Here is a 487587-nt window from a genome sequence, read left to right on the forward strand (position 1 = left end):
CCATTACGAAGATAGCTTCCCCAATTATCACCTCTAATATCATTAGCTCTCAGACATTTACCTCCCCCCCCCCCCCGCATCCTCCTCCTGTTCTGAAATTTGATTTGTCCTTTTCATATGTGTTCATTTTTGTATCCTTTGGTATATATGGTTGTGACAATTTTCTTCCACTACTTGATCTGAGGAAGTGGGTCTTGCCCATAAAAGCTCATCACCTAATAAACCATCTTGTTAGTCTTTAAAGTGCTACATAGTCCTGTTTTTTGTTTCAGCTTCACCAGACTAACACGGCTACATTTCTATCACCAATTTTCAGATACTTACCGATGCTCTCTGTCTCCCATCTCCTCCATTTTTTTCGTCCCTCCTCCCCTTCTCCTCTCCTATTTATTTTGGCTGTACACATCCTAAACTCATAACTCTGGTCACCTGAAGAAGCCCACGAAAGCTCATGATACCATCTACATGTTTTGTTAGTCTATAAAGTGCTACCAGATACAGTCACCTAAAAAGACACACACATGTGTGTGGTCTCCATATAGAGGCACCCGATGTGTATTCTATACTAAGTAATAGAGAGGCTCCCATTGGCCTGAATGGGCTTTGGATGGACTCCTTCAAAAGTAGATAAGAGCTGGACTGAGAGCCAGGTCTCGCAGGCTGCTGACTCCATGGCATGGAATTCCGGAAGCCCTGGTATGGAAGATTCCCCAGAGCTACAGGTCCTGGAAGTTCTAGGGTACCTAGCATAGGACTGTCTGCACAAGGGGTCTGCCCTGGAGCCAGAGATCCTGGAAACAATCAAGCTGCCAGGCCACACACTTACGTGCTTTAGGAATACTGGACTATTGGGATGGCAGTGAATAGATCTTGCATCGTTGCCATGCTTTATCTGAACTTATTCTCCAGAGAATTTGATTGGGATGGTTTTCGGTTTGTTTTTACCTTTAAAAAGGGAGAAGTCTAATATCCTGAAGAAATCAGCTCTTTCAATGAGAATCCATAGCTCTGTACTTTACATCACCACTGTGTTGTTACTGAGTTTCCTCTCGTAGCTGGGTTCCCATGCAGTTTAGGATTTAATTGAGAGGCACTTAAGGTTTTAAAGGAACATATTGTCCTACTTTACCATTGCATTTGGCCCAAATCCTATGATGTCATGTGCCAAAACCCTAGGATGTTGGGGAGTCGTGAATAATTTGTTCTGTTTTAAAGTAAATGAAAGAATCAATGCTTCCCATAAGAGTAATGGAAACCTTAATAATAAGCTAAATGTGTTCCCAGAAGGAGAAATAATGGAGGCAAGAAAGGAGGAAAAATACCAATGAGTAATACATTCATTATACTAGCCCAGCACTAAACATGCTGAAAATGATCATATTAAAAAAAACCCACCATCATGGAAAAATTTCTTCCTTTTCTTGATGTGTACAATTTCTTCACTGCAACCACTATATTAATAGATCCAATGACACCCATTTTAAGTGAAATAGCTTTTACCATAACACGACAGATTCTTCTTGTGAATTTTTTCAGTCAATATGTCCTCTGTTAGGCAGTGGCTTGGTCTCCTAGCAACAGTTTAGGGAAATCCATCAGAGGCATGGAATTTAACTGCAGAGTTGGATTGATACATGTTCTTTTTGCTTAGAGTCCTCACTGAAATATGTGAATGTGTATTCATATATGCATGTGTGTGTTTGTGTGTGTAATGTATGCTTATTTAATTGCAAAATGCTAGAATTAATCCTACATTTTACATAAGTTTACGGTTTAAATCCACAGAATCCAGGAAATTCAGAAATGACCTGCTTCTCACTAGAGAGCTGATATATTACAATGAAAAATATGCAGTATGCAACTATTGAGTAAAAAAGAAAGACTTAATGGTTTGTAGGAGGAACTCATTTTTTTCAAAGCCTTTTTAAAATCCTCAGTTTTTCACTCTAACACCACACCATTGTCCAATTTAGGGAAGTTACAAGTGAACAGAAATACTGTTCTGAAAAACAAGAAGGATCCCAATCAGGTCTAGTACTCCTTTGATGCATTATACCTGCTTATTATCAAGATTGAATGTGTCTCCCATGTTTGGCAATTGCCATGAAGAAGACATAAAGAAGAAGCAGGCACCATTCCAGCCTAGAGCCTGAAAGAGCCGACAGGGGGCTGCGCTGTAATCCCCTGGCCTGCCTGTATGAATTTCCTTCCCCTAACTCCTGTTTAGCTCCTTGCCTGGATGGTTCCACCTAATCTAGAGTCATTCACGTTTGAGATGCCATGTTTTGAGTGTAACCTTCCTTCTAGCATCTGATCCAAATTCTAATGCCTTGACATCTGGATCAAAAAACAGGACTATGTAGCACTTTAAAGACTAACAAGATGGTTTATTAGGTGATGAGCTTTCGTGGGCCAGACCCACTTTCTCAGATCAAATAGTGGAAGAAAATTGTCACAACCATATATACCAAAAGGATACAATTAAAAAAATGAACACATATGAAAAGGACAAATCAAATTTCAGAACAGAAGGGGAATGGGGGGGGAGCGGGAAGAAAGGTAAATGTCTGTGAGCTAATGATATTAGAGGTGATAATTGGGGAAGCTATCTTTGTAATGGGTAAGATAATTAAAGTCTTTGTTCAAACTTGGTGTAAAGTGTTGAATTTAAGCATGAATGACAGTTCAGTGGATTCTCTTTCAAGTGTAGTCTTAAAAGGTCTTTGAAGCAGGATGCAGATAATCAAGTCGTTGAGACAATGTCCTTTCTGGTTGAAATGGCAAGAAACTGTTTTTTCTTTGTGATCCTGTCTAATATCTGATTTCTGGGCATTGATCCTTTGGCGAAGTGTCTGACGGACACTTTCAGCACATGATAGCATAAATTATATTTCTGGATGAGCAGGAATATGTTTCTTCCCATTTCAACCAGAAAGGACATTGTCTCAACGACCTGATTACCTGCATCCTGCTTCAAAGACTGTGACAGGGCACTCCTGCCCTGCACTCAGAGCGCGCTGGGGGACGCCGGGAGGACACACCGGGGGGTGGAGAGCACGGTCAGGCCCGCCACGTCGGGCTGCATGAACGCGCCGGCAGTCGGCGCAGGGAGTGTCGGGAGGCAGAGGGCGCCAACCGGCAGGGCCCAGGAGGGAGGGGCCGGCGAGGCGCGGGCTGATGAGGTCACGGGGGAAGGGTGGCTGGAGAGCGTCGCTGGGGAAGTGACGGAGAGGGGGAGCGGAGCCAGCGGGGAATTTAAACCCGGGGTCGGCACGGTGCAGGGGGAGGAGGCGAACGGAGTAGAAGGAAGGAAGAAGGAGGGAGAGGTGAGACGGGAGATCACAGGAGGGACAGGCCAGGAGGCCTGGTGGAGTAGGAAGCGGCCCAGGGCGGGGTCGTGGAGCCCGTGAGCGGGTGCGTTTTGGGGCATTCCCCCATCCGCTAGGGAGGGACCGTGGGTCCCTGCCTTTAGAGCCCTGGGCTGGGGTTCGGAGAGGGGGCGGGCCCGAACCCCCCTACTCCGCTGACCGCCGGATCCGGCTCGGGTGGAAGCACGAGCGTGCGCAATAAGAGGGCCATCGGCCGTGGTGGTGGCTACTTATGGTTGACTTTCTGTGGTAGACTAGTTTGGAGTTGACTCTCGGTAACGGACCTGTTCACAAAGACCTTTTAAGACTTCACTTGAAAGAGAATCCTCTGAACTGTCATTCATGCTTAAATTCAACACTTTACACCTAAGCTTAAACAAAGACATCAATTATCTTACCCATTACAAAGATAGCTTCCCCAATTATCACCTCTAATATCATTAGCTCACAGACATTTACCTCCCCCCCCCCATCTCCCTTCTGTTCTGAAATGTGATTTGTCCTTTTCATATGTGTTCATTTTTTTAATTGTATCCTTTGGTATATATGGTTGTGACAATTTTCTTCCACTATTTGATCTGAGGAAGTAGGTCTGGCCCACGAAAGCTCATCACCTAATAAACAATCTTGTTAGTCTTTAAAGTGCTACATAGTCCTGTTTTTTGTTTCAGCTACACCAGACTAACACGGCTACATTTCTATCACTATTTGACACCTGGAGAAGTTCAGAGACAAAAGAGACAGGGGGAGTGAGAAATATGTCTCAGTGAGGTGTATGCGCTTGTTTAGGGAGCTTGAGGAAAAGTGGACAGTTAAACAAAAGGGTGTTTACCATGGCCGATAAGACCATGATGCTGTAACAGACATCTCAAATCGCCAAGGTATTCAAATGATCATCACAGAGCACTCAGAGCATGTCTACACTGGGGAGTTATTTCAAAATAAGAAGGCAAACTTCCATACTACCGAGCCTGCTATTTTGAAATAATAGGCTTGTTATTTTAATAAAAACTCCTGCTTGTGAAGAGGAATAAGCTTATTTCGAAATAGTTATTTTGGGAGTTATTATTTCAAAATTACTTACTTCTAAGTAACCTGATAGTGTAGACAGCTTCAGCAACAGTTACTGTATATACTCGAGTATAAGCCGGCCCGAATATAAGCCGAGGCACCTAATTTTACCCCAAAGAACTGGGAAAAAATATTGACTCGAGTATAAGCCTAGGGTAGGAAATGAGGCAGCTACTGGTAAATGTAAAAAATGAAGATAGGGGGTCAACAAAAACAATATGGTTCTGCAGGCACGGCCACAGCTCAGCCCCCGCCCCGCAGACCCCACGTTCCGGGCCCCCTCGCCTGCCAACGAGCCCCCTCTAAACAAGCCAGCGGGGGGGGGGGGGCTGTGCGAGACCCGGGCCGGGCGTCGATGGGCCAGTGAGCCAGCGGGGGGAGCGGGTGTCGGTGCTGGCTGGATTTTACCACGGGAGGGGAGGGGAGGGGGAGCAGGGAGCAGCGGCTGGTCCTTGTGCACCTGCCCCAGAATCGGGCCCAAGCTCGTGATCAGGGCTCCCGGGCGCTTCCAGAACAGACGCCCACGGTGCCGAGTCGGCTCCTGGCCCAGCTGTTCCCGAGCTCAGCGCTGCACCCGAGCGTCATGGCGAACGGCCCCAAACGCCCTTCCTCCCACGCGGCAAGGGCCCATGGTGCCGGGCAAGCAGGGGCTGGGGGGCCAGGAGAGCCAGGAGGGCAGGGGCTGGGGGGCCGAGGGGGCAGGGACTGGGTGGGCCAGGAGGGCAGGGGCTCGGGGGGACAAGGGGACAGGGGGGCCGGGAGGGCCAGGAGGGCAGGGGCTGGGGGGGACGAGGAGACAGGGGCTGGGGGGGGCAAGGGGACAGGGGGGCTGAGAGGGTCAGGAGGGCAGGGGCTGGAAGGGCCAGGAGGGCAGGGGCTGGGGGGCCGGAGCTCCGGGCTCACGCGTCTAGACCCGGCCGGCGGCAGAGACGCGCTGAGCCCGCCCGCGAGCCCCTAAGCCGAGGGGGGCATTTTTCAGCACAAAAACTGTGCTGAAAAACTCGGCTTATACTCGAGTATATACGGTATATACTGAGTCACAGTATACATTACATGGCACAGGAGTACAACCTAGACTTGGTGAGGACTCTTGTTGGGCTAAGTTTGACAGCATTGTCTGACATGGCCTGGCACTTCACCCAAAGGGGGAATTTATATTTCTGATCTAGAGCCCAGTGAAGTCCAGGTAAGACATTAGATCACGACATATATTTAGTTGAAAATGCATTGCCGGGGGGCATATTTTTGTGTGTTAAGAGTATAGATTTTTCTCCTGGTTTAGCTGAAAAGGAATCAGTTATTTTGAAAAAAAATAGTGATACAATATTTCCTGGCTAGACCATCTCTTTTTCCTATGTTCACTGAGGGTATCCAACAATAGTTAGAGTTGCTTTTATATGTTCCCTAAAAATGTCACTAAGGATTTGAACTCTATCAGCAAAATACTGATTTTTTTCCTAATGAGAGGAGAGGAGGACCAAGAGAACAGTGAAGAACATCAGAGGGACAGAAATAACATAATTGTTCTCACGGATCCTTATTTTGGGAAAAGGCAAATTTTCTAAGTGGTTAGACTGTCATTATTGAACTAACCTCAGGCTGGTACTATCCCCATGAGAAGCTTTTAGAGTATAATCAAAACTAGATATGTTGTTCAATTATGCTTACATAATCACAATTTAGGTTTTTTTTTAAGGTGACAACATAAATTAATACCTCTGTGAAGAAGCATCTGCTCCACGCTAGTGGAGAAATGTTTAAAAGCAGCCCTGGTGAGGCTGCACATTAGGCAGCCAATCAGAGAGGGGTTGCAAGGAATAGCCAATGAAGATAGAGCAGGCCCACATATAATGAGGGCTGCAGGGGAGAGGAGTCATTTCCCTCTTAGGAGCCCAGAGAGAAAAGACTGGATCTCTGAAGGGCTGAGTGAATTGCCAAGATCCTGGTCTGAGCAGTGCTGGATAGGATAAGTTGGAGGAAGAGGAAGGTGGCTGATTACTGTGAGAAACAGGCAATGACTCAAAGGCACAGGAAGTGCTGGGAACTGCTGTGAGAAAGTGGTCCAGGAACATAGACTGAAGATTTGGAAGAGGGACAGAATGTGACTGCTGGCTATAAAGTCCCCTGGCTTGGGACCTCCCTCCCCTGCAATTGCCACTGTGGGTGTGACAAGCGAAGGTCTCTGTTCACTACTGAGGCAAGTATCTAGAACTTACACTGTCATTGGCCACTGAGGAAAGTGGTTGGACAGATGATTGCCATTTCCCTGGAGGTAGGGAGAACGGAGTGGGGCACAGCTGGAAGGCTGTGTCCTGAGGAGACACCACAGCCCGGGTAGCTCTATGGGTCTGGTGCTGAAATGACGGTGGCAAGACAACACCAGAGTAGTGCACCCTGTGGAAGGACTGACCTAATTCCCAGATCAGGCAGCAGGAGGAGCTGTGGTGGTGAGTGTCTTGTTACGCTCTCCTATTACAAAATGCAGTAATTCAGATTTGGGTTGGGGTGGGGAGAAACAGGCTACCTTTGGCAGACTCTCAATCCTTTCTAAATAAAAACATAGTCCATTATAACCAGGATAGCCATATTTCTTAAAGTAAAATCAGGACAGACTGGGGCTTGCCTGAACCCCCAGCCCTCCACACCCAAGGCTTACCAGGGCCAAGCTCTTCACCACTGGAGAGTGGGGTGAGGGAAAATGGGAGTTCAACTCTGAAGGCAGGACGAATTTCTCTACTGCTTCAGAGGGGTAGCTGAGTTAGTCTGTAACAGGAAAAACTTAAAAAACAACAAATAGTCTAGTAGCACCTTAAAGACTAAATAGTTACAAGAGGATGATAAGAACCATTAGTTTGCACTTGGAAAGGAAGATGATCAACACCAGATTCTATACAGACATCAAGAATCATTAGCCCCTTTGGTTGGTTGGTTGGTTGGTTGGTTAAGTCATTAAGATAGAGATGAAGCCGTGTTAGTCTGGTCTAGCTGAAACAAAAGACAGGACTATGCAGCACTTTAAAGACTAACAAGATGATTTATTAGAAAGCTTCACCTAATAAACCATCTTGTTAGTCTTTAAAGTGCTACATAGTCCTGTATTTTGTTTCAAGTCATTAAGATGTGGAAGATACTGTGTGAGCCATCCAATATCCTGGTTCATACCATTTGCATAAGAATTAAACTTGTGAATGAAGTTAAGTTCCAACCCTTCTCTGTGTATTTGGCTTGTGGGATTGGACTGAAACAAAATGGCAACATGGAGATCCATTAATGAGTGTCCAGGAAGATTAAATTGTTCTCCAACAGGTTTTTGTGGTCGCCTTTTTGGATATCTGATTTGTGTCCATTAATTCTTTTCCGTAGAGATTGTCCAGTTTGGCCAATATACATGGCAGTGGAACGTTGCTGGCATTTGATGGCATAGATCACATTAGTGAATGTGCATTTAAATGAGCCTCTGATTTGGTGGCTGATGTGGTTGGGTCCAGTGATGAAATTGCTTATGTAGATGTGTGTGTAGAGTTGGCACCGGGCTGATTGCAGGGGTGGGTTCCTGGATGAGTATGATGGCGGTATGTTGCATGGTTACTGGAAATAATTTGTTTGAGGTTAGGGGGTTGTCTATAAGTGAGAATAGGCCTTTCCCCCAAAGCCTCTGAGAGTGAGGGGTCATTTTCCAGGATAGGTTGTAGATTGCTGATAATGCATTGGAGGGGTTTAAGTTGTGAACTATAGGTGGTGACAAGTGGAATTCTGTTTTCTCTTTTGGGTCTGTCTTGAAGTAGTTCATATCTGGATACTTTTTAGCTCTGTCAATCTGTTTTTTCACTTCTCTGAGTGGGTATTTCAGTTTTAAGAATAACTAAAAATGCCACCCCTAATCCCCGACCAGGAGCTTTCTATCTGCTACCCAAGATACACAAACCTGGAAATCCCGGACAACCCACCATCTCAAGCATTAGCAAACTTATAACAGGATTATCTGGCTATATTGACTTTCTCCTCAGACCCTATGCTACCAGCACTCCTAGCTACCTTCATGACACCACCGACTTCCTGAGGAAACTACAAAACATGGAGGTGCTAATAGTTCTTGATGTCTGTGTAGAATCTGATGTTGGTCATCTTCCTTTTGGCTATCCCTCTGAAGCTTATCTACTCACTGTCTCTTTTTCCTTCCTCCTCTCCATTTTTTCCCCTTCTTCCCTCACTCCCTCCTTCCCTTATTTATTCTTGGTTCTGGACTTCCAACACTCCTGTCATCTGAAGAAGTGGGCTGTGCCCACGAAAGCTCACAATACCATCTACATGTCTTGTTAGTCTTTAAAGTGCTACTCCCGTTGGCAGAGCTGCATGCTACCCAGCACGTCTCCAGGTGGTGGATAGGAGGGGGCCTCTTTTCAGGGGTTTGCTGCAAAATAAGCGAGCTTTGTCGAGCAAATATGCAGCCGCGGACCAGCAGCACCAACATTACCAGGGTGTCTCTTGAGCATCTGCTCTTGGCTCTGCCTTGCAGTTGAGACAAATGCCCAGTTTTGACAAAAAAAAAAAAAGGAGGGTTAGCTGGGACAGAGCTGCAAAAGGAGACTTTCCCAGTGAAAACAGGAGAATCCTCATTATTATCATTATATTTGCTTGTATTGTGATAACACTTTTAAGGCCCAGTCATGACCAACACCCCATTGCGCTAGGTGCTATACAAATCCAGAATGAGACAGTTCCTGCCCCCAGTGTCACCCTCACCATACTCTGTCTGAACTTTGCCCCTTCAGAAAGTCAGCACACAGCCTCTGCACCATTCTAAATGGCTACACTGCATTTAAAAAATGTAGTAAGTCTAAAACTCTACAGACTTGGGGCCACAAACAGCAGTGTCAACTCTGAGACTCAGCCCAGCCTCTGTCCTCACTTCATAACCATGCCCAAACAGCCATGCAACTGTTTTTAGTGTCACAGCATGAATACCATAAACTCAAGTCTAAGATTTCCTCCAGCAGTTTTCAAAATGCAGATTAGATGTGCCCTTGGATTCCACATAAGCCTTCTGTTATGTGAAATTATTTGTCCCTTAAGAAGGATGAACTGCACGCTCTGACAAAAAATTGTCCAAATTCCTATGAATTTAGATGTGAAGTAGACAGCATAAATATTTCTTCCCATGCTGTATTCACTTTTGAATTTTATTTATTGACTTGCACATACGTACAGTATGTAGAGCAAACAACTATAGTGTGAAACAACATCATATACAATGAGTCATCAGCGTGCTAGCTTACAGCTATCCCACAGAGAGCTTGTGCTGTCATTCACTCTGGCATTTGCAAACATAACTGCAAACACATAAAACCAATGGGTTCTCTTGTATAACGCTTTAAGCTAATCCTCCTTAAAACAACAGAAACCATGTTGACAAAGACATGGTTGAGTCAAAATAATGGGGTGCTTTGTAAGGAAATGTTTGGGGCAACTTGAATCTGAAACGACAAATTTTGTTTTATAACCTTTGATTTACAGAGGAACCTGTCCTAGTTTCTATGGCAATGCAGAACAATCACCAGGCATTAGTTTCTAGTGTACAGAAAAGAGAAACTGGAACTGGGGAATTGCACTAAATGAGTCACTAGAACTAGCTCCAGTCATCTTGATACCACTGTATTATTGACTGATAAACCTTAAATTCCTTCATTAGCTGCATGCTTCCTGCATTATTTGGCCAGCTTTAGGTCTGACATGAAAGTCATATTGGAAAATAATTTATTTGCTGAATCTAGCCATTAGACATTAAATAAGTTATTTGAGCAATAGTCACCCAGCCACAGAATTAGCTGAACACTGCAAAAATGTAATGACCTCCTCTGCAGAGGTGGGCTTATGTCCCACCTAAGTCCCGCTTAAGTCCTGTTTCGAAGATTTGATTAATATATGAATCTAGTTGTCTAATTGCTGAAAAACTGGATATACATTATTCAGTGACTAATATCCAAACAGCTCTAATCTGTCTGTTACTGACACATTGCTGTATGCACACAGTATTTATTATATTAGCAAATGAATGCCATTGCAGGGTGCCCTCTTATGACTTGAGGTGACCCTGAAGTTGCCCTGCCCTCAGTTATCTCCTTGGTAACAACTCTGTCAGGCCAGAGTATCCTTCTCCCACCTTACTGGGGAAGAATTTTTTCCCCCCTCAAAAACAGATTTTAAGGCTCTACGGCCATCCTTCTCCTTTGTTCAGGAGTCCCATAGATCTCCTTCTTGGGGCTGGGAAAGGGTAGCACACCTTTTTCTCCTGGTGTCTACCCTGTTCTGAGGGAGAAATATATCTCAGCTCATTGGGAGAGAGGGGAGTTTTGTGCCACCCACATCACAAGGTTTCTGGTCCCAAGTCCTGAAAACAACAACAGTTCAGGTTTCCCCCAGACATTCTTTCTTCTGAGATCAGCTTCGTCTTTCCCACACCTGCCTTTGCCCCTCTATACATCATCTACACTAAAAGCCATAGGAATCTTAAATGGACACCTTAGAACAGCTGTTGACTGATTCCTAGTCCCTACTTCCTTAAGGGGACAGCCACCCATTACTTGATTTTTTTTTTATTAAAATGAAGAGCTTGACTTGAAAACCTACTTAAGGTTGCTAAGATACAAAAACACCACAGCAATGTAGTGCAACACTTATGTACAAAATCCAAGCACTTACAAGCAAGGAAATGAATAATTAAGGCCATTCTAAATTTTACATTGCTCACGTGATAAATAGATCAGCGTTCCAAAGTAGTCTAGGGGAAGGTGGTACCCATCTCCCTTAGACTACTTTGAAAATCCCAACTATGTTCTTAATAAAGAGAAATGGAGATTTGTTTACAAAAATCACCACCTTAACTCTTGCCCAGCAATTAGAAGCTTGTTTATCAAAATATCTTCCGGTAAGGAATGCCATGTAATGGCAAAAATCAGTTAACCTTTATGAAATGACAGAGCAATAAGACAAGGTGGGTGAGGTAATACGTTATTTAAGTATTTATTCATACAGTTTGAAAAATAACTATTGATGTATAGCACAAATCTGTAGGTACTAGATTGGCATTGAGTATCATTTATTTGGGCTCAGTATTAAAAAGCATAAAATAGACAAGAGGTTGTTTTTTTTCTGCACCTAGAACAGCAAAATCCTGCTCCAGGACTTGGGCTCCTTAGTGTTATGGTAATACAAATACTAACCAGAGAATGACAACTGCAGCACAAGCTGTACCATGACACTCTCTGACAAGTAGCTTCAGAACAACGGGTATCACTGCAAATGCTTGTAAAGTAAGCTGTCACTCCACTTCAGATAGGGCTCAGATTTTTCTAGATGTGATAGCTGATAAATTCCTGCATCAAGTAGTTGCTGAACCAACAAGGGGGGATGCTATTTTAGATTTGGTTTTGGTGAGTAGCGAGGACCTCATAGATGAAATGGTTGTAGGAGATAACCTTGGCTCGAGTGATCATGAGCTAATTCAGTTTAAATTAAATGGAAGGATAAATAAAAATAAATCTGAGACTAGGGTTTTTGATTTCAAAAGGGCTAACTTTAGTAAATTAAGGAAATTCGTTAGGGAAGTTGATTGGACTAAAGAAATTATAGATCTTAAAGTGGAGGAGGCCTGGAATTATTTTAAGTTAAAGTTGCAGAAGCTGTCAGAAGCCTGTATCCGTAGAAGAGGGAAAAAATTTATAGGCAGGTGTGTTAGACCAAGCTGATGAGCAAGCATCTCAGAGAGGTGATTAAGAAAAAGCAGAAAGCATATAAGGAGTGGAAAATGGGAGGGATCAGTAAAGAAAGCTACCTTATTGAGGTTAGAGCATGTAGGGATAAAGTGAGAAAGGCTAAAAGTCAGGTAGAGTTGGACCTTGCAAAGGGAATTAAAACCAATTGTAAAAGGTTTTATAGCCATATAAATAGGAAAAAACAAAAGAAGAAGTAGGACCACTAATTACTAAGGATGGAGTGGAGGTTAAGGATAATCTAGGAATGGCCCAATATTTGAACAAATACTTTGCTTCAGTCTTTAATGAGGCTAATGAAGATTTTAGGGATAATGGTAAGTTAACAAATGGGACTGAGGATAAGGAGGTAGATATTACCATATCGGAGGTGAAAGCCAAATTTGAACAGCTTAATGGGAGTAAATCAGGGGGCCCAGACGGTCTTCATCCAAGAATATTAAAGGAACTGGCACATGAACTTGCAAGTCCATTAGCAAAAATTTTTAATAAATCTCTAAACTCAGGGGTTGTACCATTTGACTGGAGAATTGATAATATAGTTCCGATTTTTAAGAAAGGGAAAAAAAGCAACCTGGGTAACTATAGGCCTGTTAGTTTGACATCTGTAGTATGTAAGATCCTGGAAAAAATTTTGAAGGAGAAAGTAGTTAGAGACATTGAGGCTAATGGCAATTGGGACAAATTACAACATGGTTTTGCAAAAGGTAGATCATGCCAAACCAACCTGATCTCCTTTTTTGAGAAAGTAACAGATTTTTTAGATAAAGGAAATGCTGTGGATCTAATCTACCTCGACTTTAGTAAGGCATTTGATACAGAACCACATGGGGAATTATTGGTTAAATTGGAAAAGATAGGGATTAATATGAAAGTTGAGATGTGGATAAGCAACTGGTTAAAGGGGAGACTACAGCGGGTCATACTGAAAGGTGAACTGTCAGGTTGGAGGAAGGTTAATAGCGGAGTTCCTCAGGGATCAGTTTTGGGGCCAATTTTATTTAATCTTTTTATTGCTGATCTTGGCACCAAAAGTGGAAGTGTCCTAATAAAATTTGCGGATGACACAAAGTTGGGAGCTATTGCCAATTCAGAAAAGGATCGGGATATCATACAGGAAGATCTGGATGATCTTGTAAATTGGAGTGATAGCAATAGGATGAAATTTAATAGTGAGAAGTGTAAGGTTATGCATTTAGGGATTAATAACAAGAATTTTAGTTATAAGCTGGGGACACATCAGTTGGAAGTAACAGAGGAGGAGAAGGACCTCGGAGTCCTGGTTGATTATAGAATGACTATGAGCCGTCATTGTGACATGGCCGTGAAAAAGGCTAATACGATCTTGGGATGTATTAGGCGAGGTATTTCCAATAGGGATAAGGAGGTGTTAGTCCCATTATACAAGGCATTGGTGAGACCCCATTTGGAATACTGTGTGCAGTTCTGGTCTCCCGTGTTTAAGAAGGATGAATTCAAACTGGAACAGGTACAAAGAAGGGCCACTAGGATGATCCGAGGAATGGAAAACCTGTCTTATGAAAGGAGACTCAAGGAGCTTGGCTTGTTTACTTTAACCAAAAGAAGGCTGAGGGGAGACATGATTGCACTTTTTAAATATATTAGAGGGATAAATACCAGGGAGGGAGAGGAATTATTTAAGTTTAATACCAATGTGGACACAAGAACAAATGGATATAAGCTGGCTAGTAGGAATTTTAGACTTGAGATTAGACAAAGGTTTCTAACCATTAGAGGAGTGAAGTTCTGGAACAGCCTTCCAAGGGAAGTAGTGGGGGCAAAAGATCTATCTGGTTTCAAGATTAAACTAGATGGGTTTATGAAGGGGATGGTTTGATGAGATAACATGATCTTGGTAACTAATTGACCATTCATTATCAGTGGGAAATAGGTCAATGGAGGGATGATAGGAGTTACTATAGAGAACTTTCTGGCTGATGAGTCTTGCCCACATGCTCAGGGTTTAGCTGATCGCCATATTTGGGGTCGGGAAAGAATTTTCCTCCAGGGTAGATTGGCAGAGGCCCTGGAGGTTTTTCTCCTTCCTCTGTAGCATGGGGTACAGATCACAGCTAGAGGATTCTCTGCATCTTGGGGTCTTCAAAGTATTTGAAGGCTTCAATATCTGAGATAGAGGTGAGAGGATTATTCTAGGAGGGGTGGGTGAGATTTTGTGGCCTGCACTGTGCAGGGGGTCAGACTAGATGATCATAATGGTCCCTTCTGACCTTAAAGTCTATGAGTCTATGAGGTCAGCAAAACCTGACCCTCCCACATCACTCTCTCTATTTTGTGGAGATTATAACATTTGTGATGTCTTAGAATGATTTTTAGTAAGTGAGATTGGTTCCTTGCCTGAATCTACTTCTCTGGCAACACCAAACCCCTTCCCCCCAATTCAGCTGATAACAGTTTTTTCCCCCCAAGATCTAAGCCCTATACATTGCAATTAATCACCTGTACAAGAGCTTGCTATTATTACAGTAAATTAAGGTAGTGTAAATTAAGTAAGTGTAAATTAAGGCTCTAAAAGCTATGTAAGATTTTGTGAGGCACACCCAAAGAAGGGCTGAATTTGTTAAGGAAAGCCCCAGGGCATTGTATAATATATAGATTATATAACATGCCATTGACTATGCTTGGGGATGACCACAGCTGCATTGTGACATTCCTTCAGGTCTAGATTGTCTCCTTGCAACTTATTCTGACTAAGGGGCAGTATATAGTTATGCGGTCCCAAAAGCAGAGCAGAGATCACACTGTGACTCAGTGACTGTCTGGTGCCTAACCCTTCTCAAGAAGGGAATCAATACATACAGGCACCTTTCATAATACAACTTGCTACCTCTTTCCTTAAATTCAGTTTGCCAGCACAAAGAGAGAGGGTAGGGTGGAGCCAATACTTCCAAGCCCTGCCCATATACTCTTTACCTACCTATATGGAAGACAGCTGCTCTTCCCTCATCCCCATATTGCTACTCATGATTATATAGATAGCTAGGAGCAACTTCTAGCCCTAAAGCTGTAGCTAAAAATACTGAGCCAAACTATGCCAGTTTGTACCAGCTGGAAGTCTGGCCTGTCAATGTTAAATACTTGCTGCTTTTTTATTAGCATGTGCTTTGACTCATGGGATAAAATCTGAAATACTGCAAGGTGCAGATGGTCCAGCTTCTTCTCAGAAACACTGTGTTTAGAGTTCCTGTTCAAACAAGAACAAAAGCTCAGTGTCACGTTAGAGAACATGCATCATTTAATTCATTTTAATTGTAACCCCCTTTTTCCTCCCCAGGTTACTGGGAAGCAGGTCACACTCACAGGTGTGCCTGGACGCCTGGTGTTTTAACTCAAAAGAGATCCTGAGTACCCCAGTGGTGATGGTGTTTAGCTGGGGAAAACCCTATCCACCCCCTTGCTGCAGTCCCTTGCTGGCAATGAATGTAAAGTGGCGGTGCCTCCACCTGGCTGGCCTTGTACACACACTAGTGCCTTGAGAGCCTCCAGGAATATACTCATTCTAACATAAAGCTGGATCTAATTCCAGAACAACTACAAATCATATACATCTAATAGAACACTTTAAAATAAACCATCTTTACTTAACTAAACAGGGATTAACAGATTAGCAAGAAATAGCATTAACAAAACACATAACAATAACTGAAGCTTATATAGCTAGACAACAGTGACCCCACCCCAGAGTGTGCACACCCTTAGACTCAGTCCCAGACGCTTGCGTTGGCGCGCTGATGTTGCAGCTGTAGTGAGGATTTGGTCCAGGCTAAACAGCAGCTCTGTCCCAGGCAGCACTCTTCCAGCAAGGCACAAACTTACTGCCTCATGTTATGCCTATAGGAAGCAGCCTGCTAACTCCCAGTTCCAACAGGCATGTAGTAGCTGCACTCCAACAGCCCCTGCACTGGGTCAATGTCCTTGGCAGCAGCCTGGCTCCCCCTTTGGTTCCAAACTGCAAGGCAGAGTCCCAGACTGCTAGGCCTCTTCTTCAAGCACATGGAGAGAGCCTCTTCTCTCTCACAAGAGTCCCTCCTACCTCTTTTGTTCCAAGGGCTCATGGGAATTGTAGTCTGGATTGCAGCACAGGGTCTTTTTAGAATAAAACAGAGGTGCCTTTAGTAAGGGGACTACATAATTTTTTAGCATTTAATTTTCTAGGACATCCCTGGGAGAAATTTATTTCAGAAAGCCAGAAGGGAAACTTTAACAAGCTATGCTCAAACTTGAGTCCACATTGACCATCCTCAGTTCCTGGTGGTGATAGCAAGAAGTGGTGTCTCCCTTGAAAATATGTCACTTAGGGTATGTCTTCACTGCTGGTTAAAGTCCAGTTAAAATATGCAACTTCAGCTACATTAATTGTATAGCTGAAGTCGAAGTACCTTAACTCGGTTTTTGGTGCTGTCTACCCAGCAGGAAGTCGAAGGAAAAACATTCTTCCTTTGACTTCCCTTACTCCTCGTGAAATGAGGGCCACAGAAGTCAGAGTAAGAAGCCTGTTATTTGGAAATTATTTTGAAATAACGGGCTTGCTGTGTAAATGCGCACTCTGTTATTTCGAAATAAGCGTTCAGTGTAGACATAGTCCTACATTGAGAAGTTTGGACTATAACAAAAATAGCCAATTAGAAATCCAGAATCAGTGCAAATCAGCTTTAATCTCTTATTCCCATGAAAGGGGAGGCAATAATTGCTTTGTTATCACTAGACTTTTACCTTGGCTCAGACTAAGACTCATAATTTCAAACTGTCTAAATAACTCATGCCTATCCAACGCTGAATAAACTGACTAGATGCAATTACTTGATTCGGAATCTTAATGAAATCTGTGTGCCATATTAATAAGACCTTCTGTTTGATTACCTCATTTTTCTAGGGCTTAATTGAAGAAAATTCAACGTTGAAAGACTATAAATCCTCTTTGCTCATTGAGGCATTAATGCTATGTTAGGGAAATTCATTCTGTATTTGACTGGAGTTGATTAAGAATCCCCCATCTCCACAGTCAAACTCAGGTCCCTGGATTTATACGTATATGTATATATACACTTACATGAAATTTCAGTTTATGTAGAGAATGTGGGTGTTTCTCTCCTCCATTCCTCACCCCACTTCTCGTTAATTTGGGAACAGAGAATTCAAATTCGAGTCAGTTATCTCTGTCACAGCAAACTATTTCCAAACCATCTGCTACCTAATAAAACAACCCATCTAGACAAACTCCAAGTCAAACAACAAATCTGATATTGTATTTGAAGTCATTGTAAGTATTAACAACCTGCCATTGCTCACCCATCACATTTTCTGACTGGGAAATTGGACTCAAGGCTACAGTTTAAAAGGAAAGAGGTCTTCATGATAACATGAGCAATTAGCTTGACTCCATCATTAAAAATGAAGGTTCCTGAAAAGATTATTAATAGTTCTCACACTCTTTTGTATGAATGATAACTTGGAATATGTGGAGTCAATATGGTCCTTTATCTCATCCCTTGTACATGTACAGTAGATCAATTTTTTTATTTGTCTGTTTGTAGATTTGGCTCCCACATTGATTTATTTGCTAGAAATTGATTTTTTTTAAATCCTAGCTGTCTACAAAATATAAGATGAGGACTGCTTCCATTGAAATTAATGGCAGAGTGGCTGTTAATTTCACCAGAGGCAAGAGAAGGTCAACCTCTTCCTCACTTTTTCCTCTTTTTTAATTGAGTTGAGTATAGAAAATGTCATCTCTCTGAGATTGAATGGCTATCAAACACACAGAACGCAACAGCTCCAATAACAGGGATCCAGTGCACAAGTCTTTAATTGTTCAATTCACAGTCAAAGTCAGAGGATCGCAATCATGGCAGAGAGGATCACAGTCTGTTGCAATAAAGAGGATAGTTCAATTGTTACAGAACAGAGAAGAAACAGAGTTTTTCTAGCCTTTTATTTGAGGGTGCATAGAATCTCTGCGGGCCACTTGGCTGTCTGCGTGAAGGCCCTTTCCTCTGAAACAATTCTAGCCCCTCTCCTTGACATTACAGTTCCATTGATGCAAACCTATCAGAGTTGCATCAAAAACCAAATGGTCCAAATGTGTCCCAATGGTCTCCTTTAAAAGGGGAACCCTTTGTGTTTATGTGCGTGTGTGTATGGGGAGAGAGGGGGTTGGATGATGATGCAGAAATGAAGTGAAGTGCCTAATTCACTTAGAGACTTTTGTAAACCCCACTATGTTCCTATCTGCATCTTTAGGAGCCTAAATGCCTTTCCTATGCTAAACCTAGGCACTTTTGAAAGTTGTATACACTGTCAAGCAAGTTTTGTTCAAAACCTATGGGGTCAAATTCCTCCAGTTAAGTCGGGGGAGCTTTGTGAGAACAAGGCAAATCAGATTTGATCTAGTATCTACAGCGGCCCAATTAGTTATTTTACAGACCACTGTTTTAATGCTTAAAACACTAGTGATTTGTAGTGCTATATTATATTCCAGTCTCAATAGGGCTGATTAGTCTATTTCATCAACTGAAAAACATCAAAAATGGTGCAAGGCTTTGAAGAACATGTCATGAATAAAACAAGATGTTTTTTGGCAGGAGTACTTTAGACATGCTCAGGTATTGTTAACGATATTTTTAAAGTGGAAAATGCTGGACAAAGAACGTAAAAGCGTTATGGTGCCCTTTTGAAACATACAGGTGATATTATACTATACTAATTATCACTCAATTAAGATTACATCACAATGCTATGCAAACATGGGAGAAAATGATTGACAAGTGTCTGCATGGAAGTGTTTGAAATTTGGAGATGTTGAAAGAAATGAGACTGCAACAGGGTGTGGTCTTTGTGGGCTTGAAGGTGTACACAATTATGTGCCAAGAGAATAAGTTTGGTGGGTGTGATGGAGAGGTCTGTCTTATTTAAGATACATATGATGGAGTGCTTACTATAGTGAAAATAAAGCAGAGATGCAACAGAAAATTTACAATAAAGATTGGGCAGTATTCGGGGGCCAGCATTGAGCCTGTATTTTTTTCCATTTTGTTTTGTGGTTGTCTTGCATGTGATAAGCGAATCTCTATGAAGGGAGCTCTTCATTTGGCATATGCTGTTCACTGATGACTTAGTGATGCATACACCAACTCTGAACAGTGGCAACACAGTTTTGAAAAGGTGGAATTTGAAATAAATGTTGGTTAAGCTAAGGCTGCGATAACAGAGACGAGAGCCTACTGTAAAGAATATTCCATACAGAGGATATATAAGAATGCAAGAATTTAAATGTTGGCTGAGAATGGTGCCCTCATGAGTGATGCCAAAACCACTTGGTGCAAATGACTGGAGCTGACCCCAGTTCTCAGTGATAAGAAGATGCCACTGAAAAATAGTAGCATGCCATTTGACCCATCCTACTCTAGGGAGCAGAGACTTGGCCAGGCACACAGAAAGCAAGCAACTAGCTCGTGACCACAGAAATGAAGATATTCAGATGGTCAAATTGTTCATCACTCCATGAGAGCAAAGAAGATGAGGTTGTGAGGGGCCTAATGGAGGATGACCCAACTGAGGTTAATTTTTTTTTTAATTAATGGAGAATGCCTATCTCCTAGAACTGGAAGGGACCTTGAAAAGTCATTGAGTCCAGTCCCCTGCCTTCACAGCAGGACCAAGTACCATCCCTGACAAATTTTTGCCACAAATGGCCTCCTCAAGGATTGAGCTCACAACTCTAGGGTAAGCAGGCCAATGCTCAAACCACTGAGCTATGAATATATTCAACAGAGATTCAAAATTTTTACTGGTAAGACATCTCTGGTAATGACTGATCATGGATGGAAAGGAAAGGGAAGCCAAAAAATCAGTACATGGAAAGGATAGCAGTGGATCTTCAAGAGACCAGTCTGCACAACAGTCAGGCACACAAACATGAACATTGAAAGATGACAATAAAAGTCACCAGCTCTGAACAAAGAAGAAGAAGGTTTTGACAGACTATAAAGGCTCAGCTGGAAGGCCCAAAGAGGAGGAGGAAGTTGCAGCGGCGGTGTCAGGACACTATATTAGATAGAGAAAGCTGCCATGGAGAAAAAAAAGACAGGATGTGGGGGAAGAAGGAAAAAGGAGAGTCAAATGACTCTCAGGTCACAGTTCTAGATTGCAGAGAGGTTTAGTGTTATCAAGAGCAATGAGTGCTAATGGAAGAGAAAATAATGAGCTTAACTGGGCTATGTTGAGTTTGAGGTGAAAGGAAGTGATCAATAAAGAGACAAAAAATGAGGCTGAACTGTAAGACAGATTTGGAGTGGAAAAGTGTACTTGAAAATTGGAGTAGAAGGGATAGTTATACAATGCAAGTGCGTGAAGTTGCCCAAAGGTAAGATACAGAGAGGACAGATTCCTGGAGGGACTCCAGAAGAAATCAGAGGGGAAGGAGGGGCTATTAAAAAGATGCACAAGGAATGGTCAGAGGTAAAAAGGTGATTTGACTCCCCTTTCATTCTACATCATTGTATACGTAATAAAGGGCATAAGCAGTAGCTTTTTAGAATTTTTTCACTGCCAAGGGATGTAATTCATCATACATTATACCAGTCCAGGGGAGCAAAGGGCAGCAGAAGATGTGAGTGACTGCTTTAGATAATTACACATATAAAGCAATTGTTCCTTTGGACTGTATGGAAATGGATTCTGTAGTAGGTGGATAAGACAATTTACAGTACAGCCATGTAACCTTTAGCAATGTGTCCAAGACCATCTTAAAACCAAATTGGATATTAAGAATTACAGTCCTATTGATTAAGAATTATGGTCAGTTTGGTGGCTTCCTCGCTGCAACGTAGAATTAAGCAGTTAATCTAAACTATGTTAACTATTATAAACACATCCAGTTTGATTAAGACATTACCACAGTAAATATGTTGTCATAATGACATTAAAATACCAGCAGTAATAGTGGTGTGACAGGTCTAGATAAATTTCACTGACATTAAGATAATAACTAAAATTGAAGAAAATATTGATCTTCAGTGATTAATAGTGTGACAAAGTACGCAGGGACATGACCAGGCTGGGCTTAGTGGATGAATAAGCAAAGGACAAGAACAAATGGCAGTGCTGTACTGCTCCCCATGTCTGTAATGATGCTTTGGGACAAGAAGAAGATTAATAGGCTGTTTTAACAAAAGGAGAGAGGAGCTGCAAATACAAGAATAGGACTGAAGAACAGAAATATTAATAGTGAACCTAAGTGCTGGTCCAGTGCAGTTAATACTTCACAAGATATTACAGAGGCACATTCCAGAAGGCTGGACAGGGGAAAGTACAGCACCAATCTATATAAAAAAGAAATAAGGGCAACCCAGGGAACTAGGTTATGTCTATCCTGCACACCTTACAACAGCGCAGCTCTGTGGCTACTCTCCATCACAGAGAGAGAAAGAGAGAGTGTGCTCTTTCGGTGACAATATAAATCCACCCCAAATGATGGATGCTAGCTTCACTGATGGGAGCGTGGCTTCCACCAAGGAAGTGCTGTCCATACCAGCACTTTTTGTTGCTAAAACTTCTGATGTTCGAGGGGGGGTATTATTTTCACACCCCCGAGTGACCAACATTTTAGAGTTGAAATTCCCAGTGTAGATATAGTCTTGCAGTACAGTCAGCTTAACTTCAGTTCCCAGAGAGGTTCTGGAGCAAATAATCAAGCAAGCAAAATGAAAACATCTAGAAGATAATGAGGTAAGTCAGCATGGATGTGTCAAGAACAAATCCTGTCAAACCAATCTTATAACTTTTTTTGCAGGGAAACAAGCTTTAGAAATTTGGGGGCAAGTGATAGCCGTGGTATATCTTGACTTTGTATCAAAAGCTTTGCTAATCTCACATGACCGTTTCATAAATAAACTAAGGAAAAACATCCTAGATGTAGGTGCAGTTACTACAAAGTGGGGCATAACTGGTTGGGAAACCATTCCCAGAGACTAGTTATCATTGATTCATAGCTGAGAGAGAAGGGCATATCAAGTGTGGTCCCACAGTGATCAGATCTGGGTTTGGTTCTATTGATTACTTTCATCAATGATTTAGATAATAGCATAGAAAATATATTTATAAAGTTTGCGGATATCAAGCTGGGAAGGGGTTGCTGGTGCTTTGGAGGATAGGATGAAAATTCAAAATGATCTGGAGAAATGGTCAAAGGTACATGAGATGAAATTCACTAAAGACAAGGGCAAAGTACTCCACTTGGGAAGAAACAATCCATTAAACACATAACAAATGGGAAATGACTGCCTACAAAGTACTACAGAGAGGGATCTAGGGGCCATAGTGGACCACAAGTGAAATATGGGTCAACAGTGTGAAACTGTTGGGAAAAACAAACAAACATCATTCTGAGATTTAGGTGTCATAGTTGATTCCAAGCTAAATAAGAGTCAATAGTGTAACACTGTTGAAAATAAACACACACACACACACACACACACACACACACACACACACACACACACACACACACCAGAAAAACCCCAAACATCATTCTGGAACGCATTAGAAAGAGTGTTGTAAGCAACAAGACAGAAAAAGTAATTCTTCCACTTTAAGGAGAAAGTACCACCATGTTGTGATACAACTCAACTGGCATATTGTGTTCAGTTCTGGGTGTCACATTTCAGATTGGATGTATACAATTGGGGAAAAAAATCTAGAGATCAGCAACAAAAAGGATTAAAGGTCTAAAAAATATGACCTGTGAGAGAAGATTGAAAACAGTGGATTTGTTTAGTCTGGAGAAGAGAAGACTGAGGGGACATAACAGTTTTCAAGTACATAAAAGATTTGTTACAAAGAGGAGAGAGAACAATTTTCTCCTTAGCCTCTGAGGATAAGACAAGACTGCAGCAGGGGTAGTTTAGGTCGGACATTAGGAAAAACTCCCCAGTTGTCAGGATATTGAAGCCCTGGAATAAATTGCCTGGGGAGGGTGTGGACTTCCATCATCTGGAGTTTAAGAGCAAAGTTTACACAAATATCTGTCAGGGATGGTCTAGATCAGGGGTAGGCAATAATGTTTGACCAAGGGCCACTTCAGAAATTTTTGAAGTGGCCCCAGGCTGCCAGGAAGAGGCAGGACCTCAGGCAGAAGGGGCGGAGCCAAGACACATCCGTGCCTCCCCACCCACAGACCCTGATTGGTGGGGAGGGGAAGTGCGCAAAGTCTTTGACTCTCTCAGAGAGAACCACCAGATGTTTTGAACAGCTGGCAGTTGCTTCTAGGTGCCTGTGCCTCTGGCGGTGGGAGGAATCTGATCAATCAGAGCCTGGGGTGAGGAAGCATGTGTAGTCTTTCACCCTGCAAGGGAGTGCTGCGCATAGAGTCAGCCGCCAGCTGAGCAGCAGCTGGAGATTGACTTTAAGTGCTGAGCCCCTTGTAGGGTGGGAGGAAACTTCTCGTGCTTCCTCCCGCCCCCAGGCCCTGATTGGCCTGGGGAGGGGAGGGGGGAGAGTAGCAGGGCCTCCACGGGCCAGATCAATTCGCTTGGCGGGCCAGATCTGGCCCATGGAGGCCCTTTTGCCCACCCCTGGTCTAGATAATACTTAGTCCTCCCATGAGGGCAAGGCACTGGACTGGATGACCTCTTGAGGTCTCTTCCAGTCCTACAATTTTATGATTCTTAACTATGCAATAGGATCAACTAAAGAAGTGCCCTTTTTTCTGGCTTCTAGAGTCATCACTGACCCTTTCTTTGCTATTATGAGCACAATCTAATATATAAAGGAGAATGTTTGTGCTCTAATAACTTGGACACTATAAGACCTACCACAACCAAACTTTCCATGGGATAACCTTTCATTCCGGAGAAGGATTTAAGGGGGAGGGGTCAGGAAGCAGAGCTGGGGGAGGGGGGCAGGGGCAGCAGGGCTGTCCGAGGAAGATGGGGGGGGCACCGGCTGGAAGCAGAGCTGGTCGGGGGAGATCGGGGTTGGGGGGCGGCCGACGGGAGCGGGACTGGTCAGGAGAGATCAGGAGGAGGAGAACTGGCCAGCAGGAAGTAGGGCTGGCGTGGGGCGTGAGAGGGAGAGAAGCAAATCGGCCGGCGGGGAGCAGGACCGAGCAACGCCAGGTAACTCCAGCTAGTTTAAATTAAGTGCATAACTTTAATACATTTATATTAAGTGCAAAAGAAAAACTGTGTGTTTGTATAGACAGGGGAACAAAATGTTTTCTGTTCTTCTTCCATTCTAGAACCCACATTTGGTAATGTAGGCTTTGTGCTTATGAACACATAAATGTGTACTTAACTTTACATATGTGACTATCCCCAAAGGACTTTTACTTGTGTGTCAAGCTAAGCATTTGTGTGCATCTGAAAGATGAGAGTTTTGAATATGCTCTCCTTTGAACACTAAAAGAATTGTTCTTAATCCACTAACACAAGCATCTTCAAAAACAGAACTCGTGCAAGGAAACCATGATTGCTGCTTATCATTTTTCTCCTATCACTTCTATCTGCCTGTTGTCTGAATGCGGGGGCCACCATGCTGTGCTATGGGATGGCTCAGCAACCACATTCAGAAGTCTCCATGTATCCTGTATCCTTGGCATTGCATTACTTTTTGCAGCCTGACTGAAATAGAACCACTTCCAGTTCTCTGAACAACATCTATTACAATTACATTGTTTAAAAGAAAGAAGATACTAGAAGCCAAGCCCATTTGTTCCTTTCCCACATGAAGTAATCACGCAACAACTGACAAGACTAAACAACTGGGATTCCACCCAATAGATACCTGAAGGCCATATTTGCATGTCCCACACCTACCCCTTACTCGCCTAGGTGAACTTCTGACCAAGTTGAGTTTTTTAGCTTCTTTTGCTCCCTCCCTGTTTATAACTTCCCATATTTTCCCTATTGTGACCATAGATACATCCCAAGATGCAATGCATGTATGGAACATCGGGAGAAGGAGGATGAGAAGTGGGACACAGGCCAATTCCCAGTGGACAGGTGTTTCCATCACAGAAGCTGCCGCTTCATTATTCAGGGCTGTTAAGCCACTACTTTATATCAGCATTAAAATCACTAAGCAACATTCAAAACAAAAGTGGTGGAAGAACTGTAGAATCCAGATATTTGCCCCTGCAAGAAGCTTCCTGTGTGACCTTGGACAAGTCTGTCCCTCCATTGTCCCATATATACAATGGGATAATACTACTATCCTACTGTTCAGACACTGGAGTGAAGAGAACCAAGGAAGACTCAATAAATAAAACAACAAACTCCAGCATATTTAAAATATTTAATCCTTCGCATTAGCTCAAATGATATGCAAACCTCCTCACACATTTTTCAGGAGTGAAAACCTAAACTACACACAAAAACTATACATTTACATTCTAGCTGTAAGGAAAAGCTAGTTCAGAAATGCTTCCAAAATTCCTTTGCAGAAATCAGGCTTCCTCTGAACAAGGAACTGTGTCTACTGGTAAGTAGTGATTAATGCTCTGGAAAATACTGTTCCAAGTTCCAAGAAAATTAATATGACCAGCTGTAAATCAGTAAGTCACAGGAAGACAATAACTGCACTAAAAAGAAACTATCTAAGACTTCAAGCCAAATCTCTGAGATAAAAGAGAAAATTATTATTTTGCTCTTGGTGATAGGAAGTAGGAAGTTTGATTAAAGGAAAGTTTTTTCTACTTGGCAAAGTTTCATGGTTTGGAAGAAGGGGAAGAGGTGGTGATTAAGGAATAAAATAAGGTATGAGAAAAATCAACAGATTGCTCATATCTAACAAAAATAGCCCCCACTCTTCCCTCATTGTCCTGCAGCTTTTGGCTTCATTATATCCATTGTGCATTTCCTTTTGAGGGAACAACACGGTTGTCCAGTTTCCTTGCTTGATTTCCTACAGAAACTAATGGCAGGAAAAGACTGAAACACTTTCAAACAATTCCTCACAGGTATTTTAATGTAACCATCCAGAACTGTGCATCTGTCTCTCTCATGGCAAAAGAAGCCCCACATCAACAAAAACCTTCAAGCATGAGCTTAAGTGTTTCCCATCTCAGGGCTCAACCTCTTAGTTTCTTCACCCCTGGAACTTATTACACATGTAGACAGGCTTATTGAGTGACTTAGGCAGCTTTCTGCCTCACGGGCCACAAGATCATAATCTTGGGGAAGGGTTTTGTGTACAAAGATTGTGAAGGCTGTATTTACGAGCTCTGACTCATCTGCAAACCTGCAGCAAATGTTTCTCTCCTCTGAGGAATGTCCTCGCTGGCTGGATGCTATGTGATACTCCTTGGACAAAAGGTGGTGGGAGGGGTGTCTGTCATTTCTCATTGATCCTGGAGACTGTTCGTGAAATAGATGAAATATCACAATATGGTGGTGCTTTCTCCACCTGTGTAGAAGCTTATTGCACTCTGAATGTGGTCCGCAGAATATTAAAACGCTTTTATCTTACTATTTATTTTGGAAATGTGCATCTGTCAGTCTGTCTGTCCATGAGTCCATTTGTCCAATTTGGTAGGCAGTTATCTTTTAGCATAACTTAAAACATGGTAAGGTTTGGTTGTGCCAGGAATTTGATTGTTTCTCATCAAATGGAAAGGGAGGGATCTGGTAGGAGGGACAGTTATGCTGCAGAATGACCAAAAGGGCAGCAAGGGGCCAGAGATGGGACAGCTATAACAAATTGGACTGGCAGGGGTGGGAAAAGGGATAGCTATGTACTATCTATTTCAGAGAGTTTGTTGGACTCTGTCTGTGTGTCTGCCTGTTCCCCAGTCGGGGGCCAGACATCCCTTCTGCAGTTGTGCTCCCTGCAGCTACAATGGACAGGCACCTCTCATCTGTCCCCAAGCTGCTGTGGTGAGAGAGTGCTGGGGTTATCCCTCTCCCCAGGGCAGCCTGCATACTGAACCCCTCACCCCAGCCCTACCCTAGAACAAAGTAAATTAATAAAAACAAAAATTGAGTTCAGGAGCCAAGCAATGCTAGGTAAATCTTCTAGGAAAGCTACATTTCTTCTGCATCCAGATCAAACAAACCTTCCTCTTTAAGTTAATTTTATTGAGGACATCAAAAATAATTGTGGAGAGAGGAAAAGAGACACACATTTTGGTATGGGATTGTGTGGTGGAAGGTATCTCATTGTTATCCCTAATTACACTATTTATTTTGGGCACCCCCACCACTGCTCAGCATTCAAAAAGGTCCTAGCTCTTTCTAAGCAGACAAGCTCAAAAAAGGAAAATATTCTTGCATCCTCTGTCAAAATGAAACAACAAACACTTATCAGAGCTTCCTGGATAAAAATTCAAGATAAAAATATTTTCCTAGCTCAACTCTTCTCTCGGTAATTATGGTCATATCTGGACAAGTGGTGTGTTAGTCCTCATGTTCCAACCAATTAAATAAACTTCACTTAAATTAATGTTTGTTTCTTTTCTTTTTTTACCCTGGCCACCAATAAATATTATAGGATGAGTGAAAATCCAAAAGACATTTCAGAATTTTTCATTGATTGCTCTCAGCCCTGATCATGATCAGTTCTTAGCAGAAACTGTTTATTTTTGGTTTTGGTCAGCTTTAAAACAGTGACAAAAAGTTATTTAAGGCTGTTTCAGTCTTTCAGAAAAATGACACCTTGGGAAACAAATACTCTTCATGTGAGAAATAAGATGAGGAAAGAGGCTATAAAACAACCACCATAGGTCCCTGTGCTGTAATGAATTTCACAGAGTTTCTGGGTACCACCCACATGGAGCTCACTCTAGGATCAGGACCTTAGTCAGGGATCCCCAAGTTAATCAGGTTTACAAATTACTGACAAATTCTCTTCTCTGACTCAAGCTCAAACTAAATTCCCCAGCATCTAGTGCAATATTCACCTGGCAGAGGAGAATGTCACATAAGCTCAACTCAAATCCAAACACAAGCTTTGTTTATTTTTTGCTGTTAGGTTTCCTAGTGTTTGAGTTAAACATGGTGGTAATTTAATTATTTTCCTATAGCACTAATACCAGTCCCTTAAGTTAGCATTTGCAAAATGAAAAAAAAAATCCCACACTAATTAGAGGGCAATTGAGGATGCTTTATAATTACCCATTGACCAGATGATTGTTCTGTGTGCGCAATAGCTCATTTAGATACATTAGGAACAATAAAATGCAAATTCATATTGATTAGAGATTTGGAAGAATATGACATTAAATAAATGCCAGGTCAATTTCTACTGCATCAAAAGCAAGTTGCACGGGCAGGTTTGGAAGAAGCAATTTCTTGACAGGTTAACAAAACCTACTGTGTCGGGAGAGGGCGGGGAGAGGAAGGCAAATGTGTTCAAAAGACAATCACTTTTGATTCTTGGCAGGGATGGATTTAAGAATGAATTGGGGGTAATAGTAGGTTCCAGTGTGGGTGGGGATAAGTAATGCAATATTGCCTATTCCTCTTCAGTCCCCCTTCTGTTTACATCTTGTTCCAAACTGTGTATCCATTGTCTTTAAAATCTCTAAAACCTAGTTATTTTCATTACCATGGTAACCATGGTGAGAAAAGCTGCTGCTACAATCAAAGATAGGCTTCACCAATCAAAGTGACATTTTTATTTTGTTTTTATTTTATTTTATTACCCTAGAGATTTGCTCAGACTGTAGTTTTTGTTTATCTTAAGGGAGCTCACCTCCAGAGTTTGGTTAGGCCCCCTGTAAAGAAGGGGGGCATTTGCAAAATTAGGACCTGGATTTCAAATGCCACCAAGTTGGTCATATCCAAGTCTGGTTATGATTTGGCACCATACCCCCCTTGTCACAGGAAAAGAAATTAAGTATGACATCTTATTCCCTAAGCACATACATTATATGAATTCTGCGCACACACAGACTATAAATTAGAGTTCAGGTTAATCTGTTTACTAGCTATGCTGATTTTCTGCCACTCTTATTTAAGCCCAGTGATTTTGGACCAAGGAACTTTCTTGTGAATTACAGGTATTAACACCATTTCTGAAAGGGGGCATTGGGCCAAATTTTTAGAATTCCTGAGCAAACATGTACCTGTGGTGTACCACCATTGCTCTTGCAACACACCTACTTGCATGCCCATATCATTCTGGCACATAAAGCTTCTTGGGTCCACATGCATGCTGAAATGTAGATTTGGCACATGGAATAATAGTCCATGTTCTGTAAGCATTTTCAATAGGGTTCATCTAAAATGTAGCCAGAGATGATGACACAGGAGATGCTAATAAAACAAAGCTAACAATAGGTATACAAAATAGCTATTTTTTTTTAATTCAGAATTTTTTTCCTTAAGAATTTGTTTGGATAAAAGAAAGATGGGGAGAAAAAAATCACTGACCAGGCAACAGTTTGACGGTGTTCTTGAAAATAACACATTTGGGGCAGGGAGAGGGAGGGGAGAAAGGGAAGGGCTGGTATCATGTTAATGAGTTTCTCATTAGCACTGCATTATTCTAATCAGACCACATCAGCTATAACTTTCCTGCCAGACTGCCTTAGTTGGCACAGCACTGAGAATTTAGTTGTAGTGATACCTTCTTTCAATCTTCTGGGGCACAGATTTTGCCAGGTTTAAAGTGAAAAGGAAAAGAGATGCAGATCATTGCACAGATTTACATAGCTGGAGTCATGGTTAATATCAAGAAGGAGTCCTTGTCAAGCAATATTCTAATCCATTTTGCTGCTGTATGCAGTGTTTATGAACGCCATCTACTGGTACAAAAATACTCAAATCTGGACATGCCAAAAATTTGTTAACCCCATGTTCAGAATAAACATCTAAATTTATAGGAAGGCCTGAAAGTACTTTTTTTCCCCCCTAGAATCTTTTTTGAATAGCATCTATTTGAAAAGAAAGGGTAAATAAGGAATGGACCAGGGGTGAGGAGAGAGGTGAGCAATAAAAATCACAAATTTTTTTGGCACTCTCTTCTTTTTCAGGTTGCTTATTATTAAAGTAAGAAAACAGAATTTCAGAATAGATGGGCACTTGCATCAGAGTTTGAAGATCAAACTACTTTGTATAAATTAGCCAAAGCTGTATATCCCAGCATTTGAGGACCTTACGTTTTACTCTGAAATGTCAACACTCACTTCCAAACTTTTGAATCTAGGATTTTGGTTCACGCTAGTACAAAATTATGAATTTTGGATCCAGATCTTTAAGTCTTGAACTTCTCTTTGGAGTGTGTTTTTCATGCCCACAACTAGTGCATACTACTTACAATATATTTTGTACATAAAGCACTTTCCTACAAAAGCATCCTACATGCTTAGAAACTAAACAAATACAGACTAAAAGATTGAGTTCATAGGCGATTAAAAATAATTACACTTAGTATAAACTACCAGTGTGACTCATCACTCAATTTCCCACCACCATGCTCCCTGCCATTTAAAACATACCTCCCTGCAGTTTTTCACAATTCTTTCCTGCAGTGGAAAGGGGAAAAAAACATCTTCTGGCTAGTCCCTTCTTATTAGGCAGAATTCTGCAGCTACTACTATAAATTACTGAAGTACCAGGGGGTACATCTTAAAGAAAATGATACAAAATATCCCAGTTTTTGCATTAGACTAAGCACAATATTAGAATAAGTCAATATTTAACATCGGTCTAGAAAAACTCAAAGCCATTTTAGCAGGCAATTCCCCTTTCTGACAAAATCTCCTTCTGGACAACAAGTGTCTGTGCTCCATTTGCTCACTGCAGTGTATCAGTGCTGCAAAAAAGTTCAGTCAAGCAGTGGAATAGGGTGACAGGACAGGTCTCTAGATATTTAGCTCTGGCGACTTATTGAAAAATAGTAACTTCAGCATCAACAGCTGCAGAGTACAGCAGAGTCTCAGGATTTTGATGAGTAAATTAAGTTATGAGCTGAAAATCAACTGCTGTTTTACTTATTAGCAAACAATTATGCTATCTCTCTCCCCCCCCCCCATACATTAATAAAGTAATGTCATTAGGAGGTAGCATTTCTTTACACTAAAGTTAATAGGTCTCATTTGTTTTGTAGGCAGACAGGAAAGCTGCGCCACGTAGTAATTCTATGTTATAATTAAGATAACATATTATGTCAGGACTCAGTCATATCTTTGGATGCTGCAACTTCCACAAAGCATCCTGGAAAGACCTTTGCTGTGATTAAACATTTTTGATAACCCTATAAATATAAACTTTTCTGTCTCAGTTAAGTTTCTGATAACCTCATTCCTTTCAGATCATTCTATTAGCACAGACAGAGAGGTTCTTTCAATGAGACATAATGTCATTGTCTCTGGGAAGAAATGCACTTCCCAATGACTGTTTATCACTCTGTAATTACAGTGCAGTAGCAGCTATTCTCTCTATTAGGAGTCCTTTTTTGTGCCCAAGGATGCAGCCAATCTTTGTTTTAATTTATTTTCCTCTTAAATACCTCCTGCTATTTAAGCAATAATTCCCTGTAAATCAATTGTTAGCAGCAGTTAATGACTGGGTGGTTAATTAATAGCTCAAAGCAAAGCTGAGGGTGTTCACTGTTCTAACAAACAGCCAGACATGAACTGTGGTATTATTGCTAATGTACCCTATAATTAATGGTTTCTCAGAGCTACAATGCAGCTTATTTATAATTTTTAAAAGGGACCAGCTGCATTGCAATAGGTGGCAGCATTGGAAAATTCAGTCACTGATTGATGATTTGACTCATATTATTGTTACCAATGAGCAAGGGTATCAGCTCTGATGGGAAATTGTTTTGATAATCAAGATGATGAGTGAAAGCCCAGAGAGTCAATAGGAGTCTCTCCACTGATGTCAGTGGGTTTGGATAAGGGTATTTTTGCAGCCCTCTCTTAAGTGCTTATTCACACTATCAGTTTAATTGACTTCAGAAAAACTGTGCGCACCAGTGCTCAGCAAACCTCTCCCTTAATAACAGCAGGAAAGGTGACTTTAAGAGGTAGATTGGGTAATTTGCATAAACCTTGGAGTAGGGGTGGCTGGAGTGATTTGCTCTCCAGCAGGAATGGGGACTGCTGCTCCCCTTGGCCCTTCCCCCCAGTCTGCCCCTTAATAGTTACAAATTATCTAAGCCAGTGTCTTTCAACCTTTTTGATATCAGTGACCCCACCTTACTGCCTTCCTAAACTATACCAAGGACCAACATTGGTTCACGGATCAGTCATCAAGAAACACTGAAGTAGGCAATTTAAAGTTAGAGATGGTCCCTTCATCACAACAAGCCTAATCTTACATTGGGTTAAATCAGGAATTTAGTTCATTAACATAAAAGGGAGCTACACTGGTGTAATGATGATCACACTTGGGCTCACTATGTGATAGGGGATCAGAATTGCAACATTTCCAATCTTCTGGGAAGGGCAGACCTATCTCTTTATTTTATCTTACTCCTACAACAGTCTGCAATCCTCATCTCCTGGTAATCAGGTGAGTTCTTTTCACGAGCTCTGTTTAATATTTAGATGAGGCCTTATTTTTGCTGGGTTTATTTTTATAAATTGCTCTATGAAGTAATGGTGCCCTGAGGGGAGGGGGGAAAGACTTCTAGCCAACCTGCACAGACTTCCCACTGGTTTGGCCAGAAGGAGGATGACTTTGGCATGATGATGTGCAAAATACAGAGCAATGTATGAAGAATTTACTGGTAAGCATACTCCAGCATCTAATGCCTGGCCCCAAAGCCCAGTCAAATCAATGGAAACATTGTTGGACCTGTGTTGGCTTGAGACTAGACTTCTATTTACTAGGTGGTAAACAAAGGACATTACTTCTGGGGGCAGATGTACAGCTGAGAATGGTGGGGAAAGCAGAAATCTAAAGAAAGGGGTAGTGCTGCATCAGTGGGGACTTCTCATAACCAACTTCCTAAAGTTTGGTTTCAAGAGAAGTTTCCATTTCAAGTAATCAGAGTTTTTTGCTGAAATGAAGTATTGCCCTGTTCTCAAAATATAGCCTGCAGCTGCAAGTCAAACAACAGAAATGGTGGCCATAAACCATCTCTAACATCAGGTAAGGACAGTGGTAATTTGGATGTGGAAAGTTGTCAGGGCTGCTCTAAAAAAAGTGATGTACTAAATTCCATATTTGTTTTACTATAAAATGCTGTGGGTTGCCTCATTTGGTAACCACAAACGCTATTGGATTTGGAGCTTATGCTTTCCACGTAAATACAGAGTTCATTTGTGGCATCAACCAATCACTGATCCTGTAGCATCCAGTAGGAAAATGACTCTGCAGACTCTATCAACTGCAGTAAAAGAGTTACCTTTACAGAAGCTTTTATAAAGTCTTTTGCATATATCCCTTTCCTTAGAACTTAATAGCCACTTAATAGCAACTCTTCTCTAAAAGTAGTATGCTTGGTCATTTATAGATCATACTGGGTTCCCCCACACACTTTGAGGGGCCCTCCCCTGAAATTATCCTATAGAACACAAAGTAAGTGGTATTTCATACTCAGCTATCCATTTAGAGAGCTAAAATGTCAGAATCCCTTCAAGAGATCATCTAGTCCAAGCAAGACCAAAGTGGTTCTGGTCAGACCTGGGAAATGCTTTGAAGAGCTAGGTGAGATGCTGAAAAGTCCCCATCTTCCACTGGAGGCACACAGCCTCCATATGCCAAAGTGGTACAAAGCCTCAGGGCCTGGTTTGACTCCTCACTAAATGGGAATGATCAGGGAGTGTCAGCCTTCAGTTCTAGATGAAAGTTCACCTTCTAGGAACCACCATCCCTTTTCCTCAGATGAGGGTGTGGCCACAATGATTTATGCGTTTGTCACCTCCAGGCTGGATTACTGTAACCCACTGTCCCTGAAGCTGAAGGTGATACTGCTCAGGGTACAGAAGCAGCTGCCCAACTCCTCCCTAATCCAGCAAGGGGAGCGTCCACACAGCAAGCCCGTAATTTCAAACTGATTTCAAAATAACGGGTTTGCTAAAGCAAAATAATAGCTCCTCATTCTATGAGGAATAAAGCCGGTTTTGCAACTGCTATTTCAAAATGAGATGAGTGGGGATGCCCAGCTGTGCTTATTTCAAAATAATTGGCCTTCAGGGCTTCTCACAGTTGCCCTGCTGGCCACACCCCATAAAACTCTACAGTGTCTCTTCTCCTGCAGGCTTTAAAGCTGCAGTCTGAAGGGAAAGGGCTTGTGGTACTACACTGATCTGCCAATCCCGTGCCACACAGCACCCTTTGTAGCTGCCATGGCAGACCCCAGTGCTCCCTCCAAGCTCTTCCTGGCTGCAAGCGAGCCTGCAGCCACCTCTGAAGCCTTGGGGGTGAAAGAGGGCATCTTTGTGGTCTAGTGAGGAGATGCTAGATCTCACTGAGATCTGGGGGGAGGAGAACAACATGAGGGGGAAGGTGGGAAGTGAGGGGTGGGAGAGGCAAGGCACAGAGGAGCAATGCAGAGGCCCCTTGTGGGGAGGCCTGTGGAAGAGACCAAAGGTGGCTTGGCTGAAACTCTTCCTTAAAGCCTCCCAGATGCACATCACCCATGATGCAGATGGGTATGTCCACATCCCCAACCCTGATGGTTCAGTCAAGGAAAAAAGTGCCGGCGTGCAGCCTCTGGAACAGACTGGAGTTCTGGAATACACGGGCATCGTACACATTCCCCGACCACCTGACATCCATGAACCGGCCCCAGTGGTCTACAAGAACCTGAAGCACCACTGAAAAGTACCCCTTCCTATTGATATAGTCTCAGGCGCAGAGGTTGGGGACCCACATAGGGATGTGGCTGCCATCAGTGCCCCCCTCCTACAGTTGGAGAAGTAGCAAAGCCGGCGACTTAGGGGTTAACATTGCCCAGGGTGATGACCCTTCACATCAGGATGGTATTGATGGCCCTCACCACCTGTAAAAACATAGGAACCCAAATTCACAGGGTTGCAGAAGCCCTTGGGAGGCCCCCAAGTCCCTTCACACACCAGGAGCAACCCCAACTGCCACATCCCTGACTGGGATTTGGGAAGCCAGGATTGCAAAACCTCTAGGGATGTAGATTTTCACCCCCCTCATGGAAGCCATTGCAATAGTTCACTGCCCTCCTAGGACAACAATAAGAGAGTCAAAACCTGCATGAGCATGGCCCTGATGCTCCATCTCCCCACGCCACACTGGTTCCTAATGGAGCGGTAGCTGTCCAGAGTGGCGAGCTTCCACAGGGTGATGGTGACTCACTTCTGCAGGTGTTGTGTTGCCAGATGGCAGGGGAAATCCAGTCACAGAGCTCCGGGACGGTGTCCTTCTACATGTGGAAGTTCTGGAGCCACTTCTGGTTCTCCCACCACTCTAAGATGATCTGGTCCCACCAGTTGGAACTGTTGTCCTGGCACCAGAAGTGGCAATATAAGGTGTGCAGGGGAGGATAGAGAGGGGACTGTAGGTAGAAGGAACACCTGGGCCAGGGTGAGGAGGTGCCCTAGTCTGAGATGACCATCTTGGTGCTGCAGATCCATGAGGGTGGCCTGCATTAACTGTACCAGGAGGTTCAGCAGGAGGTCTAAGAGCCCCACCATGCTGTGCAGCAGGTCTAGCTCCATGGTAGAAGTTCTGTAGCATCCTCATGGACAACCAGAGCATGTGTTGTGAGGCTGCTGTCCCTCAAGGAGGTAGGTAATGGAGAAGGGTCTGAGACATGGCTGTAAAGAGTAGCCCCCTTAAGCACAAGCCTCAGATAGTCTAGGGCAGCAGCTATAGGAAATGACTGCTGTCCTGATGCCCTGCCTAGAGTGCTTTGAGGGGGGAGGGCCTTAAATGTGATTCAGTCTCCCATCAGTGTGGACACGCTATTTTTATATAGATCTGCACTATTTCGATGGGGATTTGTAGTGTGGACGTGTTATTTCGAAATAACCTTGTAGTGTAGACCTAACCTATGAGCACACCAGGCCCATGTTTAAATCCATTCACTCCCTGTCTGTTTTTAGATGCCATTTTAAGGCTTTCATCCTAATCCTCAAAACAATTAACGGATCATGTCCCAGAGACATCAAAGACTGAATTTTAATTCACAAACAACTGTGACAACTGCTCTCCTCCAGGACAATGAGGACCACAAAACTGCAAATAGCAGCATGTGAGAACAAGGAATAAAGCACTCTCATAGAATAAGCTTCCAGAGGAGATTATGTGAATCCAGAATCTGTCTTTAGGAAATGCTGCGAAACCTTTTTCTTAACTCTCACTCCTCCCCTCCTCTCCCAGCCAAAAAAAAAAAAAAAAAAACCAACCAACCAAACAAAAACAACCAACAAGGGAGGGGAAAAAGACTTTTACACCATAGCTAGAATGAAATTCATAACACCATACCTATTCTCCCTCTTTCCCAAAAACTCCTGAAGGAAACAAATCAGTCAGCAAAAGCAAAAACCACCACAGTCATACCTCAAGCTGAGTTTTACCCCAAAAGGGAAAAGTCAGGGACTCCATAAAGTTCACTAGGGACTTTTACATGGAATGCACTCAGATACCATAGAGGTGGGCAGCAGTATAAAATAGATAGCACAGGCCTCCCCGGGATGAATTTGCACATATTATTATTCATTATATTCTTCTAGGGGCAGATTTTCCAAGGTATTTAGGCCCCCAAAGACACAGACTGGTACAGAGTAGCATTCCTCCAAACAGTGGGAGTTAAGATGCCCCATGAGAACAAAGATGGAAAGACTGGCCTGGTTTTCCAGGGGAGTTCCAGACCCTTTGGGCGCTCTGCCTGGAGCAGTAGGGCCCAGATAACTGCTAAAGTAAGAACTGACCATGGAAATCCCATTTGGGGCTAGGAAGAGCAATGCCCTGGAATAATTTGTTTTGAATGTGAGGAAAATGAACATGTGGAGAGGTGTTGCCCTATGTATTGTGACCATTAATTCTGGCTTGGGATCCCCCATGCCATGGTTCAGAAGGTCATGTGAATAAGGAACTAATTGTCCTGTTATCAACAGACCAACCACTGTCCTCTGTGTAGTTGTATTCTGTACGCAACTCCAGGTAACTTATCCAGAACTGTACATTGTCCTTCCCATCTACTTGGAAACTTGAGGTAAAATCCCTTTCTTCTGTGAGAAATATAGTCTGACATAAAAAAGCAAATGTTTTCAACCCAGCACATGGCCTCTCTACACGCACATCATGCGCTATAAATACAACCCCACATCTTTTGCATCATATATTTGTTTTTTGTGACATGTTTCTTTTCCAGAAGTTGTGCTCTAACAATTTCTGTTCACTCTGAAAACTTTGTGTTTTAACAGGCTTATGTCCAACCTACACTTAGTTTAGTGTCTCTTGTTTTAGCCTTAAGTAATCTATTTAAAGATGCCAGTATCTTCATTTCTAATTTAAAATTCCTACTCCTACTTGTAATTCTATCTTCAGTTGTAAAGACGCCTTCATAGCTCTTTGGATAGGAGCAAGATAACTGCTTCTGGTGTCCCAATTCCAGCTCTCGTTCAAAATTCAGTAATGTGATGGGCCAACTTCTGTTGCAATGTCTCTGAACTATCTGATTCTTCAGGTAACAAAGAAAGGCCATCTTAGTCTTGTTTCAAATATTAATTATTCTGTTGGACTGACAGCTCAAACAGTCGTCATACCAGATTGGGTGTCTTTAGAACTTTCCCCCTTATCTAAGTTTTCAATAGCTACTTTGAGTGAAGACTTTCAATTTTGCTTTTACTGCATGAGGTATCACTAGGGAAGATGCCACTAGGAAAATTAAACAAAGGCCTTTGGAACCAGAGGAATCTCCATTCAATTCTCTCAGTACAATCTTTATTTCTGGGAAATCACAGATATCCCTAAAGTGCTACTCCTTAGCTCTGTCAATGACTCCCTCCAGAGCCTTGGATAAGTCACTTTATGTCTTCTCCTCCTGAGTTTCCTCACCTGTAAGACCTGAATATTATTTACTTATCTTACAAGTGTTGGTGAGAAAAGTGTTTACACAGCATTTTTCAATGATGTTCCCTCAAAACTTAGTACAATCCCCAGAAAAGCAATCCCACTTTAGCATAATATATTCTGAACCTCACACTGAAGCTATTTACGACAAAAATCAAACAAATGAGAGGCTTAATTGTCTTCTTAAAATTAAAAGCAAGAAGATAGGTGCAGAACTTGGATCAGGCACTTTACAATGGCATTCGATTACTTGTTTTCACTGCACAATAACAAAGGGTAAAATAATCACTACAGATTTGCATTGATTGATGTAACTGACATTGGTTTTGTTTTCGATTGCCTCTGGGTCTGCAGTATCAGTGGCAAGCAACATGGTTGTACATCTGTGAACAGAATGCTACTTGTTACTTCAACTGACAACATATAATTGCTTTCTACATCACCTGAGCAAAGATGATAGTCATACAGAACTGCAGTGCAAACAATAGCTTAGACCATGTTGCATTGCAGTAGTGGTGCACTCAATGGTCAGCGCACTCCCTATACACACAGGCCAAGTCATGCACTTACTTATACTGGATCCACTTCTACATTTTTACTGAGGCAAAATGTCCTTGAAAATTAGAATTTGAGAAAAATTACTCCGAAATACTATAGCGTCTATAAAGAAAGGGAACTTTTCTGTAGGCTCTTTTGAACAATTTAGTGAAAATTCTCTCTCTACTTGATAATGCTATAGGACGGTCCTTCCCTTCCCCACCCTACCCTATAAAAACACATACAAAATCCCATACCCAATTTACTGAAAAGTTAACATTTTCTGTAGGACTTTCTCCCACATTCACTGTAGGTAGAGCAATTTCACAGTTTTCAGAGGAACATGTCATATCATCTTCTTGGGATAGTACTATTAAAAAACAGCAGTTTAAACTGTTGTGAAATTAGCTTATTTTTATGCAATTAAAAATCCATACCCAAGAGTCTGAAAAAAATGTATCTGTATGAATGATGGACTGAATAAAAGCCATGTGTGCAATAAGATGGCAGTAATCATATTGCTGAATGTTTATATAGGGTTCATATGCTAGATACCTTTCTATTCCTGTAATTGCAGCAAGTAGGACTTAAAAGATATTCCTTTCTTCACATGCTGAGGTGAAGCTGTAAAAGTTCAACAAAATTATTAAAAGTTAGGGATCTAAATATGTATTTTTATTCTACTGAGCACATCAGTTTTAAAGTCACTGGAACAAAATAATTACACATTATCAGTACCAGCTTTTATTCAGCAAATATAGCAGCTCTTGAAATTGTACAAGTATGATGCACACTAGCATTACATTTTAAATATACTTATATATTGCTCTAGAATAATTAATAAAGGAAAGAAAATTAACTTTAACCAATCATGTACTAAGAAATGTTTCTAGAGCTAGCGTCACACAGAGCCAGACTACATCTCCCATGATGCATTTCAAAGCTCAATGAAAGGAAGAATATGATGCATCGTATGAGATGTAGTTCAGAGAGCTCAGTCCATGGGTATTTCTAGGAGCTTGATGTATCCGAACTATGTTACCCATAAGGCAATGCAGCAGCCCAGAAACCTATAGGTGACCTGACTCAAAACAAATTGTTTTTAATTGGGTCACGCCAATGCAAAATGACATTATATTTTTATTTTTCCTGTGTGGGGGAACATGGGGAACCTTTGGAAAATTCCTGTGGAAAATTTCAATTTCTGAAACTACCTTTTCAGTCATTTTTTGACAAAAAAAATGCGTCATCAGCTCTTATTATAGGTACATCAGTGTATTACAATTGGATTAACCATTTATTAAAACACCTAGTAATCGCTTTTCATCTCTTCGCAAATGGAACCTTTATCTTAAGTGTGACTGGATTAACACACAGCGTATTTCTGACCAAGGCTGGTAGTGAGTTAGAGCCAAGGACCCTTCAATATTCTTTCACATGAGCCCTCACCACCCTGAAACCAGTCACCTCCTTTTGGAAAAATAGGGATTCTACACCCTCTCCTCCCTCCTGCTAGCTAGTCTGACCACCCCTCCTCAACATACACTCAAGGTTCTTAGTGCCCAGCAACCTGCCTCCTCTGCATACCCTCTCTGACTCCCCCACTGCTCTCATTCTCTCCCCTCATTACCACATCTATTACTGCATAGACCATCCCTGCAGAAGATCGCATGGCCAAAGCATGGATGCTAAGTAACACCATCTTAAATTTCTCATTCCCTGATGAATAGTAGGCCACATGCTAGATTCTGAAGCTGTGTTTTTCCATTTGCCAAAGTGCATACGGGCGATATCTTAGAAAACTATAACCCCAGAGATTAAAGGCTAACACTGTAACTTCTTATTCCACCTCCATAACCTGCTCAGTTAATCAAAACAAAGAAATCACAATGAAAAAAGTTGTATGTTAGATGTGGTGCCAATGTGTCTAGTCAGTGGGATCCCTCCAGCATAAACTCAAATACATTCTAGTAGCATAACATGCTTAATCTTGTGCATTGGTAGTGAAAGTGTTATTCAGTTCTAGTCATTTACCAACTAATCAAAATGAATTAGTCAAGAGAAGAAAAGACTGCTCTCAAATCCAATAAAATGATAGACACTTTAATGCTTTAGGGAATCATTGCATAACTCGCTCCGTTATACATCATCACTGTGGGCTACCCACTGCTGTCATTAGACTGCAATTGTGGGCAATTCCAGTTAATCAGAAAACCAACTTTCCCTACTGAGTGTGTCACTGGTTTTCAGAAATAGCTGTCAGTCTAGTTTGTCTCAGTGGGATGTTTACACATATTTGTTTTTGTGTGCTTTGATTATTCTAATAAGAGAGATAATGGGATTCTCTCAGAGCTTTAATTGAGCATGACACTTGCATTTGGTCAGTGCTCTGTAATACCCACAAAGTCAAAAAGGTGTGAAAAACCTGGTGTAAGACTATGGTGATTTAATATTTCCTTGGGAAAGAAAAGCATACATGAGTTTCCAGCTACTTCAAAGTGTTGTGGTCCAAATTTTCAAAATGACCTTAACCCTGCCTCTCGTTTACAGGTTTTGCAGGTGATAGTATTTGCATATCCAATATTTGTGCTCTACAACAATGTGCACACAGATAATAGCATTTATACACTCAACTCTACTTTCATATGACCGTGTCTGTATAGGATTGTGGGGATTGTGCATGTGAAATCTATTATGAGGATTGTACACATGCATCAGGGGCTACTGAAAAAACTAGAATTAAATACATATATAAGCAAAATCATTACTCCCACTTTCAAAAAACTTTGAGGACTGAACTGCCAATCTCTATAACTATATTATGAACCAAAATCTGCTGCCACTGAAGTCAATAACAATTATCCTATTTATTTCCTTATGAGCAGGATCAGAATCATACTTTAGACAAACATGTGGAGGAACTAAAAATAAAAAAAGACAAGTTGGTACTATGCAGAGATGATAGCTTTTCTGTAGCTAGGATTACAACCAACTTCCATTAAAAAGGAAACTTATTTCTCTCCTTTAACTTTGGCTTGAAAAATTAGTTTAGCTTGAAAATTGCCAGATTTCCTCTGAAAGCTGACAAAAGTGTTTCTAAAAAGCCCAAAGAAAATTCAAACAGTTTTGATTTTGAATCATTAGAAAAATTATCCTGATGTAAGATAGCGGCCTTTATCTAGCATAATTGTGTCTCCCTTCATCTTACCTATAGGGTAGATTTGATAGTCTCTAGAACTTAACTCTTCAGTAGTATATACTATTCCCACAAGCTTTCCATATACTAATGTCTCTAAACATTCAAGAGCCTCCTCCTTGAAGAAAATGCTTTTTAATAAAATAAAGTTAATTTTTTTCTTTATTTATAATAATTCTGGAGCCAGTGTTCCTAGGGGACACCAAATACAATTAATCGGCAGCAGGTTTAAAGCTAATGAATGGAAGTATTTCTTCACACTAGGCACAGACAATCTGTGGAATTCTTTGCCAGAGGATGTTGTGAACACCAAGACTATAACAGGGTTAAAAAAGGAGATGTATTCATGGAGGATATTAGCCAGGATGGACTGGGTTGATGTCTCTTGCCTCTGATTGCCAGAAGCAGGGAATGGGCAACGGGGCATGCATCACGAGATGATTCCCTGTTCTGTTCATTCCCTCTGAGGCACCAGACATTGGCCACTGTTGGAAGACAGGATACTGAATTAGATGGACCTTTGGTCTGACCCAGTATAGCTGTTCTTGTGTTCCTTTCACTGATGCCAATGGGAAAAGATTTTTTTTTTTAATTTTCCACTGATGTCAATGGGAGCTGAATCAGTTACTATTTGAGTCTAGTGCCCTACACTGTTGGGGTGCAACTTTCCAGAATAAAATAGTTACCAAAGTTTACTTTAGCTCAATGGTAGACACCTGTGTTTTTTAAACTATCGAATTTGGTTCTAGTTCGGACAGGCTTGTATGTCATTTATCATGGAAAAAGTATAGACTCTCTATAGGTGAGCATAACCGTGAAATACTCCCCCTACCCAATTAAAGTAAAGCTGCTGTTTGTCTGGTCCTTGGTTGTTCATGGACTCATTCCAAATATGGAAATCAGAGAGGAGGTGGCTTAAAAATCCTTCTTCTGACATTTCAGAGTGTGTTTTTGTTTTCTGGAGTCACATTTAAGTACTCTGAACATCAGTTTGTTACTCTTTAAAATATCTCTAAGAATGTAAGTTGTAACAGAGACCACTTTGGAGATTATACTAATACATATATACTTCTCATATATTCCTCTGGTGATTTTGTGACTGAGATGAAAAAAGATTTTTCCCTCCCTTACTCTTCACTTTATTGAACAGTTCCTCCAAAGAGACAAGAAAAGAAGATACTGTACGTACAGACAAATGAGTATATACACACCCTGCAACACCCAAAAGTAATGGAAAAAGATGAAGGGGTGATGAATTTCTCTTTTATCAGGTAGCAATCCCCTTTCGCTATAATAGCTTTAGATGTTGTTGAAACTGCCAAAGAATTATCCTTTATCTGTCCAATTGCCTCCTTCATTTTCGTATATATCACTGATACAATTCTGTCCGCCATTCAAGTACTACAATCAATTTGAATCTAGGGTAGATTTGCTAGTCTCTAGAACTAACTCTTCAGAAAAGAACATTTGAAAACATGCAGGAGAAAAATAGTGAACAAAAAGTCTTTTCTGCCAGTACTAAGACCCTCATAGGTGTTTTATTAAAGACAATATAGTTCATAAAAAGTGAGCTTTGTGACAATAATATTAAATTGCTGTAATAGGATATATTTAAGTAAAAATCATTTTTGGATGTAACTACAGCTACACAGAAGCTTAGAAAGAAATCACTGATGCTTGCATCCAAGTAGATATCACTTGAACTGTATCATTACATTTTCCTGCAAAGCTCAATTTGATGGTAGACTGAAAAAAAGCTTCATCAAAATACAAAAAGAGAAACAATGTTTTTTAAGTTCATATCTGAAATATGTCAATGAAGGACAGAAAGAGAAAGGTCTGGAAGAATCAGAAGAGAAGTTTATAACAAAATCTATACTTTCCGGTTTTCATTTAACTGTTTTGTTATGCTTTGGTACCTCACTATGCTAACACAAATGTATAGACTTTCCACTGCAGTGAACAACAGCACTTTTCATCTCAGTGGCCAAACCAAAAAGTCTGAAATGGATTTGTTTTTTCAAAAATATTCATTTTGGAAATTGCTTTGAAATGAAATGTAAAATGTTCATTCTCCTGGGAAAATCATAGTCAAATTGTTAGCCTTGAACACAAGATCTCATTAAATGAACCTGCAAATTAACTCTCCTTTTGTCTGGTTTCTCTACAAGAAGGAGAACTCTCAGAAAAGCCCAACTGCCCATCAAACAAAAGATGAGTGTTTTAATGAGGTTAGTTCCTTAGCAGTCATCTAGGTGCTATGACTGCCCAGAGTCTTGTTACCTCTTTCTTTCTATAATCTATGGTTCATACTGTGCACAACATTAGCACTATTTGCCATAATAGGGCAAACAACAACTGAAAATTAGAAGTATTTTTAAATAAATAATCCTTGTAATTTCAATTATTCAGTTAAGTCTCAGAGTCAAAATACACACACGCTAGTGCCCTGAGTGTCCAAAGAGGGTCTGGTATTGATAGGAACAAAATTTCTATTGCCTGAACAATACAGTTCCTCAGACTCGTGAGAAGCTGAGGCTACGTCTAGACCAGTATTTCTTAAACTGTGTTCCGCGGCACACAGAATTCAAAATGGCCACCCTTAAAGGATGTTTTTAAGTCTGAAGAACACCAAACAATTTTTTTTTAATGAGGAACACCAAGGCCCTCAGGAAATTTTCTCCTGACCCTTCTGCCACCTCCCCCCCCCCCTTTTTTTTGTGTGTGTGCTTAATAAAAAAATCTTTGGTGTTCCTCATAAAAAAATAATTATTGTTTGGTGTTTCTCAGTCTTAAAAAGTTTAAAAAACACTGGTCTAGACTGCAGACTTCTTTTGGAAGAAGCTTTTCCAGAAGAGATATTCTGAAAAAACTTCTTCTGAAAGAGAGCGTTCACACTGCCAAAGCACACTGAAAAAGCGATCTGCTTTTTTGAAAGATAGCGTCCATTCAGTGTGGATGCTATCTCACATTTAAGCTCTAATTACTATGGATGGAGTGGCCACCAGGACACCTGTGCTTTTTCCTCTTTCCTCTTCTTTCAAAAGAACTCCCTCTTCCCCATCCACACACACCTTTTTTCCGAAAGAGCTCTTTCAAAAAAAGGCTTCTTCCTCATAGAAAGAGGTTTGCCAATGTCAGAAAAATCCCTCTGTTCTTTCAAACTGAGAATGTAAGTAAACTCTCTAGTGTGGATATAGCATGAGTTGGTTTCATCAGGCTTAAAAAATAGGCTAGTAATAGGTCTTGTGTCATGCTGGGGAAGGTGTTCTCTAGCCTCTGAAAAGAAGCGAAGAGCATTACTCCTGCTGATACCATGTTCTCATGCATATTGTAAGAGCGGAATAATGGAGGAGAGATTACAATTGGGCAAACCTGTTTAGAGGGGAAAAACTTGATTTTTCTAAAGTGTTGATTTGATGGAATTTAATTCTAACTACACATTTTGAAAGGTATTGAGAATCTGATTTCTCTTCCAAATGGTGCTTCCCTTTGCACGTATGAAGTTAGAAATATTGAAAGGCTGTTTTGAGTTACGAGTATTTTCAGGGAGAAATGGGAGTTGATAGTGCTGCTTCTCTTTCCCTCATCTTATGCCACTACCCCCCAACCTGTTTGTCAGAACCAGAAATGCTAATATCTCATGTAAAAATTGTCAAGGGGGTTGCCGGATTTTCAGCATAATTGTATTGGCTTGGGAGATCCAGATATTCATTCAAGCTTCTGAATTCTTATCCAAAACAGACTCCAAGAGACTGACTCCCTCCCTTCCTCAGTAACATAGATGTTACTTCTGCAGAGGGAGAGCATGACTCTCTAAAGTTTTGGGAATTATTCTCTACTAGCTGGGATCTGGCATGCATACCTGAGAGGAGAACATTGTCCTGAATGCAAAAGATGACAAAACTGTTTCTCCGGTAAGGTTGTAATAGAATAATTTGGGAATCCTGGGTATTTCCTTTCAAATGTGGGAAGCCTTGGGCTAGGATTTTCAAAGATGCCCATGAAATCTGGATTCGCCAATTCTCATTAAATGGCATCCAGATCCTTTGAAAATCTCAGCTTTACTACCCATGTTATCTCTAAAAATGAAAGCAACGTGTGTGTAGTTCTTGTAAAGACTGTGAACGGGGCAATTCAAAATGGAAGGCAGCTGGAAGAGGGGAAAAAAGACAGTTATGTACATTTTGAGTGGCCTACTACAATATTTTTAGTCATGGACCGTTATGCCTTGTTGTCTGAAAATGCAGGAACAAAGGATATGATGAACCAGTTTAGGAGCAGAGGACATTCTGCATCTCTGCTAGGTAGTTGTCATCTGTAAAGAAGAGCGTGCACCAGCCCTGCTCAGGCATTTTTTTTAAAAAAAAGTACCTGAAAAATAGGCCATATCTTGAATTGGTGATACAATCTAAAACATATCAAACCAACCAAGCACTTTTTAATTAAAGTGAATTCAAAAATTGCATTTCAATTAGATTTCCCCCGGCCCACCTTCCTCCAACCTTATTAGGGTTTTCTCAAAGGATTCTGCATGTTCCTCATTTTCTATCTTTCTAATTTTATTTATGTCTCAATTCTACTAGGGTGAAATTCACCACTGTGAAGCACTTAGCTCCTATTTATTAAGTTCTTTTGGACTGCCTAGACCAGGGTTTCCCAACCGATGGGTCGGGACCCAAATATGGGTTGCCATTACATTTCAAAAGGGTCACCAAGTGTCTCCCCAGATGACTCTGCCCTCCCTTCCTCCCCCCCCCCAAGTCCCCCTGTTTTTGAATTGTCTTGCATTACCAAGTCTTCCTGAATTGTCAAAATGTGTCCCCATTCGGAAAAGGTTGGGAACCGCTGGCCTAGACCCAGTGCTGGCTCACTGTGCAGAGGAGAATCTCACTCATGAAGAAAGTGTTTTTAGTTACACATTATCCACTCCCCCATTGTATCACTCTCCTTCTCTATTACCTTGTTAGGAAAAAATGTTCTATAGAATTTAAACACAGCCCAGTAACTTTCCTGTAGGCTTCTGGAGGCTGAAAGAACAGGCTCCCTCCTCTTGAGCATCGCCTGCCAACTCTCACTCCATGTCTATGACTGTCTTCTCCCTCATTTTGTGCTATTCTTTTGCCCATCTTCAAGATGGTGTCTTCCCCCTGCCTTGGATTCAATTGCTCTATGAGATTTGCATACACCTTCCCCATGGCTGCTAGGAAAGCAGCTAGATTTGCTCCTTCAGATGTGCTACTGTTTTCCCAAGCCACTCTCTACCTCTGAGCTCCTTGCTGCTTTTTTCTTCCCTGCAGCCTGTGCTTAGCATAGCCTCTCCTCTTGGTTCCCAGACCTCTGCATTCTCCCTAGGTCCTCCTTGCTCCTCTGCTGGAACCCTCCCTCAGAACTGGTACTTTATATCCTGGCCCTTTTCCAGGGCCCCCATTTTTCCAGGGTCTGAGTGGCCTTCCTCAGTTTACCTTCACAAAGAGAGACAACAGCCTTCCTCTTTCCTGCATTTCTCTGTCTTGGGTCCTCCACTTCTTCTTGGCCCTCCATTCCTTCTTCTATTACAAAGATCCTGCTTGTCAGGTCTGACAAGTCAGATACACCCTCCAGCTGCAGCCAGGTGGGTCAACTGAGCTCTCAAACTCCTGTTAACTTTTTGTTTACCTGAATGGAGTGGACCACATGTCCCAGACCCATCCCACAGAATTTTTTTTTTTTTTTTTACCAAACTATATCATTGGTATAGGCTTCTATAGTAGGATTCAGAAAAGCTAAAGAAAGATGATCATTCTATTGCATTGGTTTTAGAAAAACATAAAGAGAATCCTAATACTGTTCTATAGAACTCTATTGGTTATGTCCCTATTGAGGGGCATATTGTGGTTTACGTTGTGAGTCCAGGCCGGGTGGCAAGGGGAAAATAAAACTATATTACTCCTTTGCACTGGTTATCCATAATGTATACAGCAGTGCTGACAGAAGATGTGTCTCCATGGGGCTGCTATGCCTCAGCTGTTCATGCAGGCTGAACTTTGAATCATCTCTCCCTCAAACACCCAAATCAGCATACAGGGCTAAATGCAATGTACATTCCCTGCCTTTTCCCCCTTCTCAGAATCAGAGAGAAACCAGGAGGCAGCTCAGTTGTGTAATTCCACAGGACTTTTGCACAGGAGGTAGAGTGTCCCTCTCTTTGTCTCTCCTCAATTTGGGTTTACTGAAGATCTGATCACATGATGCTGCTCTATATGTAGCAGTACAAAGATCAGTTCCACAATGCTACAAGAGGGTTTCCTAAAGAGACCCAATTCCGATCTGACAAAAATAAAACAGCCCCTCACCCCCCCCCCCCAATTTCTTCCACTAGAAAGCTCACAAAAGTGTGGAAATAGCTAGATAAGAGGTTGTCATCACTCAGCTCTGATGTCATTTGGATTTTTTTTTTTTTTGCCCAAGTTCAGGGGGTCAGTAGATCATGCAATCTTTTTTGTCTCAGGTGACCTTTTCGAAGTTGACCAGGCAAATATAAATGGTTGATACAGTTCTGAAATACATTTTTACTTAAAGAAAAAATGAAGTGCAACAGTCCAAAAGATGCTGACTAAAGTTTCTCCATAGCAATTGTTGGAATCTCATGACAACGATACCCTGCCACTGGCTATTTCCACTGAATTTCATTCCAGTTAATGCTGAATTCTGAGGAAATGACAGGGGAGAGATATTAATATATCCTGAGATGGTGAGGGAGCTGTTTTTCAAGGGAGATATCAACAACGAGCATTTTGAACACCTTATACATCAACAAAATCCAGTTTTCTACTGCAGGTTTTGCTCTGAAACAGGAATGTGCTTGGAAGCCAGAGCTCAGAATTCTGAGAGTCATCTAATAATCTGCATAGAAATGATTGTCAGCAACGAACACTTCTTGTTCCTTTGCTCCTTGCAAATCCACCTTATAGTCTGCAGCCCTGTGAACGTTAGCCATTGGAATTAAGCTGTATGCTTGGAGGGTATTGCAGAGAATCCAGATTGCAGTCAGCAGTTCCTTCTGAGGCTGATGAGAGTGATTGGACACTTTCCTGTTCAACCTACTCATGAACTCGTTGCTGGGAGATAGACTGGGTAAGAGGCTGAGTGGGGAAGTATATAAAAATGGGTTAGAAATGGGCACCTGGAAAAGAAAAAACAACTAACACAATGTGTAACTAGCACATATTTGACCAGACAGAAATCATAGTACAGTAGTAGTCTCCTGAAGGTATTGAAGACAATGGGAATGCTGAAATCAGTTGAAGTGGAGGGCTCCCAAGACCTGGCACCAGAATAGATAGCAGGTATATTCAATTATGAGCCATCAGGGTGGTTTCTAAAGAATGGCTTGAGCTGTATGCAGTAACAAATCAATAGCTTCCTATTATTTCATGGCTGCACTATGCTGCATGTTAGTTTCACTCAGAACATATTTGCAGCTGTTGGGATACAATACTGATCCTTCTTCTTTAAGGTCTATTGCAAAGACCACAAAAGTTAATGGAAACCATCCCATTGCCTTCAAAGGGCTCTGAAACAGGCCTGAAAAGCAGATGCCTTTACCAGATAAGCTAAAGTAGCTCATTGGCTGTAGCAGCATGAGGCTATGGCAAAGAGGGTACATCTTCACTGCCAAGTTAGCCCAGGCAATCAGCTGCCATCTGGGCACCAATTAGCACAGTCCAGGTTCGAGTGTCCCCACAACAAAGCCCTGGTCACATTACCATGTCGTCTTTGTCTAGGGGCACATGCATTGGTTCTTTGGGATTCATGACCCGGTCAATTGTGTCAATTGCAGCGGGCATTGTGGGAAGAGTATTGAAGGACTATGTGCTCAAGTGATTTTTTTTGCCTGCATCCACACTGCTAAATAGGCAGGTTCCTGCCTAAACACAAATGGAGCCCAGGTTCTTAACCAGTCCCCAGCTGGTAGGCTAGACTATGCTTCAAGTACTTCCCACCCGGGCTCCTGTGTGAATGGTAGGAAAGTTTAAAATAAAACCTAGATAAAATCCCACGTTAGCTGTGCAGTGAAAACTTACCCAGCAGTAGCCCTTCCTCTTCCACTCAGAAGAGGATAGTTGTACACATGTACAATAGCCTGTGCTGTTCCAACCTGATTGTTTCCTACTGACAGATCAGCATTATTTACCAAGATAAACACATTTACTACACACTTTAAGCTTGTCATATACCACTTCTGGCCTAAATATATTCAGTTCTAATAGCACTGCATCAAGAATAGCTCCCAAGTGAGATAAACATGTTAAGAAAAAATAAGGCCTTTTGCTCTCCTGGAAATAAATGGTATTCTTTTGTCCTTCTAAAAAATAATGAGAGCATTAGTGCAAAACATCAGGAAACATTTAATAGGACATAAGTGGACCTGATAGCAAATTGTATAATGGCAACATTTTTCTCTCTGGGGGGAAAAAACAACTTGTGGATCTTCATATAATTGAACAGACAAGATTGTATCTCTTGTTCCACCATTTGAATGGGAGCCTTGTATCTATACCAAAAAAATGTTATTTAAGATTGGGTCAATGACCTGACCGCAGGAATTTATGGAGCTTGTAGTTTTGTTATTAATCAGTTTTCTTGCACTTCACTGAGGATTAGCACTGACTGCCAGTTTTATCTACATTGAATTAGAGTACTGGAAGTATCAAGAATGCAGCTGTATGCTGCTGCTGCTGCTGCTGCTGTAATTTCAGTGATTTCTCCCATAGAAATGCACTATTGCCTGCTCAAGATTATTCGGCCGTTAGATAAAGTGAACACCTCCAAGACATGCCATTCTTTTCTTGTTTGGAGAGATATTGGAAAGGAAGGTGGGGTGTGGCACTGGTGATGTGAACTGAGACCTCTAGCAGAACTGGTGCTCGTGTGCTGGAGTCAGCACTTCCCTAGAAATTAACAGCTGCAAAGATATCACCATCACAGCCAACAATAGCTTGGGCCCCACACAACTCACGCATGTTGATGTAATCCGCTCAGAGGCTGGGTGTGGTTCACTCTCCTATGTAGTAGCACTTAGAGCACTCATAAAATGAGTTTGTTCTACAGCCTTAGCTCATGCACTAAGCTCTAGAGGTCCCATGTTCAGTTCCACCTGTCAGCATTATGCTGACACTGTGATTCTTGGGAACCTTTACAATAGCAGGGCTAAACTCAGCTTTCATTTTAAAAAAATAATTAGTGGCTCGCCCTGTTGAGTCTTAAGTTGAGGAGTCTGAATACTGAAGGCTGTCACAGCTAACCAGAGCTGGGACTTGAGACCCATGAGCAGTTATTAGGGGGCTCTGGATCACTTCATTCATGGAGTAATGGAGCATGTAAGACGTTCACTGCCATTGTGCTAGATCTGTGCACTCCTCCCTAGCAGCCAGCCTGCAGCTAGACTGTTTGATCTATTGAGCTGACAACACAATCTCCCATGACAACGGTGGGCGTCCCAGTGGAGAGGTTGGCTCAGCTGCAGGAGGGAAAAGAGGAGGCAGGATTGGGAGTAAAAAGACGCCTGGTGTCTTCTCCACCCACACCCTGCAAAAATACCAGCAGCAGCCTTTGAGCTGTTTGCTAGCTATTGGGGGCAGGAGAGGGTCAAAGGAGAGGTAGCTTCCCCTCCCCTCCAGCTACTGAGAACAGTGCCACAAATGCAAACAGCTGGTAAAGAGGAACCTTTCTAACCCTGACAGAAGAAGCCGATCAAGTGAGCATAGGTGAGAGAGAGGGCAGGCACAAAAAGAGACAAAAAGCCTCATTGGAAAGGAGAAAGGCAAAGCAGGGGAATAGAGGGAAGAGCACATAATGCAGAGGACCACCCAGTAAGTGGAAGGGGTGAAGAGAACGGGAAGCAATAGGAGAATGATAGAACATGAGAGCAGGCTTGCATCTCAAAAAAAAAAAAAAAAAAATGTGAACATCCGAGGAATAATAATTTTTTAAAAAGGGGTGGGGAATTGAACAGAAGGGCAAAATTGAGAATAGAGTACTTGGGATAGGTTTTGGTTTGGCCCAATAGCTTTTTCTAAGTCTTACTAGAATTTTCTTACTCTATTGTTTAAAGGCCTTTTCCTGCAAAGCCCACCCACTTTCTAAAAGCCCCTCCCCCAGCCTTGTGGGAGGGACAACTGGACCCATGGTTCAATTAATTACTTGGGACAAATAATGACAAAAAGAGCAAGGAGTGCAGGCTAAAGGTTTATAACTAGAGAACTGGATGGGGACACCGAGCAGAGAACCCTGGACAGCGCCCACTGCTCCTCAAAGCTATCGATGGAGCCAGTGGACGCCACCCAGAAGAACTCTGCCCGGATTCGTGACATAAGGGAGGAACGGAAATAGGCCCCACAGTCGCAGAGAACCCCCTTGTCCAACATCTTACTCCTGGTATTATAGATGGCGACCTTTCCTAGAGCCAGGAGGAGGTTGACGAGGAGGTCTCGCGACTTTGTGGGGCCACGGATAGGGTGTGCGTAAATAAAAAGGTGAGGGGAGAAGTGCAGCCAGAACCTCAATAAGAGGTTCTAGAGGAGCCAGAATAGGGGCTGCAACCTGGCGCATTCAAGGTAGGTGTGCGCCAGGTTCTCCCTCACGCTGCAGAAGGGGCAGGTGTCCGGGATTGGGGTAAACCGCGCCAAGTACACGCCCATGCTCACGGCTCCGTGAAGGAGCTGCCAACTGATGTCCCCAATGGGCCACGGAATTAGGTCGGAATAGACGCTGGTCCATTGGGGTTCCCCACCCTCTATAGGTCTAAGGTAGTCCCGCCACTTGGTTCTCCTCTGTCCAGGCGTCCGGGTGGAGCTCACGGGCCAAGGAGACAGGCAAACAGGGATCCGATCCCCAATGCAGCGCCGACACAGATGGTGCTGCAGTGCCCGTCCACGACCCCGGCAAGGGAGGGGGGCGGCGGAGGGAACAAGGCAGCCCCTAACGGGTTAGGAACCGGGGATACAAATACCACCCCACGAGAGCCGCTCGCAGCTAACGGAAATGAGATGGCCCTCGCGGGGGTGGCACTGGCAGACCTTTGGGGGGGGCAGCGGGGATGGGGGGATGGCAGCGGGGGGGGGGAGGGTTCTCCACAGTCGGGGCAGGAGAAAGGGTGGGCTCTAGGCCGGATGGTGGGTCGGGGTTAGGGAGTAGGGGGGAAGCAGGGATAGGAAAGGAATCGGGAGCAGGGGAGGGCTCGGGAATGGAGATGGGTTTGTAAAGGGCAGAAGTGGGGATGGGGGAGGGGTCAGGATGTAGGAGCGGATCAGAATCCCGGGCAGGGCCTGGGGGGGGGGGTCCCCCATGGCCATCCCACCAGGCTGCGGCGTCTCTCGAATGGGGACCTGGGAATCAGGAGCAGGAAGTGGGGGGCCCGCACTAACGCTGGGCTCAGATGGAGAACCAGATATTGGTGCCTCGCCGTCGGCCAGTGTGGTGTCTTTTTCCAGGCCACCAGCAGGAAAGGGGGATGACCGCCCCGCCTCAGTTGTGGGAGAGGGGGCATCCCCAAACCCAGGACCCGGAAGTTTGGTGCCAGCCGTCGCCCCTAAGGGCTCAGCGGCATCCGTTCCGGCGCTCGAGTCGGCCGGGCCAGTGGGTAACATCAGAGGCGCCCCGAGCATGAGGACGGGGTCGGCCACCTGGGACACGGGGTTGGGGAGAGGAGGGGGTGGCGCCACAGAGTTGCCGCCCAGAACGAGGCCCGCTGGCAGAGGGTTGTCCTCCCCCTGGGTGAGCGGGGTCAGACCCAGGGCCTCGATCTCCTCAAAGATGGAGCTCAACTCCATCCCCTCGGCCCCGGAGCCTTCCCTTCCGACCGCTGAGGCAACAATTACCTCAGCGGGGATGGAGGGGGGCTCAGTTGGAGCCGGGGCTCCACGAGAGGTCTTCTCAGGGATAGGCTCCGCAGGGGGGAGGTGGTCGTCCCCCCTCGCTGCCACGGCTTCCTCGGCCGGCGCCTCCCGTTGACGCTCGCTGGGGGCGATCTTGACAGCGCTGGCCCCCCTCGGGATCTTTCGGGGGGCCTTCCCACCCTCCCCATCGGAGAGGGCTCTGCGCTTCCCCTGAGCGAGCATCCAGCCCTCCGAGGTGGAGGTGGAGGGCTGGTCAGCAGGGGCAAGGCCGGGGGGGACTTGATATTCGGGGAGGGCGTTGTGGTAAGGGTTGGGAAAGAGGGGGTACCTCCACCTGGGGGGGGCCCTCTCCCTCGCCCGGCAGCAACCGCACCACCCTCTCCTCCTTGGGCCCCATAGAGACTGATCGAGTGGAGGCGGGACCCACCTGCCTGCTCAGGTACGCCGGAGGGGATGCCTCCAGCTCCCGAGCAGGGCTGTCGGTTGGAGGAGGGGCAGCCACAGAGCCTGGACTACCAGGGGGGCCGGCAGTGGTGGGGCCGGTGCCCTTACGGGCCCCAGGGGGCCCGGACACCTCCTCCAACCGGGCCAAGGGACAGTCCCTCCGGACGTGCCCCATCGCCTGGCAGAGGAAGCACCGGGTCTCCCCCGAGGAATAGTGAATTCGGTAAAGGGCCCCCTGGTAGGGCACCATGAAGGACCCCTCGAGCGCCTCCCCACCAAGCGCCGCCAGCAGCAGCTGCAGCTGTACCTGCCGGCGGAAGGACAAGACGTGGCGGAGGGCGGGGTCCTTACAGCCCAGCGGGAGAGGGCTGATGGTTGAAATTGGTTTCCCCAGGGTGGAGATGGAAGGTAGCAGGGCGGCATTAGGGAGGAAGGGCGGGACGGAGGTGAGGACCACCCGTACGCCCAGGTCCTCCAGTGGTTCGGGGGGCATGTGCACGCCCCCCACCTCCAGGCCCCTCTCCACTGCCTCCTGGGCGGCGGCCTCCAAGGCAAGGAAGAACACCGCCTTGCCGTACATTTTGGAGGCCGCCACCACGGCTGAGGCCCCCACCACCCTCGCCAACGCCCGCACGTACGTTTCCACGTGGGGCGAGGCAGCTACCAGGAGGCAACGGACGCCGTGCCTCCTGGTCATGGTGGGAAAGGGGCCCCGGCCACCAGGGATGGAGCTGGAGGCGGCAGTTGGGGCAGATGACCCGGCACGTGGGGGGGCGGCAGCGGCCACCTGGGCGTACACTCTGGGGGGCTTGGTTGAATCACCCCCAGAGCCGGTGGGGGGAACGGCAGGGGAAGGAGGAGCTGTGGCAGGTGATTGGGCCACAGGGGACGGGGCGGCCTCGGCCGTGGTGGGTTTAGTCTTTGGGGCCTTTTTCCTCCCGCCGCCCTTTTTCCTGGCCGAGGTGGTGGCTGTTCCCAAATCTGAGGGAGCGTCAGCCGTGGCAGCGGCGGAGCTCGGGCCTGAGGTCGGGAGGTCGGCCGCGGCATTCTTTGGGCCTGGTGGCAATGGGGGGTACCATGGGTTCGACAGGGGCAGGGGCTTCCTCCATCACGGAAGGGAGGAGAAAGGAGGCGCAGGTAACAAGAGGGGGGAGCAAGGGTTAACCACTCCTCCCCACCGGACAACAGGCAGGGGAGGAGGGTGTCCGTGAGGGAGAGGGTGGGGGAGAGGGAAGACGCTGGTTTCGGGAAGGGCGACTGAGGATGTGGGGTGGGTGGGTTGGCAGCCTCTCCTCCTTGCCGAGGCTGTGGCATAGGAGGAGGGCGCTATTGCGGGGGCAGGGACACACGAGGGAAGGGGGTGTACAATTTGGGGGGAAGGGGAGAAAAGGGGAGGGTCAGCTACTCCCTCCCGCCGACTGGTTCCTGGGAGGGAGGGAACCAGAAAAGGGCAGGATAGGGACCGGGAAACCGAGCGGCCAGCAACCACTCCTCCCCGCAAGGCTGGAGGTGGAGGAGGAGGGCGCTGGCAGGGCAGACAGGGGGCAGGGTAGCGGGTGCTGGGCGGGGGCCGGCTCCTCCGGCTGCACTGGGATACAAGAGGGGGGCTATGGGTCCGTTGGGAAGGTGCAGTGAACAGGGGGACTAACTAAAAGGGAGGGGGAAGGATGGGGCACAAGCGCTCGAGGCGGGGGCGGGACAAGGCAGACTGGGTAGTGCTCGAGGGCTGGCGGGTGGCTGGGGGGGAGGATAAAGTGGAGGCAAAACAACAGCTGGGTGGGGCGGGGCACACACACTTGGGATAGCTAGGGCAGGGGCGTGGCAGATAACTTTGGGAACAGGTGGGGTGGGTAAGTATCTTTGGGAAGGGAGGGAAAGAAACAAACTAGGCTAACAGGGAGGGGCAGGCAGTGGGGAAGAAACCAAGCTGCTGGGGTAAGGTGGGTGACCACGGGTAAGGGTGGCCCCCCAGCCAGATGTAGCTGAGGGAGGGGGGCCAAGTCCAAGGGGGGAGGGGAGGGAGCACACCCACGAGCACTGTGTGGGGCTGGACCTCGCCCACCACTGCGGCAGAGTCCCAGGTGGAGGGCGGGGCAGCAAACCCCGCCAGGGGGATAAGAGACAGTCTAGGTAGTAAGGGGCAGTGGAGGGGGCGTTGGGGGTGGTGTCAGTGGGAGAGGGGCATCTGGACTCCGAGCCTCTCCCCCCAACCCCCCTTTTAACAACTCAGTTCACCACCACCCCAGAGCAGATGAACAAAAGCTCAGTCTTTAAACAAACCCCCTCCACAGTTCTCGATGGTGATGATCTCCTCTTCTCCCCCTCAGCGGGGTGCAGCAGCAGCAGGCAGGCAGCAGGGGAAGGTCTCCGGGTGGTGGGTGCTGGTGGGGTGGTCCTCCTTCTCTGGAGGGGAGGCAGGGCAGCCGGCAGGCCCCCCCTCCTGTCTCAGGCAACAGGAACTGCTGGTGGCGGTGGTAGGCAGTAGCAGCAGCAGCAGCGTCGTCCGGGGGGAGCAGCCCAGTAGAGTTGGGGTCTCAGCAGGCGGTGGGTGGTGGCTCGGTGGGGTGGGGAAGGCTCTGGCTGGTGCAGGAGCAGGAACCAGGGGGGAGAAGGAAGAGGGCAGCCCCTGCACCCTGCTGCCTCTCCTCCTTCTCAGGAGTGGAGAGGGGGCACCTACAGAGCCAGAGGTGGAGAAACCCCTCAGGGAGCCATTTTGGGCCCGGCCTAGCCCCGCCCCCTCACCTGACCGGAAGTCAAAGGGCGGGGCTAGGAGTATAAGAAGGCCGCCGGGGAGCTCAATCAGGGTCCAGCCTCTGAAGGAGATGGAGGCCTGTCCAGAGTGCCTGTCAGGGGAGGCTAAGACCGGGCCTAGACTGCCTCCAGTGGTCTCCCTGGAGGCCAGCCAAGGCTTCTCTGCCAGGGCTACGGAGGCCTTGCCACACCAGCCAGCAGAACCTTCCGTGGACCCAGAGGACTGGCCCGAGCCGCTGGACCAGCTGGAACCCTGATGGGTACTGGAACGCTGGGGCCAGGCAAGCCCATGGGACGCTGCAGAGTTCTGACCCCTTGGCCCCCTGGATTGGGCCAACCGGACACTGCTGGGATGACAGCACTTCGACTCCCCGACAGACCTGCTGGAGGTACAGGTACCAGCGAAGGGGGAGACAAGAAGTAGCCCAGGAGGTAGCATGGGCTGAGAACAGCCCTAGGCCAGCAAGTTGCGGGCTGGAGCCCCTGCTGAGCCCGTAGCAGCTGAACTGCTGTAGCCAGGGCCCCTGGGCTGGGGCGCAGTGGAGTAGGTGGGCCTGCACCCCCCTGCCACCCACTAACCGAGTGGCAGTCTCCCCCTTGCCACTGCTGCAGGTGCACTACCTGCCCAGCTCTTGAACTAGGAGCTTCTACAAACCGGTGTGTTTGTTTGCGGCCACACCTTGCGTCAGGGCCTGGCCGCCATTTGCTGCCCCGCCCTGAGTTAGGGCCTGCTCAGCTTACTGTGTTTTGCCGCCCTGCCCTGCTTGAGGGCCCGGGCTTCCGTATGGTGGTTTTGGTACCTGGCCAGGATCCGAACCGGACCATTTAAAGGGCCAGGACTAGGACTGTTGCCCTGCCCCTAACTGAGTTAAGAGACTTGAATATATGGAGAATTTCTTCCCCCGTGGCCCGGGCCTGAAGCAAGGCCGGGCCCCTGAACTATTGTCTCTCACCCCGACCTGAAATAAGGCCGGAGATAGACTCGGACTATTTTAAGGCACGGTAGGGCCATAGGGTGGACTAGCCACCCATTGTACCGGGGCGGAGGAACCGCCTCCTAAAGGCCTGCCGACCTACAACTAACCGTCCCCCGGAATAAGAAAGCCAAAGCTTCACCCCTTTTCATCCTTCTCAACTTCTTTCTGCAGAGGTACATCTTCTTGAGACCCCCAGGCCCAATTAGCCCACCTATGAATGTGTGAGGGTGATTCTTACATCACCTTCCCTCTCTCCAATGCAAGAGTATGTAGTCTAATTCATAATAGAAGCACAGTGTGCCCAACACTTGGATGTTATAGTACTACTGACCGCTCTGGGGAATACAATAGATCATAGTATCAAGGGACCTAGGTAGAAGTCATAATCATTTTGATTGTTTTTAATTGTTCATGTGAGGTGTTCATGATGTCTTTTTTTATTATTATTATTATTATTATTATGAAGGTTACAAAGCCCCTGAAAGAATTTTTGTTCAGAAGCTTGTATTTACTTTTTAATAAGCTAAATGATTCGCTGTGTATCCTCACAGATGCAACTATGTGTAACCAGACAGCCCCCCCCCCCCCCCCATCTCAAACAATCTTGCTTGCCCTCTGAGATGTCTGTGTACAGGGCAGAGAAGGAACAATAAGAATCAGCATAGCCATTAAGCTTTGATCTGCTTTGATGCGAGACCAGGATATGCAAGTTTCTCTGTCTCTGAGTAACGATTAAGGAAATAAACTGAGCTCGAGGCTGCAAGAAGTGCCCGGCTGGCACCCATGTTGATTCGAACACACACAGTCCCTGGGAGAGGAATTTCCCACTGAGAAAAAGAATGTCCAGTACTTCCAATTTAATCCTCTCAAGTCTCTCTTACAAGTGTAAATTAAGTTCACAACTTCCTTGTAAGAACTGGTCTCACAAGACAGACCAGCACCATTTGGCATGACAGACAAGAAAGAGAAATACGTGACCCAATGGGTATAAAAGATGGGTCCAGCACACACTCACTTTGAGTGTCAATCTACCATTTACCTGCTGGTCGGGTTAGGTGTTTGACCTCCCGAGGTTCCACGGGGACGCCCACCTCGTATTTTTGTCTTTCCGAGGAATTGAGGGACCGATCCTGGCCTGACATGCTGGGACAGAGTAACGCAGAAAGGGGTAAAAAATTGTACCTGTATGTGTCCTTTTGTTTTAGTGAATGCATAGAATAGAGCTCTTTAAAGATTAAGCTGTCATTTGGTACCATTATTTTCTATCTTTATTTTCTTTGTAACCATTTTTTTAAAGATCGATCTATCTATCTATGCCAGCAGTTAAGAAATAGAACAATAGCCATTGCAACCATATGGTTTATAAGCTTCCTCAATAAACCTGTAACTGTTTAAGCTTTAACCTGACTCCTTCAGTTGCTGTAATAGAACCAAGCACAATTTAAAAGAACTTCAGCCGGTCATAAAGGGACAGTTATAGGAAGAGCTTGGGCGTTTGGATCTGTGTTACTCCCAGGTGACAGGGTCCACTGGGGCACTTCTCAGCCTTTCCTGGGCTGTACGCTGCGAAGGAACTCTCCCCCCCCTTCTTCCCCCTGTGTTCTAGCAGCTAAAATCTGAAGTGTAATAAGCTCTTCCTACACACTGGGGCATCTGTTAGCCTGTTTGGCTACCCTCTGCGACTGGACCTCGGTCCTAGCAGTAAAATCACGGACGTTAAACTCTCGGGGCTCCTTTCAGCCTTCTGGGCTGCCCGCTGCGACGAGACTTCGTGTCTTAGGAGCTAAAGACTTAGGAGACACACCCACACACACTGCCCTGACCGTCTGCTGACAGAATTGGTGTAGTCGGCAGGATTGTGCTACTGGTTCACATACAGCAACATGAAGCCTGTCATGATAGACATGGATTTTAGTGGTATAAAGGGTTTGCCCGAGAGGGATGGGGTAACCCTAAATGGGACAAAGAGATGTTAGAGAGATTGGGGGAAATCCCAGGAGATCTGGGAACAGTTTCATAGCTGGTGAGCCGCTTGTAAGATCAAAAAGGGAAAGGCTCTTGCATCTGGCTGTTAAAGGGTGCCTGGCAGGCAGCCTGTGCTAGCTACTGGGACTTAGAAACTGAGCTGATAAAGGTTAGAAATGAGAAGGAGGAACTGCGGAAACAATGTCAGAACTTAGATACCCAGGTGCGGACACTAAGTAAGGACATAGAGCACCTACAGGGGCGGCTCCTCCCAATGTTAGAAAAGGAAGGGATTGCACGTAGAGAGAAATTGGAAGCCAAGCCACGAAGCATTAACAGAGCCAAAGTAGAAACTGCTCTGTGGTTAGATCCAGATGATTGGGACGGAGACATCTGGGATTCATCTGACGGAGAATCAGTTTCCTATTCACCTAACGAAAGGAAAGCAGCCCCAGTTCAGATGAGACCAGTTGTCACCTTGAAAATATCAGGTGAGGATGGAGGAAGCTCAGGCAGTGAGGGGGAGGAAACCTCCGCCTCTGGCACTCCTGATGGGTGTAAATCAGACAGTCAGAGGAAGAAAGGGAGCCAAACAGAAAGGACTACACGAACCTATAAGCCCGCAGAATTACGGGCAATACAGGCAGAATTCACTAAGAGACCTGAGGAAGGAATCATAGATTGGCTAGTCCGTATATGGGACAGCGGAGCCGGACACACGCATTTATCCTCCTCAGAGTGCAGTAGGCTTAATCTGGGTGCTGGAGTATTTCTCAGCCACTCAGATAACCGAGGCCAAGAAACTCTCTGGGTCTTAGCCTGTAGGTGGGCTACAGGAATCTTTTGGGCAGACCGAGGCAAGCCTACCACTACACCATGGGCGAACGTAGATGAAGTTAAGCGAGCCTTGCAAATAGCAGCCACTATCAGCCTGTTGAATCGGATCAAATCCAACCCCGAGCGGGAGGTAGGGAACCCCTGGGAACAAAAGGGCCAACTAGATGAACTCAGACCGCTTCTGAAGGGAGCACCCAGTGCCCATAAGGCTATGTCCCTAAGTCTCCGAGACACCGTCCGAGCGGAGCCGGACACCACCTATCAAGGGTTACTGACGATGATACAGTACTTCCGGGAGTTTGGGGAAGGCGGCACGCCACCAGCTAAAGCCAAGGTGCGGGAGCTAAAAGGAAACCCCAAAGGTAAACTAGAGGGTTTCAAGCCCAGGCGTGAGGTGACTCCGGAAGAAAAGGAGCTCCAAACTAGACTCTGGAAGCAGTGCTTAGCCTTAGGCTACCCCAGAGATGTAATTCACGGACTACCAACTGGAAGATTAAAGCTCCTGGCCCCTTTTAAGAAAGCTGATTCAGAGGGGGCAGACACAACTCCTAGTGCCCCTCCTGCTACAGACACCCCTTATACGACACTGCGACAGCAACTGCATGAGCTGCCACTTTCCCCAGTTAGCTGCGACCAGGGAAATTAAATAGTGGGGGTCAGCCTCCCCTCCACATAAACGAGCTCAAAGGGGAGGAAAATCCCAGCAATGACCCCTGGATCCAAATAATTGTAAATGATAAACACACAGTATCTTTTCTGGTGGATACTGGAGCTCAAATATCCATGATTAGGCAGGAAGATTTTCATGGCCTGCCACCTTCTGGCCGAAAGCAAATACTAGTTACCGGAGTAAATGGCACAGTTACAACTTATCCCCTGGTCAAAGTAAAATTGGATATTCCCTTAAAACCCCACAGACAGCCCTGAAAGCATGAAATAGTCCTTGGAAATGCCAACATACTTGGCATGGATATCTTAAGAGGAAGGGAGGGAGTGATTAATGGAGAAAGATGGACTTTTGGAGCTGGCCTTAAGTCACACGTGACTGTCCTGGGTGATACAGACACCCCGTGCTACAAGATTAGTTTGCTGACTCAAGCCTCTGCTCTCCCACCTTCCACGGTAACCACAATGAAACAGTACAGTATCCCAGCCGAAGCTATAGCTCCGGTCTCTGAGCTAATCAGAGACTTGGAAAAATGGGGAATCTTAGTTCGCACTTACTCCCCATATAACTCACCAGTATGGCCAATAAAGAAACCAAATGGGAAATGGAGACTCACTATAGACTATCGAAAACTAAATAGCAGCACGGGACCTTTAACGGCTGCAGTTCCTAGCATGGTCGACATTGTAAACAGTATACAGACTTGGAACAAGCAGTGGTTGGCTGTACTAGATGTAAAGGATATGTTTTTCATGGTTCCCCTGCAACCTGCAGATTGGGAAAAATTTGCTTTCACCTGGAAAGGGGTTCAATATACTTTTACTCGTATGCCTCAAGGCTATAAACATTCCCCAACAATCTGCCATGGGGCACTGGCAAGAGTCCTAGATGGCCTGACCCTGCCACCGAGTGTCCAAATATTGCAGTACATAGATGACATCTTAATAGGAGGAGATTCCTCCGATGAGGTCCAAGAGGCCATGAATCAAGTAAGAACAACATTAGAAGGTCTTGGTTTGGATTTAACACCGGACAAATGCCAAGGCCCCTCTCATGAGGTAAAATTCCTGGGCACTGTCTGGATGGGAGGCAGGAGGATGGTCCCAAATGAGACAGTACAGGAACTTAGCCAAGCACCATCCCCCGAGGATAAAACACAGTTGAGACAATTGCTAGGAATTTTGGGATTTTGGAGGAAACATGTACCTGGTTTTGTGGTCATAGCTCGACCATTGTACAATTTGCTTAGAAAACATGCTAAATGAGAGTGGGGCCCTAACCATGAGGAAGCTATGAAACAGCTCATAAACGAAATACACACTTATCAGTCAATGGGCCCCATACACCCTAATGCCCCGTTCCATTTGTACCTTACCGTGGGAAATACAGGAATGTCCCATGCCTTATGGCAGGAAGGTGAAACTGTACCCCGTCGTCCTATACAGTTTGGCTCAAAGTCATGGCAGGGGTCACAGTCAAATTACTTGCCTTATGAAAAGGTGGTTCTGGCAGCCTACACAGCCCTAAGGGAAACAGAGGAGCTAACCCAAGCTCAAACCATAACACTACACACTCCTCTTCCAATCATTAAGCCCATACTGGAGGGAAAGGAGTTGCCACCAGGCGTAGCCCAGAAAATGACTGTACAGAGATGGGCACTTTATTTGCACCACAGGGTAGGCGGGGCAGATACTGCACAAAACCCCACCATGATTAAGGAGTCCCTGTGGAGGGTGGGAATGCCTGAGGAATACCATCAGCCCCCACAGCAATCTCCTATTAAGGATGCAGCCCCATTTAACCCATCACAACCCGGGGGAGTATGGTTCACAGATGGCAGTGCCAAACTAGTGAAAGGAAAGTGGACAGGGAAGGCCGCTGCTGTATCAGCAGACACATCTGCTACACCCCTGACTGCAAACATAGAGGGATCAGCCCAGCTTGCAGAGCTGGCGGCAATTAAACTAGCTTGTGAGGCAGGCGCCAACACCATCTATACTGACTCCTACGCTGTATGGGCTGGAGCCACCCAGTGGATAACTAACTGGAAAAGTAATAACTGGGAAATAGGAGAAAAGCCTGTTTGGGGAGTGGAATATTGGAAATGGATATACCAGCATGCAACCCAACATGCACTGAGCATAGGCCGGCCATGTGGCAGCTCACCAAAAGAATAACACCCCGACTGCACGGCTGAATAACCTGGCAGATGCAGTAGCACAGATCTCTGCTGTTCAGGTGGATTGGAACCGCCTGTACATTTGGCTACATGAAACCTTGGGACACACAGGAAGCAATGAACTAGTACGGCAGGCGCATGCCAGGGGGTGGCCTATCACCCACAAACAAGCCAGAGAATTGGTCCAAGCTTGCCCCCTGTGTGCTGAGCTCAGGAAACATATAACAGAAGGACAACGGTTTGCCAGATTGAGAGATGGAAAGGTACTATGGGCAACCTGGCAAGTAGATTATATTGGTCCATTACCCATCAGTAAGCAAGGGTGGAAGTATGTTTTAACTGGAGTAGAAGTTATTTCAGGAATTGGTTTGCTTACCTGACTCGAGTGGCAACAGGATTATCTACAGTCATGGGACTAAACCGCTTAATAGCCCTTGTCTCAACACCCCAAGAAATCCAGTCCGACAATGGCTCACATTTTAAAAACAAGCTGGTAAATGAGTGGGCCCTCCGCAATGGAGTCCAGTGGACTTTCCACCTCCCGTATCGACCCCAGTCTAATGGCATAGTCGAACGCTGGAATGGACTGTTAAAATCCCACCTGAGGCCTACGGATGGCAAATGGGGAAACAGACTGGATACTGTGGTGCAGAGATTAAACAACCGGCAGACCCCTACGGGCAGTCCACTCCACAAGGGATTTTCCCTACAGGGAGAACCCCCTCCTAGCCCCACTGTACCACTCAAGGATCCTAAATATGCACCTGGAGACACTGTGGTAATCAAGCACCCCAGCTTGGGGACACAAACACGTGTACTACACTCCTACAAGGGAAAAGGAGTCTGGACCACTGCCGATGCTGAACTAACACCAATAACCATTACTGAGGCTTGGATCGTATCCAAGACCGGCTGACCTTATGTTTTATTCCAGGAAACTGAGGCAATGATCCCGGACAGTGCTCCAGCGGAATGGACCCTTCCCAATGCTGACTTGAATCCGGGAAGCTGCTATGAACTTGTTGTATATACACCACTCCTTACTGTGACGCTTGCAATTGCTGTTGCTAGCCATAGACTGAACTTTGTGAGAAACCCTAAGCTGAAGCAAGACATGATACTCCGACTCACCATAGTTTCCATCCTCATCTCAACTGTTGCTGCCACACCAGAACATCCGCTCAAAGGTGCTATTCAAGCCATCGCCTCCTCTGCTGGGGCCACGAACTGTTGGATGTGTACCTTGCTCAATTCATCCACTGGACTAGGAATTGAGTTTGTCCCTCTTAGCCCGAATGACTGGTGGAACAAGAGTGATGTTTTCCGATGGGGGCCGGTATGGTTTGACGACAGCGACCACCACACTCCTAAAAATGACTCTTGGGGGGAACTCGAGGGGTGGCAAGGAAAGTGGCAACAGACGGTATGGGGTAAGCCAATAGAATATGTAACTGGAATCTCCACAGACATGTACCCCATTTGCTTCAAGAATAAGGAAGGCAGTGGACTTCAACTAGGTTGTTTTGAGGACCACCAATGCACCCACATTGCAACTTTTAATAAAGGATCAGGGGCCTGGGATATGTATTCACATCAGGATAGCCACACCCACCGAGACACCCTAAACTGCTGGGGGAACATTCTCAATGTCTCCCTTTGGCCACAGACTCCTGTTTGGCATTAGCAATGCCACCATTATCCCCCTAAACTTTAGTCAATACCCAGAAAGTAAGACCTGGCATAATAATTCCCTCTTCATAGTCCCTAGCACTGGACACATTTATAACCCTACGCTGGTAAAAGGCAATAGCCTGCTGCCTGGCTAGTGTGCTAAGGAAAATCTTTTTCGACCAGACCAGATCCTACAGGACCTATTAATTGCCCTCCAGTGCTCCATCACTAACAACAGCTACTGTGCTGCATATCATGCCCCCAAAGAAAAGCCCCTGGGGAAGGGTTGGTATAAGGGACCATATTCCTCTATCCTTAACAAGGAACCTGGACTATTTTTCATTTGTGGGGAAAAGGCCTATAAATACCTGCCAGTAGGCTGGACAGGACGGTGCTCCCTGGGACACGCTGTGCCTGGAGGACTAACAGTACACCCACACATCACGGCTCCAGGTATTACCAACCTCAGAAGCTTCCTACACAGATTCTGGAGGAAATTCACCCTAAACCCTCTCATAGAACACCCCTCAGGTTTTCACGCATTTGCCTGTGCATTTTGGCCTTGGCTTGGAGTAACTGAGCTTGAACAAGCCGTAGTAAATGTTTCAGGACAGCTGGAAAGAGCCCTCAACCACACTGCAGATGCTCTAGGCATACTCAACAAGCAGATTCAATCCGTAGCACACTTTGCCCTGCAAAATAGGATTGCATTAGACGCAATTTTGGCTCAACAAGGAGGAGTTTGTGCTGTAATCAATCAGGCTTACTTTTTTTATGTAAACCATTCAGGGCAGATGGAACAAGATGTGTCTGCCATAAAAGATGCAGTTAAAGTACTACATGCTGTAACTAAAGACGGAGAACTCTCGTGGCTGAGTTGGTTAGCCCACCAGCTGGGGCTCTCTTTAACTCCCCTTCTGCATTTTATTATAACCACTATTCTGATTATTTTGATTGTAATAATTGCCTTTTGTATAATATTGTGTGTTGTAAAATGTTTAGTTAATACAGCCGTTTCCTCTGCGCACATTCGATATACAGCGCTGGAAAAGGATCCCAGTCAATTCCTCGACCCCGAGCCCTCTAATCAGGCCATCGGGTACTTTTAAATTCCTCCAAGGTGGGGAAGAGGTACTGGCAAGCCACCATCTTGCATTCCTGGGACGTGCTGTGTCGTATCAGGGAGTGGAATGTAGCCAGACAGCCCCCCCCCCCCATCTCAAACAATCTTGCTTGCCCTCTGAGATGTCTGTACACAGGGCAGAGAAGGAACAATAAGAAAATCAGCATAGCCATTAAGCTTTGATCTGCTTTGATGCAAGACCAGGATATGCGAGTTTCTCTGACTCTGAGTAACGATTAAGGAAATAAACTGAGCTCAAGGCTGCAAGAAGTGCCCGGCTGGCACCCATGTTGATTCGAACACACACAGTCCCTGGGAGAGGAATTTCCCACTGAGAAAAAGAATGTCCAGTACTTCCAATTTAATCCTCTCAAGTCTCTCTTACAAGTGTAAATTAAGTTCACAACTTCCTTGTAAGAACTGGTCTCACAAAAGACAGACCAGCACCATTTGGCATGACAGACAAGAAAGAGAAATACGTGACCCAATGGGTATAAAAGATGGGTCCAGCACACACTCACTTTGAGTGTCAATCTACCATTTACCTGCTGGTTGGGTTAGGTGTTTGACCTCCCGAGGTTCCACGGGGACGCCCACCTCGTATTTTCGTCTTTCCGAGGAATTGAGGGACCGATCCTGGCCTGACACGCTGGGACCGAGTGACGCAGAAAGGGGTAAAAAATTGTACCTGTATGTGTCCTTTTGTTTTAGTGCATGCATAGAATAGAGCTCTTTAAAGATTAAGCTGTCATTTGGTACCATTATTTTCTATTTTCTATCTTTATTTTCTTTGTAACCATTTTTTTTAAGATCTATCTATCTATCTATCTATCTATCTATCTATCTATCTATCTATCTATCTATCTATCTATCTATCTATCTATCTATTTGCCAGCAGTTAAGAAATAGAACAATAGCCATTGCAACCATATGGTTTATAAGCTTCCTCAATAAACCTGTAACTGTTTAAACTTTAACCTGACTCCTTCAGTTGCTGTAATAGAACCAAGCACAATTTAAAAGAACTTCAGCCGGTCATAAAGGGACAGTTATAGGAAGAGCTTGGGCGTTTGGATCTGTGTTACTCCCAGGTGACAGGGTCCACTGGGGCACTTCTCAGCCTTTCCTGGGCTGTACGCTGCGAAGGAACTCTCCCTCCTTCTTCCCCCTGTGTTCTAGCAGCTAAAATCTGAAGTGTAATAAGCTCTTCCTACACACTGGGGCGTCTGTTAGCCTGTTTGGCTACCCTCTGCGACTGGACCTCGGTCCTAGCAGTAAAATCACGGACGTTAAACTCTCGGGGCTCCTTTCAGCCTTCTGGGCTGCCCGCTGCGACGAGACTTCGTGTCTTAGGAGCTAAAGACTTAGGAGACACACCCACACACACTGCCCTGACCGTCGGCTGACACTATGAGATTAGAACTATCCTGAACGCCAATGTAAGAGTATCACCTGCATCTTGAAACTGGTGTTCTACAAAAAAGCAAAAGATAAAATCCTATTCGCAGTCAGAATTATGAGACTGTAAATAAACATTAGGCTAATTGCCTCAGCTCAGTGATGCATTTCAGCCTTAATTGTTCCAAGCACCTTTTTCACATCTTACAAGCAAAATGGAGAGGAAAGACCCAGTTACAACCAATCTCTTCAACTAAAAAAAGCCAACTCCATGGATGGCAGCTGAGCTTTGTGGCCATTCCAGAGCTAAGGACCAAGAGGCAGAGCAGTAGACAAAAATGCCCCTATGCAATGGAATCCCATCTCTTCCAATTTTCTCCCAACATAATAATTTGGATAGCCATCGGTGGTAATAGAACTCTGCTGAGATAGTGCATGAAATCTACTTGTATTGATACTAGAGAGAGAGAGTTCTCAAGACTGGCTGGCAGCTGTCCAGTTGCTCAACAGCCACAGAGAGCCTTAAAGCAGGCAACAGTATCTACTTTAATTGATAGTATTACTATGTCTTTTACTCTTTATGCAACACACATAATATGAAGGAAGGACACAGGTATGAGGACCACGTATATATGACTAGTAAACATGCTTGACATGGAAGGTCTAGACCACATGCTGCTCTTACAGTGTTGCGGTGACTTCTGAAGCCTAGAAGACAGTAAGGGTGTACATGTTTACTTATACAATATTCATTAGCCAGGGTGGATAGAAATGCTGTCCCTAGCCTCTGTCTGTCAGAGACTGGAAATGAGTGACAGGGGAAGGATCACTTGATGATTACCTGTTCTGTTCACTTCCCTGGGGCATCTGGCATTGGCCACTGCTGGAAACCAAGATTCTGGGCTAGATGGACCTTTGGTCTGATCCAGTATGGCTGCTCTTACGTATGTATCCTACAGTGGAAGCTTGTGGTAAGTAGAACTTGTGTTAGCAGATCCTGGGTTTGCTTACTTATCTCCTGAACTCATACTTATTAATAAACTCAGGATAAGAAGAGTTGACTCCTGGGGCCTAACTTGGTATTCATGCATCTACACTGCATTGTGTAAGCTCAAATCCAACCACCCATCTCTCACACATCCTAGTATGCTCCCAAAATGTAGCCACTCTAGCTTTTTGCTCATGGAATACAGTGGAAAAATTTGACTGCCCAGAGGACAATAAAATACAGGACTATGTAGCACTTTAAAGACTAACAAGATGGTTTATTAGATGATGAGCTTTCGTGGGCCAGACCCACTTCCTCAGATCAAATAGTGGAAGAAAATAGTCACAACCATATATACCAAAGGATACAATTTAAAAAAAATGAACACATATGAAAAGGACAAATCACATTTCAGAACAGAAGGAGGATGCGGGGGGGTGGGGGAGGAAGGTAAATGTCTGTGAGCTAATGGTATTAGAGGTGATAATTGGGGAAGCTATCTTTGTAATGGGTAAGATAGCTAGAGTCTTTGTTGAGCCCCCCACGTAGAGTGTTGAATTTTAGCATGAATGACAGTTCAGAGGATTCCCTTTCAAGTGCAGATTTAAAAGGTTTCTGAAGCAGGATGCAGGTAATTAAGTCGTTGAGACAGTGTCCTTTCTGGTTGAAATGGCAAGAAACTGTTTTTTCTTTGTGATCCTGTCTAATAGCTGTTTTGTGGGCATTGATCCTTTGGCGAAGTGTCTGAGACGTTTGTCCAATATACAAAGCAGACGGACACTTTCGGCACATGATAGCATAAATTATATTTCTGGATGCGCAGGAATATGTGTTCTTGATCTTATAACTCACTTGGTTAGGTCCAATAATGGTATCAGCAGAGTGAATATGTGGACAAAGCTGACAACGGGGTTTGTTGCAAGGGAAGGTACCAGGGTTGGTATTAGTGTGGTATGTCCTGTGGTTGTTGGTAAGAATCATCTTGATGTTAGGTGGTTGTCTATAGAAGACTATGGGTCTGTCTCCAGAGGACAATAAGTCTTCTTGTGAGCTTATGAAATACTTTTGGTATTTGGGGGGGGGGGGGGGGGGGGAGCACGAGGCCAGAGAGGCTGCATCATGTTACAAGTTTGTGCTTTGATGGGAGCTTTCATAATGCAATTTTCTACTCCCTGACATTTGTGTACCACTTGCGCCGCCGGGCTCCTTAATTTTGTATGCATGCAAGGATGTAGGACATTGATATTATTTATACTAAAACTATAAAAGATGCAAATAAAGAAAGCAAACTCAAGGAGACGTGTGTTTAAGCTTCTCTTACTTCAGAAGGCTAGTGTCACAATACATTTAAGCCCTGGTCCTAAGTGCAGTAGCATGATGTCAGTTGATCCATGTATGTCTAGTTCTTCTAGCATTAATTGTGGTGTTTGTGTTTGTGTCTGTAGCAGGGAGCAGCAGGCCTGGGTACTACATATGGGTTGTAGTGATAGCTACAAGGATGCAGTGATGGCTGGCACTGGCAATGAGAGAAATATTCTGTCCTCCCAATGACATGTACAGAATTCCTCTGTGCATGTCACTTTGTCCAGACTTTGCAGAGCAGTCCAGAATTTATCCCTTTGCTTGTTTTTTTTTCTTTACTGGTATTTTGTGTCGAGTTTCACTCAATCCAGCAGTCCAAAAATGAGAAAAGAAGAGGCCACCCTGTGTTGTTTTGTAGGATTTATTCTTGTACAATGCTGCTCTTGGAAGAAGGCAGCTGCACTGACACAAGTCAAACCATCCCTCCCACCAAGATTCAAACTTCTTCTGTGTAGGTGGACAGATGAGATATTTTAAAAAATCCTCTATGATAAATGAACAGGGATGCAGGCCATACTCAGTGCTTACACAGGCCATATTCAGTGGTTTTGCATGCCTGGACATAGAAATTGCATGCCTGGACATAGAAAAGTTTGGGTGTGGGTGGGAGGAGGTTCAACTTGTTATAAAGTTATTTTCAACTAGTTTCCTATCCCACCAGCTCTAGGAAGCAACATTTTGATGGGAGGAAAGTACTGAGCACCCAGCATCTGCTATTGACTTTGCTGGGAACTGCTGGGCATGTTCAGCTATAAAATTCAGACCATTTATTAGGTGACTAAATATGGATTTAGGAATCCAACTGTATGCACTAATCTTTTATAATATTGGCCCAAAATTAGAATGTATACACATGTTCACTGAGCAAAAATGGATCCGTCTACAGGGCTTACAAATCTGACATGTGCACAGTGGACCAGATTTTAAAAGTATTTAGACACCTAAAGGTGAAGTTAGGAACTTAGTGGGATTTTTCAAACACCTAATTGCATCTTTAGGTGCCTAAATACCTTTACAAATCTGGGTCATGGTACTTTTCAATAGCTACATATGCTAAAATTTTAAAAAATCATTGTGCTGAAGAATCTAAAGTGTCTGGATTTGGCCCTACTCTCGTTCAAGTCAGTGGAAAAAGAGCCAGCGACTGCAATGAAAACAGAATGAAGCCCATAAAGGAGGAGAATGGTCTCGTGGGTTACAGCCATGAGATAGGGCTCTGACCTGGATTTTGCCAAGAGATTTTCTGTCTGCATGACCTTGGACAAGCCATTTCATCTTTGTGTTTATTTCCTTGTCTGCAGCATTTTATTTTACACGGGTGATGAGAGGTTCCATTAATTATTGGTTGTAAAATGCATTATTTAACACATTTCTTTATTGAAATTTCTATGGGGCTCATAACTAGAGAATCTGGAGACCTGACCTTCAAACCTCGCATTGCTATAGTTCATATTACTGATGGAAACCTGGGACACACAAAAGTTAACTGACTTGTCTTGTCACACAAGCTGTTCCAAAGCAGAACCAAGACCGCATAACTTCTTGTGCTGGGTGCCGGAAACTGTATGTGATGACCGGTTTATGTGAATTGCCTTCCTATTCTTGCTCCCTGAGCTCAATGTTACGGTTTCTTTTCCTGGGAGTATGAACAGGGCTAGTTGAATGCTGCTATTCAAGGCCTGATGCTAAATATCTGCCTTTCAGACTGTTGTTTTATTCAGGCTGTTGCTGACTTGACTGTTTGTGGTTATTACATGTTTTGATTGACAACCTGCAAATCTTCTTTAGTTTGGTTAGAAATTAGTTATTTAGTTATATTATTTAGTTTCATTTGGATTGTCATCTCAGGGGGCGCATCTGAGTGTAACACCGCAGAGCCCTTAAGTGCAAGAGTGGCCCAGCCAAACATTTTACAGCCTATGGAATTTGAAACTTGACAGGTCAGTTTTTGGTCACTCCTTCTGGGCATCAGACAGCTGCAGGATCAGACTTATCACCCTGCACCTAAGGGAGTCCCCAGACACTGCCTGAAAGAAATCATTAGCTGTTTGCTGATGCAGGAGTCTTAACATGGCAATGGGAACAGATTTCAGGGACTTTTGAGTGTCTGACATCAGGGCTGTGTCTACACTGGCAAGTTATTCCGGAAAATCAGCCGCTTTTCCGGAAAAACTTGCCAGCTGTCTACACTGGCTGCTTGAATTTCCGGAAAAGCACTGACGATCTAATGTAAAATCATCAGTGCTTTTCCGGAAAAACTATGCTGCTCCCGTTCGGGCAAAAGTCTTTTTCCGGAAAACTGTTCCGGAAAAGGGCCAGTGTAGACAGCACAGTAGTGTTTTCTGCAAAAAAGCCCCAATCGCAAAAATGACAATCGGGGCTTTTTTTGCGGAAGAGCGCGTCTAGATTGGCCACGGATGCTTTTCCAGAAAAGCGTCCTGCCAATCTAGATGCGCTTTTCCAAAAAAGCTTTTAACCGAAAACTTTTCCATTAAAAGCATTTTCGGAAATTCATGCCAGTGTAGACGTTGCCCAGCAGTAATGGGAAAGGGAGTGCTGAGGATGGTGGCTGATTGCCCTGGGCAGATGTGGATTCATCACAGAATGACTATCAGGATTGCCATGTGGAAGGAGGAGAGAGGTGTGTTGGGTAATGAAGGTGGGGGCCAGAGACTGACTGATCATTTTGCCCTGAAAGGGATATTAGCAGGCAGAAGTCTTTACACACAGATGGATACTTCATGTAACGCAACATGAACCTAACAACTTGATAAAATGTGATCTTATTTCTGTAACCTTTATCCAAACATTCTCCTAGTTCCCCTATGTATCTGCATAGCTCTCACTTTCTAGATCTTTCCACCGGTAGACGATCAGTTCCTCAGGGCAAGTATGATGTTGTCTTATATATTTAGAAAGGACCTAGTACATTTTTGACGCTACCACAATAAGTTAGAGTAATTGCTATTATCCATAAGGCCATCTTTCCTTAGGGGACAGCGAGAACCTGAGTAGGAAGAACATTATTACCACTACAAAGCACTATTGCTACAGAGGTTTTTTCTTAATATTTTGCATGACTACTGTGCATGCCTCAGTTTTCCCTCTGTTACACAAATTACATAGGTGGTGGGATAAAGGTGTGTGACTTTTGCTGAGATTCTAGTGGGTTGGTGTGGCTACCTCTAGCTGCCTGCACGTGGATAATGGTCAAAATACTCCATAACCTGGCAACTAATGGCTGGGGGCAGGTGAGCCAACAGATTTTCCAGGCCCCTGGACAAGGTTGGGAGGGCTGGCTCCGCACTCCTGGAAGGGGTGTGGTCTTGGGTGGAAGGGGCGTAGCCGGAGCAGCCTGTGTCCCTCCCTCCCCCAGCGCTGTCTGGAGTTCATAGCACAATGCTCTGTAGCGTGCCACATGGGGTCCCCTAAGGTGATTTAAAAGGTGTGAGGCTTTGCACACTGCCACTGCTAGAATGGCAGCAGCACCTGGGAGCTCCTGGCCCCTCTGAACTGCTGGGCCCTGGGGCAGTTGCTCCCTTTGCCTTTGGCCTGAACATGTCAGAGGAGGGTCAACGGGCGTGTCTGAGGCACAGCTGCAGGAAGCTAGTTAGGCTCCTGGTTCGGGACGCAGGAAGGAGAGCCAGGCCATGGGTCCTGGATTCCCTCCCTGCTAGATGGCCTTTACTGAATGTTCCTGATTCCTGTGCTAACGAGATCTGTTCTATGCAGCACTCCCTCCTTCTTTTACTAGACTGGCTGAGAGTCACTTCTGATGGCGGATTTGCGGTGCTTGGTCCCTCTGGGATGTGTGAGGCTTCCCCAGGTGTCCCATTCATGTAGACTCACTGCCAGGAGCTTCTAGAGGCTACGCCTACACTACAGCAGTTTGTCGGAAGAGGAAACGCAAATAGAGTACTCATTTGCAAATGGAACACTCCTTTGCAAATCCCGCGCTCTCATTTTCATATTCTCTTCCGATCTTTTTTGCAGAAGAGGTTTTTGCAATACAAAGCCCTGTGTAGACGGGGCCATTTGTCGGAAAACCACCGTTCTGCGCAAGATCCATTAGTCCTCAAAAAATGATTTACAGACTCTTGCGCAACATGGAGTTTTTCCGGTAAATGGCCCCATCTACACAGAGCTTTTTAATCAAAAACCGCTTCCGCAAAAAGGATTGGAAGAGAATATGCAAATGAGAGCGCACAATTTGCAAATGAGCCCTGCATGTGCATTTCCTCTTCCGACAAACTGCAGCAGTATAGATGTAGCCAGAGTGAACAGGGGCAGGGCCAGCCCTAGACCAAATGGCGCCCCCAGCGTGGAGTGTGTTTGGCACCCCCACCCGCCTTCTGCAGCAGAGGCAACTAATGTGGTGGAACACAAGAGGGCACCAGCCAAAAGGGACTACATGAGAACTCCCCATGTGTGTTCTCCCCATGTCCCCATCTGGCAGGGGCCTTTCCTCCCTGCCTCCCATCTACCAGGGGCCTTTCCCCCCATTTCCTTCCTAGCTGGTGGGACTCTTTTCTCTCCTCCCTCATCCAGAGGGGATCTTTTCTCCCCTTCCCCCTCCCACTATCCAGCAGGGCTCCTTTCTCTCCCCCATCTCCTCTAGCAAGGCTTTTTCCCCAGCCTCTCTTCTGCTCTGGTGCTACAGCCACTGTTTTTGGTGGTGCAGCTGCCACTAGTGGTCACTCCACAGTTCTTGAACAGAACACTCAGACAGAAAGATGCATGTTTCTAAAATAGACAGACAGACAGATAAGTAGGCATGGAATGTTCAGACATTCAAGCTGCTGTTCCTACAGTTGCAATGCACAGTGGCAAAGGGGAGAGACATATTCAAGTTCCTCCTGCAATCTTCTGCTCCATTCCCTTAACATTTTTGCAAAGGCTCAAGCCTATGATTAACTTTTCATTAATAAAATAATACCCATCAAAAACATCAGGTACATTCTATGACTGCTGTTTAAATAACAGCATGGTTTCTGCCTTTGGGCTTCATGCTGCTACCCATAAGAAGGCAGGGCGTATGATATCCTCCTCCTCACCCAGCAACACTCCTGTGCAAGCCCCATAGGGGCCAAACAGAATTCTAGTCCCTATGTTCAGGGGAGCACAGAGACTTATCTTTCTGGACTCCCTAAGCAACATATAGCATCCTCAAGTGGGATGAGGGTGGGCCTTGGCTCCTGTCCTCTGCTTCTCTTCCTTGTATCTGTAGATTGCCTCCCCACCCTACCCCCGCACAGGTGCATAGAGCTTGCTGGCAGCACAGTGGCTCAAGCATCCTCTCCCTGCTCAGTCAGTCTGCTTCCTGGTGTTCCTCCAGAGTGATAAGGCTCAGCACCGCTCCTTGCAAAGAGCTGTTTGCACCATTGAACACTTTTGTTACTAGCTAAAATAAAAATGCCCCTCCACGTATTGAGAGCCTAAGATAAACTCAGCCCTTTCCAGTGGCATCCAGCTACGCTATTGCTCAGCTTCTGCGTTAGGGCCCACTTCTGCAACCTTTGCTTACACTGCATAGTGCTTCGCTGGGGCTACTTGCACAAGAAACTACCACTGAGGGAGAATAAGGGTTGCAGAATCAAGCCCTTACCAACTGAACATGGAAAGCATCCAAAGAGAAGCTTAATTCTAATGCCTCAGTATGCAGTCACTTTTATTACACCCACCATCACCTCTAAATTGTTATTCTTTAGACTACCCTGCTGTATCTTTTTGGGCCTCACCACCATGCGCTTAGCTACTGGATCCGTGCATGCACTTGCAGAAATAAGTAATGGAGGGTTTGATCAGGCAATAGGATTTTTCTCAAATGACACATTTTTGTATGAAAAAAAAGTGTATTCTGTTATTCTGCAAGCATGGAATAATAAAAACTGTAGCTTTTCCCTCCCAGCCTCTCTCCTTTAAATCTTGCAATGCAGAAATGATCCTTGGCTTGTAGGCTGTAGCAGCCCACGGAAGCTTTGAGAATAGTGTCAACCTACATACCTACACTGCTAATTGGAGCCTGGATTATTAGTGACACTTTGGAGAGTCAAGCTGTCATTTAAAAGAAACAAGGAGGAACTCTGCAAATGCTGAAGCCTGACATTTTGTAGTGGAGGGAGGATGGTCCTATGCCACTGGAAAAAAAGGAGTGCTGTAATTTTCTCATGTAGAACATGGTCTGTGAAATCAAATCTCTTTTCTGTGGGTCTGTTTCAGCACTCTTCATCCCTCCACGCTGCTTGAAAGACCCACAGGATACATGAAAATATGGAGGAAATGTGCTCTGTTTTCATTTTGAGAGGTGCATATTGTTATTCAAATTCACTGCCTGGAACTGCTGTTTTTATTGTTCAATCAGTTAAATTCTCAAAGACAAAATAAAGAACAAAAACCAAAATGACTGATGTTTAAGATGCCCCAATGAATCTTCTTTTTGTTTCTCTGGTCTCCTGGGTCATTTTTAATTGCAGTCTGAATCTAAGGCAATGGAAGGGATTGAGGCAAAAACATATTTCTTCCATTTCACAGTTGGGTGAGGTAGTAAAACACAATCTTTCTAACATATACTGCAGCCATAAATAATCCAAAGGGTTGGGAGAGCTGCACCTACATAAAGCTGATTTTTTTAACGAACTTTCAAAAGTGCTTCAATATTTATTTCTCTCCTTTGGTTCCCCTAAAAGCTATGAACCCCACAGTTCCCATAGTAAGCATAACCCCTCTTAGCACCTCACTTGCCAATACATGGCAATTTTTCATTTGTTAATATTAGAGCACTTTACAAAAAGGCACATTCTCTGTTTCCACATGGGGAAACTGAGGCACAGCGTTTAAGGCCAGGATTTTCCAAAGCTTGTGGGGAGAAGTTTGCAGTTTGAGTGGCTAAAAGCGTTGTTTGGTTCCTCTCACCTCGCGACTGGTAACTAGGCCAAGGAGGGCTCAGGCAGCCATGGGAGAAGCATGGGGGAATGGAGGCAGGAAGAGGAGCTGAATAAAGAGGCAGTTCTGAGACAGGTTGTATTATGGGATTTTCAAAAGTGTTCATCCCCTTCACACACACACTCCTTCTCACTTCCCTCAAGCAAGAAGGTGCCTCTGTGACCATCTCAGCCTCAAGGGACAGCTAACTCAGCAGAAGCAAGCCCTACCCTTTACCTAGCTCCATGTCAGATTAACCCAAGAACACATTTTTCTGAACAGACACATGACTCCAGGATAATGCAAAGCTAAAACAATACTTACATGTGTTATTGGAGGAGGGGAAAAAAGGTGTTGTGGGGCTCGATCTGCAGTATAATATAGAAAAATTACAAACTGGAAGAATTAGGAGGTACATACCCACATACATGCTCACACACAGAGAACACTCCTGAAAACACCTACCTTCCTGGGTGTGTACATGTGTTCTGTCTTCAGCCAGGGGGCTTTGGCATTCATCCAGAAGCCTGAAACAGAAAAAACAGAACGGTAGCCCCTTTTTCCCTAACTGCATTCTTCACCGGTACAATTCCCATCACGAGTATGTACATAAATGACCCTCCCAGACGTTGTGCTGCTTCTATTAGCCCTTTCTGTACTTGACATTACTTCTAAAGCAATGTTCAAACCCACTCCATGGCCAGATTCAGTCCCACCTGCTCCTGGTACAGTTTTATCTTTCAACCATGCACCGTGTATGTCATACAGCATAGGCTGCCATCACTTCCCTGCTGGTCAATAAGCCCCAGGAATCACCTTGCAATCCATCAATACTGCAAAAATAGCTGGTTCTTCTCTGCTGTAATTTCATATCCCACAGCTCAGCTAATCTATACAGCTGGCTGGGGAAGTGAATTTCATTTCTGTAAAAAATGTCATGGTTTGGGGAAAATAAATTGCCCTGGGTTGGGCCAAACCCCCCAAATCTCAAAAAAAAGGTGGAAATGAAATTCCACAATATTTTGCAAACAATGAAACTGTGAAGGTCCTGTGAAGGTTCCCAGCCCACTAGGGGGTTTTCTTCTAAGCATTCATCAACATGGACACGTCCCCATGTTTGACAGATTAGTATTTTCTGTCTAGCTACTTCAGAAAAGGCACCTTATTATCTGGGCACTTAGAGGGTACGTCTAGAGAACATGGCTCCATTAACGGAGCCATGTAAAGTAGTTTATTCGGCATAGTCAATGAAGTGGGAATTTAAATAATCCCCGCTTCATTAAAATAAAAATAGCCGCAGCGCTGTGCCGACAATCAGCTGATCTGGCACAGAGCGTCAGTCTAGATGTGGCGCGGTCGACAAGGGAAGCTTTTGTCAACTGCTCCGGTATACCTCATATAGGTTTACCAGAGCGGTCGACAAAGGCTTCCTTTGTCAACTACGTCGTGTCTACACTGCCGCGCTGTGCCGGATCAGTTGATCGTCAGCACAACACGGTGGCTATTTTTATTTTAATGAAGCGGGGATTATTTAAATCCCCACTTCATTGATTATGCTGAGTAAACTACTTTACATGGCTCCATCGACGGAGCCATGTAGTCTAGATGTACCCAAAGTGTGCCCATCGCTTGAGTGCTGTGAAGAGGGATCCGTTGTGTATCTCTTTTGTTGTTATCACTCTAGAAGAGTTTGTAGTGGAATGCCAACATTTATCAACATTTCCAGCAAATGGATCTGGCCTTTGGAATGTATAATTTGAACAAACCTGGGCAGAGTCCCACCCCCCTAAAGAGAACAGGGCTTGAGTTAGAGTTGACTTTCACACCCTTCTTTGCCCTGTTAGTAATTCACATGAAGAGTACAACACAAGCCTGAGTGAAAGATTTCTCCCTGAGCTTGGCTTTCTCTTCCCCACCCCCCAGGACCTTCTTTGTCCTCGCTCCCTAGTCGCTTCCCTTTAAAGAAACTTTCTTATTTCCTTGCGTCTGATGAAATGGGGTTTTCCCAAGAAAAAATATGCCCAATACATAAATCTGTTAGTCTTTAAGGTGCCACAGGACTCCTCGCTGTTTCTCCCACCTCTATTATATTCAGGGTGGAGGTAATGGCTCAAAGCTGTTGCAGTTAGACAGCAGAACTTCAGCAGCCCTGTGGCAGCAGCAGTGGCTGGAGCCCCATGCCTTTAAAATCACTATCAGCTCTAAGGGCTGGAGGTGTCAGGGGAGAGCTACCACAAACCTGGTGGCACTGAGGGCTGGCTTCCCCTAGCCATACCCCTTCCACCCGAGGCCCCATCCCTTTGGGGAGTGCGGAGCTGGGTCTCCCCATACTTTGCCCAGGGATCTGAGGATGCTGGCAGCTTTTTGCATGTTTCTAACACCTGTGAACAGGGTGGGTCAATAGAAGGATCTGGTTGCCCTGTTACAGGTATGTTTTTCCAATATACATTACTCCAACATGTATAATTAGTTTTTTGTTGTGCAAATCATTACATAAGCTATTGCAGAGGGCAGGAACAAGTAGCTAGCACCTCTACAATGTGAGACACATATAAAAGGTACTGTGTTCTCCTAGCAACGAAAGTTGCAAAATAATGCAATGATATCCAAAATGATGCGATGAAAACGATATAATAGTGGTTTAATGTTGTTATGGCAACATACAGAGTTAGATTTAAATGCATGTTTCTAGAATTTTAAACAAATAATCTAAGCAACATATTTTTGCTAATTAATCAAGCCTATTCAATTTACAGACATCATTATTCATTAGTGTTTTCTACAGATCTCTCTTGAATTCTGATTTTAATTATCTTTGTATTACTTCAACCTGTACTATTTTAATTTTAATTTCTACTGTCTACTCTTTGACCTAGGTAAAGTAAAATTATTATTTCATCCCTGCTAGTGTATATGACACAAAATGATGGTTTTGTATTTTAATGCTTCATTTACACTATGGTTTTTTAATATATGTGTATTCTGGTTGCATGTAGGAACACGGGAGTCATGATGATTTCCTGGACACAACTGGGGCAATTAGTCAAAACAGTACCATCAGAGAAGAGTGGAACACCAGTGAAACATGACAACCTGCCTGCATAGCACCACTCTCAGAGATTTATAAGTTATGAAAATTATGATTGTTGGTTAGATTTTAAATCTTTTATATATTCACATTATATTTTTGTGCATATATATCTGTTGTTCTAACTCAATTGCTTTTCTGTACAAAATGTCCATGTTGAAAACTGTGTAGTGTTAGGAAGGATGAAGGAACAGCAGGCAAGAAGAGAGGAAGATCTGACCTCCATGAATCTCCTGAGAAATGCTGTGAAGATGGTGTTCCAGACTGGTCTTCTTATGTTCCTGAAGAAATAAGAAAGAACATTTAGACCAGCGTCACATATGCTACTCGACTCCATGTGTTATGCTGTGCCTTTGTAGCCTCTGTTACACAGTCTCTTCATTTCTAATGGAAGGTACAGGGAGAGAGGAGATGTCAGATGGTACAGCTGATTGATAGAAGTGGTTGACAGGGGAAGGTAACATTTTTATTAAGAGTAGAATTTTTTTTTTGTAATAAATGAATTCTGGAATTTGTCAACATGTGACTCCAAAAGCTGGGATCCGAAGGATTGGCCTTTAATATTTATACCTTACTCCAACCGTGTCTTCATGGACATCAAAGGAGCAATGCAGATTTGCATCAACTGAGGATCTGTTCTAAGTACTTCTATATGTACATTCCTATTATATGATTCATTTACAACATTGGAAAATAGGGGTTGGAAATTCCATTGGATATGCTCTCAGCTGAGGTTTAAGTATCCAGACACCCTGCACTCTCCAAAATGTGAGCAGATTTTCAGACCACATGGAACACTTCACCTGTTTTTGAGGACCTTAAACCAGTCAAGGAAAATTTCTGCTTACTGCTCAGGTAAGGGATTTTGATAGCTCAGTTTCACCATCTCTAAAATGGGATTAAAATACAGTCACCTTTGTTAATTTCCTGTGAGATATTCACATTCAAAGTAATGAATTCACAAGTAATAACAATATTGGTGGCACTAACCGGGCTAGTCCTTGATAGCTCGCATGTTCCCACAAACATCCTGAGCATTCCTCCAGCTGATTTCATTTGTCTGGCTACATGAGAAAAACACAATCAGACAGTGGTTTAACATTATACATGAAAGAAAAATAAGGAAAATTTAACTTTCAGAAGTTCTGCAAACCTCCTCCACTTCCACTGGTCTGCCGGCTGACACGCCACCTCTTGTTAGCACAGAGAGGAAGCACTGGTTCCCAGAGGGCCAATTTAGCACCATGCCAGCCTGGCAGGCAGGAGTGCTTTAAAAACTTTTGCTGTGCAGTATTCTCTTGAGGTTGTCCATTTTGAAGGCAAAAGTGAAGAAAAACAAGAATGTAATTTGCAAGTGGAAAGCCAGGCACCAGCTTCATTCCACAGAGCCCAGCTTAAAGGCACAAAATTAAATAATCTTTTCCCTTCTGCTTTGTTGTGCCTGTTTTCCATTATCTGCCTCCCTGCCTGCAGTAAAACTGCTTTCTCCCAGAGCTCCTGAACTTATTTATTTTTCACCTGCTGCCATGTCACCCAAAGCAGTGCTAATGTACCACAGAAGGTTTTGCCTCATTCAGTACTGAGGGGAAAAAGCTGTTCAGTGGCTTGTTTCACACTAGACTCGGGGTGGAAAGGCATCTAAAACATCAACAAGCAGCCTACCACTCCTGTTCCAGCCCCAAAACACAGCCCCAATGGGACACTGGCCAGGAGCTGCCAGCAAAACCCCTATGTCTATGGCATCCCAATTTGATTCAAAGTCTTCCTTTCCCAGCACAAGCATAAAAGGAGGATGTGTCATAACCGACACCACATTTCTCTCTGTCTTTACCATTTACATTTCCCCTCTTTCTCCCAAAGGCAATTCCTTTGGTCCTGCCACTGCCCAGATTGTCCATTGTCTATGGACAGTCTATGTGCACGGCCAGGAAAAGGAAACCCAAAGAACTGGGCTCCTTGAGTAACTGATGCAAACCCCGTTTAAGAACACCCATATCCTTTGCTTCCCAACCAGTGACCTTACAGAAAGCCATTTTTATCCTGCATTGGAAACGACACAGTTCATAACTACAGCCCCATTTTTTAAAAAAGGAATCAACCCGTTCTTCTTGGTAGGTGCCTAAACATTCTGCTCCTGTCCTATGATATATAACTTCTTATTACACTGTGCACTTGCACTTATGGCTTCCCTGGCAGGGAGAACAGCCTTGGCATATACCAAGGGAGGTAGTGAAAATTCCACTGGCTGCTCACTCAGTTGGGGGATGAGTATCCAGACGTGCTGTACATGCCAAAATGTGAGTACATTTTCCAACACGTAGAGCGTTTAAAACTTCTTGAAAAACCTCCTCCTGTTGTCTGAGCACTTTACATCAACCAGACAAAAATCTCTGCTGGCTGCTCAAATGGGGAACTTTGGGTGGGCTTATTGCAAGGCTTTATTCCTGACTGTAGACATTCTGCAGAGTGTGTGTGTGAAGCAGAATGGCTCCAAATCCTATGAACACTCCATTTTTTCTGTTCTTTACAGACATTAATAGATCTTTAGCTTGTGGGTTTGTTTGGTAAGATTCTTTGTAGTAATATACAGGTATCCTGACATTACTGCATTGTGTACAATATTCCTAACATTGATTCCAGTTAAATTTATATTTGTTATATTAACTCTCTGAGAAACTGCCAACTGCATGATGTGTGTGTGTGTGTGTGTAAGCGCATATCACTGATTCTAGAGGATAGAATGTGCACGTCCCTCTCACAGATATATCAGTTCCCTTGACTGAATAAATCTCAGGTTGTGATATTATTTAATTGAATAGCACTTTAGGCTTGGATCCAAAGGGATTTAGGTTTTGTGATACTGAATGTTGCAATGCCTAACTGTTAGTTGCTTAGACAGCCACTGGAATAACAATGTGATCCACAAAGCCTGAGCTAGGTACTTAAGTTGAATGGGCAGCCTCTGAGCACACCCTACAGATCTGGCTCTACAGGTGAGATAAGGGAACTTCTGTCTATCTTCTCCCCAATCCATGGATAACACTAGGGCTTAGGAAGCATATAGGCAATCCAATGCCTACAATGAGTCAGCAGTGTGTACGCCCCAAGGAGGAAACTTAGGCAGCTAGGGAACTTTTACAGCAAAATAAGTAGGCGGTGAGTGAGTTTACATATCTACAGTATTAGGCAGCGATCAAGTTGGAGTTGTATAAATTGCAGTGGTACCTAAAACTGTGACCTAGGGGCCTAACTATTTGAGTTAGCCCTTTTGAGCTTAAACTGATGTTTAACCAGCCAGGAAGAATTATTAGAGGGCGAGGTTTAAATGAAGGACTGGACAGGAGAGGCAAGTGAAAAGTTAACAGGCATCATAAATTTGTAAGGTACCAGCACAGAGATGATAGGTGGAAGTGGGAGAGTGGATGAGGTCTTTTAGAAATAAGTTTGGAGGTGAAGAAGGAATAGGAGATGCTTAAGATCCAAATTCTCCTGCACAGTGAAGATAAGAGAAGGACGCATCAAATATGTAGATACCATTTTATGTTTAGCTAGAAGCCATCTTGTATAACAGAAACCATTTCAGCTTTTTGCCTTTGCACGTAGATTAGAGTGAACTTTTTATCACCCCATGTGCCAGGCCAAGACAGATGTGCTATTGAAATGTGTTAAATGGGCTGGTTTAGATAGGAGAGGTACTCCCTCGTACCTGTCCGCGATCTTATTGACAAGGCTTTATTTTTCCTAGTTTAATTGATGACTTCTGTAATTGGATGCCCTGACGTCAGGCTGTCTGGTCAAGGGTATAAAGATACTAGGATTGATTGTATTAGGTAGCTTCACTGGGCCTGGCTTTGCTGGGACCACGTTTAGCTCACTTTGCTTTATTGGCCAATAAAACTATCAATTTAGCAGCGTAAACTGAGTGAAGTCTTGGCTTTGACAATTATGACGGAGCAGTCAGGGACATAAGAGGAGACCCATGTAAGACCAAGGAGACTGCAAAGCTCATGATACCAAGTCATGGACAGATGGCAGTGGAAGCAGATAGATTACAGCTTTCAGAACTGTCCAGGAAAAACTAAATATTAACTATAGTGAAAACAATGGAGAGTAAAAACCCAATTGGAAAAGATACAGAAAGCCACTAGAGACAAGAAAGGGAAGGCATCAGCTGCAAAGAGTATATTTACCAAACTGAGAGGTGAAAGGACTAATGGAGTTGGGGAAATAGCAGGAAAGACAATAAGGAGAAGAGTGATGTTTTTGACTATGGGGAATCTAGGGCATGTTTATACTTTGAAAGGAAGGCACTAAGGAAGAAGAGGAGGTTATGAGCTGCAGAGAAAAAAAATCTGTCTTTGTTATATTACCTTTTTAAAGGAGTGGTTGTTATGCTTAAATTGAGTGTGAAAGGCAAATTACAGTGTGTATATGCATGCATGGGAACACTCAGTAAAAATAACTAAGGCACACAAATTTTATATATGCACTTTGCTTTTTAATGATCTTTGAAGCTCTCTTCTGCTTTCAAGTCTTTGAACATACATTTCCATTGATCTTTCACTCCCTCACCTCTTCTGCAAAGCACCTTTACAATGGGAAAGAATAAAAGAAATTTACTAAACACACACAACATGCCCAAATGCATAAATATATTCCTGTGAGAGTCAACAACTTTCAGATTTGCCACTAAAGACTCATTAATTTATACAAAGAGGCCTTCTTAGTGGAAAGAAAAAATCAATTGCACATGTCAAGAGCAAGAACTCAGCACAATTTTTTATTTTTGTCATTCAGCTAAAATGCCATCTTCATATTTTTATTACAAATTTAACCCAAAGCAGTGAAACCTCCTGTCTCAATTTGATCTTTTTTGGATCAATTTGTTTTGAAGTCAACAAAATGCCAAATTCAGCCTATGATTTGGTTTACTAATGGAAAGCTAAATAGGAAAAAATACTTAGTTCCTTTCATGTAACTCTGAGCATCATTTGAAATCCCAGAAGTCTCGGAGCACTCAGTAATAATCCCAGAATTAATATGTAAATTGTTGGGGAAATATCACACAAAAATATCTTGTATTAATTGCTAACTCCTCTGAGGCTCTTTACATGGCTTTATCATGGTGAATTATGCCACAATACAAGGGTGGTTCATTTATAAATGATGGACAGAGGAAAAGAGTTTTTGTTCTGGTTGATAAAAGTGAATCAAATGCAAAACAGCAAAACGCATCATAAATTTTCCATGGAAAGTAACAAAGTCCATTCAGGTAGGAAAAATATGTATCTGGAGATTTCAGACCATTCCTACAAATGTTTAAGAAATTGACTAATATACTATGTGTGTAGTTGTTTTAGTAAGTAAATAGAAGTGTAGATCTAGCAGTCAGTAGACAGAGTGGGAACTAGAAAAGATGGTTCTAATCCAAGTTCTATCTTGTTTTCCTACTGTGGCTGATACCAGATGTATGAGGGAATTAACAGAATAGTGAAATTAGCCAGTGATCCATCCCCTGCTGACTAGTCCCATCTTCTAGTGGTCAGAGGCTTAGGGGTATCCTGAGCAAAGGATTGCATTCCTGACCCTGTTTGCTAATAGCCACTGAAGGACTTATGCTCCATGAATTTATCTAATTATTTTTAACCTAGTCATGCTTTTGCCTCTTAAATCTCCTGACAATGAGTTCCATAGGTTGTTTATGTATTATGTGAAAAAGTATTTGTATTTGTTTTAAACCTACTGCCTAGGTTTATGTTTTGCTAACATAAAGCAAAGCTAAGCTGGGAGCAAGAGACAGGTCCTGCTCACAGAAACTTGCCACGGACAGGGCTGCTGATATTGCAGAAACACACATACCTAGGAGGGACTAGGCACAGGCCATGCACGTAAAGACTCCAGGAGGATGGTAACAGAACATCTTGCTGCAGAACCAGCTCCGTACCAGTGCACTCCCCATAGATAACAGGGATGTACTGACTCAGGGTCAGGATGACAGCATGATGGATAGTGATGTTTTGATAGAACCACCATAAACAAGATAATGGGAGGTATTTAGGTATGTCAGGGGTGTCAATCAAATATGTTTAAGGGTGGCACCTTGAGACGTAAAAAGTAATGTATAACTTGTTTGTATCTGTGTATAAAAGTGTATCTCAGAGGGGCTGTCTTGTCTAGCCTAAGGGATCGCAGAAACTCCTGGCCACTAACTGAGCTGAGATCATTGTCATGTGTAGTGGGGTCTATTTGGAAAACCATGGGAGGGTTTCTAAAAGCCCCTCCCCAGCCTTACGGGAGGGACATTGGACCCATGTCCAATTAATTTCGGGGGACAAATAATGAAAAAAGGATCAGAGAGTGCAGGCTAAAGGTTTATAACTAGGGAACCGAGCAGAGAACCCCAGACAGCGCCCACTGCTCCTCAAAGCTATCGAGGGAGCCGGTAGACGCCGCCCAGAGGAACTCTGCCCGGATTCGTGAAACAAGGGAGGAGCGGAAATAGGCCCCACAGTCGCAGAGAACCCCCTCGTCTAACATCCTCCTCCTGGTATTATAGATGGTCACTTTAGCTAGGGCCAGGAGGAGGTTGACGAGGAGGTCTCGCGACTTTGTGGGGCCATGGATAGGGTGTGTATAAATGAAGAGGTGAGGGGAAAAGTGCAGCCAGAACCTCAATAAGAGGTTCTGGAGGAGCCGGAATAAGGTCTGCAACCTGGCGCATTCAAGATAGGCGTGCGCCAGGTTCTCCCTCATGCCGCAGAAGGGGCAGGTGTCTGGGATGGGGGTAAACCGTGCCAAGTACACGCCCGTGCTCACGGCTCCATGAAGGAGCCGCCAACTGATGTCCCCGATGGGCCGCAGAATTAGATCGGAATAGACGCTGGCCCATCGGGGTCTCCCACCCTCTATAGGTCTTAAGTGGTCCCGCCATTTAGAGTCGGGGCGGGACACGAGGGTGGGGAAATGCAGGGTGTGGAGCACGAGCATGTACAGATATTGTCTTGGCGCGGTTTGGAAGCAGACCAGCTGCAGATTTTGCAGCCGGCTGGGGGTCCAGGGATGAGGAGGCCAGGGGGACCAAAAGCTGCCCTCTGGAGCTTGGCCAGGACCTCCGGGGCCGGGCGCAGGGTGTTGAGCCTGTGCCAGAGCATGGACAGGACCAGCTGATTGAGCACCAGCGCTCTCCCGTGAAGGGAGAGACACCGGAGCAGTCCCGTCCATCTCCGCAGCCGCTCACCCACCCTGGCCTCCAAACCTTGCCAGTTTTCCGGCGGAGAAGGATGCGTGGCGGATAAATAGACGCCCAGATAGAGCAGCGGACCCGCGCTCCACCTGATGGCCTGAAGCGCGGGTGGGAGGGAGCCGGCCCGCCACCCGTCCCCGACCACCAGGCCAGAGCTCTTGACCCAGTTGACCCGGGCGGAGGAGGCTGCCGAGTAGACGGCTTGGCAAGCCTCCACCCGCGCCAGGTCGCCCGGGTCCTGGACCACGAAGAGCACGTCATCGGCGTACGCCGACAGGACCAGCCGCAGCTCCGGCTCCCGAAGCACCAACCCCGTCAACCTCCTACGGAGGAGACAGAGGAAGGGCTCGATCGCCAGAGCGTACAGCTGGCCTGACAGCGGACACCCCTGACCTACCCCCCGCCCGAAGCTGACCGGCTCGGTCAGGGTCCAGTTGAGCCTGACCAAACACTCCGCGAGGGCGTACAGCACCCGGAGAAAACCCACAAACCGGGGCCCGAAGCCGAAGGCCTGCAGGGTGCCCAGGAGATACCCGTGGTCCATCCTGTCGAACGCCTTCTCCTGGTCCAGGGACAGGAGGGCGAACGACAAGCCGTCCCTACACCCGAGCTCTAAGAGATCCCGGACCAAATACAAGTTATCAAATATACTACGGCCCGGGACGGTGTAGGTCTGGTCGGGATGGATCACGTCCGCCAGCATGGACCGCAGTCGCAGCGAGATGGTTTTCGCTACGATCTTGTAGTCCGTGCTGAGGAGCGAGACGGGACGCCAATTCCGTAGGTCGCGGAGGTCCCCCTTCTTCGGCAGTAAGGTGAGCACCGCTCGCCTGCACGACAGAGGGAGGACCCCGCTCTCCAGGGACTCGGCCCAGACGGTGACGAGGTCCGGGCCGAGGACGTCCCAGAACACGCGGTAGAACTCCACGGTCAGCCCGTCCATGCCCGGGGTTTTGTTGTTGGGCATGAGATGGAGGGCTTCCGAGAACTCGGCCAGAGTGAGAGGCAGCTCCAGCCGGTCTCGGTCTCCGCAGCAGGCCCCCCCTCTCCCCACAGGCAGCAGTGGCAGCTACAGCAGCAGGTGGTTGTGGTGGTGGTGGTAGGCCGGAGCAGCAGCAGCAGCGTTCTCCAGGAGGAGCAGGCAGGCAGGCAGGCGGGCGGGCGGCTGGGTGGAGAGGGCTCCGGCCAGTGCAGAGACAGGAGAAGGACCAGGAATGGGGAGAGAAGGAAGAGGGCAGCCCCTGCACCCTGCTGCCCCTACTCCTTCTCAGAAGTGGCGTGGGGGCGGGTCTATTTGAAAACATGGGATGGTGGGCGGGCAAAGCCCGCCCACCTTCTAAAAGCCCCTCCCCAGCCTTATGGGAGGGACACTGGACCCATGTCCAACTAATTGCTTGGGACAAATAATGAATAAAGGATCAAGGAGTGCGGGTTAGAGGTTCAAAATAAGGGAGCCGGATGGGGACACCGAGCAGAGAACCCCGGACAGCGCCCACTGCTCCTCAAAGCTGTCGATGGAGCCAGTGGACGCCGCCCAGAGGAACTCTGCTCGGATTTGTGACACAAGGGAGGAGCGGAAATAGGCCCCACAGTCGCAGAGAACCCCCTCGTCTAGCATCCTCCTCCTGGTATTGTAGATGGTGCTCTTAGCTAGAGCCAGGAGGAGGTTGACGAGGAGGTCTCGCGACTTTGTGGGGCCACGGATAGGGTGTGCGTAAATGAATAGGTGGGGGGAAAAGTGCAGCCAGAACCTCAATAAGAGGTTCTGGAGGAGCCGGAATAGGGGCTGCAACCTGGCGCATTCGAGGTAGGCGTGCGCCAGGTTCTCCCTCACGCCGCAGAAGGGGCAGGTGTCTGGGATGGGGTGAACCGCGCCAAGTACACGCCCGTGCTCACGGCTCCGTGAAGGAGCCGCCAACTGCTGTCCCCGATGGGCCGCGGAATTAGATCGGAATAGACGCTGGCCCACCGGGGTTCCCCACCCTTTACGGGTCTTAGATAGTCCCGCCATTTGGTATCAGGGCGGGACACGAGGGTGGGGAAATGCAGGGTGTGGAGCACGAGCGTGTACAGATGTTGCCTTGGCGCGGCTTGGAAACAGACCGGCTGCAGATTTTGCAGCCGGCTGGGGGTCCAGGGGTGGGGAGGCCGGGGGGGCCCGTGGAACAGGGGCCCAATAATAAGGGACGGAGGCTTTGCAGGAGGCGGGGTGTACCCTCTCGCAAGGACCGCTGCAGGAAGTCGAGAGCGGGCCGCGGCAAAGCCGCCTTCACCTCCTGGAGTAGGCGCAGATGGGTTCGGGGGGTGGAGAGCCCCATGCGCCGAGCGAGCGCTCGGGGATCCACCCAGTCCCCCCTGTCGTAGTCCAGGAGGTCTCCGACCATGGTGGTTTCTGCCAGGATCAGCCTCCGGCGCACCGAGGGAGATTCCGCCACCTGCACGCACAAGGCTGGATTGTGGAGCAGGGGCTCCGCGAGGAGGTCTGCCCCCTCAGAGGCCACAACGGACCTGGTCGCCGAGAACAGCTTCCAGGTCTGGAGGAGGTCCTGGTAGAATTCCGGCAGCTCTGAGAGGTCTCGCGGAAGACCCCTCGGGTGGATAAAAAAGAGCTGCCGGTCGTATCGGAGCCCTCGGAGGCGACGGAGGAAGGCGCGCGCCAAGGTGCCCCATGCCGGACTACCTGCACTGAAGAGGAGTCTCTGCAGGGCCTGGAGGCGGAAGGTCCGGACCTGGCTGCGTATGCAGACCAGGCCCTGACCCCCCTCCTCCAGGGGAAGGGACAGGACCCCTGCAGAGACCCAGTGCAGTCCTGGCCAAAAGAACCCCAAAGCTGCCCTCTGGAGCTTGGCCAGGACCTCTGGGGCCGGGCGCAGGGTGTTGAGCTGGTGCCAGAGCATGGACAGGACCAGCTGATTGAGTACCAGCGCTCTCCCGTGAAGGGAGAGACACCGGAGCAGTCCCGTCCATCTCCGCAGCCGCTCACCCACCCTGGCCTCCAAACCTTGCCAGTTTTCCGGCGGAGAAGGATGCGTGGCGGATAAATAGACGCCCAGATAGAGCAGCGGACCCGCGCTCCACCTGATGGCCTGAAGCGCGGGTGGGAGAGAGCCGGCCCGCCACCCGTCCCCGACCACCAGGCCAGAGCTCTTGACCCAGTTGACCCGGGCGGAGGAGGCTGCCGAGTAGACGGCTTGGCAAGCCTCCACCCGCGCCAGGTCGCCCGGGTCCTGGACCACGAGGAGCACGTCATCGGCGTACGCCGACAGGACCAGCCGCAGCTCTGGCTCCTGAAGCACCAACCCCGTCAACCTCCTACGGAGGAGACAGAGGAAGGGCTCGATCGCCAGAGCGTACAGCTGGCCCGACAGCGGACACCCCTGACGTACCCCCCGCCCGAAGCTGACCGGCTCGGTCAGGGTCCAGTTGAGCCTGACCAAACACTCCGCGAGGGCGTACAGCACCCGGAGAAAACCCACAAACCGGGGCCCGAAGCCGAAGGCCTGCAGGGTGCCCAGGAGATACCCGTGGTCCATCCTGTCGAACGCCTTCTCCTGGTCCAGGGACAGGAGGGCGAACGACAAGCCGTCCCTACACCCGAGCTCTAAGAGATCCCGGACCAAATACAAGTTATCAAATATACTACGGCCCGGGACGGTGTAGGTCTGGTCGGGATGGATCACGTCCGCCAGCATGGACCGCAGTCGCAGCGAGATGGTTTTCGCTACGATCTTGTAGTCCGTGCTGAGGAGCGAGACGGGACGCCAATTCCGTAGGTCGCGGAGGTCCCCCTTCTTCGGCAGTAAGGTGAGCACCGCTCGCCTGCACGACAGAGGGAGGACCCCGCTCTCCAGGGACTCGGCCCAGACGGTGACGAGGTCCGGGCCGAGGACGTCCCAGAACACGCGGTAGAACTCCACGGTCAGCCCGTCCATGCCCGGGGTTTTGTTGTTGGGCATGAGATGGAGGGCTTCCGAGAACTCGGCCAGAGTGAGAGGCAGCTCCAGCCGGTCTCGGTCTCCGCAGCAGGCCCCCCCTCTCCCCACAGGCAGCAGTGGCAGCTACAGCAGCAGGTGGTTGTGGTGGTGGTGGTAGGCCGGAGCAGCAGCAGCAGCGTTCTCCAGGAGGAGCAGGCAGGCAGGCAGGCGGGCGGGCGGCTGGGTGGAGAGGGCTCCGGCCAGTGCAGGAGAAGGACCAGGAATGGGGAGAGAAGGAAGAGGGCAGCCCCTGCACCCTGCTGCCCCTACTCCTTCTCAGAAGTGGCGTGGGGGCGGGGGAATGGGCATCCACAGAGCCAGAGGCAGAGGAACCCCTCTGGGAGCCATTTTGGGCCCAGCCTAGCCCCACCCCCTCACTTGACCGGAAGTCAAAGGGCGGGACTAGGACTATAAGAAGGCTGCCTGGGAGCTCAGTCAGGGCCCAGCCTCCGAGGGATCCGGAGGCTGGTCCAGAGATCCTGCCTGGGGAGGCTAAGACCTGGGCTAGGCCGTCCGCAGCCACCTCCCTGGAGGCCTGCCAAGGCTTCCCTGCCGGGACTACTGAGGCCTTGCCACACCAGCCAGCAGAACAACCCGAGGACCGGTCCGAACCACTAGACCAGCTGGACCCCCACTGGGTACTGGAACGCCAGGGCCGGACAAGCCTGCGGGATGCTACAGAGCTCCGACCCCTGGATTGGGCCGCCTGGACCCTGCTGGGACAACACCGACCTCGACTCCACGACGGACCTGCCGGAACTACAGGTACCGGGGAAGGCGGGGACGAGAAGTAGCCCAGGAGGTAACCGGGCGGGGAGCAAGTTTTGGGCCGGAGCCCTGCTGAGCCAGTCGCAGCTGCCCGGCTGCATTCATGGCTCCTGGGCTTGGGCGCAGTGAGGTGGGTGGGCCTGCGTGCCCCCCTCCCTCACCGCGGTTGCTGATGCCCTACCGGGCCCGCTCCTGAATGAGGAGCTCCTACGAATGTGGGGTTGGTTGGGCCGCCCAGCTTGAAGGCCTGGCCTAATGGACTGTGTTTGGGGCCCGCCCTGCTTGAGGGCGCGGGTTTACCTACGGTACGTCTGAGACCGACCGTGTGTCGGGCGGGACTAGACTGGGTTCCAGGTCCTGATCTGTGCAATAATAGACTGACTATGGCCCGGACCTGAAGGAAGGCCAGGAGAGACACGCCTATTAAATTAAGGCGCAGTAACGCAGGGAGGCAGGCGCATCTCCTGCTGCGCTGGGGGGCTGAGGAGCCGCCTCCAGAGGGCCTACCGGCCTATCACAAACCTGTCAGTCCCCCAGAAGGGAAAAGCTTAGAGGCTACGGTTGTCACTGCCGGAGGGCAGTGACCTAAAAGGCAATGTGGCGACGAGAGCCACCCGCTACACAGGGCTTGCATATGTACTAGTGTAAACTGTTGACGTCTGGTCTAGACGGCTAGGGTGCTAGAGACCGTAAGTTGTTTGACAATAAACCTGGATCCAGTGCCTTTGTACCTGGTCTGATTTGTGGTCAATGGGGGCTCTTAGAAGTCTGCGGTGTTGGCTACCTGCGCAGAGCATTCAGAAAGAGCACAAGTATTCGAAGAGAGCTCACGCACCTCACGCAGCCGAACGGTTATCTAAACTGAAGGGAGCAGAACAAATGCCAGAGCACCATAATGGTAGCGGCGTCTGACTAGAGTTATGGGAAGGGGTAAATGTCATTTTTTTATTCACCTTGTACACACCATTCATCATTTGATAAACCTCCATCATATCTTTCCTTAGTTGTCTCTTTTCCAAGCTGAACAGTCCTTGTCTTTTTAATCTCTCCTTATGTGGAAGCTCTTTCATATCCCCAATAATTTTTGTTGCCATTCTTTGGGCTTTTTTTCTAATTCTAATACAGCTTTTTTTGAGATGAGGTGACCAGAATTGCATGTAGTGTGCAAGATGTCAGTGTGTCATGTATTTATATCCATTATTATGTTATTTTCTGTCTTATCTATCCCTTTCCTAATGATTTGCTAATATTCTGTTAGCTTTTTGGTCTCCCTCTGCACATTGAACATATATTTTCAGACAACGATCCACAATGACTCCAAGTTCTCTTTCTTGAGCAGGAACAGCTAATTTTGACTGATTTTGTATGTATAGTTGGGATTATGTTTTCTAATGTGCTTTCCTTTATATTTATCAACAGCAAATTTCATCTGTCATTTTATTGCCCAGTCACCCAAGTTTAATGAGATTTCTTTTCCAGACTTCAGCTTTGGATGTAACGGTCTTGAGTAATTTTATATTTTCTGCAAATGTCACTTCCCTTTTCTAGGATATGTATGAATATGTTGAACAGATTGCAATATAGATCCTTGCTGGCCCCACTATTTACTGCTCTCCTCTGTGAAAAGTGACTGTTCATGTCTACCATTTGTTTTGTATCTTTGTTCCATGAGAGAACCTTCCCTCTTATCCCATAACAGCTTACTATGTTTAAGAGCCTTTGGTGAGGGACCTTGTCAAAGACTTTCTGAAACTCGAAGTACGCTATATCTACTGGATCACCTTTGTTCGCATTTTTTGACATCTCTCTACGGTTAAAAGAAAATCACGTTTTCAGCCTTGGTTTTTCCCCTAACACAAAGATGATGATAATACATGATTTTTAGTGGTTTTGTAAGGAATAGTTTGTATGAAAATCTCTGGGAAGCAAAGACGTGCCAAGTTTTAGTAATAAACGTATGGTAACTAGCATTTAGTCTAGGTCTATAGGCTGTAAAAGCACATTTAAATCCTACTTGGAAACTAATAGTGAGTCAGTGGAACGCAAGCTTGTTTCTGTGTCAGTAAATAAACAAATTCCTTCCTGAACTTCTTGATCTAAACATGAGAGAGCACCATTCTGCTACAGGCATTAGGCAGATGGTGAGCCAGAGTTGGGAGGGAGAGGCGTTGGTTGTTTTTGTTTTTTGCTTTGATTCTTTTATTGTGTAACATTTCAAAGCAATCAAGATTTTATTTCCATTGCAATTGCATGAAGGGATTTGTTTAGATGAACATGTGCTTGCAAGTAAGACAGAAGAAAAGTGTAAAGCAGCAAAGTGTAGAGAAAAAGCAGTTTGAGCACACATACTTATCTAAACACCCTTTTCAGATAGATCCAGGTTTAACTGGAATACGAACTGGCAACTGTGCACGAAAAAATGGGCAATGTCATTTCAGTTTCAGAAAGCAGTTTGCAAGAATTCACTAACAGGCAATATTTCTAGAGCTCTGCGCAGATATAAAGTTGGTATCCACATATGCATCAGAATTCGCAAAAGTGACTGCGGATAGCCGGGTCCACATCCGTGGATGCAGATACCCATGGATAGGCATAGCAATTAGAGATGGAAAAACATCTTTGACCTATTCCCCCACCAAGTAAAGCATTCTGATTCTGGGAAACACTTAAGCACGTGCTTAAAATGAAGTGTTTTCTTGGATTGATATCTAAGGAAATATTTTTATCAGTATATAAATGCATTGTGGTGTATAATTTTTTATCTTTAATTAATGACCCTCCCCCCAAACCTCAACATATTACCTGACTCTACTCAGGGTTGTTCTAAAAACATGAAAAAATATGTCTAAACTAAAGATGTCAATTTACAAACTTCAAGACTGGCTTTTTCCATGATTCATCAATGTTAGAGTTGGTGTTTCAGTTTATGAGTAATCTGTATTTTATGCCTGGATATTTTTCTCAGCTGTCCCTTGTTATAATGCACAGCCTTCATTATATTTGATTTTTTTGCAATTTAATTTTTGAGCATTTGTATGGACAAACCCACAGAGAGGAAAAAATAACTATGACTATAATGCATACGTATATTTAGAGCCAAAGTCTATGTAACCTATTCATACTGTAGACTGAACTATAATAGACTAAAGGACAGAAGATACTAGTAGCTAAAAGGCCATGCTGTTGTGTGGGTGTAGTTCACAAAATCATATGAGTTTAAAAAAAAAAGATGGTGAAGAATTTACAAATTAGACAATAACAGGGAGCAAAGCCCAGTGATGACTGAACCTGGTGATGACTGAACCTAACTAATACGAGCAGCAATCATGTTTGTAGCAGTTTCCATCACTTCACACTAACTTTCCAGACATTCTAGTCTTCAGAGTGCTGGTTGTGTTGATTTGTGAGTTGCTCTATTGACTTGTCTGAAGGGTTTTGTGGTGGGAGCGTTATGTGGATTGTTAAAGGGTATGTGATGCGATGAGGGGTTGTGTGTCTGGTGACATTGTGCATGTGGCAACATTGTGCGTGGCAACATGTTGTGTGGATGATTGTGTTGATTTGCATCTAATGTGGTTGTGCTGGGAGATTTGTGTTAATTCTCATGGGTGATGAGTGATGGCCTGTGTGTTTGTGGTTATTGTGTGTGCTGACCATGATGTTGTGTGAAGAACTGTAGCAGTTGGATCAAGAAATCAGCCACCTGTGAAGTCTCCCTCTTGTAATCAATGAAATTGTTTCATGCAAATTAGCCGTGAAGTTAAGCGTGGCAGTTGGTTGAATTACCTCTGATATCCCAATAGTCTAAGTAGAACAGTCATATCTATTGGACAGTTTGAGACAGCTGCCCTGGGCCTTGCACTTTAGGGGTCCCTGTGGGAAATTACCAGGGGACCTAGCACTGACAGCAGAGGTTGGCCTGCACTCACTACAGCACACTACAACACTCACTACAGCAGCAGCAGGAAGTGGAGCAACCTGGCCCCAGCCTGCTCCATTCTTCCAAGCAATCTGGCTGGGAGCCGGGCTTGGGGGAGTGGAGCGGAGTGGAGCGGGCTGGGGCTGGGTTATTCCACTTCCTGCCACCGCAGTGAGTGTGAGAAGAGCCCAACCCCTGCTGCCAGTGTCAGGCCCACCAGTCATTCTACAGTTCACATCACTCAGGTGAGGGAGCTTGGAGGAAGGGGTACAATGGGGCAAGAAGGGGCAGAGCAGGGAAGAGGTGGGCTGGGGTGGAGTATGGACCCTGGCAGGAGAGGGAGATGGGCAGAGGGAGGGTAGAGCAGGGGCAGGAAGAGGCAAGGTGGGGCCTGAGGTGGAAGGGGAGCTGTCCTGGCCCCGCACATGCCTATGGATAGCACTGGGTTTAGGACACTTGATATGTATGACAAAGATACATACAAGGGTGTAATTTGTAAAGTCAAAATGGCTGAAAATTTATCAATTGAGCGGTATCAGATCAAAATGGTCCAATCTCATGATATTGCTTCACATAGACTCACCAGACACTCTAGGTGTCAGAATGACACACAGACAGGTTACAATTCTGAAATCTTATTGTATGGGTTACAAAAATGGGGGCAGAGACAGCATCTTTATTCTAGTTCAGCACCTAACACATTGGGGCTTTTTTAGGATCAATCTAAACAATAAATAATAATACGTGTCACATGCTCTCTGGTATTTTAAATTAGTATTTGTATGACAGTAGCACACAGAGACCATTCTGTGTTCAGGGATGGTATACAAAGTATAGAAAAGACTTGTTTTTGAAGAGCTGAGCTGTGCACACAACTTGAAAGCACGGAGGGTTTTTTAAATTGCAAATCTATCAATCAAAATGACTGTATCTGTCATATTTTACTTTAATTATACATCTCTAAGAAAGAAGGCAAGATTTCTTGGAATTTTTGACTCGCTTTTTAGTTCCAAATTGCCTCAGACATGTAAACCCACAGGGTAAAATCCTGAACTCATTGAAGTCAATGGTAAACCGCCGACGAACTTCAATGGGAGCAGGATTTCATCCACTGTGGATACCATTCTGCCACTGTAAATTCTGCTACACATTTTCATTGCTGGGGGATTAACTGTTTTGCAGTTACATTAACTCTCAGCAGAAATTTCTTTTGTTCTTTTATTAATATTTAATGCAAAATTTAAATCTTCAAGGACAAAGATCTTTTGATTCATGGGCATATCTAGAGTCATTATCATATTAATCCTCTTCACTACTTCTTTCCAAAACTATGCATTTACATATGCACCATTTCATAACAAGTGAGGTATAGCCGTTTCCCACAGTTACAGCCTAGGACAGCTTTTATAATACAAGATGGATCCGCTCATGTCAGACCTGAACTTACTTTCTTCCATATGTGGTGTTACTCTTTTTCCTCCGCCTGTCCCACATTACCTACATCAGAAGTACATTACAGATACATTTCAGAAGCAGGAAAAAGAGGTTTAGACAATATTACACGTGCTTAATTTAATCTCACACATTTCAAATTGCTTAATTGTTTTTGTTTTGCTGCTGTTGGACCATTGCTCCTTATTGAGTTCAGAAGTGTGGATAGGGAAAATTCTCCCCAAAATTTCACAGTAAGGGCATTCTCCTGCATGAGCTAATCAGAATAAGATATAGCTAGGGCCTTACAAAATTCACAGTCCATTTTGGTCATTTCCATGACCATAGGATTTAAAAATGGTAAATTTCATTACTTCAGCTATTTAAATCTGAAATTTCATGGTAGGAGTACCATCCTTTTTAGAGATGTAATTGTAGGGATCCTGACCCAAAAATGAGTTGCGTGGGGGTTGCAAAGTTATTTTATGAGAGTTATGGTGTTGCTACCCTTACTTCTGTGTGGCTTCTGGCAGCAGCACTGCCTTCAGAGCTGGGCAGTTGGAGAGTGGTGGCTGCTGGCCAGGAATTGAGCTCTGAAGGCGGAGCTACTGCCAGCAGCAGTAAAGAAGTAAGGATGGAACGTTATGGCATTGCCACCCTTACTTCTGTGCTGCTGCCTGCAGAGATGGGCCCTGAGTCAGCAGCCACCATTCTCTGGCCACCCCGCTCTAATAGCAGCAGTACGGAAGTAAGAATGACACAGGCATGGTGTTACCACTCTTACTTCTGCACTGCTGCTGGTGGGGTACTGCCGCCAGAGCTGGACACCTGGACAACATTACAACCACTCTCCTTTTTCCCAGCTCTCAGGACAGCACGGAAGTCAGGGTGGTAATACCATAATACGCCTAAAATAATCGTGTGATCTCCTGCAGCATGCTTGTGGGTCAGGACTCCAATTTGAGAAACACTGGTCTCCCCCGGGAAATCCGTGTAGCATAGGGCAGATTTCATGGGAGGTCACCAGATTTCATGGTCTGTGATGCACGTTGCATAGCTGTGGATTTGGTAAGGCCCTAGATATAGCACTTAGACCTATTGTCTCCACTCACTTAGCAATTGAGCATCTTACAGTCTTGAATATCTTGAGCCATCCAACAGCCTCCTGAGGCAAGGACCTTTCCATTTTACAGACAGGGAACAGAAGCATAGAGAGGCTAAGCAATTTGCTCAAGGTCATTGAGCGTGTTTTTGGGAGAGCAGTGAGTTCAACTCAGGTTTCTCAAGTCCCAAGTGCCCTAATCATTGGACATCTTCCATCTATTCATGTGTAGATCTCAAAGCACTTTAGAAACAAAGGTTAGTATCATTGTTCTTATCTTACCAATGGAGAAACTGAGGTACCAAGAGGAGCAGTGACTTGCCCTCTGTCACAGGAGCCTGAAAGAGCATCCAAGGTCACTCCCAAGTTCATGTCAGCAAAGAATGTGTTATAGTCGTACCTCTGCCATTTAACTGGATTCAACCTCTGACACTGCTAGATGCGTAGGTTTAATTTTCAAGGGGCCCATCAGGATTGAAAGTACACAGGTGGTTGACTCAGAAAAGCTTCTAGATTAGTGAATCTTGACTTCCCTGGTCATATTTCTTTTTGGGGGGGCGCTGCATCAATAACTATTGATACCACCTGTCTGGAAAACTGCAGCCCTCTTTGCTCGGCTGCCACCTCCCCCGTGTGTTTTTTTGCCTCTGTTAATGCCAGAGTATCACTAGTAGCAAATAAGCCCATAGTGTTTATATGCCAGCCTACCAGTGTTCATTGATGATGAGTGTTCCCCATGGATAAATCGTCCATCAGATATTAATTCCATTATATGCCTATTCGAGAGGTTGTCAGCATAAAAATAATCCCATCCATGATGAGAGAAAACATGCACTTTGAGCTATGGTACTTCTAACGGAAACAACAACTGTCTTGTTGAATCAGGATTTAGGATGCTTGGGGAAACCACTGAGTTAATCCATTGTGTTGCCTTACAGGCTTATCCCACACGCACTTTTGCTACAGAAGAAAAAAATCCGAAAGAAGAGAGGTGCTAATGAGAGAAAGCTAAGTGTATCTGAGAGCGAGTGAAGAATGAGCAGAAAGGAAACATTATGGTAGGCCCTCAGCTAGTATTAACTGGTTTATCCTATTGATTGCAGCCGAACTACACCAATTTACACCAGTCAGAGATCTAACTTTGTGTTTTTTCCACTTGTTTATTTTATTTTCTCATTGGGAAGAAGGTGTGTAGTGGTTAAGATATGAGCTAGAGTATCAGATGTTTTGCATTCTATTCCCAGTATGCCTCAGGCCTTGAGAGACCTCAGAAATCATGAACCCACTCTGACAACAGTTTCACTAACTATAAAATAGGGATAATACTACGTCATATGGCTCTTGTAAGATGTAATTCGCTAATGATATATTCAGGGCCTAACTAAAAGCCCATCTTGCCTACATCTTTTGAACCATGCTGGGAGGCTCACTTAGGGAGCCTTACACCAGGGCCCCTTACATTTGAGGCTCCCTTTCCCTTGGGACTGCATTCCTGACTGCCCTCCAAGCTGCTGGATACCCATCTCGATGGCCAGTTCCAGCCACTAGGCTCCTGGATCTCCTCGTTGTCTCTAGCCTCCCAAAGGTCTCTGGTCCAGGAGCATTCATGGTCCTCTTGAACCATGGATGCTGTCGAACTAGAGATTCCCAGACCAGAGAAGTTCAGCCTATATATGGTAGATTTACCTTTTGTCACTGTCCAGCAAAAAATGGTAACTATAGTCCAGATAATACGATAAACTAACCAAGCCATTGCATTCATAGATTTCCCAGAATGTTGCTGACACATCTTGAAAAGGTTTATTTTTATTAGAAATGTTATTTTCTGAGGCCTGCTAATTCTCTTACATTGTTGTGTCAGCTAAACAAGGGACTTCTAGGACTTTTGTAGAATTTTTCTTGAGGCAGCTAATATTGCTTTAGCAGGATTTTTTCTTTTGTTACCTAAATCCTTGAGTTTCTTAATATGCCCTAGAATATAAATCAGTGGGTCTCAAGGCAAATCAGTTTGCTTTATAATTAGATTAAGTCTTTCTGTAGCTTAACTACTTGGAATTTACAGAGTGCACTGAGCAGTGTGTCATTTTGCAATATCACATTTCAAACATTTATGGACAAGATGCTCCTTTGGACCAAATTTACACTTGGCCAAGCGCAGAAAAGCAGAGGGGAAGTCAGCTCTATACCCATAATATGTTCCCAGTGGTAACTGGAGGGTGGGAAAATGTGGAGCAAGAGGCTCAGCTTCCCCTTTAGGACATTTTTCTGTCTGCTTTAGTGTTTCCTGCGATAGCATTAGGCAGGTGCAATAGAGGTTGTGAATATGGCCCAATATCTCATCTCTATCTTCTGCATCTTTTTTCAGTGTCCAATGTATAGATAAAAGGATTGCCCTCTGTCTTCCAAATGAGGCTCGCTGGGCAAAGAAACTGGAATTCAGATGAGGAGCCTGGAAAATAAGTAGGTTGGGGACAAGGAACAGAGGGTGGGGAAAGAGACAGGAATGAAACAGGGATGGACTGGAAGCAACAGGGCAGGAAGGATCAAGCCTGGAGGGAACAGAGATAGAAGCATGTGTGAACGCAAGAACACGGTTCTCTGTAGAATCTGGACACCAAGATTTTTGGGTCTCACCATTCATCTGCCATCGGCAAATATCTTGGAAACCCAACGGTAAAGGGTTGAATTCAATTGTCAGATCTGGTACAAAAATTCTTCTAGGGATAATGGATTTCTCAATGCAATTTTGCCATGAAAGATTTTATGGCTACTTTCATGGTTGTAAAGAAATCCCAGTGCCCTCTGTTAGTGTCCCTCTGCCTCTGTCGCTCAGTTTGTTTCCCCACCCAGGAGAGAGTGGTGATTCCAGGGCTTCTTCTCCTAAAGACAGTTCCTTGCCCCAAGCTCAATTCATCATAGTCTCACAATAGCTCTCCCCATGGAGCTCTAGGTGATGTACCTGCTCCCTCAGCTAGCCAATTAACTCTGGTCTTCTCTCCCTCCGATCTGGACTGCAACTAATTGCTGCTGTGCTTTGCAGCTCCTTTTATACACTTTGCTGGGACCTTATTGACTGGTTCCTCTCGCCTCCTTGGAGGACTTCTCTATGCTCTTTTCTGGCCGTAGGGACTAGTCGGCCCCATCACCATGGATTTTTTGCTTCTTATATTCCCCAAAACCTTATGATTATTTCAAATAGTTCTAAGTACTGAATCACAATCAAGAAACCCAATTCTATTCTCAGTTACACGTAGATCATCTGGAGTAATTCCAGCAGTCTACTACCTTCAGCCACACATTCTCCAAGAATTCTGGACCAAAGCTCAAAATATGGCTCAGTGATGTTGCAGTTTACTGACTATTCTGACCTTTGGATGTTTCATCAAAATCAGTAAAGAGAGCAGGGATATGAAAAAGGAAAAGTGAACTATTTTTAACTGTATATGCTCCTCCACTGCATTGGGGCAAACCCCAAAGACACTATTGAACATCTAATAGAAAACGAATAGCTGTTAACATTTAATCTACTGAGATTTTCATAGGCAGAAAGGGTAATTACGCTCTCAACTTCCATTGTACGTCCCTGGGATTTAAGTTCCTGAAACTCTTAGTTCCTTTTGAAAAATCGCAGTATTGAGGCTCATTTCCCATTTTAAAGAATGTATTTTTGAATTAAAAAAAACTGATTTCAAAAGGAAGCGCTCCATTCTTTTTATTAAGAAAATTTCAAAAATAAGAAAAGCTGATTTTCAATCAAAAATGACCTTTCTTGTCTTAATACTTACACCCACATACTACAAAACTTTCTGCATCTTCCATCTAGCCTCATCAAGGATTTCTAAGGCAGAGATCAGTTAGGCACTGCATATGACTGAACCAAGTCCTGTGAACTTGTAGCAACGTCTTCCTGCAAATTACAGTTATAACCTCATTGAGTACAGAAATCCGACAAGGGAGAAAGATTGGAAGGAGAACACTCATCAAACCTGCAAATGTTGCTGTTAAAAACTGTAATCACCTATGTTGAGTACACTTCAACCCTTTGCACGCTGAGTACACAAAGCCACTATTTAAAATCTACCAGAAATTCACAGATGTTATTTTAAAATTCCAATGATTTTTCAAAGTCAGAGAGTGCACTGGGGCACCCAGGAACCCACTGGAGCACGGAAGAAGCAAGAAGGGGGCGGGGGGGATCTTGCCAGAGGATGTTGTGACAACCAGGACTAACAAGGCTCAAAAAAACTAGATACATTAAATGGTGTCCCTAGCCTCTGTTTGTCAGAGACTGGAAATGGGTGACATGAAAGGGATGACATGTTTCCCTGGTATGTGCACTTCCTCTGGGGCATCTGGCATTGGTCACTGTTGGCAGATAGGCTACTGGGCTAGATGGACCTTTGGTCTGACCCAGTATGGCTGTTCTTATGGGAAATGGGCCTCACTGGTGTGTCTAAGGTATACCACCTCCAAAGCAATCTCTGGTATAGCTTGTGGAAGGCACAGTGTATCTCACTGAGAACTATTAGGCTCATAAAATATTCCACCACACCAATCAAATCATGCTGAGTTTTGATCTGTGCCCTTTAGACTGCCAGAGTGTAGAACACCACTCTACAGATTACTAGTCAGAAGTGTTTTATGTGGCACTCATGCACTTGCAGCTTTTTGCAGACTCTGCCACTAGCTTATATTTCTCAGGGGCTGAATTGAATGAATTCATCTGTAGGTGCTTCTCTGGCTAGTATTTCAGGACAGTTGGAAGGCAGGAGCAAGAAGGAATGAGTTCAGTCCAATCAGAGCCGGAGAGCTGGAAAAGCCATCATAAATTGTTAAAGAAATTGAGCACAACTGGGAATGCTGTAATGCTGGCACTGCAAGCATCCTAATCAAGCTCTGCTGTCTATTAATAATTCATTAATTTCACCAATGTGTGGGCTGGTTGCTCAATAGCAAAATGAAATCGGTTCTGTTCCAGGAATTTAGAAGCTGCTAAAGTGCTGAGACAGGGAAGCCTGGTTTGCAGAGGGAATGGCTAGGAACACAATCCCTCATTCCTCCCATCACGCCTCACACACGATGAGTTGCACAGAAAAAAAACGTAGAGTAGGAAACTTTACTTCCCTGTAATGGATGAAAGTAGGTCTTGTTTTACACACTGGAGATTCCTGAGGAAAAGTTTGCATTTGAGAAAGCATGTTTTATTTTGTATGCATCATTACTGTAAACTCCCTGTGAGCATACCTTATATACATACCCCACTGCTGTGCTATAGCTGCAATGTTTGTCATGGAATCTATCCCTTACTACAGAATCATTTTCCAGAATCTGTTTTCATTAGAAAATAATATTTTAGCCTTTGTGGCCATGTGGAATGCCCTGAAAGTGTGAAAAGAGAATAACTGATGGTGTGGTTAAATCTGCTTGAATATGTAGACACCCTGCAAAAATGGCTCTGAGGATGCACAGTTCATTGCATTATTAGCCCAGGTTTTTACCTCTGTTTTAGCCCAAAATCACCTATCATCCATAGCCAAAAATATTACAACCATGTTCATACATGCTTTGAAGCCAGGCTTGCTTACGCAGCTGGAAATATAAGTTACAGCTAGGATTTTGCATAAGCACTGGCTCTAATTTACCCCACATTGCCCCTTATCTGCTGCTTTACCCCATAAGAACATAATAATGGCCATACTGAGGCAGAACAAAAGTCCATCTAGCCCTGCATCCTGTCTGCCAACAGTGGCCAATGCCAGGTGCCCCAAAGGAGTGAACAAAACAGATTATCATCAAGTGAAGGAAAAAGAGAAATAAAAACAACCCAGGAAACTACAGACCAGTTAGTTTAACTTCTGTGCCAGGGAAGATAATGGAGCAAGTAATTAAGGAAATCATCTGTAAACACTTGGAAGGTGGCAAACCAATCTGATAGCTTTCTTTGATAGGATAACGAGTCTTGTGGATAAGGGAGAAGTGGTGGATGTGGTATACCCAGATTTTAGTAAGGCATTTGATACGGTCTCGCATGATATCAATAAACTAGGTAAATACAACTTAGATGGGGCTACTATAAGGTGGGTGCATAACTGGCTGGATAACCGTACTCAGAGTAGCTATTAATGGATCACAATCCTTCTGGAAAGGTATAACAAGTGAGGTTCTGCAGGGGTCTGTTCTGGGACCGGCTCTGTTCAACATCTTCATCAACGATTTAGATATTGGCATAGAAAGTACGCTTATTAAGTTTGCAGATGATACCAAGCTGGGAGGGGTTGCAACTGCTCTGAAGGATAAGGGCATAATTCAAAATGATCTGTACAAATTGGAGAAATGGTCTGAGGTAAAGAGGATGAAGTTTAATAAGGACAAATGCAAAGTGCTACACTTAGGAAGGAACAATCAGTTTCACACATACAGACTGGGAAGCGACTGTCTAGGATGGAGTTATAGTGGACCACGAGCTGAATATGAGTCAGCAGCGTGATGCTGTTGCAAAAAAAGCAAACACAATTCTGGGATGCAGTAACAGGTGTTGTGAGCAAGACACGATAAGTCATTCTTCCGCTCTACTCTGCGCTGGTTAGGTTTCAGTTGGAGTATTGTGTCCAGTTCTGGGCATCGCATTTCAAGAAAGATGTGGAGAAATTGAAGAGGGTCCAGAGAAGAGCAACAAGAATAATTAAAGGTCTAGCGAACATGAAGGAAGACTGAAAGAATTGGGTTTCTTTAGTTTAGAAAAGAGAAAATTGAGGGGGGACATGAGAGCAGTTTTCAGATATCTAAAAGAGTGTCATAAAGAGGAGGGAGAAAACTTGTTCATCTTGGCTTCTGAGGATAGAACAAGAAGTAATGGGCTTAAACTGCAGTAAGAGAGGTTTAGGTTGGACATTATGAAATAGTTCCTAACTGTCAGGGTATTCAAACACTGGAATAAATTGTCCAGGGAGGTTGTGGAATCTCCATCTCTGGAGATATTTAAGAGTAGGTTAGATAAATGTCTATCAAAGATGGTCTAGACAGTATTTGGTCCTGCCCTGTGGGCAAGGGACTGGACTCGATGACCTCTCGAGGTCCCTTCCAGTCCTAGTATTCTATGATTCTATGAAGTGTCACCCATTCCCAGTTTCCAGCAGCAAACAGAGGCTAGGGACACCATCCATTAATTTATCCACTTCTTTTTTGAACCCTTTCACAACATCCTCTGGCAGGGAGTTCCACAGGTTGACTGTGTTATGTGAAATGTTCCTTTCATTTTTTTTAAACCTGCTGCCTATCAATTTCACTTTCTTCTCACCAGTCATTATTTTATTTTATAGACCTCTATCACATCCACTCCCCATTTAGGAATGAAGCCTAGGTTACCAAACTTCACCTTTGATAGTCCTCTAAAGTCTTCCCGCAATACATTTCCTGCACTTCAGCATCACTCATTTTCTTTGCACCAGAAGTTACCTGCTAGTTTATACACAATCTTGAACCCTGTCCAGGTGTGTAGTAGACTGGGACTCAAGAATCCTGGGTTCAATTTATCACTCTGCCACTAGGTGATTTTGGGATGTCACATCTTGTTCTGTGCCTCAGTTTCTTCATCTGTAAAACAAGTATAAGGATACTGGTTTCCCCTGGAAAGTGCTGAGAGGTATAAATATGAAAAGATCTATATAAAGCGCGAAGTAATATATTATTCTGCACAGCTCACTCACACTGTGCTAGACAAATGATACCTTATGACGACATACTATTAGTTGTCCAGAGATGTACCCCAAGGTTCTCTATGCACCCCAGTGCTTAGAGAAGGACAAAACTCAGAATTTTTGGTTCATGGAAAATGTAGACTTTTTGAAATCTGCCATGTAGTGAAAAATAAAATAATTTCGGAAACACTACTATGTGGTTTTTCCACATGAAATAAACTCCAGACGCACTGAATGAAATTGATATGGCATGGCTGTCAGTTTCACAACTGCTATTCAGTTGTGGACAGCCATGAAACTGACAAGAATCACATCTATTTCAGATACTGCGTTCCAGGGTTCGTGGCTCCAGGGAAATCCATGAGGCAGGCAGCTCTGCGGCCAGGGCTTCCCGGTCTCCCTATCCAGCTGGCTTTCTAGACTGTCTAGCTCTTAGATTTACCCTGGAGTCTGGAAGCCCTAGGATTCCCAACTCTGAGGAAGTCCTTATGGCATGATAACCCTGAGGCCACAGATTCTAGAAGCCTACCCCAAGAGCCTGGAAGATCCTAACCCTCCCCCCCCCCCGCAAGTTCAACCTATCTTGTACACTGGGTACCCACCCGTACATTAAAGTACAAAATACAATAAAAAGCTTTCTTTTCATATTATCAGTAAATAGTCATATAGTCCCTGTATCCCTTCAGTCCACTTCCTTCCCAAAAGTCTGAGGGGAAAAGAGGCATACAGCATTTCTGGGTGGTTAATAAACCTAGACTGTGGTTGAAGGATGGGATGAAGGAGTTCCAAAGATGAGGATCCCTTGCATAGGACATACTGCTGACTCTCCTTTACAGTGAGGATTAGAATTGCAACTTCTGGAGCCATCTGGCACTGGAAGAGACAACCCCTTAGATAAGCAGATACCAAACTATATATGGCTTAATAGGTTAACCTCAGTAACTTGAATTTCACCTGGCAATATACGGGTGCCCCTTGCAGATCCCTCAAGTTCCAGGGGTAATTTCTCCCAGCAGAACATCCCACTTAAGAAAGGAATCACATTTTACACTAATGTCACCTGCCAGTGGTCCTGTGTGTTGTCTTTGCAAAGGTATGCAAAAGCACAATGCAAACTGGAAATGGGGGGGAGGGGAGGGAAAGCTATAAAAAACAAATTGAATTAATCAGCCAAATAAATAACCCAGGGCTAAAAGGCAGACAGTAATCTTCATCTGCAGATTTAATGTATTAAACCCCAACATTTTAGAATGTAAATGAACACTGTAGTCACATTAGCATTAGAGTGCTGTAGAAGCCAGGAAACTTGGTACTGGAATTTAGGTGGTTATGGAGAACATGGAGACTTTGCTCATGTGTCCCTTTCAGATGTCACCAGTTTTTATAAATAAGCACATATCAAATTGAACACTCAGCCAGCATAAGCTCTGCAATCCTCGTCCTTCGGCTGAATGTGTCATCAGCTCCGAGTTCCGACAATGAATCCAGTGTTGAATCTGGCAGTACTACAGAGATACTCGCCAAAGATCCACTTAGGGATAATTTCCCTGATGTTCTTACTTCCTCAGCAAATCCCTATTGCTGGCTTTTTTCTTATTTCTCTTGTTCTCTCCTTCCCTCCCCACCCTCCACCCACAAGAATACCTGGCATCAATTCTTACACTGCTGTATGATCTCAAGACCTTTTCCCCTTGCTTTGCTTCTTTGGTCATTATTTATTATTTGTGGAAGATCTGTGGAATAATATTTCTCCATCTTTCCTTTTTTCCATGCCTCATTCATCAAACAAGATCTATTTGTCCTTTTCAGGAAAGTTAAAATCAAGAAGGACTAAGCCACTCCAGGAAACCTGGATGTTCTCTGGCATGTATAAACTAGGAACTGTAACTTTTGGCTGTTTTCAACAAATACAGTTATTCCTCCATGTAGGAGACACATAACCCCATATATTATCTCATTATATTTTCAAGTACATTCAATTCCCATGACCAGCAGCTCTCCAACTCATAAAACCTTACAAAATACAATGGAAAACACTTGCATGAATTGTATCATTGCCACTTAAATTCCATTTTTTTTTCATTTAGATCCAAATTCTGTGCTCGTTTCGCTGCAAGAGGATCTTATATCACAATTAGTGCTACGAAGATAACTCAGGGTATGTCTACACTACCCTCCTAATTCGAACTAGGAGGGTAATGTAGGCATACCGCACTTGCAAATGAAGCCCAGGATTTGAATTTCCCGGGCTTCATTTGCATAAGTCGGGCACCGCCATTTTTAAATCCCGGCTAGTTCAAACCCCGTGCCGCGCGGCTACACGCGGCATGGAGTAGCTAGTTCGGATTAGGCTTCTAATCCAAACTAGCTGTACTCCTCGTGGAATCAACTCACTGGCATTCACCTTCCTCTCCCCCCCGCATCCCCCTTCTCTTCTGAAATGTGATTTGTCCTTTTCATATTTGTTCATTTTTTTAAAATTGTATCCTTTGGTATATATGGCTGTGACTATTTTCTTCCACTATTTGATCTGAGGAAGTGGGTCTGGCCCACGAAAACTCATCACCTAATAAACCATCTTGTTAGTCTTTAAAGTGCTACATAGTCCTGTATTTTTGTTTCAGCTAAACCAGACTAACACGGCTACATTTCTATCACTATTCAAAAATGTAGATGGTATCATGAGGTTTCATAGACACAACCTACTTCTTCAGATGAATGAAGTAAGGGGTCCAGGTGTCAGCCGACGGCCAGGGCAGTGAGTCCCTTATGACCGGCTGAAGTTCCTTTAAATTGTGCTTGGTTCTGTTACAGCAACTGAAGGAGTCAGGTTAAAGCTTAAAGAGTTACTATTTTATTGTTACAGGGTAAACTTAGTTGTTAAATGCTACTACTGTGTTACAGATAACACAGACACTACAAAGGACAGGACAGAAATTACACTAATAAGTCACTTACAGGTACCATGAAACCCTTTGGTTCTCTGAGCTCTTATTAAATGCATGCAAAATAGACACATAGCAGGTATATATTCTGACCCCTGCGTTCCAGACTTGGCGTGGCCAGCGTCTTTCTCTCAATCCCTCGGGAAGAAGTAGGGCGAGGTTGGGCGTCCCACAGACCTCGGGAGACAATCAATACCTGCCAGCAGGTATAGATGATTGGAGCTCAAATGAGGTGGGCTGCTGAACCTCTTTTTATACCCCTTGGGTCATGTAGGCTTCTTCCTGGTTTCAAGTGGCCAATTAGGAAAAATGGCTTTGAATGCCAAGTTTCCCACGAAGGGTGCAAAGCATAATTTACACCTGGGAAAATGCAGACAATGGGCACCTCTGGTATGTGATGGGCGAAGATTCCTCTCCTGGGACAGTGCAGGCGTGTCAATTACTGGTACTAGCCATCAGGGCGACGGGAGGCCCCGGGTCATCAGCTAGCCCATTTACTGTCTGGTTTCTGTTTATGGTAGAGTCAGGGACAGGCAGCAAACCTGTGTTCCCAGGGCATCAAAGGCTGACTGCCTTTCTCTTGCTCTCTGGGGGGGGGGGGGGGGGAACCAAGATGGGGCTCGTGGAAAAACAAGATGGGGATTTTGTGTCTGGCTACATTCCACCCCCTTGACACGCCTCACTATGTCCCAGAACGCAAGATGGCGGTGATGCCAGCACCCTTTGCCCTCCTTGGAGGAAGCTAAAATCGCCCTATCAGCAGGGTCTGATCAGATAATTTGGATCAAGGGATTGATTGGGATCGCTTCCCAACGCCATATACCAGATTTGTGCAGAGGAGGCAGCAGTGTACACAAAACGCCTAACAATACATAGAAGCATGCAGTAAGCAATTACAACAAGTAAAATGGTTAATATAGTATTTACAATAGAGTGAAGGAATGGAGTTAACGAAAGTCCTAGGTGTTGGGCTAGCCAATCTAGCCATGAGGCTTTACATTTTTAGTTACAGCATGTCTTATCCCATACCGTTTGTTGCCACTTCCCTTGCCTCCCCTCTTGACCTCCCCCCAGAGTTATTTAGAGGATTGCGGTAGTCGCTGTCATCGAACCATACCGGTCCCCATCGGAAGATGTCACTTTGTTTCACCAGTCATTTGGGCTGAGAGGGACAAACTCGATTCCCAGTCCAGTAGAGGAGTCAAGTAAGGTGATCTGGTACAGCAGTAGCAGTTGGGATGAGGAAGAAGACCATGGCGAGTTGGAGTACCATGCCTTATTTCAATAGTCTGTAACTAACAACAGTGGTTGCAAGCGCTACAACAGCAAGCGGTGTATATATATACAAAAAGTTCATGGTGGTGTCCCGGATCCACACCAGCATTGGGAGGGATCCATCCCACTGGAGCGCTGTTCAGGGCTATTGCCTCAGTTTCCTGTAAGAAAACATAAGGTTTGCCGGTCTTGGATACAAGCCAAGCCTCAGTAATGGTTATTGGTGTTAGCCCAGCATCTGCAGTGGTCCAGACTCCTTTTCCCTTGTAGGAGTGCAGTACATGGGTTTGTGTTCCCAAACTGGGGTGTTGGGACCAGGGCTATTAAGTGGTTTAGTCCCATGACTGTAAACAACCTTGTTGCCACTGGGGTTGAGTAAGCAAAAACCAATTCCTGAAACAATTTCCATTCCAGTTAAAACATACTTCCACCCTTGCTTACTGGTGGGTAGTGTACCAATATAATTTACTTGCCAGGTTGCCCATAGTATTTTTCCATTTCTTAGCCTGGCAAATCATTGCCTTTCTGTTATGTTTCCTGAGTTCAGCACATAGGGTGCAAGCTTGTACCAGATCTCTGGCTTGTTTGTGGGTGATAGGCCACCCCCTGGCATGTGCCTGCCGCACCAGCTCTCTGTGTGTCCCAAGGTTTCATGTAGCCAAATGTACAGGTGTTCCCAATCCACCTGGGCAGCAAAAATTTGTACTGCTGCATCTGCTAGGTTATTTAGCTGTGCAGTCAGGGTGTTATTCTTTTGGTGAGCTGCCACATGACCTATGCTTAAGGCATTTTGGGTTGAATACTGGTATACCCATTTCCAATATTCCAATCTCCAAACAGGCTTTCCTATTTCCCAGTTATTTATCCACTGGGTGGCTCCAGCCCATATAGCACAGGAGTTAGTGTAGATGGTACTGGCCCCTGCCTCACAAGCTAATTGCTGCCAGCTCTGCAAGCTGAGCTGTTCCTTCTATGTTTGTGGACAGGGGTGCAGTGGATGTGTCTGCTGAAACAGCAACAGCCTTCCCTGTCCACTTTCCTTTGAAATAACCAGGCAGCCTGTATTTACATATAATGTTGAATTTAAAAGCAAGCCAAAAGTGTTATCAACTCAGCCTTGAAAAAAAACAGTTAAGTTTCAAAGCTTGAATTTCTAAACTAATAATTTGGTTTCTAGAAAGTTAAATGTCCTTAAAAGTTGAATACCCAACACAAGCACTAACTAATTTGTGCCTTGTCTGTTTGCAATTTTAAGCAAGAGGACATTATCCAAAGCAAAATAAAACTAGTCAATTTGAAATCCACAAAATAGTTACAATATATAGAGCTCATTCTTTTATGCAGTTAACCAATTAAGTTTCAGTAGAATCCTTAATTTTCCTTTGCAGATTTAACAAAGGGGTCCATAGACAAAATGTTTACATTTGATTGTTTCTTTGCCTACATGATTTGCACAGTGCTTAAGGAAGAGGCTGCAAAGAAACAAGGTGTCATTTTTAAAACAAGATTTCCCTTCACATATTACTACCATTGCTTAATTCCTTCCACACTCCCATGGAGTCCACCTTTTATCTTCACATTCCCTCAAATCACTTGCTTTGTCCTTTCAAAGAAAATGTCTCATTCCTAGTAACTTTCCAATGTCTGCTTTACTTTCCTTATTCCTTCAACTATGCCCATAGGGCTCCAAACTTTCTGCCTTCCCCTTCTTTTGGTCCATCCTAATTCCTGCTAAATGACTTTTTACAATGACACATGTTTGTCTACTATTAATTTGGTAAGGAGGGTGAGCTTGTTCACTAAGCCTCATACCTCCTGGTCCTTTTCTTAAACATATTCCTGAGGGAAGAAAAAAAAAAAATAAATCTGAGAGGTGCTTTAACTCTCAGCACCCATCCTTAAGGGAATCTAGCTCTGTCTGGGTATTGAGGGACATGCATTTCTACCTCTCCACTTTTGCAGCAGAGGCTTTTACATTTTTCCAGTTTCATATTTGTATTCTTATATTCAGACAATTTTGAAGAACACCTCATTACAGGGTTTCCATAGAAGACAAAAGCTGCAGCTGTTTCCCTCTCCATTGGAGCCAAGGATTTACATATTTACAGGTAGTTAGCCACTTTGTCTTTTAGGTCTGAAATTGTATGGACAAGCAGTTAACACTTGATCAGATCAAGGGCTATGCCCGAACCTTTGCAAGATTTTGTTCAAAAGGGGTAACATCTTTTACAAATGCCAATTTTTCAGTCTTCTCTCTGCCTTCTTAAAAGACTGCTTACATTTAAACTTTTCTAGTATACCCAACCTGCTATTGGGACTAAAATAGCAATACCAATACCTCATTTTTCTTTCTTTCTGGAGGGCTACAATTTGAACTTTCTGGTCTCAGGTAGTTTGCTAATCAAACTTAGCTATTACCTGCAAAGCTTCTTTGTGCTGCCAGCTAGGGCATTTGCACCACAAAGGAAATCACAACCTGTTGTGGCTCCTGGAGCTTTCACAGCATTTTAGTTTGTTTGCAGTTTTTACTCATTCTATAGTTTACAGGAAAATGTGCAATCTTTGTTTACAACACTACTTAGCCACATTAAACTTTGCATAGAGTGTAACTCTTTCTTTATGCTTACAGTTTTCCTGTACTTTCATTAAACAACTTGGACTAAAAGTAAACCAAACCAATTTGTTTTAAACCTACAAACAAACAAGATTACTGGACCTTGAAAACTTCATATTATTTACACTATATATATATATATATATATATATATATATATCTACACACAGATACACATACATTCTCTCTGAACCTTTCTTACACTATTTCTACATAGCTGTACAACAGTTACATTCCCTTTTTATTCAATGGGGTAGTTCAGTTCCAATAGAACCCCTCCCTTTAGAGTTCTTTTAGCAGTCTCTCTAATCAAATGTTCAGATTTGAATCAAATTTGCCTGGATTATTTACAGATATTCCTTTGGAAAAAGGGCCCATTTTTCCTTCAGAATGACTGTAAAGAAACCACAGTTTTCTATCTACACCATTTTAGCATTTGCACAACTGCATTTGCTCTCCATTCTCTGCAGAGTTTAAATTCTCTGATTCTCTTTTCTTAAAACACTTTCTTATCTCTAAAATAAAACTGGCCTTGTTTCAGATATTACTCTTGTAAGTATGCTTTAAGGATTTAGATTTCCAGTACTTACTGCCTTTTTCTCAGTTCTACCACAAGGCTTTCAATCTTATCTGTTACCTGCCTGCTTGTCTGGGCCTGATCCTGTTTTCCTTGCTAAATGGAAAGTGGCTCCTTTCCACAGACTCAGGCTTTGTCCCATTCTTTAGCTTGCAGGCAGTTCTATACTTACAGAACTGCACCCACAAATCCTCAGGATTTCCCCAATCCTTTCCTAACATTTCTCTATCCCATTTTGGGTTGCCCCAACCTTCCTGGGCAAACCCTTTCTCTATACCACTAAAATCCATGTCTATCATGACAGGCTTCATGTTGCTGTATGTGAACCAGTAGCACAATCCTGCCGACTACGCCAATTCTGTCAGCCGACGGCCAGGGCAGTGAGTCCCTTATGACCGGCTGAAGTTCCTTTAAATTGTGCTTGGTTCTGTTACAGCAACTGAAGGAGTCAGGTTAAAGCTTAAAGAGTTACTATTTTATTGTTACAGGGTAAACTTAGTTGTTAAATGCTACTACTGTGTTACAGATAACACAGACACTACAAAGGACAGGACAGAAATTACACTAATAAGTCACTTACAGGTACCATGAAACCCTTTGGTTCTCTGAGCTCTTATTAAATGCATGCAAAATAGACACATAGCAGGTATATATTCTCACCCCTGCGTTCCAGACTTGGCGTGGCCAGCGTCTTTCTCTCAATCCCTCGGGAAGAAGTAGGGCGAGGTTGGGCGTCCCACAGACCTCGGGAGACAATCAATACCTGCCAGCAGGTATAGATGATTGGAGCTCAAATGAGGTGGGCTGCTGAACCTCTTTTTATACCCCTTGGGTCATGTAGGCTTCTTCCTGGTTTCAAGTGGCCAATTAGGAAAAATGGCTTTGAATGCCAAGTTTCCCACGAAGGGTGCAAAGCATAATTTACACCTGGGAAAATGCAGACAATGGGCACCTCTGGTATGTGATGGGCGAAGATTCCTCTCCTGGGACAGTGCAGGCGTGTCAATTACTGGTACTAGCCATCAGGGCGACGGGAGGCCCCGGGTCATCAGCTAGCCCATTTACTGTCTGGTTTCTGTTTATGGTAGAGTCAGGGACAGGCAGCAAACCTGTGTTCCCAGGGCATCAAAGGCTGACTGCCTTTCTCTTGCTCTCTGGGGGGGGGGGGGGGGAACCAAGATGGGGCTCGTGGAAAAACAAGATGGGGATTTTGTGTCTGGCTACACCAGGGCACAAATAAATAGCAGAGAAGGGCGGTGGAGTGAGAAAGAGAAGAGGGAAAAAAAAAGAAAAAAAAATTGGAGTGGCCATGCTAAATGAGGCTAATAGAGTGGTCTGTAAATATCCGGTACTTAGCTTTTTATGTCAGTAGGGCAAGGGTGGCCAACCCGTTACAGAGAAAGAGCCAAAATAGTGGTGGATAAAGTACAAAGAGCTGAGGGAAAGAAGTTGTTGAGAAGGAGAGAGAAAAAAAGCAGGCTGCTGCATCGACAGATCTTACTGTGCCAAGTAGGAAGTTGGTGAGAGAAAAAAGGCTGCCCCTTTTAAGAGTCACGTGTACCCAAACAGGCTTCTGGCAGCCACACCATCAAATCTCGCGCCTTGCCCAGACAAAGAAAAAAAGGTCAGAGCAGGGGACCGCGAGAAGAGCTGCGGGTGCGGGAGTTGCAATTTTTCCTTTGAAGAGTTGCATGCAGCTCACGAGCCAAAGGTTGGCCAGCTATGCATTAAGGTGTGGAATGTAGCAGCCCATCTAGTTCAAGTCTTGGTTTAAGACCTTGATTACAGGTGTCAAACTTGTAAATGAAACCAAGTTCCACAGCTGCTCTCTCCAGCTGGATTTTGAAAATGCTTTGTATTAGTCTAGTCACTTTTAGTTCAATTAATGAATGCCTGGGCAAGGTAAAATGTTCCCCAACAGGTTTCTGTGTGTTCTTATTTTGAATATATGATTTGTGTCCACTAATCCTTTGTCATAGAGACTGTCCAGTTTGGCCAATATACACGGCAGAGGGGCATTGCTGGCACAGATCACATTAGTGGAAGTGCAGTTGTGTGAGCCGCTCATGTGCTCCTACTTGGTGTAAAGGCAGCAGAATCTGGCTCCTCAATCATTTTAGCAGTGTTCACGCTGTAGTGAGCTAAGAATAAAATGTTTATTGAAATGTTAAAGAAAAGTAAACATTATGGCCTTTATTCTCCTGTAAACTAACCTTCTTGCAGTATTTGGGCAGTATCAAGTAGGTGTAAATGGATACTAACGCAACTGGGAATCAGGTCCTCAGCTTCTTATTGCATCTCACAGGTTAACCAAGATTGGGTCTGTAAGTATGGGATGGGAGATCCCCTAAAAGAAATCCAGGGTGCTGCAGAAAGCCTGACAATTCAGTAGTGCTCCCTGTTCTCTCTTATCAACATCAAACCAGTGCTTCAGTGCTGTGCTGCCAGAAGTGCTGTCTTTCAGGTGTGACAACATATAAGGTCTTTGGGACAAAAATGAACTTTTCATTCTGTGTTCAGACAGCACCTAGAACAAAGGGGCCCCGATTCACAACTGCAGCTCCTACAAGCACTACTTCAATATAACTAACAATAACATACCCTGCATGATGAAGAGTTATACAGAGAGAGAACCGTGTCAAGCTGATCTTGGTAAAACAAAAAAGCTGTCATGTTGCACTTTAAAGACTAACAAAACAGTTTATTAGATGATGAGCTTTTGTGGGGGCAGAAGTGGGTCTGCCCCACAGAAGCTCATCACCTAGTTAACAAAATAGTTTAAGTGCTACATGACGGCTTTTTTTTTTAATAACATACCCTGTCCTGCAAAGAAGATGGCACGTTCTATGGCAGCACATTTTAAACAAATGCAAATGCTTAAATGTTTGCATTATGGCAGTGATAGCTTGTTCAAGGACTTGGGATCCTTTAGGTTCAAAAGTGTTGTATAACTGTCAGATGCTGAAACTACTATTTAAATTTCCTGACACTGGTCAAGCTGTGGAGTGCATGTAGGCAGCATGATAACTTGGGAAGGTAATTTATTGCACCTTATCAACCCTTAAAGCAGATTCTGAAGCAAAATCAAAGTCAGACTAACTGAAAAATTAACAAAAATGAAAGTGTTTACTATTCATGTATTTTAAACATATGATTGCATTTTATTCATTTTCAGGGTACAGCTCACCATGACAGGCAAGTGAAATGGGCTGATATTTATAGAAATGTTTTATGTAAACATATTTTCATATATCTTACTAAGTGTATGCATAGTGCCTGACACAAAGAGTTCCTGATCTTAGATGACATCTGTAGGTCCCATTTTACTAAAATAATAAGCAATATTCATAAAGATAATGTTTCCAGCCTTCCCCTACTTCTGTTCAACCCAAACCAGGAAAGTACTTAAACACATGTGTAACTTTCAGCACTGATGTAGTCCCAATGATCCCACGTGCTTAAACATATCCACATGCCCTCATGATTGCTGAAAACTAATGTTGATATGCAGAAGTCAAAGAAAAAAGTCACTAAGCGTGTTTACATTTGCCCCTCTCTGTCAACAGAGAGCATCCACATCTTTAGCGTTCCTGTAGACCATGGGAACAATGCATTGTGGGTATGTATTCCACTGTGCCTGGTGATGTCATCAATTGCTAGGTGTTGTGTGACCATAGAACAGAGCGCAGGACGTGTTGGAACCGTACAAAATGTCCTTTCAGGCACCGCTTTGATTAGGGGCTTGCAACGTCCTTTCACGCCTGTTTTCCAAATGACATTGTCTGCTGTGCACTCTGGCATCTGCAGCGAGAAAGAATGGATCCAGCGCTTCTCTTACATCAGTGTTTCTTAAAGTGTGTTCCTTGGCACATGGGTGTGCTGTGAGGCAGTCAGAGGTGTGCCACAGAAAACAGAGTTCAAAATGGCCACCCTTAAAGAGGCAGGCAACCTTTTTTTCCCCTCAATAACGTCCCCCAACCCTATTTTTTCTTTTTTCGCTCAATCACTTTTTCACAGCCTCTTTTTTTGCTCAACAAAAAATCCCTGATGTTCCTCATAAAAAAAACTGTTTGGTGTTCCTCCATCTTAAAAAGTTTAAGAAACACTGTGTTACATGCTCAGTTAACTGTCATGAGGACATCACACGTAGCAGCGGAGATCATCTTGAAAATACCGACAGAGGAAGACGACTCAGAAGAGCTTGACAGTGTGCATGAAATGGTCAGCAGCAACCTGTCATTGTACTTGGCAGTCACAGAGCAGCTGGACAGGCTAGATCAGCGCTTTTGGACTAGAGAAACCAGCACTGGTTGCTGGGATCACATCATCATGCAGGTGTGGGATGAAGACCAATGGCAGCAGAATTTTAGGATGCATAATGCAGCTTCCCTGGAACTGGGAGCTGAGCAGCCCCCAAACTGCAGCACAAGGACACTAGAATGAAAGCTGCCCTCTCAGCTGAGAAGCAATTGATGTGTGGAAGCTGGTGGTGCCCAAATGCTAATGGTCAGTTGCAAAACTGTACAGAGTGAGGAAAACTACCATTGGAGCTGCCGGCTGCAAGTGTGCAGGGGACACACTTCTGCTATGGAGGACAATGTGCATGACATGGAATTTCCCAGCTGTGGGGGAATGGATGGCACACATAATCCCATTATAGTGCCAGCCCATCTTGACACTGAGTACCGCAATAGGAAGGGATACTTTTCGATCATACGGCAGGTGTTTGCACATCACTGTTGCTATTCCGCAGACAGCAATGTAAGTGGGTCTGGAAAGGGGCGTGACACGTGTCTTTAGGAACACTTTGGAAAGCTGTAGGCAAGGCATTTATTTCCAGACCACTAGATTATAGAGGTGGATATGGAAATGCCCATTGTGATCCTGGGAGACTTGGTCTACCTCTTGCAGCCCTGAAACTGCACATGGGGCACTGAGACAGCAGTAAGAAGCATTTTCACAATAGGCTGATCATGTGGTGATTGAATGCACCTTTGGGTGACTGAAGGCAAGGTGGAGGTGTTTCTATGGCAGGCTAGACCTCACTGAAGAAAATATTCCCATGTTTATTGCAACTTGTTGCATTTTGCATCATGTGTGAATCGACGGGCTAATTGTTGGCTGGAGCACTGAGCGCAGTTCCTGGCTAGAGTTTGAGCAGACAGGCACTAGAGCTGTCAGAGGAGCTCAGAGAGCTGCTTTTAAAAACAGAGAGGCATCGAGGGGGCATTTTCAGCATGATGGACCCTGAAATAATCCTCTGTTACAGTTGCTTCCAGGCTGCACCTCCCCCCATGCCACAGATAGCCAAGAACAGGCCTTTAAAGCCTGCACCTGGTATCACAGTGACTGGTCAGTGAGAGTGTTAAACAGTAAATAAGAATGGTTAGAAAAGTCAGTGCCTTTATTCATCAGAAAACAGGGCACTGGCATGCAGTAAAGCTCCTCCCCAAGAGCTGGTAAGGGAGATACTGGCAAAGGGTTACAACTCACAAATGTGGGCAGGTCCAGGTATGATAATCAAAGTTGTGAGAGGTGGTGGAGTACATGGGAAAATTAGGACTCCGAGGGGGGAGGGTAAGCTGGACACAGGATTTTGAATCTGCTGAGGGGGTGTGAACCCAAGTGGGCTCACTGTGCTGCTTCACTATGCGCTTGAGGATCTCAATCTGTACCTTCATCACCCTGAGCATGTGCCCTGTGGCCTGCCTGGGAAAGGGCTGGTTGTCCTTGTGGTTTCTCAGTTCCCTTTCCAAGTGTTGTTCCCAGCATCTGCGCCCACTTGCTGATTAATTTAGTAGTGCTGTCAAGCGATTAAAAATTTTAATCGTGATTCATTGCGCGATTAAAAAAAACAGTTTCTGGCTACCAGACACACTTGGCAACCTTGAGGGGAGCACCTGGCCCTTGTTTACCTCAACCTCATCTTTTACAACTCATCCTCTGGGTTAGGTCCTCTGTGTACTGCCTATAGGCCTTTGGATATATCCATGGAGTTCTTGGCGGTGGAGGTGGGGGGGTCACCGTGGAAGATAGTGTCCAGCTCCTTATAGACACAGCCAGTCTTTGGTGAAGAACTGGAACATCAGTTCAGGTCACAGGCCTTATGACAGGCTTGTCTGCATTCTTCAATCTTCGCGCGGCACTGCAGCATGTCCCGCTGATACCCCTTTTCACACAAAGTGTGAGAAACGTGCTTGTACGTGTCTGAATAGGGATCTGAATGGACTCCTCTCCCCATACACTGACCAGAGCCAACAGCTCTGCAGTTGTCCAGGCAGGGGGGAAGTTGGTGTGACAGCCAGGCATGGGCACCTGAGAAGACTCCATGAGACCATGACATGCTGAGCCAGCCTGTGGGAATGGAGGGGTCCAGTTGGTCAGGCAGTGGGAAATGGGATTTAAATGCAGGGCTCGTAAGGGGGCAGGATGGGTCGCTAGTCACCTGGCTGCACATTAGCAGAATTTAAACTGCTGGCCAAAGTGGCTCGTTGGGATTGATGGGCTACTTGAATCAGCAACTATATGGCTCCAGTGGCCCACGCTGCTGTTTGTCCACAACACAGGGAGAGAAAAAGGAAAGTCCCTCGTGGAAATTTTTTGTCGATGCAAATGGCCATTTTTTCACGATAAAAGTCAAATTGCAATGTGAATACCCATGCAGTGTTGTCAACAAAAGGCACTTTTGCCAGTGTTCTCTTCAGAAGGTCCGAGGCACTGGGATCATGCACTTTTTCCTAGTGCATTGTGGGTAAAAGTATAAACAAACAGCAATAACAACAATGAAGAGATCTCAGACTCACACCTTTGTATAGGTGGAGGAATTAACAAAACAAAAACATTGCAGAAATAGCTGCTTTTAGGGTATAAGACACTGTAAGATGGTTTCTTCTCTTTTTCACTTTAACAGTTCAGACAAGTGCAATTTTGGCCATCATAAGCCATATTTAGCATGCTGTAGTGTCACCGTGGTAACGGGCTTTGCTTAAACATAGCAGTGTATGTAAGTGTGGTCTAAATTAGTTGAAGAAAAGGAAGGCAATACTGAGAGCTCACAAAGATTGCAACTACTGTTTAGCAGAGAGTGAGATTTCACGTATGCAGATTTAAATATTTAGTTCTTTTGGAAACTAATAGTCTGAACTTTTGGACTTGTCCTGTCATCATAAACCACTGATTAAAATAATTGAAAAATAACTGGCATAGTTAATAAAATGTGTGTGCACGTGCACACACACACCATAGTTTAATGCCTTTTCTATATACGTACTCTATGCCGCTTGACACTGGAATGTCAAGAATAAATTATTTTAGAGTATCTTGGATCACACTTTCAACTAACCTACAATCTGAGAGTCACTTAGGAGGTACAATCTAACTAAGAATGCATTATATTAATTTGGAAGAATTTATTCAAAAACTGGTGACACACATTCTTACATAGCTAATACCCAAACTATAGCAGTAACATCACATGCGCTGTACCTTAGTCCTTGCCTATACTACAAACTTATGTTCGTATAACTACTTTGCTCAAGGTGTGGAAAATCCACCACCCTGAGCATCACAGATATACCAACCTAACTCCTGGGCTATGTCTACACTGGCAGCTTCTTGCCGGCTGTCTACATTGCACAAGTGTTCTTCCAGAAGTAAATTTACAGTATAATGTTGTAAAACAGGGCTTCTTCTGGAAGAGTTATTCTTCTCCCCACGGGGAATATGTATTCTTGTGGAAGAGCTCTTCCAGAAGAGGGCAGGGTAGACAGTCAACATGAATTCCTTGCGCAAGAAGCCCCTATGGTTAAAATGGCCATCAGTTTTCTTGTGGAAGAGAGCATCTACACTGCCATGATGCTCTTGCGCAGAAGTGCATCTCTTACGCTAAAGCACATGGCAGTGTAGATGCTCTCTTATGGAAGAGTTTTTGCACAAGAACACTTCTGCAAGAAACTGCCAGTGTAGACGTAGCCCCCAGTGTATACAGTATGATGATGATGGGAGGGCTTCTCCCTTTCACATAGCTACCGCCTCACTAAGAGGTGGAGTGTTTACACCCATGGGAGAAGCTCTCCTGTTGGCATAGCTAAGTGCTTCACTAGGAGCTATAGTGACATTGGTGCCCCACTGCATTGATTTCAGTATAGACAAGCCCTTAGAATTATAACCAAATAAAAACAGCCCTTTTACCAGGCCCACTGTGCCTGAACCCTGACAGCATGCTGAAGAAGTGCTGTAAATCATGCCCTACCGACCAAAAAAGAATTCTAGGCTAATCTGTGATCATGATTGGCTCTGCTACGAAGAACATTCAGCCTTCACTTTGAATTAAAATGAATTATACCTGGAAAAGAAAACTATTTTCGTTTTTGTCCTAAAGGCCCATACTTAGCAAAAGATGGTTGAACAATGCAGCACAGCAGGACTCACTGTGGATTCATAATGGTGATTTCTGCAGATATGGAAATCTGCCCTACAGTTCCAGCGTGGAAATTGTAGTTTTAAGGGCTGTGGCACTGAAAAAAGTCAACATTTTGGGGAAGGGAATAACTGACTAAAACAAACCAACCAAAATAAAGCCAGCACAAGAGAAAAATGCCACTACCAAGACTTCACATGCTTTTGTAACTCAACCATTTACTTTCACTGTATTTTCCGGGACCTGGAGTACTTTCCTTGGAAATATTGTGGTGTGTGTTTCGGGCGTGGAGTAGGAGATGGATTAGATGACCTCTCAAAGTTTCTTTCAGCACTAAATGCCTATGATGCAATCTCCCATCCCACTCAAATCATGTTTATATTTCACTCAGTTTTCTTTTTATAATGTCTCCGAGTTGGAGCTGGTATGCTTTCCCCAGTAGATTCACTGCTCATGTATTCATACAGCACAGTAAAGTAGGATTATGGTTTCCATAAACAATATGGTGCTTAGGTACCAGCTAGGATGACAGGCGGACAGGCAGATGAGATCTACCTTGATCTTGTTTCCATTTAGAACAATTCTTCCTCAGCTTTTCGGGGCAATCTCAGGTTTTCCATGTGTTGCGTTTATTATGGGATCTGCATTCTTCATTAAAAAAGCAACAAAATGCTGCCATATGCCCTTCAACTGTTTTTAAATGCTAAAATGAGAGGGAGGCAATGACTTCTAAATTACTGGGTACACTTCCAGGGACAGTATCCCTGGGCTTGGCACACACTGGTCCAGAAGAATAAATATAACAAGAAAATTCCTGTGTGGGAGAGGAGAAGCACTTGATTGCTTTTTCTTATGCGCTTTCTTTATTCTGGCTCTTCAAAAAAAAAAAAAATTTTTTTTGCAGCCTAAAAGGTTTTCAGTGAGTGGATTGTCTGTTACTCGGCAAATTGTGTAGGTCAGGGGTTCCCAAACTTTTTGACACGGGGACCAGTAAATCCATTCACAAACTTTTGGAGGACTGGTAACATTCATTTGCATATTCATTAATCAAATTATGACTATTCAAATAAGTTGTTTCTGGTCCTCCCAAAGCCCCCAGTGCCAGCTTTATAAAGCTTTTGATAAGGTCACCCACAATATTCTTGCCATCAAGTTAAAGAATCTGGATTGGATAAATGGAGTGGAAGACAGACAGAAAGCTGGTTAGACCAGGGTTTCCCAAACTTTTTACTTCAGTTGGAACCCTTTCTTTTTCAGTACTGTTTATTGCAGCCCAAAAATATAAACACATAAAAAACAAACTGAGAAAATACCAGACATAACATGTCTGGTATTTTCTCATTGGATATGTTTTTTATTACTAGATGTATCAGTTTGTAGTTTCGAACTGCCTGGCTGCTAAATGTGCTCAGGCTGCATGAGTGTGTCTACCAGCCAGACAGTTCGCAACTACTCGAGAGGGTGGTGTGGGGGGGGGGGGGGGGGGAGGGCACAATAGAATCCACAGGCTGACTCACTCTTGCTTTGCGGGGAGGGTAGGGGGGCAGCGCCCAGAGACCTACATATGGCCGGGTCAGTCCCACTCCCCCCCTCCCCCCGCACACACCCCCACTGCACCTCTGGCCAGCCCCACTTCTCCCAACCCTCTCCTGGACAGCCAGTTCTCCCCTGCTTCTCCTCCCAATCTCTGTTAGCCAGCCCCGCTGCCCGTGCCCAGCTTCTGCTTCTTCCCCCCCCCCCCCAACATCTTCCCTGGCCAGCTCTCTATCCCCGACCTCGCGTCCCGCGGCAGCCCTGCTTCCGCCCCCCCCCCCCAGTCTCTCCCGGCCAGCTCAGATGCCCCAGCCAGCTCTGCTTCCACCGGCTGCCCCCTGCCCCAATTGCCAAAGCTCGCCCCGATTCCCCTGTCCAGGTTATTAACACCAAAGTAAAGTGTGTGCAGAGCAAAGGAAGAGAAAGAACCAGTGATCACAGGTGTAGGGCCAGGGAAGAGACGGCAACATTGATCATGAATCTTCAAGGCTTCAAAATCACCAAACTAAGGAACATGTGGCTGTTATGCTCAAGGACTGGTAAACCTTTTGGGGGGTCTGGGGCTGAAGGAGAAGGACACTCCCCACCTTCCCCTCATACACCAGAGTCTCGGGGGCGAGGAGGGCAGGCTAACAGATTTTGTGTGCTCCAGTCCTGTGGAAGGATGGCGGGGTGAGTGAGAGTGAGCGGAGCACCAGCACAGACTCCCCAATGCTGGGGCAGGGGGGAGCCCCAAGCCTTGAGGGCTGGATCCAGACAAGCTGGGGGCCAAATCCAGCCTCTGGACTTTAGGTGCCCCAATCCTGTTGTAGACAAAGACTCGATGCTTTATATCATCAGAAACCTTGTAATCCCAGTACACCGATGTCTTTGGTGGGGACAAACACATGAGCATCCCATGCTTGGACTAAAGGACCAGAAACTTACAGGCAGCAAACCTCTTACATCATCCTGCTTACATCATCCTGCTACTAGAAGAGGCCATTGACTGGTTAATGTGGCTTGAAAATAATAAAAAGCATTCACCTCAGCGTCGAAGAGTTTGGTTCTATGGTATCAGAATTATAATGAGCTAAAGGAAGCAGGGTAGAGGAATCGCTGCTAAGTTTAAAGCTTCATTTAGTTATTAAATGAATATTTCCAGAATTTTCAAAGTCAGTGTATTTTATCTCTGTATATGGTATTTTATACAGTTGTTTCACAGAACGTAAAGATATCGGTATTTTCCTCTTGGACTATGTGGTTCCTGGTTTCAGCGCAAGCCACAAAGTGCCACTTTAAAAGCATTTCCTGTTTTCACATGAAAGAGGAGCTAAAACTGCCCAATGAAATTAGGAGGAGACAACAACAGGCAAAATGTGAATGAAGTGTAGGATTTCTCCTTTGAAATCACCTGTGAAGTCAGCAGCATGGGACTAAAACAGGCTGTTAAACTTGACTAGGAGGTACGTGTCACATAGTCATAGGATCTTAAGTTTGAATGAGTTACTGGGGAGAGTTACAACTTAGGCGGCACCCACACATCACAATCCTGGTGCTCAGACTGATCACGGTATTTTGGCATAGACTTTTCAGCACTGAGCAGAGCTAAGTGGCTTGGCAGTCTGGCTCATTTTCAGATGGGACTTTCACATTGGCTTTCACTGAGACCCAGGCCTGATCTGTTTCTAATAGTTTTGCTGGCAGAACATGGTTGGTCTCAGGAAGGGGGGTTGGGTTGGATTATTAGCCAGTTTTTTTGCAAGTATAAACTGGTATAACTCCCCTACCCACCTCCTAGTTTAGCCACTCTAGTCTTCCAGTGTGTCGACACACCAGTAAACCCTTCTAAAATGGATAAAGCTGCACTTTGTGAAAAAGGAGACAGGATCCAAAGTCACCTATGCCTTGGAACGCTGAGCTAAGTTTAAAAATTAGTGCCATGATGGTTTGAAAGAGAAGAGAACCTCTTTGGCAGAGTAGTACAGATGCTTTCAGGACCAATACATTTTTTGAGCATAGGAATTGAGACAGTTCTCAGAAGGAACATTTGTTGATACCTGAGTCCCAGCAGTGCCATTTGTCTGCACCCACTCACTACTCCCTCCTCCAGCATCTTAGTCATCTGTACATCTGACCAGTCTGTAGGGACATTGTCTCCTTGCATTGAGGTATAAAGAGGGGGCAGACCAGGTTATCATGGAAGTGGAGGTGAAGGAATTTATGTTTCTGCAGTAGGAAAGATTCATGTCCATTAATAATACTTGGCTGGCTCTTTATAGTGCTTTTCATCTGTAGAGCTCAAAGAAAAAAAAGGGCATCATTAACCTAATTTTATAGATGGGGAAACTGAGGAGACAGGTGCTGTGATTACCAGAAATAAAATCCCATCCTCAGTTCCCAGTTGTGTGCCATATTTTTGGACCATTTCTTTTTCCATTTGTAGCCTACATTTTTGGAATAGCATTCTGGTACATGTCCAAGCCAGTCAACCCCTGGGTCTTTTCCTAAAAGGTTACATATACAACTAACGTTTTAGCCTTTGGATTTTACTATAACAACATAAAATGTCCACATGAGCATAGCCTAATTTAATTTTTAGCCTTCTGTAGAATATACTTTTCTCTGCTCTTTAGCTGCAGCATGGAGATAAATTATGTATTGAGGCTTTTGACAATTTTATTAAAGTTTCATTCCCATTTGATTTCTTTCAAATCCATATTTCAGGGATTTCCATCTTAGTTAATCTTGGTGACAGTAAGAAAAATAGGAATGTGGTTTTGGAAAAAAATGATTTCTAACATCTACTGAAATCACATTTGCCCTCCATCCTCTAGCTTTGGTTTTTTCACTGAACTTTGAAACCAGAAGGACTGCACAGATGCTCTAACACATGTTACACTAATTACTGAAGCCTAGAATCCATTCCGCTCTTGATAATAATTACAATTATCCCATTAGACGTAAGTTTACGTCTAGGAGCTGCCTAGACATGGACTGGAGCTGTGTCCCACTCATTGCAGCCCAAGAGACAGCTCAGGTTTAGGATCAGGTCTGCAAGAGGGTAAAAGAGAATTTATGGGTATATGAAAAAACCTCCCCCAAAAAAGGAGAGTCCAAGATTTTCAGATGAGGTGGTTAAAGTCCAGTAATTATTGTAAATTGATATTTAGGCATCTAAATAAATGACACAGTTTTATAAATGACTTAATGCCCAGCATATATAATGGAATATATATGGGTACCCAGCAGTTTGCAAAATCATTTCTATGCCTAAATATCATTATGCATAATTATAAGCCTAACTTAAGCCACCCATTTTTGAAAAAATTTACCTCACTTTTTTCCTATTAGCAAAGTAAACAAACTTTATTTATTTTAAACGGACATTATGAACCGTGTCTTTCTGAAGGCACTGCTACTAAATCTCTGATATTCCTATTTTAAACCTTAAGTTGTCAGTTGTAAACTTTAACATAATGACCCATCCCACTCAATTTTTACTTATCTAGCTTACACCTGATATCAAGGCCAGCTGTATTGTTCGGGATAGGGTAAGGGCAAAAATATTTCTGCAATAAACACAATAGATTCAAATGGTTCAAACAGTTTTATCAACTCCCCAAGTGTCATCTAAGGATCGTTGGGTCTCACTTCAGAAGATACATGAAAAAAAAGAACAGACAAAGTTTAAATAAAGCAAGACTAATGGAAAAAATCTTTTGGACTATATGTAAAAGATATCTTCTGTGCTCTCTTGGTTATTATACATTTCTTTGGCATTCTATTTCCCAGGAATAACTTGAATTTTACCAGAACACAATCTCTAGCACCTCAATTCAATACAGTAATTACATTCGCTAATGCCCTCCACATAGTGACACTTGGCCAAGATATTCAGCTCTTCTCACATCACGGTGTGTTATGCTGCTGTGCACTGTTTAAATTCTCCACCAGCGGTGACTCAGTTTCAGCGGAGGGCTTGTGAAATACAGGTGACAGGAATGCTGCTACAGACATCAGGATGACCGCTTCAACTGAACGTAGAATGCAGCCAGATTTCGGCGTGACCCAAAGGGGGGGGGGTGTTCTGAAACACAGACGCTAACCCAATCTTGCGTGTTGTAACAGACAGGGGCAGCTATTAACTTTGGTACCTCTCCTATGGAATGCACCCAACACAGCTGCTAAATATACAGGACAAATGATAGCTTAACCCTTCCACTGAGCTCAGTGGAATGTTAACAGATGATAGCAACATAGAAAGTGCCAGGGAGGAACCACAAGCAAAACATCCAACAAGGCCCAGCCTTGCTGCTGGTGAACCAATCCGTTATTCTTGTTGCTTGAAAATTCGCTCACAGAGAGTTTCTGGTTTTCAAGAGGCTCTGGCTCTTTGGGACAGTAACACCTACAAGGCCCAATACAGCAATTATGACAGGAAGCAGCACAGGGGAAGAAGAAAACAGTGAAAGATCTTGAGTTATGCATATTGCTGCACAGACACCTTGACTGAACACTGAGCATCTGAGAGGAGCTGCACTGAACTCGCTGCCCTGCTGGAATGGAGAAGGCTTTAAGCTATCTTTGAACCTCCCCCATCCCCGAGGGAAGGGCCCTGGAGTAGTTTAGAAAATCTTGGGTCCTATCTAAGTTATTAGAGTCTATTAAAATTATGGGAGCTTCCCTGAGCTGACTTATGGGCTGCAGAGCCACATAGAAGCTCCACCATGCTGCAGCCCCATACTTGACACAGCCTGTGTTGCCAATTCTTCCTATTTCAGCAAACAATGAAATATTGAACCCTATTGGAGATGGTTTCTAGATGAGAGGAGTACTGCAGCTCCAGCCCAAAAAGAGTTTCCATTCCTGCTGGTGGGAAAAGCCCTTCTGATTGGCTGCCTCCCCTTGCGCCTGCTGCCAGGGGAAGAACAGCCAATCTGAACTGGCCTCCCCCCTAAGGAACCAAGATGAGTTTTTGGGTGGGGAGCAGCCAATGCATTCTCACAAGGAGCAGGGGCACAAAAAATTGATCATGACCAATCAGTGCAGGTTGGTTCCCTCGTGGGAAAAGGGCGCTGCCCCTCCCTGTTCTCCTTCCAACATCATTTCATCCCTTCAGCACCAGTCCTATGAAAGGGAAGGACCACCCAATAGAACCCCCTAGAACAGCAAGAGGGGCCATTGAGGAGCAATGGGCACATTTAGGGATGGGGAAAGGGCAGAATGAATGTGGGAGATTCAGACTCTTTCTGTGCTGGGCAGAAGGACAAGGAAGATGTGGGGCGTGGTGGACAGTCTGCCCGGCCCTAGCTCAGGGTGGGACAATAAAGTATTTAAGGAAGCTCGGGCTAGTTCCCTGGCAGACCAATAGTTCACAGGCCCTGTCCCTTATTCAGGGTGAGGCAACAGGCACTTTAAGACTCAAGTCTGTCCTCAGGCTGAATGAGAGTCTCTATGCCCAGGCCCTTGTCAGGGAAGGGCAGCGAGCAGCTTAGTGAGCTCAGGCATGTTCTCAGGATGAGTGGCAGTCAGGTATCCTTGCTCTGGCACATAGCCAACAAGTGCAGGGGTTTTACCGGAAATAGGGGGAATCTGCCATCCTGGGAGTTGGGTGGCGGGGGGGGGGGGATGCAGGCCCTCCCACTCCACTGAGTCCCAACCCAGAGCCTACATCCTCCCTATCACCCCAGTATTGACTGCCACTGGGTCAGTGGGGATCCTGGCCAAAACACGCTGCCCATTTCACCTCCATTTCCTCAGCCAGACATGGGTCAGCTATCTCCGTGCAGCTTCCCAGTTCCCCTGTGGGCCTACCTGGATCCACAGGGAATGAAGACTCTGGTTGGGTTTCCATCGGCTCAGGGTCCGTGTGGTCTTGGATAGCCTTCAGGGTCTGGTAGTCCTGGCCAGTCTTCGGGGCCTGCCAGTGGTCATGGCAGCCCAAGCCAGTTCTCCACTTCTTGGCAGTGTGGCCAAGCCACCCCCCTCAGGAGTTTGGCCAAGCCATCCTGCTTCCTCGATGGCTGGGGCCCAACTGAACACCTAGCTTCAGCTATTATACTTTCAGCTTCATCCCTTTGTTTCTGGGGGGTGGGGCTGGGGCTGGGTTGCTCTGTCAATTTTCTATACACGGATGACAGTTCAGTTTTTGATTCCTCTATTGGAAACTGAGTAAGCAGGAGAGAAAAAAAATTTCCTTTCTCCTTGACTCACTCTGCTAAGAAACTGTTGCCTCCTACTTTGTACAGCTCTAAGGAAAATCATCCCCCAATGGGATATAAACTTCAGCAGAATGTATGGAAGCCAAGCCCGGGCTGTTTGGCTAACTGCAAAATGCATCATCAAAAAAACTATACATGAGAAAAATCCTTCAGTCTGGTGCACAGCCTGTCACAAGACCGTACAGCCGTGAAATGATCAGCAGAGGAAGAAAACGGAGCAACTGCAGTGCTGCTTTACACAGTTAATGGTCTGGCACCTACGGCATCCCAGTAACATGCAAGCGCAAGCAGTGCAAGAGTTCATTTCATGTGTGTGAATACTTCTGACAGCAGGAAAGTACAAAACCATCTGACGAGAAATAGGCATGTGGCAGAGCTGACTGTATGTGTTGATCATCAGACCGGTCTAATCTAGAAATTATATTATTTCCACTCTGTTTTCAAGGCCATTACAAGCAACCTTGAACTGCAGGTTTTAATTTGCCACATGCTTCTATAACACTCATCATCTATCATCATAGCCAGGTAGGACAAGGAAATGTTATTATCCAGGGTCTACCTGTAGCCTCTGCTGAAGTCTAAATCTGCTGGCAGTCAAGTCCTGCTTTGTATTGCCAAATCCAAATGGGATTAACTGCAAGTCTCACATTGCAGTTTTTGTAGCTATTGGATCAGGTGGGGGCATAAGACTGTACAGTTAAAATGGAGAAACTCTGTCGAGGACTGAGCTTTTAGTGGTCAAGAGAAAAGGTGACTGCAGTCATCAGATGACTGTTCTAAAGGGTTTCACCATATCAAGCAATCTCATTAGTGACCCTTATTAACAAGTTTCATTGCTCTCTGCTCTGAATAGTACATTGTGTTCATTAAAAGTGCAAGCTGGCCTAACACTTAGTTTTTAATACCACTTACCTTGGTTTTGGCTGGTACGATGGGAAAAAATTCAATAGGCCACTAACCATGCACCCAAGACCCTCATGCATCTCTGCTCTTTCTCTACTGCACACACAGTTTCAGACGGGCAAGTTTCCCCTCCCACCCCAGTCTGAGGCAGGAGAATGAAGGTCCCTGTACTCACTTCTCCTCTGTTTCCCTCTCTTTAGTAAAGCAAGAGCTTGCTTCACATAGGCAAGAAGAATCACCACCCGATGGATGACTACTATAAGCCAGCACTGGATTCAGACCATGGAGACAACAAGCCACTATTAAACCTCTGAACCAATCCAGTACTTTAAGAGAGGTATGTGTTGACCATGCGAATCCCTGTGCTCACAAGTTATGTTCCAGTGACTCAGGAAACTGGTGAACACAGGGAGCCATTTTGATGAATAGCAGTTTGTCCTTAATTAAAATTTCCACCTTCAGAATGCTGATTAATACAATGCTATGGCAGCCTTATGGCCTTTTCCCAAAGAAAATGCTCTAAAACACATGGCTTCCCATTGGCTTTAAAATGATGAGATTTTAAAATAATGTATTTGGTGGTCTTTGTTATTGGCTTTTTTTAAACTTTTAAGGTTCATGCTTTAAAGTTAATCTCTCAATGCTGGATAACTAGAAATTTAACTTTTTTGAAATGGAAGTTGAGAATCTGGTGTATTCACGGCTCCCACATCTAGAGCTTGAAGAAAAATATCAAATATTCAGAAAGTTGTGGAAGCAACATGAGAGTTGGCAACCCTACTCTTTTACTATGTTTTGCCTATGCCTGCAAGCCTGGACATCCTCTCCCCTCAGGTTAAACCTTCTGACCCAGCTGATTTGCAGCAGGGTCTGGCCTACACTAAAGTTAACAAATACAGTACTCATGGATGTAAATCATTCATGTTCCGGAACACCATAGTTAAGTTGATTTAACCACAGCATTCTTCAAACAATGCAAGAAAAATTCTTCCATTCACTACCACTGTTCAGGGAGGTGGATTACCTATCAATGGAAAAAACATCTTCCATTGCAGTAGTGACAGCTGGCGCACCTACACAGCCCTATAGCTGTGCACCTGCAAAGTCAATAGTGTAGACACATTCCAAAAACATCTACATCAGGAAGTGCTAGACATGTCTTAAAAGGACTGAAATGTGAATAGTCTACATTGGCCTGACATATCTTTCCCTTGTCCAGTACGGAAAGTAGGCAAAATTCCAGAGTGGATTCCAAGTTTCTTTTAACATCCAGCGTTTGCTTCACTGGAACAAGATGTGTCCTTACTCAAAGACTTGCAGAAAGCACACTCTTTAGTGCAGCCACATTGTTCAATCAGTTTGCTGTTACATCCTAAAAATATAGCCTGTATACAAGAATTGTCCTCCATTACAGCTCATGTTCTCTCTTACTCCCTGATTTCACTGCAGCTTAGAAACTAGAGGTAATTGTAGAGTTAGTTTTCTGGAAGATAGCATTATGTCAGGATCTGTAACTGTGGACAAGCTTTCCAGCTCAAATCCACAGATTTGTGGTTGTGGGGTTCAAGCTAACGTAGTAATAAAACCTGTGTAGATGTTCTGGCTCTGGAACGCAAACTCTGAGTCTTCGTCTGGCCCACCCCTCCAGCCGTGGGGCTAAAGGTACAAACTCAAAGCACCATGTTTAGCACAACTCTGAACTCAGGCTGAGAGACTCACTCCCAGGCATACTCTGTAACCTGCCTTTTTTGGCAAATGCTGCAAATCCATCTATTTCCATGTGAAAGAGCAGGCATGACTCACTCTTTGTAAACAAAAGCTGCACAGGCAAAAAGGTTGCAAAGCCTGGAAGCTGGAAGAGAAGGGAAATGAACCAAATGTATGTATGTGTCCCCCCCACCACCCACTCAGTAACTTAAATCATTTTGTGGATGCTAGTGTTTGATCCTTTCCACTAAATCAATGCTATCATTTATTAATGCTAGCTTTCAGCTAGGCTGACCTTAACACTTCTTGCAGGTAAGGCAAAAATATGTGGTAATCAATGCACCTTTCTTCCCTGCCAAACACAAACACACAATCATGACTGCTCTTAACTGACCTTTCTCCATATACCTTGTCCTCTAGGGAAATACACATTTGATGTTACTGCCAACGAATGGTACAGTTTGAGTAAGTGTCCCTGAAAACTGGTAATGTCCCTGTTTTCTGGGCCTATCCCAGTGAAGTTAATAGAAAACTGTTCTGTTCCAGTTGTAAAACTCCAACAATTTGGATTCCGGAAGGAACCATTTGTCACCATACTCTCAGGCTATCTAGACTGCGAGCTTCTTTCGGAATAAACTTTTCTGGAAGAGATCTTCTGGAAACACTTTTTTTTCCGAAAGGGAGTGTCCACACAGCAAAAGCACAACGAAAAAAGGATCTGCTTTTTCGAAAGATAGCATCCACAGTTATTGCACGCTATCTTGCATTTCAACTGCAAAAACTTGGAAGATAGTAAGGTGACAGGGAACAGCTAGCATGCGTTTGTAAAGAACAAATCATGTCAAACCAATCTGATAGCGTTCTTTGATAGGATAACAAGTCCTGTGAATAAGGGAGAAGCGATTGATGTAGTATACTTAAACTTTAGTAAGGCATTTGGTACAGTCTCGCACGATATTCTTACCAATAAACTAGGCAAATACAACTTAGATGGGGCTACTATAAAGTGGGTGCATAACTGGCTGGATAACTATTCCCAGAGAGTAGTTACTAATGGTTCACAATCCTGCTGGAAAGGTATAACAAGTGGGGTTCCACAGGGGTCTGTTTTCGGACCAGTTCTATTCAATAGCTTCATCAATTATTTAGATATTGGCATAGAGAGTGTACTTATTAAGTTTGCAGATGATACCAAGCTGGGAGGGGTTTCAACAGCTTTGGAGGATAAGGTCATAATTCAAAAATCTGAACAAATTGGAGAAATGGTCTGAGGTAAAGAGGATGAAGTTTAATAAGAACAAATGCAAAGTGCTACACTTAGGAAGGAACAATCAGTTTCACACATACAGAATGGGAAATGACTGTCTAGGAAGGAGTACGGCAGAAAGGAATCTAGGGGTTATAGCGGACCACAAACTAAATATGAGTCAACAGTGTGATGCTATTGCAAAAAAAGCAAACATGATTCTAGGATGCATTAACAGGTGCATTGTGAGCAAGACATGAGAAGTCATTCTTCCGCTCTACTCTGCTCTGATTAGGCCTCAGATGGAGTATTGTGTCCAGTTCTGGGCACCACATTTCAAGAAAGATGTGGAGAAATTGGAGAGGGTCCAGAGAAGAGCAACAAGAATGATTAAAGGTCTAGAGAACATGACCTATGCAGGAAGACTGAAAGAATTGGGCTTGTTTAGTTTGGAAAAGAGAAGATTGAGGGGAGACATGATAGCAGTTTTCAGGTATCTAAAAGGGTGTCATGAGGAGGACGGAAAAAAATTGTTCTTCCTGGCCTCTGAGGATAGAACAAGAAGCAATGGGCTTAAACTGCAGCAAGGGAGGTTTAGGTTGGATGTTAGGAAAAAGTTCCTAACTGTCAGGGTGGTTAAACACTGGAATAAATGGCCTAGGAAGGTTGTGGAATCTCCATCTCTGGAGATATTTAAGTGTAGGTGAGATAAATGTCTATCAGGGATAGTCTAGACAGTATTTGGTCCTGCCATGAGGGCAGTGGACTGGACTCGATGACCTCTAAAGGCCTAGTATTCTATGATTTAAGTTGTGATTAGTATGAATGGAGTGGTCACCAGGGCACCTCTGTTATTTCCTGGAGGCCTCTTCTCTTGTAACAGCTCTTTTGGCCTTCTCCGTTTCCCATATGATGCCTTGCTCCATTTATCAGCACCCATAGCTTGCTATAACTATGGTTAAGTTCCTGTTGCTGCTCCATCAGCTTGTACATTATCATTGCTTTCATCTCCTTGTAATCCCTCTGAGGCAAACATTAGTCTGAGTTGTGTATTGCACTATTCAGATGGTTGTATATTAAAACCAGTTCCAGACCCTCCTTTCTTCCAACATTAGGGTTGACTTTTAGCTTTGGGATAAGTGAGAAAAGCTTTGCTATCTTCAATAATATTGTAAACGGTTTTACCAGCGCTGAATTTGGCACTAATTGTCTGAACCCCATTAAAGCCAATGACGAAACTCACACTGATTTCCATGGTGCAGATCTGGCCTTCAGTCACTAAAGCATAATACACCAAAAATTAAGAATATTCAGAGTATAAGTTGAAATTCCATTGCTGTGCTTTTCAATGAATGATGTAATCAGTGCCCTAAACTGAAATGTATTTGCTTTTAAGCGTTAAAAAGGAACCCTCAGAATATATTCTCAGTGCTGATGCAAGAGGATATACATGCAAACCTTCACTCATCAAGATGACAAAAGTCCATTTTATGGTATGACAGTATTGTTCTACTTTAAAAAAAACAAAATTTATGCTTGCAGTGTACAGGGGTGGGGTGTTTCCCATCAAATAATTTGTGGGAATTGGTGGCAGTGGCTTCTATGGTTTAGAAACCAGCCAAAGCAGTAATGCAGCTAGACCTCGCATGTTGTTTACACATGGTCATGTGGATCCCACTGCGGCCCCTTTCATTTAATCATATTATAGGTTTTGTAGAAAAGCAAACAACGAGGATGCGATCTTATGCCAGGAACATTGTGAAACAGAATGACTGCAAAGGCTGTGTGAAAATGAAATTACAAAGGAAATGACATCTCTGCCCCAATGAGTCTGGGACTCAGCTGTCTCATTTCTGTACGTGGGGAAAAGAAGGTTAAAAGCATCTCATTATTTGGGGAAAAATGGATTCATTTGATCTCTCGGTACAGGACAGCCCACTAATATTGTGAGACAAGAACAGTACATAAAGAACTAAAGTTAAGAACAAGGAGGCAAAGATGGTGATTTTGCTGGGAGTAATAGGAGCTAAAATTTCTAACCTGCCTCATGAGACCCGGCATTGTGCCAAAGCTGCTTGATGCAAAAGGCAGGAGCTGACTTAAGTTCTGTCTGATAAATACAGACTACTCAAATTAAAATGTATAGTATAGAAAATGATACTCTGACTCATCCTAATGCACACGACTTGACAGATTACAAGAAATCACTATGTTCTAAATGAATGTGTTAAGCAGACACCTGGAAGTTATACTGGTAGAATGGTCGTTGCAGTGATGATGGACAAAAATTGTCCAAGAAGGAGGCCAAAGATTCTGGGTTCAAGGTTTGGCTGTCAGCAGATCTCTAAGAGATCAATTGACACAACAGCCGGGCATACACAATGATGAGTTTTAGAGGACAACTACCAAGTTACTGACCCCCAAATAGGGAAATGACAAGAAAGTAAGGGTACGTCTACACTACAGCGATAGTTCGAACTAAGTTAGTTCGAACTAACGCATCTAAAACTAAAAACTAGTTCGAATTAGCGTTTTGCTAATTCGAACTAGCATGTCCACATTAAGTGGACCCTGAACCGGGCTTAAGGATGGCCGGAAGCAGTGCCGGCAGGGCATCAGAGGAGGACTTAGAGCGTGGAGATGCTGTCTCAAGCTAGCCAAGGGCTGCGCTTAAAGGGACCTGACCCCCACCCCGGACAGACAGTTCTCAGGGGTGCCCTGCTTGCAAACCAGTCCTGGCTTGGAGTGCCCGGAGTGCCCACACTGGGCTCATCACAGCACTCGGCCATCAGACCAGCTGCACTTGCCGCAGGCTGCCATCTGGGGAGAGGGGACAATTGGGGGGCTGCAGGAGAGCTTCCACCCCCAGAAGTCCGCAGACCCAGCCCAGTCCTCCCCATCGGGGGCTCGTACCCCATTCCTCCCTCACCTCCTTCCACTTACCCTTCCCTAGCCCCTTTTCTTGATGTACAAAATAAAGGACAATTGTGTTCAAAAATGGAATCTGTCTTTATTGAACAAAACTGGGGGAGACTGGGAAAAGGAGGTGGGAGAGGGGAAGAGAGAGGGTGGGAGAGGGGAGGGCAACTACAATGATCAGGGGTTGGGAACAGGTCCCATATGAAGATAGGCTAAAGAGACTGGGACTTTTCAGCTTAGAAAAGAGGAGACGGAGGGGGGACAGGATAGAGGTCTCTAAAAGCAGGAGTTGGGTGGAGAGGGTGCATACAGAAAAGTTCTTCATTAGTTCCCATAAAGAAGGACTAGAGGACACCAAAGGAAAGGAATGGGTAGCAGGCTTCAAACTAGTAACAGAAAGTTGTTGTTCACAAAGCAAAGAGTCAACCTGTGGAACTCCTTGCTGCAGGAGGCTGTGAAGGCTACAACTAGAACAGAGTTTAAAGGGACGTGAGATCAAGTGATGGAGGTTGGGTCCATGGAGTGCTATTAGCCAGGGGGTAGGAGTGGTGTCCCTGTCCAAGGTTTGTGGAAGGCTGGAGAGGGATGGCACGAGACAAATGGCTTGGTCACTGTCTTCGGTCCATCCCCTCCAGGGTCCCTAGGGTTGGCCGCTGTCGGCAGACAGGCTACTGGGCTAGATGTACCTTTGGTCTGACCCAGGACGGCCATTGTAAGCTCAGGGTCGGGGGTCTCAATGGACCCCCTTGATTTTCATGCACACCTGCTCCTGGGTGTGGCCAGCTCCTGGCCAGGCTGGCAGCTCTCCTGCCCTAGACGGCCACTTTCCTGTGCCTAGTGCGGAGATCATGGACGAGGTCCACGATGTCCGCACTAGCCCAGGCAGGTGCCCGCCTCTTGCGGTCTCGGGCAAGCTCCCGGGAGCCGCCAGCCTGGTCCCGGGAAGAGGGGGAGGGCTGGGGGGCATTGGGTGGGTGGCTCGAGCTTTGCCAGGTGCAAGGTCTGCTGGCTGGGTGCTGGCAGGCTTGCACCTGGCACGGGCACTGTAGCCAGCCCGTGCCCCTTTAAGGGGTCCGGAGCCGGAAGGGGGGCAATAGAGTTTTCCTGGTGTTGGCCAGAGTGGCCACCAGGGAAACCTGGGGAGGGCTAGCCTCCCACTAGTTCGAATTAAGGGGCTACACACCCCTTAATTCGAACTAGCTAGTTTGAACTAGGCTTAATCCTCGTAAAATGAGGTTTTGCTAGTTCGAACTAAGCGCTCCGCTAGTTCGAATTAAGTTTGAACTAGCGGAGCGCTAGTGTAGCGCCTATGAAAGCTAGTTCGAACTAACGTCCCTTAGTTCGAACTAACTCTGTAGTGTAGACATACCCTAATAGTGTAAAACCAGCTGTTAAACCAGCAGACAACACAATAGCTGAACTATGGAAATTCTATGTCACCTGCTCCAAAAGTCACTGGTTATTACAGAGCATTTCTAGTTTTATAATCAAAAGTAAAAAAGAAAATGGGAACAGGGCTGCAGATGTGGCTGCATTTTGGTAATTAAACAAACATTTTCTGTTTGGAGAGAGCTTAAATAAGACATTAATGCAGTGGTTCCCAACCTTTTCGAGCATACAGACCCCTTTTCAATCTATTACAATTTTATGGACCCCCAAACACTATAGCTCTTTTCAAACATTCCATTACTTGATAATCATTTGAAATGTATAATAGTTCATATTATCTGAACAAATATAGTAGCATTGAGAAATATTACACGGTGGCCACATTGAAATGTAACAACTTTGAGGTGCCATATATTTTTGTTGAAAAAGAAAACCTAGCCACCCAACTAAACCCTTCCCACCACTCTGATAGCTTTTGAATGGTTAGAGCAGGGTGATGTATTCAAAAGAGAGAGAGAGAGAGAGAGAGAGAGAGAGGAAAAAAGGTAAAACGTGACCGACTCATCTATAAGCCAACACCAGAGTATAGTAACAGCTTGTCAGCTTCAGCATGGACTGAGGGACATGCAGACTGAACGGCACGGAGCTTCTCAGGTCCCATTGGCTACTGTTCACGCACGCTGCTTGCTCAGCTCCTGTCCCCTCTATCCCCTGCCCATGCACACAGTGAGTGGGCTTTTGTGGCCAAAGGGCGCTCTGGAGCTGCCAGCTCCTCAAGGGTGGAATTTTGGGAAGGTAGGGGGCAAGGGTGGAACTTAGGGAGCACGGAGTGCAGGGGACAGCAGTCATGTGCTCCGGGTCTCGGCTTGCTTCTGATCCTGTTCCTTAGACACCAGGGCTGTGTGTAGACTAGCCAGTTTTTTCAGAAAATCAGCCGCTTTTCCAGAAAAACTTGCCAGCTGTCTACACTGGCCGCTTGAATTTCCACAAAAGCACCTACTTCCTACTGTAAGAAATCAGTGCTTTTTGCAGAAATACTATGCTGCTCCCGTTTGGGCAAAAGTCCCTTTGGCGCAAAACTTTTGCGCAAAAGGGCCAGTGAAGACAGCTGAGATTTGTTTTGCACAAAAAAGCCCCGATCGCGAAAATGGCGATCGGGGCTGTTTTGCGCAAAAGCGCGTCTAGATTGGCCATGGATGCTTTTCCGCAAAAAGTGCTTTTGCAGAAAAGCGTCCCTGCCAATCTAGACACTCTTTTCCGAAAATGCTTTTAATGGAAAAATTTTCTGTTAAAAGCATTTCCGGAAAATCATGCCAATCTAGACGTAGTTTGAATTAAGGGCTATGTAGCCACTTAATTCGAACAAGTTGGAGGCTAGCCCTACCCAGGTTGCCCTAGTGGCCACTCTGGGCCAAACCAGGGAAACTTTTCTGCCCCCCTCCCAGTCCCAGAGCCCTTAAAGGGGCACGGTCTGGCTACAAAGCTTGTGCCAGTTGCAAGCATGCCAGCACCCAGCCAGCAGACCCTGCACTTGGCATGGCATGAGCCAGCCACCCAGCCCTCTGCCTCTTCCCAGAACCGGGCTGGCAGCTCCCAGGAGTCTGCCCAGGGCCACAAGAGGCAGATGCCTGCCTCGTCTAGTGCGGAGATCATGGACCTCATCAAGGTTTGGGGGGAGGCCTCCAATGTCCACCACCTCCGCACTAGGCACAGGAATGCAGCCGTTTAGGGAAGGATAGCTGCCAGCCTGGCCACCAAAGGCCACATGTGAACTCAGGAGCAGGTTTGCATGAAAAACAAGTTGGTCCAGTGAGACCCCCGATCCTGAGCCCTGAGCTTAGAACATAAGAACGGCCGTACTGGGTCAGAACAAAGATCCATCTTGCCCAGTAGCCTGTCTTCCGACAGTGGCCAACACCAGGTACCCCGGAGGGGATGGACTGAAGACAATGACCAAGTGATTTGTCTCTTGACATCCATCTCCAGCCTTCCACAAACAGAGGCCAGGGACACCGTTCCTACACGCTAGCTAAAAGCACTCAATGGACCCAACCTCCATGCATTTATCTAACTTCTCTTTAAACTCTGTTATAGTTCTAGCCTTCACAGCCTCCTGCGGCAAGGAGTTCCACAGGTAGACTATACATTGTGTGAAGAACAACTCTCGCTTATTAGTTTTAGACCTGATGTTCATTCATTTCATTTAGTGTCCTCTAGTCCTTCTATTGTGGGAAATAATGGAGAACTTTTCTTTCTTCACCCTCTCCACACCACTCATGCTTTTATAGACCTCTATCATATCTGCCTTCAGTCTCCTCTTTTCTAAGCTGAAAAGTCCCAGTCTCTTTAGCCTCTCTTCGTATGAGACCTGTTCCAAACCCTGAATCATTTTAGAAATCCTTTTCTGAACCCTTTCCAAGGCCAAAATATCTTTTTTGAGGTGAGGAGACCACATCTGTATACAGTACTGAAGCTATGGCATACCATAGTTTTATACTTCCCCTCCTCCTCCTTCCCCTGGCTTCCCCCTTCCAGCTCCCTCCTCCCAGGTTTCCCCCTCCCCTCTCCCACCCTCTCTCTTCCCCTCTCCCACCTCCTTTTCCCATTCTCCCCAAAGGTTAATCCCCCCCCCCCAGTTTTGTTAAATAAAGAGAGTTTCTATTTTTGAACACACATGTCCTTTATTTTTTACATCAGGAAGGGGGGCTAGGGAGGGGTAAGTGGAAGGAGGTGAGGAAGGAATGGGGCACGATCCCCCGATGGGGAGGACTGGGGTGGCTCTGCGGGCTCCTCGGGGTGGAAGCTCTCCTGCAGGGCCTCCTGGATCCTGACAGCCCCCCGATTGATCCCCCCAGATGGCAGCCTGCAGCAAGTGCAGCCGGGCTGATGGCCAAGTGCTGTGATGTGCTGAGTGTGGGCACTCAGAGCACTCCAAGACAAGACATAAGAACATAAGAACGGCCGTATTAGGTCAGTCCAAAGGTCCTTCTAGCCCAGTATCCTGTCTACTGACAGTGGCCAGCACCAGGTGCCCCAGAGAGGGTGGACCGAAGACAATGATCAAGCGATTTGTCTCCTGCCATCTCTCTCCAGCCTCTGACAGACAGAGGCCAAGGACACCATTTTATCCCCTGGCTAATAGCCTTTTATGGACCTAACCTCCATGAAATTATCTAGCTTCTCTTTAAACTCTATTATAGTCCTAGCCTTCACAGCCTCCTCTGGCAAGGAGTTCCACAGGTTGACTACACGCTGTGTGAAGAAGAACTTTCTTTTATTCGTTTTAAACCTGCTACCCATTAATTTCATTTGGTGACCTCTAGTTCTTCTATTTAGGGAACTAATAAATAACTTTTCTTTATCGGCCCTCTCCACACCACTCATGATTTTATAGATCTCTGCTTTGCTGTCCCTCATCGAGGTAGACAATCAAGAGGGGAACCCTGAGAACTGTCTGCCCGGGGTGGGGGTCGGGTCCCTTTAAGCACAGCCCTCGGCTAGCTTGAGGCAGCAGCTCCACACTCTAAGTCCTAACCTGATGCCCTGCTGGCACTGGTTCTGGCCAGCCTTAACTTCGGTTCAGGGTCCACTCCATGTGGACATGCTATTGTGAATTAGCAAATTGCTAATTCTAATTAGTTTTTAGGTCTAGATGCACTAATTCGAATTCACTTAGTTCGAATTAAGTTAGTTTGAATTAGTGCTGTACCCTAAGGGAGCGAGGGGAAAGTGCTTGCACCCCGTGCATGCCTCTCACACACCAGCCAGGAGTGAGAGGCATGCGTGGCATGCAAGCAATTTCCCCATGCTCCCTTCCGGAGAATGGGCTCAAAAGCAGGCTGCACTCTGGGGATGGGTAAGAAGAAAAGGAAAAGAAAAGTATCAGGCCCACCATGGACCCCCTGCAGTGCCCTCAGGTCTGCGGACCACAGGTTGGGAACCACTGCATTTATGGATTGATTAGTCTGTGGATCTGGAAAGTAAAACAACCCAAAAACCTTGAGTAATGCTGCTATATTCCTAAAGCATGTGCTAGAAATTCCTGTACCAATTAACACTGCTATTAAAGATGCCAGGACGGGCTGCAACAATAAACCAGTGGTCAAGCAGAAAACACTATAATCAAAACTCAAAGCCTGTATGCTTTCCCTATGAGAAGCAATCTTACAATACAAATGTTTGCTTGTTCAAGGGCAAACGCTGTAGAAACTGCAACAAATTGGGACACACACATACAATATTAAAATGAATAAAAATGCACAACCTTGGGGGCACAATACCAGAGGATTTCAAATTCATCAGCTTGTAGATGAAAAAGGGACAGTGAGAATGTTGTAGAATCTCGGCAATGGTTTAATTCAGAAGGCAACACAAGTGCTACTTAGTGTTCTTTTCTAGTGGAAGGAATAAGACAAAGTGCAACTTTACATTTCAGTACTTTCACAGAGACTGCTTTATATGTGTGACATAAAACCTCAGAGCTTTTAAAAGCATATACAGGGGAAGTAATCATTCCCTTGGGTGTTGCTAGGGGTAGCATAGCTATACACAGCATATATTAAACCTCTATTTTTTGAAGCAAGGGTATTGTGCATTATTTGGTACTCAATTCCTGAGAGAAATTCAGCCAGACTGAGGAAGCACAGAATGCTTGAAGGGTTTTTTTTTAAATGAACACCAGCCCTAAATAACATTTAATTTTATTTTTGGATAAGGTAGCTGCTGGTTTTCACGATGGCACAGGACCCTTGAAGGATATGAAAGCAAAAATGATGTTTGCAGGGACATCCCATCTGAAATTTTGTGAAGCGTGTCCAGTACCAGGTTTAAGTAAGGACCTGATGAACTGACCACTGTGGGTGCTTTTGTCAGTCCTGGTACTCCACTGGGTCATGAGGAGTAAGGGAAGTTGATGGGAGAATTTTTTCCTGTTAACCTCTCACTGTGGGGATACCACAAAAATTCAGCTTATGGGACATTAACTCTAGATACGCTACTCACATAAGCTGGAGTTGCGCATCTTAAATCTACTTTGTCCCTAAGTGTAGACCTGGCCTGAGCTAGTGAGGAAGAGCACACTGAGCACCTCTTTACTTGGAAAACATGGAAAAATGTGAACGTTTCAAAGATTCGGGTACATATTGTGATCATGCCATTGAGAGAGCTGACAAATGACAAGGCAAAGCTGAAGCCATCATGTTATCCTACCCACAAAAATGTGTCACAGTTACGTTCCTTTCTGGGGATAGTTGTATGTTCTTGGATAAGGACAGCTATGAACACAATGGACAGAAGTAGTGCTGGTTCACAAAGCATACCAGTGCTTTTGATGAGGTCAAAAGATTCAAGCGTCTCTTACACAATGCAAGGCACATTGGCTTTCGAAGTTCAGTTTGTGTCCCCCATCTGGAATAGGAGCACATGAATGCAAGATCACACAATGGCATATTGCCTTTCCGCCTAGATCTCTTACCCCTGCAGAACACAACTTTGCTCCCGGTGATTCAGAGATGATGAGACTGGGAAATTACAAAGTTTCACTAACATCTGAATAGAGAATGATTTACTACATTCCAGGTCATCAACCCAAGAAAGGCGCTCTGACAATAGCTGCAGCCTGGTTACAAAGATGGGTGATATTCTTGGGTCCTCGAATTAAGATTCCACAAGTTTCAAAAAGCATGTGACTGCAGATTACATGCCATTGGAAGCAGGAGATAACATTACTGAAGAGAACCAAAGACTCTTACTGTATTCTGCATTAGAGATGTAAAAAAATTATTTATTAACTGTATAACCAATAAAAATTCTATCCATTACACGATTAAACACTCCCAGGGCTGCTAGCTCCCAGCCCCACAGGCTGGCCCCATGCGGAGTTTAACTGTTAACAGTAACGGATTAGTATCAGCTTTAACTGGTTAAACTCGTACATCCCTATTCTATATAGTACAAATTAACCCTTGTTATAGTGACAAATGCTATGGTACAGCACGAAAGTAAAATGATCCCTGATTCTGGCTGAAGTGTGACATTATGATTAGTGCCTGGTCTTAAACAATCAAACACTTTTCCCCAGATTTCTTTGTTCTAAAACAGGAGTGGCCAACCAAGTAGACACGAAGAGCCAAAAGTCCTGTGGATATTAGTGCAAAGAACCACATCTCTCTCCCCCAGAGCCAGGCACCGCCAGTCCCTTCCCCTCAACCCAATGCCCTCCCGCTCCCCCAGATCCCACAAACTCCCCCCACTCTAACCCAATGCCTTCCCCCTCCCCCAAAGCCAGGCACCACCAGGCCCCTCCTATTCTAACCCAATGCCTGGGTCTCACCAGAGCTGCCACCGCTAAAGCAATGCACTTCTCCCTCCAGGAACAGGGGCACGTGCACAAAGCGGGCATGCGGCTCTGAATGAGCCGTAAACCTGAGAGCCACATTTCTGTGAGCAAAGAGCCGAATGTGGCTCAAGAGCTCCAGGTTGGCCACACCTGTTCTAAAACAATGGTGAAAGGCATATTAATGTTGCCTAAGGGGCTGTACAACACTGGTGGCTTCTATGAAGCTCAGGTCTCCCATATGCGAAGAATTACATGAAAATCACTTGGAAGCTAAACATTAAGCCTTGGCTGAGTGGTACATGGCTGCCAAGGATAGCTAAAAAAATAGAGGAAATGGGACAACAATCTCCAGCTTGTCAGCTCACACAAGGCTAAACATACTTGATTAGGAGTAGCCAGCTACTTTTTCAGAGAATCCACTTGAGCTCTGCTGGCCCATTTCTGTGACAATAGGGTTTTGACTGGTGTAGCTACCCATTGTGTGGCCTGAAGTATTCTATGTGAATTCAGGACCAACAGTGGGAGTCTTCAGACTACTGTTTTCAAGAACTAGAGGTCCTGCGGTGACAAGATTTTCAAAACTATTCGCTTACAAAAAGTGTTAAAAAAAAAGATGCCATACACATCACATCAGCTCTTTAACCATCCTGCCACAAATAGATTAATGGCAAAAATTACCCAGACCCTCAATCGATTCATGCAATAGCTCCAGATAAAGGTAGCTTGCAAACCAAGACTGTGTATTTCTTCTTGCCCCATAGAGCTACAGTACATGGTATGACAAATCAGATGCCAGAGAGATTGTTTATGGGCTGCAACTTAACCACCTCTACAAAGGGGCTTTAAGAAATAGTATGACCACTTGGCTACCAGAAGTCAAAATGAACTAGGAGAAAAATTTAAGAGGTTACTGAGATAATTTGTGGAAACTAGAAGTGATTATGTCAGAGATACAAGCTCAAAAAAGTGGCAACGAAACAGTCACAGAGAAGGCACAGAGCCCAGCTTTTAAGTACAAATTCCTCAGGATGTTCTACTCTAGGGACATCTACTCTAACTATGGAGCTGACACTGCTATTGTTATACCTGCAAGGCATCAACCAGCAACAAATTATACTCCCCCCCCCCCCCCAGCCTAATCTGTAGCATGTTGATATATTAATACACATGTATACCATTTTAACAATGTACTTTTACATTAAAGGGAAATGTTGCAGCACACAGGAATTGATTAAAACTTCATTATAACATTTGAGAGCCCCCTCTAGTGGCACTCAATTGTTTGTGTCTAGATAGTGCTTTACTCAGCAAAGGAGGTGTTGAGACAGGACTACATTATTGATCACGAGGGCACTGTTAGTGCATGCCAGCCAGGATCTCACAGTTCAGTTAGTGCACTAGATGTTACTGCTGGCTAAAATTTACAGCTTTCTGGTGTAAACCAAAGAACTGCATAGGCAAGTCCTCAAAGCCAGCTAGAGAAGCAGTACATATATGTAATCTGCATCTTGTGCATATGTATTCAGTAATTATGACTATTTGGATACCATTGTGACTGGGTGGTTTCTTCATGCTATAATTAGTGTGTGAAAAAAGACACTACAATTTCGTTCTGCTATATTGGGCCATTTGAGTCAATAAAAAAATGAATAAACAAAAGAAAAGAAAAAATAGTGGAAAAAAATGAAGATGACCCTCAGTAGGGAGAAGGAGGGGTAGCGGAGAGAGAGAGAGGAAGAACACAATATACAACCATGTATGTTTCATTTTACATTGACCACATAGTTGTTTCAGTCTGGTACTGGAGAGTTAGTTCTAACCCTGATACACAGATGCTGCATTATCTTTTCTGAGATAAAAAAACCTGTGGAAAACCCCCAAAGGTTTAAAATTATAGGAAAAATGGTTTGTGAACTTGTACTAGATTTGTGATTCCAAAATTAGTTGGTGCCAAAAATAGAGGCACATGTAACTGCAAAAAATGTCCCTGTCTCTAGTTTTTAGTATTACAGTAACCGGAAACTTTAATGTACTTTTAAAAAATTGTTTTACAAAATACAAATTATCACAGATGTATCTCTTCCTCTAAGGAACTGTATTTCTTGCTGGTCTCCAGTAAACGTTTGAATGTGTGAAGTTAATGGTCTTCAATTTCTAAAAATGAACTATGAAGGAAAACAAAAAGCCTCAAAAAATAACTAAGATCTGCAGACTATTAAAATGAGATTTCTGCTTGCTTTTTCAAATTTGAAGTTGCAGGTTCTCTGACAATTATTGCAGCCAATTGTAGTCTATGTATTGTATTATATTTATAAATGTTCTGTATCTCTGAGTTAGAGAATGTATTTTGCTCCATGGAGCTCCTCCAGGAACTAAAATCAGTATGTGGTGATTACTGCAATTCCCAGGAACTATCACTCCCTGTGGTGGTTTGCACAGACTGGTCCAAAAAGGTAACAAACTTCAGGAGACAAAACACTTGCACAATAAAAAACTGAGCTTAATCAGAGAGAAGGGAGTTTTGGTTCAGAAAATGGACATCAGCTTTTGTCCAAGAGTGGACCCAGCCCTACTGAAGGTTTGGAAAGACAAACCTTCCAATCTCCACAGGACCAAAGGGGAACTACTAATAAAGTGTTTAGATTCTGTTATTTTGTATGTTTGCTCTCTATGCTTCTGTTTTTAAGGAAACCTAATTCTGCTTTGAAGACTGGTAAAACAATGTCATTGTCCTAGGAAAGAAAGCAAAAAGCAGCGATCGCACTTAATCACAGTGAAATGCAAGGAGCTGCAAGCCTAAACCCCTGGTCAGGAAGGAGTTGAATGCAAGTCCCAGCCCACAGAAAGGTGACAACTAGAGGCCTGACACTGGGGATTGGGGGGGTGAGGGGAGGAGGCATTATTTGAGTGAAAAAAAATGGAGAGGATTTGAGTTATCCTGAAATCGACACTCATGTCCTTCTCTTTGCAGGAACTGATTCAACACAGTAGTCTTGACTGTAAGCTGAGCTACAGCATCTTGGACAGGAAGAAAGAATGAAGATTTTTAAGAAATCTCCAAGCTACAGTGGAACTACAGAGTGACAAACACCAGAGTTACAAACTAACCAACGAAGCAGACACCTCTTTTGGAACTGGAAATACGAAGACAGCAGCAGAGAGAAACAAAGCGCAAATACAGTACAGCACTGCATTAAACATCAACTGCTAAAAAAGGGGACAGCAGTATTTTTCTTTGTCACAGTGAACTTTCAGAGCTGTGTTAAGTCAGTGTGCAATTGTAAACTTTTGAAAGCACAACCATGTTTTGGTCAGAGCTGCAAACAACCGCTATTCCCAAGATATTCATAATGAGGTTCTGTGGTAGTTTTAAATCCTTTTTGTTAAAAAAATAGAAATGATTCCAAAAAGGATAGTTTATGGGTTTGAACTGCCTCTTACGTTTCCTTCCCAAGCAGCAAAATTAGGCTCTCAGCATGTCGGCAGCAGACTTATTTTAACAAGCACTACTGCTTTCCTAATTGAACTAGCACAGTTCTCAGAAACTGGATCCACATTGCTCAGGGAATTCACACTGGGTCCTTGCTAGCAAGGAAAGCGGGTCTTAACCAGTACACTCCAAATTCTGGAACCTCTCAAGATGCTGACATTTACAAGGAATATTACTATGTTGTTCACATGTACATAAGGGCTACATCTACACTGCAGGATTTTTGCACAAGAATGGATGTCTACACTGTGTCTACACTGTACACGTGTTCGTGCACAAGTAAATTTACAGTAAAGCATCAGAAGAGAGAGCTTCTTGCGCAAGAGTTATTCCTTTCCCCATGAGGAATAAGCCCTCTTGCGCAAGAAGGCAGTGTGGATGGGCAACAGGGGTTTCTTGTGCAAGATAGCGTCCACACTGCCATGGAAGTTCTTGCGCAAAAGCACATCTCTTGCGCAAAGAACTCTTGCTCAAGAAGCCTGAAGTGTAGACGTAGCCAAAGAGTATCAGGAGAAAAACCCTTTTCCCTATAGAGAACACATGATGGCTGGAGGGGGGGGGGGGGGGATTTAATTTTAACTCTACATGTTGGCATCAGACACTTTTTTTTTTAAAGCAATGGCTTATGAAACAGATGAAACCATCAAGACCCATATTGTGGATTTACTACAGCTGTCTTCTGCCACACCAACATCATTCAGTCCCAAGCCAGTATAAACAGCCATGGAGACTATCCCACTCTAAGGGAAACTGTAAGGGTATGTCTACACTTGCTCCCTAATTCGAGGTAGGGATGAAAATGTAGAAGACCAAAATTGCTAATGAAGCGGTGATTTAAATATCTCGCTTTTCATTAGCATGATCTTGCCGGCATGTTACTCCGCTCAACAGCCATTTCAAAAGTGTGCGCCGGAACGTGTCAGTTTGAACCAAACCCCTTGGTTTGAACTAATGTTACTCTTCAAAAAATGAGTAACATTAATTTGAACCAAGAAGTTTGGTCAAATTAACGCGTCCTGGCACGCACTTCCTGGTTCGAATCAACTGTTGAGTGGAGTAACGTGCCGGCAAGATCATGCTAAAATGAAAAAATATGGCTGCCTAATCAATATGAAACATGGTGAATGAGAAAAAGAGAATCATATTAACATTGATATTTTATTGTTAAGTGAGATATTAAATCAATGATTAATTATGGGACCTCAAAGAAGGATCAATGCGTCAATATTGCTCCTATGAGCATTTCCTGCTCCAATATGAACACAAGAGACTAAGAAGTAGAGGGAAGATGAAGGACACAGAAATGAGTAAGAAGCCATGCAGAAGTTTATAATTTCATTTCTTTGAACTAAAAAGCGGCTTTAAATCTCAGCCCTTCAGAGAGTTCTGAAGTGTCATTAGAAATTGCATTATTTCCGATTTCTAAGAGCAGAACTGAATGAACTAGAAACACATCTAAGATTTGTCTCTTCCATTTGTTCTTAATCTAATAAAAGAGATATGTTCTTCATGAATTGCAATTATATCTTCATAATTTACAAGTCAGAACAGAAAAAGGATTTAAGATTTCAATTGGATATTTTTAAAAATAATCAGAATAGAAGAGTATTCTCACGTTACATTTCATGATTGATTCCATGAACGCTCTGTGAATGTGAATGTCTATTCAGAAATCTAGAAAAGGAGAGTTGTGTTGCTTCCACATAGATGGTTTGGAGGTTTATGACAAGTGTGTCATCCGAATGCCCAGCCTGGATACAGAGCAGAAATTTGTGGTCTGTTGCCACAAGCTAACCCGTCAATGATATTAGCTAGAAAGAGGACCGTGTATTGGAAATAGACACTGAAAAGAGCAGTAAATAGTACATACAATTACAATACAGGTTGTACCTCTCTTGTCTGGCACCTTCCCGAATCAGGGAATTTGCCAGGCCAGGTGAAGTCAATGTGGCAGGGTTCTGCTCTTCCCACAGAATGGGGAAGGGGAGGAGCTCTACTCCCCTCCCCCCCCACTTCGCTGCACCCCTGGGCTCCCCTCTCTCCGTAGTGGTGGGGAAATCCACTGCAGTCTGGAGCTCCACTCTGTCCGGTGTCTCCACACTGCCCCCAAGCACCCTGCTGCTGCCTGGAGCTTCACACTCCACTGAACAGCTTTGCTGCTGCCTGGCAGGCTCCATCAAGCAGCCCTGCTGCTTCCCTGGGGAACTTCACCCAAGGGCTCTGCTACCACTCACAGGACTCCTCCCGGTAGCTCTGTGCTCTCTTCCCCAGCACCTTTGCTATGTCCTGGGGGGCTTTGCGCTCCCCTCCAGCAGCCATGCTGCTGCCCTCCCTCCAGGGACAGAGAATTCCGCTCCTCCCTACTCCCCCACACACTGTGGGCTCCGCGTTCCTCCCAGTGATTCTGCTGCCCCCAGTGCTCCCTTTCAAGCCCTTTAATTTGGCAACTCATCCTCATGAGTGCTCACATGGAAGATGCCAGACAAGGGAAGCCCAGATTAGGGAGTTTCAACCAGTGCAGTACCGAGTTTAGGAGAAATACAACTCTGCTTAGAATTTTGGGGAAAAAACAGAAATAGTGGCAGTTTTCAATTCTTTATTACAATTGAAATGTCTAATAACTATGAAAGAACTTGGCAATATATGATTTTGTCTTTAATAATAACCTTTAATAATAACCTTTCACTATAGGTTTCAAGCCATCCCGTGGCAATTGTCTCTTAAACTGAGGTCTTTTCTCCTGTATGAAAAAAGAAAACAATGACAATACGGTGTGTGTACGAACATGCGTGCTTGCATACTTCAGAGATTTAGCCAGAGAGATAAAAGCACCTTAAATTCATGCACATTTTTATTGAGTAGTAATATAAAATGCTTTTTTCATTGTTACAAGTGCATGCTTTGATTGCCAACATTTCAGAAGTCAAATTACAAAGGCAAGGCTGTAGGCTGTAGTGAATTACTTGGGCACTTATACATTTGATAAAAAATATCAATGGACTGTTTGTTTTGTTTTTCTTTTTTTTTTTAGAATGAACCAGTTGTAACCCGTAACTGATATACAAAGGGAAAAAAGTGAAAAAATTACACATTGTGGCACATGACAGAACATAACAAAATGACTAAACCATTATGACATTAACAGTTACCATGCATTTAGAGTTTCACATGTAACTACAAACTTATTTAAATTTCACAAGGTTTGCTAAACATGCTAACCATCTATATGTGCACTGACAAGCTTATGTTAAAAACTTTTTAAGAATACTTTCCCCCCTTAGATTTTTTCAAAGCTCTTTTTGATTACAAAATTTCAAAGGCATTAAGCATTTTTTTTTTAGAGAATATAAAGTACGCCAGTATACATACATTTCCAGTATAAGTCAGACCACTAAGCGCATTACAGTCCCATACAGGCCTATACAGCCATTTTTTTTCTTAAAAAACATGCATAGGCAGATTTTTACAGAATATAGATGCTTTTCACTGCACTTAATATGGTGTCTTGTTCACTATACTTAAAAATGCACCACTCATAAATATTTAAATTCAGCAAGCCACAACCAAGACTTGATTTACGAAAAACTGTCCCCCAAAACAAAAACCCTAAATATAAACAGCAAAAAAGATAAACGTTAGCATTATTCCAGTTTTTTTAAGTTGAAGAAAAAGATATTTGCTGCCAAATTAGTAAGATAAGTGTTATATTTAAAGAAGGGCATTGAAGCACACTAAAGAAACCTGAGGTAAGCATAATCTGTACAAAATTAAACTGTCTTTTTTTTTCTTTTTTTTGGCATTTTTAACAAATTTGCAACATTCTGTTTTTATATTTTTAAAGACTGCCTAATTTATTTTATAGCCATTGTCTGACAAGAGTAGCAAAACATTATCAATAAATAGTCCTTATTTAGTTTGTACATCATTTTGTTAAAAATGTTTTGATGTCATCCATATTTAGTGCTGCAACTGTAAACGTACAATAGTTAGTAAGAAATTAGACAAAGTTTTCATGTCCAGTAACATAATAAAAGGCCTTTCAGTAACATATCGAGAAGTTCCCAATGCAGTAGGAAAACATGTTCAATTCCCCTAACTTTGCAATATATACCAGCATTAAGCTTTCATATTTTCTATAAGCATTTTAAAGGCATATCCAAAGGAGGTGTTTAGCCCCCACCCCCCACCCACCAAAATAAAGTTTACGATCTCGTCTTAGATGATATTGTAAACTGACTCCAACACCTGGCCCCCAGAGCAAGTAAGCTATTATCAGAGGCAAGAACATCCAACCGTTGATATGCAGCAATCCCATCATGCCCTGCAGCTAAAAAAAACAGGAAATGGTCACTGAATATTGCTGCTATTACTGCCATTGCTGTCAGTGCCATTAGTCTCTGAGGAGATTGCCTTGTTGATGGAGTTAAGGTTGGCATCAGATGGCATGGCATCTCTGCGTGGAGGCATCCTCTCATTAATTCGATCTAAGCCTTTGGCTTCTTCAAAACTAGTGATCTTATGCTGTGGTGAGAATCCTTTGATAGCTAAAAGATTATTAAAAAAAGAAGCAAGTCAGCAAAGTCAAACTGTTGGTAATTTATCAATTTATCAATCATCAATACCCGAGAAATTCCCTCCTCGTGGTGAGCAAAATAACAAAATCCCACATACTTCTTACTTCTTACCATATTTCGGGGGGAGGGGGGGAGAAGAGGGGAATGGAAAAATTAATAGCCCATGTCTCTCGCAAACCAAATGTTTTTTAACAAGATTAAATTCTAATATTTTGTTGTCACCTTGAGTTTGGCTTAAAATATTATGACTCTGACACAAAAGCTACAATTTGTAATTATGAGCAGAGCTTAAGGCAAAACGACTATCTATACTTTCTTGTAATAAATTAAAGCCTTACAAACATTGTGCCTAACCTCAGCATCCTTACTCTGGCAAAGCTCCCATGGACTTTCAAGGACTTTTAATTTTTTTGGAATAAGGACTGAATAAAGATTTACATACTGAGCCAATTAGAAATCATGCATGGCACAGAGTGATCAATTTGATGGTTACACATTAAAGTTATCAAACAGATAGTCCTATAACCCTTTTGGAATCCCTGACAATTTTTAAAAATTGCTCAGGTGCTCATGTGTTACTCAAGAGCAGTAACCTTCCCTGTCATCCCCTGGGTCCTAGAAAGTAATTTGGTTAAACTCGAGTAATTCAGTATGACATGAACTAAAAATACCACTCTTCTGGCATATTTGTTCCTCAGCTTGGAAAATAGATCAACATAGGACCCTATAACTGAATTTAAAAAGTCAATGAATCTGTCCTTCAGCAATGACATTTTCATTGATCTCAGCAGGTATCCGCAGATTAGGCAAAAGGATCTGTAGAATCTGATCCAACTATTTTATTACAGGATTTATTTTTGAAGGTACATCTATTTAAAACAGAAGAAAAAAAGGCACTGTAGGCAAAGAGTTGTTGACAGCCATTAACATAATTTATTGTAGCCTTCTGTGCATTTTTCTCATCCTTGAAAATCAAATCAATCTACCATATTTCCAGAACGTTGGTTGCATTTTTGTTATACTTTGATCTTAACATGCCATATAGCAGAGATGGTGTGTTAGTACCAGGAACCCACGAACTTGCCGAGATAACAAGATAAAGGAGTAATAGAGAGGTAGCCAGAATATGATCTGAGGAAGTGGGTCTGGCCCACGAAAGCTCATCACCTATTAAACCATCTTGTTAGTCTTTAAAGTGCTACATAGTTTTTCCTTTTGTTTTAGCAAGATAAATGAGTTTGAGAGATAAAACACATTCCTGTTCCACCCCCCCCCCAAATCTGATTTACCAGAACCACACTGCCAGAAAGAAAAGAAAGTACATTCAGCACCCTCTCCCAACTCTGAAGTGGCTAGCACTTTTCTTCTTTAGAACCTTTTTAAAAAAGTCCCTGGTACCAACATACCACTCACTGAATTTTGTGGGGAGCATGGGAAGCAGCAGTCATGCTGATATTTTGCCAACCATCTCTGTACAAATGTGTAGACCAATTTGTTCCTTGAGATTAATTTCTTTAACCCATTTAATGGATGTTTCAGATTTCAAATGATGATATTTTTTTTTCATATACTATTTTAACAGGATGGTGATTATTCAATTGAAGGGGGAGAAGTGAAAAGAGAAGGGCCCACAGCAAAGCTTCTTCTTTAATTCCACCACCAAAAGATGTCTAATGGACACGAATGCCAAACCTTTACAGAAAGTTTAATGGCTGGTGGCTGTATTAAGCTGGAAATCTCATCTCTTCTTCTGCAGTCTGACCCTCCAAGGTGCTCAGCCCATTGGGTATTGTAGATGCTGATCATCTCACAGGATCAGACCTCGGCAAATAACTACAGTGCTGATATTTTTAACTTATAAGGGGAAATATCCTTTTATCGGGCATTTGTTTGCTATATTTAGTAAAAGTATGTATGGTTATAGTGGCTATCCAGTGGTAACAGCAAGTGAAGGAATAACTTGAAGAATGAATATTCCTTGAATGGGGTTTGCATTCAATTAGTTTTATTTCAAGCAGACATGTTATAAACCTTAGTGCTGAAGAATGTGCTCTGCTGCTGTTGCTGGTCAGACAATGAGTATTAGCAGTTGACACTGAGAGTATACTAAACACGACACATAGTCACAGAAATCACAGAAAACAGCCAAACTGTCAACGAGAATGCACACTGCAGATTAGAATTTGCCAATAGGAATAGATAATTCCAACATAAATAGCAGTTCACTCACTGCTATTTAGAAAGCAGTTGTATTTTCTCTTACTTATTTTGTTCCACAATTATGATCACTGCTTTATACAGATCAAAAACAAATTCAAATGGCCAAAAAGAGGCACTTTTAACATCATACTAAAGGACCATGACAAGGAGATTTTTTTTCTCTAAAAAATCAACTGTTTTTAGTGGGGCAAGAACAAAATACAACTGAAAAGAATTTTGTTTTAAAGGGGAACTTTAAATTTTTTCCAAAACATTTTATTATTAATTGCATATTGCATATGCTTATGTAAATATGAAGTTAGATCTGAACAGTATGGTTAATAAAATTGCATACGGATTAAATTAAACGGATCATCAATAAAGCACCAAAGTTTGCAATACTGAGCATTCAGAAATCTTCTGAGGCAGCCAGTCTTTAGATTTGTTTGCTGGTGCTGATGTAAAGGGTTGTTCTAATATAAATACCCAGTACATTAACTGACACTACCAGAAAAAAAAAAAAAAAAAAAAACAGGACATCCTGTAGACAAATGTCTCATGTGTTTTACTTTTTAGAGAGACATAAAAAAAACAAGTTGAACTGTAACAAAGAACCATTCAAAATTAATTTTTTTATTATTGACTTCAGCCCCGCCTCCCCCAACCATATTCATAAAGTTGAGTGTTTTCTTTTTATCAATGATAACTGAAAATGATTTGAGGCAGAGAAATGGTTCAGCCCTAAGAATACAGCTTATGCGCTATGTGTCAAAGAGCATTTACTAACAGCTGCCGTGTCTCCTTCTCTTTCAGCTAAAAGACCCCCTCATTCCCTGTGACACTACTCAGTACTTAATTGAATGTACACAAATTAGAACATCGTTGTACCTTTAAAAAAAACCACAACAAAAGACTTTCCCCTTTAAAGCAAGTATACTTTGGTTAATACCGAGCCACAATTGTTAGCCCAACACCCACACACTCTGTACAAGCTACAGCAAAATGAATACACCCAGCAGAGCCCTTATCTGTTGTAGCAACAACAGAAAGGGAACTGGCCAATTTACCTTCATCAGCCTCAATAGCCTCAACAGTAGCTGAAGAGAAGAAAGGGGTTGCAAAACGAATGAGAAAAATGAGCAGAGGATTTTAACTCTAAGAACAAGTTAGTGAAGAGCAAAGGAGCTAATACACTAATGTTACTGTAAGTGTTGGATTTCGGAACAGAAGACAACAAAGAAATGCTACACAAGTAACAAAATAAGTATAGTTTGCAGGTTTGTTGGAGCTACAGAAAATGTTTTGGGAAGCTGAAGGATTCACAAATTAAACCTTAAGAAGAACAAATTTTGCAAATTTTCTTTCAACTCAAAGAAGTTGAAAAAATGTTTTCCACATTGTGCATCTGACCTACAAAGTGTACTGTAAAACCATGGCTACATTTATGAAAAAAAGTGTGAAAAAGGGGGAGAGGGAAGTGGCATAAAGCCAGCAGAAGAAATTCACACCACTTATTATTACAGTTTGGAGAACACTAGCTGTTATTAGTACTGCACAGGACTGAAATGTCATTGAAGACAAAAAGGGCAAAATTTACAACTTGTAATATAAATATTTGTTCTCTTTCCTCACTTAAAAACCAAAACACTATGAGGTGGTTAAGACAAATTCTCTCTTTTACTTATATCATTGCATTTCCAGCTCTATCTGCATACCTCCCTCCTTATACTATCATCTCTGCAATTCAAGCACTTTATATATTTTAAATCAGATGGTATTTAATGTATTGAAGGGATAAATATGATATTTAAAGCTGCTGGTAGCAAAAATATAATGCTTGATCAGAAAAACCTTTTATGGTTGTTGAAGTTGCTACTCTGTAAAGTACATACTGTAAGCAACTGCTGATCAATTCATTACAAAAAATATAACCCTATTAAAAATCACCAGTCACTCTGAATTTGTTCTTATATCCAAAGATTCAGAAGCTGAAGTGGTCAGCATATGTCACCTAACTTAATGATGGCACAGCCAAGACCTTTATGAAGATATTTTGAAAAAAAGACTACTCTTTTGGAAAACAGATTAAGAGACAAAGCTTTTCACTTTCCACCTTTTCTTCACCTTGAGATGATTTTTTAAGTAAAGTAAGTTTTGCTGTCATTATATCAAATATACAGATGTTCTCCAGAATGGAGAAGTCACCCACGGGACACAGCATAGTAAACTTATATCTTGCAGGCTAAAAAGAGGATGGCAAATCAAGAAACTGAAAAAGTAGAAACAAAAAAACAAACACTAAAAGAAATATAGCGACTATGGTTAGAAATTTAGATGAGTAATGAGATCAAAAGTACCATTGACACACTAGAAATAAATAATGACTACTGACATGTGTACTTCCACAGAACTTACAGGTCATATTTTCTGTTAATACAAGTAGCATTATGAAAATGTGCTAACAAACTATGCAGCTTTCAGAATAGTTGGTGAATGGTGTATTCTGCATTAAATAATGTAATGGACTGTGTATAGTAATGTTTTACTAAACCAGAATGCTGCAGCATGAGGGGAATACATATTTGATCTAAAATTTTCTGGAAACATTTTAAAAGTTATTTCGGTTCCTAATGTTTTGACTGGTTGACAAAAACCTATTCCTGGCACCAAATTCTCTAAGAAGTCTAAAGAAATGATAATGAGAAGAGCCTGGATAAAGATCCTACTGAGATAGGCATTCTGGTGAATTATATTGCAGCATTTTCAAAGCAGAACATTACTATGTGTGTAACACATAAGTCACAACCTCCTCCCGTCCCCCTGCCCAAAAACAAACAAACCCACCACCACACCACGGAATACCTGAATCTTCTAGGTAAGAGAAAAGAGACAGTAAAGAGAAAAATACAAAGAGAAAGAATACTCCAGGAAGAAAACAGGAAAATGAGAGGCTGAGACTGTGTTAAAAATATAAAGCAAATTTCCATTTCTCACATGTATTGACAACAGAACTATACTATAGAAATATAAAACATTATCGGGTGCATGGCATATACTGAATGATCACAGAAAAAAAGAGGATATAGTAATAAATTAAACACTTTTGCAATTCCAAATTCCAATATTATATCAAATTTGTTCCTACTACATACTTAAAATACACCCATAATAGGCCTTGCTATAGAATTGGAAAGAAAAAGCATATTGTGTTTGCATACAGAGACCAAAATATTAAAAAATCCTTTATTTAAATGTATGCAGTTTGTGAAATTGTTTCTTTTATGTACTTCTTACATCATCATTTAGAATCGCCAGAAGATATTTTGTTCATGATTTCTCAATGAGGAAGCAGAAGATAGACAAAATACAGTTGGAGTGCCATTATTTATGCTGAATCCACAGCACTGGGAAAAGCAAAAGAGTTTTTAACCAGAAAAAAAAAAAAAAAAGAGACTATGAACTTTGAGGAAAAGAAAGTACTTTATAGGCAATGTGGATTTATCATGTTAGTAAAGTTTATTTTCTGATTTCTCTCTCTGAAAATCAGCTGGATATCATAAGTCTTGAAAAGAGGCCCTACAGGAACCACTCAGATATTCAAGAAAATATTTCAAACCATCTGTTTTATTTTGTGCTTTAATTTTTCCTTGAGAAGATGGTGATTATTCTTCCTTAGGTTCTGCAATTCAATCTATCATTTTATATATATATAATGGCACACAAAGACAAACTTGCTTACCGCTCTGCAGAGTTTGCTTTCCTCCAGAGAGGACACCACTGGGCAGCATTCCTGTTGGAGTCAAACCTTTCAGTGTCAGCACGCTCTCACTCTCTTCTCTACAGGGGGAGGAGGGAAAAAAAAAATCAGTTTTTTTTTCTTTCCTAGGATTGGAACACAAGTGGAAAAACACATTGAACAATATAAATTACAGTCTCATCTAAGCACTATTTTAACGTTTAAGGGGCAAAATTCACCCTTGTGCAAAGGGCCTGCACATGTGCTACTTGAGCTTTCAAGTGGTGTACAGGTAGGTCTTTCCCAGCTCCACTGCACAGAAGTGAGCTTCCCAATATCCAGCACTGGATATGGGTGGTTATCCAGCTAATAATGTAACTTGGGCCTCCAGGGTAATGTTGCACCAAACTGTAGCTTATGAGCCACATGTGGCCCTTTTATCTTTACAGTGCAACTCGGGGAGCTCCCACTTTCTCCACCTACCTGAGTGAGGGGAAGGAGAATTTGGGACTTGCCAGCAGAGTGGTGTGTCTCTGGGCTTCAGCCCTGAGAGGCACACCTGATGTGGCTCAAGGCTTTAGCAGGAGTGGGGCTGAAACTGAGCCTCGATAGGGCAGAAGTCCCAAGCTCCAGCGGGTGCATCCTGGCTCTCAAACCTGTATGCAGCTCGGAGTGTCAGCAAGTTTGGCCACCCCTGCTAAGCCATTAGCTATCAAAATAGGAGCAGTGGGATGAGAGTAATAGCAGCATTGGTTAGCAACATGTTTAACATCTTCTTACACTGTGGGAGGGGGTTTGGCCATCAATTACATTAGTAGCGAGGTACATAATCAGTTGATTTCAGTCATGGAAGGTACCCAGCAATAAGCAAAAGCATTACGTTAACAGGAAATTTTAGTCTTAACTTCACCACTGCTACTGTGAAAATGAAGTAAATTAGCTGAGTTCACGCACTCAAGGAAAATCATTTTAGGAAATGTGAGGAGTGAGTTCTGTAGGCTTCCAAATATAGACGTGTAAAATGTATCATCTGAATGTATGAGGAACAGCAGAAGGAAGAACAACTCCTCACAATGACTGAACAGCTTGAAAAGTATCTCAATATTGCTTTCAAGAATTGCAGTGTTATTAGAATTGATACTTGCTTCACAGCAAAAACTGAAAACTGACTCAATTTTTTTTCAGAGAAGCAAATTTGATGTATTTTTTCTTTGAAATGTGAAATTATGTTAATCTAGTGGGAGCCAAAATTCACACACATGGATGAAGAATTTGGCCCCAACTGTACTACATGCTAATGTATTTTTCTCTGCTAACACCAAGAGCTGTCAAATAAGTATTGTTTTTGTTCAGTAACGCAAGGCCCACCAATTTCAGTATTTAAGAGCTTCTCTTTTCCCTTCAGCATATAATTTTCAGATTCTATTTACAGCCTGAAGATTGTGCAGATTTTTTTCAAGAATCCAAATCTGGTTCACTCTTCTATACTCCAGTCAGGGCACTAGCAAAGGTCTGGATGTCAAGCAGAATTAACACTGCCTTTGTATCACATTACAAGGTATTAAACACCAGGAAAGGTTCAGATGCCTCCGTTGACAATCTACTTCTGAGAGTATATGCATAAACTTCATTTTCAGCTGTTACTTCACCTCATTTGTAACTGAACTTGGAAAACAATTCTAATATTTCTTATAGATTTACCTTCACTGTTCGCAGATGGTATTTTTCTGCAATTGTGTTTTGATACATTAAGGCTGTGTCTACACTGGCATAATTTCCAGAAATGCTTAAAATGGAATACTATTCCGTTTTCAGTTTTTCCAGAAAAGGAGCCTCTACATTGGCAGGCTGCTTTTCTGGAAAAGCCCTTTTTCCGGAAAAGCGTCTGTGGCCAATGTAGATGCGCTTTTCCGGAAAAGAGCCCCGATCGCCATTTTTGCGATCGGGGCTTTTTTCCGGAAAAGACTACTGGGCTGTCTACACTGACCCTTTTCTGGAACAGTGTTCCGGAATAAGGACTTATGCCCGAGCGGAAGCAGAATAGTTTTTCCGGAATAGCGGCTGATTTTGTACAGTAGAGCATCGTTGCTTTTCCGGAAATTCAAGGGCCAGTGTAGACAGCTCGCAGATTATTCTGAAAAAGCGGCTGATTTTTCGGAACAAGTGGCCCAGTGTAGACACATCCTAAGAGTAATCTGGTGGTTTCTCAATCACCTACTGTAACAAGTTTTTTTTAAACTAATCCTGAATTACAGCCTGGTCTTCTTTTCCTTTTGTTGCTCAAGTATTTTATTTTCCATAAATATGATGACAAAAATATAATTCACTTGAAATTATTTGTGCTCCTATCATGAAGCACTTATGTCATGTAGAAACAGTGGCACTTTTAGCATTAAGTTATATGGCCTAAACTTCCCTTTGTATGATCCCTTTTTCTTAGGAAATTAGCATTCTACCTTTGCAAAAGAGCGTAATTCCATTTTATTCCCTGGATTTTGAGGTGTTAATAAAGCCAATGGACCTCATACTTTATGAGTTTCACATAAATTGAATAGAAAGCTGTTTTCCATGTATGTCAAAATGGCAATGTGTTCATACGTTGAGTGAAACACATTTACATGTGTTTTTCTGGATGTCTAAAAAAAAGGGGGGAGGGCTTTCTTAGGAGCTAACTAAAAATGGCTTTTGCAAAAGACACCTGAAATCAGGGCTGGTTCAGGTCCTAGTATGACCTCTACCAATGCATGTCGCCAAAAGATTGGCAGATCTGAGGCAACTAGGGAAATATTGTCTAGAAGTTACTATAAAGTGGTAACACAAATGGTTGAAAACCTCATTTAAAGAGTAGTTATCAATGGTTTGCTGTCTAACAGGACCAGGTATCTAGTGGAATCCCACCCGGGACTGTCCCAGGTCCAGCAGAATTCAATACTTTCGTTAATGACTTGACAAATTGGAGAACAGGTCTGAAAATAACAAGATGAAATTCAATAAAGTAAAGGAGCACACTTTGGAAAGAAAAAAATCAAATGCATAACTACCTAGGGAAATAACTGCCAAGGTGGTAGTGCTACTGAAAATGATCTTGGAGTTTACAGAGGATTATAGATTAAATACAAGTCAATATGATACAGATTGTAAAGAAGTTAATACAGTGAACCCTCGCTACTTCGCGGTTCGACTATCGCGGATTCACGACTTCGCGGACTTTTTTCATTACATTATGTATATACGTGAATCCGCGATGGTCGAACCGCGAAGTAGCGGTTACCAAAACTTTAAAAAGCCTCCGGGGAAGCCGGCGGGGGGGCATCCCAGGCGCGCCTGGGCTGCTCCCCCGCCGGAGCCCCTCCGCGGCTTTCAAAGCCTCCGGGGAAGCCGGCGGGGGGGCATCCCAGGCGCGCCTGGGCTGCTCCCCCGCCGGAGCCCCTCCGCGGCTTTCAAAGCCTCGGGGGAAGCCGGCGGGGGGGCATCCCAGGCGCGCCTGGGCTGCTCCCCCGCCGGAGCCCCTCCGCGGCTTTCAAAGCCTCGGGGGAAGCCGGCGGGGGGGCATCCCAGGCGCGCCTGGGCTGCTCCCCCGCCGGAGCCCCTCCGCGGCTTTCAAAGCCTCGGGGGAAGCCGGCGGGGGGGCATCCCAGGCGCGCCTGGGCTGCTCCCCCGCCGGAGCCCCTCCGCGGCTTTCAAAGCCTCCGGGGAAGCCGGCGGGGGGGCATCCCAGGCGCGCCTGGGCTGCTCCCCCGCCGGAGCCCCTCCGCGGCTTTCAAAGCCTCGGGGGAAGCCGGCGGGGGGGCATCCCAGGCGCGCCTGGGCTGCTCCCCCGCCGGAGCCCCTCCGCGGCTTTCAAAGCCTCCGGGGAAGCCGGCGGGGGGGCATCCCAGGCGCGCCTGGGCTGCTCCCCCGCCGGAGCCCCTCCGCGGCTTTCAAAGCCTCGGGGGAAGCCGGCGGGGGGGCATCCCAGGCGCGCCTGGGCTGCTCCCCCGCCGGAGCCCCTCCGCGGCTTTCAAAGCCTCCGGGGAAGCCGGCGGGGGGGGGGGCATCCCAGGCGCGCCTGGGCTGCTCCCCCGCCGGAGCCCCTCCGCGGCTTTCAAAGCCTCGGGGGAAGCCGGCGGGGGGGCATCCCAGGCGCGCCTGGGCTGCTCCCCCGCCGGAGCCCCTCCGCGGCTTTCAAAGCCTCCGGGGAAGCCGGCGGGGGGGCATCCCAGGCGCGCCTGGGCTGCTCCCCCGCCGGAGCCCCTCCGCGGCTTTCAAAGCCTCGGGGGAAGCCGGCGGGGGGGCATCCCAGGCGCGCCTGGGCTGCTCCCCCGCCGGAGCCCCTCCGCGGCTTTCAAAGCCTCCGGGGAAGCCGGCGGGGGGGCATCCCAGGCGCGCCTGGGCTGCTCCCCCGCCGGAGCCCCTCCGCGGCTTTCAAAGCCTCGGGGGAAGCCGGCGGGGGGGCATCCCAGGCGCGCCTGGGCTGCTCCCCCGCCGGAGCCCCTCCGCGGCTTTCAAAGCCTCCGGGGAAGCCGGCGGGGGGGCATCCCAGGCGCGCCTGGGCTGCTCCCCCGCCGGAGCCCCTCCGCGGCTTTCAAAGCCTCCGGGGAAGCCGGCGGGGGGGCATCCCAGGCGCGCCTGGGCTGCTCCCCCGCCGGAGCCCCTCCGCGGCTTTCAAAGCCTCCGGGGAAGCCGGCGGGGGGGCATCCCAGGCGCGCCTGGGATGCCCCCCCGCCGGCTTCCCCCGAGGCTTTGAAAGCCGCGGAGGGGCTCCGGCGGAGGAGCAGCCCAGGCGCGCCTGGGATGCCCCCCCGCCGGCTTCCCCCGAGGCTTTGAAAGCCGCGGAGGGGCTCCGGCGGGGGAGCAGCCCAGGCGCGCCTGGGATGCCCCCCCGCCGGCTTCCCCCGAGGCTTTGAAAGCCGCGGAGGGGCTCCGGCGGGGGAGCAGCCCAGGCGCGCCTGGGATGCCCCCCCGCCGGCTTCCCCCGAGGCTTTGAAAGCCGCGGAGGGGCTCCGGCGGGGGAGCAGCCCAGGCGCGCCTGGGATGCCCCCCCGCCGGCTTCCCCCGAGGCTTTGAAAGCCGCGGAGGGGCTCCGGCGGGGGAGCAGCCCAGGCGCGCCTGGGATGCCCCCCCGCCGGCTTCCCCCGAGGCTTTGAAAGCCGCGGAGGGGCTCCGGCGGGGAAGCAGCCCAGGCGCGCCTGGGATGCCCCCCCGCCGGCTTCCCCCGAGGCTTTGAAAGCCGCGGAGGGGCTCCGGCGGGGGAGCAGCCCAGGCGCGCCTGGGATGCCCCCCCGCCGGCTTCCCCCGAGGCTTTGAAAGCCGCGGAGGGGCTCCGGCGGGGGAGCAGCCCAGGCGCGCCTGGGATGCCCCCCCCCCCGCCGGCTTCCCCCGAGGCTTTGAAAGCCGCGGAGGGGCTCCGGCGGGGGAGCAGCCCAGGCGCGCCTGGGATGCCCCCCCCCCCCGCCGGCTTCCCCCGAGGCTTTGAAAGCCGCGGAGGGGCTCCGGCGGGGGAGCAGCCCAGGCGCGCCTGGGATGCCCCCCCCCCCGCCGGCTTCCCCCGAGGCTTTGAAAGCCGCGGAGGGGCTCCGGCGGGGGAGCAGCCCAGGCGCGCCTGGGATGCCCCCCCCCCCCCCCCGCCGGCTTCCCCCGAGGCTTTGAAAGCCGCGGAGGGGCTCCGGCGGGGGAGCAGCCCAGGCGCGCCTGGGATGCCCCCCCGCCGGCTTCCCCCGAGGCTTTGAAAGCCGCGGAGGGGCTCCGGCGGGGGAGCAGCCCAGGCGCGCCTGGGATGCCCCCCCGCCGGCTTCCCCCGAGGCTTTGAAAGCCGCGGAGGGGCTCCGGCGGGGGAGCAGCCCAGGCGCGCCTGGGATGCCCCCCCCCCCCCCCGCCGGCTTCCCCCGAGGCTTTGAGGATCCTACTTCTACTTCGCGGATTTTCATCTATCGCGGTAGGGTTTGGAACCTATCTACCGCGATAAACGAGGGTTCACTGTAGTCTGAAGTGTGTTAACTGGAATATCATATGTAGACAATTATTCCATACTTTTCAGCAATAGGGAGACCTTACATGGAGTGTTCTAACCAACTCTGGGCGTCATACTTTAGGGAAGATGGGAACCTCATAAGACTTCAAATGTGTAAAGTTCTGTTCTCTATGTCTACTAATAGTAGCATGACAAGTAGTCAGTTTAATATGCAGCAAAGGAGATTTAGGTTAGATTTTACAATTAACTTTCTAATAATAATGATAGTTAATGACTATAATAGGTATTTGATTAACTTTTTTCTTAAAAACATCCAATGGTGGGTATTCCATAACTTCCCTTGGTAGCCTGTCAAAGATGGCACTACCTTAGCATGTAGGGAAGGGTTAAAATGATGTTTTCAGACTTTTCAAGGGCTTATATTCCTATGATTCTATTCATACACACAAATATGATTCTATTCTTCCACATGCCATTTATTTTGATTGGATTTTCCTATTAAGACCTTAAAACACAAGTTTGTTGTGTTCAGTTATCACTCAGGGCTAGATTCACAGAAGGATTTAGATGTTTACCTGCCTAAATCCCAGAATCAAGCCCTACTGATAGTCACACAAGTCCTCTCAGCTACCACAGATCTGTGTGGGCACCTAAACTGACTAGCTTCTTACATTTGTGTAGTATAAGATCCCTAGGTGTCTAAATTTCTGTGCACATGTTGTGTCATTCTAAGCATCCAGATGCCTAAACTCCAGTGTGAATCATAGACTGGGGAAATATGGACATTCCTCTGCCTAATTGTGCCTGTCAGATCAGGCGCCTTCAAGTGTGCTCACACAAAAATAGCTGGTAGAAGGAAGCAGGAGGGTAGGGAAAGCCATTCTTCAACTTTTAAAGGCCAGTGGTTTGGGTATTCACCCAGGATGTGGAAGACTCCAGGTTTAAGTTCCTTCTCCAACTGAAGGAGAGAAGGTAGTTGAACAGGAATCTGCCACCTCTCCGGTGGAGTGCCCTAAACACTGCTCTATAAGGAATTCTGATGAGGAGCTCTCCCTCGGTCTCTAGCTGTTGACACTGTAAATAAATAATAAAGAGTGTTTGGGGAACAGACAGAAAGTGCACCAAGTGCAAGCATGACAATGACTCTGTAGTCTGGTGGCTGAAGAACTCACTTCGAGGGTGGGAGACCAAGATCCAGCCCCCCTCATGTTAATGATTTTTTAATTATTTATCCACAATGGGACAGCTACAACAGGAGAGTCTGAGGAAGCCCCAAATCAGAATACCCCACAGCCTAGTGGTTAGGTCACTCATTTGAGATCTGGCAGATCCCTGCTCAATATCTTCAGTCCCTCAGCTGGAAGGGAGAGCTTGAATTAGAGGTCTCTCCCACATTTCCAGTGAGTCCTCTAATCCCCAGTGCTAAAAGTTATGAGTGAAGCCACCACTCTCCTCCTCCCCTTCTGTCTCCACCAAAAAACCCAAACAAAGGGATACTTAGGCACCTAGCTCCCTGAAAGGGGCAAGGTTGAGGACACACTGCTCCTCTCAGCATCTCCCATGCCAGCTGAGGCAGGGGGTTGTCCACCATGTTGCTTTTTGTAATATTTGAAGGAGCGCCCTCTCCTTAAATGGGGAGCCTAGGCACCTAACTCCAGCTTTGATTTTCTAAGTGCCTAAAAACATTAGATGAGCACCTATCCTCTCAGTGTATAAGGCACCTAACAACAGATCTGCTTTATTTTGAGCTTTGTCATGCCATATCTTGATTCTCTGTCTAGGAAGCTCAGTTCTTCAAAGCATAATCCTCCATGCCAAAGGTGTTTCTGCTCTTTATGGATATTAAAGCCCCAGTCCTGAAAAACTCTGAATTGCTCTTGCAAGGAGTGGAGAGCCATTAATACCCACTAATTTCATTATGCGCAGCAGCTTGAAGGATCGGGTACCACGATTTACAATTCTTCTGTGCTATTATGCAGTGTGCTGTGATCTTCTAGAGATACAGAATACAACCACCTCTGACACAGAAGATGGTAGTAATGAAATCTTTCGTGAATATACTTCATTTAATTTGGGCAGGATTTTCCAGAGTGTTCAAATTTTGCCCTAATTAAAACACAATATTTAAAAGAGCCTGGTTTTCAGAAAGTGTGGAAACTCTAAAGACCTCTGACTTTCAAGGGATCAAATTAGGCACATAAGAAGTGAATCATCTCCAACTGAGCACTACTTGTTACTCCTGAAGATCTGTGCCTTATAGTATAAATTGTTAGTGTATTATTAAATACTAAAAAAATCCAATAGCAAACTCATTTCTAGATTTTAACCTAGACTTTATTTAACCTGTTCCACATTCAGAGATGCTTAGAATCATAATAGGCTGACTGCCATAAGTCTACTCTTGAAGGATATGGTATCAAGTCCTCTGTCTCAAATTGCTATTTAAGACCCTGATCGTGAAGTCTGGCCACCAGCTGTACCCACATTGCCCACTCACAGTAAATTTGCAGGTTTTGAACTACAATCAAATGATTCCAGTCAACTTCACCTGTAAACTTGAGTGTAGTCTTGAAATAATGATTTTTAGAGGCCAATCATTCCCTTTACTTGAGAAAACAGCACATTAAATGACACTAAGAAACACCTGGAAAAACTTTAACACTTTGCATTAATTACAATGGCTATAAAATGTAGATTGTAGAAGAGCACTATTTAATTGCATGAAGAAAAATTTCCTTCTGCTGACAGGGAAAAAAGTGAGTATTCCAAAAAAGAGCTTTAAAACTAACTTGGTATAGTATGTTTTCTATTCTACTTAGAAACATCAGCTAGAAAGTTGTAAACATTAGGCAGCAATTAGTTCCTCTTGCTCGTGTTATGGGAGTAATGCAGATCAAGGGTAACAATTTATTATTGTTTGTGTTCATTTCCCGGAGTTTTAGTTAAATGAGCTGATGATTTCATCTTTAATCATATTCACAGTAGCAGCTACTGAAGCGGGTGACAAAGCATGATGGTTGGCTTCCTCTTTAGTGAGACACGTGGCACACCTTGCAAACACTCTCTGCATTGAACTTCGGTAGCTGAATGGTTCACAGACTGAAATGTGGACACTCAGAGAAAGGTTCTTAAAAAAAGAACTGTTTAGAATTTTCACTTAAATTTTCTTTTTCTAAAAGTGCTTTAAACAGAAGTGCTGAAGGGACTTAGTAACTTTTTGATACTTCATTGTGCCAGCCAAACAAGCTTCATTGATCTCTTTTGCTAAGTGCTATACAATCTTTCCTGTGAACAGCCAATTACTAATATTCTGAAATACTAATTGAGCAAGGATCCATTTTGCTGGCAATATAAAAGTTGCTTGTTTAAACAAAGAAGTCCTACCTTAGGACAGAGAACACTCTGGCCATCTTTCCTATTGCTCGGATCTTGTTCCTAATAACCTCCTTTCGAGCTGCAGCTGTTGCTCCTACATAAAACAAAACATTGAATTAAAAGTTAGCAGCTTATAAACACCACATCTTCACTTTGTATTTTGAACACAATTATTTCCCAAATCTGACTTGTGTCACAGTATACTGGTAGTAACTGGTTCTGTCTTAGTGCAGTTTGCCAAATTAAAGTGCTACTTCTGTAATGGTGATTTTGGAAATGTAAAAACATTTCCATCAATTCTGAACTGTCATTATATTACAAGTCCGCTGAGAAATGGTTTCATTGACATGATTATTGACATGATTATTGTCTAGCTATCCATTAAAGCAGCTTTGTTTTCATCTCTGTAAATTAATTTTGTGCTTCAAAAATTGGGAACCTCACAATATCATGGTACAAATCCAGAAAAAAAAGTGAATTAAGGTGCTAAAACCAACACTGAATTAATAACAGTATGTGTGTCCTGAAGTATCATCAAGGTTTTAGTGAGAAATGGGTAACAAAAATTACACAGCTGAAATGTAATTCTTAATCTTGCCACTTTAAATAAAAATAAACGAGAATTCCTAATTATGACTCATCATCATTAAACCCAGCAAAATTTGTCACATAATATTAGGCATATAGCACATATTTCAATCTATGTCATCTGTGGTTGGGATAAAATCCTTCCCCTAGCTTTCTGACATCTGTAGCTCCTGCCTGCACTCGTCATTCTCTTTCCTCCAATGCTATAGCATCTAATAGGCACTAACAGATTGCTGCAGAATATTTTCTGGTGCTCCAAGTCCTGTGTCAAAACCTATGTGAACTCTCAATACCAGGAAGTGCTGGGAAGGAAAAGCCTCATTCCACCGTTGCATGTTAGAACATATTAAGAACTTGTCTACACAGGCAGTCCACTACAAGCTGGGGTGTGACTGATGATTTCCTCTGTAAGCACACACATTGTGAATGGACAAGGGGGTAACATGCTGAATCTTTAGGGGCCTACGGATGAAGAATGGGGGAAGGGAAGCCTGTCTTTAATCATTGGCTATCTTCTCCCCTCCAAAGTTGTACCCTTACACCGAAGAAGCTGACTGAGAGGAACTGACCAGTTGCTTACACCTGAATGCATGTTGTTGGGGAAGGGAAAGGTACCAAGCCACAACAGAGCGCACAAGATGAAGGAAGGAAACTGGGTCTATCGGTCCAAGTGTGCACGCATGTTTAGGGTTTACTTGTAATAGCTGTACCTTTCCCAAATATTTGGAGGGCAGGGTGAAACATACACTTGTGTAATGGAGGAGAAACTCTCAGGCCCTCTTTTGACTACGAGAAAGATCAAAATTCAGCATAACCTACTTCCAGCCACATTGCTCAGTCCAATCAAACTGCCAAAGACTTGCCTAATGTTAACACATATTCATCTTTGTCTGAGGGATTGCCTTTGGGACTTCATCTTTGGATAGTCCTGACTATGACCTTTGGCACAGTGTCATGTGGACCACAAAACAGCCAGAAAATAGGGTGCATTGCCCTAAGCTCTTACAATATGGGAGAGGGGCTGAAGAGGGGTGAAAAACTATTGTAATCCCATGTTGTCTTGACATATCTAGTGGAACATCAATTTCTAGAGGTGACTGTGGCAGCCACTTTAATAATCTTAAATGCCACCTATATTTTTATGACTCATTCATTATTAGGTTTTAGACCCAACAGGGGCTATTGCCATCATTTACTTTGGCTTCCTGCATATCATGTCCCAGAAAAATAGGAATCATCAGTTCCTCTAGCTGGAAAAAGGCAGATTTCGTTTTAGTGTGCCTCTTGCTGATTGGAGAGGGCAGAGTTAAGGTACCGTACTGTGCTGGTAATGTTGTGGTCCCATCAGGACATTATCTCATCTCTGTATCTCTAGGTTTTTAGAGCTTTATGTACAGGTATATTTGACATTTGGGAATGGCATGAGCCAATGTGGTAACCTTTAACTCTACATTAACTAGTGACATTATGATGTAAGTCTTGCACACTAAATTAGTTACAATTCAGCATTACCATAAAGGCCAAATACCGTATGCTCTTCCAAGGAAAATATCCACTTGAGTCAGGTAAACACAATTCTGATATCTTAAAAAAAAATATCACTTCCACTTTATAAAAGTCCCACATTACTAAAGTACCAGATCTTAAAAAGACGATTAACATCTTAGGACTGTACCTCTCCAGAGTTCTGAGGCTATGTCTACACAGCAATAACTATGTTATTTGCGTTATTTCGAAATAACATAGTCCACGTCTATATAGCCGGAAGTTATTTCAACATAATGTTAAAACTGTCTCTCTGGAAGATTTCTTACTCCTCATAAAATGAGGGTTACAGGAGCTGGAGTAAGGGAAGTCAGAGGAAGAGTGCTCTATTTCGAAATAAGCGCAGTGTAGACAGCACCAAAACTTGAAATAAGCTATTTTGAAATAAGCAACGCAATTGACATAGCTCAATTTACGTAGCTTATTTCAAGTTAAGCCCTGCTGTGTAGAAGCGCCCTGAGTGAAAGAAAAACTGAACTTGCTGAATGTCCACAGACAACTTCTATGTAAACTAAAGTCTGATCTGTCCATGTTCTGAATGCAAAAAGAAAAATACTCCATTCAAGTAAATGCCACTCTTTCATGTCCCAGAGTAAAAGAGGAAAATTAAATGAAAATTCCTATTTCTAATTCACCTTACATTAATGAAATACATATCAATGCTTTAACCAACCATTGCCATCACAGATGCCAAAACAGCTGGTGAGGAGAGGAAATAATGCAGTTAAGATGGGAGAAGGCAAAAGTATCAGCGTTTCACAGTCTCCTCTGTGTAGTTGTAAGTATTCAATGGAAAACTGGAGACTTTTGATAAAACTACATAGAAATTTGCTAAGCATTTTACAGAGCCTGCAGTCAGATGATTCTTACGATTTGTGAGTTTTCCCACACATTTCAGTTGATAGCAACAATGGTTAAACAGGCCAGACCAGTCACTGCTCTTGTTTAATAAGTTACTGCCAATTTCTCAACTCAGCTAAGCTCAGGATGAACTAAGAGCATCACTGAGAACAAAGACAGTTTTAGAAGGTGGTGTTCACTAGTATTCACAAGATATCTAGGTGCCAGAACTGTTATTTATATATGTTAAAAATTGTAACAAGAGTCTACCATTTTTTCCCTGAACTTGTGCTAGTCTATTGTATTTTCAGGGGTCCTATGAACAATAACTCAAAGCTTTCAGAAATAGAAATGTGCTCAACTCTTTCATCCTTTAGTTCATCATAAAAGAAAATGTTATGGTCTCAAGAACTGTGCTTTGTAGTGACAAATTCAAACTCAGTCTGACACAGCAACATGTTATGCAGTAGACGGAAATTAACCGTTTACTCCATATACTGCCAATCTTGAAAAATGTAGGCAAGGAATCAATGTACAAAACACTATTCACGATTGGTGCATATAATTTCACAACCATATAGGTAAATACTTATGCAAATAAGTAGTTATGTGTCCAACCATAATCAGTTACCACAATCTGTATGCTCAGGTATGGTAACTGTATTGAACAAGCAAAGCTGTGTTTTTTTGTACAGCTCCTGAGTCCTACCATCATTCAAGGAATATTTTACCTTTTTACTGCTGGGGACAGGTTACCCATAAAGGTGAATTTCGTCCTTTATACATTTTATAATATTACTTAAAATGTACTTGTTCTTTAGACATACCTGCCAAAAAATAATTACATAGAATCATTTACTGGAGCATTTGCAAAAAGGGGGACAAGAACACAGCCAATGTTAAAATTTGCTTTTTTTATTTGAATAAACATTTGAATATTATTCTGTAAAAGACTATTGCTCCAGATAAAGTGAACAGCAATTAGCATAGGCAGCTTGTTTGACACTGATGATATTTTACTTTGCTTGCATATATGATTTATACTTTCAAGCAGTGCAAGAAAATATCAGGATAGCATCTGAAAACATACTGTGAGTGCAGGACTAAATGGAAGGATAATGATGCTGTGTGTAAAAACCCCACTAGGAAAATAATAATAAAATTAAATGTAACCCCTTCTAACTAGTTTAATACCTTTCATCTGTGCATAAATAGGATCTTCTTATGAAATTCCATGGGGAGAGGGAAGAAACAGATCAATGAAGTTTGGAGAATGAAAAAAAAATAAAATAAAGAACATTGACAACATCAATGGAAAAGCAATATTTATGTAAAGTCTGAAAAATAGAAAAGAAACAAATTAGGTAGGGAACATCCAAAAAGAAAGAAACAGAACTGAAGAATGATGAGAAGAAAAGAAATACTGCTCAGCTTACTTGAAACTTAATGTTAGTAAATTGTGTAGTAAACTAAAATGCAACAAGACCATTAGAAACTAATCCTAAATCTTCAACCTGCCATCCATACATGGAATAGTCACTTTTTAAATCCTCCTATAATGCATCAGCTGATTTGATATTCACATCAGGCTGGAAATGCCACTAATGGGAACACAACCTAAACCTGCCCCCATAATGCACCATGCTCTTCTCCCCAAGTATTGAGAGGTGATACAGTCTGTATCAGGGATGCATGCACACAGCAAAGGCTAATGGCAGTTTAGGGAGTATTAAAACATGAATAATCTATTGCCATTCTTGAGATTTCAGGGCAAAATCAAAGTTGATATCCCTCTTGAGTGTCATTGGTTTTGATCAGCATGGGAGATATGACTCTGCTACCTCCAGCAAAGTCAATGATGCATGCTGTGTTTATGCATTTCACAGTATGATCAGATCGGAGGATTTTGCACTAAGCAATTTATAGACATCAAATAGAAGAAAATATTATGGATGCAAATATTTTTTAATTAAATAGCTCATTTTAATGCAATTTAGATGCAGCCATCAGGGTCCAGGTACATAACTCCCACTAGAGCATTCATTTGTCACAGGTTAGGAACTGTTCTGTACACCACTGCTAAATAGTCCTGCAGGACAGCATCAATGTTATTGGGAAGAGGTAGGAGAATTTCAATATTCTTCCAATGAATATTCTTTCAGAAATGAAAACAAATACTTAAAATTCTACTCTCTCACTTGCCCGAGGAGAATATTATGCATTACCCACTTTTTCTTGTTGGTTTTATGGGAAAAAACCCTGTCCTTTATTACAGTTAAGGGACTGATTGACTTGTGACGGTGAGACTATTTATATATGCAGCTAGTAATACACAGTCTTACCAACAATGGGTTTAGTTGGGATGTAAGGGTATGTCTACACTACCCCGCTAGTTCGAACTAGGGGGGTAATGTAGGCATACCGCACTTGCAAATGAAGCCCGGGATTTGAATTTCCCGGGCTTCATTTGCATAAACCGGGTGCCGCCATTTTTAAATCCCGGCTGGTTCGAACCCCGTGCCGCGCGGCTACATGTGGCACGAACTAGGAAGTACCGTTACTCCTCATGGAATGAGGAGTAACAGTAGTTCGAACTAGGCTTCCTAGTTCGAACTACCTAGTTCGTGCCGCGTGTAGCCGCGTGGCACGGGGTTCGAACCAGCCGGGATTTAAAAATGGCGGCGCCCGGCTTATGCAAAAGAAGCCCGGGAAATTCAAATCCCGGGCTTCATTTGTAAGTGCGGTATGCCTACATTACCCTCCTGGTTCGAACTAGGAGGGTAGTGTAGATATACCCTAAGAGAGTAGTAGCCTTTGCTAAAGGTAATTTAGTCTCCATGTTTGCGCAATTCTGGGTTGTCCTTGAATATTAATCATTGTGCTGATTAGTATCCAGTGGGAATGTTTCACAGACTGTTCACAGTGGAATGGAAGTTTGATCACCAAAACACATTTCACGTAACTCAGTTGAGTCTTGAAGCACACGGCTTTATTCATCAAATTCAAACCTTACCACTCCCAACTGATGACTAAATGCAGCACATTAAATTGTGATTGCTGCTTTTCAGTGGCAGGGCTTTAAACCTTAGCTACAACATTGAAGGTGTTTTGTGACATGAAAATTAAGCCAAGCAATTAAGAAACCTTTTTGTGCCAGATCATGAGAGTGCATCATACAAAGCAAGCAGTATCTTATGTCAAGTTGTCTATTACATCATTGCATTGTTTTAATTAGTAGCTCATAGGGTTTTAAATTATTTCAATCAAATGCATTAGGTAAGAAGTGCTGCTAATTAAAATACAATCGTACTCCAGATAATATGCTGGTTAGTCAGAAGCAGCCTCATTGCTAGGTAAAACATATGATGTGCAAACCATAAAACACACTAGTTAGGATTTACCCAAGACATTCGTTGATGTAACAAGTTACCTATCCACTACCATGACAAGCAGGAAAGAAATAAAAAGGGTGGCAAGAGAAAATGATCCAAGTTTGCATATTATATTTTATATTATAGATTTAACTTTTCTGTCTCTTTGAAGCAGATACAATTAAAAAGCTAATGCAACCAACCAGTGGAACACAAGTGCTTAGAAAGGGCATTAAAAATGTATTTAGCCCTCCCTCCCCCCATTAACAGAGACTACCTAAAGGGAATGCAGATCAGGAGCCGATAAAAGTAAATGAAATTAATGTGCACTCTCTCACATCAACATAATCAGACGACAGATTGCAACAACGACAGATTGCAACATGCATGACCCAGGTCACTGTTGCTGATTCACAAGGACACCATGCAGTGTGGTGTGGTGCTTTAATTCTGGAACAGTGGAAGAGGCACACGGGAAGATGGCAAGAAACAACCAGTGGATGCTCAACTATAGCTCATTCTCCTTCCTCCTGCTCAGTGCTTTTCTGAGCATTTTGGCTCTCAATACAAATAATGAAAGTCAGTGAGGAAATGCAAAGAAAAACTAAGCACAGTTTCTGGAGCTCTCACTTTAAATATTTTGAACCAGGGATAGTGCTTGTATAGATCAAATGGTGAGGAACAAAATCAGTATGAAGCCCGGGAAATATGGCAGTAGTAGGCTCTGGAAACTACACATGGTGCAAAAGATTTCTGAAGTAGTGATGTTAAAGAAAACTAGCCCATAAACCAAAATGTATGTGTTAATTTAATGATCAGGGATTCTTTCCCAAGGCACAATCCTTTTATGAGGCTGAACATCAGATTAAGGAAGGGACAAACAGAGCACAAGACCCTACAAAACCAAAGCAAAAAATGTAGGGGTTAAAATAAGCATCACCTTTACTAAGGACACAAACGGAAGGAAAAATATCCCTCATTTTATTCCCCAGAATAACGGGTACAACCTTTCATAGTGACGGAACTCAGGCTATTTCAGATTTAAAGAGGTCACAACGCAGTAGAAATAATTCAGAACACATTATAAAATTAGTAAATATAATCAACAAACCACACACATATACACATATAAGCCCAGATCCTGCAAGCCATTCCACATGGGCAAACTCCCAATCAGGGGCAGCCCGTCCATATAAGCGAACTAGGCACCAAGCTAAATGAGGCGCAAATGGTGGCACAATACTATTGAGGGGTTTGGAGGTGGGGGCACTGATTGCATGGTTCACCTAAGGTGCCAGTTGCTGGCAGCTAGTTTAGGGCCGCCCTTGCTCCCAATAACTACAAAAAGCTTTAGTACCTTCACCGGGGCTTTGCACAGTCATAAAAGTATGCCCAATTGGTGCAGATAGCCCAAGCAGGGACATACAGGCAGTCCCCGGGTTATGTACAAGATAGGGACTGTGGGTTTGTTCTTAAGTTGAATCTGTACGTAAGTCGGAACTGGCGTCCAGATTCAGCCGCTGCTGAAACTAACTGCCAGTTCTGACTTACATACAGATTCAACTTAAGAACCCCAAGCGTCCCCAAGTCAGCTGATGCTGAAACTGATCAGCGGCTGATTCCAGGAAGCCCAGGACAGAGCAACTCTGCCTGGGGCTTCCTGTAGTCAGCGCTGGTCAGTTTAAGCAGCAGCTGACTTGGTGACGCCTGGGGCAGAGCAGCTGGGGTGCTGCTGGGTTGCTCCAGTAGCGCCACTCCTCGGCGCTACTGGACCAACCCAGCAGCACACCAGCTACTCTGCCCCAGGCGTCCTGATTCAGCCGCTGCTGAAACTGACCAGCAGCATCTGAATCAGGACACCTGGGGCAGAGCAGCTGGGGTACTGCCGGGTTGGTCCAGTAGTGCCCAGAGCGGCGCAGCGGGACCAACTGGCAGCACCCCAGCTGCTCTGCCCCAGGGTCCACAACAAAAGCCTGGTCTGCTGGGGAGGGGGGCGCACCCCCCAGCAGACCAGGGAGACGGAGAGCAAAGCCTTGGAGCACGCCCGTAGCGGGACAGCCCAAGCGCGCCTGGGCTGTCCCGCTGCTGGCGTGCTCCAAGGCTTTGCTCCCCGTCTCCCTGCAGACCAGGGAGACAGAGAGCAAAGCCGCGGAGCACGCCCGCAGCGGGACAGCCTGGGCGGCTTTGCTCCTGGGCAAACGAGCAAAGCCGCCCAGGCGGCGGCTTTGCTCGGGTGTCCCTGGTCTGCTGGACCCCCCCAGCAGACCAGGGAGACCGGGAGAAGCTTTTCTCGCCCCGGAGGACACGGGTGGCGACCCGCCGCCCGTTAGCTCCGGGGCGAGAAAAGCCCCGTTCGTAAGTGCGGATCCGACATAAGTCGGATCCGCGTAAGTCGGGGACTGCCTGTACTTGCATTTTACAACTTTGAATGGATAACAATTTCAAATAGACATAAGTCAGCCTGTGTTTTAGTCTAATCTATAGCTTATTCCTGTAAATTTACTGGGTATGACACAGTATTTGAGAGGGACAGAATTATACAGGTTGAATCTCTATAGCATGGCACCTTTGGGACCTGACTGGTGCCAAACCAGAGAATATACCAAAGCACGAGAGGTCAATATTGTGTCAGCATTATCAACACTCCCCCTTCACCTCTTGCTTAGACACCCACAGTGCTATGAAAGAGCTTAAAAATGGAAGGCTAGTATGATATCTTTCTCTGCGAAAACATATGCCTGACATTCCCACTCAAACACCAAGTAATATAAAAGAAACAGTGAACACAGAGCATTTTTACATCTATAGTGAATTCATTTTATAATCATAGTTGAATTCTAGATCACAGAAGTACTTGCATTACAAAGCCCAGGACGTCACTCCACTGTACTTTGTGCCATCATCTTGGTCTCTTTTTACGACGAAATAACTTTTGCATAGAGACTTTTTAAAAATCTGAGATGAAATATTCAAAAGCTCTTGGTATTGGTTCATCTCTGACATTGTTAAAGTCTGCTAGAGTTGTATCACTGGCTTGACAGAAGCAGAACTGAACCAATGCTAAGTGTTTTTGAAAATCCTACCCTGAAAGGTTTTTCTTTGATGCTGAAGTCAATGGGATTAGATTTCCTCTTTCCTGAAAATGGACCTATAAGATAATGGCTCTCCCACTACTACATTTATTTTTGGCATACCTGTAGGTCTTATCACATTGAGCAATAATGTACGAAGAGCAAAGTAGCTGCCTATTTAAATTTCACAAGTAAAAGCTATCAGATAAAATATTCAAACTAGTGTTTCTTCTCTGCACTGATTACCAGTTTAAATTGAAAGACTCTCTCCCACTGATTCTCAAGGATAACTATTGAAGTCTCAATTGTGTAGCTGTTCCACAAGTAGAATTTCCATTGGATTCAATGGCACAACTACTTTCAGAAGGGGGGGAGGGAATAATTCTTTTTCCTTGCCTTTTCAGTTTGTAAATTTTAGACAGTGGCATATTCTGTTTAGGTAGGAAAAAGAAAAGCTTTTTAAAAAGATGCCATTTTACCTGAGAACAGTTAAATTCATAAAATATTTGTTTCAGTTTATTTACTGATAAGTTTATCCTTCCTCTTTTTTTGCTTTGCTCTTCTCCACAAGCATATTACCAAATACTTTTAATTTATGGTCTGTAGGTATATATTGGTCATGCTTTGTGTATTGATTTTCTTTCTCTCTCTCTCAGCTTTTAACATTTCCCCCTCTTTCTTTTTACCACTTAAGTTTAAACAACAACAGGTCCGATGGTACCTTAAAGACTAAAAACTGTATTATGGCATAAGATTTTGTGAGTAGCAACTCACTTCAAATTCATGAAGTAAAAGACAAAGAAACAGAGAAGGGAGTGTTACATCAGCGCTAATTCAATCAGTGTGGATGTGGACAAGAAGGTGAAGTACCTAAAGTAGAAAACTACTTATTCTTATAAGAGCGCTATTCTCAGTCCCAACTCAGACCGATTCTGATGGTGTCAAATTTGCACATGAATTCCAGCTCAGCAGTTTCAGCTTGCAGCCTCTTTTTGAAGTTCTTTTGCTTGAGGATGGAAACTTCAATTTGTAACTGTGTGTCCAGGGCAGTTAAAATGTTCTACCACAGGTTTTTGTATCTTACCAATGTCTGATTTTTGTTCATTTATTCTATTGCATACAGACAGTTCGGTCTGTCCATCATATAGGCAGAGGGGCATTGCTGGCACATGATGCCATATCACATTAGTGGATGTGCATGTGAACGAGTCTTTGATGGTGTGGCTGCTGTGGTTAGGTCCTAGGATGTTGTCACTAGGGCAGGTGTGTGTGCAGAGTTGGCAATGAGGTTTGTTGCAGGGATTGGTTCCTGGGATAGTGTTTCTGTTCTGGGGTGTGTGTTTGGTGGTGAGTATATGTTTCAGGTTGGGAGGGGGTTGTCTGTAATTGAGGACTGGCCTTCCTCCCAAGCTCTGAAGTATGAAAATAAAAACTGCAGTACAGTTTGGTCAGCTGAGAAGGACTGCTCTAGGGGATTATAAACATAATGTGAGTGTTCATTTACCATTCACTAGATCTAACAGGAGCACACTGGATAATATAATAAGTTAAGTTAATTTACTTCCATGGGACCAAATCCCACAGGACACTAAGCACCTTTTACAAAGTAGTTAATAGGATCTGAGGTAACTCATCATACAGTATCAATCCTATGGTGTAGGAAGTTCCTCTTTTCCATGCAGAAAGAATGGGTCAGCAACATGCCCTTTTAGATCTGTGTTTGCAGTGAACAACTTATTTTATGCCAGTGACATAACTGTATTCAAATTGTTTTCTAATGACTCAAGTACACAAATGAGAGTTTTCTGCAGTTGTAGTATCACTGTCCCAAATCTGTGTTTTCTAGCATTCCAGAAGCAGTGGAAAAATCACTCTGCACCAGACGTGCCATTGATTCTAAGCAAAAGTCTTCACTGGAATCATTGAGTAGCTCGGCTAAAAAAAAAAAAATCAGTTATCTTTACCTGGTCCCTTATATTCCAAAAAAACTGGTTATCATGAAAGGAGTCAAATTATTGTTTTCTTTCTTTTAAAATAGGAAAACTAAAATGATTTTTGTTTCTCTTGGCTTGGGTGGGAAGAGGGCAAGGAGAAAGGTTTAGTAAGTTCTCTCCAAACCATGCATTATGCAAACCTTTTGAAGTCTAGTGCTTTTAGCAGCATGACAGAACTTACAGGAGATCCAGAAAACCAGGATGCTATCCTGAATGTTAGTAACTGAGACGTACATTATTTTAAAGCAAAACAATCAATCTGAATGGAGGGCAGAAATCGCTTACCATCAAAACCATCTTCCTCTGACCCTAATTCATCATCTGAGCAGATGTTCAGCACATTTACCAGCATTTCTGTCACTAGAGGGAAAACAAATGAGAAACATTAATTGAGAGTTTCTCTCATGGATCTGAGAGTAGGCTGTAGCACAGCAGTGTTAATGAGTAGGTAAACAAATAGCATCTTGTCCAATTTTTAAACTGTTTGCACCTTTTATAGTTGTAGTAATGTAAACCTAGGTCCAAAGATCTCATGTGGTTTAAAAAGAGGTTTTTGTGAACAGTTTTCTGGTAAAAATTGGTCAAATCTGAAGGCACACTGCAAAAATAAGGCACATGTATATCTTTTTTTAAAAAAGAAAACATGTTCTCTCTGAGTCGCCAGCAGAAACCTAGATTACAACCAAACAAAATCATTATAAAATTCTACTTTACTTTTTTTTTTTTTTTTTAAAGTTTTGTCTTTTCACTAAGGTTGGACAATGGAACTAGATGGGTCTGTTTTACTTCCTTTTTCATGTACTAGGTAAGAGGCTGTAGCTTTGGATTCACAGATTTGAATGTTAAATAAACACAAAGGTATCTGTACAGAATAAATAATAAAATATATCATGAAAATGTTCTTATTAATGTTTTGTAATATTTATTTTATTTTAACAAAACCTAACATTCTAAGGCTAATGTAAATTGACAACGTGTTTAAGGTCAGGACTCACTGTAGATATTTCATTATTGCTGAAAGAGCAATATTTTTAATTGCTTTATTTTGTAACTTGCACTCTGTACAGTTTTCCTCGAGCAGTTCCTAACCCATTCTTAGCCCATTTCAGATCTGGTAGCACTGAAAGATTTATTATAGAGCGTGTAATCCAAAAAACAGCCAAAACTCACCCCAGGAGATAGGAGTTAGAATTAAAAAAAGACTGGATTACTATCTAAAATGTCAAAATCATTAGCAGATAGACAAGAAAACAACTCCACTACATCTTCATATATTAAGCATCACTAAAAGTGCTACCAGGCACATCTGGATTTGCACTAGCTATAAACATTACTAAAAATTCTCTTCTGTGATAGCCACAGTGGTTAGACAGATTAAAAGAGTGAACAGAATTATACTGTTCATAAATTAGTGAGGCATTTCCCTTTTTCTGTTAAGGTAATAGTGGAAACACTTCCACATTGACAATGAGTGATGTAACGAACATTGTGTAATACACAGCTTTCTATGTTGGTTGGCTTTTGAGGGGGAAAAAAAAATCTAACAACATGTTTTAAAAACACTGCGTATAGCACAAAAACATACATTCATCAATGGCTTTATTTTGCTTGATTCCTCTAATATCCATTTTGGATTTTTAGTTGAAGTACCAGAAGTATCACTGGGGACTTGAACACAGAGTGGGACATGGAAAGTGGGGGAGAAAACCAGAACAGAAGGAGAAATCCTGTGATCAGATATTCTAGGTGGATAGTTACTACATATTCTGCATTCCTACCCCAAATATTCCTTTACAATCTCTGGGAGTTTTCTAGGGGACCATGTGCAGAATATGTAGTAACTATCCACCTAGCTAGGTGACATGAGCTAGGAAACTTGATTTGGGGACGGACCATATTTATCACTTAACAAAAATTAATTCATTTTATTGTCTTTTAAAAGGCCTGAAAGACATCAGTCACACTCTTATCATGGCACAGCTGTTACTATTGTGCTCCCCTCCCCCCCCCCAAAAAGCAAAAATCTTTACTTGGGAATGGTCAAGGCTGCACTTCCTGAAGTGTTACTTCACATGCAGCCTCATCACTTCTCCCTCAAAAAGCAAATGACTTCTCTCTAAGCCACATCCATACAATCCAGCACACTGGAACTGTTAATGTTAACAGTGCTTGGGTAACCCTAACCCCCAATCCCACTCCATGTTGTAGCTTCTACGAGCACAGCAAATTACCAACCTTTCTCTCCAACAAAGGGCAAGGACCAGGTAAACACATCCATGAAATTTGGAAGCCAGTATGGATGAGGGGAGCAGTTGAACTGTCTGATGTTCATAACATTGTTCTCATACTTCAATACTGCAGCTAAGAGGAAGGAAAGAAACAAAGGAACGTTAACTGCATGTGTGAAAATCCCTAAGAGGTCAAAAATAGTGATAGAACTTAAGTTCTATAAATCTGCTATAGTTTATAAAGCAAAAGACTTCACTGAAATTTAAAACTGTTTCTGTGCTTGTGGTGAGAAAGTTATATTTAAAATGGCCAATATAAAATACCTTGCTTACTATTAGCATAACACAGTGATACACAAACACAGAACTATTAAGTTTAGAGGAGAACTCATATTAAACCCTCATTTTATACAGTATTAAGTTACTATGTATTATTGGAATCACCATTCAACTCAACGGTGATGTCCCACTCCTACAGTTTATAATACAGATACAGCTACAGATAGCTATGGATACAGATAGGAGGAAGTTCTGTAACGTATCTATTTGAAATATGCGTCACTTAAAATTGACTGTATTAAGACAGTAAGGAACATAGTCTTTAAAAAACAACTAAAAGACCTTTTAGATAAGCTTTACTTGTATTTTATATATAGCATCTAAGCATAGTTCTGAACATAATCCTACTAATGATGCTTACTACTTGTGGTTAATGTGGGTATGACCACATTATTTCAGTCTGTTCTGCTAACAGTAATGCACTTCCAAGGGGTATGTGATGTCACAATGTCTGCAAGCTGTTATTAATCTGGTGACATGACGCTGGTAGTTGTGTGGGAAATACATTTACCTTATATGAATTTATTTTAATTTGCCTGAAACCTGGCTGACGTGTTTTACTCATGGTATTGAGTATTGTATTGAGTAGTATTTTACTCATGGTATCCCAATGAATTTTTTTAAAAGTAAACTGTGTCTCCAGAATGATCCTCAGCTCATTCATACAAACATTGTGTAAAAGGGGATATATACCATAGAATCTTCACGTTCAGTGTATTCAAACGGTGTGCTAATTGACATGAGTGGGGAAGTTGGTTCAGAGTGGGAAACTTTGTTCAAATAGCCAGTGATAATTTAGGTAGGTCTACACTTGTGGTGGTGGTTAGATTATAACACTGCATCCCCAGCTAGTGTGAGTATAAACAGAACAGATGGTGAGACACTGCTCAGGCAAGTTGAGTACAGACATGCCAGAACCCTTTATGGCTCGCGGCATGTCCACACAACGCAGCTCATGAGTACACTGCTATTTTTAGCAGGGTAGTTCCACTCTTCTGGAGTGTTTCCCCACTGCAGTGAAAGATTGTCTGTCCGTGGGGAAAGGCTCTGGCAAGGGAGAGGCAGCAGGACAACACACCAGCTCCTCCCCACTGACAGAACCTTTCCCTGCCCCATGTAACTTTATGCTGCATTAGCTGTCAATTTCAGTTGGACCTATTCCTGGAGGTTTCATCACATGACAGTCTTTAATTCAAGACTAATCTTTAATTCCTGAAAACTCCTAAACAATCCTGGAAGGTTGGCAATCCTAATACAGCCTGCCTTTTGCTGCGGCATATAGCTCCACATACTCTACATCAGGCATGTCCAAAGTCCGGCCCGCGGGCCAATTGCGGCCCGTGTTCCGGTTTAATACGGCCCCACAGGTAATTTGGCAATATCTATCTTTTATGGCCCCCAACGAATCCATATGTATTGAGATGAATACATTGTAAAATCTCAGTTAATGTCAGTTGGTCTAAATCAGTTATAAATATATTTGGACACAACATGTATACTTGGTGTTATGTTCCTGTTCATATTTTTTGAACTTAAAAGTTGACAGGCAACCTTTATTACTAATAATATGTAATGTACTTTACAATGTTCCTGACATATATTTCAGCTTCCTGGATTTTTTTTTCATCTGGCCTTCAGATATGAAAGGCAGAGTGATTTAACACCTGTTTAGATTTGTCATCCATGTGACGAAATGAAAAGTATGCTGTTTGCAATAAACTTTGCATAAAATAGTTAATTTGCATTTAATTTTAATGGTTCAAAGAATGTCAGGCAAAATGGTCGGCCCTCACACTTGTTCACTTCATCAAATCTGGCCCTTTTTGAAAAAAGTTTTGGCACCTCTGCTCTACATGCTACCACGAATGTGGAGAAGGCCTTAAACTATGTCTGTGTCACAGCATGGGTAGACAAACTCACACTAGCCCACATTATAGCAAGGTGACAATCTTCAGATGTATTGAAAAGAAACCTTTTCTCTCTCAATTCCTCCATTTTGTGCCAACCATCAAGGTACCTGGTTGGCCCAGGACATTTTGGAGCCTAATCTTCTGGGTATAGAAGAAGGCTAACACAAATTATGTAATCTCTTTGCCCAATCAGCCAATCTTTATTTAACGAATCACATTTGACTCTTGAGCATTCCATAGTCACACAATTGGCTACTCTGTTTTCCAGGAAGAAGAGGTGCTTAAGTACTCTTTGCCTGACTTCAACAGAACTGGGATAGCTAATGTCAGGCATTCCTATAACCATTCTTCATGTTTTGCCTAAGGTCACCAAAAAGAAATCAAGAGTCATTCTCTTCATATGTAAAACAGCATATATTTTCATTACTGGCTCTTCAGCAAGAATGAATCAATGCAGCTGCTGAAGCCAAATGAAAAAGGGCACATTTAATTATCTGAAGATGTATTTAATGCTTGCAAACAATCATCTTAATGAGTTTAGCTGGTGTACCTCCCCCACCTTTCTTTTTTCCATTCATCAAGCAAATGATTAAAAATTGGGAAATTTAAGGAAAGAATTTTTACAAGTAACTTTAGAAAGAGGTCTCTCTCTAGGCCTCTGATTCATTGATAGGGCAGTAACAGAAACATCAGCCAAAACATGAATGCTTTTTAGGATTCTTTTTAAAAAGTGAAGGAAATGAATAATTGAGTTTGAGACAATCTAAAAACTACTCTCACTTACACCACATTAATAATATATCTATCTGAACAACTGCACATCCATATGGATTAACTTTAAAAGAGCAATTGACACTTCATTTCAAATTTTTCTTCGTGAACAAAGGTTAGCGAAGTTCCCAGTAAATCACCTGAACAGCAAAAGAGAAACACTGTATAATAGATCTATGTAAAATAAAGTACACCAATCCCCTTATGCATCATCCTATTTACAAAAGGATAAAATACTTTACAGTAGTTTCATGGTACCACAGACTTTTCTGAATTTGTAATTTTAAATATTTTCACTTTCAAAATGTAGTAGAAAAAATAATTAGCTTTTTGTGTTCAACAGCCAAGATGACTTCTAATATAATCACAGTAAGAGCTGGTCTATGTGTGTAACTCAGACTACAGTTAAAAAACCTGAGATATTGATTTAAAAGGAAAGAAGATTGCAAGTACAGTAGATTTATTGTAATGCATTACAGGTATGTAGCAATTATTCCAAAACTAAGAGTTATAAATACAAGAAATTCAAAGTTAAAGCTACTCTTAAAATCACACATATTAAGGTATAGAAATGCAGACTTAGGATATTGAAATAACCTTAGCTCTGCCCTGTAGGATCATCATGCAATAACCATATGGAACAGGATTAAGACATTTTATAATTTGGAGTTTCAAATTAGATTTAAATGTTTTACAATATATTTTATATTCCTCCCTCCCCCGCATTGTATTACTCTTCCAAAATGGTCACTGCTTCCAATTATTTCCTAAAAGAGGGAAGCCAGCATCTGTCTTTGTAAGAGCATCTCATGGCCTCAGTGCCCTTTAGAATGATAGAAGTCTGGGTGAAATTAATACAGTCCTATAATTGAGGGCAATCTACAATCTTAGTCTCATTGAGAAGAATGAGGATTCCATTCACTTTGAAATAAAGCATTTCTCAGTGGAAATCTGTGTAATGGGAGATGGTTTTTCAGCCCTTGCTCAAGGAGAAACTTTCAGTTACAAATAACAATGAGAAAAAGTACCACTGATTCTGAAGAAAGTCTTCAGATGTATCTTACGTAGTATGCACACAGTTTCAGTGAGTTTTGCTTTAAAGGACGTCTTAAGCCTCTGTGTAAGATCATTTAGGAAAAAAGTAGCCTGACATTGGTGGCTAAAGAAATAAGGGAATTCCTAATTCTTGTGATTTATTTAATCTACTGATAAAAGTACTTATTGCTATGATAACGAGTGGTCTTTAATACAAGCACAGTAAGGAATACTAGAAAAAACTGATAGGCCTGATAAGATAAAACAAAGATGATAAAGCAAATCAGATTATTGTATCATCCCTCTGTCCCTTTTGGTACTATTTCCCAAATATCTCTATTTTGGGATGTGCTATTGAACACTCATTATGTTACTGTTTTTCTACATCCCTTTGGATTACTTTATCTGTTTCTGCTGGTGACCACAACACCTCCTTTTTTTTTTGTTGACTTCTGTGAATTTCATAAACATGCTATTTACCTTTTTTCTAGGGATCAATATAAAAGCTGCCTTCTTGCTTTTTTGTCATGCCATGACCCCCTTGCATAATCTGTTATTTCTCGTCTGGTCTGATTTTTGGCTTAGCAAAGCCACTGTGGAGTTTAAAAGGTTTAGGAAGAGATACTCTGTTATTCTCGCTAGTATGTTCCAACTCTTCAGTGGATATATTAGTGTTGTAAGATGTAAACTTTAAAAAGAAATCTCCAAGATGAGAGTTTGCCTTCAGAGAGCTAGTTAAATTGTTCATTCCGCCAAATGAAACTCCATTTTTAAAGTGACACTAAAATATAAACTTATTGACATAAATAAATAGAAGTGACTGACTACTACTGAGTACTGTACAATTTCTTACTTTTGAATCCACTGCCCCAGCAAAAAAAACCAAACACACCACTACGGTATAAGTCCTAAACAAATGTAAAAAACATTGTAAGAAGTTAAAATACTGTACATGGACTACAGATCAATGAAAACACTATTTTTTAGCTTTCATATACTGTTGCCCTAGGGAATTTCATTCCTGTTCAAAAATAGTTATAACTCTTTTAAAAGTTATATAGTACAGCAGCACTGTTAACGGCCTCATTTCGTAATATCTTAGATTGGCTTCTAGATGTGGCCTTGGGGAAAAAAAAACAGACTGTGTTGTGTTCATTACTTTCCTCAGACATAGATCCACCCATGGAACTGGCACAGAACTTTTCTTTCAATATATCTTTTCCTTAAGGCCTCATAAAACTATCATATTTAAAATGCCACAATCAAGCCCAAGTTCTTTTTCTTGCACTTGTGGATCTGCATATCTTATCAAACCAAAGTCATTCTTTGGAAAAACATGAACATACTAATGTTACTTACCAGAATATTTTTCTTTATATGTAGAGAGCTACAGAATATACTAAACATCACAATGTAATTATCTAAAATGTTTACTTTTTATTCTATCATGATTCTGTCAGCAATATCTTGCACTGTCTGCATGCTAGAGAACAATACATTTGGGACACACTATTGTTAGGGACTAATCCTGCCAAGTGCTGAATATTCTGAAGTTGCATGCCCACAATTCCTACTGAGGTTGGACGACAACTGAGGGTGCCAAAAGCTTACAGAACAGCATCCTGGATGCTATTTTTTTTGTTTGGCAAGTGCAGGTGAGAAAGATTTTTTTTTTTTTAATAACAAAAGGGCAATTAGGTGGAAATGGAGGAAAGAAACAGAAGAGAAAGGCTGTGTCTACACTACAGGGAAAAAATCGGAAAAAGATATGTAAATTGCAAACCATAATTTGCGCATCTTTTTCCGCTTTTCTTCTGAAAGAGGCTTTTCCGACATTTGGCCCGTCTACAAGGGACCAAATGTTAGAAACAAACCCTCTTTCAGATGATCCCTTCTTTGCCTTAAAACGGGTTTACAGGAATGCCAAAAAAACTAGTCTTTTTCCAATTTTTCTCTGTAAAAGCTCTGTAGTCTAGACATACCCAAAATGCACAATACCTGCAGCTGTGTTGGTAGAAAAGAGTTTTCTCTTTTGAAGTAAATAGGGCTTATTTAATCTCTGAATTACTCGTTTTATATTGGTGTAACTTGGGAGATTTCAGGGAACTGGTCTCCACATTGTTAGATAAATGACTCATTCTAAACCCTCTCAGGTTTTCAGAACACTCCACAAGATGAAAATCCTCTTTAGATTGTCACTGTAGCATTTACATAAACAATAACATGCACCCATAATGTATATAACACTATGTTGTGTGACACTTAAGATTAGTCGATACAAAAACATCCATAAAACCACCATAACAAAGAAATAAAGTTTAGGAATACAAACTATCTCCTCCACCAAGGCACATACATCTCCACTTAATCACTACGATACTAGAAGCAGCATGCACATCACAATTCTTCATTCTGCTCCAGAATGAATGCAAATCTTCCCACACACCCTTCCTCAGTGAAGAGTGCTCTCATATCTTTTCAGGACAGTTCTAGAAAATCACATTCCCTCATCAGAAATCTAAAAGTATAGCTGATCATCCCTTCCAGATTGCTGGTCAATCTCTCTGTTTCCTCAACACTTTACTGTGGTCATCTACAGGTGGCTTACAACAAAATACACATACATCCACACCTGCACTTAAAACAGTAAGTTAAAGTGATGCACAAATTTCTGCCTTTTATTAGTTCATAATGTGTAAGCTGGAGGAGCCTGGAAAAAAAATCACATGATTCAAAATCTGAAGTAGAATAAGGGCAATTTCTAACTGATTACAGCTCAGAAGCAATTTAGACTTTTCTGAAGCTCTTCAAATAAATTGGCTATTTTACTTAAGAGATTACATGCTGTAAATTTGGACAAGAAGAAAGGCTGGTAACTGAAAAAGAGCAGATCATATTGGCTTAGGACACAGAGAGAAAGTTGGCAAGATGCCTCCTCAGGTTCCCGTCTCCTCCAATATGGACTGGACATTCCCTCATGCAGTCTTGCAGTTTCAGTCTCCCTCATCTGGCATGCTGGTAAGTCACTAGCTGCAGTTCTGTGGAAGACCTTATTAATTATTCTCTCACCTCTGCTAAAACTGACCAGTCAGAATCACTGTATTATTAATGGACAGGGCTGCTACAGAACAAGCAACAATTTACAAAAGCTATCCCAAACCATACAATTCAGCATTTTCTTTTCCTGGACTGAGGTAATAGAGGACTTCAGTCAAGACTGAGGTGCACAAGCAATGCAGCGTGAAAAAGTTTTTGTAGTACACTTGGAATGCCTTAACCAGAGAAAGAATTTCTTGGAAGAAAATAGCAGGTAGTCTTATCTGATACATAGTCTGTCATGCCTAGAAATATGGGACAAATAAGATGACTCATTTCTAAGACTGATATGACAGAGGGGAGCTTCCTCTGTTCATCTGTTTAAATTTGGGGATTTAAAATTCAGATGCTCAGTGTTATTTTATCAGCATTCTTGTGTGTCAAATGCTTGCCATTGTGACAAAAGCCTGAACTGCTAACCCCCCGGTCCTCATACTAAGAAAGACAATAACAGGAAAATCCGAAATGATGGTTCAACTTATTTACTACTATGGACATGTAAATGGTAACAACTGATTTATGCTTGATCAGAAATCCCTCTCACAAATAACACTTTGTTCTCCCCTCAACTGACACTGCATTACTGCACTTGCAATTCCCTGAGTGTCTTGTGCTGATCTGTGTTGCTAAGGAATCAAAATACATTTGCTGAAGCACAGTTCCTACATACTTTACTTTCTACATAAATGGCTATTGGTATCAAGACTTTGATGTTGCTGGCAGTGCACCTTTATTAATTTTTTTTGCAAGTTAACATGCATTTGTATTATATCAAAATATGTTAAATCTAGCTTTTAGCACTGAACCAATTTCCTCCTTCACATACAGTAAAGCATTTGCTTAATAGAGTCTTAAAGTGCTTAGAAGTTTTATATGATAACCTATTAAAATCATACTAGTGCTGACTACTCTTTTTTTCTTTTGCCCACATTGAAAAAATACTTTCTTTGTAGTCAAGGACTGAAAATCCCATCATCTGTCCCTTTAGGAAAACTAAACAACATGTAATGCGTTAATAGGATGGAGCCATGGAAATGGCAGTTTATAATGAAACTATCCTCATTAACATGGTAAGGAAAAAGTAGTTATGTAGGTCTTTATAGTCTCCATATTTTCTTTCATTTACCATAGCTTACTACTTTTATTCCAGCTGGGGCAGCAGGAAGTAAAGATAACCTACTGTGTATATTGGATTTAGCAGTAGGGGCTATTGGAACGAACGGCTTTTTTCAGCAACACATTAAGGAATCTTGCAATCACTCTAAGTACTATAGTGACTGTTGTAGTAACTTAATGTAAGCTGCATCCACTTGTATGTAGGCTGGGTTGAGTCTTCACAGAGTGGTTAATATATTATTTAAGCAGCAGCCTTTATTGTTTATGTATATTCTCCTCTCTTTGCACTATACATAAAAATGATTAATGAAACAAGGCATGAAATAAGGTACGCAGAAACGGTGGGATCTACAAGAACCTAGATTTTATTGTGACTGAGTTTACCATATTATGCCTATCACACTTTCAGATGGCTTATTTTAAAAATAAGTAGAGGGCTTCAAAAATCTCCACCATAAGATTTTATAAAGTGCTTCTTCTGGTTATAGGAATTGTTGCCAGTTTAATTCCCCAAATAACGTTTTAGTTAATGAATAATCAAAATACAAAAGTATCTAAAGACAGAAACAGAAGTATGTGATTATCTGTGTATATACATACTTATCCAATTAAACTTACATTGCACAACAAAGTAAACAAGCACGACAAAGGGAATCAACGCAAAGAATGAAAAATGGGAAATTGAATAAAATGTTTGTGTCAAGAGATAAGGCTACAGCTGTGTATCAAGAGAAGGAAGAGGGCTCTCCTACCTTTGTTGTTGTAAACGTCTAGATAGTTTGGTGCTGAAAATATTGTAATTAGCGAAGGGAAGCCTGTTGTTTGGCTTTTCCTGTACATACGATACCTAAAGGAAATGACAGATTATATTATTAATAGCATTATTAATCATTCGTACAGTGCTCTAAGTGTACACCATGTCACTGACCTTTTACAGGGCATAAAAGCAACAGGTCACTTCATATGGTTTCACCATGTAAAGTTACAAGCAACAACAGAAGTAAATTATCTTTTAAACCAATGCATGAATGATTTGTGATAGGTTTAGAACTTGCACATGTTTGGGATTGCTGTGATTTCAAGCAGAGGTAAACTTAAAAATGGAACAAATTGTGATTTCCATGTTGTTTATACCAAAGCAGCTATGCTGATTCTTAATGAGTGAAACCCAAGCACGTAAAATGCGGTAGGAAAGAAAATAGAATGAGGCACATTACTCATTTGTGCTGAAATCTTGGACTCTCAGAGTTATTTGGAGTTTTGCGATGGACTTCAACAGAATCAGGTTTTCAACCTCAATCTACTGATGGAAGCTTCTTCCAAAAATAAATTTGCAAAGTGATAAAAATACTCAAAGAGCTAGAACAGGTAAACTAATTCTGATGTCTTGGAACATCATGGGTCACAGGCATTTCCAGATGGCTTCCCCCAAACTAAATGTTATGCCTCAGAATCAGTATTAATAAAGTATAAAGCACATTAATGAAGTTACAAATTATACCATTTTACAACCACACAAAACAGTACATGGAAAAAAGCTTTAGCTTCACAATAGAATATCAAATCTAGTGCAGTCCGTGGACTAACATGCTAACGCCTATATATTTTCATTACGCATCCCTGCTGGCTTGTACAGACCCAAGGCATGCTGTCCTGGCAGGACATTATTGAATCAATCAGTAATAGAATGGAACACCTGCAGGATTTGGAAGCAAAGCAATAAAATGGCATTTCCCCCTAGCAAGTCACATGTAATACCAAATATAGCACTTTAGCTCTCTAATGATTTCTAATAATTCCAGAAGAGACTGCAGAATTGGGTAATTGTTCAAAAAAGTAAGGAAGAGTATCACACCAATTCATTCTAATAGCTTTTTGACATTTCAGTTTAACTGGTTCTCTACCCCCTATCAGTGTGAGTGTGGCACCATGCTTTCCAACAGACTAGCTCTTTCACTTCTGCAGGCTAGCAGGGAGATGAGAGTGGGAGCAGGCCATAGGGATATAAAATCCCATTTAGTTGGTTAACTGATCAAACATCGTGTTTAACTGATCAAAGGAGCAGGACAGGCAGAGGGGGACCTGGCTGGGCTGGAGTGGCCCCTTGTCTGTGAGGCGGGGTTGGAGTACCTTCCCTCCCTCGCTGTAGGAAGGAGCTGGAATAGCCCCCACCTGTGCCACACCCAGGCGAGACAGGGGCTCCTCCACCATCTTGGGATGATGGGAGAAGGCTGCATGTAACAAGGTGCAAGAAGATTCCTTGTTCTATTCTCCCCACCCTTTGCACTAGTGCAGGTTGAACCTCTGTAATCCGTCACCCTCAGGACTTGACTGGTGCCAAACAAGAGAATTTGCCAAACCACGGGAGGTCAGCATTGCTTAGAAGCATTACCAACACTTCCACTGCTTACTGGGCTCTTAGAAGACAGCTAGGTGTAAATTAGCGCTAAGTGACAGCAAAGAAGACCAAGAAACATGACTGGTGGCTGTAAACAAACTTTATGGAATCACGGAAAACTTGGCCAAACCCATGATAAGTGGACATCCAGCTAACTAAAATCATGCTGGACTACAGGGGTATGGTAGCATAAAGTAGTATTTAGTGATTGGTGAGGTCTCCCAGTTTCTTTCTTTAGTCAATACTTAGAAGAAAAGGATCTGAAGCCAACTATGCTTGAATTGTTTTAGGCAGGTCAGAAAGGAGGTTCAGGGAATTAGCAGCAACAATTAAACTTTTTTCCGGGACCATAATTAAAGAACACTGCCCTTAAATGTGCAGGTATTTTTGTACCCATTGGGGGCTTTGTTGCAATAACCTTTACAGAAAACCCCAGCAGCACACAGCTGCAGACTAAGATTGATCAGAAAGAGCCAGCACTGCTATAGCCAATTTATATTTGCTAATTTAGCTAAGGTGGTAGCCAGTAATTGCTACACATTTCTCTCTTCTGGCTAGTGTGATCACCCTTCCCTTATTTTGAAAGGATATCCCTTATCTGAAGTCTCATGTTCCGCTTCCTCAAATAAGATGAAATGTGTCTGTCTTGTAATTCAGCTATAGTTGCATAACAGATCAGACATGTAATCCCAGTGTTGTTTTTATGCCACTAATAAAATATTGTGGTTACTGTCACTTAAAAACAAGTTTCCCTCTAATCTTCACTACTACTGGTAAAGTACAGCAGCTACTCCACAAATTACTGCAGGAAAGCAATAATCTTACAAAACCATATTTAAATGGTCACTATGCGGAACAAGTCTCAGATGTGTACATTCAAGCTTTAGCCGTATGTTATATTCACTTATATTTTAAAAGGCCTACACATGCTAAGTAGCAACTCAAGTTATAAAATAAGGGAGTTTTGTAACTTTGCCATTTTCATTTTATTTGCAGAACGAGGGAAAATCTTTCCTACAAAAGCCAATGGGTATAAATAACATTTATATATGAAGCAAGAATATGCCCCCCCCCCATACACACACACACACACACACACACACACACACACACCTACCCAGCATCTTGGGCTTCATGGGCTCGGAGTATAGATAATAAGTTATTTTGCTGGAGGAAATCACATACTGCAGGGTAACTGTTGGAGTAAAAGAAAAGCTCCTGTTACAGAATTACCAGAAGCAGTGAGTTTATCTGACATTCAGAAATACTTATATTTGATCAAGCATGATCAAACATGCATCATTCATGAAATCAACTTCTGCTCTGAAAGGAGGGTTTTTTCAGTATCACATTGGAGACAGCACCAGAAGCTGCACCTTTTATGTAATTGGGTGGAAGCAAAGCATAAAAAAGCTGCAGTTATTACATAACAGACACCCATCAGAAAGAAAATAATTTCTATTATACCCAAAACTTCAAAATGCCTCGAGGAAGATAAACATAATACAAGATTGGAATGCAACAGAAAACGTGCCTACTCAATACAGTATGTATTAGTTGCTTAGAGAGAGCATGTGCACAAAAGAGATAGAGGCAGAAAAAATAGTGGACCTATAGTCAAACTGAAGTTATTTCTAAGTTTCATCTAACTAAAAACCAAGACTTCAATTACTTCTTTTCTTGGTATCATGAAATGTGTATGTGAATTTGAAAAATGTGTTAGTCAAGCATATTTCACATGACCTTCCTATTGAGCTGGGTGTTTTCTACCGCACTGATGAAAACATGGTTATTAAAACAGAACAATATGAGTTTTACTATAATGATATTTTTCACTTCACACGGATAATGTTGCCTTAGAAGATGAAAGTGGACTCAGCTCTATATTTCTGTTTCATGTTCAGCCCTCTGTTCCAGCAGCTACTTCATTTACAGAGGCACTAAGATTTATTAAGAGCATAGACACAATACAATTACATAGACTGTACCCATTTACAAGATGTGAAAAGCTAACTTTTTTCCCCACTGTGAACAACAATTAATTCAAATCCTATTACATCTAAATATAGAAACTTTAGATACAGCCCAGTAATATGGAGAGACTGGTCATAAGTACATTGTGAAGGCAAAGGTTATGCCTTCAGTATATTCTGCTGGCTCTTGGTTTGGAAGCAGACTATAACAGCAAAGCTGTGTTTTTATCAGTATAGTTTATTCCACCCCACCCCACAATGAAACGAGCTATTTCTGTAAACACACACATTTTCATGGGTATAAGTGTGGCTATAACAGTCAGGGATCCCATTTCTTTATGCTTGAACAGCTATGCCAGCAGAAGTCTGTAGGATAGACACAGCCTTTTATGTATGAAGATGATGGTGTATGGTCTCCCAAACATCCAGAATTTGCTTTTTGATTTTTAAAGGGAATTTGCAAGGACATGTGAGAATTAGTTTAAGAATTAAAATTATTTTAAAACGGTCCCTTTAAGGCAAGTATATAGAGATGAGATTTATTAGTCTCTATACATTTTTACAGTTCAATACACTTACGACAAAAAGCAAGAAATCTCCTAATGACACAACAGCTACGGAAGAACAGTTTGTAGCAACAAACAACCATTACCTACCCCCTTAGCCTCAACTACACTGTCAACAAAACAAGATTACTTTATTGGCCTTGGAAACTTAAGGAGTCAGAAGGGGGGGGGGGGGGGAGAATCAAAGCTAAAGAAATGGCAAATCTAACCAAACTTTGGACATGTCTACAATAGAGGATTATTCAGGCAATAGTTACAGTGCTGTAGCTATAGCCCCTACAGTAATCAAAGCCTGTACAATGGAAAGGGTTTATCCATCACTGTAGGAACACCATTTTCCGAAGCAATGGCAGCTAGATTGAAGGACACATTTTTCCTTCATCGTAGCTGTATCTATATCAGAGGTTAGTTCAGCAGAGCAATGGTGCTCAGGATTATGGACTTTCTTTTGTAGGTGATCAGCACAAATCCAACAACAGTCATTAACAGCTGAAAGCACTGCTTAGTGGTCCAATGGAAACAAATCCAACAGCCCTCTACTGTGGTTTCCAGCACTGACTGGTCCTGGAAAGGTTGGCATTCCCAATGAGCATTTCAGGCAGAGACCAACTTACTCTCAGGGAGAGATTGTCTCCAAAATTAAGAGTGGGGTAAATTTGCAGGATAGTAATGGGAAGCTTGTACCAATCCTGTCTTACGTGGTACACATTATGAGGAAAAAGAGTATTTTGGATTTAAGGTCTGTTAAGCCAGGACTTCTCTTAAACTCTAATTTGATACTTTAAATACAAAAAGCATCAGTAACTATTGCTTACACTTTAACTGGATATGTTTTAATAATTAAAGGAGCTGGAGAAATAAAATAGATGTTTTTCTACTGATGCAATTTTAACAAATGATATTCATTTTTGTGCTCTAATTATTTATATCTATTCTTTCCAAATGTCTGTGTTTACATAAACTTGACACCTCATAGATATCACACTGTGAGGTCTCAATCATCTAACTTTTTAAACATGGCTAGCAGGTAGATATCTAGAAATCCAAATATATAAACAAGAGCAAGTTTAAATAAATTGCTACTTCTTCAAAGATGCTGTAAGCCTTTCATCAGGAAACTGACGGAGTGGTAGTACAGATGACATTCTCTTTCCATTCTTCCACATAGGACAGGTAAGTATGTGTGAAGGAGCAAAGTAAGAGAGAAAGCTTTTGTAGGAAGCTGCTTAAAGTGTATGAAGTAGGGATGTAAGAGTGTAGCCATTTAAACGGACAACCAGAAAGTGCGCTACACAGGGAGCCTGGTCTGGCTTTTGGGGAGCCACTTCTGATACAGAGGTAGCAACATGGGGCAGCAGGCAGGAGCTCATACACGCCAACTTAAAAACTGTCTCCCTGCATGCACCATCTCCTGGGGAGCGAGGTGGCAGGTTCACACTGGCCCTGGGGGAGCTGGCTGTCACTTGACACGTAACCATATAACCAATGACATTTCCAGTGGTTATACGGTTAATCAATTGCACCATTTTAACATCCCTAGTATGAAGCACATTAGCAATCCTGTTTTTGAACAGCAAAGCTCTGGCTTTTTGCACTGACAAATTTCACCCATCCGAGGAAAATTGCCATTTCACAAAATTTAATGAGAAGTGACATTTCAGAGATGCTGGTGGTTCAGAATTGTGTGTGTGAGAGACAGTCTATGAAAAATAACAATCTTATTCAGCTATATTTGTAACAGTTCACATGATTTTTAACAAACCGTGTTAGATCATTGCTTTTTATTATATACTGTACTTGCTAATAGCTGAGTTCCTGTTGTTTAGGGAACAGCTTAATATTTGTGTTGCACTTGTAAAATGTACACTATAAAGTACCAAATTCTGCCACTCTTACTTCCCATAGAATAGCACATTAATCTGCAAGTAGTCATACAGAATTTATTACTGTTTTGTCTGACTACAGGTGACAGCATCTGGCTTTATATATAAAAGTAGTAAGTTTATTGCACATACTGCATTTCATTTATAAATAATTTGGTAACAGTAAGAATGATTCTCAAAATACATGAACTTGGGACAGTAAAATCATGCAAACACCTTGGATGGCAATTTAAAAACAAATCCTTTGGCTGTTATTTAGTCAAATTCCCAGGAAGTCAGAGATTTGCTTGAATAAGAACTCAAGTACTAGATCTTTAATTGGGTGGTCTTTGTACATGCTTGTCTTGTGCAGATTACACTCACTACATTCAATTAGATAAAAAAATAAGACTACTCCATAAATGTCATTTGGAATCTGTAACACTACTGTTGCAGTTAAACACAGTACCTCACTCATGGTGCTAAAAGTAAAAACAACAGATTTGGTTAAGATCTAGGGACGAGGCTTTAAGACAACTTTGAAATGGCACCTAGGTGCCTATCTATATCTTAAAAATTTGGCCCCAAGCTATCACAGGTTTTTGTATGGAATCGCAATAGGCCCAATTCTGCTATTCTCATATTTGTTAATACTATGCCAGTAATTACTTTCAGTAGTACATTATTACGTGAACAGACTCCTGAATCAGATGCTAAGTTAAATGTATTACATTACAAGTACTATATGTCAAACCAATCTGATAGCTTTCTTTGATAGGATAACAAGTCTTGTGGATAAGGCAGAAGCGATAGATGTGATATACCTAGACTTCAGTAAGGTATTTGATACAGTCCTGCATGATCATTGTATCAATAAACTAGGCAAATACAACTTATTGGGGCTACTATAAGGTGGGTGCATAACCGGCTGGATAACCTGTCTCAGAGAGTAGTTATTAAAGGTTCACAATCATGCTGGAAGGGCAAAACAAGCAAGGTTCTGCAGGGGTCTGTTTTGGGACCAGTTCCATTCAATATCTTCATCAACAATTTAGATATTGGCATTGAGAGTACGCTTATTAAGTTTGCAGATGATACCACACTGGGAGGGGATCAAGTGCTTTGGAGGATAGGGTCATAATTCAAAATGATCTTGACAAACTGGAGAAATGGTCTGAAGTAAACAGGATGAAGCTTAACAAGGACAAATGCAAAGTACTCCAATTAAGAAGGAACAATCAGTTTCACACATACAGAATGGGAAGCAACTGTCTAGGAAGGAGCATGGCAGAAAGGGATCTAGATGTTGTAGTGGACCATAAACTAAATAAGAGTCAACAGTATGACACTGTTGCAAAAAGGCAAACATGATTCTAGGATGCATTAACAGGAGTGTTGTGAGCAAGACTTGAGAAGTCATTCTTCTGCTCTACTTTGAGCTAATTAGGCCTCACTTGGGGTATGTCTACACTACAGCGTTATTTCAAAATAATTAATTTGAAATAAGTTATGTCAAAATAACGCGTCTACACACAAAATGCATTTTGAAATAGCATTTTGCTATTTCGAAATAGTGCATCCAGACTGAGTGGATGCTGAATCGTATTTAAGGCTGGCCGGAAACAGGTCTGGCAGGGCATCAGGTCAGGAGTTCCTTTGTATGGCTGCTGCCTGAGGCTATCGGAGGCCTGTGCTTAGATGGACTCCCCCAGACAGCTGGTTCTCAGGTTTCCCTGCTTGCTTGCCTACCTCGATGAGGGACAGCAAAGCAGTTTGTCTCTGCGTGCTCTGATTGCCCTCATTCAGGACGCCACAGCACTCTGCAACATGGAGCCGGAGCCACCCTTAGGCACTCTGGTGCTTCTGTTGGAAGTGTCGCTGTGAGCACGGCTGCACTTTCTGCAAGCTGCCATCTGTGAGGTCCATTTGGGGGGGCTGTCAGTATCCAGGAGGTCCTGTGGGAGAACATTCACCCTGAGAAGCACTAACAGCTTCCCTGGTCTGCCCCACTGGGGACTTGTGCCTCATTTCTCCCTCACGTCCTTCCACTTACCCGTCCCATAGATGGCCACGTTCCTCCATCTAGTGCGGAGATCATGGACGTTGGGGGCACCCCACCAAACCTGAATAAGGTCCATGATCTCCACCCTGGACCAGGAAGGTGCCCGACTTCTCTGGGCCCTGGCAGGCTCCTGGGAGCTGGCAGACTGCTACTGGAGAGAGGTGGAGGGCTGGCTGCCAGTGACTTGCTTGCTCATGTTTTGGGGCCATGGGTTGGGGCAGTGACTTGGAGCTGGCACAGGAACTGTGGCCAGAGTCTACCCCTTTAAGGGCTCCAGGGAAGGGGGAGGGAGAGAAGTGTTCTTGGTTGAGGCTGGAGTGGCCACCAGGGCACCTTGGGAAGGCTGGAGGCCCCCTATTTTGATATAAGTGTCTACACAGCACTTATTTCAAAATAGCTATTTCGAATTTGGCGTTATTCCTCATGGAATGAGGTTTACCAAATGCGAAATAAGCACTCCGCTATTTCAAATTAATTTTGAAATAGCATTTGGCTGTGTAGACGCTAGTAAAGTTATTTCAAAGTAACGGCTGTTATTTCTAAATAACTTTGCTGTGTAAACATACCTTTGGGCTGTGTCTAGACTGGCAAGTTTTTCCGGAAAAACTTGCCAGCTGTCTACATTGGCCGCTTGAATTTCCAGAAAAGCACTGATGATCTCCTGTAAAATCATCAGTGCTTTTCCGGAAATATTATGCTTCTCCTGTTCGGGCAAAAGTCTTTTTCCGAAAGACTTTTGCGCAAAAGGGCCAGTGTAGACAGCATAGTACTGTTTTCTGCAAAAAAGCCCCGATCATGAAAATGGCGATCGGGGCTTTTTTGCAGAAAAGCGCGTCTAGATTGGCCACGGACGCTTTTCCACAAAAACTGCTTTTGCGGAAAAGCATCCTGCCAATCTAGACGTGCTTTTCCGAAAATGCTTTTAACGGAAAATATTTCCGTTAAAAGCATTTTCGGAAAATCATGCCAGTGTAGACGTAGTCTTGGAGTATTGTATCCAGTTCTCGGCACCACATTGCAAGAAAGATGTGAAGAAATTGGAGAAGGTTCAGAAAAGAGCAACAGGAATGATTAAAGGTCTAGAAAACATAAGCTGTGAGGGAAGCCTGAAAGAATTGGGCTTGTTTAGTTTGGAAAGGAGAAGAATGAGAGAGGACATGATAGTAGTTTTCAAGTACGCAAAAGGGTGTCACATGGAAGAGGGAGAAAAATTGTTCTCCTTGGCCTCTGATGATAGGACAAGAAGCAATGAGCTTAAATTGCATCAAAGTAGGTTTAGGTTGGACATTAGGAAAAACTTCCTACCTGTCAGGGTGGTTAAACACTGGCATAAGTTGCCTAGAGAGGTTGGGGAATCTCCAGCTCTGGAGATATTTAAGAGAAGGTTAGATAGATATCTATCAGGGATGGTCTAGACAGAACTGGGTCCTGCCGTGAGGGCAGGGGACTGGACTCGATGACCTCTTGAGGTCCCTTCCAGTTCTAGTGGTCTATGATTTTATGATTATTGTGAGTCTCACGAAGACAGTGGTCATGTCTTAGTCTATTCAGAAAGAGCCCAGCACTCCAGTGATCACTACTGCTGATTCAGGAAGTCCCCGAGTTACGCGGATCCGACTTATGTTGGATCTGCAGTTACGAACGGGGCCCGTCTCCCTGGTCTCCAGCAGACCAGGGAGAGGAAGCAAAGCGTCGGAGCACGCGGGCAGCGGATAGCCCAGACGCTGCTTTGCTCTGCTTTGCTCCCCGTCCCCCTGGTCTCCAGACCAGGGAGAGGGGGACCAAAGTAGAGCAAAGCTGCGGAGCCCGAGGGCAGCAGGGCAGCCACGGCGCGTCTGGGCTGTCCCGCTGCCCCCGTGCTCCGCGGCTTTGCTGCGGACGCCTGTGGTACAGCAGCTGGGGCGCTGCCGGTCGGTCCCGTAGCGCCGCTCTGGGCACTACGGGACCAACCCGGCAGCACCCCAGCTGCTCTGCCCCAGGCGTCCTGATTCAGCCACTGCTGGTCAGTTTCAGCAGTGGCTGAATCAGGACGCCTGGGGCAGAGCAGCTTGGGTGCTGCTGGGTTGGTCCAGTAGCGCCGAGGAGCGGCGGCGCTGCTGGACCAACCCAGCAGCACCCCAGCTGCTCTGCCCCAGGCGTCCCCAAGTCAGCCGCTGCTGAAACTGACCAGTGGCTGACTACAGGAAGTCCCTGCCCCGGGCTTCCTGGAATCAGCCGCTGATCAGTTTCAGCAGCAGCTGACTTGGGGATGCCTGGGGTTCTTAAGTTGAATCTGTATGTAAGTCAGAACTGGCGTCCAGATTCAGCCGCTGTTGAAACTGATCAGTTTCGACTTTCATACAGATTCAACTTAAGAACAAACCTACAGTCCCTATTTTGTACAAACCTACAGTCCCTATTTTGTACGTAACCCGGGGACTGCCTGTACTGTTCTTAAGGCTGTTGACAAGTTCTGCTACCTTGGAAGCATACAATCCTCAAGCATAAACAGTAATGACTGTGTTACCGCTTAATTTAGCCAAATACAGCACTGCCTTCAGAAAATTGACCAAATGCTTATATAAAATGACTCTGGCATTAAATTGCTACCTCTGTAGGAAGTTCATCAGGCAGTTGTCCTGACTATCCTTCTGTATGGTTCAGAGTCATAGATCATATATTGTCACCATATTTCAAAACTGTACCAGTTTCATATGCATTACTCAGGCAGATTGCCCATTTGAATTGGTGGGACAAAATTCTAAACATGGAGATCCTTAAGCTGTTTGGTGTCCTGGTCCTGGAAACAATGTTTATGAACACTTTCATTGGATTGGTCATGTTCTAAGGATGGATGACACATGGGATACAAAAGATTGCCTTCTAGGACCAGCTTGTTTGCAGAAAGTGCTCTATTGGCCGTCAGTGTCAGCATTAAAAAAAAAACAAAAACTTAAAGGCCAATGTGAAATCATGCAGCTTATCTCCTGATGGAAATGATAGCTCAGGACAGATTGTTCTGGCAGCAAACTATTGCAGAGGCTCTCAAATGCTTTGAAAAAAATCAACATATTCAGACATGACAAGAAAAGCATAAGGTTCAAAAAGAGTGCACAGCACGAAGAGATAGCAGATTTTAATATGACACCTGTGATTGGATTTGCCAATTGAGGATTGGTTTAGTTGCTCTCTGATGGCATCATAGAAGATGAGATCCATTGATCATTGGTTCAATCCAGCATTAAATTAGAATTTATATATATATGAGGAATACCAATTTTTTGAAACAAACAACATACAGCTGATGTGGGCTTTCCATACCCTTACTGATTAATTTATTTGAATAGGAGAGCTACACATATCTTTGCTAAATCTATTTTGGTCTGGGAAAGATTAAGGTTCCACCTTGCATACTTGGGAGAGGAAAAAAGAAAAGTATTTCTGTATTTCAGACTTAAATCTGGTGACTGTTGTGGATTTAAATACTATGATGAACCATGAGAAGAAATTCGTTCCATATTTCCCCCATCTAGAGAACAATTCTATTATCATTATGTGTCTAACAACAACAATACTGTGGCAAACTCATTAGAGTACAAGGAATTTTATATGCTATAGTATATATAAGACTTTTACTGCCTTTTCATTTTATTAACCTCCATAAAAATATCTAGAAAACCCAATGAACTCAGATTACCTACATATGCTCTCGGTAATTATAACTGTACCAGAATACATCCAGCAGGGTGAATGATGTGAACTCACTAACTGCCACTTGGGAGAACAAACCTTATATATAAAAGCTCTTTACATAATTTAAATACTCTAAAAAAATAATCAAATTTGCATTGGACTTTAAGCAAAATGTATTGTACCAGATAATATTTTCCTTTCTAAACTAAATGCCTAAATATGATGCAAGACATGTTAGTGTGAAAATGGAAGAAAGAGCAATTCAATACTGATTTACATAAATGTGATTGCATATGTAATATTATAGAACCTTGGTTATTATATTTCAATGGGATTCCGTACTTATTGAAGCCATCTCTTTTGTTTTTAAAGCATGAAGCAAAAGGGATGCACTCTAGGTTGTTTGTTAAGCCAGGGTCAATGAAATACATTTTTAAAATATATTAAAATGTTTATTTGAGGTACCTTCATTTTATTAAAAGACATCCAAATTAGATAAAAAAGGAGGACTTGTTTAAACTTTTACTCTCATTAAATCTTAGTTTAAGTCGAATCTTTTTCTCTCTCCATGCTAGATACACAGTTTTATCCATGGAAATAGAACTGTCAAATACAACACCACTTAGCACTTGTATGGAATCTTTTAATCTTGAATCACTTTACTAGATGTGGGTAAAGGTAATTCTAAAAGTTTCAACGTCCCTTCGTCTCAATCATTAAAATTAAGAATTAAAATTATCGAAATTGAATAAGTTATTTGACCAAGGAGAGTCCTATTAAGATCACATATATTCTTTTACATTTCTGTTTCACTTTCCAGTACACATATCCATATTCAATAGACTATTTGAATTGTGAGTTTATAAACTGGACCGCGCAGTTGTCTCTTTTGCTCTCTTCTATGAACTTCTCACACCAAGAAATTCAAGTGAAGAGCCCTCAGAGCCTTCTGCATCAATGAATATGTAAAAGAAATGGTATGAAAAAATTGTGAGTTAAATTAGAGGCCCTCATTGCTTCCAACATAAATCACATCAACATATTTAAAAAGGAACATGACGCTGACATCTCAGCTGACAGAGGTCATAATAAACCAAGGGATGACTGCTTTGTGCTTCTGGTCATGTTGTCATCCTTTGCAACAGCAACTACTAATACGGGACCTAGTGGATCAACATTTTGCTCCCACTGTAAATTCTAGTGGAATGTAGATAAAAGATAACATTTGGTGTCCATAAATTAGAGCAAGCAACAGTACATACAGGATTGCACAACGAGTCCCTGTGACATCAATAGTGCACCAATAGTGATGCGAGCCAGAATTTTTTGGTGGAAAAAATAGATACAGTAACACCAAAATGTTTCATGAGTTGAAACTGATTTTGCCAAAGAATTTTAGACAGAAAAAAAGAGAAAAACAATGTAAAAAAACAGCAAAAAGTTTCATTCTGACATATTTCCAACTAAACATTCCTACTTCTGATCTAAACATCTTTGTTTTGTAATTTCCTTTTATTTTTCAGCAATGTAAAAACTTAACACTATGCTTTCAATGCAACAAAAATCTTGCATTCAACCCAGAACAAAATGTTCTTCATAATTTCAGTTCGCCGAAATATCATTTTTTATTTGACCAGAACACTATTTATTCGGAATTGCCAGTATAATGAAAAAAAATTCTATTGTTTAATCCACCTCTAGTCAAAAGCTTAAATATCTAGTGTGTAATCTGTGATTACCACATTGTAATTTAGTCTGTAATGTGTTCTTCGCTATTATCTGAAGAACTAAGACCTCTTAACCTAAAAAAGAGAAGTGATATTCAGCACCTCTTTGCTGCTTACTGTCTTAATTGTCAATATACAAACAAACATTTATCACTGCATAAAAGAACCATTCATTTCAGGAATTATTGTTTAAAAAGAGCAATTTTATGGTGTCATTATCATAAAAGTGACCTTTTCATTATGGCAAATATAGACAGCAATACATAAAAATAAGGGAGACTAACTTTACAGAATAAAACTTTAAATATGTTTAGAAAAGCTAAATATATCATTCACTTGAACAGTTGGAAAAACAAAGCACTACTAAAAAAAATGAACATTTAGCCTCCATAGGAATTCCTTTTTCCACAGTATTTCCCACTCTTAATTCTTACTAATCTTCAATTCCAGAGCAGGATGAAGAACACAAATGCTCAGAAAAGGAACCACGAGGTGGTGGGAAGAATAGAGAACAAAGAAGAGCACTGTAATTACTTAGCCTCCAGTCCTGAAATGTCATATGTTCACAAGGAACCAATCTGAAATCACTCTGACTGCTGGGCTTCTGCAGAGATACTGGGGTCCACCCATGTGCATCACATTGCAGAACACAACATTACTGAGAGATCTGGTCAGAGCAGAATACTTTGCAATAAGTAGGGGCAGGAAGCAGTCGACTAACAATACAGCTGGGTGAAACATTCGTACAAAATTTTTGTTGAGTTAAAAAGATGAGGATTAAGATCAAGTTACTTTTTTCTCATAAAAAAATACTATGGTTTTACCAGGGTTATTCAACATAAAATGTGGTCATAAAGTGGAAATCTTTGAGGAGGAGGTAGCAATGGTCTCCCTATTTCAGTGGGTTGGTTGTGAGGCGCAGGTCTCTAAGTATTAAGGCCACTGTGAAGCAAACAGGCAACGGGACTTAGATGTGTTCAACGCCATAATTTAAAAAAATGTATCATCTCTCTCCTGGTCATTATTGAATCTGATAAGGGCTTTTTGAGTTCTCTCAGCAATGCATGATAAGTCTCCCATTATTTCGTATATAGTAGACAGAGAGCAAACAAAAAAAACCCGCCACACCAGTGACAATTTATTCATCATCTCCTTTCAGGTTTCTCCAAGGGAAACACCGATACTAGTTTTCAATTTAGTACACAAGGGCTGTGTCTACACTGGGCCACTTATTCCGGAAAATCAGCCACTTTTCTGGAATAAGCTGCGAGCTGTCTACACTGGCCCCTTGAATTTCCGGAAAAGCAACGACGCTGTACTGTACAAAATCAGCCGCTATTCCGGAAACCCTACACTGTTCCCGCTTGGGCATAAGTCCTTATTCCGGAACAGCTTTTCCAGAAAAGGGCCAGTGTAGACAGCTTTTCCGGAAAAGCAGAAGACAAGGAAAAAAGCGGTTTGGACGCCGCAAGACCCCGTAGGAGCCTGGACTTCCTGGTAACCCGAGCTCCTACAGAGCTCGAAGGCTGCTGGGCGCCCGTGGCAGGAGCCTGCTGGAAAGTGTGCAGCTTGAGCTCTGGCACGTGGCACTGTGCTTCCCAAGAGCCACCACTGAGCCCAGCATAGCAGCTCTGGGTGGTGAGCCACCTGCACCCGCAGGGGAGGAAGCCCCCAGGGGCCGGAAATGCCGGGCCCCATCCTGGACCCCCAGGGAGCTGGAGACCCTCCTGGACCTGTGGCAGGAGAAGGAGGGTCTCCACGACCTGCAGTCCCGCCGCCGCAATGCAGACCTGTACACGCGGCTGGCGCAGAACCTGGCGCAGCAGAGACACCCCGGCTGCAACTGCGAGCAGGTGCAGTCCAAAGTAAAAGAGCTGCAGCTGGGGTATGTGCGGGCCACCGACGGAAGGGGGGCAGAACCCGATGCCTACCCCTATTACAACCGGCTCCATGCTTTTCTGGGCCAGCCAGCCCTGGAAGCCCCAGCTGTCCCTGTGGACACCTGCCAGCGCCCCCCCACCAACCGTCCCACCGAGCCAGGGGAGGGAGAAGAGCCAGGGGAGGTGAGGAGGCCAGCATAGCCACCGCCCAGCAGGCCCCCTCCAGCAGCTCCTTCGAGGCTGAAGCCAGGGAGGAACCCACTGGTGAGTTTGTGCAGTTTGCACTCCCAACAGGTGGGGGGCGGAGAGTTGGGGGGGGGGGAGGCAGGTGCTCGGAGGGAGGAGGGGGAGAGCATGTCACTCAGGCCACGTGAGCTGCACGCTGCGTAGCATGAGGCAGCAAGCAGCACGTGCAACCACGTGCAGCCTGGTGACCGAGCAGCACGTGGCTGCGGCAGGCAGCTGCAGGGCATGCCTGGGACCGTGCTGCTCACACACAGTTGGCGGGACCAGGGGAAAGGGTGGATGCTGGCTGGAACCGGCCAGGGCCCCAGGAACTCAGCCCAGAGCCCGCAGCTCCGCCAAGGGTGCAGCACGGAGAACGGCACACTGTCCCATGCCTCGTTTTGAGGCACAGCCAGCTGCTATTGGGTACACCGCAGCGTCACGGTCCTGTGACCGTGGACCCCCACCGAGCCCCTCGCCTGCTCCCGGTGTCTTGGCTGCCTCCCCGAGGGAAGTCCCCACTGTGGCCACACATGTCCCTGGGCTACCGGGCTTGCGGGAGGGATAGTGGGAGGGGGAAGGGCCCCTGAGTGTTGCTGCAAGGATGGAACATCCCCTCACCCAGTCACTCTTCTGGTTCCGTCCAGGAGATATCCCACGCGAGGGGATCTGAGAGCCCAGACCGCCTCTGCTAGATGTGCTCCCAGGCACTGCACGGGGATGCATCTCGCTCCCTGTCTAACACCAAAGCTTTTCACAGTCTCCACCGGCAGGGAGTTCCACAAGTGACCGCAGCACAAGCAGCCTCCCGCCCTCCATGGGGCCAAGATACAGACCGGTGCTTACAGTACTGGAGGGGGGGACCCTACTCCAGGGGCGGTCCTCCTTGCAAACATACAACACAGGGGCAGGAGGGGAACCGAGTGGGCCCAAGCCACACAAAAGTGCGGTCACCTGAGCTCAGGGGTGGAGGGCATGCGGTGTGGGGACAGTAGACCGCCTGCCTGCCTGACCCATCCTTTCTTCTCTTCCCTGCAGCGGGACCCAGCACCAGACCCTCCACTGCGGCAGCAGCGGCACCCCCAGCAGGCCAACCCCGGAGGGACAGGCTCCGCCAGAGGGACCAGCTGCTTCGCCGGCACGTCAATGCCGTGGAGGCAATCCAGGCCTCCATCGTGGAGCGGGTGCTGGGGGACCTGCAGTGGCGGCAGGACGGCTGGGCTGCCTTCCTGGACGAATGCCGAGGGATGAGCACCACAATGGACACGCTGATGGCACATATTGTGCATGCGATTCACTATGGCATGGGGGGAGCCCAGGCCCCCGCCATCCCTCCCATAGCACAGCTCATGCCCCCTCCCATCCCAGCTCCTGCCCATTCCTGCCCCTGCCCCTGACCACCTCCGCGTGCAGCCTGCCCTGACGCGGTCTGCCCAGCGTGGGCAGGCTGGCCCCCGGAGGAGTGCTCGTAGGGGCCGCCTGTCCCACTAACTGCTCCCCCTTCCTGTCCCAGTTGAAGGTCTCCCCTCCCCCCCGTAAATAAACAGTTCTCTATTTTGCTGTTCATTCCTGTGTTGGGTATTGTGTAACTCTAGGTAGTGTACGAAATGATGTGAGATGCCAAGTAGCCACTTAAATTTAACATGGTGGCAAACTGTGGAGAACGAAATCTGGGGGGGCCCGTTCGTAAGTGGTCAGTGGTTTGTGGCGCAGAAAGAAATGCTGCCACTTTTCAGTAAAATGTAAACCACAAACTATATTTACATAGATAACAAACTAGCAAGAACGGTTACAAGATGCACACAACAGATAATTAAACATAGTCTAGGCGCAGGGAGGACGATTGGTGGTGTTGCTGGCCACCTCAATCCTTTGGTCCTTCCGGGCCTCAGGAGAGGAACAGCCAGGAGATCCCTCGACGGAAGATGACTGGAATCAGGTACGCTGACTTTAGCCTTCCGCACGAACCCCGCATCCTCGTGGCTGTTCTTTGGGACAGGTGATGGTGGCCTAAACCCTAGCCTAAGCTAAAAAGAAAAACTCTAACTAAGCCCGACGCACCCGACAAACAGACTCGATGATGGCCGACATGCTTTGACCCGACGCTTTACAATTGCGGGGGAGCTAAGGGGTGGGGGTGGGGAAGGATAGGGGACGGGGAAGGGTAGAGGATGGGCGGGAGTAGTCTGGGGAGACCCAGGCGACCCTACTACGGGGCTTGGGCAAACGTCCACCAGGGCCTCTCTGATGCGCACTGCATACTGGCGCGCCTGACGGATGGCAGCTGTGTCGGGCTGTTCCAAGGTCTGTGCTTCGGCTGCCATCCATGCAGGGAGGAAGGCCTCCCCACTGCGCTCCACAATGTTGTGGAGCACGCAGCACGCGGCCAGGACCTCCGTTGCATTCTGCTCACCCATCTCGAGACGGGTGAGCAAGCAACGGAAGCGGGCCTTTAAATGTCCAAAGGCCAGCTCCATTGGGTTTCGGGCCCGGTTGAGGCAGTCGTTGAACCGGGCCCGGTTCTGGTCCAGCTGCCCCGTGTAGGGCCACATTAGCCAGGGCATCAGGGGGTAGGCCGCGTCCCCGACAACGCAGATGGGCATAGGCACATCCCCGACAGTCAAGTCCCGCCGGGGGAAGTAGGTGCCCGCCTCCAACCTGCGATACAGTCCAGAGTTCCGGAGGATGCGGGCGTCGTGTGCCCGGCCGGACCAGCCCCCGTAAATGTCCAGGAAGCAGCCCCGGTGGTCCACGAGGGCCTGCAGAACAATGGAGCAGTACCCCTTTCGGTTCATGAAATGGGCCGCTCGATGCTCCGTGGCCCGGATGGGGATGTGGGTGGCGTCCAGGGCTCCCCCGCAGTTGGAGAACCAGAGGGCAGCAAAGCCGGCCATGGTATCATCCACGTCGCGCAGGTGGATGATTCGTGGGAGCAGGACGTCGTTGATGGCGTGGACGACCTGCAGAAGGGTACAGAGAAACACAAGGGAACACATCACATATGGCAGGGGTGAGTGTGCGCTCCCTTGGTCCCCCCCCTTGATTCCCTCTGTCCTCTCTCTCTCTCTCACACACACACACACACACACACACACACACACACACACACACACACACACACACACACACACCCACCCACCCACCCACCCACCCACCCCCCAGGGTCCCTCTCGCCGCACGCCCCCCCCACCGGGCCTGTGCAAGGGAGGGGCGGCCCAAACCCCTGGGCGACCCAGCCGGGAGTCTTGGCTGTCCCTGGGCCTGGAGTGCAGCACCCTCCCCCCATCCCACTCCCCCTGGGACTTACCTCCATGACGATCACTCCGACGGTTGATCTTCCCAGCCCAAACTGCTGGGCCACCGAGCGGTAGCTGTCCGGTGTGGCCAGCTTCCAGAGTGCGATGGCGACCCTCTTCTTCACGGGGATGGGTGCCCGCAGCCGGGTGGTGGCTCTCTGCAGCGCGGGGGTGAGTCAGGTGCACAGCTGCAGGAAGGTCCGCTTTCTCATTCGGAAATTCCAGATCCACTGGTGGTCGTCCCATCGTCCGAGGACCACCCGGTCCCACCAGTCGGTGCTGCTCTCCAAACTCCAGATGGGCTGGTCTACGGTCGGGTGCTGATGCCACACGGTTGCCAGGGCCTCCCTGGTGAGGGAGTCCAAGGCAATCTCTGCCTCCTGGTCCATGAACAGCATGGCATCGGCCTGCAGCAGGAGCCGCAGCCACCTGTACAGCCCCAACAGGGGCCCGACCAGGCACATGGCCACCCGTGGCTCCACAGCAGACAGAGCAGGGCAGAAAAAAAAACCCGCAGGCAAAAGCAGTTGGGGCCAAAGGGTGGTGTCCCCAAAAGTCAGAGGGCAACCACAGACCCTGTGAAGGGTGTTAGTCCCTGGCAGAGGCCCCAAGGCACGGGAGCAGGAGACCAACGGCTGCCCGGCGAGACCCCTTTAACCACGTGTCTGAACAGCGCTCTGGCCCCGCCCCCGGAAAGATCTGGTGGCCTTTGCCCTCTTCAAAATGGCTCCGGGCTTCTGCTTTTCTGGAAAAGCACGCCGCCAATGTAGACGCGCTTTTCCGGAAAAGCGCTTCGTTACAATGATAACTCTGGGGCCAATGTAAACTCTCCTTTTCCGGAAAAACTGAAAACGGAATAGTATTCCGTTTTAAGCATTTCCGGAAAAAGGTGCCAGTGTAGACGTAGCCAAGGAATCAGTGAATCTGGGCAGGATTCTTTATTTCGATGATGAGCAACTTCGTAGATGAACATTTCTTGGAGACTACTGGCAAAACAAACCGTATGTTACCTGCTTTAGACACAACCCCTCTGCCTTTCACTCCCTTCACAGGAACAATCTTCATGCTTTGTATTTAAAATGATCTACAAAGAGTAGTTATAAAATAGGTTAAATTGCTGAAACCCAACAAGATTTGGTAAATGAACTGCCTTATGAATACTGACTGGTTACTTCTCAAACCAGAGATAAGTGAGTATATGTTGTTTATGAATTTAGACATTAGCCCAGGGGTGTCCAAACTTTTTTCAAAGAGGGCCAGATTTGAAGAAGTGAACATGCGTGAGGGCCGTCCCCGCACTCTCAGCCCCAAGGCGGAGGGCCCGCAGGGTCGGACGCGGGTGGAGAGCTCAGGGCACGCCGGCCTCACGGCGGCCCGGGGGCAGGGCGAACGTGCCCTACAGGGCAGGCTCTAGGACCGCGGAGGCCATGGGCGGCGGCGGCGCGGCCGGAAGCGGCGCGCTGGGTGCGCCAGTTCAAAAGAGCGTCGGGGAGCCAGGAGAGGGGGAGGAAGCGGGGGCCGTATTAAATCGGAACACGGGCCGCAATTGGCCCGCGGGCTGGACTTTGGACATGCCTGCATTAGCCTCTGAAAGCTGGTGTTAATAATGGAAAATCTGACAGTTCAATACGTTTATTATCAGCACAGTTTCTCATGTATTTTCTTTTTCATCCTAGTATAAAAGATTGCACTAAAAAGGCTGTAGTCAAAACAGTAAAAATATAACAAAACACTGTAGTAGTAGGGTTACCAGATGGTTTAACAAAAATACCAAACACCCACACTCCCCACCCGACGACAAAAAAAAAAAAAAAAAAAAAAAAAAAAAAAAAAGGGGGAAAAAATTTTGTTGAGAGAGAGAGGAAAAAAAACGGGGGTGGGGGGCGGGAAGGGTGCTGAGTCTTTAAACGGCCCTGTACTCTCACTCCCCCGTCCCCACCAGATGCTTCCATCCGAGGGAAACAGGAAATACCGGTATTTTGTTGTTTTTTTTTAACCGGACAGGGGACCCGAATAACGGACAGTCCAGGCAAAAACCAGACACCTGGCAACCCTACATAGTAGGCCTCTCCTTCCATTTCAATGGCATTCACAAGAGTTAAAATGCTGTAAGTAACTCATTGAACATATTATCAGTTCATTAGCTGCATCTGGCTCTTGTCAGTATTTTAGAGTGGTGGAACTGCTGTATTGTTAAATTGCTTGACAGCAGTGTACACAATGCTTTCCTTCTTGAGAGAGAAGCTTCTCTTCTGGCATAGTATACATTGCTAAAGCCTAGTCCTGCATTCTCTGTGAACTCAAAACTCTGGCCAAATTCAATGTCCCTTATGCTACTGGGAAGATTCACGTGGTGAACTATCTGAGGATTCATTTCCCCTGTATGGATGAGAAGTCAGTAGACTGTTCCTTCTGCAGAAACCAAGCAGACCAACTAGGTAAGTGCTCACATCATAGGAGCTACTATCCAAATTAACACTCGTTGGCTGCACAGGAGTATGTCTATACAGAAGTTGTGAGATGTAATCTTCAGCTCAAGGAGACATTACTGCACTAGTTCTCATTTAGCTCAAGCACGAAAAACAAAAGTATAGTCATTGTGGCATGAGTAGTGGGAGGGATACGTGCCAATGGGTTTGGACAGGATCACATTTGGGCATCTGCTCCCTCCCATTGCAAGTGTCATCAGAGCGACACATTTCATTTTAGCATGCTAGCTTGATCAGAGCTAGCGTGAGCACATCTCCTTGAGCAGGAAATTAGATCTTCCAACTCCATCAGTAGACATATCCTTAGCGTAAGGAGAGGGAAACCATCCTCTCATTTCTAAAGTCACCTTCTCCAGCTCCGGGTTCAGGCACATGGGGGAAGGGAGCAATATATGGAAATAAGTCTATAATGAGCTCTATAGGAGTTCAGTCACTAAAACCTAATTGGCAACAGTTTACACATAGACTCACAGACACTCTGTAACTGTTTCTACTGGTTTCAGGGATACCCATATCCTGTCTTCATATTAACAAGGTCTTTGGTTGTAAATAGAGAAGTATAAAACAACAATGACAGAAAGCATGGAGGTATATTTTTGCCCCACAAATCCTATTTTAGATTCTATATCATTTTCTTTGTCAAGAGGAATCTTATCTCCTGAAACATCCCATGCTACTTAGTAAGATCCCATTTGTATTCTTAAATTTCCATGGATGTCTAAAAATCAATGTGTATCAAGTTGAAGAAGAATAAATGTATGCAGAGTCAGTGTCTACTTAGTAAAGATTTTTTTTTTTTATTTAGCATGCCATTATGAGCTTTATTCTCTATGGCTATTAAGGTATAATTGACTTTTTTGTTTGACTGAAAGAGAAAATTAATTTCCCTTGAGTGAAACCTTTACTGATTGTACCAATGAAAGATAAGGCTCTATAACCTTCTCTCAAAAATTGTCTCATTGACAATTCAAGAGGCCTAATTTTTCAATAATGTAACCTTCCTTTCATTCTGCAGGATTAACTGACTGTGGAGGTTTTCCCAAGTTAAGCAATGATCTCCCAAAGGAACACTGTTAGAATCAGTCTCTCTTATGCTTACAAAAGGTGAGCTAGAGAGCTTCTGTTATTCTTGGAAATTCAATGGTAACTCTGAAAGAGCTCTGAGCATTTTTCTTCCGATACAGCATGATACTACTTACAACAAGTAAGTTGGAAAGAAATTCATGTTGCAAAGTCAAGCACTCAGAAGTTAGGAAAATGCCAGACTCGAGGTTACAATAATTTATCCCCATGCACAGATGTATAATGATACAACCTTTAATTACATGATCACGTATTTCCACAGATTTCTTGTAATTCAGTGCACAGGATGTATGAGCACACCACAGGTAGAAATGCAATATTTCTTTTAATTCTTATCTCTCAGTATGTGGCTTTAGACCTTATTTACCAAAAGACATCCAAACCCTCTAGTGAATATAGAAGTATCTCCTCTTGGGCATTCCTATGGTGCTTATTTATTTGTTTAAAATATTTTTACTCTGCCTCTGTATTTAAAATATGCAAGCAACCTCAATCCCAAGGCAAGTTTGTATTGGAGGATATGGTCCTTCAAATACCCCAGTCCCAACCCATTTAGGGGGTTTCTAAGTCATAACCAAGATCTTGAATTGTGCCCAGAAACATATTGGAAGCCAGTGCAGCTGCCAGAGCATCAGAAAAATATGCTCAGTAAAATGAATATTAATTAAAACTTGGGGAGCCCCATTCTGGACCAGTTGAAGCTTTCAAAAACTCTTGAAAGGCAGCCCCAGGTAGAGCGCATGGCTGTAGTCCAATTGGGATGCGATAAGAGCATGAATCACCGTAGCCAGGTCATTCTTATTCAGGAAGGGTCGCAGATGATGGGTCAGCAGAAACTAGCCACTGAGGATATCTGGTTCTCAAATGTTAGAAAAGGGTTCAAGAGGACTCCCAGGCTGTTCTTTATGGGGAAGTATGACCCAATCCAGAATAGGTAACAACACATTCACAATCCACAGGACCTTGGTTTTATCACCATAATACAGGTTGAAATCTTAACTGGGATTTTCTGATCTGGCCACATCCATGGTCTGGCATGCATGTTGCATGACCAGAGCCCCAGTGGAGGATCCCTGCAGGCCGTCAGGGCAATAGATTACCCGCAGAGAGCTGGCAGTGGAGCTGCCCAGTGGGGTTGGGAGAACCAACGTATGACTACCTAGTGGGGCTGAAGGCCCCAGCACGCACAGCTGCCCGGAGCCCCAGCGTATGGTGTTTGCGGCTGCCTGGAGTGCCAGCACTGGGATTCCTGGCGGAGCCACGGCAGCAATGACTACCCAGCGGGTCGGAAGAGCAGGGGGCCAGTAGGAGGTGGGGAGCTGGTAGGAAGGCCAGTGGCTGGGCCAAGGGAGGCCGGTGGCAGGGGCCCAAAAATAACCTCCCCATGTCAGGCAAAATTCCTCATCCAGGAACAGTCAGGTTCCGAGGCTGCCGGACTAGAGAGGTCCAACCTGTACTGGAGTGCTTCACAGACAATTTCATTAATCATCACAATACACCTGTGAGGTAAAAAGGTATTAATATTACCACTGCTTTACATATGGGGAACTGAAGTACAGCATGATCAAAGCCAACAGTCAAAAATCCCCATTAATTTTGGGACTCTTACTTACCTGCTATTAGTATTAATGTTTTGGAGTATTAATATCTCCAAAGGCCAGAAATAGGATACTACATGGTGAGGGCTCTGAGGTGCTATAGAGAGCTTTTTCCCAGGTGTATTGCTGGTGCATCTTGCTTACATGTTCAGGGTCTAACAAGCACCTATTTGGGGGTTGGAAGAAATCCACCCCAGGTCAGATAAGCAGAGATCCTGGATTTTTTGGCGGGGGAAAGGCAGGGTTGTCTCCCTGCAACTTGGGCTAGCAGTCACTTCTTAGTTTCAGTTCAAGTAAACGGTAACCAGAAGTGTCTGAAACTTGAAGTCTTAAATCTGATGACTTCAGAAACTCAGCCAGAGGTTAATACATGAAGTGGATGCATGAGTTTCTGAAGCCTGTAGTATGTCAGAGATCAGACTAGATGATTATGATTGTCCCATCTGTCCTTAAAGCCTATAAGATACCTAGGGATGACTTTTTCTGAGTACTTGGTATTTTTATATCACTACATATATTCAACTCACAGCTCCCACTGATGTCACTTGCAGTTGTGTGTTCAACACTTCTGGAAATCAAGCCACAGCTGTTTCACTTTGGGTTCTCAGAAAATTAAGAACACACTTGTGAAAATCTGTGTTTAAGTGACTTCTACATTGCCCAACCTTTCCTACTAATCTCTATGACAGAGACAAAGAGAGAATCTAATTATCCAGAGTGACATTCTATTATTCAATTATCTAATATCCACAAGACCATTCCTTCACTTCCTGCCATCCCCTGCCTCATTTTCTACACATCTTACAGTTTCTGCAGCAAAAGAGAACGGGGGAACTCAGACAACAGCTACGTTCACTATACAACCTTAATTCATCCTTTGAACATTACCGTTCTTCTAGTGAATAAAGCAGGGTCCTATGTAAAAAATAGTGTATGATTATATAAAGACTAATACATGCAACCTTAATTCTAGCATATTCTAGCTTTTTGGTGCCTAAATTTGAAAACTGAGCAGTCTTTTAACCTAAGTTATTTTTAATGCAATTTCCTACATTTTAAAAATTACAATGTGAAGAAACAAATTTTAACACTATGTAGGTCACCAATAGAACTGAAAACTTTAGATCCACAGTAAAGGAAAAAAAATTGGTTTTGAAAAAAAAAAAAGGTAAAAAAAACATTCTGTGCTTGGTAAGCATTTTCTGTGAACATTTTTCTGTTTCCCATCAGTGGCATAGCCAGAAGGGCCCATTTGGTCCCCCCACCCTTGACTTTGTGTGAGTTGGCACTGGTGGGGGTGGTAAGAGCTGGAGGAGTGAGGTCAGTTCCCATGCATGGCCCTGCTACCCAGCCGGAGCGCCAATGGACTGGAACTGGGTCAGCTGAAGGTGGACAGGATAAGGTCACTGCTGAGGATAAGGTAGTGGGCTGGGTCCTCCTGGGGCCTCACAGATTAGGTCTCACAGGAGAGCCAGGTGCCGCGGGGTCAGACATGGCCCCGTGCCCCAGCTGTAGTGCCAGACCCTGAGCCCAGCCTGCATGGACGGGCCCGGATAAAAAGTGGGTGGGTGACGCCCACTCTGTGGTTGCACCACTGTTAAAAAATTAGAACTTTACTTAACAGTTAAAATTTTCTGTGTACATTTTTGTTTTGGTTGAAAAATTACTTATCCGAAAATACTTTGCTGAAAAAAAAAATTTAGAATGCTCCATTACAACCCCCTGCAAACTGCAATTAAACAAAAAAAAAAGCCTTCTATTAATTAAATTTCTCAGTTCTCTCTCAGGTATGACTCCTTAGTAGACAACAATAAAAATCCCCTCCTTTCTTCCAACCCCCCGCCCCAATGAAAGAATGTAACCTCTGGTCTTACAAATCTCTTAACATTTCTACTCTATCCTCCATCTAGGAGTAAAATGAAGGACCATGTGGGAGAGGAGAACAAGGAGGATATCCAGGTCCATGTGGTAGGGGATCCTTCTAATAAAATCAAGTGTATGGTAAGGACAACATCCTCTCCCTTTGCTACTGCTGTATGATACAGAATACATTATTTCAGAACTGTTTTTCTCTTTACCCTGACTTGCAGAGTCCATGCTGAAGTTCAGTCAGCCAGACATAAAGCCCAGTTGGTTAAGAGAGAAGCCAGCAAGTTTTTCCATCATGGTCTAGCATTCTGACTGCATCTCACAAGTCAGGAAGAATCAGAGAAGAGTTCTGACTCACCAAGGAAACAATATACCAGCAACAAGTTAGAAGGGATTTAAACTCTTCTTGGAATTCATGACTCTGATTTTCCCTTGTTCAAAAACTGTGTTAAATTATACAAAGGAGTTTAATCTATCTTAATACAAGTTAAATTTTTAGATTACTATGATCATCACCTTTATTTATGCAACTGTGACAGGGAAACCAACATGGTTAATGTTAAAACAAAAAAGGAAACAGTCTTTTCACGACCTGCACTTTGTTTCACCAATGTTTGGGAAACCCTAACAAATTCTGTAATAAACACACTCAGATATATGTTTAATGTATCTGCCATCTGGCTTTCCTAACTTGCCTATGAAGTATTCGAAGGATCAGCCACCCAAAAAGAAGAAATACAATATAGTAGCAGATGGGGAGAAGACCAGAATCGATGCATGGTAAATGCTGTGTTTGATTTGAAATACTGTGCTATTTAAACTGTTTAGATAATATTATTATTAAACATTTTTTAAATATAAAGTGTTTTAACGTGATACTGGATTTACAAATGTTTTTGTTCAAGTCACACATATATACTATGGAGGTGAGCATTGTCTACTCAGGGATCATCTTTCTTTCTATGTTTATGCTTAGCACAATGGGTCCCCAGCCCTGGTTTAGGCCTTTACTACCAAAACACATAGCAACAATATAATGGACAGGAGAAGTGCTGACCAGCACCTAGTGATTAAGGGCTTAAACTCAGATAGCTAGCAAAGGTGTTGGCCAGGGAGCCAGGAGAACCAATTGAGACAGAAGGTTGAAATTTGAACTGGATATAGAACATAAGAATGACCATACTGGGTCAGACCAAAGGTCCATCTAGCCCAGTATCCTGTCTGCCGACAGTGGCCAGTGCCACGTGCCCTGAGAGGGTGGACCAAAGACAATGATCAAGCAATTTGTCTCTTGCCATCCTTCTCCAGCCTTTGACAAACAGAGGCCAGGGCACCATTCCTTACCCCTGGCTAATAGCCTTTTATGGATCTAACCTCCATTAATTTATCTTGCTCTTTTTAAAACTCTGTTATAGTTCTAGCCTTCACAGCCTCCTCTGGCAAGGAGTTCCACAGGTTGACTGTGCGCTGTGTGATTCCTTGCCTACTGTCATTGTCTGTGAGAGAAAAACCAGGAGCTGAGAGAGACAGAATGATTTAAACCCTGGTAGGACAACCATATCTCCAAGGAATTTGGGGCATGGGAGTGGAATGAAGAAAGAGAAAACTGGAAGTAAGTTAAGGGAAAGTGAATCCAGTTACATTCAGGGTAATTTTTTTTTATTTTGTGGTTTGGTTTGAACTGCTTTGTATGAATCTATGCCTCCCCTCTGCCTTTACCATCTAAGTATTGGTCCAAGAAAATTTTCTCTGTGCTTTAATTTGTTTTCCTTAGTTGCTCTGTAACATCTAGCAACCAAGTACGCTTTATCAAGTTTATCTTTTGTTTAAGGTGATGATTTGATTCTTGTGTCCTGGAAGTTACTAGTCGGTCTATCTGTGTGTATCTGAATACCTCTAACTGAGGGGTCAGCTGCCAGAGTCTGAAGCTTGTTTTTCTTTTTTCAAGCTCTTTTGAGGCAAAAGAGTTTGGGGTTCCCCTGGGGGTGATTCCAAGTGTTCACCGCTGGTTTTTAGGGATAGAAAAAGCACTTGATGGTGGCAACGACTCCTCCAAATCTGTATATTACAATTCTGGGGGGAAGTTTTTTGGAACCAGTGCCTGTAGAGGCAAGGTTTGAAGCTTTCTTGTGGGTCTTCACCTTCTGCACTCAGAGTGCCATAGGGGAATAGGGATGTTAAATATCAATTAACTACTTAAATAGTCGATGGGATTTCCAATAGTGCACATACTGTCTTTGAAATGTACAAGAGCCCCCATTGGAATTTCAAAGTTGGAATACCGCGTGGAAACCAGGGCCAGCGGGAAGTCCCTCGCTGACCCCAGTTCCATGCAGGGGCTTCCACTTTGAAATGTACAAGAGCCCCCGCTGGCGCTCTTGTGCATTTCAAAAATTGAAACGCCGCATGGAGCTGGGGTCAGCAGAGGACTCCCTGCTAGGGCTCTTCCACATTTCAAAGAGGAAGTACCATCACTGCACTCTGCCCTGTTCCATGGAGCTGGGGGGAAACTGACTTTTAAGCTGGCACCCACCATGACCTCCTCCTCTTCCTTCCCTTGCTGCCTCTATCACAAAGAGGCATCAAGGGGGGGAAGTGACTAGTCGACTCGTGTCAACTATCTGATACCCTTTTGCTTATCAGATAGCTGACTAGTCGCTTACATTGCTAGTGGGGAACAGTCCTGACAAACAGTATCAGCTCCTATATCAGCCTCTTTCAGACCCCCAAGCACATAATCCTTACACCCCAACAATGTCCTGAGACTGTCATGGCCTATGGGAACCATAATTTAGAGCAGGCACACATTTAAGGCCCAAGCTGGCTTTACAACCAAGCGAGTAAAAAGGTGGAGTAAAGTTATTCCACCCCTCACCAACCCTTGTCATGTGCCAAGTAGAATTTAACCAGACAAGAGAATCTGGGTCACAGATGCTTAGGAGTGTTAATTATATCAGGATTTCAATCTGTAATTTATTCTACTGAATAAATTACCTCTGTGGCATATTTGAACCTACTTTACTCCACCTACTGGTTACAGGGCGCACCAAGGAGGAGATAATTAAATAAAACAAACAACCAAGGTATCTTTTAAAAAAGGATTTCTCTGGACATCAACAGCTCCTTAGCTCATCCCCCTATCAGGTATTTACCCAGTTACCTTGCCTCAAAAGACAACTTAGAAGTGCCATGGTAACAACGTCACTTAGATAGTTTAAATTAAATACCCATAAACTGATTTGCTCAAATCTCTCTGGAATCTTTCAAAATTCTTGGACTGTTTTTTAAACTTAAAGTTCCTTGCAGCATTTGAATGAGAAAGCATTTTTAAAATTAATGACCAATACAAAGGAGCAGCCAAGTACACTCGCATTAGTAAAGCCCTTGAGGCCATTAAAGTACAAATATTAAATAGCAATAATCACTAAACAATTAGGAAGCAGAGTTCAATGAACTCTGGGGCAGTGGGAGGGGAGAAAGAAATCCCTGAACGTTTGCTCAAATTGTCAATGACTTCTATTGGCCCAGACTGCCGATGTGCACTTTTCCACGGTTAAGTAAATGAGTCTTCCATACGCAAGTGCTCACATACAGTGAATGTTCAACTTGCACACATCTATACTTGAAATAGGAAACAATTGATATATTTCACCAGGGATGGGACCCTTCTTATTGAACACAGTAGTGCAACAGAGCTCCCAAAACACACTGCCAAAGCTCTGCCGCAAAGGCAATTAAACAAGCTGTGCAAGGATTTCTCAGCTAAGATCATGCACACTTTTAGGAGCTTTGTATGAATGTGATGAGAGAGAAAAATCATTTAAATTCTACTCCCATCCAGTAAATCGGTTGTGCGCAACCTTTTTTCAACCACAACCCCCATATACTTGTGCTGCAACCCCCAACATATTTTGAGCAGAGTGCTTGGTTCTTGGCAGCCGGGGGCTGGGCCCAGCCATTGGTGGCCCCCCCAGGAAGACATCCATGACCTCTTTGGGGGTCACGACGCATGGGCTTTGTACCACTGAAATAAATAATATAACAGTTATATTTTTAAGAAGTGCTGTTAAGTGCAAAGTCAGTGTGGACCAGAATGAGAAATGATTAAATTGTTCTAAATATTCCCTAAACCTGTTCTTGTGCTACGGCTCTTAGTATTGCTTCCTTTGAATATAAAATCCAATTGGCATCTTCAAGACCATTTAACTACAGGTATCACCCTTCAGAAATAGGAACAAAGTCATATTTTCCTAGAGAATCATAGGATTGAAAGGTGCTGTGAGAGGTCATCTGATCAAGTTCCTGCGTACTCGTGGAGGACCAAGTGTTATCTAGACCAGGGCTACTCAACATGTGGCCTGCGGGTGGGAGCCAAACCAAAAAAGTAGTCTATAGAATGGTCTCCTGTTGATATGCGTTTTAGTAGTTAAATTCCTGGACTGTCATTGCTCATTAAAAGTGCTGTCATATGGGTGGCAATTGGGTAAATACTGCATTTTATTAATATCAGCAGAACTGACTTAAATGGGGCCTGCGTATTGTGTAGTCTTGCCTTAATCTTTGTAGTCAAGCCTGTCAGTGTGAAAGATGCTATTTGCACATATTTGCATGTATATGCAACTACTCTTCAGTTGTGGCCTCTTAAGTGTGCTGTGAGTATCATTGTGGCTCCTGGGGCTTCGAAAGTTAGGTAGTCCTGATCAAGACTATCCATGACAGATGTTTGTCTAACTTGCTCTTTAAAATCCCCAGTAATGTTGATCTGACAATATCCCTCAACAATTTATTCCAGTGCATAACCACTCTGACAAGTCCTTGCCACAATTTAAACCCACAGCTTTTCCTATCCTCAGGAATTAATGAGAACATTTTTTTCCTCCCTTTTCCTTGTAACCACCTTTTATGTACTTGAAAATGTATGCCCTCTCTCTTCTACAGACTAAACAATTCCATTTTTTCAATCTTTCCTCACAACTAACATTTTCTGGGCCTTTAATAATTTTTCTTGTTCTCCTCTAGTCTTTCGCCAATTTGACCACATCTATCCTGAAATAGGGCACCCAGAATTGGACACAAAACTCCAACTGAGGCCTCAATGTGGAAAAGGGTGAAAGAATTGCTCCTCATGTGTTGCTTAAAACATTCCTGCTAACAGGTCCCAAAATGATGTTTGCTTTTTTTGCAACAATGTGACCCCGTTGACTCTTATTTAGTTTATAATACACCAGTACCCCCAGACTCCTTTCTGCAGCAATCATTTCCTATTTTTGTGTGTGTGCAACTGACTGTTCCTTCCTAAGTGGAGCACTTCGTATTTATCCTTAATAAATTTCACCATTTTTACTTCAGACCATTTCTCCAGTTTGTCCAAATCATTTTACATTTTAATCCTAGCCTCCTAAACACTTGCAGCCCCTCCCAGCTTGGTATGATCTGCAGACTTTATAAGCGTACTCTGTATGCCATTATCTGAAACAAGATGTTGAACAGAATCAGATCCACAACTGATCTTTACAGGATTCCACTTGAGATATCCTTTCACTTGATTGTCTCGGAGAATGGTTTTCCATCCAGCCATGCACCCACCATACAGTACCTTCATCTAGACTGTTTCTCAAGAAGGTCACGTGAAACAGTATCAAGGGCCTTAATGAAGTCAAGATATACCACATCTATCCGCCCCCCCCACCATTCACAAGGCTTTAGAGAGCTATTACATTGGTTTCACGTGGTTTGTTCTTGACAAATCCATGCTGACTGTTACTTACCACCTTATTATCTGCTAGGTGTCTGCAAATTGATTGCTTAATTATTTGCTCCGTTATATTTCCAAATACTGAAGTTAAACTGATTCGTCTGGATGATTCTTATTTCCCTTTTTAACAGATTGACACAACATTTGCCCTTTTGCAGTCTTCTTGAATCTCTTCCACCATCAATGACTTTTTGAAGATAATTATTCTGGCTCAGATATCTCCTCACTTAGCTCCTAGAGTATTCTAGGATGTAGTTCATCAGGCTCCAATGACTTAAAGACATCTAATTTGCGTAAGTAATTTTTAGCTTGTTTTCCCCTATTTGAGCCTCTCATCCTACTTCATTTTCTTCTATGTTAGATGTCCAATTGCTGCTAACCTTTTTGGTGAAAACTGAACACACACAAGTCTTAGAGGAGTAGCCACGTTAGTCTGTGTATGAAAAAAACAATGTGGAGTCTTGTGGCACCTTAAAGATAACAGATTTATTTGGACATTCTATTCTATTTATTCAATGCCCAAATACATTTCTTAATCTTTAGGGTGCCACAGGATTCCTCATTGTTGAAACACAAAAGTCATTTGGCACTTCTGCCATTTCCACATATTTTCTTAGCTTCTGCCCATTCCTCACTGAGTAGTAACGGGTCTACTTTGGCCTTGGTCTACCTCTTGCTTCTAATACATTTATAGAAGGTTTTCTTGTTATCTTTTATGTGTCTAGCTAGATTAATGTCACTTTGTGCCTTGGCTTTTCTAATTTTGTCGTTTATATCCAGCCTTTGATCTAGTTCCCTTTCTTTAGAGCTGCTTTTTGAAGTTCAGGTCATGGATGATCTCCTGGGTAAGCCAGGATGGTCTCTTCCAAATTTCCCATCTTTCCTACACAGAAGAGTGGGTACACATGAGCTCTCTGAGTACATAACATAACAAGCACCATACTGGCTCAGATGAAAGGTCCATCGTATCCAGTATCCTGTCTTCTGACAGTGGCCAATGCCAGATGCCCCAGAAGGAATGAACAGAACAGGTAATCATGAAGTGATCCTTCCCCTGACTGGGAAGTGATCATTCCCAGCTTCTGACAAACAAGAGGCTAGGGACACCATCCCTTCCCATCCTGGATAACAGCCATTGATGGACCTATCCTCCATGAATTTATCTAGTTCTTTTTTGAACCCTTTAAAAGTCCTGGTCTTCACAATATCCTCTGGCAAGGAGTTCCACAGGTTGACTGTTCATTGTGTGAAGAAATACTTTCTTTCATTTGTTTTTAACTTATTAATTTCATTTGGTGATCCCTTGTTCTTGTATTATGGGAACAAGTAAATAACTTTTCCTTATTCACTTTCTCCACACCAATCATGATTTTATTGATCACTATCAGCTCCCCTTTGGTCTTCTCCTTTCCAAACTGAATTGTCCCAGTTTTATTAACTTCTCTTCATGTGACAGCCTTTCCATACCCCTAATAACTTTTGTTGCCCTTTTCTGAACTTTTTTTTCCAATGCCAAGATATCTTTTTTGACATGAGGTGACCACATCTGCATGCAGTATTCAAGTTATGGGCATACCATGGATTGAAATAGAGACAATAAAATATTGTGGCTTACTCTCGCTCCCTTTTTTAATGGATTCCTAACATTCTGTTTGCTTTTTTGACTGCTGCTGCACATTGAGCGGATGTTTTCAGGGAACTGTCCACAATGACTCCAAGATCTCTCTTTTGAGTGCTAGCAGCTAAATTAGTCCCCATCATTTTATACATATACAGGCAGTCCCCGACTTACGTGGATCCGACTTATGTCGGATCCCTAGATACGAACGGGGTGAGGCAACTCCCGCACATGCGCAGCAGCATTCCCAGGGCTCGCTCACCTGGGTCCTAGGATACTCCTCCTCCTCCGGCCGGCTCCGACTGGGGTCCCGGAGAGCTGCCGGGCAGAGGAAAAGTGCCTCCCCCTGCCAGCAACAGGCTGCCCCCTCCCCTGAGCAACAGGCTGCCGAACAGACAAAAGCAGCCTCTCTGCCCCTCCTTCCCCTATACATGCCGGGCTCCCGGAGCGCAGCAGCGTCCCCGGGGCTCGCTCACCTGGGTCCTAGAATCCACCTCCTCCTGCTCTTCGGCCGGCTCCAACTGGCCTCTGCCTGCAGCAGCTGGCCACAGGGACAGGGATCCCGCAGAGCTGCCGGGCAGAGGAAAAGTGCCTCCCCACGCCCGGTGCCCCCCCCCCCCCGCGGCCTCGCATCCTGCACGCCTCCCCCTCCCCTGTGCCAGCAACAGGCTGCCGAACAGCAGACAAAAGCAGCCTCTCCGCCCCTCCTCCCCCTATACATGCTGGGCTCCCTGGGCAAACAAAGACTCCACCAAAACAAACAAAGTGCTGACCTCATTGTGTTAGCAAAAAAAGGACCCTCCTCCTAGAACCCTGGGTGGTGTGTGGAAATAAAGCTATTAGCTCAAAGCATGGTGCAGAGCTGTTTGGTATTTGATGAGTTACTCCTTTAGTCCTGAGTTTGTCACAGGGACAGAAAAAGATGTGAAATCTTCTGAACAGGGGAACAGACAGCAAAACAAACATTAGAGGGGAGTTAACCTTTCCCTATGCTATCCAAAACTAAAAAAAATGTTTGGCTAGAGTTTCCCCTACAATATGTACCAGTTCCGACTTACATACAAATTCAACTTAAGAACAAACCTACAGTCCCTATCTTGTACGTAACCCGGGGACTGCCTGTAGTTGGAATTATATTTTCTAATGTGCATTACTTAGTACTTATCAACATTAAATTTCTTCTGCCATTTTGTTGCCCACTCACCTAATTTTGTGATATGATTTTGAAGCTCCTAAGATTCTGCTCTGGACTTAACTAGCTTGAGTAGTTTAATATCAAATGTAGCACTTGAGAGTGATACTGTACTTATGCATAAGACAGGAAAGGCCATAACCAGAACTAACTAAATACAAATGTAAAAAACCAAACAAACCCACCAAAAGGAAAAAAAAAACCCCTAAAAACCACCAAAGTAATCTTAGATATTTGGCTAAATAAACAGGAAATTGCTCTTCTCCCATAGGAACAAATGAAATACGTGTTTCAAAGTAGCATCAATTATCAATATTACTATAAGATGCATTTATGTAAATGTTGTCACTGACTGACAGGTACAAAAAAGATATACAAACACTGAATACAGGTTTTCATATAAACTATGAACTCTTAATATGGATGATAAGACCAGATCCTGTCACTTTTACTCACTACTATTCACAGAGTGAGGTACTGTCAATGTGACTAAGGGAGGTGAAATCTTGCTTAGGGATGCAAGCATGTAGCCATTTACACAATTAACTGATGTCGCATGCAGGCCCAGTAGAGCTGCTTGTCTCTCCCTCCAACATCTGATACAGAGACAGTAGGCACGGGGCAGGCCAGAGCCAATATGCACAGGGACCTGGCTTGGGAGCCAGCTTAAAAGCAGAAAGCAGCACCAGCTCCCATCTGGTCTCCTGAACGTAAACGTGTAACTGCTGAAATTACAGCAGTTACATGTTTAGAAAATTAAACACATTTTAACATCCCTAGTCTCACCATGATATAATTTTTATAAACGATACTTTTTAGTCTGCATCAACACCACCTCGTTAAAATAGTATTTTATTTTTCTTGGCCTGACATTAACTAACTTGAGAAGGACTGAAGATGACATGTAGTCTTAAAGTTTCGAAGGCACAGAAAAAAAATAAATTCATGTTTCCAGAATCTCTAAAAACCACCCATTAACCAACATACTAAAATTCTACCGAATTCAAAATATATGTCTTAAATGTCCCCTTTACAAAGTGCTGCAAGCGCTCAGTAACTCTGAAGAATGTTAAATCATTTTTGCCTATTTCCATATACAGGCAGTCCCCGGGTTACGTACAAGATAGGGACTATACGTTTGTTCTTAAGTTGAATTTGTATGTAAGTCGGAACTGGCTGCTGCTGAAACTGACCAGGGGCTGACTACAGGAAGCTGGAGGCAGAATTGCTCTGCCCCCAGCTTCCTGGAATCAGCCACTGATCAGTTTCAACAGCCGCTGAATCTCGAGCCTGGGACAGAACAGCTGGGCTGCCAGGTAGGTCCCTGCAGGACCAACCTGGCAGCACCCCAGCTGCTCTACTCCAGGGTCCACAACAAAAGCCTGGTCTGCTGGGGGGTGGGGGGAGGATGAGCGCACTAGCTGCGCCCCTCCCCCAGCAGACCAGAGGCATCGGGAGCAAAGCGGCAGCGGCGGTGGGGTCCCGCGAGGCGCGTGACCCCGCTGCCGGTTTGCTCCCGGTGTCCCTGGTCTGCTGGAGACGGTCCTCAGCAGACCAGGGGCACCCGGAGCAGCTTTTCTCGCCCCAGAGGTCTAGGTGGTGGGACTGCTGCGCTCTGGGCAGTCCCGCTGCCTGCGAGCTCCGGGGCAAGAAAGCCCCGTTCGTAAGTGCGGATCCGACATAAGTCGGATCCGACATAAGTCGGGGACTGCCTGTAAGTGAATTTAGGCCCTAAGCTATAGACAAAAACATTTGACAGTGTTGGCCATAATCTTACAGTTGAGATTTTCCAAAGGAACACACTGAGTAGTTTTAAATGCAGTAGGCCTATCAATTTGTCCACTTAATTAATGTGGAAAGACAGATTATCAGGCTACTGTGATATTTAGCTCTTTCAACTTTCTCTCACACACTGAAGCCACTTTCTAAAATGATTGGTAAGTACAAAGGTTTTGGCTGAATATAGTATATTTAGTGGGATGGAAAGGACATTTATCTCATACTATTTCTTTGTGGGAAATAATCAAATCTCAGAAAGGTTACTTGAAATTGCCAGTACAGGCAGTCCCCAGGTTACATTGATCCAACTTACATCGGATCCCTACTTACAAACGGGGTGAGGCAACCCCACACTAGCTGCTTCCCCCCAGCAGACCAGGGAGACGTGAAGCTAGTGCCCCCTCCCCCCCCACCAGCAGACCAGGGAGACGCGGAGTGGCTTTTCTCAGCAGACACCTCAGCTTGAGAATAAAGGACTAAGGGAAGTGAGGTGTGGGAGAATAAAACTGAGCTCTGGAGAAATGTTTGGTTAGAGTTCCCCCTACAATATGTACCAGTTCCGACTTACATACAAATTCAACTTAAGAACAAACCTACAGTCTCAATCTTGTACGTAACCCGGGGACTGTCTGTATAGCAAATATGTCTAAATAAATGTGAATTTCTTACAATATTATTTTCTATTATCGATGAACATTTCTCAAACATCTAGAAGACTGGGCTCACATGTGTCTTTGAATTCTCCTTGATGTTTCTCTTTCAACTGCCATCTCTCTCCTTTTCCTACTTGAATCCAACTTTTTCGTCAACTTAATTTACAGCAAGGAATCCAGAAACCTAGTTCTGTTAGCCAACTGATTTTGAGCACTAGAATGATGGTCACATTATTCCAAACATACAAAGAGGTTTAAGAAAGGGAACTAGAAGGGCATGTCTTTGCTACAGCTGAAAACAAGCCTCCCAACTAGGGTAGACAAACACATGCTAGGTTGCTAAAAATAGCAGTGTGAACATTGTGGGACGGGCAGCAGCTCAGTCTCTTGAACCCATTTAACCCTGAGGTTTGACCTCTAGCAGCTAGCTCAAATGTTTGCTGAAGCTACAACATTCACACTAGCTTGCTAGCTTGAACCTAGTTTTGGCTGCATTTGTGCCCCTTTTGCATTTATCTTCCAGGAATAGTTGCACACTTAAATTTCACTGGCATGAACATTCTTGGAAAGTCAAGTTCAAAGCTCTATGATCAGGAATCAAAATTTAAATAGAAAACCATGGACCTGTACACCAGAACTTCTGGTTCCCTTATTCAGTTAGAGAGCAGAAATATAGACAAGTTAGATGTTTAAGTCACCAGGGCCTGATGAAATGCATCCTAGAATATTCAAGGAGCAGACTGAGGAAACATGGGACATTAGCTGTAATCTTTGAAAAATCATGGAAGACAGAAGAGATTTCAGAAGACTGGAAAAGGGCAACTATAATATCCAACCAAAAAATGGGAAATAAGGGCAGCTAAGAGAATTACAGACCAGCCAGCTTAACTTCTGTACTAGGAAAGATAATGGATCAAATAATTAAGGAGCTTATTTGTGAACATCTAGAAAATAAAAAGGTGATAAGTAACAGTCAGCATCGATGTGTCAAGAAAAAATAAAAATCACAGCAAGCCAACCTGACAGCTTTCTTTGATAGGATAACAAGCCTTGTGGATGAGAGGGAAGTGATAGATGTGGTATATCTAGATATTAGTAAGGCATCTGATACAGTCTTGCATGACCTCTTCATTAGCAAACTAAGGAAATACAACCTAGAAGAAACTACTCTATGGTTAGTACAAAACTGATTTGATAATTGTGTTCAGTTCTGGGTGCCACATTTCAAAGCAGATGTTAACAAATAGAAGAAAATCCGGAGAAGAGCCACAAAAAATATTACAGGTATAGAAAACATGACCTATGAGGGAAGATTGAAAGAACTGGGTTTGTTTAGTCTGGAAAGACGACAGAGAGGGCGTGATAAAAGTTTTCAAATATCTAAAAGTTTGTTCTCCTCAACTCCTGATGATAGGACAAGAAGCAATAGGCTTAAATTGCTGCAAGGGAGGTTAGGTTATAGAATTTACATCACTGGAGATTTTTAAGATCAGGTTGGACAAACATCTGTCAAAGATGGTCTAGATGGTGCTTGGTTCTGCCATGCGAGCCGGAGACTGAACTTGATGACCTCTGAAATTCCTTCCTGTTTTATTAGCTATGATTCTACCATATACTAGATCTAACCACTCACAATTAACCAACACGGCTGTCATTAATTTCTCACAGAAAACTGTTCACAATCGAATTGACAGTGCTCAAAGTTTGAAAAATATTTGAGAAAAATAACAATTGCTGATAATTTATTCAATGAATCTTGAATCTATTTGCTCGGATCTGATGTTGACGAAGCAGCAAACTCAAATTATCACTACTATGTCAGACTCCTAGTATAAAAAGTCTGAAATTTAGGAGCCACACACATTTCATGCCAACTCTTAACTATCATTTCAGCACAGCGGATGGCAAGACCTTTCAATGACCAACATTCCTCATTCAAATCTATCTTAAAACTGCTCTAATTAAAAACTCAAAATTATTTTCAGAAATGGTAGAACAATTCCACGATGGCAAAGAACTGAAAATAAAACTACACCCACACCCCACTCCCATACACACACTATAATTAGAATAATGGTGCAGACTGCAAACAAGCACATAAGGTCCGTGATTCCAAGTAATTCATCTCATCTGTAGAGAATCATTCATTAAGGAAGACACCCTACCTGTAGAAGTATGAACATCCTCTAACTGTGTTGTGAGTAAAATGGTCCTGAGTCTTCTCATTTCCAAAGTCCTCTAGAGGATCTGACCACAGGATATCACACATAGGTCCATATGCAGGTGGTTCCTTAAATCGATCTAACTAAGAAAAGTAAGACAAATACAAACTTATTACACTGTATTATTTAGGAAGTTGATAACATGCATAAATTAAATACTAATTTGTTAATATTAGGCACCCAGAAAACATCCATATAAAATAGGTGAGTGAGAAGCCCGTATTTCAGGAACTGCCAAATTGACGCCCATATTCTACAACTTGGGTCTCGGCTACTCTCATCTTTAATGTAGCAGATGCTTGGATGACAATGGAGGTGGCATCTATAGCACAAGTGAATCATATCTCTGCATTTAAAAGACGAGGAGGGCATTTTGCTCCTTCTTGTGAAACTGAAAATTGTGGGTGACCTGCCGTATTTGAGGAATTTTCATTCACCGTAAAACTTGACTGAAGGGGCTGGAGCCTTGTTAAGAGAAAATACAAAGGTCTTACCCAAACAAATTTCTTTCAATTAAAAGTGTCTAACATCAAATTTTAAAATACTGAGGCAATGTCTTTGCACTGTAGTATTTTCCTGTGATACAGTACTCTCATTGCTCTCATTAACTTGTATTTTACCCTTATTTAGCTGCAACTAAGAATTCCTCTCTTTTTCAGACAATCTGTGTTGGAAATTAGCAAATTAAACAGAGTCATACTGCAACCAAGACAAAGCATAAAAAACTAGGAGAAACATTAAAAATTTATGTTTTTCAGCACAAAAACTATATATAATCACCTGTAAAATGTACATTTATAAATCAGGCTGACAAGTCTATCAAAGTCGACAATCTGTCTAGAAGTCAAAGGCAATATAAGTAATGATTTATTAAAAAACTTTTTAAAACAAATATTTGAAAGGAATGAAGTGATTTTTCATTTTTCCACTCTCAAAAAGTTTTTTATAAGAAAAGGCCTCTACATTTCTACCTTCATATGCTCATCATGAAATATTCATTGCAAACCCATACTTTTATAACTTGCTTTAGACTCTAAATAATTCATGCCTTTGTACCAGTAATACATCAAAATAAAATAACACACACTCATAATTATGAAAAAAAAAATCTGCTGATTGCCAAGGATGAATAGCCTTGTTAATGAAAAAAATTCTGAAAAATGTTTATGACCCAATGGTAGAATCTAAGCATTCAACAATTTTAACCTATCATTCTGTTATACTGTGAAAACAACATATTTTTAGGCCAAGAGTATTTCTTTGTAATCAAACCTTTAGTGAATGTAAAGATGTATTTGCCAGCTAATTAAAATGCAGAGAATGTTTTAATCAAATTGGTGTCAATGAAAAAGCTACAATTATTGCATAAATTTCTCACCCTCATACAAAGAAATCCTAACTATGATGATGATTCATTTAGTAGTTTCAAAAGGGAAAAAAGTGTGTATTAATATTTGTCAATCCCTTTGAAAAATAAATTATATAAATGTGAAAATTCCTAGATTTTAAAAGTCAAATGAAAAATATTAATTTGGAATGGTTTCAATTTACACATTTGCAATATAAAATATCATATAAGATTTATTTCAGTGCTGCATTATCAGGGGATAAATCTCCGTAAGGAACAGGTACAATAACTAGCATGATGCCTGCCTTCCTAAAACTTTGTAAGATTTAAATTCACACTAGAATAAGACACAAATACATTTATACCTATACTAAACTAATATCTCTCACCTGAGATGTTAAAAATATTGGAGGATTTTTTCATTTTAGGAGCCTATTTTTGATCTCTGTATAAGCTAACAATGTTTCACCATCGCTAATGTACCAGTCTGTTAGTATTTGGTTGTTGCGTCAATATCTCCTTTGCTGGACTGATGCAGCACTATTAAAAGGACAGTGTGATTTAGTGAAACAAGATTTTTTGTCTCATTCTGTCTTACAGTGGGCTAAGCAACCATACCTTAAAATATATAAGTATTTTTCTGACATTACAATCAGTGTCCAGACCCCCCAGAGGGAAGAACAACCATATCTGAACCATAAAGAATAATCAACTGAATTAACTGATTGTATATTATTGTATACCGAGCAAGGTCTTCCTGGAAGCCAGTGACCACTGGTGCTTCATATTATTTTGAGACATATGCATGAAAACTATATGAGGAATTATGAATACTTATTGATCTTATGCTTTGAAACCTGGGATCAAACAAAGAGAGAAAGAGATTCTCTTTGAGACAGGAAAGAAGGATCAGCAATAAGACTAATGTCCAGCCAGTGCCTGATTCTCCTGCAGTACTGTCAGAAAGGATGTGTTACCCTCGGGTCCCCTGATACCAAATGGCAGAAGGTTCCCCAGACTAATTCCTATCAGGCCTGAAACAATCATTGTAAAGTGGTGACAGGCTGATCCTGAAAAAAAAAAAATAGTCACTGCATGAAGTATGTACGGACTATATTCAGAAAGTAATAGATGTGTGCTGGAAATATGTTCTTAAAATGTCTTAGGGTGAATTCATGCTCTTCCTCCCTATTCTAGATAAAGGACATTGAACCCAGCTAAAGAATGGGCAGTCATGGTGGAAAGTGACAAAACTTATTCGGGTTTTGGTCTTAGAAGCATATTTTTATTTTGCTTATAACCATTTCTATTTCAGTTCTTTCTACGTGGTATAATTTAAATAACTGAATAAACCTTGTCTTATTACACCACCATCTCAGAGCATTATTTCAAAACTGAAAATTAAAATCCTTGGCCAAACCAAGAGGCTGGCCCTGTGTACTACTGTCTCTTTGAAGGAGCAGCAAACTTGGTAAGATTTAATGAGTGCTACAGTGAGAGGGGCTGGTTTTGGAGAGATTCAGAGCTGGAAAGGCTCTTGGTGTCACCACTCTGCAGATAGGCTGGTGGATGCCAGAGTGAAGTCAGTGTGCTGTAAAACCGGCTGCAGGTGTCACAGTTCCAAGCCAAAGCTGTACAGTACAAATAGTCTGAAGGTTACAGGACACATAGTGACACAATCCTTTATTGGTCTGAGTGAAACCCAAAAACATCATATATGGTCCCCTCACTCTTGAGCCTGCAGGCCTACCAACTACAGGTTGAACCTCTCTAGTCTAGCACCCTTGGGACTTGACCATGGCTGAATCAGCGAATTTGCCAAAACCACAAATGTCTAGCAGCATTACCAACAATTCTACTGCTTACTGGGCTTGTAAAAGACAGAGATAAATTAGAGCCAGCACAGAACACTGGGAGCCAGGACTAGCAGCTGTAAACATTCTGGGACTGCGGGAAATGTGGCCACACCCATGATAGGTGGACATCTGGCTGACTAAACTCATGCTAGACCACAGATTTTGCTGGACCAGAAAGTGATCAACCCATAAATTAAAATATAAATGACATTTTTCTCTTTCCCTCTTCTCCTTAGCCTGCACAGCCCACAGAACGAGCTTCCAACCCTCAGTCAAACACTAAGTCTGATGCCCATCCCCCCTCCCTAGGCTTCAGAGCCTGAGCTCTAGCTCAAGCTACAACTTCAAAGTACTGTCTACACCAGGGGTGAGCAACAATTTTTGCCCAGGGGCCACTTCAAAATTTTTGAAGTAGCCCCGGGACACCCCGGAAGGAGCAGGGCCTAAACTGCAAGGGCTGGGCCACTCCACCCCCAGACCATGATTGATCTGGGGGTGGAGGAGCCCCTTTCCCCCCCATCCCCATCCCACTAGGCACCCATGCCTTGGAAGAAGCTTGGCATGCTTCCCCACCCCCAGGCCAATAATAAATGGTACATTTTCAGAATAGAGAGGGGTAACTAGTGGTGTTCCCCAAAGGTCAGTCCTGGGACCAATCCTGTTTAACTTATTCATGAATGATCTGGAGAAAGGGGTAAACAGTGAGGCGGCAAAGTTTGCAGACGATACTAAACTGCTCGAGGTAGTTAAGACCAAAGCAGACTGTGAAGAACTTCAAAAAGATCTCACTAAACTAAGTGACTGGGCAACAAAATGGCAAATGAAATGTAATGTGGATAAATGTAAAGTAATGCATATTGGAAAAAATAATCCCAACTATACATATAATATGATGGGGGCTAATTTAGCTATAACTAATCAGGAAAGAGATCTTAGAGTCATCGTGGATAGTTCTCTGAAGGTGTCCACGCAGTGTGCAGCGGCAGTCAAAAAAGCAAACAGGATATTAGGAATCATTAAAAAAGAGATAGAGAATAAGATGGAGAATATCTTATTGCCCTTATATAAATCCATGGGACGCCCACATCTTGAATACTGCGTACAGATGTGGTCTCCTCATCTCAATAAAAATATACTGGCATTAGAAAAGGTTCAGAGAAGAGCAACTAAAATGATTAGGGGTTTGGAACGGGTCCCATATGAGGAGAGATTAAAGAGACTAGGATTTTCAGCTTGGAAAAGAGGAGACTAAGGGGGGATATGATAGAGGTCTAAAAAATCATGAGTAGTGTGGAGAAAGTGGAAAAGGAAAAGTTATTTACTTGTTCCCATAATATAAGGACTAGGGGCCACCAAATGAAACTAATGGGCAGCAGGTTTAAAACAAATAAAAGGAAGTTCTTCTTCACACAGCACATAGTCAATCTGTGGAACTCCTTGCCTGAGGAGGCTGTGAAAGGTTTAACAGGGTTTAAAAGAGAACTAGATAAATTCATGGAGGTTAAGTCCATAAATGGCTATTAGCCAGTCTGGGTAAGGAATGGTGTCCCTAGCTTCTGTTTGTCAGAGGGTGGAGATAGATGGCAGAAGAGAGATCACTTGATCATTACCTGTTTGATTCACTCCCTCTAGAGCACCTGGCATTGGCCACTGTTGGCAGACAGGGTACTGGGCTGGATGGACCTTTGGTCAGACCCAGTATGTCTATTCTTATGTTTTTATGTTCAATCAGGGCCTGGGGGAAGGGGAACATGGGAAGCCTCCTTCCACCCTGCGAGGAGCCCGTGGCACTTTGAAATGCTGCGGGCACCTCGCAGGGCCAGGGCAGGGCGAAGGAAGTGTCATGCAGCTCCCCCGCCTCCTGGCCCCGATTGGCCTGGGGGCGGGGGAGTGCACAAAGCCTCCTCTGCTCTCCCCCTCCCACTCTGCAAGCAGCACAAGGTGCTTCAAAGCGCCACGTGCTCCTAGCAAGGCTGGAGGAGGCTTTGGGTGCTCCCCCGCCCCCAGGTCCTAATTGGCCTGGAGGTGGGGGAGCAGCAGCACCTATACAGGCTGGATTCACAGGCTTGGCAGGATGGATCCAGCCCGCAGAGGCCCTTGTACCCACCCCTGGTCTACACAGTCATTTTTAGAATACTGGAGCGAGCCCCTCAAGTCTCAGACTGTTGACCCAGGCAGGGCAGCTCGTTTCCACAGGCTGTGTAGATGTACCAGAAGGAAAATAGCCGGATGTATGTAGAGAGTTTTGTGCATTTGTGTAGCCTATTGAGGGGAAAAAAAGCAAAAGGAATAAATTTTGCATTTAGTTAAAGTAGATGCATCTGCAGTCATTAAAGCTCTTGGGGGAAGTGAACTCCACGGTCTGGGTCCAGCTCCTATCCAATTTCTGCATCTGACATGCCAAACCCTTCTTGCCCACTGCCAGACAGTTTTATTGTTCCAGTGGAACTTAGTTTTTGTTATGAAGTCAGTCTCAGAAGAAAAAAAACAATTCAGGAAGTTGAGGCCAATCCATGGAGTATCAAGGAGAGAACTTGAACTGAAAGCTGGATTTAACTGGGAGTCACTAGAGATAGAGGAGAGCCTAAAATCTTCCTAACAACTCTGATTCTTCACTTGGCTTCCTTAAGTCAGGATGAAAATTCCTAGCTCACCTTCTCAACCCCATTGGTTATTTCTGAATGACCTCAATTGTTTCTAAGTGTGATCGTTTTTAGATTCAGAGAAGTAGCCATGCCAGGCTGTAACTGAAAACAACTTCAACAACCAATAATCTAAGGGTATGTTTATACTTGCATCCTCTTTTGAGAGAGAGAGATGCAATTAAAGCATTTGAAATTGCAAATGAAGCCGGGATTTAAATATCTTGCGCTTCATTTGCATATTTGTGTTATGGCGCTATTTCGAAATAACGCTATTTCAAAATAACAGACTCTCAAGACGGGGTTATTTTGAGAGAAAAACTCTCTCAAAATAACACTTATTCTGCATACAACAAGGCTTACCACTTATTTCGAGAGAAGGGTTTTCTCTCAAAATAACCGCGTCTTAACAGCATCTGTTATTTCGAAATAGCGCTATTTTGAAATAGCACCATAATGTGAGTATACAAATGAAGTGCGGGATATTTAAATCCCGGCTTCATTTGCAATTTTGAATGTCTTCATTTGCATCCCTCTCTCGAAAGAGGGTGCAAGTGTAGACATACCCTTATAGACTAACAAAAAAACATAGATGGTATCATGAGCTTTTGTGGGCACAGCCCACTTCTTCAGATGAATGGAGCCACGGGTCCAGAAGTGAGCCCTTTTAAGTAGTGAAGCTAGAGACAGTTCACAATACAAAGTGTCTTTTAAACATAGGATTTGCCAAGGTGCTCAGCACTGGCCTCACTCAGCTCTTCAATGAAGAAGAGGAGTCAAGCCAAAACCAAGGTCTTTGAAAATCCTACTCCATGGCATAGGCCAAGAGAAATGAAAATGCCACCCTATAAAAGAGAAAGGGGGAAAGGAAAATCTCCACTGTAACATACAAGGCCCCTTGTAATGCCAGCAACAGCACATCTATTACTGACAAGAAGCAGAAGACATTTTGTTACATACACTGGAAACAGAAAGATAGGTCGCAGAAAGAAATCACCTTCCAGCAAGAATTGCTGGATTTCTTGCAAGTAACAATAGCCAAAAAATTAATTGTCACATCAGGAGTTCCATGGATACACATAAGGAATAGACTGAGAACAGGCAGTCTGGAAGGATTTTTCCAAAAGCATTATTGACGTTTCTGCCTGAGAGGGATATGGCCCTTCAGGGGAAAGTAGGCTTGAATGGCACAGCGGAATATAACTAAAAAATAATCTTTAGAAAGAGCCTTTGAATCAGAGAGTCTGTACTGTTTATTCAAATGATGGGTGAGGAAAATATGATGATCAGTTGTCAGATATTACTCATCAAGCACTGAACTGAATAAATGGTCTGCCACGCCATGCAAGTAAAAGACGGTGCACAGCAACGTTTTCTTGTGAGCCGAACTGCACACATGAAAGGTTTTGGAAACATTTCAGAATTGGGGCAGGTCTTCCAAGGGACAACTGTCAAGAGGAATCAGCATCACTTTTATTGTCACAGCAGAACTGGGCACTGTTCTACTTTGGGAACAAAAGGCAAGACAGGAATCACAAAGACTCTGTCTCTCCAATAACAGGGCTTTCATCCAGGAAACCCTACCCTTCAGACTCCTCAGTTTATAAAGAGAAAATTTTACAGGGTAATTCAAAGCCACGCTGACAGATAGATAGGCAGGGAACAAAAGTAAATGGGCATTTCCTCCCTCTGTGGTAGAAAAATCAACCTCCTAAAACATATTACGTGTTCTGCAGACACTCACATGCAACTAGGCAATCCATGACTCCCATTTTGACTGCCTGCATTGAGATGTCAATTTCACCACAAACACATTTCTGCTCCCATAGTATGATGGAGGTAAGACATATGGACTGAGGCATTTCCTGCTTTCTCTGTTCCTGTCCACTTGTCTCAGGAAAAACTGGTGCACTTTAGATTGAAGGGAACAGATGGAGGAAAACACTGCTTCTTCTCTGCTCCACTATAGTAAAGTAATACTGTGACCACTTAGGTCCTCCATATCAGAGTAATATTGACACAGGATAGAACTTGAGGCACATCTAGCTGCCTTTTCACTGACTCTGCTACCCAGCCAGCGAAAATAGCTTTTCAGGTTCAGTTTTATAACTGAAGGTGCAAAAGTGAACACAGAGCCATAATCCCGAAAAGCCCCGGGAGAGATTTTCACATGCCAGGTACTCACTGTTGCAATCAGATTTTCAAAACAGCTCTGCACATAAATGAAGGCCAGAAATGAAGGCCAGATTTTCAAAAGAGATCATTAGTAATTTTTGAAGCTCTTTGAGTACATCTACACTGCATCCCTAGTTCGGACTAGGGATGCAAATGGAGATGACCGAAGTAGTTAATGAAGCGGGGATTTAAATATCCCACACTTCATTAACATGATCTCGCGGGCATGCCCGATCGAATCACAGCTGATTCAAACCAGGAAGTGTGTGCCGGGTTGAGTTAGTTCGGACTAAAGCCCTTAGTCCGAACTAATGTTACTCCTCAAAAAATGAGGACTAGGGACGAACTAGGGATGCAGTGTAGATGTACCCTTTTAGTGATATATCAGAGGAGCCATATAAAACTCTATTATTTTTGTTGCAAGTATAGTTACATAAAAACTCATACATATAAACACATGCTTTATTTATCCAAATACACACACAATACTCAATTATTTCAATCCACAATCAATAATCAACAGGATGCTTAAAGTGTGCTAAAAAAAAGGGGGAATTAATCTAACAGCTCAACATCTGACTATGCTTCCAAACTAACTTACTTAAAATTAATTTTTCCAAAAGCAAAGATGGCTAATTCTACATTTATTACTGATAAAATCAAGGTACAAATGGTAGCAATTTCCTTTCCCCCCCTGTTTTAGAAAGGCCAGAAAAGGACAATAGTTTAAGATTAGTCTGAATGCAATGTCACAATGCAAAACAAATATATTCCCCTTTAAATATTATGCAAATTTACTACACTGAAAAAAAATCTCATGTTTTGTTAATGCATGGCTTTCGTATTTTAGTTTTGCACACTACCCAGACTTACTTTTCTGATGTCATCTAAAGTGTTGATCTCTGGAGACAATCCACCATGTACACACAGGAATTGTTGGTTCATCAAAGCAGCCAATGGAAGGCAGTCAAAGGCATCCATGCAGGCATCATATACTCGTTCTGAATACTTTATTTTACCTTTTGAATAGGAAGATGATATCAGAAGATTGTGTTCAGTATTTGAAAGAAAAAGATTATTATAATTTAAGTACTTGGTCCTGCTCTCCATTAGAAAGGGCCAACTGACTTAAATGGAAGCAAAACTGTATCTCATAATCCTAGATCATATTTTTATATCTTTACAAAAAATAACAGCGTTCATAGGGAGTTTTCTCCCCACACTTTGGGTACAAGAGATTAGGGTTACCTTTAAATACTGCTGGAAAATTCTACACAATTTAATAGAAATGAAATTACCTGCATTAAGATTGTATAGAACTTCAATAGCATTCCACAAAAGTTATTCTAAAAGCTTATAGAATTTAATACAGAGTATTTTTATACCGAAGTGTTAAACCAACTTATTTAATACAGAATTATATTGCTATTAAGAAATTCCACAGAAAGCCTTGAAAACTCTGTAGAAAAGTTATCATTCTCTAATTTATTATTTCCCATAAACAATATCTCTGTGCAGAAGAATCTGAACTTTAACCCACATCCTTGTAATTAATTATCCACAAAAACATCATTATAAAATGAATGAGCTAATACAATGAATCCTAATGTTAATTTACCAATATGCATATTAAACTCAATAAACCATGAAACATTTGAACCAATTAACATTTCCCCACATCCTTTATGTTAAACTGGGAATGTGGTTCAATAGCTTCAATTTATATTACTGCAGACACAGGTTATTCATTGTGCAAATCCAAAGTCTACATCCAATAATCTGTGAAGTATCCCAATATTCTTTAAACACAATCAAGGAAAGAAATCCTGTTTAAAAAAATTTAAAGAAATGCATGCTACTGCATATTTACACTTACTTTTAATTAAAAGGGAAAATGGGATATTTCGGTAACAATCTGTTTAAGAGATTCTTAAGCGTTTTCATACCCACATATATCAAATCCTAGATGAGGCATTGCCTAACAGACCACCTGCTGGCCCAACTGCAGAATATTCCCGGTGAAGGACTACAATCCCAATACCATCTTCAACTGCTCATCTGGAAAGGTCATGTTAAAAAGTGTTATTTTGTTCCTACCCAAAGCAAAGGATGAGATGGCGCACAGCTGTGCTCTAGGAGACCAACAGTAGCAGAGACACCAAGGCAGTCAATGCTTTTCTGTTTTGCAGATACAGGGGACATGAAGGAGTACACGGGTGCAAAAATTATGTAGCTTTCCCAACAACTACAGTATTTGTTAAAGTTTCCTCATATATCTTAGACTTACATAATTAGAAGAAAACAGTAGCTAACCCCCTTTGTATTGCCAACCTTTCTGCCTGTCCATTTTATTACCCAATGTTAAAACAAGAGATTTTTGTATTATATTTTTTTCTTCCGTAGTTTTTCCCTTCAGAGAAGCATAGTTTAAGGGTGCAAAATCATTATACTAAGTTCAAACAATAATAATGAAATATGAAAGGAGGTCTTGAATTTTAAAGCACACTTACATTCTTGTTTAAATGTGAAATACTCTGTTAAATGTCTACATTCATGATTCCCACGAAGTAAAAACAGTGTTTTGGGATAAAGGATTTTCAAGGCCCACAAATACAGCACACACTGTAAAACAAAAACAAAACATGAAAATAGTGACATTGATTAATAAAGGTACAAAATATTTTAGCCTTGTATCAAACAGTATACCAACAGTCCACCTATTTGATGCGGATCATTTCTCATGGTTTAAGTTAGCTTCACAGAAAATATTAGGCTTAAATGTGGTTTTATACTCTTGCTTAGTGACTCTTTTTATATACATCTGTGTGCCACAGTTCCTGCAAATTATTGTCTTGCATTTCCATGAAAAATAAAGAACATTCGTGTATTAGGAGAATGGACAGACATCTACCATGGAAATTGTTTCACAAGAAAATCTGCATTTCATGACAAACAACAAAATATTGTCCTGGAACAATTTCATAAGCACTCAATCTGGGATCAGAGTTTGGTTTTTGAAGTATATTAGTTTACACTTTGAAACTAATGATTGTAGTGAACCATTTTTGGTGATTTCATTTTCACATATAATTTGACTTTTTTGCTCATAAAGAGGAAGGAGATGAGGCTATTGATGATCTTTTTAATCTCTAAACATTTCAGTTTCTTTGTTCCCTAGCCAATCCCTCCTATGCTGAATTTAACTCTTTTAGGCTTGCTGTAAAACACATTTATTCTGTATCTATAGTTACATAAAATGCCGACATAAAGGCAAATTCTCTCATTACATTTTCTCTTGAGTTTAGGTATGAGCATGGGTAAAGGTCTCAACACTGAAGTTACACACACAAATTTTCCTGCTTCTATTCTGGAGGTTTGGAGTGCAGTAAATAAAAGGAGCAAAGAGTGCCCCGTAGACTGGAGAGCCTGCACCTACACAGCATGCTTGTCAGCTCGCCCATCTTGTCACCCCTTGGACAGTACTACCACCTTTGCAATAGAGGCATGGAAAAGGATGTCAAAGTGAAGAAGCAGAAGCCAGGTAAGTTGAGTCAGACATACATCAGTATTAAATTACTGTGGGCATCCAGGAGGGATATTTAATTGGGGGGGGGGGGGGGGAGCAGAAGGAGGAAGAGGAGAAACAATTTAGCTACCCCAGTGTTCATCTCTACCCACGAGGAGAATACCTGTGGGGAGCCTTATGCAAGTTTCTGCATCAGAAAGGATTCTTTGAGCATTACCACTTTAATGAAGATACAGGTCTGATCTCAATTAATCATCATTAATTTTCTCTTAGTAGCTTGACCATGACTGTATGTTGGACTTTATCATGTGTTCAGGAGTTCATAAGTCCTTTGATCTTTGAGTGTGTTACACTGCTTAAATCCCAAAATATCTACCAGTGATAAAATAAAGGATTGAATGTCATACTTTTCTAGATTTCAGTGAGAGAAAAAGAGCTCTAGCTTTTGAAATTAATCCCAGGCTATGGCTCTTGCTGAGTCATCTTATCTTTTTTAAAAGTCTCAGCGGGGTAGCAGTGTTAGTCTGTAACTTTAAAAACAAGTAGTTCTGTGGCACGTCTACACAGCAGGAAGTCCAAGTTAGAGCATTTTTCCTCCGACTTCCCTTTCTCATCGTAAAATGAGGATTACAGAAGTTGGAATATGAAGTCCTCCAGCTCACCATTATTTTGACATTATGTCGAAATAATTGCTTGTTGTGTAGACACGGACTATGTTATTTCGGAAGATCTTCTGAAATAATGTTGATGTGTAGACGTAGCCTTATAGGCTAACACGTATGATGAGCTTTTCATGGGCAAACCCCATTTCCTCAGATGAACTCAAGTTTATCTTTTTTCAGACTTCAAAAATTGGGAGAGAAGTATAAATCTTCTAGACCTCCTCCATAATCAGTGCATACTGTTAAAAGGTTTTCCAGTTGTTTTAATGGGATACTGTCAGGCAATTCTTGCCTAATACTTAAATTATATTATTTAAAACAAAATTTTGTAATAGCTAATAGGTGTTTTTTTAAGACATAAGAATTACTTTTAGAACAAACCTTCCTCTCGGTTATTTGTATCCCAAATATTGTAGCATTTTTGCTGGTGAATGATAAAGAAATTGATAATCCCATTTTTCCTGTACAGACTAAATAAAATGCAAATTGAATAAATTGTGAAACCATGGGGGGGAAGGTATCTGATTCTCTCCTGCTTTTCACATGGTGTAATTATTTACATCTCAGCACAGTGGATCAACGTTCATTTCATACTCCCCTTCAGTACCCAGCTTGGAGAAGCTCATGACCCAACTGGTAAATCAAATTCATTGAAGTATCCTGGTCATGTGATACTTAAAGCACATTGCGCACATGCTTAGAAGAACAGTGACTCCAGGAAATGTTTTTTATCCACTTTGCAGAGCTGTTAATGACTCTATAAGATACAAGACTGGAGAACTCAACCCCATTTGACGCATATCAATGAAGCTCCATTGAGTCAATGATTTTATGCTGATTTATACCTGCTGAGAATCTAACTCTAAATTTTAAAATTCCCTTCAATTTTAATAGTCCACATTATTAAAGAAACAATATTGGAATTTATGTTTTTGTGATCATGGTTTTAAAAGTGAAAGTTTTCCTTTAACAACAAAATGATACATTTCCTCTCACAGTTTTGCATGAAGAATATTCCTTATTCATATTGATTTTCTTCTGTGGTCCTTTATGACAACTTTATAGCAATCACCTCTATGTCTGGCCACTACTAAGAGATCTCTGCACCATTTTCCTAAGATCACAGTGAGTTTATAAAAAATGTCCAATATTTAAAACGTAACTCAGCAAACTGCATCATGTAGTTTATTCGCAGTGTCTTTCAATTATTTCTATACTAGATGTGTTGAGTTTATAGAAGTGAAAAAATGGGTTTTCTACCTACCAGCTGAAAGTCAAGCTGTTTCCTCCCTATAGTATGTATTAACACCAATAGTAATAAATTCTGCAGTAATGAAGACAGTGGGTTTGCACAAGCTTAAATTTTTACACCACTGGTGATTTTCAGTTCACAACTTGGGATACCTTTTAAGTGGCTGGATTTGCAGAAGGCAGGTGTGCGTAGCACTTTTAGGAAATCAGCTCACTTTAAGGAGTCTCAAGTTAGGTACAAAAGGCTACAAAAGTCACTGTAACATATTAACATTATGCCTGCAGAGACATTTGTGTAATGGTGTCTCAAAATTCTAATTTAGTATGATATAAGGATGCTAAAGGTTACCCAGGAAACTGGTTAGCCAATAAGTGACTGATCATCAGTCAACAGTCCCAGTTAACTGCAACAATCTCTGCCTCTCTCCTGAATCAGAGGCAGCAGTGTGGTGTGGCAACTGCCCTATTTATAGTGGGGAGCTTCATGCAAGTAGTGAGCATCCTCTGGGGCAGCCTCTGTCTGCGGCGAAGCTGAGACAGCCCCTCTCACAAGAAGCGGCTGCTCCCCAGGCTCTGCTGCTCCACAGGGTCAGCTGCAGTGTTGGGTAGCAGGGGGCTCCCAGGTGTTGGGCCAGGAGCACACTGGCTGCTGGCCCCACCCCTGCAGGGGGACACAGAGTCACCATGTAATTGCTAAGAATTTTAGTGGTTATACGGTTATTAAAATAACTGATTTCTAACATCCTTATGCTATTCTGCTGATTAGCAGCCAGCTCGCTCCCTCTTAGCTATGTTGGTTCTACCTTAACAATGGAAATAAAAATCTTTTAGCCAGGAAGCAGTTATGACTGAACACACGAACAGGAGGTAGGTCTGCTGAACAATAAAGTGCTATACATAGTCACATTCGAGACTAGAAACACATTTTAATGCCACCATATATAAACCTGACCCCTTTTGGTCACAATTAGATTTACACAATTAGATGTTGTTAGTATAAATCTGTCATTAAATGATGACACTCAGGTTTCCTATCACTGAAATCTGCTAGAGTTATTTTTATTCTTCTGTTAAAGAGGCCACTTTTCCCCATTAAGGTTTGTATTTCTGTCCAAGGAAGACATTTCATTCTAATTATAGGCCTAGTGATTTTCCTTATGCAGGTACCAGACATATCTGACCACGCTTCAAACAGAATCTTAGATCATAGGGTTAGAAGGGATCACAGGAGTAAAACTAGTATCAGCCTCTGCCAAGATGTGTCTACATATGATTGCTCTCAAAAGTTCTATCAAAACCTGAGCAGCATCTTTGTGTTCTGGGCATTTCCTTTGCTTTGGTCACCCTTCCTGCACTGTCCTCCTCATATGTTACAGTGGGTGGCAGTGTTACCTCCTGGTGAGAATACAGCATAAGAGACACTTGTTTTCCTCCTTGCTTTGCCACTAACTCACTTTATGACTTCAGGCAATTTCCTTACTCTTTTTATGCCTCCGCAAAAAAGTCTGCCAAGCATAAATCACAATATTGATTTTCCTCACAGGAATATTGAGAGACTCACTTAGTGCTTATTGAGGGTTTCCAGTTCTCTGAATGAAAGGTGTTATAATGCAAACTGTTGTTGTTATGGTGAAGTTGCCTCACCAAGATTCTTATTCATATGCAGAATTAATTTTAATAAAAACATCACATTTAAAATCTAAGTTTTTAACAGGGTCATGTCCTCTAGTTTGTCTTAATAATCATAATGGTAGAAATGAATTCTTAAAAACAAAAGCTGAGCCGCTCATGTAACATGACTCCTGGAGCAGGATCTTTAGAAAATATCAAGACTTGTCAAATTTATGAGAGCTGGCAATATGGAGGAATTTACAAAACTGGGCAATACGATAGCAGATATTCACTGTGGATAAATGCAAGGTAGGAATAACGTGAAGTACACTTGCTCTATTTTTAACAATCCTTTATTTAAACTCTAAAGTACTGTGGACAGTGAATTATCAGCAGGGCACCTTAACTCTAGATTTATATGCAGAGAGGGCCCAAATTAAAAGTCATGCCATTTTAAGTATACCAGTAAAAGTGGTAAGCCCTTCTAGTGTGGATGCAGACGTATTGGTATTAAAATACTTATACTGCTGTAAGTTAAGAAAAGGGGTTATATTATATCAATATAAAGCTACCTTTAGACCCATTATTGTCCCAGCACTAGTGACAGTACTGGCAGTACTGTTACAACTATTTTGTGTGTGTATTTTTTTTTTAAATCACAACCTAACTGAAATATATATATACACAGATACAAAATCTTTGTGCAGACCAGGCCTTCATTTCTCATCTTACAGACCCAGAGGGTGAAATCCTAACCTCACTGAAATTAATGGTAAAATTTTCATTGATTTTAACGGGGAAAGGACTTTCCTGTGTGCATGCATTCATGGGTGTGGGGGCTTTCAGGGTACACAGAAAGGTCTGTCTCTTAATTCAAGTTCTGTCTGAAGTTGTGTGTAGGGAGGGAGTAAACCTATTCTATTAGGAACTTTCTCTAGTGACATTAGTTTTTGTTGAGTCGATTTTTTGTGTGAATTCCATTCTGTTTGATCTTGTGTCATTTTATATCTGATGCACATGCATCCAGAGGTTACATGAGGCATATTTACAATTTAAGAAAGGCAAAATAATGGTGTTGCTGCTGTTGTGGAATTTTTAATCTTCCCTTGTGAAATCTACGATGTAGCCATTGCTCCTCTCCTGGCCAGAATCAGGGTTGTTTTCATTTTAATGTGTTCTTTGAGAAGCATATTTTAGACATTAAGTTTTCTTTTTACCATCTGTTGAATATTCCCAGGCTGCTTTATCATCTTGTTTTGACACTTCCATGCTCCTTTATCACCTCTAGGCTTAGTTACTGAAGTGCTTTCTTCTAACGGGTTTCCCATATGATTTTATTTGAAATGATCATATGCAAAACACTGGTGCTGCAGTTATTTTCCTTTCTAACTGCTCAGCTCAATCCCTAGTTCATTTCTTAAAGAGACTCTTTTTAAAACAAATGAGCTAACAAGTAATTTTCTGAAGTGCTTCACTTTGTTTTTTAAACAAACCCTTTAGGACAAGGGTGGGCAAAAGGGCCACCGTGGGCCAGATCCGGCCTGCCAAGTGGGTCGATTCAGCCCACAGAGGTCATGCCGCTCCCCCGCCTCATATCAATGAGGATCTGGGAGCGGGGGAGGTGCACGAAGTTTCCTCCGCCCTGCCAGGAGCATGTAGCACTTTTCTAAGTGCTGTGCGCCTCGCAGGGTGGGGGCAGGGTGGAGGAAGCTTTGTGCCCTCCCAAGCTCTGATTGCCCTAGGGGCAGAAGAGCATGCGAAGCCTCCTCTCACCTTGCAAGGAGCACGTGGCACTTTGAAGAGCTGCACGCTCCTCACAGGGCGGCGGAAACTTCACACACTTCTCCCGTGCCTAGGCCAATCAGGGCTTGGGGGTGGGGGAGTGCACGAAGTCTCCTCCCACCCTGCCAGGAGTGTGTGGCACTTCAAAGTGCTCCATGCTCCTGGTAGAGTGGAGAAAACATTGCATGCTTCCCCCGCCCCCAGGCCCTAATTAGCCTGGGGATGGGGGAGCGTGCGAAGCCTCTTCCCGCCCTCTCAGGACCATGGGTGCTTAGTGGGAAGAGTGGGCAAAGGGTGGGAAAGCCCAGAAGCATCCTGGCTTCCATTTTAGGCCCCGCCGCTTCCAGGCCACTTCAAAAATTATTGCTCGCCTCTGCTTTAGGAACTTCAATTTTGAACTTTTTTCTCTCGAATCAGATTTTATTATTTTGCGATCCCAATTTTGTGCCATTAGGATCACCTGGTCAGGCTCAAATTGTCCAAGGGACCTCTTCTCATTCCTGCACATGTATCTAGAGAGGAGCTGATGGTGTTCGCATGCCTGGGAATGAGCAAGGTGAGGGAGTGGCTCCACGCTATCAGAAGGGTGACAGGCAGCCCTCTGCGGTGCCCGGAGCACAGTGCCCACCCCAGCCTTCAGAGCTGCTCAGGCTGTGCAGCACAGCACTCTGGTGGCAATATGAAGGACCTTGTAACAGTGGGAGCTCCAGGCCCCTTTGAACCACTGGGCCCCATAGCAACTGCTCCCTTTACCTGTTGGCGAGCCAGAGTGGGGGTGACAATGGCATGATCAGTTGCTTCCATGATATAATCTCCCTCCCTTTGCTGGGGCCCACAAAGAGTTCATTTTGTGTTTGCAATCTGCTTCAGGGAAAGGGACAGGAAAAAGGTAGACAGGCTGTTAGGAGCCTCCATGAAGATTACCTGAAAACGTAACAGACCCTTCTGCACCTTTTCACCCTTTGCACACGGATAGAACTTTTTCTCAAGAGGCTCTGCTAGTATAGCTCCAACAGAGCTAGACAGCCAGGAACTGCAGAGAATGGTGGGGCCCCCAAGAGACGGTGGAGACAGCACAAGGGAGCAACAGAAAAAGGGAACAACAAAATGTGAATTTAGAGGACATGCCTGTGACTCATTCAGTGGATGGGGGGAAAAGCAAACTTCTCCCCCAATAATGGGAGTGTGATCTATGAAGAGATCCTCTTAGAGATGGGTCAAGCTAGTTGTCCTCAGATTAATTGGCTCTTCTTCATTAACATATCAGCCTGGTGATATTGTTATCAGGCCTTGCCCTGGAGTATCTGAACTGAGTCTGCTATTGCTCAGCAATACAGAGGACATTGACTTGCCCTGGAATAAAGACATGTCCCAAACTGGGCTTCTGTGCAATTTGAAAATAGACCATTTTGGAACTAGGATACTTCACCAAAACTGGTGGAAAATAAGGCCTCAGGGAACATGTTCTTTCTTGTAGGGCTGGGACCGAAAACTTGAGACTCGTGGGCATGAAGGGAGAACTTTGGATTCTTAAAAGTATTCAAGAACAGTCTTATTCATTCTGCCATAAAATAAAATAAACTCACTTCACACAAACTCTTAACTCCCTATCCAAAAAAAATGTACTGTCAATAAGCTGTTTACTACAAAACTGGAGAATTCAGGCTACCAGGAAAGGTTAAAGTCATTTATTTCCCTCACAAGGCATGGAAAGTGGTGAGAGGAGGGGAATTTAGGAAATAATAAACTATCCTTTTTCCAGCATTCAGTAAACACCTTATTCACTCAGAATATACTCTACAAAAATATTTACTTGTATGCAACTTATTTCTTGGAAGCAGTTTATAAATAATTTTTAACAGGCGGAGTTCATGTAGGGATTTAAAATTTTAGATGCTTCTTTCAACCAATTTTGGTCTGGAAGTCAGAGTGGAAATTTCTGAAGCTCAGCCTCTTTCCCAAATACTTGGTTCATGTTGGAAATACCAAGGGTCAGTTTCTTTTACAGTTTCAGAGCTTGTGTTTCCAAATGATATAATCAGGAAAAGCTGACTTGGGTAAATTTATTAACCTCAAACATGAGTCACATTTTGTTTTGAAGTTTGAGACCATTCTTATTTTCTATGAACTGTTTTGCCAAACCTGTCAAAAATGCTTAGAATTTCTCTAATGAAATTTGATGAAACATTTCAGCCTCTATATACGAGGGCAAGGATGGGCAATTATAAAATGTCATTTAAATAAGCATACAATATTACTGCATTAAAATTTGGGGTACTTTATAGTTAGGGTTCTTTTTTGTTAAGCATTTGGTGAAAAGTACCATTTTTATATATGTATATGATAGGGGTGGGCAAAAGGGCCTCTGCAGGCCAGATCTGGCCCTCAGAGGCCCTGCTGCTCCACCGCCCCCAGGCCAATCAGGGCCTGGAAGGGGGGAGCTCTGTGAAGCTTCCTTCGCCCTGCCCTGGCCCTGCAAGGAGCCCACGGCACTTCAGAGTGTCACATGCTCCTCAAAGGGCAGGAGGAGGCTTCCCATGCTCTTGGTCTGGGGGTGGGGGAGCGTGCCAAGCCTCTCCCAGGGCATGGGTGCCTAGTGGGAAGGGGGGGGCAAAGGGGCTCCCCCACCCACAGACCAATCATGGTCTGGGGATAGGATAGCCCCGCCCCTTCCCATTTAGGCCCCACCCCTTCCAGGATGGCCTGGGACTACTTCAAACATTTTTCAAGTGGCCCCTGGGCAAAAATTATTGCCCACCCGTGATGTATGGTGTATAGGATGCCCCCCCTCCCAGGATAGCCCAGGAGACTCCAGAAATTTAAGATTACTCTTTTAATTAAAAACTATGTCATGCAATGACCCCTCCAGGAACTCTCCCACCAGAATTGACAACTCTAAACTATATGGCACAAGCTACAAGGGATTTGACCTTCTGGATGAATTAAGAGTTTTCAAATCCATATAAAATCCTTTGATCTGCTCTCTGCCTCTACTATTTCTGCAGTCACTCATATCACCAGTATTTTTTTTATTAAAAAATATTGGCCTGTGTTATTCATTTTGATACATTTTATTCATGACTGGACTGACTTTGCTTGAGAGGGCAAATTGAGAATTCCATACTCCACTGTTAAAAACCCAAAATTTTCCACAAACATGGAAAGGTCATGAGTCTAGGAAGTGAGTTTACTTAAGTAAGATGTTCTGATCTATGGAGGATTATTACTCTTATGTAAAGAAGCACTGAGGAACAACCAAAGGAAAAGAAAGATAATCAGTGAAGAATGTCTCTTTCAGTCACAAGAGGCTCTCTTGTATTTTTCTGTCTAACAAACAAGTATGCTCATTTGTTCAATACACATATAACTTGTTTTTTAGACCCTGATTCTGCAAAATCTTAACTATGCTTAATATTACACATGTAAACAGTCCCACTAATGTCAATGGGACCATTAACATGCCTAAAGTTAAGCTTTTTTGGGGGAGGTCTCTTGCTAATTTGAACTAGAGTAAACAGTGGATACTCTGTCACATGAAGTCTTTAAACCAAGATTTGTGGACTTCAGTAACGCAGACACAGGTTAATGGGCTCACTACAGGAGTGGGCGGGTGAGGTTCTGTGTCCTGCAGTGTGTCAGAAAAGATCATCATGATGGTTCCTTTGGCCTTAAAGTCTATAATATGCCTGCAGATTTTATTGTGCTATTAAGCATGAACTATATTTTAATCAACCCAAAATATCTATTTTTATTTTCTCTGCAGACTCACATTTACTAGATATTCAGTTTGCTTTAACCTCTTCCCTTTGCATTTTCAAATTCTTTCCTCTTACCCTATGCAATTTCAATTCTGTTTGCCATGATAATGGCTTCCACTTACATAGCACCTTTCACCCAGAAGGATTCTAAATGCCTGGCAGCCTACAGATAGGGATAATTTCGCCCACCATGGCAACGCAGCCAGGTTTGAACAGCATTGTGTCAGTTCCAAACTGCTGTGGGATGTTGAGCGGTAGGAGCCAGAAAGTGATATGTTTATTTGTATGTCATCAGTATTTTGCCCCATAGAGCATACTTGGAAGCAGCTGAAGGCTTAACAGCCCCTTATCTGCACTATCCAAGTAAAAGGAGGAGGGTGTGTGTGGGGGGGGGGGGGGTGAGGGGGCGGGAGAGCGTAGCCATGATTTGTAGCACAGATAGGCTCAGGCATTTTTACTGTCATGTAAGCCTGTTCAGTTGCACTGGAAGGCACCTGTGGTAAATGACAGGTCCTAAATTTGCCACAGCTGATGCAGTTTTAAGTCTTCATTATTTAATTGGGTCTGTGGAAGCGTTACCTATGTCACATTAGATAGGGTTCACCTTCTATTAAAGCTTATTCCAACCCTCTTGAGGTAAGAGCTGTTGTTTTTTTTGACTAGAACAGTGTAAGGCAGACAGAGCACTCTTACATATTAAAGTTTCTCATATCTTTCTAAATGTTCTATAGTAGCTATGATTGACGCTGTCTCTGGAAGATGGGTCCTCTATGCTGCAATCTATTAGTCTTACACCTTTCTCTATGCTTCCATCTTAGCTACACTAGCACTAACTACTGTTGAAATTCTAGCTAGTTAATCTGGTGTTTACACATCCAGACATGATACTCCACTCTTTTTTGGTTGTGAACTAGATCAGGACAGATTCAGAATGAAGACTGCTACTTACTGAATCAACAAGACCACTTCTAGCAAGACCTGTATTTTATCATAGGGCTCCTACCCCAAATACTATCCTAATTCAGCACTGCTTAACATAAAACAGGTGGTAGGCCAAAGCAGTATAAACCAGGTTATTTCTGTTCTTCCCTAGCTTTCCAGTTCTATTTGCCTTAGAATTTTGTTCTGGCACCTTTCATCATAGTATCTGAATGCCTCCAATATTATTACACTAGCCAAGTGAGGAAGCTAGTAGATTTGACGACATCTTTGGCTTTTCTCTTGTTATAGGGAACATTCTCGTTAGGCTGGAAAAAGCTCTCTCAAAAAGAGGAAGGTCTTGCTGTAGACACCCGAGGTATGTTGCAGAGAAAACAGAATTCAAAATGGCCACCCTTAAAAAGACAAGCCTCCTCGCCCGCCCCCAACATCTTTTCTCCAGGGGCTTTTTTTTTTTTGGGTCAACAACTTTTTCCTGGGGAATGGCCGTCCTTAAAGGGGCAAGCCTCCTTTTTTTCCTCTCTCAACAACTTTTCCCTGGGGGCTTTTTTTATTCACAACAACAACAACAAAATAATCCTTGGTGTTCCCCATAAAAATTATATATTTATTTATTTTGTTTGGTGTTCCTCGGTCTAGTAGATCTCATCGTCTCACAGCCAGTGTTTATTCATAGAGTTTGTAAAGGACAGAAGGAGTGTTGACCAACTCGCACTGACTAAGGGGTTAAACTCAGATAGCTAGCAAAAGTGTTGGCCAGGGGGCTGAGAGATAGAGGGATGAAATTTGAATTGGATATAGATTCCTTGCCAGCTTTCTTTATGTGTAAAAGAAAAACCAGGAGTTGAGAGACACAATGATTTAAACCCAGGCAGGACTACCATGCCTCCAAGGAATTCGTAACATGGGAGTGGACTGAAAAAAGAGAAGATTGGAAGTAAGTAAAAGGGAAAAAGAGTGGATCTAGTGTTCAGGGTATTTTCTCTTTATTTTGTGGTTTGGTTTGAACTGCTCTGTGTGAATCTATGCCTCCCCTCCCTCTTCACAGAGACTTTTCCAGAGACTTTTCTCTGTGTTTTAATTTGCTTTCCTTAGCTGCACCATAATACCTAGAATCCAAGTATGCTTTATCAAGTTTATGTTTTGTTTTGTAGTAAGCACATTTTTTTAAGATAATGATTTGATTCGTGTGTCTGGAAGTTCTGTCTGTCTGTGTGAATTTGCATGTCTCTGACTGAGGGGTCATCTAGTAGAGACCATAGCTTGTTTTTCTCCTTTTTTTTAAGCTCTTTTTGGGGCAAAAGAGCTTGGGGTCCTCCTGGGGATGGGTCCAAGTGTTCACCCCCAGTTTTAGGGGTAAAAATCACTTGATGGTGGCAGCTTGTTTGTTTATTTCTCAGAGCCAGGGAATCTATGACCGGGAAGTTTCAGTAACCAGTGCCAGTAGAGGCAAAGGGTTTTTTGTTTTGTTTTTCTTTTGAGCTTTTTGCAGGCCCTGATCTTCCTCACTCTGAGTGCCAGAGGGGGAACAGCCCTGACAGAGTTTAACAGAAAAAATGGGCTGTCCTACTTTTTTAGCTCTCAGTTTCTTAACTTTGAATGAAATAGGACTTCATGAGCTGAATAAACAAAAGAAAATGTTCTCTTTCTACCTGTTGAAGAGACTACTGTGAGATGCTGGATTAGCACTTAAAAAATTCTGTTTTAATATACTTAGCCAGTGACTGACTAGTTCAGTGGTTTGATTTTCTTTAAAAACTTCAGCAGCACACATGATTGCTTAATGGCTATTTTAATTCAGTTTGCATTGCTCTAAAAGATTATGGTAAATTTAGGCCTTAACACAAATGGTTGTCATTTCAAATTTAAATTTTAAACTCTAAAAGATTATGAAAAACATGTATTTTTTTACCCTAATACAGTAACATTTTACAGTAAACAAATTCTGTCCCCATGCTTGCTGATCATAGTGATAGCTATTAGCATTTCAGGCAGTCATGTATTTGTCCATGCATTATTGAAATAATTGTGAAAATAGCCCTGTATTCAAAAAGAAATAAACTTACTTCAATACTGAAGTACCCTCTGTCCACATAATCACCTAAGAAGAGGTACCGTGTGTTGGCAGGAGAACCTCCTACTTCAAACAGCTTCATCAAATCAAAGAATTGTCCATGGATGTCCCCACAAACTAGGAGAAATTAAAATATCCGGCTGTTACATGGTCAATTCAATTAGTGTTATCAGGATAAGGATACACAATTTAAAATAATTAACTTAATAATAAAAATGCAGTATTATATTTTATTGTTCACTAGCTATTTTCTGTGTTTCAACTTACAATTTATATCTACATTGGCATGATTGGTGAGGGTGGGTTTTTGACCACTTTGTGCAAAGTATAAAATATCTGATAATTAGAGGATACATAAAAATATCCAGAATAAGAAAACACATTCAACATATTAGTCATATCAAAACAATCTCATTCCCTTCTTGAATGATCACTCTACCTACCTATACCATCCCAAAATCCATGGGAATATCATTGGGTTTTGTATTGTGCATGCAAGATCAAAAAACAGCACAACACCACAATTGATAAGTTAATTCCCACAAAAGTCTTTCACTTTCAGGTTATACATACATACAGAGTCACAATGGGAAAGAACATGATAGAAAATGCATGCTTTCAAATAATTGGGCACACTTTTGTGCCTAGCAAGCAATAAATTCACACAAACATTTGCATCCATTTCTGCCTAAAGGTCTTACTCTCCTATTGAAAAGTCATACCTCAAAATTATTTCATGCTGTGAATAAACTGAAATCACTTCTCCACACAGATTCAAATAGTACAGTAGTTGTAATAAACTTTCACCAAATTAACAACCCTGCAACAATGCAAACATCATTCATATCTCAGTATGATGCCACACATTTTTACTTTTTAGTTACAAGAAACCAATAAATTTCTCTCTCTCTCTCTCCCCCCGCCCCTCCAACAACTTTAGAATGGAGGCCATATAACGTAATGTAGAATGGAGGTAACATCTTATGAGTCTGCTCAACAATATACAGCAACAAGAGAGCTAGGGTTGCCAGATGTTCCTTTTTCAAGTAGGCACCCAGTCAAATAGGGACCCTCGTGGTTCTGGTCATCACTGCTGAACGAGGCCATTAGAAGTTCAGTCAGCGGTGCAGTGGGGCTAACGCAAGCTTTATGCTTGCCCTAGGCCCACGTAACTTACAGAAGCGGCCAGCATGTACAGCTCCTAGGTGCAGAGACAGCTAGGGAGGCTTTGTGTGTTGTCACTATCCTGTGTGCCAAATGCACCAAAAAAGTGGCCAATAGGAGCTGCAGGGGCTATGCTTGCAGGTGCAGGCAGCGCACAGAGCCACCTGTCCTCTCCGCCTAAGAGCTGGTTTTGGCAGCTTCCAGGAGTCACCTGGCCAGAGCCCCCCACCTCTAGCCCTTGCTTCAGGTCAGAATCCCTCCTGCACACACATTCCTTCCCAGAACCCACAACCCACATCGTCTCTTGTATTCTAACCTCTTGCTACAGTCCTGAGTCTCCACACACATCCCAACTCTCTCCCAGAGACCACACCCCAGCATTGTGCAGGACAAACCTCTCACCCCTGGCCCTACATCAGAACCTGCATCCTAACTCCATTACCTCAGCATGGGAGCTCCTTCCTGTAGCCCAATCCCTTCACATCCCTGGTCCCACACTAGAGCCTGCACCGCCAGCTAGAGCCCAGTGAAAGTGAATGAGGGTGGAAGAGAAAAATAAGAACAGTCATACTGGGTCAGACCAAAGGTCCATTTAGCCCTTAATCCTGTCTGCCAACAGTTGCCAATGCCAGATGCCTACAGAAACAGGTAATCATCAAGTGATCCCTTTCCTGTCATCCATTTCCAGCCTCTGACAACAGAGGCTAGGGTTACCATTCTTACCCATTTTGGCTAACAAGCACTGATAAATTCATGGAGGTTAGATCCATCGAGTTCTTTCTTGAACCCTGTTGAAGTGCTGGTCTTCACAACCTCCTCTGGCAAGGAGTTCCACAGGTTGACTGTGCACTGCGTGAAGAAGCAATGGAGGGAAGGGGGATGGAGTGAGGGGGCCAGGGTGTTGGAGAAGGTACAGGGCAAGTGCAATGCTTGGAGAAGAGGTGGGGCAAGGAGCAGGTGAATAGTGCTTGATTTTCTGTGCTTAGAAAGTTGGCAAATCTTTGCCCCAAGTAGAGCAAATCTATTATATATTTGAGAGAGAGCGTGCGGCTGTCCGTCTGTCTGTTCAAGAACTCTTCAAACAGTAAGAGCTAGGAGCACCAAATTTGGTATGCAGATTCCCCTTATAACTTAAGCAAGTTAAGGATCTGGTTGTGCCAGGACAATGGGATTTGCCTGAAATGAGACTTTTTCCTCTTAAAATGCAAGGAGAGGAATCTGCTAACAGGCACAGTTACACTGCAGAATGACCTCGAGGGGCAGGCGCAGCAGTAAGAGAGTGGCCAGCCAGGGGTGGGGCACTGGATGTTGCTGGCCACTGTATGTGGATAAAGTGCCACTGGTTGGGCCATCTGACCCTGGCCAGCCCCAGGGAGCCAGCAGCCAGGCTGCATGGCCCACATCATCCCAGCGAGCCCCAGTGATCAGCCGACCTCCTGCACCACCCATCCCCCTGCCCTAAGCACTCACAGTCTGCTACCCTGAGCCTCTCCTCATCCTCCAACCTTGGTGCCTGCACCTCTTCACACCCTCAGCCACCTGCTCTGAGCTCCCCAATCCCCAAATCCCTGCCCTGAGTCCTGCACCCACCATACTCCCAACCCTGAGCCCCACCTTAATGACCCAAGCAATGCAAGGTAAATGTGCTAGTCATAAAATATAGCAAAGGTACTGATTAAGCAGACCTTACTCATAAGTGGTACCTCTAACATCACATAAGTACGCGTAAGAGTTACACTTGCACAATCAGTTTCTAGGCCCCTATTTTTCCTTTGCTATGCATTGCTGTACACTATCAAGTAAAGACTGCATAACTACAGTACTTTTAAAATACAAATCAATGAGTTTCTCCCATCAAATAGTGTAACTATATAGAGACAAAAGAAAAAAGCAGTCATGTAACACTTTAAAGACTAACAAGATAGTTAATTAGGTGATGAACTATTGTGGGGCAGACCCACTTCTTCAGATCATATTCTGAAAGTGAATTGGCATGACCATTATATAACAGAGGGATACAATGAAACAAGAAAACAAATTATAAACTAACAAATGAGCTACACAGAACAGAAGGTGTGGGTGAGGGGACAAGGAAAAGACAAGGAAGGAGGAAATTGCTTATTGTAAGAGTCAATTAAGTGGCTAATCTGAAGTTACTACAAATATCAAAAGGTGGGGAGGCTGTCTTTGTAATGTGTAAGGTAATTATAATCTATATTAAGGCCCATTAACAATGTGTTGAATTTTAGCATAAATAAAAGTTCTAAAGTCTCCTTCTGTAATATGATTTTAAAGCCTCTTTGTAGTAAGAAGCATGTTGACCCACAAAAGTTCTTGTTAGTCTTTAAAGTGCTACATGACTGCTTTTTTTGTTTTACCAAGATCAGACTAACACAGCTATCTCTCTGTTACTTTACACAAAGACTAGTGCTCTTTCACCAGTTTTATATTACACTGTGTAATCTTTTCCTTCCAGGTGACATTTTATTTTCATATGTTTTGGGATGAGAATCTAAGTATTACTTAAGAAACCAGCAAAGGGTAATCATGATCACTCTATTAAAATGCAAAAAATAAATAAAAGCTTAAATTTAAACCCTCACACAACGTAATGAAAAAGCTGTCATTGTAAAGTCACTTTTTGAAGCTGAAGCTGTTATCTGCAATTAAGGAAAATTCTGAATATATTTTATTTATGTAATTACTTGAAAGAATCATTTTACTTGAAAGTAGGAATAAGAGATCCTCCGGAAAAGGCTTTATTTTCCGGAGAATCACGTCTAGACTGGCGCTTTTCTCCGGCTTATCTCCAAGCCGGAAAAAAGCGGCAGCCATGTTAATGCGAATACCGCGGGGGATATTTAAATCCCCGCGGATTTGCCTATTCCAAAGTGCAACATTAGCATCCCTTTTCCGGAAGGGATGCCAGTGTAGACAAAGCCCAATAGTCCAGCACTCCTGATACTCCGGCATCAAAATGGCAAGCGCTCCCGGCCAGCTGATTGAAAAGCCAGCCGCTCAGCGCATCTGCTGGCAGGGGCAGATGACGATTTTGCAGCTCAGGGCAGCACAATTTAATGGGGCCCTCCCGTGACATGGCGCATGCACGGGGCTTCTTGAAGCGCGGGGCGCAGGGCGGCCACTCCGCACACCCTGCACTATATCTGCTCCTCCCTGCTGGCTGTACCTGGACCCGAGCATAAGGTTGGGTGGGGGAGTGGGATCGGGTTACAGCATGGAGAAGAGTGTTTTGCTCCAGTGAAGGGGAAAGAAAAGGGGAGGAGGAGAGGATTGGGTCCCAGCCAGGTGTTTGAAAAGCCGTGCAGCTGTACGTGGACCTCCTGATACTCCGGCATATCCGATAATCCGGCACCACCTAGGTCCCAAAGGTGCTAGGTTATCGGAAGTCTACTGTAAAAAGAAATTTTCCAAGAGCCTCTATCAAGTAGTATACTCTGCATATGATTATAGCTAGGAGTCTCTCTCCCTCTCCCTCCTTTTAGTGACGCTCTCCCACATCAAAGTTATATGATCACAACTGAAGTGCATATCATTAAAATAGCACAGATTAGTTTCTGAGAGCTACACTGAACATATTTGGATTCTGTATGGTAAGGGAGGGATAGTTTTCCTCCCCAGTGCCGGAAATGTTATTTTTCAGGCACCTAGAGAAAACATAGAATCATTTCACTTATTATTTCAAACTATTTATATCACAGCATCACCGAGATCTACAAACAAACCAAATGAGGACCAAATGAGGTCAAAGCCTCATTGTTCTAAGCTAAATATACAACTGAAACGTAAGTTGATTATGAAGATTAAACATCCGGACAATGTTCTTGTGTTAGGATTCTCTATTTGTAGGTGAGTGTTTGCTGTGTTACCTCTCAGCTAGCTTTCTATCCTTAAACAGCCCATTATGCCACTGCATAATATGCCAAATAGCAAGAAATGTTGTTTAGCTTACCGATTCTGGGGAGCAAAGAATGATCACTTTCTAATACTGTATGTACATGTTTGTGAAATTGTAACAGATTCTGGAAGTGAGCTGAAAGTACAAGTTTTTGCCAGTCCTGTGCCTCAGCAACTTTTACTGATCATTTTGGGCCCCTGCTGAGATCTTCAAATAATCCACTGACTTCCAGTTTTCGATTACATTTGCTGTTTTCAGTGGTAGTTTTGTACAAAGAATGCAGAAAGAGAACATTTGAAGTACAGTTTACTATTATTGTCTATAAAAATATTCTCTTCACTGCAAAAAATAAAATCCCCAAACACAAATCTTCATTAGAAGCAATCAACTGTATATTTTTAACTTTCTTTTTGTGTACGTGTATATCAGCTTTTTGACTCAGCCAGCCCCTCCTTTTATCTGCCTGCTGGTTCTGTCTCTTTTTCTGTATGGTTTTCTGAGAAGCAATTCCATTCTAGGCACATCCCATTTTCCTGGCACAACCAAACCCTGATCCTGCTATAAGTTATGAAACAGTACATCAAATTTGATGGTCCTAGTTCTTACCATTTAGGAGGAGTTCTTGAACAAAGGGAGATGGACTGTCTAAAATATATAGAAGGCAACTGATTAAGAGAGACTAAGCTGCTGATACCAGTCATGGGATCTTAGGAGGATCAACACATCTGTAGAACTTTCTGAGCAGGACTGCCTCACATCTAGCAAGTGCTGGGAAATATTAAGTTAACAGTCATATTTCAAATAGGCCCTTGTGAGTGACCTTGAATGTCAAATGGAAAATGGCTCACTATTCCGTAAACACTGATTTTATCTGATACAAACACATTTCATTGAACACATGGCTGTCATAATATTTATCCAGAAAAAGTATTATGTCGAGTATTAAATGACAACTGGTGATTCTCACCATTAATAATAGTATGTGATATATGGAGTGTTAGTGTGTCAAGAGTTCTCTATATATGCTAGAAATATCTGAGTAAAATATATTCATACAAACAATCTGAGTAAGGTAGAAAACAATTTTCTCCTAGACAAAATGTATGTGAATGTGCCAGTCTGCCTGGTTTAAGCTTTGTAATCCAAAAAACACAAAACAATAAAAAGCATATTTCCGTCTAAGCTAAACCAAGTGAACAAACCACAGAATTCCAAGGAACAAGAAAGAACAAGTAAGGAGGAGATGAACTGTGTCTGGCATTACTTAGCAAAACCATCTATTTCAAAGGTTTTTGGAACTATAAAAAGAGAGGAGGAAAGATACTACAAGGGATCCATCACCTAGCGACAAAGGGACCAGAGCTCTTTGAATCTGTGAAGATGGATTCCCCACATTTGTGTGGTTGAGGACACTGAGAACTGAGACATTCTTTGAGGCCATTTCTATAATCAGTTAAACTTCAGATTCTAGAAACTATGCTGTATTTGTAGCAATATTCTGCTTCTACTATCCTAGTTAACTATCCTTTACATTTTTATTAATAAACTTAAGTTTTGATTTCAGCATAAATGTATCTCAGTGTTGTATATTAAAGTATGAGTTCTTAGCTCAACTAGCAGGTTGTTCTGTTCAACCTCTCTTTGGAGGCAGTGGACTTAGTAATTGCTGTTAGCAGTTATAAGGGATAGATACTGCAGAGAAATGCTTTTCCAGGAGGTTCAGGAAAGTTACCTGAGTCCACTGAATGTAACCCGGAAGGCAAGGTTAAAGCTGGCAGAGTCTCAAAGAGTTTACTTGTGAGGCAGCCAGCCAGCCTTGTCTGACAGGGAGCAGACACACCACTTAAGCTTCAGCAAAGCTCTCTTTGGGATGGGAGGGTAAGTTAGTGGTTTACAAGTTCTGGGAGCCTTGAGAAAGTGTGTCAGTACCTTTGTCTACAACTGAATTTGTGATGTATCCAAGAACTATGTAGCATTATGGATTCATATACAACAAATATTTCATTGTGTGACTGATGTATTTCAATTTCGTTTGCAATATACAAGCAGTTAAGGAATGGAAACTTCTCAAGTAAAAGCGGTGAGGAGTCCAGACTAACACGGCTACCCCTCTGATCCTTTTCTCAAGTAAACACTGCATTAGCAGAAATCAGGGATGCTTGCCGGTTTGTGGGCATGATTTTGTTCTTGACAGTCAGGATTTGGAATAGAAGCAATAGCAGTGAACTGATTTACATTATGCAGACTATTTGTACAAATAGAAAGGTTATCAAGAAGACGTTTCTAACAAGTAAAGTTGTTTTCATTATATATCAACTAAACAACTTTCCATTTTCATGATTTTCTGTTGCTATTGGGTATGAACAAACATTACCTGCACAGTAAGGATGTTAAATTGTGGTTACCTAGCTCATCACATGGTTGATAAAATTTGTATTGACTATACGATTAGTTGATAGAACCGCTCTGTAGAGCCACAGGGGAAGTGGCTCCAGGAGCCGTCTCAAGCCGGGATTGAACAGTCCTGGCTCGTGGCAGTTCGGGGAGCCACCCGTGCTGCAGCTCTGCATTTTAAATGTAGTAAGATCCGCCGGGACTCACGCTATGCCAGCACTCCCGGCTCGTACTAAGCCAGCAGCCCCTGTTCACGGTGAACAGCTCTGTGGACAAGGCTGGCCGCCGTGAACAGAGGCTGCTCCTGCAGCAACCTTTGTTTGTGGCAGCCAGGCTCCTGCTGCATTTTAAAGGCTGAAGCGCCGCAGTGGGAACCCAGGACGAGTGGGAACTGCTTTAGTCGTCGCTCATGCCATTTTCCCGCTGTGCCTCTGCCTCCCTTGCCCCTACAGAGATGGTGCTGGGGAGAACCATCTTTTAAGTTGGCTCCCTCCAGCACTGGCTTCTGCTTCCCCTTCCCCCCTTGCTGCCTCTCTCTGATACAGGCAGCAGGGGCTGGAGAAAGCAAGTATTCGAGTCGCTACTCAACTATCCAATAAGTTTATGTTTATCAGATAGTCAACTAGTCACTTTAATCCCTACCTGCACAGTGTAGCAGAGTGTACAGGCAGTCCCCGACTTACGCGGATCTGACTTATGTCGGATCCGCACTTACGAACGGGGCTCTCTCGCCCCGGAGCTCACAGGCAGCGGTCAGCCACCTCGACCTCCGGGGCGAGAAAAGCTGCTCCCGGTGCCCCTGGTCTGCTGGGGACCGTCTCCAGCAGACCAGGGGCATCGGGAGCAAAGTGGTCCGGCGCCAGAGCAAAGCCTCAGAGGCGAGGCACCCCCCGCTCGCTGCCGCTTTGCTCCCTGTGTCCCTGGTCTGCTGGGGGGGGGGGGGCGCAGCTAGTGTGCCCCCCCCCAGCAGACCAGGCTTTTGTTGTGGACCCTGGGGCAGAGCAGCTGGGGCGCTGCCGGTTGGTCCCGCAGCGCCACTCTGGGCACTACTGGACCAACCCGGCAGCACCTCAGCTGCTCTGCCCCAGGCGTCCTGATTCAGCCGCTGCTGGTCAGTTTCAGCAGCGGCTGAATCAGGACTCCTGGGGCAGAGCAGCTGGGGTGCTGCTGGGTTGGTCCAGTAGCGCCGAGGAGCGGTGCTACTGGAGCAACCCAGCAGCACCCCAGCTACTCTGCCCCAGACGTCCCCAAGTCAGCCGTTGCTGAAACTGACCAGCGCTGACTACAGGAAGCCCGAGGCACAGTTGCTCTGCCCCGGGCTTCCTGGAATCAGCTGCTGATCAGTTTCAGCAGCAGCTGAATCTGGACGCCAGTTCCGACTTACATACAGATTCAACTTAAGAACAAACCTACAGTCCCTATCTTGTACGTAACCTGGGGACTGCCTGTATTCAGAATTTATTAGATGCATCATTACTGATACACAAGGCTCTCCGAACTGTGGCGAGCCTAGCTCGCCAGCTGTGCTGTCCGGCAATCTGCGCATGCACAGATCGCCCGAGCCCAGCTCTTCCGGGTTGCAATCTACTCACCACGGGTGAGTAGATTGTATTATTTGTCGAGCCCTACTGATACATCTCCCTCTCTGTCTCTATAGAAAGAAATACATTGTCTCTTCAGACAATGAATCCTTTTCCCTGTATCGCACTGTCTCTCTTCAAAAGCAGGTCACATTCATTAATATTATTGTAAACAAATAGAAATTGCAGGAATTCCTATGCATTTGCATCCAATTATGCTATTGTTAGATCATCAACCCCTGTGCATGTGCTGCTTAATCCCAGTGTAATCCTGAAATTCTAGGGCATGAGTAATGCTCCAATTGACATTAACGGGAGTTTCAGATATGGACTGACTACAATAATCAGTCAGTTGGAAACATGTACATTTTCCCCGGCTTGAGAATGAGTCCAGGATTCCATCATCAGGATTTAGAAACACACAGGCTCATGGAATGATCATCTTCCACAGAAACATCATATGCAAATTTACAGAATTTACTACTATAATAGTTTTAAAAAGGAATAATAATGAACATAAGCTTCTTTTAAAAAGAAACAAAATGCTGTTGGGAGAATATCCATTGTCTGAAAATTTGTTTCCTTCACCGAAAATGAAGGTTGATTGAATTAGGAAAATAAATTCATGCTTTAGACTGTATTACAGATAAGTTTCAATAAAAGGCAGCTTCAGCACCAAGATGTGCAATAGCTTTTAAAATCTGTGGAAATACATTACTAATTTAATTTCACTTCAGAAAGTATATTGTTAAAGGGAAAAAAAATCGGAATAATTTTTAAACGCTGCACCAGTTTTCTTAAAAAAACACTCAAATCTATGCCAGAGTTCTTTATTTTTTGTTCTTTGGCGGCCACTGAAAGTGACCATGCCACACAAGTAGCATATTGCACGAATATTACAATCTTCAAGTTTTATTTACCCCCAGTTCTGAATGCATGCACTTTCAAGTTTCAACTTTTCAGAAGCTGCCACGCCATATTCCATGCAGTTTCCTAGCAAGATCACAAGCAAATATTGCGTAACGAGGTTTTTTTTTTTTGTTAACGAAACAAATAAATGATGTCCATATGCAGCTGGTCACTAAAACAGAATAGTACTTTTAAACTCTCAATGTCTATATTTTCTTTTGAAGGTTTCACAAAACATGGACTCCGTGGTTAAATTTAAATATGATTATCATTTATATACATGCACATATATGTAAATATAAATTCTATCTTTGAGATTTAAATTTAAAACACTTTCAAAACTCCTTAGTTTAGCCAAGAAAAGTATATCGAATCTACAATAAATCAGACTGCTCATCAATCAACACCCTATTTTAGGGAAATATTAATCTCTTAGGCTTAAGATGAAACTGAGTAAGTTTGATATGCTAAATATATTGCACAACACAATTCTCTGTGTTTCTGACAGATTATCATTATAATAAGCTTTCCCTTGCCCTCTTTCTTGTCACTGAGTGCAAAGCTGGTGAGGCAATATCATACACTATCCTGGTGAGGCAATATCAATGAAGAGCTGCAATTACCTTTTTTCAAAAAAAAAGGCATACTTCACTGATAATAGAGAAGGGCAAGTTAGGGCAAACAGGTACAGTGATGGAAAGAAAAGCTACCTAACTCCCAATGGACTATAGGTAGAACCTCTTGGCACCCACTGGACCTGACCAGTGCTGAATCATGGGAGGTCAATATTGTCCAGCAGTATTACCAACATTTCCACTGCTTACTGGGCTCTTAGAAGACATTTAGGGGTAAATTAGAGTTAAGTAACAGAACAGAACATTGAGAGCCAAGACTGGTGGCTGTAAACAAACTTTATGGAACCACGTGAAACAAGACCTCACCCATGGTAAGTGGATATCCAGCTAACTAAAATTATGCCATACCATGAAAGTTGCTGGACCAGAGAGTGCCAGACTAGAGAAGTTCAACTTGTATTTACATTTCAGTGGTCACTGATTTTCTCTTTCAGGAATAGCTGTGTTACAACAGTGAAATGCACCAGAACCTCATGTGAACAGTACCAATTGTTAAAAAGGGTGTGCATACACACATTTGTACACCCTTTGGTAAAGTCAAGTTACAATTGCAGGCACTTGCTCCCACCAGTAGTTTGAGTACGTTACCTATTAGGAACATTAAAGTACAAAACAAGCAAACAACATACCCATGTCCCTCGTAAACACCAGGACACTAGAAAATGATTTGTTTCGGAGGCAAGACTCTCAAAATTGGTGTGCCTGTAGAGATGCCACCAATCACCTCTCCTTTCTGCTGAAGTGTGAAATGTAGGTTGCAGAACATTGCATGAAATATTTTATAACTAACATATTGTTAGTTCTAAGCCTGATGTGTGGTCACCACAGTAACTTCTGCTCTGGGAAGTGGTAAAACGTTACTCTTGATCAGCCAGAATCCTTGTAATGGCAGTCAGTGTTCTAATGACATTTTGAGGTAAAACCTCAAAGATATAGTTATCATAAAGCAGAGAAAATAGGGTGAAAATAACAGGAAGCAGAAAGGACGCAGGGAAAAAAAAGTTGTACATACATCAAATCATCCCTTGGTTAACAGGGAGGCAGAACAGGCTGAAGTCTTGCATCTGCAAACACTTCACATATTTAGGCCAAAGAGATACTCTTCTTAAATGTTAATTTTTAAAAATAAGATTTCAAGTGATCCTATCAAATTACTTTATTGCTTATCTTAGCAGATTTTTAACTGCATGCGTTACTCAAAAGTGTGCAAGTAGAAACTGGCAGGGCAAGCACTCTGCTTCGTATAGTGAAAAGCATTAGAAAAAATAGGGCCTTGAGAAGCAATCAATTCATAGGGAAAGGACAGCCCTGAATAGTTGTGAGAGATAAGTGGAGGAAAAGACCCACATTTTCCATTCCCCAAACAGAGTCTTTTAGCACAACGAAACTCAATATATTGGTAACAGTGTGGTGGTAAGTGAACTCTTTTCGGTCTCAGATTAAGCAGCGGCAGAAAGGGGACTTTTGAGAGCTGTTGCAAAATCTGTGGGTGAGAAGATCTTTCTTAGGTATCTGAAGAGGAGGAGGAAGAGAGTAGGATTACAGTTGCCAAGTGTCTAGTTTTAGACTGAACTCTCAGTCGAAAAGGGACTCTAGTGACTTCAGTCAGCAGCACAGTGGAGCTAAGGTGAGCAGTCACTCCCCCTACCCCGCCTTCTTCCACAAGATGGAAAAGTTAAATAAATAATTACGTAGTAAAGGTAACTGGATCTTGCACTTAATACTGAGCAGTACCTTACTGCACAAGTAAACCTATTTATTTTAATAGGATAACTTTTGGGGTAAAATACTACTCCTCCTCTTCCCCTGAGACTGAAGATTTCATATTCCTATCCCTAGAATGCAATGGTAGAAAAAAATTATCCTTTTCAGATGGATAAAACCAAGGCACAGGAAAGTTAAATGACTTGTCCAAGATCACATACTGAGCCAGTGTCAGTACAAGTAATAGCACTGAGATCTAGACTCATTTTCATTCATTAGAGCTGCTTCTCCTCAAGGAAGGCAAAAGGACCTTAAAAGGTGGAAAGAAGGGTTGTTCTATCAGCAGAAAACCAAGCTAAACTTGTCAAAGTTTGACATAAAATGTTTCATCTGAGTTTCACAGTTCCCATCCAAAATTCAACAATTTATTTATTTATTTTAGAGAAGAGGAAAAGCAGCCAACTCAAGTAAACTGGAAAGAAAACCAAAAAGTTTGCAAATAAATGCAAATGAAGCCTGCAAACCTCTGAATACTATACATCTTCATAAAAAAAAAATCTAAAAAATAATGTGTAATATTACATTTTAATCTGGGATAATCTTCTGTTTCATGGTTTAAGTTTTAATATAGTCCAGTTCACAAAATGCATGATTTCACAATTGCAATTACGGTACTCAAAGTGTTACATCTTTTCTAGTACGGTGAGGGGGAAAAAAAAAACCAGTCATTAATATATTGTTGGATAATATTTTTCAGAATCAGCTATTTGTAGTTAAAAAGTAATTTGTAGTCTGTCCTTCCCAATTTAATGAGATAATCTTTTTGTGGAGGATTTAATTGAACTCTTAATAAAACGAGGTTTCTTGTATAGTTAATGGGTTTCTGTCAGACATACAAAGTCCAACCACTGTAATTTTAAAACAAAAAAGTCATGAGTATTTCACACAGCTAGTAATAATCATAATAATGTTTTTCCAGTAAATTATCCACTTCTACAGATTCTTTTGTGTTGGTCAAAATGCAGTCTTCCTTCCTTAGAAGGGCATTTTGTAGATAGTGGCTTTGCTTGCTTTTTCTTTTTGTACAATTTTAGAGTGCTATTTCATTCATGTATTTATTTGATGTTACCTCCATGTCATTGTCAGGATCATGTACATGATGCATATTAGTATGTAGAAAAATCTCCACTTTTAGCTGCAAAAGTTGGCTGGCTGTAAAAGATTTTTTTTTAAGTATGGATAATATCTGCTGTCCTTGCTTCCTCATATTATACAGGCAGTCTCCGGGTTACATGGATCCGACTTACATCGGATCCCTACTTACAAACGGGGTGAGGCAACCCCGCACTAGCTGCTTCCCCCCAGCAGACCAGGGAGACGCGGAGCGGCTTTTCTCAGCAGACACTTCAGCTTGAGAATAAAGGACTGAGGGAAATGAGGTGTGGGAGAATAAAACTGAACTCTGGAGAAATGTTTGGCTAGAGTTTCCCCTACAATTTGTACCAGTTCCGACTTACATACAAATTCAACTTAAGAACAAACCTACATTCCCTATCTTGTACGTAACCCGGGGACGGCCTGTGTTGCATGTAGACTTGTTCTTTGGTTCCTTGTTCCTCCTCTCACCTTCTGTTTCTATAACAATCAGAATTTACTTTAAAACAGAAAACATCTTTTCTCATTCAGTAACCTGAATAAAGGAAGTAAGGAAAACAAAGTATTTATTTGGCACATAACTATGTAGGCATAGAACTATCCTTAGACTAACTACACACTGATTCATTCCAAGTCCTCTTACAGTATACTCTTCCTCTTCAATTTTCCCTTTAATATTTATTTCTGAGACTTCCTACCTTTCATAGGTTTGGCTCTGTTCTTAAGAAAATAACAGCATTTATATGGATATTTGTATGTGACTCCATTGGCAGAACAGCACAGAAATGGTCTTCTCAGAACCATATGAGAAATGTAGTACAGTATTTATCGGGCGGAGGGTGAGATTGATCTAACATTAACAACCCCAAAATTAGGAACCAAGAGCTCCTGAATTTTAATGCCTGCTCTTACACTATTTCACTTCATGATCTCATGTGACTCACTTAACCTTGGGGGGCTGGTCTAACCTCGAAATTTAATCAACCCAGTTATGTCCCTAATGGGAATGAAAAAATCCACACTAATGCAGTTAAGAGAAAACTAAGTCCCCATGTAGCCATCAAACTAACTACTTCTTCTGGAAAAGGGCCACTGAAGGAAGAACACTCCTGTCAGGATAAGCTGTGCCACTGTAGCATTTCAAGTGTAGACAAGCCCTTTGTATCATTCAGATGTCCATCTGTAAACTGGAAATAAGACTACTTGCCTCTCTCACAAGGCTGTTGTGGGAGTTGGTTAATATTTGTAAAGCAAAGCCTAATATCACACCATTTGTAGTCTTAAAAGAAGTCCCAAGTGACAGGAGGAAATCTTCATATGTATTTAGGCTTCTTAGTTTCAAAATGTCAGTCTTAAGATTCTCACCTAAATCGTTATTTAAACACCTTGATAAAAATAGACTAGTTATTCTATAATGACTGTATCCTAGAAGACGACATCTGTAGAAATCAAAGCTTCATTACCAGTGAGAGTGAATTAGCCTTGGGAGAAGGTGCTTTTGAAATAAAGCTCTATAGAATAATTAATTAAATTATATAAAGGTTCAAATCCCTACTCAGTGATGGCAGTGTAGGTATAAGACAACTACATTAATTTACTCTTGCTGACAAGGGATACTTATGTACTGTCAGGAGTAGGGGGAAGAGTTTAAATGCTGATTGTTTAAGACCAGGTGTTGCTGGTCATTAAGCAACTGCCTCCAGAAGTCAACAAGCCTTGTTTATGGCATTTTCACGTTTTTCCGGCATGTTTGTACCAAATAAGCTTAAAACTAGCAAAGAACAAGATCATACAATTGTTACATTTGCTCTTGACATTGCTTTTCTACAAGAACAATTTTTATTTTCTCAGCGAAGACCTACGTCAAAAATATATGGCTGGTCAAAATTGGTTTGGAATATTAGAATATTCCATTCCCCAATGCTGCTGATGAGAAATACTGTAGCAAGCCATGGTCAAACCCCAAGTCCAACTGACAAGTGAAATAACCTTGCCTGTGTGTAGGGGCTCCCCTGGCAGCAGGACGAGCCGGCACTGGTGCTCTCACCCCGTGGCAAATTTTCGAGCCTCAGCATCCCCCCTACACGACTGGAGCACGAGCACAAGCACAAGCTCCCTGCTGTTGGGGAGAACCAATGAAGAGCGAGTGCTAAAGCACCTGCGTGGCCAGCTCTGTGTGGCAGGGGACAGGAAGCAGCTCTGCCTGCTGCTTCCCCCCCTCTCCTCCTCCCTCCTAACTGGGGGAATGGCTACACAGAGAAGCATTTGTCTGCGGGCTCCAACAGGCTTGGTATCATGGCTAAAATGAGTGGCAGGGGGCAGTGCCTGCAAGAGCAAGGGGGCGCCACCCCGGGAGCTGTGCCAGGTAAGTACCCCAATCAATCCCTGCCGCCTTCTCTCCAGTCTCTGCACCCCCAGCCTGCTCCAATGCCCTACCTCCTGCCCACACTCTGCACCCCCATCCCCAGCCTACCTCCCACTCCCTGGCAGCCTATTCCCACACACAAACTAGGGTTGCCAGGTGTCTGGTTTTGAACCAGACAGTCCAGTATTTGAGCTTTCTGTTCGGGAAACAAATTGAGAAGATATAAATGAGAAAATAGAAGTGTCCAGTATTTTCTCAATAAGCTGTCATGTAGATTGTGATGTAATGTCAAGTGTGTCCGGTATTTTTGTTGAAACCATCTGGCAACCCTAACTGAAACTTGCATTTTTGGCCCCACTCCTAGGCAGGCCCCATAAAATCTACTAGCCTGGAACCCCAGAAGAGTTAATCCGGTCCTGGAGGGAAGCCCTGAGCTTTGGCCCCCGCCCCAGAGGTCTGGAACTTGGGGGAAACCCTGGCACCGTGAGTTGCATGAATGAACTGCTTCTCGATTGGGGGCCAGGTTAGTGAGGTTTTTTGTTTGTTTTTGTTTTGGGGTGGGGGTTCTCATTTGTATGTGGCCCCTGACTGATTTTGCTGTGGGTCAGTGGCCACAGACCCAAGAAAGGTTTCCTACCCCCTGATTTAAAGGCCGTGTACATTCAAAACTGATGTTTTAACAGGACAATGGGCCAAATTCAAAAGTGAGAAATGATGATGTATATTTTAAAAAAGAAGAAAAAAACCCTTTTGAAGCCATTGGGAATTTTGATGGCACTCACCTGGAAAGGGTTCATGAGAGTCAGAGGGGCTAAAGTAACCTGACAGGCCATGCCTTAGGGAGAGCTAGGTTTGATAGGCAAGTACCAATTGAGGGTGGAGACTAGCTACACAGAAATTGGCAGGACTAGTATGAGGTGGGGAAACTAAGGCAGAAGGAAGCTGCAGAGTGGATGCCAGCAGTCACTCTCTTGGCTTAAACAGGGAAAAGGAAGAAACTCAGGGAGAAAGTAGAAGTCCTAGGATCCTAGGCCTGGAGGAAGGACTTAGCCAGAGGGTTGTTGGAAAAAGAAGCCTGGTAGACGTACACTAAGAAGGAGCCCTAGGAAACAGCAGCAGGCTTTGGGATGGAAAAGACCTTGGTCAGTAGGGGCCTTGGGCTAGAATACAGAGTAATGGGCAACCAAGGTTCCCCCACCAGTTACTGGGGAAGAGAGATAGCCTCGAACTGGAGAACAACTGGGAACGATAAGCTGCTCCAGTGAAATGTTGATACTCTGGAAAGGGGAGACCTGGCTGTAGGGCCAAGCTGTGAAGAGGAAGCACAACTCCTCCCACAGCATGAGAGCGAAGGAAGGGAGCATGAAACTGGATGGAATTAGTCATCAGACACTGTTATAAGGGGGTGGCGCCATGAACTCCAGGACAGGAACATTACAAATGAAGGAAGCTGGGGCAAAACCATGGATCAAATTTAGCGATAATATTTGCGGCAAGGTAATCTACTCTTTAGCAAGTTGTAGAGACAGAGCATAAAACAGTTCAAACATTGTACAAAGGAAGGTACGAAACCAGACTTAGCAGGAAAGATGCAGTGCGGGAGAGTGAGAGATTGAGAGAGAGAAGATAATAAAAAGAAATGACCATTTATAATTCCTCTGAGTTTGGCCTTACATTACAGGCATCAGTCAGTGGTCAGAAATGTCATGTCCTTTAGTATTTCTGATGCAAAGTGATGAGATATGCTCTTTAATGACCACAGACTAAATGCTCCAGCAGAAATATATTAAGAAACAGTTTAAATATTTTACAACCAATCAGACTGGAGATTTAAGAGGCACAATTTACAATGTAAATGAAATCTTTTCCTCAATGAATACTCACTGCCTTACCCTCTAGAGTACCAGAATAAAGGCTTCCATAGTTTGGCCAAAACTCAGTTAAGCAGAGTACCCAAAGAGGGCAACCAGAAACCATAATATCCAAACCAGAAAAGAAGAGCACCAAATATAGTCTTGTATACTGCAGTAAAAGTCACAAAAGATACGATTTTATTAAAAGCCTCTGTATGCACCCAGGATACAGAATCTAAAAGCAATAACCACACAAAGAGGGGAAAAATACCTAATCAAGTCATCTCTCGTGGCTTAGTAGTATTTTAAAGATCTGAGATTTTCGGAGCAGCCCAGAGATCTTGTCACACATGTTCCAATACTTTGTAATGAATGTTACATGGCTAATTGCCCTGGATTGCTCTGAAAAACTGCAATCCCAAAATGTAATCCTTAGCACAGAATCTGGAAGTGAAGCAGAAAGTTCTTCCAAGTATGTAAACTACAGGTTGAACCTGTCTAATACCGCACCCTCAAGATCTGACTGGTGCTGAACCAAATTTGTTGAACCACAGGAGGTCAATATTGTCTAGCAGTATTACCAACACTTCTAATGCTTATTGGGCTCTTAGAAGACTTTTGGGGGTAAATTAGAGCTAAATAACAGCCCAGAACACTGTGTGCCAGGATTGGTGACTATAAACAAATTTCATGGGACTGTGGGAAACTTGATCACACCCATAATAAATAGACATCCAGCTAACTCAAATTATGCTGGACAATGAATGTTGTCAAATGAGAGAGCACTGGAGTAGAGAGATTCAATCTGTAGTTTATAAAGGATGCTTGTGCTATATTACAAGATAGTTAAATATAACTGACAATGACACTTGTAGCCATTTGCCATGATTTGCTAGTCAAACAGTGTTTTTGTGATAAGGGAGACTGAACTCATGAATCATCACCTGCTATTGCTATATCCGATTTAGACCACTGTTAAGTCTACTTTTCCTTAATATGGTCAATTAACTGAAATCCAACACTGAACACAGTCATGGAAAAAGCCAATACAAACCATATCCAATTAGCTTTCAAGGCATAATGCCTATATTAAAAAAAAAAAATCTCAAGACTAGTTGCAGATGCACTGAGTCAAGAAGCTTAGTACTTAGAAGGTTGTTCTTTACAAAATTAGCTTTGATTCTTAAGAGTCTTTAATTTCTCATGCTTGGTCTCAGTCCAGAAGCAGATTTGGAAATGAGAGAAGAATCCGTTCAGCCATTTTGGAGTTAAGTGATGATGAAGAGTACTTTACTATTTGATGAGTTTTCAGACTCATTTTCCACTCTCATACACAAAAGAGCTTGTTGTGAAGTTTATCCTGGACATGTATGTAATCCTGATCAGAAATACTCTTTGCTTTGTTTGCAGGCAATTGGTTTTAAATGTCCATAACTTCATTTTAAAATCATGTATTATATACACTCCTGTATTTCAGACACATAATTCATAATTACCTGAATTTCAGACACAATTCAATATGATACAAATTTTGCAAAGTTTTTTTTTTTTGGGGGGCGAGGAAATTGGAGAGAACGTAGAGACAGCAATGTATTTATTCCCTCTGAAGAAGCCAGGCCTTTTACAGAGGAGACCAAATTTGATACCATACATGAGTAAATCCCATTGACTTAAATGTGAGTTATTTGTATCCCATGGCAGGAGAAAGCTAACCAAGATGAGTACTGATCAACAATGTATTTGTTATACAACAATTATCCTTTTCAGTTTTTATACAGAAGTTTTTATTTTCAACAAAATTAGGATGGTATTAGAAACTCCAATATTAAGGATGCAGCAATTGTATGAGTGCATCCTAACAGGACACGAGTTGATGGGATGGTGCCCAGATCCTTAAAGGAAGATGGGATTGCCAATGCGAATAAGGCCTTATCTAGCTTTAAGCACCACATCTCTACATACTAGTACAACACAGTGTCTGAAGAATATTTTGAACAATTTGGGGTGCCTTATTATTATTAGGAGACCGCATTATTTTAAGTACTTAGGCCCAAACACTTAAATTACACAACTTTATTATAATACATTGCGATATACTATGTAGGGTTGCCAGATATCCGGTTTTGAATCGGACAGTCCAGTATTTGAGCTTTCTCTTCGGGAATTGAGAAAATATAAATGAGAAAATATAAATGTCCGGTATTTTCTAAATAAGATGTAATGTAGATTGTGATGTAATGTCAAGCGTGTCCAGTACTTTTGCTGAAACCATCTGGCAACCCTAACATTGCTATGAACAAATGCTGCACTCCCATAAATTCTATTTTAAGCCACACTATGTATATTCTTTTTGAATAATAGTGTATTACTACCCTACCAAATCATGCAGGAACAATAATACAAAAAGAAGGATAAAATGAAACACTACATTTTTCATGTTGTAAGCAATTTAGTATTTTGAAATACAGGCAGTCCCCGGGTTACGTACAAGATAGGGATTGTAGGTTTGTCCTTAAGTTGAATTTGTATGTAAGTCGGAACTGGTACATATTGTAGGGGAAACTCTAGCCAAACATTTCTCCAGAGCTCAGTTTTATTCTTCCACACCTCACTTCCCTCAGTCCTTTATTCTCAAGCTGAGGTGTCTGCTGAGAAAAGCCGCTCCGCGTCTCCCTGGTCTGCTGGGGGGAGGGGGAGGCCGCTAGCTTCGCGTCTCCCTGGTCTGCTGGGGGGAAGCAGCTAGTGCGGGGTTGCCTCACCCCGTTTGTAAGTAGGGATCCGATGTAAGTCGGATCCATGTAACCCGGGGACTGCCTGTATTAAAAACACTTCTTTATTAATACAGCTTTTGAAAACAAAAAAAGCTTTGTACATTATGTTACACATTCCTCTCCAGTCAGTCACTCACCTGAATGACACCTCCCAGAAAAGAAAGTGGCTACCACAGCCAATAAAAACCATATCCAATTAACTTTCAAGGCATAATACCTATATTTTTAAAAAATTATCGGACTATCACGCTGATTGAATCTGAACCTGAGCAATGATTATTTCTTATTTGATAGAGAGAAAAACTTTGAGAAGCTGCCTTGGTTAGATACACATACTGAGAATTGGTAAGTCAGTCCATATTTTAGAAGTGCTTCTGCATTTCTTTGCTGATGCTAAGCTCTCATAGTAGTGCCCATAAGGAACAATTTCGATCATCTCTGATTGAAACCATACAGTGAGGTCCATTGTCAAGACAGACAGGACACTTAGCAGAAATGGGACTGATGGCATCACGTTTGCTGCCCAATGAAATGAGAATAACCACTAATAGCTCTGAATGTTGCAAAATATCTGCAAAACTAGCCTCTTTGCCCAGCCTTCCCTGCAATATCATCTGCACTCACAGTCTTCTAAACTCTAGACTCTAGTCTTTAAGATAGAAAAACATAAATCCGCAATCATATTTTTAATCTTGGTAGACGTCCAGACAAACATCAATAGGAGAACTGGATAGACACACTGATGACTTCCACTTTGTTTCCTAGACACTACTACTTTATTGAAAGGGGCCTACAGACATGTGAAAATAGATCACCAAAATGGACACAGTTGTGTGCTGTTTAAGGTGTCTTTAAGATATACAGATTAAAACTTTGGCTCCAGGTAACGCTCTCCCGTGTATTATGTGGTGAGTGCTCAAATAGACCAAAGCTGCTGGCATTAAAACTGTTATATGTAAACCATTTCTAAACAAAGGTCAGGTTTACTGATGGGAGAAGAGAAAAAAGGGGCCAAGTTCCCTGGGGCTCTCAACCACTGCTACTGCAGCAGTGGCTGGAGCCCTGGGCCCTTTAAAATCACCTCTGGAACTCTGCTCAGCGTGCTCCAGACAACATTGAGTGCTTCCTGGGGGAAATGCCGAGAGGTCCAGGCAGTGTTGAGAGCTCCAGCCCCACCCTCTCCATCTGAGGCCCTGCCCCTTCTGGGGGCAGAGAGATGAGCCTGCCCAGTGAGTCTTTTAGCAGTGAGGCTGACAGACAGGAACCTGCGTTGCCAACCTTAAGCATTCAAAAGTCTTGCGTCAGGTCACAAAAAAGGTCATGCGAATGGCTTTAAAGTAATGAGATTTTTAGGAACAATAACCTTTGTGGTCTTTTCATTTGCCTTCTGGTTTCTGAGAACGTAGGAGTCCAAGCTGTCAGATGTTTTGTCAGAACCACAAGGATTAAACATTTTATTAGTGATTACCAGTATTAGTATTGAAAAAAGCCAAGATTCTCATGTAATCTCTTAACTTCAGGAGTTGAGGCTTTTAAGACTGACACCAAATATCATAAGATTTTGATAATATTGCAAGGATGTGTTGGGAAACTTTGGGCCCTACCATCTGGTATGAAATAAGAGCTCAAAAAAAAGAGTGTTAGCCTCATTATACTAGCTGTATTAGCCGCATTATACTAGTAGATTGAGAGTTCAATCTACTCTCAGATGCATGATAGGGTCATCTTAAATGACAAACACAGCATTTGTCGTATCAGAACTCAGGAGGAACAATTCTCCCAGATTGAAAATGTGCTTTTGGAGGAAAATACACTATTTCTGTCCCAGCAACTTTTAAAGGCTACTTCCTACTTCTTTACATGCCAATGGTATAGCCATTTGCAATGGTTTTAGGGAACTGACCTCAATATTGATGCAAAAATTGTTGCATTATAATATTTTATTCTTACAATGTTAGATTATTACAAATTTCTTTGCCCTAGGAAAGCCTCTGCGACACCTAGTGACAAGTCAAGTGCCAGGGAAGATAACATCTCCAGCCATAAAACCAGATTTATTATACCCAAATGAGTACTCTGAAATGCTGCTTTATAAACCTATATTTGCTTTAATAGTATGTACGATTTTATACAGTATTTAAAAGATGTATGTGTATTCATCCCTACAATTCATGTTCACATAGAATATTTAATTGCAAATTGTAAATATATTGCAAATAGTGAGTTTTAAATCCAAAACATACATGTAACTTTCACATAATAGTTTTACATTCTTTTACACGATTCTCTCCAAGACAAGTGATCCTGAGGAATATGTTCTCAAGAATTATAAACTAAGGACTTATTTCCTGCCTTCCTGTGTGTGTGAATAAGTGTGCAAGGTGGGAAGATGTGAATAATTTTCGTAGCTAGGGATAGCAAATTAATTCTGCCTTCCCAATAAACATGCCATATTGCCTTAACCTGTGAACACGTTTCTGCTAGTTCCATTTCTACAAGTATAACAAATTTACCTATTAAGATTACTATCTTTTATAAGCACCCTAATGTTCTCATTCATTTAGTTTTGAGGATAACATGTGTAATTGGGAAATGGGATCATTACTTCTCTGACTTCATGTTTCCACTTAAAGGTGAAAATCTTTGTTTATTCCTCAAATTCCCAAAATGGCATATGATTATCTTTCCAAATATACATTTCAAAAGACTGTGTCTAATGCTAGCCTCATATAACAACTTCCTGATGTCAACGCTCTGAGAGCAAAATGTTTTATGCACAAATACAGGAAGGTAATTTGATGCTACAATTGGTTACTATTGTAAGAAGCAATTGAAAGTCTAAAATACTGCCATTAACTGGGAATTAGTTAACTTTCAATACTTAAGCAACTTCTCACCAAACTCAGAATTACACAAAGAACTTCTCCAGAGATGGTTAAGAAGAAACAATGCCTTTTTAATGACGCTCTATTAGTCTTTGAAGACTAGGTTTAAAAATATGACTTTGAAAGCTCAAATGCCTTTTTATATAAAATAGGAGTATTTGGGATAATTTGAAACAGAATTTCAACTCTGATTACACCCAGACGACAATGATCCAGCATTAAACTCATTAGCTTATACAACTGGCAGAAACACATTCATTTTCATATTGATACATTATACTATCTTGGAAAATTGGTGAAGTCCACTTCAACTTACAACAAATATTAGGATGATGTAGTTGGAAAAGAGACAGCAGATGAAGTATTGAAATGTAAAAGCAGTATAGTCATAGAACAAGGAAAACGGTATAGCTAGGAAACTTGATAAAGACTAATGGGTCCATCAACAAAGGAACTTTAGCTACAAGTGCTGTACAGAAGTTGATAAATTATGGAGTTATAAAAATATGTTTGGTACCAGAATGACAGTGTATCAAACCAGTGAAGCAACAGTATTACTCTCTGGTTTGAAACCAGCTGCATTAAATGAAAGACATAGAAAACTGGAATCAGTAGAAATATGAGTTCTTAGGAAGATGCAGGTATAAAGTAGAATGAGGAAGGCAAATGAAGTTATATGGAGAGTACAGTGTGAAATCTGGGTACATGACTGGCTGCAACTGAAAAGACAATGATGGTAGGGAACCTGCATAAGACAAACAGATGCCAGATAAAATAATGCAAATGCAACCAAATGTCAGTTCGCCCTAAATACTAAGTAGACGGTAGGGCATTATAAATAGATATGGCAAGGCTGGGCTTAATGAAGAAGCAACCCTGGATGGTGACACTACATTGCTGTCTGTGTCTGTAAAGATCCTTTGAACGAGATGAAGATAAAACCCTGACACAACCACAGAGATAGCTCAGAAAATGGACTGAACAACAGAGTATGTCTTTATAGTCAGTTTTTAACTCTGAGGATTTCCCATCCTAGAGTTAGAGGCAATTAGAACCTTGCTGCACATGCCTTCACACATTGCACACTAATAAGCCGAAGTGCTACTAAAGCCGATCCCATGAACGTGTTCACTAAATGCAAGGCTGACAGCAGCGGATACCTGAACGTAGTCAAGTTCTGAATGAGTTGTGCCTTCTTCCTCCAGTGAAACGATAGCAGGATAGTATAAACTCTCTCCGAAAAATACTCTGCTTCCTTTCCTCCACCTCACAAGTCATTCTGTTCCTTTCCTCCCTATGCACCAACAAATGCCATGCAGCCTTCCAGAGGAGCACTACTTGTGCTGCTAAACAAAAAACGTTGGCATTCCTGGAATGAATACCACAGCCAATATGGGTCAACAGAGACCTTGTATTTAAGATTCTTAATTTTCATTTAATTTGTCTCTCTCAGGACAATTTTTTGAATAGCTTCTTTTAAGAAGCTGATTTAAAGATTGTGTTGGGTTTTATAGGACTTCATTCACTCACCTCTCACTATTCATAAACTATTTAGATTATTCACGATAAACCAAACAAGATCCTCCAACCTTTAAAAATGCAAAGGGCTTGTCTATTTATCAACTGTTTTAGCTACCTATGATACACAAAAACAAGATGTACTACTAATTTTGGAATTAACGTACATTCACTTTATCTAGAAAAGAGCATCGCCACTACAGCAAGCAAATCCCAAATGGGGCTATCTGTTAGAAACTCTCCACAGATAGATATAATGAAGTGACTGTGGTCTAACTGAAGTAATCATTCCTTATTGTCTGTGTTCTATTTTGTGTTTTCTTTTATTTTCATAAATAATGAAACTGTTATGATTAATAAGTGTGATTATTTTTCTTGTCTTTCATTGTAATGTCCTTTAAGGCATGGCAAAGAATTTAATGTGAAGAAAACAATGGCAATCTGATTCCTGAACTGGAATGATGAATGAGAATTATTAAGATTTGGCGTACTATTTCTTGTTTCTCCAGATTCCACATTTTAGTAATTTGGGGGATACAGTTACTTGGCACTCCACAACTGAAAATACTCCTGTCTCATCTCTATTACATTTTTTCTAGGTATGCTTTTGCCAACTAGAACAAGAATAATTGTTCCCAGATCTTGCTTCTTTAAATAAGAAAAGGAAAGGAAAAACCAAGACAAGACTCCAAGATAACTGGTAAACCTCATGAAGGTATCATAAGGAACAATTAGTTCATTGGCTCTGAAAACGTAGTGTTACACATAAATGCAATATGAAATTATCACGAGTTTTCAGTGTAATGCCCAATGACAATTCAAGTAGGAGCTAGGCAACAAAACATTCTCTCTTCCACTTGAGCATATAAAAAGTCGCAATATTCTGGACTTACAGTGAAATATCCCACAAGTGACAGCAAGCCCATAATACTGCTCTCAGAGACTATAGCTAAATCAGGAAATGCTGCTGCATAATAACTTTGAATCATAAAACAGTGTATTGAGCAACTTAAAAAGCAATTTGTACTTCAAAATTTAATATTTTATTCCCTGCAGCCACACTTTTATTTCAATTTTCCATCACTTATATGTAGAGTCCCATAACTAATATTCATTAGTAAGAAATACACATTTCAGTTTGCCAAGTTTTTGAATTATTAATAATGATATAGCTATTACATCAGCCTTAGTAAACATAAGAATGCCATTCCACCCAAGAGTGCCTCTGCTTGTGTAAATAGATCTGAATTCAGTCTGCCATAAGTAGGAATGCTTTACATTTTGCAATTTCCAGAGCATTTACTAATCAAGGTACAGAAGAAGAAGAAGAGTTTGGAGAAGGGTAGGGAGATAAGCAGAAAAAGCAACTAAGAGGCAGGTATCAAATAAAGCAGCCCTCACCCTGCCATATTTCATAGCATTGCACACTATCCCCAACCCCTGCCTCGGTCATGAACTAAGCAGCCAGAACTCCCAGTGACTTTGTGAAGACTGACATTTACTTATTTCAGTAATTTGATTCCCCATCCCCCTAAATACCAAAGTGGTGTAAATTACAATAGATTTAGACACCTATTGAATGCCAAATCAACACAAGCAATCCATGTTTCCATTATACTCCCATTTTCTAATCAATATATACCAAATGTGTAATTCATTATAACAGCTGCATCTCCACAAAATTAGGTTGACAGCCTCCTTCATCCAATATAAACATTTATAATAAGTCAAGCCCTGCATGGGTACAAAGTTGATATCCGCATGTGCAAAAATGTTCTGGAGGTACTAAATGATTACTAGAGTCCTGCAAATCTGTGGAAGTCTGCTTTATATCCGTGGATATCCACACCCACAGATGTGAATGTAGGTACTTATAGATATAAAGAAGACATCCATGGATTTGCAAGGCTCTAGTAAAAAGCCATCACTGAAACAGTGCTGAAAAGCTTAACCTAGAAGAAGCTGTAATAAACAACAGTACGCTGATATGAAGAAATGGGAAGCAGGCTAGTACTCACTGTATTTCACCATGAAAACACATTTTCACATGACAGTGATCAGAGGGGACTTTGCTGACTAACTTCACTGGTGAAGGCGGAGCATTCGGTTTATGATTGTTCTGACACAGAGCAGTTATCTGGCTGCGCCAAAAGGACAGGAGACAGTTGATATGGATTTTAATCAAGCTGCAAATGTGATATATGTGTCTAGGGCTGCTCAGCAGATGAAGTGTACAGTGTATGCAAATCCTCGTTTATTCAAATCACCTGGCTTCCACCAGGCCCCCTTTATTTTCCATCTAGGTCCCCCAGCCCAGTGTTTCTCAACCTTTAATTTTTTTATAAAGTATCCCTTTTTCAAAAAAAATTATAAGTACCCCCTTTTTAAAAACAATTTTTAAGTGCCTCCAGTTTTCAGACAATTATTTTTCTATCATTGCAACACGTGTTTAAACAGTTTAATCATAGCCGGGCAGGCGATTAAATTTTTGGGTGTAAAAAGTACAAACATAATAAAGTGCTATAAAACTTAAAACAAAAAATCAGTTTGCTCCAAATTTCAACCAGACTTCTCTCAAGTACCCCTAATAGTATTCATACTGCTGGTTGAGAAAAACTGCCCCAGCCAATCCATGGCTTGGAACTTACATTCACCCTGCTCGTAAGAGGGTTAAAGAGGGCTAAAAGAATTGAGGTGAGGGAGAGTTGGTTCCCTGCTGTACCAATTAGGATAGGAGTTCCCAAGCCTGATCCTCCATTCAGTCCCTTTAAAGGAAGTGCAGGATAATGTCATTTACCAGATCATTTATCTGGTCCCAGTAAAGTACCACAAGGTACCACAAAAGCCAAAAGGATGAACAAGCAATTAGGGTGACATGCCCCCTCTCCCTGCTGAGGGCTTGCTTCTCACATTCCTAGGAGGGGGCCAGCACCACAAGGTTGACACCACTTACCTTTCCCAGCAGTTTCTAACCTTTTCTCCTTTCCTCCCCCATGAAGCACTGCTGCCTTCCTTCAGCAACCCCAGACAAGGTTCCCCGTGCTTCAGGTGCAATGCGGTCATTATCTAAGCATGGAGACTAGACAATCAGTTCTGCTAGCCATAACAAAGGAAGGTATTTGTCAACTCTTCAATACTAACTGATGAGGGAAAGTCAGAACTGGGTTTGTCATCAATGAAAATGATCAACATTTTTAAAGCATCTTAGGATAGTAAGTATAACATTTTGGCCATAATGTTCACATTGTCTTAATCTCGTGGTTTGCAAGCTTGGGAGTGCTGGAGAAATAGTACACATACAATATTCAATTGCTAGGAAAAAAAAAAAAGCTGTGCAGTTTTTTAGGCATTCTCCCAAGCTAATGCAAGAATATTGGCCAAAACAGAGTGAGAGAAAGAAAGGAAAATGACAACGTTTTTTATTTTTAACCGTGATAATAATTTAAACGTTATAAGACCAATCTACTTGAATATGAATGAAAAAGATAGATAGCTAGTAGAATTAGATCAGTGTCATTTCTTTGCTGACTAAATTGCCTGCCCAAAGACAGGTAGATACCGAATGAATATTTAGCATGGTAGTGCCAGACTTTCTCCAGAACTTGCAGAATAAGTGACACTTTAAACATGAACCTGTCAAGATAGGTTTAAATATACAAATATACTTTGGCAGATGGACACTATACTTATGTTTTATTCATTGTAAAATTACCAAAATATCTATTTATGTGTTTTAGTCTACTTTTGTTCTCTGTGCTGTTCAGCTGTACTCTCAATTTCAGTTACAGTGGAGATAACAGTGGGAGATGAAAAGCATTACAGTCTCACTGTATTTTCTATCACTATTATACCAAATCAGGCATGGTCATGATGGATTGATTGACACTACCTGCTTCAAGACAAGTGAACAATTCTGTTTTTAAGATTGTAATTATTTGTAAATTAGATGGATTAAAACTTGGTGACAAACACCACAAAGCTTTCTATGCAGGACCAGAAATAACTATGAATGAGAAAAATGCATTGAGTGAAGTGCAGGGTTCTGGATTAGCACTAGCTAACCAGACAACTACAAACATTCATTACTTTTTTTTTTAAATACTATAGGTGAATTTCTAATATAGGCCTGAAAATGTAATTTGATACCTATTTAAATGCATTTTGTGTATGGTACATTCATTTCCTCAGCAATCCAATAGCTTCCACTCACTCCTCCAGACTGCAAGTCACATGCCTGAATTTTATGTCATTTGCTAAAACTCTGATTATCTTTTTGTGTTTTTCCTTTCTTGTTGCTATAGTGCAGATTTCCTTTGGCATTAAAAAGAGTTGACTTGAGTCTCCCATGAATGCCATACTGGGTTCTGTATGTCGGAGGGTGAACAAAGAAGAGTCCCACAATTCTAGAGTTTCTGTAAATTTGCAAAAAAAAATTAAAAGCATCTCAGACCTTTAACTACACTAGGCTCTTCCATTCTTAAGTAAAGGTGTTCGTTGGTCTCTAACAACTGAATCAACTCAGATTGATTAAATATTGACAAGGTTACAGAAAAGTCACTATGCTGGTCTCATCAGCATTAGGGCTCCATCTTCCCCTCAGCACAAATTTACATTACCACATGTTTTTGGAAAGTTGGTTTACAACTGAAATTAAATGATGGCTCCATACTAAACAGCCTACAACAATACAACTCATCTTGCACTGACTACTGACAAGCAAAATTGGGCTTGCCCAAGTCAGAACCTGAACTGAAGACCTGCAGGAAAGCTTTGGTGCAGTGGGAAGTGATACTGGTGATTAAGTAGGTCTTTCCTCCCTGAGAGTCAGTACTGACACAAAGATAAGGACTGTCCTATCTATGTGAATTTAGTGAGAATTTCTTTGTAAAGACATTCTGGGGGTCAGTTCTTTTAATTGTAGAGAAACATGAAAGATTTGCCAGTATCCTCTCCAATTAATTGTGTCTACTGCATGGCCATAATTTTGTTAGTTTCCAGTTTATGCACTTCTCTGCCTTCGACATGCAATAAGCCTTAAAAATACATACACATGCAACCAGAAACTTACATACTGTTTCTTTCTGGTTAAGAGTCACCATTTTGCCCATTCTGTTTGCTTTTGATTTACCACTGAAATCTAACTCCATTCTCTATTATTCCATAACTTCAGGGGGAAATTGTTATGCTATGAAATATACAAAACTATGTCTCTGATGTCCAGGCCTGGATGGGAGTCATAAACAATTTAAAACTGTTTACTGTGCTTCTAATACATAAGAAATTTTGTCCAGTTTGTCACGGACAAGAAACCACAAGCAGTAGAAAACAAGATTTAATTTAAGTTGTTTGTATATGCACAAATATTAGGAATTATACTGAGAAGAAAAAGAAAACAACCACCCACATATTTAATCAGAACTAAAAAACCAGAAGCCTACAACTCATGACTGCCTCTACCACAGAGAGTACTAACCTAGCATATGTAAATGCAGGTGAGAGAGGAGAACAGATATTAGGAAAGGTTTTACTTTTAAATTATATTACACAGTATGTAACTTCCACATTCCCCCCTCTCCCATCTCAATATATCATCTTCATGTCTTTTTTTTTTAAAAAGTCTATGTTTCACCTAACTTTGCTCTATTAAAATACTACCAATAGTTGGACAGATCATTCTTACAAGGCCCGAGTCTGCCACATTTACATTGTGTCTTATGAATAACCCCATTAAAATGTGAGGTTATTCATGCAGTAAGGTACTTAGGGTATGTCTACACTACAAAGTTAGTTCGAACTAACGGACGTTAGTTCGAACTAACTTTAATAGGCGCTACACTAGCGCTCCGCTAGTTCGAATTTAATTCGAACTAGCGGAGCACTTAGTTCGAATTAGGAAAACCTCATTTTACGAGGATTAAGTCTAGTTCGAACTAGCTAGTTCGAATTAAGGGGTGTATATCCCCTTAATTCGAACTAGTGGGAGGCTAGTCCTCCCCAGGTTTCCCTGGTGGCCACTCTGGCCAACATCAGGGAAACTCGTCTGCCCCCCTCCCGGCCCCGGACTCCTTAAAGGGGCACAGGCTGGCTACGGTGCCCGTGCCAGGTGCAAGCCTGCCAGCACCCAGCCAGCAGACCCTGCACCTGGCACGGATCGAGCCACCCACCCGATGCCCCCCATCCCTCCCCCTCTTCCCGGGACCAGGCTGGCGGCTCCCGGGAGTTTGCCTGGGACCGCAGGAGGCGGGCACCCGCCTGGGCTAGAGCGGACATCGTGGACCTCGTCCACGACCTCCGCACTAGGCACAGGAAAGTGGCCGGCTAGGGCAGGAGAGCTGCCAGCCTGGCCACCCAGGAGCAGGTGTGCATGAAAATCAAGGCGGTCCACTGAGACCCCCGACCCTGAGCCTTGAGCTTACAATGGCCGTCCTGGGTCAGACCAAAGGTCCATCTAGCCCAGTAGCCTGTCTGCCGACAGCGGCCCACCCTAGGGACCCTGGAGGGGATGGACCGAAGACAGTGACCAAGCCATTTGTCTCGTGCCATCCCTCTCCAGCCTTCCACAAACCTTGGGCAGGGACACCACTCCTACCCCCTGGCTAATACCACTCCATGGACCCAACCTCCATGACTTGATCTCACTTCCCTTTAAACTCTATTCTAGTTCTAGCCGTCACAGCCTCCTGCAGCAAGGAGTTCCACAGGTTGACTCTTTGCTTTGTGAAGAAGAACTTTCTGTTACTAGTTTGAAGCCTGCTACCCATTCCTTTCCTTTGGTGTCCTCTAGTCCTTCTATTATGGGAACTAATGAAGAACTTTTTTCTGTATGCACCCTCTCCACCCAACTCCTGCTTTTAGAGACCTCTATCCTGTCCCCCCTCGGTCTCCTCAATTCTAAGCTGAAAAGTCCCAGTCTCTTTAGCCTCTCTTCATATGGGACCTGTTCCCAACCCCTGATCATTTTAGTTGCCCTCCCCTCTCCCAGCCTCTCTCTTCCCCTCTTCCACCTCCTTTTCCCAGTCTCCCCCAGTTTTGTTCAATAAAGACAGATTCCATTTTGGAAGACACGTTATCTTTATTTTGTACATCAGGAGGGGGGCTAGGGAACGGTAAGTGGAAGGAGGTGAGGGAGGAATGGGGCACGAGCCCTAATGGGGAGGACTGGGCTGGCTCTGCGAGCTTCTGGGGGTGGAAGCTCTCCTGCAGCCCCCCAATTGCCGCCTCTCCCCAAATGGCAGCCTGCGGCAAGTGCAGCCGGGCTGATGGCTGAGTGGTGTGATGTGCCCAGTGTGGGTAGTCCGGGCAATCCAAGCCAGGACTGCTTTGCAAGCGGGACACCCCTGAGAACTGTCTGTCTGGGGTGGGGGTCAGGACCCTTTAAGCACAGCCCTCGGCTAGCCTGAGACAGCATCTCCACGCTCTAAGTCCTCCTCTGATGCCCTGCCGGCACTGCTTCCGGCCATCCTTAACCCCGGTTCAGGGTCCACTTAATGTGGACATGCTAGTTCGAATTAGCAAAACGCTAATTCGAACTAGTTTTTTAGTCTGGATCCGTTAATTCGAACTAAGCTAATTCGAACTAACTAATTCGAACTAACTAATTCGAATTAACGTTGTAGTGTAGACATACCCTCAGTGACAAAAATAAGTATGGCAGAACGAAGTCCATATCAAAACCAGTACAGGTAATTCAAATGCAAGAGTTGCCTGAAACATCCTCTTTCACTTTAAACATTTTACTTAGAAGTCTTTAATACAGGTACTATACACAAGACAGACATCAGAGTTAATTAATACTAAAGTATTGCCACTCATCTATAGAGTTCTACAAAATTCATGGACATCTGCTTAATGTCTACGAGTACTCTCATCTGCAGATGTGGATGCGAATATCTATGGCTCATTTTTGCAGATACAGATGTGGATGCGAATACAAACTTTGTACTCCACTCATCAACCAGTGCAGCAGAAGACAGCAACTGCAGATCTGTTGACTGTATTGTGAGAGAAATTCCACCTGAAGTGTTTGGGGGAGAGGACAGGTAATTGTTCTGTCTTTTGTTTTCAATGGCAGTTTTTCTTTTTTGTTAAAGGCCAACAGAGAATGTAAAATTGAACGGGTGGCTCAACATGGTGGCCCATCAAAATGGCAAAAATTAATCAAGTCTGTGCAAGCAAGGAGCTCTGCTGTGCCTTCACCCTTTTCCAATATTACCTTAGTACCACAGGCTACCTGCAAACCTTTGCAATGTTGCAGGATGATATTATTACTCTATGGTACATCTAGATTACATGCCTCTGCTGACAGAGGCATGTAAAATAGGCTACCCAACATAGTCAATGAAGTGGGGATTTAAATATCCCCGGCTTCATTAAAATAAAAATGGCTGCCGAGCTGTGCCAGCTCAGCTGATTGTCAGCACAGTGCGCGAGTCAAGTTGCGGATTGATCGACAAGGGAAGCCTTTGTCGACCAATCCACATCTCGACTCGTGTACTGTGCTGACGATCAGCTGAGCCGCCACAGCTCAGCAGCCATTTTTATTTTAATGAAGCCGCGGATATTTAAATCCCCGCTTCATTGACTATGTCAGGTACCCTATTTTACATGCCTCTGTACCCTATAGTTCCGGTCAGGGAGAGGCCATGCTGGCTCCCTACAAGCAGCAGAAGTCCAGGGTCTCAGACCTGACTGCAGGCGGAGTAGCAGTTGATAGAGGCCATGCCCTTGATCAGGGCTGGGCAAACAAACAATTGAGCAGTACTCTTTGCAAGCTGAGCAGCAGTTTATGAGCCCGGGCCCCAGGTCAGGGCAGGGCAGCAAACTAAGAGTTAAGCAGTTTAAAGCAGGCTGAGCAGGGTTGAGTCTCCGCGCAGGCGGAGAGCCAACAAGCACAGGGGTTTTCTCCCTACCAGGGGAACCGGCCACCTAAGGTGAGACGACGGGGGGGAGGAGGGAGAAAAGGAAGGCAGGCTCACCTGCTCCACTGTGTCCCAGCCGAGCGCCATGGTGGGCAGCGAAGGGAGGCAGTGAGGTTCACGGCCAGGGGGTGGGGCCTGGAGCCGCTGTCATACTGCACATCAGCGCCCAACCCCCCTTCGTCTCCCGCTGTGGCACTCGGCTGACTTCTGCGCTGCTCAGCCGGGCTGCTGCGGGGCAACAAGCAGACATTTGGGCTTCCCCGTGGTGACCCGGCTGAGCGGCGCAGAAGTCAGCCGAGCGCCACGGCAGAAGAGGAAGAGGGGTGGGGCGGTGACATACATGCCCAGGGGGTGTGGCCTGGCCATGTATGTCACCGCCCCACCCCTCTTCCTCTTCTGCAATGGTGCTCGGCTGACTTCTGCGCCACTCAGCCGGGCCACTGCGGGGGATCAAGCAGCTGTTTGGGCCCCGCAGTCTCCATGCAGCACAGGCCACCCAGAGGGAACAGCCAACATTTCAGCAACAGCGCTGCCCAGAAGGAACAGCCAGAATTTCAGGCAACAGCGCCCCCCCAGAGAGACCAGCCAGCATTTCAGCGTTACAGACTCTCAGACACTTGGGCTATGTCTAGACTGCAGGCTTCTTTCGAAAGCATCTTTCGGAAGAGCCTCTTTCGAAAGATCGCGTCTAGACTGCAGGCGGATCTTTCGAAAGAGCAATCCGCTTTTTCAAAAGAGAGCACCCAGCGAGTCTGGATGCTCTCTTTTGAAGAAGCCCTATTTACATTGAAGAACGCCTTCCTTCGAAAGAGGAACTTTCGAAAGAAGGCGTTCTTCCTCGTGAAACGAGGTTTACCGCCATCGAAAGAAAAGCCACGTTCTTTCGAAATAATTTCGAAAGAACGCGGCTTGAGTCTGGACACGGCCTGGGCTACTACATATATGATACTATGTCAGGCCTACAAATTGTGGAAAACTTCTTTAATATGTAGTTTTTGACAGAATTTTAGCTACTTAAGTCACAAAGAAAAATATAGCCATCAGAATCCTTGAGATACGTTTTGTATCCATTTCAAATCAGTTTCCTGCAATCCTTCCCTGTGTATTATAATAGCAAGGTTTGCACTCTCAGCAGGAGTTTGACATTAATAAAAATATATTTTTCATATGGCAAGATTAGTTATAAGAACAAGTCCATTAACAGATGTGAGACTTTCAATGATTATGTAGCTTACAGTAAGCTATAAAAACATTAATATTAAATATTTTACTGTGAAAAGTGGATAAATCACATCTCTTCAGATATGAGAGACTAAAAATTATGTCCCTTGGTGTAATAGAATTTTTTTAAATTCCCAAAGATATAGTAATGTCTTCCAACATGATGCTCCTCTGCCAGATCAGTTTAGCTTCTTGTAGTGACAGAAGCTATTTTTTATTTACCAAAGTTTCTCCAGCCAAGGAGTCATGCATATGTAACCTCAGGACACAGAACAGATGGAAATTCCTATGCAAGACTTCTGCCCTCCTCAAACATACTTGATATTCCTAAATGATGTGATCGTGTCTTGGCTGCCTTCACTAATGTTCTTGTGTTTCGCTTGTACTATGCCCACTCATGAGTTATTTGGCGAAGTCAGCCATATCAGAAGTGCCAAACATTGATGGGTTAGATACACAAATGTGCTCTGAATTCACAATTTCTTCTGTCAAATACACAAATATTCCATGCCAAAGAGAGACAGACATTTTAGTGAAAAGCAACACCAGCAAAGAAAGAGTCAAGCCTATACATGACTGGTTGGTTTCAGCCAGGATGCCACTGGCGGTCTGAATACACAAAACAATCCAACTGAGATGTTAACAGAAGGAGAATAGCGCTGATATTTGGATGCTACTCTGGGACTTCAGAGGTCTAGGTTCAATCTTGTGTTCCACCACAGACTTCCTGTGGGATAATGGGATACTCACTGACCCTCTGTGACTCAGTTTCCCACAATACCGATTTAGCACTTCCTTACTGCACAGGAGCTTTGTGAGAAGAAATGCATTAATGATTACGAGGTGCTCAGACACTAAGACCTTGTCTACATTACCATGGACTACAGCTATGTGATCCAGGATGCTGCTTGCTCTTCTTCCCCTTCCCATCACGATCAGGGAGTGAGGGGACAAACACCAAAGCTGGAATGTGTATGCCACCTATTGCCCCCACACAGAGTTAGGAACGCCCACCTCTGCAAAGCCAGCCACTAGGTCATGCACATTTCCCAGAGTCTTGTTCCCCTGTAGCAGAATTAAGTGCATTTGCAGCAGTGCAGCCCCAATAGCAGACTTCCCCACTCCAGACTGATCTGCAACTGATTGGTAGACATCTGAACTCGCCAGCTTCCAGACAGCAATTGCCATACACTTCTCTACTGAGAGGGCAGCTCTCATTCCAATGTCCTTGGGCCACAGGTCAGAGGCCTGATCAGCACACAACTCTGGGAAGGTTGCTTCACATATCCTGAAGTTCTGTAGCTACTGCTCTTCCACACCTGAATAACCATGCAATTCCACTAATCAAGGCTGCTTTCCCTATCCCAAAAGCAACTGCCTATCCTGCCAGCTGCTCTGAGTGCGCCAAAAAGAAAGGCAAGTTGCTGGCCATAACGTGCAGAATGCCATCTGCCTGAAAGTCTTCTGTCGGTAACTTTAAGATTAACTGCACTGCCATACGTGATTGTCCACACAGCACTTGGCAGCACACAGGAGAGATGTTTGGGATCGCTGGATCACTCTCTCACTGAACTGCTGGAGCGCACAGCAGAAAAGGGCAGTTGGAAAAATGGTGGGAAGGAAGCTGGAAACCACTGGAGGACTGACACAAAGCAGTGCCTGAAGGGACGTTTTGCAAAGTCCCAAGATGTGCTTCACTCCATTGCATGTTCCCACAAAACCTTGTGACAGATAATGTCACCAGGCAAACATACCCCCAGCGCATTGTTTACACCATCTGTTATGAGAGAACTCTCAACGTGGACACAAGATGTCAATACAGGGAGTAATCATGAACATGTTTTGCTGACTTTGCTTGTTAATTTTTCTGAGACAAGCTTAGTTTTGTTGACAAACCTTTGGGCTACGTCTATACTGGCCCCTTTTCCGGAAGGGGCATGTAAATTTCAGCAGTCGTCGTAGGGAAATCCGCGGGGGATTTAAATATCCCCCGCGGCATTTAAATAAAAATGTCCGCCGCTTTTTTCCGGCTTTTAAAAAAGCCGGAAAAGAGCATCTAGACTGGCCCCGATCCTCCGGAAAAAGTGCCCTTTTCCGGAGGCTCTTATTCCTACTTCAAAGTATTCAAAGTAGGAATAAGAGCCTCCGGAAAAGGGCACTTTTTCCGGAGGATCGGGGCCAGTCTAGACGCTCTTTTCCGGCTTTTTTAAAAGCCGGAAAAAAGCGGCGGACATTTTTATTTAAATGCCGCGGGGGATATTTAAATCCCCCGCGGATTTCCCTACGACGACTGCTGAAATTTACATGCCCCTTCCGGAAAAGGGGCCAGTGTAGACGTAGCCCTGTAGTGTAGACATACTTTATGGTAATAGGAACAACAGGTACATATAAACACGCACACACAAAAAGGACTTTGTGTATGTGTTCTATTGTACCCTAAATATACAAAGCACTAATTAAGTGAAAAGGAAAGATAAAAATCAACAGGACCTTACAATCTGACCAAAATATTGGACACAAAGTCCTATTAACATACACTTGGGAGATATAATGAAAAGAAATACCATTCTCTGTTTAAGACAATGGCTCTGTTTTGTCCTTTTCCTTTCTGTGTGTTTTGGTGGTGGCTCAGTCAGGAATAGGGAGCAAGCAAGGTCTAAGCTTGACATGGGCCCAGATGAGAACTCCATTTGGTCTCTATGTCAATATAACTATGCTAGATGCAGCAGGGGGGCACAGACTACAGTCCCTTCCTGAGTGAGAGTAGTACACATCAACATCTGAACCTTAATAGCTCACTTACTGCGGAATAGCCTTTACTCATTTGTCAGCCATTCACAAGAAAAAAAAAGTGTTATGTTTCCTATTTAGTCATTGCTATTAAAAAGTCAACATTTTACCTGAGCTACCACTGTAGTTCCTATCCCAAGTATAAGGAAATATTTCCACTTCAGCTCATCATCGGACAAGGTGGGTTTTACTCAGGAAAGTTCATGATACTGTATAGTTTTGTTAGTCTTTCAGGTGCCACAGGACTCCTCGTTTTTAAAGCTACAGACTAACCCAGCTACCTCTCTGAGACTTTTTAGCCTGTTCATGATGCAGGAACTCCCAGTATGTGATAACTTTTAAAATAGCATAGTCTCAAATTTCATTACATCATGATCCCAGTCTGACAACAAAAATTATGGCCGGGGTAATGGGACCTGGGTTTGAGCCCTGGGTCTTAGCAAGTCTAAGCCAGCCCTGGTGATCCAATTCAAACGGGGTCCCAATCCACTTTGGGGTCCCGACCCACTGTTTGAAAACTGCTGACATTGTGCTGAGACAGAGTGAACTATTTTCAGCTACTGTTTATTTACAAGAAAACCATATACCACATTTTTTTTTAAAAGAACTGTATAGTTGCTTCCCAATGGCACTGGTTTTCTGTTAACTCAATGAGAACTTGATTGCATTGCTTTCAATACTTGGCTAAATATCAGGCTGTAATGTAATATTACACCGATTTTAATGGATCACTTTCCATGAAGCTATGCATATCACCATCTCTAAAACAAAATCAAGTATTTCAGATTTGGATTACTTTTAAAAGTTATTCTGGGATAAATAGTTAGAAGTGAAATAAAACCAAAACCAAGAATCTGTAAACCTACAGTTAAATTAAAGATTGATAACGGAAGTAAATTTAACCATCTAGGAAAGCAAATTATTTTCACTGAATTAAAAAGTTGACAATTCCAATAATATTTACAACCAGAAAATTTACCTGGCATTGCTCAGGTCCTTCAGGGCAGGAGGCCAGGGTGGGGAGAGGTGATGCAGAAGGGCATCAGGGAAGGGGTTTGGGTGCAAAAATCAGGGCAGGAGGTGGGGAGGCTTAAAGGAAGGGGCGAAGATGTAGGAGTCAAGGGAGAAGGTGGAGAGGTTCGGTGCAGACATGTAGAGGGTGCAGAAGCCAGGGCAGAAGGTTGGGTGGGTGGGGGACTCAGGACAGGGTGTGGCAGGGCAGCCACACAAGAGGGGTGGGGCAGGAGGCTCAGTGCCGGAGTCAGGGTAGCCAGCAGCTGCTCCCCATGGCAGGCTGGGATGGTAGGGGCTGCACTGCCTGCCTGGCAACTGCTCCCCACAGCTGGAGTGCTTGCTGCCCCGGCTGTGGTCATTCCAGAGTATAACTTGTCCCCCTATGCTTGTTGCCTCCTGAAGTCTTTCTGGAGTATAACTTTCCCTGCAATCAGAGCCTCCCCCTTTCCATTCGATTCCAGGCACATCCTATTGTCCTGATATAACCAAACCCTGATCTTGCTTTAAGTTGTAAGAGGAAGCTGTATGCAGAATTTGGTGGTCCTCATTCTTACAGTTTTGGAGTTCTTGAATAAAATAGACTCATAGCCAGATGCACTGACAGACACACACTCTTAAATGTATAGTTGATACAGTTTGTTATAGTTAAGATGCATAGCATTTAGTATAATGAAAATTACTTTGTTTTCTTCATAATGTTATGGGGAAATATTATGAGTGGGTTCTATGATTACATCAGGTAAAGGTTTTTTGGGGTGTTTTTGGTCAAGATTATATCAAAAATGTCTTAGAGTGTTTTAAAAAAAAACCTCTCAGATTAAAAGTGTGTGTGTGTGTGTGTGTGTGTGTGTGTGTGTGTGTGTGTGTGTGTGTGTGTGTGTGTTTTAATCTGGTGACCTTTTATCTGAGAAGCTGTTTGGAGCAGCAAAAATGTTTAGCCTATTGTATTACTAAACAAAATGTCAAGACTGAGGATGGCTACTAGCCCTTTGTCTCTGGATTGTCTCCTCCAATGTCCTCTGCCCACAAATACTTCTTTTTAGTACCCTCTCCAGCATAGTAAAAAGATATAAATTGGAAGAGTCATTCAGTATCTAAACCCTCCAAGAAAAAGTGTATTTAGTCTGGCACAAAGTTAGCACAGCCAGTAAGGCTTTGTTGTGGTAGTTTTGAAAACAGAGTTTTTCGCTAATTAAGTTGCTGTTGGCCTCTGAATTAAAAGTGAATGATACAAACAGGACTATGGTAGACAAAGTCCTCATGAACAACATAAACATGCATATATAACACAGGTAGGCAATAATTTTTTGCCTGGGCCACACCAGAAAGGGCAGGGCCTCAAGCGGAAGGGGCAGGGTCAAGATACTTCCCTATCCACAAACCATGATTGGTCTGGAAGGGGGGGGGGGAAGGGCACGTGATGTGTTTACCTCCCCAGAGGTTCCCCCTAGGTGCCCATTCCCCTGGTGGTGGGAGGAAACTGCGCACTCCCCCTTCTGACCCCAAGCCAATCAGGGGTTGGGGGTGGGGGAGAGCACTGCACACTCCTGGCAGGGCAGAGGAAACTTCATACACTTTTCGCCACTCCCAGGCCCTAATTGGATGGGTGGGGGAGTGGCAGGGCCTCTGCAGGCTGGATCAACCCTCTTGGCAGGTTGGATCCAGCCTGCGGAGGCCCTTTGGCCCACCCCTGATATATAGGAACCTGTAAGTCTGCAACTCTCTTTCTATAACAGGGAAACAGCACAATCAGCTAATGTTGATTCCACATATACAGTGGATAAAGTAGCACATTTACTGTTACTTTCTAGAAAACAAATTAGCCTGCATCAGAACAGCACCTATAAATATCTGCTCTGAAATGGTAACCCCATAATTTCATGTGAACGAGCAGCAGCTATGGGATGTTATTTACCAGATAGCAAGAGTTTTGCAATGAAAGGAACAGCCGTTACAGTAAGTGGTTGGCAAGAGATAAGACGTGTCTGTTCATTTCATCGTTTTTCTAGAACATTATTTGACCTTTCCACAGCTTACACATAAAAACTTCTTGGAGATATGCATCAATGGTTAAACAAACTGAGCTCTTAGATAACAAAATCTGATCACTCCTGTTGTCACACTTTATCTGTTTATAGAGCTGCCTCGGTTTACTTGGAAAACAGGCTAACACTGAGCTTTAGTTAACTGTACAGTACTCTGACTGAATCCATAAGTAATGTCTGAAAAAGATGTGAATTATACTAAACACTCCTATGTAATGATGACTGCATAGTGAACCAAAGACAGATGTTCCTTAAATCAACTAACAGTTGCAGCTACCCAGAATAATCACACATTTGTGCTACCTATTTTATTGTTTCAGTTGGTACAATCCATCATGGAGGGCATTTGCATGATCCATCCAAAAAATAAAGGTCACACATTTGAGATGTCAAAATTAGCATCACTCACAGTAAATGGTGAGATTCTACATATGCTCATCTATTTCCCTTTTTTCCATGCTTTGATCAGCAGCAACACAGACAGTGCTGACACTTACATGACCATTATTAAGTCTGAGTTAACCTCCTCCCAAATTAAGTTCATGCCTACTGAGCATTGTCTCAGACTCTCTGTAGACTTAGACAGATATCACTAACAATTGTACTCATATCAAAACTATCATGTTTTGATATGAGTCTATACTACACATATGTCCAAATGACATCAATCGGAGTGTGAATGAGCCACCCACCCGAGCAACATAAACATTCATGTAGACAGCACTACCATTGCTTGTCAGCTTCAAGCCACTACAATGGAAACTCTCCAAAGTAGCCACAAAAACAACACACCCTGAGATTTGGGAACATAAGATGGCAGCTTGTGAGAGGTGGTTCATCATTTACGCTCATTTTGAACCCAAGGCACAATTTCTACTAGAATTGCAAAACTCACACACACTACTTTACAGTTTTGTTTAAACAAAGGTCTTACGTTCCTTCTCAAAATTGAATACATCTGTATGTATGAATTAAAAAACAACACTGAAGTAAAACCAAAAGTCCAACTCTTCCTAATGGCATGAAAATTCCAAAGACAGACTGTCAGCCGACGGTCAGGGCAGTGTGTGTGTGTATGTTTCCGAGAAAAGGTTTAACGTCCGTGCCTTTGCTGCTAGGACCTGGGTCCCATCGCAGAGGGTGGCCAGCAGGCCAACAGACGCCCCGTTATATAGGAAGAGCTTATTACACCTTAGATTTTAGCTGCTAGAACACAGGGGTTCCTTCGCAGAGGGCAGCCTTGGGGAAAGGTTGAAAGGTGCCCCAGTGGATTGTGCCACTTGGGTGTGACACAAATCCAAACGCCCAAGCCGGTCCCTTTATGACCAGCTGAAGTTCTTTTAAATTGTGCTTGGTTCTGTTACAGCAACTGAAGGAGTCAGGTTAAAGCTTAAACAGTTACAGGTTTATTTGAAGCTTATAAATCATATGGTTGCAATGGCTATTGTTCTATTTCTTAACTACTAGCAAAATATAGATCTTAAAAATGGTTACAAAGTAGATAAAGATAGAAAAATAGAAATAATGGTACCAAGTAACAGCTTACTCTTTCTATGTGTACACTTAAGACAGAGGACCACATCCAGGTACCATTTTTACCCCCTTCTGTGCCTCTCGACTCCAGCATGTCAGGCCAGGGCCGGTCCCTCAATTCCTAGGAAAGACGAAAATACGAGGTGGGCGTCCCCATAGAACCTCGGGAGGTCAAAAACCTAACCCGACCAGCAGGTAGAGGGTAGAATGACACTCAAAGTGAGTGTGTGCTGGGCCCATCTTATATACCCATAGGGTCACGTATTTCTCTTTCTTGTCTGTCATGCCAAATGGGGCTGGTCTGTCTGCTGTGAGACCAGTTCTTACAAGGGAGTTGTGAACTTAATTTACACTTGTAAGAGAGAATTGAGATGATTAAATTGGAAGTACGGGACATTGTTTTCTCAGTGGGAAATTCCTCTCCCAGGGACTGTGTATGTGTTCGAATCAACATAGGTGCCAGCCGCAGCCTCGAGGCCAGCTTATTGACTTAACTGCTCTCTATCCACATATCTGGTTTTTTTTTCAGCTCCTCAGGATCAGATGAGCCAGCATAGACTATGCTGATATTATTGCTCCTTCTCTGCCCTGTGCTTCAGAGAGGCAAATAAGATGGATGATATGGGGTTAGTCTGTCTGGCTACACAGACATCGAGAAAGTCATAGAGAGGGTCTCCTCAAGGAGATGTCCCCTCCCCTCACAGCAGTCTGAACAACAGAGAGGATACTGCAGGCCCACCTGCCAATTTCATGCAATTACATGCACCTCCTGAGAGATCAGCTGGGAAAGTCGTACAAGCTTGTGTATAGTTTCAATCTTGAGCTTAAAGAATATTTGGAGTAGAAGGCTTGTGTACATTTAACATTAAGTTGTTTGTTTATCATCTGTTTAAGGAGATATTATCATCTGTTTAAGGACATATTTTTATGAACAAATCTAGGATCATATGTACAGCAGCTGAATATTCCAGTCCCTCAGAGTTCTAGATCACTCTAAATTAATATTAATAATTTAGTGGCTGATAAGACATGTGGCTTATGAGATGAAAGCAGCTGGAAGACTAAGGGCATGTCTACACAGCAGTTTTATTTCAAAATAACTGACATTATTCCAAAATAACAAAGAATCTGTTCACACAGCAAGCCATTATTTTGAAAGAATGGAGAGCTGGAGGACTTCTTATTCTAACTTTTATAACCCTCATTTCACAAGGAGTAGGGGAAGTCAAATGAAGAGTGTTCTTCCTTCGACTTCCTGGTGTATAGACAGTGCCAAAAGGCGAATTAAGCTATTTCGACTTAAGCTACACAATTGACGTAGCTGAAGTTGCCTAGTTGAATTCAACGTCTGCCCTGTTGTGTAGAATTACCCTAAAGGAGTTAGCCAGCCGAGTTCACTAGCAGAAGAAAGCAGGATTTTTTCCTTTATCTTACTCAACAAGGAAGAACCCACAATAGGAGGAAAATTGCAATGTCCCCAAACCACTGCTAGCTATTTTCTTGTCTACACCGGTAGGGAACACGGCCCATGAGGCATCCTTGAACTGGAAGCGTCTACCTGGGGTTATGATCTTGACTTACTGGGAATGCTGCCTGCATGTCAAAGAACCACAAATGCAGGGCTAGAAGGGATTTTAGGAGGTCATCAAATCTAGACCCCTGTGCTGAGACAAGACCAAGTAAACCTAGACCATCCCTGAAAGGAATTTGTCCAACTGTTCTTAAAACTTCCCAGTGATAGTGATACCACAGCCTCTCTTGATAACCTATTTCAGATTTTAAGTCCCCTTAGAGTTAGAAAGATTTTACTAATATCTAAACAAAATCTTCCTGGCTGCAGATTGAAACCCATTACTGCCTTTTCCACAGTCAGTGGACTTGGAAAACAATCAATCACCATCATTGTTATAACAGATCTTAACATATTTGAAGACTTTTCAGTTTTTCTCGTCAAGCTTCCTTTCTAAAGCTTCAATGTCCCTAGGTTTGTTTTTAATTTATTAATCCTTTCTTCACAGGTCAGGTTTTTGAAGCTTTTTTACCACTTTTTGTTCCTGTCCTTGAGACTACCTCATATTTGTTTGCATCATTCCTGAAGAGTGGCTTTTGACAGTCCTACATAATAGACTTATCAGCAAACTAGGGAAACGTGGTCTAGATGAAATTACTATGAGGGTATAACCGGCAGAAAGACCATACACAAAGATTAGTTACCAAAGGTTTGCTGTAAAACTGGGAGGACATTTCTAAAGGAGTTTCACGGGAGTCTGTCCTAGATACAGTAATATTTAATATTTTCATTAATGATTTGGATGATGGAGAGGATGCTTCTAAAATTAGCAGATAATGGCCAAAACAGGTAGGGTTGTAAGCACTTTGAAGGACAGGATTAGAATTCAATATGACCATGACACATTGGAGAACTGGGCTGAAATCAGTAAGATGACACTCAATAAGGTCAAGTACAAAGTATTACACTTAAGAAAATAAAATCAAAAGGACAACTACAAAATGGGAAATGGCAAGGCAGTACTACGGCTGAGAAGGATCTAGGAGTTAGAGTATGTCACAGATTGAATGTGAGCTACAGATTTTAAATAATGGTAAATTAATTCAACTTGATATCAATGTTAATAAAAATAAAAATGATATATTTATGAATAAATGTCTCTGCTTAGGAGATACTTCTATACTGTATATCAGAGTGTAAATGAAGTTTCTGGTCATGAAACAAATAATAATGAACATAAAGTCAATTTGAGAGACTTGATTTTACAAAAGTTAAATATTGTGAAATTCGGGTGGATTCAGTGGGGAAAATAGCAGCGCTTCATCTCATTCAATTCTGAAATGGTTGAAAAAGCCAAAATCACATGGGTTCCATGGACATGACAGCAGAAACTTTTTCAACATATACTTGCAGCACACCTTGCTATGTTATTGGATTTATTTCTTTAGCAGATACATTAAAAGAGCCATACTCTTTTTTAAATCTTAAGATATACTAAAGGTTATTTAACTGTACAGCTAAATGTTAATCTGAAAGACTATGAAGATGGCTATTAGAAGTATAGATTAAGAGCCAAATTCTGCTTTTACATGAGCACTTACACCGCTCATTGCCTTTAAAAGGAAGTATGTACGTTCTTTATTTGCTATCATGAGCTCTAACTAGTAATATAACTGAGAAATCTTCTATAACACTAGCCTCTTTGGGACTCAATTATATTCCTTCATCATGACACACATGTTACTACCATATCAAGGGGAAAAAAAACCATGAGTTATTGCCGAGGTGGGCAATAATTTTTGGTTGTGATGGGCCACTCCAAAATTTTAGAAAGTGGTCAACGGCTCAACTTTTCTGTGGAGATGTGGGATCCTAGGATAGAGTTTGGGTGCATAAGGGTGCAGAAGATGGTGCGAGGTCTGAGAGGGAGTTTAGGTGAAGGAGGGGGTTGTGACCAGGGTCGGGGGATTGGGGTGTAGGGTCAAGGAGGAAGTGTGGGTGCAGGAAAAGATTCTGGCCTTGGGGAGGGATGTAGGAGGGAGTACAGGGTCGGCGAGGGAGTTGTGACCTGGGGCAGAAGGGAGCAGAGGTTTGGATGGTGACCTGGGGGAGGGAGTTGGGGTGTGGGAGGGCAGGGGTGCCAGAGGCAGGCTTTGTCTGGGAGGTGCTTACATAAGCATCTCCTGGCCAGCAGCCCTGCAGCACCTCAAGGGCAGGAATGACTCCCTGCATCGCCAGATTGCTAAAACTGTAGGCTGCTCCCTCCATGGAGCTCTCAGCTCTGGGAGGGAGAAGAGGCTTGCACTACCCCCATCCCCCAAGCCAATCTCTCAGCTCCTGTTGGCTAGTTGTTTCTGGCCAATAGGAGCTGAGGATTGGGCTAGGAGTGGGGAGATCACACGAAGCCTCCTCCTCCCTCCAGAGCAGACACCCATATGGAGCACCCCGTGCTTATAACAGAAACTGTTGTATGCCTGAGGGTCCCGGCAGGGTGGTCTGTGGGCTGGATTTGGTGGCTTGATCCAGCCCATGAGACGTATCTTGCTCTAGTCAAATACTAGGTTGTTAATGACTATACCTCTGAATAGCCTGCGTAATAATAATAGTAATAATAATAATAATAATAACAATGATAGGAGCCCTACTTTTACCACCATTATATAAGGGCCTGAGTCTGTCGTCAGAAACACGTGTAGTAGCTAGCACAATGGGACTTGAACTTTGGTTTCTTTGCAGCCTCATATATTCTTATTTGATTATGCATTATTGTGAGCTCTCCAAATGGATTTAAAAAAAAAAAGGCTCTCTCCTTGAAATGAAATGCCTATTCATCACAGAGATACCTATCCCATTCTCTTTTGGAAAATATCTGTGTGAAAACTGTATGGGCAATGACATTTACGTAATTACACCTACATTGAGAAGTTGTAGTGGAGTCAACCCTTATCCACAGTCTTTATGCAAATAAGTAAATGGTAATACCACATTAACACCCTTTTATGATTGGGACTGACAATACTTAAAAGTATTTCTTCAGAAGCTATGACTAGCAAATGCATTGTTTCTTTGTCACTAACCAGAAGACTGGATGGGTGTTCTTTCACAAGAGTTGATGCTAACGCTATCTATGGAAGTTTTGCAAGCTGAAGAGTGGTATATGAACAACCTACCCTGGAGGTGAAGCACTGTGATGTGATGCACTCAAGATCTCAATACCATGTCTCCAGCAACATCTTGGTAGATGGCAGTACCATCAGCTGTGACTGTTCCCCAGGCTAGTTTCCAAAAAGTATATTTTTACTTATTACACTGCCAAGAGACCAGCCACAAACGGGGCCACGCATATGACATTTGCAATTTACATTCTGAAATTCCATTAATGCATTATATTAATATGGAGGCAATATGCCTTATAACAAGCAGTCTTTGTCCTTCAAATTAAGAAATTCATTAATTCAATACATTAGTGCATACATTTTGTTAAAAGGAAAGAGACCCTGTTCAGATATTTTTAACATACTTTACATTACCATACTATCTGAGTATTACTACTCTCACTTCAGTTAATAAAAAATGGGTGGAAAATATTGTCTTGTTAAAGCTAATTGCTCCATATCGCTCAGATGGGAAAAAACTAAACTGGATAGCTTCACTTTCTGGTTCTGCTATGTTTGCATAGTTTAAGACAGAACATAGCGGACTACATTCAAAATCATCTTTTTCATCTGTTGGCCCCTTTGCCTAGGTAGCTGGGGAAAAAAACCAAGTTTGCCGGAAAATGCGTATGTCAGTATTGGATCTGAACTCCCCCTCAGTCACTTCAGACTCCAGTTGTATTATGCATCAAGTTCCATATCTTTTTTCTTGCTCGCAAGGTTTCTATGAGGTCATGTGAACTTACATCTCTGACCTGGACTCCCTTTGTATTTCTCTCTCCGTTTTATTTTCCACAGTGATGCCAGCCTTAGAATCATAGAATTCTAGGGCTGGAAGAGACCTCAGGAGGCCATTGAGTTCAGCCCTCTGCCCAAAGCAGGACCATCCCCAACTAAATCATCCCAGCCAGGGCTTTGTCAAGCCAGGACATAAACATCTTTAGAAATGGAGATTCTACCACCTCTCTAGGAAACCCATTCCAGTGCTTCACCACCCTCCTAGTGAAATAGTTTTCCCCCACTGCAACTTGAAACTACCACTCCTGTTCTACCATCTGTTATTACTGAGAACAGCCTCTCTCTATCCTCTTTGGAACCTCCCTTTAGATGGTTAAAGGCTGCTATCAAATCCCCCCTCACTCTTCTCTTCTGAAGACTAAATAAGGCCAAATCCCTCAGCCTCTCCTTGCAAATCAAGTGCTCCAGCCCCCCTAGTCATTTTGGTTGCCCTCCACTGGACCCTCACCAATACATCCACATCCTATCAGTAGTGGGGGGCTCAGAACTGGTTCTAGACATGGCCTCACCAGTGCCAAATAAAGTGGAATAATCACTTCCCTAGACCTGCTGGCAATGCTCCTCCTAGTGCACCCTAATATGTCATTAGCCTTTTTGGCTACAAGGGCACACTGTTGACTCATATCCAGATTATCATCCACTGTAATCCCCAGGTCCTTTTCTGCCAAACTACTGCTTCGCTAATCCGTCCCCAGCCTGTGACAATGCTTGGGATTCTTCCATCCCAAGTGCAGGACTCTGTTTTTGTTCTTGTTGAATCTCATGAGATTCCTTTCTGGCCCAATCCTCCAATTTGTCTAGGTCACTCTGGACCCTACCCCTACCCTACAATGGATCTACTTCTCTCCCTAGCTTAGTGTCATCAGCAAACATGCTGAGGGTGCAATCCATCCCCTCATCCAGGTCATTAATAAAAATATTGAACCAAACCAACCTTGGGGCACCCTGCTCAAAACCAACCACTAACCAGACATTGGAGCCATTGATCACTACACATTTAGTCCCAAAATGTAGCCAGCTTTCCAGCCACCTTACAGTTCATTTGTACAGTACCATATTTTCTAAACTTGCTGGCAAGAATTATGTGGGAGACTGTATCAAAAGTTTTGCTAAAGTCAAGGTATATCACACCCACTGTCTTCCCCATGTCCAGAGTCAGTTACCTCATCATACAAGCTAATCAGATTGGTCAGGCATGACTTGCCCTTGGTGAATCCATGTTGACTATTCCTGATCATGTTCCTCTCCTCCAAGTGTTTCAAAATGGATTCCTTGAGGAGCCCCTCCATGATTTTTTGGGGGGACTGAGGTGAGGCTGATCTGTCTGTAGTTCCCTGGATTGTCTTTCATCCCTTTTTTGAAGATGGGCACATTTGCTTTTTTCCAGTCATCCAGGACCTCTCCTGATCTCCATGAGTTTTCAAAGATAATAGCCAAAAGCTCTGCAATGGCATCTGCAAACTCCGTCAGCACCCTTGGATGCATTAAATCCAGACCCATGGATTTGTGCATATCCAACTTTTCTAAATAGTTCTTAACCTGTTTTCTCCACCAAGGGCTGTCTACGTCCTTCCCATACTGTGTTGCCTAGTGCAGCAATCTGGGAGCTGACCTTGCCTGTGAAGACAGAGGCAAAAACAGCCTTGAGTACTTCATCTTTTCTCACATCAATTGTTACTAGGTTACCTCCCTCATCCAGTAAGGGACCCATTCCCTCTCTGATCACCCTCTTATTGCTAATTGTAGAAACCTTTCTTGTTACCCTTCACATCCCTTGCTATCTGCAATTTCAATTGCGCTTTGGCCTTCCTGATTACACCCCTGCATGCACAAGCAATATATTTATACTCCTCCTTGGTCATCTGTCCAAGTTTCCATTTCTTGTAAGCTTCCTTTTTTGTATTTAAGATCGCCAAGGATTTCACTGCTAAAGCCAAGGTGGTTGCCTACCATATTTGCTTTTCTTACTGTGCACCGGGATGGTTGGTTCCTGTGCCTTCAATAAGGCTTCTTTAAAATGCAGACAGCTCTCCTGGATTCCTTTCCCCTTCATATTAGTGTCCCAGGGAATCCTGCCCACCAGTTCCCTAAGGGAGTCAAAGTCTGCTTTTCTCAAGTCCAGGGTCTGTCCTTTATTCCTTTGGTCAGGATCCTGAAATTGACCATCTCATGATCACTGCTTCCCACATCTGCTTCCCCTACTAACACTTCCTCTACTAATAATTCCCCTACTAAGCCTTGCATAAGATCTACTTCCCCAGAAGTTCATTTCCTCTTCCATGCTGCTTCTAAATGTTTTTCACAAGACTGTTCCCTCACCTCAATCAAATCAATTTGTCCAACAAAGCTCAGTGCATTTCTAACATTCATAGCATCAGGAACCTCACATTGTTATATGACTATAACTAACACCGAGAATTAGGAAAAAAACCCAATAGAAACTGAATATATGTAAGATTCACTATCTAAACAAAGGGTTAGTTCCCTCAGCCAATATGTATGGAAAAGCAGGTCTTAAATCAGGGTCAAATTTACTGCAAGTTTGGTACTTTATAACAAGTAATGCTCGATTTCAAGTTTGGCTTTGACTACAATGGCCCTCAAGCACAGTTCCTTTTCCTTCTCTTCAACTTTGCTGTTAGTCTGTGCAAATCTCTATCGGGTGTTTCTGCTTCAGGCCAAGAGAAGCAAACTCTGTGCATGTTCCATTGTTGCTTTCTATTCTCCAGAAATAAATGTCAAGTCAGATGAAATAAGGTACAGTCTTCAAGCATAGCAAAACCAGACCCACAAAAAACACTGTCTCCCCAATGCCTGTACAACAAACCTGCAGTTACTCCAAAAATATGCTTACCAAGCTTCAAGAGTAACATGAACTGAAGAGCAAATGTAAAACACCTCTTTTTAAAAGTCATTTAGTACAGAGAAAAGACAAATCATTTCAGTATGTCCAGCAAAAACCAAACAACAAAAACAACCTGGCAATATAGTAATCTAGCAGTTCTTCTCAGTAAATGTATGGTAGATCAGATAGTACATTACAGTGTAATGTGATAGACATTTTGTCGGCGTGAATTTTGGGTTTAGCTCATGTTCTCATACTGTGACTATCGCTTGTGGGGAGCATCAGGTATCATTATATTATATATCATTAAAGAAAAGGGATCAAAGTGCTTCCTTGAGACAGGACCACTCATTTTTCTATAAGGCTTTACAGCATGGGCAGGGAACATAAGGCCTGGGGTCCGGATGTGACCCCCAGCTTGCCTGGATCCAGCCCCTGAGGATTGGGGCTCTTCCCCAGCATTGGTGAGGCTGTACTGGCAGCCCAGCCTCTCCATCTCCCCAGGGGGCTGGAGCACCCAAAATCTACTAGCCTGGGTCCTTCTTGGCTCTGGTCTATGAACAGAATGTGGGGAGTGTCTTTCTCCTTCTCACCCAGGGATCATACCAGTGAAGGTTTTATTTTATTTTATTGCTTCTCACTTATGAGCGGCACCCAACTGGTTTTCTTGTGGGTCAGCGGCCCCTGGCTCAAAAAGGGTTCCCCAGCCCTGCTTTACAGCATCTAGCACAATGAAACCACCATCTGATGGATGTCTCTTGGCCCTACTATAAGTGAATAAAATAATAAGGAACCTTTAGTTAAAGGGTAAACATCAGCATGAATCATCACACTCTCTCGCACAGACACATGCTCATCCATCCCTAACACTCAAGAGATGTGTCTATGGCCAACTAAATTGGGTATCAGCAGTAAAGCTCTGATTAGAAAAATCATTTCTACCATGAGACGAAGACAGGGAGCACCATCAGCTGGTCTCCTGAAATGCTCAAACTGACATCTCTCAACATTTCAGCCTGAGGTAGGGGAGAAATGGCTTATTCTAGCAAGAGATTGAGATCTAAAAATTCACATGCCATAACACATCTAACAGCTAAGTGAGCAAAACAGGGAACACAGGAGGCAGAAAAACAAAATATGGACAAGGCACAACTGGGAGGCAACACATACTTTTTAAATTAACCAATTAGATTCGTTCAACAAGATTGGTCTCGAAAAACACTATTGTGCAGATCAAAGTGTTCTGTTACACACAAGAGTATTTAGTCATACAATAGAATTTAAAAAAACAACACCCAACTCCATTCATGTTTTTAGATTTTTATAATGGAACAATAGGCATGAATCATTTGGAGAACTTAGAGGAATATTTCACAAACTCTCTCTCCAGGCCACAATTCCATTTAACACAATCATTTACTACAGGGATGCTGAAGTAAATCCACTTCTGCCTTAATAGCCTAGTCTCTCAGAGACAAAATCATTCCCCAGTCCTGTGATAGTCTTGAGATCCACAAGATCTGTGTTGCTGCACAAAAGGGACAAGGGATGTGGCGCTTGTGCAGTGAGCCTGCATGCCCCTATGCAAAGAGCACACACAAAGCTCCCAGTGCTCACCCCCACTTCACTCTAGCACACACAAAATGTATTTGCAGGGTAGGCCAGAGGCAAGGTAAACCTTATCCCAAACACACTACAGCAGGCATGTCAAACTTGAAGCCTACTGAGGTTCACACAAACGAAAACTGATTGCTTTCAGGGCCACCACACAGAATGTACTTCTATTGGAAAGTCATAATTATTTATTATTATAGATTATGTTTTAGGTATATTTTATAATTTTTCAGGTCTTGTTTTAATATAATACAGTAATTTGATGTGCAAAATTGTTATTTGCCCATATAAAATAAATTTTACTTTAAATATAAATTGAAGGCACTTTTTAATTTTCTATAGGATACATAACTTGTTTTGTTGAAATAAAAACAAGTATAGACTGTGGTTAATCAAATAGAACAGGCTTCTGTGAAAATTTCAGATACTCTGTAAGTTTGAGATTTTGCATAAACATAATACTCATGCAGTTGCAAAAAAATGACATTTATTGATATAAAATTAATATACATTTTGTGATTTTATTTGGGAATAAATAAATAAATAACAAAATGTTAACAAAATATCCCTCCCCACTCCCATGCCCCTATTCTAACCCAATCCCCCTCTGCTCCCACAGACCCCCCCTTGCTCTAACCCAATGCCTCATCCCTCCCCCAGAGCCAGGCACTCGCAGCCTCCCTAACCTAATGGCTCCTCTCCCCCCGCCCCCAGAGCCAGGCACCCCCAACCTAATGCCTCCTTCCTCCCCCAGAGACAGGCACTCCCAGTTCCCTCTCCTCCACCCCCCCCCCCCCCCCCCCACAATGCCTGGGTCCCAGAACCACTGCCATACATCTTCCTCAGACACTGGAGCGGCGTGAGCCAGCTGTGAGAAGGCGCTCGATGCCTCTGCAGAGCGGCCTGGCTGGCCGTGAGCACGTGCTGGCAGAGCACCCAGCACAGAGCACCCCGCCCGGCCATAAGCAGTCACTGCAGTGCTATGCGCAAAGTAGCAGGTGGCCGGCTGTGATCTGCACTCGGCCACATGCTCCGAGCGACCAGCAGGTTGCACTTTATTCTTTTATAAAAATGTAGTGGCGGGCCGCAAAAGATTTTGATCGGATGCGGCCCTCCAGCAGCCTCTTTGACATGCCTGCTCTACAGGGATCCCCCAGTTTCATGCTGGGAAGGGAAGCATCCAAAGGGATTAATGCAGCACTGACAGTTCAACAACTGCAGTGGTAGCTGCAGTAGTGAGGAGAGGAACAAAAACCTGATTCTTAGAGCAACAGATTCCTGACTACACAAATTCACTGGCCAGTTCGCTCAAGGAAGGGATGGGTTGGAGCCATATCAGCCACAAGGAATATCAGCCACCCTATATGAAGATGGCGGGCAGGGAGGATTCCTTCTGCTTCTGCGTTTGTTGATCTTGTCAACATATTGCTTATTTACTTAGCTGTACTGGAAGAAGAGAGTCTTGCCCTTAAAACCATCCCTTCTCGCTCTAAGAACCAGGACACTCTGTTAGTAACTCTATAGTGTTAGTGTCCTCGGAACTTCTCAATATTGCTATATATTTAAAATCAATTCTGTTCTCCTGCTGGTGTGTATTTCCTTTTCTGCTCCTCCCACCGCCAGCCAACCACAGACCAAATTGCATTTTGCGTTACAAAGAAAGTGAAGATGTGTATATGTGAAAGTTTCTCTCAGACATTCTCTGCTGCCTCTGTTTCACCTGTAAATTAAACTCAAAGGCCAAGTTACACTACACGTGTCTGATTCTAACAAAGGACAGGGGAATATCCACTTATATTATTTTTTAATTACAATTACTTTACAAATTAAATGCATTGATCCTGAGCATAGAAAACAAATAATATTTTAATTTACCTGGTGTATATATAGCATGTGTATATTTATTTCATTTAATCTATACACTTCAGAAACTCTTGAGATATACCATAACATATGCACAATAGGCCGCACAGATGAGTTAGCAGTGCAATATTTCCTAAACTTCAAGTGTTCAATTTTGTAGCCTTTATATATTGTTAACGCTAGTTTTCCACATTTAATATATCATGCCATCAAGATATATTAAAAATGGAACAGAAAAGTAACAAAGAAAACAAAAAAGAGTCCTTGATCCAAAGATCCAATCCAAGACACAAGTGAATAAAACAGGACACAAACTAGTGGTATTTAGGGGTGGTAATCACAAATATGATCTAACTAAACAGAACTGGAGTTGCTGTAGCTGGAGTGTTTCACATTAATGTGAGGTTCTTCTTGATGTAGAAGGGAGCGCGTGCGTGCACACACACAAAAAGTGAAAAAGGCAATAAAAAGAAGAAATAGTGTAAAATAGAAAATAAAATGAAAATAATTCCCAGAAATTTGGAACTCACCAACCAATTTATAAAAAATGTTGAAGCCATATTTTCTTGTCAGGTTCAGCAGCAGGGAACCTTTAACTTCACAATCTGTATTTATAAGTGTAATTAAGATTGGGAGAACATTTTCAAAACCTTTCAGCAGCTGCCTAATTCAGATCCTATTTAAATCAATCAAATGGGGGGAGCAAAGTCAGTCCAATGCCAAGTGCATTTAAAAATTACATCCTTGAAACTCAGTACAGAAATTTAACACACTGATATCTACCATTCACTTTCTCCCCCTCCTGCAAATCATTTCTTCCCTCTAGCCATTCAGCAAAATCAACCAGAAAGCTAGGATTATCTAGAATCCCAATACTGTATTTTATAATGACTGAGTTTTCTTATTTTTAACAGGTGAAGTTAAGGCCATAAGCTGTTCCCTCACTGATTCTGCAGCAAGCTGAAATTTCAGCTAGCTATCAACATTCTCATCTCTTTATTTTGGTTAAAAGTATTCAATATGACATTCAATAATCAAAAACAACAAAACCAAAGGAGTAATAGCATACAAAGTGTTGCTTTATCTTTTTTTCTCTGCACTTTCTTGAATAGAGATACCCTCATCTCTAATGACATTTCCATCAGTATTTTTATACCACTTGTTACTGACAACTGAAAGTTTGTTTACTTATTTTTTTTTTGACAGCAGTTTGTGTTCCGTCAGTTTTACTTTGTTGAGGGCCAGCTATGCTTTCCGTGTCTCAGGTACTGGCCTGGGGACATTATCTATTCATAGTGACTATATGAAATGCACTTTAAATCCCTTGGCAGTCTCTCTGGAGCACCTCCATCTGGTGGCAAGGCTTGGTTTCCTTTACCTTTCTCCAGAATGACACCTCATGGTTCAATTACTTCTGGGAAGTATCTCTGAGTTGAAGCCCTCATTTACCAACTGTTGCTCCTCTAGCAGGACAACTGGCCTTGCAAGAGACTCCTTTGGAAAATGCAACCAGTGTCAAATTAAAGACACACACAATAAACTTTACTTACAACCGTAGGTTTTTGGGATGATTCTTCCTAGTCACACTCCAAAGATTGCCCAGACGTGGAACCCACAATTCACGCAGTGCCCTTTAGAGTGTTGTGACCCCTCTTGCCCCTCCCTCAGAGCTCACAGATGTTAAGAGATGGTACTGCAACATCCACCACCATAGTTCCATATACACAGAGAAAATAATTAAAGCAAGAAAAGATGCAAAATACCTGGTTCTTGCCTACACCTTATGCCTTCTTTGCAAGTTTTAGGCCACAGGTTTCAATAGTTTTTCTTTTGATCTTAAGCTCTCACCTTGGAAAAGTAGGTCTCTTTGCCTGGCTGGAGCTAGGCAGATAGTTATGTCCCAATTAATAGCCTAACCATTGTTCTCTTAAGGACTCCTGATATTCCTCCTGGAGACATCTTATTTCTAGTCCTCATTGTTGAATTTCCTGCTTCATTTTCATAACTGCTCCTTTGGATTTAACAGCAGGCATTTAAATAGGTAATTTGTGATATCTTCTCTAGTCTCCACAGACTTATATCCCGTTTTGAGGGGAAACTCTCATATATGGTGTTCCCCAAGTACATGCAAGAAGACCGTTACCAGTAACACAGCAACAAAACTGAAACTGAAGAGGGAGCCAAAATAGTGCACCTTAAGCATATTTGGGCTGTTGTATGTGGGTCCCCCAAACCTGCACCCTCCCTCAAGAAAAACTCTTAAATTTTTATCCCTTAATATACATTATTTCAAAGACACTATCATATTTTTTTCTTTTAGTCAGTTTCATACTATTCAAGTTAGCAGTCTCTCTCTAAAAATATACAAATGACCAAAATATAAACTCTGTCAACTTTCTATTTCTCTTAAGGTTGTACAGAGGGTCGCCTCTGAGCTAAATGCTGAAAGACTTTTTGATGCATGCAGATCTCAAGTTGATTTCAAAGAAAGGTACACCCAACTAAGGACAGGAGAATCAAGCCCTCAGGCACTCAGGGTATGTCTACACTACCCAGTTGTGTCAACAACTTATGTTGATATCCAAAAGTTAACAAGATGAAAATGACTCTGAGGATATTCACACTTACTCACTTGGTTGACAGACCATGGGATCCCATTGTTAACAGTACAGTGTGGTGAGAAAGCAAAGCTGATCACATCTTGCAATTCCTTCCAAGTTCTCTTCCAGCCTTCTCAGCTACTGGAAGCAGCATCATGAGTAGTTCTGTGCTGAGGAATGTCAAAGCAGCTCAACAGTCTGTCTTTGTCTCTGCCTGCTGTTGTGTGCCTAGTGCAAGGCAGATCAAGAACCGTTCAATTATCTGTTTTTGTTTGTTCCCCAAATGGAAAACCTCACTGAGCTGTCACATACTTCCTGGAGCAGTGAAGGAGGAGGGGCACATGCCTGTAGGGCAGCAGAGATCAAAACACTGAGCAGAGCCATCAGGGCAGGCATTGTGAGATACTGGCAGAAGCAAATTCTGCAAACAAAACAAACAACAGAATCCACACTGGCTCTTTGTTGACAATAAAGGCAGGAGAAAAGAAAAAATACTCTCATTTGGGTAGAAGTTGTGTGTCACTGAAACTGGGCTCCCTCCCACCCAAAGAAAGTTGCATTGAAGTGTGTATGCTCTATTTTATCACCAAAAGGCAGATTTTGGTGGGAAAACCTTCTAGTATTGACAAAGCCTCAGAACGGAAAGTAACAAGAGACTATTTGATGTAATTATCTCTATTGCATTATTTCATCTCTAAGCTTAATGATTTGGCAGTGGCATATTTATTTATGCTGTAATGTGATCATATTCTGCTGCTCCTTCAGAGGCCTTTTTTTTTCCATGTTGATTTCCATCCCCCGTCTGTGATCTAGATAATTCCTTAATATTTCTCCAGTGAAAGATTTAAAAGTGTGGCAAAGTTTCAAATATTCCTTTGCATATTGTTTTTAAGCCATCCTTTTTACCTCCATGATCTTTGTACATTATAACAATGACAGGTATGGCAATAATCCTTCTATTTACATAAATGCCTCAACAAGTAATAGATTTAGGTGCCTAAATTTATGCCACCATTTTGACCAGTATGATTATATATGCAGTGGTGCAATTATAAACCATGCTTACACTGTGTGTTTCCAACATCTTTTGTAATGTTGGCATCGTTACCTACTGTACTTGGGAGTGGTGCACAAGTATGAGTTGCTGTACCAAACTAGGCAAACTAGGGATATAAAATTCCATTTAAATCAGTTAACTGGTTAAACACTTTGTTTAACTAGCTATTTGCTTAAATGGGGGCTGCTAAGGGAGCTTCTCTGGCTGGACTGGAGCTTACTGGTTAATCAATTAACCATGTGCATCCCTTTACCAAACTGCTGTTGATAATCTTAGACTGTGTAAAACTTGAGAGTTTAATGAACTTTTGTGAACCCTGATGTGAAAGAGCAATGCCTACAAACAAACAAGGAAAAAAATATAAACCCTGCATATATTTTTGTTAAAGCAGTGCAAAACCAGTCTGTGCATATTTGTTTCCCTTTTATGGATTAACGAGAAGATTTTCCTGGCATTGCTCAGGTCCTTTACTCAATTTCTCTCTCTCTTTCTCTGGAAAATAAAATGAAAATGTACATGTTTCATTTGAGTTGATGCTCTGGGGTGGAGCTGGGGATGGGGGGTCCAGTATGCAGGCTGTCCCAGGGAGAAGACAACAATCCTAGCCCTCTTTCACTGCAGCAGCTTGGGAACAGATGAGAAGCAATTCTCCATAACCACTGCCACCCAGCCATGGAGAAGGGGTGCCTGTTCTTCAGCTGGGGCAGGTGTAGGTTCATCTGCCCTCTGCACTCTCCAGCTAAAGTGAGGAATGCAGCAAACGGTGCACTTTCCCCTTGCTCCCTGATGAAAGGGACATCCAGAAATATTCTTGTATCAGTCAGGGGAGAGAGCCTCACCCCCCACCTGCACTCCCTAAAGGGCACCTGGGGGATGTGAGACTTGGGGTTGAGGGGACACCCCCAAGCCAGCCCTTTTCACCTGCCTGGTGGTGACTGTCTCTTTTCTGTATGGTTTCATACTGAGAAATCCCATTCTAGGCACATTTGATTTTCCTGGCACAGCCTAACTAGCCCAATGGGGCTGTTATGCATTTCAAAGTTGGAACACTGTGTGGAGCCCAGGAAGTCCCTCTGACTCCGGGCTCCACACAGGCACTTCTGCTTTGAAATGCACAAGAGCCCCAGTAGACATGCCGCAAGGAGCCTGGAGTCAGTGGGGGATTCAAGAGGAAGCTGCATACCAAATTTGGTGGTTCTCCGTTTAGGAGTTCTTAAACAGAGATAGGTGGACACAAACTCTCTCAAAATATATTAGATGGCATCAATTAAGTATTTTGCTCTTTAATAACTTCTGTCCATAAAAGATCATCAAAGCATTTTACAAACCTAAAACTCACTACGTTCTAGAGCACTAATTATTTTCACTATTTTATGACTCGGAAATGTGGGGTGGATAAAGGTTAAATGATATGCTCCACGGCCACAGACCTTATTTTAGCAGGTAGCTGGATAACTGTTTAACCGATAAGTGATAAAGAGGCAGTATCTCAAGGTGGCAGGGGGCTCCCCAGCAATGAGGCTGGGAGTGCATTGGCTGCTGACGCCAATCGAATTGTTGCAGTTACATGATTACTAAATTAAACAAATTCTAACATTCCTAACACAAACAGTGGCAGAACTAGGAATTGATCCAGAAACTCTTGCTCCTAGTCCCCTGCTCTAATCACTAGTGACACGGTACAAAACCCAATAAGCAAGGGGTTAAACTGCCATGAACCAGAAATTAGCTCGTTCTCCTTTCAACTTTCTTTGAGGGAAGATCAAATTACAAAAACACACTTGTAATTTAGCAACTTCAATCTTAGTACAGCCACTTTGAATTTCACTGTAGTGACAGTCTGTAACATTGTTATCCCTACTGTAGTGAATCACATTGTTACAATTAAGAAAGCAGCATCAGCAGCTCACAGCCATCTAAATACATCAGACAGCTGCCAAAATTAAAAAAAAACACACACACACATACACCAATCATTAATTCGCTTGTACTACTGGAAGAATAACATACAAAAACAGAAATAAAATGGGAGGGAAGGAATGGAATGTTTCAAAATGAGCTGACAGAAAAATGGAATACACAGTTCTCTCTGTGTTAACCTATTATTGCACATTTCCTTATCCACCCACACAGGTTAAATGGAGTTTTCATAATAATTTTATCTCCCCTTCACAAACAGCAAAGCGTTCATCCAAGGTAGGAGATGTAATGCTTTCTGAACCTAATTAAGCTATAGACTTGCTAATAAGTATCATGGATCTGACATAAAAAGCAATTTGCATGGTGATTGATCCTTAATGTAAACCTTAAAATCAATAGAAATCAAAATATAATTTTTAGCTATGAAAGAAAATTTGCACTTCTTCACTGTCAAAGCACACACAGGCATAAAGCCCTTAGGCTCTTCCTGATTCAAAGGCTCACAGTATTATAACTAGCCTGAGCAAACATCCATCCAGTATACAGTCTGGTTATGAAATATTAACGCCATCTGCAATCATCAGTCAGGCTTACCAGCAGTCAGCCATTACACAGGGTGCTGACTTTTATACTCTCTCCCACAGACAACAGCAGCAGGCAACAAATCAGGCATTGGCAATAACTGGATCAGGAGTTGATTCCTATATCATTCTAGGAGCACATTAAACACATTCTTCCACTCTACTCTGTGCTGATTAGGCCTCAGTTGGAGTACTGTGTCCAGTTCTGGGCACCGCACTTCAAGAAAGATGTGAAGAAATTGGAGCGAGTCCAGAGAAGAGCAATCAGAATGATTAAAGGTCTAGAGAACATGACCTAAGAAGGAAGGCTGAAAGAACTGGGTTTGTTTAGTTTAGAAAAGAGAAGATTGAGGGGGGACATGATAGCAGTTTTCAGGTATCTAAAAGGGTGTCATAAGGAGGAGGGAGAAAACTTGTTCATCTTGGCCTCTGAGAACAGAACAAGAAGCAATGGGCTTAAACTGCAGCAAGGGAGGTTTAGGTCACACATTAGGAAAAAGTTCATAACTGTCAGGGTAGTTAAACACTGGAATAAATTGCCCAGGGAGATTGTGGAATCTCCATTTGTGGAGATATTTAATAGGAGATTAGATAAATGTCTATCATGGATGGTCTAGGCAGTACTGGGTCCTGTCACGAAGGCAGGGGACTGGACTCGATGACCTCTCGAGGTCCCTTCCAGTCCTAGTATTCTATGATTCTCAGTTCTGCCCCCTTTCCTGTTTTGCAAGATTTCATGCATACTTTTCCTACCTGAAGTAGGCATATCACTGATTAACCAGTAAACCTTATTGGGTGAAGCTTACCAGTTAAGCAGCAGCCCGCTGGGCTGGAGTTCCCCCACTTCCCTCCATCTGACATGAGCAGGGAGGACTCCTCCAGCCCTGTTGGGCCAACTGTGCTGTGGCATGGTATGGTTGGCCCTCCAGCCCAACCCAAATAGCCCCAACCATGGTTGGCCCAGCCAGCTTGAGGGAGTCCCTCCTAGTGCCTGTGGGACACCCCTCACCCCCATAGTACCTGTAGGATCCCTTTTAAGTGGTTAACTGATTAATGCAATGTCTAACTGGCTAACGGATTAAAGGAGATTTTACATCCCTAAAAGACCTACACAACGCACAGGTAGATTAAAACACAGTCGACTAGAACTGCCAGTATTTTGACAACTGATGTTTCAATTAACCACTGTTACATAATACAGTGGTGGTGATAGAGCTACATTATTACAACTTGTGTTATATTGTAGCAGTGATTATAGCATTAGAAAGGGTGTAAATATTTATTTTCATATTATAAACAATGTACTTTGTTCAAAATTCCTAATGCAATATTTTAAACTTAGAAATCCACCCAATAGCAAATCCTTTCCATCTACTACAATTCCATGCTTATTTTTCAGTTTCATAATAAAATGTTTCACGTGAGACCTGAGTAACTAATACAAAAAGAGAGTCCGCAGCAAACAGGAGCCTCATTTTTGTACAACAATCACACCACAGAGAGATAGCAGATACAAGATGCTAATGATATGTATTTTAAAGTCACCCCATTATTCAACTAGCAGAATATATTGCAAGTTAAATGGATACAGTTTTCTTTTTAAATTAAAATTATTCTTCTCCTTTAGAAGAATACATAGTTACATAGTACTGTAATTTCCTCCCCACCATTTGTTAAAATGATATTAAGTACAACAGTCAAAACAAGTATCATACAAAAATATGCAAGCCCTTTACAAATCAGCAGCAGCTTCTAAATGGTTTTGTATCTGATTGGATCATATTGAAATCAGAGTTTATGTGATTCAACTAAATTGAATTAGTACACTTTAAAAACAAACCATATAATGGTTACAAGACTCAGATTTCAGATATCAACATTTCCATTATACTTAGAATGCGAAATAACTGATACCAAGGAAAGACACATCATTTAAAACATTTTATTATACAGAGACATATTTAGACTATATTTTGAAAGTGCTATGGGAGATGAATGGCTCAGATTGTGTATGCCAAAACTGCTGAAGGAACCTAAGAATTAATCAGCTGAGCTGCTTGCAACATACAATGTTTGTTTAAAGTCAGATTAGAGGGTGACAGATATTGTATAAATTTAAAAAAAAAAACAGAAGTAGGAGCGACCTAGGGAAGTACAGACTAATAAGCCATTTTATGGACTAATTGGTTAAAATGATCAATTTTAAAATAAAATTTATTAAACACCTGGATAATTATCTGAAATTATAGTCTAGTAAGCAGGGCAGAAGAATGTCATACCTCTCCAATTCATTAGGATTCTTTTTTAAGAGTGAGTAAAATGGAGGACAGAGGCGACCCAGAGACCATTTATTTGGCTTTTCAAAAGACCGTCGGTGAGGTCCCATATCCAGAAGCTATTGAAGAAAACAAAATAGTCACGGGGCAAGAGTCCAAGTCTTGTCATGGATCCGACAGTGGAGAAGATTGTGGCCCATCCTGGGCCACTCCCAGCAGCTCCCATTGGCCAGGCATGCAGTTGTCATGCTAGTGATTCCCCACCCCCGTGGATTAGATATCTCAAATAGGGATGTTAAATATTGGTTGACTGAATAGTTGATTAACCTCATGAATACTTATTGGTCACTCAACTATCCTCTAGATCCTGGGGATGCAGCTGGCATCCAGTGCACTCCGGCCCCACTCCCGAGGATCCCCCTGCCACGCCACACTGCTGCCTCTGTATCAGAGGCAGCAACACAGGGTGCCAGGTTGGAGCTGGTCCTCAAGAGGAGACTGTTTAAAAAACAGCTCTCCTTGTGGACTGGCCGCCTGTAATCCAACGTTGCTGTTCAAGGGGAAGGCTGAGCTCCTGGACCCCACATGAGCTGGAACTGAGCCGGGCTGCCTGCCCGCTTGGCTCCTAATACATTTTACATGCAGAGAGCCACAGCGGGGGTAGGCCCCAGACCCAGTGTGAACCAGGACTGAGCTGGGCCACTGGCCAGACTGCTAAAAAAAAATTTACGGGCAGAGGGGAGGAGAGGGTGGAAAATGTGTGTAGTCTATAACCTTAATTTATAAGCTTTTGCTTATCAGCTAATTGGTTAATCAGTTACACTATTACATCCCTAATCCCAAAAGGAAATGAAAAATAGATGAAAGAGTTCCAAGGAAACAGACTTGAGATACTTAATTGTTGTCTCCATCAGGTGAATAAAGTCTCTACGGAAGTGAAGGTGAGATTAGAGAGGAAGCACTTGAACCAGAAAAGGAGATTACTAAGGGTGCTGGCTACTTAAATGAGGCAGTTATGAGAAAAAGCAACAGTATCAAAAAGAGACACTAACAACAAGTACTGTAGAACCAAATCAGAGAGGCATTTATGATCAGACAAGCTAAAAACCTAGAAGGGTCTCAAAACTAATATAAACTTTTGGTTCTACTTTACAGTAAGTTTCACATAGTTATCTTGATTCCAGGTTCATTTCTGTACCTAGAAGTGGACTAGTAAAACTATATTGTACCGTTTCTCCAAGATTTACTTCAGGAAAATGGATAAAATCTTTCCTTCTGGAGCAAAGTTGATCCAAAACTATTTAGAACACCTAACATTTGCTAACCTGATGAAACCTGTATTGACAATGTGTCTAAGTATTTTGGCTTATTTGACAGAATTACTCAAATAATTAGACTGTTTCAGCTAATTAATACACTAAGAAACCACCCTCCTCAGCATATTTTGCATTTCATGTAAGTGATGCACTGTACAACTTAGCCATAGTAGATTATTCTCTAAAACATTTAATGTATCACTTGTCATATGTAATATACCATAACATTTTAAAGAAAGAAAATGCTTGTTTTAATTCTCACTTGTCGCCATCATAGCATTAGTGTTTTCCTTGTCCTGTGCGTTGATGGAAGTACTTCACTTCAGAGAAATTATTTGCAGGGAAGATCAGTACACAAGTGCTTTCAGTTAGGTACATTAACCTTAGCTCACATGTGCTGACATTCTGAGTGCTACCTACAAACTCTAATTGATAGCAAATTAAGCTTTGAGGTCATGGGCATGCTAGAATAACTATTATTCATTGGTTCAACATCACATGAGATGGAAGTAACACAAAGTACATAAAGGGGATTTGTGTTTCCCAAACTAAAGGCATCAGAAAAGATCCTATTCCAGCATGTGTTTCTTTAGAGGGCAATTATGCTGTTAGAAGATTTGCTTCACCCTCTTTTAAAATTAACCATATCCATGTTTCACTACACTTGAATGACTTCATCTCAGCTGATGCAGATATTTATAAATATGCAAGCACCACGCATAGTAGTGATCCTACTGGTACATAAAATAAACCAAGAGTTTTCTTGCATAACTACTCAATTTAACTTAGTCTACCAATTTCACAACATTGTTTCAGAATTTTAATTCAACAGACCTGCACATCAAACAATATCTTGCTTTATTTGTCTCAAAAAGGAAGCTATTAAATGTTGTACACTTCCAGACATCTCCTAAGTCACTGGAAAATTGCAGAGAAAAATGTGGTGAAGGCTGCCTGGCATTGTACTATTTCTATAGATGAAGGGGTAAAGGGAGGAAGTGGGAGGGAAACTAACTATATTCCATATTGTGTAGCTAATTTTCCAATTCAATTGTTATGGCAATGCCTTTACTTCAACATTTACCATACAGTTGCAGAGAGAATAAATTGTCACTAAGTCTGCTAATGACAATATTTTTTATCCAAAAGGTGAAAAATTCTTCACCTTATTAGCTTCATTGTAAACTTCACAGAAGGGACCATTTCTAGAATTCTTATGGAAATGAGAATTATTCTCAACACAATTGTGAGAAATGACCCTGCCCAGATAATCAGGCTGTTCTTAATCTCTGCCTTTTCCACCCAAAACCAAGCAATGGTGAAAGCCATTCATGTTCTCCATCTTAATTCAGAAAATACAACAAATCAGCCTCAATCCTTGAGATTATATTTTACTAGGTTCCAGACAATATACCCACTGATCCGAATCAAACAGAAGAATGGATTTCTTCCTGAATCCTATCCTGTACCCATCAGGAACCAATTATAGTTTGACGTCATAAAAACGAGTCCCCATATTGTTCAGCCTGCTTTGAGAGGTGATGTAGATTCCAATAGCCCTGTTATTCAGGCTCTGTGTTAAGACAGTATCCTTAACTCAGGACAGCACTTGTGTGTTTAAATCTCATGCATCTAAAGTTAAACAGCACGTGAATAGGGATGGACATATACATGTGTGCAAGAAGTCACTCAGGCTACGTCTAGACATTCGAGCACATTGAAATTGCTAATGAAGCAGGAATTTAAGTATCTCATGCTTCATTAGCATAAACACGGCCACCGCTTTTTTCCGAAATGGAGTTTTTTAAAAAAAACCAGCAGTCTAGGTTTACAGGGTCTGTCAAAAAAGGGTTTATTTTCGACAGATCTGCATCTAGACTGCTGGGGTTTTTGTTTTTTTTCCGAAAAAGCTCAGTTTTGGAAAAAAGTGGCAGCCATGTTTATGCTAATGCAGCACAGGATATTTAAATCCCTGCTTCATTAGCAATTTCGACATGCCTAATCTAAATCTCTGTCAAAAGAGAGGTGTAGTCTAGATACATCCTCAATGACTAGAATGAATAAAAAAAAGGTATATGTGAGTCAGCATTATAGACTGCTATTATAGCATCAAAACAACATCAATCAGAATTGTGGCTGCATCATGCACTGTACAAACAAAAAGTTTTAAAAACATGTTTACAAAACAGAGAAATGGAAGGAATCATATACAGACAAACGATCCTTGAGCCTTCCTGTGACACTGTCTATGCACAAACATCTTTAAAAGAAGACATTTCAGCAGTGGCATAATTATTTTTCGAGATAGTAGAATGTGATAGTGGAAAATTTCTAAGATAAATCCACCTCTTTACCCACCAGCATGGAAAGTCAGGTCATTTAAATTAAATTTCTTCTGCTAGGATGTTTCTTAGTATGTATTTATGTATCTATTTATAAGTAGTTCTGGGGAACTATTTAAATAGACTCATGTAGGTTCAGCAGTTAACTAGGGAAGGGCAGAAAATATGTTTAGTGTTTGCTAAATCAACACATCAAAAACAAGTACATTTTCTGTGTGTCTGAACTAATGAGGTAGGAGTCCACAGTCATATTACCTGCCGAAAGAGTTGTGAAATGTTCACAAAATTACTGAATCTAATTTTCTAATACCCCAGACTAATCCTATTTGTCATCTTGGTTTGTCCACCTATACCAACCACATCTACTTTAATGAATTAAAATACATATGATAAAGTGTACTTGGAGAAGAAAACTGTGCCTATGTACTGCTTCAGCTATAATAAGGGTGAGACATTTTTTCATTTACAGGCAGTCCCCGGGTTACATGGATCCGACTTACATCGGATCCCTATTTACAAACGGGATGAGGCAACCCCGCACTAGCTGCTTCCCCCCAGCAGACCAGGGAGACGCGAAGCTAGCGCGTCCCCCCTCCCCCCAGCAGACCAGGGAGACGCGGAGCGGCTTTTCTCAGCAGACACCTCAGCTTGAGAATAAAGGACTGAGGGAAGTGAGGTGTGGGAGAATAAAACTGAGCTCTGGAGAAATGTTTGGATAGAGTTTCCCCTACAATATGTACCAGTTCTGACTTACATACAAATTCAACTTAAGAACAAACCTACAGTCCCTATCTTGTACGTAACCCGGGGACTGCCTGTAGTTGTCTAACAAATATTTCACATCATGAGACAGTGGGTTTTTTCCCCCCCCTGAGAAATGTACTGCGATATGACAGACAAATCACAGATCTATATGTAATGCTGTAAGCAATGTATCCTTGGGGGACATGAGATACAAATGTTAACTTTGAAATGGTAGGTAAACTGCATGATATAAATTTTTAAATCTTACCTTTCTGTAAAGCAGTTTCATGAGATGATCAGTTTATTTAAAATACATTATCCTACATCATCTCTATCTTCAAGCAAATGTTAAATTACAGTATATAGCTTTATAAAATGAATCAGTAGCACTCTAAAATTAAAATCTTATGAGTGGCAGTTTTCTGCAATTATTCCAAATACAATAAAAATGACTGAACATGAGATTACTAAAAAAGTCATAGAAGCAAATTAAATTTTGGTTTCCTACTGCTCAATTTCTTAAGTCCCGCCCCCCCCCCCCCCCTCAAAGTTTTGAAAAATGAAGTCTAGGCTTTCTATGCCTGTTCCTAAATGATATGAGCACAATACGGAGTAATCTCTACTGGTACAAGATGTAATTTATTTTAATTGGAACTGAAAAATTGTTTAAAGGGTGACAGGAGGAAACTGTTCCTATTTCCTGCTGTAATTCCCTCTGCATCTAATTACATCCATAAAGAGGGAAAATGGGAATGCTATGTGTTATTCAATATATTGTGGTTAATTAGAAGATTCTTTGTGCACATGTAAACACACCAGAGCTTTATAATGGACATCATGCCCACACTATCATTTATTAGCTAGATCAAGCACAGCACAATCACTGGACAAGTGGATACCATGTTGGTTTCCACGTTGCCAAATGGTTTCCTATTTCATAAAGTGGACAGGCAAATCTAAACTATAGCCAACACACACCAGACTGAAATCTCGACTCCCCACGACTACTTTTTTAGATTTCCGTAGATTTCACCACACTTAAAGTCAGATTATCATACTGGAAACAGTATCACTTAAGATTCCCTTTTCTTCATCTAGAGATATACAGTTTAGGAGGATGTTTTTTATAAAATAAAATGGGGCACATTATTTTAACTTAAAAATTGTAAACTATACATCTGATTATCTCTATGTATCTCCCTTTTGGTTCAAGAATTCCTCCTAAACGGTGAGAGCTAAGACCACCAAATTCAGTATGCAACTTTCTCTTATAACTTAAAGCAAGGTAACGGTTTGGTTGTGCCAGGAAGCAGCAAGGAATCAGAGATGAGGATCAGGACTGCTATAATTACATTGGAGCAGCATGGGGACAGAGGTGAAAAAAGGGTCAGCTATCTACTATATGTTTGAGAAAGCTGGCATGTTTGTGTCTGTCCCACAGTCAGGAGACAAGCATCCCTCACGCACCTGTGTGCACTTCAGCATCTATGGAGAGGTGCTTTTCATGGAGAGCCTGGCTCCAAGCTGCTGCAGTGAGAGAGGGTAGTCCTCTCTCCCTGGTATAGTCAAGTTAAGGAATCAAATGTAATGATTTAAATGACCAAAAAGTATTTGAGTTAAAGACTTAAGGAACACTAGGTAATGTATACTACAATTGATTATATACTCTGTGTGAGTGTGTGTGTGTGTGTGTGTGTGTGTGTGAGTGTGAATGTGTGAGAGAGAGAGAGAGAGAGAGAGATCTTCGTGCTTTTTTGTAGGGATACAGAAAATCATGAACTGTAGACTAACATTTGCCTTGCAAAGGTCTCACCTGATCCAATGACCTGTCTAGGGTTTTCATTTTATGACTATTTACTGCAAAAGCATATACAATAATTTATAAAACATTTATAAAAATCTTAAATACCTGCCTCAAAGATCTCGCAACGTCAGGTAAGAGCAACAACAGCTCAGAGTAACAAAGTATGAAAACAAAACAGGGATATGATTGGCATGTGTGACGTAGTGGGGGTAACTTGCTAGGGCTGTGGCGACCTCTGCTGTCTGTAGCAAGACCCAGTAGGGAAGGGGGGGAAGTCATTATGCAAAGGTGGCTCCAAACTGGTCTGACCAGCCACCCCCCATGGGGAGAAACAAAGGAAGGTGGATGCTGCCCTGGCTGGGGGCAGGGCTGGAGGAGAGGTGGTTAGTTCCTGTCTGGAAAGCAGGGGAGAAGGAGCTGGGGAGGGGGGCTGGGACTCCCCCATCTCAAGGGGGGCACTGAGGCCTCTTAGCCCCAGTTCCTGTAACCAGATTACATCTGTGCTGTGCTATATCCTGGAGAAGCAATAAACTACCTCCATTCTACTGGCTGGTGGAGTCTGTTCGTGTCATTTCAGGGTGCAGGAGACGGGGGACCCCAACGCACCGTCACGGCATGTAATTGTGATATCGGGTCTTACTGATGCCACACAGTTATTTTCTGATGCCACACAGTTATTTTCTATTATATGGGGAGAAAGGGTGACAACTCTCTCAGGCAGATACTATTGTGTGGTAACTTTGCATCTGCTTAAACTGATGCTGGTAAGAGAAAGAAGAGTTTGTGAAAAAGGATGGGCAGGATCCTTTGTGAAAAAGAGCTGGATTATGAGGACCAGGAAGCTGATTCAAGCACACTGGCATAACAAATGAAGGCATAGAAGAAAAAATGGGAGGAGATGAAGGGATGTAAATTAGATGTATCGAAATTGCAAATGAAGTGGGGATTTGACTTTCCCGTGCTTCATTTGCATAATCACATCATGAGGGTTACAGGCGCTTTCAAAAAAACCTGCCATTTTTAAAGAACCGCGTCTAGACCATGGTTTTACTTTCGAAATGGCGTTTTTTTGAAAAAGCGCCATGACATGACTATGCCAATGAAGCGTGGGAAATTCAAATCCCCACTTCATTTGCAATTTCAATACGTCTAATTTACATCCCTTTATCAAAAAAGGGATGTAATTTAGATGTACCCGAAATGCCTGAATCCAACTTCAAGTATGGTCAAAAATAAGATTTCCATTGAATTTTGTGATTTGGTCGGGGCCCAAAAATCAGTAGCTAAGAAACTATGCTGAATAATATGGGCAACTTTAATAAATTCCTCTCCTAGAATTTTATCACAGCAACAAAAATATTCACATAATAAAAATGTGCTTATATAGTGCCATTCCATCCAATAGATTGGGCTTCCCAGCGTGATCAGTTAGCATTCTTCACAGAGGGGAGAATTTTTTCAGACAAGCATTTCTTTTTCAGACAAGTCCTCTATTTTGACTGTCTCTGTTTGAGTAGTGCCAAGTGAGACACACATAGGGCTTGATTTTTAGTGATAAGAGCAGAGATGCAAGTGTGATAAGGTAAAAGCAGAGCTGCAAGTGGGGTAGTGCACATCCTTGAAGGAAAGACAAGACTTGATATTGTTGGTCACAGAGGGTACGTCTACACAGCGGCACTTTTTTGGGATAATGTCCGTTATCCCAAAATAGCGTTCTGCGCTGTCTACACAATTAAGGCAGGTGCCGGAATAGCAATTTATTTCAAAATTTAGCATTGTGTAGACAGTGCCAAATGTTGAAATAAATTAATTTGTGTAGATTAAATTGTGTCGCTTATTTTGAGGTATGCTCTACTGTGTCGACATACCCAGAGAGCGACAGAAAGAAAAAGTTAAGAAATACAGGAACATGCACAATAAGAATTCTGACTTCTTCAGTGAGAGAAGACACTTACCCAATTTATTTGTTTTTTATTGTGTCATTAAAACCTCTGCAGGTTGCCTTTAAAATAAACTTATGGTCATTTACATAAAATGTAATACTTTAAGAATACCTGGTTTACTTCATTGTTTGTATACACGTGAATGTCTGAGTCACACAGAGAGTTTCCTCTCAGTAACAGCTGGAAATCTCTATGCCAATGTTCTCACACGAGAACTTCTGCTCTTAAAGAGCAAAAGGGCATGTGGTTCTGATGGCCTCTACAATAGTAAAATATGTAGCTATATCAAAGGCATACTGCCAGCTGGCATCTTTAGTTAGTAAAATGTAGAGAGGCTGATGCCTTCAGAAGCAGCTCTCATGACACAGTTTTTAATGAAGATTTTCTGTGTAATAAAGACGACAAAGCATTCTTTGCACTCCCAGGCAAAAGTCTCTCTGTAAACTATAGTTCTTCATTGCTTTTTTTCCTGATAACACTAACAGGGGGCTCACTGCCTGAAATCCTCCCTAGCAATATACTGCCATTTAAGAGGTCATCTACACAGCGTAGCAATGCACTCTTTGGGGAGAAGGGGAAGGCTGATTTCTGAAGCACATGTCTCACCAATTTCTCCATGTAGATCCTGCTGATATGCACTAGAATTTCTGCTGAAAATGCACCAGGGAACTTCTAGTCTATACAGACCAACTAATGTGCATCAAGTTATTGGACTTCAGGTATCACACCACTGTTGTATACAGTGCTGCTCAGCATAGACAAGCCCTAAGATAGTTACACCTGTCACAATACACATGCACGACAGTTGTAACTCATGGGAAAATTCACACCACCAAAAAAAAAAAATCTATGCAAAAGATTGCCCGGTGCTGTGTCCTTTTAATTTCAACAATATCAAGAGATATTAGACATGTGACCTGTTGTGTGAAGTAGAAGGTAATCTCTGTGGTTTTGTGAAAGCTATTGATTTTCTTAGCACTGAGAAGAAAGTATTATTTCTTTTGTTCAATAAAACTGAAGTCAATGAAGCTAATTCACTCTTGCTTATACCAGTTTTACACTAGTGCAATGCTACTGATTTCCACGGAGCTACTGATCTAGTTTAAGTGAGAAGAGGCTGAAACTTTAGGAAGACATTTTTACTATGAATAACCTCTGAAGTGTATTTGAAAATGAAATTTTTCCACTGTAATTAGCAAGTCTACTTCCAGAAGTAGGTATCTTGCTCGATATTTAAAAAAGGCATGCAATTCTGACACTGACTTCAGCAGTCTACAACCTACTGGCAAATTAACAAGACAGCATGCAATACATAAAAGCAAATCTTAAGTTCTTATTATGACCTTTTAATTGGCACTAAGAGAGGTGTGGCTTGCCATAGTCTCTCACATTTAGTTCTCACTTTACTGTTACAGCAAATAAGATTTTAGTAAGTAGGCTCATTTACATTACTTTAAGTTTAAAAAATATTTTAATACATTGCAGAGCCTTTAGAAGATATTTCTATGTATATATGCTTTACCTCTAAATAAGAGGTTTAAGTACTAGGTCTACCCTAGTGAGCTTACAGAGGCACAGCTGATGCAAACTAAGGTATTGTAAGATTGCCCATGTAATCACTGGTTTTTATCAGAAAAGATCTCTCCTATTGGCAAAATTAACATGAGTAACAGTAGCTATTTCTGTGGGAGAAGCACAGTCTACACCAGTGTGTCTATCCATGTAACTTATGCTACTCAGGGGTGTTTTTTCACATCCCAAGTGATGAATTATGCTGCCAAAAGTGTTTGGTAGACATAGCCTGAGCTTTAAGAATGTAACCTCACTATGCCTGTTTATGGCACTGAAATAATTTTCCATGTAACACTGAAGATTTGTAGTCTGCATTTATTTTTAATTGTATGAGCTACTAAATGGATTAATTTTAGTTTGCACAACTGATTTAAAAAGAAGATGTGAAAAATTACCCTAGTTTTCATGCTTTATTGTACTTGAAAATCCTTACATTCATCGTCTGTTGACAAAGGGTAAACCAAGCAGAAGTATCTACTCCTAGATTGGCCCCTCAGTCAACACAGGGTTGATTTCAGCAATGCCAACCATCTACCAAATCTTCTTTTAGTGGTTGACTGAAGAGAAAGGCTGAAGAGAAAGGCAAAAAAAAAAAAAAAAATCACATGCAGAAGTTGCGGAAACAGCACTGCAGAAGATTTTTGAAGCTATAATTATCATTTAATAATTTAATGTAACACAAATAAGCACAGCAGTGGTCTACAGGATGTTATATGTCTTGACATTTTATCAGTGTAAATAGAGCTTACTATCTTCAGAACCCTTTGCAGTGACATTCATGAGAATTTTCTGAAATTAACTTCAAGTGTAATACACATCTGTAATTAGCGTAAGGAATCCTGACGTTTGGTGTCTTACGTTTAAACAGCATGGCTCCGTCTGGGTTTAATCTCAAGTTTTAAAATATTAAATGACATTTTTTAATCCAATTAGAGAGATTGTTTTGAACTGTAGCATGCTTGTGTTTCAAACCAGCGAAAACCCTACATAAAACTTTATACTCTGGAAATTGAAAACAAAATTTTCTGTATTCTCATGATAACTTACAGAAGATTGATCAGGACAAATATTGGTCAGCTCATGGAATGGTCCCTAAAACGTTAATGTTAACACTGTGAGATGGGCTTTTTGGAAGAGAGAAAGGAAGAAGATTCCAGAAGAGTCCCTTTCCACAAAATAAATCCTTTTTTCTTCCTCAAAGCCCCATATATGCCACTTCCAATGTTACCTGAGATGCACACTCCTACACTGATGACAGATCATTCTTCTTTCTAGATCATTCTTGGTCAAGAGGGAGTGAGACATAGATCTCCACCTAGGAGAAGTAATGTCTTGGAACTTTTAAGTGGATGTTCTCAAGAGACCATGGAAGAAGAATATGAGTGCTGTGAACCTGAAAGTGACAGTGCATGTTACACATTTTACTCTGTTTTTGCGGCTTTAATTTTTTTTAATAGTCCTTTGGTCTTTTCCTGACTGATTGTTTCTCTTTTCTATTTCTCCAAGTACTTTGCTACAATGAACAGCAACACACACAAAGTCTCCACTCTGAAATTCCCCAAGTTAAAACATTTTGGCAGGGTCTGCTCAGGAAAGACCCCAGATTAGAACACTGTTTCCCTTCATGAGATCAGCAGGATTTCTGGTTTTTCCAAGGCCTGTTCCTAGACTAATTTCGAATTTAAATTGGATGATCCGGCAATGGACCCAAGCCCTACACAACATAAAATGTACTGGCACAAATTTTACTCAGAATGAGGCTTTTTTTCCTTCTTGTTTGCCATTTGATTCATTTCAATCTTTCTGGAGCAGCTTCATATCTGCAAATAAGATTATGCTGCAGGAAACTGAACACTGGAGATTTGTGTCCCTTCTGTTTCATGTCCATCTGAGCAATTATTTCATTCAATACTAGAGAGGCCATAATTTAAATGACTATTGTTTAAAATATCCCTAAATTAAAAGGAAAGATGAAGATAAATGTAAATGTTAGAATAGAACCACAGATGATAATCCTGAGTCTGTGTATGATATTTTGTTTTTTCCAGACACTTTGGGCTTCTCCACTCAAGTCTTCTACTAACTAAGAATATAGCATCTCTCATCCTCCACTGCAGAGATAGTCTAGTATTGTGTTACAAACTGAAGTTTTTATTTCTAAATAGATGGTGATAGAGACAATTTGAGGATCTTCTGAAACTGCTGTACCACAGAATGTCTGTGTACCACATGCAGTCAGAGCTGTAAAACATCTCCCAGACCAGGGTCTATGGAAGATTGTTAAACTTTGATGGCTGCCATTCAAATAAGAGTATGTGGGAATGATGAGATAGCCACACCCTAAGCAAAAGAATTTTTTCCCAGCTTCTCTGCTGGAAGCTCAGGAAGAATTCAGGAATTAACTTTGGTCCCAAAAATCAGAGAGAGAGAGAATTGGGAAGAACTCCAGGGAACTCTCAGAGATAAGACAGGATGAACAGGGGAAAAACAAAATGTCATTCTTTTGTAGCAGAGGGGAGCTCTGTTTAACTATGCTTAAAGCCAAAGAAGAGGAGAAACAGAGACTGCATGCTCTGGAGATGCCCTGTGAAGAGGAAGATGCTGAGTGGCTGCTCTTCCACCACACTAGTGGGGCAGAGGCAGTCCAGCAACCCAGCTGGCGACGGGGGCAGCACGTATGTGACTGCATGGGGTGGGTGGGTGCTGACATTGGGGTGAGGTAGAGACAGGGAGTAGTTTGTCTGTGCAGTGAGGTGAGGAAGGTGAGAGTAATTTCTTTGTGCTTTAGCTGGAATTCAGGACAGGACAGACTGCTGATGCCTGCTGCTTTAAGAAGCAGAATTTTATTCCAGTCCCCACCTGTGCTGGGGGGAGCAGATTCCACAGGGGCGGAGGGGGGGGGGGAAGAAGGGGAGGGAAGAAGGGAGGGGATAGGTACTGGCATCTGTAGGGTGAGAAGCAAGCAGGAGACAGTATATTTGGGGTGTCTGACTGAATATTCAGAGGCGTGTGTGCTGCTTAAACTATCAAACTACAAGACCAAGACTGGAGAACTCAGCAAGGGAGAGCAAGGCCAAGGATATCACATCTTAATTTATTTGTTAATGAAGCTGCTGTATGTAGGACTATTATTGACTTTAAAAAAACATCATTGGCACTCGGGCCCGTACATACAGGTGAATAAGTTAAGTCTTGGCACACACCTTCTGAAAGGTTGCTGACCCCCCTGGGCTAAGAGATGGTGCTGTAGCCTATTCAGGCAAAAGGAAGCTTCAGCACATGGGTCCAGCAGGGTGGGACCCAAACACAGCATTCTAGTGAGAGTCCATGAAGAGGAGCTGAACCAGCACTCTAACAGACATCCAGTCACTTCACTTCATTGTATACAACTATATGATTTTTGCTCCAAAGGAAACAGATCATTTGCAAGGAGTAACAAGTCAGGTAGTTGTAAGGAACAGGCTGCAGCATCCACTCTCTAGGCATTCTGACTGATTCACGCAGCTGCTACTAGAAAACATCAGCTTTGCCAGAATCTCAGATGCTGAAGAAGCTAATATCTGAAGCAGGCACAATTAAGCGGAGACGCACACAATCTCTAGATCCTCAGTAGGACACAGGCAGATGCATTGCAATCCATATCTGGAACTGACAGAAGTGTTTTGAGAAGGGAGGGACAAAAAAAAGAAAACATGCTGCTTTTCATCTTCACTTCCTTTGGAATTCACAATCTTTAAACAGCCACAAATAATTCAATAACCACATAGTCTGATATTTCAGTAATTCATGAGAAATAGTAGAAGCAGCATCAATCCTGAACAGCTATCCAAATATTTTTGTACAGTATATTCAACCTAGTTTACTTCACCCTATTAAGACATTAAAGCAATTCATTTCAAAGTTCTCTATTTTTTGCCTAGTAAGAATGCCAACAGTTTTATTTTGAAGGAAAGAAAATACTGAAATAGTGAGGAGTGATTAAAAAAACTGTTAGAAACTGTGCTATATATTGAGATGTTTATTTTTATGTTGGTGTTTGACACATTCTTGTATCTTCATAAAATCTATTAAATTGCCAGTTATTCTTTAAAAAGCTAGGATATTCAATTTCTTCACAATACAGAAGCAAGCAGGTAACTGTAATGAATACAATATCATTAGATATCACAAGTGGTATTAGGAGAATAGATGTAATGTGATGCTTTTCATTAATGCCCTCTTTTATCCTTCCTCCAATATACATATACAGGCAGTCCCCTGGTTACGTACAAGATAGGGACTGTAGGTTTGTTCTTAAGTTGAATCTGTATGTAAGTCGGAACTGGCGTCCAGATTCAGCCGCTGCTGAAACTGATCAGCGGCTGATTCCAGGAAGCCTGGGGCAGGGGCTTCCTGGAATCAGCCACTGGTCAGTTTCAGCAGCAGCTGACTTGGGGACGCCTGGGGCAGAGCAGCTGGGGTGCTGTCGGGTTGGTCCAGAAGCGCCAAGGAGCGGTGCTGCAGAACCAACCGGCAGCGCCCCACCTGCTCTACCACAGGACCGGGGCTTTGCTCCACATCTTCCTGGTCTGCTGGGGGAGGGGCCACTAGCTGCGCCACCCCCCCAGCAGACCAGGGACACCGGGAGCAAAGCCGCAGCGGCAGCAGAGTCCTGTGCCTCCCCGGCTTTGCCAGAGCAAAGCCTCAGAGGCGCGGGACCCTTCCGCCTCCCCGGCTTTGCTCCAGGTGTCGCTGGTCTGCTGGAGACGGTCCCCAGCAGACCAGGGGCACCCGGAGCAGCTTTTCTTGCCCCGGAGCTCTGGGCGGTCCCGCTGCCTGCAAGCTCCGGGGCGAGAAACCCCGTTCGTAAGTGCGGATCCGACGTAAGTCGGATCCGCGTAACTCAGGGACTGCCTGTATACACATACTGTCAGGTTGGTATTATTTACATAACTGTGCATTCAGCATCAAATGTACAAGCTTAACTCTTACTTCTAGTGATTAAAAGGCAGAAACAAGATATTTTTCAAGTAAGGGTTTCCCTACTGGCAACATGCATCTTACTAAGAATTAAAGTTGTGCACTGGAGTGATATTAAGGAAAATGGGCACAACAAAAGGACTTGTATGTTGGAATGAATGGAAGTTGGCTGGACAGACAGATCCATTAGCTTATCTTGGGGCTTGTCAACCCAGGAAAGTTTTTTTTTTTTTTTTTTAAATGGAGATTGCCTATCTCCTAGAGCTGGAAGGGACCTTGAAAGGCCATTGAGTCCAGTCCCCTGCCTTCACAGCAGGACCAAGTATCATCCCTGATGAATTTTTGCCCCAAATGGCCTCCACAAGGATTGAACTCACAACCCTGGGTTTTGCAGGCCAATGCTCAAACCACTGAGCTATCCCTGACATAACTTTATCCAACAAAGATGAAAAGGGGAATTTAAATGGATATAGTTTTGCAGTCTTATTTTATTTAACTTAAATCACACCTTGGAAAGGCTTTAAGCTAAACTGAGAAACAGTCATCTTAATACTGGAATAAATGTCAATTTGGGAAGTTATATTAATATAACAACAATACTTTCCCATGTGAACAAGACAAGATTACAATAAGATACGGTTATGGAAAACAAGGGGAATAATTTTTCTTCAGATTAATTTTTAGGTTTCAGGAAGTTAGGCATGTGACTGAAATTTGACACTCATGTTCAAGTGACTGATATTTGTTGAGATGGTTGTCATGTCACTAGTGCAAGATTAAAAAAAAAAAATACCCCAAACACATCACATTCATGATTAAATCTTGGAACTGGCTCTTTTCTCCTGGAAATAAGTAAGTATTTTATCTACCGAAATGTTCTAGACATTCAACTGTCTCCTCAATAGTAATTGTAGTACAGCAGGAGTATAATTTAAATTACTGACATGTGAAATAAAGAAGTTTCAATCCTGCTAAGTAAAATGTTAATACAAACAAAGTATGGATTCACTGCTGACAACTCACTAATTTGAATAAATTATGCATTGTTTGGAAATCTCAAGGAAATAATGCTGTTTTAGTGTCCACATTACAACTGTAGATCAGTCATACCTCCTTCAAATTCTAAAAAGGAGAAAGAGCTTACTTTGCTTGGTTCCCTAGCTGAAACAGACTTCAGTGTGTATATCTTTTGATGTAATTTGTAATTGTATTGGTTTTACTGTAATGTGTGCATGAAAGCTTTTAAGAACTTGCTTTAGCATTGATCAGTTTAGCAATTCTTGATTCTGTCAAAATTCTAATCTCATGTAGCACTGGTAGCTTGTTGATATCAGTTATTTTTACACTAGCAATGAAATTAAATTGAGCACTGGAGGAAAACAGGTGGAACATCAGGAAAACAGTGGGGCCTATTAGCCCATAGAATACTCTCCCAAAGGACCTGCTAGAAGCCTCAGAACCATTTGAGACTATAATGCCTAAAAGAGTGAAGAGTAATTCTATACTGGTAGCAGGAGAGGGCTTTTTCATTTCCAGTTTTTGTGATATTGTAAGCAGAAGAGAATTGAATGCCACCTTGGGTTTTGAGAGTCTGAGTCACACACACACACACACACACACACACACACCCCCCCCGAATAACCATGTAACTGAGGAAAATTTCAGTGGCTACATACGGGGGCAGCCAGCTCCCAGCACACTTGGGCTTTTGCCTGCCACCCTGCTCCCACCTGCTGCCCCACGCAGCTGCCTCTAATACAAGCATTTCCATGTAGCCGTTTTGGTAACCGATAAGCATGAGCTTATTGGTTACACATTTAAACGGCTCCACTCCCTAACTCACACAAATGGGTTTATAGTTAAGTCGCTCAAGTATATTTTCTGACGACAGCAGTACGAACACTAAAGAACACAGAAATTGTTAGTTAAAAGGCAACATTTCCACATTACCATGGTGGTACTTAAGCAAACACAGGAATTAAAAGTATTTGTATCACACTCAGATTCTCTCTGGCTCGGGGTGTGCTCACATATCTCCTTTCAATAGCTCTCCACAGGAGTGGCAAAAGGGTCACAGCTCAGCCATGGGGAGTACAAGCCTGCCTGAACCCCATACATGACATGAGATGACATGACAAAGCAGTACCTCTGTAGCCACTACCCTCGGCTACTATACTATTATACTCACACTAGCTAGTGAAGCTAGCATGAGCATGTGCAAGCAAGCAGTGGAATCACATTGTTACCTGTACCATAAATGTAGCCTCAATTACATTCCATTATCACCCTCTAGACATACAAAAAGCTTAACCACATGCCCGTACACAATTTCACTGCTCGTCTTTCAGCCCTACATCCGACATACAACAATTTTTAAGGGTACAGGGTATTCTCCTCTCACTTACACAAATTTAAACCAGATGTAATTACACTCAAGTAAGGGAGTTGACCAGCAAGTCAGTATTTACATCTCTGAAAACACCCTATTTCATAGGCATATTCACAATGGGTAAGTAACAAATCAGCACTGTGTTCAAGATAGTTGTAGTGTAAGTTACCCTGTGATGGATATGCCCATTGAGAAGGACAGTATTTATTTTTTGTACTGATGTAGGAATCAGCTTCCCGTGGGCAAGATGAGGGCACTATGTTCTGAACCAAAAGCAGGCTTGCTTGAGGAGGGCAATAATATGGTAGGGTGATTGAGCATCAAGATGGCAGCAGACAGTCTTTTTTGGGTGTAAATAATCCCCTAACTTTAAAAAGCAAGGACATTCTAAGTACTGATATTGCTGTAAAGAAAATTTGCTTAAAACTCCTTAATCTGGGGTGGAGGGGCAGGGGAGGGATTATCCATGTAAGTATGAGCGCTGCCCAATCAGGGCTGGAGTCTAGTGAAGGAGATCCACCTGAAAGTCTGGCCAGAGAATGTAGCAACAGATTAAATCTTTCTTCTTTGGTTTATCAGCTCCCTAATTTTGCACCCTGAACAGCTACACACTTAAAAGCCCTCTAATGTAAGGACCAGGGAGACATTTTTAAACTATTTATCATGTGTTGTGGCAGATTATTCTTCATGGGCAATTTTAAAAAAAGTCAAGACTGGATGTTTTTCTAAAGGATATGCACTAGGAATTATTTTGGGAAAGTGATACTGACCCTGGAAATGAGAGGACCTGACAAATGTAACCAGAGGTAACAGATAAAAGGAAAGGAGACTTTGTGGGGAAAAGGCCCAGGAAATAGCAGCTGAGAACTGGAGACATCAGTACATGGTTGCTATGTATTGGTTCCCTGGATTGGAACGCACAGTGGCAGGCCTGTCTCCCCCACCAGTCAGCACTGGAGAGACCTAAGTCCTGGAAAGGGGACACAGCTAGTTTAAATAACCCAAGAAAGGGGGCTAGCTTTAAAAGGCCCTGAAATGGAGCTGAAAACCCTGGTGAGTTTTGTTCAAGTCTTTTACTAGCCCCTGAAAAGGGTTTGATCAGTTTTGACTGAGACTTAGCTAGAGGCCTGTGCCACTGAAGACATACCTAGAAAGTTCGGCAACCTACGGGGGCACTAGGAGTAGGGAATAAAGATTGTAGTACCACACCCAGCCAATAGGAGGCACTCAAAGAATAAGTATCCCTTGTCACAGAGCGAAAACTTAGGACAGCAGGGAGAGCAAGAGGGGAGCACTTGTGTTATATGTTGCTCTCCCTGCTAGCCAAAGTAACAAAAAAACGTGATCTTCATGAGAAAAGGGGGATATAGAGCATGTGGTCAAAGAATCAAATGGCTGTCTGGTGAATACTGACAGCACAAAACTGAAGTCCCGTCGAGATAGGTTTGACAGCAAGCAGAAAGGCCCTGACTAGGCCCTCCAGAAATCTAACTTGGGTTGGAGGAGTAAAAAGGGAGTGCCCATCTACCTGAGGAAAGAAGGAACTAACTACAATGAGACGGACCCACAATGAGCTAAATGAGACCCATGTTCTTCAATGATAGGCAACAATCTGAAAAAAAAAATGGGATACCTGCAGAGTGTAGAAAAAATGATCGTACTGTGCTTATATAGAGAAAGTCTTCACTTAAAGATTCAACTAGGAATTTCAATCTAGCTGAGTAAGAATGGATGGGATTGCTTCCAAACATGATTATTCTAGATATGGCGTACACCCAACAACCAGCGAGGCAAAGAGGTTTTGGACAGTGGAAGGGATTTTTTGCCACCTTCCTGAATTGGAAGATTCAGAAAGGGACAGATATTGATAGGACAGGTTGATATTTTAACAAGTTCTGGGAACTAAAACTGCCTGGGCCAGTTGGGTGCTAGGAGAATAATTCTGACCCTGCTGTGACAGCTTTTTCTCAAGACCTGTGATAGCAGGAGGATGGACAGAAAAGCATATCTGAGTTTGTCTGCCATGGTAACAGGAAAGCATCGCTCTCGAGGTCATTGGCCATACCTGCTCTGAAGCAGTGAAAGGGTGATTTCCTGTTCGCTTGGGATATGACAAGATCCCATTGTCGTATTTTTCACTGAGAGAATATTTCACTCGGGCCACAGATATGTATTTCCCACTTATGCAGAAAAATACCTGCTTAAGTTGTCCACTGAGAATTCTGAATACCCAGTAGATATGTGGCTTTTTTTTTCTTTTTTTTTTTCTTTTTTTTTTTTTTAGAAAATTGCTGTGCAATTTTTTTTTTTTTAAACAGAACAGAGTGGGCATCACACAAGGGTTGTCTTTTCTTCTTTCTAGATTTTTGTCTTCTCTGAGTATCAGTTTTGCCATTCCAGCTCTCCCTTTACAGCTTGGGTTTGTTCACAGACCACATGAACTACAGAATTACTTCAATAGCAGGCATCAGGATACATTCAAGATTCACGTTTCTCGTCAATAGCCATTAGCCAAACGAGAGAAGTACAGTGATATTGCAATCCCTAGCCAGAAGAGAAAAAAAAATGGATGGTCAAATGAGATGTAAATTTAGATAAGGGAGAACAAGATTAAATGGGCTAAGGCCTCCAGGGATTAAACTGGGATGAGGGAAAAAACATCACTAAATTATTCAAAATAATTAGCAAAAAAAGCATCTACGAATGTCTCAGTCAGTGGTGAATGGAAAAGAGGATGTTTGCCTAAGTCAGGCAAAGCCACTCAACACACACTACTTCTCTGAAAGCCCCAATCATGATGAAGGCTTCCCTTAATCCCCAACCCCCTAATATTACAGGATAGAGTGCTGCAACCTGTAGAACTTGTGTTCCTCCATTTAGCCTACTGAAAAGCACCTATCTGATTTTGCAAGGAAGGCCTACAGACTTTTAAAGACTTCCTTCAGTCATCAAAAGGTTCACCTCTAGAACTACATGAGATACACCACCTTCCAGGAAAGTAAGAGAACATATTTTGATTGACTCGTCTCAAGTTAGGAAATTTTCAGACTGACTTAAGTTTACATTTTGACCACATTTCAGAAAACAGACTTTAATAAATTATGCTATATTTGATGATGCAATGTCCCACTTCATGTTATTGGTTTCAGAAATTACCGTTTTTCCAACTAAACTTGAGTTACGTCCACACTGCAAGCGCATTCTTTCAACAGTAAATCGAAAAGACAGAGGGCTTTTGCACAATTGGTAATCCTTATTCTGCAAGGAAGAGCTCTTTTGCAAAAAGGCACGTGTGGATGGGGAGGAGGGAGTTTTTTCAGAAGAGGCGGGAAGAAGAAAAAGCACTGGTGCCCTGGTGGCCACTCTGTCCATAGCAATCACAGCTTATATGTGAGATAAAAAGCGTATTGCTTTTTCAGTGTGGACGCTCTCTTGCGCAAGAGCTCTTCCGAAAAAAGTTTATTGTATAAGAAGCCTGCTGTCAAGACATAGCGAAAATGATTAACTATTAATGCACTTGCTGAGTTCATACAATATCTGGTGGACAACAACGCTAATCATGAGCCGCAGTGCTCTTTTTCCTTTCCTGAAAAAAAAAAAAAATAATCTCTCTTCCTTCTATTCTGGCTCAGTTTGACCAGAAACAGAAAGGCAACAAAGAAAACATGCAAATCCTCCTGACTCTTGAAAAAAAACTATGTGTCTAGGATTCATACTAGAGGGAAGTAATATTTAGCCCTGCAACTAACTCTCCAAGTCATGGATCAATTTTCCTGCCAAAGCCTCATCAACTTCTCATAACAACAACCATATGTTTGTAAGGAAAAATTAATTTAAAAATATGCTAAACAGAAAAGAGTGTATTAAAGCCAGCAATTGCAGTCAGAAGTGGGAGACAATTAGACAAGGAAGATCAAGGCACAGAGCATTTCCTGAGAATTAACAAGTGTGGAAATGTTTGATAGCCAAGGGCAAAATGGGCTCTTTAGCCTGAACAATTCATTAATTCCCTAGACAAATAACATGCTGATGTTCTTCTAGCTTTTTCCTTTTGCTCATGTGTTATTCCTCTGGACACTTATAATGGAGTTTCCTTTCACTAAAGCATCGTTATTCCTTCAGAGCAAAACTAAGTTTGAATTGTACTACTGTGGTGAAGGCCATCTGTAAGTGTATGGAATTAACATCTGGTAAAATGGGCAGTTATCTTTTATGAGGGTTAGAATACACTTTTAATCCCATATTTTGGTCTAGAAAAGTCTCCATACATTAGAAGCAAAACATGTTCAGTCCGTAAGATCTTTTCTTCCAACACCAGTCACATTTAAGAATCACATCAACTCCTAGCATCAAGCCCATTGTGGCAGTGGATTCAGAGATGCAGTACTGAGAGCAGTCAGTGAAGTAGTAAACTTTCACCAAACTCGCAGGAGAGCATTATATACCTGCATGGATGTGCTTGTGTGTTCCAATTTAAAACTGGCACCTACCTGTGACCGGGGCATCTATGTCCAGCAAGTTTTTTTCCTGACGGAGAATTGAAGCACCCTCTGTTACTATTCTCAAAGCAACAGTCTCTTCCAGCCTCCCTTCCTTCATAAGGTGTGCCTTTAAGATATCCACCCGGGGTTTTCCATCGTTATCGAACACTTCCTTAGCTGTGAGCCGGTGACTTGGAGGAAATGGGACAGCTGGAAATCAAACACAAAAAATACCCGGTCACTTTAAGGAGAAAAGCCATTAGTCTCAAAAAAGAAAAAAAATCTTTCAGAACTCTGCTGGCCATCAGCTCGGTCTCAAAACACTTTCTGGGCATACACAGGATTAAGTAATACGACGCTTTTATTCTTTCTTTATAACTTGTGGCTACAACATAGACCAGAGGTTCCCAACTGCCGGTGCGCAGACCAGCAGCAGGCTGTGAACCCCTGTCTAAAGTGCCACGCCCCCCCAGGCCACACCCCCAGTGTTTATTTAGTTCCACCCCCTGGGATTCCCAGGAAATTCCCTTCCTACACACTTCCGCATGCAGCAACAAGGTGAGTGGGGGCGACTGGTAGCTGGGTGTGCTACGGCTGGAGCCAGGACCATAGTGAGGCTGTCCCTACTGGAGCAGTCTCAGTGTGGTCCCAGTTCCACCTCCGGTGATCGCTACACAGTCCAGCCAGCGGGGCCAAGTGCCGCGTGGAAAGCCCCAGCTGATGGAACCAAGCGGTGAAGGGCAGCTATTTCTGCCACCAAGTTCTCCTCCCTCTCCACTCGGCAAGAGCCTCTCCCTGGCCTTCAGCTGCTCCCAGCCAGCAAGTACACATATTATTCTTATGTCCTATTAAGTGCAAAGGGAAATATAAATGTGCAGAATGGGTCAGTGCTGCCAGACCTGTTAGGACTGCATCTTTAATTCTGGTGCCATTGAGGCAAAAGGTTTGGAATGGAGAATACACTGTAACAAGTATTAGCAACTATTTTATTGTTTTTTTTTTAATGTGTGTGTGTGCAGTAGTTTTTCACATTCTTGTTCACCATCATGTCCCCCCCTCCTTTGATTTGCCTGATATGCTGTGGGCTAAAATTACCATAATGAATATGCAAATATTTCGGTGCCAGTCCGTCAACTTTTTTTAAATGAGTCTGCCAGTCCGCGGTATAAAAAAGGTTGGGAGCCACTGCCATACAAAGCAAATTAACAGCAGCTGTTCAATATGTACATGTGCCCAAAATCTATTATTCAAACACTTTTAATAACATCGGAGCTAGTTTTTATATCCCTTACACATAATTAAAAATATGAAGAAAAAATGAGTCACTGCTTACAGAGAATGTTAAAAATAGTGGTTGTTGTGAGAGAAGGGACTGGAACTAAATATTGCTTTAGTAGTATTTCAGAACCATGATATAATGCTCTTTTCCCTAGAAAGGACGTAATATACATTACATTACATCACATCTCAGGTATTTACTGCCCATGTATGTACAGTCAGATCTATCTCGGTTAAACCACAAGACTTTGCACACAGCCCCTTCTCTTTAAGTGGAGTACATCTTTCAAAAAAAATCCCTTCCCTTTTTTGTAGCAAGAGCTTTACTCGGTTAGAAGGCATATGATCTCCCACAAACGTAGTCAGTCTCAGTCAAAACCTTAGTGAAAGAACTCAGACTGTTATCTTAACACGTGGAAGTATGAAGGATATCTCAGACAGAAGTAAAAAACAAAAAGGGTTGTCCCAGTAATGGTATAACCAATAGCCATCTGTGTGTTGTCATTATATCAAATTCAAAGTTTTGAGCAAACTTCAGAGGCTCTTGCTCTCACTCTCCTTAAGGACGCAGTCATTAGATACTCAGGTGACCCTCTCAGTTAACAGATTAGGTTGCAGTATTATCCCCACTTATCCCTCTTTCCCTAGCAGGGAAACTGGAGTGGTATTAAAAGGTCCCTGCTTTGCCAGCTGCAGGGTAATTATATTAATTCCATCTACTGCTGAGGGTGGGTCAGATTATATAGATGTTCCGAGTGAATGGAAGCTTTGGGGCTGATTCAGACTGGCTACATCTATAGTACTGAATTACTGAGACATTGCCTCCCTGATAAACATCCTGCTGGGGTGTGGGGTCACTAGAGTATCAAGAAACATTAAAGCATGTCTTCAATACTTCAAGATACCTTGAGTTTAAACAATCACACTTTTTAAAAACACCCACTTTGTAGGGTTCAAAAAGGACAAGTTAACAGTCATACACTTGAATTTAGAACAAAACAGAACACTGACAATTCCTAACTCATGTTGCTAGGTGATGAAAACTGAATTCATTTTATAATTTTAATTCCTTTCCACCTATTATTCCATTTAGTTACTGCATCAGATCCTGCCTGGACATTAAAAATAAGAGACCAGTCCACTTAGCTTGTTTACATAAAGTTTTACTTTCTGGCTAATTTCATGCCGTAATGTCTAGGTTGCAAACACAATAGGAATTTTTAAAATCATGACATAAGTTTCTTCTCATTCAAATAACATTGGGACAATATATGACACACTAACACAAAACTGGTAGAAATGCTATCTTCAGAAGAGATAATTTGCTTTTAAAATCATGCTTGGAAATCCAGTTAATTGAACAGTAAACTAATGCCAATTATTTGACCACAGTCAAATATTCCATCGAGAACACCCTACAATAAGTGATGGCCTACCTTTTTAGCTTGCACCATGGTGCTATCTATTACCAAGCTCACATAAATATCCTAATCACTCACTTTACTACATGCTGAAACAGTGTTTTGGGGAAAGAGTGAACTAAGTGAAAGCTGAGCACCTTGACTAGCTAGAATCTTCTAAAATCTAGGGGAAATGAGTTTATGTATAACTTTACTTGTATTTCAGGATATAAACATACATGTAAGTTTAAAAAGCACATTAAAGTTAAACAACACACTCTTTGCCCTGAAGAGATTACAATTACTTTACTCTAAACCATCTACATGGAGAAATTAATTCTGAAGGCCACGAGGGATGGAGAAAAGAGCTCCAAATGTCTTCCCCAATGCAAGAGAAAAGATACACAGGGGCACTGGCACTGAGGCTGTGTCTACATTGGCCCCTATTCCGTTATAGGGATGCAAATGTAGCACTTTGGAATAGGCAAATCCGCGGGGGATTTAAATATCCCCCATGGGATTTGCATTTTCATGGCTGCCGCTTTTTTCCAGCTTGTAGATAAGCCGGAGAAAAGCGCCAGTCTGGACGCGATCCTCCGGAAAATAAGCTCTTTTCCGGAGGATCTCTTATTCCTACTTGAAAGTATTCCTTTGAAAGTAGGGATAAGAGATCCTCCGGAAAAGAGCTTATTTTCCGGAGGATCGCGTCCAGACTGGCGCTTTTCTCCGGCTTATCTACAAGCCGGAAAAAAGCGGCAGCCATGAAAATGCAAATCCCACGGGGTATATTTAAATCCCCTGCAGATTTACCTGTTACAAAGTGCTACATTTGCATCCCTATTACGGAATAGGGGCCAATGTAGACGTAGCTAATATGTATAGTGGGAATACTGAAAACCATTTAACCAAACTGTAAAGCCTGTATTTAATCTGTATTTAATGGTAATCACTTCAAGCTGGGGGTTAAGTATGCAGGCTTCTCCAAGGAGAGAGGACTACCTTAACCCTCTCTTACTGCAACAGCTTGGGGCTGGATGAGAAGAACTTCTTTATGATTGACGCAGTGCAAGCAGGCACAGCCAGGGGAGAGAGAGCATGTCCCCTGGCTGAGGCAGGCCCAAGTTCGTCTGCCCCCTGTGCGCCCCAGACACAGTAAGGAATGCAGCAATCTGTGCACTTTCTCCTCACTCCCTGACAAAGGGAACAGCCAGCAACTTAAGCCTCTCTCCCCAATTCCCTCTAAAAAGTGCCAGAGGGTAGGAGGCTTGGAGCTGGAGATAAACAGGGGACAGGGGCAAACCCACAGCCAGCCTCTCACCTTCCTGATGATTCTGTCTTTTCTGTATGGTTTTATGAGGAGCACATCCCGTTTTTCTGGCACAATCAAACCCTTATCTTGGTTTAAGTTATGATAAGAGGAAACTGCCTACCTGATTTGGCAGTCCTAGCTCTTACCATTTAGGAGGAATTCTTGAACAAACAGAGATACACAGAGACACAAATTCTCTCAAATGTACAGTGTGTGTAAACAGACAGATATGCAAAACCAAAACATATTTTGGTCCTAAATTACCATGTCTTCAAATGTCTGCGTACCTATCCATTTGTGTATGTGCGTGCATTATTACATACATATTTATTTGCATTTCTAAAAAAAAATGTAAAATCAATTACACTGCTCTCATCTCCCGGGCTGTCCGTCATGCCAGGTACATTATCTATACAAGGCATTGCAGAGTACCACCCCCTCATTCCACTGTGGCAGCATAGGCTGGAAAACAAGTTAATAATTTGTTTAGTTCTCTGTTTAAGTACCAGCATCGCTAATGTCCTCAGTGCAGCTTTGGGAATACGGTTGTTAATTAACTGCTGCTGCAATGCCATAACAGGGAACACACAATTGTTCTTGGCTCAGGAGTACAACACATAAAATATGAGCTATTATTTTCCCCTTTCATTTCTTAATGTTTAAACAGAGGCTCTGAATCTTAGTTATATTTATGAGGGAGGGAAATCCAACCACATGTCTCATAAGGTTTTAAAATATGACATATGAAGGAGGGTACAAATAAGTAAAAGTTAAGGATTAAGTCAGTGGTAAAGTCCTTCCAAGTGAAATTTTGGGAGTGCCTGAAGGATCAGAGGTCTTGATATTACAGCACATGACTGCATAAGCCCCATCACCTCAGGAAACAAGATCAAATCCTTTTAAGGTCAACAGTGAGAATGAGTTAGGGTGGTATTTAGTAGGGTGATGAGATCATCAATCGATATGCGTCTCCAAAAACCACTTGCAATATGTTCTGATTAGCTGTCTCTCATCAGAATAAAAGTTTAGGACTAAAACTGCTAGTTGCCATTGGTAGAATGAATGCTTCTTTGTATTATGCCTGGCTCTACTCCAGAGGTTTTCAAGCTTCTCTACACCATGACCCAATTTTGACAACAAAAATTACTCCACAACCCCAGCAGGGGGACCAAAGCCGATGTCCCCTAAGCTCCAATACTTTGGGCAGGGAGCTCCAAACCCACAGGCTTTGGTGGCAGGTAGGGGCCCGGTAAGCTCAGGCCTGCTACCCAAGGCTACAGACCCCTTTGGCTTTACCCCAGGTGGTGGGCATCAGTCCTAGCCCTGTAACGCCAGCCCTGGGAACCCCATTAAAACAGGATCACAACACACAGTTTGAACGCCTCTGCTCTAGTCAATGCTTTTAGTGCTAAATTCATATAAGTCACTATTCAGAGCTGAATCTACTAACCCATGTAATGTCACTAGTAACTTCAAGATGAGTTTTTGTATTAAATTTGGTTTTGTTTACTTTCAAGGATGATAAAGCAAGGAGGAGAAACAATGGTGACACCCCACAACTGAGTAAAATACGTGTGTTCATACAACAAATGCAATGCGTCAGCTTCTATTTCCATTTGAAGAGCCACTGACTGTAAAATCTGGAAGAATTATATTACCCGGCTTGTTTGCATAAGTTTTTCATGCTCCTTCCCCATTATTCCTCAGAAAATAGAAAACAAGAAACTGTGCATGAACATTACACATGCAGCACATCCATGAACCATTTTCTTCCTTTGCTCAGGACACCACAGCTTCTGTTTTCTCAGCCAAGACTAATCTTTGGGGCTGGGTAAAGGCCATAATAAACAAACATGAGGTCAGTGGCCCAAATAAGCAAACAAGTTAAATTTATGTTTATCTTTTAATATCAATATAACACTGTGAAAACGCACTAATACAATTGAGGATTCGCGAATTAGTAAAGGGCTTACGATTGCTGCTAAATTCTACCTGACATTCAATTCAGCATTTTTTACCTAACTACATTCCTCTGAATTTCTCAAATGAGGCCCCCAGTTTACAATGTGATTATCCAAAAACCTCTTCTCCGAACCAGGAACATTCCTAACACGCAAGCTGAACTGCATCTTGGAGCAAACTTGGAAAACACTTTTGCTGCCTGAACTCACAACCAATGCTCATCCATCACCATCACAGCACTGTGCACAGGGTTAGCCATAGTATTTTGGAGAGGATGATTTGGAACATATGCCAAACTTAAAAGTGGATCCCATTTATTTTGAGTGAAATCGTTAGGTCCCTGCACTCCCAGCATTCTTCTTCAAAGCTCAGGTAATTTCTCCTTTCTACTAGGAATGGTCAGCAATTGAAAAACAGTTTTCATGACAATAGTATGAGATTTCCCCAACTCCTGAATTTTCATTCTGATGTACTTCCTGGTAACTAGTTTATATAAAAGTTTACTTTTCCTGGACTCTCATCGCAAGAACAGTTAGATTAATTTTTAAAATTAAAGATTTTTTTTACATTCCTACTGTAGTTAAGCTTCCCTCAAAAGCTGAGCAACAGCAGAAATGTCACTAAGACTGGAAGCTATGTGCTTTGTGAGATCTTTGAAGAGATCCACATGAGCTGCCCAGCATGTAAAAGCAAGTCAACCCCAGCTGCATGAGCTATTCTCTTTGGGAAGCAAAGGAATCATGGGATGCATTGGTGTCTGGTTTGCAAGGCAAAGGGAGATTGTCTACCCGCCCTGCCTCCAACTTGCTCTTGGGGTTGCTGGGGAATGGTTACTGTGGTTCAGGCAGGTTCCACGGCAGCAGAGAAGATGGAGCAGCAGGGAGCCTCCGCAGCAGCCTGCCCCTGAACCTGCATGGCACAGACACAAAGCTTGAATTACAGTCACATGGGCTCTCAGCCTGAAGCTCTCTCCAGCCACCTGCTCCAAGAGGAGAGGAAGCCCTGCTCTGCAGAGACCACCACACCCAGCTTGCTATGTCCCTGCTGCTGCTAGTTTGCCAGTTCAGCTCCTTCCCTGCTTGGCCCCTCACCCATCCACCTCCTCCCCCCCTTCCCTGCTCCTTGGCCCAGGCTGAGCAAAGTGGGCTTTCTCCTGGCTGCCCCCACTTCTCCTACCTTGCACTCTCCCTGCTCAGTTGGCTGCCAACTCCCCTCCCCTCCCCTTCCCTTCTTGTCCTCTCCCCACATGCTTCCTGTTTTCTGCACCCTGCACTGGAGTTCACTGGGGGGGGGGGGGGGAAGAATAAAGGAAAGGGGATGGGGGGGGGAGGCATTGGGAAAGGAATGGGCAATGAGGGGAGGGGGACGGAGAGGAAAAGGGGATGAGCCTCTCAGCATCAGCCAGGACTCCCTACTTAAGGAGGCCCATCTAACCCTCACCCTGACAAGCCCTGCTCCCCTAAACCTGGACTCATCCAACAAGCTCCCCGGCACTCAGGCCCCCACCCCACTGAGCCCCAGCAAGCTGCACCTGGATCCCCTAACCTATGACATCCCCAGCACCTGCCCAGCCACACCTGGTACGCCTGGCACTGTGTCACGGTCAGGTGCAGCCTCAAAGTACTGAGGGAAGCTGGGGTTTCAGGATGGTCTCCCCACCTCAATGCAACCAGTGGCCTGTACTCCCCTCTGCTAGAATTGTGAAGCCCTGGGGTTTTCTTAATGGCTTTCCTGTCAGACTTCTAATATAACATAAGACCCATCATTTAAAGCAGGGGTGGGGAACTTAAGTCCCAGGAGCCAGATGTGACTCCTGGCTTGTCTGGATACAGCCCCCAAGGCTCAGCATCTACTGGAGCATACAAAATCTAGTAGCGTGAGCTTCCTCCCTCCCTTCTCCCTCCCAGCTTTGGTGTGAGAGAGGAACATGGGAAGTGTCTTTGTGTCTCTCAGTCGGAGACCATGTCAGTGAGGATTTTTTTGGGTTTGTTTTGTTCTCACTAGTGTGCAGCACCCAACTAATATTTCTGTGGGTCAGTGGCCTCCAACCCAAAAAAGGTCCCCATTCCAGATTTAAGGCTTGTTCTCAAAGGGAGTTTTTCCACTGATTTTTTTTAAAGCAGCAGATGAACTTAATTATCCTGTGCCTTAGTTTCTCCATCTGAAAAAAAGGGATAATATTTGCCTGCCCCACAGGAGTTTATGTAAATTCATTTGTTTTAATGTCATCAGATGGAAAGTGCTGAGAAGTGCAATTCTGCAAACTTTTTTTTTTTTTTAAGTTTCAAAATCTTTCTTCATTATTCATGCAGTAGCCATTACTCCTGGATTACAGAAGAATTTCAATATCGACTGACTGGGATGACCTCCTCCCATTGAGTGAGGCTGAAGCAATGTGCCAGAAGAGGCAGGGGAAGCATAAGAACATAACATAAGAACATAAGAATGGCCATATTGGGTCAGACCAAAGGTCCATGTAGCCCAGTAGCCTGACTGCCGACAGTGGCCAGCACTAGATGCCCCAGAGGAGGTGGACCAAAGACAATGATCAAGCGATTTGTCTCCTGTCATCCTTCTCCAGCCTCTGACAAACAGAGACCAGGGACACCATTCCTATCCCCTGGCTTATAGCCTTTTATGGACCTAACTGCCATGAAATTATCTAGCTTATGGTCCTAGCCTTCACAGCCTCCTCTGGCAAGGAGTTCCACAGGTTGATTATGTGCTGTGTGAAGAACTTTCTTTTATTAGTTTAAAACCTGCTACCCATTAATTCCATTTGGTGTCCTCTAGTTCTTCTATTATGGGAACTAATAAATAACTTCTTTATTCACCTTCTCCACACTACTCATGATTTTATATACCTCTATCATATCCCCCCTTAGTCACAGCGAGCAGGGCTCCACGAAGCCTCCCCCCATCATCACTTTTCAAAGGGCTAATTAAAGATGCACGTAGGCCAGCCTTATGCTGTGTGTGCGCGCATAGGGAAGGCTGGATCACTTGTGGTAGCAAGTACCTTGTGCTGGCCTGCTAAATGGGATTGGATCTCCCTCCACCTGGGCCAGAAGAGCCCTTCAGAGCTTTCCCACAGGTAAGCAGTGGCATGAACAGAGACCAAAAAAAAAAAAAAAAAAAAAAAAGAAACCAACACACCACACACACACACCCTTCTGTGATGGGCAGTGCAGTGGGAGCCTTGGTTGGGAAGAGCAGTGTGGTGGGAGCCTTGGAAGAGATTGGTAGGATAGGTCTCAACTCTATTCAGTCTCGACTATTTTTCCGTGGTTGGGAGTTTGTTTGCCTGGTGAGAACAGGGCTGGGGATTAAGTTCCTTCACCCATGGGGATAACTGTGTCTGCCAGTCAGACATGTAAAGCTGTCACCACCATGTTGCCTCAGTGCGACATTTTATCTTCTTGGTTCTGTGAGCTGAATGGGTTAAAGCAGCAGGCAGCCTGGGTATTTTATTGGCAAGTCCTGCGCCAATTCTTATTCATTATCTGAGATGCTTACTGCTGTTGAAACAACATCGGAAGCCCTCAACTTGTGTAAAGAAGTGAAAATAAAGTGGCAACTTTTGCAGTCTGATTCTAGTCATTTTCTTCCTATCAGGGGGCAAATACCAGCTGAGAGCGAGGCCTGGCACCTTGACTGATTGTGTGAAGAATCAAACAAGAACTCAGGTTTTTTCAATTAGTTTTAACAGGTGCTTGGCATTCTGTGTTCCCCAGGATCAATGAGAGGCGTTTGCAAGCCGCCTGCATGTCAGCTATAAGGGTATATAATAAAACCTCTCACTGACATTTCTTATTCCCAAATGTTTTATTCTCTGTGGCTGTGTCTACATTGGCACCCCTTTCCGGAAAAGGGATGCTAATGTAGACTTTGGAATAGGCAAATCCGCGGGGGATTTAAATATCCCCCGCAGCATTTGCATTAACATGGCTGCCGCTTTTTTCCGGCTTGGGGAAAAGCCGGAGAAAAGCGCCAGTCTAGACGTTATTCTCCGGAAAATAAAGCCTTTTCTGGAGGATTTCTTATTCCTATTTTCAAGAATAAGAAATCCTCCGGAAAAGGCTTTATTTTCCGGAGAATAACGTCTAGACTGGCGCTTTTCTCCGGCTTTTCCCCAAGCCAGAAAAAAGCGACAGCCATGTTAATGCAAATGCCGCGGGGGATATTTAAATACCCCACGGATTTGCCTATTCCAACGTGCTACATTAGCATCCCTTTTCCGGAAGGGATGCCAGTGTAGACGTAGCCTGCATGTCTGGCACATGGTACAACACATGCTCCATTTTGTTGAGAAAGAAACTGCAGAAAAGTGGAGGGCTTTTTAAAAAACAATTTGCTTAGGTTCAGGGATTTGCCTGGAAAAGGGAAAAGCATGCAGCGAGTAGGAACAGGATGCCCAGGGAAGAGAGGAGGGAGACCGTGGGAAGGTGGCAGAGCCTGGGCTCAAAATCTATTGCCTCTCCAAGAGGAAGCTTCACCAACTGCCCATATTGGGATGGCTTTGGGGGATATTCCAGCTTACACACCACATTTCTTATGCATATTTGCACATGGCAGTGTATCCAGTCTTACAAAGTAGCCTTGAATCTATAAACACAGAGAACAAACTAACTAAACATGTTTTTAAGTCTTTGTTTATAGAAGACACAGCATACAGTTTCTGTGACTCAGCACTAAGTGCTCAGAAAGAAGTTTTTTAATCATGAGACTAATTAGAAAAGCTGTTCCAGCTGCAGGTGATTAATGATTAATTAGTGAAAACACTAGTGCCTGAACACACTTAGCACAAACATCCCCTTCCATTATCAGGATCTAAATACTGTGTGTATGCATGCACATGTCTGCATACGTCCCAGGCATAAAGATTTTTAATAGCTGTTTGTTAACATATGTAATGATTCAAATCACCAACAGAGGGCGGGAGCAGTAACTACAACATATATAGAAGAGCCATGTAATTTCAGCTAAATCAGTTTGAGCTGTGGTTCTCAAACTTTTTAGCCCGTGGCCCACCTGGCTCAATGCAAACCATTCTGTAGACCACCAGTTGCTAATGGAAACTCAACATTAATTACATAATTATGCCTGAGCCACTTGCATATTTACTCTGTATTTTATGAACCCCCCAGGCCCTGGGGTGGTGACAAAAATGAGAAATTCAGCGTACAGAACAGGGCTGCCAGCGAGTGGGATAGGGATGAGTGTGCAGAATCTGGGCAGGAGGTGCAGTGTAGGAGGAGATGATGGTATGAGGTTTGCATGGTAAGTAGGGTGCAAGATCAGGCTGGAAGCAGGGTGTCTGGTGGGAGGGGAGGGGCAAGAGCAAGGGAAGGTGCCGTGTGTGGATAGGAGGGAGGGTATAGGAGCAAGGGCTGGGGAAGGGTCTCTGGCCAGTGGGGAGGGTGCAAGAGCAAGGCAAGGTATAGGAGCAGGCTGGTAGTGCAGGGTCTCGACAGGAAGGAGCAGTGCATGAGGGGCTGAGAGTACAGGCTCTGGGTATGAGAAGAAAGGGGGCACTTATTTGCTTTTGTGCCTTTTACAACTCCCAGGCACAGTGCCCCAAGCACGGCCTCCCACTGCTTCCATTGGCTGGATTCTGGCAAATGGGAGTAGTGGGGAACGTGTCCAGGCAACACTGTTTCCCCAGCCAGGGGAGAGGGAGTGGCAATGTGCAGAGCAGCTTCTGGCTCAGTTTCTTTCCTGTGTGTCAGATCCGGCAGGGAGGCTTGGGGCTTTCTTCCTCCTCCCCAGCAGGGAGGTGCGCTGGCACTCCAACCTCGGGGGCGGAGGGGCGGGGAGCAGGCAGGAGCATCAGCACGGAGAGGAAGACGGAAGGCATGGCTGAGTTTGAACCACAGACTACCTGCAAGTCAGCTGTGGACCACTAGCGGTCTGCGGCTAGTGGTCCACAGCTACTTAGAGTAATCCCTCTAAGTCCATGGTCCCCAACACGGTGCATTTCTCTGCGCCCGCCAAGTGGTCCCCAACACGGTGCATTTCTCTGCGCCCGCCAAGTGCTCAGGGCTGGCCTGGCCCCGAGCACGTGGCGCATGTGTGGTGCCGGAGCCGGCCCCGGGCGCGTGGCGCACAGTGAGCGCCACCCCGGGGGTGCCGCAGATTGACCCCCCCACGGCGCATGGGGGGGGGAGAGAGAGCGCCGGCCCCGGGCGCGCGGCGCTTGGGGAAGGGGGGTATGGGGACAGAGCGCCAGCGCCGGCCCCGGGAATGCGGCTATGGGGGGGGCACCCCCCGGCGGGCGAACGGCCACGCCCCCTGGCGCCAGGCAACCCCAAATGGTTGGGGACCACTGCTCTAAGTGAACACGTATAAATACATTTCAGGTTCCTTACACCTTGCTGTAAACATGTGTCTATTTTGTTTTCACTTGTAGCAAGAACTGAAAAAAACCCCACAACTTTAAAAAATTGTGGGTTTTTTGAACAAAGATAAAGGACCTATTCTGATATAGACAGCCCACAGAGTAGGAAGGAGTATGTGAGTTGCAAAAGCATGTGGAAACTTCTGAGAAGTGTCCTTATAAAATGTACTTAAAAGGGGGGTTTTACAACTCTGCTTTCACTGTTTCCTGAAACCTCTTCTTCTACTGGTGAGGAAACGTCATGCTTTGGATGACTTGGTAAAGTAATATCTTTTATAATGGAGATTTCCTATCTCATAGAACTGGAAGGGACCTTGAAAGGTCATCAAGTCCAGTCCCCTGCCTTCATAGCAGGACCAAGTACCATCCCTCGCAACCCTGGGTTTAGCAGGCCAATGCTCAAATCACTGAGCTATCTCTCCCCCCTAATCACCAAATGCTTTCCTTTGTCCTAGGAGATTTTGACATTTGCCAAGTGGAAGCAAAGAGAAACAGTATCATGTGACCAGCCAGTGTTCTTCAGCCCAGGAACATCTGGAATACATCTAACCTAGACAAATTAGATGCAATAGACAATACAGGGAAGAGAATGTTATGAGCATAAACTGACATTGAAAATTCAGGGCAGAATGGTGCAAGCCATGGTCCCCAGTTTATACCATAATAATATAGCATATACAGTATACCATATAAGGCGGCTTAAAGGACAGGATTGCAGCATAGGGTTTAGCGGCACAAATCTCATTAATATGAGCGAATATTGCACAGCAAAAGCCTTACACACACACACACACACACACACACAACATTAATTTTCCACTTCCAAGTGAAATGTGTGTCTATGACATTGCAGCATACCAGAAACAGTCACTACCATCATTGAATATGTTCTTAGCATTCTGCCTTAGTAACTGCTCATTTCTTTTTGTTAGGTATTCAAAAGACCCATTGTTAAGAAACAACATTCAGAACTTAATAATAAAAGTGTTGTCAGTACAACATACACTCCACATAGACAACCAGATCAAATTGTCAACACTGCCAGTGGCATCCTCCAGAGAACAGAAAAGGCACACACCAGGGGACAGTCTTGCATTTAATTGCCTAGAGTCCCTGACTTGTGCTCTCAACTCTCCTGTAACTGGTTTCTCTTGTGAGTATTAGATAAACTACCAAAGCAAACAAATAAATGAGATGAGCATTGCTTAATTTCAGTTGCTCCAAGTCGAGATGGTATAGAAATTAGCCAGAGGAAATTTTAATCCTTTGCAAATGGATTAGTTGTTCCTTAAACAAAAGTTCTATGCTACAGTAATAACAGAGTAAGCTTTCCATAGGAAAACTACTATTTTTCCTGAATTTGAGTTCCTTGTAATTTAATTCCTTCTGTAATAAAACTATGAAAATTTACATTTTGATGTAAACTACCGCAACCATTTCACTTTTAAAAAAATGTATTTTTTTATATTTTTAGGGATAACGTATAATTATGTCATTTATCCTTTGATATTAGCCTACTATTTTTGAAGTTCATAAGGAACATCATTATCAAGGATAATATTACAATAGCATCTTGAGGACACAGCTGAGATGTGCCTGAACAGGCCCACTGCAGTATTGGGGCCTAACTGACTTATCCAAAGTCAAACACAATCTGTGACCAAGCCAAGATATGAACACATGCTCTTCAGAAGCATGGCATCTTACTTACCCGCAAGACCAGTCTTCCTAATTTTTACTGCTTATCTCCTGTTATGTGTATACAGTGTAGCTGTAACAATGCCAAATAAAATAATTAATCATATTTTCTTTAACAAACTAACTAGCTCACAAGAGGTTAGTATATATGAAAGAATGATGCACAAATTGTTCATTACAATCCCACATAATTTATTCTCCTTTCACCCACTCATGCGGCATGCTCCTGTACTGAATGGTAAAGAGCTATTAAATAATCACTTCCTAAAATAAGTGTTACAAATAAAAGTAGGTAAAGGAACAGTGACAGTAAATAAACACCAATCAAATGGTTTTAATACAATTTTAGATTTTAGTAACCATGCCAGTGGTTTTCACTTCAGTAGCAAATTCTTAAAAGCTATATAATGGTCTTAAATAGTGACCATTATTTTGGGGGCGGGGAGGGAGGACCAAATCCACACACAAGATCTTTTTGAAACTGTAGCAAAGTACAAATCCTGAAATCCCTTCCCAGACTTATTCCTTTGTTTAGGCTTGCACACATGTATGCAAAGATGTGCGCACTCACCACGGTCACTAGCAGAATCAAGACTTTAGATCAGATTACCATTTATCCATGAACTTTACAGAGAAAGGGTTGTTCCAATTGTTTGTTTTGCTTTTTACAATATTTATACTATATATAGAAGATACAAGAGCCAAAATGAATCACTTTTCTCCTATGGAGGCAAAGGAAAATGGCAGAGAAAGATATTTTTTTCTTCTTAACAGGCGAGAGATCTTTCATTTCTCCTGACTCAGGAGGTAGCACAGCAAACTTAGCTCAAGAAATGTGGATCACATCTCTGCTTTACAATACTCTGCAAGACAAAGTCTAAATGGCAGCATTTCAGTTTTACCATAACCCTTTCCTGAATGTATTGCTGGTGCAAAGATCTCAAAAAAGCCTAAAAAGAAGCCAGTTACTAGTACTTTCACACTAGATTAAAAAGAAAGACAGACAAGAAAGACAGACCATGTTATGATAACAAATCTCTGGTTTTAAGTTCTATTTATTCTTTAGATTTACATTTTCCAGCAACTCTCCACATATATTGAAAGGTCTTTGGAGCAAGGACTAAGGGCTACCTTTTCAACAGGAAGTGTCTCTGTTTGGGCATCCAAAACAGCTATCTTTCAAGGGCTTGATTTTCAGAAGGTAGACACACACTACTTCTGAAAATGAAGTGGCTGGCTCCATGTTGACCATCCAAATAGAGGCACCTATCTGCTCACCTGTGAAAATTTCAGTCTCTCATGTCTTTCAGCTTGGTTCAATATCTGCATATTTTGGACATTACTGTGATACTACTAAGCTCTGTGCAAAACACAAAATGTTCAATCCACACTTTGAGAGTTCTGTATTTTTCCATAATACTGTATGTGATTATGGCTACAATCCAAAAGATCAACCCTTTAAGTAACAAAATATTATCATTAAGCATACTAATTCTGGTTTTGGTTTTTGTTACATCTGTATCTACAGATGCAAGCTTTTCAACCTGTATGAATATCATAACAATACCAAGGACAGAGAGATGAGCTTCTATAGTGCAAGAACATTGTGAAACAATAATTGTGGACTTGTTTTGTCTACCAATTTACAATGATATAGTAAGCCAAAAATGAGTCATTTTCGTCAATGGCCACTCAGAAGCAGTACAGTAAAACTTCACGTTACAGCAGACAGACACAGTTTGTGGTCCTAGAGCTGCAAAAAAAAAAAAAAAAAAAAAAAAAAAAAAAAAAACACACGGAGCTGGAATGAAGTGGACAGTTCAAAATATAAATAATACTTCGAGAACATGAAATTGTGACACAATTTGATAAGTATACACATATACTAACATGTGCATACGTAGGTGCACTTACTCAAAGCAAAATGAAGCCAAAGTGACTTTTTAATGGGCAAATCAGCCATAATGTCTATATGGATCATTTACTCTGGGACACAGTGGAGAGCTGATCTGTAAAAAGGCAACATCATTACAACTACAAAGTACAACATAGATCAACATTCCATACAGCTGAAAAGTCACAGCCAAGAACATTTTAGAGACTATATTAAAAGACTATTTCATGACCCCCTACCCTCCACCATTCCTCATCACTGTCCCTTGCCTTGTGATTTCAAGAGAAACCCTCGGTGTGTCTAGATCAGTGTTTTCCAATTGGTACTCCATGGAACCCCGGGGTTCCGCGAAGTGAAAGTAAGGGTTCCATGAGAACTCGGCACTCCCCCCACTCCCTCTTAAAGAGATAGAGCCTTTTTGCCACCAGGTGCAGAGGATCTTCCTCCTCCCCCGCCCCCCCCCCAACAAATTTTACCCTGGCAACCCTAGGGGTTCCTTGAAATTCTTTCAAGATGAAAAGGGTTCCATGGCCAAATAAAATTGGGAAACATTGGTCTAGACCACTGAGTTTTTTCGAAAAAAGTGGCCTTTTTTGAAAAAACTTTACCTGTATCTAGACTACCATTGCATTCTTTCAAAATTAAATCAAAAGAATGCAGAGGGTTTTTTTCAAAATTGGTAAACCTGCTTTTACCAAGAAGAATGCCTTTTTTCGAAAGTTCTTTAAAAAAAGCCATTCTTGAACGCAAATAGGGTTTTTTCGAAACAGAGCATCCAAACTGCCTGGGTGCTCTCTTTCAAAAAAGTGGATTGCTTTTTCGAAACCCGTGTGGCGGTCCAGATGATCTCTTTCGAAAGAGGCTTTTTCAAAAGAGCTCTTTCGAAAAAGCTTCTTTTCAAAAAGGTTTGTAGTCTAAACATATCCTCGGAGCCTCATGTCTCCAAATGGCATAGGCTGTTTGGAAGGAGAAAGCCTCCTTAAGATATTACCTGTGATTTGCCTACTTACCAAAGGAAGAAAATTTATCCTACCAGATAAAGTAAAACACTTAAAATATGGGAAAACTGGAAAACACTGAAAAGGCAGACTAGGTTTTTGGTATGATAGTAACTGAAAAGCAAAATAGGGTATGAATATGCTTGAATCCCTATTTAAAAAAAGCCGTGAAAGCCTGTTTTTTCCCTCAACCTGAGGAAAACGGTTCATGTGGCAGCTGAAAACTGAGGAGTAAAACTAGCCTCAGTATTGGAGGTGACATAGAATATGACTTAACTTGTTTTGTCAAAATACATGTTAGAACTTTGTATGCCCACTGCATTAAAAGTAGCTTTCTAGTTTAGCACTATCACTAGTTCCTATGGTAATGCCCATTTTAAGTATAGGAAACATCAGTGACTTGGTTATATGTTTTGACAGATACAATACAACTTAATTAATGCCATTTAGCATTAATTATGCACACATGCTATTTCAGTCATTTCACAGAAGGATTTTGAAACATGAAGTTATAGAAGACAAAGTTTTCATTTGGTCCAGGCATTCCAAAGAACTGAATGAAAGACCTCGGCAAATTTTGCAGACAGCAAGAGAACACAGACTTTTATATTCAGTATAGATAACTTCTGTTGAGCCAAATTCTGACTAGAGCAAAGATGGGTTAATTGCGGATGCACATGAAATAAGAAAAGATTTTAAAAGCTAAAATACTCACAATGTAAAATGGATTTGCAACATAAAATGGAGAATAAACTATTTTACAGGGGTAATAACTAAGAAAATTAATTCCAAAAATCTATGTATACACGCTTAAGAGTATCTGAGCATTAAAACGCTGACCATTCATCCACCTATTTTTGAATATTAAAGATCAATTAAAATCAGTTCCACTTTCTGCAGGTGCATCGTCTTAACAACAAGGTGAATTCTCTTATGCAGGAAGGATGGGCAATAAGTTTTGCGAAGGAACCCTAAATAAGGCATGAAGAAATTGCTTAAATTGAAGAGAAGACACTAATTGGGTTTCATATCTTAGTACCACCAGCATAGATAAACTAAAAGAAGAAACAGATGTTAATGAACAGACAAACAACAGCTTCTTTTCCCATAACACCTGTATTGTACAAATTTAAGTAAATTTCATACCTACAGATACCATTGAAAGAAGATAAAGAGGTATACATACTACTCTGAGAAGCACACAAAACTACCATCTAAAACGTCAATAAGGCAATCAGTGTTCCTGAGAACAAGCAATAACAGCTGGAAGCCACAAAAAGTCATTACCCATGGAAATAGGAAGGCAGAAATGTTGGAAAAATGGTACACAGTAACTTAAATACTTGGGGAATCCAGGTTGCTCTTGATACAGGTGATACATAGAAAAGATCGATTTCTTAAGGAATAGCTAGGTCTAGAAAGAATTCTGATCAACATCAGAAGAATCATTATTGATGCTAACATTGCAGAGGTTAACCAATTGTAGAATAATTTCACACTATCATCATGAAAGTCACCACAGCCATATTGCACATAGCGAAGCTGCATTAGCAGCAACCTGGGATGAATTTTGTTAGCAAATTCGAGGAAGTCATCCAGACAGATAGGGCTGAAAAAAAGAGATATAACTTACTAATTGAACTTGAAAAAACATTCTAAAAAATCTGTTCTATAGTTATGTCATTCCAACCCATTATGACCAAAGAAGAATTAAAGTATTTAAAAAACAAAAATGAATAGACAGGTCACGTTAGTATGTGCGTGGCTATGATAGTTAAACTGTTCAACATTCCCCACGTAAAGATGTTTTCAGGCATTGGGGCATTTTCATTCTTAACTGCACAACCCTATCAAACATTCCAGATCATGTCAGCTTTTTTAATATGCAGAAAAGGCATACGACAGACTGTCCACCATTTACATGCACTCTTTACACAGTAAGCAAGCTGAAATGATGGGAACAAGAACAGCCACTTTGCTCCCACTTCTTTGGAGACTCTTTTCCACCCAGCAACTGTGGGTGAAGTGAATGGAGATCAAATTTCTGACTGTGTCATATTTACTAGTGCTAATTAGAACCCTTTATAGTTCAAGTAGGTCAGGGAAAGGTCACCCACACTGCTCAGGTTAAGGCACTTCATTCTATACTTGAAAGACCCACCCTGAGCCTGTCTTGAGCATGCACTAGCAATCATGGTGTAAGATACAGATAATTCAGAGGGACTAAGATGTGAGGAATCTAACTTTATGCCCTTCGTAGGATTTGACAGAGCAAGAGGCTAGTTCAGCAACTCACTAGAGCACACAACTCCAAGGGGAGGAAACTAGAGTACTGTACTTGACTTCCACAGTTTATTAAAGCAGCATACTAACCGTTCATTGTGCCCCATGCCACTTTGTTACTTCTCGGTCACAGAAATAATTTCTTGACCAGATAGTCTCCCCACCACACATCACGTGTATCAACACTAGAAGCCTTTTCCTAAGCAGATTATTAACACAGACAATAAAGACACCAATAGTCACCATTAATTTGGGACACCCTGCACAGAACTTCTTACCTGTTAATTCTGTGAAAGTATTTGGCTCAGGTATGTAAAAATTTTTAGAGCCTTCATACCTGAATTCTTTGCATAATTCTTGCCACTGTAATTACTCAACTTCTGCCCTATTGGATACCATGGGCAAGGTCACCATTACATTGCAGTCTTATTCCTCCCTGCTACCTTTTCTGACAGTAGGGAATTCTACATCATTCTGATCAATTCCACATTTACATTTAATAATTTTTAAAAAGTAACTCCAAGTTTGAAACTATGGATAAGAATACCATGTGCTTACTAGTGGTATATAGTATTACTAATAAGCACATCCATTAACACTTTGTGTGGTATGCTCACAGAGAAGTTCTAAAAGGTGTACCCCGATTTGTTTTTCCATTTTCTTTAGTCTGTGCTGCACACTCTTCTCCACACCATCAAGCTCATTCCACATTCACCATATAACAAAGTTGGTTACTGCATGTTGTCAGAGACGCCAGTTTACCTCCTCTTGCATTCAATAGAGATGGACATTTTTCTATCTGGGGTTTCGTAGTCATCTCTAAAGAGGTCATCATTGTACACCAAGTGTGTAGCTAGCAGAAAGTATCATGTAGAGTAAAAAGGTTGGTCTGCCTGCCCATCTTCATTTTCCCTTGGTATCTAAGTACATTATATGGAACGCAAGTTGAAATATACTTTGTTATTTTGAGGCAGCAAGGGTAGGAGCATTTCCATAACCGATCTACTATTTCTGGAAGCTGGTGTTTGCTCCACTCCCACTGCCAATGTAACAGCCACATAGCCAAGATTCATGTAACTATTTCCATCCAAATTCTGATAGCAAATGATTCTTTACCTCAGAATGAACTGAAGTTTGTTGAGTATTACACTGTTAAAATAAATTAATTCTCTACAATATTAAAGATAAAAGGAAATGAAAATATAATTGTGTGGTATAAGTTTGGGATGGCTCCATTACCCTTGAAGAGAGAAGCCAAAAATAACTTCTGTCATATTAGGTCAATAAAACCTTTATATCACACTATTACGTGTTTCCTATGTACCCCACATACAAAAACAAATTCTGATAGTGTTTTTTTTTTAATCCTGAAACCTATATCTCCTTTTAAACACATATACATACCTACACACGTTAATATTTTATTTTACTATGAAAAAGATAAAGCTGTTCATCCAAGCTGTTCTGGCTCCTTTTACTATAATTAAAACCTAAGTAAGTATAAATTTAGTAAAACACCCTTCACTAAAAATAATGACTCTCAGACATGAATTTCTTCCTAACCTCAACTCACAGCTCCTTATCCATCCCTACGCCAACACCCAGAGCCTTGCACTGTTCCTGTAACATAAAAAAAATTGAAGATATGTTTTCCAAAATATGTATATATAGATACACACACAACCCAAAGGAAAACGATAGATTGAAAACAGTTATTTAAAAAAAACCTGTTCTTTAAGAAGATTACATTGTAAGCAACAAAAATTTTGAAATTTCAAAGTCCAGATTTTTCTAGAGGATTTTAATCTGAAATATAAAATGGTATGGTCTATGACTGTTCTTTTTCAATGGCTGCCCCAAAGTATCCTTCTCCCCGCCCCCAACTTAGTATAATACACACAAATCTGAAATGACTTGCAAAATACAAAGCAATTTGACCTATGTGACAAAGGCCATTTGTTTCTCCTCCTCACATACAAGACCCTCAAGATTATGCATAAATGTCTTTGACCTTTATTATCATGCGAACTAGACTGGAGTATAGAATAACAAAACTACAAAGAAAAATACAGGAGGGAAATAAACTTTACAGGAGTCCCTTCCAGTGAGGACTAATGCCCGTACATTTAGACCTGGAAAATCTGATTGGAGCTTCCTGGTCTCATCACCAAAGTTTGTTTTCCTACTTTGTGCGTCACACCCAACTTTTTCCAAAAGCCTCCAAATGCATGCCGTCAAGCTTTGTTGTTATTCACTTTTGGAACAGAGAACAATAATTATACACTGTTTAAATTCTTTTACAGGAACAATTCATTTGGAGAAAATAAAGTCATGAAAAAAATTATTATAACAATGGAAAATACCACAGCTTTTCCAATGCCTAGATAAGGAGTGCACATGCACTAAAACATTTTAGTGAAGGATAAATTATCCTGTATTACTGGCCTTAACTGTTACCCGTTCACAACATTTGGAAACTGATTAAAATTTAGGTTAAAATACACTTTATTTACATCGATTTAAACATATGTAATCCAGACTCTTCGTGATTTAAAGAATTAAGCTCTGGAACCATTTATTTGTAGGTCACTGGTTCAAACCCAAAGTTGGTTGCTAATGTTATCCTGCTTTGGCCTGCATTGTTATTTGGCAACCTACATGAACTGAGGAGTTGTTCTCATTCCAGTTCGCTTTTGAAAACAAGCACATTTAGACAGTTTATACAATAGGATCCATGTCTGATATGTTAGTACAGCACCACTCACTAGATGTTGGTTAGAAACCTCTGAGGACTCCTGAAATGCAGCCACTACAACAAAACCAGTCACCACTGGAGAGAGTCTCAAAGAAGTGCACTTTTTCGTAAGTCCTTGACTACCTTTTCCCCTTCAAAACTGGTCCCTTTAGAATAGGGATATAGCATGGGAAACCTCACTGGTACAGCAAAATATACAAACGTGATTGAAACATGCTAAATCAGTCATTTTGTGGAAAGAGACGAAGCTCAACTAAACTAAACATCTAAAGCAAGGACACTTTTTCCCCTCCCATAGTTTGGATATAGATTTTATTCGTGTTAATGATAACGGCAAAATAAACATTTTCAGTGTATATATCACCACACTTTAAACCTTAATTCTGTACTCCCCCCATCATTGAATTTTTCCAGCTTAGTGAGTACAAATTGCTTCATCCCTAATAAGATTCTAGAACAGGGCTGGGCAAAATATGGTCCACATGGTGGACCTGGCCTGCAGGAGCCTTAGCCAACTCCCTGCCTGCACTATCCCCACTTGGTACTCAAAAAAGCTGCCTGCACATGGCTACAGGGCCATATGTGCATCTCTGAATTCTGAGAGCCTGAGTGAGGGGAAAGAGGCTTCTCATGGTGTCCCACTGCCAGCAGCTCCTGTTGGGCAGTTTCCAGCCAATAGCAACTGCCTGTTTGCAGGACAGGCATCATATGAAGTACTCCTCCCCCAGCCTCAGTGTTCAGAGCAGCTGCTCTGAGCATGTACAGGGGCGTGGAAGGCAGGGACCCTAGCTACAGATCTTAAGGACTAGTCAACTATCCAATAAGCAAATGCTTATCAGATAGTCAACTAGTCGATTCCCACCCGCTTGCGGCCTCTATCAGATAGAGGAGAAGCGGTACTTCAAAGCAGCAGTGTCGCACAGCTGAGCCTGGGATCAGCTGTGTGGTGCTGCTGCTTTGAAACCCCAAGGCAGTGTGGACTCCCCAGATAACCCTGGAGAACCTGGAGAAAATGCTGCATGGAGTCCTCCACTGACCCGAGGCTCCATGGCTTTGAAATACACAAGAGCCCCCGCTGGGGACTCTTGTACATTTCAGAGCAGGCACCCCTGGAGTTCCACATTCCTCCCCTCTGAAATGTACAAGAGCCATAGTGGGAGGAATATGGAAGTGCCTATGGACTAGTCGATTAATTCCACCGACTACTCAACTAGTCAGTTAACCACAATTTAACATCCTTAGCCCTAGCCAAGGGACCTGCTCGGCTGCTGGCGGAGAGCTGCCCAGGTAAGCATCTACCAGCCAGAGCCTGCCTCTGGCACCTCAACCCGTCCCTCCCCCTTACTCCACATAACCCAAATGTTCTGCACTCCTGCTTCAGTCCCCATTTACCTTTCCAGACCACACATCTCCTCATGCATTCCTGCTGCAGGCTACAGCCTCCTTACCCCTTCCTCCTGCTTCAATACTCCCAGGCCAGAATCCTCTCCTGCATCCATTCCCTCTCCCAGACTCTGAACCCAATCTCCTGTCCCAGGTCACAACCCAAACCCCTGCACCCATATCCCAGGTCACAATCTGCTCCCAAATCCTGTACACTGTTCTCCACTCCAGTCTGGCACCCCAATCCCTGCCCCAAGTCACAACCCCTCCTTTATCCAAGCTCCCTTCTGCACCCAGCCTCCATCCCAGACTACACACCTCCTCTATTAATGTAATGAAAGAGTGTGGCCCTTGACCACTTACCAAATTCATGAAGTGGTTCGCCCATCAAAAATTATTGCCCACTCCTGTTCTAGAAGTGGGTAGTTACATCAAGCTTCCCACTATTACTCAGGACTTCAGAACCTCAATACTAAAGATAAAATTCACTCCATAAACATAAAAACCTCAATTGGAACACAATGGTACATAAATCTCTTGCTGGTCCTCTGAAGAGTGGTGACTTTCACACCAAATTAACAATATTAGGCCTATTTCAGGCTGTTTGTATTAGGATTCTTTACAATTGCTAGATCTTTCTCTGTAATATTCAAGAATTATTCCTGCTGTTGTTGTACTGAGAAATATTGTTCCATACTGCAATAGATGCACAAATATAACTAACTAAATGGATCAAAAGTTTCAGAGAGAGAACTGTGTTAGTCTGTAACTGAGAAAACTTAAACAGCGAATAGTCCTGCAGCACCTTAGAGACCAACAGAAAGACATAGATATGGAGTTGAACCGATAAACACTCAAGCAACAAAGTCATAATCAAGCCTTTTTGAAGTGCCCATCTTCAAAAAAGGGAAGGACGATCCAGGGAACTCTAGGCCAGTCAGTCTTACCTTAGTTCCTGGAAAAACCATGGAAGGGATCCTTAAGGAATCCATGTTGAGGCACTTGGAAGAGAGGAAAGTGATCAGGAATAGTCAGCATGGATTCACAAAGGGCAAGTCATGCCTGACCAATCTGATTAGCTTCTATGATGAGGTTAACTGCCTCTGTGGACATGGGAAAGTCAGTGGATGTTATATACCTTGACTTTAGCAAGGCTTTTGATACGGTCTCCCACAATATTCTTGCCAGCAAGTTAAGGGAATGTGGATTGGATAAATGGACGGTAAGATGGATAGAAAGCTGGCTAGAAGGCCGGGCCCAGCGGGTGATGATCAATGGCTCGATGTCAGGATGGCGGTCAGTTTCTAGCAGAGTGCCCCAAGGTTCGGTTCTAGGACCAGTTTTGTTCAATATCTTTATTAATGACCTGGATGAGGGGATGGATTGCACCCTCAGCAAGTTTGCAGATGATACTAAGCTAGGGGGAGAGGTAGATATGCTTTAAGGCAGAGACAGGGTCCAGAGTGACTTAGACAAATTGAAGGATTGGGCCACAAGAAATCTGATGAGGTTCAACAAGGACAAGTGCAGAGTCCTGCACTTGGGACAGTAGAATCCCAAACATTGTTACAGGCTGGGGACCAACCAGCTAAGTAGTAATCCTGCAGAAAAGGACCTGGGGGTTACAGTGGATGAGAAGCTGGATATGAGTCAGCAGTGTGCCCTTGAAGCCAAGAAGGCTAATGGCATATTAGGCTGCATTAAGAGGAGCATTGCCAGCAGATCCAGAGATGTGATTACTCCCCTTTATTCGGCTCTGGTGAGGCCACATCTGGAGTATTGTGTCCAGTTCTGGGCCCCCCACTACAAAAAGGATGTGGACGCATTGGAGAGGGTCCAGCGGAGGGCAACTAAAATGATTAGGGGGCTGGAGCATATGACCTCTGAGGAGAGTGTGAGGGAGTTGAGTCTATTTAGTCTGCAGAAGCAAAGAGTGAGCGGGGATTTGATAGAAGCCTTCAACTTCCTGAAGGGAGGTTCCAAAGAGGATGGAGAGAGGCTGTTCTCAGTAGTGACAGATGACAGAACAAGGAGCAATGGTCTCAAGCTGCGGTGGGAGAGGTCCAGGTTGGATATTAGGAAAAACTATTTCACTAGGCGAGTGGTGAAGCACTGGAATGGGTTACCTAGGGAAGTAGTGGAGTCTCCATCCCTAGCGGTGTTTAAGTCTCGGCTTGACAAAGCCCTGGCTGGGTTGATTTAGTTGGGATTGGTCCTGCCTAGAGCAGGGGGCTGGACTTGATGACCTTCTGAGGTCTTTTCCAGCTCTATGATTCAAGTTTCTGGTGGGTTTTTTTGGGGGGGGGGGAAAGGGGGAGGGTTTTTTTTGTTTTGTTTTGTTTTTTTAAACAGATCACAATTGGTTTAACTGCCATTAGAGGTTAAGTGTCACAACAGAAATTAAGCCTTGAACTATTCCCCAAAAGGGCATATCTTACAATCTTCGTTATTTTTTTCCAGCTACTCTTCAGTGCCACAAAATGAAACTGATCATTTATTGTAAGTGGTCTTTAAATGTGCTTGCTTAGATAGTTTCTTAGCCCTACATTCTTCCAACAATTAGCATATCTATCAGAAATATACATATGGAGGAAACAGAAAATATCTACTCATTCCTTGCCCGAGAGAAATACTTCTCTCTATGCATCTTATTTTCATATCTTAATTTTCAATGTTTAACAAGCAACTGCCAGTGCTAGGACGGGAATAGAGCCAACTAAGGTAAAGTTATGCTTTTCTCCACAAGGCCATGCCATCTCAATAATTAACAGGGAGAATCTTCCTCTGTCTACAGGCACTCAAGGAAAATCAAGTCTTCCTGCCACAATATGCGTGCTCCAGTTTACATGATGCAAGGCCATCAAGAACATTTCTTGCAATCACTCCAAGAAAACAGACTTAAATATGCTCAAGTACCCCTCCAAACAATCCATTTACATTGTTTTGAAGGCCTGTTCTTTTAAGATTTGCTAGTTGGTGATATGGTGTCCTTTCATTCCAGCTATGTTACAATCATCACCTGTAGTTTAAACACAAATATTTCTAAGCACACTGTCTTTCTAAAAGAAGAAATAATTCTTATCTCTTGGTGTTTTAGGCACTTTGGTGGTTTTGCTCAAAGCTAAATGTTTGACATTTGCAGTTCAGAAAGCTTTGGACAGTGTAAGCTAATTATATGGCCAAACTGTCCTAGTTAAATTCCCATTGCTCATTCCAGGAGTGTGTGGGCAGTTTAGTGTAAGTAGCAGCAAAGTTGTTGCTGATTTGACAACAGCATGAGCTTTAGAAATTTGCTGCTGTTCAATAGTGAATTGTATTTGGACATCTACAACAGCAATGAAAATTGTTTTACCACCTGGTGTGATCTTTACTCCTGAACTAAACAAGCTATTTAATTGCTATCCTTTCTGTATGAAGGTCTCTTTATATGTTTGTAGACTATGATTATTTCCACTCCAAGTTTATTTACTTGATACAGAACACATTGAAACATTCCCTTACATATACACTTAACTTACTTTCCAAACTTTTCATCATTTTTGCTTGTGATCACTGTACATCAAGCATAGCAGTTAGTAATGAAACAAACCAAAAAAAAAAAAAAAAAAAAAAAAAAAAAACTCACCACACACAAAACACTCCTCTCTTGGCAAGCTTATGTTAGACCATGAAAAAATGATGACGACAGTCTAGAATTCTGAAATGTGATCCTATAACCTAAACATATATTTATATAGATTTCAAGTCTGGGAGACCTATTCCTCCATATTCAAAAAGAAAACACACTATACATTCTGGAAATTTCAAGGAGATATCAGCAAGTTTAAACTTAAGCAAGGTCACATGTTGCAGTAAAAAATCATTTGGAGTAAAAGACATGGCTCTATTGCTATGCCCATTTCTGTGTTTCAAATACATCATATTTGCAAGTTCTCACTAAGTTCTCTCCATTATACTATATATAGTAAAATAACAATGGCACCTTCCTTCTAATAATAATCAAATGACTGATTGGTTTGTTGGCTTTTTGGTAAGAGAGGCAGCAAAGTGCAGTCTATAGGGCAATGGAATGGGAGTCATTTGCAACTCCACCATTGGCAAGTTGTCTGATTTTCTTTCAGTCATTTAGGATGCGGTCTACACAGCAGGGCTTAACTCGAAATAAGCTACACAAATTAAGCTACGTCAATGGCATAGCTTATTTCGAAATAGCTTACAGGCAGTCCTCGAGTTACGCGGATCCGACTTATGTCGGATCTGCAGTTACGAGCGGGGCTTTTCTTGCCCCAGAGGACACGGCCGGCGGGACCGCCCAGACGCGCCACAGTCCCGCCGCCCACGTCCTCTGGGGCTAACAAAGCTGCTCCGCGTCTCCCTGGTCTGCTGGGGGGAGGGGAGAACCCTCAGCAGTCTAGGGAGATGCAGAGCAAAGCCGCAGAGGACGCGGGCAGCGGGACCGTGGCGCATCTGGGCAGCCCCGCTGCCGGCGTCCTCCGAGGCTTTGCTCCTCATCTCCCTGGTCTGCGGGCGGGACCGCAGCACGTCTCGGCGGTCCTGCCACCCGCGTCTCCCTGGTCTGCTGGGGGGCAGCTAGCTGCACCTCCCCCCCCCCCCCCCCCCCCCAGCAGACCAGTCTTTTCTCGCCACCAATGCCTGGGGTAGAGCAGCTGGGGCGCTGCCGGGTTGGTCCCACAGCGCGGCTCCTCGGCGCTACTGGACCAACCCGGCAGCACCCCAGCTGCTTTGCCCCAGGCGTCCTGATTCAGCCACCACTGGTCAGTTTCAACAGCGGCTGAATCAGGATGCCTGGGGCAGAGCAGCTGGGGTGCTGCTGGGTTGGTCCCCACAGCGCCGAGGTGCGGCGCTGCGGGGACCTACTCGGCAGCGCCCAGCTGCTCTGTCCCAGGCGTCCAGATTCAGCCGCTGTTGAAACTGATCAGCGGCTAATTCCAAGAAGCCCAGGGCAGAGCAACTCTGCCTCGGGCTTCCTGTAGTCAGCCACTGGTCAGTTTCAGCAGCAGCTGAATCTGGACGCCAGTTCCGACTTACATACAAATTCGACTTAAGAACAAACCTACAGTCCCTATCTTGTACGTAACCCGGGGACTGCCTGTATTTTGAAATTGGGAGTGTCTACACAGCACTTATTTCAAAATAGAGCACTCTTAGAACACTCTTCCTCCGACTTCTCTAACTCCTCATACTATGAGGGTTACACGAGTCAGAGTAAGAAGTACTCCAGCTTGACAGTATTTCAAAATTGCAACATTAATACGGATTTAGGAGCCAAAGGGTACGACTACACTGTAACATTATTTCAAAATAATGTAGTCCACATCTACATAGCAGATAGTTATTTTGAAATAACTAGCATTATTTCAAAATAATGTTACAGTGTAGTCGTACCCTTTGGCTCCTAAATCAGTACTGATGTTGCAATGCTGAATCAGCAAATACTTTTACAAACCTGGCCCTAGCTCTTACTTTAAAAAGTTATAGGTACTCAAGAGTCAAAATGCCATCAAGTATTAAGAGGCTAAGGAGATTCAGGCTCCTAAATCAGCAGATGTTGCAACACTGAGCACAGCAATGCATATGAATGCACAAGTTTGGGCTTTAAACTCTACCTCAGTATTACATTGCTATATTTAAGTTCCGCCTACAGAGGCTGAACATTTTCTATCACAACCATTTGACAGAAAATTGGATTTTCAACTAAAACAAAAACATTGTGAAAAGTCATTTTTCCACTGGGGGGGGGGGGGGGGGGGACACAAAATTTGGCTAAATATTTTCAGTTTACAGTTTTCACCTAAAAGTCAAACATTTTCAAGGGTTGGTTATAAAACAGCTTTGTATATAGAGATAATTATATTAGTTCAGTGAGAGTTTTATGCAACATTAAATATGTAGAACATTAAAATACAGTTTACTTATGCTACCATTTCCATCATGTTGAACTCTGAATCCATGTTTCCAGAACAATAAGAGTAACTCAAAACCAGATGGATAACCAAGTATCTGGCATGGATCCCCAGCTAAAGATACGTTTTCTTTGAGACTTCTGGCTATAAACGATTGTTGTCATCATCAGCCTACGGAAAGGCTGCATACAACTGGGATCCAGTTACAAAAATAGGTCATGGGAATGCATTTGTCAGGCAGTAACTAATGCCAAGATTATCCTGCAGATTTATCTAGGGGGATCTCTGCTTCTCAAGGCAATTCATTTTCTGTATTAACAATAGATGAGCTTGTTTGCACAGTAACCTATTTAAACAGCCTTATACCTACTCCACCATTTACTTAAATGACCTAATTTTAAGCAGCTCAAAGCTAAAGGTGCCAGTTTTTACTTCCAATTGCCCTAGTCCTTAACTTGTTTCAGGAAGAAGGTACACTTAAAAGCAACAGTCAAACAATACAAAAAATGCCCATCTTTACTACCTTGCTGAATGTACTGTTGTCAGCTCTAGATTCTAAATTGTAAGTTGCATAGTTGACTCTGTGTACTGTAGATCCCAGCCAGATGGGTTGGTAGATAACTCTGGGAGATTGCTTTATGTGAGAATCTACTTTAGGCAAAGGTTTTAGCCTGGTAAAGTTAAGCTTAGACTTTAAGAACCATGTTATGCTGTTTATTTTGCATGTGGAACCACTCCTGTTTCCCCTTATCCTGACTCATGATCTCTTAAATCTTAAACTTTAAAAAAAAAACCATATAATTGTTTCACTATAAATATATTTCATGGCTACATGGTTATAAAGAACCCGATTCTGTACTGAACCAATCAGGTTGTGGGTACCATCTCTGCAGGACAGCTTGCCTAGTAATTTCTGAGAGTGTCCAGTGAATGGGGCTATATTAAAGGAAGCACTCTGAGGACTCTGGCACTAGTGCATCTAGCATTAGCCTGCACAGACAGGGCGAGGTCTTTGGAAGCCTAAAAGTTAATGCCTGGACACAGCCAGCAATTGAGAGAGTGGAGCTATCATAGGACCAGATAAGTCTGCTTCACGCTAAGGGCAAGTACTATTGAGGTCTGCTACTCTTGGTGAAAGTCACAATCCCCAATAGGAGGTGAGACACCCTGCCCAATGTAGTCCATACCATGCAAAAATCTGAGAACCAAGGTATAGAAAATGAAATCTATGCAGCAAAAAAATGCTGTAATCACTTTAAGCTACATATTTAAAATGCTAAACTCACTCAGTTTCATTTATAAAAGGCGTTATTAGGAGGACAGGTTAGTATTGCTCTTGATGTGATTTTATTTTGAGAAGAATCACTTGTCAGTGAATTACCGCCCATGCAGCAATACTTACGGCGTACAACTTTACAGGGTTACCTTTGGGAACAGCTGCAGCAATTATAAGAGGTCATTCAAACAGAACCTTACTGACAAAAAACACGCTTGTACTTCCCCTGAGATACCAGAGTTCGTCAGCCAGAGCTTAACCTAAGATTTACTCCTTTAATTGTACTGTATTCTAAATGCCCTGACTCCTTACACCGTATGTTATCCATCATTTTGAATGCAGGATATCTATGTAACTTCAGGCTTCCTTGTGTCAACATAACTTTGCACCATGTTGTTTTCACTGTTAAATAGCATCAGAAGCCCATTTTGATGAGGTAGGGAACTGCAAACTGTAAGGATGTTAAGGACTAGTCGACTATCCAATAAGCATTTGCTTATCAGACAAGTTGACTAGTCGATCCCCGCCCCCCTTCCTGACTATCAGATAGAGGCAGCAAAGGGGGGGGGAGGGGAGTACTTCAATGTGGCAGCACCACACAGCTAATCCCGGGCTCAGTTGTGCAGCGCTGCCCCTTTGAAACGCTGCCTCGGTGTTTCAAAGCAGCACCACACGGAGCTGACCTTGGGCTCCATGCGGCGCTTCCTCCTTTGAAATGCTGTGGTGACATTTCAAAGGGGCAGCACTGCACAGCTGAGCCTGAGATCAGCTGTGTGGCACTACCCCTTTGAAATCCGCTGTAGCGTTTGCTTGGAGCTCGCAGCACTGCCCCTTTGAAATCTGCCATGGCGGCGTTTGGGTGGAGTCCCAAACTGGTGACTCTTGTACATTTCAAAGCTGGCACCCACGAGTTAGCAGGACTTCCTGCTGGCCCTGGACTGCACACGGATTTCTGCATTCCTCCTTTGAAACATACAAGAGCCCCACTGTATATTCCATCAACTATTTGATTAGTAAATTACTCGATATTTAACATCCTTACTAAAAACAGACACCTTCTGAGTGCACCCCATTTTTGTTCCTGAGCATTTTCATCAATTTTTCTTCTCAGAAAGTAATTCACAACCAGATTTCATGCATTCTTGCAAGATATTAATATGAAGAAAATGTAGGTGAAATTTTGTTGTACTGATGTTTGTATTACTGATCTGAAAAAATACAAATTGGGGTTAGGGGTCTATTATCATTACCATACTGAATAGAGCAATGTGACGAGTCAGAGTCAAGCATATAATACTGATAGGAGATGGGGATGTTAAAGTACACTTTTTAAAGTCGGCCCCCCCCCTCCCCCACAAGTACCGGCTCCTGTGAAGGCGCCTTCCCCTTCCTCCCCATGCTGCTGCTTCTGTATCAGAGGCAGCAGCACGGAGGGAGGAAGGAGGTGAAAGCATCAGCTTGCAGGAAGCTGGCTTTTAACTGGCAACAGTGTGGGGTGGAGGTGGGGAGCTCTGCAGGAGCTGGTATGCATAGGGACTGGCTTAAAAGCCAGCTCCCCATGATCACCAGCTCCCACCTGCTGCCTCTGATACACGACTGGTATGTGTTCTCACCTGTTCCCCCCCCCCCCCACACACACACACACAGAGCTGCCTCTGATACAAAGGCAGCAGCATGGGGGGAAGGAGCCTAGAGAGTAACCCTGAAGGTTCACCCATGCGCCCAGACTCATTGGTTAACCATTTAAACAGATACACTATCACATCTTTAACAGGAGATCAAGCTATTACTTTCAGAGATGCAGGTGTTTGTTTTTTCTCTTGCTAACTGTTGATGGGCTGTTTGACCAGTCTTCTAAAAGGTTACCTCATTTCTTCTCTCAACGAAAGCATGTTTGGCCTAACTGGAACATAGAATATTAATATTTTACTTGACATCAAGAGATTATTACATATTACTAATAAAGGAAGCAGTTTTCCCAGATTATGGTTTAGCTCCTCAAATGTGAAGCAAAGTTCTCTCACACAGTGCTGCTACCTAACAGCGAAAGAGGTTAGGGTTCGCTGTACTGAATTCTATTAATGGACGGAAGAGGCTTTTTTCAAACTCTTCAAGCCATCTTTTTTTTGGCAGTTCTTCCCGCTCTCCCCTTCGCCCCCCGAAGGGACACAAGTAGTTCACACTGCTCACGTGCTTAAAGTTAGGCATGTGCTTAAATACCTTGCTTAACTAGAGCCCATATCATTAAGATCATTTATAGCATTTCTAGTAGACACTATTATTTTCTGTCCTATCAAAATAAAACAGATAGGAATCTTGATACATTTTAGGGTAAACAACTGAATTCTGAGGACAAAACACAACCATGAATACCTTTTAGATTACAGTATTGCTTTATATTTCCAAATTAGAAAACAGAACTTAACTGAAATTAACAATTGAAAAATAGCTCACTGGTCTTGCTAGATGTGTTGAATTGTCATGCAATTGCTGTGCCCAGATAATTCTTTGTGAAGATGAATAGAGAGCTGATGCTAGGTTCAAAAGAATCTGCTAAGCATGCAAGACCATATGACAAAGACTTTACAATGAAATTACAACATGAAAACGATTTCAAAACAAATGCATGAAAACCCTCATAAGAGTTCCATTAGGATTATTGTATTATCATTATGGCAGGGATCCACACGAGTTACACACAAGCTCCACAACACCTAAAATTTCCATGGGTTCTACAGAGGCCTATTGCTACATGTAGCGTCCCTCATCCAGCGCACTAAATACCCCAATAACTACTCTGAGGGTGAAACTAGACATCACTATGCTCTTGAATACATTCACAAAGAAAAATGATAAAAGTCAAAACATTGTATCACTGAAGGACCAACACTTTCACAAAGCAATCATGCCATATCAGATCTCTTAGTCACTCAGATTCAAAGGAAACCTACACAATGCCTTCCAAAGATGAGCCTTGGAAGTTTAAATTTATATCTTTGTTAGACACTAAAAATCATGGTCTTAATAAAGACACTGGATTTATGGTTAACTGCAATAATCTGTAACCTGCTAGCACCTCCTCTCTTTTATTTTGTCCTAGGCTATCAAAGGCCACTTTACTCGGAATGGTCTCTTGCAATGTGTGTTACCTACTTATGCTAAACAATCTGTTCCACCTGTTTATTACTGTGACATAAGTACCTTCCTCAGATTTTAAGAGCAGCTCTGTGTAAGCTTTTCTCTTTCACCAACATAAGTTGCTCCAATAAAAGATATTACCTCACCCACCTTTTCTCTTCAACACTTTAAATAACATGAAAATGTTACAGTTGGAATAACACTCATATTTTGGCATCTGTTTTTAATACAGGCAGTCCCTAAGTTACGTGGATCTGACTTATGTCGGATCGGCAGTTACAAACGGGGTTTTTCTCGCCCCAGAGGACGGGAGCAGCAGGACGCCCAGATGCGCCGCGGTCCTGCCGCCCACATCCTCCGGGGCGAGAAAAGCTGCTCCACGTCTCCCTGGTCTGTACAGGTCAGTTAGTGCTGATTGTTTACTGTAGCAGCATCTTCTCTTCATTTCACATACGTAGGTGAAGAAGGTGAATTGCTATACTGATCTTCACAAGCCTGAGACCTAATAAACCACATGGAAACTCTCCAGCATCCAAACTCTTCACACACTCTATTTTAAATTCCTAACTAATATTGGTACTTGTGAGCCCTTTCATGATGGCGACTATCTTTCAGAGTAGTGACATTATATGCAATAACCCAGCAGAAGCCAGAGTCCATATTGTTAGAGAAGTGTTCTATAAATATTTCTGTATATATCATGGGAAAGTCAATCTTAGGTGGGTCCCGCACTTTCAGCCAGATTTCTTGCTTCAGAAGCTCACAGCAGCCCTCAGTTTAGATACCAGCCTCCTGATTGTTGAGCTACTCTTAATCATTTGCCAGCATAGGGAGAAGAGTAGAAACCCAACTCTATAGTCTGTTACCCCTGGAAGACTTCTTACCGTAACTCCTGTAACTCTCATTGTACAAGGAATAAGGGAAGTTGAAGGAAGAGCGCTCTATTTCAAAATAAGTGCTGTGCAGATGGTCCCTATTTTGAAATAAGATACGCTATTGATGTAGCTCAATTTGCATAGCTTATTTTGAATTAAACCCTGCAATGTAGATGTACCCCTTTAGCCCTCCAGTCTAACCCTGTCACAATAGATAAACAGCAGCTAGCAGGCAAGATGCCAGTTGGTGGTCATCAAGAATATGAATTACTAGAAGATTTACTCATCGTTGCTGGGGTCCTTAACTCAATTTTTGGTTTTTGGAAGATAAAATGCCAATGTACATGGTTCATTTAAATCATTGCTCTGGGGTGGGTATGGGGATGAAAGGTTAGCTGTGCAGGCTGACCCAGGGAAAGAGGACTATATAAAACTTCTGTCATGCAGCAGCTTGGAGCCAGGTGAAAAGTGCCTGTCCATGATCACTACAGCTCCAGAAGATACAGCGGGGGCAGGAGTACATGTCCCCAGCTAGGTTTGGTTCATCTACCCCCTGCACTCTCTAGCCAGAGTGAGGAATGCAGCAAACCGCATTTTCCCCTCGCTCTGTGACGTAGAGGAACAGCCAGCCAGGCCTGGGCTTAGGGCAAGGCGAGCAATGCAGTTGCCTTGGGCCTTGAGCCTTCAGGCCCCCATGCTGCCCAGCAACCAGCTGCTCGCTTGCTGCCCTGGCTGGGAGCCACCCAGCCAATGCAGCACAGCCACAGTCAGTGTGCCGCCTTGGGGCCAGCAAATTCTTTGGCCAGCCATGTAGCCAGCAATGTTGCCATATGAATCGAAGGGAGCTTCAAGCCCCTCCATAGTCCCTAAAGGGCACCTGGGGGTTTGGGGGTGGGACAATCCCAGATGAGAGTCCCTTTCACCTGCATGGTGATTCTGTCTCTTTTCTGCATGGTTTTATTAGCAACAATCCTATTCCAGGCTCATCCCATTTCCCTTGGACCACCAAACCCTTACCTTGCTTTAAGTTATGATAGGTGGTCCTAACTCTTACTGTTTAGGACAGACAGAGACAAACTCTTGAATGGACAGACAGAGACAAACTCTCTCACATATATAATTCTTGGTTTATCGCACCAGTAAAGCTTGCTGCACTGCAGCTACCTTTTGGATGCAGCAATTTTCATGCAGCTACAAATACTTTAAAACAGTGTCTAGTCTCCTTCACACAATGGAAAATCTTTACTTAAACATATTTTAAAACAAAAAAAAATATCATTTCCTCTACTGAATCAATTTTTAGGCAAAAAAGTAAAAACAAAACTCAGAAGCCATCATAAACTTCCCTAAAAAGCAACCATAGACACTTCTCTTCATCTTCTCAAAAAGTCTTAGGTACAATTGCACAATCCCAATCATATTCCTTCCAAGTGAAATTCCTTATATGCATTATGCTGGCAATATCACGGCACCACAAAAAGAAGTGAAAGTATGGAAAAAAAAGTTAGAACTACCCACTCTATTCCCAAATTTCAAATAAAAGCATCCAAACCAATTGGCCCTGAATTATACTTGTTTGGCTCACTACTCAAATGCAGACTCTACTGTGGGAATTAGCCCAGAACCACAATGAAGAGCCAGCGCTGGGAGCAATGCTGCAGCCAGCAGCCAGGAACCAACACCAGCACTGTAACTGGGGCCACATCAGGAGTGGGGTCAGTGCAGAGCAAGGCTGGGTAGTGTTCTCTCCTTGCCCCCTATGGGGGCTGGCCTGACTCCACTAGCTTCTCCCCCAAAATGTTTCTCCACACCCCATAATTTGGGGATCGCTGACATTTTTCAGTACAGTGGGAAGGAGAAGTAGCAAGTGACTTAAACTTTAGTGGCTTCTAAAAGAGAGGGAAACAGAATGACGTACACCAGGGGTGGGCAATAATTTTTGCTTGGTGGCCACTTCAAGAAATTTTGAAGTAGCCCTGGGCCACCCTGGTATAAACTCCATGATTGGTCTGAGGGTGGGGAAGCCCCTTTGCCTCCCCTTCCCACTAGGCACCCATGCTCTGGAAGAGGCTTGGCACGCTCCTCCACCCCCAGGCCAATCAGGACCTTTGAAGTGCTGTGGGCTCCTCACAGGGCTGGGGCAGGGCGAAGGAAGCTTCATGCAGCTCCTGATTGGCCTGGGGCAGGAGAGCGCGCGAAGCCTCCTCCGCTCTGTGAGCTCGCAGGGCAGGAGCAGAGCAGAGGTGGCTTCACATGCTCCCCCACCCCCAGGCCGTAAGTGGGAGCAGCAGGGCCTCCGCGGGCCGGATCCAGCCTTTTTGCCCACCTGTGACATACACATTTGTTGAAAAAACACTCATCTTCTTCAGTATGATACTGAACAGCTTACAGAGATTGTGTGAAATGTTATTTTGTATGCCTTTTTCAAATTTCAGTTTACATTTAATGCACGATGGAACCTTGTTTGCAATTGTTTTATAGTGGAGGCAGTGTTGCTTCATAGATGGATTAATGATCTTGTTCAAGAGCCTTAGGTTGTAATTCATGACTCTGGCCTGTTACGTGATGCTGGGCAGCTCACTGCACCTTTCTTTTTCTCAGTCTGCATATATGTAGAATGGTCATAAATAATTCTTACCTGCTTTGCAGAACACTCTGAGATCTATTCATGAAGCACTCTAGAAGAAATAGGTATTATTAACAGTAGTAGTCTTCTGTACCTTAGCATCCTGAGTAACACCATTTTCTTGTTGTGTCTGAAATACCAATCTTTACTCAGACTTTGTTCTTCTCATATACTGAAGAAAACATTTTTCAAAAAGTGTGCACAGTTCTACTAAACATGGTTATAGTTTTCTTTGTCAAGTTCTTTAAGTAACATCTAGGAGGAAAAAGAGGAGGAGGAGGAGGGAAAGACAGTGCCCTATTTGTTTGTTTAGTGTGGCACAAAAAAAAAGATCGTAAAACCATTCTGTTTGGCTTTTCCTTACATTAGAATTTAAGATCTTCTCTATTGTTTTTCTGATTGATAACACTATGGACAATCAGAGAATCAGTCTGACATCAAACAGAACACAGAAATTAAACCTGACTGAAAGGGGAAGAGATATTTCATCTCTGTTGAAAATTGTGTTCTTGTTGTTTTAATACCAACACAAATGTGATGTCCAAAAGAAGCCTTAGCAAAAGCAGTTTCTGTTACAGGTCTAATACTGCAGCCCCTTTGTGAAGTCCTTGAAAAAAGTCAAGGATGATGAGATGTCATACTTCCAGGCTGTGTCTACACTGGGCAACTTATTCCGGAAAATCAGCTGCTTTTCTGGAATAAGCTGCGAGCTGTCTACACTGGCCCTTGAATTTCTGGAAAAGCAACGACGCTCTATTGTACAAAATCAGCCGCTATTCCGGAAAAACTATTCTGCTCCTGCTCAGGCATAAGTCCTTATTCCGGAACACTGTTCCGGAAAAGGGCCAGTGTAGACAGCCCAGTAGTCTTTTCCGGAAAAAAGCCCCGATCACGAAAATGGCAATCGGGGCTCTTTTCCGGAAAAGCGCATCTACATTGGCCACAGACGCTTTTCCGGAAAAAGGGCTTTTCCGGAAGAGCAGCCTGCCAATGTAGACGCTCCTTTTCCGAAAAAAACTGAAAACGGAATAGTATTCTGTTTTAAGTATTTCCAGAAATTCATGCCAGTGTAGACACAGCCCCAGTGTTTGTAAATTATGAAGCGAAACAAAGAAATCCACACCTCAGTTTTTTCCTCCTTTTTCAGGTTTCATTTAGAAATTCAGAGAGGCCAGTGAAACTTGCTGCTATGAAAGCTGAAGCAATCTTTAGATAACAAATCTATCTTCAAACAAACAACTGATTCATATGCAAGACAGAACAGGTAGCCATCTCAGTTTACTCATTACTTGAGAGGCCTCAGTTGGAATACTGGTGTCCAGTTTTGGGCATCATCCTTCAAAAAAGATGTGCACTAAACTGGAGAGAGTTGGGACAGCAATAAAATATAAAAGGTTTAGAAAACCTGACCTATGAGGAAAGATTAAAAACTGGGTATGTAAAGACTCGGGGGGGGAGGGGGAGAGGGGAGGGAAACCATATTACAAAAAAAAAAAAAAAAAAAAATCTTCATTTATGAAGAGGGCTGCTGATTAATAAGGAGAGTAGCAACCATTTATTTTCCATGTTTCCTGAAGGGAGTATTCTTCTAATCTGCAGCAAAGGTGATTTAAGACTATTATTAGGACAATTTTTTTTTTAACTAAGGAGAGTTAAGCACTAAAACAGGCTTCCAATGGAGGTTGTGGAATCCCTGTCAGTGGAAATTTTGAGCACATGTTAGGAGACACACTTGTCAGGAATGGCTGAGATTTACCTAATCCTGCCTCACCACAGAGGGCTGGACTAGATAACCTCTGCAGGTCTCTCAGCCCTACATTTCTATGATTATTAACAATACACCAATACATTTATGAATTTGCTGCCTGGTCTGATGGGATTGTTCCATTATAGTATGATGTAGGTAAAGCTGACAATGCCGTCCACTTTAAGGAAATTATAAGGACCTGCCCACTCTAGGTATGCTCATATGTCAATTTAGAGAAATTAAATTACTGATGTTAAACTACATAATCAATCTGTATCATATAAAAGTACTTGTGCTATTCTAGTCTAGCAATGCCCTACAACTTTTGCACCCCAGCTTTGCCCTTTGCTCCAAGTACTGTGAAAACAAAGTACTTACGCCTTGACTGAGAAATAGGCAGCTTCCAGGCCACTCTAGATCAGTGTCTCTGGATAATACAGGGGCAGCATTTGCAGAATCCAGCCGTTTGAGCCAGAACAACAATAGCTGCTCCACACAATCTCAGTAAGTAAAGAGGTGATGAGCTGGGTCTTTGAGGTTCATTGAAACCAGACAATGGGTGGATGGAGAAAAGGTCCATTTTACCACCTGAGATTGCCCAGTTTGCATCCATTCTTTCCAGGGCACTACTGTGACTGTTTTATTTCAGCTCATCAAAGAGATTATAAACCAACCACATGCCTCTACAGATGAAATTATATCAGCAGAAGTCCTACAAAAATACCATTGTCTTGACTCCTGTACTTCCCTTTTCTCACATCTCATCCCAGTCACCTGATACGAAATCCTTATCATAGTGCATTCAAATCTATTCCTAGATATGGGTTTCCCCAGCTTTCATCTCCACATATTACACTCACAAATCACAAAAATATACATTGCATGAAACATCTATAGAGAAAGCAGGATATTTCGGATTTCTTTGATAGAATAGATATTGTTGCAAATGCAACAACAAAAAAGTGCCTTTCCAACAAACCCAGTCTATAATGTCTCCATAGTAAAACATTCCTTTTGGTTGTATGTAGGTGAGCTGCAGTATCATGTGTGTCAGTTCACTCATTAGAATTAAGTTTATGCAGTTTCCAGCTGAAGTACAATGTGGCAATATATATATGAGATGCATTAGCTGCAGGAAAACTCCCACGAAAATATCAGAAGCAGAAAATGTTAATTAAGATTTTTGTTTCCTCTTTTGGGATTTAAAACATGCAAAGACATGTGGTTACAACATATTTACTTGGCAATATGATCAGGAATGCAGCTCTGCAGTAAATGGCATTTAACTATATTGGATCCTTTGAAAATGGCAATGATTCAAATACAGCATGTGAAACACATTCTGTCTGTCATCTTCTGTAATATGGAAAGAGTATCCTAGGAAAGGCTAATGGCAGAAACAAAGAATTTTGATAAAAAGCATTGAGGTGGTGTGTGAATGAAGGGCTGGGGGGAGGAGAAGAGATATTTTGCTGAATATGTTTTATATTATGGAGAAATACAATTTATTCCAAAACACAAAACGAATGACAAAATAAAACCACACAGAAAAATAAAACCTTCTGCAATAACGAGCAGGGTGTCATTCTCAAAAGTAACTAAAAATAGTGAACATTTTCCTCCAAAGAGCAGTTAAGGCATATAGCTTTTTAGCATATGTTAATTCTCCCTTTCCAACTTGTTTACGTAATATATGCAAGATTTCCCCCTCCCCCTCCCCCTCCTCATGAAATCTTAGGCCCAACTTTCCTCTGAAGAACACATACTCCAAGCACAGCTAGTAGCTTATGTTTACTCGGAGGGCACAAAGTATTGCGATCGGCATGTTTACACTGGAATAAAAATAACCTCACTGGGTTCCAGCTTTGAGGCTGAATAATTGCTGTGTAGATGCCACAGCTCAGCCAGGGGTCCAGCAAGCCCTAACATCTACAAAGCTATTTTTAATCCCACCACCTGAGTACTGCAAGCCCAAATCAGCTGAACTGGGCCAGCCACACCAGTGCCACAAGGCTTTCAAAAGAATTTTCTGTGAGCCATCCATAACAGTATCTCTCCTACCAAAACCAGCCATACATACAATATCTCTTTCTTATATATGTACTGACATTTGGGCAAGAGTCCAGTTGAATTTTTTTTTAAACTTAAAGTAAATCCTAAATGAGCATTTCGTTTTCAGCTCAGATTGTTTCTTCGTGGATCAGAAAGTTTAATTCTATCTTTTAAAGCACACAGCTACAGATGTAAATGTCGAGACCCCAATCAAACTCTATAATGTCTTTTTTATGAGGCCAAAGATCAGAACATTCCCTCCAAGTCCACCATTGCTTGGAGCCCTAATGTTGCAAAGCTGATATGAAAGTCTTTAATCAAGAACTCTGATAAGGTATAAGAGGGTATGTCTACACTACAACGTTAATTCGAACTAACTGATGTTAGTTCGAATTAACTTTGATAGGCGCTACACTAGCGCTCCACTAGTTCGAACTTAATTCGAACTAGCAGAGCACTTAGTTCGAACTAGGTAAACCTCATTCTACGAGGACTAAGCCTAGTTCGAACTTACTAGTTCGAATTAAGGGGTGTGTAGCCCCTTAATTCGAACTAGTGGGAGGCTAGCCCTCCCCAGCTATCCCTGGTGGCCACTCTGGCCAACACCAGGAAAATTCTATTGCCCCCCTCACCGCCCTGGACCCCTTAAAGGGGCACGGGCTGGCTACGGTGCCTGTGCCAGGTGCAAGCCTGCCAGCACCCAGCCAGCAGACCCTGCACCTGGCACAGCTCGAGCCAGCCACCCGATGCCTCCCAGCCCTCCCCCTCTTCCCGGGACCAGGCTGGCGGCTCCCGGGAGCTTGCCCAGGATCACAAGAGGCGGGCACCCGCCTGGTCCAGTGCGGACATCGTGGACCTTGTCCACGACCTCCACACTAGGCACAGGAAAGCGCCCGTCTAGGGCAGGAGAGCTACCAGCCTGGCCACCCAGGAGCAGGTTTGCATGAAAATCAAGGTGGTCCACTGAGACCCCCGACCCTGAGTCCTGAGCTTACAATGGCCGCACTGTGTCAGACCAAATGTCCATCTAGCCCAGTAGCCTGTCTGCCGATAGTGGCCAATCCTAGGGACCCTGGAGGGGATGGACCAAAGACAGTGACCAAGCCATTTGTCTCGTGCCATCCCTCTCCAGCCTTCCACAAACTTTGGGCAGGGACACCACTCCTCCCCCTGGCTAATACCACTCCATGGACCCATCCTCCATGAATTGATCTCACTTCCCTTTAAACTCTGTTCTAGTTCTAGCCTTCACAGCCTCCTGCAGCAAGGAGTTCCACAGGTTGACTCTGCTTTGTGAAGAGCAACTCTCTGTTACTAGTCTGAAGCCTGCTACCCATTCCTTTCCTTTGGTGTCCTCTAGTCCTTCTATTATGGGAACTAATGAAGAACTTTTCTGTATGCACCCTCTCCACCCCACTCATGCTTTTATAGACCTCTATCCTGTCCCCCCTCAGTCTCCTCTTTTCTAAGCTGAAAAGTCCCAGTCTCTTTAGCCTCTCTTCATATGGGACCTGTTCCAAACCCCTGATCATTTTAGTTGCCCTCCCCTCTCCCACCCTCTCTCTTCCCCTCTCCCACCTCCTTTTCCCAGTCTCCCCCAGTTTTGTTCAATAAAGAAAGATTCTATTTTTGAACACAATTGTCCTTTATTTTGTACATCAGGAAGGGGGGCTAGGGAGGGGTAAGTGGAAGGAGATGAGGGAGGAATGGGGTACGAGCCCCCGATGGGGAGGACTGGGCTGGCTCTGCGGGCTTCTGGGGGTGGAAGCTCTCCTGCAGCCCCCCAATTGCCTCCTCTCCCCAGATGGCAGCCTGCGGCAAGTGCAGCCGGGCTGATGGCCGAGTGCTGTGATGAGCCCAGTGTGGGTACTCCGGGCAATCCAAGCCAGGACTGCTTTGCAAGCGGGGCACCCCTAAGAACTGTCTGTCCAGGGTGGGGGTCAGGTCCCTTTAAGCACAGCCCTCGGCTAGCCTGAGGCAGCAGCTCCACGCTCTAAGTCCTACTCTGATGCCCTGCCGGCACTGCTTCCGGCCATCCTAATTCGAACGCTAATTCGAACTAGTTTTTTAGTCTGGATGCATTAGTTTGAATTAGCTTAGTTCGAATTAACTAATTCGAACTAAGTTAGTTCGAATTAGCGCTGTAGTGTAGACATACCCAGAGATACTGAGTCAGAAACTAATAAGAACAGCCAGACCAGGTCAGATCAAAGGTCCCTGCAGCCCAGTATCCTGTATTTCACCAGTGACCGATATCATGCACTCCAGAGGGCATTGACAAACGCTAACATCAAGTGCCACCCTGTCCCCCTTTCCCAACTTCTGGCTAACAGACTAGAGGCACTCAGGGTATGGTTTTGCATCCCTGCCCATCCTGGCTAATAGCCACTGATCCACCTAACCTCCACATACATATCTAGTTCTTTTTTAGCCCTGTTATAATCTTGGCATTTATAACATCCTCTAGCAAAAAGTTTCACAGCTTCACTGTGCACTGTGTGAAGAAATACTTCCTTTTGTTTGTTTTAAAACTGTTGTCTGGTGACCCCTAGTTCTTGTGTTGTGAGGAGGAAATAACACTTTTTTATTTACCGTCTCCACACCAGACATAATTTTGTAGACCTCTATCTCATTCTACCCCAGCTGAAAAGTCTCCTTATTAATCTCTCCTTATATGAAAGCTGTTCTGCACCTCTAATTGTTTTTGTTGCCCTTTTCTCAACCTTTTCCAATTCCAATAATATCTTTTGAGATTGGGAGACCACATCCACACGCAGTGTTCAACATGTGGGTGTAAGAGTTATTCAGAGGCAATGTGACATTTTCCTGTCTTATTATCTCTCTCCTTCATAACCGTTCCCAACATTCGGTTCTCTTTTTTGACTGTCACTGTGTAATCCACACACCTAATGTGGTTCACTGACCCATGCATTGGCACTTCAACCGCAGCAACAGACCAAGAGATCTCTACAGCATGGGAAGAGCCAAGAGGCTCCTATAATCAGCTTCAGAGGTCCCAGGTTCAAATCCGCCCGGTGGCGGTTACAACTGCCCTTTGAGAGGATGTTTTCAGAGAACTATCCATAATGACTCCAAGATCTCCCTTCTGATGGTAATTTAACTAATTTGGGCCCCGTCATTTTTTATGTATAGTTGGGATTGTGTTTTCCAATATGTAGTTTTTTCTTGACCCAAACATACAGATCCCAAGGGAAATACGTGAATGGCTGTCATCAGGGTCTCGGATTCAGGACAGTCACAGACTTCAACATTTTTCTCTGTACCCTGCTGTAGGAGCATAAGGCTTTGTGGCAAATGTGGCGTAGTGGGGGGCTGTCTGCTCTGTAACACTGTGTCCCCCTGCGCTGTGATGTGAGATTCTCACTGACTCTCCCAAATGTGTATTAACCCAGACACCTAGGCTCAGCCTCCCAGGGAGAGAGACAAAGGGAGGAAGGCGGAGACCAATACCTGGTTGGGGGGGGCAGAGCCTGGGAGGGAGGCAGTTGTTGTCTGGGAAGCATAGAGAGAAGAGGCTAAGCTGGGGCATAGGGGTGATGGACCCCTAACCCTAGGGTCTGTGGCTATAGGGGTCAGGGCCAGGATGCCACATCATATGTGCTGTGCTATATCCTGAAGGAACAATAAACTCCTCTCTATTCTACGACTGGCAGAGTCTGTTCTTGTTGCTACAGGGCTGCAGGATTTGGGGAAACCCCAACTCACTGTCACAGATCTTCCCAAGTAGTACATGCAGAGAGCTGGAACCAATGTAATTAGTTAGGCACCACAGTCAACAAGCCAGAAGACAGGAGATACAGGATGACCATGCAAAAAAGCAGAGACCAAATGATTTCTTGGACACCAGTCTAGGTAAGCAGCTTGAGATTTCTGCAAAAGCCTGAGTGCTATGCACTCCTACTGACACAGAGTAGCCAGACTGGCTTAGTCCATTTATTCACAGCAATACATAAAATAAAGCATATGTCCAACTCACAATCGACTTTTCACCCAGAACGGAAACAAGCCCATTCCCGAGGTGTCTAAGTGTGAGGTTCCACTGCAGTACTGTAATGGCTGGGATCACCAGATGGCACCATTACTCATCCTCATGGTGCTTTCGTCTTTGTATACAAGGACATGTTTTAATCTTTGAAAAAAACATTATATTGTTAATATTTGATGTCAATACTTTTGGGGAATGCTGATGCAAATAGCACAAGCGTTCGCTTTCTGCCTTACTCTCTCTTAAAAAAGTCACTTATTGGTGCAGAGTTGCTTCCTGGCAATCAGACACTGGTATTAGGTTTGAAAATTCTGAAAGAAGGATTAGTTCACACATGCTAACCTATATTCAAGGACTGGTTTTATTTATACTGTTTAAACAAGTTACACTCACACCAACCAGATTCCATCACTGATTTCTCTTCCAACAGGAAACCTATCACAAAGACCACAAAATCAACTATAATTTAGTGACAGTGTGACGGAAATAAGAATTTTAGACTGACATTTCTACAATCAATACTTAATTCCCTGACCAAAATCAGGGCACAACAGTGTCTACGTTATCTCAGTTAGCAACTTGTAAGAATTTCCTCAGCTTCCTTCACAGTCTCAATACGGTCTAGAAGTTTTAGAATCCTGCAGCTCTTAAAAAGGGTGACTCAGTAATTTTGACTTACTAGTAAACAACTCCGTCTGCCAGACCATGTCTGCATAGACAAGTGTTTCTTAAACTATGTTCCATGGAACACTGGTGTTCCATGAACAACTCGCAGGTGTGCCACGACCTCTTTTTTGTTTTGGTCTGATGACAATTTTTTTTTTTTAAAGAAAATTTTCATAGATGTTCCTCATAAAAAAAAATATTATTGTCTGGTGTTCCATGGTCTCAAAAAGTTTAAGAAACACTGGCATAGGCAGTGCTACAACTGTGCTGATGCAGGATGTCTGATGGAGTTGGTCTAATGCCAAGGTGAAAGAGCTCCCTCATTGGTATAATAAAACCACCTGTGCGATCAGCAGAAGTTATGGTAGGAGAGCTGACAAACTTAGCGTTGTCCACACCAGGACTTAAATCAGTGTAACATGTGTCTCTTGGATGGAGTGGTTTATTCACTCCTGAGCGACTCAAGTTTGCGGACATAAGCTGCAGCATAGGCATAGTCTTAGTTCACATTTTTACTCATGGAGGAATGCTGCACCACTGCATGTGTGCATATTTAATGTGCCATGCTTCCCACACCTCTCCCCTGCCCCGCCAGAAAATGGCTTCTGCTAAAAAGTTGGCACAATCTCTTTAAAGGGTGCTGTGGTGCTAGAATACAGAAGCCTCTCCTGGCAAGCCCCAGTCAGGATAGGGAAGAGAAAACCAGCCTTCTTCACAGTGCCTGTTGGACCAAATCAAGAGGCAGGGGCTTTAGGGAGACAGACAGCTTGGAGTTGCCGGGTGGGGGAAGAGCTGTCACAGACCAAGGCTCATAAGGGCTACAGGGGTAGGACAGACTGGAGCAGGGACTGAATGTGAGTGGAGACACAGGACTACAGGGCCAGAGGGGGAGAGGCACAGAGCTACAGAGGGACAGAAGGTGAATGAATGGGGGCACCAACAAACTGAGACAGAGGGTGCAGGGACAGAGAGATGAGGGAAGGAGTCAGGCTGAGCATACAGGAACACATAAGGACAAGGGGGAAGCAGAGTAGAGAAACATGGGGATAGGGAATGGCTAAGTGGGTGCACAGAGACACATGAGAACAGAGGGACAGGGTACAGGTACAGAGCTATATATGGATGGGGAAGTGAGTGAGTGGAGGGACCCATGGGAACAGGGGCAAATGTGTCTAAATGAATGGGCGAGCCTAGGTGTTAGCCAGGATCTGCATGGGGAAAACTCCCTAATAATTCCTTCCTGCCCCCCAAAAGCCTTTTTTCCATATTTTCCCTGTGCACCACCAGAAATCCTTCAAATTCCTTCCCAGCAATTTCCCCCTCCCTCAGCACCCCTATTACCCCAAATCCCTCAAGCCTCTGCACTGCTTCTGTATTGTATATGGTTCTGTATTGAAGTTTCACTGAATTCTTACTCAGAGTTCTGTATTAATATTCCTTGTAAGGAATCTATTTGTCAAAAACATTTCCCAAACTGTTTTTGTCTGTATTGTGACAGACATCATTGCTGACCGGTATTCTGAAATGAATGACTGAACATAATCAAAACTGGCATATTCTCTTGTGTTATTTTGAGAAACAAAATATGCAGAATTTTAAAATATTATATGCAGAATTTTTAATATTTGGTGCAGAATTCCCCCAGGAGTAACATTGTGCTTCTTTCCCCTTCAGTTATAAAGAAAATGGTCTCTAGTTCAGTTATGTTTAAAGACAAAAATAACCAAGATCAAAATCACTTAACATCCATATAACCAAACAGAAAACTATTTCATCAGTAATATAACTGACCATTAGCATGGTTATTTATTCATTAAACCAATCCAATCTGCAATTATTGAGTGTTGTATATTACAGACAAATTTCTAGAGCTTTCACAGTAATTGTTACATTCTAAAGAACAAACCATAATGTTATTCAAGTTTTTAGGGACTAGTTTTGTGTGTCTCTCAACTTAAATCTTCTTAAAATTCTATCCTGTACTATTAAAGTCCCAGAAATGTAATTTAAAAAATGGTATTATGTACACTTTAAGTTATGCCAAATCTGTCCAGAATAGGCTATAAAAAGGGGTCCAATCAGCAAAGTTTCTTTTAAAAAGTTTTATACATATTTAGATAGACTGCACCTGAACTATTCTAAGACATCGTTGAAATACATTCCTACATTCTCACTTTCCCCAAACACTCACACTTAAATATTTTTCTTAGATTGATACACAGAAGTGAACAAACTTGTTACATGAATATGAATTAAACGAAGCTTTTTAAGACAGGCACCATTTTCCCCACCCTATTTGTACAGTGCCTTGCACAACAGGGCCCCAACCAATCCTACTGTATATTTTAGAAATATGTGTCTGTCCATTCATCCACCCATCCAAGTCAAGAACTCTTCCTAAATGATTATAGAGCTAGGACCACCAAATTTGATACTTAGTTTCCTCTTATCATAACTTAAAGCAAGATCAGGGTTGGTTGTGCCAGGACAATGAGATATGCCTGGAATTAATTTTTTCCTCATAAAATGGAAAGAGAGATCAGACAGAAGGGACAGTTATACTGCAGAAAGGCCACAGTGGGGCAGCAAGGCAGCAGAACTGGGGACTAGGACAGCTATAACTCAATTTGGCCAGCAGGGAGCAGGAGTGGAGAAAACGACAGTTATCTACTAAACATTTCAAACTAGTGTGAAAATATGGCCACTGGATTCAGAATTTGAAGCAAGCAGTTACAATTTACCAGAAAGGCCCTGATTCTGCAACACTTGCATAACTTCTCTCAATGTGCATTTCTCTCACTCTCACCCAGTAGGGATCTACACTAGGACTATTTTGAAATAACCCCCTCAATGTCAAATTTACAAGTGGAAGGTCCACTCTACCAAACCCATGATTTTCAATCATTAGCTGGGAACAGGGAACTGTGGCCAAGGGTAGCTTCAAGAGCAATACCTGTGGATGGGAGGAGTACATGGAGCCACCTGCCCTCCCAACATATGATCCAATAAAAAGATAATCCTCCCATCTCTCGAACACCCCAGGACCAACATAGCAATATCAATACTGCAGTTATTACTGTGACTTTTTTCTACCTAAAAAAATCAGAGAGCATCAGGCTTTCATTTAGAAGTGGAAAAAAATAAGATTCCCCCCACCCTCCAATACTGAAAATTTAAAAATATTCCAGCCTTAACAAAAACAACAACAACAAAAAAAAGGAGGGGGGGAGAATTACACAAGCCTGATTCATGAGATTACTAATGATACAGAAATGAACAGCATTTTAATGGACTGAAAAGTCATTTAAAAACTTTTGTCAGCCAAATGTCTTCAGTGTATTTTAGAGGTCTAAAGGAGTAGGAGTCTGAACAGATGAACATTTAGGCAAATGAGATAGGTATTGACCACGCACAGAAAAGGTGTTGCACTGGTTCTCTTTCTGTAATTAAGCAGAAGATAAAAAGGATTACCAAAATTATCCCAGTTATCAATAACCCATGCCACACATAGTAATTCCTTCCTTAAATTTTGTATGTCAATTTCAAATTGGAGTACTCTCTTCTCTGTCATACCCTTGAAATCCAGGTTAATAAAACCTAGTGAAATCAAAACTGAGGCTTTACCCCTAAAGAGCAGTTATTCTGGGAAGAAGTAATCACATTCATTCTCAAAATCTGGAACATAAGAATGGCCAATGCCAGATGCATCAGAGGGAAAGATCATAACAGGGCAATCCCACATCACCCACTCCCTGTTTATTTTTCCCCATACCATCTCCAATATGCTCCCATTTTTAAGGAATTTGTTAAGTATAACAATGATTATGATTCATTTTTAGGAAGGGATGTTAGACTGCATGCTTTTCAGGGCTTAAGGAAACTAATTATTAAAGACCAAATCTCAGAGGGATAGCCATATTAAGTTTGTATCTGCAAACACAATGAGGAGTCCTGTGGTATCTTACAGACTAACAGATTATTAGGGCATAAGATTTCATGGGTAAAACCCACTTCACCAGGTGAATTGAGTCTACAGAGGCAGAGATATATTTAAGGACCCCTCCCCGAAAAAAAAAACCTGTGTAAATGAGGCTAATCATGAGGTTTTCGTGGCTCATTCAGAGCAGTTGATATGTGTGACAGGGTGACTGCTCCACACTGGCCCTTTTAGACTAAAACCCAGCCCTGGGAGAAGGCTGGGAGCAAAGCTAACAGCTGAGGCTGATATTGCCTGTTAGGGCCCAGCGGTGGGCTGTATAAATGAGGGCTACAGGAAACAAAGAGGGACAGACTCTTGCTCAGGCAGGAGAGACCTGGCTACCAGGGAAGCTGTGGGCTTCCTAAAACAGACCAGTGCAAGGCCCCAGCTAGCCCTGAGGGAAGGACTAAGTTACAGATGGCATGTAGGAGGGCCTTGGTGAAGGGAAGGCATAAGAGGTGCTTCTGTTGCCATGCTGATGACCATATCAAGAAGCACTGCCCCCAGGGAGTGGGGCAGGAGGCCAAAAAGAAGGCTCAACCTAAGACAACCCTAAGAAGGGAGTGGTAAGGGCAGAAGCCTCAAGTAAGGGAGTCTCTGAGATAGAGGGACCCCAGACTACTCAGGGAACTCAGCCTAAGAGAGAGAGACCCCCCACAAGTCTGAAGAGGACTGCTGTGCGGACCCAGACTCTTCAAGAGTGGACAATCAGCCAGAGGGAGGCACCTTACAGGCTAATGGCAAAAGGCACCATGGTGCTGAGACCACCCCGTGACAATGTGGAAATGTGGATATCAAGAAAGAGGCAACTGCCTTTGCAGTGCATTAACCACATATGATCTTTATTCATTAAGGTTAATGCACTTCAAAGGCAATTTCCTCTCTCTTGATATTCACATTTCCACATCAACCGCTATGAATGAGCTACTTCCACACTGACTTGGAACTGGGCCCCCCTTTTACCTGGCTCAGGTACCTGGCCAATCTGTTGGCCATCCTGTATACACTAACTGTATTCTGGCTCCTGCGTGTGACCTGAATTCACATATACCATCACCACAGTGCAACTGCACTAGCACCAGCTGGAGACTTTCACCTGTAATTGCTAGTCCATGCAATAAGGGGGCCACTGTGGCAGCAGTCGCAGGAACTGAGAGCGGGGAGACTTGTGCCCTTGTGCCCTTAATCCTCTGCCTGCTAGTACCTAAGCAGAATGAAGAGAAGGTAGAAAAAGGCCTGATTCAGAAGGTGAAGAGATGAAGAATGGGGGAAGGGAAGAGTTAAGGATGTGGGGGAATCGTACGGGACAGGAGCCGAGAAGGGGAACAAAAGGGGGGGGGGGGGAATTTATCAGTGGAAGTAGAGGAAATGGGCAAAGCATGACCAAGCCAGGCAAGAGCCAGGTTTGCGGTTCAGTAGACAGAAGTGAAAGGGGACAGCGAGAGGACAGGAGCAGGTGAAAAAAATAATGTGATCATGCAACAGAAGACTGTATCATAGACCCTTGAGAACCAAACAGTTCAACAGGCATTTCCTAAATTGAGAGCTTTACTTTGTAACATTGAACAGTTTCTGTAGCTGTAATATGCAAAAGGATATATATATATATATATATATATATATATATATATATATATATATATATATATATATATATATATATATATATATATCCTTTTGCATAACAAAGTGCATTTTATTACTGCTTGCTCTTGTCATAATTAGGGATGTTAAATTTAGATTAATTTAACTAATCCAATAGTCAATGGGATTTCCATTGACTGTTCAATTAGTCTATAAGGGCGCCCCCACCTTTCAACTGTAGCAGGGGCCTTGCTGGGCTCTTGCTACATACAGTTCAAAAGCAGAAGTTCCACAGGGAGGATGGGGCTTCCTTTACTTCCCACTGGGGCTCTTGTACATTTCAAAAGCAGAATCACAGCAGAAGTGGCATGAGCAGAGACTGCTTCAGTCCCCACTCAAACCATTTCCTGCTGTGCCTCTACCTCCCGTCTACCGTGGAGACGGTGCTGAGGGGAAACTACTTTTAATCCGGCTCCTGCTCTCCCCATTCTCACCTCTCTCTCTCTGATAGAGGCAGCAAACTGGGTGGGAAGTGACTAGTTGCATCACTAGTTGACTATCCACTAGACTTCTGCTTAGCAGATAGTCAACTAGTCTCTCGCATCCCTAGTCGTAATACAGATTCAGCAGACAAGAGCTCCAGAAGAGAGATCTGGATTCTCTTCAAACTCACATATCATCAGAATAAGTTTTAGATGTAGAATCTTCAGTTACTGGGAACAAAGTTTATGCTAGAAAGAACAAAACTCAATTTTCATATTCTAGGTTGAGTCTGCAGATATGGCAACGAGAGCAGAGGAAGACTATTTTTCACTTGTAAACTGAACACCTTTTTTCTGGGAGTCACTGAAAGAAAACAATGCAACTCCACAATAATTTTGGAGCTGCTTTTTAGAGTACAATTTCTTTTCAGCATGAGGTCAACTAGGAGTTTTTAAAGTACACCACTTTTGATTATATTAAGGAAAGAAAGCAATTCTCAATGTCCATAAAAGAAAGAAAGAGAAAAAGAGAGAAAGAGAGAGAGAGAGGATACTAGTCAAATTACAGAGGACTACACAATTCACTAAGTACCAAACTATGCAGTGCCACGTGGAATGCCTCTGCTGGCATCCCTGCTCATAGAACCTTATTAAAAATGATTTGTTAAAAAACGTCAACACTTGTGATCCTAATATTTAACCTATGAGTCATTCATCATCACTGCATTATAGCATTATGTTGGATCAAATGAGAATTCGGAGCATATACACGTAACACGAAAGAGGGAAAACAATGTTAATACCAGCTACAGGAGCATTAACATAGTGCAACTGGAACAAAATACACCCAACGAACAGATTAACAATCCCAACATACACTGCCTTTGCTAAACAAAGCCTGGGTACAGATCAGAGCATGACCATCAACTAGTCTCAAATAAAATGCTCAACTATAGGGTACAATTTGTGCTACTTCCTTAGAATATTCCTACCCTATCACCAAAACACACTTTAAACTTCCCTCTGGCTTTTGTTAAATATGTGCTAACCTCGATGCTGGAAAGCTACCATTTGATGTTATCTTTCTGGGATTTATAATCACATTTATCACCATTCAACTCTTTTCAGTATATAGAATACTAGCAGATTTACATGGCATTTCTCAGGTCCTTATTTAAAAAAAAAAAAAACAAAAAAAAACACAACAACACGGAAATACATATTTTGTTGAAATAATTGTATTCAAAATACTGTATTGTTTTAAGTTAATTTTGATTTCAAATTTCTTTACCAGGGATTGTTAACATTTGTTCATTTAATTTTTTTAGTAAATTTTTTAAAATGGGAATTCTATCAAATGTATTTTTCTTCATTCCTATAAACGTATCATTTACTATGTTTCAACAAAAAGGGGTTATAGTCAATGCTGTTTCCAGTAACATTTTCTTCTAGTTTTCAAACCTTAAGCATTGATTTTGCTGTGCCAAAACACAGCACTACTCCAACTTTTTACATTCTCACTCTCTTTAGCAAAGTTTATTGAGAAGCAATCCTATTCCTGGTTCATACTATTTTTCTGGCTCATCTTGGTTCAGATTTCTTCAACATTCGCTCAGTTATGACAATTTTGAGGACTACAGGTTGAACCTCTCTAATCTGGCACCCTGGGGATCTTACCAGTGCCAAACCAGAAAAAGTGTCAAACTTCAGGAGTTCCATATCATTTAGCAGCATTACAAACTCTTCAGTTACCTACTGGGCTTTTCTTAGAAGACATTTAGGGGTAAATTTAGAACTAAATGACAGCACAGAACACTGCGAGTCTAGACTGATGGATGTAAACAAACTTCATGAGACCACGGGAAACTTGGTCAGACCCATAGTAAGTGGACATCCAGCTAACTAAAATCATGCCTGGCCACAGAGTGCCAGACTAGAGAGGTTCATTGATTTGGTACTTGATTTGGTGACTCTCTTTTTTTGTTTGGTTTTAGGAGAAGCAGTCCATTCCTAGAACATCAAAACCCATATGTTACTTTAACATATGTAAGAGGATGTTGTACAATGAATTTGGTGATCAGAGCTCTTATTTAGGATGAGTTCTTCATTACACAAAGTTGCAAAAACATAGTAGATTTATATAAATCTTACAGAATGATCAGACACAGACCTAACTGTTCTCCTCTATCGCCTTTCACATCAGATTTTCAGGACCGTCACTTGATTCTTCTATCCCTAATTCATCAGAGAATAGTAGTGAATTGGGAGTGTGGGTTTTGTTTGTTTACGGCCCTTCTCATTAAGATGATTAAAATGCCACAAAGATATGGTTTTGTACTTCATTTTGGAGATAGGCATAAAAGTCACCATTCTTAGCTCTTGTAGAACTCTCACCCACAAACCTGAATTGACATTGAAACTTTTCAGACATTAGGCAAATTACATGTGACATTTTTCTATGGCTTTCTAATAGTGTCTAGTATTCTCATTTTTATGAGGCAGGCATAGAGAAGACTGTATGATCCCAGTTTTAGAGGCAAAAAGTTAATATACCACTTGCCTGCATGTATACTGCTGCCATGATTCTCATTTCATAGTTTATACTATTCCTCAGTGACAAAAGCATAGAAATAAAATGACAAAATTGCATTTCCCTATTTATGGCTCAATTAAAAAAAATTACCTCCAATAGAAAAGGGAATAGTATTGGCAGTATAAAAAAAAAATACTTGTAACCACACAACATAGAAAATCAACAGTCAGCCACGTACTTTCATATTCAAGTGGGATCATAATCAACAATTCCTCTCAACAAAGTTTACTCAAATGCCTTCCATTGCTGAAGGAGAAAGTTTAACAGTGACTATTGAATAATGGAACTTCAAGAGCATCCATGCCCAGCCATATTTGCTAACTGTATAGCCCTATACACATGATATGTGAGGAATTTCTGCTCCTCAAGGAAATGTTTGCAAGAAGGACAGGTTTCCTGATCCTATAATAATCTATGCCATAGAAAAGATGGGTGGATGATAGGATCCATACTGAGTTAAATGATCAATTATCGAAAGGATGAAGCTATTATCATACTAACTTGTAAAACTATATCACACCAGTTTGAATGACTGTCATTTGCTTTGATTCTTCTAGAATTAAAGACACAGCTCAGTGGACTTCTTTTTAAACCTAGTGCTACATTTTATAGCTAGCTTATAAATTGCAAGATTATGTAGTTTAGAGTAGAAGTTATGTCAGAATTTTAGTTCCCTGGGTTCCGATGCAGCAATTAGGAGACACGTGGAAGATCCAAACAAGACACGCTGTCATGTATTAAGAGCAAGATCTAGGCATTACTTGCCACTGTAATGCAGGTGAAGTACATAGACTGAACTCTAATTACAACAGATTTTTTTGGAAAATATCGATATACAGTATATGGAAGTTGAAACTCCAAATTCGCAAGATTATGCTGACAGCTGAAAGGAGATCATAATTTGAGGTACTACTTCTCATTTCCCCAAACATTATCCGCAAACTAGAGTGAGTACAGTACTTTATTTTCTACAGTGAATTAACTCATTTCATATTTTTCCAATAGTTTATACGGAATGAACATACCATGTCTAACAGACTACTTACTATATTTCTTTTCTATGAGGACAATGAATACAAGCTCAATTGCAACAGACTAAATACAGTATATTAATCATTTTAACCAATTAGCAAAATATCAATTTGTACAATACCTCTTTATGTCTGGCACAAACAGAAAAATCAGTTAAGATCTCTCCCTAGAGAGGTTATAAACTGCTATGATTGTTCTGCAAAGAAACTCACTCTTGATCTAAAAGACATATAGAAGAGTACAAGAAAAAAAGTTTCAGTTAAAATATATGGACTGTGCTTGTAAAGGTTAAGAATATAAAGAATCAGTACAAAATATTTCAAGTGACTTATTACACACAAATATAGTCCTGAAAAGTAAAACAAGTCATTTAGTTGAATTAATTGAACTACATAGATATTTGACAAAAATCAGGATCCCAACTGGTCTTTCCTGAATTGAATAAAGTTATTTTTCTCCAATCACACTTTTTGGTGGGAAAGGGCATGGAATGCTATATTTTTTCCAGTTTAAGGAGCAAATATTCAGCTTCTTATTTCAGCAAGCACAAAGAGATACACTGCAAAATCATGAACATGGAGTTGAAATCACTACTGTTTTCTATTTTCAATTATGTGGATTCTGTAGAGTTATCAATGGAAGCAAATGATAAGCAAGTCTCCAAAAACCCGATAGAAAGTTATACAGATGATTATTACTCTAATAATCTAAACAGCTCAAACTATTTAAGAGTGAGAGACCACATACTCTGACCTCTGTCTCAAATGCAGTGATTGCTGGTGCCCTTCCCATTCATGGTTATTGAGTTTTGCTGACCCCATGAGGCGATATTTTGCAAAAGTTGAAGAGATGGAGATCAGACAAAGAGAACATAACTGCACTGAAACCATATTCATCTGGACATAAATCGGGCCCTCTCGGACATCCAGGCAGGCCCGTACCACTTCCAACTCTTGAAAATAAAAATAAAAAAATAAGGCACCCACCCTAGAAAAAGAGAGACACATAATTTGAATATTTTTATTTAACAAATACTTTTCAAGCCTTTTCCTGTGTAAGAAAAATTAACAAGTGGCTAAATTTGAGGCTGGCCTTCAAGCTTGGTGTCCAGGCCAAATAGCATACCTGGCTCCCCCACCAATTGGCCCTGGAATAATTACTGCCCATGTAGATATGAACCAGTAGAAAAGTGCACACGCTAAGGTGACCCATGCTCATTGGCAATGAAGAATGAAAAAAAAAATACATTACATTATGTATCATTTGTTTAGTTAAGATTGTAACTTAAGGCTGCAGGTAAATATCAGCTATTTACCACCCATTATGGATACAAACTGCAGAATGCACGAACTTCCTCTATTCAGAATTCCATACAGTAGCAGCACTCAATTCAAACAACCTATTGCCTCACTATCTACTTTATAAAGCTAGTGGAAATTCCAGCCATGGGATTACACAGCTTTTTATCTGGTTTACAGCAAACAAAGCACTTGTCAAGATAAAGGCATTGTGCACAACCCAGCAGGGTGATACATACAAACATACAGAGTAAGCTAGAAAGGTAACAGGGATGCCAATAAAACACTATCCTCCCCCATCCTCCAACTATATAATACAATCATTGAAGCCAAAGATGAAAGGATTGAAGAGACTTCAAGGATGAGGCAGAGAGAAAGATCATGGCAAAAAGCACAATAATCCTCCCCACACCCATATCCTTGAAATGAAGGCTTCAGTTCCTAATAAGCTGCATCTCTACTCTCTTTCTTTGTACTTCCATAACAACTTAACAAAACAAACAAGATGTTATACCAGCCCTCATTTATTATCAGCTGCCATTACTAAATATTATCATTGAAAAAGGACTAAACCACATAATAAATTACAAGAGTTCAAAGAGCTTGTATTTCATCTATATACTGCTAACACAATCTTATTTGTAGTTACAAAAGGAAAAACTATGTAGTACTTTAAAGACTAACAAGATGGTTTAATAGGTGGTTTCATGGGCCAGACCCACTTCCTCAGATCATATTCTGGAAAAGAACTGGAATTACTTTTTTCACTTTTTCCATTGTATTCCTTTGGTATATATGGTCATGCCAATTCTCTTCCAGAATATGATCTGAGGAAGTGGGTCTGGCCCACGAAACCACCTATTAAACCATCTTGTTAGTCTTTAAAGTGCTACATAATTTTTCCTTTTGTTTTTGCAAGATCAGACTAACATGCCTACCTCTCTATTATTATTTTGTAGTTGTTCCTGAAGTCAGTCAAGCACCTTAATTGTTCCTGAAGTCTTTTTCGACCTCTTAATCTTAACATTACATTTATTTGCCATTAATAGCAGAGGGAATGAACAGAACAGGAAATTATCAAGTGATCTCTCCTGTTGCACCCATTCCACACTCAAACAGAGGATAGCGAAACCATTCCTACCCATCCCAGCTAATAAGCATTGATCGATCTAACCTCATGAATTTATCTAGTTCTTTTTTGAACCCTGTTAAAGTCCTGGTCTTCTTACCGGAAGATGTTGTGGAGTTCCACAGGTTGACTGTGCGCTGCATGACGAAAAGCATCCTTTTGTTTTGTTTTAAACCTGCTATCTATTAATTTGGTGAGCCCTAATTTGTTGTTCTAAGAAGAAACTTTTCCTTGATTTTATAGACCTCATCATATCCCCCCTTACTCTCTCTCTTCTAACATGAAAAGTCCCAATCTTTTTAATCTGTTCATATGATAGCAATTCCTACCCCTAATTATTTTTGGTGCCTGTGACGGGGCTAACCTGCCCCGCACTGAGCAGGAGGGAGAGGAGCCTGTTTATTGGGTAGAACACGCCCCTCCCCCACAGCCCTACTGGGCATGCTTGAAGTGCAGCCTCACTGTAAAAGGCTGCCGGGCTGCTCAGTTGGGGCAGTCCGCCGGGGACGAAGGAGCTCCAGCCCAAGCTGCAGGCCCGCCGCTGGACTGGCCGCCAGACTCAGAGCCAGAGGGACCGCTGCTATTTCTACTACCATCCCCGGGGCGAGCACGCCCCCAACGCCAACACCGGGGGGCCGCCCGCCCCGCTGCAGGGGACACCCCCTGCGCTGCTGCCCCAGAGACAGGACCAGCTAATGTTGCCGCCGCCGCCAGCCCAGCATCACCAGGTGGGACATGTTTTGGGGAGGACCCCCCCCCCCGCTGAGCCAGTGGTGGGAACCACCCACCACCATTAGGGCCCTGGGTTGGGGTCCGGTGGAGAGGGAGGGCCTGGACCCCCCTACCCCAACCCCTCAGGGCATGGACTAGGCCTCAGGGCCCGTTGCGGAGGCCAGACTAGGCCACAGGGCCTGCTGTGACGGTGGACTAGGCCTCTGGGCCTGCTGCGGAGGCTGGACTAGGCCTCCGGGCCAGTTGCTAGTGCTTTAATTTTGGGGAGAAGGGAACGGGGCGGGGAGGAGCCCCGCCACAGTGCCCTTTTCTGAACTTTTTCTAATGCCAAGATTTTTTTGGGGGGGAAAGGGGGGGAGATGAGGCGATCACATCTGTACGCAGTATTCAATATGTGGATATACCATGAATTTATATAGAGGCAATAAGATATTCTCTGTCATATTCTCTATCCCTTTCTTAAAGATTCCTAACATTGTTTGTTTTTTTGACTGCTGCTGCATATTGAAGTATATGTTAAATTTTAATGTTTATAAATTGATCTGCCATTTTGTTGCTTAGCTACCTAGTTTTGTGAGATCCTTCTGAAGTTCTTCACAGACTGATTTGGTCTTAATTAACTTGAGCAGTTTAGTACCATCTGCACATTTTGCCACCGGACTGATTGCCCCTTTCTCTAAATCATTTATAAACAGGTTGAATGGGATTGGTTCCAGTACAGATCCCTTCGGGACACCATGAGTTACCTCGGTCCATTCTGAAAATGGACCATTTATTCCTACCCTTTGTTTCTTACTTTTTAACCAATTATCAATCCATGAGAGAACCTTCCCTCTTATCCCACGACAATTAACTTTAAGATGCTTTGGTGAGGGACCTTGTCAAAGGCTCTCTGGAAATCTAAGTACACTAAATACACGTGAAATCCCTTGTCCACATGCTTGACGACATCCACAAAGAAATCTAATACATTAGTATGGCATGATTTTCCATTCCAGAAACCATGTTGACTTTTCCTCAACAGATTAGGTTCATCTAGGAGTCTGACAATTCTGTTCTTTACTATAATTTCAACTAATTTTCCCAGTACTCATGTTAGACTTACCGGTCTATAATAGCCAGGATCCCCTCTAGAGCTCTTTTTAAAACATTGGCATCACATTAGGTATCTTCCAGTTATTTGGTACAGAAGATGATGTAAAGGATAGGTTACAAACCACAGTTGTTAATTCCACAATGTTGCCTTTGAGTTTTCAGAACTCTTGGGTGAATGTCATTGGCTCCTGGTGACGAGTTACTGTTTAGTTTAGCAGTTTGTTCCAAAATCTCCTCTAACACCACCTCAATTTGGGACAATTCCTCAGATTTGTCACCCAAAAATAATCTCTCAGGTTTGGGAATCTCTGTCATGGAGACCAATGCAAAGAATTCATTTAGTTTCTCCCCACTGACCTTATCATCTTTGAGTGCTCCTTTATCATGTCAATCATCCAATGGTCCCACTGACGGTTTAGCAGGCTTCCTACTTCGGGTATACTTTTAAGTTTTGGCTAGATATTATTCAGATTCCTCTTTGGTCCTCCTTTATATATTATATTGCACTTTGACAGGGTTTATGCTCCTTTCTGTTTTCCTTACTAGGAGTTTAAATAAGGACTTTTTATTTCTCACTGCTTCTTTCACTTTGTCATTATGCCACGGTGGTACTTTTTTGTTCTCTTACTTTGTTTTTTTAATTGGGGGTATGCATTTAAGTTGAGCCTCTATTATGATATTTTGAAAAGTTTCCATGCATCTTGCAGGGATTTTACTTTTGTCACTGTACCTTTTATTTTCTGTTCAATTTCAAAAAGGGGGAACTACACAAAAATGAGGAGCTCAAGTTTAATGCTGCGGCATTGGGCTGCTCTGGTATTTTTCCACCACAGGAATGTTAAATTTTATTACATCACAGTCATTTTCAAGCATTCAACTATATTCTCCTCTTGGCTCAGATCTCATGTATGACTAAATCAAGAATTGCCTCTTGTGCTATGGGTTCCAGAATCAGCTGCTCCAAAAAGCATGCTAGTTTTTCCTGACTCCTAAAAATACACTCAGGTTGTTTTCAGATTTCAAACTATCTTCTAATACATAAAATATCTGAACTAGATCAGTTCATTCACTGCTGTTTATAACTTTGTAAGCTGCACTTGAGCGGTAGCAAGGTACAGGGGGTGACGACACTAGACTGGTACTCAGGAGACATGGGTTTTGTTTCGGCTCTGCCACTGACAAGCTGTGTGACTGTACGTAAATCTTTTCTGTTTCCCTTCCCACGTTGCCTACTTCAATCCAGTTCATTCAAAACACAAGCTTAAATCCAATCTTCACCGGGCAGCTTGTGCTTCAAGATAAAAATGTTAAGTTCTATCCTGAAGCACTTACATTTTCCTGAAGCAGACCTTTCTAAGTTTATCCATACAGAGCCTGTGTCTACTACTAGTTTGTTGTGGCCTCTCTTACTGTCGTTAGAGTAGTATTTGTTGAAGTTGTCTGATTCGGTTTGGGAAGTGCAACCAGCTGTCATACAATGAAAGAAGCACATGCCCACATACCTAAATATTTCATACAAGCAAGATCACTTATCTGATAAGGTGGTAAATGTGTCAGGAAAGGGTGGTGATAATGGAAGGATTTATATACAGATGTATTTCCTGCTACAGCAAAAAGTTCTGTTTCATTTTTTTCAAAAATATTAAAATCTTTATCATGGTACAGGTTGAACCTCTCTAGTCCAGCATCCTCAGGACCATATCAGTGCCCATCCAGAGAGTTTGCCGAACCATGGGAGGTCAATATTGTCCAGCAGCATTGTGACAAAGTGGGAACTATATTTGCTCTATTTATTCCATTATGTTGTATGTGATTTCTATCCGCCTATACTGTGCTAAACTGTAGCATGTGCCTCAGTTTCCCTGGACACTGCACAGGTGTTCGGATGGGGATGGGCATTTTGGATGTGAAGTGAAGTTGCCCCAGGCTGCCCCAGTCCAGCACATACACAATGGCAAAGGCTTTCTTTTAACCCGAGCCTAGAAGGGGTCAGAGGAGAGGTGCAACCAGGTAAAACCTTTTGTCCAGGAAGCAGGAGAAAGGAAGTGGCAGGGCTGGGACCGGTTACTGAGTGTGAAAGTTAGGGTATGTCTAGACTACATGCCTCTGCCAACTGAATAAAAATGGCCGCTGCTGAGGCATAAGGGATCGGTCAGCAAAGGCTTTCCTTGTCGACCGATCCCAGTCTTGACTGCCGGTTTCTGCCGACAAGCAGCTGAGCTAGCACAATGCGGTGGCCATTTTTATTATAATGAAGCGAGGGATATTTAAATCCCCGCTTCATTGATTATGTCGGTATGTCTAAATTTACATGCCTCTCTTGGCAGAGGCATGTCATCTAGACATACCCCAAGTCTCAGTTGGCTTAGGACACAGGGAGGAAGTCATGGGCCCTGGCTCTGACTACGCCCCACCCCTCCCACTTTCCAAGATGAACTGTTCTGAGTGCTTCTGGTTCCTGTGCTAATAAGTCTGTTCTACACCGTATTCCTGTGAACTAATAAACCTTCTGTTCTACCTGCTGACTAAGAGTCACATCTAGCTGTGGATAGGGGTGCAGAGCCTGGTAACTCCACACACCTCTGTGACAAGCATTACCAACACTTCCACTGCTTGCTGGGCTCTTAGAGGACATTTAGCTAAATTAGACCTAAATAAGAGCAGAGAACACTGAGAGCCAGGACTGGTGACTGTAAACAAACTTTGTGGGACTGTGGGAAACTTGGCCATGATAAGTGTCAGAGGGGTAGCCGAGTTAGTCTGTAACAGGAAAAACTTAAAAAACAACTAAAAGTCTAGTAGCACCTTAAAGATTAATAGAAGATGTAGATAGTACAATGAGCTTGTGTGGGCACAACCCACTTCTTCAGATGACTGGAGTATTAGAAGTCCAGATCCAAGAATAAGTAAGGGAAAAGGAAGGGGGGGGGAGAGAGACAGTGAGTAGATTGTTCAAGTGGTTACAAGAGGCTGATAAGAACAATTGGCACCTCGGTTGTTTGGCTAAGTCATTAGGATGTGAAAGGTAGTGTGTGAGTTAGCCTATGTCCCTGTTCATTTACAAGTTTAATTCTTATGAGAGAGGAATGAAGTTAAGTTCCAACCCTTCCCTGTGTATTTGGCTTGTGGAATTGGCCTGAAACAACACAGTGACTTGGAAAAACATTAATGAATGCCCCAGCAGGTTAAAGTGTTCTCCAACAGGTTTTTGTGTATTGCCTTTTCGGATACCTTATTGTGTCCATTAATTCTTTCTCATAGAGACTGTCCAGTCTGGCCAATATACATGGCAGTGGAGCACTGTTGGCATTTGATGGCATAGATCACATTAGTGGATGTGCAGTTAAATTAGCCCCTGACGCAGTGGCTGATGTTGCTGGGTCCAGTGATGAAATCGTTTGTGTAGATGTGTGGGCAGAGTTGAACATCCAGATAACATAAGTAGACATCCAGCTAACTAAAATCAGGCCTGACCACAGATGTTGCCAGACCAGAGAATGCTCTGTCTACAATGTGAAAACCAGTCCGGTTCAATCAACCTTCAGATATCTCTAAAGAGAACAGATCTTCATTCATAGCCTTATTCTGATATAAACCAACCCACCTCCTGAACCAAATTGTACCAAACATTTTACTATCTCCATCTGAGAAACTCCATTTGTCCCTTAATGCTGTCAGTCATTCCAGGCAACAATTTCCAAATAGATTGGCAAGACATACAGGAAGGTGGCAAAATTGATTCCTTCACTTCAACCCATACATTCACGATGCAACGTTTCAGATCTCTATTACTGGATAGCAAAATGTGTATGAAAGCCTGACAGCATGACTAATATCAGTTAGAGGTAATGGGTTCAGGCTAAATGCAAACTTAATTAGAAGAGAATTGAAAAGTTAAAGGCATAAAAATCATTAATGAGACATTGCCAAAAAGAGTACAGATAATGGATTGTCTACAAAATTACTCATCTTTTCCCTCAAGTCTATCCCAAAAAGTCTGTTGCCTGTGCAGAAGCCTATACTTGGTGTGGCTCAGAATGTGAAATGCTGTATGAGCATTCAGGCTCTGTTCTGCCAAGCTAAAACTCACTACTGTGCAGAAGACTAGTACAACACATACACATCACTTAAGAGGTGTACAGTTTCTTCACACTGCATGTTGTGTGACTATTGAAAACAATCTAAAACAAACTGGCATGGTCAGAAAGGGTTGAACAATTGCAGGACATGATCCAACATAAACCTGAAGAGGCATGTGAGGAAAAAGTATGTAAATGGTACTTAAAGCCATTCAGTGCTTATTTGGCTAGAGCTTTGAAATGGAAATCGGTATTGTTAGAAATCAGAGGTATACTAGTTGTGTGTGTTTATGGTCTTATAGATGCTAACCATGTAAACAAACATTACCCATCTACCACAATAACTGTTGATTCACACTTTAAAAGGTAATATTAGCATTCAGATTAATCTTGGATAAGATAATGTCACTGTCAAGATATCTCTCTAAAGTTTGTGATAAACAAATCTACGTTAGTTACCTGATGGTCCCTAAGCATGTAGTTATATCAAAAGACTGTTGTGTTCTCTCAGCTAAGGGGCTGCTGGAAACATAGAAAGCAGGGGTGCAGAAACTTTTTTGGGTCAGGGGCCACTGACAGAAAAATCAGTTTGGAGCCACATACAAGTAAGAAGCAAAAAAAATAAATAAAAATAAAAATAAAAAAAAAACCCAAAAATCCTCATTGACATGGTTCCCCACTGAGAAGCAGAAATACAATCCCCATATTCCTCTCACACACCAGAGCCTAGCTGGCCCAGGCTAGTAGATTTTGTGTGCTCCAGCCCCACAAGCATCATCAGGGGGGCTGGGGCACCAGTACAGACTCCCCAAAGCTGAGGGGGGAGCCCCAAGCCTCAAGGACCAAATCCAGGCAAGACAGAGACTACATCCTGTCCCTGGGCTTAAAGTTCCCCACCCCTGGAATAAAGGCCCTTGGTTCCTGAGCCTTTGTGTCTCATATTTGCTTAAATGCTCCTGGAAAAAGAGAGATCCCAGAACATCCTGGTGCCCCTTTTTAAATGAGTATTGACTTCGGCTCAGTTATGTTTGATGTTTCATACAGGGAAACTTAAGCCACAAGGATTGGCTGGAATCACTATGGATATGGATTTTAGTCTATAACCATCAACTAAATTATAAAAACTCTCTCAACTACAAGATCATGTTAGGCTGTTTCAGCCAAAACAGCAACAGGTCCAGTGGCACCTTAAAGACTAACAAAAGATCATAAACATTTGGGAGACAAGCCACACTTCTTCATATGCTTGAAGTGAACGAAAGGCAGAGATACAGAGATGGGAGTGTAACATCAGTGTTAATTACATCAGGTTTGATGTGGCTCACCTCCAATCATGATGAGGGGAAATTGTCTCTTCAGGCTCCTTCAAATTTGCATATGAATTCCAGCTCAGCAGTTGTGTGTTGCAGTATGTTTTTGAAGAGGGTTTTTTTTTTTTTGGCCAAAGAAAGGAAACTTGCAAGTCAGCAACTATGTTTCCAGATAGGTTAAATGTTCCCTAACCGGTTTTTGTATATTACCCTTTTTGACTTCTGATTAGTGTACTTCCTTTATTCTCAATATAAAAGAACCAGTTGGGGAGCACTTTAATCTCACTCTTAGTTATGTAAGTGAACCTCAGGAATTGAACTCATATCTTTTAACCCATACTCACTTTTTTCCCCCCTCTTTTAAAACAATCATAGTTTAGTTAATAAGAATTGGCAACAGGTGTATATTTGGGATAGATCTGAAATATTCACTGACCAGGAAGGTAATGTATCGGATCCTTTGAGATTGGTAAAACTTAATCTGACTGGGGTGTCTGGATTGTGGCCTGAGGGTGGGTACTTTACTGGTCAATCAGAAATCCAAATCACACAGTAAAGTAATATAGAAGCGGTTTTGTGCTAGTTTGGTGAATATGGAATAACCGCTAGTTCTGGGGATTAGCTGCCCCTTTTCTTGCGATGCACCATAATTGAGTCACTTCAGCTGGCTCCACTGCATCCCTCTGGATCATAATCAGTCAAGAATCCACTCACCTAATTCAGCAATATAAATTACCTATAAAATTAAAAAAGGTAAGTCCACAAATAGAGGCAGATGTGCTCCTGAAATACTTACAAATTTTGGTATTTTATATACACTATAGAATCACCTCCTATTCAGTACATAAAGAACACATAGTCCAATTACTGGTACATTTCGGTCTGTGGTTAGTTTTGTGTTAGTTTTCCTGACTCTTGTTCTTCAAGTCAAAAACAAAATGTTGACAAACATGCTAATTAGCCCTCTCCACTCCAAAAAATATTCCTAATATTCAGATGAAGATGATCTAAGTGGATCATATTCTGTGCAGTGCCTCTCAGAAGATAAAATTAAAAAAGGCACAACAAGTATGGGGACAAATTTTTAGGTTTTTTTTTTTTAAAAAACACACCAGAGCCTGTGCTGCTCTGAAAGCCGGAGCAGTATGAAGCAGCTAAAGCAAGTGCAAGATTGTGGGTCATTTTCTTTATACTTGGAGCTCTATTTGTAACATGGTAATTGATGCCAACTATCTGTGTAATTTGGTGTCATCTAAATCAGTGGTTCTCAAACTGTGGGTCAGGATCCCAAAGCGGATTTTAATGAGGTCACCCAGAGCTGGCTTAGAGGTTAATGGGGCCTGAAGCCAAATCTGAAGCTTTATGTTCAAGAGCTTCAATCCTTGACAGCAGGACTAGGTTACATGCACCCTGCCTAAGACAGAAGCCCTTTGGTTCCCCCATCTGAAGCACTGAGGCTTAGGCTTTGATGTCTTCCCCCTGGGGTCATGCAGTAATTTTTGTTGTCAGAAGGGGATCTCAGTTCAGTGCAATCTGAAAACCCCTAATCTCTGATGGGTCCATGAGGAATACATAAAGCAAGACTCCATCCAGAGAATATTACTGTCCATTTCTTATTCATCTTGGCTGTGTCTACATTGGCATGATTTTGCGCAAAAACGCCCACTTTTGGGCAAAAACATGCTGCCTGTCTACGCTGGCGGGGAGTTCTTGTGCAAGAACACTGACGTACTAATGTGTGAAATCAGTGCTTCTTGCGCAAGAACTATGATGCTCCCACTCAGGAAGAAGCCTTCTTGCGCAACTGTTCTTGCGCAAGAGGCCAGTGTAGACAGGCAACATGAATTTCTTGCGCAAGAAAGCCCGATGGCTAAAATGGCCATCGAAGCTTTCTTGCGCAAAAGAGCATCTACAGTGGCACGGATGCTTTTGTGCAAAAGCACATTTCTTACACAAAAGCACATGCCAGTATAGACGCTCTCTTGCACAAATACTTTAACACAAAAACTCTTGCATTAAAAGTATTTGCGCAAAATCTTGCCAATGTAGACGTAGCCCTTATGTTTTGACTTGTTTCTGAGGCATACATGAACATGATTTTTATTTTTTATATGTAAAGTCCTGTTCCTGTGTTTTTGTGTTTTAAAGAGTTGTGTGTGAAAACAGGCGTCCTACAATTTACTCTGGAAAGGGTAAATGCAGAATAAACTTTATTTCTGATGGAAAAGAATTGCACAACCAAAATAATTCCACATGAGAGAGCCATTCTCCTTCCAGGCCCTGTTAGCTTCACACATGGCTCAACCTACTGCAGGGTACCTGACAAATGTGCTGTAGGCGTGAGGCCATCTTTGGAAACAGCAGGACCAAGCCCACTTAGTTCTTAAGAATTAGGATCAGAGCCCTTGAAGAGAATCTGATACTGCAGCCACATGGAACAGAGCTACAACTCTTTTAAACCTAAGCCAGACATGATATTAATTTGTCTTTCAATTGTCCTGAGTCACATGAACCATACTTTAAGTTGGTTAGTTGTATTTTTTTTTAAATCCACTCCAATTCTTCCCTACTTTCTATTTTTTCTCTTTTTAAAATGGTCTATTTAAAGTCCTACCAAATGCAAACCATTACCAAGAAAACTCTCAAAAGTAACCGCTTTTGGCAAACATAGTAAAGGTTTTATTTTCCTCTGATAATTAAAGCCAGGAATTTCCTATCCCATACAGCACTAAGAAGAGGCAAACGACTCAGTTTTCACGGCACAGTGGTTTTATTTATTTGTAACAAGGGCTTCTGCTTTGGATAATCCATTCCTACACTTTCATCAACCAAATTAGCAGAATGCAGTGATAGTTCTAAGGTGCCTCTTCAAGTAACCTCATTTATTAAACACCAGTACTAATAAGCAAACACTTCACCCACAAGACACAACATTCATTCACAACATTCATATGTGCTATGTACCATTAGGAGACTAAATATGAATTGAATTTGTTGATGTATTTCAAAGTTTTGGGACGCATATATTATTTGCTAACTCTTCCCCAAAATGTGTCATGAAAGATTATCTGCACATATTCAAAATGCTCAGTACTTTTGTCACATACCAAAAAGGGACAGAGTAAAGTAACCCGAGTAACCCCTATTATTTGTAAATACTGTTTTGTGGACTTTGGGTATTCTTTTTACTTCTATCCCACAATTATGTATGTGAGAAACCAATGATGATCTGCAATCTGGAAGTACATTGCCATCTGCTATTTGCAGATCTAGTCAAATTTAGAGAGTTAATTAAAGATTTAAGACCATCAAACAATACTGCTGAAGCAAAGAACTAAACTTCTTTCCTATTAGGGCTGCCTATAAATAATCTCAGTTGCTTGTCTCATTCACTTAATACCACCATAAATTCCCAGCATCTTAAGGGAAATGTAACCTGCATCTGTGATACACCTGTATTTCCTTAGTTTTAATAAACAAGGTCTCAACTGTAGAATGACAATAGGAATATATTATCCACATCTATTTACTGGGGGGAACAAATGCACAGCTGTCATCGGTAAGTACAGGGATTTAGAACTGGAAGCATTTTACAGAAAATCCCAGCTACATGAAGTATTTTTAATTGGTTTGGACTTCCACATTGCTATGGCATATATTTTAACAGCAGGGACAATTCTCCATTTCATATAAATCTCTTCCCTCCATCGACCTCTTTCCATCTCATCACATCCACCAAATTACCACAACCATCCACCTATGCCTTTTTATCATGTTGCTTCCTCCTCCAACAACCTACTCTTCACTGTTCTGCCACACACACACACACACACACACACACACACACACACACACACACACACACACACACCCCTACCTTCCATCTCTCTCTCTCCTCCCACCCCCATCTTAAAATCCACTCCTCTCCAGCACATCCCACTTCCTCTGCCTGCAGTCGTCTTCCTGCTGCCTCCATTTATTGTGCTTGCTCTGTGACCCCTAGAAATGGAAGGCATCAAAAGACATTCAGTCTACAACTGTTCTAGCTTCTGTCAGAGGACACCTATTGCCACAGGGAACAGGGTACACACACAGCAGCATTTACTCCCCCTTTAAAGGAGGAGGGGATAGAATCTGTAACTAGCCCCTCAGTGGCCTGAAAACCATTAGTTTACCTGCTATCTGTCAAATTCAACATCTCTACCTCCATTAAGTCTCCTGACGCTGGCACCGCACCTTCCAATACACCAAAGCTGGGCTGTAATTTTGACTAGTCTAAAACTAATTGGTCAACTGATTAATCAAATATTCTTTAAAACACTGGACAAAAAATTTGAAGCACTCCATTATTAGAAGAGTAGTGGCATTAAGAAGAAGGAAAGAGTAAGACTATGGTATCCGATAGCCTTAGCTTTTTCTAGTAAGGCCTAATGACAAAAAAAAGTTCTAAAAATGAAATTATTTCTGGCTTTGGCACTATTAGGTTAGCATTTAAATGTGAACATAAATTCAAGACCAACCCTTTACAAAAGAAAAGAAAGATAATGTTCAACAAATACACAAACTATAAAATAAGTCATTTGTAAATGTACTTTTGCTAGGTGGGCAGCAAGCCAAACTCTTCAAGCAGTTTACTGGCTGTGCATCCTTTGTGTTGAGAAAAAGGTTTAATGAACACTCTCCTCCCACTCCCTTCTGAGGCAGGACCTGAGGCCTTGTCTACACTGGCATGTTTTGGTTACAAAACAGTGAAAGAATATACACTAACACGCAACTTTTGTCAGGAAAAACACCTAGTTTTGTGAAAAAAAACTCCACCCCTGCAAAAAGCCTCTCCCCCCTCCCTTTATAGTAGGCAATGAACCAGTGTGGACTCTGCTGTTTGTATTGTCAAGACAACTGGATTTCCTGCCAGTATCCCACAATGCCTGCCCTGACGGCTGATGAGTGAGCTGCTCCATTTGGGGAGCAAACAAAAAAACAACAGCAAATCATTGGAATGCTTCTGTTCTGCTGCTGCAAGGGGAAGGCTGGAGAGACCTTGGTACTGCACTGACATTGCTTAGCAAGGAGAGCTCACAAGGAATCCCAGAAGTGCAGGAATCAGTTCTGCCTTCCCACAGCACTGCACTATGGGATGCTTACCCCACATTGCTAGCTCCCTTGTCAGCAGATAGAGCAAAGCAATGTGGCCAGGAAACGTCAACAATGGGAGGCAGAAAAACCGGTTTGGCCTATTTTCACTCTTTGGCAGGTTTTGCATATCGACAGCACTTTTGTCGCCAAACCTTCCCAGTGTAGACATAGCCTAGGTCTTTTCATTGTTTAAATGAAACTCTTGATCTTGATTCATTTAATGTAAACTCTTGATCTCTTACACTTTCAACTAGCTCACGTTTTTCCCAGCAGGTGGCATTAGCAGGAACTAAAATGAGTAATCAATGTATTTAATGAAGATGGGTAACAGATTGCACCATGATGCAATCAAAAAAGCTGCATACATCAAAGCATTTTTGCTGGAATATCTGACAATCTTGAACATGGTTGAATATCATCAGACAGTCAATTGTGAAGCCTACATCAAACACACAGACATTATGCATCTCATCCGCTCATCTCTGGCTGGCTGCTAGAGCAACACTGGTGTAGCAGAATTCTGTGAGCTGTAGATTACTAGCTTCCTTGCTGATATTGATAACCTTTTGGGCAGCAATAGTGCTATCCAGAATCACATTAAGACCACACTGCTGGACTGAAGTTATTCACTTTTTTTTTTAAACAAAAGATGCTTTGGTTGAGTAATGGAGATTTTTCCTTCCCTTTTTTGCAGCAGCAATGGGGAGATATAGAAGCAAAAAAGAGGCAGAGGACTAAAGTGGAAGAAACCCAGTAGTTCCGGAGATCCCAAACAGCTTGTTTAAAAAAAATAAAATAAAATCGAGAACCCTAAGAGCCTGTCACAAAAACCCATTCTCCCCCCTATGTTTTCCCCCAAGCCACTGAAACATTTAGACTGGATCATGGTCAGCTCTTTGGCCAATATCCCACAACTGGCACAAACCAGAAATACATCTTTGGTAACACTGAAAAGCCAGTCTTTTCCATGGTCAAACTGCTCATGGGAAAGGCAAAAGAATCTCTCAGGTTAGCCTGTTTTAAAATAAAAACCCTAGCTAAGGACCATCATCTGTCAAGTTGGATTTATTATACAATATTATGGGTGTACAGTCACTACCAACAGGGGGGACACAATTTAAGTATACACAAAATAAATTTTATTGGTACCGTACGTTACATTTATCTTCTGCATGAGAAAAACTCATTAAGTGCTCATTGCAGACAGAATATTCAGCAGAGAAGACAAAACTGTCAAGAAATTGTTCTATCAGGCTAATCTTAATTTACATTTTTCTCCTCAGAGACATGCATCTGTACTAATTAATAGGAAATTTACCAAGTAAATGTATCTATCAAGTAAAACAGAAATGCTGCCAACATACACTCCTTATTAATCACAGGCTCATATACCATTAATCAGACCATGTATTTAAATTTTTCACATAAAAACAGAGTTAGGATATTTTCTAACACACTTGCTCATGCCAATTAAAGTAGTACTTGTAGTAGTGCTCCCCTTCCATACATACAGTATTGTAGGACAAAATTTCTTTTAGAACAATCTCAAAATTTTCTAGCCATAAATTTATTTCTACGCCACTGTTTGAGGAAGAAGAAATAAGTATTTATGACTTCAAACTTATATACTCATTTAGGGATCAATTCTGCAAATATTTACATGTAATTGCTTAATTTTAACATGTGCAGGAGAGCTTGAGGGCCTTAACCATTTGAGTGCTGAGAATGCTTCTAAGAGTAGCAACAGTTACTGGATCCCTTTAAACATTTGCAGAAAAAAAAATTCACCTTGCTATTAATTTCTTTCTTCTCAACCCTAAGAGTTATTTTAAGATACGAGATGTCATGCTCAGAAGATTTGCTCAAGGAATGTTTATAACCAACCGTCAATCTCTGCTTATTGCAGAGGCGTCTTTAACAGCTCCAAAGTGAAAAATCACATTAGGTTCTTCAGTTGAAGCAGGAGTACAAATCCTTTTGTTCAACATAAAAGAAAAAGTGCATTATCAGCCAAAGTTACAGCAGTTACTTATAGGGTAGAGATAATTTTATGTAATGTTTGAAATAAATCTGCTAGATTAGGCAATCAAAACTTAATAATTATTACATTTTGGAATTTTTGGTATGTTTAATTTTGGAGGGACTTTTAGTTTAAAATTTTTGTTTTTAACAATTTGTATTGATGTAATTTGACTATTTGTATTGATGTAAGTTAACACAGTCTCAAGCAAAGAGTAGGTTATGTGCTTGACTGCTTTTAATTGTTGTTCTTTGAAATCCCCTCCCCCCCCACTTTTCTTAGAATGTACTAGAACTCTATGTAGACGACTGCACAGAGGAAGTAATTTGCAGTTCATAGGTTTCACTGATCCTACAACAAAACATCAATAATGCCGCATAATATAGAGCATCAAGTACTGAATGTAACATGTTATGCAGCTATATACATCAAAAAAGCAGTATTAGAGAAGCAGTCACACTACAGACACATGGAGAATGGATGGTACTACCCAGATGTATTATGCAATGCTGTTGTACATGCAGATCAAAAATCTCATTGGCTTTTGTGGCAGCCATATGACATAGTAAACCCATGTCTAATTTGCTGGCCATTGTCAACCGTACATCTTGTAGTCTTATTTCTCTCCCAGGAATATTATGCCCATGTGTTTACAGTTAGTGTTTTTTTCCCTCTCCGAATTTAAAAAACTTGCCATTTCCCCAAGATAAATCTCATTGGGTCATTTTATGATGCTATGTGTCTAATCTCTCTGGGTTCCTCTCTCTTATTTCTGTCCTGACAAGTGTTAAAAATTCCTCCAATTTAGTAATGTTTGTGAATTTCACTCTTGTGTTTCTCACATATTCTTCATTAATGAAGATGTTCATTTTGACTCATCTTAATAAAAAATCCTGGGTTATCACAGTAGATACCAGGCAATGTGTTGATTTGGAGGAAGTTGTGGACCTTTAGTTAATTTTCAATCCACATAACAGTGTACTTATCTAAGACAGTCTGAATAAAATTTCCAAGTAATATACTGCTGAACAGTAACCCCTTTATTAAAGATACCTAATAACACTTAGGATATGTCTGTGATAAAGACACATGTATACAGTGCTGCAGCTGTACCACAACTGCATAGACTCTACAGCATCAGAAAATCCCCTTCTGTCTCTGTAATTAATCTATCTCCAATTATTCCACCTCCCTTTCGAAGAATAGCATAGTTGACAGGCCTACGGGCGGGGGGGGGGGGGGGGGGGGTGTTAGGTCAGATTATTTCACACTGTTAAAAAACAAAATTTAGATTAAACTAGCTCTAAATAGAACAGACTTGCAGACAAAACCTCTATTGAAGTATCTGTACATGGCATTATTTAAGTATAGAAGATTAGGCATGAGAATTAACCTTTGCATAATCAAAGTATAAAATAAAACATGTCCTGTATGTCTATTTATTTATTTTGCAATGCTGTCCTGTTGAAGATGATTCCCTTCCTTTCTAGGATGCCTTGACGATGCCTTGAAATATTTTGTGTCATTTCTTCTAGTTTACCCTGCTACCTGTGCAGAAGGGTTGTCAAGAGTGCACTCTCGAGTCCTTTATTCACCAAAGATTTAAAGAGTCTCTGAAACAAAGCAAGCTGTGCCACTCTATTCAAAGACTCTTCCAGTGTCTAACAGTCCATCTCACAGGATGTTGTTTTATTGCCCAAATTCACCATTTATTACTCTTAGTTTTACTCTTTTGGGCCTTCTTAAACAATTACCTGGTCCAATTTAATCCGATACAAAATACATTTTTCTAATTCTCAAGTGCATTTGTAAACTACTTGTGTATCCATGCACCTTAAATGTTCTGAGAGACTATTTGATTAATCCCAGATCTAATTTGCGATACTAATGCATTGTGAGTGTCAAAACACAATGTTTGCACAGAGATTGCCCTTATAACAATAACAATGATAATCACCTAGTTCAATTACTCACATTAAAGGACATACTTGGTGGTGAGTTTGCTTTTAATAAAAAAAATCCCCTTAAAATATTTCTTTAAACATTAGGAACATTAAAAGGTATACACAGTACATTCTCTGAAGTAGCTGGTACTGGTCACTGTTAGGCAGGATATTGGACTACACGGACCCCAACAAAATCCTACATGGACCCTAAAATACAATAGCACTTTTTTAAAGTCAAGACTGAATTTAGATCTTCAAACTGCTACAAAGTAAATTACACGTTTGGGCAACTGAGAAGGAAAATAATTTTCAGTATAGGAAAAAATGCACAGCTCATAGTATCGTTTAGCACTTTTTCTTTCATAAGAACTGCATAGCTCTGTGTTGACCATTATAAGTGACAATATTTTACATTCATTTATTCCAAAATATAGCAGTAACCCACCAAGACTAAAGAAGAGCAATGCACACTTACATAGCTCCATAATTCATAACAGCCTTTGAACGATGCAGAATTATTTCCAAAGCATCTCTCTTCTTTTCTCCAAATAAAGAACACAGGGTCTACTAACTGAGTGACACTAAAGACCAGGTAAGAACAGACCATAGCTTTTTTTGAAGAACAGGTAGGTAAGAAAACTTATTGTACTATTTTACTTTATCTGTACTCTGAATAATGTATTAATAGTAAAGTAGCGAAATGCTGTGCAGGGATTTACGTAGTTGTTTAGAAAGCATGATTAATCATAGGCTTGCTAATTCCCAGCTCCATTACCAAATGAAATATGGTAAATTCAAACGTAACTAAAAACCAGACTCAAAACCTAGTTTAAAAAAAATTAAACAGATGTCAACTTGAAATTACTATCACCAGATAACAACTTTGATGTTTCAGTTTTTGTTTGGAAAACGTAATGGGTAAAATGTGTGTTTCAGAGCAATTAAATTTGTAAGGCTCGTATCTTGAGCATACCAATTAAGATAAACGAAAAATGCATGTGAAGATACTGTCCACATATGCAGCATTGAGGCAAGTTCAGGGTCTAAATCCTTGTCAAAAATTTGACAGTTAGTTAAACTACTAGTGACTTTTAAGTAACTAGGGACATGTCAGAGTATCTAATGTCCCTGTGAACAGTCATTATGTGGCTATGCCAAAAGAAGGACAGGAGATACCAACATGGGTTATATCAGACCACGACTTTATTATTAGATGGCTGGGACTACCCAGCAGATAACCGTGTACAGTGCAGTTAACTCCATGTTTATTCCATAAATTACCCAGAGGGCTTTTCCCAGCTCTCCCTCTTTTCCCGAGAGTGCCAGGTCCCGAGAGTGCCAGGTCCATGAGGTCCAGCCTGTATTTTATCATCTAGAAGTACAGCACACTGCCTCACCCTTGGTCTGTGTAGAAAAAAAAAGTGATCACTCTCACTAAAGAATGAGGTTATAGCCTGCCATACTTTGAGTCTTCACTCCTATTGAACAGCAATATTAATTACTTAAACAGCCAGAATAGCAAGCTTTTAAGTAAGAAGCTCTCTGAGTGTTTTTTTTTTTTTTTTTAAAGTGAGATTTGCAGGCACATTTTTCTTTTGAAAATATGGTCAATCTTAAGCAGTGCTTTCATCTCTGCAGAACCAGAAATCTACACCATTTGATGATTTTCAGACCAATGCCAAAAGTGTGACAGTATCTGACTCAGTGTTACAGGATGTTGGCATCAAAAGTTCACTCTTTGGGCCAGATTTCCTGCCAGAGTTCAATGAAAGCAAGAGTGCCTAAAGACTCATTGGGAGCAGAAACAGACTCTTTTTGAGGAGAGGAAGTATTAACAGTAGACAAATACTTTCAGAAATTCCTAATTCTACTTCTTATTCACCCAGAAACTTCTCCATCATGAACGTCTTTCTATTCTGCTTATTCTACTTTTCTGAGCCAGCAGAGTAGAGTCACAGGTGGTTCTTTATACTACTATTTGGTATCATAAAAATTAAATCTTAAAAGCAGTGCTTTTCAAGAGCATAAATTTATTTTCCTGTATGTATCCCATTAAAAATAAGGGAAATCCCATCCTAAATTACCAAATACTAAAAAACTAAGAAAGCTAACTATTCTCTGAGTGAAGAGCTAAAACATACCAACACACCTACACACATTCTCCAGTTTTAATGAACATATATCGTGTGTTCGTTAAACTGACATTAAGAAATCTGGAAGCTTTTGGGTTAATTTTTGGCATGGAGCATACCAGAGATAGGTAGTAAAATTAAACTGAATGCTAAATTTCAAAGAGCAAAACAAAGCATGTTAAAAACATCAGGCATTGGCTGTCAGAAGCTCCTCTGAGGAATGAAATCATTGAGATCCCACTTAAGCTCCATTCCTTTGTCAAAAGGGCTTACGCTGCCAACAGCTGTAATCGGAGTGAGCTGGGAATAATGTCTTTATTTAAAAGCTTTCCTGAACTCCAGGATAGAGGATCTATGCCAGTCATTTTGGCTTAGATACATTATTAGATATCTGAGGTAACAATGTGCGCCCTTCTAGAAGTGTGACCACAACTCTGGAAAGAGAAGTTTCTTTCCCCACAGAAAAGACAAGTTTGCATGGCCAGTTGTCATGTTGGATTCTGATAAAGATAAGAAAGAATGGCTGTCGATAGGGATGCCATGATACTCAGAAGAACAGTAAACAACAGATACTTAAAGCACTGCTTTGTTAAGGAATAAGATTGCGAGCAGGTTTCTTGTAACAATGTTTGATTGATAACATCTGATTTCAGGATACCATAAAGCCAGACCCTTCCAAAGAGAGGGGTCTTTTCAGCCGATGGACATTTTTCATAAAGGCCACTCTAGTGATTCCTCTGTTTTAAGTAAACTAGGCAGTGTGTTTAAGTAGATCATACTCCATTTATTCCAATTTTAAAAAAAACACAGAAGCACCAAATTATAAGTACAACGTCTGAAAACTATAACAAGGAAGCTTCAAAAATAATCAAAGGAGAGGGAAATATTCATTGCTGTAGTGCATAAGAATCAGCATCACCCCCTTTAAATAGTTCATGAACTCAAGGCACTTACTCTCTAGTAGGTTTGAGAAATCAGTCATATCAATGATTAGGCCTTGCATGCCTATAGTTGACAAACATGTACTTGAACCCCACCACACTCCTGTAGTTCTCTAGCAATAGGTATGTTGTGTAAAGGAAGAGATACACAGTTAACAAAGACGCAGACAAAGTAGAACTACTGACTACAGACACCTAACGAAGATGACACCCAAAGACATTACAGGTGCAGCTTCATCCTTTAGGGCAGTGGTTTCCAAACTTTTTGGCATCATGCCCCCTTTTTTATTTTTGAGAAACCCTCATGTCCTCCCCCCCCCCCCCCCCCCAAATAGCAGCAAAACTTGTTGAGGAAAAAAAAACTGACTGGGGCAGCAAAACTTGATGGGGGAGGGGAGGCTGGGTCACCTCGCACCCCCCCCCCCCCCCCCAGTTTGGGAACCCATGCTCTAGGGCAAGGACAGGTTGATACAACAGTAAGTTGATCCAATTTGTGTTGCTCAGAAGTGGGAAACAAACATCCTTAAGCAACACAATTTTGCACAGTTCACAGTGGAACTACTCCCATGGGAGACACTCTCCCGATGTAGCATTGGAGCATAGACTTCCCCTTTGGAAACTGCTTTTTTTGTTCTATGACTAAGCTACTATAAAATACTGAACTAAGGGCTCATCAATGCAATTATCAAAATTAAGGTAAATGCTCAAGGTCAAAATTAAAGTAAATAACACAGGGTAGAAGCAATACTGAAATTATCAATTTAATCACTCAATTAATACAGCAGATAATGAATCAGTTGTCAATCCCAAAACCTAAATTGAATGAGGCAGCCTGTAGCAACAGCTGGTTGGAAGAATGCCCATAACCTGGAGAACTACCCATCATTTACATTTCAGTAACTGAAGTTTCGTTCTGAGTTTTCATTATGATGTACTAACGCCATATCCATCACTTCAACACCAATAAAGATCTTAACAGAACACATTGATTAACGGTAACACCTGGTTTTACTGGACCATCTGCTGGTGAAGAAAGAGACAAGTTTTCAACCTTACACAAATCTGAAGAAGATTCTAAACTAAAAAAAGTTTGTCTCTTTCACTACCAGAAGTGGGTCCAATAAAAGCTATTGCCTCACACGACTTGCCTCTCTAATCCCCTGGGACCAACATGGCTACTCCTATTACTGCAAACGTTTTGATAAATGGAAGATAGAGGCTCTCATTTAATTCATAGCTATAAGCTTAGTTTCTCAGGACACTCTGATGGGAGGGCGCGCGCGCACACACACACACACACACACACACACACACACACACACACACTTTAAAAGCCAGAGCAAAGCCTCAGAAGCGCGGCAACCCGCCGCTGCTGCAGCTTCAGTCCCGGTCCTCAGGAGACGGGACTCAGCAGACCAGGGGTCCCGTGCCTCTGAGACTTTGCCAGAGCAAAGCCTCAGAGGCGCGGCACCCCGCTGCCGCTGCGGCTCTGCTCCCCGTGTCCCTGGTCTGCTGCGGGGCGGGGGCGCAGATAGTGTGCCCCCCCCCCCAGCAGACCAGGCTTTTGTTGTGGACCCTGGGGCAGAGCAGCTGGGGCACTGCCGATTGGTCCTGCAGCGCCGCTCTGGGCACTACTGGACCAACCCGGCAGCACCCCAGCTGCTCTGCCCCAGGTCCTGATTCAGCCGCTGCTGGTCAGTTTCAGCAGTGGCTGAATCAGGACGCCTGGGGCAGAGCAGCTGGGGTGCTGCTGGGTTGGTCCAGTAGCGCCAAGGAGCGAGGAGCGGTGCTACTGGAGCAACCCAGCAGCACCCCAGCTGCTCTGCCCCAGGCGTCCCCAAGTCAGCCGCTGCTGAAACTGACCAGCGCTGACTACAGGAAGCCCGAGGCAGAGTTGCTCTGCCCCAGGCTTCCTGGAATCAGCCGCTGATCAGTTTCAGCAGCAGCTGACTTGGGGACGCTTGGGGTTCTTAAGTTGAATCTGTATGTAAGTCAAAACTGGCGGTCACTTTCAGCAGCGGCTGAATCTGGACGCCAGTTCCGACTTACATACAGATTCAACTTAAGAACAAACCTACAGTCCCTATCTTGTACGTAACCCGGGGACTGCCTGTATGCCGAACCTCTCTAGTACGGCACCTTAGGACTGGTCCAGTGCCGAACCAGAGAATTTTCCAGACCATAGGTGGTCAGTATGGTCTAGCAGCATTACCAACACTTCCACTGCTTACTGTGCTTTTAGAGGACATACAGAGGTAAGTTAGAACTAAATAACAGCACTGAACACTGAGAGCTAGGACTGGGGGCTATTAACCAACTTCATGGAACCACGGGAAACTTGGCCACACCCATGAAAACGCTGTTCTCATTTTCAGGTGACATTGTAAATAAGAAGCATCCAGCATTCTCTCCTGCAAATGTAAACAAACTTTTTGTCTTAATTGGCTGAACAAGAAGTAGGACTAAGTGGATGCATCGGCTTCAAAGGTTTACATTGTTTTGTTTCCTTGTATGACATACAAGGAATAGTGATTTTCAATTAACTTTTCTTTTTACAATGCAAATGTTTATAATAAAAAATAATATAAAGTGAGCACAGTATTCTTTTTTGCTCTGTTACTTCCACTACACAGAGTCAGCACCAAGCAACTGGACAGCTTCCAAACAGCTATTCAGAAGTGGAAGCAGCCCTATTTAAACCAGTCAAAGTTTAAAATTTAAAAAAGTAAAATAGAATTGAGTTAGTTCCAAAAGAAAAATGGAAAAGAGGAATAAAATAAGAGGAAAATAGAAGGAAAGGTAGGGAGAATGGGATATGAATCCTCTTCCTGTAACTTAAGCACAGGTTCTTCAGGAGTGCATGCCCATGTTTTGAGAAGAGTAGAGAGCATCACGAAAGCAAATCTTAGGCACTTAATAAAAGCTGCATTAACCACCATGGCTCAGCACTTATTAAAATTCTGAGATCACAAGATTTATCATGAGCAGAGACGTAACCTTTCAAGTTTCCTGCAGCAAGTGGTATAGCACATTTTAAATAGCAATTCCATGCCAATAACACTCAACTAAAACCAATGTATTTTGGCATGTTTTCAAAAGCAGAAAGAGAAAGGTAGGTAACCAAAGAAGTAATCTGCTACAGCGTGCCAGAGAGGAGAAGAATAAACAGGGTTATAATTAGGGATGTAAAAGGTTAACCAGCTAACCGGTGAGCCTCACTCATTAAGGCTGAGGCTTATTGGTTCAGGTTCACCAGTAGGGGCTGGAGCACCACCCCACCCACTCTTAGCAGGGGGCTGCTCCAGCCCCATGGGGACCACTGGAGCAGCCCCTGTCTATGGCTGGCCTCCCCCACACTGCGCTGGTTATATGCTGGCTCCCCAGGAGCTGGCCCCACTCCCGGATAGCCAGCTGCAGAGCTCCCCAGCGAAGCCTCCTCCCCAGGAACTGGCCCTGCTCCCAGAGTGGAGGCTTCGCTGCGGGCTCTGCAGTAAAAAGCTTATTTAATCTTTATACTGCAGAGCCCGCAGAGTGTGTAACCATGTAACCGCTATGATTTTTAGCGATTACACGGTTACCTCTAACTGCATTTTTACCTCCCTCATTAAAATATTTTATCCTGATAGTGAGGTCTTTATATTACCTGCCCCATTTTCGTTCTCTTTAAATTATCAAAAATGTTCTGGCAGCAGTAAAAAGATTCATTGTGCTCGCCTAACAAACACACACAGATAGTGTTAGGAGAGATGATGATATCCATTGGTTTAAGAGTGGAAAGTTCAAAAATCACTAGGTGCAGAGTGCAGCCAGCACAGACTGGTTCTGAAAAATCCCATTGTAAATATAAGAACAAAGCAGTAGTCTCAAACGTGGAAACTAGCCTCGTTTAACACTGTACACTAGATATTACTGCATTTTGAGTCTTATTACAAACAAGTTCAACAGTTTAATGAAACAGAGATCAGAGTCAAATGGCCTTATTTTGATTTATTGTTGTTTCAGAAACAGTTATTTATATTTACACTTAAAGTGTACCTAGTCTGGGCGTTGTCACTTTGTACATAATTCTATTCTGTGCCACAGTATGGTGACCATTGGGAAATGTTCCTAGATGTATGACCATACAGTGGATGTACTACAAATGCATGACTGGTCGTGCTCATTGCAGAAGCTTCCCCAGTTTTCAATAAACAAATAAATAAATAATCAATCATTCAGAACAACCAAGAGAAATCTTTGGCAAACAATTAACAGAGCTTGAATGCAAATTATCCAGACCTACAAGTTTTAATAAATAGCATCGCTCAAAGACAACTTCCTTAGTTACTGTTGGAAAAATAAGTGTTCCACCATTATAGAATATGAATGCATCACTCAGCTTCATGCAATATACAGAGAATGACTATTTATTGAATAGATCTGCCTTTCCGGCATCATTGGCAATTTTATCACTACCTACTAATGGAATGATACCACTTAATATTTTTCACTATACTTATACATAACTGCTTTTTCAATTGTTCCCCCACTTTTTTGCAATTACTCACACTAACTGTAGCAGACAGCAAACCAATTTTGTGTTTGCAGATATATGTGAAATTGGCTAGATCATTAAAAACTTAATCCAGCAGCACTATCAAGATTGAGAGTTCTCTTTCATGTTTTGAAATGTGCTTCATGGTCAGTGAAACTTAAGAATATAGGACAATAATGAGCCTAATTTTTCAAAAGTGGTTCTATTCTGAAAATGGGATGATAATTCAGTCTCTACAATTTCCAGAATTAATCTGCTCAGTTTGTCAGTAAAAGAATGGCTTGTCTAACTACTATTACTGAACATTCCACCTGGAATCTCAAAGTCAAGCTGTGCTCTTTCTGGCTGACTTACCACCAGCAGTAAAGATTCAGCAGCTGGAACTTCATTTACAATTCCGATTACCATCCCCGAGCCACACAAGAACACAGTTAACTCTCCTAGACCTCTATTAGCTCTTCAGTGCTAAAAGGAATAAAAAAAATTGATTCAGAAGTAAAAATGAGTAGATTCAGCTATGAAAACACATGGAGGAGAGCAGTCGGGCGGGGGGGGGGGGGGGGAAGAGGAGTGCAATTCTTATGCAAAATATTTTCCAACCAGAACCAAAATAAAGGTCTTGCAACACTACACTTTGATTAACTATTTGCAGGTTTGCTCTTCCCATTCAGAGTTTTGAGTAGGTATTACAAGTGGTTTTAAATTTAGCTTCACACATTCCACTGTCCAGATTTCACAGGGATATTTCATATCTAAGAAATCCCATGTCAGTTACTGCACCAAAATGTTGAGCTGAATCCTGGCATTTACCTATGTGCCCTCCTTTTCGCAGCTAACCTTCAAAGATCAAAAGATTAACTTCTATCTACTTTACCCTTAAAGGAATTTCTGCATGGTGAAATCCAATTTCCCAGAGTTGGATAATCTATAACTATAAAAAGAAAAAAAAACTTAAACAACAAATAGTCTAGTAGCACTTTAAAGACTAACAAAACATGTAGATGGTATCATGAGCTTTCATGGGCAAAACCCACTTCTTCAGATGACTGGATATGGGTTTTGCCCACGAAAGCTCACGATTACATCAACATGTTTTGTTAGTCTTTATGGTGCTACTAGACTATTTGTTGCTTAAGTTTTTCTTGTTACAGACTAACTCGGCTATCTCTCTGAAGCTTTAGAAAAATGTAAGTGCGGAGATGGGATTTTGGGGGTGTGGAAGGAAGACACAGCATGGGGATCAATTTCATGCCTCAAATTCAAAATAAAATTAAAGGGATATTTATTTACACAAAAAAGGGGGCTCCTTAGTAGATTTGGTATGGTTCTTCCACTATGGAGCTGTTTACCTATACTTTGCTTGCATATTTATTATCAATTTATTACTTTGTCATCTCCCACTTTCTATTGAGGGTATACTCCTATTCCCAGTTCTCATCATACCATTCCAGACTCAAATATATTGCAAAATCCAAGTTGCTATGAGGTACTTGGGGAAAATACTTGGGGTTTTTTTTTGGCGGGGGGGGGGGAGGGAGGAGTGGTTGGTTGTCTGCATGCAGCACTAAAAACAAACACATCTATCCCACCTCATCCACCATTAAAGAAATTAAGTGCATTACATTTTAGTGTAGCAGGACTGTCTTCTATGGAGAATTTTAAATAAAAACCTTATTAGGAGTGTAATTTACACACGTTCAAGGGCAGCCACAGCAAAATCAGTGGATTTTATGAGTTATTTTTCTTCCTAACATTTGCACACATTAACACATGTGCACACACAGAGATATGGATAAAACATTTTGACAATGGTCATTTTAATTATTCATTTATATTATTTCATGACGATTATTTCATGACCTTATATTTTGTCAGGTTAGTGATGGCTTAGAAATAGGGTGATCTTATTTCCCTGTGGCAAATACAGGACACCTGGTAAAACTGCTCTGATTTCAATGAGTTCAGCAGCAAGAAATCAGAACAATTCAGTAAAAACGTTTAAAACATCATTAAGTTGATTCAGCTTCCATTAAAAAAAAACCACTGCATTATTATCTGTCTATAATATTTTATAAATGTTCATCTGTCTGTCCATCCATCCATGACTTCATTTGTTCATTAACACCTCAAGTGTAAGAAATAAGTACCACATTTGGTATGCAGCTTCCTCTCAGCATAACAAAGCATAGTCAGGGTTTCGCTGTGCCAGGAAAATGGGATTTGCCTAGACTTTTATTGTTTTCCACAACATGGAAAGGGAGAGGGCTGACTGGACGAGAGCTATACTGCAGAGGGACCTCTGAGGACAACTGTACCAGCAAGACCAGGTGGGCAAACACAAGCAGGATCCCATCTGCCAGTGCTAGCCCCTGCCCCCACACCACCATATTTACCTGCGCCTCCACAGGTACTGAGGATCATAGCTCCCATTGGTCTCAGACCACTGCTCCTGGCCAATGGGAGCTGAGACCCACATACCTGTGAAGCGCAGGTAAAAAAGGGTACGTCTAAACTACATGGCTCCATCGACGGAGCCATGTAGATTTGTTGTTTTGGCAAAGGTAAATGAAGCCGCGATTTAAATGATCGCGGCTTCATTTACATTTACATGGCTGCCGCGCTGAGCCGACAAACAGCTAATCAGCTGTTTGTCGGCTCAGCGCGGCAGCCATGTAAATGTAAATGAAGCCGCGATCATTTAAATCGCGGCTTCATTTACCTTTGCCTATGTGTCTAATCTACATGCCTCTGACGACAGAGGCATGTAGTCTAGACACAGCCTAATAGTGGTAGCAGCCCACCAGGAGCTAACCCTTTGAACTGCTGTCATTTTATTGCACCCCTGATCAAGACAGTGGCCAGCAAATGTAGGAGCTCACCATCTTGTGGGCCATTAGACCCCATAAGTGACTCAATCTCCAAATCCCTCCCTCAGTATTTGGCTGCAGTGCCAGATGGGGGAGGGGAAGCCATGCCACCACTGGCCCCGCTGCTGTGGACCCCCTGGGACCAACCTAGGGCTAAACAGTACAGCCCTCCCTCCTTCCCCAGGAGAAGTCAGGGGGTCCGGAAACCCCGACCTGGCTCTGCCCACCCCAAGTAGATGCCAGGGGCCCAGGAACCACAACCTGGCCTGATCCCCACCAGGAGACACCAGGTGGCCATCAAGGAGCCACCACAGGGCAGGCACGCTGACTGCTGGGAAAGCCAGATAGCTGCCCTCCCCTGCCCTGTTAGGAGCTACCAGTCCGGGGGGAGGGGAGAGAAGGAGGGAAGGCGGGCGCTGGATGGTGCAGTCACTGACGCCTGTAATGAACAAGAGTGGAATGGGCCATTGGATAATATATTGCAGAAGCCATCTTTTAAGGACTATCCGAACAATTCATTCGCACAACAGGATGCTCATTTGCCTCATCCTTAAGTTAGTCAAGAGTAGAAAATAATTATCTGGGCTCAACTGAATTCTCTAAGTCACGGTTCTATAGTTGAAAAACAGTAACAACGTGTCTATTAATTTGCATGAGTCAAATTTTGTCGATTGACAACTAGAATTTAGTTTCAGAAATATTTTTCAGCCTAGATAATCCTTGAAGAGGGTTGTGCTAAATTGCATGGACAGAAAGTTCAAAATGATTAAATCAGTTTTGAAACATAGCAGCCAGCTTCATATCAGATTAGTTCTGAAACAAAACAACCACCACAAAAAGCCCCAACTGTTCAGAACTCCGTGGCCTCTCTGACAACTATCAGATTGTTAACAGGTGTTCGGGTCATGCTGCAATAACCTTCTGTAGCACAATTCTTATATGAACAATGCTAAAAAAACAACAGCCACAATACACTTACAAAAGAGAGATGGGGGAGAGGAAGGAGAGTGAAAACCAACACAGGGGCTGGTAGGAGTTACTGTATTGAAGAAGAGGGGAGGAAATATTCTCTGAGATAAATAAGGCCGGTAAGCATCTTTTCTCTCCCCACATTCCTGTAATGACACATTTGGGGATCTTTGTGATTTACCTTTAATGTGTGACTGACTGACCAAGGGAAAAATCTAACTTCTACTTTAAGTGACTAAAAACATTAAGTTCCAATTTTAATTGGAGAATGAAAACTGTTCTTAAAGAGCTAAAAAGAAAAATAGTTATGAAATCAAAATTTATTATTACGATTATTCAGCCTCTTAAGACAAAATATAGAAGCTACATACCTACCTTGAAAGAAAAATATATTGATAGAGACATTTCTGAGATGCGAGACCGGGATACGTGTAGAGTACTAAATCAAATAATCTTTGGATGTTTAATAAGAGATGGTGGAGTTATGAACCATTGGGATTCAGAGTTTGCTAGCACATACAAATTTCTGGAAAGTAGGCAGAGCATTTGATAATGTGTATCTACATAGAACGAGGGACGTAAAGTCCTGTTTAATTGGTTAACCCATTAAATATAGTGTTTAATCAGTGAACAGATTAAAAGAGGATATGGCTGAAGGGGAGGGATGTTAATCAGTTAACTTTACACATCCCTACATAGAACCGGGTAATGTGTCTCATTTTTCAGTTTTCATAGTGGTTGATTGACTATTTAGTGTCATCTTATTTTAAGCATAGTAAATGTGAAAAATGCTGATCAACACTGCAGATGGATGATTAGTCCTTAGTGATTATTAAGCAGAATTTGACTCGGACTTGACCGAGAATTTTCCGGACCACAGGAGGTCAATATAGTCAGGCAGCATTAACAACAATTTCATTGTTACCTAGGCTCTTAGAGGACATTTAGGGGTAAATAAGAATTAAACAACAGCACAGAGCGCTGCAAGCAAACTTCATGGGACTACGGGAAACTTGTCCATGAAAAATAGACATCTGGCTAACTGAAATCATGCAGACCTCGGGATATTTCCGGACCAGCGAGTTCTGGACTAGCAAGATTCAACCTGCCATTAAAACACAATTGTCCACATTTTAAAAATAAATTGTGAAAGTTTTTCAGAAGCAAGACAGAAAGGATATGTGCTCATTTTTGAAAATGTACAAAAAACTAATTTCCCTGGATTTTCAAGGTTTAATGTGCAGTGAATTAAAACTTTGCACAAAGGAGTAGGACCAGAACACTAATAATTTTGATGAACCTGCAAATGTGATTTTTTTATGCCCTTGTGGTTATCAGACCAAAATTAAATAATGTAAGTCTCGGTGAACCAAAACAAGAGTAATTATTAAAACACACTTTGCTCTTTTTCGTCTCCTCTTTTAACACATTTGGGATTTCCAAATCTACTGCTACATACTATAAGAAATAGACTTTAAAAAAAAAAAAAGATAGAGGAAGAATTGAAAGTTCGTCATTGATGTTAAATGTAAAATGGTTGGTTATGACGATAATCTGATAATGGCTACAAGCATTGACACAGGATAATACTATTAATGCTAACATATTGTGTCCACAGTGCTGAAGAACCCATCAAAAATGCAGAGAAAAGGTAAGACAAAAAGTTCTTTGCCATTTGCTCAGAGACAAGGGTGATTCTGTACCTGTGAAATGTTGGCATTCACCATACAACTTAAGCTGCAGTAGTATCTGCATAGTCCTAACATACATTGAGATGAGTTTGAAATGTATCCCATGACTACCATCAACTTTTGTTTGTTGTTTTGGAAGGGTTTTTTAAAATCTGAAAGAGAGACTGACATCTTATGTTCCCCATACAGCTGGAAGAGCGCTCAGGAAGATAGTGTCAGTAGTTGCATCCAGCTACCATAAGGCACACTGAAATCAAAAACATAGAAAGTATTTTATTACAATATATATCTCTACAGAGTCTCCCCCAATTTACAAAAGCCTACCAAAAGGTGATTACAGAAAGGTCTCAGATTACAAGCTGATGACATTGAGCTAGACTGAGACAGTGACAATCTAATTAAGAGGGCATTGAAATGACAGTGGCAAAAAAAAATAAAAAAAAAAATAAGAAAAAGGAGAAGCCTTGGGACATTTTCATCATTCAAACCACTATAACAAAATGACCCAAATACAAAAATCAGAGGTCGTGCCCAGAACTGGAAGAGGAGACTGAAATGTGGCAGATGGAACAAAAAAAGGAGTTACGCACCTCGTACAATAATGACTGTTCTTCGAGGTGTTCCCCCCCATGGGTGCTTCACGCAAGGTGTAGGGACATCCTGGAGCCATGGAGCGGAGCTCTCTCAACAGCGTCTGCAAGCTGTGCATGCGCAAAGAGAGCCTCGCGCTGTGCTCAACTTGGCGCCTCATGTTTGTGGCTCGTTTCCCCCCCACCTTCAGTTCTTCTTCGCCATTTGAGTAATTAGGACTCCGAATAGAGGGGAGGGTCATGGAGAATCCACAGGGGGACACACCTCGAAGAACAGTCGTTACTGTACGAGGCGAGTAACTCCCATTTCTTCTTTGGATGATGTCCCCATGGGTGGTCCACGCAAGGTGACAAGCAAGCAGTATCCGACAGGATGATGGGAATCAGAGTCACTACTTAGAGGCTGGAAATAGCACTACAGTAGCCAGTGCTGAATCGGCAGCCAATTGTGGCATAATGCCTAGTGAAAGTATGGTCTGAGGACCAGATGGCTGCCTTGTAGAGGTTTTTAAGTGGTACATTGGTAAGGAAGGCCATGGAGGTTATAGCTGCACGGGCAGAGTGCACCTTCGGAGGAGTTGGCAAGGGTTTGTTGCAGAGGGCATGGCAATGTAGTATGCAGGATGACACCCATTTGGAAATACATTGCGTTGAGATAGGCGCGCCCTTAGAGTGTGGTGCAATGGATATGAACAAGTGTGAAGATTTACGCAATGGCCATGTTCTGTCTATATAGAAGGCCAACACTCGTCGTCTGTCTAGTGTACGGAGCATGGCATCCCTGGAGGATGCATGAAGCTTTGGAACGAACACTGGTAGCACTAAAGGTTAGTTGATGTGGAAGGATGTGAACATATTGGGTAAAAATGTTGGATGTGGGCGTAACGTGACTTTGTTCTTAGTGAAGATTATATATGGTGGGTCTACCATGAGAGCCCCTATTTCACCAAATGTCCTTGTGGAGGTGATGGCTGTAAGAAATAGCACCTTCATTAGTAAAAATTGAAGTAGACAAGTGGCCAAGGGCTCGAAAGGGGGCCTCATGAGACAGTCTAAGACAAGATTTAGATCCCACGTAGGAAGAGGTGCCCTGACAGGAGAAGAAAAGGTTTTGGAGATCCTTCACAAATCTTATTGTAATGGGATGCGCAATTGTGGAGGAGCTGTCTATGTGTTCATGAAGAGCTGATCTCGCTGCAAGGTGTACCTAGACTCCTGGTTTTGACATGATGTAGATACTCGAGAATCTGGTGGAGTGGTGCGGTGCAAGGAGCCGCGCGGGATAAGTGACACCAGGCTGAAAATCTTTTCCAGTTTTGCATGTAGGTAGCCCTGATGGATGGCTGTCTGCTCTATAGAAGGATTGCTTTTACGCGATCTGAACATAGGGATTCTATACCTTGGAACCAGAGAGGAGCCATGTGTGTAAGTGAAGTGTCTGTGGTTAAGGGTGGAGTAATCTGCCCCCGTCTGGAGATAGGATGTCATGATGGGGATGGGAGAGGATATGGCATGGCCACAGACAGCGCGTGCAGAAGTGGGAACCAGGTCTGTCTGGCCCCTGATGGTGCTATTAGTATGACTAGAGCCTTGTCTATCTGGATTTTGCATAAAACTCTGGGTATGAACGAGATGGGTGGGAAGGCACAGTGCCGTGGCTCATTCCAATGGATGAGGAAAGTGTTGCCCTGAAATTCCCTGCCTAGACCGGCTCTCGAGCGAAAACAAAGACATTTGGTATTGTTGGGAGTCAAAGCGCCCTATAGTTGGGACTTCCCCAATGGCGAAAGATGGAGGTGACTATGGCAAGGTGTAATCCCCATTCATGGTTGGAACTGAAATTGCGGCTACCATTTGCTCGAACATTGTTTATTCTAGGCAAGTATGAGGCCTCCAGGGTGATACCATAACAGATGCACCAATTCCAAAGGTGGAATCACTTCAGTGCACAGTGATGGGGAGCAGAGTCCTCCCTGTCTGTCTATGTAAAACATGGTTGTCATGTTTTCGGTAAGTATGTGAACAGTCTGGCTGGCAATGAGAAGGAAATGGTTGCACACATTCCTCACGGCCCTGAGCTCAAGAAGGTTGATATGTAGTGAGGACTCGTTTGTTGACCACCTGCCCTGAACTGTGTGTTGAAAGAGATGTGCACCCAGGGGGCGTCTGTGGTGATCTGCCTGGATAGTTTAGGTTGGTAGAAGGGGACGTCCGTTAGAAGGTTGGTGGGAATTGTCCACCATGTAAGTGAGTCCAGCACCTTCTTTGAGAGCATGACCTGTTTGTGCAGGGGGGAGGCAGCCAGGCCTGTAAATGGACTCTAGACAGTGTTGTAGGGTTCTGAAGTCGAAGCAAGCATATTGCACGATATAGGTAGTAGCAGCCGTGTGGCCCATTACTTGGAGACAGGTAAGAACTGTAGTGGTAGGAGTGGCTAGTAATACGGTCACAAGGTTGCGTAGTGCTGAAAATTGGTGCAGCGGGAGATAAGCTCTGACTGTCAACGAATCGAGGCAGGCCCCAATAAACTCTATGCCCTGTGTGGGTAGCAGAGTCGATTTTTGCTCATTTATTAGAAGGCCCAGACGGCTGAAGGTCTGCCTGATGTTGGAGATGTCAGTAGTAGCCACCTGAGATTGACCTTTTATAAGACAGTCATCTAAGTATGGGAAGATGACTATGCCCTGTTGACACAGATGTCCTGGAGGTAGTCACAGCATCTTTGAGAAGAACCTGGGGACAGAGGATAGGCCAAAGGGGAGGACTCTCTACTGGAAGTGGTCATCTCCTGCAATAAATCGAACGTATCATCTGTGTGATTGGTGCATGGCAATATGAAAGTATGCGTCCTGAAGGTTGAGGGCTGCAAACCAGTCCCCTTCATCCAAAGCCAGTAAAATTGAGGCCAGTGTTACCATTCTGAAGCATTGTTTCTGCAGATATTTGTTTAGCTTGCGTAGATCTGGTATGGGTCTCCATCCCCCGGTGTGCTTGTGTGTCAGGAAATAGAATCGTCTCTCCTGAAAGGCCTGGGGGACCGTCTTTATCACTCCCAACTGGAGAAGGTAGTTGATTTGCTGTCTGAGAAGTGTCCGGTGAAGAGGGCCAGGGAAGTGGGATGGGCAGGGGGAAGCGACATGAAGCGACATGAAGGGAATGGTATATCCTGTGTGGATGATCTCCAAGACCCATTGATCTGATGTTCTGATGCTCCACGGATGGTAAAAGGGACGGAGTCTGTTGGTGAAGAGATGGTACTGGCCTGTTGGCAGTGGTCGAAGTAGGAGGTCAGGCAGGTACCTGACCAAATCCTCAAATCTGCTATTTTGTTGCCTGGGAGCCTGAGAAGCGGGTTGGAGGTGGGCTTCTCCTCAGAGAGTTGTCTAGGGTGATTGTAGTCATACGGTCTTTGCTGGAAACAGTTGTAATAGCTGTCCCTACTCTTGTTGTACGGGATATAATGCCTTTGACGGTATGGTGGGGTATACACGTCAAGCATATGGAGGGTAGTGTGGGAGTCCTTGCTACTGTGTAAGACTTCGTCTATGGTAGCCGCAAAAAGTTTGAGCTTATCAAAGGGGAGCTCTTCGATCAGCTGAGGTACCCAAAGAACTCTAATCCAGGGTAGAAGCCAAGAGGCTCTTCTCATCACTATGGCTGTAGATATGCCCTGGCTGCCATGTTGGCTAGATCTATTCCAGAAAGGAGTGCTATACGAGCAATAGTATTACCCTCACGTATGATTCCCCTAAGAAGGGAACTTTTGGATTCAGGGAAGTGTTCCATCAACTCGGCCAGCTTGGAATAGTTGTCAAAGTTGTGGTTTGCCAGCAAGGCTTTTTTTTTTTTTTGGCAATTCTTAATTAAAAAGAGTGGCTGTAGAATAGACCCCCCCCCCCCCCCAAAAAAATAGGTCTAATTTCTTGTGTTTGTCACTGGACGGTGGTTTGATGTGGGAGGGCTTTTGCACGTTGGTTGGCGGTGTCGACGACAGGTGAGTTGGTTGTGGAAGCAAGAAAAGGAATTCTGGGTTGGATCTCTTACGAAGTACTTCTGGTTGGATCTCTTACATGTTGACTGAATCGAGGCAGGGGTTTGCCAGATTTCATTGGAGACCTCCATTTTTGCCTCGTTGATTGGGAGTTCAATTCTTCCTTGTGAAGCGGGGCAGATATTTTTCTAAAGTCAGTGCTTTTTCTCCCCTACTTCCTGTACCCTCTTAAACAGCTCCTGAAATTGTTTTATGTCATCCAACAGGCGAGCATCATCCGGCATTACTGCCTCTTCGAGATGTGAGGAAGCATCATCAAGGGGGCAAATCCGCATGGAGTAAGTCAGTATGTTCGTCAAAGAGTTGACCTTCCTCCTCTTCATTAGAGTCTGCAGTGGTTAGTACAGTGCAAGATGGGGAGAGCGGAGACAGTCTCCTCCTTGAGGTAGAGGATGAGGCATAGTGTCTTATCCGTATGCCCCAGTGGTTCCATGACGCCCAATGGGGTGGAGGGTACAGCCACTCCAAGTACCAAGGATGATGTGGTGGTTTATTATGCTAGTAGTAAGGATGGCAAGTTATAGTAGGGGACAAGTGCTGTGAGGAAAAAAACACTGTATTGGTCCCCCCAGTTAAAAGCATCCTGCTCTGACAGTACAGGAGATCTAGGATAATGTGGAGAGAGCCTTGAGGAGGCTGCAATAGGGAAGCTCCTCTGGAGCGCAAGGGTAAAAGCTATGCCATCTGCGCCTACATCATGTTGAGACTGAGCTGGAGCCTCCATAGGGGGCAGCATCAAGCTGGGGAGGGATAGGTTCACGTCCAAAGCCCGTTCCTTATGAATTGACTGTTTAACTGTCTGCGACGCGGGCGTCGGTGCCACGTCCCTTAGTAATGCCGGCACCAGCATGCATGAACACCAGGAGGAGCTCTCTGCTGCCGAGGCTGATCTTTTCGGCACTGAGCACGGCTTAGAGAGGTCACAGTGCCGGGCCGAACACTTGATTCCCCAGTGCCGGGGGTGTTCATCTTGTCCCCTCCAGGCACTTGGCAGGATGGTATGGGGGAGGAGGGACTTAGATGGAGATGGTCCCTTTTTAGCCCATCCATGTGGTAATGGTGAGGCGGCTCACTTTCTGGCAGAATGTGCAGCTGATAAGTCTTGGGAGCATTCAAGGTGCATCACCTTGTCCAATAAAATCACGCGGAGCTGAAGCTTACTGTCTTTTCTTGCTCTCGCTGTGAGAGAATGGCAGAGCTCACATTTCTGGGGTACGTGCGTTTTCCCGAGACAGTGGATACAGTCCACATGTATATCCAAGACCAGCATCGGCTCCTGGCACGAATGGCATTTCTTAAAGCCAGATGAACCCGGCATTGCGCTGTCTGTCAGGGTCACAGCAAGCGTTCTATTAGGGGCTTCCCCTGTGACCACTTCTGCAGTTAAATCTATTGTTAAAATTGTTTTTCTGCTTTTCTTTCTTTTTTTTATGCACCCTCTTTTTTATTATTAAGGAAAGGAAGGGAGTGGTTGGATTAGCAGCTGCCTGTGGGCAGGCTCCTGCCAAAGTGGGGACTCCGTGAGAGGCTGACAGAAAAATTTTTTTTTTTTTGAGAAACAGGATGAAGCAAAGAGTCAACATACATAGAAGAGGTAGGAAAAGCAAAACAAGAGGGTTTCTCACTCTCCCTCAGGAGAAGCGGAGGAGAACAAAGAGCTCTATCCATAATCGAGGATGGTAGAAGAGGAGCAGAAGGGGGAGCCAGCCGCACATGCAAGGTGCCAAGCTGAGCACAGAATGAGGCTCTGCTCACACATGCGTGGCTCACAGACAAAGCTTGAAAATGCTCCGCTGTTTTGCTCTGGGATGTCCCTCCACCTTGCATGGAGCACCCACAGGGACATCACCCAAAGAAGAATTCTAAGTTCCTTCTGATCTTCTAGCAGTTAAAACAATCAAGAGACACAGATTTTGAAATCCACATCCATGCTCACAGAAGAGATTGTGCTGTTAATCAAATGGTGACATTTTGTAGAGGTATGTCACAGAAGACTGATTAGTTGACATCTAAATCCAAATTCTGACAGACTCAGAGTACCTGCATTGGCATCAAAATCAATGTGTTTTAGCACTTCTGAACTAGAAATGAAGTAGCACATTTGAACAGACACTAGTAACACAGCTAGGTTAATGACACAAGCCTCTGAAACATTAACTGCTTTCCATATTAGATAGAATGTGAATACATGGGACCTGGTGTTCTGTACAATGAAAAGAACCTATGGTCAACCAGTTAAGCATTACCACGTATAAGTTGCTTCTGATCAATTAATTGTACTTAGCATACTTCAAATCACACTGAAGAATATCCTCTACAAGTCCAAAACGTGTTCGCTTTGTAACCGGTAACCTGCACACATGAAGTGGCTGCAGATGTCATCCAGTCAACAGTCAATCAAGTGGGCAGAAAAGGCTTTGTTTCCTTCTACTTTTTGAAATACACAATTCACAGGTTCACCTTAAACTTCACCATATAGTTACCGAGTTTTAGGGATGTTAAATTTTATTTAATCAACTAATCGAGTAGACAATGGAATTTTGATTAGTCGATGGGCGGGGGGGGAAACGGCAGAGTGGGGTTAACTCCCAGCCCCAGGAGCTAACTCTGCTGCAGCTCTGCCTTTTAAATGTAGTAACAGCAACAGGCTCTTACTACATTTAAAAGGCAGTGGTGCAGCAGGGGACTCGGTGTGAACCTGGACTCATCAGCTGTCCAGCTGTACTTGGTCCCAGATGCTGCAGCTCTGCTTTAAAAAGTGAGGCGCAAGCGTCTGGAACTGGGCATAAGCAGGGACAACTGATTCCCAGCTCACACTCGGCTCCCCGCTGCGCCTCTGTCTCCCCACCCAGAGATGACGCTGGGCGGGGAGGAACCAGCTTTTAAACCAGCTACACTCAATACCAGCTCTTGCTCCCCCCCACCACTTGCTGCCTCTGATAGAAGCAATGAGGGGTGGAACGACTAGTCGAGTACTCACCTGGGGCTGCTGCTACACTTCAAAGGTGGCAGCTCCCTTATTGACTAATCGAATAGTCAATGCAAACTGCATCGACTATTCAATTAGCAAAATAATTGACATTTTACATCTTTAACTCATACATTTTATATAGATCACACAGACCAGTCCTTCAGCAACCAAATTGCATTAATTTCTCCTCCAAAGGAGCAATTCCCAAAAATCTGTCACCACTCAAAGGAGACACATGCATCCATTCCTCATTAATCCCATTCAGCCACTTACATGAAATGGGTTTACTACTCCCCTGTAGTAGTACCATTTACTCTTTATTTTGCCCATTAAAAAGATCGATAATACACAACATCCCCTTCTCTCTCCTAGTCATTAGGGCACGATCCCCAGTTACAAAGAACATATTACAGAGCAATACTTTAACTATTTGACAAAGGTAGCTCAGTTGTACTTATGTAAAGGTAAGATTTCTTGATGATTGTTGTCTCTCTCTCCAAAAAATTCAGTACCTTTCTTGGAAGGCAGGGTAAAACTTATTTTTGTGAAATAAGTTAAGTCTAAGTTAGTGATAATCTATTTGGGCTTAAAAAAAAAAGTGGGTTTTTTCTCCCCACTGCCTACAACTTCATAATGGTAAGTAGTCAAGAAATTAAAAGGATATATTTGAAGTTACAGCAATAAATAGAGGAAAGAGCTTGTTGAACTACTGTAGGACTTTACAATATATATTCTTTTAAATAATACAGATCCAACTTCTACAGGAAAAAACCAACAGCAATCTGTTTCTAGAAGGATGTCAGAGCTTTACTGTGTTAAATAGTTAAAGCAAAAATACCCAAGTCCACTTAGCCATTTACCAATAACCTATTAGGTCTGTGTGGTTCTGAATCACCAAATCATATTTTGATTTGGAATGATTAATATTGTTTGTGTAGAACACAACTTTAAAGAGTAAAGCTACAGGTGATGAGGATCCTTGGTAGAACCTAAGAAAATGTAGGAAGGAAAGGGGGGGGGAGGGGAAGCAAAGGGAAAAGAGAGCAGATAAAAGGGAAGAAGTCTCATGTTTTTAACAAGATTTTTCTGCTCAGTCTGTCAACTCACAGCATGATACCAACAAGCTGCACAGGCAAGAGGTTTGATTCAGAACCTCACAGACCTAATACGTTACTGGTAAACGGCTAAGCGGACTTGAGTATTTTTGCTCTACCTTGAGACATGCTGGGATTCCCAGAATTGAGAGCCACTGTTGTTACCTCTAATAGACTCACCAAGAAGGGATGTGAATGGGTAACTGGTTAATGGTTAAGGGTGGAGCAGCCCCCTACGTGCAGCACCTCCCCGCCCACTGCCCTCCCTGAAGGCTGGGAGCTGCTCCAGCCAGGCTGGAGCACCCCCAAGACACCACCCTGGCCCATCGCCCACTTGTTAAACCTAACATCCAGTAACCACTTTAAAAAGGGAATTTTACATCCCTAACACCAAGCGAGAGTTTTGCTTTTGCTAAGCAACATATCACCCTGATTCACCAGCTTATCTACCCTGCCAGTGAACTCTTCAGAATTCTGCCAGTCCAAACTTTGCCTAGCAGCTAACAAGGAAACAATAAGCAGCAGACCCTCATTTATTATTTTTACCTTAAATCACTGCTCCCCGTAAAAGGAAAAAATTGAAGCGCACTTGTAAGCATTTATAAACAAAACAAAAGAAGGTTCATTAAAGAAAGATTGGAGTGTTAACAAGAAACCATAGAGAGATGGAAACAAAACGTGTATAAAAAAAAAAAAAAAAAAAAAAAAAAAACCACCCTGGGTCTACACTTACCAATAATTTACCTCTCCAACTTAGAAAAAAATAGCCCCCTACCACCAAAGTTCAGTCTGTTACAGAGATGGCTGGCTTAATAGTCACTAAGATCCAAGTTTTCAATGAGATCATGCACAGTCCCCAAGATGTCTCCCCAGTTGAAGGACCAAGAGTACCTTTCCCCACCCTGTGGTACACTGAAACAATCTTTGGTCTTGCTCACAGGCAAGGTGATGTTCCCCTTTTTACCTATGGTGATGTTCCCCTTTTTACCTTCAAATGGTCTTCATTGTTTGCAATTCTCTCAGTTTTCCATTGAAAGTCCTGGATAAAGCACAGCAAGATAATTGCATCTTCCACTAGATTTCCAGCTAACCAAAGCAATCAACTCCCTCCCCCTTCAACGGGGACCACTGAGATAGATCATCGACTGGCGATGAACAGTTACGCCAAGTGCATAAAGCATACTTTCAAAATAAATGTATTTTGCATAAACATCCACCATTACAGCTCACAATGATTCTGAACCTTGATAAGTTATGAGCTTTCTGTAAAGACTTCACAAGTTACTCTCTGGATAAATATTCTGTCAGACACATTTGCTGCAGCAAACAGTCAGATCTGAGGAAAGAGTTGTTTGCACAGAACAGAGAACCCTTTTGCTCAGGAGCTTCTGGGTCACAGGTGGTTATGCACTTAAGAGGTGCAAACCCAAGTTCAACTCTGATCCAAATCAGGTGGCAGGGAGTTTCCCATAACCAGGGTTAAACCCCTAACCATTGTGGTTCCTCCCCACCAGCATTTCTTGAAAAAAAAAAAAAAAAAAAAAAATACAAACAGCTTAGGTGCCTAACTACAAAAGAAGGTTCATGGCTGTGAATCCCAGCTGTAGCTAGGAGCCCTCTAGCTCCTTGACAGCAGCAGGTATTAGGTCTCCCTTTCACATGTTTTTAATGCCTACCTGAAGCAGCTCCCCACTCAGCATGCCAGTTTTTATTAATTCCAATTCGTAGTCACCAAACTCCCCGCATTGTATAGGAAGTTTGGGCACCACTTAACAGTTGGGTCCTGTGCGGACTTAGCTACAATATTTCTTTGTGGATTCCCAGATCAAGAAATTGGACATTAAAATCATGTTCTTCTATTCATGGTCTGTCTTCTCCTCCCTACCTCCCATCATTCAATATGATCATAGCAGCTGCCATCTCAAAAATTATTAGACTGGGAACTAACAGCCCAATGCAGAAGCTGTACATCATCTCAAAAGCTATAGTTAAAAGTTAATATCCAATGCCCCAGGATCAGATTGGCATTCACAGTTCAGCACCAGCAGCTCTCACTTAGGTACCCAAATAAAGAGTATGGATTTTCAGAAGCACTCAGTACCCATCCCCCCAAAAAAAATCAACACCAAGAAAAGTGTTGCTTACCCTCTAGAGGTAGGGGCAGGGAAATAGCCAGGCTGTGCATGGGCTGCTACTCTTGGGATGTCATTACCCTTGCAAATTGGAGAGCTCTGCTCTGAGATGGCTTTCCATACAACAGGATACGGGGGATCTGGGATACAGGCATTCACTGGACAAAACAGTCAAGGGTTTGACCTCTACAGGAGGAGTGAAAGGAAGTATCACCCAAAAGAAGTCAGAGCTAGGCTGGAATGCTATACAGCTGCACCTATAATACACTTACTTACCAGGGGTTATGAGATGCAGGTTTCTGTAGCTTTAAGTGTTCAGAAGCGGATTACTGAATTCTGCACTTATTGCTCTTCCACTCTCTTCCCTCCTCCCGAATTCTGCACTTATTGCTCTTCCACTCTCTTCCCTCCTCCCCCATTCTGCAAAGAAATTCCAGAACAATCATCTGGGCCTCAGGAACCATCTTTATCCCAGAACACTTTAAGACGCAATGGTTTACAAAAGACTAGCTGTCCTGATTAACAGAGATTTATTATATACAGGCAGGCCCCGAGTTACGCGGATCCGACTTATGCCCAGAGCGCCACCTCGACCTCCGGGGTGAGAAAAGCTGCTCCGGGTGCCCCTGGTCTGCTGGGGGCCGTCTCCAGCAGACCAGGGACATCTGGAGCAAAGCCGCAGCGGCGGCGGGGTCCCGCACCTCTGAGGCTTTGCCTCTGATGTTACCATTCTCCCGGTCTCCCTGGTCTGCTGGGGGGGGGGGGGGTCCAGCAAAGCCGCTGGACCCCCCCAGCACACCAGGGACACCCAAGCAAAACTGCCCTGGCGGTGGGAGTCCCACTGCCTGGGCGGCTTTGCTCCTGTCCCCCTGGTCTGCTGGGCGGGTCCAGCAAAGCCGCTGGACCCCCCCAGCAGACCAGGGACACCCGAGAAAAGCTGCCACCTGGGCGGCTTTGCTCCTGGGCAAACGAGCAAAGTTGCCCAGGCGGCGGCAGCTTTGCTGTGGTGTCCCTGGTCTGCTGGAGGGGGGGGGGATCCAGCGGATTTGCTGGACTCCCCCAGCAGACCAGGGGGACAGGAGCAAAGCCGCAGAGCACGCCCGCAGTGGGACCGGGCTGTCCCGCTGCGGGCGTGCTCAGCGGCTTTCCTCCCCGTCTCCCTGGTCTGCAGGGAGACGGGGAGCAAAGCCTTGGAGCACGCCCGCAGTGGGACAGCCCAGGCGCACTTGGGCTGTCCCGCTGTGGGCGTGCTCCAAGGCTTTGCTCCTGTCCCCCTGGTCTGCTGGGGGGAGGGGTGTAGCTAGTGCCCCCCCCCCCCAGCAGACCAGGCTTTTCTTGTCTACCCCTGGGGTAGAGCAGCTGGGGGCTGCCGGGTTAGTCCCGCAGCGCCGCTCCAGACCAACCCGGCAGCACCCCAGCTGCTCTGCCCCAGGCGTCCCCAAGTCAGCCGCTGCTGAAACTGACCAGCGGCTGACTACAGGAAGCCCTAGGCAGAGTTGCTCTGCCCCAGGCTTCCTGGAATCAGCCGCTGATCAGTTTCAGCAGCAGCTGATGCCAGTTCTGACTTACATACAGATTCAACTTAAGAACAAACCTACAGTCCCTATCTTGTACGTAACCCGGGGACTGCCTGTACATTCACTGCAAAGTAAAAATTGTTCACATGCATCTCTGCAGGATTAGATTTGGTTATATTAAAGTTTTCTGATGAAAAAATCTTTGAAAATTACAAATACTTTTAGTGCTGGACTTATTTTACAATTCCATACACGCACTATTTTGTTTTACTATTTGTTCAAGATTTTATTTGTTCAAGATTGTATTGCCATAGAAATTGTTACGAACTCCCAGCTGCTGTTATAGGTATTGATTGGCCATGAGAAGCAAAACAAAGTACCTTTGTACAAACCATTACTTTTAATTCTCAAATAATGAACTTGTTTTTAATTATCATGTCTGAGAATTGGAGCAGTTGGAGCAATTATCTCTAACAAGAAGCATTTGATGCATGGCTAGAATATTCTGTACCACTTTCAAGTCCGCACTAAACAAAATTCAAAGAAAATGTGTTACTGTGTTTAACAACCTTTTATAAAAAACATAAGAACATCCATACTGGATCAGGCCAAAGTCCATCTAGCCCAGTATCCTGTCTTTCAACAGTGGCCAATGCCAGATGCCCCCAGAGTAAGTGAACACAACAGCGTTCCCTTTCCTGTCATCCATTTCCAGACAAACAGAGGCTAGGGACACCATTCTTAATCATCCCAGCTAACAGCCACTGATGGACCAAACCTCCATGAATTTATGTAGCTCTTTTTTTGAACTCTGTTAAATTCTTAGTCTTCACAACATAGTCTGGCAAGCAGTTCCACAGGTTGACTACGTGCTGCGTGAAGAAAAAATTCCTTTTGTTTTAAACCTGCTACCTATAATTTCATTTGGTAACCCCCTAGTTCTTATATTGTGGGAACAAGTAAATAACTTTTCCCTATTCACTTTTTCCATACCTGTCATGATTTTATAGACCTCTATCATATCCCCCTTTAGTCTCCCCTTATCTAAGATGAAAAGTTCAAGTCTTTCTACTTTCTCTTCATGGGACCCTTTTCAAACCCTTAATCATTTTTGTTGACCTTCTCTGCATACAAGCATGGTACTACTCCTGCATACGCACAATGCTACAGAAAGAGATGGGTTTTGCTAGATTTCAAATCATGAATGAAGGGGAGGAGTGGAAGAGAGAGCTTACCTTAAAGACTAATTTAAACCTGAAAAACTAAATCTTATTTTGAAAATTAGAGGAGGTGGGGAAAAATCAACAGCTTCACTTTGTTAGGCTCCTCATAAAATAGTAGCTTTAAAAAAAAGGTCTACGTTTATATTCAAGCACATTTCCTTGAAAAGTATGGCCTATGAAATGACAATATTTAAGTGTTATTTTGTCTAGATTATACAAAATAGTCCTTTGCCTATTCTATAAAACTGACTAAAGAATTTCAATGTAGCAATTAACACAGATCTACTTCATTTTTCCTTATAAAGATCTTTATTACTAAAATATATTAACATTTACTAGGACAGTCATTTTTTTCCATGAATTTTTCCTCAAGGTGGCCAGAAGTACATAGTGTACATATTGTCTAAAAGATGGAAAGTTCACAAGATCATATAACTATCAAAAAAAATTGAGAAGGCAGACACCCTCATCACTTCACATAACAGGCATTTGTCTTGAAGAGACTTTATGTGCAGCTGTAAACTAGAACTAGTCTGACATTTTAACTCAGATGAGAAGATTTTCTCTGTTAAATGTGAACACTTGAATAAAGGGAGGAGAATAGATAGAACAACACCCTGGTGATTTTAAAATCTTTTATGTGCAGGGGTATGAAGGTCAGCTAGTCCCATGTGCATCCTTTTTGGTAATAGGCACATACCAAATTTGGCTTACGTTATCTTCAAATTACTCTTAAACATTACAAATCTGAAACTTGTATGGCATTGATGGCTCAAAACCAAGACATATGTATTGTTATAAGAACTTGCTGTGTGATTACGATTCCCAAAGACAGACTTCAGGACATCTGAGTAGCGGGGAAAAAAAAATAAACATTTTAACACACTTATCTTCTTTTTATTTAGTCCTGCAGAGTGACTGATTTCGGACTACTAATTTCTGACTGGCTTTAGACAGTGCCGTAAGGATGCCATTGATTTGTACAAATGAAAGCAATACCTCAAAACTTCCATCATGTTTTTCTAAACATGAATTAGCTTCAGAAGAGCCTTCCCAAATATATACAGCGATTCTGCATAAAAGCTGTGTTTAAAACGAAGGGACTTCCTGATTTCCAATCCTGTGCTCGGACCACAACCTCCCACTGCATGCAGATGAATTTACACAACGGGAAAAATTCTGAACCCACTGTATTTTCTTATTGACTTCAATCAAACCAGTTTCATCCCATATCTTTTATGTGCCCTGAAATATTAAAAAAAATGTAATATTTTGTATATTGGAGAGAACAGTTTTAAACATTAAGGTTGGGATCTAGCCACTAAGGCCTATTTTGATGAAAATTAAAATTTTGGATTAGTGTGATCAATTAAAATAGCAGATGCTTGATAAGAGTTACTTTCTTTACAAGACAAAAACATGGTGAAATAGGTCTTCCTTTCTCCTGAAAACAGCCAACTCCCCCTTCCTCCCAGCTAGCCATAGAAAGCAACTGCTTCCACATTTACTCTGGAATCATTTTCACTTTGACCAACAGCACTCAAATCTATCTCCCTTTCCTAGAAGCAAACAAAGCAGAATTAGTTGTCTTTTCTAGTGATGAATGACAAACAGCCACTGATCAAAGTAGGGGGTAGTTTATAATTATTCCAGTCTTGCACTTGTCATCCCTTATCCCCCTTAGGTGTCAGAAATTAAATCTGGGTTCCAATGTACTGTCTCCACTAACATCAGAAGGGAGTAACTTATTTTGCCCGTAAGACAATAACGCAATTAGATTGTATTAGAAATACATTGCAATATAAATGTCTGCACATACATCATTTTAAAGCAAATTACAAAAATCTTAATGTTATGAAAACACAAAATGAAGCTATGGGGAGGAGAATGTAGTATTTTGGAAATGTCATTTCTTCAGTGTTAGTGAGAAATCCTTAAGTATCTATCAGTGCCAAGGACAGCAAAAAATGTAAAAACACCCAAAACCAAACCAACAACCTGAGCAAAAGTGACTGCAACCTCTTTTTAAGAGAGCCACTAGAGACATTTTCATGCTACAGACTTAAAACTAAGCCAAAGGGTGCTTGTAAACTCTGCTCCTCCTACTTCCTCTTCTCCCCCCACCCCCATTCCTCTTATTCAATGCATTGACATGCTGCCAAGGTGCTGTTTTTAACACTGCCATGGTACTAATTATCCTAAGACAGACACAGAAAACTTATTGTACAGCACAGTTTTGCTAGGAGCCAGTTTAAGCAGCTCCCTGGAACACCATGAACGACACAGTACTGGAAGGCACAGAAAGGAAGACTAGCTCTCTTCCACAAGGTCTGAGTAAGTAGGTCAGCTGTCACCAGAGACAGGGTTGAAACTGCTCACAGAAGTGCATATTATCCACAGTATCCCAGTATCAGGTTTTCAACAGCTGAGACTGGAATCTTTTTGCCTTCAAAGTCCCTGGTATAGTTTTTAGCCGAGACATCCACTACTTTTTCAGGGGTTAGGTGCAGAAGTAAAGATTCAGACTGGGGGGGGGGGGGGGGGGGAAGGTTTGGAACACACAAATTCTCAAAAAGAGGGGGAGGGGGAATCATTTAGCTATGCAGGACATATCTTTTTTTGTAATTTTGAGGTTTACAAATGCAAGAGATTCAAACATCTCAATTAAACAAAACTAAGATGTTCTAAGCCCAATATTAATTCTGTAAATGGAACCATGACTATTATTCATAGCTAGAACTAATTTTGTTTCCTTCTAATCTTAAACAGTGCATTGTTTCAAGTCTCTTGACCAGAAGACATTTTGCAAATCCCAAAATGTAGCCAAAAGAGAAAACTCAGTCTTTCACCATACATCAATCATTCATTTTTCTCCCTCACATTCATCCTTTTAACCCCTCTTCCCCCCCAACAGAAGCAATGCAAGTAATAGGATCTATTAACAACCTTCACATATACAGGTTGAATGACTCTAGTCTGGCACTCTGGGGATCTGACTGGTGCCAAACCAGAGTATTTACCGAATCACAGAGGTCAATATTGTCTAGCAGCATTAGTGACACTTCTAAGAGCCCAGTAAGCAGTGGAAGACATTTAGGGGTATATTAAGAGCTAAACAACACAGAACACTGAACACCAAGGATGGTAAACAAACTTTAGGGGACCATGAGAAATGTGGCTACACCTATGATAAAAATGGATCTCACTAACTAAAATCATGCTGGACCACGGATATGGCCAGAGATTCAACTTGAACTTATTTCAGACTATGAAAAATACAACATGATAAATGGGACAAGATAAAATGTATGTTTCTTAGTTGGATTTTAATTCCCTACAAAAGATTAAAGAGTAGGATTCTATTGGCATCTCTATGTTGGCTTATTGTGTATGATTTCGGGACACTCATTTCAGTTCCATGCTTTAAGGTTCTCTATCGGTAATATAGGATAATAATGTTTGAGCATTTTATAAAATACTTGGAAGTCCAGAGACAAAGTATTATTGTGAGACGTGTTATTGTAATCTGTGTCTTTTGTATGGTACAACTGAGATAATTGTTTAAGACAAAAACAAGTGTTCCCCCCTTAAAACCATGTGAGTTTCCCCATAGCCTGTATTGCATTTGAGTCTCAGATGTGGAAGGCTGCTGGTGAACTACAGGTCTTCTTCAAGGCATCCATATGAGGAATGGGATGTTCTTACTTCTCTTCATGGCTGTTTTATTTATTCAGTTAATGTGGCAATGGGGTAGTAATTCAAGTATGCTAAGTGTCCAAGTAAGCAAAATAAGTAAGTCTCAGCTTGACAAAGCCCTGGCTGAGATGATTTAGTTGGGATGCGTCCTGCGCGGGCTGGACTCGATAACCTCCTGAGATCTCTTCCAGCCCTATAATTCTATGCATAAAATACCTCTCTCCTCCCGCCCCCTCCCCACTGTTGTGAGAGATGGGGCTCTTCAAAGCAGGCATGTCATTTGGGATACAAATAAAATTTGTCCTCTCCAGTTTCTTCCAGAACCTTTTATGCTCCAATTTAAAATATATAAATAAATATGAGTTTAAATAAGATGGTAAATGCCCAAATAGAGGAGAAATATACATTAAAACTCCAATAGTCCAGGACTCCTGATAGTCCGGCATCAAAATGGCAAGAGCCTCGTGAGTGAGCTTCGGCAAAAAAATGAGTCACGAGGTAACAGCGGCAGCAGCTGAACTGAGCAAAAAGGGAAAAAAGGCTTAAACTAAAACATTACAGTATACTGGATACAGTATGTACAATAAAAAGGGTTAAGAATACTTTATACACAGTGTGTGTGTGTGTGTGTGTGTGTGTGTGTGTGTGTGTGTGTGTGTATATAAATAAAAAATAAAATCATTTTATAGTACCTCCTGATAGTCCAGCATATCTGATAATCCGGCACCACCTAGGTCCCATAGGGTCCGGATTATCGGAAGTCTACTGTATATACTTTAGGACTCTTTAAAGGAACTTTAAAAAAAATAGTCTTATGCCTGTAAGTTATGATACTTTATTGCATTTGTGTGCAAAAATAGTGTAACAGGGAATAAGGATACCAGGCCTTGTATCTCTCCTTTAAAATGCTCTTTTTGCAAGCCCTCACATCCAATAGTGATTTCCCTCCCTTGTAAAGACAGCTGGAGACAAGTCTGTTGATTAGTTTATGACAACCCCCGCCCCCAGGAAGTCTCCAGTCTTGTCAATTGATAGACTTCCTCAGGAGTGATATTTGCTACAAATAGGGCTTCAGGAATATAATGGGAAATCAAGGAATTCTGAAGAGACTCGAGGCAGGCAAACTATGATCAGCTCCTTTAACCCATACCCCTGACCCAGGGTCTCTCTACACTACAGAGTTGTCAGAAAAACAGCCATTTTTCCGATAAAATGTGAGTAACATCCACTCTGCAATCGTATTCTTTCTAAAGTAAATCGAAAGAACTGAGGTGGTTTTCCAGCATTGGTAATCCTCTGTCTATGAAGAAGCTGTTTTCCGAAAGAGCTCTTCCGGAAAAAGGCGTGTGTGGACAGGGAAGAGGGAGTTCTTTTGCAAGAAGAGTAAAAATCACAGTTGCCCCGGAGGCCATTCTGCCCATAATAATCACAGCTTACATGTGAGATAGTGTTCACACAGAATGGACGCTATCTGTCGAAAGTTTTTGCAGTGTACATGCTCTTTCGGAAGAAGTTTTTTTTGGACGCTCTCTCCCAGAAAAGCTTGTTCCAAAAGAAGCCTGCAGTCTAGACATAGCCCCAGAGATGAGAAAGAGGAAAAAGAAACAGGGCCAAGTTGCTGAGCAGACTGGTTTAGATACAAATTGAGAAAACACAGTTCTCAGTTTCATCTTTAAACTAGTTTGTATTGAAGGGACTAAAAAAGAAGTGCATGACGGGTACAATAACCTGAAGAATACATCTGCCATACGTTGCATCTGATTTATCCAACTTGCGGTTCAGGTAAGGCAAAAAACAGAGGGAATATGGACAGAATATCAGGCAGAGTTTGGACAGAAATATTTCTGTCCTTCTGATGTGCTAAAGTAAGCTCTGGTGAAAACAATAGGTTCTTAGCATACCAGGTAGGATATTATTCTGGGTTTTACAGACTTGCAAGATGAAAATCTTATTTGCCCATAGTGTTTTGATGCCAACAAACACCTTTGATACAGCACTGCAAAGTGTTAGGTGTTCTGGGAATGTGCATTTTGGAAACCTCTATGCAATTCTCTCTCAAAGTAGGAAAGGCTGCATAAATTCAGGAGCCTCAGACCTGCATGGTGCAAAGAACTACTTAATCTGCATGGAACTGCTGGTAAAGAAAAGACTCCTACCCAACTGCCTTGTTGAGCAAATTGCTATGAAGAACATGATGTTCAAAATGGGAATGACAGCAACTCTATGTTCTCAAATCAAGGAGTTGAATGACAGGTTCACAGTCCATTGAATTAATCTCATGTCAGGACCTGCAAGGATGTATCTGTTTTGAAAACCCTGGGTATATTTAGGCCTAGCAAAGAAACGTGGACAGCTGACACTTTAGATAGTAGTAGTGGTATCAAACTAAAGATCCAGAGTAACATACGGCTTTCATGAACAAAAACTGGTTTTCTGCATATTCTGGGTGGGATTTTCAAAAACATTTGAGTGACCTAGGAGCAGAAGTGTAACTGAAGTCCACTGCAGTCTACAACAGAGACTACCTATAAAGATATGGCAGCTTATAGATTACTCCAAATAAACTATATTTTGAGAGCATTTTCAATAAATATTCTTTAAAGGTAATGTAGAAAAAAAGCCATGTGAAAGAAACAAAGGATGGCCTGCCATAACCCCATTTTCTTGGCACAGAAACAGAAAGGAAAAACTAAGGCAGATGGATAAATGAATTAGTTTAAGGGGCTGGTGTCATGGTAGTAAAAATATCCTCTTCAGTGTGGGACTAAATGGAGGAAGCAGCTATGTAAATATTTTAGTTTTTCTTCAAAAATATTTATACACAATTTTAAGTAGAGAAGCAGCAGAGCTATTAATTTCATGCACGAGAGAACATACAACTGCCTGTAACTGAAAGAAAACCTAATGACGATGTCACCCAATTAACTAAGCCACCTCCACTTGAAGACAGAAGTACAAAATCTCTGCTGGCATTCTACTGAATAAGAGAGTGATATGAAATTGGATTAAGACAACACAGCTGGTTAATTTTTGCCAGCTTAAGTAAAGCCAATATCTCTGCAGATGAACAACAAGTTACAGCCCTATAAAGTTGCTGCTGCTTCAGGGTTGAATCCTGACCCCCAATGATTTTAACTGGAGCAGGTGCTAGATGAGATGAGAGGTGTGAGGCACACTGTGCTTTTCCAAATCAGATGGGCTTTCAACACAGTCCTTAAATCAGCAATGGGCAACCTAGGCTAGTGAGTGGGTCTCATGAGTAGCCCTCATGTCAGTGGGCAAAAAAACTGTTTTAACTAACAGAACATGTAGATGGTATCATGAGCTTTCATGGGCAAAATCCCCTTCTTCAGATGACTGGTCATCTGAAGAAGTGGGTTTTGCCCATGAAAGCTCTGATAAACTAACAAAACATGTAGATGGTAACAGGAAAAACTTAAAAAATAACAAATAGTCTAGTAGCTTCTTTAAAGACTAACTCGGCTACCCCTCTGAAGTGTTTTGACTAAGATGGTCTCCTGGAATAGGTGAGTTTTGACAACTGCGTTTGCGTACTTGGAATTTGCAAGGTGTGCCAACTGAACTGTAGCAGCGCTTTGATTGGATGCCCAGTGTGCATGTGGCTCTTACAGACAATATTGCGTGTAATCAGCATGCACCTCACTTCACATGTGTTACCTTAATAATATCAGGAGGAAAAAAGTACCACTGCTTTCTGGCCATGTCACATGGCAATTCTGCACATGAGCAACGGTAACCGATGTCTCATCTCATGGGCCACAAGCAGAACTCTGATGAGCTGCCTGTGGGCCCCAGATTGCTCACACTGCCTTGAATCAAACTAAAGAATCCACCTATTTGTATGGTTATATACAACACCAACTGGAAATGTAAATGTGTCAGTACCTATAAAGAGTTTATAATCCATATTTTTCTAATTCCAAAAACATCCTTGACTTCAGTGGGGACAGGATTTCAGCCCATGAGGATTATGCAAAAAGAGTATGAGTCTAAATGCACTTCACTTCTATAGAGTACTTTCCATCTCAAGAGTGCCACAGTACTTTAGAAATGTCAACAGACCTCATCCATGAAGTAAGTTTTTTCTCCATTTTGCAGATGAAAACTAAATTGAAAGAAGTCAAATGACTTGTGCCAGATAATAAGTCTCAGGCAGAGCCTGGTTTGGAATCCAGATCTCACAAGTCCCAGTTCAACTCCTCTACTACTCTTTTTTCATAAATGTTTGCTGCTATCCTTTAACATGATGATCAACTACTTACTTCATCAAGTGACCCACAGATTTAAAAATTAACAAAAAGCCCACAAAGTCTCCTCATAGTAAAGGAGATATACCACCATTGGATATCCCAGATTATTAACAAAAATACTTAAGCCCCAACTGAGATTTCAATTAATCATTCTATATTCAACATGTTAGCAGGGCTGTTCTACTTCACATCTACACTGAACAGGAAGGGCATTCCCCATAGCAGTTTTAGGAGTTTGTGACATGAAGAGGTGCAAGGCAAGAATTAAAGTCTTGACTGGAAAATTTACACAAAGGAAATTAAAATCTTAAAGCATGTCTAGCACGGTGTTACTCAAGTATTTTGTTCCCTTTAAAAAGGTTTTAATATTAAATTTTTACTCATTTGGGGCTATACTGTGATCACCTGCACACACCTGTGCAGGGGAGTAACATGCATAAATCCATCTCCCTTATCCTGTAGCAGCCCACCAGGTTAGCAGCCTCTATGGAGCGAGTATGTACACAGATAGCAGAAGAGATTGAGTGAATGGAACCTTGATTCCCCCACCAGCCAGCACAAAGGAACAGTTTTAAAAGAGGAAGCAATCCATGTTATGTTCAGGGCTGCCCAAGATTGCCTCCCTCTCCTGTAGACAGGGGAAGTAAGCAGGAACTAAACAGGCTCAGGATCCAGATCTACCAGGGCCAGCTTTCAGAGCAAGCACAACCAGATGCTTCTCCTTACACAGGGATTGCTTCCAATCTACTTTCTAGCCCTCAGATATTACTTTTATGAAGTTCACTTTTTTCACAACTCAACCTTTAGAAGTTATACAGAGTGCTACTTAGGGATTGTCCAAGTGATCTCATTACAACACACAAGGAACAACAGAAGTACATGCTGTACTTCTCTGAAGTAAGTTTTAAAACTATAAAACCACCACTCCCAACAGCACTTAACTAAAGAATAGTGCTAGGCTATACCAGAGTTGAGAATTTTATTATTTTTCTCTTTTTAAGTCTTGAAGTGAACAGCCTATTTAGCCATAAAGAAATAGTAAAGAAGCAGAGATATAGAATTTCTCTAGCACACTTTAAAAAGACCAAAACACAGGAAGATAGAGGTGCAGAGTCAGCTATGTGAAGCTCAGGGGAGAGAACATGAATGTAATTATCTTTGTATACAAAATAGTCATAAATGTCATACCAATCCAAATAAAAAGTACTATTATTAATGCTAATAATATGGTGGGTTGGAAATGCCAGGAGGGATGGGAATAAGTAAATATTCTGCCACAATAGAGGAATTCAATTTAACGTTAGTTTGGCAACAGTCCAAGAGCTACAAACTGAAATGAAAGATTCCAATGTCTGCAATTGTGAAGTTTCTCTTTTGTATTGAAAAATATCACAGTGAATCCGGCTAAATCAACTTTTTTATTTTGTCCCATAAAATTTTTCAAATTCTTCAAATTCTTACTTTTCATCCCAAATTGGGACAAACACATTCAAATTCCGGAAGTTCTCACAAGATGTTATCTCCAAGCTCTGCTGAGTACTAATGATATACTTCTTCCAAGGACACAAAGGCTAAAATTTTTAAAAAGTATCTGTGATTTAAAAGCTATCCCACTGAACGCTGACCTGTATGATTAGGTCCCTACACATCTTTTGAAAATCTGGCCCTTAAATCCAAAAAGTCAATTTTGAAAGAGGAACTTAGCCAAATTATAACTCCGGGGAAAGTTCTCCAAAGTACTTATTATACAGTTTTAAGAAGCAAGCTACAAATTTAAAAAATGTTTGTCCATCCTGTATAAATGACAATGAAGGGAAGAAAGAAAAGGGGGGAGGGGCAATTGAAAAACAAAAAATAGAAATTAGTTATATTTCCAAGTCTACAATTATAGACTTATTATATAGGAAGAGTGAAATGCGTAAGTGAAATCCTGCGCATTTAAAAACAAAAAACCAAAATCACTAATCTAGTTGTTTCTGATACCAAAAGACAAGAACACACTTTCTTGTACTTAGTTCTTATCCACCTGCTTATTTCAAGCTTAAAAAGAAAGTACAAGCACAGAATATGAAAGATTTGAAAGGAGACGCTACCTCACACTGTTTTGCATACATAGATAAAATAAATATTTTCTGAAGTTTTGTATTTAAGAAATACATTTAAGAAAATCTGCAAAATGCAGAACCAATCATCATCAAGTTTTCAAATTAATTTCAAAGGGATGTTTTAAGTCAATTTGACACAGTAAAGTGCCAAATAAAGTTATATATAAATTAATGAAGAAACAGGAAACACATGCATGTGGCCTTCCTTTTCAAGAGTTTCTTTTTCTTATCTTCTATGTGTCTGTTTAGGAGGATTTGGTTGTCCAGTTGTGGAGAAAATAAGCTCAAGTTATACTCTATAAATATTGCAGTTCTGCATGTGTTTTAACATGCATCTCTAAACAAACAAACATAGCACACGTATGTAAGATTGCAATTGTATTGCTTTCACCTCAGTCACAAGTTAGAACTGTATCAGTCATTCTGCTTACTGAACTCAGCCACTGAATGGCAGACATAAATGTTTATGTGAAGCACAGAAAAGGTAAAGTAGCCCCAAAGATTTGACGGCCCTATCTTTTGGCTGATGTCATTTTTATTACAAAGGACTTCATGCAAAGGCTCCCATAGGAGGTTATTGCTAAGCTCTGGTTAGATCTTCATGAAGAGAATAATGTTTACCCACGGAAGGATCTTCCAGGTCTAAAACTGAAAAATAAAATGTTTTGTATAAAAGGAACAGGGGACCTGAAACACAGAAAATCCAATCAACCATCATATTCATTTCTCAGAATATAAATTAGTCCAAAAATAGCCCCAAAAGAGGCAATGCACTTTGCCTTCTACAGGTTAAATCTCTCTCGTCTGCCACCCCCGGGACTTGACAGGTGCCAAACCAGACATATTGCTGAACCATGAAAGGTAAATATTTGTAGCGAGTGGGTCTCGGTATTTTTATTTTGTGGAGGTGAATAAACAGAATAATGCTTGCAGCACTGCTTAATAATGTAGGATTGTACGGACACACTCTACGTAAGCCTATGCCTGGCCAAGGCTTATCAGCTCTCTTCATAACAAAGTGTTAGTTTTGTTACTGTATTGATATAAGGAAATAACCATAAAAGACATGCTTATGCTTAGTGGCATTGCCAACATGTCCACTTGTTACTAGGATCTTACACGACATTTAGAGGTAAAGTGGAGCTAAATAACAGCACAGAACAGAGCCATGGCAGATGGCTATAAACAAGCTTTATGGGACCACAGGAAATGTGGCCTCTCCCATGATAAGCAGACAGCCAGCAAACTGAAAATCACGCTGGACCACAGACATCACCAGACTAGAGGGGTTCAACCTGTACTGCATTTTCCAGAGAGCTTGCATTTTCTAGAAGAAATTTTTAGTTTTGTAACCAATAGCAATATTCCAACCATTCTGGAGACAGTATACATCTTATGCCAACATGATGGTTCTGTGTTTTTTCTATGTGACTGAGTATGGGCACTAATATTTCCCAGACGCTTTCCTCCCCTCTGCTAGACAAACTTCAAAAAATGGTGTGGTCCAAAACGGAAAACATGGGACTATTTATCATGAAACAGATTCTATTTACGATTCATTCTGTGGCCTTTGGAGAAGTCATGGAGGATAAGACAATCAATGGCTATGAGCCAGCGTGGTCAGAGATGCAACACTATGCGCCAAGTGTCCCTAGCCTCTGTTTGCCAGAAGGCGGAAGTGGATGACAGCAGATGGATCACTCGATGATTCTCTGTTCTGTCATTCCCTGTGAACCACTTGTCATTGGCCACTGTCAATAGTTAAGATGCAAGACTAGATGGACCTTTGATCTGACCCATGTAGCCATTCTTATGCCTTATCTTTTCCCCTCTGCAAAAAACCAGCACACAGCAATATCTGTGAATACGGCTTGGAAATGTACTGATGAAAGGTATTTTTATATGTATTAGTCTTTCATTAGTAGATGTATACATATTTTCTCTGGCACTAAGTAATGGAGGTCGCATTTGCATACCACAGTACTGGTGCTGCTCTTGTGTTCTCTTGGCATTAAAGCAGATCTGGGACTGTTCCAATACAATTCAGGCAGCAATTCTGGTTCAGAAAGGCAGAGAGGCATCACTGAGCAAGCTCTTCCTATTTTGGCAGCACAATCAGAGAAGCGAGCTAAAATGAACACCAGGGACCTTTCATGGAAGGTTGAAATATGCTGTATTATGATTTGTATTACCAGAGCACCTATAAGCCTTAGTCATGGACCAGGACCCCATGGTGCAATGCACTGTACGAACAGAACAAAAAGTATGTCCATTCAATACCTAATAAGCTTGACATGATGTGACTATATTACTGTTATTACACCCTAGTTGAATGTTATCACATGCTGACACACTATGTGGATAACTCAGTATCACAAACCAGCAGATATCTAAAATGAGTGTTCTGTGAACTATGAGATTTGCTTCTTGCTAATTCTTACCCCAGTAGTTTAAATTAGAGCAATGGTTTTCAAGATAGCTTTATGGCATACTAGAAGATTTACTTGGCATGTCTCAGGTCCTTAACTGAATTTGGGGCACGGGGAAGGAGGGCGGGAGGTTTGAAAATTGAATGATAATGCATATGCTTCATTTGAATCATTGCTCGGGGATGGAGATGGGAGTTTCAATAAGCAGACTTCCCCGGGGAGAGAGGACTACCCGAACCCTCTCTCACCGCAGCAGCTTAGGGCCAGGTGAGAAGCACCCCTCTCCCAGCTGGGGAAGTTCCGGGTTTATCTGCCCCGTGCTCTCCTGAGCTAAAAAGTGAAGGATGCAGCAAACTGTGCACTTTCCCCTCACTCCACAAAGAAGGGCAACAACCTGCACTGCTCCCGTACAAATTGGGGAGGCAAAGATGCACCCCTCCCCCTTCCCTCACTAAAGAATGGTTGAGGGAATGGGAGGCTCAGTGTTGGTACAGTCCTGGACAGGAGAAAGAGAGGGGCACAGCCCCTTTCACCTGCCTGGTGAGTCTTCCTCTTTTCTGTATGGTTTTACGAGAAGCAATTCCATTACCGGCACATCCCAATTTACTTGCACAACCAAACCCTGACCCTGCTTTAAATTGTGATAAGAGGAAGCTGCATACCTAGTGTGATGGTCTTACCTCCTCTTTAGGAGGATGGTCTTACCTCCTCTTTAGGAGGAGTCCTTGAACAAAAGACTCATTATATATAACCCATTACTATGTAAACCTGCACAAATTCCTACATTTCATAATTCCCTGACACACATGTGAAGCCATGCAATAAGAACTTAGTATTGCATTTTGTTTTTCCAGTAAATACTTTTCTTTTCTTAACAAATGCAAAAAACTAAACATATGAAAAATACATTAAATTATCCAAATGCATGATGGAATGGAGTGGTATATCATCTTTGGTCATTTGACTTGGGAATACCACTCATTTCTGGTCCTAACACTCAGGAGTACTTCAATAAAGTTACAGCACCAATGAAAATTATGTTTACATTTCATACAACACACACCAGAAACCCATCCACCCAATAAGACAGAAGAAATTATGATTAACGCAACTTTATTGTTGAAAAAATAACCAGGTCACAAAATGTCAAGGTTCAGTTTCTAATATCGAGTGTGGGTCAACTCTGAAAAGTAACCATGTAAAAAAGTCGTACTGAGGCCTGCCTGCTGGATGAATTTGGAGTCATATTTTATGCTACAATATTTATTTTAGTCCTTTTGACCCTCCAGAACCAGTACAGCCAAGGCTGAGTTCACATTACACCAGTGCAATTACTCTAACAGTCCTGACCTTAAAAATAAACCTTGCTGAAAGAGTTATCTGTTTTCTTCAACTGAGACAGAAAGTTGCTTCTCCATTTACAAGCCTCCAAGAAAGAGTCCCTCAGAATAGATCAAAATGATACAGAAGAAGTGGATCCCAAATTTCCTTTATTACAAAGGAATGAAGAATTGTACAAGACGAGATCATCCATTCACTTATATTGCTATTCAAGAATTGTTGACGAATTTAATTGGGGACTGCTTGACATGGGAAATTTTTAGTGAAAATAAAGACTATTGGGGCCAAATTTTTCCAAATACTCCTTCTGCTTCTTTTTGCAACCACATATATAACTTCAATGTCATAACACCTGGCTGCACTTGAAAATTTGATGTTTAAACATTTGGATAAAAAAAAATCACCTATAATTATTTGCACTTGCAGAACTGTGGGCAAGAAAAGGGAGGATAGGCTGAGACAAGACCAAGAGCCCTAATTTAGAAATAAAGGATATAAATTTTCAACCACCTATAAGCCAAAGAACTAAACCTTCTGGTCCTGAATAGACATGAAGAACTTGGTGAGGAGAAAGAAAACCACCATATAAATCCAGCAATCTTTGATGAGAAGCTCAACACCTTAACATCTCAGATGGGGGAGGATCCTGGGTATTTTTTACTGAGCGAAATTAACTTGGATTATTGAGAATAGAACTGATATCACAGCATTCACAGTAGCAGCAGCAATGAAATTGCTCTTGTTAATATCAAATTACAGCCCCATGAGCAAGGAGGGAACCCACTCCCCTCTGGTTTTTGTTGGGTTCACATCTGAAAAGTGTTCTTTGCAACCATAATCATTAGAACAATTTTTTTAATTAATATATGTATTATTTGTACATTTCCTAAAATTCAGAAGATTTCATATATGTGATGCTCAGAGAATTATACCTTCTGAGCTTATATTTTCATATTTTTTGGGGGGAAGAAGAGGCGATGGGTGGATTAATGAATTGTTCAAGGTCATTCAAAAAAATTAATGGACACATCAGATAGCCAAAAAGGCAATACCCAAAAACCTGTTGGAGAACATTTTCATCTACCTGGATACTCATTAATGGATCTCCAAGTCACTGTTTTGTTTTAAGCCAATTTCACAAGCCAAATAAACAGAGAAGGGTTGGAACTTAACTTCATTCACAACTTTAATTCTTATGCAAATGGTATGAACAAAGACATCAGTTGACTTGCACACTACTGTCCACATCCTATGACTTAACTAACCAACCAACCAATGCAGGTGCTAATTGTTCTTGTAACTATTTGGACTATCTACTCACTGTGTGTCTCTATTTTTTTCTATCTTTTCCCTGTCCTTTTCTCTCTTCCCTCCTCCCTCCCCGACTTCCCTTATTTATTCTTGGATCTGGACGTCTAATACTCCAGAAGTGGGTTGCACCCATGAAAGCTCATGATACCATCTACATGTTTTGTTAATATTCAAGGTGCTACTAATCAATTTGTTGGGTTTTTTTAAGTTTTTCAAAAAAAGAAAATAGAAAGTTCTGCTTTCTCCTAGTAAGTGACGGCACAAAAAGCTTCAAGAATCTCTCTTCCCCTTGGCTATAGATTAGTACTGATCTCCATATAGGAGTCATAGACTCTGCAAGGCAGCTTTGTAATTTCTATTTTGTTTTTAAGTAGTTTTACATTTTTGTTAGAATGAGATATCTAAGTGTTAATCATTATGGGTTTTGCCTTGCATAGAAGGTTTGATAGGACTATAACTGAACTGTAGGTCAAACTACTGTAGACTATCACAACTAGCCATCAGAAGTGAGCAAGACAAATAGGCAAAGAGCAAGACAATAGGTTAAGGCAGTGGTCCCCAACCTTCTGGGGCTGCCAGGCACCTGGGGGCGGGCCGCACATGCACCGCGTGGCGATGGCAGCACCACGCATGTACTGTGCGCCTGGGGCTGGCACCACACGTGTGCCATGTGCCTAGGGTAGGGGCCGCCCATGTGCCGCGTGCCCGGGGCCAACACCATGCATGTGCCGTGCGCCTGGGGCAGGGGCCGCCCACGTGCCATGCTCTCGGGGCAGGGCCAGCCCAGATCATTTGGCGGGCACACAAATGCCCTGGTGGGCGCCATGGCGCCTATAGGCACCACGTTGGGGACCTCTGGGTTAAGGGATAGGAAAATATTTTAAAATTTCAAACTCAAGTGATGCATACTACTTGATTTATAAAGTCCCCAAGGAGTGCAGCAAGGAGCCTCTTGTTACTCTGTCTTCTCCCCTTCTCTCTTTTTTTTTTTAACTGTTTAAAACCACACAGAAAATTTGAAAAAAAATTTGCAGAAATGTATTTGTTTTAAAGTTAAATAAAAATTCTGTAAAACTATGAAAACCCTATGTATAGTAAGAAATGTTTTGTTTACTTGTAACCTCTCATCTCCACACAAAAAGGTGAAAAAAAATTTGCTTATTTCTTAAATCCTTAAGATGATAGAATTTCCCAAGAGAAACTTGATTTGCAAATACCTTGTATTTAAATACAAGCCAGTAGCATCAAAGGTTACTTACTGTTTATGAAATTGCATTAGTTATTGCTGATACACTAACATAGAACTCATTACAGAGTTTTGTCTTAGCTTCCCTAAAGAATAGTGACATCATCACCTTGAGCCTGCTCTCAGAAGGTTTACACTCTATGGAAAAGTTCCCTAGAGTGAGACTGAACTGATTGATTGTGTTAGTTTTATTTTTTCTATTAATAAAATAATTAACTGATTATTTTGCTTATCTTTAATGATGTCATTCAAAGCACCATAAAAAAAATCTAATTAGATTAAAATAGCGAGTGTCACATCTCTGAATTGGCATTGAGGGAGTTAAGATTTACCTGTTTCCATAGGAATACATATGTTCAGTAAAATGCTCAAGTATGTGTGTATTTTATAAAATATTTCATTTCCTAAATTACACCCCAGTATTTTTCATTTTTTGTAACTCATTTGCACTTGTCTTCTCTTCTGTATAAGCTTTACAAAATTAAAAAACACAGTATAGTTATTGTAAAATCAGAATATTTAAACACCTCTAAAGTAAAATGCTATCACACACAGAAAAAAGGGGGGGGGGAAATACCCACAAGCCCTAGCAACCAGTTATAAGAAAGACATTCACCACCACTTCAGTGAATGAATGACATGTTTTATTGGTAAAACTTGCTCTGACTTCTTGTGCATGTTACAACTCGGTATTTTTTTCAGAACAGTGCAGGAACTACAAGCCGAGGCACTAGAACTCAGAGCAAGTTCACCTGTCAGCACAACTTGTTCTCATTGTCCTGCCAACCACATCAAGAATCAACACGGATCAGTAAATTTATGTAAAGACAAGATGAAAGGGGGAGGGGGGGAAGGAGGAAAGGAATTAGTTTCACTTGTGAACTAAACTTTCCCCAATAAAGATTCTGTGTCCTCTCCAGAGTATAAAATCAGTTATGCAAAAAACCAAAATCCTTTCAATGTCTATTTCTGCTAAAACAGTTGTATAATTTTATGAAAAGTTAAAACACTTGCAGAGGGGTTCTCAAGCATTTCCATGTGTTTTTAAAGGAAGCCTGCTCTTTTCAATTCCTGCCTCTCCTCCAATGAATTTACACATGGGAGTTTATTAATCCCCCTTCCTGATGCAGTAGTGAGTCTCTTAAAAAAAAAAAAAATCACACTCTGGTTTCATGATCTGGAGCACAGAGGAACATCTATGTTCAAGGCTGAACTTTCAGACAATTCAGTGTAGACTTTTGTTTTCAAAGGAGTGTCTCAACAGGTGGCTTCACAGGGCAATATAGCTGTGCATTGTATTAAAAGCACAAAAATATTGAAAAGCTGCTTCTAAAAACAAAGCATTATAGTGCTTGTAACTATAGTTTTGGTTTAACAATTCGTAATCATCATAAACATATCCCCTTTGTATACACACACACACACACACACACACACACACACACACACACCCACCCATTTTACAGCTACAATAAAACACAACGGCATGTACCCAACAAGGGGTATGATCAGTCTTCAAGGACTGTTATTTTTCTGTTTGAGTGTGTGCTTAATACCACACTCTGGAGGATATTCCAGAGTGACACACACTCTACCCCGTCTGTTGTAAGATTCAGCGAGATCTGCAAAAAGGCTTTGAGGATCTTTGGGGTGTACGTGGCCCTGCCCCCAAAATGCCGTTCGAATGGGATGTTTCAGTCTTTCATGTTTATTTCCTGATGCTGAAGATAGTTTGGATTTTCACCAAAGTTGGAATGAAAAATTGTCATGGAGACAGCAATCAGGGAAACACAAGTTGCAGATAAGAACCAAGCAGAACAGTCTCCAGAGTGCACAACAAAAACCAACACAGCACTATGACTGGCCTGCCCACTTTCTAAAGATCAAAAACAACTCTAGTACAACTTGGTTAAACATGGGAAATACTCTCCATAATAAAAGGAAACCTGTAACCAGCTTGTGAAGTATAAATTAGAGAAGACTTACCACCCAAGTGCCAAATCTGGAGGGCCAAATAAATATATCTGAAACCCAATTGAAATGAAAGTTCATACTCATTAAGATAACCCCTCCATCTTAAAGAGCACATCCTATCCTCTATGTAAGCAATCACCATCTTGGAGATTAAACCAGAGAATCAAATACATGTTCCAACTACCCTGCACACTGGACAGGAAAGTAGGTATGCTTGGCACACTCTCCACACAAGCAGTATCAGAATGAGTTATAAAGACAATTCCCTTTGTTTTGAGAGGCAGCTTGATCTAATACATCGGACAGTGGATTTGGTGTCAGGAGCCATAGGTTCTTCCTAGCTATGCCAACCTCTCAGGTGACCTTGGGTCAAATCACTTGACTCTGTGCCCAAGAACACCAAGTTATGCTCTTATCTCGCTGCAAGGATACACATTTTGTTTGTTTTGCAAACACAAATGCCAGTGAATTAGATGTGGATTTTCTCTGTGGATCCATCATCACTTTACAAGGAAGAGTGCAATCATGACCGTCATTTACATCGTTTCCACTAAAAACAAAATCAGCTTCGGAAGGGGCTGCCTTTGCTAGCAGCCAGCAGTACTTCCTGATCCACTTTTCCCTGATGACTGCCTCCAGCCTGTGGCAGTGCACATAAACAGAAAAGAATATCCGTCAGTTAGCACCATTCCCAGAGGAACTTGAGGCCTGGCAGGACAGAAAACTCAAGAGAGCTCAAAAATATTCCTAGCCCCTCCTCTTACCTCCTTCCTCTCCCTCATAATTGTCATCTTCAGAAGAATGCTTCAAGTAAAAAAAAAAAAAAAAAAAAAAAAAAGTCAGCAGAAATTACTGTTCATGTTAACAACTGACCTCTTTTGGTCTGAATTTCTGTACATATGTATTATGATAAAATGGACATTTCTATGCACCCTTAAAGAGAGAAGTACAGTCTGAATGAGGAGGAATGGTGACATTTTTGGAGATCAGCTCCACCTTTCTGCTACCCCTATACTAATGTATATTTTGACTGGTAGCTTGGTTACTGGCTCCAAAAGAAGGTACAAATCTAAAAGAATGGATATAATTTACTAATAGATTTACTACAACTTCTGGCAAGCCAGATCACAAGACTAAGCCGAAGTCCCAAAAACTTTGTGAGGCCCAGGTTTTGGAAGTAGATAATCAGACGACGCAGAAGTGAGAGAAAGGATCAACACATAGCGATAAACAGAGTTACTAAAACAAAACTGCAACCACTGTACAAGCTTGACAAGGTATACAAACATTTCCAAGATAGCTGGAGAATATTACATAATGTGCAGACTCAGTCTGCAAGGATGGCTGGATTCAATGGAACAACACAGTAGTGAAAGGTGTTAACATGGCCCTGTCATTGTACAAAGAAAGGTCAGGATTTAGAGTACAGAAACCTCTGCTTGCTTAGTTCCATGGCAACACTTCATTTCTTTTTAACCCTTTATTAATTATTCAGAAAAAGAGAAAATAAATGTTAAATGTTAAGTATTAGAGAAGGTTTTCACCAACAGAGTCCCTTACCCCCATTAGCTATAGAGTGTTTTTATAAGGAAAACATCCCTTTGACACTATTAGGTGGTATTCAAACTGTCAATTTACTTGGGAGTAGGGTAGGGGAGGAAAAGAGAAAGTTAGTGGAGGTGTCTGGAGCGCTGGCTGCTATTGTTACTGTTAAAGTCTAGCTGTGCTTGCCTTAATGACAAAACAGACACACACATGCACAAGCAAGGGGAGAAAAACCAACAAAAAACAGAAAATACAGCTTCATCTTTGGAACTAACTTGAAACCTTGTTGCTAGAGAGATCATCTTCTCAGCCACTCCCAGACCTGGCAATCTTGTACCAATATCAGACTATTTAAAGCACTGTTTTGAAGTTGCCTCTCTGGTCACAGACTTACAACAGTGTGGCTGAAGAGACAGTCTGTGTTAAGACTCTGCCTTAGCAAGCAAACAGACTACAAAGAGAGAGACAGAAAAGAACCATCAGGTGGGGGGCACAACATGGACACAAATTTACATTTCAGATGATGGTCAGTGGAAGTGGCTGGTGGGTCCCTCCCCCTGGCCTAGTCTGGTCACAACATTTCTTAGGATCAGGATGGTGAAGGCCTAATAGTATCATGGTGGATCCTGGCATCCCAAGAAAAGATAGGGCTGGCAGCCATGGTGGTAGAGCTTGTTTCTTCTAGTTCCCTTATCTCTCCTGCAAGGATTCTCAAAAAAAACAAAAAATAGAATAGTCCATCCTCTCATTTTGTCCACCAGTGAAATCTATTTTCTGATGCATCAATTTTGGCCCATTAATTTCTGGTTTCATTATCTTTTGTTTGACAGTCATGATCCTAACAGTGTTTGGGTGGCCCTTTAGTAGCCCTTTTTATTAGAATTAATGCAATGTGTTTCCTTTTTGTAGCCCTTCTATTATTTGCTAGAAGTCAGTGTAACATGTTACGAGCTTTCACCAGTTTTCCCTGGAGTTCAACTCCTACTCTAAAACATAGGAAACAGGTATCTGCTACCATATATCTGCCGCCAAAAAAAGGGGGGGGGGGATGTCTGCACTGTTTATGTTTTGACAGGCAATAGTATTACCAGAGATATTTCAACACATGTTTATTTCAAAGAAAAAAGTGTTGGTGACTCCACCCCCCTCCCCCCCACACACACAGTTTTCTTTGGGGATGCTTGATAGCATGTAACAAAAGATTTATGTATGGGTTAGGAGTTGCAACAGCAAAGAAAAAAAACAAAAAACAAAAAAGATCTTCAGTACTTAAAGAGTCCAAGCAAATATGATGGCAAGGACATCAAACAGAATAGACCAATCAGGCACACTTTTCAGAAACACCCAAGTCTCATGTGATTGATGTAGGCACTTAAGAACTCGTTTTATTTACTGTCAATGAGATGGAGAAATCTAAATCACTGTTGAAAAATGCAATGAAGATGCTTTTGAAATTTCTACTCATTAAGGGTAAATTTAGCCTTGTAGCATCTAAGAGTTAAATGTTACTGGCTGCCCCTTGCATAGGAGAGATTTGCCTGGCAACACAACAATCACATGATCATCCCGGTTCTATCCTAAGGCACAGATGGATGTTCAGGTCAGAGAAGGAACTGTTTAATAGGATTAGGAGTGGAAGGCTAACAAGAAACCATCTTCCCCCAAATATGTTACAGTTCAAGGAACCTTGTGTTCCAACTGGCAGATTACATGCTGGTATATGTTGGTGGAATGCCAATGAAATGAAAGCCATATATGCAACAGACTGAAGATACTTCACCTGAATTAACACTAGCAACACATCTACTTTTATGAAAATGCAACCACACTTCTGCGTGGTTCAGATTCTCAAGCTATCAAAAAAAAAAAAATCAAAGCCTGATGCTTTATTCACCACACCATTAACAGAAAATCTGTGATACCTGTGAGAGTATAATGCACGTCCAAAAAAGTTGCCAAAATAAAACACACACAAGGAAAGTTAAATTGTGGGTAGTTCTGACTAATCGTGTAGTCAATACAAACTGTATTAACTACACAATTAGTCGATAAGGACCAATCTTGTAGAGCCACAGCAGGGGTAGCTCCCGGAGCTTGCTCGTGCTGGCTCTAGCAGCCACCTGTGCTACAGCTCTACATTTTAAATGTAGTAAAAGGGGCCAACCTCTTACGACATTTAAAATGCAAAGGTGCAGCATCCCGGACCAGCACAAGCCAGGTCTGCTCAGTCCCAGTTTGTGCTGAGTCCAGCAGCCAGCTCCTATTCACAGCAGCCCAGCCTGTCCACCATGAACAGAGGCTACACCAGCACCAGCCCCTGTTTGCTGGACCCCCGCAGACAGGAACTGCTGCCCTCGCAGCCTCTGCCCACAGCCTCCTTTCACAACAGCCTCCCTTATCTCCTCACCCCCACTGCCTCTGATGTGGGGGGGGGGGGGGGGTGGCACCATGTAGCTGGTGCTGGGGGGGGGGGGGGAAATCAGCTTTTAAAAGTCTGCTCCCCCCCAGCACCAGCTCCTGTTTCCCCCCACCCTTGCTTCCTCTCATGGAGACTGTGGGGGTGGAGGGGGTGGAGAGGAAGTGAAAAGTCTACTACTAGCTAACATCTCTAAAACATGCACCAACACATCAATCATATGAATCTTTGCTCTCTTACCATACCCTGTAAGAGTGGTCAGCTACTAAGCTGGGACTGCAACAAAAAGATATCTACATGAAGGAAGATGGATCTAGGTCTATGCGACTCTACAAATAGCTATTCACATTTTTATGAAAATTACATAACCTCTGGTAATAAAATATCAGATATTAGAATTAAGGTCCCATTTAAGACAAATTCTACATTTATGTCCTCCAGAAACTTTCCTTGCCAACTTGTTTTGAGATGGGCAAAATTTTCTTTGTACTAAACTGGCAAAGCCCTTAATCTTAGAGAAAGGTAAACAAATACTAAAGCCAATACTTCAGTTAAGATAGAGAGCTACAATTACTGCATATTACATACATTCCCATCCCCCTAATAACATGTTTCAAACCTGATCACTTCACCATGAAATGTATACCCCCCTTTAACTTACAGTTTGTCATGTTTCAAGCATTTGAATTTATCATTGTTGCAGTATTTATCAGTTATGGGTATGCATGTCCAGGTGACAGTATCTGCTGAGACTTTATAATGCTTACACATGGCTGGTGCTCCGTGTGCAGTGCTGATGCTTTTATTTTAAAAAGATTAGTTTTACAATAAGAACGGCTGTACTGGGTCAGACCAAAGGTCCATCTAGCCCAGTATCCTGTCTGCTGACAGTGGCCAACACCAGGTGCCCCAGAGAGGATGGACCGAAGACAATGATCAAGCGATTTGTCTCCTGCCATCCCTCTCTAGCCTCTAACAAACAGAGGCGATGGACACCAATTCTATCCCCTGGCTAATAGCCTTTTATGGACCTAACCTCCAGGAAATGATCTAGCTTCTCTTTAAACTCTGTTATAGTCCTAGCCTTCACAGCCTCCTCTGGCAAGGAGTTCCACAGGTTGACTACACGCTGTGTGAAGGAGAACTTTCTTTTATTAGTTTTAAACCGGCTACCCATTAATTTCATTTGGTGTCCTCTAGTTCTTCTATTATGGGAACTAATAAATAACTTTTCTTTATCCGCCCTTTCCACACCACTCATGATTTTATATACCGCTATCATAAGCCCCCCTCAGTCTCCTCTTTTCTAAACTGAAAATTCCAACTGACACATGCATTGTGACTTTCCTGTTAACAGACCACTTCAATGTGGCAAAACACATCCTTAAAATCTTTCATGTTTCAACCCTTCTGGCTGAGGTTACTGGTTTATCCCCAAAACTTTTTGAACTCAAGTGCCTCTATTTCCTGCTTGCCCTCTGCTATCTTGATATAACATGCTAAGAGCCACTCTAAAGTTAAAAAAAACCTCATATCATCACTATCCAACATCTCAAACTATGTTCACTGTATCCAACTTACTCAAGAGATTTCCATTTTTCACCCCTTTTATTAGGAGTATCAAATATTGTTACAGGGGCTTGGATTAAAAAGGGAGAAGTATGTCAGCAATGCTGCAGAAATGGAACCTCCCCAGACTGGTGGAAGCCTATTAATCAACCCCAGTGAAAAAAAAATCCCCATTCACTTTGCATCAGTTTCAAGTTTAAAGAGAAGGCCATTCATATTCCATATGTGTATTTTTCCTACTTCTGACTTTATTCTACGGGGTTCTATAAATTTATATAGCAAGGTTGCAATTAGTCAATTCAGTGTATTTTTTCTGAAGGCCCTAAAATTATGTTTTCAGTCAGTATAATACACAAGCTATGGGTAAGTCTGAAGAATTGATTAATGATACAACTCGTGCTCAACATGCATGGTATTTGGCACATTCAGGACATGCAAAGGCAAATTTATTTTAAGTGAGACTCCAGTTACTAAGAGCTAGAGGGAAAAGCAACATGAGTTCTACCCATTCTTTAATCTTCAGAATGCCCCATTTCAAGAAATCAAAAGTTGCCGTAAGGGACTACACGAAAACAATTATTCAGCAGTATTTTTCAGAATTCTGTTTATTTTAAATACAGTAAACAACCCAAACCAAAACCTTATATTTAGAAGAAAATAATTACTGCATTACTTGACCATAGATTTTATTCACCTATCTATAAAGAGAAATGAGAGTTCTACATTAAAAAAAAAAAAAAAAATAGGGAGCTCTTTCAGAAAACAAAGATTGCGAGCCAAAAATGTGAGCCCTGCCCATGCAAAAGTATGCACCATACTTACCAACTCATGCCCAAAATGAAAAAGTGCTTTATTCTGTAGAGTGAACACTAAAAACATGTTTTCACAAATTCATCTCTCTATACGGAACACCTCATCTCACCTACAATAGAAGTTGACTAGCCTTGTGTGGTTGAAGGCTTGGGGGGAGGGGGAAAATCAGTACTTTTACCACCAACAGTGATTTTCCTTTAGCAAAAATGGTACTGTTTTAAAAGCCAAGAATCTCATTAAGATGATCTCTAAGGCAAAGAGATCCACACTAACAGACTCTTGTGCTCAGATAGATCCCCACTTAGGGATGTAAAATTTCAATTAAAGTGGCTAATCAATCGATGCAGTTTGCATCACCTATTCGATTAGTTGATAAGGGCGCCTCCACCTTTGAAGTGTAGTAACAACCCCAGGTCTGTTCCTACACTTCTAAGGTGAAAGCACTGCAGGGACCATGGGGTCTGTCAAGCAGTCCCCAGCTGACTCCAGGCTCCACGGGGCGCTGCCACTTTGAAACGCCACATGCAGCCCAGGCCTGCTGGGGAGTCCCAGCTGGCCCCAGGCTGCATGCGGCATTTCAAAGCGGCAGCGCCCTGTGGAGCCCAGGGTCTGGCTCTGAGCTCCACGTGGCACTGCTGCTTTGAAGCACCCCCACTCCTTCCCTCCACCCCACTTGCTGCCTCTTTCTGATACAAGGCAGCAAGGCGTTGGGGGAAGCGGCTAGGAGACTAGTGCGTCAACTAGTCGTTCACATCCCTATCCCCACTGTGGTCTATCTTTTGTCATTGTGGGTTAAGATATCAGTTTTGCACATGCTCATCCATAATTACTATGTTTATGATTGTTATTCAATTTGCCTTAAGAAGCTTCTTTCACAGTCAGTCTACCTACCCAATTTATCCTATACATAAACAGGATTCAGCTCTTCACACATTGAAAGTTACAAGTGCAATTCAGCTGAAAACCTGAAATTTTTTACATCTGCAGACAAAACTGTTCATTTAAGGTAGCTTATTTGGAAGTTTCAGATGGCAGTCTATGGCACAAATTGACAGTGGCTTTCAGTTACAGAGCTCAAAATATCAGGGGTCATCAGGAGAAGAGAGTTTATCTTTATTGATACGGGGTGGGGGGAGTTTTCAAGTAGATCTTAAAGATAAAAATCCCAACCTTTACACCTTCACCATGTTGCTCACAAAGTCATTTTCTAATAGAAACAAGATAAAAATAGCATCTCCTCAAAAGAAGTTAACACCTGCTGAGGGGATTCTTCCAGAATAATATAAAGAAAGATTTTTTTTTTCCTTGGAGGCCTATTAATGATTGGATTTAAGAGCAGTTTGGGTTAAAGAGCACTGCAAAGAATGTCAAAGATGCTCCCTCTAAGCAGTCACCTATATTAAAAAAAATTCACTTTCATAAGATCTCTGAGAGCTTTATCATAGATTATCATAGTCTGCTATGAATACGCCTATCAGTACACCCTTACTTACTATTGAATGCCACTGGTTGGCTCTGGTTAGCCGGCAAGCCAAAAAAAAAAAAAAAATAATAATAATAATAATAGTTTACTGGCCTTTTGAAGTAGAAAAATGTGAAGATCAAATCCATGTTAAGTTATAGGCATCTTCAACAGTGAAGTATTACACAGAATGAAGAATATTTTTATAAAAAGTTATGGAAGAGAAAGTGTAGACTATTGCTATTGCAACCACTATAGAAACAAATACTCCTTTTAGAAGCATGTGAAGTTTCAGGGCATCGGCATCTTAGTTGCATCAGAAAACCATGTTCACTGGATAATAACCAAAAGATAGTCACAAAGTAGCCTTTTACAGGTTGGACCTCCCTGGTTCAGCAATCTCAGGACCTGACCAGGCCTGAAAGAGGGATTTTGCCGGGCCATGGGAGGTCATTTCTACCCTCCCCCCACCCGGTCCGCTGCTCTCCCAGCTGGCACTTCACTTCTTACTGGCCCCACTGCCCTACCAATCCCGTTCTGTAGCCATTGCTGCCCTGGCTCCAGGACCCACAGGGTAGTTGTGCACACTGTGCCGGGGATTCAGGACCTACCGGGCAGACACATACTGCAGATCCCTGCCTCACTGAGCTACTGTGGCTCCCAGCCACACGCGTGTCTCCCAACTCCGCTGGGCAGACCTGCTACCATGAACTGGATGGCCCCTCTGTCAGCTTACTACAATCAGCCTTAACTCATCTAGTGTCTGTGAATACAAGATGTGTGATTCCAATACCACCAAGAAGTTAAATACATTGATAGAGTTTAATGAGAATGATGCCCCTAATCTCTATGTAGTAAACAGCAAATATTGTCTACTTGCCAGACAGCTGCCATCTGAGGTCCATGGCCACAGGGAAATAACAATACCAGGTTAAAGAGAAATGGGATTTAACGTTCCCTAAGGTACAGCTCTTGGTAATCTTGGATTAACTCTTCTTGTTCCTTTGGAGGTCAAAAGAAGTTCTTTACTCACTTTGAAACGTCAAAACAAAAACCAAACATCAAATGACCACATACTGCTACTATATTGGTCAGTGCTCTTGATTCTTTAGGTTCATTCAGAAGTGATGAGACATTTTCAAAAGTCAAGACATCAAAATTACTGGGGTTTTATTCTTCAATTTTAATACAATTTAAAGCATGTTTGGCATTCAAAAATATTTGAATGCGTGACAGGAGACTGAAACATAGCCACCCACAGTGCAGGTATGCCATGGAGTCAGCCAGCTTCCTCTCGTGACCCACATACTCCTACTAGCAATGTAGTCCAGTGGATAAAACAACTGTGAGCGCAGAGAACCGCACTTTACTTCCCAGGTCTGCTGCCACTCTCTTTTGTGGCTTCCATGTCTCAGTTTCCCCATCTGTTAAAGGAGGGTAATTTCTAAAATAAGAGCTACAGGTGAAATCCATGGTATTCCACTATTAGGTGCACATATTAAGTCTGCTAACATTTTTAACCCTGTACTGGAAAGGCTATTTCTACTCATGAGAAGGTAGGAAAGTCCCTTTGATCCTTTGCTCAGTCTACCAACTGACAGCATTTTGACCAGAAAGCAGCCCAACATGAATTTGACCAAGGGCTTGTCTACATGGCTTAAGGGCAGCCAGGCAGGGGGTAAATGTACAGCACGTTAGCCTGCCCGACTGTCACCATATGCACCCTGTCTCTGCACACTAAAACTTACATACAGTGCTTTTAGTGCGACTCGGTAGGGTGAAAACAGTGACCGAGTGTGCACAGCAGGCTGGCTCACTGTACATTTACACCACAACTTTATCTGCACTAAATCTCCAGTTAGACAGACCCCCCCCCAGAATCAACGCTAGTCACAAACCAAGCAATTTAAATAAATTCTAGTCACTACCTCCCTGGGGGAAGCTGTGAACTAGTGAAGCAGGGATAAAATGCTTTTAATTAGGACCCATTGTTTTTGGTCTTTAATTTATTTCTCTTGGGACTTTATTCCTTGTTCAATAACTTGTGCCACTAAGATGTCTACATGTTCTAAAGAAGAAGCATAGAAGAAACTGAGTTATCACCAGAGTTCAGTTCTCTCACTGAATTCGAACTAGCAGAGCACTTAGTTCGAACTAGGTAAACCTCATTCTACGAGGACTAAGCCTAGTTCGAATTAAGGGGTGTGTAGCCCCTTAATTCGAACTAGTGGGAGGCTAGCCCTCCCCAGCTATCCCTGGTGGCCACTCTGGCCAACACCAGGAAAATTCTATTGCCCCCCTCACCGCCCTGGACCCCTTAAAGGGGCACGGGCTGGCTACGGTGCCTGTGCCAGGTGCAAGCCTGCCAGCACCCAGCCAGCAGACCCTGCACCTGGCACAGCTCGAGCCAGCCACCCGATGCCTCCCAGCCCTCCCCCTCTTCCCGGGACCAGGCTGGCGGCTCCCGGGAGCTTGCCCAGGATCACAAGAGGCGGGCACCCGCCTGGTCCAGTGCGGACATCGTGGACCTTGTCCACGACCTCCACACTAGGCACAGGAAAGCGCCCGTCTAGGGCAGGAGAGCTACCAGCCTGGCCACCCAGGAGCAGGTGTGCATGAAAATCAAGGTGGTCCACTGAGACCCCCGACCCTGAGCCCTGAGCTTACAATGGCCGTACTGGGTCAGACCAAAGGTCCATCTAGCCCAGTAGCCGGTCTGCCGACAGCGGCCAACCCTAGGGACCCTGGAGGGGATGGACCGAAGACAGTGACCAAGCCATTTGTCTCATGCCATCCCTCTCCAGCCTTCCACAAACCTTGGGCAGGGACACCACTCCTACCCCCTGGCTAATAGCACTCCATGGACCCAACCTCCATGACTTGATCTCACTTCCCTTTAAACTCTGTTCTAGTTCTAGCCTTCACAGCCTCCTGCAGCAAGGAGTTCCACAGGTTGACTCTTTGCTTTGTGAAGAACAACTTTCTGTTACTAGTCTGAAGCCTGCTACCCATTCCTTTCCTTTGGTGTCCTCTAGTCCTTCTTTACGGGAACTAATGAAGAACTTTTCTGTATACACCCTCTCCACCCAACTCCTGCTTTTAGAGACCTATATCCTGTCCCCCCTCCGTCTCCTCTTTTCTAAGCTGAAAAGTCCCAGTCTCTTTAGCCTCTCTTTATAAGGGACCTGTTCCCAACCCCTGATCATTTTAGTTGCCCTCCCCTCTCCCACCCTCTCTCTTCCCCTCTCCCACCTCCTTTTCCCAGTCTCCCCCAGTTTTGTTCAATAAAGACAGAGTCAATGTTGGAAGAAACGTTATCTTTATTTTGTACATCAGGAAGGGGGGCTAGGGAAGGGTAAGTGGAAGGAGGTGAGGGAGGAATGGGATACGCGCCCCCGAGGGGGAGGACTGGGCTGGCTCTGCGGGCTTCTGGGGGTGGAAGCTCTCCTGCAGCCCCCCAATTGCCCCCTCTCCCCAGATGGCAGCCTGTGGCAAGTGCAGCCGGTCTGATGGCCGAGTGCTGTGATGTGCCCAGTGTGGGTACTCCGGGCAATCCAAGCCAGGACTGCTTTGCAAGAGGTGCACCCCTGAGAACTGTCCGTCCGGGGTGGGGGTCAGGACCCTTTAAGCACAGTCCTCGGCTAGCCTGAGACAGCATCTCCACACTCTAAGTCCTCCTCTGATGCCCTGCCGGCACTGCTTCCAGCCATCCTTAAGCCTGGTTCAGGATCCACTTAATGTGGACATGCTAGTTCGAATTAGCAAAACGCTAATTCAAACTAGTTTTTTAGTCTGGATCCGTTAATTCGAACTAAGCTAATTCGAACTAACTTAGTTAGTTCGAATTAACGTTGTAGTGTAGACGTACCCTTGCCTTCTGACAGTGGCCAATGCTGGGCACCCCAGAGGGAATAAACAGAACAGGTAATCATCAAGTGATCCATCCCCGTCGCCCATTCCCAGCTTCTGAGAGACTGCGACTAGGGACAACATCCCTGCCTATCCTGGCCTTCGATGGACCTACCCTTCGTGAATTTATCAAGTTATTTTTTTAAACTTTTTCCAATTTCAATATATTGTTTTTGAAATTTGGTCATAAGAACATAAGAATGGCTATACGGGGTCAGACCAAAGGACCATCCAGCCCAGTACCCTGTCTGCTGACAGTGGCCAATGCCAGATGTCTCAGAGGGAGTGAATCAAACAGGTAATGTTCAAGTGGTCTCTCTCCTGCCATCCATCTCCACCCTCTGACAAACAGAGGCTAGGGACACCATTCCTTACCCATCCTGGCTAATAGCCATTAATGGACTTAATCTCCATAAATTTATCTAGTTCTCTTTTAAACCCTGCTATAGTCCTAGCCTTCACAACCTCCTCAGGCAAGGAGTTCCACAGATTGACTATGCGCTGTGTGAAGAACAACTTACTTTTATTGGTCATCACATCTGCACACTGTATTCAATATACATACCACAGATTTGTAGAGAGACAATATGATATATTCTGCTTTATCTAACCCTTAAGGATTCCAACATTATTGACTTTGACAGCTGTTGCATATTGAGTGAATGTTCTCAGAACTATCCACAGTGACTCCAGATCTCTATTGAATGGGGACAGCTAATTTAGGCCCCATCATTTGATATGTATAGTTGGAATTGTGTTTTACACTGTCATTACTTTGCATTTATCAACATTGAATTTCATCTGCCATTTTGCTGCCCAGTTACCCAGTTCTGTGAGGTCCTTTTGTAGCCCTTCATAGTCTACTTAGGACTTAACTATATTCAGTAGTTGTGTCACCTGCAAAATTTTGCCACCTCACTGTTTACCCCGCTTTCCAGATCATTTATGAATTATTTGGAGCAGTAAACAATACTGACCCTTTGGCAACCATCACTACTAGTTACCTCTCCATTCTGAAAAATGACCATGTATTCCTACCTTTTGTTTCCAATCTTTTAACCGGTTGTCAATCAATGAGTGAACCTTCCCTCTTATCCCATGACAGCTTACTTCACTTAACCGCCTTTGGCAAAAGGCTTTGTCAAAGATTGTCTGAAAAATCTAAACACACTATGTCCATCGTATCCCACTCGTCCACATGCTTGTTGACCCCCTCAAAGAATTCTAGTAGACTGGTGAGGCTTTGTTGCCCTTTACAAAAAAACCTCGTTGACTCTTCCTCAACAAATTAAGTGCATCTAGGTATCTGACAATTATATGTTTTTACTATAGTTTCAAACGATTTGCCTTATTTACCAAATATTTGTATTCCAGTAGTGCCCAAAGCCGCAACCAACATCAGGAATGCATTGTGTATGCTATACAAACAAGATGTTTGCCATCTAATTTAAAATAAGATGTCAAAATGAGTACCTAATGATAAAAAGTAAGGAAGAGGAAGACCAAAGATGGCAATCATAAAATCATGCAACTAGGGCCTACCTCAAAGTTTACTGAGTGAACTGAAAGATCTCTTCTTTACTCCAATCAGCTTTCGATCAGGCTCTTAAAGAGGAAAATTTTCAAAAGAAACAAGTGCCAAATGGCACCTGCTAAGAGACTTAGGCACCTTAGCATCCAAACTGCCAGTTAATGTCAAAATCCCTTTTCAAAAGGAAATTTAAGTCCCTTTGATTTTCAATAGAAGTTAGTGTCAAATTACCAACTGTACCTTAGAAAAATCTCCAGAGTCTCACACAGTGCAAAGTCTCCTGTATTAGTACCATGAATTTAAGAGAGCACCGAAAAAACATTAAAAATAAAAGTTACCATGAAACATGAACTTGTGCCCGTTTGTTTTTATTTATTATAGCTGCGTGTCTCAGTGTACTTGGACACACTATTTCAGGTGATCTAATACACTATGACCATTGTAAATTTACATCAGACTAAAACTTAGAGCAACAAGGTGGTTGAGGTAATATCTTTTTCTTCACCTTTTGATGATCCAGATAAGCTTTAAAGCTTACACGTCTGGGAAATATACTCTATATCACAGCTAAATATAAGGTGGAACAGATTGTTCAGCATACGTGATAACTTATTTCCAAGGACCATTCCATGTAATGTGACCTAAAAACACCTCCCAATGATAGGCGGGGGGGAGGGGGGAGGAGAAGCTGGGGGGGAAGGTTTGAGTGTTGTAATAAGCAGTTAATACCAGTATGTCTAGTCAGTCCATGATTTTTAGTAGCTAGCAAAACTGTTAATTCGCTGTGACATTGAGTACATTTCTTTGACCTGAAGAAGAGCTCTGTGCATGCTCAAAAGCTTGTGTCTCCCACCAATGGAAGGTGGTCCAATAAAATAATACTACCTCACCCATCTGATCTCTCTGATGATACCCTGGGAAGAACAGTGACCACACCACTGCATACATCAGACTGGCACTTGGAAAACATGATGGTAAAGTGGCCTGAAGTTATTCCAACTGTTTTTAAGAGGATGTGCAGACTCTTATTTTGAATAATTTCCAATTCAAGACCTCTTTGGTACCCTCACCCCATGAAAAATGATGGTAACTGAAATGTTGCAGGCATATGGTCATTAAGATGGGATATAACAATTGTCACTTGGGAATATGAACAGCAACCAACACAGTCCAAGTCTGTGCTATCATGTGCCAAAAGTGTCCGTCTGCTATGTACATTGGACAAACATCTCAGACACTTCGCCAAAGGATTAATGCCCACAAAACAGATATCAGACAAGATCACAAAGAGAAAACAGTTTCTTGCCATTTTAATCAGAAAGGACACTCTCTCAATGACTTAACCACCTGCATTCTGCTACAAAGACCTTTTACATCTGCATTTGAAAGGGAATCCTCTGAACTGTCATTCATGTTAAAATTCGACACTCTCCAGGAAGGAATGAGCAAATACTCAAACTATCTTACCCATTACCAAGATAGCTTCCCCAATTATCACCTCTAATACCATTAGCTCACAGACATCCCACTCTCCCCACCTCTAATATCATCAATTCACAGACACTTACCTTCCTTCCTCTCCCCCACCCCCCGCATCCCCCTTCTGTTCTGAAATGTGATTTGTCCTTTTCATATGTGTTCATTTTTTTAAATTGTATCCTTTGGTATATATGGTTGTGACTATTCTCTTCCACTATTTGAGCTGAGGAAGTGGGTCTGGCCCACGAAAGCTCATCATCTAATAAACCATCTTGTTAGTCTTTAAAGTGCTACATTGTCCTGCATTTTGCTTCAGTCCAAGTCTGTTACTGAAAAGCATCTGACAGAGGTAGGGCAACATCACAAACTATGGTGGGTGACAATGTCTTCAAATCAAAAGCTGTTTTAAGTGCAATTCTTCAACCATACTCAAGTTTTATAAATGTCCTCTCTATAGTACCAGACATGCCATACCTTGGATCTCTTGAGAAGATAGGAGGGGAATGGGGGAAAATACTGAAGGGGGAAGGCACCTGCAGGAGTCAGTCACATGTTTAAACTGGAGGGTCTGTGAGTGATCCAGTATGGCCCACCTTCTCTTCTGTTGAGACACTGTTTGACATCTAGACAAAAAGCTGTAAGGAAAAAGTAAAGATGTCCATAAGGACTTACTCTGGAAACTAAAATTTTCTGGCCAGGATCAATTTTTGCTGTTTCTAAAATAAGTGCACCAATAAAGGTCATTATCTCTGCTCACCCACACATGCAGCAAGCTGGCAGAAGCCATTAAAACCCAGACATGTCCTTAAAGAACTCATACTAAGAGCAATCAAACTGAAAGTTTGTAAAAGAAAGAGAGGTAGAGTCTCAAAAAAAAAAAAAAAAAAAAAAAAAAAAAAAAAAAAAAAAGCAGCAATAACTCATGACCAGGACATCTTTATGGGAACTGCTGTAACGTGTTTATAGGGCTAAGCAAGCCACCAAAGACTGCAGTATCAGAAGGGGGTCAGAGGAACTGAAGAGCTAGCATGAATGAGGACCCAAACCTCAACAGTTTTTCAATATGTTCTGTAACCAATATGCTTGAGCTTGATGCAGAATGGAAACATCTCAGACTGTCCCATAAATTTTAAAACTGCCATGGGATTCTAAGAAGGGGCAAAAAACAGTCTCCCAAAATAAAGCACTACTTATATCTGTACCAGGAAGCAAAGGAAAACAGGGTAGAAGGTTCTAGAGTTGTCAATCACCCACCCATGGTATGACTGGCTGTAGAAATGTTCATGCTTTGGCAGGCAATCTTTTCTAGCCTGGATAAATGGTCCATAAACAGGAAATAAAAACAAAGTCCACTCACAAGATTAAAAAACAAAAACAAATATGAAAGTGACACCCAGAATAAAGACTAACAAAGTAGTTCAGGATTCCAGTAACTAAATACAGTGAACAAGGTTTTGTGTGAACCTTACGACTTATCTGTAATAATACAATGTGCATGTTAGCACTTGTTATTTTCAATATTCTGATCAGAAATTCAAAATACATTTAATTTGATCGCAATATGGCACAGATTGGTTATAGGAGGAGATGGTGTCATAGTAAAAATATTTAAAGCAACACTTTTTCCATCACCAATTTATGTAGTCAGTCATAATGACCTCTTCAATGATGAGTACAATCCATAGCACCTGTAGATTTTGGATTTTTCATCTCACATTTTTTGTAGCAGAATTCATGAAAAACCAAAATATAACAATTTAGCCAATTCAGGCAAGTACTGCTATATTTTCATCTGCCCAAGTGAAAAGCTTCTATAAACTGGCTCATCTGCATCTCTCTAAATGATGGATAGGGAAATTAATAAGATATAATGTAGATTTTAAAAGAATGACATGTCATTATTCCAGTAATAGTTTGCATGATCCAAATATTTTATATTAACACTGAACTTTTTATTTAGACAGTTCTATTTTGCATCAAATTTTGTGTTTTATTAGGTCTAGATTTGCCCTTCTGTATGTTTCTGCCTCTTAATATATAAGAGATATTAGAAAAAATAGCTGCTATTTCATCAAAATAAATCAATCCCTCAACATTCCTGTCACCATAATTCCGCTCCTCTACTCTATCCAGCTGTATGTATTCTGTAGAAAGGATAGAAGTGCAAGAAGCAAGACTTGAAAAATCCACTCATCTTTAGTATCCAAGAAACTTTCTTGGATGAATTCTGCAGAATTTAAGCATCCTCTCCACCCAGTTAAAATATACCAATTTGTCCCATTTTTATCCAAATGTAAGGAGAGTGTAAACAAAGGCAGTGTGGTCTTTTAAAAATATACAAAAAAGGTCAGCTTTAGTGCTCAGCGCTTTTCCAAGCTAGGAGGGGTGGGGAGAGAGAAATCACAGACATGCTACGAGTTTTCTGTGCTGTCACTGGATAGGTTTCAAGCAACAAGAAAACCACAAGAATGGAGTCTGATTTGTTTGGTTAGATTTTGGGAGAAGCTATGGGAAACAGTGGCAGGCATCTGAGACTCAGAGGGGAAGATGCTTAAAAAAAAAAAATCAGAAGCTGGAGGGAAAGGTAACAGGAATGTACATCCAAACAAAGACCACCCTACCAGTAGTAAGGAGGCACTGGGATTTGATTTCTGTATTCTGTCCAGCTACCATTCATGATCTTGAAGGCTTTAATGAGATTAGAGACTTACTCTACAGTGGTAACAAGACAAACAGAATCCTGAGTAAGGTCCACAGACAAAGCCTGGCAGGTGTTCCCCTTTTCACAGAAGTTCAGACAAGAGGGCCTACCTTCTCACCAGATCATCATCATCTTAATCTGACATTTTCCAAGCCACAGATGTGACAGTGTGGGTGGATGTGCAACAGTGACAATTACTGCTTTGCATAACATACCACACCCCGGGCCTGCCCCAAGTAACATACAATCTAACCATCCAATCCTGCAAACACACAGACATTAGCTTTAAGCATGGGAGTAGCCCCATTAATTTCAGTGAAACTATTTGTGCTTAAAGTGAAGCACATTCATAAGTATTTACATAACTGAGGAGCATTCATGTTGATAGCATTAGCAGAGGAGGAGAGAAGTGGGAGAGGAAAAGAACACAATGCTGGGACAGAAAAAAAAATAGGGGAAGGAAAAAGTGTGAAAAACTGAAACCAAACTATAACACTGGATGGTTTTATTTCTTTAAATTGCAGGGGTGTTGCAATTTCACCCTACCTAGCAGGGATAGTCTTCAGCCAGAAAGTGTCAGGCAAGATTTTCCTAGCTTTGGTAGAATGCATTTTATTGTATAGGAATCTAATATTTCTGTTTCCAAAACCCACGTATGTTCGTTGACCTCAAGGCAGTCAGATTTGCTATCTTTTTTTTTTTTAAAAAAGCAAGCTACCACATAAGCTACCTTATAAATAATAAAGATGATTTGTGTGTCTGTCTTTTGGAATTTTTGCCCCAAGGTCCACAGATAAATTGTGCTATTCAGAACTCATGTTGGCATCCTGGTTAAATCTTAAATAAATAAGAGTCACGTTCTCTTCATACAGCAGTGTTGCTATGCCAACGTTAACATGCCTAACCTTGCCTATAAAAATAGATCTAGTCAGTTTCAAAATGCATGCAAATTACTGTGTGAAAGAAGTACTACTCTAGGAGGTGTTATTCCAACAGTATGAACTTTTTGGTGGAGGAGAAAGAGAAAAAATATGAAGAGCAGCAATACAGGTCGTGAGCAATGAGAAATAATATTCACAATCAAAGCATTGTTTTGCTCTCTCCGTATCTCAGATGTCCTACCTCTGCAGCACAGTAAAGCTAGGTCTACACTGCATGCCTATTTCAAAATAACTGATGGGTATTGCAAAAGAACAGTGCATGTCTACAAAGCAAGCCCATTATATTGCAATTAATGTAGCTGAAGTTGCCCATCTTGATTTACTGTATGTCTACACTGCAGGCGAAAGTGAAAAGCAACACAGTTTGTACTACCCATATGAACTTAATATATATTTGATCCAAAATCTGAGCAGCAGGGTTGTTCAGTTCAAGACAGATATTCATGTGAGTATTTTTACTTGTGTGCTTACATATTTGCAGGGTTGGGGGCCATACTCAATTATTATGTAATCCTGGGGAATGTAACAGGCAATCAGTGATGTTTTACAGGAGAAGGCAAGGTATTGACTCATCAGAAGAGGATGGTTGTAAGTGTTCATCTTAAATAGCTGAGATGATACATTGTAACATTTTAAATTTAACTCATGTAACCACATAAGTGTAGTCTCAGATTCTTTTATCTGAAGTCTCCTTGAAGTGGGTTTCTCTTTAGAAAGCTGTGGCTTCCTTTAGGGCACACTTTAGAAATTTAGAAAAGCCTTCAATATTTATACAAATATTCCTTAAAAGAATTTTGTTAAAAATAATGTAGAAAAACCAGAAGGATACATAGCCTTTGAACAGAAGATATTCCTTCAGTTTGTCTGAGCATACTTTACAGAATCTACATTGCTATTTAAACCCAGATTTAGGCCTTGTATTTTTAAAAAGTACAAAACAAGAGTGTGACTACACATAAAGTTGTTATAAAGGGGCACTTTTTAAAGCCACAGAGAATTTAAAAAAAAAATGAAGCAGTTCAATGCCAGCTACCACTATTACTTGTTAATGAGGGCTGAACTGAATTTTCAAACTGCTATTTCTGAAGGTTTTTAACAACAGGGGCCTGTTCAAGTTTCTGAAACCTGTGGGAGTGACTGAAATACTGTGAACCCGAGATACTCAGACGAATAATCTCACTGTTCATATGCTCACTCGCTTTCTGCTGTATGGCACATATTGGAGAACAAGAAAGTAAAAGCATCCACTTGCATGTTTCTCTCTCTCATGTTACAACAAAAATTACCACTAAACCAGGCCATAGGTAAGAAAAGGAAATAGAAAAGTAAGTTAGAAACAGCAGCTCTATGCTGTACAGAATCTTCCCATGAAAAGTGTCATAATAGGTTACAATTTTCTGCTTATATTAATATTGTTAACATTCAGCATTAACTCCCCTCTCAATTCCTAACACCATGGATGGGAACAAGATCATTTACCCTCTTCTCTCTGGAGACAAGTACAGAATACGTGACAGCATGGGTGAGCACAGAGCTATAAGTTGTGCAGAAAACTTTCTATCCATAGTTTGAGCAAGACTTTCCTCAACAATCTTTGGCTTCCGTGCATTCACAAGCTGCCTGACAATTCTCCACCATATATCACATCCTCTCCCCAGACAGTAAAGTTCTAAGTAAGGTCAGATGTGTTTCTCTTCAGTGTGTCTGTACAAGAGAGGAGAATTCACAATCAAGCACTAAATAAGGATTCCAATACAAAGGAAGTTGTCCTGGAATATTTCCCTGGTCTTACATGGGAAGTGTGACAGGTTTACTTGAATTGATTTTCTTTACAAAAATTATAGTATTCATGGTAAACAAAGGTTAAGCAAATTAATGACTAGCTAATTGAACTACCAACATTACTGCACACTTATCAAGATAGAATTTTCTGATTTAACTTGTTCAGATTAGGATTCATTTTTATTATACTATTGAAACAGTAGTTGTACATATTATACACACAAAAACACAAGTTATACACATACTGAATCAGTTAAAATCCAAACACACACACCAGCATTCCACTGATGGAATTCAGTCAGTCAGTCCTGGTTTAGACTTATGCATTTGGCCTGATTCTGGGCCCACACAAGAACAAAAAGTGAAGCAAGGTATTTTCTTGGACTAACTGGGACTATACAGTAAGAGGGAGGTATCCGTGTTAGTTTTTCCTTTTGTTTTAGCAAGATCAGGCTATGTAGCACTTTAAAGACTAACAAGATGGTTTAATAGGTGATGAGCTTTCGTGGGGAAGTGAGTCTGGCCCACAAAAGCTCATCCCCTATTAAACCATCTTGTTAGTCTTTAAAGTGCTACATAGTTTTTCCTTTTGGGACCATACAGGTATGCAGTTGTCTTTCTTTCCTCCGCTGTAGTTTACATAGCATGTTTTACTGAGTGAGAACAGATGGGTCAAAATTCTTGGTTCTTTTTAAAGAATTCCACTGAAGTCACCAAAACAGAGACCCAAGACATGTTTCATGTCTTACATGACATTTCGAGTATTGATCAAGAGTAGACAATCCTGTGACAGAAGGGCTACGTCTACACTGGCCCCTTTTTCGGAAGGGGCATGCTAATTTTGAAAGTGGGAATAGGGAAATCCGCGGGGATTTAAATATCCCCCGCGGATTTAAATAAACATGTCCGCCACTTTTTTCCCGGCTTGGGGAAAAGCCGGAAAAAAAGCGTCTAGACTGGCCCAATCCTCCAGAATAAAGCCCTATTCCAGAGGATCTCTTATTCCTACTTCAAAGTTTTACTTCAAAGTAGGAATAAGAGATCCTCTGGATGGGCTTTATTCCGGAGGATTGGGCCAGTCTAGACGCTTTTTTTCCGGCTTTTCCCCAAGCCGGAAAAAAAAGCGGCGGACATGTTTATTTAAATCCGCGGGGGATATTTAAATCCCCGCGGATTTCCCTATTCCCACTTTCAAAATTAGCATGCCCCTTCCGAAAAAGGGGCCAGTGTAGACGTAGCCAAGTGGTACAGTTCTCTATACTGCTGAATGCAGATGGTCTCCTACATCCCCTCCCATAAAGTTCAATCCTTTATTACATGGAAGTGTACTATTACACCACCATTAAAGGAGACAACATTAATGCTGAATGCTTTTTATGTCACACCAACCGCCAAGTGACTCCTTCCCATGCTCATTTTTTTTAAACACCCTATTTAGAAAAAAGAAACAGTATAAGTATCTAATCTCCCTTTGTTCAGGTCACTTAAGATTAATTCACAAGTTTTGAGCATCACTCCACTTACAGCCAAGAAGCACCAAACAAGACATATAGGAAGCAGCCACAAAGGGTGCAAAAAGTCTTATTTTTAATAGGCAAAAGTTCAGTCGGTTTAAAGAAACTGAAAACAAAATAATATCCTAGTATCAGTTCCAAACAGCAAGAAGTATCAGTGCCTGAAATCTTATATTGGTTTATATTCCAACTGGGAGTGCTCTAGATCCCAGGTTGAGGCACAGCCCTACAAAAAGTGCATACATCTTTCTAAATACTGATCTTTAGAGTTTCCACTGAACCTTGTCCTCTGGTTCATACCAACAAAGAACAGTTACCATTACACATGTATACGAACCTTTAAAAAAAAAAAAAAAAAAAAAAAAAAACAAAAACACCAAGACCATCAAATAAGTACTTTTTTGCTAAACATATGCTAGTATAACTATACAAGTTATTGTATTTGTTAAGTATTGGAGGGATAAAATATAAAAGGGATTATATTTAAATATGAAGTGCCATGGCTAGATCAAAAACAAATCAATCTATCCATACATTATATACACACACATAGAACAATCACTTCTAGCCCGGGGATGGTATACAAAACGCAGTGTGATCACCAGCAAAGGTGTAGAAGCGATAGACCGTGAATGAAGCACATAGCTCCGCTTCTCCCCCTCCACCCCACACACACACCTCCATACTAGCTTCTGGATGTCCTATAATTGATTTCAGTCAATTCCAAATTAAAAACAAAAATGTACAGCATCACTATTGTTCGCAGACATCCATAAACAACATTTATCTATTTATTTTGTTTTGTGTTATCTTTAGTATAGTGAGACAGAGCTTTGATACGTTTTTGTTTTTATTACAGATTCTTGTACTTCACAAAAGTATTTCAGGAGGTTGTTATATGTTGCATTACAATCTGAAGACACTGGTAACATGATTTAGAGCGGTGTGGGCAAAAGCACCTCCGTGAGCTGGATCTGGTCTGCCAAGCGGGTTGATCCGGCCCACTGAGGCCCTGCTGCTCCCCCGCCCTCAGGCCAATTAGGACCTGGGGCAGAGGGAAGCACATGAAGTTTCCTCCACCTTGCCAGAAGAGGCCCCTGGCAAGAAAATATTGCCCACCCCTGATATAGAGCCTTTCCTTTCTATGGTCACTAGTTCAAATCTTGCCAAGATGAGTAGTGATCAAAAGATATTGGCACCAGCCAGCAGTTCTGTGACCTTTGTGGAATAAGTTAGTATCTCAGCCAGCTTCCATTACCAGGTATCCCCACCTTAAAAGCCAGTTCCAAACCCAGAACACTGACACCCTTTTTTCCTCCTCCCCCAAATTTCACAAGCTTCAAGTGCTAAACTAATGTGGATAATTAGCCACCCTTTCATCCCAACTGAGAGGAATGAAAGCTCATAAGCAGAGTGACATGGAGAAGCTTAACCATTTGCATGTGTGAACAGGTCTACAGTACGGGAGAAAGTTGACCTAAGATATGCAACTCCAGCTAGGAGAACAGTGTAGCTGGAGTTGACGTACCTTAGGTTGAATTTCTATAGCATCCCCACTGCAGGTGGTCAATGAGAGAAACTTTCCTTACACCTCGTGACCCAGTGGAGTACCAGAGTCAAAGGGGGTGCAGCAGTTGATTTAGCAAATCTAGTAAGGACCTGCTAAAATCGAACCCAGGGAGGTCAATCCCAGGATAAACAAAGACAAACCCTGTGTTATACTTCTTCTATGAAGACATGAAGGACTTCAATCTACAGGGTTTTCAAGCCAGCACCTTACAGCAAGACTGAGGATTTATGAGCCCTAATCCTGCAAGCACTTAGGCATATGCACAGCTTTATGCATATCAGTAATTTCACTCAACTAATCACGTATGTTTGCAGATCAATACATTTTAACAGTATTTGTACGTTAGACAAATCAGCTTTAGACTGTAGGTACTATGTTACAGTTGCAAAAAGAGTTAAGATTTTCTTGCATCAGAACGCATGTATTAAAGGAGAAAGTCGTGGAATAATCTTTGCTTGACTGAGGTATAAGAGTATCTTTCAGACTGACATGCAGGATATTCTTTCCATACCGTTCCCAAAAAATGTATTTTTTCATCTTTCAGAAGTGAGTTTTCTTTTGAAAATTTGCCATTTGAAGACATGGACCTGAATTTCTTCTTTATATTGCACACTATCCAGTAATTTCAGATCTGTGCATATTAAGATTTCACTCAATAAGCTGTCAGGTGCCATTGTGTACAAATGACATAATGCAGGCAACAGAAGGCCAAGATCTTACAAGGCATTTTGTAATACCTAACTGTTCTGTGAAGAAATGAGGACATTTTAATTTGAATTAAATCAATTTGATAGACTGGAAAATTCTATGTGAGTGGCAATGTATGAAATAGTTTCTTGCACTGAAATCATTTCACATCTTTAGAGTCACTCTTTAGCAGTATCTTTAAAATACAAAAAAAAAAAAAAAAACCCACCACCAACCAACAAGTGTCAGCAATATGGCAATCTGCTTAAAGCTGCTAGAATTCTCACCCTTGCAAACCTACTACTGTTACACAGTAGTATCTAAGGTTCACACAAAGCTTGGAGTTCTTGATATAACAAGACATCTCCTATCATGTGTTGACTGACTATTATCTTTCAAAACTATAAACTTATAATTTTGCAGTAGGTAAACTATCAGATCCTGACTGATAATGCCACTGATCAAGCCCATATACAAGACCAAAATGTGTTTCTTCCTCATATAAGGTTCCAATTTACAGTTTATTTGTGGATCTTTAAAAACCCTCTCAGCTAACACAGGTTTTATCTGAACATGGTCCAGAGGATTAAAATGTAATGAAGAAAAATGCATAATTATTTGAAGCCTCAGAATTATCTCCATATGTTTAATAATACTTTATTGTATTAATTTTACCATTGCAAGGCTATTCAGCTTTTCCTCTTGAAAAGATATAGAATAGAGAATGGCCTATGAAGAAGGAACACTACAGCTTTGGCTAATGTAATACAGGACCTGGGATTCTACAGCACTAAATGAAGTTATGAATCACATTTGTTTTGTTATTACAAATGAAAAAAGCTACATTACTATCTTTCTTCATTTATGCTTCTAAACAATAAAAAAAGCAGTCAGTGAACGCAATTTAAAATGAATATGATACAGTATAAACGTAATCCTATTAAGAGTTCACCGTGCATTACTCATTCCAGGTTCTGTATTTAAGCATTTAACAGGATTTTGGTGTTTAATAAAAGAATGAACCAGTTAAATGAATCCAAATATTAACTACAAAACGTTGACGTATAACACTATCAGGCCAGATGTATAAAAAACTCTTCTAAGCACGATTTAGGTCAATTTCTGTTCTTTCAATCCCTCTTAATGAATACTTCATAAAAGGAATAAAATCTTAAATGTTTGATGGATTGAATGTTCAACCAATATATATCTATAAAAAATATGTAAGTATCCCCAACTACCTGTGCTGTCAGTGTCTTAGAAATAGCATTTCTGGAAAGGCCTACATACTTAACGTAGAATGAACTGTAACAATGTGAAAAGAGATTTAAGTGTCATAACAAGACTAAAATCTCTCACTAATGTGTAAAAAACAACACCCTAGACTTATAGTACCTCTAAATATAACAGTAACTGAGCCTATTATTAAATACAGGAGTAGCAATTTTATCTGCATTTAGAAAAACAAAGATGATTTTTTTAGCAGAAAAGATAATAGGTCAAATCCTGCCCCTGTTTTCATTTATGCATAATTCCCAATGAATTTAAGTTTTCCCTGATTAAATTCCTAAAACTTAATCCTACCTTTGCACAGACTCAATAACAATATTTAAGAAGAAATCTGCATTCCAGCCCCCAATTACTAGTGTACTTTAAACAGTAGGCAAAAATATTTATTTACAGCTGAAGAGTATTACAAACTTTTAAATCCTTGCTCTTTGAGTGTGATGTCACAGGACCATGATTCAGTGCAATACTGCCTCAGTTGCATGGCAGATTTCTTATTTCACAAGATAAAGGCAAAAACAAACATCATTAGAAAAAACAAAATTAAAATACATAAAGATGTTAATCTCAGTCTCCCAAGACTTTTGGTTGATGCTCAAGTAAGCACTTAAAATTGTACATACTGCAGAGCCATTTTTTTCTAAGTCTCTTGGATTCTGGAAGCATTGCACAATCCATTTGGAGTTTGTATTTCACAAAAAAATCTGGAGATAAATACAGGTTTATAGCCTACGATAGATACACCGTGTTACATCTAAGCACACATATGGAAATATGCACATTTGCTATAAGCATTGTACATTGTTAAAACACATATATTTGTCCCATAAAGGAATAAGCATTTCTTTGTTGTTGTGCACAGTGCTTGTGTGGCTAAAGAAAACTCTCAGATGCTTTTCAACAAATGGAGTGACTCAAGAAGCATTAGCACTTATAGAGCATAATACACATTTTTTTTAAAAAAATGGCACAAAGTCATATTATGCTCGCTTGTGGTGAACACCCACACATAGATATGGGCGCACACAAGCAAAGATGTAAGGGCAAACAGTAGGTCTTGGTTTACTTCCACTCAACCAGGCCAAATCATAAACAATAATCATGATGGGGGGGAGTGGCTTGTATTGCCGTCTACAGTGCTTAATGTACAGCATGTATTATGTGGCTAGCACATGCATTTTCCTCTCCTAGAGGGGATGGTCCTCCTGGATAAATATTTCACATTCTAGAGTCAGGTCCCCCTCCCTCATTTGGCTACTGAACCAGATGGCATCGCCCAGAGGCAGAAGAATTTCCCGCTGCTGCTACATAGGCTCTTGCCCAGAGATCGACGGATTTCCCTTCCCTAAGTGGAGAAATAGACCGTGAAGGACCACGGGGAAGGGCCCCCGGCTCTTGCACATTAAAAGCCACGTCTCCGCCTGCATAGAGATGTCTGTGAATCAACCGCTGGCTCCAGGTGTCACATACATCACGCAGCACGCTTGAGAGAGGCAAGGAGAGGACCGATGTCAGCGACGCGAGGGAGGGGGAGGGGGAGGAGAAGAAGGAGAGCCCCGGCTGCCAAGATCGGGGGATTTACGGGCATATTCCTGCAGGCGGGGTGCTGAAATGCAGGGACTAGAACTGCCTCCAGACAGCGGCGTCTGCGTGCGAACCCGGCCACGCAACCCAGAAAGGCTCGGACCGGGGGGGGGCGGGGAAATGGCCGGAGTAGTAGCCAGGGGAAGAGAAGGGAGCCAGGCTCTTTTGCCTCTTTCGCCCTCCCCTTCCTTCTGCCTTAGACACTCCAGCAACTAAGGAAGCTGGGGCTCCCCCTCTCTCGCGCGATCCCTATGCAATCACTTGAAGGCAGAGAGGGGGAGGCAAGGGGAGAAAATGCTGCAATATAGCACCAGGCAGAGAGATCTCACGAACAAAGCCAAACCCGAGTCAACAGTACAAAATACCAACCAAATTACCACCCCAAGACACTACCCTGACCAACAGCCACCCACTTCCTACACAGCGGCTACTCCCTATTCACTCCCCCCATCACCTCCGCCTTCTCCTCCAAACACGTCTCGTGCATTTAGCAACTGCAGCCACAGTAAATAAGCAGACCCTGTTCCCGAAGGGGGGGGGGGGGAGAAGGAGAATAGGTACAGTATCTCGGAGGACGGGGGTAGCCAATTTTTTTTAAAAAAAATGGAGGAGGGGCTGTGCAAGCAGACAGCTGGCGATGTGTGTCCGTCTGTGCACGGCACAGCACTTACCTTTCACCACCCTGTCCGTCGTAGATAACTTCGGATCAATTGCCTTATGCTCAGACATTTCCAGCAGCCGGGGGCAGGAGGGAAGGGCTCGCTCCCTCACACAGCGCGGACACAAGGCTGAGACGGCTGCTGCAGCAGCAAACGGCCAGTCAGTGTCTCTAGGTCCTTGGCTATGCTTAAAGTTATTGCCCCTCTTGCCTGCTGCTTGCTGTGCTTTGCTTTCCTCCTTCTCCTCCTCCTCCTCCTTCTTCTTCCTCCTGCTCCTCCGCCTCCTCCGCTAGTTAATTATTTATCTCAATCACGCCAATCGTTTCCTTATTTATAAATTTTTGCACAAACAACAGGCAAAAGCAGCCAGGAAAAAAAATAAATTTTAAAAAATAACCAGGGTGCAAATGTAGCAGCCTTGGTCTTCCTTCCCCCACAGCAGCGGAACGGCTGCTGCTCCAGCTCCTCCGGCTGCTGCACTAGATCTGGATACGTCTCTTCCCCCTCCCAGGGTCTCTCCTTTCCCTCACATAGACACAGCCACTAAGCTGCACACAGTCCAAGGCACAACCTACCCTCACCGCCTAGCCTTACACCCGCATCTCCCTCCCAGCTCCCTCTCCCTCTTCCCCCCTCCTCTCTAGCAGCCATTGGCTCGCGTAGGACTGCCAATCACTGTCAGATAACTACCGCCCGCCTCTCTTCCCAGGTGTTCTGACGGCTCTCACCATTAGCTGGATTGGGAACCGGAGAGGGGAAAGGGAGCAGCAGCAGCAGCTGGGGTGGAATTCTCCCCGGAGCGTTCCAAAGGCTTGGTTGAGCAGCAGTGCGAGTAGTAAAGCGCCCTGTGTGATTTGCCTTGGGGCTCGGGGGCGGGGAGGTGGGGCAGGCCCGGGGGCTGGAGGGAAGCTCTGCCCTGCGCCCTGCTATTGCTGCCGAGGAGGTGATGTGTTCCCGGGAGAGCTGCGGGGACTGTGCAGGGGTCTCCCCTTTTTTGTACGAAGCCCCTGGCCACACAAGAGCAGCAACAGGGAGATACCGCGCGTGTGTCATTAGCTGGCGGGGGCGGCCTCCGCCTGTCACTCACTGTAGCTATTGCTACACAACAGGAAAAGCTCCAGGGTGATCGCGCCTGCGTGTGTGTCCCTTGCAGCAAGTCACAGACACGACAGGCTCCTCCATGCACCGCGGCTTTCCCTTTGGGGTTAGGAGCAGCCGTCAGTCAGGTTTCCTCTTGCTCCGGTGCCTTTATCAGCGAAGCTCCTGACACTAGCTTTTCCCTGTTTCTCCTCCCTGCTTGTAGTGCTGCTTTGCGAAGGAAGGAGGAGGGGCCTTGGCTGGTTGGAACAGGAGCTCTCCAGAAGTAAGATTGATGGATGGGTTTTCACTAGCGTTTACCATTGAACCAACAATGTCTACTTGATTAGAATAAGTTACTGTAGCGTTTGGGGGTGGGGAGAACAACTTTACAATCAGGAAATGACCTGGTGCTGAGCTAGCTGTCATGACTACAGCAGATCCTGCACATTAAGTTATTATACTGTCTCTCCTTTTACCTTTATGCTGTCTTGTAAGGGAAAAATACACAATATTTCAATAAGTAACAATGGGGGGGAAATGGTCTTATAAGGCATAGGTCTAGCAGTTCCATGGACCCTGCCACACTTGGTAAGAGATCCTGGGCAAGTTTAATATTTCTGTACAGAGCTGCTGCTAGACATAAGCAGACTAAGCACTTGCTGAGGGCCCAAACAGCTGAGGGAGATGTGTTTTCTTTTTATTATAAGAATTTGCCTGTTTTCTTACTGCAGGGAAAAAATATTCCTGCTTAGAGCCCTCTATAGAATGCTGTCTTTCTGCTTCAGTTTCAGAACATTGTATGTAAAGGGGCTAATAATACAAATCTCCCAGGGTACCAGCTGCTTAATTCATTAATTCTATAAAGTATTTTGAGATCCTCTTTCATTTTTAGATGGATGCAGAATGTTATTTGTTATTACTTTGTAGAGAGAAATCATTTTTAGATTGATTATTTGTGTCTATTTTCTGATTATTGCATTCATTAACACCTTTCCATATTCTTCTGAGTCTACTTTGACTTCATTAAAAATGAAAAGTTATGCCCAGTTTAAAAAACTTCTAAGCAAGTATGTACACAAACACACAATCTTTTTGAGATATTATCAGACATGCACAGCAAAGATGTCAGTGAGACATATTACAAATGCATGCAAGACCCTTGTATTACATTTTTGAATAGCTGACATATCTCTGTTGGCCAAGGATCACATGCAATGTAGAGAAGAGCAGATGATTAAGTTTGTAAACACTTCCACAGAGGTATCAACTCTAAAAAGACTTGCATACAATGCACCAATGGGCAACCTAGGCTAGGGCCGTGTGAGTGGCCTGCCTTTATCTCAGTGGGCTGTGAGATTGTCATAACTAAGCCAATCTCCCAGGATTGGGTAGTTTTGTTAGCTGTGCTTTTGTACCTATGCCATGATCATGAGGGTTAGCCAGCAGCCTTGGGATTAAGGGGTTAACTATCTCCCTTACCTAGCCAGGTGGAGTGGCCAATAGGAATGTAGTAGGAATTTCAAACTGTGACAAAGGAATTTGGGGTTTTCCCTCCTTTGTCTTGGGCAGTTCTCTCCAGCTATTGAGGGGGACAGACATTATGTCTCCCTTCCAGAAAAGACTCTTTCTTCACTTTCTGTAAGTAGGGTAAAGTTTAGATAAGTCCGTTAGGTTTCATTGTTTTATGGTTTGGGTATGGGATCTGCTGTCTGTGCACTTAAAAATGTTTTGGCTTTCCTTTGTAACTAAGTTCTAGGCCCATGGAGTTTCTCCGTAAGTATATTATTTTGTTACTTTTCCATCTAATCATTATGCTTGCAACAGGAATAGTGTGGTAATAATAAAAGTTCTCTTTTCCTTGTATTAGCCTGGTATTGGTTAATGGTGGTGTCTTGCTTTTTACTTTAGGGGTGAGATTTTCCCAAATGGTCTCTCCCCTGGTTTCTTTATTAATTTGGGTAGTGGCAGTGGAGATTCTGTCCTCAAAATCTAGGGTTTTAAGATTGAAGGGAAGTTTTATACCACAGCCTGGTAGATAAGGTTTTGGGGTACACTTGCTAGCCCCCACTTCTGCATTTATCATGCCAGAGTGGAGAAGGAGCCATGACAACCTAGAATATGCATGGTGTGGTGACTGAACCATAGAAGTGCTTTCATTGAATGTAAAGGAAGCAGCCAGCTCTTGCTGTCAGTGTTATATGCAGTCAGCACACACTTCACTTCATGTGCCCTTGCTTTACATGCATGCCACTTTAGTAATATTGATAGGAAAAACTACATAAACGGAAACAAGTAGAATCTAGAAACCTTGTGTTCGGATAATGGTAACCAAAATATCTCGCTGGCCACAGACATAGAACCCTGATAGGCCCCATGTGGCCCTTGGGCCGCAGGTTGCCCTCCACTGATATAGTGGTTCAAACTGGCTGCATCTAAATTGGCATGATTTTCCAGAAATGCTTTTAACGGAAAACTTTTCCATTAAAAACATTTTCAGAACAGAGCGTCTAGATTGGCATGGACGCTTTTCTGCAGAAGCACTTTTTGCAGAAAAGCATCCGTGCCAATCTAGACGCACTTTTCTGCAAAAAAGCCCTGATCGCCATT

At 42.6% G+C, this 487587-nt stretch overlaps 1 protein-coding gene and 1 pseudogene across 4 annotated transcripts; one reads left to right on the forward strand and one right to left on the reverse strand.

The window, feature by feature from the left end:
* The first annotated feature begins 64568 nt into the window (after nucleotides 1–64568).
* On the forward strand, nucleotides 64569–66402 carry LOC142829549 (endogenous retroviral envelope protein HEMO-like; annotated as a pseudogene).
* Nucleotides 66403–150697: 84295 nt separating this feature from the next.
* On the reverse strand, nucleotides 150698–484506 carry PPP3CA (protein phosphatase 3 catalytic subunit alpha). 4 transcript variants are annotated; one of them, XM_075929664.1, is made up of 16 exons: nucleotides 483913–484506; nucleotides 471650–471810; nucleotides 337294–337494; nucleotides 253138–253262; nucleotides 240053–240164; nucleotides 238416–238561; nucleotides 229465–229604; nucleotides 193118–193195; nucleotides 190355–190449; nucleotides 181343–181468; nucleotides 179393–179467; nucleotides 171866–171892; nucleotides 167708–167792; nucleotides 158377–158474; nucleotides 155705–155734; nucleotides 150698–152408 (listed from the first exon to the last, which is right to left on the reverse strand). In XM_075929664.1, the coding sequence occupies exons 3-16, from the start codon at nucleotides 337400–337402 to the stop codon at nucleotides 152212–152214; spliced, it is 1443 nt and encodes a 480-aa protein (XP_075785779.1). In that variant the 5' UTR covers nucleotides 337403–337494; nucleotides 471650–471810; nucleotides 483913–484506; the 3' UTR covers nucleotides 150698–152211. The 4 variants fall into 4 exon arrangements, with proteins under 4 accessions (XP_075785779.1, XP_006126960.1, XP_075785780.1 ...); XM_006126898.4 differs by lacking the exon at nucleotides 471650–471810 and having other exon boundaries at nucleotides 483913–484505; XM_075929665.1 differs by lacking the exons at nucleotides 471650–471810; nucleotides 483913–484506 and adding an exon at nucleotides 419328–419351.
* Between the last annotated feature and the right edge of the window lie 3081 nt (nucleotides 484507–487587).

Source organism: Pelodiscus sinensis, chromosome 5, assembly GCF_049634645.1.
Source record: "Pelodiscus sinensis isolate JC-2024 chromosome 5, ASM4963464v1, whole genome shotgun sequence".
Taxonomy (NCBI): domain Eukaryota; kingdom Metazoa; phylum Chordata; order Testudines; family Trionychidae; genus Pelodiscus; species Pelodiscus sinensis.

Excerpts from the sequence above, each read along its gene's own strand:
- PPP3CA (XM_006126898.4), bottom strand. The coding sequence starts at position 483,970 with ATGTCTGAGCATAAGGCAATTGATCCGAAGTTATCTACGACGGACAGG. Across the intron at positions 229,605-238,415 it reads CTTTAGATGACATCAGAAAA|TTAGATCGATTTAAGGAACC; the intron begins GTAAGTCTGGGT and ends TACTTTTCTTAG. Across the intron at positions 190,450-193,117 it reads CATGAAGCCCAAGATGCTGG|GTATCGTATGTACAGGAAAA; the intron begins GTAGGTGTGTGT and ends CATTTCCTTTAG.